This window comes from Schistocerca serialis, chromosome 9 (assembly GCF_023864345.2).
Source record: "Schistocerca serialis cubense isolate TAMUIC-IGC-003099 chromosome 9, iqSchSeri2.2, whole genome shotgun sequence".
Classification (NCBI taxonomy): domain Eukaryota; kingdom Metazoa; phylum Arthropoda; class Insecta; order Orthoptera; family Acrididae; genus Schistocerca; species Schistocerca serialis.
This window is the reverse complement of record NC_064646.1, coordinates 444465056-445017242: the sequence shown is the minus strand read 5'-3', so window position 1 is coordinate 445017242 and position 552187 is coordinate 444465056. Positions and strand designations below refer to the sequence as shown.

General features: G+C 45.5%; 1 protein-coding gene and 273 non-coding genes across 274 annotated transcripts; 165 read left to right on the top strand and 109 right to left on the bottom strand.

Moving 5' to 3' along the window:
* Positions 1-230: 230 nt before the first annotated feature.
* On the bottom strand, positions 231-304 carry Trnar-acg (transfer RNA arginine (anticodon ACG)). The gene has a single exon. It is a non-coding gene; the product is annotated as a tRNA-Arg (tRNA).
* A 385-nt stretch (positions 305-689) lies between these two features.
* Trnai-uau (transfer RNA isoleucine (anticodon UAU)) lies at positions 690-781 on the top strand. Its single transcript is given in 2 exon segments — positions 690-727; positions 746-781. It is a non-coding gene; the product is annotated as a tRNA-Ile (tRNA).
* A 108-nt stretch (positions 782-889) lies between these two features.
* On the top strand, positions 890-961 carry Trnad-guc (transfer RNA aspartic acid (anticodon GUC)). Its single transcript has one exon. It is a non-coding gene; the product is annotated as a tRNA-Asp (tRNA).
* Positions 962-1068: 107 nt separating this feature from the next.
* Trnad-guc (transfer RNA aspartic acid (anticodon GUC)) lies at positions 1069-1141 on the top strand. The gene has a single exon. It is a non-coding gene; the product is annotated as a tRNA-Asp (tRNA).
* Positions 1142-1746: 605 nt separating this feature from the next.
* Trnar-acg (transfer RNA arginine (anticodon ACG)) lies at positions 1747-1819 on the bottom strand. Its single transcript has one exon. It is a non-coding gene; the product is annotated as a tRNA-Arg (tRNA).
* A 759-nt stretch (positions 1820-2578) lies between these two features.
* Trnad-guc (transfer RNA aspartic acid (anticodon GUC)) lies at positions 2579-2651 on the top strand. The gene has a single exon. It is a non-coding gene; the product is annotated as a tRNA-Asp (tRNA).
* A 251-nt stretch (positions 2652-2902) lies between these two features.
* On the bottom strand, positions 2903-2975 carry Trnam-cau (transfer RNA methionine (anticodon CAU)). Its single transcript has one exon. It is a non-coding gene; the product is annotated as a tRNA-Met (tRNA).
* A 291-nt stretch (positions 2976-3266) lies between these two features.
* Trnar-acg (transfer RNA arginine (anticodon ACG)) lies at positions 3267-3339 on the bottom strand. The gene has a single exon. It is a non-coding gene; the product is annotated as a tRNA-Arg (tRNA).
* Positions 3340-3720: 381 nt separating this feature from the next.
* Positions 3721-3813, top strand: Trnai-uau (transfer RNA isoleucine (anticodon UAU)). Its single transcript is given in 2 exon segments — positions 3721-3759; positions 3778-3813. It is a non-coding gene; the product is annotated as a tRNA-Ile (tRNA).
* Positions 3814-3919: 106 nt separating this feature from the next.
* Positions 3920-3991, top strand: Trnad-guc (transfer RNA aspartic acid (anticodon GUC)). The gene has a single exon. It is a non-coding gene; the product is annotated as a tRNA-Asp (tRNA).
* Positions 3992-4098: 107 nt separating this feature from the next.
* On the top strand, positions 4099-4171 carry Trnad-guc (transfer RNA aspartic acid (anticodon GUC)). Its single transcript has one exon. It is a non-coding gene; the product is annotated as a tRNA-Asp (tRNA).
* A 248-nt stretch (positions 4172-4419) lies between these two features.
* On the bottom strand, positions 4420-4491 carry Trnam-cau (transfer RNA methionine (anticodon CAU)). The gene has a single exon. It is a non-coding gene; the product is annotated as a tRNA-Met (tRNA).
* A 288-nt stretch (positions 4492-4779) lies between these two features.
* On the bottom strand, positions 4780-4852 carry Trnar-acg (transfer RNA arginine (anticodon ACG)). The gene has a single exon. It is a non-coding gene; the product is annotated as a tRNA-Arg (tRNA).
* A 378-nt stretch (positions 4853-5230) lies between these two features.
* Trnai-uau (transfer RNA isoleucine (anticodon UAU)) lies at positions 5231-5324 on the top strand. Its single transcript is given in 2 exon segments — positions 5231-5269; positions 5288-5324. It is a non-coding gene; the product is annotated as a tRNA-Ile (tRNA).
* A 107-nt stretch (positions 5325-5431) lies between these two features.
* On the top strand, positions 5432-5503 carry Trnad-guc (transfer RNA aspartic acid (anticodon GUC)). Its single transcript has one exon. It is a non-coding gene; the product is annotated as a tRNA-Asp (tRNA).
* Positions 5504-5610: 107 nt separating this feature from the next.
* On the top strand, positions 5611-5683 carry Trnad-guc (transfer RNA aspartic acid (anticodon GUC)). The gene has a single exon. It is a non-coding gene; the product is annotated as a tRNA-Asp (tRNA).
* A 247-nt stretch (positions 5684-5930) lies between these two features.
* Positions 5931-6002, bottom strand: Trnam-cau (transfer RNA methionine (anticodon CAU)). The gene has a single exon. It is a non-coding gene; the product is annotated as a tRNA-Met (tRNA).
* Positions 6003-6291: 289 nt separating this feature from the next.
* Positions 6292-6364, bottom strand: Trnar-acg (transfer RNA arginine (anticodon ACG)). Its single transcript has one exon. It is a non-coding gene; the product is annotated as a tRNA-Arg (tRNA).
* Positions 6365-6746: 382 nt separating this feature from the next.
* On the top strand, positions 6747-6839 carry Trnai-uau (transfer RNA isoleucine (anticodon UAU)). Its single transcript is given in 2 exon segments — positions 6747-6784; positions 6803-6839. It is a non-coding gene; the product is annotated as a tRNA-Ile (tRNA).
* A 287-nt stretch (positions 6840-7126) lies between these two features.
* Positions 7127-7199, top strand: Trnad-guc (transfer RNA aspartic acid (anticodon GUC)). Its single transcript has one exon. It is a non-coding gene; the product is annotated as a tRNA-Asp (tRNA).
* Positions 7200-7805: 606 nt separating this feature from the next.
* Positions 7806-7878, bottom strand: Trnar-acg (transfer RNA arginine (anticodon ACG)). The gene has a single exon. It is a non-coding gene; the product is annotated as a tRNA-Arg (tRNA).
* Positions 7879-8259: 381 nt separating this feature from the next.
* Positions 8260-8351, top strand: Trnai-uau (transfer RNA isoleucine (anticodon UAU)). The gene is given in 2 exon segments: positions 8260-8297; positions 8316-8351. It is a non-coding gene; the product is annotated as a tRNA-Ile (tRNA).
* Positions 8352-8458: 107 nt separating this feature from the next.
* Trnad-guc (transfer RNA aspartic acid (anticodon GUC)) lies at positions 8459-8530 on the top strand. Its single transcript has one exon. It is a non-coding gene; the product is annotated as a tRNA-Asp (tRNA).
* Positions 8531-9317: 787 nt separating this feature from the next.
* Trnar-acg (transfer RNA arginine (anticodon ACG)) lies at positions 9318-9390 on the bottom strand. The gene has a single exon. It is a non-coding gene; the product is annotated as a tRNA-Arg (tRNA).
* Positions 9391-9769: 379 nt separating this feature from the next.
* On the top strand, positions 9770-9862 carry Trnai-uau (transfer RNA isoleucine (anticodon UAU)). Its single transcript is given in 2 exon segments — positions 9770-9807; positions 9826-9862. It is a non-coding gene; the product is annotated as a tRNA-Ile (tRNA).
* Positions 9863-9969: 107 nt separating this feature from the next.
* Positions 9970-10041, top strand: Trnad-guc (transfer RNA aspartic acid (anticodon GUC)). Its single transcript has one exon. It is a non-coding gene; the product is annotated as a tRNA-Asp (tRNA).
* Positions 10042-10148: 107 nt separating this feature from the next.
* Trnad-guc (transfer RNA aspartic acid (anticodon GUC)) lies at positions 10149-10219 on the top strand. Its single transcript has one exon. It is a non-coding gene; the product is annotated as a tRNA-Asp (tRNA).
* Positions 10220-10464: 245 nt separating this feature from the next.
* On the bottom strand, positions 10465-10536 carry Trnam-cau (transfer RNA methionine (anticodon CAU)). Its single transcript has one exon. It is a non-coding gene; the product is annotated as a tRNA-Met (tRNA).
* A 287-nt stretch (positions 10537-10823) lies between these two features.
* Positions 10824-10896, bottom strand: Trnar-acg (transfer RNA arginine (anticodon ACG)). The gene has a single exon. It is a non-coding gene; the product is annotated as a tRNA-Arg (tRNA).
* A 378-nt stretch (positions 10897-11274) lies between these two features.
* Positions 11275-11365, top strand: Trnai-uau (transfer RNA isoleucine (anticodon UAU)). Its single transcript is given in 2 exon segments — positions 11275-11311; positions 11330-11365. It is a non-coding gene; the product is annotated as a tRNA-Ile (tRNA).
* A 107-nt stretch (positions 11366-11472) lies between these two features.
* Trnad-guc (transfer RNA aspartic acid (anticodon GUC)) lies at positions 11473-11544 on the top strand. The gene has a single exon. It is a non-coding gene; the product is annotated as a tRNA-Asp (tRNA).
* Positions 11545-11652: 108 nt separating this feature from the next.
* Positions 11653-11723, top strand: Trnad-guc (transfer RNA aspartic acid (anticodon GUC)). The gene has a single exon. It is a non-coding gene; the product is annotated as a tRNA-Asp (tRNA).
* Positions 11724-11968: 245 nt separating this feature from the next.
* On the bottom strand, positions 11969-12040 carry Trnam-cau (transfer RNA methionine (anticodon CAU)). The gene has a single exon. It is a non-coding gene; the product is annotated as a tRNA-Met (tRNA).
* Positions 12041-12328: 288 nt separating this feature from the next.
* On the bottom strand, positions 12329-12402 carry Trnar-acg (transfer RNA arginine (anticodon ACG)). Its single transcript has one exon. It is a non-coding gene; the product is annotated as a tRNA-Arg (tRNA).
* Positions 12403-12780: 378 nt separating this feature from the next.
* Trnai-uau (transfer RNA isoleucine (anticodon UAU)) lies at positions 12781-12872 on the top strand. The gene is given in 2 exon segments: positions 12781-12818; positions 12837-12872. It is a non-coding gene; the product is annotated as a tRNA-Ile (tRNA).
* A 107-nt stretch (positions 12873-12979) lies between these two features.
* On the top strand, positions 12980-13052 carry Trnad-guc (transfer RNA aspartic acid (anticodon GUC)). Its single transcript has one exon. It is a non-coding gene; the product is annotated as a tRNA-Asp (tRNA).
* Positions 13053-13159: 107 nt separating this feature from the next.
* On the top strand, positions 13160-13232 carry Trnad-guc (transfer RNA aspartic acid (anticodon GUC)). The gene has a single exon. It is a non-coding gene; the product is annotated as a tRNA-Asp (tRNA).
* A 246-nt stretch (positions 13233-13478) lies between these two features.
* Trnam-cau (transfer RNA methionine (anticodon CAU)) lies at positions 13479-13550 on the bottom strand. Its single transcript has one exon. It is a non-coding gene; the product is annotated as a tRNA-Met (tRNA).
* A 287-nt stretch (positions 13551-13837) lies between these two features.
* Positions 13838-13910, bottom strand: Trnar-acg (transfer RNA arginine (anticodon ACG)). Its single transcript has one exon. It is a non-coding gene; the product is annotated as a tRNA-Arg (tRNA).
* Positions 13911-14288: 378 nt separating this feature from the next.
* Trnai-uau (transfer RNA isoleucine (anticodon UAU)) lies at positions 14289-14380 on the top strand. Its single transcript is given in 2 exon segments — positions 14289-14326; positions 14345-14380. It is a non-coding gene; the product is annotated as a tRNA-Ile (tRNA).
* A 107-nt stretch (positions 14381-14487) lies between these two features.
* Trnad-guc (transfer RNA aspartic acid (anticodon GUC)) lies at positions 14488-14559 on the top strand. Its single transcript has one exon. It is a non-coding gene; the product is annotated as a tRNA-Asp (tRNA).
* A 107-nt stretch (positions 14560-14666) lies between these two features.
* Positions 14667-14738, top strand: Trnad-guc (transfer RNA aspartic acid (anticodon GUC)). The gene has a single exon. It is a non-coding gene; the product is annotated as a tRNA-Asp (tRNA).
* A 245-nt stretch (positions 14739-14983) lies between these two features.
* Trnam-cau (transfer RNA methionine (anticodon CAU)) lies at positions 14984-15055 on the bottom strand. Its single transcript has one exon. It is a non-coding gene; the product is annotated as a tRNA-Met (tRNA).
* Positions 15056-15342: 287 nt separating this feature from the next.
* Positions 15343-15415, bottom strand: Trnar-acg (transfer RNA arginine (anticodon ACG)). The gene has a single exon. It is a non-coding gene; the product is annotated as a tRNA-Arg (tRNA).
* Positions 15416-15793: 378 nt separating this feature from the next.
* On the top strand, positions 15794-15885 carry Trnai-uau (transfer RNA isoleucine (anticodon UAU)). The gene is given in 2 exon segments: positions 15794-15831; positions 15850-15885. It is a non-coding gene; the product is annotated as a tRNA-Ile (tRNA).
* Positions 15886-15992: 107 nt separating this feature from the next.
* On the top strand, positions 15993-16064 carry Trnad-guc (transfer RNA aspartic acid (anticodon GUC)). The gene has a single exon. It is a non-coding gene; the product is annotated as a tRNA-Asp (tRNA).
* Positions 16065-16171: 107 nt separating this feature from the next.
* Positions 16172-16243, top strand: Trnad-guc (transfer RNA aspartic acid (anticodon GUC)). The gene has a single exon. It is a non-coding gene; the product is annotated as a tRNA-Asp (tRNA).
* A 245-nt stretch (positions 16244-16488) lies between these two features.
* Positions 16489-16560, bottom strand: Trnam-cau (transfer RNA methionine (anticodon CAU)). Its single transcript has one exon. It is a non-coding gene; the product is annotated as a tRNA-Met (tRNA).
* Positions 16561-16847: 287 nt separating this feature from the next.
* Positions 16848-16920, bottom strand: Trnar-acg (transfer RNA arginine (anticodon ACG)). Its single transcript has one exon. It is a non-coding gene; the product is annotated as a tRNA-Arg (tRNA).
* A 378-nt stretch (positions 16921-17298) lies between these two features.
* Trnai-uau (transfer RNA isoleucine (anticodon UAU)) lies at positions 17299-17390 on the top strand. Its single transcript is given in 2 exon segments — positions 17299-17336; positions 17355-17390. It is a non-coding gene; the product is annotated as a tRNA-Ile (tRNA).
* A 107-nt stretch (positions 17391-17497) lies between these two features.
* On the top strand, positions 17498-17569 carry Trnad-guc (transfer RNA aspartic acid (anticodon GUC)). Its single transcript has one exon. It is a non-coding gene; the product is annotated as a tRNA-Asp (tRNA).
* A 107-nt stretch (positions 17570-17676) lies between these two features.
* Positions 17677-17748, top strand: Trnad-guc (transfer RNA aspartic acid (anticodon GUC)). The gene has a single exon. It is a non-coding gene; the product is annotated as a tRNA-Asp (tRNA).
* Positions 17749-17993: 245 nt separating this feature from the next.
* Positions 17994-18065, bottom strand: Trnam-cau (transfer RNA methionine (anticodon CAU)). Its single transcript has one exon. It is a non-coding gene; the product is annotated as a tRNA-Met (tRNA).
* A 287-nt stretch (positions 18066-18352) lies between these two features.
* Positions 18353-18425, bottom strand: Trnar-acg (transfer RNA arginine (anticodon ACG)). The gene has a single exon. It is a non-coding gene; the product is annotated as a tRNA-Arg (tRNA).
* A 378-nt stretch (positions 18426-18803) lies between these two features.
* Positions 18804-18895, top strand: Trnai-uau (transfer RNA isoleucine (anticodon UAU)). The gene is given in 2 exon segments: positions 18804-18841; positions 18860-18895. It is a non-coding gene; the product is annotated as a tRNA-Ile (tRNA).
* Positions 18896-19002: 107 nt separating this feature from the next.
* Positions 19003-19074, top strand: Trnad-guc (transfer RNA aspartic acid (anticodon GUC)). The gene has a single exon. It is a non-coding gene; the product is annotated as a tRNA-Asp (tRNA).
* A 107-nt stretch (positions 19075-19181) lies between these two features.
* Trnad-guc (transfer RNA aspartic acid (anticodon GUC)) lies at positions 19182-19253 on the top strand. Its single transcript has one exon. It is a non-coding gene; the product is annotated as a tRNA-Asp (tRNA).
* A 245-nt stretch (positions 19254-19498) lies between these two features.
* Trnam-cau (transfer RNA methionine (anticodon CAU)) lies at positions 19499-19570 on the bottom strand. Its single transcript has one exon. It is a non-coding gene; the product is annotated as a tRNA-Met (tRNA).
* A 287-nt stretch (positions 19571-19857) lies between these two features.
* On the bottom strand, positions 19858-19930 carry Trnar-acg (transfer RNA arginine (anticodon ACG)). The gene has a single exon. It is a non-coding gene; the product is annotated as a tRNA-Arg (tRNA).
* A 378-nt stretch (positions 19931-20308) lies between these two features.
* Positions 20309-20400, top strand: Trnai-uau (transfer RNA isoleucine (anticodon UAU)). Its single transcript is given in 2 exon segments — positions 20309-20346; positions 20365-20400. It is a non-coding gene; the product is annotated as a tRNA-Ile (tRNA).
* A 107-nt stretch (positions 20401-20507) lies between these two features.
* Trnad-guc (transfer RNA aspartic acid (anticodon GUC)) lies at positions 20508-20579 on the top strand. Its single transcript has one exon. It is a non-coding gene; the product is annotated as a tRNA-Asp (tRNA).
* Positions 20580-20686: 107 nt separating this feature from the next.
* On the top strand, positions 20687-20758 carry Trnad-guc (transfer RNA aspartic acid (anticodon GUC)). The gene has a single exon. It is a non-coding gene; the product is annotated as a tRNA-Asp (tRNA).
* A 245-nt stretch (positions 20759-21003) lies between these two features.
* Trnam-cau (transfer RNA methionine (anticodon CAU)) lies at positions 21004-21075 on the bottom strand. Its single transcript has one exon. It is a non-coding gene; the product is annotated as a tRNA-Met (tRNA).
* Positions 21076-21362: 287 nt separating this feature from the next.
* Positions 21363-21435, bottom strand: Trnar-acg (transfer RNA arginine (anticodon ACG)). The gene has a single exon. It is a non-coding gene; the product is annotated as a tRNA-Arg (tRNA).
* A 378-nt stretch (positions 21436-21813) lies between these two features.
* On the top strand, positions 21814-21905 carry Trnai-uau (transfer RNA isoleucine (anticodon UAU)). The gene is given in 2 exon segments: positions 21814-21851; positions 21870-21905. It is a non-coding gene; the product is annotated as a tRNA-Ile (tRNA).
* Positions 21906-22012: 107 nt separating this feature from the next.
* Positions 22013-22084, top strand: Trnad-guc (transfer RNA aspartic acid (anticodon GUC)). The gene has a single exon. It is a non-coding gene; the product is annotated as a tRNA-Asp (tRNA).
* Positions 22085-22191: 107 nt separating this feature from the next.
* Positions 22192-22263, top strand: Trnad-guc (transfer RNA aspartic acid (anticodon GUC)). The gene has a single exon. It is a non-coding gene; the product is annotated as a tRNA-Asp (tRNA).
* A 245-nt stretch (positions 22264-22508) lies between these two features.
* Trnam-cau (transfer RNA methionine (anticodon CAU)) lies at positions 22509-22580 on the bottom strand. Its single transcript has one exon. It is a non-coding gene; the product is annotated as a tRNA-Met (tRNA).
* A 287-nt stretch (positions 22581-22867) lies between these two features.
* On the bottom strand, positions 22868-22940 carry Trnar-acg (transfer RNA arginine (anticodon ACG)). Its single transcript has one exon. It is a non-coding gene; the product is annotated as a tRNA-Arg (tRNA).
* A 378-nt stretch (positions 22941-23318) lies between these two features.
* Positions 23319-23410, top strand: Trnai-uau (transfer RNA isoleucine (anticodon UAU)). The gene is given in 2 exon segments: positions 23319-23356; positions 23375-23410. It is a non-coding gene; the product is annotated as a tRNA-Ile (tRNA).
* Positions 23411-23517: 107 nt separating this feature from the next.
* Trnad-guc (transfer RNA aspartic acid (anticodon GUC)) lies at positions 23518-23589 on the top strand. The gene has a single exon. It is a non-coding gene; the product is annotated as a tRNA-Asp (tRNA).
* Positions 23590-23696: 107 nt separating this feature from the next.
* Positions 23697-23768, top strand: Trnad-guc (transfer RNA aspartic acid (anticodon GUC)). Its single transcript has one exon. It is a non-coding gene; the product is annotated as a tRNA-Asp (tRNA).
* Positions 23769-24013: 245 nt separating this feature from the next.
* Positions 24014-24085, bottom strand: Trnam-cau (transfer RNA methionine (anticodon CAU)). Its single transcript has one exon. It is a non-coding gene; the product is annotated as a tRNA-Met (tRNA).
* Positions 24086-24372: 287 nt separating this feature from the next.
* Positions 24373-24445, bottom strand: Trnar-acg (transfer RNA arginine (anticodon ACG)). Its single transcript has one exon. It is a non-coding gene; the product is annotated as a tRNA-Arg (tRNA).
* A 378-nt stretch (positions 24446-24823) lies between these two features.
* Trnai-uau (transfer RNA isoleucine (anticodon UAU)) lies at positions 24824-24915 on the top strand. The gene is given in 2 exon segments: positions 24824-24861; positions 24880-24915. It is a non-coding gene; the product is annotated as a tRNA-Ile (tRNA).
* A 107-nt stretch (positions 24916-25022) lies between these two features.
* Trnad-guc (transfer RNA aspartic acid (anticodon GUC)) lies at positions 25023-25094 on the top strand. The gene has a single exon. It is a non-coding gene; the product is annotated as a tRNA-Asp (tRNA).
* Positions 25095-25201: 107 nt separating this feature from the next.
* Positions 25202-25273, top strand: Trnad-guc (transfer RNA aspartic acid (anticodon GUC)). The gene has a single exon. It is a non-coding gene; the product is annotated as a tRNA-Asp (tRNA).
* Positions 25274-25518: 245 nt separating this feature from the next.
* On the bottom strand, positions 25519-25590 carry Trnam-cau (transfer RNA methionine (anticodon CAU)). The gene has a single exon. It is a non-coding gene; the product is annotated as a tRNA-Met (tRNA).
* Positions 25591-25877: 287 nt separating this feature from the next.
* On the bottom strand, positions 25878-25950 carry Trnar-acg (transfer RNA arginine (anticodon ACG)). Its single transcript has one exon. It is a non-coding gene; the product is annotated as a tRNA-Arg (tRNA).
* Positions 25951-26328: 378 nt separating this feature from the next.
* Positions 26329-26420, top strand: Trnai-uau (transfer RNA isoleucine (anticodon UAU)). The gene is given in 2 exon segments: positions 26329-26366; positions 26385-26420. It is a non-coding gene; the product is annotated as a tRNA-Ile (tRNA).
* A 107-nt stretch (positions 26421-26527) lies between these two features.
* Trnad-guc (transfer RNA aspartic acid (anticodon GUC)) lies at positions 26528-26599 on the top strand. The gene has a single exon. It is a non-coding gene; the product is annotated as a tRNA-Asp (tRNA).
* A 107-nt stretch (positions 26600-26706) lies between these two features.
* Positions 26707-26778, top strand: Trnad-guc (transfer RNA aspartic acid (anticodon GUC)). Its single transcript has one exon. It is a non-coding gene; the product is annotated as a tRNA-Asp (tRNA).
* A 245-nt stretch (positions 26779-27023) lies between these two features.
* Positions 27024-27095, bottom strand: Trnam-cau (transfer RNA methionine (anticodon CAU)). The gene has a single exon. It is a non-coding gene; the product is annotated as a tRNA-Met (tRNA).
* A 287-nt stretch (positions 27096-27382) lies between these two features.
* On the bottom strand, positions 27383-27455 carry Trnar-acg (transfer RNA arginine (anticodon ACG)). Its single transcript has one exon. It is a non-coding gene; the product is annotated as a tRNA-Arg (tRNA).
* A 378-nt stretch (positions 27456-27833) lies between these two features.
* Trnai-uau (transfer RNA isoleucine (anticodon UAU)) lies at positions 27834-27925 on the top strand. Its single transcript is given in 2 exon segments — positions 27834-27871; positions 27890-27925. It is a non-coding gene; the product is annotated as a tRNA-Ile (tRNA).
* Positions 27926-28032: 107 nt separating this feature from the next.
* Trnad-guc (transfer RNA aspartic acid (anticodon GUC)) lies at positions 28033-28104 on the top strand. The gene has a single exon. It is a non-coding gene; the product is annotated as a tRNA-Asp (tRNA).
* Positions 28105-28211: 107 nt separating this feature from the next.
* Positions 28212-28283, top strand: Trnad-guc (transfer RNA aspartic acid (anticodon GUC)). The gene has a single exon. It is a non-coding gene; the product is annotated as a tRNA-Asp (tRNA).
* Positions 28284-28887: 604 nt separating this feature from the next.
* Trnar-acg (transfer RNA arginine (anticodon ACG)) lies at positions 28888-28960 on the bottom strand. The gene has a single exon. It is a non-coding gene; the product is annotated as a tRNA-Arg (tRNA).
* A 378-nt stretch (positions 28961-29338) lies between these two features.
* On the top strand, positions 29339-29430 carry Trnai-uau (transfer RNA isoleucine (anticodon UAU)). Its single transcript is given in 2 exon segments — positions 29339-29376; positions 29395-29430. It is a non-coding gene; the product is annotated as a tRNA-Ile (tRNA).
* A 107-nt stretch (positions 29431-29537) lies between these two features.
* On the top strand, positions 29538-29609 carry Trnad-guc (transfer RNA aspartic acid (anticodon GUC)). Its single transcript has one exon. It is a non-coding gene; the product is annotated as a tRNA-Asp (tRNA).
* Positions 29610-29716: 107 nt separating this feature from the next.
* Positions 29717-29788, top strand: Trnad-guc (transfer RNA aspartic acid (anticodon GUC)). Its single transcript has one exon. It is a non-coding gene; the product is annotated as a tRNA-Asp (tRNA).
* Positions 29789-30392: 604 nt separating this feature from the next.
* On the bottom strand, positions 30393-30465 carry Trnar-acg (transfer RNA arginine (anticodon ACG)). The gene has a single exon. It is a non-coding gene; the product is annotated as a tRNA-Arg (tRNA).
* Positions 30466-30843: 378 nt separating this feature from the next.
* Positions 30844-30935, top strand: Trnai-uau (transfer RNA isoleucine (anticodon UAU)). Its single transcript is given in 2 exon segments — positions 30844-30881; positions 30900-30935. It is a non-coding gene; the product is annotated as a tRNA-Ile (tRNA).
* Positions 30936-31042: 107 nt separating this feature from the next.
* Positions 31043-31114, top strand: Trnad-guc (transfer RNA aspartic acid (anticodon GUC)). The gene has a single exon. It is a non-coding gene; the product is annotated as a tRNA-Asp (tRNA).
* A 107-nt stretch (positions 31115-31221) lies between these two features.
* Trnad-guc (transfer RNA aspartic acid (anticodon GUC)) lies at positions 31222-31293 on the top strand. The gene has a single exon. It is a non-coding gene; the product is annotated as a tRNA-Asp (tRNA).
* Positions 31294-31538: 245 nt separating this feature from the next.
* Trnam-cau (transfer RNA methionine (anticodon CAU)) lies at positions 31539-31610 on the bottom strand. Its single transcript has one exon. It is a non-coding gene; the product is annotated as a tRNA-Met (tRNA).
* Positions 31611-31897: 287 nt separating this feature from the next.
* On the bottom strand, positions 31898-31970 carry Trnar-acg (transfer RNA arginine (anticodon ACG)). The gene has a single exon. It is a non-coding gene; the product is annotated as a tRNA-Arg (tRNA).
* Positions 31971-32348: 378 nt separating this feature from the next.
* Trnai-uau (transfer RNA isoleucine (anticodon UAU)) lies at positions 32349-32440 on the top strand. The gene is given in 2 exon segments: positions 32349-32386; positions 32405-32440. It is a non-coding gene; the product is annotated as a tRNA-Ile (tRNA).
* A 107-nt stretch (positions 32441-32547) lies between these two features.
* Trnad-guc (transfer RNA aspartic acid (anticodon GUC)) lies at positions 32548-32619 on the top strand. The gene has a single exon. It is a non-coding gene; the product is annotated as a tRNA-Asp (tRNA).
* Positions 32620-32726: 107 nt separating this feature from the next.
* Trnad-guc (transfer RNA aspartic acid (anticodon GUC)) lies at positions 32727-32798 on the top strand. The gene has a single exon. It is a non-coding gene; the product is annotated as a tRNA-Asp (tRNA).
* Positions 32799-33043: 245 nt separating this feature from the next.
* Positions 33044-33115, bottom strand: Trnam-cau (transfer RNA methionine (anticodon CAU)). Its single transcript has one exon. It is a non-coding gene; the product is annotated as a tRNA-Met (tRNA).
* Positions 33116-33402: 287 nt separating this feature from the next.
* Positions 33403-33475, bottom strand: Trnar-acg (transfer RNA arginine (anticodon ACG)). The gene has a single exon. It is a non-coding gene; the product is annotated as a tRNA-Arg (tRNA).
* Positions 33476-33853: 378 nt separating this feature from the next.
* On the top strand, positions 33854-33945 carry Trnai-uau (transfer RNA isoleucine (anticodon UAU)). Its single transcript is given in 2 exon segments — positions 33854-33891; positions 33910-33945. It is a non-coding gene; the product is annotated as a tRNA-Ile (tRNA).
* Positions 33946-34052: 107 nt separating this feature from the next.
* Trnad-guc (transfer RNA aspartic acid (anticodon GUC)) lies at positions 34053-34124 on the top strand. Its single transcript has one exon. It is a non-coding gene; the product is annotated as a tRNA-Asp (tRNA).
* A 107-nt stretch (positions 34125-34231) lies between these two features.
* On the top strand, positions 34232-34303 carry Trnad-guc (transfer RNA aspartic acid (anticodon GUC)). Its single transcript has one exon. It is a non-coding gene; the product is annotated as a tRNA-Asp (tRNA).
* Positions 34304-34907: 604 nt separating this feature from the next.
* Trnar-acg (transfer RNA arginine (anticodon ACG)) lies at positions 34908-34980 on the bottom strand. Its single transcript has one exon. It is a non-coding gene; the product is annotated as a tRNA-Arg (tRNA).
* A 378-nt stretch (positions 34981-35358) lies between these two features.
* On the top strand, positions 35359-35450 carry Trnai-uau (transfer RNA isoleucine (anticodon UAU)). Its single transcript is given in 2 exon segments — positions 35359-35396; positions 35415-35450. It is a non-coding gene; the product is annotated as a tRNA-Ile (tRNA).
* A 107-nt stretch (positions 35451-35557) lies between these two features.
* Trnad-guc (transfer RNA aspartic acid (anticodon GUC)) lies at positions 35558-35629 on the top strand. The gene has a single exon. It is a non-coding gene; the product is annotated as a tRNA-Asp (tRNA).
* Positions 35630-35736: 107 nt separating this feature from the next.
* Positions 35737-35808, top strand: Trnad-guc (transfer RNA aspartic acid (anticodon GUC)). The gene has a single exon. It is a non-coding gene; the product is annotated as a tRNA-Asp (tRNA).
* Positions 35809-36053: 245 nt separating this feature from the next.
* Trnam-cau (transfer RNA methionine (anticodon CAU)) lies at positions 36054-36125 on the bottom strand. Its single transcript has one exon. It is a non-coding gene; the product is annotated as a tRNA-Met (tRNA).
* Positions 36126-36468: 343 nt separating this feature from the next.
* Trnar-acg (transfer RNA arginine (anticodon ACG)) lies at positions 36469-36541 on the bottom strand. Its single transcript has one exon. It is a non-coding gene; the product is annotated as a tRNA-Arg (tRNA).
* Positions 36542-36919: 378 nt separating this feature from the next.
* Positions 36920-37011, top strand: Trnai-uau (transfer RNA isoleucine (anticodon UAU)). The gene is given in 2 exon segments: positions 36920-36957; positions 36976-37011. It is a non-coding gene; the product is annotated as a tRNA-Ile (tRNA).
* Positions 37012-37118: 107 nt separating this feature from the next.
* Trnad-guc (transfer RNA aspartic acid (anticodon GUC)) lies at positions 37119-37190 on the top strand. The gene has a single exon. It is a non-coding gene; the product is annotated as a tRNA-Asp (tRNA).
* A 107-nt stretch (positions 37191-37297) lies between these two features.
* On the top strand, positions 37298-37369 carry Trnad-guc (transfer RNA aspartic acid (anticodon GUC)). The gene has a single exon. It is a non-coding gene; the product is annotated as a tRNA-Asp (tRNA).
* Positions 37370-37614: 245 nt separating this feature from the next.
* Positions 37615-37686, bottom strand: Trnam-cau (transfer RNA methionine (anticodon CAU)). Its single transcript has one exon. It is a non-coding gene; the product is annotated as a tRNA-Met (tRNA).
* A 287-nt stretch (positions 37687-37973) lies between these two features.
* Positions 37974-38046, bottom strand: Trnar-acg (transfer RNA arginine (anticodon ACG)). Its single transcript has one exon. It is a non-coding gene; the product is annotated as a tRNA-Arg (tRNA).
* A 370-nt stretch (positions 38047-38416) lies between these two features.
* Positions 38417-38508, top strand: Trnai-uau (transfer RNA isoleucine (anticodon UAU)). Its single transcript is given in 2 exon segments — positions 38417-38454; positions 38473-38508. It is a non-coding gene; the product is annotated as a tRNA-Ile (tRNA).
* Positions 38509-38615: 107 nt separating this feature from the next.
* Positions 38616-38687, top strand: Trnad-guc (transfer RNA aspartic acid (anticodon GUC)). The gene has a single exon. It is a non-coding gene; the product is annotated as a tRNA-Asp (tRNA).
* Positions 38688-38794: 107 nt separating this feature from the next.
* On the top strand, positions 38795-38866 carry Trnad-guc (transfer RNA aspartic acid (anticodon GUC)). Its single transcript has one exon. It is a non-coding gene; the product is annotated as a tRNA-Asp (tRNA).
* Positions 38867-39111: 245 nt separating this feature from the next.
* Trnam-cau (transfer RNA methionine (anticodon CAU)) lies at positions 39112-39183 on the bottom strand. The gene has a single exon. It is a non-coding gene; the product is annotated as a tRNA-Met (tRNA).
* A 343-nt stretch (positions 39184-39526) lies between these two features.
* Trnar-acg (transfer RNA arginine (anticodon ACG)) lies at positions 39527-39599 on the bottom strand. Its single transcript has one exon. It is a non-coding gene; the product is annotated as a tRNA-Arg (tRNA).
* A 378-nt stretch (positions 39600-39977) lies between these two features.
* Positions 39978-40069, top strand: Trnai-uau (transfer RNA isoleucine (anticodon UAU)). The gene is given in 2 exon segments: positions 39978-40015; positions 40034-40069. It is a non-coding gene; the product is annotated as a tRNA-Ile (tRNA).
* Positions 40070-40176: 107 nt separating this feature from the next.
* Trnad-guc (transfer RNA aspartic acid (anticodon GUC)) lies at positions 40177-40248 on the top strand. The gene has a single exon. It is a non-coding gene; the product is annotated as a tRNA-Asp (tRNA).
* Positions 40249-40355: 107 nt separating this feature from the next.
* On the top strand, positions 40356-40427 carry Trnad-guc (transfer RNA aspartic acid (anticodon GUC)). The gene has a single exon. It is a non-coding gene; the product is annotated as a tRNA-Asp (tRNA).
* Positions 40428-40672: 245 nt separating this feature from the next.
* On the bottom strand, positions 40673-40744 carry Trnam-cau (transfer RNA methionine (anticodon CAU)). Its single transcript has one exon. It is a non-coding gene; the product is annotated as a tRNA-Met (tRNA).
* A 287-nt stretch (positions 40745-41031) lies between these two features.
* Trnar-acg (transfer RNA arginine (anticodon ACG)) lies at positions 41032-41104 on the bottom strand. Its single transcript has one exon. It is a non-coding gene; the product is annotated as a tRNA-Arg (tRNA).
* Positions 41105-41482: 378 nt separating this feature from the next.
* Trnai-uau (transfer RNA isoleucine (anticodon UAU)) lies at positions 41483-41574 on the top strand. The gene is given in 2 exon segments: positions 41483-41520; positions 41539-41574. It is a non-coding gene; the product is annotated as a tRNA-Ile (tRNA).
* Positions 41575-41681: 107 nt separating this feature from the next.
* Positions 41682-41753, top strand: Trnad-guc (transfer RNA aspartic acid (anticodon GUC)). Its single transcript has one exon. It is a non-coding gene; the product is annotated as a tRNA-Asp (tRNA).
* A 107-nt stretch (positions 41754-41860) lies between these two features.
* On the top strand, positions 41861-41932 carry Trnad-guc (transfer RNA aspartic acid (anticodon GUC)). The gene has a single exon. It is a non-coding gene; the product is annotated as a tRNA-Asp (tRNA).
* A 245-nt stretch (positions 41933-42177) lies between these two features.
* On the bottom strand, positions 42178-42249 carry Trnam-cau (transfer RNA methionine (anticodon CAU)). Its single transcript has one exon. It is a non-coding gene; the product is annotated as a tRNA-Met (tRNA).
* Positions 42250-42536: 287 nt separating this feature from the next.
* Trnar-acg (transfer RNA arginine (anticodon ACG)) lies at positions 42537-42609 on the bottom strand. Its single transcript has one exon. It is a non-coding gene; the product is annotated as a tRNA-Arg (tRNA).
* Positions 42610-42987: 378 nt separating this feature from the next.
* Positions 42988-43079, top strand: Trnai-uau (transfer RNA isoleucine (anticodon UAU)). The gene is given in 2 exon segments: positions 42988-43025; positions 43044-43079. It is a non-coding gene; the product is annotated as a tRNA-Ile (tRNA).
* Positions 43080-43186: 107 nt separating this feature from the next.
* Positions 43187-43258, top strand: Trnad-guc (transfer RNA aspartic acid (anticodon GUC)). The gene has a single exon. It is a non-coding gene; the product is annotated as a tRNA-Asp (tRNA).
* Positions 43259-43365: 107 nt separating this feature from the next.
* Positions 43366-43437, top strand: Trnad-guc (transfer RNA aspartic acid (anticodon GUC)). Its single transcript has one exon. It is a non-coding gene; the product is annotated as a tRNA-Asp (tRNA).
* Positions 43438-43682: 245 nt separating this feature from the next.
* On the bottom strand, positions 43683-43754 carry Trnam-cau (transfer RNA methionine (anticodon CAU)). The gene has a single exon. It is a non-coding gene; the product is annotated as a tRNA-Met (tRNA).
* A 287-nt stretch (positions 43755-44041) lies between these two features.
* Trnar-acg (transfer RNA arginine (anticodon ACG)) lies at positions 44042-44114 on the bottom strand. Its single transcript has one exon. It is a non-coding gene; the product is annotated as a tRNA-Arg (tRNA).
* A 6412-nt stretch (positions 44115-50526) lies between these two features.
* Positions 50527-50598, top strand: Trnad-guc (transfer RNA aspartic acid (anticodon GUC)). The gene has a single exon. It is a non-coding gene; the product is annotated as a tRNA-Asp (tRNA).
* A 107-nt stretch (positions 50599-50705) lies between these two features.
* Positions 50706-50777, top strand: Trnad-guc (transfer RNA aspartic acid (anticodon GUC)). The gene has a single exon. It is a non-coding gene; the product is annotated as a tRNA-Asp (tRNA).
* A 245-nt stretch (positions 50778-51022) lies between these two features.
* Positions 51023-51094, bottom strand: Trnam-cau (transfer RNA methionine (anticodon CAU)). The gene has a single exon. It is a non-coding gene; the product is annotated as a tRNA-Met (tRNA).
* Positions 51095-51381: 287 nt separating this feature from the next.
* Positions 51382-51454, bottom strand: Trnar-acg (transfer RNA arginine (anticodon ACG)). The gene has a single exon. It is a non-coding gene; the product is annotated as a tRNA-Arg (tRNA).
* Positions 51455-51832: 378 nt separating this feature from the next.
* On the top strand, positions 51833-51924 carry Trnai-uau (transfer RNA isoleucine (anticodon UAU)). The gene is given in 2 exon segments: positions 51833-51870; positions 51889-51924. It is a non-coding gene; the product is annotated as a tRNA-Ile (tRNA).
* A 107-nt stretch (positions 51925-52031) lies between these two features.
* Positions 52032-52103, top strand: Trnad-guc (transfer RNA aspartic acid (anticodon GUC)). The gene has a single exon. It is a non-coding gene; the product is annotated as a tRNA-Asp (tRNA).
* Positions 52104-52210: 107 nt separating this feature from the next.
* On the top strand, positions 52211-52282 carry Trnad-guc (transfer RNA aspartic acid (anticodon GUC)). Its single transcript has one exon. It is a non-coding gene; the product is annotated as a tRNA-Asp (tRNA).
* A 245-nt stretch (positions 52283-52527) lies between these two features.
* Positions 52528-52599, bottom strand: Trnar-ccu (transfer RNA arginine (anticodon CCU)). Its single transcript has one exon. It is a non-coding gene; the product is annotated as a tRNA-Arg (tRNA).
* A 287-nt stretch (positions 52600-52886) lies between these two features.
* On the bottom strand, positions 52887-52959 carry Trnar-acg (transfer RNA arginine (anticodon ACG)). Its single transcript has one exon. It is a non-coding gene; the product is annotated as a tRNA-Arg (tRNA).
* A 378-nt stretch (positions 52960-53337) lies between these two features.
* Positions 53338-53429, top strand: Trnai-uau (transfer RNA isoleucine (anticodon UAU)). Its single transcript is given in 2 exon segments — positions 53338-53375; positions 53394-53429. It is a non-coding gene; the product is annotated as a tRNA-Ile (tRNA).
* Positions 53430-53536: 107 nt separating this feature from the next.
* Positions 53537-53608, top strand: Trnad-guc (transfer RNA aspartic acid (anticodon GUC)). The gene has a single exon. It is a non-coding gene; the product is annotated as a tRNA-Asp (tRNA).
* A 107-nt stretch (positions 53609-53715) lies between these two features.
* Trnad-guc (transfer RNA aspartic acid (anticodon GUC)) lies at positions 53716-53787 on the top strand. The gene has a single exon. It is a non-coding gene; the product is annotated as a tRNA-Asp (tRNA).
* Positions 53788-54032: 245 nt separating this feature from the next.
* Trnam-cau (transfer RNA methionine (anticodon CAU)) lies at positions 54033-54104 on the bottom strand. Its single transcript has one exon. It is a non-coding gene; the product is annotated as a tRNA-Met (tRNA).
* A 287-nt stretch (positions 54105-54391) lies between these two features.
* Positions 54392-54464, bottom strand: Trnar-acg (transfer RNA arginine (anticodon ACG)). The gene has a single exon. It is a non-coding gene; the product is annotated as a tRNA-Arg (tRNA).
* Positions 54465-54842: 378 nt separating this feature from the next.
* Positions 54843-54934, top strand: Trnai-uau (transfer RNA isoleucine (anticodon UAU)). Its single transcript is given in 2 exon segments — positions 54843-54880; positions 54899-54934. It is a non-coding gene; the product is annotated as a tRNA-Ile (tRNA).
* Positions 54935-55041: 107 nt separating this feature from the next.
* Trnad-guc (transfer RNA aspartic acid (anticodon GUC)) lies at positions 55042-55113 on the top strand. The gene has a single exon. It is a non-coding gene; the product is annotated as a tRNA-Asp (tRNA).
* Positions 55114-55220: 107 nt separating this feature from the next.
* On the top strand, positions 55221-55292 carry Trnad-guc (transfer RNA aspartic acid (anticodon GUC)). Its single transcript has one exon. It is a non-coding gene; the product is annotated as a tRNA-Asp (tRNA).
* Positions 55293-55537: 245 nt separating this feature from the next.
* Positions 55538-55609, bottom strand: Trnam-cau (transfer RNA methionine (anticodon CAU)). The gene has a single exon. It is a non-coding gene; the product is annotated as a tRNA-Met (tRNA).
* Positions 55610-55896: 287 nt separating this feature from the next.
* On the bottom strand, positions 55897-55969 carry Trnar-acg (transfer RNA arginine (anticodon ACG)). The gene has a single exon. It is a non-coding gene; the product is annotated as a tRNA-Arg (tRNA).
* Positions 55970-56347: 378 nt separating this feature from the next.
* On the top strand, positions 56348-56439 carry Trnai-uau (transfer RNA isoleucine (anticodon UAU)). The gene is given in 2 exon segments: positions 56348-56385; positions 56404-56439. It is a non-coding gene; the product is annotated as a tRNA-Ile (tRNA).
* A 107-nt stretch (positions 56440-56546) lies between these two features.
* Trnad-guc (transfer RNA aspartic acid (anticodon GUC)) lies at positions 56547-56618 on the top strand. Its single transcript has one exon. It is a non-coding gene; the product is annotated as a tRNA-Asp (tRNA).
* A 107-nt stretch (positions 56619-56725) lies between these two features.
* On the top strand, positions 56726-56797 carry Trnad-guc (transfer RNA aspartic acid (anticodon GUC)). The gene has a single exon. It is a non-coding gene; the product is annotated as a tRNA-Asp (tRNA).
* Positions 56798-57042: 245 nt separating this feature from the next.
* Trnam-cau (transfer RNA methionine (anticodon CAU)) lies at positions 57043-57114 on the bottom strand. Its single transcript has one exon. It is a non-coding gene; the product is annotated as a tRNA-Met (tRNA).
* Positions 57115-57401: 287 nt separating this feature from the next.
* Positions 57402-57474, bottom strand: Trnar-acg (transfer RNA arginine (anticodon ACG)). The gene has a single exon. It is a non-coding gene; the product is annotated as a tRNA-Arg (tRNA).
* Positions 57475-57852: 378 nt separating this feature from the next.
* Trnai-uau (transfer RNA isoleucine (anticodon UAU)) lies at positions 57853-57944 on the top strand. The gene is given in 2 exon segments: positions 57853-57890; positions 57909-57944. It is a non-coding gene; the product is annotated as a tRNA-Ile (tRNA).
* Positions 57945-58051: 107 nt separating this feature from the next.
* Positions 58052-58123, top strand: Trnad-guc (transfer RNA aspartic acid (anticodon GUC)). The gene has a single exon. It is a non-coding gene; the product is annotated as a tRNA-Asp (tRNA).
* A 107-nt stretch (positions 58124-58230) lies between these two features.
* Trnad-guc (transfer RNA aspartic acid (anticodon GUC)) lies at positions 58231-58302 on the top strand. Its single transcript has one exon. It is a non-coding gene; the product is annotated as a tRNA-Asp (tRNA).
* A 245-nt stretch (positions 58303-58547) lies between these two features.
* Trnam-cau (transfer RNA methionine (anticodon CAU)) lies at positions 58548-58619 on the bottom strand. The gene has a single exon. It is a non-coding gene; the product is annotated as a tRNA-Met (tRNA).
* A 287-nt stretch (positions 58620-58906) lies between these two features.
* Positions 58907-58979, bottom strand: Trnar-acg (transfer RNA arginine (anticodon ACG)). The gene has a single exon. It is a non-coding gene; the product is annotated as a tRNA-Arg (tRNA).
* Positions 58980-59357: 378 nt separating this feature from the next.
* Positions 59358-59449, top strand: Trnai-uau (transfer RNA isoleucine (anticodon UAU)). The gene is given in 2 exon segments: positions 59358-59395; positions 59414-59449. It is a non-coding gene; the product is annotated as a tRNA-Ile (tRNA).
* Positions 59450-59556: 107 nt separating this feature from the next.
* Trnad-guc (transfer RNA aspartic acid (anticodon GUC)) lies at positions 59557-59628 on the top strand. Its single transcript has one exon. It is a non-coding gene; the product is annotated as a tRNA-Asp (tRNA).
* Positions 59629-59735: 107 nt separating this feature from the next.
* On the top strand, positions 59736-59807 carry Trnad-guc (transfer RNA aspartic acid (anticodon GUC)). Its single transcript has one exon. It is a non-coding gene; the product is annotated as a tRNA-Asp (tRNA).
* Positions 59808-60052: 245 nt separating this feature from the next.
* Trnam-cau (transfer RNA methionine (anticodon CAU)) lies at positions 60053-60124 on the bottom strand. The gene has a single exon. It is a non-coding gene; the product is annotated as a tRNA-Met (tRNA).
* A 287-nt stretch (positions 60125-60411) lies between these two features.
* Trnar-acg (transfer RNA arginine (anticodon ACG)) lies at positions 60412-60484 on the bottom strand. The gene has a single exon. It is a non-coding gene; the product is annotated as a tRNA-Arg (tRNA).
* A 378-nt stretch (positions 60485-60862) lies between these two features.
* Trnai-uau (transfer RNA isoleucine (anticodon UAU)) lies at positions 60863-60954 on the top strand. The gene is given in 2 exon segments: positions 60863-60900; positions 60919-60954. It is a non-coding gene; the product is annotated as a tRNA-Ile (tRNA).
* A 107-nt stretch (positions 60955-61061) lies between these two features.
* Trnad-guc (transfer RNA aspartic acid (anticodon GUC)) lies at positions 61062-61133 on the top strand. The gene has a single exon. It is a non-coding gene; the product is annotated as a tRNA-Asp (tRNA).
* A 107-nt stretch (positions 61134-61240) lies between these two features.
* On the top strand, positions 61241-61312 carry Trnad-guc (transfer RNA aspartic acid (anticodon GUC)). The gene has a single exon. It is a non-coding gene; the product is annotated as a tRNA-Asp (tRNA).
* A 245-nt stretch (positions 61313-61557) lies between these two features.
* On the bottom strand, positions 61558-61629 carry Trnam-cau (transfer RNA methionine (anticodon CAU)). Its single transcript has one exon. It is a non-coding gene; the product is annotated as a tRNA-Met (tRNA).
* A 287-nt stretch (positions 61630-61916) lies between these two features.
* On the bottom strand, positions 61917-61989 carry Trnar-acg (transfer RNA arginine (anticodon ACG)). The gene has a single exon. It is a non-coding gene; the product is annotated as a tRNA-Arg (tRNA).
* A 378-nt stretch (positions 61990-62367) lies between these two features.
* Positions 62368-62459, top strand: Trnai-uau (transfer RNA isoleucine (anticodon UAU)). Its single transcript is given in 2 exon segments — positions 62368-62405; positions 62424-62459. It is a non-coding gene; the product is annotated as a tRNA-Ile (tRNA).
* Positions 62460-62566: 107 nt separating this feature from the next.
* On the top strand, positions 62567-62638 carry Trnad-guc (transfer RNA aspartic acid (anticodon GUC)). Its single transcript has one exon. It is a non-coding gene; the product is annotated as a tRNA-Asp (tRNA).
* A 107-nt stretch (positions 62639-62745) lies between these two features.
* Trnad-guc (transfer RNA aspartic acid (anticodon GUC)) lies at positions 62746-62817 on the top strand. Its single transcript has one exon. It is a non-coding gene; the product is annotated as a tRNA-Asp (tRNA).
* A 245-nt stretch (positions 62818-63062) lies between these two features.
* Positions 63063-63134, bottom strand: Trnam-cau (transfer RNA methionine (anticodon CAU)). Its single transcript has one exon. It is a non-coding gene; the product is annotated as a tRNA-Met (tRNA).
* A 287-nt stretch (positions 63135-63421) lies between these two features.
* Trnar-acg (transfer RNA arginine (anticodon ACG)) lies at positions 63422-63494 on the bottom strand. Its single transcript has one exon. It is a non-coding gene; the product is annotated as a tRNA-Arg (tRNA).
* Positions 63495-63872: 378 nt separating this feature from the next.
* Positions 63873-63964, top strand: Trnai-uau (transfer RNA isoleucine (anticodon UAU)). The gene is given in 2 exon segments: positions 63873-63910; positions 63929-63964. It is a non-coding gene; the product is annotated as a tRNA-Ile (tRNA).
* Positions 63965-64071: 107 nt separating this feature from the next.
* Trnad-guc (transfer RNA aspartic acid (anticodon GUC)) lies at positions 64072-64143 on the top strand. The gene has a single exon. It is a non-coding gene; the product is annotated as a tRNA-Asp (tRNA).
* A 107-nt stretch (positions 64144-64250) lies between these two features.
* Positions 64251-64322, top strand: Trnad-guc (transfer RNA aspartic acid (anticodon GUC)). Its single transcript has one exon. It is a non-coding gene; the product is annotated as a tRNA-Asp (tRNA).
* Positions 64323-64567: 245 nt separating this feature from the next.
* On the bottom strand, positions 64568-64639 carry Trnam-cau (transfer RNA methionine (anticodon CAU)). The gene has a single exon. It is a non-coding gene; the product is annotated as a tRNA-Met (tRNA).
* A 287-nt stretch (positions 64640-64926) lies between these two features.
* Trnar-acg (transfer RNA arginine (anticodon ACG)) lies at positions 64927-64999 on the bottom strand. Its single transcript has one exon. It is a non-coding gene; the product is annotated as a tRNA-Arg (tRNA).
* Positions 65000-65377: 378 nt separating this feature from the next.
* Trnai-uau (transfer RNA isoleucine (anticodon UAU)) lies at positions 65378-65469 on the top strand. The gene is given in 2 exon segments: positions 65378-65415; positions 65434-65469. It is a non-coding gene; the product is annotated as a tRNA-Ile (tRNA).
* Positions 65470-65576: 107 nt separating this feature from the next.
* Trnad-guc (transfer RNA aspartic acid (anticodon GUC)) lies at positions 65577-65648 on the top strand. The gene has a single exon. It is a non-coding gene; the product is annotated as a tRNA-Asp (tRNA).
* A 107-nt stretch (positions 65649-65755) lies between these two features.
* Trnad-guc (transfer RNA aspartic acid (anticodon GUC)) lies at positions 65756-65827 on the top strand. The gene has a single exon. It is a non-coding gene; the product is annotated as a tRNA-Asp (tRNA).
* Positions 65828-66072: 245 nt separating this feature from the next.
* On the bottom strand, positions 66073-66144 carry Trnam-cau (transfer RNA methionine (anticodon CAU)). Its single transcript has one exon. It is a non-coding gene; the product is annotated as a tRNA-Met (tRNA).
* Positions 66145-66431: 287 nt separating this feature from the next.
* Trnar-acg (transfer RNA arginine (anticodon ACG)) lies at positions 66432-66504 on the bottom strand. Its single transcript has one exon. It is a non-coding gene; the product is annotated as a tRNA-Arg (tRNA).
* Positions 66505-66882: 378 nt separating this feature from the next.
* Positions 66883-66974, top strand: Trnai-uau (transfer RNA isoleucine (anticodon UAU)). The gene is given in 2 exon segments: positions 66883-66920; positions 66939-66974. It is a non-coding gene; the product is annotated as a tRNA-Ile (tRNA).
* A 107-nt stretch (positions 66975-67081) lies between these two features.
* On the top strand, positions 67082-67153 carry Trnad-guc (transfer RNA aspartic acid (anticodon GUC)). The gene has a single exon. It is a non-coding gene; the product is annotated as a tRNA-Asp (tRNA).
* Positions 67154-67260: 107 nt separating this feature from the next.
* On the top strand, positions 67261-67332 carry Trnad-guc (transfer RNA aspartic acid (anticodon GUC)). The gene has a single exon. It is a non-coding gene; the product is annotated as a tRNA-Asp (tRNA).
* Positions 67333-67577: 245 nt separating this feature from the next.
* Trnam-cau (transfer RNA methionine (anticodon CAU)) lies at positions 67578-67649 on the bottom strand. The gene has a single exon. It is a non-coding gene; the product is annotated as a tRNA-Met (tRNA).
* A 287-nt stretch (positions 67650-67936) lies between these two features.
* Trnar-acg (transfer RNA arginine (anticodon ACG)) lies at positions 67937-68009 on the bottom strand. Its single transcript has one exon. It is a non-coding gene; the product is annotated as a tRNA-Arg (tRNA).
* A 378-nt stretch (positions 68010-68387) lies between these two features.
* Trnai-uau (transfer RNA isoleucine (anticodon UAU)) lies at positions 68388-68479 on the top strand. The gene is given in 2 exon segments: positions 68388-68425; positions 68444-68479. It is a non-coding gene; the product is annotated as a tRNA-Ile (tRNA).
* Positions 68480-68586: 107 nt separating this feature from the next.
* On the top strand, positions 68587-68658 carry Trnad-guc (transfer RNA aspartic acid (anticodon GUC)). The gene has a single exon. It is a non-coding gene; the product is annotated as a tRNA-Asp (tRNA).
* Positions 68659-68765: 107 nt separating this feature from the next.
* Positions 68766-68837, top strand: Trnad-guc (transfer RNA aspartic acid (anticodon GUC)). Its single transcript has one exon. It is a non-coding gene; the product is annotated as a tRNA-Asp (tRNA).
* Positions 68838-69082: 245 nt separating this feature from the next.
* Positions 69083-69154, bottom strand: Trnam-cau (transfer RNA methionine (anticodon CAU)). The gene has a single exon. It is a non-coding gene; the product is annotated as a tRNA-Met (tRNA).
* A 287-nt stretch (positions 69155-69441) lies between these two features.
* On the bottom strand, positions 69442-69514 carry Trnar-acg (transfer RNA arginine (anticodon ACG)). The gene has a single exon. It is a non-coding gene; the product is annotated as a tRNA-Arg (tRNA).
* Positions 69515-69892: 378 nt separating this feature from the next.
* Positions 69893-69984, top strand: Trnai-uau (transfer RNA isoleucine (anticodon UAU)). The gene is given in 2 exon segments: positions 69893-69930; positions 69949-69984. It is a non-coding gene; the product is annotated as a tRNA-Ile (tRNA).
* A 107-nt stretch (positions 69985-70091) lies between these two features.
* On the top strand, positions 70092-70163 carry Trnad-guc (transfer RNA aspartic acid (anticodon GUC)). Its single transcript has one exon. It is a non-coding gene; the product is annotated as a tRNA-Asp (tRNA).
* A 107-nt stretch (positions 70164-70270) lies between these two features.
* On the top strand, positions 70271-70342 carry Trnad-guc (transfer RNA aspartic acid (anticodon GUC)). The gene has a single exon. It is a non-coding gene; the product is annotated as a tRNA-Asp (tRNA).
* A 245-nt stretch (positions 70343-70587) lies between these two features.
* Positions 70588-70659, bottom strand: Trnam-cau (transfer RNA methionine (anticodon CAU)). Its single transcript has one exon. It is a non-coding gene; the product is annotated as a tRNA-Met (tRNA).
* A 343-nt stretch (positions 70660-71002) lies between these two features.
* Trnar-acg (transfer RNA arginine (anticodon ACG)) lies at positions 71003-71075 on the bottom strand. Its single transcript has one exon. It is a non-coding gene; the product is annotated as a tRNA-Arg (tRNA).
* Positions 71076-71453: 378 nt separating this feature from the next.
* Positions 71454-71545, top strand: Trnai-uau (transfer RNA isoleucine (anticodon UAU)). Its single transcript is given in 2 exon segments — positions 71454-71491; positions 71510-71545. It is a non-coding gene; the product is annotated as a tRNA-Ile (tRNA).
* Positions 71546-71652: 107 nt separating this feature from the next.
* On the top strand, positions 71653-71724 carry Trnad-guc (transfer RNA aspartic acid (anticodon GUC)). Its single transcript has one exon. It is a non-coding gene; the product is annotated as a tRNA-Asp (tRNA).
* A 107-nt stretch (positions 71725-71831) lies between these two features.
* On the top strand, positions 71832-71903 carry Trnad-guc (transfer RNA aspartic acid (anticodon GUC)). The gene has a single exon. It is a non-coding gene; the product is annotated as a tRNA-Asp (tRNA).
* A 245-nt stretch (positions 71904-72148) lies between these two features.
* On the bottom strand, positions 72149-72220 carry Trnam-cau (transfer RNA methionine (anticodon CAU)). The gene has a single exon. It is a non-coding gene; the product is annotated as a tRNA-Met (tRNA).
* A 343-nt stretch (positions 72221-72563) lies between these two features.
* On the bottom strand, positions 72564-72636 carry Trnar-acg (transfer RNA arginine (anticodon ACG)). Its single transcript has one exon. It is a non-coding gene; the product is annotated as a tRNA-Arg (tRNA).
* A 378-nt stretch (positions 72637-73014) lies between these two features.
* Trnai-uau (transfer RNA isoleucine (anticodon UAU)) lies at positions 73015-73106 on the top strand. Its single transcript is given in 2 exon segments — positions 73015-73052; positions 73071-73106. It is a non-coding gene; the product is annotated as a tRNA-Ile (tRNA).
* Positions 73107-73213: 107 nt separating this feature from the next.
* Positions 73214-73285, top strand: Trnad-guc (transfer RNA aspartic acid (anticodon GUC)). The gene has a single exon. It is a non-coding gene; the product is annotated as a tRNA-Asp (tRNA).
* A 107-nt stretch (positions 73286-73392) lies between these two features.
* Positions 73393-73464, top strand: Trnad-guc (transfer RNA aspartic acid (anticodon GUC)). Its single transcript has one exon. It is a non-coding gene; the product is annotated as a tRNA-Asp (tRNA).
* A 245-nt stretch (positions 73465-73709) lies between these two features.
* Positions 73710-73781, bottom strand: Trnam-cau (transfer RNA methionine (anticodon CAU)). Its single transcript has one exon. It is a non-coding gene; the product is annotated as a tRNA-Met (tRNA).
* A 287-nt stretch (positions 73782-74068) lies between these two features.
* Positions 74069-74141, bottom strand: Trnar-acg (transfer RNA arginine (anticodon ACG)). The gene has a single exon. It is a non-coding gene; the product is annotated as a tRNA-Arg (tRNA).
* A 378-nt stretch (positions 74142-74519) lies between these two features.
* Positions 74520-74611, top strand: Trnai-uau (transfer RNA isoleucine (anticodon UAU)). Its single transcript is given in 2 exon segments — positions 74520-74557; positions 74576-74611. It is a non-coding gene; the product is annotated as a tRNA-Ile (tRNA).
* A 107-nt stretch (positions 74612-74718) lies between these two features.
* On the top strand, positions 74719-74790 carry Trnad-guc (transfer RNA aspartic acid (anticodon GUC)). Its single transcript has one exon. It is a non-coding gene; the product is annotated as a tRNA-Asp (tRNA).
* A 107-nt stretch (positions 74791-74897) lies between these two features.
* On the top strand, positions 74898-74969 carry Trnad-guc (transfer RNA aspartic acid (anticodon GUC)). Its single transcript has one exon. It is a non-coding gene; the product is annotated as a tRNA-Asp (tRNA).
* A 245-nt stretch (positions 74970-75214) lies between these two features.
* On the bottom strand, positions 75215-75286 carry Trnam-cau (transfer RNA methionine (anticodon CAU)). The gene has a single exon. It is a non-coding gene; the product is annotated as a tRNA-Met (tRNA).
* A 338-nt stretch (positions 75287-75624) lies between these two features.
* Positions 75625-75697, bottom strand: Trnar-acg (transfer RNA arginine (anticodon ACG)). The gene has a single exon. It is a non-coding gene; the product is annotated as a tRNA-Arg (tRNA).
* Positions 75698-76075: 378 nt separating this feature from the next.
* On the top strand, positions 76076-76167 carry Trnai-uau (transfer RNA isoleucine (anticodon UAU)). Its single transcript is given in 2 exon segments — positions 76076-76113; positions 76132-76167. It is a non-coding gene; the product is annotated as a tRNA-Ile (tRNA).
* Positions 76168-76274: 107 nt separating this feature from the next.
* Positions 76275-76346, top strand: Trnad-guc (transfer RNA aspartic acid (anticodon GUC)). Its single transcript has one exon. It is a non-coding gene; the product is annotated as a tRNA-Asp (tRNA).
* A 107-nt stretch (positions 76347-76453) lies between these two features.
* Trnad-guc (transfer RNA aspartic acid (anticodon GUC)) lies at positions 76454-76525 on the top strand. The gene has a single exon. It is a non-coding gene; the product is annotated as a tRNA-Asp (tRNA).
* Positions 76526-76770: 245 nt separating this feature from the next.
* Positions 76771-76842, bottom strand: Trnam-cau (transfer RNA methionine (anticodon CAU)). Its single transcript has one exon. It is a non-coding gene; the product is annotated as a tRNA-Met (tRNA).
* Positions 76843-77185: 343 nt separating this feature from the next.
* On the bottom strand, positions 77186-77258 carry Trnar-acg (transfer RNA arginine (anticodon ACG)). Its single transcript has one exon. It is a non-coding gene; the product is annotated as a tRNA-Arg (tRNA).
* A 378-nt stretch (positions 77259-77636) lies between these two features.
* Positions 77637-77728, top strand: Trnai-uau (transfer RNA isoleucine (anticodon UAU)). Its single transcript is given in 2 exon segments — positions 77637-77674; positions 77693-77728. It is a non-coding gene; the product is annotated as a tRNA-Ile (tRNA).
* A 107-nt stretch (positions 77729-77835) lies between these two features.
* Positions 77836-77907, top strand: Trnad-guc (transfer RNA aspartic acid (anticodon GUC)). The gene has a single exon. It is a non-coding gene; the product is annotated as a tRNA-Asp (tRNA).
* A 107-nt stretch (positions 77908-78014) lies between these two features.
* Trnad-guc (transfer RNA aspartic acid (anticodon GUC)) lies at positions 78015-78086 on the top strand. The gene has a single exon. It is a non-coding gene; the product is annotated as a tRNA-Asp (tRNA).
* Positions 78087-78331: 245 nt separating this feature from the next.
* Positions 78332-78403, bottom strand: Trnam-cau (transfer RNA methionine (anticodon CAU)). The gene has a single exon. It is a non-coding gene; the product is annotated as a tRNA-Met (tRNA).
* A 343-nt stretch (positions 78404-78746) lies between these two features.
* On the bottom strand, positions 78747-78819 carry Trnar-acg (transfer RNA arginine (anticodon ACG)). Its single transcript has one exon. It is a non-coding gene; the product is annotated as a tRNA-Arg (tRNA).
* A 378-nt stretch (positions 78820-79197) lies between these two features.
* Positions 79198-79289, top strand: Trnai-uau (transfer RNA isoleucine (anticodon UAU)). Its single transcript is given in 2 exon segments — positions 79198-79235; positions 79254-79289. It is a non-coding gene; the product is annotated as a tRNA-Ile (tRNA).
* Positions 79290-79396: 107 nt separating this feature from the next.
* On the top strand, positions 79397-79468 carry Trnad-guc (transfer RNA aspartic acid (anticodon GUC)). Its single transcript has one exon. It is a non-coding gene; the product is annotated as a tRNA-Asp (tRNA).
* A 107-nt stretch (positions 79469-79575) lies between these two features.
* Trnad-guc (transfer RNA aspartic acid (anticodon GUC)) lies at positions 79576-79647 on the top strand. Its single transcript has one exon. It is a non-coding gene; the product is annotated as a tRNA-Asp (tRNA).
* Positions 79648-79892: 245 nt separating this feature from the next.
* Trnam-cau (transfer RNA methionine (anticodon CAU)) lies at positions 79893-79964 on the bottom strand. The gene has a single exon. It is a non-coding gene; the product is annotated as a tRNA-Met (tRNA).
* Positions 79965-80302: 338 nt separating this feature from the next.
* On the bottom strand, positions 80303-80375 carry Trnar-acg (transfer RNA arginine (anticodon ACG)). Its single transcript has one exon. It is a non-coding gene; the product is annotated as a tRNA-Arg (tRNA).
* Positions 80376-80753: 378 nt separating this feature from the next.
* Positions 80754-80845, top strand: Trnai-uau (transfer RNA isoleucine (anticodon UAU)). Its single transcript is given in 2 exon segments — positions 80754-80791; positions 80810-80845. It is a non-coding gene; the product is annotated as a tRNA-Ile (tRNA).
* A 107-nt stretch (positions 80846-80952) lies between these two features.
* Trnad-guc (transfer RNA aspartic acid (anticodon GUC)) lies at positions 80953-81024 on the top strand. The gene has a single exon. It is a non-coding gene; the product is annotated as a tRNA-Asp (tRNA).
* Positions 81025-81131: 107 nt separating this feature from the next.
* Positions 81132-81203, top strand: Trnad-guc (transfer RNA aspartic acid (anticodon GUC)). The gene has a single exon. It is a non-coding gene; the product is annotated as a tRNA-Asp (tRNA).
* A 245-nt stretch (positions 81204-81448) lies between these two features.
* On the bottom strand, positions 81449-81520 carry Trnam-cau (transfer RNA methionine (anticodon CAU)). The gene has a single exon. It is a non-coding gene; the product is annotated as a tRNA-Met (tRNA).
* A 287-nt stretch (positions 81521-81807) lies between these two features.
* Positions 81808-81880, bottom strand: Trnar-acg (transfer RNA arginine (anticodon ACG)). The gene has a single exon. It is a non-coding gene; the product is annotated as a tRNA-Arg (tRNA).
* A 378-nt stretch (positions 81881-82258) lies between these two features.
* Trnai-uau (transfer RNA isoleucine (anticodon UAU)) lies at positions 82259-82350 on the top strand. Its single transcript is given in 2 exon segments — positions 82259-82296; positions 82315-82350. It is a non-coding gene; the product is annotated as a tRNA-Ile (tRNA).
* A 107-nt stretch (positions 82351-82457) lies between these two features.
* Trnad-guc (transfer RNA aspartic acid (anticodon GUC)) lies at positions 82458-82529 on the top strand. Its single transcript has one exon. It is a non-coding gene; the product is annotated as a tRNA-Asp (tRNA).
* Positions 82530-82636: 107 nt separating this feature from the next.
* On the top strand, positions 82637-82708 carry Trnad-guc (transfer RNA aspartic acid (anticodon GUC)). The gene has a single exon. It is a non-coding gene; the product is annotated as a tRNA-Asp (tRNA).
* A 245-nt stretch (positions 82709-82953) lies between these two features.
* On the bottom strand, positions 82954-83025 carry Trnam-cau (transfer RNA methionine (anticodon CAU)). Its single transcript has one exon. It is a non-coding gene; the product is annotated as a tRNA-Met (tRNA).
* A 338-nt stretch (positions 83026-83363) lies between these two features.
* Trnar-acg (transfer RNA arginine (anticodon ACG)) lies at positions 83364-83436 on the bottom strand. The gene has a single exon. It is a non-coding gene; the product is annotated as a tRNA-Arg (tRNA).
* A 378-nt stretch (positions 83437-83814) lies between these two features.
* Trnai-uau (transfer RNA isoleucine (anticodon UAU)) lies at positions 83815-83906 on the top strand. Its single transcript is given in 2 exon segments — positions 83815-83852; positions 83871-83906. It is a non-coding gene; the product is annotated as a tRNA-Ile (tRNA).
* A 107-nt stretch (positions 83907-84013) lies between these two features.
* Positions 84014-84085, top strand: Trnad-guc (transfer RNA aspartic acid (anticodon GUC)). The gene has a single exon. It is a non-coding gene; the product is annotated as a tRNA-Asp (tRNA).
* Positions 84086-84192: 107 nt separating this feature from the next.
* Trnad-guc (transfer RNA aspartic acid (anticodon GUC)) lies at positions 84193-84264 on the top strand. The gene has a single exon. It is a non-coding gene; the product is annotated as a tRNA-Asp (tRNA).
* Positions 84265-84509: 245 nt separating this feature from the next.
* On the bottom strand, positions 84510-84581 carry Trnam-cau (transfer RNA methionine (anticodon CAU)). Its single transcript has one exon. It is a non-coding gene; the product is annotated as a tRNA-Met (tRNA).
* Positions 84582-84924: 343 nt separating this feature from the next.
* Trnar-acg (transfer RNA arginine (anticodon ACG)) lies at positions 84925-84997 on the bottom strand. The gene has a single exon. It is a non-coding gene; the product is annotated as a tRNA-Arg (tRNA).
* A 378-nt stretch (positions 84998-85375) lies between these two features.
* Positions 85376-85467, top strand: Trnai-uau (transfer RNA isoleucine (anticodon UAU)). The gene is given in 2 exon segments: positions 85376-85413; positions 85432-85467. It is a non-coding gene; the product is annotated as a tRNA-Ile (tRNA).
* Positions 85468-85574: 107 nt separating this feature from the next.
* Positions 85575-85646, top strand: Trnad-guc (transfer RNA aspartic acid (anticodon GUC)). Its single transcript has one exon. It is a non-coding gene; the product is annotated as a tRNA-Asp (tRNA).
* A 107-nt stretch (positions 85647-85753) lies between these two features.
* Positions 85754-85825, top strand: Trnad-guc (transfer RNA aspartic acid (anticodon GUC)). The gene has a single exon. It is a non-coding gene; the product is annotated as a tRNA-Asp (tRNA).
* A 245-nt stretch (positions 85826-86070) lies between these two features.
* Positions 86071-86142, bottom strand: Trnam-cau (transfer RNA methionine (anticodon CAU)). Its single transcript has one exon. It is a non-coding gene; the product is annotated as a tRNA-Met (tRNA).
* A 338-nt stretch (positions 86143-86480) lies between these two features.
* Positions 86481-86553, bottom strand: Trnar-acg (transfer RNA arginine (anticodon ACG)). The gene has a single exon. It is a non-coding gene; the product is annotated as a tRNA-Arg (tRNA).
* A 378-nt stretch (positions 86554-86931) lies between these two features.
* Trnai-uau (transfer RNA isoleucine (anticodon UAU)) lies at positions 86932-87023 on the top strand. The gene is given in 2 exon segments: positions 86932-86969; positions 86988-87023. It is a non-coding gene; the product is annotated as a tRNA-Ile (tRNA).
* A 107-nt stretch (positions 87024-87130) lies between these two features.
* Positions 87131-87202, top strand: Trnad-guc (transfer RNA aspartic acid (anticodon GUC)). The gene has a single exon. It is a non-coding gene; the product is annotated as a tRNA-Asp (tRNA).
* A 107-nt stretch (positions 87203-87309) lies between these two features.
* Trnad-guc (transfer RNA aspartic acid (anticodon GUC)) lies at positions 87310-87381 on the top strand. Its single transcript has one exon. It is a non-coding gene; the product is annotated as a tRNA-Asp (tRNA).
* Positions 87382-87626: 245 nt separating this feature from the next.
* Trnam-cau (transfer RNA methionine (anticodon CAU)) lies at positions 87627-87698 on the bottom strand. Its single transcript has one exon. It is a non-coding gene; the product is annotated as a tRNA-Met (tRNA).
* Positions 87699-87985: 287 nt separating this feature from the next.
* Positions 87986-88058, bottom strand: Trnar-acg (transfer RNA arginine (anticodon ACG)). Its single transcript has one exon. It is a non-coding gene; the product is annotated as a tRNA-Arg (tRNA).
* A 378-nt stretch (positions 88059-88436) lies between these two features.
* On the top strand, positions 88437-88528 carry Trnai-uau (transfer RNA isoleucine (anticodon UAU)). Its single transcript is given in 2 exon segments — positions 88437-88474; positions 88493-88528. It is a non-coding gene; the product is annotated as a tRNA-Ile (tRNA).
* A 107-nt stretch (positions 88529-88635) lies between these two features.
* Positions 88636-88707, top strand: Trnad-guc (transfer RNA aspartic acid (anticodon GUC)). Its single transcript has one exon. It is a non-coding gene; the product is annotated as a tRNA-Asp (tRNA).
* A 107-nt stretch (positions 88708-88814) lies between these two features.
* Positions 88815-88886, top strand: Trnad-guc (transfer RNA aspartic acid (anticodon GUC)). The gene has a single exon. It is a non-coding gene; the product is annotated as a tRNA-Asp (tRNA).
* Positions 88887-89546: 660 nt separating this feature from the next.
* On the bottom strand, positions 89547-89619 carry Trnar-acg (transfer RNA arginine (anticodon ACG)). Its single transcript has one exon. It is a non-coding gene; the product is annotated as a tRNA-Arg (tRNA).
* Positions 89620-89997: 378 nt separating this feature from the next.
* On the top strand, positions 89998-90089 carry Trnai-uau (transfer RNA isoleucine (anticodon UAU)). Its single transcript is given in 2 exon segments — positions 89998-90035; positions 90054-90089. It is a non-coding gene; the product is annotated as a tRNA-Ile (tRNA).
* Positions 90090-90196: 107 nt separating this feature from the next.
* On the top strand, positions 90197-90268 carry Trnad-guc (transfer RNA aspartic acid (anticodon GUC)). The gene has a single exon. It is a non-coding gene; the product is annotated as a tRNA-Asp (tRNA).
* Positions 90269-90375: 107 nt separating this feature from the next.
* On the top strand, positions 90376-90447 carry Trnad-guc (transfer RNA aspartic acid (anticodon GUC)). Its single transcript has one exon. It is a non-coding gene; the product is annotated as a tRNA-Asp (tRNA).
* Positions 90448-90692: 245 nt separating this feature from the next.
* Trnam-cau (transfer RNA methionine (anticodon CAU)) lies at positions 90693-90764 on the bottom strand. The gene has a single exon. It is a non-coding gene; the product is annotated as a tRNA-Met (tRNA).
* A 287-nt stretch (positions 90765-91051) lies between these two features.
* On the bottom strand, positions 91052-91124 carry Trnar-acg (transfer RNA arginine (anticodon ACG)). Its single transcript has one exon. It is a non-coding gene; the product is annotated as a tRNA-Arg (tRNA).
* Positions 91125-98576: 7452 nt separating this feature from the next.
* On the top strand, positions 98577-98648 carry Trnad-guc (transfer RNA aspartic acid (anticodon GUC)). The gene has a single exon. It is a non-coding gene; the product is annotated as a tRNA-Asp (tRNA).
* A 107-nt stretch (positions 98649-98755) lies between these two features.
* Trnad-guc (transfer RNA aspartic acid (anticodon GUC)) lies at positions 98756-98828 on the top strand. Its single transcript has one exon. It is a non-coding gene; the product is annotated as a tRNA-Asp (tRNA).
* A 245-nt stretch (positions 98829-99073) lies between these two features.
* On the bottom strand, positions 99074-99145 carry Trnai-aau (transfer RNA isoleucine (anticodon AAU)). Its single transcript has one exon. It is a non-coding gene; the product is annotated as a tRNA-Ile (tRNA).
* Positions 99146-99399: 254 nt separating this feature from the next.
* Positions 99400-99472, bottom strand: Trnar-acg (transfer RNA arginine (anticodon ACG)). Its single transcript has one exon. It is a non-coding gene; the product is annotated as a tRNA-Arg (tRNA).
* Positions 99473-185069: 85597 nt separating this feature from the next.
* LOC126418758 (vesicular glutamate transporter 2-like) lies at positions 185070-422798 on the bottom strand. The gene is made up of 11 exons (XM_050085683.1): positions 422708-422798; positions 312064-312140; positions 252364-252547; positions 249219-249452; positions 244360-244534; positions 228074-228204; positions 220947-221070; positions 218853-218986; positions 207698-207840; positions 198265-198385; positions 185070-189118 (listed from the first exon to the last, which is right to left on the bottom strand). Exons 2-11 carry the CDS (start codon positions 312138-312140, stop codon positions 188921-188923), a joined length of 1521 nt encoding a protein of 506 aa, XP_049941640.1. The 5' UTR covers positions 422708-422798; the 3' UTR covers positions 185070-188920.
* Positions 422799-552187: the final 129389 nt, after the last annotated feature.

Genomic DNA, 552187 nt, shown 5'->3' with positions numbered 1-552187 from the left:
CGTCGCTTTCACACGCCTGTACTTAATTGCGTATCATCTCCCACAGCACTCAGCTTGACTTGTCTCGACTTTGCTCGACTGACGCTACGCTGACGCTTGCAGGCTGCGATATTTACCTACGATCGACTCGACATGCAGCGTGCGAGATGCACAGGAGTAACAAAGCACTCCACGATGGGGCGACATACGAAATCCACTGCCCAGCTACGCGTCGGCAACCAACAAAATGCCGACCCTGCCAGGATTCGAACCTGGAATCTTCTGATCCGTAGTCAGACGTCGTTATCCGTTGCGCCACAGGGCCAGTGGCAGCATTACTTTTCCTACCGAGGCCAAGTGCAATTGGCGAAGAAACGTGTTCTCCATGGCTGAGCAAGCTCCCAAGGAAGGTACCTCTCGTCCAGCTGCGTGGGCCGCAGTGCGCCTGCAGAGCTTAGAGCTTGCCACGCATCTGCTCTCGCTGTTCGACAGGTAGCAGAAGGCAAGGCGCGCGTTTTCCCGCGTTTTCTCGACGACCAGAGCCGGTTGATGTGCATGTAAGCGTAGCATATGGAAACAAGAATAGCACGAAGCATTGGTAGTCAGGTGCCAAAGTCGCAGTATGGCATCAGGTGGCGATCGTATGTTTCTGTGGCCACCACTGGTTTGCCAGCAAAGTGAATACCGCTAACTGAGAGCACTGTGTCGTAGCCCCAGTGGCGCAATTGGTTAGCGCACGGTACTTATAAGGCAGTAGCCGTGAGCAATGCCGGGGTTGTGAGTTCGAGCCTCACCTGGGGCATACTTTTTATTTCTTAGCAGCTGTCTCTGACAGCAACAGGAGGCTAGGTTTGAGATGTATCAGCTATTTGAGTAACATAATTGTGCATTCGAGACGCTAGCTGCGTCTTCCTCGGTAGTATAGTGGTTAGTATCCCCGCCTGTCACGCGGGAGACCGGGGTTCGATTCCCCGCCGGGGAGGCACATCCGATTTTTTAATGCTACTCTTTCACTCGCCGAACTTAGTGTAGGACGTTTGCGGCTACTAGCATCATATCTCTCGCACACAGGCACCTGTCTACAGCGCATCCTCGGTAGTATAGTGGTTAGGTATCCCCGCCTGTCACGCGGGAGACCGGGGTTCGATTCCCCGCCGGGGAGATGCGATTTTTATCTCACAAACTGTTCGAGTGTTGCGCGTATGGGGGTCGTAAGAGCATTAACTTTGCGATCAAGAAGTGTAGTTGGTGCAAAATCTTAAAAAATGCTACATCTTAGGAAGTGGTTCTCGCATTCTTCACACTCAGAATTACTGGGTTTGCTGTTAACGCTGAATCCAAGGCACCCCAGCCGACGCTGTGGGCGTAATAATCGAGCTTCGACACAGTCTGCAAAAGAAATAATTTTAGCAGAGCGTGGTTTCGATCCACGGACCTCTGGTTATGGGCCCAGCACGCTTGCCACTGCGCCACTCTGCTGGCTGGGGTTGCGCTGGCTCTTCGCCACGTGACGTGGGACACTTGGAAAGCGTTGTCTGCGTCCGCTTTCACACGCCTGTACTTAATTGCGTATCATCTCCCACACGCTCAGCTTGACTTGTCTCGACTTTGCTCGACTGGACGGCTACGCTGACGCTTGCAGGCTGCGATATTACCACGATCGACTCGACATGCAGCTGCGAGATGCACAGGAGTAACAAAGCACTCCACGATGGGGCGACATACGAAATCCACTGCCCAGCTACGCGTCGGCAACCAACAAAATGCCGACCCTGCCAGGATTCGAACCTGGAATCTTCTGATCCGTAGTCAGACGCGTTATCCGTTGCGCCACAGGGCCAGTGGCAGCATTACTTTCTACGAGGCAAGTGCAATTGGCGAAGAAACGTGTTCTCCATGGCTGAGCAAGCTCCCAAGGAAGGTACCTCTCGTCCAGCTGCGTGGCCGCAGTGCGCCTGCAGAGCTTAGAGCTTGCCACGCATCTGCTCTCGCTGTTCGACAGGTAGCAGAAGGCAAGGCGCGCGTTTTCCCGCGTTTTCTCGACGACCAGAGCCGGTTGATGTGCATGTAAGCGTAGCATATGGAACAAGAATAGCACGAAGCATTGGTAGTCAGGTGCCAAAGTCGCAGTATGGCATCAGGTGGCGATCGTATGTTTCTGTGGCCACCACTGGTTTTGCAGCAAAGTGGAATACCGCTAACTGAGAGCACTGTGTCGTAGCCCCAGTGGCGCAATTGGTTAGCGCACGGTACTTATAGGCAGTAGCCGTGAGCAATGCCGGGGGTTGATGAGTTCGAGCCTCACCTGGGCATACTTTTATTTCTTAGCAGCTGTCTCTGACAGCAACAGGAGGCTAGGTTTGAGATGTATCAGCTATTTGAGTAACATAATTGTGCATTCGAGACGCTAGCTGCGTCTTCCTCGGTAGTATAGTGGTTAGTATCCCCGCCCTGTCACGCGGGAGACCGGGGTTCGATTCCCGCCGGGGGAGGCACATCCGATTTTTAATTGCTACTCTTTCACTCGCCGAACTTAGTGTAGGACGTTTGCGGCTACTAGCATCATATCTCTCGCACACAGGCACCGTCCTACAGCGCATCCTCGGTAGTATAGTGGTTAGTATCCCCGCCTGTCACGCGGGAGACCGGGGTTTCGATTCCCCGCCGGGGAGATGCGATTTTTATCTCACAAAACCTGTTCGAGTGTTGCGCGTATGGGGGTCGTAAGAGCATTAACTTTGCGTATCAAGAAGTGTAGTTGGTGCAAAATCTTAAAAAATGCTACATCTTAGGAAGTGGTTCTCGCATTCTCACACTTCAGGAATTACTGGGTTTGCTGGTTACACGCTGAATCAAGGCACCCCAGCCGACGCTGTGGGCGTAATAATCTGAGCTCGACACAGTCTGCAAAAAGAAATAATTTTAGCAGAGCGTGGTTTCGATCCACGGACCTCTGGGTTATGGGCCCAGCACGCTTCCACTGCGCCAACTCTGCTGGCTGGGGTTGCGCTTGGCTCTTCGCCACGTGACGTGGGGACACTTGGAAAGCGTTGGTCTGCGTCGCTTTCCACACGCCTGTACTTAATTGCGTATCATCTCCCACAGCTCTCAGCTTGACTTGTCTCGACTTTGCTCGACTGACGCTACGCTGACGCTTGCAGGCTGCGATATTTACCACGATCGACTCGACATGCAGCTGCGAGATGCACAGGAGTAACAAAGCACTCCACGATGCGGCGACATACGAAATCCACTGCCCAGCTACGCGTCGGCAACCAACAAAATGCCGACCCTGCCAGGATTCGAACCTGGAATCTTCTGATCCGTAGTCAGACGCGTTATCCGTTGCGCCACAGGGCCAGTGGCAGCATTTCTTTCTACGAGGCAAGTGCAAATTGGCGAAGAAAACGTGTTCTCCATGGCTGAGCAAGCTCCCAAGGAGAGGTACCTCTCGTCCAGCTGCGTGGCCGCAGTGCGCCTGCAGAGCTTAGAGCTTGCCACGCATCTGCTCTCGCTGTTCGACAGGTAGCAGAAGGCAAGGCGCGCGTTTTCCCGCGTTTTCTCGACGACCAGAGCCGGTTGATGTGCATGTAAGCGTAGCATATGGAACAAGAATAGCACGAAGCATTGGTAGTCAGGTGCCAAAGTCGCAGTATGGCATCAGGTGGCGATCGTATGTTTCTGTGGCCACCACTGGTTTGCAGCAAAGTGAATACCGCTAACTGAGAGCACTGTGTCGTAGCCCCAGTGGCGCAATTGGTTTAGCGCACGGTACTTATAAGGCAGTAGCCGTGAGCAATGCCGGGGTTGTGAGTTCGAGCCTCACCTGGGGCATACTTTTATTTCTTAGCAGCTGTCTCTGACAGCAACAGGAGGCTAGGTTGAGATGTATCAGCTATTTGAGTAACATAATTGTGCATTCGAGACGCTAGCTGCGTCTTCCTCGGTAGTATAGTGGTTAGTATCCCCGCCTGTCACGCGGGAGACCGGGGTTCGATTCCCCGCCGGGGAGGCACATCGGATTTTTAATTGCTACTCTTTCACTCGCCGAACTTAGTGTAGGACGTTTGCGGCTACTAGCATCATATCTCTCGCACACAGGCACCTGTCTACAGCGCATCCTCGGTAGTATAGTGGGTTAGTATCCCCGCCTGTCACGCGGGAGACCGGGGTTCGATTCCCCGCCGGGGAGATGCGATTTTTATCTCACAAACCTGTTCGAGTGTTGCGCGTATGGGGGTCGTAAGAGCATGTAACTTTGCGATCAAGAAGTGTAGTTGGTGCAAAATCTTAAAAAAATGCTACATCTTAGGAAGTGGTTCTCGCATTCTTCACACTTCAGAATTACTGGGTTTGCTGGTTAACGCTGAATCAAGGCACCCCAGCCGACGCTGTGGGCGTAATAATCGAGCTCGACACAGTCTGCAAAAGAAATAATTTTAGCAGAGCGTGGTTTCGATCCACGGACCTCTGGGTTATGGGCCCAGCACGCTTCCACTGCGCCACTCTGCTGGCTGGGGGTTGCGCTGGCTCTTCGCCACGTGACGTGGGACACTTGGAAAGCGTTGTCTGCGTCGCTTTCACACGCCTGTACTTAATTGCGTATCATCTCCCACAGCTCTCAGCTTGACTTGTCTCGACTTTGCTCGACTGACGCTACGCTGACGCTTGCAGGCTGCGATATTTACCACGATCGACTCGACATGCAGCTGCGAGATGCACAGGAGTAACAAAGCACTCCACGATGGGGCGACATACGAAATCCACTGCCCAGCTACGCGTCGGCAACCAACAAAATGCCGACCCTGCCAGGATTCGAACCTGGAATCTTCTGATCCGTAGTCAGACGCGTTATCCGTTGCGCCACAGGGCCATTGGCAGCATTACTTTCTACGAGGCAAGTGCAATTGGCGAAGAAACGTGTTCTCCATGGCTGAGCAAGCTCCCAAGGAAGGTACCTCTCGTCCAGCTGCGTGGCCGCAGTGCGCCTGCAGAGCTTAGAGCTTGCCACGCATCTGCTCTCGCTGTTCGACAGGTAGCAGAAGGCAAGGCGCGCGTTTTCCCGCGTTTTCTCGACGACCAGAGCCGGTTGATGTGCATGTAAGCGTAGCATATGGAACAAGAATAGCACGAAGCATTGGTAGTCAGGTGCCAAAGTCGCAGTATGGCATCAGGTGGCGATCGTATGTTTCTGTGGCCACCACTGGTTTGCAGCAAAGTGAATACCGCTAACTGAGAGCACTGTGTCGTAGCCCCAGTGGGCGCAATTGGTTAGCGCACGGTACTTATAAGGCAGTAGCCGTGAGCAATGCCGGGGTTGTGAGTTCGAGCCTCACCTGGGGGCATACTTTTATTTCTTAGCAGCTGTCTCTGACAGCAACAGGAGGCTAGGTTTGAGATGTATCAGCTATTTGAGTAACATAATTGTGCATTCGAGACGCTAGCTGCGTCTTCCTCGGTAGTATAGTGGTTAGTATCCCCGCCTGTCACGCGGGAGACCGGGGTTCGATTCCCCGCCGGGGAGGCACATCCGATTTTTAATTGCTACTCTTTCACTCGCCGAACTTAGTGTAGGACGTTTGCGGCTACTAGCATCATATCTCTCGCACACAGGCACCTGTCTACAGCGCATCCTCGGTAGTATAGTGGTTAGTATCCCCCGCCTGTCACGCGGGAGACCGGGGTTCGATTCCCCGCCGGGGAGATGCGATTTTTATCTCACAAACCTGTTCGAGTGTTGCGCGTATGGGGGGTCGTAAGAGCATTAACTTTGCGATCAAGAAGTGTAGTTGGTGCAAAATCTTAAAAAATGCTACATCTTAGGAAGTGGTTCTCGCATTCTTCACACTTCAGAATTACTGGGTTTGCTGTTAACGCTGAATCAAGGCACCCCAGCCGACGCTGTGGGCGTAATAATCGAGCTCGACACAGTTCTGCAAAAGAAATAATTTTAGCAGAGCGTGGTTTCGATCCACGGACCTCTGGGTTATGGGCCCAGCACGCTTCCACTGCGCCACTCTGCTGGCTGGGGGTTGCGCTGGCTCTTCGCCACGTGACGTGGGACACTTGGAAAGCGTTGTCTGCGTCGCTTTCACACGCCTGTACTTAATTGCGTATCATCTCCCACAGCTCTCAGCTTGACTTGTCTCGACTTTGCTCGACTGACGCTACGCTGACGCTTGCAGGCTGCGATATTTTACCACGATCGACTCGACATGCAGCTGCGAGATGCACAGGAGTAACAAAGCACTCCACGATGGGGCGACATACGAAATCCACTGCCCAGCTACGCGTCGGCAACCAACAAAATGCCGACCCTGCCAGGATTCGAACCTGGAATCTTCTGATCCGTAGTCAGACGCGTTATCCGTTGCGCCACAGGGCCAGTGGCAGCATTACTTTCTACGAGGCAAGTGCAATTGGCGAAGAAACGTGTGTCTCCATGGCTGAGCAAGCTCCCAAGGAAGGGTACCTCTCGTCCAGCTGCGTGGCCGCAGTGCGCCCTGCAGAGCTTAGAGCTTGCCACGCATCTGCTCTCGCTGTTCGACAGGTAGCAGAAGGCAAGGCGCGCGTTTTCCCGCGTTTTCTCGACGACCAGAGCCGGTTGATGTGCATGTAAGCGTAGCATATGGAACAAGAATAGCACGAAGCATTGGTAGTCAGGTGCCAAAGGTCGCAGTATGGCATCAGGTGGCGATCGTATGTTTCTGTGGCCACCACTGGTTTGCAGCAAAGTGAATACCGCTAACTGAGAGCACTGTGTCGTAGCCCCAGTGGCGCAATTGGTTAGCGCACGGTACTTATAAGGCAGTAGCCGTGAGCAATGCCGGGGGTTGTGAGTTCGAGCCTCACCTGGGGCATACTTTTATTTCTTAGCAGCTGTCTCTGACAGCAACAGGAGGCTAGGTTTGAGATGTATCAGCTATTGAGTAACATAATTGTGCATTCGAGACGCTAGCTGCGTCTTCCTCGGTAGTATAGTGGTTAGTTCCCCGCCTGTCACGCGGGGAGACCGGGGTTCGGATTCCCCGCCGGGGAGGCACATCCGATTTTTAATTGCTACTCTTTCACTCGGCCGAACTTAGTGTAGGACGTTTGCGGCTACTAGCATCATATCTCTCGCACACAGGCACCTGTCTACAGCGCATCCTCGGTAGTATAGTGGTTAGTATCCCCGCCTGTCACGCGGGGAGACCGGGGTTCGATTCCCCGCCGGGGAGATGCGATTTTTATCTCACAAACCTGTTCGAGTGTTGCGCGTATGGGGGTCGTAAGAGCATTAACTTTGCGATCAAGAAGTGTAGTTGGTGCAAAATCTTAAAAAATGCTACATCTTAGGAAGTGGTTCTCGCATTCTTCACACTTCAGAATTACTGGGTTTGCTGTTAACGCTGAATCAAGGCACCCCAGCCGACGCTGTGGGCGTAATAATCGAGCTCGACACAGTCTGCAAAAGAAATAATTTTAGCAGAGCGTGGTTTCGATCCACGGACCTCTGGGTTATGGGGCCCAGCACGCTTCCACTGCGCCACTCTGCTGGCTGGGGTTGCGCTGGCTCTTCGCCACGTGACGTGGGGACACTTGGAAAGCGTTGTCTGCGTCGCTTTCACACGCCTGTACTTAATTGCGTATCATCTCCCACAGCTCTCAGCTTGACTTGTCTCGACTTTGCTCGACTGACGCTACGCTGACGCTTGCAGGCTGCGATATTTACCACGATCGACTCGACATGCAGCTGCGAGATGCACAGGAGTAACAAAGCACTCCACGATGCGGCGACATACGAAATCCACTGCCCAGCTACGCGTCGGCAACCAACAAAATGCCGACCCTGCCAGGATTCGAACCTGGAATCTTCTGATCCGTAGTCAGACGCGTTATCCGTTGCGCCACAGGGCCAGTGGCAGCATTACTTTCTACGAGGCAAGTGCAATTGGCGAAGAGAAACGTTGTTCTCCATGGCTGAGCAAGCTCCCAAGGAAGGTACCTCTCGTCCAGCTGCGTGGCCGCAGTGCGCCTGCAGAGCTTAGAGCTTGCCACGCATCTGCTCTCGCTGTTCGACAGGTAGCAGAAGGCAAGGCGCGCGTTTTCCCGCGTTTTCTCGACGACCAGAGCCGGTTGATGTGCATGTAAGCGTAGCATATGGAACAAGAATAGCACGAAGCATTGGTAGTCAGGTGCCAAAGTCGCAGTATGGCATCAGGTGGCGATCGTATGTTTCTGTGGCCACCACTGGTTTGCAGCAAAGTGAATACCGCTAACTGAGAGCACTGTGTCGTAGCCCCAGTGGCGCAATTGGTTAGCGCACGGTACTTATAAGGCAGTAGCCGTGAGCAATGCCGGGGTTGTGAGTTCGAGCCTCACCTGGGGCATACTTTTATTTCTTAGCAGCTGTCTCTGACAGCAACAGGAGGCTAGGTTTGAGATGTATCAGCTATTTGAGTAACATAATTGTGCATTCGAGACGCTAGCTGCGTCTTCCTCGGTAGTATAGTGGTTAGTATCCCCGCCTGTCACGCGGGAGACCGGGGTTCGATTCCCCGCCGGGGAGGCCACATCCGATTTTTAATTGCTACTCTTTCACTCGCCGAACTTAGTGTAGGACGTTTGCGGCTACTAGCATCATATCTCTCGCACACAGGCACCTGTCTGACAGCGCATCCTCGGTAGTATAGTGGTTAGTATCCCCGCCTGTCACGCGGGAGACCGGGGTTCGATTCCCGCCGGGGAGATGCGATTTTTATCTCACAAACCTGTTCGAGTGTTGCGCGTATGGGGGTCGTAAGAGCATTAACTTTGCGATCAAGAAGTGTAGTTGGTGCAAAATCTTAAAAAATGCTACATCTTAGGAAGTGGTTCTCGCATTCTTCACACTTCAGAATTACTGGGTTTGCTGTTAACGCTGAATCAAGGCACCCCAGCCGACGCTGTGGGCGTAATAATCGAGCTCGACACAGTCTGCAAAAGAAATAATTTTAGCAGAGCGTGGTTTCGATCCACGGGACCTCTGGGGTTATGGGCCCAGCACGCTTCCACTGCGCCACTCTGCTGGCTGGGGTTGCGCTGGCTCTTCGCCACGTGACGTGGGACACTTGGGAAAGCGTTGTCTGCGTCGCTTTCACACGCCTGTACTTAATTGCGTATCATCTCCCACAGCTCTCAGCTTGACTTGTCTCGACTTTGCTCGACTGACGCTACGCTGACGCTTGCAGGCTGCGATATTTACCACGATCGACTCGACATGCAGCTGCGAGATGCACAGGAGTAACAAAGCACTCCACGATGCGGCGACATACGAAATCCACTGCCCAGCTACGCGTCGGCAACCAACAAAATGCCGACCCTGCCAGGATTCGAACCTGGAATCTTCTGATCCGTAGTCAGACGCGTTATCCGATGCGCCACAGGGCCAGTGGCAGCATTACTTTCTACGAGGCAAGTGCAATTGGCGAAGAAACGTGTTCTCCATGGCTGAGCAAGCTCCCAAGGAAGGTACCTCTCGTCCAGCTGCGTCGGCCGCAGTGCGCCTGCAGAGCTTAGAGCTTGCCACGCATCTGCTCTCGCTGTTCGACAGGTAGCAGAAGGCAAGGCGCGCGTTTTCCCGCGTTTTCTCGACGACCAGAGCCGGTTGATGTGCATGTAAGCGTAGCATATGGAACAAGAATAGCACGAAGCATTGGTAGTCAGGTGCCAAAGTCGCAGTATGGCATCAGGTGGCGATCGTATGTTTCTGTGGCCACCACTGGTTTGCAGCAAAGTGAATACCGCTAACTGAGAGCACTGTGTCGTAGCCCCAGTGGCGCAATTGGTTAGCGCACGGTACTTATAAGGCAGTAGCCGTGAGCAATGCCGGGGTTTGTGAGTTCGAGCCTCACCTGGGGCATACTTTTATTTCTTAGCAGCTGTCTCTGACAGCAACAGGAGGCTAGGTTTGAGATGTATCAGCTATTTGAGTAACATAATTGTGCATTCGAGACGCTAGCTGCGTCTTCCTCGGTAGTATAGTGGTTAGTATCCCCGCCTGTCACGCGGGAGACCGGGGTTCGATTCCCCGCCGGGGAGGCACATCCGATTTTTAATTGCTACTCTTTCACTCGCCGAACTTAGTGTAGGACGTTTGCGGCTACTAGCATCATATCTCTCGCACACAGGCACCTGTCTACAGCGCATCCTCGGTAGTGTAGTGGTTAGTATCCCCGCCTGTCACGCGGAGACCGGGGTTCGATTCCCCGCCGGGGAGATGCGATTTTTATCTCACAAACCTGTTCGAGTGTTGCGCGTATGGGGGTCGTAAGAGCATTAACTTTGCGATCAAGAAGTGTAGTTGGTGCAAAATCTTAAAAAATGCTACATCTTAGGAAGTGGTTCTCGCATTCTTCACACTTCAGAATTACTGGGTTTGCTGTTAACGCTGAATCAAGGCACCCCAGCCGACGCTGTGGGCGTAATAATCGAGCTCGACACAGTCTGCAAAAGAAATAATTTTAGCAGAGCGTGGTTTCGATCCACGGACCTCTGGGTTATGGGCCCAGCACGCTTCCACTGCGCCACTCTGCTGGCTGGGGTTGCGCTGGCTCTTCGCCACGTGACGTGGGACACTTGGAAAGCGTTGTCTGCGTCGCTTTCACACGCCTGTACTTAATTGCGTATCATCTCCCACAGCTCTCAGCTTGACTTGTCTCGACTTTGCTCGACTGACGCTACGCTGACGCTTGCAGGCTGCGATATTTACCACGATCGACTCGACATGCAGCTGCGAGATGCACAGGAGTAACAAAGCACTCCACGATGCGGCGACATACGAAATCCACTGCCCAGCTACGCGTCGGCAACCAACAAAATGCCGACCCTGCCAGGATTCGAACCTGGAATCTTCTGATCCGTAGTCAGACGCGTTATCCGTTGCGCCACAGGGCCAGTGGCAGCATTACTTTCTACGAGGCAAGTGCAATTGGCGAAGAAACGTGTTCTCCATGGCTGAGCAAGCTCCCAAGGAAGGTACCTCTCGTCCAGCTGCGTGGCCGCAGTGCGCCTGCAGAGCTTAGAGCTTGCCACGCATCTGCTCTCGCTGTTCGACAGGTAGCAGAAGGCAAGGCGCGCGTTTTCCCGCGTTTTCTCGACGACCAGAGCCGGTTGATGTGCATGTAAGCGTAGCATATGGAACAAGAATAGCACGAAGCATTGGTAGTCAGGTGCCAAAGTCGCAGTATGGCATCAGGTGGCGATCGTATGTTTCTGTGGCCACCACTGGTTTGCAGCAAAGTGAATACCGCTAACTGAGAGCACTGTGTCGTAGCCCCAGTGGCGCAATTGGTAGCGCACGGTACTTATAAGGCAGTAGCCGTGAGCAATGCCGGGGTTGTGAGTTCGAGCCTCACCTGGGGCATACTTTTATTTCTTAGCAGCTGTCTCTGACAGCAACAGGAGGCTAGGTTTGAGATGTATCAGCTATTTGAGTAACATAATTGTGCATTCGAGACGCTAGCTGCGTCTTCCTCGGTAGTATAGTGGTTAGTATCCCCGCCTGTCACGCGGGAGACCGGGGTTCGATTCCCCGCCGGGGAGGCACATCCGATTTTTAATTGCTACTCTTTCACTCGCCGAACTTAGTGTAGGACGTTTGCGGCTACTAGCATCATATCTCTCGCACACAGGGCACCTGTCTACAGCGCATCCTCGGTAGTGTAGTGGTTAGTATCCCGCCTGTCACGCGGGAGACCGGGGTTCGATTCCCCGCCGGGGAGATGCGATTTTTATCTCACAAACCTGTTCGAGTGTTGCGCGTATGGGGGTCGTAAGAGCATTAACTTTGCGATCAAGAAGTGTAGTTGGTGCAAAATCTTAAAAAATGCTACATCTTAGGAAGTGGTTCTCGCATTCTTCACACTTCAGAATTACTGGGTTTGCTGTTAACGCTGAATCAAGGCACCCCAGCCGACGCTGTGGGCGTAATAATCGAGCTCGACACAGTCTGCAAAAGAAATAATTTTAGCAGAGCGTGGTTTCGATCCACGGACCTCTGGGTTATGGGCCCAGCACGCTTCCACTGCGCCACTCTGCTGGCTGGGGTTGCGCTGGCTCTTCGCCACGTGACGTGGGACACTTGGAAAGCGTTGTCTGCGTCGCTTTCACACGCCTGTACTTAATTGCGTATCATCTCCCACAGCTCTCAGCTTGACTTGTCCTCGACTTTGCTCGACTGACGCTACGCTGACGCTTGCAGGCTGCGATATTTACCACGATCGACTCGACATGCAGCTGCGAGATGCACAGGAGTAACAAAGCACTCCACGATGCGGCGACATACGAAATCCACTGCCCAGCTACGCGTCGGCAACCAACAAAATGCCGACCCTGCCAGGATTCGAACCTGGAATCTTCTGATCCGTAGTCAGACGCGTTATTCCGATGCGCCACAGGGCCAGTGGCAGCATTACTTTCTACGAGGCAAGTGCAATTGGCGAAGAAACGTGTTCTCCATGGCTGAGCAAGCTCCCAAGGAAGGTACCTCTCGTCCAGCTGCGTGGCCGCAGTGCGCCTGCAGAGCTTAGAGCTTGCCACGCATCTGCTCTCGCTGTTCGACAGGTAGCAGAAGGCAAGGCGCGCGTTTTCCCGCGTTTTCTCGACGACCAGAGCCGGTTGATGTGCATGTAAGCGTAGCATATGGAACAAGAATAGCACGAAGCATTGGTAGTCAGGTGCCAAAGTCGCAGTATGGCATCAGGTGGCGATCGTATGTTTCTGTGGCCACCACTGGTTTGCAGCAAAGTGAATACCGCTAACTGAGAGCACTGTGTCGTAGCCCCAGTGGCGCAATTGGTTAGCGCACGGTACTTATAAGGCAGTAGCCGTGAGCAATGCCGGGGTTGTGAGTTCGAGCCTCACCTGGGGCATACTTTTATTTCTTAGCAGCTGTCTCTGACAGCAACAGGAGGCTAGGTTTGAGATGTATCAGCTATTTGAGTAACATAATTGTGCATTCGAGACGCTAGCTGCGTCTTCCTCGGTAGTATAGTGGTTAGTATCCCCGCGTGTCACGCGGGGAGACCGGGGTTCGATTCCCCGCCGGGGAGGCACATCCGATTTTTAATTGCTACTCTTTCACTCGCCGAACTTAGTGTAGGACGTTTGCGGCTACTAGCATCATATCTCTCGCACACAGGCACCTGTCTACAGCGCATCCTCGGTAGTGTAGTGGTTCAGTATCCCCGCCTGTCACGCGGGAGACCGGGGTTCGATTCCCCGCCGGGGAGATGCGATTTTTATCTCACAAACCTGTTCGAGTGTTTGCGCGTATGGGGGTCGTAAGAGCATTAACTTTGCGATCAAGAAGTGTAGTTGGTGCAAAATCTTAAAAAATGCTACATCTTAGGAAGTGGTTCTCGCATTCTTCACACTTCAGAATTACTGGGTTTGCTGTTAACGCTGAATCAAGGCACCCCAGCCGACGCTGTGGGCGTAATAATCGAGCTCGACACAGTCTGCAAAAGAAATAATTTTAGCAGAGCGTGGTTTCGATCCACGGACCTCTGGGTTATGGGCCCAGCACGCTTCCACTGCGCCACTCTGCTGGCTGGGGTTGCGCTGGCTCTTCGCCACGTGACGTGGGACACTTGGAAAGCGTTGTCTGCGTCGCTTTCACACGCCTGTACTTAATTGCGTATCATCTCCCACAGCTCTCAGCTTGACTTGTCTCGACTTTGCTCGACTGACGCTACGCTGACGCTTGCAGGCTGCGATATTTACCACGATCGACTCGACATGCAGCTGCGAGATGCACAGGAGTAACAAAGCACTCCACGATGGGGCGACATACGAAATCCACTGCCCAGCTACGCGTCGGCAACCAACAAAATGCCGACCCTGCCAGGATTCGAACCTGGAATCTTCTGATCCGTAGTCAGACGCGTTATCCGTTGCGCCACAGGGCCAGTGGCAGCATTACTTTCTACGAGGCAAGTGCAATTGGCGAAGAAACGTGTTCTCCATGGCTGAGCAAGCTCCCAAGGAAGGTACCTCTCGTCCAGCTGCGTGGCCGCAGTGCGCCTGCAGAGCTTAGAGCTTGCCACGCATCTGCTCTCGCTGTTCGACAGGTAGCAGAAGGCAAGGCGCGCGTTTTCCCGCGTTTTCTCGACGACCAGAGCCGGTTGATGTGCATGTAAGCGTAGCATATGGAACAAGAATAGCACGAAGCATTGGTAGTCAGGTGCCAAAGTCGCAGTATGGCATCAGGTGGCGATCGTATGTTTCTGTGGCCACCACTGGTTTGCAGCAAAGTGAATACCGCTAACTGAGAGCACTGTGTCGTAGCCCCAGTGGCGCAATTGGTTAGCGCACGGTACTTATAAGGCAGTAGCCGTGAGCAATGCCGGGGTTGTGAGTTCGAGCCTCACCTGGGGCATACTTTTATTTCTTAGCAGCTGTCTCTGACAGCAACAGGAGGCTAGGTTTGAGATGTATCAGCTATTTGAGTAACATAATTGTGCATTCGAGACGCTAGCTGCGTCTTCCTCGGTAGTATAGTGGTTAGTATCCCCGCCTGTCACGCGGGAGACCGGGGTTCGATTCCCCGCCGGGGAGGCACATCCGATTTTTAATTGCTACTCTTTCACTCGCCGAACTTAGTGTAGGACGTTTGCGGCTACTAGCATCATATCTCTCGCACACAGGCACCTGTCTACAGCGCATCCTCGGTAGTGTAGTGGTTAGTATCCCCGCCTGTCACGCGGGAGACCGGGGTTCGATTCCCCGCCGGGGAGATGCGATTTTTATCTCACAAACCTGTTCGAGTGTTGCGCGTATGGGGGTCGTAAGAGCATTAACTTTGCGATCAAGAAGTGTAGTTGGTGCAAAATCTTAAAAAATGCTACATCTTAGGAAGTGGTTCTCGCATTCTTCACACTTCAGAATTACTGGGTTTGCTGTTAACGCTGAATCAAGGCACCCCAGCCGACGCTGTGGGCGTAATAATCGAGCTCGACACAGTCTGCAAAAGAAATAATTTTAGCAGAGCGTGGTTTCGATCCACGGACCTCTGGGTTATGGGCCCAGCACGCTTCCACTGCGCCACTCTGCTGGCTGGGGTTGCGCTGGCTCTTCGCCACGTGACGTGGGACACTTGGAAAGCGTTGTCTGCGTCGCTTTCACACGCCTGTACTTAATTGCGTATCATCTCCCACAGCTCTCAGCTTGACTTGTCTCGACTTTGCTCGACTGACGCTACGCTGACGCTTGCAGGCTGCGATATTTACCACGATCGACTCGACATGCAGCTGCGAGATGCACAGGAGTAACAAAGCACTCCACGATGGGGCGACATACGAAATCCACTGCCCAGCTACGCGTCGGCAACCAACAAAATGCCGACCCTGCCAGGATTCGAACCTGGAATCTTCTGATCCGTAGTCAGACGCGTTATCCGTTGCGCCACAGGGCCAGTGGCAGCATTACTTTCTACGAGGCAAGTGCAATTGGCGAAGAAACGTGTTCTCCATGGCTGAGCAAGCTCCCAAGGAAGGTACCTCTCGTCCAGCTGCGTGGCCGCAGTGCGCCTGCAGAGCTTAGAGCTTGCCACGCATCTGCTCTCGCTGTTCGACAGGTAGCAGAAGGCAAGGCGCGCGTTTTCCCGCGTTTTCTCGACGACCAGAGCCGGTTGATGTGCATGTAAGCGTAGCATATGGAACAAGAATAGCACGAAGCATTGGTAGTCAGGTGCCAAAGTCGCAGTATGGCATCAGGTGGCGATCGTATGTTTCTGTGGCCACCACTGGTTTGCAGCAAAGTGAATACCGCTAACTGAGAGCACTGTGTCGTAGCCCCAGTGGCGCAATTGGTTAGCGCACGGTACTTATAAGGCAGTAGCCGTGAGCAATGCCGGGGTTGTGAGTTCGAGCCTCACCTGGGGCATACTTTTATTTCTTAGCAGCTGTCTCTGACAGCAACAGGAGGCTAGGTTTGAGATGTATCAGCTATTTGAGTAACATAATTGTGCATTCGAGACGCTAGCTGCGTCTTCCTCGGTAGTATAGTGGTTAGTATCCCCGCCTGTCACGCGGGAGACCGGGGTTCGATTCCCCGCCGGGGAGGCACATCCGATTTTTAATTGCTACTCTTTCACTCGCCGAACTTAGTGTAGGACGTTTGCGGCTACTAGCATCATATCTCTCGCACACAGGCACCTGTCTACAGCGCATCCTCGGTAGTATAGTGGTTAGTATCCCCGCCTGTCACGCGGGAGACCGGGGTTCGATTCCCCGCCGGGGAGATGCGATTTTTATCTCACAAACCTGTTCGAGTGTTGCGCGTATGGGGGTCGTAAGAGCATTAACTTTGCGATCAAGAAGTGTAGTTGGTGCAAAATCTTAAAAAATGCTACATCTTAGGAAGTGGTTCTCGCATTCTTCACACTTCAGAATTACTGGGTTTGCTGTTAACGCTGAATCAAGGCACCCCAGCCGACGCTGTGGGCGTAATAATCGAGCTCGACACAGTCTGCAAAAGAAATAATTTTAGCAGAGCGTGGTTTCGATCCACGGACCTCTGGGTTATGGGCCCAGCACGCTTCCACTGCGCCACTCTGCTGGCTGGGGTTGCGCTGGCTCTTCGCCACGTGACGTGGGACACTTGGAAAGCGTTGTCTGCGTCGCTTTCACACGCCTGTACTTAATTGCGTATCATCTCCCACAGCTCTCAGCTTGACTTGTCTCGACTTTGCTCGACTGACGCTACGCTGACGCTTGCAGGCTGCGATATTTACCACGATCGACTCGACATGCAGCTGCGAGATGCACAGGAGTAACAAAGCACTCCACGATGCGGCGACATACGAAATCCACTGCCCAGCTACGCGTCGGCAACCAACAAAATGCCGACCCTGCCAGGATTCGAACCTGGAATCTTCTGATCCGTAGTCAGACGCGTTATCCGATGCGCCACAGGGCCAGTGGCAGCATTACTTTCTACGAGGCAAGTGCAATTGGCGAAGAAACGTGTTCTCCATGGCTGAGCAAGCTCCCAAGGAAGGTACCTCTCGTCCAGCTGCGTGGCCGCAGTGCGCCTGCAGAGCTTAGAGCTTGCCACGCATCTGCTCTCGCTGTTCGACAGGTAGCAGAAGGCAAGGCGCGCGTTTTCCCGCGTTTTCTCGACGACCAGAGCCGGTTGATGTGCATGTAAGCGTAGCATATGGAACAAGAATAGCACGAAGCATTGGTAGTCAGGTGCCAAAGTCGCAGTATGGCATCAGGTGGCGATCGTATGTTTCTGTGGCCACCACTGGTTTGCAGCAAAGTGAATACCGCTAACTGAGAGCACTGTGTCGTAGCCCCAGTGGCGCAATTGGTTAGCGCACGGTACTTATAAGGCAGTAGCCGTGAGCAATGCCGGGGTTGTGAGTTCGAGCCTCACCTGGGGCATACTTTTATTTCTTAGCAGCTGTCTCTGACAGCAACAGGAGGCTAGGTTTGAGATGTATCAGCTATTTGAGTAACATAATTGTGCATTCGAGACGCTAGCTGCGTCTTCCTCGGTAGTATAGTGGTTAGTATCCCCGCCTGTCACGCGGGAGACCGGGGTTCGATTCCCCGCCGGGGAGGCACATCCGATTTTTAATTGCTACTCTTTCACTCGCCGAACTTAGTGTAGGACGTTTGCGGCTACTAGCATCATATCTCTCGCACACAGGCACCTGTCTACAGCGCATCCTCGGTAGTGTAGTGGTTAGTATCCCCGCCTGTCACGCGGGAGACCGGGGTTCGATTCCCCGCCGGGGAGATGCGATTTTTATCTCACAAACCTGTTCGAGTGTTGCGCGTATGGGGGTCGTAAGAGCATTAACTTTGCGATCAAGAAGTGTAGTTGGTGCAAAATCTTAAAAAATGCTACATCTTAGGAAGTGGTTCTCGCATTCTTCACACTTCAGAATTACTGGGTTTGCTGTTAACGCTGAATCAAGGCACCCCAGCCGACGCTGTGGGCGTAATAATCGAGCTCGACACAGTCTGCAAAAGAAATAATTTTAGCAGAGCGTGGTTTCGATCCACGGACCTCTGGGTTATGGGCCCAGCACGCTTCCACTGCGCCACTCTGCTGGCTGGGGTTGCGCTGGCTCTTCGCCACGTGACGTGGGACACTTGGAAAGCGTTGTCTGCGTCGCTTTCACACGCCTGTACTTAATTGCGTATCATCTCCCACAGCTCTCAGCTTGACTTGTCTCGACTTTGCTCGACTGACGCTACGCTGACGCTTGCAGGCTGCGATATTTACCACGATCGACTCGACATGCAGCTGCGAGATGCACAGGAGTAACAAAGCACTCCACGATGGGGCGACATACGAAATCCACTGCCCAGCTACGCGTCGGCAACCAACAAAATGCCGACCCTGCCAGGATTCGAACCTGGAATCTTCTGATCCGTAGTCAGACGCGTTATCCGTTGCGCCACAGGGCCAGTGGCAGCATTACTTTCTACGAGGCAAGTGCAATTGGCGAAGAAACGTGTTCTCCATGGCTGAGCAAGCTCCCAAGGAAGGTACCTCTCGTCCAGCTGCGTGGCCGCAGTGCGCCTGCAGAGCTTAGAGCTTGCCACGCATCTGCTCTCGCTGTTCGACAGGTAGCAGAAGGCAAGGCGCGCGTTTTCCCGCGTTTTCTCGACGACCAGAGCCGGTTGATGTGCATGTAAGCGTAGCATATGGAACAAGAATAGCACGAAGCATTGGTAGTCAGGTGCCAAAGTCGCAGTATGGCATCAGGTGGCGATCGTATGTTTCTGTGGCCACCACTGGTTTGCAGCAAAGTGAATACCGCTAACTGAGAGCACTGTGTCGTAGCCCCAGTGGCGCAATTGGTTAGCGCACGGTACTTATAAGGCAGTAGCCGTGAGCAATGCCGGGGTTGTGAGTTCGAGCCTCACCTGGGGCATACTTTTATTTCTTAGCAGCTGTCTCTGACAGCAACAGGAGGCTAGGTTTGAGATGTATCAGCTATTTGAGTAACATAATTGTGCATTCGAGACGCTAGCTGCGTCTTCCTCGGTAGTATAGTGGTTAGTATCCCCGCGTGTCACGCGGGAGACCGGGGTTCGATTCCCCGCCGGGGAGGCACATCCGATTTTTAATTGCTACTCTTTCACTCGCCGAACTTAGTGTAGGACGTTTGCGGCTACTAGCATCATATCTCTCGCACACAGGCACCTGTGTACAGCGCATCCTCGGTAGTGTAGTGGTTAGTATCCCCGCCTGTCACGCGGGAGACCGAGGTTCGATTCCCCGCCGGGGAGATGCGATTTTTATCTCACAAACCTGTTCGAGTGTTGCGCGTATGGGGGTCGTAAGAGCATTAACTTTGCGATCAAGAAGTGTAGTTGGTGCAAAATCTTAAAAAATGCTACATCTTAGGAAGTGGTTCTCGCATTCTTCACACTTCAGAATTACTGGGTTTGCTGTTAACGCTGAATCAAGGCACCCCAGCCGACGCTGTGGGCGTAATAATCGAGCTCGACACAGTCTGCAAAAGAAATAATTTTAGCAGAGCGTGGTTTCGATCCACGGACCTCTGGGTTATGGGCCCAGCACGCTTCCACTGCGCCACTCTGCTGGCTGGGGTTGCGCTGGCTCTTCGCCACGTGACGTGGGACACTTGGAAAGCGTTGTCTGCGTCGCTTTCACACGCCTGTACTTAATTGCGTATCATCTCCCACAGCTCTCAGCTTGACTTGTCTCGACTTTGCTCGACTGACGCTACGCTGACGCTTGCAGGCTGCGATATTTACCACGATCGACTCGACATGCAGCTGCGAGATGCACAGGAGTAACAAAGCACTCCACGATGCGGCGACATACGAAATCCACTGCCCAGCTACGCGTCGGCAACCAACAAAATGCCGACCCTGCCAGGATTCGAACCTGGAATCTTCTGATCCGTAGTCAGACGCGTTATCCGTTGCGCCACAGGGCCAGTGGCAGCATTACTTTCTACGAGGCAAGTGCAATTGGCGAAGAAACGTGTTCTCCATGGCTGAGCAAGCTCCCAAGGAAGGTACCTCTCGTCCAGCTGCGTGGCCGCAGTGCGCCTGCAGAGCTTAGAGCTTGCCACGCATCTGCTCTCGCTGTTCGACAGGTAGCAGAAGGCAAGGCGCGCGTTTTCCCGCGTTTTCTCGACGACCAGAGCCGGTTGATGTGCATGTAAGCGTAGCATATGGAACAAGAATAGCACGAAGCATTGGTAGTCAGGTGCCAAAGTCGCAGTATGGCATCAGGTGGCGATCGTATGTTTCTGTGGCCACCACTGGTTTGCAGCAAAGTGAATACCGCTAACTGAGAGCACTGTGTCGTAGCCCCAGTGGCGCAATTGGTTAGCGCACGGTACTTATAAGGCAGTAGCCGTGAGCAATGCCGGGGTTGTGAGTTCGAGCCTCACCTGGGGCATACTTTTATTTCTTAGCAGCTGTCTCTGACAGCAACAGGAGGCTAGGTTTGAGATGTATCAGCTATTTGAGTAACATAATTGTGCATTCGAGACGCTAGCTGCGTCTTCCTCGGTAGTATAGTGGTTAGTATCCCCGCGTGTCACGCGGGAGACCGGGGTTCGATTCCCCGCCGGGGAGGCACATCCGATTTTTAATTGCTACTCTTTCACTCGCCGAACTTAGTGTAGGACGTTTGCGGCTACTAGCATCATATCTCTCGCACACAGGCACCTGTGTACAGCGCATCCTCGGTAGTGTAGTGGTTAGTATCCCCGCCTGTCACGCGGGAGACCGGGGTTCGATTCCCCGCCGGGGAGATGCGATTTTTATCTCACAAACCTGTTCGAGTGTTGCGCGTATGGGGGTCGTAAGAGCATTAACTTTGCGATCAAGAAGTGTAGTTGGTGCAAAATCTTAAAAAATGCTACATCTTAGGAAGTGGTTCTCGCATTCTTCACACTTCAGAATTACTGGGTTTGCTGTTAACGCTGAATCAAGGCACCCCAGCCGACGCTGTGGGCGTAATAATCGAGCTCGACACAGTCTGCAAAAGAAATAATTTTAGCAGAGCGTGGTTTCGATCCACGGACCTCTGGGTTATGGGCCCAGCACGCTTCCACTGCGCCACTCTGCTGGCTGGGGTTGCGCTGGCTCTTCGCCACGTGACGTGGGACACTTGGAAAGCGTTGTCTGCGTCGCTTTCACACGCCTGTACTTAATTGCGTATCATCTCCCACAGCTCTCAGCTTGACTTGTCTCGACTTTGCTCGACTGACGCTACGCTGACGCTTGCAGGCTGCGATATTTACCACGATCGACTCGACATGCAGCTGCGAGATGCACAGGAGTAACAAAGCACTCCACGATGGGGCGACATACGAAATCCACTGCCCAGCTACGCGTCGGCAACCAACAAAATGCCGACCCTGCCAGGATTCGAACCTGGAATCTTCTGATCCGTAGTCAGACGCGTTATCCGTTGCGCCACAGGGCCAGTGGCAGCATTACTTTCTACGAGGCAAGTGCAATTGGCGAAGAAACGTGTTCTCCATGGCTGAGCAAGCTCCCAAGGAAGGTACCTCTCGTCCAGCTGCGTGGCCGCAGTGCGCCTGCAGAGCTTAGAGCTTGCCACGCATCTGCTCTCGCTGTTCGACAGGTAGCAGAAGGCAAGGCGCGCGTTTTCCCGCGTTTTCACGACGACCAGAGCCGGTTGATGTGCATGTAAGCGTAGCATATGGAACAAGAATAGCACGAAGCATTGGTAGTCAGGTGCCAAAGTCGCAGTATGGCATCAGGTGGCGATCGTATGTTTCTGTGGCCACCACTGGTTTGCAGCAAAGTGAATACCGCTAACTGAGAGCACTGTGTCGTAGCCCCAGTGGCGCAATTGGTTAGCGCACGGTACTTATAAGGCAGTAGCCGTGAGCAATGCCGGGGTTGTGAGTTCGAGCCTCACCTGGGGCATACTTTTATTTCTTAGCAGCTGTCTCTGACAGCAACAGGAGGCTAGGTTTGAGATGTATCAGCTATTTGAGTAACATAATTGTGCATTCGAGACGCTAGCTGCGTCTTCCTCGGTAGTATAGTGGTTAGTATCCCCGCGTGTCACGCGGGAGACCGGGGTTCGATTCCCCGCCGGGGAGGCACATCCGATTTTTAATTGCTACTCTTTCACTCGCCGAACTTAGTGTAGGACGTTTGCGGCTACTAGCATCATATCTCTCGCACACAGGCACCTGTCTACAGCGCATCCTCGGTAGTGTAGTGGTTAGTATCCCCGCCTGTCACGCGGGAGACCGGGGTTCGATTCCCCGCCGGGGAGATGCGATTTTTATCTCACAAACCTGTTCGAGTGTTGCGCGTATGGGGGTCGTAAGAGCATTAACTTTGCGATCAAGAAGTGTAGTTGGTGCAAAATCTTAAAAAATGCTACATCTTAGGAAGTGGTTCTCGCATTCTTCACACTTCAGAATTACTGGGTTTGCTGTTAACGCTGAATCAAGGCACCCCAGCCGACGCTGTGGGCGTAATAATCGAGCTCGACACAGTCTGCAAAAGAAATAATTTTAGCAGAGCGTGGTTTCGATCCACGGACCTCTGGGTTATGGGCCCAGCACGCTTCCACTGCGCCACTCTGCTGGCTGGGGTTGCGCTGGCTCTTCGCCACGTGACGTGGGACACTTGGAAAGCGTTGTCTGCGTCGCTTTCACACGCCTGTACTTAATTGCGTATCATCTCCCACAGCTCTCAGCTTGACTTGTCTCGACTTTGCTCGACTGACGCTACGCTGACGCTTGCAGGCTGCGATATTTACCACGATCGACTCGACATGCAGCTGCGAGATGCACAGGAGTAACAAAGCACTCCACGATGCGGCGACATACGAAATCCACTGCCCAGCTACGCGTCGGCAACCAACAAAATGCCGACCCTGCCAGGATTCGAACCTGGAATCTTCTGATCCGTAGTCAGACGCGTTATCCGATGCGCCACAGGGCCAGTGGCAGCATTACTTTCTACGAGGCAAGTGCAATTGGCGAAGAAACGTGTTCTCCATGGCTGAGCAAGCTCCCAAGGAAGGTACCTCTCGTCCAGCTGCGTGGCCGCAGTGCGCCTGCAGAGCTTAGAGCTTGCCACGCATCTGCTCTCGCTGTTCGACAGGTAGCAGAAGGCAAGGCGCGCGTTTTCCCGCGTTTTCTCGACGACCAGAGCCGGTTGATGTGCATGTAAGCGTAGCATATGGAACAAGAATAGCACGAAGCATTGGTAGTCAGGTGCCAAAGTCGCAGTATGGCATCAGGTGGCGATCGTATGTTTCTGTGGCCACCACTGGTTTGCAGCAAAGTGAATACCGCTAACTGAGAGCACTGTGTCGTAGCCCCAGTGGCGCAATTGGTTAGCGCACGGTACTTATAAGGCAGTAGCCGTGAGCAATGCCGGGGTTGTGAGTTCGAGCCTCACCTGGGGCATACTTTTATTTCTTAGCAGCTGTCTCTGACAGCAACAGGAGGCTAGGTTTGAGATGTATCAGCTATTTGAGTAACATAATTGTGCATTCGAGACGCTAGCTGCGTCTTCCTCGGTAGTATAGTGGTTAGTATCCCCGCGTGTCACGCGGGAGACCGGGGTTCGATTCCCCGCCGGGGAGGCACATCCGATTTTTAATTGCTACTCTTTCACTCGCCGAACTTAGTGTAGGACGTTTGCGGCTACTAGCATCATATCTCTCGCACACAGGCACCTGTCTACAGCGCATCCTCGGTAGTGTAGTGGTTAGTATCCCCGCCTGTCACGCGGGAGACCGGGGTTCGATTCCCCGCCGGGGAGATGCGATTTTTATCTCACAAACCTGTTCGAGTGTTGCGCGTATGGGGGTCGTAAGAGCATTAACTTTGCGATCAAGAAGTGTAGTTGGTGCAAAATCTTAAAAAATGCTACATCTTAGGAAGTGGTTCTCGCATTCTTCACACTTCAGAATTACTGGGTTTGCTGTTAACGCTGAATCAAGGCACCCCAGCCGACGCTGTGGGCGTAATAATCGAGCTCGACACAGTCTGCAAAAGAAATAATTTTAGCAGAGCGTGGTTTCGATCCACGGACCTCTGGGTTATGGGCCCAGCACGCTTCCACTGCGCCACTCTGCTGGCTGGGGTTGCGCTGGCTCTTCGCCACGTGACGTGGGACACTTGGAAAGCGTTGTCTGCGTCGCTTTCACACGCCTGTACTTAATTGCGTATCATCTCCCACAGCTCTCAGCTTGACTTGTCTCGACTTTGCTCGACTGACGCTACGCTGACGCTTGCAGGCTGCGATATTTACCACGATCGACTCGACATGCAGCTGCGAGATGCACAGGAGTAACAAAGCACTCCACGATGCGGCGACATACGAAATCCACTGCCCAGCTACGCGTCGGCAACCAACAAAATGCCGACCCTGCCAGGATTCGAACCTGGAATCTTCTGATCCGTAGTCAGACGCGTTATCCGATGCGCCACAGGGCCAGTGGCAGCATTACTTTCTACGAGGCAAGTGCAATTGGCGAAGAAACGTGTTCTCCATGGCTGAGCAAGCTCCCAAGGAAGGTACCTCTCGTCCAGCTGCGTGGCCGCAGTGCGCCTGCAGAGCTTAGAGCTTGCCACGCATCTGCTCTCGCTGTTCGACAGGTAGCAGAAGGCAAGGCGCGCGTTTTCCCGCGTTTTCTCGACGACCAGAGCCGGTTGATGTGCATGTAAGCGTAGCATATGGAACAAGAATAGCACGAAGCATTGGTAGTCAGGTGCCAAAGTCGCAGTATGGCATCAGGTGGCGATCGTATGTTTCTGTGGCCACCACTGGTTTGCAGCAAAGTGAATACCGCTAACTGAGAGCACTGTGTCGTAGCCCCAGTGGCGCAATTGGTTAGCGCACGGTACTTATAAGGCAGTAGCCGTGAGCAATGCCGGGGTTGTGAGTTCGAGCCTCACCTGGGGCATACTTTTATTTCTTAGCAGCTGTCTCTGACAGCAACAGGAGGCTAGGTTTGAGATGTATCAGCTATTTGAGTAACATAATTGTGCATTCGAGACGCTAGCTGCGTCTTCCTCGGTAGTATAGTGGTTAGTATCCCCGCGTGTCACGCGGGAGACCGGGGTTCGATTCCCCGCCGGGGAGGCACATCCGATTTTTAATTGCTACTCTTTCACTCGCCGAACTTAGTGTAGGACGTTTGCGGCTACTAGCATCATATCTCTCGCACACAGGCACCTGTCTACAGCGCATCCTCGGTAGTGTAGTGGTTAGTATCCCCGCCTGTCACGCGGGAGACCGGGGTTCGATTCCCCGCCGGGGAGATGCGATTTTTATCTCACAAACCTGTTCGAGTGTTGCGCGTATGGGGGTCGTAAGAGCATTAACTTTGCGATCAAGAAGTGTAGTTGGTGCAAAATCTTAAAAAATGCTACATCTTAGGAAGTGGTTCTCGCATTCTTCACACTTCAGAATTACTGGGTTTGCTGTTAACGCTGAATCAAGGCACCCCAGCCGACGCTGTGGGCGTAATAATCGAGCTCGACACAGTCTGCAAAAGAAATAATTTTAGCAGAGCGTGGTTTCGATCCACGGACCTCTGGGTTATGGGCCCAGCACGCTTCCACTGCGCCACTCTGCTGGCTGGGGTTGCGCTGGCTCTTCGCCACGTGACGTGGGACACTTGGAAAGCGTTGTCTGCGTCGCTTTCACACGCCTGTACTTAATTGCGTATCATCTCCCACAGCTCTCAGCTTGACTTGTCTCGACTTTGCTCGACTGACGCTACGCTGACGCTTGCAGGCTGCGATATTTACCACGATCGACTCGACATGCAGCTGCGAGATGCACAGGAGTAACAAAGCACTCCACGATGCGGCGACATACGAAATCCACTGCCCAGCTACGCGTCGGCAACCAACAAAATGCCGACCCTGCCAGGATTCGAACCTGGAATCTTCTGATCCGTAGTCAGACGCGTTATCCGATGCGCCACAGGGCCAGTGGCAGCATTACTTTCTACGAGGCAAGTGCAATTGGCGAAGAAACGTGTTCTCCATGGCTGAGCAAGCTCCCAAGGAAGGTACCTCTCGTCCAGCTGCGTGGCCGCAGTGCGCCTGCAGAGCTTAGAGCTTGCCACGCATCTGCTCTCGCTGTTCGACAGGTAGCAGAAGGCAAGGCGCGCGTTTTCCCGCGTTTTCTCGACGACCAGAGCCGGTTGATGTGCATGTAAGCGTAGCATATGGAACAAGAATAGCACGAAGCATTGGTAGTCAGGTGCCAAAGTCGCAGTATGGCATCAGGTGGCGATCGTATGTTTCTGTGGCCACCACTGGTTTGCAGCAAAGTGAATACCGCTAACTGAGAGCACTGTGTCGTAGCCCCAGTGGCGCAATTGGTTAGCGCACGGTACTTATAAGGCAGTAGCCGTGAGCAATGCCGGGGTTGTGAGTTCGAGCCTCACCTGGGGCATACTTTTATTTCTTAGCAGCTGTCTCTGACAGCAACAGGAGGCTAGGTTTGAGATGTATCAGCTATTTGAGTAACATAATTGTGCATTCGAGACGCTAGCTGCGTCTTCCTCGGTAGTATAGTGGTTAGTATCCCCGCGTGTCACGCGGGAGACCGGGGTTCGATTCCCCGCCGGGGAGGCACATCCGATTTTTAATTGCTACTCTTTCACTCGCCGAACTTAGTGTAGGACGTTTGCGGCTACTAGCATCATATCTCTCGCACACAGGCACCTGTCTACAGCGCATCCTCGGTAGTGTAGTGGTTAGTATCCCCGCCTGTCACGCGGGAGACCGGGGTTCGATTCCCCGCCGGGGAGATGCGATTTTTATCTCACAAACCTGTTCGAGTGTTGCGCGTATGGGGGTCGTAAGAGCATTAACTTTGCGATCAAGAAGTGTAGTTGGTGCAAAATCTTAAAAAATGCTACATCTTAGGAAGTGGTTCTCGCATTCTTCACACTTCAGAATTACTGGGTTTGCTGTTAACGCTGAATCAAGGCACCCCAGCCGACGCTGTGGGCGTAATAATCGAGCTCGACACAGTCTGCAAAAGAAATAATTTTAGCAGAGCGTGGTTTCGATCCACGGACCTCTGGGTTATGGGCCCAGCACGCTTCCACTGCGCCACTCTGCTGGCTGGGGTTGCGCTGGCTCTTCGCCACGTGACGTGGGACACTTGGAAAGCGTTGTCTGCGTCGCTTTCACACGCCTGTACTTAATTGCGTATCATCTCCCACAGCTCTCAGCTTGACTTGTCTCGACTTTGCTCGACTGACGCTACGCTGACGCTTGCAGGCTGCGATATTTACCACGATCGACTCGACATGCAGCTGCGAGATGCACAGGAGTAACAAAGCACTCCACGATGCGGCGACATACGAAATCCACTGCCCAGCTACGCGTCGGCAACCAACAAAATGCCGACCCTGCCAGGATTCGAACCTGGAATCTTCTGATCCGTAGTCAGACGCGTTATCCGATGCGCCACAGGGCCAGTGGCAGCATTACTTTCTACGAGGCAAGTGCAATTGGCGAAGAAACGTGTTCTCCATGGCTGAGCAAGCTCCCAAGGAAGGTACCTCTCGTCCAGCTGCGTGGCCGCAGTGCGCCTGCAGAGCTTAGAGCTTGCCACGCATCTGCTCTCGCTGTTCGACAGGTAGCAGAAGGCAAGGCGCGCGTTTTCCCGCGTTTTCTCGACGACCAGAGCCGGTTGATGTGCATGTAAGCGTAGCATATGGAACAAGAATAGCACGAAGCATTGGTAGTCAGGTGCCAAAGTCGCAGTATGGCATCAGGTGGCGATCGTATGTTTCTGTGGCCACCACTGGTTTGCAGCAAAGTGAATACCGCTAACTGAGAGCACTGTGTCGTAGCCCCAGTGGCGCAATTGGTTAGCGCACGGTACTTATAAGGCAGTAGCCGTGAGCAATGCCGGGGTTGTGAGTTCGAGCCTCACCTGGGGCATACTTTTATTTCTTAGCAGCTGTCTCTGACAGCAACAGGAGGCTAGGTTTGAGATGTATCAGCTATTTGAGTAACATAATTGTGCATTCGAGACGCTAGCTGCGTCTTCCTCGGTAGTATAGTGGTTAGTATCCCCGCCTGTCACGCGGGAGACCGGGGTTCGATTCCCCGCCGGGGAGGCACATCCGATTTTTAATTGCTACTCTTTCACTCGCCGAACTTAGTGTAGGACGTTTGCGGCTACTAGCATCATATCTCTCGCACACAGGCACCTGTCTACAGCGCATCCTCGGTAGTGTAGTGGTTAGTATCCCCGCCTGTCACGCGGGAGACCGGGGTTCGATTCCCCGCCGGGGAGATGCGATTTTTATCTCACAAACCTGTTCGAGTGTTGCGCGTATGGGGGTCGTAAGAGCATTAACTTTGCGATCAAGAAGTGTAGTTGGTGCAAAATCTTAAAAAATGCTACATCTTAGGAAGTGGTTCTCGCATTCTTCACACTTCAGAATTACTGGGTTTGCTGTTAACGCTGAATCAAGGCACCCCAGCCGACGCTGTGGGCGTAATAATCGAGCTCGACACAGTCTGCAAAAGAAATAATTTTAGCAGAGCGTGCTTTCGATCCACGGACCTCTGGGTTATGGGCCCAGCACGCTTCCACTGCGCCACTCTGCTGGCTCGGGTTGCGCTGGCTCTTCGCCACGTGACGTGGGACACTTGGAAAGCGTTGTCTGCGTCGCTTTCACACGCCTGTACTTAATTGCGTATCATCTCCCACAGCTCTCAGCTTGACTTGTCTCGACTTTGCTCGACTGACGCTACGCTGACGCTTGCAGGCTGCGATATTTACCACGATCGACTCGACATGCAGCTGCGAGATGCACAGGAGTAACAAAGCACTCCACGATGCGGCGACATACGAAATCCACTGCCCAGCTACGCGTCGGCAACCAACAAAATGCCGACCCTGCCAGGATTCGAACCTGGAATCTTCTGATCCGTAGTCAGACGCGTTATCCGATGCGCCACAGGGCCAGTGGCAGCATTACTTTCTACGAGGCAAGTGCAATTGGCGAAGAAACGTGTTCTCCATGGCTGAGCAAGCTCCCAAGGAAGGTACCTCTCGTCCAGCTGCGTGGCCGCAGTGCGCCTGCAGAGCTTAGAGCTTGCCACGCATCTGCTCTCGCTGTTCGACAGGTAGCAGAAGGCAAGGCGCGCGTTTTCCCGCGTTTTCTCGACGACCAGAGCCGGTTGATGTGCATGTAAGCGTAGCATATGGAACAAGAATAGCACGAAGCATTGGTAGTCAGGTGCCAAAGTCGCAGTATGGCATCAGGTGGCGATCGTATGTTTCTGTGGCCACCACTGGTTTGCAGCAAAGTGAATACCGCTAACTGAGAGCACTGTGTCGTAGCCCCAGTGGCGCAATTGGTTAGCGCACGGTACTTATAAGGCAGTAGCCGTGAGCAATGCCGGGGTTGTGAGTTCGAGCCTCACCTGGGGCATACTTTTATTTCTTAGCAGCTGTCTCTGACAGCAACAGGAGGCTAGGTTTGAGATGTATCAGCTATTTGAGTAACATAATTGTGCATTCGAGACGCTAGCTGCGTCTTCCTCGGTAGTATAGTGGTTAGTATCCCCGCGTGTCACGCGGGAGACCGGGGTTCGATTCCCCGCCGGGGAGGCACATCCGATTTTTAATTGCTACTCTTTCACTCGCCGAACTTAGTGTAGGACGTTTGCGGCTACTAGCATCATATCTCTCGCACACAGGCACCTGTCTACAGCGCATCCTCGGTAGTGTAGTGGTTAGTATCCCCGCCTGTCACGCGGGAGACCGGGGTTCGATTCCCCGCCGGGGAGATGCGATTTTTATCTCACAAACCTGTTCGAGTGTTGCGCGTATGGGGGTCGTAAGAGCATTAACTTTGCGATCAAGAAGTGTAGTTGGTGCAAAATCTTAAAAAATGCTACATCTTAGGAAGTGGTTCTCGCATTCTTCACACTTCAGAATTACTGGGTTTGCTGTTAACGCTGAATCAAGGCACCCCAGCCGACGCTGTGGGCGTAATAATCGAGCTCGACACAGTCTGCAAAAGAAATAATTTTAGCAGAGCGTGCTTTCGATCCACGGACCTCTGGGTTATGGGCCCAGCACGCTTCCACTGCGCCACTCTGCTGGCTCGGGTTGCGCTGGCTCTTCGCCACGTGACGTGGGACACTTGGAAAGCGTTGTCTGCGTCGCTTTCACACGCCTGTACTTAATTGCGTATCATCTCCCACAGCTCTCAGCTTGACTTGTCTCGACTTTGCTCGACTGACGCTACGCTGACGCTTGCAGGCTGCGATATTTACCACGATCGACTCGACATGCAGCTGCGAGATGCACAGGAGTAACAAAGCACTCCACGATGCGGCGACATACGAAATCCACTGCCCAGCTACGCGTCGGCAACCAACAAAATGCCGACCCTGCCAGGATTCGAACCTGGAATCTTCTGATCCGTAGTCAGACGCGTTATCCGATGCGCCACAGGGCCAGTGGCAGCATTACTTTCTACGAGGCAAGTGCAATTGGCGAAGAAACGTGTTCTCCATGGCTGAGCAAGCTCCCAAGGAAGGTACCTCTCGTCCAGCTGCGTGGCCGCAGTGCGCCTGCAGAGCTTAGAGCTTGCCACGCATCTGCTCTCGCTGTTCGACAGGTAGCAGAAGGCAAGGCGCGCGTTTTCCCGCGTTTTCTCGACGACCAGAGCCGGTTGATGTGCATGTAAGCGTAGCATATGGAACAAGAATAGCACGAAGCATTGGTAGTCAGGTGCCAAAGTCGCAGTATGGCATCAGGTGGCGATCGTATGTTTCTGTGGCCACCACTGGTTTGCAGCAAAGTGAATACCGCTAACTGAGAGCACTGTGTCGTAGCCCCAGTGGCGCAATTGGTTAGCGCACGGTACTTATAAGGCAGTAGCCGTGAGCAATGCCGGGGTTGTGAGTTCGAGCCTCACCTGGGGCATACTTTTATTTCTTAGCAGCTGTCTCTGACAGCAACAGGAGGCTAGGTTTGAGATGTATCAGCTATTTGAGTAACATAATTGTGCATTCGAGACGCTAGCTGCGTCTTCCTCGGTAGTATAGTGGTTAGTATCCCCGCGTGTCACGCGGGAGACCGGGGTTCGATTCCCCGCCGGGGAGGCACATCCGATTTTTAATTGCTACTCTTTCACTCGCCGAACTTAGTGTAGGACGTTTGCGGCTACTAGCATCATATCTCTCGCACACAGGCACCTGTCTACAGCGCATCCTCGGTAGTGTAGTGGTTAGTATCCCCGCCTGTCACGCGGGAGACCGGGGTTCGATTCCCCGCCGGGGAGATGCGATTTTTATCTCACAAACCTGTTCGAGTGTTGCGCGTATGGGGGTCGTAAGAGCATTAACTTTGCGATCAAGAAGTGTAGTTGGTGCAAAATCTTAAAAAATGCTACATCTTAGGAAGTGGTTCTCGCATTCTTCACACTTCAGAATTACTGGGTTTGCTGTTAACGCTGAATCAAGGCACCCCAGCCGACGCTGTGGGCGTAATAATCGAGCTCGACACAGTCTGCAAAAGAAATAATTTTAGCAGAGCGTGGTTTCGATCCACGGACCTCTGGGTTATGGGCCCAGCACGCTTCCACTGCGCCACTCTGCTGGCTGGGGTTGCGCTGGCTCTTCGCCACGTGACGTGGGACACTTGGAAAGCGTTGTCTGCGTCGCTTTCACACGCCTGTACTTAATTGCGTATCATCTCCCACAGCTCTCAGCTTGACTTGTCTCGACTTTGCTCGACTGACGCTACGCTGACGCTTGCAGGCTGCGATATTTACCACGATCGACTCGACATGCAGCTGCGAGATGCACAGGAGTAACAAAGCACTCCACGATGCGGCGACATACGAAATCCACTGCCCAGCTACGCGTCGGCAACCAACAAAATGCCGACCCTGCCAGGATTCGAACCTGGAATCTTCTGATCCGTAGTCAGACGCGTTATCCGATGCGCCACAGGGCCAGTGGCAGCATTACTTTCTACGAGGCAAGTGCAATTGGCGAAGAAACGTGTTCTCCATGGCTGAGCAAGCTCCCAAGGAAGGTACCTCTCGTCCAGCTGCGTGGCCGCAGTGCGCCTGCAGAGCTTAGAGCTTGCCACGCATCTGCTCTCGCTGTTCGACAGGTAGCAGAAGGCAAGGCGCGCGTTTTCCCGCGTTTTCTCGACGACCAGAGCCGGTTGATGTGCATGTAAGCGTAGCATATGGAACAAGAATAGCACGAAGCATTGGTAGTCAGGTGCCAAAGTCGCAGTATGGCATCAGGTGGCGATCGTATGTTTCTGTGGCCACCACTGGTTTGCAGCAAAGTGAATACCGCTAACTGAGAGCACTGTGTCGTAGCCCCAGTGGCGCAATTGGTTAGCGCACGGTACTTATAAGGCAGTAGCCGTGAGCAATGCCGGGGTTGTGAGTTCGAGCCTCACCTGGGGCATACTTTTATTTCTTAGCAGCTGTCTCTGACAGCAACAGGAGGCTAGGTTTGAGATGTATCAGCTATTTGAGTAACATAATTGTGCATTCGAGACGCTAGCTGCGTCTTCCTCGGTAGTATAGTGGTTAGTATCCCCGCCTGTCACGCGGGAGACCGGGGTTCGATTCCCCGCCGGGGAGGCACATCCGATTTTTAATTGCTACTCTTTCACTCGCCGAACTTAGTGTAGGACGTTTGCGGCTACTAGCATCATATCTCTCGCACACAGGCACCTGTCTACAGCGCATCCTCGGTAGTGTAGTGGTTAGTATCCCCGCCTGTCACGCGGGAGACCGGGGTTCGATTCCCCGCCGGGGAGATGCGATTTTTATCTCACAAACCTGTTCGAGTGTTGCGCGTATGGGGGTCGTAAGAGCATTAACTTTGCGATCAAGAAGTGTAGTTGGTGCAAAATCTTAAAAAATGCTACATCTTAGGAAGTGGTTCTCGCATTCTTCACACTTCAGAATTACTGGGTTTGCTGTTAACGCTGAATCAAGGCACCCCAGCCGACGCTGTGGGCGTAATAATCGAGCTCGACACAGTCTGCAAAAGAAATAATTTTAGCAGAGCGTGGTTTCGATCCACGGACCTCTGGGTTATGGGCCCAGCACGCTTCCACTGCGCCACTCTGCTGGCTGGGGTTGCGCTGGCTCTTCGCCACGTGACGTGGGACACTTGGAAAGCGTTGTCTGCGTCGCTTTCACACGCCTGTACTTAATTGCGTATCATCTCCCACAGCTCTCAGCTTGACTTGTCTCGACTTTGCTCGACTGACGCTACGCTGACGCTTGCAGGCTGCGATATTTACCACGATCGACTCGACATGCAGCTGCGAGATGCACAGGAGTAACAAAGCACTCCACGATGGGGCGACATACGAAATCCACTGCCCAGCTACGCGTCGGCAACCAACAAAATGCCGACCCTGCCAGGATTCGAACCTGGAATCTTCTGATCCGTAGTCAGACGCGTTATCCGTTGCGCCACAGGGCCAGTGGCAGCATTACTTTCTACGAGGCAAGTGCAATTGGCGAAGAAACGTGTTCTCCATGGCTGAGCAAGCTCCCAAGGAAGGTACCTCTCGTCCAGCTGCGTGGCCGCAGTGCGCCTGCAGAGCTTAGAGCTTGCCACGCATCTGCTCTCGCTGTTCGACAGGTAGCAGAAGGCAAGGCGCGCGTTTTCCCGCGTTTTCTCGACGACCAGAGCCGGTTGATGTGCATGTAAGCGTAGCATATGGAACAAGAATAGCACGAAGCATTGGTAGTCAGGTGCCAAAGTCGCAGTATGGCATCAGGTGGCGATCGTATGTTTCTGTGGCCACCACTGGTTTGCAGCAAAGTGAATACCGCTAACTGAGAGCACTGTGTCGTAGCCCCAGTGGCGCAATTGGTTAGCGCACGGTACTTATAAGGCAGTAGCCGTGAGCAATGCCGGGGTTGTGAGTTCGAGCCTCACCTGGGGCATACTTTTATTTCTTAGCAGCTGTCTCTGACAGCAACAGGAGGCTAGGTTTGAGATGTATCAGCTATTTGAGTAACATAATTGTGCATTCGAGACGCTAGCTGCGTCTTCCTCGGTAGTATAGTGGTTAGTATCCCCGCGTGTCACGCGGGAGACCGGGGTTCGATTCCCCGCCGGGGAGGCACATCCGATTTTTAATTGCTACTCTTTCACTCGCCGAACTTAGTGTAGGACGTTTGCGGCTACTAGCATCATATCTCTCGCACACAGGCACCTGTCTACAGCGCATCCTCGGTAGTGTAGTGGTTAGTATCCCCGCCTGTCACGCGGGAGACCGGGGTTCGATTCCCCGCCGGGGAGATGCGATTTTTATCTCACAAACCTGTTCGAGTGTTGCGCGTATGGGGGTCGTAAGAGCATTAACTTTGCGATCAAGAAGTGTAGTTGGTGCAAAATCTTAAAAAATGCTACATCTTAGGAAGTGGTTCTCGCATTCTTCACACTTCAGAATTACTGGGTTTGCTGTTAACGCTGAATCAAGGCACCCCAGCCGACGCTGTGGGCGTAATAATCGAGCTCGACACAGTCTGCAAAAGAAATAATTTTAGCAGAGCGTGCTTTCGATCCACGGACCTCTGGGTTATGGGCCCAGCACGCTTCCACTGCGCCACTCTGCTGGCTCGGGTTGCGCTGGCTCTTCGCCACGTGACGTGGGACACTTGGAAAGCGTTGTCTGCGTCGCTTTCACACGCCTGTACTTAATTGCGTATCATCTCCCACAGCTCTCAGCTTGACTTGTCTCGACTTTGCTCGACTGACGCTACGCTGACGCTTGCAGGCTGCGATATTTACCACGATCGACTCGACATGCAGCTGCGAGATGCACAGGAGTAACAAAGCACTCCACGATGCGGCGACATACGAAATCCACTGCCCAGCTACGCGTCGGCAACCAACAAAATGCCGACCCTGCCAGGATTCGAACCTGGAATCTTCTGATCCGTAGTCAGAGGCGTTATCCGATGCGCCACAGGGCCAGTGGCAGCATTACTTTCTACGAGGCAAGTGCAATTGGCGAAGAAACGTGTTCTCCATGGCTGAGCAAGCTCCCAAGGAAGGTACCTCTCGTCCAGCTGCGTGGCCGCAGTGCGCCTGCAGAGCTTAGAGCTTGCCACGCATCTGCTCTCGCTGTTCGACAGGTAGCAGAAGGCAAGGCGCGCGTTTTCCCGCGTTTTCTCGACGACCAGAGCCGGTTGATGTGCATGTAAGCGTAGCATATGGAACAAGAATAGCACGAAGCATTGGTAGTCAGGTGCCAAAGTCGCAGTATGGCATCAGGTGGCGATCGTATGTTTCTGTGGCCACCACTGGTTTGCAGCAAAGTGAATACCGCTAACTGAGAGCACTGTGTCGTAGCCCCAGGGGCGCAATTGGTTAGCGCACGGTACTTATAAGGCAGTAGCCGTGAGCAATGCCGGGGTTGTGAGTTCGAGCCTCACCTGGGGCATACTTTTATTTCTTAGCAGCTGTCTCTGACAGCAACAGGAGGCTAGGTTTGAGATGTATCAGCTATTTGAGTAACATAATTGTGCATTCGAGACGCTAGCTGCGTCTTCCTCGGTAGTATAGTGGTTAGTATCCCCGCGTGTCACGCGGGAGACCGGGGTTCGATTCCCCGCCGGGGAGGCACATCCGATTTTTAATTGCTACTCTTTCACTCGCCGAACTTAGTGTAGGACGTTTGCGGCTACTAGCATCATATCTCTCGCACACAGGCACCTGTCTACAGCGCATCCTCGGTAGTATAGTGGTTAGTATCCCCGCCTGTCACGCGGGAGACCGGGGTTCGATTCCCCGCCGGGGAGATGCGATTTTTATCTCACAAACCTGTTCGAGTGTTGCGCGTATGGGGGTCGTAAGAGCATTAACTTTGCGATCAAGAAGTGTAGTTGGTGCAAAATCTTAAAAAATGCTACATCTTAGGAAGTGGTTCTCGCATTCTTCACACTTCAGAATTACTGGGTTTGCTGTTAACGCTGAATCAAGGCACCCCAGCCGACGCTGTGGGCGTAATAATCGAGCTCGACACAGTCTGCAAAAGAAATAATTTTAGCAGAGCGTGGTTTCGATCCACGGACCTCTGGGTTATGGGCCCAGCACGCTTCCACTGCGCCACTCTGCTGGCTGGGGTTGCGCTGGCTCTTCGCCACGTGACGTGGGACACTTGGAAAGCGTTGTCTGCGTCGCTTTCACACGCCTGTACTTAATTGCGTATCATCTCCCACAGCTCTCAGCTTGACTTGTCTCGACTTTGCTCGACTGACGCTACGCTGACGCTTGCAGGCTGCGATATTTACCACGATCGACTCGCTCGACTGACGCTACGCTGACGCTTGCAGGCTGCGATATTTACCACGATCGACTCGACATGCAGCTGCGAGATGCACAGGAGTAACAAAGCACTCCACGATGGGGCGACATACGAAATCCACTGCCCAGCTACGCGTCGGCAACCAACAAAATGCCGACCCTGCCAGGATTCGAACCTGGAATCTTCTGATCCGTAGTCAGACGCGTTATCCGTTGCGCCACAGGGCCAGTGGCAGCATTACTTTCTACGAGGCAAGTGCAATTGGCGAAGAAACGTGTTCTCCATGGCTGAGCAAGCTCCCAAGGAAGGTACCTCTCGTCCAGCTGCGTGGCCGCAGTGCGCCTGCAGAGCTTAGAGCTTGCCACGCATCTGCTCTCGCTGTTCGACAGGTAGCAGAAGGCAAGGCGCGCGTTTTCCCGCGTTTTCTCGACGACCAGAGCCGGTTGATGTGCATGTAAGCGTAGCATATGGAACAAGAATAGCACGAAGCATTGGTAGTCAGGTGCCAAAGTCGCAGTATGGCATCAGGTGGCGATCGTATGTTTCTGTGGCCACCACTGGTTTGCAGCAAAGTGAATACCGCTAACTGAGAGCACTGTGTCGTAGCCCCAGTGGCGCAATTGGTTAGCGCACGGTACTTATAAGGCAGTAGCCGTGAGCAATGCCGGGGTTGTGAGTTCGAGCCTCACCTGGGGCATACTTTTATTTCTTAGCAGCTGTCTCTGACAGCAACAGGAGGCTAGGTTTGAGATGTATCAGCTATTTGAGTAACATAATTGTGCATTCGAGACGCTAGCTGCGTCTTCCTCGGTAGTATAGTGGTTAGTATCCCCGCCTGTCACGCGGGAGACCGGGGTTCGATTCCCCGCCGGGGAGGCACATCCGATTTTTAATTGCTACTCTTTCACTCGCCGAACTTAGTGTAGGACGTTTGCGGCTACTAGCATCATATCTCTCGCACACAGGCACCTGTCTACAGCGCATCCTCGGTAGTGTAGTGGTTAGTATCCCCGCCTGTCACGCGGGAGACCGGGGTTCGATTCCCCGCCGGGGAGATGCGATTTTTATCTCACAAACCTGTTCGAGTGTTGCGCGTATGGGGGTCGTAAGAGCATTAACTTTGCGATCAAGAAGTATAGTTGGTGCAAAATCTTAAAAAATGCTACATCTTAGGAAGTGGTTCTCGCATTCTTCACACTTCAGAATTACTGGGTTTGCTGTTAACGCTGAATCAAGGCACCCCAGCCGACGCTGTGGGCGTAATAATCGAGCTCGACACAGTCTGCAAAAGAAATAATTTTAGCAGAGCGTGGTTTCGATCCACGGACCTCTGGGTTATGGGCCCAGCACGCTTCCACTGCGCCACTCTGCTGGCTGGGGTTGCGCTGGCTCTTCGCCACGTGACGTGGGACACTTGGAAAGCGTTGTCTGCGTCGCTTTCACACGCCTGTACTTAATTGCGTATCATCTCCCACAGCTCTCAGCTTGACTTGTCTCGACTTTGCTCGACTGACGCTACGCTGACGCTTGCAGGCTGCGATATTTTCCACGATCGACTCGACATGCAGCTGCGAGATGCACAGGAGTAACAAAGCACTCCACGATGCGGCGACATACGAAATCCACTGCCCAGCTACGCGTCGGCAACCAACAAAATGCCGACCCTGCCAGGATTCGAACCTGGAATCTTCTGATCCGTAGTCAGACGCGTTATCCGTTGCGCCACAGGGCCAGTGGCAGCATTACTTTCTACGAGGCAAGTGCAATTGGCGAAGAAACGTGTTCTCCATGGCTGAGCAAGCTCCCAAGGAAGGTACCTCTCGTCCAGCTGCGTGGCCGCAGTGCGCCTGCAGAGCTTAGAGCTTGCCACGCATCTGCTCTCGCTGTTCGACAGGTAGCAGGCGCGCGTTTTCCCGCGTTTTCTCGACGACCAGAGCCGGTTGATGTGCATGTAAGCGTAGCATATGGAACAAGAATAGCACGAAGCATTGGTAGTCAGGTGCCAAAGTCGCAGTATGGCATCAGGTGGCGATCGTATGTTTCTGTGGCCACCACTGGTTTGCAGCAAAGTGAATACCGCTAACTGAGAGCACTGTGTCGTAGCCCCAGTGGCGCAATTGGTTAGCGCACGGTACTTATAAGGCAGTAGCCGTGAGCAATGCCGGGGTTGTGAGTTCGAGCCTCACCTGGGGCATACTTTTATTTCTTAGCAGCTGTCTCTGACAGCAACAGGAGGCTAGGTTTGAGATGTATCAGCTATTTGAGTAACATAATTGTGCATTCGAGACGCTAGCTGCGTCTTCCTCGGTAGTATAGTGGTTAGTATCCCCGCGTGTCACGCGGGAGACCGGGGTTCGATTCCCCGCCGGGGAGGCACATCCGATTTTTAATTGCTACTCTTTCACTCGCCGAACTTAGTGTAGGACGTTTGCGGCTACTAGCATCATATCTCTCGCACACAGGCACCTGTCTACAGCGCATCCTCGGTAGTGTAGTGGTTAGTATCCCCGCCTGTCACGCGGGAGACCGGGGTTCGATTCCCCGCCGGGGAGATGCGATTTTTATCTCACAAACCTGTTCGAGTGTTGCGCGTATGGGGGTCGTAAGAGCATTAACTTTGCGATCAAGAAGTGTAGTTGGTGCAAAATCTTAAAAAATGCTACATCTTAGGAAGTGGTTCTCGCATTCTTCACACTTCAGAATTACTGGGTTTGCTGTTAACGCTGAATCAAGGCACCCCAGCCGACGCTGTGGGCGTAATAATCGAGCTCGACACAGTCTGCAAAAGAAATAATTTTAGCAGAGCGTGGTTTCGATCCACGGACCTCTGGGTTATGGGCCCAGCACGCTTCCACTGCGCCACTCTGCTGGCTGGGGTTGCGCTGGCTCTTCGCCACGTGACGTGGGACACTTGGAAAGCGTTGTCTGCGTCGCTTTCACACGCCTGTACTTAATTGCGTATCATCTCCCACAGCTCTCAGCTTGACTTGTCTCGACTTTGCTCGACTGACGCTACGCTGACGCTTGCAGGCTGCGATATTTACCACGATCGACTCGCTCGACTGACGCTACGCTGACGCTTGCAGGCTGCGATATTTACCACGATCGACTCGACATGCAGCTGCGAGATGCACAGGAGTAACAAAGCACTCCACGATGGGGCGACATACGAAATCCACTGCCCAGCTACGCGTCGGCAACCAACAAAATGCCGACCCTGCCAGGATTCGAACCTGGAATCTTCTGATCCGTAGTCAGACGCGTTATCCGTTGCGCCACAGGGCCAGTGGCAGCATTACTTTCTACGAGGCAAGTGCAATTGGCGAAGAAACGTGTTCTCCATGGCTGAGCAAGCTCCCAAGGAAGGTACCTCTCGTCCAGCTGCGTGGCCGCAGTGCGCCTGCAGAGCTTAGAGCTTGCCACGCATCTGCTCTCGCTGTTCGACAGGTAGCAGAAGGCAAGGCGCGCGTTTTCCCGCGTTTTCTCGACGACCAGAGCCGGTTGATGTGCATGTAAGCGTAGCATATGGAACAAGAATAGCACGAAGCATTGGTAGTCAGGTGCCAAAGTCGCAGTATGGCATCAGGTGGCGATCGTATGTTTCTGTGGCCACCACTGGTTTGCAGCAAAGTGAATACCGCTAACTGAGAGCACTGTGTCGTAGCCCCAGTGGCGCAATTGGTTAGCGCACGGTACTTATAAGGCAGTAGCCGTGAGCAATGCCGGGGTTGTGAGTTCGAGCCTCACCTGGGGCATACTTTTATTTCTTAGCAGCTGTCTCTGACAGCAACAGGAGGCTAGGTTTGAGATGTATCAGCTATTTGAGTAACATAATTGTGCATTCGAGACGCTAGCTGCGTCTTCCTCGGTAGTATAGTGGTTAGTATCCCCGCCTGTCACGCGGGAGACCGGGGTTCGATTCCCCGCCGGGGAGGCACATCCGATTTTTAATTGCTACTCTTTCACTCGCCGAACTTAGTGTAGGACGTTTGCGGCTACTAGCATCATATCTCTCGCACACAGGCACCTGTCTACAGCGCATCCTCGGTAGTGTAGTGGTTAGTATCCCCGCCTGTCACGCGGGAGACCGGGGTTCGATTCCCCGCCGGGGAGATGCGATTTTTATCTCACAAACCTGTTCGAGTGTTGCGCGTATGGGGGTCGTAAGAGCATTAACTTTGCGATCAAGAAGTATAGTTGGTGCAAAATCTTAAAAAATGCTACATCTTAGGAAGTGGTTCTCGCATTCTTCACACTTCAGAATTACTGGGTTTGCTGTTAACGCTGAATCAAGGCACCCCAGCCGACGCTGTGGGCGTAATAATCGAGCTCGACACAGTCTGCAAAAGAAATAATTTTAGCAGAGCGTGGTTTCGATCCACGGACCTCTGGGTTATGGGCCCAGCACGCTTCCACTGCGCCACTCTGCTGGCTGGGGTTGCGCTGGCTCTTCGCCACGTGACGTGGGACACTTGGAAAGCGTTGTCTGCGTCGCTTTCACACGCCTGTACTTAATTGCGTATCATCTCCCACAGCTCTCAGCTTGACTTGTCTCGACTTTGCTCGACTGACGCTACGCTGACGCTTGCAGGCTGCGATATTTTCCACGATCGACTCGACATGCAGCTGCGAGATGCACAGGAGTAACAAAGCACTCCACGATGCGGCGACATACGAAATCCACTGCCCAGCTACGCGTCGGCAACCAACAAAATGCCGACCCTGCCAGGATTCGAACCTGGAATCTTCTGATCCGTAGTCAGACGCGTTATCCGTTGCGCCACAGGGCCAGTGGCAGCATTACTTTCTACGAGGCAAGTGCAATTGGCGAAGAAACGTGTTCTCCATGGCTGAGCAAGCTCCCAAGGAAGGTACCTCTCGTCCAGCTGCGTGGCCGCAGTGCGCCTGCAGAGCTTAGAGCTTGCCACGCATCTGCTCTCGCTGTTCGACAGGTAGCAGAAGGCAAGGCGCGCGTTTTCCCGCGTTTTCTCGACGACCAGAGCCGGTTGATGTGCATGTAAGCGTAGCATATGGAACAAGAATAGCACGAAGCATTGGTAGTCAGGTGCCAAAGTCGCAGTATGGCATCAGGTGGCGATCGTATGTTTCTGTGGCCACCACTGGTTTGCAGCAAAGTGAATACCGCTAACTGAGAGCACTGTGTCGTAGCCCCAGTGGCGCAATTGGTTAGCGCACGGTACTTATAAGGCAGTAGCCGTGAGCAATGCCGGGGTTGTGAGTTCGAGCCTCACCTGGGGCATACTTTTATTTCTTAGCAGCTGTCTCTGACAGCAACAGGAGGCTAGGTTTGAGATGTATCAGCTATTTGAGTAACATAATTGTGCATTCGAGACGCTAGCTGCGTCTTCCTCGGTAGTATAGTGGTTAGTATCCCCGCGTGTCACGCGGGAGACCGGGGTTCGATTCCCCGCCGGGGAGGCACATCCGATTTTTAATTGCTACTCTTTCACTCGCCGAACTTAGTGTAGGACGTTTGCGGCTACTAGCATCATATCTCTCGCACACAGGCACCTGTCTACAGCGCATCCTCGGTAGTGTAGTGGTTAGTATCCCCGCCTGTCACGCGGGAGACCGGGGTTCGATTCCCCGCCGGGGAGATGCGATTTTTATCTCACAAACCTGTTCGAGTGTTGCGCGTATGGGGGTCGTAAGAGCATTAACTTTGCGATCAAGAAGTGTAGTTGGTGCAAAATCTTAAAAAATGCTACATCTTAGGAAGTGGTTCTCGCATTCTTCACACTTCAGAATTACTGGGTTTGCTGTTAACGCTGAATCAAGGCACCCCAGCCGACGCTGTGGGCGTAATAATCGAGCTCGACACAGTCTGCAAAAGAAATAATTTTAGCAGAGCGTGGTTTCGATCCACGGACCTCTGGGTTATGGGCCCAGCACGCTTCCACTGCGCCACTCTGCTGGCTGGGGTTGCGCTGGCTCTTCGCCACGTGACGTGGGACACTTGGAAAGCGTTGTCTGCGTCGCTTTCACACGCCTGTACTTAATTGCGTATCATCTCCCACAGCTCTCAGCTTGACTTGTCTCGACTTTGCTCGACTGACGCTACGCTGACGCTTGCAGGCTGCGATATTTACCACGATCGACTCGACATGCAGCTGCGAGATGCACAGGAGTAACAAAGCACTCCACGATGCGGCGACATACGAAATCCACTGCCCAGCTACGCGTCGGCAACCAACAAAATGCCGACCCTGCCAGGATTCGAACCTGGAATCTTCTGATCCGTAGTCAGACGCGTTATCCGATGCGCCACAGGGCCAGTGGCAGCATTACTTTCTACGAGGCAAGTGCAATTGGCGAAGAAACGTGTTCTCCATGGCTGAGCAAGCTCCCAAGGAAGGTACCTCTCGTCCAGCTGCGTGGCCGCAGTGCGCCTGCAGAGCTTAGAGCTTGCCACGCATCTGCTCTCGCTGTTCGACAGGTAGCAGAAGGCAAGGCGCGCGTTTTCCCGCGTTTTCTCGACGACCAGAGCCGGTTGATGTGCATGTAAGCGTAGCATATGGAACAAGAATAGCACGAAGCATTGGTAGTCAGGTGCCAAAGTCGCAGTATGGCATCAGGTGGCGATCGTATGTTTCTGTGGCCACCACTGGTTTGCAGCAAAGTGAATACCGCTAACTGAGAGCACTGTGTCGTAGCCCCAGTGGCGCAATTGGTTAGCGCACGGTACTTATAAGGCAGTAGCCGTGAGCAATGCCGGGGTTGTGAGTTCGAGCCTCACCTGGGGCATACTTTTATTTCTTAGCAGCTGTCTCTGACAGCAACAGGAGGCTAGGTTTGAGATGTATCAGCTATTTGAGTAACATAATTGTGCATTCGAGACGCTAGCTGCGTCTTCCTCGGTAGTATAGTGGTTAGTATCCCCGCGTGTCACGCGGGAGACCGGGGTTCGATTCCCCGCCGGGGAGGCACATCCGATTTTTAATTGCTACTCTTTCACTCGCCGAACTTAGTGTAGGACGTTTGCGGCTACTAGCATCATATCTCTCGCACACAGGCACCTGTCTACAGCGCATCCTCGGTAGTGTAGTGGTTAGTATCCCCGCCTGTCACGCGGGAGACCGGGGTTCGATTCCCCGCCGGGGAGATGCGATTTTTATCTCACAAACCTGTTCGAGTGTTGCGCGTATGGGGGTCGTAAGAGCATTAACTTTGCGATCAAGAAGTGTAGTTGGTGCAAAATCTTAAAAAATGCTACATCTTAGGAAGTGGTTCTCGCATTCTTCACACTTCAGAATTACTGGGTTTGCTGTTAACGCTGAATCAAGGCACCCCAGCCGACGCTGTGGGCGTAATAATCGAGCTCGACACAGTCTGCAAAAGAAATAATTTTAGCAGAGCGTGGTTTCGATCCACGGACCTCTGGGTTATGGGCCCAGCACGCTTCCACTGCGCCACTCTGCTGGCTGGGGTTGCGCTGGCTCTTCGCCACGTGACGTGGGACACTTCGAAAGCGTTGTCTGCGTCGCTTTCACACGCCTGTACTTAATTGCGTATCATCTCCCACAGCTCTCAGCTTGACTTGTCTCGACTTTGCTCGACTGACGCTACGCTGACGCTTGCAGGCTGCGATATTTACCACGATCGACTCGACATGCAGCTGCGAGATGCACAGGAGTAACAAAGCACTCCACGATGCGGCGACATACGAAATCCACTGCCCAGCTACGCGTCGGCAACCAACAAAATGCCGACCCTGCCAGGATTCGAACCTGGAATCTTCTGATCCGTAGTCAGACGCGTTATCCGTTGCGCCACAGGGCCAGTGGCAGCATTACTTTCTACGAGGCAAGTGCAATTGGCGAAGAAACGTGTTCTCCATGGCTGAGCAAGCTCCCAAGGAAGGTACCTCTCGTCCAGCTGCGTGGCCGCAGTGCGCCTGCAGAGCTTAGAGCTTGCCACGCATCTGCTCTCGCTGTTCGACAGGTAGCAGAAGGCAAGGCGCGCGTTTTCCCGCGTTTTCTCGACGACCAGAGCCGGTTGATGTGCATGTAAGCGTAGCATATGGAACAAGAATAGCACGAAGCATTGGTAGTCAGGTGCCAAAGTCGCAGTATGGCATCAGGTGGCGATCGTATGTTTCTGTGGCCACCACTGGTTTGCAGCAAAGTGAATACCGCTAACTGAGAGCACTGTGTCGTAGCCCCAGTGGCAGTCGCGCTTGCGACACCGTGCTGGTCGGACGTGTCAGTGCTCCGCTCCGCCGCGTGTTCACAAGGCGTGTTTTCCACTCATATTTCTGTGTGCAAGTGTTGTGTTATTCTGCAGTTTATATCGTTTTCCATTTGTATTTTTGTTGCGGTCTTATTGTAGCGGGTTAACCGTTCGGTATCTGCTGCAATGTCCAGGTTATTTCCGCGAAAGTGTACACTGCGTTTTGATTTTGACAAGTCCACCCGATCTGTGCAACCGAGTTCACTGGAGATACATGACTGGATCGTTGATGTTATTGGGATTACATCTGACCAAGTGCACACCGCCTATTATGATACCGAGCAGTATTGTTTCTTTGTTAAATTACTGAATCCTGTATTACTGGAGAAGATCATGACGAAGCACGGAGGAAGTGCTCTTTTCCGACACCGGGACGACTCTGTAAGTACAGTGCTCATTTCCAATGCCGATGTAGACTACACGAACGTGCGTATTTTTAACTTACCCCCTGAAGTAGAAAATTGTTATCTAAAGGAGGTACTGTCCAAATTCGGTGACGTTAAACAGATTCGACATGAACGGTGGTCAAGTCAACATAGGTTGCAATGTTACAGTGGCGTTCGATCTGTAGAAATGCATGTCAAACAGAATATTCCATCCCATATACTTGTTTGTGACTATAAGGCTCACGTTACTTACATTGGCCAAACACCGACCTGTCATATCTGTAATGAGAGTGGTCACTTGCGTCAAGACTGCCCCAGGCGCATGTTTGTGTTAAAGAATTCCCTCCAGCAGCGTAAAAGGCTTACTTTGGCGGATGTAGTGGCAGCCAAGCCAATGACAGAGATTGGGCTCCCTAATTCTGAAATGCCTTCGGAACAGCAACAAGAAATTCGCTCTGATGACTTTCCGGTTCTGGTTCGGAGAGAAATAGGTGCGTTGCCCCCTGCAAAACTCGATGCCGCGACCAATAAGAGGCGCAGAACTTGTGACAGCAGTGGCTCTGATAACGACACCTCTAGTGCGAATGAGACCGCGAAAAAGGACGATCGGGAATCCGGCTCGGAAGCGAAAGCTCCAATCGGTGAGGCTATTGTGGACGCTTTTCCTCCCACAATTTCAAGTGCCGATACTTCCGTGGCAGTTAAGCAGTTGCCGCTGGCTAGTGCCTTAGAACTTCCGCTACAGCCAACTCAGGCCGACCAACCTGTACGTGTGGCTCACATTCCTGCAGGAAGTACACACACAGAGGCCTGTGATGGTGGTATACAAACATCTCCGAGCGCCGACGGTACACATCACGTGGCAGCCGCTTCGGTTCAGGACTCACAACAAGGGGAATGTCAACAACTCCAGGAAATATTACACACACAGCTGTCCGGGTCTGTCGGTGACAACAAACAGCTGCGGGCAGAGAATGTTGCCAAACAGGCTGATAGTGCGAGTGATAGTTCTGCTGCTCGCTCGCCGGCGGTGTCGCCGCGTGCCATCCCTTCGCGGGATGTGCCGGGAGAGCAGCTTGACATCACCCACGACCCTCCCACGCCGCCAGCTGCAGAGGTGCTCCACAGTGTCCGCCCCAGGATCCGAGTGCAACCTAATGTAAATGCTGTGCGTAAAAAGAGTAAGAACAAAGACGCACGAATACAACTCAGTGACGTCACAGACACGAATTTCCCGGCCACAAATATGGAATGGCATGAAGATGTTGCCCTTTAAAGATATTTGCTCCTTCCGCCTCTTCCACGTACTGTCATAATGTCGCAGGCCTATACGATCACGACATTAAATATTAATAAAATCCGGTCGGAGGTGAAACTGAGTGCCTTAAAACAATATCTCTATGAGTCGGGAACAGATATCGCTCTTTTGCAGGAGGTGGCCATGCCACACTTAACTCTTCCTGGTTTTGTTGCTATTACCAATTTTTCCCCCGACTCGAACGTGGGGACTGCCATCTTACTTAGAGAAGGCGTTCCCGCCACTCAGGTTGACAAGTTAGATTCCGGTAGAGGTGTGGGTGTCACCGTCTTTGGCGTCACCATCATTAACTTGTACGCGCCTTCTGGCAGTACCTATAGGGCGGAACGAGCAAACTTTTTTAAGGAACAAATCATCTATTTGTTACGGAAAAATCCCGAACGTGTTATCATTGGAGGTGATTTTAATTGTGTTTTATCCCAGAAAGATCAGTCCCCGAATTTTAATTATTCGCCTGAATTAAAGCGTCTCGTGACCGACCTCAAGCTGAAAGACGCGTGGGAAATTAGGTACCCGACCTTGGTACGATTCACACACATCGTCGCGAATTCCTGCAGCAGAATTGACAGGATTTATGTTTCCGACGTTTTAGAGAATGTCTTGTTACAAATTGAAACAATACCCTCCAGCTTCTCTGATCACAGTGGTGTCGTTGCGTGCCTGAATTTGCTGCCACAACCAACGCGTTGGTATAAAAATCAATGGAACTTGAACGTCTCCTTATTAACGGATGCTGACCTAGAGGCGGCGGTGCGACGCGCTTGGGAGCAGTGCTTGCGCACTACCGCAAACTTTCGTAGCACCATAGCGTGGTGGACTCAGCATGCAAAACCCAAACTGCGAAAAGTTGTTATATTCTTCGGTATTGAAAGAGCAGCCGCGATAAAGAAGACGATGGAGTTCTACTACACTATCTTACGCGACCTCTGTGATAGAGCCGACGCCGCGCACACCAGAATAGACGACATTCGAAAAATAAAGGCGAAATTAATCAATCTTAAGAGGATGCAACTGGAAGGTCTTAAGATCAAATCTAAAGTGAAGTCGGTCAGGGACGATGAAACAGCCGCTCTATACCACCTTGTCAAACATGCTAAGAACAGAAGGAGGACTTTTATTGAGGCCCTGAAACTCGGTGATGGCACGACTGTCGACACCCAGCGAGAGATTATCAAGGCACTACACGACTATTTTGTTGACACCTACACGTCAGCGGCTACTCATGACGGCTGTTATGACGAACTGTTTAGTGCCATTTCCTCTACTATAACTAGAGAAGACAATGACACAATTTCATTAGAATTTAGTAATAAAGATGTTTTGGAGATTGTCTGCCACTCGCCGATCAGGAAGTCCCCTGGTCCTGACGGATTACCCATTGAATTTTACAGGAGGTATTGGCACATCATCGGGGACAAAATCACCCAATTAGTGAACGAAGTTTTTCAAGGGAAGCCTATACCACTTGCCTTTAAGGAATGCACAATTGTGCTTATCCCTAAAGGCAGAGGTACCAAAAATATCGCCAACTTCCGCCCCATTTCATTGTTAAACTCCGATTATAAAATAGTCGCCCGTGCAATCAACACGCGAATGATGCCCCTCACTGCTAAATTCATTGGACGTCAGCAGACATGTGCCTTCGGGAGAACTGTATTGCAAACGGCAGCTTTTTACCGGGATATCATTGCGTTAACGAACGCCAGTAACGTGAAGTGTGGGCTGATCTTTCTGGACTTTTTTAAAGCCTTTGACCTCGTCGCTCACGAGTACCTCCTTGAAACCATGAAAAGATTCGGTTTCTTGCAGAACGCGATTGACATGATCACAAACATGGCACTGGGGATCAACGCAAGGCTTTCTGTCAACTCGCAACTAACCCAACCGATTCAAATCAACAGAGGGATTCCACAAGGCAGCCCTTTGTCCATGTTACTTTTTGTTCTTTCACTCGAACCTCTGTTACTCCAACTGCAGGCGAAACTCACAGGGCTAACACTTTCAGGAGAAAAAACTGTCGTAGGCGCCTATGCCGACGACGTGGGTGTGGTTGTCCGCAATGAGAATGATGTCACCACTTTAGCGGCTCACCTCCAGCAATACTGTTTGGCGTCGGGGGCTAAATTGAATGACAAGAAAAGTAAATTTATTAACCTCTGTGGCCTCCAGCATTTGCGAGTTGGCTACGCTCAGGAAGTCAGCGTCCACAAGGCTCTCGGCATCATATTGACGGCGTCCTCTTTAAAGATGGCGGCGGCAAACTGGAGGGAAATTGTGCGTAAACTTAACGGTGCTCTCATTGACAATTCCCACAGAAGCCTCAATCAATTTGATCGGATTCATCTGGTCAACTCCTGTATTTTATCCAAAGCCTTCTACACGGCGCAGCTCCTGCCACTGCCTGCAGTCATTGCTAAGCAAATTATGTCGAAGGTGACCAATTTTATTTGGAGAGGGGAAATTTTTCGCGTGTCTGCCAAAACTGCGACACTCCACCCCCAGAATGGAGGGATGGGATTAGTAGATATCAAGGTGAAAGCGATGGCTCTCTATGTTACAAGGACGACCGCTATAATTAACAATGATCCTTCTGGCATTACAGCGCAATTATTCACTGCCGTCAGGCCGCAAAGTCTTGACCCACCGCTGAATATTCAGCCCATCAGTTATCGGCTAAAACATATCAGAGATTATTACCTTTCACGGAGCTACATCAGTAAAGAGGTCATAAACTCTCAACGTTTAACTGCACAAGCCATAATAGCGGACTGGAGACAACACGAAGGAACGAATCCTTTGGCAACGAAGCTCGGTGGCATGAACTGGGATATTGTCTGGCGCAATGTCAGTTCCCGTGTCCTCAGTTCCGATGCTCGCACTGCCTGGTACAAAGCCATCAATGATGTGGTTAGCACGAACGAGAGGTTACATAAAATCGGGCTCAGTGACACCCCTCTCTGTCGTCGCTGCCAACTGACGGATACAGTTATCCACCGTTACACCTGCGGGGACCGTCTCCAGAACTGGGTTTGGCTTCGACAAAAAATAGCTCTTCTTACCAGGACTACAACCGCCAATGTTTCGTCAGCACTACTGTCTCGTCCTGATGTGCATTTTTATCCGCAGACGAAAAACAATGCAGTTTTGTGGTTGCTGGGTACCTATTCCAGCTACGTCTTTAATAATTTTGGCGGTGACAATTATTTGGAATTCAAGATGTTTATGGATATCGAATTCGCCAAAACATGTACGTACCAGAATCATGGGAAACTCTTCGGCAATATGCTTAAAATAGCGTTTCATCGCATGGGTATCGGATAGGTCAACTGAGTGTGACGGGGTGAGGCCGGGCCGCGGGACACCAGTAGTGCCGCGAAGAGGCCCCACTGCTTCTGTGTCGCGTCCGGACTCCCCCTCACACTGCGGCCTTCACTGACTCGCTGGACACTGGCTACAGGAACTTTCATTGAGTGAGATACGAAGCTGTGTTTATGTTACGTTTATTCTTCGAGCAGCACTTCTACTATGCCCAAGGGCGAAGTCTTTTCGTTGTCTTTTTCACCATTCCAATTTCTTTTCATAGAAGGTTACGGGTTTCGTTAAAAAAAAAAAAAAAAAAAAAAAAAAAAAAAAAAAAAAAAGTGGCGCAATTGGCTAGCGCACGGTCCTTATAAGGCAGTAGCCGTGAGCAATGCCGGGGTTGTGAGTTCGAGCCTCACATGGGGCATACTTTTACCAATTGTTCCTTTTTTTATGTGCTCTCGTTGTGTCTTTACATTTGCTTTTTTTTACTGCTGTGTGGAAATGACCGAGGTGGTCAATCGGCGTTTTCAGTTTCAAGTTGGTTGATGTGGTGCATTCCAGGTACGGCTTTCCATGACGCACGGGTCGAATTACTTTAAATTTGAAGTTAAGGTTCTTGCTTTTACTAGTTTTTCTAGGGATGTTTTTTCTTTTTTCTCTTTTCCCTTTTTTTCCCCCGTATGTGTGCTGTTCGCTGCATACCAATACATTCCGTTGCATTACTTTGGAGGGATTTATTCAAAAAAAAAAAAAAAAAAAAAAGTGGCGCAATTGGTTAGCGCACGGTACTTATAAGGCAGTAGCCGTGAGCAATGCCGGGGTTGTGAGTTCGAGCCTCACCTGGGGCATACTTTTATTTCTTAGCAGCTGTCTCTGACAGCAACAGGAGGCTAGGTTTGAGATGTATCAGCTATTTGAGTAACATAATTGTGCATTCGAGACGCTAGCTGCGTCTTCCTCGGTAGTATAGTGGTTAGTATCCCCGCCTGTCACGCGGGAGACCGGGGTTCGATTCCCCGCCGGGGAGGCACATCCGATTTTTAATTGCTACTCTTTCACTCGCCGAACTTAGTGTAGGACGTTTGCGGCTACTAGCATCATATCTCTCGCACACAGGCACCTGTCTACAGCGCATCCTCGGTAGTATAGTGGTTAGTATCCCCGCCTGTCACGCGGGAGACCGGGGTTCGATTCCCCGCCGGGGAGATGCGATTTTTATCTCACAAACCTGTTCGAGTGTTGCGCGTATGGGGGTCGTAAGAGCATTAACTTTGCGATCAAGAAGTGTAGTTGGTGCAAAATCTTAAAAAATGCTACATCTTAGGAAGTGGTTCTCGCATTCTTCACACTTCAGAATTACTGGGTTTGCTGTTAACGCTGAATCAAGGCACCCCAGCCGACGCTGTGGGCGTAATAATCGAGCTCGACACAGTCTGCAAAAGAAATAATTTTAGCAGAGCGTGGTTTCGATCCACGGACCTCTGGGTTATGGGCCCAGCACGCTTCCACTGCGCCACTCTGCTGGCTGGGGTTGCGCTGGCTCTTCGCCACGTGACGTGGGACACTTGGAAAGCGTTGTCTGCGTCGCTTTCACACGCCTGTACTTAATTGCGTATCATCTCCCACAGCTCTCAGCTTGACTTGTCTCGACTTTGCTCGACTGACGCTACGCTGACGCTTGCAGGCTGCGATATTTACCACGATCGACTCGACATGCAGCTGCGAGATGCACAGGAGTAACAAAGCACTCCACGATGCGGCGACATACGAAATCCACTGCCCAGCTACGCGTCGGCAACCAACAAAATGCCGACCCTGCCAGGATTCGAACCTGGAATCTTCTGATCCGTAGTCAGACGCGTTATCCGATGCGCCACAGGGCCAGTGGCAGCATTACTTTCTACGAGGCAAGTGCAATTGGCGAAGAAACGTGTTCTCCATGGCTGAGCAAGCTCCCAAGGAAGGTACCTCTCGTCCAGCTGCGTGGCCGCAGTGCGCCTGCAGAGCTTAGAGCTTGCCACGCATCTGCTCTCGCTGTTCGACAGGTAGCAGAAGGCAAGGCGCGCGTTTTCCCGCGTTTTCTCGACGACCAGAGCCGGTTGATGTGCATGTAAGCGTAGCATATGGAACAAGAATAGCACGAAGCATTGGTAGTCAGGTGCCAAAGTCGCAGTATGGCATCAGGTGGCGATCGTATGTTTCTGTGGCCACCACTGGTTTGCAGCAAAGTGAATACCGCTAACTGAGAGCACTGTGTCGTAGCCCCAGTGGCGCAATTGGTTAGCGCACGGTACTTATAAGGCAGTAGCCGTGAGCAATGCCGGGGTTGTGAGTTCGAGCCTCACCTGGGGCATACTTTTATTTCTTAGCAGCTGTCTCTGACAGCAACAGGAGGCTAGGTTTGAGATGTATCAGCTATTTGAGTAACATAATTGTGCATTCGAGACGCTAGCTGCGTCTTCCTCGGTAGTATAGTGGTTAGTATCCCCGCCTGTCACGCGGGAGACCGGGGTTCGATTCCCCGCCGGGGAGGCACATCCGATTTTTAATTGCTACTCTTTCACTCGCCGAACTTAGTGTAGGACGTTTGCGGCTACTAGCATCATATCTCTCGCACACAGGCACCTGTCTACAGCGCATCCTCGGTAGTATAGTGGTTAGTATCCCCGCCTGTCACGCGGGAGACCGGGGTTCGATTCCCCGCCGGGGAGATGCGATTTTTATCTCACAAACCTGTTCGAGTGTTGCGCGTATGGGGGTCGTAAGAGCATTAACTTTGCGATCAAGAAGTGTAGTTGGTGCAAAATCTTAAAAAATGCTACATCTTAGGAAGTGGTTCTCGCATTCTTCACACTTCAGAATTACTGGGTTTGCTGTTTACGCTGAATCAAGGCACCCCAGCCGACGCTGTGGGCGTAATAATCGAGCTCGACACAGTCTGCAAAAGAAATAATTTTAGCAGAGCGTGGTTTCGATCCACGGACCTCTGGGTTAGGGGCCCAGCACGCTTCCACTGCGCCACTCTGCTGGCTGGGGTTGCGCTGGCTCTTCGCCACGTGACGTGGGACACTTGGAAAGCGTTGTCTGCGTCGCTTTCACACGCCTGTACTTAATTGCGTATCATCTCCCACAGCTCTCAGCTTGACTTGTCTCGACTTTGCTCGACTGACGCTACGCTGACGCTTGCAGGCTGCGATATTTACCACGATCGACTCGACATGCAGCTGCGAGATGCACAGGAGTAACAAAGCACTCCACGATGCGGCGACATACGAAATCCACTGCCCAGCTACGCGTCGGCAACCAACAAAATGCCGACCCTGCCAGGATTCGAACCTGGAATCTTCTGATCCGTAGTCAGACGCGTTATCCGATGCGCCACAGGGCCAGTGGCAGCATTACTTTCTACGAGGCAAGTGCAATTGGCGAAGAAACGTGTTCTCCATGGCTGAGCAAGCTCCCAAGGAAGGTACCTCTCGTCCAGCTGCGTGGCCGCAGTGCGCCTGCAGAGCTTAGAGCTTGCCACGCATCTGCTCTCGCTGTTCGACAGGTAGCAGAAGGCAAGGCGCGCGTTTTCCCGCGTTTTCTCGACGACCAGAGCCGGTTGATGTGCATGTAAGCGTAGCATATGGAACAAGAATAGCACGAAGCATTGGTAGTCAGGTGCCAAAGTCGCAGTATGGCATCAGGTGGCGATCGTATGTTTCTGTGGCCACCACTGGTTTGCAGCAAAGTGAATACCGCTAACTGAGAGCACTGTGTCGTAGCCCCAGTGGCGCAATTGGTTAGCGCACGGTACTTATAAGGCAGTAGCCGTGAGCAATGCCGGGGTTGTGAGTTCGAGCCTCACCTGGGGCATACTTTTATTTCTTAGCAGCTGTCTCTGACAGCAACAGGAGGCTAGGTTTGAGATGTATCAGCTATTTGAGTAACATAATTGTGCATTCGAGACGCTAGCTGCGTCTTCCTCGGTAGTATAGTGGTTAGTATCCCCGCCTGTCACGCGGGAGACCGGGGTTCGATTCCCCGCCGGGGAGGCACATCCGATTTTTAATTGCTACTCTTTCACTCGCCGAACTTAGTGTAGGACGTTTGCGGCTACTAGCATCATATCTCTCGCACACAGGCACCTGTCTACAGCGCATCCTCGGTAGTATAGTGGTTAGTATCCCCGCCTGTCACGCGGGAGACCGGGGTTCGATTCCCCGCCGGGGAGATGCGATTTTTATCTCACAAACCTGTTCGAGTGTTGCGCGTATGGGGGTCGTAAGAGCATTAACTTTGCGATCAAGAAGTGTAGTTGGTGCAAAATCTTAAAAAATGCTACATCTTAGGAAGTGGTTCTCGCATTCTTCACACTTCAGAATTACTGGGTTTGCTGTTAACGCTGAATCAAGGCACCCCAGCCGACGCTGTGGGCGTAATAATCGAGCTCGACACAGTCTGCAAAAGAAATAATTTTAGCAGAGCGTGGTTTCGATCCACGGACCTCTGGGTTATGGGCCCAGCACGCTTCCACTGCGCCACTCTGCTGGCTGGGGTTGCGCTGGCTCTTCGCCACGTGACGTGGGACACTTGGAAAGCGTTGTCTGCGTCGCTTTCACACGCCTGTACTTAATTGCGTATCATCTCCCACAGCTCTCAGCTTGACTTGTCTCGACTTTGCTCGACTGACGCTACGCTGACGCTTGCAGGCTGCGATATTTACCACGATCGACTCGACATGCAGCTGCGAGATGCACAGGAGTAACAAAGCACTCCACGATGCGGCGACATACGAAATCCACTGCCCAGCTACGCGTCGGCAACCAACAAAATGCCGACCCTGCCAGGATTCGAACCTGGAATCTTCTGATCCGTAGTCAGACGCGTTATCCGTTGCGCCACAGGGCCAGTGGCAGCATTTCTTTCTACGAGGCAAGTGCAATTGGCGAAGAAACGTGTTCTCCATGGCTGAGCAAGCTCCCAAGGAAGGTACCTCTCGTCCAGCTGCGTGGCCGCAGTGCGCCTGCAGAGCTTAGAGCTTGCCACGCATCTGCTCTCGCTGTTCGACAGGTAGCAGAAGGCAAGGCGCGCGTTTTCCCGCGTTTTCTCGACGACCAGAGCCGGTTGATGTGCATGTAAGCGTAGCATATGGAACAAGAATAGCACGAAGCATTGGTAGTCAGGTGCCAAAGTCGCAGTATGGCATCAGGTGGCGATCGTATGTTTCTGTGGCCACCACTGGTTTGCAGCAAAGTGAATACCGCTAACTGAGAGCACTGTGTCGTAGCCCCAGTGGCGCAATTGGTTAGCGCACGGTACTTATAAGGCAGTAGCCGTGAGCAATGCCGGGGTTGTGAGTTCGAGCCTCACCTGGGGCATACTTTTATTTCTTAGCAGCTGTCTCTGACAGCAACAGGAGGCTAGGTTTGAGATGTATCAGCTATTTGAGTAACATAATTGTGCATTCGAGACGCTAGCTGCGTCTTCCTCGGTAGTATAGTGGTTAGTATCCCCGCCTGTCACGCGGGAGACCGGGGTTCGATTCCCCGCCGGGGAGGCACATCCGATTTTTAATTGCTACTCTTTCACTCGCCGAACTTAGTGTAGGACGTTTGCGGCTACTAGCATCATATCTCTCGCACACAGGCACCTGTCTACAGCGCATCCTCGGTAGTATAGTGGTTAGTATCCCCGCCTGTCACGCGGGAGACCGGGGTTCGATTCCCCGCCGGGGAGATGCGATTTTTATCTCACAAACCTGTTCGAGTGTTGCGCGTATGGGGGTCGTAAGAGCATTAACTTTGCGATCAAGAAGTGTAGTTGGTGCAAAATCTTAAAAAATGCTACATCTTAGGAAGTGGTTCTCGCATTCTTCACACTTCAGAATTACTGGGTTTGCTGTTAACGCTGAATCAAGGCACCCCAGCCGACGCTGTGGGCGTAATAATCGAGCTCGACACAGTCTGCAAAAGAAATAATTTTAGCAGAGCGTGGTTTCGATCCACGGACCTCTGGGTTATGGGCCCAGCACGCTTCCACTGCGCCACTCTGCTGGCTGGGGTTGCGCTGGCTCTTCGCCACGTGACGTGGGACACTTGGAAAGCGTTGTCTGCGTCGCTTTCACACGCCTGTACTTAATTGCGTATCATCTCCCACAGCTCTCAGCTTGACTTGTCTCGACTTTGCTCGACTGACGCTACGCTGACGCTTGCAGGCTGCGATATTTACCACGATCGACTCGACATGCAGCTGCGAGATGCACAGGAGTAACAAAGCACTCCACGATGCGGCGACATACGAAATCCACTGCCCAGCTACGCGTCGGCAACCAACAAAATGCCGACCCTGACAGGATTCGAACCTGGAATCTTCTGATCCGTAGTCAGACGCGTTATCCGTTGCGCCACAGGGCCAGTGGCAGCATTTCTTTCTACGAGGCAAGTGCAATTGGCGAAGAAACGTGTTCTCCATGGCTGAGCAAGCTCCCAAGGAAGGTACCTCTCGTCCAGCTGCGTGGCCGCAGTGCGCCTGCAGAGCTTAGAGCTTGCCACGCATCTGCTCTCGCTGTTCGACAGGTAGCAGAAGGCAAGGCGCGCGTTTTCCCGCGTTTTCTCGACGACCAGAGCCGGTTGATGTGCATGTAAGCGTAGCATATGGAACAAGAATAGCACGAAGCATTGGTAGTCAGGTGCCAAAGTCGCAGTATGGCATCAGGTGGCGATCGTATGTTTCTGTGGCCACCACTGGTTTGCAGCAAAGTGAATACCGCTAACTGAGAGCACTGTGTCGTAGCCCCAGTGGCGCAATTGGTTAGCGCACGGTACTTATAAGGCAGTAGCCGTGAGCAATGCCGGGGTTGTGAGTTCGAGCCTCACCTGGGGCATACTTTTATTTCTTAGCAGCTGTCTCTGACAGCAACAGGAGGCTAGGTTTGAGATGTATCAGCTATTTGAGTAACATAATTGTGCATTCGAGACGCTAGCTGCGTCTTCCTCGGTAGTATAGTGGTTAGTATCCCCGCGTGTCACGCGGGAGACCGGGGTTCGATTCCCCGCCGGGGAGGCACATCCGATTTTTAATTGCTACTCTTTCACTCGCCGAACTTAGTGTAGGACGTTTGCGGCTACTAGCATCATATCTCTCGCACACAGGCACCTGTCTACAGCGCATCCTCGGTAGTATAGTGGTTAGTATCCCCGCCTGTCACGCGGGAGACCGGGGTTCGATTCCCCGCCGGGGAGATGCGATTTTTATCTCACAAACCTGTTCGAGTGTTGCGCGTATGGGGGTCGTAAGAGCATTAACTTTGCGATCAAGAAGTGTAGTTGGTGCAAAATCTTAAAAAATGCTACATCTTAGGAAGTGGTTCTCGCATTCTTCACACTTCAGAATTACTGGGTTTGCTGTTAACGCTGAATCAAGGCACCCCAGCCGACGCTGTGGGCGTAATAATCGAGCTCGACACAGTCTGCAAAAGAAATAATTTTAGCAGAGCGTGGTTTCGATCCACGGACCTCTGGGTTATGGGCCCAGCACGCTTCCACTGCGCCACTCTGCTGGCTGGGGTTGCGCTGGCTCTTCGCCACGTGACGTGGGACACTTGGAAAGCGTTGTCTGCGTCGCTTTCACACGCCTGTACTTAATTGCGTATCATCTCCCACAGCTCTCAGCTTGACTTGTCTCGACTTTGCTCGACTGACGCTACGCTGACGCTTGCAGGCTGCGATATTTACCACGATCGACTCGACATGCAGCTGCGAGATGCACAGGAGTAACAAAGCACTCCACGATGCGGCGACATACGAAATCCACTGCCCAGCTACGCGTCGGCAACCAACAAAATGCCGACCCTGCCAGGATTCGAACCTGGAATCTTCTGATCCGTAGTCAGACGCGTTATCCGTTGCGCCACAGGGCCAGTGGCAGCATTTCTTTCTACGAGGCAAGTGCAATTGGCGAAGAAACGTGTTCTCCATGGCTGAGCAAGCTCCCAAGGAAGGTACCTCTCGTCCAGCTGCGTGGCCGCAGTGCGCCTGCAGAGCTTAGAGCTTGCCACGCATCTGCTCTCGCTGTTCGACAGGTAGCAGAAGGCAAGGCGCGCGTTTTCCCGCGTTTTCTCGACGACCAGAGCCGGTTGATGTGCATGTAAGCGTAGCATATGGAACAAGAATAGCACGAAGCATTGGTAGTCAGGTGCCAAAGTCGCAGTATGGCATCAGGTGGCGATCGTATGTTTCTGTGGCCACCACTGGTTTGCAGCAAAGTGAATACCGCTAACTGAGAGCACTGTGTCGTAGCCCCAGTGGCGCAATTGGTTAGCGCACGGTACTTATAAGGCAGTAGCCGTGAGCAATGCCGGGGTTGTGAGTTCGAGCCTCACCTGGGGCATACTTTTATTTCTTAGCAGCTGTCTCTGACAGCAACAGGAGGCTAGGTTTGAGATGTATCAGCTATTTGAGTAACATAATTGTGCATTCGAGACGCTAGCTGCGTCTTCCTCGGTAGTATAGTGGTTAGTATCCCCGCCTGTCACGCGGGAGACCGGGGTTCGATTCCCCGCCGGGGAGGCACATCCGATTTTTAATTGCTACTCTTTCACTCGCCGAACTTAGTGTAGGACGTTTGCGGCTACTAGCATCATATCTCTCGCACACAGGCACCTGTCTACAGCGCATCCTCGGTAGTATAGTGGTTAGTATCCCCGCCTGTCACGCGGGAGACCGGGGTTCGATTCCCCGCCGGGGCGATGCGATTTTTATCTCACAAACCTGTTCGAGTGTTGCGCGTATGGGGGTCGTAAGAGCATTAACATTGCGATCAAGAAGTGTAGTTGGTGCAAAATCTTAAAAAATGCTACATCTTAGGAAGTGGTTCTCGCATTCTTCACACTTCAGAATTACTGGGTTTGCTGTTAACGCTGAATCAAGGCACCCCAGCCGACGCTGTGGGCGTAATAATCGAGCTCGACACAGTCTGCAAAAGAAATAATTTTAGCAGAGCGTGGTTTCGATCCACGGACCTCTGGGTTATGGGCCCAGCACGCTTCCACTGCGCCACTCTGCTGGCTGGGGTTGCGCTGGCTCTTCGCCACGTGACGTGGGACACTTGGAAAGCGTTGTCTGCGTCGCTTTCACACGCCTGTACTTAATTGCGTATCATCTCCCACAGCTCTCAGCTTGACTTGTCTCGACTTTGCTCGACTGACGCTACGCTGACGCTTGCAGGCTGCGATATTTACCACGATCGACTCGACATGCAGCTGCGAGATGCACAGGAGTAACAAAGCACTCCACGATGCGGCGACATACGAAATCCACTGCCCAGCTACGCGTCGGCAACCAACAAAATGCCGACCCTGCCAGGATTCGAACCTGGAATCTTCTGATCCGTAGTCAGACGCGTTATCCGTTGCGCCACAGGGCCAGTGGCAGCATTTCTTTCTACGAGGCAAGTGCAATTGGCGAAGAAACGTGTTCTCCATGGCTGAGCAAGCTCCCAAGGAAGGTACCTCTCGTCCAGCTGCGTGGCCGCAGTGCGCCTGCAGAGCTTAGAGCTTGCCACGCATCTGCTCTCGCTGTTCGACAGGTAGCAGAAGGCAAGGCGCGCGTTTTCCCGCGTTTTCTCGACGACCAGAGCCGGTTGATGTGCATGTAAGCGTAGCATATGGAACAAGAATAGCACGAAGCATTGGTAGTCAGGTGCCAAAGTCGCAGTATGGCATCAGGTGGCGATCGTATGTTTCTGTGGCCACCACTGGTTTGCAGCAAAGTGAATACCGCTAACTGAGAGCACTGTGTCGTAGCCCCAGTGGCGCAATTGGTTAGCGCACGGTACTTATAAGGCAGTAGCCGTGAGCAATGCCGGGGTTGTGGGTTCGAGCCTCACCTGGGGCATACTTTTATTTCTTAGCAGCTGTCTCTGACAGCAACAGGAGGCTAGGTTTGAGATGTATCAGCTATTTGAGTAACATAATTGTGCATTCGAGACGCTAGCTGCGTCTTCCTCGGTAGTATAGTGGTTAGTATCCCCGCCTGTCACGCGGGAGACCGGGGTTCGATTCCCCGCCGGGGAGGCACATCCGATTTTTAATTGCTACTCTTTCACTCGCCGAACTTAGTGTAGGACGTTTGCGGCTACTAGCATCATATCTCTCGCACACAGGCACCTGTCTACAGCGCATCCTCGGTAGTATAGTGGTTAGTATCCCCGCCTGTCACGCGGGAGACCGGGGTTCGATTCCCCGCCGGGGAGATGCGATTTTTATCTCACAAACCTGTTCGAGTGTTGCGCGTATGGGGGTCGTAAGAGCATTAACTTTGCGATCAAGAAGTGTAGTTGGTGCAAAATCTTAAAAAATGCTACATCTTAGGAAGTGGTTCTCGCATTCTTCACACTTCAGAATTACTGGGTTTGCTGTTAACGCTGAATCAAGGCACCCCAGCCGACGCTGTGGGCGTAATAATCGAGCTCGACACAGTCTGCAAAAGAAATAATTTTAGCAGAGCGTGGTTTCGATCCACGGACCTCTGGGTTATGGGCCCAGCACGCTTCCACTGCGCCACTCTGCTGGCTGGGGTTGCGCTGGCTCTTCGCCACGTGACGTGGGACACTTGGAAAGCGTTGTCTGCGTCGCTTTCACACGCCTGTACTTAATTGCGTATCATCTCCCACAGCTCTCAGCTTGACTTGTCTCGACTTTGCTCGACTGACGCTACGCTGACGCTTGCAGGCTGCGATATTTACCACGATCGACTCGACATGCAGCTGCGAGATGCACAGGAGTAACAAAGCACTCCACGATGCGGCGACATACGAAATCCACTGCCCAGCTACGCGTCGGCAACCAACAAAATGCCGACCCTGCCAGGATTCGAACCTGGAATCTTCTGATCCGTAGTCAGACGCGTTATCCGTTGCGCCACAGGGCCAGTGGCAGCATTTCTTTCTACGAGGCAAGTGCAATTGGCGAAGAAACGTGTTCTCCATGGCTGAGCAAGCTCCCAAGGAAGGTACCTCTCGTCCAGCTGCGTGGCCGCAGTGCGCCTGCAGAGCTTAGAGCTTGCCACGCATCTGCTCTCGCTGTTCGACAGGTAGCAGAAGGCAAGGCGCGCGTTTTCCCGCGTTTTCTCGACGACCAGAGCCGGTTGATGTGCATGTAAGCGTAGCATATGGAACAAGAATAGCACGAAGCATTGGTAGTCAGGTGCCAAAGTCGCAGTATGGCATCAGGTGGCGATCGTATGTTTCTGTGGCCACCACTGGTTTGCAGCAAAGTGAATACCGCTAACTGAGAGCACTGTGTCGTAGCCCCAGTGGCGCAATTGGTTAGCGCACGGTACTTATAAGGCAGTAGCCGTGAGCAATGCCGGGGTTGTGAGTTCGAGCCTCACCTGGGGCATACTTTTATTTCTTAGCAGCTGTCTCTGACAGCAACAGGAGGCTAGGTTTGAGATGTATCAGCTATTTGAGTAACATAATTGTGCATTCGAGACGCTAGCTGCGTCTTCCTCGGTAGTATAGTGGTTAGTATCCCCGCCTGTCACGCGGGAGACCGGGGTTCGATTCCCCGCCGGGGAGGCACATCCGATTTTTAATTGCTACTCTTTCACTCGCCGAACTTAGTGTAGGACGTTTGCGGCTACTAGCATCATATCTCTCGCACACAGGCACCTGTCTACAGCGCATCCTCGGTAGTATAGTGGTTAGTATCCCCGCCTGTCACGCGGGAGACCGGGGTTCGATTCCCCGCCGGGGAGATGCGATTTTTATCTCACAAACCTGTTCGAGTGTTGCGCGTATGGGGGTCGTAAGAGCATTAACTTTGCGATCAAGAAGTGTAGTTGGTGCAAAATCTTAAAAAATGCTACATCTTAGGAAGTGGTTCTCGCATTCTTCACACTTCAGAATTACTGGGTTTGCTGTTAACGCTGAATCAAGGCACCCCAGCCGACGCTGTGGGCGTAATAATCGAGCTCGACACAGTCTGCAAAAGAAATAATTTTAGCAGAGCGTGGTTTCGATCCACGGACCTCTGGGTTATGGGCCCAGCACGCTTCCACTGCGCCACTCTGCTGGCTGGGGTTGCGCTGGCTCTTCGCCACGTGACGTGGGACACTTGGAAAGCGTTGTCTGCGTCGCTTTCACACGCCTGTACTTAATTGCGTATCATCTCCCACAGCTCTCAGCTTGACTTGTCTCGACTTTGCTCGACTGACGCTACGCTGACGCTTGCAGGCTGCGATATTTACCACGATCGACTCGACATGCAGCTGCGAGATGCACAGGAGTAACAAAGCACTCCACGATGCGGCGACATACGAAATCCACTGCCCAGCTACGCGTCGGCAACCAACAAAATGCCGACCCTGCCAGGATTCGAACCTGGAATCTTCTGATCCGTAGTCAGACGCGTTATCCGTTGCGCCACAGGGCCAGTGGCAGCATTTCTTTCTACGAGGCAAGTGCAATTGGCGAAGAAACGTGTTCTCCATGGCTGAGCAAGCTCCCAAGGAAGGTACCTCTCGTCCAGCTGCGTGGCCGCAGTGCGCCTGCAGAGCTTAGAGCTTGCCACGCATCTGCTCTCGCTGTTCGACAGGTAGCAGAAGGCAAGGCGCGCGTTTTCCCGCGTTTTCTCGACGACCAGAGCCGGTTGATGTGCATGTAAGCGTAGCATATGGAACAAGAATAGCACGAAGCATTGGTAGTCAGGTGCCAAAGTCGCAGTATGGCATCAGGTGGCGATCGTATGTTTCTGTGGCCACCACTGGTTTGCAGCAAAGTGAATACCGCTAACTGAGAGCACTGTGTCGTAGCCCCAGTGGCGCAATTGGTTAGCGCACGGTACTTATAAGGCAGTAGCCGTGAGCAATGCCGGGGTTGTGAGTTCGAGCCTCACCTGGGGCATACTTTTATTTCTTAGCAGCTGTCTCTGACAGCAACAGGAGGCTAGGTTTGAGATGTATCAGCTATTTGAGTAACATAATTGTGCATTCGAGACGCTAGCTGCGTCTTCCTCGGTAGTATAGTGGTTAGTATCCCCGCCTGTCACGCGGGAGACCGGGGTTCGATTCCCCGCCGGGGAGGCACATCCGATTTTTAATTGCTACTCTTTCACTCGCCGAACTTAGTGTAGGACGTTTGCGGCTACTAGCATCATATCTCTCGCACACAGGCACCTGTCTACAGCGCATCCTCGGTAGTATAGTGGTTAGTATCCCCGCCTGTCACGCGGGAGACCGGGGTTCGATTCCCCGCCGGGGAGATGCGATTTTTATCTCACAAACCTGTTCGAGTGTTGCGCGTATGGGGGTCGTAAGAGCATTAACTTTGCGATCAAGAAGTGTAGTTGGTGCAAAATCTTAAAAAATGCTACATCTTAGGAAGTGGTTCTCGCATTCTTCACACTTCAGAATTACTGGGTTTGCTGTTAACGCTGAATCAAGGCACCCCAGCCGACGCTGTGGGCGTAATAATCGAGCTCGACACAGTCTGCAAAAGAAATAATTTTAGCAGAGCGTGGTTTCGATCCACGGACCTCTGGGTTATGGGCCCAGCACGCTTCCACTGCGCCACTCTGCTGGCTGGGGTTGCGCTGGCTCTTCGCCACGTGACGTGGGACACTTGGAAAGCGTTGTCTGCGTCGCTTTCACACGCCTGTACTTAATTGCGTATCATCTCCCACAGCTCTCAGCTTGACTTGTCTCGACTTTGCTCGACTGACGCTACGCTGACGCTTGCAGGCTGCGATATTTACCACGATCGACTCGACATGCAGCTGCGAGATGCACAGGAGTAACAAAGCACTCCACGATGCGGCGACATACGAAATCCACTGCCCAGCTACGCGTCGGCAACCAACAAAATGCCGACCCTGCCAGGATTCGAACCTGGAATCTTCTGATCCGTAGTCAGACGCGTTATCCGTTGCGCCACAGGGCCAGTGGCAGCATTTCTTTCTACGAGGCAAGTGCAATTGGCGAAGAAACGTGTTCTCCATGGCTGAGCAAGCTCCCAAGGAAGGTACCTCTCGTCCAGCTGCGTGGCCGCAGTGCGCCTGCAGAGCTTAGAGCTTGCCACGCATCTGCTCTCGCTGTTCGACAGGTAGCAGAAGGCAAGGCGCGCGTTTTCCCGCGTTTTCTCGACGACCAGAGCCGGTTGATGTGCATGTAAGCGTAGCATATGGAACAAGAATAGCACGAAGCATTGGTAGTCAGGTGCCAAAGTCGCAGTATGGCATCAGGTGGCGATCGTATGTTTCTGTGGCCACCACTGGTTTGCAGCAAAGTGAATACCGCTAACTGAGAGCACTGTGTCGTAGCCCCAGTGGCGCAATTGGTTAGCGCACGGTACTTATAAGGCAGTAGCCGTGAGCAATGCCGGGGTTGTGAGTTCGAGCCTCACCTGGGGCATACTTTTATTTCTTAGCAGCTGTCTCTGACAGCAACAGGAGGCTAGGTTTGAGATGTATCAGCTATTTGAGTAACATAATTGTGCATTCGAGACGCTAGCTGCGTCTTCCTCGGTAGTATAGTGGTTAGTATCCCCGCCTGTCACGCGGGAGACCGGGGTTCGATTCCCCGCCGGGGAGGCACATCCGATTTTTAATTGCTACTCTTTCACTCGCCGAACTTAGTGTAGGACGTTTGCGGCTACTAGCATCATATCTCTCGCACACAGGCACCTGTCTACAGCGCATCCTCGGTAGTATAGTGGTTAGTATCCCCGCCTGTCACGCGGGAGACCGGGGTTCGATTCCCCGCCGGGGAGATGCGATTTTTATCTCACAAACCTGTTCGAGTGTTGCGCGTATGGGGGTCGTAAGAGCATTAACTTTGCGATCAAGAAGTGTAGTTGGTGCAAAATCTTAAAAAATGCTACATCTTAGGAAGTGGTTCTCGCATTCTTCACACTTCAGAATTACTGGGTTTGCTGTTAACGCTGAATCAAGGCACCCCAGCCGACGCTGTGGGCGTAATAATCGAGCTCGACACAGTCTGCAAAAGAAATAATTTTAGCAGAGCGTGGTTTCGATCCACGGACCTCTGGGTTATGGGCCCAGCACGCTTCCACTGCGCCACTCTGCTGGCTGGGGTTGCGCTGGCTCTTCGCCACGTGACGTGGGACACTTGGAAAGCGTTGTCTGCGTCGCTTTCACACGCCTGTACTTAATTGCGTATCATCTCCCACAGCTCTCAGCTTGACTTGTCTCGACTTTGCTCGACTGACGCTACGCTGACGCTTGCAGGCTGCGATATTTACCACGATCGACTCGACATGCAGCTGCGAGATGCACAGGAGTAACAAAGCACTCCACGATGCGGCGACATACGAAATCCACTGCCCAGCTACGCGTCGGCAACCAACAAAATGCCGACCCTGCCAGGATTCGAACCTGGAATCTTCTGATCCGTAGTCAGACGCGTTATCCGTTGCGCCACAGGGCCAGTGGCAGCATTTCTTTCTACGAGGCAAGTGCAATTGGCGAAGAAACGTGTTCTCCATGGCTGAGCAAGCTCCCAAGGAAGGTACCTCTCGTCCAGCTGCGTGGCCGCAGTGCGCCTGCAGAGCTTAGAGCTTGCCACGCATCTGCTCTCGCTGTTCGACAGGTAGCAGAAGGCAAGGCGCGCGTTTTCCCGCGTTTTCTCGACGACCAGAGCCGGTTGATGTGCATGTAAGCGTAGCATATGGAACAAGAATAGCACGAAGCATTGGTAGTCAGGTGCCAAAGTCGCAGTATGGCATCAGGTGGCGATCGTATGTTTCTGTGGCCACCACTGGTTTGCAGCAAAGTGAATACCGCTAACTGAGAGCACTGTGTCGTAGCCCCAGTGGCGCAATTGGTTAGCGCACGGTACTTATAAGGCAGTAGCCGTGAGCAATGCCGGGGTTGTGAGTTCGAGCCTCACCTGGGGCATACTTTTATTTCTTAGCAGCTGTCTCTGACAGCAACAGGAGGCTAGGTTTGAGATGTATCAGCTATTTGAGTAACATAATTGTGCATTCGAGACGCTAGCTGCGTCTTCCTCGGTAGTATAGTGGTTAGTATCCCCGCCTGTCACGCGGGAGACCGGGGTTCGATTCCCCGCCGGGGAGGCACATCCGATTTTTAATTGCTACTCTTTCACTCGCCGAACTTAGTGTAGGACGTTTGCGGCTACTAGCATCATATCTCTCGCACACAGGCACCTGTCTACAGCGCATCCTCGGTAGTATAGTGGTTAGTATCCCCGCCTGTCACGCGGGAGACCGGGGTTCGATTCCCCGCCGGGGAGATGCGATTTTTATCTCACAAACCTGTTCGAGTGTTGCGCGTATGGGGGTCGTAAGAGCATTAACTTTGCGATCAAGAAGTGTAGTTGGTGCAAAATCTTAAAAAATGCTACATCTTAGGAAGTGGTTCTCGCATTCTTCACACTTCAGAATTACTGGGTTTGCTGTTAACGCTGAATCAAGGCACCCCAGCCGACGCTGTGGGCGTAATAATCGAGCTCGACACAGTCTGCAAAAGAAATAATTTTAGCAGAGCGTGGTTTCGATCCACGGACCTCTGGGTTATGGGCCCAGCACGCTTCCACTGCGCCACTCTGCTGGCTGGGGTTGCGCTGGCTCTTCGCCACGTGACGTGGGACACTTGGAAAGCGTTGTCTGCGTCGCTTTCACACGCCTGTACTTAATTGCGTATCATCTCCCACAGCTCTCAGCTTGACTTGTCTCGACTTTGCTCGACTGACGCTACGCTGACGCTTGCAGGCTGCGATATTTACCACGATCGACTCGACATGCAGCTGCGAGATGCACAGGAGTAACAAAGCACTCCACGATGCGGCGACATACGAAATCCACTGCCCAGCTACGCGTCGGCAACCAACAAAATGCCGACCCTGCCAGGATTCGAACCTGGAATCTTCTGATCCGTAGTCAGACGCGTTATCCGTTGCGCCACAGGGCCAGTGGCAGCATTTCTTTCTACGAGGCAAGTGCAATTGGCGAAGAAACGTGTTCTCCATGGCTGAGCAAGCTCCCAAGGAAGGTACCTCTCGTCCAGCTGCGTGGCCGCAGTGCGCCTGCAGAGCTTAGAGCTTGCCACGCATCTGCTCTCGCTGTTCGACAGGTAGCAGAAGGCAAGGCGCGCGTTTTCCCGCGTTTTCTCGACGACCAGAGCCGGTTGATGTGCATGTAAGCGTAGCATATGGAACAAGAATAGCACGAAGCATTGGTAGTCAGGTGCCAAAGTCGCAGTATGGCATCAGGTGGCGATCGTATGTTTCTGTGGCCACCACTGGTTTGCAGCAAAGTGAATACCGCTAACTGAGAGCACTGTGTCGTAGCCCCAGTGGCGCAATTGGTTAGCGCACGGTACTTATAAGGCAGTAGCCGTGAGCAATGCCGGGGTTGTGAGTTCGAGCCTCACCTGGGGCATACTTTTATTTCTTAGCAGCTGTCTCTGACAGCAACAGGAGGCTAGGTTTGAGATGTATCAGCTATTTGAGTAACATAATTGTGCATTCGAGACGCTAGCTGCGTCTTCCTCGGTAGTATAGTGGTTAGTATCCCCGCCTGTCACGCGGGAGACCGGGGTTCGATTCCCCGCCGGGGAGGCACATCCGATTTTTAATTGCTACTCTTTCACTCGCCGAACTTAGTGTAGGACGTTTGCGGCTACTAGCATCATATCTCTCGCACACAGGCACCTGTCTACAGCGCATCCTCGGTAGTATAGTGGTTAGTATCCCCGCCTGTCACGCGGGAGACCGGGGTTCGATTCCCCGCCGGGGAGATGCGATTTTTATCTCACAAACCTGTTCGAGTGTTGCGCGTATGGGGGTCGTAAGAGCATTAACTTTGCGATCAAGAAGTGTAGTTGGTGCAAAATCTTAAAAAATGCTACATCTTAGGAAGTGGTTCTCGCATTCTTCACACTTCAGAATTACTGGGTTTGCTGTTAACGCTGAATCAAGGCACCCCAGCCGACGCTGTGGGCGTAATAATCGAGCTCGACACAGTCTGCAAAAGAAATAATTTTAGCAGAGCGTGGTTTCGATCCACGGACCTCTGGGTTATGGGCCCAGCACGCTTCCACTGCGCCACTCTGCTGGCTGGGGTTGCGCTGGCTCTTCGCCACGTGACGTGGGACACTTGGAAAGCGTTGTCTGCGTCGCTTTCACACGCCTGTACTTAATTGCGTATCATCTCCCACAGCTCTCAGCTTGACTTGTCTCGACTTTGCTCGACTGACGCTACGCTGACGCTTGCAGGCTGCGATATTTACCACGATCGACTCGACATGCAGCTGCGAGATGCACAGGAGTAACAAAGCACTCCACGATGCGGCGACATACGAAATCCACTGCCCAGCTACGCGTCGGCAACCAACAAAATGCCGACCCTGCCAGGATTCGAACCTGGAATCTTCTGATCCGTAGTCAGACGCGTTATCCGTTGCGCCACAGGGCCAGTGGCAGCATTTCTTTCTACGAGGCAAGTGCAATTGGCGAAGAAACGTGTTCTCCATGGCTGAGCAAGCTCCCAAGGAAGGTACCTCTCGTCCAGCTGCGTGGCCGCAGTGCGCCTGCAGAGCTTAGAGCTTGCCACGCATCTGCTCTCGCTGTTCGACAGGTAGCAGAAGGCAAGGCGCGCGTTTTCCCGCGTTTTCTCGACGACCAGAGCCGGTTGATGTGCATGTAAGCGTAGCATATGGAACAAGAATAGCACGAAGCATTGGTAGTCAGGTGCCAAAGTCGCAGTATGGCATCAGGTGGCGATCGTATGTTTCTGTGGCCACCACTGGTTTGCAGCAAAGTGAATACCGCTAACTGAGAGCACTGTGTCGTAGCCCCAGTGGCGCAATTGGTTAGCGCACGGTACTTATAAGGCAGTAGCCGTGAGCAATGCCGGGGTTGTGAGTTCGAGCCTCACCTGGGGCATACTTTTATTTCTTAGCAGCTGTCTCTGACAGCAACAGGAGGCTAGGTTTGAGATGTATCAGCTATTTGAGTAACATAATTGTGCATTCGAGACGCTAGCTGCGTCTTCCTCGGTAGTATAGTGGTTAGTATCCCCGCCTGTCACGCGGGAGACCGGGGTTCGATTCCCCGCCGGGGAGGCACATCCGATTTTTAATTGCTACTCTTTCACTCGCCGAACTTAGTGTAGGACGTTTGCGGCTACTAGCATCATATCTCTCGCACACAGGCACCTGTCTACAGCGCATCCTCGGTAGTATAGTGGTTAGTATCCCCGCCTGTCACGCGGGAGACCGGGGTTCGATTCCCCGCCGGGGAGATGCGATTTTTATCTCACAAACCTGTTCGAGTGTTGCGCGTATGGGGGTCGTAAGAGCATTAACTTTGCGATCAAGAAGTGTAGTTGGTGCAAAATCTTAAAAAATGCTACATCTTAGGAAGTGGTTCTCGCATTCTTCACACTTCAGAATTACTGGGTTTGCTGTTAACGCTGAATCAAGGCACCCCAGCCGACGCTGTGGGCGTAATAATCGAGCTCGACACAGTCTGCAAAAGAAATAATTTTAGCAGAGCGTGGTTTCGATCCACGGACCTCTGGGTTATGGGCCCAGCACGCTTCCACTGCGCCACTCTGCTGGCTGGGGTTGCGCTGGCTCTTCGCCACGTGACGTGGGACACTTGGAAAGCGTTGTCTGCGTCGCTTTCACACGCCTGTACTTAATTGCGTATCATCTCCCACAGCTCTCAGCTTGACTTGTCTCGACTTTGCTCGACTGACGCTACGCTGACGCTTGCAGGCTGCGATATTTACCACGATCGACTCGACATGCAGCTGCGAGATGCACAGGAGTAACAAAGCACTCCACGATGCGGCGACATACGAAATCCACTGCCCAGCTACGCGTCGGCAACCAACAAAATGCCGACCCTGCCAGGATTCGAACCTGGAATCTTCTGATCCGTAGTCAGACGCGTTATCCGTTGCGCCACAGGGCCAGTGGCAGCATTTCTTTCTACGAGGCAAGTGCAATTGGCGAAGAAACGTGTTCTCCATGGCTGAGCAAGCTCCCAAGGAAGGTACCTCTCGTCCAGCTGCGTGGCCGCAGTGCGCCTGCAGAGCTTAGAGCTTGCCACGCATCTGCTCTCGCTGTTCGACAGGTAGCAGAAGGCAAGGCGCGCGTTTTCCCGCGTTTTCTCGACGACCAGAGCCGGTTGATGTGCATGTAAGCGTAGCATATGGAACAAGAATAGCACGAAGCATTGGTAGTCAGGTGCCAAAGTCGCAGTATGGCATCAGGTGGCGATCGTATGTTTCTGTGGCCACCACTGGTTTGCAGCAAAGTGAATACCGCTAACTGAGAGCACTGTGTCGTAGCCCCAGTGGCGCAATTGGTTAGCGCACGGTACTTATAAGGCAGTAGCCGTGAGCAATGCCGGGGTTGTGATTTCGAGCCTCACCTGGGGCATACTTTTATTTCTTAGCAGCTGTCTCTGACAGCAACAGGAGGCTAGGTTTGAGATGTATCAGCTATTTGAGTAACATAATTGTGCATTCGAGACGCTAGCTGCGTCTTCCTCGGTAGTATAGTGGTTAGTATCCCCGCCTGTCACGCGGGAGACCGGGGTTCGATTCCCCGCCGGGGAGGCACATCCGATTTTTAATTGCTACTCTTTCACTCGCCGAACTTAGTGTAGGACGTTTGCGGCTACTAGCATCATATCTCTCGCACACAGGCACCTGTCTACAGCGCATCCTCGGTAGTATAGTGGTTAGTATCCCCGCCTGTCACGCGGGAGACCGGGGTTCGATTCCCCGCCGGGGAGATGCGATTTTTATCTCACAAACCTGTTCGAGTGTTGCGCGTATGGGGGTCGTAAGAGCATTAACTTTGCGATCAAGAAGTGTAGTTGGTGCAAAATCTTAAAAAATGCTACATCTTAGGAAGTGGTTCTCGCATTCTTCACACTTCAGAATTACTGGGTTTGCTGTTAACGCTGAATCAAGGCACCCCAGCCGACGCTGTGGGCGTAATAATCGAGCTCGACACAGTCTGCAAAAGAAATAATTTTAGCAGAGCGTGGTTTCGATCCACGGACCTCTGGGTTATGGGCCCAGCACGCTTCCACTGCGCCACTCTGCTGGCTGGGGTTGCGCTGGCTCTTCGCCACGTGACGTGGGACACTTGGAAAGCGTTGTCTGCGTCGCTTTCACACGCCTGTACTTAATTGCGTATCATCTCCCACAGCTCTCAGCTTGACTTGTCTCGACTTTGCTCGACTGACGCTACGCTGACGCTTGCAGGCTGCGATATTTACCACGATCGACTCGCTCGACTGACGCTACGCTGACGCTTGCAGGCTGCGATATTTACCACGATCGACTCGACATGCAGCTGCGAGATGCACAGGAGTAACAAAGCACTCCACGATGCGGCGACATACGAAATCCACTGCCCAGCTACGCGTCGGCAACCAACAAAATGCCGACCCTGCCAGGATTCGAACCTGGAATCTTCTGATCCGTAGTCAGACGTGTTATCCGTTGCGCCACAGGGCCAGTGGCAGCATTTCTTTCTACGAGGCAAGTGCAATTGGCGAAGAAACGTGTTCTCCATGGCTGAGCAAGCTCCCAAGGAAGGTACCTCTCGTCCAGCTGCGTGGCCGCAGTGCGCCTGCAGAGCTTAGAGCTTGCCACGCATCTGCTCTCGCTGTTCGACAGGTAGCAGAAGGCAAGGCGCGCGTTTTCCCGCGTTTTCTCGACGACCAGAGCCGGTTGATGTGCATGTAAGCGTAGCATATGGAACAAGAATAGCACGAAGCATTGGTAGTCAGGTGCCAAAGTCGCAGTATGGCATCAGGTGGCGATCGTATGTTTCTGTGGCCACCACTGGTTTGCAGCAAAGTGAATACCGCTAACTGAGAGCACTGTGTCGTAGCCCCAGTGGCGCAATTGGTTAGCGCACGGTACTTATAAGGCAGTAGCCGTGAGCAATGCCGGGGTTGTGATTTCGAGCCTCACCTGGGGCATACTTTTATTTCTTAGCAGCTGTCTCTGACAGCAACAGGAGGCTAGGTTTGAGATGTATCAGCTATTTGAGTAACATAATTGTGCATTCGAGACGCTAGCTGCGTCTTCCTCGGTAGTATAGTGGTTAGTATCCCCGCCTGTCACGCGGGAGACCGGGGTTCGATTCCCCGCCGGGGAGGCACATCCGATTTTTAATTGCTACTCTTTCACTCGCCGAACTTAGTGTAGGACGTTTGCGGCTACTAGCATCATATCTCTCGCACACAGGCACCTGTCTACAGCGCATCCTCGGTAGTATAGTGGTTAGTATCCCCGCCTGTCACGCGGGAGACCGGGGTTCGATTCCCCGCCGGGGAGATGCGATTTTTATCTCACAAACCTGTTCGAGTGTTGCGCGTATGGGGGTCGTAAGAGCATTAACTTTGCGATCAAGAAGTGTAGTTGGTGCAAAATCTTAAAAAATGCTACATCTTAGGAAGTGGTTCTCGCATTCTTCACACTTCAGAATTACTGGGTTTGCTGTTAACGCTGAATCAAGGCACCCCAGCCGACGCTGTGGGCGTAATAATCGAGCTCGACACAGTCTGCAAAAGAAATAATTTTAGCAGAGCGTGGTTTCGATCCACGGACCTCTGGGTTATGGGCCCAGCACGCTTCCACTGCGCCACTCTGCTGGCTGGGGTTGCGCTGGCTCTTCGCCACGTGACGTGGGACACTTGGAAAGCGTTGTCTGCGTCGCTTTCACACGCCTGTACTTAATTGCGTATCATCTCCCACAGCTCTCAGCTTGACTTGTCTCGACTTTGCTCGACTGACGCTACGCTGACGCTTGCAGGCTGCGATATTTACCACGATCGACTCGCTCGACTGACGCTACGCTGACGCTTGCAGGCTGCGATATTTACCACGATCGACTCGACATGCAGCTGCGAGATGCACAGGAGTAACAAAGCACTCCACGATGCGGCGACATACGAAATCCACTGCCCAGCTACGCGTCGGCAACCAACAAAATGCCGACCCTGCCAGGATTCGAACCTGGAATCTTCTGATCCGTAGTCAGACGTGTTATCCGTTGCGCCACAGGGCCAGTGGCAGCATTTCTTTCTACGAGGCAAGTGCAATTGGCGAAGAAACGTGTTCTCCATGGCTGAGCAAGCTCCCAAGGAAGGTACCTCTCGTCCAGCTGCGTGGCCGCAGTGCGCCTGCAGAGCTTAGAGCTTGCCACGCATCTGCTCTCGCTGTTCGACAGGTAGCAGAAGGCAAGGCGCGCGTTTTCCCGCGTTTTCTCGACGACCAGAGCCGGTTGATGTGCATGTAAGCGTAGCATATGGAACAAGAATAGCACGAAGCATTGGTAGTCAGGTGCCAAAGTCGCAGTATGGCATCAGGTGGCGATCGTATGTTTCTGTGGCCACCACTGGTTTGCAGCAAAGTGAATACCGCTAACTGAGAGCACTGTGTCGTAGCCCCAGTGGCGCAATTGGTTAGCGCACGGTACTTATAAGGCAGTAGCCGTGAGCAATGCCGGGGTTGTGAGTTCGAGCCTCACCTGGGGCATACTTTTATTTCTTAGCAGCTGTCTCTGACAGCAACAGGAGGCTAGGTTTGAGATGTATCAGCTATTTGAGTAACATAATTGTGCATTCGAGACGCTAGCTGCGTCTTCCTCGGTAGTATAGTGGTTAGTATCCCCGCCTGTCACGCGGGAGACCGGGGTTCGATTCCCCGCCGGGGAGGCACATCCGATTTTTAATTGCTACTCTTTCACTCGCCGAACTTAGTGTAGGACGTTTGCGGCTACTAGCATCATATCTCTCGCACACAGGCACCTGTCTACAGCGCATCCTCGGTAGTATAGTGGTTAGTATCCCCGCCTGTCACGCGGGAGACCGGGGTTCGATTCCCCGCCGGGGAGATGCGATTTTTATCTCACAAACCTGTTCGAGTGTTGCGCGTATGGGGGTCGTAAGAGCATTAACTTTGCGATCAAGAAGTGTAGTTGGTGCAAAATCTTAAAAAATGCTACATCTTAGGAAGTGGTTCTCGCATTCTTCACACTTCAGAATTACTGGGTTTGCTGTTAACGCTGAATCAAGGCACCCCAGCCGACGCTGTGGGCGTAATAATCGAGCTCGACACAGTCTGCAAAAGAAATAATTTTAGCAGAGCGTGGTTTCGATCCACGGACCTCTGGGTTATGGGCCCAGCACGCTTCCACTGCGCCACTCTGCTGGCTGGGGTTGCGCTGGCTCTTCGCCACGTGACGTGGGACACTTGGAAAGCGTTGTCTGCGTCGCTTTCACACGCCTGTACTTAATTGCGTATCATCTCCCACAGCTCTCAGCTTGACTTGTCTCGACTTTGCTCGACTGACGCTACGCTGACGCTTGCAGGCTGCGATATTTACCACGATCGACTCGACATGCAGCTGCGAGATGCACAGGAGTAACAAAGCACTCCACGATGCGGCGACATACGAAATCCACTGCCCAGCTACGCGTCGGCAACCAACAAAATGCCGACCCTGCCAGGATTCGAACCTGGAATCTTCTGATCCGTAGTCAGACGCGTTATCCGTTGCGCCACAGGGCCAGTGGCAGCATTTCTTTCTACGAGGCAAGTGCAATTGGCGAAGAAACGTGTTCTCCATGGCTGAGCAAGCTCCCAAGGAAGGTACCTCTCGTCCAGCTGCGTGGCCGCAGTGCGCCTGCAGAGCTTAGAGCTTGCCACGCATCTGCTCTCGCTGTTCGACAGGTAGCAGAAGGCAAGGCGCGCGTTTTCCCGCGTTTTCTCGACGACCAGAGCCGGTTGATGTGCATGTAAGCGTAGCATATGGAACAAGAATAGCACGAAGCATTGGTAGTCAGGTGCCAAAGTCGCAGTATGGCATCAGGTGGCGATCGTATGTTTCTGTGGCCACCACTGGTTTGCAGCAAAGTGAATACCGCTAACTGAGAGCACTGTGTCGTAGCCCCAGTGGCGCAATTGGTTAGCGCACGGTACTTATAAGGCAGTAGCCGTGAGCAATGCCGGGGTTGTGAGTTCGAGCCTCACCTGGGGCATACTTTTATTTCTTAGCAGCTGTCTCTGACAGCAACAGGAGGCTAGGTTTGAGATGTATCAGCTATTTGAGTAACATAATTGTGCATTAGAGACGCTAGCTGCGTCTTCCTCGGTAGTATAGTGGTTAGTATCCCCGCCTGTCACGCGGGAGACCGGGGTTCGATTCCCCGCCGGGGAGGCACATCCGATTTTTAATTGCTACTCTTTCACTCGCCGAACTTAGTGTAGGACGTTTGCGGCTACTAGCATCATATCTCTCGCACACAGGCACCTGTCTACAGCGCATCCTCGGTAGTATAGTGGTTAGTATCCCCGCCTGTCACGCGGGAGACCGGGGTTCGATTCCCCGCCGGGGAGATGCGATTTTTATCTCACAAACCTGTTCGAGTGTTGCGCGTATGGGGGTCGTAAGAGCATTAACTTTGCGATCAAGAAGTGTAGTTGGTGCAAAATCTTAAAAAATGCTACATCTTAGGAAGTGGTTCTCGCATTCTTCACACTTCAGAATTACTGGGTTTGCTGTTAACGCTGAATCAAGGCACCCCAGCCGACGCTGTGGGCGTAATAATCGAGCTCGACACAGTCTGCAAAAGAAATAATTTTAGCAGAGCGTGGTTTCGATCCACGGACCTCTGGGTTATGGGCCCAGCACGCTTCCACTGCGCCACTCTGCTGGCTGGGGTTGCGCTGGCTCTTCGCCACGTGACGTGGGACACTTGGAAAGCGTTGTCTGCGTCGCTTTCACACGCCTGTACTTAATTGCGTATCATCTCCCACAGCTCTCAGCTTGACTTGTCTCGACTTTGCTCGACTGACGCTACGCTGACGCTTGCAGGCTGCGATATTTACCACGATCGACTCGCTCGACTGACGCTACGCTGACGCTTGCAGGCTGCGATATTTACCACGATCGACATGCAGCTGCGAGATGCACAGGAGTAACAAAGCACTCCACGATGCGGCGACATACGAAATCCACTGCCCAGCTACGCGTCGGCAACCAACAAAATGCCGACCCTGCCAGGATTCGAACCTGGAATCTTCTGATCCGTAGTCAGACGTGTTATCCGTTGCGCCACAGGGCCAGTGGCAGCATTTCTTTCTACGAGGCAAGTGCAATTGGCGAAGAAACGTGTTCTCCATGGCTGAGCAAGCTCCCAAGGAAGGTACCTCTCGTCCAGCTGCGTGGCCGCAGTGCGCCTGCAGAGCTTAGAGCTTGCCACGCATCTGCTCTCGCTGTTCGACAGGTAGCAGAAGGCAAGGCGCGCGTTTTCCCGCGTTTTCTCGACGACCAGAGCCGGTTGATGTGCATGTAAGCGTAGCATATGGAACAAGAATAGCACGAAGCATTGGTAGTCAGGTGCCAAAGTCGCAGTATGGCATCAGGTGGCGATCGTATGTTTCTGTGGCCACCACTGGTTTGCAGCAAAGTGAATACCGCTAACTGAGAGCACTGTGTCGTAGCCCCAGTGGCGCAATTGGTTAGCGCACGGTACTTATAAGGCAGTAGCCGTGAGCAATGCCGGGGTTGTGAGTTCGAGCCTCACCTGGGGCATACTTTTATTTCTTAGCAGCTGTCTCTGACAGCAACAGGAGGCTAGGTTTGAGATGTATCAGCTATTTGAGTAACATAATTGTGCATTCGAGACGCTAGCTGCGTCTTCCTCGGTAGTATAGTGGTTAGTATCCCCGCCTGTCACGCGGGAGACCGGGGTTCGATTCCCCGCCGGGGAGGCACATCCGATTTTTAATTGCTACTCTTTCACTCGCCGAACTTAGTGTAGGACGTTTGCGGCTACTAGCATCATATCTCTCGCACACAGGCACCTGTCTACAGCGCATCCTCGGTAGTATAGTGGTTAGTATCCCCGCCTGTCACGCGGGAGACCGGGGTTCGATTCCCCGCCGGGGAGATGCGATTTTTATCTCACAAACCTGTTCGAGTGTTGCGCGTATGGGGGTCGTAAGAGCATTAACTTTGCGATCAAGAAGTGTAGTTGGTGCAAAATCTTAAAAAATGCTACATCTTAGGAAGTGGTTCTCGCATTCTTCACACTTCAGAATTACTGGGTTTGCTGTTAACGCTGAATCAAGGCACCCCAGCCGACGCTGTGGGCGTAATAATCGAGCTCGACACAGTCTGCAAAAGAAATAATTTTAGCAGAGCGTGGTTTCGATCCACGGACCTCTGGGTTATGGGCCCAGCACGCTTCCACTGCGCCACTCTGCTGGCTGGGGTTGCGCTGGCTCTTCGCCACGTGACGTGGGACACTTGGAAAGCGTTGTCTGCGTCGCTTTCACACGCCTGTACTTAATTGCGTATCATCTCCCACAGCTCTCAGCTTGACTTGTCTCGACTTTGCTCGACTGACGCTACGCTGACGCTTGCAGGCTGCGATATTTACCACGATCGACTCGCTCGACTGACGCTACGCTGACGCTTGCAGGCTGCGATATTTACCACGATCGACTCGACATGCAGCTGCGAGATGCACAGGAGTAACAAAGCACTCCACGATGCGGCGACATACGAAATCCACTGCCCAGCTACGCGTCGGCAACCAACAAAATGCCGACCCTGCCAGGATTCGAACCTGGAATCTTCTGATCCGTAGTCAGACGTGTTATCCGTTGCGCCACAGGGCCAGTGGCAGCATTTCTTTCTACGAGGCAAGTGCAATTGGCGAAGAAACGTGTTCTCCATGGCTGAGCAAGCTCCCAAGGAAGGTACCTCTCGTCCAGCTGCGTGGCCGCAGTGCGCCTGCAGAGCTTAGAGCTTGCCACGCATCTGCTCTCGCTGTTCGACAGGTAGCAGAAGGCAAGGCGCGCGTTTTCCCGCGTTTTCTCGACGACCAGAGCCGGTTGATGTGCATGTAAGCGTAGCATATGGAACAAGAATAGCACGAAGCATTGGTAGTCAGGTGCCAAAGTCGCAGTATGGCATCAGGTGGCGATCGTATGTTTCTGTGGCCACCACTGGTTTGCAGCAAAGTGAATACCGCTAACTGAGAGCACTGTGTCGTAGCCCCAGTGGCGCAATTGGTTAGCGCACGGTACTTATAAGGCAGTAGCCGTGAGCAATGCCGGGGTTGTGAGTTCGAGCCTCACCTGGGGCATACTTTTATTTCTTAGCAGCTGTCTCTGACAGCAACAGGAGGCTAGGTTTGAGATGTATCAGCTATTTGAGTAACATAATTGTGCATTCGAGACGCTAGCTGCGTCTTCCTCGGTAGTATAGTGGTTAGTATCCCCGCCTGTCACGCGGGAGACCGGGGTTCGATTCCCCGCCGGGGAGGCACATCCGATTTTTAATTGCTACTCTTTCACTCGCCGAACTTAGTGTAGGACGTTTGCGGCTACTAGCATCATATCTCTCGCACACAGGCACCTGTCTACAGCGCATCCTCGGTAGTATAGTGGTTAGTATCCCCGCCTGTCACGCGGGAGACCGGGGTTCGATTCCCCGCCGGGGAGATGCGATTTTTATCTCACAAACCTGTTCGAGTGTTGCGCGTATGGGGGTCGTAAGAGCATTAACTTTGCGATCAAGAAGTGTAGTTGGTGCAAAATCTTAAAAAATGCTACATCTTAGGAAGTGGTTCTCGCATTCTTCACACTTCAGAATTACTGGGTTTGCTGTTAACGCTGAATCAAGGCACCCCAGCCGACGCTGTGGGCGTAATAATCGAGCTCGACACAGTCTGCAAAAGAAATAATTTTAGCAGAGCGTGGTTTCGATCCACGGACCTCTGGGTTATGGGCCCAGCACGCTTCCACTGCGCCACTCTGCTGGCTGGGGTTGCGCTGGCTCTTCGCCACGTGACGTGGGACACTTGGAAAGCGTTGTCTGCGTCGCTTTCACACGCCTGTACTTAATTGCGTATCATCTCCCACAGCTCTCAGCTTGACTTGTCTCGACTTTGCTCGACTGACGCTACGCTGACGCTTGCAGGCTGCGATATTTACCACGATCGACTCGCTCGACTGACGCTACGCTGACGCTTGCAGGCTGCGATATTTACCACGATCGACTCGACATGCAGCTGCGAGATGCACAGGAGTAACAAAGCACTCCACGATGCGGCGACATACGAAATCCACTGCCCAGCTACGCGTCGGCAACCAACAAAATGCCGACCCTGCCAGGATTCGAACCTGGAATCTTCTGATCCGTAGTCAGACGTGTTATCCGTTGCGCCACAGGGCCAGTGGCAGCATTTCTTTCTACGAGGCAAGTGCAATTGGCGAAGAAACGTGTTCTCCATGGCTGAGCAAGCTCCCAAGGAAGGTACCTCTCGTCCAGCTGCGTGGCCGCAGTGCGCCTGCAGAGCTTAGAGCTTGCCACGCATCTGCTCTCGCTGTTCGACAGGTAGCAGAAGGCAAGGCGCGCGTTTTCCCGCGTTTTCTCGACGACCAGAGCCGGTTGATGTGCATGTAAGCGTAGCATATGGAACAAGAATAGCACGAAGCATTGGTAGTCAGGTGCCAAAGTCGCAGTATGGCATCAGGTGGCGATCGTATGTTTCTGTGGCCACCACTGGTTTGCAGCAAAGTGAATACCGCTAACTGAGAGCACTGTGTCGTAGCCCCAGTGGCGCAATTGGTTAGCGCACGGTACTTATAAGGCAGTAGCCGTGAGCAATGCCGGGGTTGTGAGTTCGAGCCTCACCTGGGGCATACTTTTATTTCTTAGCAGCTGTCTCTGACAGCAACAGGAGGCTAGGTTTGAGATGTATCAGCTATTTGAGTAACATAATTGTGCATTCGAGACGCTAGCTGCGTCTTCCTCGGTAGTATAGTGGTTAGTATCCCCGCCTGTCACGCGGGAGACCGGGGTTCGATTCCCCGCCGGGGAGGCACATCCGATTTTTAATTGCTACTCTTTCACTCGCCGAACTTAGTGTAGGACGTTTGCGGCTACTAGCATCATATCTCTCGCACACAGGCACCTGTCTACAGCGCATCCTCGGTAGTATAGTGGTTAGTATCCCCGCCTGTCACGCGGGAGACCGGGGTTCGATTCCCCGCCGGGGAGATGCGATTTTTATCTCACAAACCTGTTCGAGTGTTGCGCGTATGGGGGTCGTAAGAGCATTAACTTTGCGATCAAGAAGTGTAGTTGGTGCAAAATCTTAAAAAATGCTACATCTTAGGAAGTGGTTCTCGCATTCTTCACACTTCAGAATTACTGGGTTTGCTGTTAACGCTGAATCAAGGCACCCCAGCCGACGCTGTGGGCGTAATAATCGAGCTCGACACAGTCTGCAAAAGAAATAATTTTAGCAGAGCGTGGTTTCGATCCACGGACCTCTGGGTTATGGGCCCAGCACGCTTCCACTGCGCCACTCTGCTGGCTGGGGTTGCGCTGGCTCTTCGCCACGTGACGTGGGACACTTGGAAAGCGTTGTCTGCGTCGCTTTCACACGCCTGTACTTAATTGCGTATCATCTCCCACAGCTCTCAGCTTGACTTGTCTCGACTTTGCTCGACTGACGCTACGCTGACGCTTGCAGGCTGCGATATTTACCACGATCGACTCGCTCGACTGACGCTACGCTGACGCTTGCAGGCTGCGATATTTACCACGATCGACATGCAGCTGCGAGATGCACAGGAGTAACAAAGCACTCCACGATGCGGCGACATACGAAATCCACTGCCCAGCTACGCGTCGGCAACCAACAAAATGCCGACCCTGCCAGGATTCGAACCTGGAATCTTCTGATCCGTAGTCAGACGTGTTATCCGTTGCGCCACAGGGCCAGTGGCAGCATTTCTTTCTACGAGGCAAGTGCAATTGGCGAAGAAACGTGTTCTCCATGGCTGAGCAAGCTCCCAAGGAAGGTACCTCTCGTCCAGCTGCGTGGCCGCAGTGCGCCTGCAGAGCTTAGAGCTTGCCACGCATCTGCTCTCGCTGTTCGACAGGTAGCAGAAGGCAAGGCGCGCGTTTTCCCGCGTTTTCTCGACGACCAGAGCCGGTTGATGTGCATGTAAGCGTAGCATATGGAACAAGAATAGCACGAAGCATTGGTAGTCAGGTGCCAAAGTCGCAGTATGGCATCAGGTGGCGATCGTATGTTTCTGTGGCCACCACTGGTTTGCAGCAAAGTGAATACCGCTAACTGAGAGCACTGTGTCGTAGCCCCAGTGGCGCAATTGGTTAGCGCACGGTACTTATAAGGCAGTAGCCGTGAGCAATGCCGGGGTTGTGAGTTCGAGCCTCACCTGGGGCATACTTTTATTTCTTAGCAGCTGTCTCTGACAGCAACAGGAGGCTAGGTTTGAGATGTATCAGCTATTTGAGTAACATAATTGTGCATTCGAGACGCTAGCTGCGTCTTCCTCGGTAGTATAGTGGTTAGTATCCCCGCCTGTCACGCGGGAGACCGGGGTTCGATTCCCCGCCGGGGAGGCACATCCGATTTTTAATTGCTACTCTTTCACTCGCCGAACTTAGTGTAGGACGTTTGCGGCTACTAGCATCATATCTCTCGCACACAGGCACCTGTCTACAGCGCATCCTCGGTAGTATAGTGGTTAGTATCCCCGCCTGTCACGCGGGAGACCGGGGTTCGATTCCCCGCCGGGGAGATGCGATTTTTATCTCACAAACCTGTTCGAGTGTTGCGCGTATGGGGGTCGTAAGAGCATTAACTTTGCGATCAAGAAGTGTAGTTGGTGCAAAATCTTAAAAAATGCTACATCTTAGGAAGTGGTTCTCGCATTCTTCACACTTCAGAATTACTGGGTTTGCTGTTAACGCTGAATCAAGGCACCCCAGCCGACGCTGTGGGCGTAATAATCGAGCTCGACACAGTCTGCAAAAGAAATAATTTTAGCAGAGCGTGGTTTCGATCCACGGACCTCTGGGTTATGGGCCCAGCACGCTTCCACTGCGCCACTCTGCTGGCTGGGGTTGCGCTGGCTCTTCGCCACGTGACGTGTGACACTTGGAAAGCGTTGTCTGCGTCGCTTTCACACGCCTGTACTTAATTGCGTATCATCTCCCACAGCTCTCAGCTTGACTTGTCTCGACTTTGCTCGACTGACGCTACGCTGACGCTTGCAGGCTGCGATATTTACCACGATCGACTCGACATGCAGCTGCGAGATGCACAGGAGTAACAAAGCACTCCACGATGCGGCGACATACGAAATCCACTGCCCAGCTACGCGTCGGCAACCAACAAAATGCCGACCCTGCCAGGATTCGAACCTGGAATCTTCTGATCCGTAGTCAGACGCGTTATCCGTTGCGCCACAGGGCCAGTGGCAGCATTTCTTTCTACGAGGCAAGTGCAATTGGCGAAGAAACGTGTTCTCCATGGCTGAGCAAGCTCCCAAGGAAGGTACCTCTCGTCCAGCTGCGTGGCCGCAGTGCGCCTGCAGAGCTTAGAGCTTGCCACGCATCTGCTCTCGCTGTTCGACAGGTAGCAGAAGGCAAGGCGCGCGTTTTCCCGCGTTTTCTCGACGACCAGAGCCGGTTGATGTGCATGTAAGCGTAGCATATGGAACAAGAATAGCACGAAGCATTGGTAGTCAGGTGCCAAAGTCGCAGTATGGCATCAGGTGGCGATCGTATGTTTCTGTGGCCACCACTGGTTTGCAGCAAAGTGAATACCGCTAACTGAGAGCACTGTGTCGTAGCCCCAGTGGCGCAATTGGTTAGCGCACGGTACTTATAAGGCAGTAGCCGTGAGCAATGCCGGGGTTGTGAGTTCGAGCCTCACCTGGGGCATACTTTTATTTCTTAGCAGCTGTCTCTGACAGCAACAGGAGGCTAGGTTTGAGATGTATCAGCTATTTGAGTAACATAATTGTGCATTCGAGACGCTAGCTGCGTCTTCCTCGGTAGTATAGTGGTTAGTATCCCCGCCTGTCACGCGGGAGACCGGGGTTCGATTCCCCGCCGGGGAGGCACATCCGATTTTTAATTGCTACTCTTTCACTCGCCGAACTTAGTGTAGGACGTTTGCGGCTACTAGCATCATATCTCTCGCACACAGGCACCTGTCTACAGCGCATCCTCGGTAGTATAGTGGTTAGTATCCCCGCCTGTCACGCGGGAGACCGGGGTTCGATTCCCCGCCGGGGAGATGCGATTTTTATCTCACAAACCTGTTCGAGTGTTGCGCGTATGGGGGTCGTAAGAGCATTAACTTTGCGATCAAGAAGTGTAGTTGGTGCAAAATCTTAAAAAATGCTACATCTTAGGAAGTGGTTCTCGCATTCTTCACACTTCAGAATTACTGGGTTTGCTGTTAACGCTGAATCAAGGCACCCCAGCCGACGCTGTGGGCGTAATAATCGAGCTCGACACAGTCTGCAAAAGAAATAATTTTAGCAGAGCGTGGTTTCGATCCACGGACCTCTGGGTTATGGGCCCAGCACGCTTCCACTGCGCCACTCTGCTGGCTGGGGTTGCGCTGGCTCTTCGCCACGTGACGTGGGACACTTGGAAAGCGTTGTCTGCGTCGCTTTCACACGCCTGTACTTAATTGCGTATCATCTCCCACAGCTCTCAGCTTGACTTGTCTCGACTTTGCTCGACTGACGCTACGCTGACGCTTGCAGGCTGCGATATTTACCACGATCGACTCGCTCGACTGACGCTACGCTGACGCTTGCAGGCTGCGATATTTACCACGATCGACATGCAGCTGCGAGATGCACAGGAGTAACAAAGCACTCCACGATGCGGCGACATACGAAATCCACTGCCCAGCTACGCGTCGGCAACCAACAAAATGCCGACCCTGCCAGGATTCGAACCTGGAATCTTCTGATCCGTAGTCAGACGCGTTATCCGTTGCGCCACAGGGCCAGTGGCAGCATTACTTTCTACGAGGCAAGTGCAATTGGCGAAGAAACGTGTTCTCCATGGCTGAGCAAGCTCCCAAGGAAGGTACCTCTCGTCCAGCTGCGTGGCCGCAGTGCGCCTGCAGAGCTTAGAGCTTGCCACGCATCTGCTCTCGCTGTTCGACAGGTAGCAGAAGGCAAGGCGCGCGTTTTCCCGCGTTTTCTCGACGACCAGAGCCGGTTGATGTGCATGTAAGCGTAGCATATGGAACAAGAATAGCACGAAGCATTGGTAGTCAGGTGCCAAAGTCGCAGTATGGCATCAGGTGGCGATCGTATGTTTCTGTGGCCACCACTGGTTTGCAGCAAAGTGAATACCGCTAACTGAGAGCACTGTGTCGTAGCCCCAGTGGCGCAATTGGTTAGCGCACGGTACTTATAAGGCAGTAGCCGTGAGCAATGCCGGGGTTGTGAGTTCGAGCCTCACCTGGGGCATACTTTTATTTCTTAGCAGCTGTCTCTGACAGCAACAGGAGGCTAGGTTTGAGATGTATCAGCTATTTGAGTAACATAATTGTGCATTCGAGACGCTAGCTGCGTCTTCCTCGGTAGTATAGTGGTTAGTATCCCCGCCTGTCACGCGGGAGACCGGGGTTCGATTCCCCGCCGGGGAGGCACATCCGATTTTTAATTGCTACTCTTTCACTCGCCGAACTTAGTGTAGGACGTTTGCGGCTACTAGCATCATATCTCTCGCACACAGGCACCTGTCTACAGCGCATCCTCGGTAGTATAGTGGTTAGTATCCCCGCCTGTCACGCGGGAGACCGGGGTTCGATTCCCCGCCGGGGAGATGCGATTATTATCTCACAAACCTGTTCGAGTGTTGCGCGTATGGGGGTCGTAAGAGCATTAACTTTGCGATCAAGAAGTGTAGTTGGTGCAAAATCTTAAAAAATGCTACATCTTAGGAAGTGGTTCTCGCATTCTTCACACTTCAGAATTACTGGGTTTGCTGTTAACGCTGAATCAAGGCACCCCAGCCGACGCTGTGGGCGTAATAATCGAGCTCGACACAGTCTGCAAAAGAAATAATTTTAGCAGAGCGTGGTTTCGATCCACGGACCTCTGGGTTATGGGCCCAGCACGCTTCCACTGCGCCACTCTGCTGGCTGGGGTTGCGCTGGCTCTTCGCCACGTGACGTGTGACACTTGGAAAGCGTTGTCTGCGTCGCTTTCACACGCCTGTACTTAATTGCGTATCATCTCCCACAGCTCTCAGCTTGACTTGTCTCGACTTTGCTCGACTGACGCTACGCTGACGCTTGCAGGCTGCGATATTTACCACGATCGACTCGCTCGACTGACGCTACGCTGACGCTTGCAGGCTGCGATATTTACCACGATCGACTCGACATGCAGCTGCGAGATGCACAGGAGTAACAAAGCACTCCACGATGCGGCGACATACGAAATCCACTGCCCAGCTACGCGTCGGCAACCAACAAAATGCCGACCCTGCCAGGATTCGAACCTGGAATCTTCTGATCCGTAGTCAGACGTGTTATCCGTTGCGCCACAGGGCCAGTGGCAGCATTTCTTTCTACGAGGCAAGTGCAATTGGCGAAGAAACGTGTTCTCCATGGCTGAGCAAGCTCCCAAGGAAGGTACCTCTCGTCCAGCTGCGTGGCCGCAGTGCGCCTGCAGAGCTTAGAGCTTGCCACGCATCTGCTCTCGCTGTTCGACAGGTAGCAGAAGGCAAGGCGCGCGTTTTCCCGCGTTTTCTCGACGACCAGAGCCGGTTGATGTGCATGTAAGCGTAGCATATGGAACAAGAATAGCACGAAGCATTGGTAGTCAGGTGCCAAAGTCGCAGTATGGCATCAGGTGGCGATCGTATGTTTCTGTGGCCACCACTGGTTTGCAGCAAAGTGAATACCGCTAACTGAGAGCACTGTGTCGTAGCCCCAGTGGCGCAATTGGTTAGCGCACGGTACTTATAAGGCAGTAGCCGTGAGCAATGCCGGGGTTGTGAGTTCGAGCCTCACCTGGGGCATACTTTTATTTCTTAGCAGCTGTCTCTGACAGCAACAGGAGGCTAGGTTTGAGATGTATCAGCTATTTGAGTAACATAATTGTGCATTCGAGACGCTAGCTGCGTCTTCCTCGGTAGTATAGTGGTTAGTATCCCCGCCTGTCACGCGGGAGACCGGGGTTCGATTCCCCGCCGGGGAGGCACATCCGATTTTTAATTGCTACTCTTTCACTCGCCGAACTTAGTGTAGGACGTTTGCGGCTACTAGCATCATATCTCTCGCACACAGGCACCTGTCTACAGCGCATCCTCGGTAGTATAGTGGTTAGTATCCCCGCCTGTCACGCGGGAGACCGGGGTTCGATTCCCCGCCGGGGAGATGCGATTTTTATCTCACAAACCTGTTCGAGTGTTGCGCGTATGGGGGTCGTAAGAGCATTAACTTTGCGATCAAGAAGTGTAGTTGGTGCAAAATCTTAAAAAATGCTACATCTTAGGAAGTGGTTCTCGCATTCTTCACACTTCAGAATTACTGGGTTTGCTGTTAACGCTGAATCAAGGCACCCCAGCCGACGCTGTGGGCGTAATAATCGAGCTCGACACAGTCTGCAAAAGAAATAATTTTAGCAGAGCGTGGTTTCGATCCACGGACCTCTGGGTTATGGGCCCAGCACGCTTCCACTGCGCCACTCTGCTGGCTGGGGTTGCGCTGGCTCTTCGCCACGTGACGTGGGACACTTGGAAAGCGTTGTCTGCGTCGCTTTCACACGCCTGTACTTAATTGCGTATCATCTCCCACAGCTCTCAGCTTGACTTGTCTCGACTTTGCTCGACTGACGCTACGCTGACGCTTGCAGGCTGCGATATTTACCACGATCGACTCGCTCGACTGACGCTACGCTGACGCTTGCAGGCTGCGATATTTACCACGATCGACATGCAGCTGCGAGATGCACAGGAGTAACAAAGCACTCCACGATGCGGCGACATACGAAATCCACTGCCCAGCTACGCGTCGGCAACCAACAAAATGCCGACCCTGCCAGGATTCGAACCTGGAATCTTCTGATCCGTAGTCAGACGTGTTATCCGTTGCGCCACAGGGCCAGTGGCAGCATTTCTTTCTACGAGGCAAGTGCAATTGGCGAAGAAACGTGTTCTCCATGGCTGAGCAAGCTCCCAAGGAAGGTACCTCTCGTCCAGCTGCGTGGCCGCAGTGCGCCTGCAGAGCTTAGAGCTTGCCACGCATCTGCTCTCGCTGTTCGACAGGTAGCAGAAGGCAAGGCGCGCGTTTTCCCGCGTTTTCTCGACGACCAGAGCCGGTTGATGTGCATGTAAGCGTAGCATATGGAACAAGAATAGCACGAAGCATTGGTAGTCAGGTGCCAAAGTCGCAGTATGGCATCAGGTGGCGATCGTATGTTTCTGTGGCCACCACTGGTTTGCAGCAAAGTGAATACCGCTAACTGAGAGCACTGTGTCGTAGCCCCAGTGGCGCAATTGGTTAGCGCACGGTACTTATAAGGCAGTAGCCGTGAGCAATGCCGGGGTTGTGAGTTCGAGCCTCACCTGGGGCATACTTTTATTTCTTAGCAGCTGTCTCTGACAGCAACAGGAGGCTAGGTTTGAGATGTATCAGCTATTTGAGTAACATAATTGTGCATTCGAGACGCTAGCTGCGTCTTCCTCGGTAGTATAGTGGTTAGTATCCCCGCCTGTCACGCGGGAGACCGGGGTTCGATTCCCCGCCGGGGAGGCACATCCGATTTTTAATTGCTACTCTTTCACTCGCCGAACTTAGTGTAGGACGTTTGCGGCTACTAGCATCATATCTCTCGCACACAGGCACCTGTCTACAGCGCATCCTCGGTAGTGTAGTGGTTAGTATCCCCGCCTGTCACGCGGGAGACCGGGGTTCGATTCCCCGCCGGGGAGATGCGATTTTTATCTCACAAACCTGTTCGAGTGTTGCGCGTATGGGGGTCGTAAGAGCATTAACTTTGCGATCAAGAAGTGTAGTTGGTGCAAAATCTTAAAAAATGCTACATCTTAGGAAGTGGTTCTCGCATTCTTCACACTTCAGAATTACTGGGTTTGCTGTTAACGCTGAATCAAGGCACCCCAGCCGACGCTGTGGGCGTAATAATCGAGCTCGACACAGTCTGCAAAAGAAATAATTTTAGCAGAGCGTGGTTTCGATCCACGGACCTCTGGGTTATGGGCCCAGCACGCTTCCACTGCGCCACTCTGCTGGCTGGGGTTGCGCTGGCTCTTCGCCACGTGACGTGGGACACTTGGAAAGCGTTGTCTGCGTCGCTTTCACACGCCTGTACTTAATTGCGTATCATCTCCCACAGCTCTCAGCTTGACTTGTCTCGACTTTGCTCGACTGACGCTACGCTGACGCTTGCAGGCTGCGATATTTACCACGATCGACTCGACATGCAGCTGCGAGATGCACAGGAGTAACAAAGCACTCCACGATGCGGCGACATACGAAATCCACTGCCCAGCTACGCGTCGGCAACCAACAAAATGCCGACCCTGCCAGGATTCGAACCTGGAATCTTCTGATCCGTAGTCAGACGTGTTATCCGTTGCGCCACAGGGCCAGTGGCAGCATTTCTTTCTACGAGGCAAGTGCAATTGGCGAAGAAACGTGTTCTCCATGGCTGAGCAAGCTCCCAAGGAAGGTACCTCTCGTCCAGCTGCGTGGCCGCAGTGCGCCTGCAGAGCTTAGAGCTTGCCACGCATCTGCTCTCGCTGTTCGACAGGTAGCAGAAGGCAAGGCGCGCGTTTTCCCGCGTTTTCTCGACGACCAGAGCCGGTTGATGTGCATGTAAGCGTAGCATATGGAACAAGAATAGCACGAAGCATTGGTAGTCAGGTGCCAAAGTCGCAGTATGGCATCAGGTGGCGATCGTATGTTTCTGTGGCCACCACTGGTTTGCAGCAAAGTGAATACCGCTAACTCAGAGCACTGTGTCGTAGCCCCAGTGGCGCAATTGGTTAGCGCACGGTACTTATAAGGCAGTAGCTGTGAGCAATGCCGGGGTTGTGAGTTCGAGCCTCACCTGGGGCATACTTTTATTTCTTAGCAGCTGTCTCTGACAGCAACAGGAGGCTAGGTTTGAGATGTATCAGCTATTTGAGTAACATAATTGTGCATTCGAGACGCTAGCTGCGTCTTCCTCGGTAGTATAGTGGTTAGTATCCCCGCCTGTCACGCGGGAGACCGGGGTTCGATTCCCCGCCGGGGAGGCACATCCGATTTTTAATTGCTACTCTTTCACTCGCCGAACTTAGTGTAGGACGTTTGCGGCTACTAGCATCATATCTCTCGCACACAGGCACCTGTCTACAGCGCATCCTCGGTAGTATAGTGGTTAGTATCCCCGCCTGTCACGCGGGAGACCGGGGTTCGATTCCCCGCCGGGGAGATGCGATTTTTATCTCACAAACCTGTTCGAGTGTTGCGCGTATGGGGGTCGTAAGAGCATTAACTTTGCGATCAAGAAGTGTAGTTGGTGCAAAATCTTAAAAAATGCTACATCTTAGGAAGTGGTTCTCGCATTCTTCACACTTCAGAATTACTGGGTTTGCTGTTAACGCTGAATCAAGGCACCCCAGCCGACGCTGTGGGCGTAATAATCGAGCTCGACACAGTCTGCAAAAGAAATAATTTTAGCAGAGCGTGGTTTCGATCCACGGACCTCTGGGTTATGGGCCCAGCACGCTTCCACTGCGCCACTATGCTGGCTGGGGTTGCGCTGGCTCTTCGCCACGTGACGTGGGACACTTGGAAAGCGTTGTCTGCGTCGCTTTCACACGCCTGTACTTAATTGCGTATCATCTCCCACAGCTCTCAGCTTGACTTGTCTCGACTTTGCTCGACTGACGCTACGCTGACGCTTGCAGGCTGCGATATTTACCACGATCGACTCGCTCGACTGACGCTACGCTGACGCTTGCAGGCTGCGATATTTACCACGATCGACTCGACATGCAGCTGCGAGATGCACAGGAGTAACAAAGCACTCCACGATGCGGCGACATACGAAATCCACTGCCCAGCTACGCGTCGGCAACCAACAAAATGCCGACCCTGCCAGGATTCGAACCTGGAATCTTCTGATCCGTAGTCAGACGTGTTATCCGTTGCGCCACAGGGCCAGTGGCAGCATTTCTTTCTACGAGGCAAGTGCAATTGGCGAAGAAACGTGTTCTCCATGGCTGAGCAAGCTCCCAAGGAAGGTACCTCTCGTCCAGCTGCGTGGCCGCAGTGCGCCTGCAGAGCTTAGAGCTTGCCACGCATCTGCTCTCGCTGTTCGACAGGTAGCAGAAGGCAAGGCGCGCGTTTTCCCGCGTTTTCTCGACGACCAGAGCCGGTTGATGTGCATGTAAGCGTAGCATATGGAACAAGAATAGCACGAAGCATTGGTAGTCAGGTGCCAAAGTCGCAGTATGGCATCAGGTGGCGATCGTATGTTTCTGTGGCCACCACTGGTTTGCAGCAAAGTGAATACCGCTAACTGAGAGCACTGTGTCGTAGCCCCAGTGGCGCAATTGGTTAGCGCACGGTACTTATAAGGCAGTAGCTGTGAGCAATGCCGGGGTTGTGAGTTCGAGCCTCACCTGGGGCATACTTTTATTTCTTAGCAGCTGTCTCTGACAGCAACAGGAGGCTAGGTTTGAGATGTATCAGCTATTTGAGTAACATAATTGTGCATTCGAGACGCTAGCTGCGTCTTCCTCGGTAGTATAGTGGTTAGTATCCCCGCCTGTCACGCGGGAGACCGGGGTTCGATTCCCCGCCGGGGAGGCACATCCGATTTTTAATTGCTACTCTTTCACTCGCCGAACTTAGTGTAGGACGTTTGCGGCTACTAGCATCATATCTCTCGCACACAGGCACCTGTCTACAGCGCATCCTCGGTAGTATAGTGGTTAGTATCCCCGCCTGTCACGCGGGAGACCGGGGTTCGATTCCCCGCCGGGGAGATGCGATTTTTATCTCACAAACCTGTTCGAGTGTTGCGCGTATGGGGGTCGTAAGAGCATTAACTTTGCGATCAAGAAGTGTAGTTGGTGCAAAATCTTAAAAAATGCTACATCTTAGGAAGTGGTTCTCGCATTCTTCACACTTCAGAATTACTGGGTTTGCTGTTAACGCTGAATCAAGGCACCCCAGCCGACGCTGTGGGCGTAATAATCGAGCTCGACACAGTCTGCAAAAGAAATAATTTTAGCAGAGCGTGGTTTCGATCCACGGACCTCTGGGTTATGGGCCCAGCACGCTTCCACTGCGCCACTCTGCTGGCTGGGGTTGCGCTGGCTCTTCGCCACGTGACGTGGGACACTTGGAAAGCGTTGTCTGCGTCGCTTTCACACGCCTGTACTTAATTGCGTATCATCTCCCACAGCTCTCAGCTTGACTTGTCTCGACTTTGCTCGACTGACGCTACGCTGACGCTTGCAGGCTGCGATATTTACCACGATCGACTCGACATGCAGCTGCGAGATGCACAGGAGTAACAAAGCACTCCACGATGCGGCGACATACGAAATCCACTGCCCAGCTACGCGTCGGCAACCAACAAAATGCCGACCCTGCCAGGATTCGAACCTGGAATCTTCTGATCCGTAGTCAGACGCGTTATCCGTTGCGCCACAGGGCCAGTGGCAGCATTTCTTTCTACGAGGCAAGTGCAATTGGCGAAGAAACGTGTTCTCCATGGCTGAGCAAGCTCCCAAGGAAGGTACCTCTCGTCCAGCTGCGTGGCCGCAGTGCGCCTGCAGAGCTTAGAGCTTGCCACGCATCTGCTCTCGCTGTTCGACAGGTAGCAGAAGGCAAGGCGCGCGTTTTCCCGCGTTTTCTCGACGACCAGAGCCGGTTGATGTGCATGTAAGCGTAGCATATGGAACAAGAATAGCACGAAGCATTGGTAGTCAGGTGCCAAAGTCGCAGTATGGCATCAGGTGGCGATCGTATGTTTCTGTGGCCACCACTGGTTTGCAGCAAAGTGAATACCGCTAACTGAGAGCACTGTGTTGTAGCCCCAGTGGCGCAGTTCCGCCGCAGCAGCGGCCGTGTGCAGACGTGTCGGAGCGCTCGCTCCGCGCGTGTTTGGCGGCGCCTGCAGCTGGTTTGGTGTTGTGAGTACATCATGGCCTTTGCCATGGATGATCAGTTACGCCGTTACACGTTGCGCTTCCAATTTCCGTTCGGTTTTGGCCGACCACATGTCTACGAATTAGTCGATTTTTTCTTCGACAGATTGGGTCTTAGAGACGAGGAAGTTTTAGGATTTTCATACGATTATCTGGCGAATGCCGTCTACGTGAATCTTGTTAGTGACGAGCCCTGTTTACGTGTAATGGACTTAACTAAGGGTACCGCCGAGTTCGTTAATTCTGATGGTGAAATTTGTAAAGTTGTCGTTACCCATGCTGGGTTAGGCCTGCGCACGGTCCGTGTATTCAACCTACCATTTGAGATTGATCTTGAACGTATTCGGCAATGTCTATCCCAGTATGGGAACGTATTGGACCTTCACCAAGAGCAGTGGAGCGGACTTAAACACTTCAATGTGGATAATGGTGTCCGGGTAGCGCGAATTGATCTATCCAAACATGTCCCGTCGAACGTCGTGGTACAAGGCTTCCGGGCACTCGTAATGTACGAGGGGCAACCACGTACATGTGTCCTTTGTGGCTCTCCGGACCATATGCAGAACGCGTGTCCCCGTGCTAAACCAGTGCGTCGTGTTTTTCGACAACGTGATGGCCTTGTACCTGGGCAGGATGGTAATAGGCCGACGTATGCCGAGAGCCTTGTCGGTCCGTCTGTCGTTAGCGCGCCACAGCTGCACGCGGCTGGGGTTGTGCCAGACGTGACCGCCGCCGATGTAAACACTGCTACGGCGAGCCGAATGCCCGTTGCTCCTGACGTGGAAAACTATGCAAACGACGGGGCCGGAAATTCGCGCCCTTCCGATGCTGGCGTGGTCCGTGTGGAACTTCCGCCTCGGTTGCCCGATCAACATTTGCTCCCATCTGTGGAGAGTCTTCCACCTGAGGACTCTGGGGACCAGCCGCGAGTTTCCCATCCCTTTGACGTGTCTTCTCCAGTCAGCGTAGTTTCCGGCAAAGAACAGTCTCCCACGGGAGCTACCCCTACCGCTGCGAAATCTGACAACAACGAACAAGTCGAGGACATCCGTCCTCAGAGGAAAGGACGACAAAAGAAATCGGTCCGTAAGCAGAGTGACGAGGAAACTCGTACTCTTGAACAGAAACTGCAGCGTACTATCAAGCAATTCCGAACGGATGAATGTGAGAGAATCGTCACAGACGATGGCGTACCGGTCGTGCAGCATTCAGAGTCACCCGATATGGGGATGCATGTCGACAGTTCTGGACCCGATGCATTTATGGATACCACTCCCTCGCCGGGGTCGAGCAGGCAGCCTTCCTGGGCTGACGATACGCATTAACATGGCATCACCCTTCTTATGCGGGATTACAAAATTGCAACTGCTAATATAAATCGAATAACATCTGATGTAAAATTAAAATGTTTGACTGACTATGTGTATGCCGCCGATATAGATATCGTTTTCCTACAAGAAGTCGTCACACCCAAGGTCGGGAATGTCACAGGCTATGAGGCCCTCATAAATATTGGCGATGAGGCAGGGACTGCAATTTTGTACAAAGCGGGCATCACTTGTAGACCTCGAGCGATTTTAGAAACGGGTCGAGGGATTGTCGTACAATTCGAAGATTTGCTTTTGGTCAACGTCTATGCCCCGACTGGATCTACAGCCCGAACGGATAGGAGTGTTTTTTATCGCGATGAAATTGTGCCATTATTATCCTGTGGTTGTTCGAAGATTTTATTGGGCGGCGATTTTAATTGTGTTGTACGCAGAGAAGACCAGTGTCCGAATTTTAATTTTTGTTTGGAGTTGCGAGATTTAATTGATGGGCTGGACTTAAAAGATACCTGGTGCTTACTTCGCCCGCAGGTGACCAGATATACTTACGTTACCGCTGCCTCCGCTAGTCGTCTGGATAGGTTTTATGTATCTAAAGACATTTTAAGCGCTGCCAGGGATTGTGAAATATGGCCTGTTACATTTAGCGACCACTGTGCGTATCACATAACGCTTAGGCATGTCTCGCAGAAAACCTTTTTGGGTCGAGGCGTATGGCAACTGAACGTCGCACTGTTGGACGACGGCGACCTGAAGAAGGATCTCATTGCAACGTGGCAATGGTGCCTCCAGCGACGACAAAGGTATAGGGAGCGTGTTCATTGGTGGACAGAGCTAGTAAAACCGCACATAAAGAAATGTATTTGTCAGTTTGCCAGGGCCAAGGCGTACTGGAAGAAACAGACGTTGGAATTTTATTTTACCGCTCTCCGCCAGTTGTACAACGATTCCTCTGCACTGTCTGGCAATCTCCTTCGCATTAAACGTACCAAAGCCAAAATCACCGCTTTGGTTCGTGAGTCTCTGGCAGGAGCCCAAGTCAGGGCACGCGCTTTCGATGACACGTTGTACCACGTCATACGGGAAGCTAAAAGAGGCAGACAAAAAATCATTACTCAACTGACAGATGACGGTGGTCGTGTTTATGATGAGCAAGGCGAGCTTAAGTCTTTTATTCGGCATCATTTCCGGCAACTTTACTCACTGCCTGACACAGATGTAGAGGTGGGAGAGGAATTTTTGTCTAACATTACGGCATCGGTGGACCCGGACGACCACGCACAGCTCCTGGCCAGCATAACAAACTTCGAAGTGAAGTCAATCATTACGTCTGCGGCGAAAGGAAAAGCTGCAGGATCAGACGGTTTGCCGGTTGAATTTTATCTTCGGTATTGGGATGTTTTCGGCGACGAACTGACTATCATGTATAATGAATTGTTAACGAATACTGCTTTTCCATCGCAGTTCACTGAGGGCCTGATAGTCTTAGTCTCCAAACCGTCACAAGGGACTTCACTCAATAACGTACGACCAATCACCCTACTCAATGCAGATTTCAAAATCTTTAGTCGGATTCTGAATGCCAGATTCAAGCCAGTCCTTAGTAAAGTGCTTGGTTCATACCACATGAACGTGGTTACTGGTGGATCGATGATAGACGCCCTGTGCGAATACCGAGATATTGCATATTTGACTTGGATTTGCAAGACCACGTTGGCAATAGTCTTTTTTGACTTCGACAAGGCATTTGATAGGACTAACCATGGATTTCTATTCAGAACGCTGGACAAACTTGGTTTCAACCAGCATTTCGTACAGATAATAAGGAACTGTATCTGCAATACGTCTTCCCGCGTGAAATTCAACGGCCAGTTAACAGCCCCTGTGACCATTCAACAAGGTTTGCGACAAGGGTGCCCGCTTTCCACGACTCTTTTCGCCATTGCTATAGAGCCACTACTGAAAACGTTTTGCGTCACCTTACCGGGTCTTCAAACGCTGAATACCAAGACCGTCTGTCATGCCCATGCGGACGATATCAGCGTCCTTATCAACAACGACGAAGAGTTCGATACCGTGCGACGGCTTGTCCACCGGTATGCCTGCGCCTGCGGTGCACGCCTTAACGAACGGAAATCCAAAGTCTTGCATTTAGGTCCGCAGGCTCGCTTCGCGAACACCGTTTGGTTAGAGGCAACCAACCAGCTCAAGCACCTTGGTTTGATTCTCACTCCGAATCCACGGGAAATGGTACGAGTGAATTGGGAACAGAAGCTCAACGTCCTTCGAGCTTTGGTTCGAGAGCACAATATGCGGTGTTTAGACAGGATTCAGAGAGCACATTTCGTCAATTATTATGTTCTCAGGAAGATTTACCATGTTGCCGCTGTTCTCCCTATTCCTCCTGTTATTGCAAACAGAATTTTAGCCCTTGCAGGCTGGTACATTTGGCGAGGTAATATTTTTAAAGTTGCTTTCAAGGCTACCGCTTTACATCGGTATAAAGGTGGTCTAGCCCTTAAAGATGTTGAATTACAGTGCTTAGCGATTTTTCTCGCTCGAACATCAAGGATCTTACGATGTAGTCAGACAGGTCTTACAGCACGTCTATTCCAGCAGTTACGACCACCGGATATGACGCCACCGATAAATGTTGGACATATCCATCCCGAGCTCGTTTTTATTCGCCGATATTACGTGGAGTCCAGCTATGTGCATCAACACCTGCAACCACTCACTGCTGCGGCTGTCTACAGTGTATTTACGAATCGGCAACAGAATAACTCTATAGAAATGAAGTATCCTGGCAAGAACTGGCGACAAATTTGGATGAATATCAACGCTCCTCTTCTTCATTCCCGAGTTCGTTCCGTGTGGTATGATGTTGTGAACGAGGTGATGCCCACGGGGGAGAAATTGTGTAAGATCCAATTACGGCCTACACCGACTTGCGACACATGTGGCCATGTGGAAACATTGCAACACATATTATACTGCAGAGATCAGACGCAAATTTGGAATTGGACGAGAATGAAACTGGCTCTTATTAATAGAACGACGCCATCCGCAATACAACTGCAAGATACACTCCTGGAAATGGAAAAAAGAACACATTGACACCGGTGCGTCAGACCCACCATACTTGCTCCGGACACTGCGAGAGGGCTGTACAAGCAATGATCACACGCACGGCACAGCGGACACACCAGGAACCGCGGTGTTGGCCGTCGAATGGCGCTAGCTGCGCAGCATTTGTGCACCGCCGCCGTCAGTGTCAGCCAGTTTGCCGTGGCATACGGAGCTCCATCGCAGTCTTTAACACTGGTAGCATGCCGCGACAGCGTGGACGTGAACCGTATGTGCAGTTGACGGACTTTGAGCGAGGGCGTATAGTGGGCATGCGGGAGGCCGGGTGGACGTACCGCCGAATTGCTCAACACGTGGGGCGTGAGGTCTCCACAGTACATCGATGTTGTCGCCAGTGGTCGGCGGAAGGTGCACGTGCCCGTCGACCTGAGACCTGACCGCAGCGACGCACGGATGCACGCCAAGACCGTAGGATTCTTCGCAGTGCCGTAGGGGACCGCACCGCCACTTCCCAGCAAATTAGGGACACTGTTGCTCCTGGGGTATCGGCGAGGACCATTCGCAACCGTCTCCATGAAGCTGGGCTACGGTCCCGCACACCGTTAGGCCGTCTTCCGCTCACGCCCCAACATCGTGCAGCCCGCCTCCAGTGGTGTCGCGACAGGCGTGAATGGAGGGACGAATGGAGACGTGTCGTCTTCAGCGATGAGAGTCGCTTCTGCCTTGGTGCCAATGATGGTCGTATGCGTGTTTGGCGCCGTGCAGGTGAGCGCCACAATCAGGACTGCATACGACCGAGGCACACAGGGCCAACACCCGGCATCATGGTGTGGGGAGCGATCTCCTACACTGGCCGTACACCACTGGTGATCGTCGAGGGGACACTGAATAGCGCACGGTACATCCAAACCGTCATCGAACCCATCGTTCTACCATTCCTAGACCGGCAAGGGAACTTGCTGTTCCAACAGGACAATGCACGTCCGCGTGTATCCCGTGCCACCCAACGTGCTCTAGAAGGTGTGAGTCAACTACCCTGGCCAGCAAGATCTCCGGATCTGTCCCCCATTGAGCATGTTTGGGACTGGATGAAGCGTCGTCTCACGCGGTCTGCACGTCCAGCACGAACGCTGGTCCAACTGAGGCGCCAGGTGGAAATGGCATGGCAAGGCGTTCCACAGGACTACATCCAGCATCTCTACGATCGTCTCCATGGGAGAATAGCAGCCTGCATTGCTGCGAAAGTTGGATATACACTGTACTAGTGCCGACATTGTGCATGCTCTGTTGCCTGTGTCTATGTGCCTGTGGTTCTGTCAGTGTGATCATAAGATGTATCTGACCCCAGGAATGTGTCAATAAAGTTTCCCCTTTCTGGGACAATGAATTCACGGTGTTCTTATTTCAATTTCCAGGAGTGTATATTCCACCCGGACTGGAAATTATTTCCGAAATCTAAAAATAATAGCTATATCTGGTTAATTGGACAGTACCTATATTATATGCTGACGACAAAAACGCCTACACTTTCTGATTTTCATATGTATCTTATTGCCGAATATTACGCGATCAAACGATTACGAAAGTATAAAGAAAAGTTTCAGAATTTTCTCACCGTTGCTTTGAATGATGGGAAGCTTTAAGTGTGCGAACCAATGGGTACGATCATTGCTTTTTTATTTATTTCTTCTATTCTCAGGGTATCTAATTGTCAGTTTTCAGGACTACATTGCTTCATAGGTTGTACAATGTGTGCACCTAAGGTCAACGAGAAGCGGCATGCAACAGGATGCCAAACTTGTAAAGCCAGTATTTATTTCTGGTTTTTTACGTTACTCAGAAGCCAAGTATAGTTTAATTTGACGAAGTTTAACAGACGGGGCAGTATTTCTTTCTAGATACCTATCTTTCGTCTATACGGAACTTTATTTTTCTATTATTATTTACCATGCTGAAAGAGAAACCTCTGATCTTGTTGTTTGTGTCTCCACCAACTCAAGGAACACACAATAGTACCCAGTTACTTTAGTTAATAACCACAAGAAAACAGCACGGCGGTAATCTCGGCGAACATACTCTCAACGCAAAGAGATGACAACTTTGAATCATGCCTTCAGGAAACTGAATCATCGACGAATGCAGAACGACACGGAACCATTTATACTATTATTAAGTGAAGACGAGCTTGAGACGTCGTGATCCTGCGATCGACCACTGCAAAAAAAAAAAAAAAAAAAAAAAAAAAAAAAGAAAAGGCCACTAATATAGCGCAGAAGCTAGCCGAAGAAGGCACACAAAGGTGAGCGTATGGATGGGCTGTGTGGGGAGAAGGGAGGCCCAACAAAAAAAAAGTGGCGCAATTGGTTAGCGCACGGTACTTATAAGTCAGTAGCCGTGAGCAATGCCGGGGTTGTAAGTTCGAGCTTCACCTGGGGCATACTTTTATTTCTTAGCAGCTGACTCTGACAGCAACAGGAGGCTAGGTTTGAGATGTATCAGCTATTTGAGTAACATAATTGTGCATTCGAGACGCTAGCTGCGTCTTCCTCGGTAGTATAGTGGTTAGTATCCCCGCCTGTCACGCGGGAGACCGGAGTTCGATTCCCCGCCGGGGAGGCACATCCGATTTTTAATTGCTGCTCTTTCACTCGCCGAACTTAGTGTAGGACGTTTGCGGCTACTAGCACCATATCTCTCGCACACAGGCACCTGTTTACAGCGCATCCTCGGTAGTATAGTGGTTAGTATCCCCCGCCTGTCACGCGGGAGACCGGGGTTCGATTCCCCGCCGGGGAGATGCGATTTTTATCTCACAAACCTGTTCGAGTGTTGCGCGTATGGGGGTCGTAAGAGCATTAACTTTGCGTTCAAGGAGTGTAGTTGGTGCAAAATCTTAAAAAATGCTACATCTTACGAAGTGGTTCTCGCATTCTTTATGCTTCAGAATTACTGGGTTTCCTGTTAACGCTGAATCAAAGTACCCCAGCCGACGCTGTGGGCGTAATAATCGAGCTCGACACAGTCTGCAAAAGAAATACTTTTAGCAGAGCGTGGTTTCGATCCACAGACCTCTGGGTTATTGGCCCAGCACGCTTCCACTGCGCCACTCTGCTGGCTGGGGCGTCGCTGGCTCTTCGCCACGTGACGTTCGACACTTGGAAAGTGCCTGTATTTAATTGCGTATCATCTCGTACAGCTCTCAGCTTGACTTGTCTCGACTTTGCTCGACTGACGCTTGCAGGCAGCGATATTTACCACGATCGCCTCGACATGCAGCAGCGAGATGCACAGGAGTAACAAAGCACTCCACGAAGCGGCGACGTACGAAATCCACTGCCCAGCTACGCGTCGGCAACTAACAAAATGCCGACCCTGCCAGGATTCGAACCTGGAATCTTCTGATCCGTAGTCAGACGCTTTATCCGTTGCGCCACAGGGCCAGTGGCAGCTTTCCTTTCCACGAGACAAGTGTAATTCGCTAAGAAACGTGGTCTCCATGGCTGAGCAAGCTCCCAAGGAAGGTACCTCTCGTCCAGCTGCGTGGCCGCAGTGCGCCTGCAGAGCTTAGAGCTTGCCACGCATCTGCTCTCGCTGTTCGACAGGTAGCACGAGGCAAGGCGCGCGTTTTTTCATTTTTTCAATGACGAGAGGCGGTTGATGTGCATGTAAGCGTTGCATATCAAACACGAATAGCGCGAAGCATTCGTACTTAGGTGCCAAAGTCCTGCAGCGACTGGATAGTATGTACATCTCAGACAGTATGAGTTATTCCGACATGCTTTTCCGGTCATTATGCCCTCGCCGCCACTGTTAACTTGGATAGACAGCCTGCTAAATTTTACCGACCCCCATGTAGTTTAAACATTTCTCATCTGGATGACAGCGAAATCGATGTTGTCATCCGCACCACGTGGATGCCTATTACGCTCAATTTTCAATTTTCCCTCCTGAGCTGACTGGTGGATCCATATAGCGAAACCGAAATAGAGAAATGGTTTAATTTATTATGGCGCCCGGATAGCCCAAAATAAGAAGGAGACATTTGAGTTTTACTATACCGTGCTTCGAGAATTGTACGACAACGTCGGTCACACCACCGCCAACTTAACAGCAATTTAGCGTGTCAAGGCTAAACTCTTGAGCTTGAAGCGGAAAGAGTTGGAAGGTCTATTGTTCAAATCGAAACTCAAATCTGTTGTCGTAGCAGAACGAGCGAGCACGTATCAATTGATTCGGCAATAGTGACGTCGCAAACGCATGTTTATTGATGGTTTGAGGACGGGAGATGGGGGCCTCCAGACGCTCCACCGACATTTTGAACAACAGTACTCCCTCGAAGACACGAATGCAACGTCTATTGCCGATATGGTGCCGGTTATTGATAGTGATGTCACTCCTGCTGATAATGAAGAATTTTTATTGGAGTTTACGGCACCAGAAGTTTTTGATTCATCTTCAAATCTCTGTCCAAGAAATCCCCTTGTGCAGACGGTCTTCCTAAAGCATTTTATATTAAGTTCTGGGATGTCTTAAGTGACACCTTTACTGAAGTTGTGAATGAAATAATACGGGGAGGTCCTATTCCATTTGATTTCAAAGCAGGAAGAATTTTTTACTTCCGAAGAACCCGGGACACAACACACTTTACAATTTCCGGCCACTCACTCTCATGAATTTGGATTACAAGACAGTAGCCCGAGCCGTTAACACCATACTGACGCCGATACATCAGAAACTCGTACGACCACATCAATCTTGCACCCCAGGGGGGTCAATTATGACACCCATTGCTGAATATCGCAATGTCATTTCCCTTTCTTCGGTGACTAATGTACAATGTGCCTTGCTGTTTATCGATTTTCAGAAATCATTCGATCGTGTTAGTCACCATTATCTAGAACATGTACTGCGGCAAACAGGACTCGACGACCGGGTTGTGACTGTCATACGGAATATGATCACTTGGATACGTGCCAAAATCACCGTTAATGGACAACTGACCAAAGACATTAGCATCCAACGGGGTGTCCCGCAAGGCAGTCCGCTTTCCATGTCGCTTTTTGTGCTCTCCCTTGAGCCGCTATTGAGGCGTCTGACCGCGAACCTCACTGGACTGGCTGTTTTAGGAGAGAATCTCACTGTCCGAGCCTACGCAGATAATGTTGCGGTTCTGTTACGCCGCCACAGGGATGTTGACACAGTTAAAACAGTGATTGACACCTACGTACAAGCCTCAGGAGCACAGTTAAGTGAAGGCAAATGTAAACTTTTAAATATCAGGGGATTCGACCCTGTCCCTATTCCGTGGGCAACCGCTGTAGAACGTCATACATCACTAGGCATCATTATAGACAAGTGCCCGTTGCGAATGGCAGCTCAGAATTGGAAGCGGACAACAGAGAAACTACAAGGAGCTGTACATGAAAATACATGGAGGGTAACGAATCTCATCGTGAAAGTCAGAATTATTGACACCTATATTCTGTGTAAAGTCTACTATGTGGCGCAGGTTTTCCCTATCCCAAAAATGATAGCAGAAAGAATTACGTAACTGTGTAGCAGATATGTGTGGCAGAGTCACATATTCAAGGTGGGGTATAGTACCATCACGACATCTAGACAAACAGGGGGCTTGGCATTGACGGACATTAGTTAGAAGGCAAAATCACTCTACAATAGCAGAATCATCGTTATCTGTAACACCTACCCTCATACCGTGACATCGAAGCTGTTTCATATTCTCCGTCCAGCAAGTCTGGTGCCACCAATTGACGTTGGTCGACTCAATTATCAACTATATTCGTGAATTCTACCTTGAAACGAACTATTTAGATGAGGGTATTCTACACAACTCTGCCTTAAAAGCCCACTCTTGATTGACGTACATACAATTTACCACACACAGGGCATGAAATCCTTTAAATTCCACTCTGTTCCGAGGGTGGAATCTTATCTTTACAGTTGAGCAGAATGTGGCAACCGTATTCTTAGTGGTAATGAACTAGAGTATATTTCCAGGATTTTAGTTTCGTGGCTAATGTCTTTGAAGTCCTACCTATATGTAGGATGCTGGTCCATTTGTTATAGGTTTGATTTTGTGCTGTGTGATGTGGATAAAGGAGTGCTATTATCCTCTGTTTCTTCTTTCTACTGAGTACGTTGTCAACTAAGGTAGGCCTATAACCACTACTGTACTCTATTTCTTTAATTATTTTCAATTCATTTTCAGATTCTGGTTGGGGTTTGTGGTAAAGGTATAGGCCGTACATGAAGTAGTGGAAGGCTGCATGTGTATTTGTTATCGGATGCTGGAAACTGACTGGTATTACTCTGTCTGTTGAAATTACTGTCCTGTATCTCTTAAATACATACTGTTGCTTCCTATTCCCAATTGCATTGTAAACTTAATTTCACTGTGAATTCAAATACTGAAAAAAAATCATTATTTTAATAGTGTGCTGGTACCTGTCCACAAGCACTGTACCTTATCCACACATTTTGCCCAGTGTTGTATTTTAGAACTCACAAGCTCTTTTTGTAAAAATATTTTCTTAGGTTCGATTCTATAGGGGAAATTTGTGCTACATAACAAGTATTGCAAACAAAGGAATCTCCAGCATTGGTCATATAAATCTGGAACCTTTTTTATATTATTATTCCATATCAATTTCAATCACAGAGTCATCATAGTCAGTGCAAGACTAACTCCAGTGGACTCAAAATCATGAATAAAGTATAACTTCAAACATAGTTGTTCGTACTGAAGAACAACATGCCAACTAGCAAGTAAGATTCTAACTCATACTTTTGAATCTTACCTCCCAGTTAGCATGTTCTTCACTATGATAAACTATGTCTGAAGTTATATCTTGTGCAAGATTATATGGCTCCTCTGGACTTAGTCTTGCACTGAAGATCATCAGCCAGTCATATTAAACTGCAGTGCTCTTTGATCTTTTCTCAAGTTCTTCAAAAAATCAATATGCAATAATAAAAAAGAAAATAGTTACATATTTATATGAATGATACTGGAGTTTCCCTTGTTTTCAATACTAGAGATCTTTGTTCAAAATTATCTACAAACATTTCAGCTAATTAGAGGCTCAGTGGGGAAACCATTGCTAACTTATCTGACTGGTTGTACAAAGCCACCTGAAATTGGCTACAGAGTAGGGAAAATCACAAAAGCAGCAATAATATTGTAAAACATAAAACATTTGATTCAACAATTGAAGTAAAATTAAAGAATAATTTTATTTAAAAACATAGTTATTTAAGTAAGTATTTGGTAAAAAGTGGATGAGCCAGTCACTCTATTTACTACATTACATTGATTCATAGTCCCGGGTTCGATCCCCGCCACTGCCTAAATTTTGATAATTAATCAGCATTGGCGGCCGAAGACTTCCGGCTTAAGAAGTCAGCCTCATTCTGCCAACGGCCTTGTCAAAGATGGTGGAGGAGCGGATAGAGGTTCAGGGCACTTTCTTGTCCTAGGGGTGGGAAATTGCCCCTAAAGGCGGAAGAATCATCAATTATCAACGACATGAGGATGCAGAAGGCAATGAAAACCTCTGCATTAAAGACACGTAACGTGTATCCACAGGACATGTGGCCTGTAATTGAAGAAGTGTCATGATGATCTCTCCATTGGCAAAAAATTCCGGAATAGTCCCCCATTCGGATCTCCGGGAGGGGACTGCCAAGGGGGAGGTTTACCATGAGAAAAAGATTGAATAATCTACGAAAGGATAACGTTCTACGAGTCAGGGCGTAGAATGTCAGAAGCTTGAACGTGGTAGGGAAACTAGAAAATCTGAAAAGGGAAATGCAAAGGCTCAACCTAGATATAGTGGGGGTCAGTGAAGTGAAATGGAAGGAAGACAAGGATTTCTGGTAAGATGAGTATCGGGTAATATCAACAGCAGCAGAAAATGGTGTAACAGGTGTAGGATTCGTTATGAATAGGAAGGTAGGACAGAGGGTGTGCTACTGTGAACAGTTCAGTGACCGGGTTGTTCTAATCAGAATTGACAGCAGACCAACACCGACAACGATAGTTCAGGTATACATGCCGACGTCGCAGGCTGAAGATGAACAGATAGAGAAAGTGTATGAAGATATTGAAAGGGTAATGCAGTATGTAAAGGGGGACGAAAATCTAATAGTCATGGGCGACTGGAATGCAGTTGTAGGGGAAGGAGTAGAAGAAAAGGTTACAGGAGAATATGGGCTTGGGACAAGGAATGAAAGAGGAGAAAGGCTAATTGAGTTCTGTAACAAGTTTCAGCTAGTAATAGTGAATACCCTGTTCAAGAATCACAAGAGAAGGAGGTATACTTGGAAAAGGCCGGGAGATACTGCAAGATTTCAATTAGATTACATCATGGTCAGACAGAGATTCCGAAATCAGATACTGGATTGTAAGGCGTACCCAGGAGCAGATATAGACTCAGATCACAATATAGTAGTGACATTAGTCAGGAAGAATCAATACGCAAAGAAGTGGGAATCGGAAGTATTAAGGACTGACGAGATACATTTGAAGTTCTCTAACGCTATAGATACAGCAATAAGGAATAGCGCAGTAGGCAGTACAGTTGAAGAGGAATGGACATCCCTAAAAAGGGCCATCACAGAAGTTGGGAAGAAAATCATAGGTACAAAGAAGGTAGCTGTGAAGAAACCATGGGTAACAGAAGAAATACTTCAGTTGACTGATGAAAGGAGGAAGTACAAACATGTTCTGGGAAAATCAGGAATACAGAAATACAAGTCGCTGAGGAATGAAATAAATAGGAAGTGCAGGGAAGTTGAGACGAAATGGCTGCAGGAAAAATGTGAAGACATCGAAAAAGATATGATTGTCGGAAGGACAGACTCAGCATACAGGAAAGTCAAAACAACCTTTGGTGACATTAAAAGCAACGGTGGTAACATTAAGAGTGCAACGGGAATTCCACTGTTAAATGCAGAGAGAGCATATAGGTGGAAAGAATACATTGAAAGCCTCTATGAGGGTGAAGATTTGTCTGATGTGATAGAAGAAGAAACAGGAGTCGATTTAGAAGAGAAAGGGGATCCAGTATTAGAATCGGAATTTAAAAGATCTTTGGAGGACTTACGGTCAAATAAGGCAGAAGGGACGGATAACATTCGATCAGAATTGCTAAAATCATTGGGGGAAGTGGCAACAAAACGACTATTCACGTTGGTGTGTAGAATATATGAGCCTGGCGACATACCATCTGACTTTCGGAAAAGCATCATCCACACAATTCCGAAGACGGCAAGAGTTGACAAGTGCGCGAATTATCGCACAATCAGCTTAACAGCTCATGCATCGAAGCTGCTTACAATCATAATATACAGAAGAATGGAAAAGAAAATTGAGAATGCGCTAGGTGACGATCAGTTTGGCTTTAGGAAAAGTAAAGGGACGAGAGAGGCAATTCTGATGTTACGGCTAGAATGGAAGCAAGGCTAAAGAAAAATCAAGACACTTTCATAGGATTTGTCGAGCTGGAAAAAGCATTCGACAATATAAAATGGTGCAAGCTGTTCGAGATTCTGAAAAAAGTAGGGGTAAGCTGTAGGGAGAGACGGGTCATATACAATATGTACAACAACCAAGAGGGAGTAATAAGAGTGGACGATCAAGAACGAAGTGCTCGTATTAAGAAGGGTGTAAGACAAGGCTGTAGCCTTTCGCCCCTACTCTTCAATCTGTACATCGAGGAAGCAATGATGGAAATAAAAGAAAGGTTCAGGAGTGGAATTAAAATACAAGGTGAAAGGATATCAATGATACGATTCGCTGATGACATTGCTATCCTGAGTGAAAGTGAAGAAGAATTAAATGATCTGCTGAACGGAATGAACAGTCTACTGAGTACACAGTATGGTTTGAGAGTAAATCGGAGGAAGACGAAGGTAATGAGAAGTAGTAGAAATGAGAACAGCGAGAAACTTAACATCAGGATTGATGGTCACGAAGTCAATGAAGTTAAGGAATTCTGCTATCTAGGCAGTAAAATAACCAATGACGGACGGAGCAAGGAGGACATCAAAAGCAGACTGGCTATCGCAAAAAAGGCATTTCTGGCCAAGAGAAGTCTACTAATATCAAATACCGGCCTTAATTTGAGGAAGAAAATTCTGAGGATGTACGTCTGGAGTACAGAATTGTATGGTAGTGAAACACGGACTGTGGGAAAACCGGAACAGAAGAGAATCGGAGCATTTGAGATGTGGTGCTATAGACGAATGTTGAAAATTAGGTGGACTGATAAGGTAAGGAATGAGGAGGTCCTACGCAGAATCGGAGAGGAAAGGAATATGTGGAAAACACTGACAAGAAGAAGGGACGATGATAGGACATCTGCTAAGACATGAGGGAATGACTTCCATGGTACTAGAGGGAGCTGTAGAGGGCAAAAGCTGTAGAGGAAGACAGAGATTGGAATACGTCAAGCAAATAATTGAGGACGTAGGTTGCAAGTGCTACTCTCAGGTGAAGAGGTTAACACAGGAAAGGAATTTGTGGCGGGCCGCATCAAACCAGTCAGTAGACTGATGACCAAAAAAAAAAAAAAAAAAAGCAATATTCATTATAAGAGCCATGCAAATAACACCCACCAATGTAAAGATATGAAGAAAAACAGTTTATCCAATTTTGTCTGAATGGATAAACCGAGAATCCTTAATAAACATGGAAGTATTATAACAAGAGAAAGAGGAATGATAATTTCATTCTACTTCCCCCAAAGTACAACATTTTGATTCATTCTGCATTTATTTTCCATGACTATGGTGACACCCCCCCTCCCCCTCACCACCCCCCTCCTCCATGGAAGAAGAGCTCCTGGGATGAATGTAATTACACTCCTGGAAATGGAAAAAAGAACACATTGACACCGGTGTGTCAGACCCACCATACTTGCTCCGGACACTGCGAGAGGGCTGTACAAGCAATGATCACACGCACGGCACAGCGGACACACCAGGAACCGCGGTGTTGGCCGTCGAATGGCGCTAGCTGCGCAGCATTTGTGCACCGCCGCCGTCAGTGTCAGCCAGTTTGCCGTGGCATACGGAGCTCCATCACAGTCTTTAACACTGGTAGCATGCTGCAACAGCGTGGACGTGAACCGTATGTGCAGCTGACGGACTTTGAGCGAGGGCGTATAGTGGGCATGCGGGAGGCCGGGTGGACGTACCGCCGAATTGCTCAACACGTGGGGCGTGAGGTCTCCACAGTACATCGATGTTGTCGCCAGTGGTCGGCGGAAGGTGCACGTGCCCGTCGACCTGGGACCGGACCGCAGCGACGCACGGATGCACGCCAAGACCGTAGGATCCTACGCAGTGCCGTAGGGGACCGCACCGCCACTTCCCAGCAAATTAGGGACACTGTTGCTCCTGGGGTATCGGCGAGGACCATTCGCAACCGTCTCCATGAAGCTGGGCTACGGTCCCGCACACCGTTAGGCCGTCTTCCGCTCACGCCCCAACATCGTGCAGCCCGCCTCCAGTGGTGTCGCGACAGGCGTGAATGGAGGGACGAATGGAGACGTGTCGTCTTCAGCGATGAGAGTCGCTTCTGCCTTGGTGCCAATGATGGTCGTATGCGTGTTTGGCGCCGTGCAGGTGAGCGCTACAATCAGGACTGCATACGACCGAGGCACACAGGGCCAACACCCGGCATCATGGTGTGGGGAGCGATCTCCTACACTGGCCGTACACTACCGGTGATCGTCGAGGGGACACTGAATAGTGCACGGTACATCCAAACCGTCATCGAACCCATCGTTCTACCATTCCTAGACCGGCAAGGGAACTTGCTGTTCCAACAGGACAATGCACGTCCGCATGTATCCCGTGCCACCCAACGTGCTCTAGAAGGTGTAAGTCAACTACCCTGACCAGCAAGATCTCCGGATCTGTCCCCCATTGAGCATGTTTGGGACTGGATGAAGCGTCGTCTCACGCGGTCTGCACGTCCAGCACGAACGCTGGTCCAACTGAGGCGCCAGGTGGAAATGGCATGGCAAGCCGTTCCACAGGACTACATCCAGCATCTCTACGATCGTCTCCATGGGAGAATAGCAGCCTGCATTGCTGCGAAAGGTGGATATACACTGTACTAGTGCCGACATTGTGCATGCTCTGTTGCCTGTGTCTATGTGCCTGTGGTTCTGTCAGTGTGATCATGTGATGTATCTGACCCCAGGAATGTGTCAATAAAGTTTCCCCTTCCTGGGACAATGAATTCACGGTGTTCTTATTTCAATTTCCAGGAGTGTATTTGAGCTGTTCAAGTGCACTCTTCTGCCACCTGTGTCACCTGCACCTTCTCTCCTAGGAGTGCTCCACATCTGTGAGAGTGGGTCTGGGTTATACTACTTTATTTCCCCAAACCACATTCCACTTCTTTACGAGATGACTTGGGGTTTACACCCACTCTTCTCTACTGGATAGCTGGCTGCTGGAAGCTCTCTTGACTTCTTCTCTGTCAAATAACACTAGGTACAGGCACTTTCAAGCATCTTTCTACTTGTGAAATAAGTAGCCATACAAACTTTACGTTTCGTCAATCAGTGATGTATTTGACTTTCAAGCACAACAAAAATTCTCACTTTCAACATAATATGTAATTTCAGTAAGTATCTTGTACAGTCATATGTTGGAAACAAATTGATTTACATTTGAAAGAAAGTCTGCTTAGACACCATGACTTTAAGAAAAAGAGACTGAAGAAACATTTTGCCTCTAACAAGGCTGAGATAAGAGTCTACAAGAGTACATTTTCAACTACTCTTGTTTCACATAACAATAACAATCACACAATAAGCACAGAGCAGCATAAAAACTCCATGGTTCTTCCTTACACACACAGTAAAACCTCTATGGATTGCCCATAGGCTGACACGTCTACATTCTTCCCACAGCTGATTTTAAACCTGCACACACAAACATGTGATGTGCAGTAGGTAGGATTCTACCATCCCGCACTCTTTTCTAGAATATTGTGCTTTGTAGAAGGCTGACTGGCTCTAGATTTTACACATAAATTCTTGAATCACTGCATATCCCCCCTCCCACCTTCCCCACACATGATATTTTATACATAATAGCATGTCATATCTTAACAATACACATTTTACATAGGTTTATATATTAGAGGGAAACATTCCACGTGGGAAAAACATATCTAAAAACAAAGATGATGTGACTTACTAAACGAAAGTGCTGGCAGGTCGAGAGACACACAAACAAACACAAACACACACACAAAATTCAAGCATTTGCAACCAATGGTTGCTTCGTCAGGAAAGAGGGAAGGAGAGGGAAATATGAAAGGATGTGGGTTTTAAGGGAGAGGGTAAGGAGTCATTCCAATCCCGGGAGTGGAAAGCCTTACCTTAGGGGGAAAAAATGTCTACTTGTGTCTGTGTATGTGCGGATGGATATGTGTGTGTGTGTGCGAGTGTATACCTGTTCTCTTTTCCTCCTAAGGTAAGTCTTTCCACTCCCGGGATTGGAATGACTCCTTACCCTCTCCCTTAAAACCCACATCCTTTCATCTTTCCCTCTCCTTCCCTCTTTCCTGATGAAGCAACCGTTGGTTGCGAAAGCTTGAATTTTGTGTGTATGTTTGTGTTTGTTTGTGTGTCTATCAACATGCTAATGCTTTCGTTTGGTAAGTCACATCATCTTTGTTTTTAGATATATTTTTCCCACGTGGAATGATTCCCTCTTTCCTTTGAGTAACAACTCTCTGTCCTCTCTTGCACAATCTTTCATTTACTTTTTTCTCTACTCTTTTCTTACCTTACTTTATTATTAATACATGAACATTTATTTGTTGTTTCAGTCAGCTTTACTAATATTTAGGAATTGTGAGGGCTCTTTTTTTTCTTTATGTCCTTTTTCAATTGAAAACTTCAGGTGCTTATGACACATGAGTAATCTATTTTCTATTCTTATCTTGTTGTACTACCTTTTTCCTAGTATGTACTATTTTCATTATTTGTAGCTTGGGGAAACTCTGGGTGAAATGAAAGTGTTCTTTTGACACTCATTTACTTCCACAACACATAATAATGCTAGTTGTTCATAGAATTTACACTTTGCAGAATACTTCGTATAAAATTTGTGACTTTTGTCATGAAACTGTCCCCTTCTCCTAGGATCAGCACCTATTCCTTGCTTGTGGGTTGACCTTATGAGTGCACTTCCTCCTTCCATTCTGGTAGGTATGCCCCTTACAAAACATCTCTATTTTTTAGGCCACAGATCATCCTATCTCCACATAGGTACATCTGCCCTTTATACTTATTGATTGCCGGGTACACTTCACTTATCCTTTCTGAGCAGGCCTCACGGTTCAATACTCTAATATACATTTCAACGTATACCATAATTAAGTATCTTCTGGCAAAGATATAAATTTGTCTTAAAATTTGCATTCATTCTTTAATATATCATTCACTCCCTAGAGTCCTCCTCTTCTTATCAACTTCTATACTTTCAATAGATATTATGTCTATATATATTACTTATGTCCCACTATCCTCCAATTCATCAGAGTTTTTATTACACTGACATTGCTCACGCCTTTTCTTATTTATCCATTACTCATTACTATTTTATAATTGTTCATTGTGTATGGGCACCTCTTCTTATGCACATTCAATGTAGAACCATCATAACTCCACATATATGTGCACATAATTCGCTATGTACACACCTTTTCCCCTACAACACCTGGCAGTTCTCACATCATGACAGGCTTTGGGCCTTTTTATCTAAAGATAAGATGTAGATTATTGGTAACCACAGAAATAAGGAAGGACTTCAGTGATAGAAGTTTATGAATATGGAAAGAGGGAAAAGATAGACAGGTTCTCAACATGAGAAGTAAGAAAGGAAAAAACATATGTGGTTGCTAGGATCAAAAAAGAGAAAGAAGATAGACCCCAAAGACAAGAAATCCTTCCTATCCCCCTTCCCCAGGGTCCCTACCTCTCAGGTACTTGAGTGAGATGCTGGAGGAGGTTTGGTGTTAAATCGTCTCCTTCACCATTTGAGGTCCCTGAAGGAATGCCCAATCGGCACTTCTTTGCTAATTTTTATGGCCATACCTGGGTCTTGAGTTTCCCCAATCTGTTGTATATTTTCCATACTCTTGTATGCTTTATCTCTTGTAACCATTTAAAACTAACTTTACATATTATAACTACACAAATAAAGTTCACTCAACAGTATCTTGTAGCACTTCGTACTAAGGTAATGATGGTTTTGTTTCATGCTCACCTCACGTAGAATTCTGGTAGTGTAAGTGAACGGATGCGGAGGTAGGTCAGCACCAGTGAACAGCAGCTGGTGTCAGCGGCATCAGATGTACATTGGTTTCCAGGTCTGTGTCCCCACGACTTGTGTGAGAGCTGTGTACTCTCCGCACTGTATCCTCTTGGTTGAAGCATTCTATGCATATTTTTTCTTAGAAAAATATGTTGAAATCTTCTTTGCTGTTTTATTGTTGTGAATTTTTTATGTCTTCACAATTTTTCATTCAAATTTTGCTCCATTAGATTTTTGAACATATTCCAATGTCTCAGGGCAAATTTGTTGTCGTATTACGTTTGGTTGCTATGGGAACACACAACAGCTTCTTTTCTCGTTTTTGACTGAAAATTCATGTTCTTTTGGACCTTTCACACAGGTCACCATGTTCTAACATTTTGATGACTTAAAGTGTGTTTGAGATGGTAGAAGTCTGACTGGTTCTAGAATTTACACAGAAATTCTTGAATCACTACAGTTGTAAGACATGCAGCAATTCCAGGGTTGTAAACTGTTCTTGTACCATGAAGAATGCTGCTGGTAGCTGCAAGGTCTCTTGGTAGACCATTCCCACCATAGACTCTGCTAAATCTGGTTTGTAAGCAATTTGCAATCTTGGTAGCACCACTGGCAAGGCTGAGGAGTCGGTCTGGTGCCACTACTTGACCATTCCGTTACTGTCTGGGTGGTCAGCATTTGTGTGATGATGTCGGAATTGACATAGTGTGGACAGCTCTGAGAATAATATTGACTTGAACTGGAATCCCTAGTCTGTAGTCATGAGCAAAGGGCAACCGAATCTTGCTATCCATGAGGGCAGATAGAGTGATGCTAATGTCTCTGCTGACGTTTCTGTTAGTGGCACTGCTTCGACCCATCTTGTATATCGGTGTGCTACTGTCAGTAGATAACAAAAACCTTCTGATGGTGGTAGTGGTCTCATGATGCCCAAGTACTGGGTGATCAAAAAGCCATTATAAATTTGAAAACTTAACAAACCACGGAATAATGTAGGCAGAGAGGTAAAAATTGGCACACACGCTTGGAATAACATGGTGTTTTATTAAAACAAACAAAAAAAAAGTTCACAAAATGTCTGACAGATGGCGCTGGACAGCAAAGTATCAGTGACTGCGCATGACTATTGTGTATAAAAGGAGCTGTAATGAGAGAGAGAATCAGATGCGCCAGGAGTCACAGCATGTTGACATTACCTGAAAAGGTGCTTTTAGTGAGGCTGTATTATCAGAATGGGGAATGTGCTAGTTCAGCATTATGATCTCATCACCATAGGAAGGGTTCAAATGGGTAAAGGTCCATTGACAAATGCAGCTGTGGTGAGAATGATTTTGAAATTCAAAGCCACGGGTTGTTTAGACGATGACCCCGTAGAGGCAGACCGAGCACAAGGCATAATGCTGCTGAGACAGTTCAGGAAGAAATGGAGACTGTAGCGGGTCTGTCTATGCATGGGGAAGTCAGCACTCATGCAGTCGCACGTTGCACTGGCATTCCATACACTACTCTTTGGTTGGCCCTGAGGCGTACCTTCCGATGCTATCCATACAAAATCCATCGGCATCATGAACTGTTACCTGGTGATTTAGTGAAACGGAGGGCATTTGCAGTGTGGGCATTTCAAAAGATGGCAGAAAATGATGATCGGTTGAGTAATGTGTTGTGGACCGACGAAGCTCATTTCACACTCCACGGGTCTGTCAACGCCCACAACTGCAGAATTTGGGCTACCGAAAATCCTAGAACTGTCATGGAAACTCCATTGCATGACAAGAAAGTCACGGTATGGGTTGTATTGAGCACATCTACCATAATTGGGCCTTATTTCTTTGAGGAAATGCATGATTCTGGTTTTGTAACTGCTACCGTGACGGGTGAGATGCATGTCGATGTATTACAGAATCGCATCATCCCCAGCCTGGCTGATAAACACCTGCTGGAAGGTACAATGTTTATGCAGGATGGTGCTCCACCCCATATTGGTCAGCCGTAACCTTCGTCATGATTGGCCTCACATGTCTCCGGACCTCAGTCCATGTGATTATTGGCTTTGGGGTTACCTGAAGTCGCAAGTGTATCGTGATCGACCAACATCTCTAGGGATGCTGAAAGACAACATCCGACACCAATGCCTCACCATAACTCCGGACATGCTTTACAGTGTGGTTCACAACATTATTCCTCGACTACAGCTATTGTTGAGGAATGATGGTGGACATATTGAGCATTTCCTGTAAAGAACATCAGCTTTGCTTCGTCTTACTTTGTTATGCTAATTATTGCTATTCTGATCAGATGAAGGGCCATCTGTTGGACATTTTTTGAAATTTTGTATTTTTTTGGTTCTAATAAAACCCCATGTCATTCCAAGCATGTGTGTCAATTTGTACCTCTCTATCTACATTATTCCGTGATTTATTCAGTTTGCAAATTTATACTGACTTATTGATCACCCGGCGTATGTGCACAAACCAGTCTGTCATTGGTGAGATATCTCTTACAGATTTGTGGATGTTGCACCTGACTTTGTTAGTCTGGTACCCATCTACAGCAATCTTTCTTTATGCTCAGCTAAACAAACCGGTACATCAAGAGCCTCACTGTAGAGTTCACACTCAGGTGGGCCACTCCATGAATATTTTTAAAGAATGACTTTCACAGTCCTCGGGGGGACAAATGGGCAGGGCATGCCTTGTGACGCATCACACCAAACCTCAATCCATGCTTCTACTTGCTTAAATTGCAGCCCTGTAGTGATATCATGCCTGTATTTTTCAAGTTTTGGGTCATGCATCAGGGTCCTTGCCAACTGGTCATAATCAGTGGTGCGTGATATGGCTTCCACCCTTGACAAGAAACTGCCAATGATGTTCTTCACTCCACAAATGTGACACAAATCTGTCACAAATTGGGCAATAAATTACAATGGCCTAATTATCATGGGGAGAAGGTGTCCTTGTTCTTGCTAAATGTGAAGGTATTAGGCTTCTGGACAGTGTAGACTGTAAATGCTCTGCCTTCTATGTATTGCCAAAAGTATTACACTGCCTCATATATCACATGCAACTCTCTGTCATATGTGCTCCATTTGATTGGCACTGCTTCACGTTTGCACAAAAAGAACTCCAAGGGCTGCCAGAGTCCACCCACTATTCGTCTGCCAGCTGCTCCAATTGCCTGTTGACTGTCATCAACAACTACAGCTATAAGACTGGATATGTGAGCAGGATCATGTTCCTCAGGGTGGATTGTATTTGTTCAAAAGCTTTTTGAATATCAGTGGACCATTTCAGGAGATGTCAGCTGGTTGTAGCTCTGCCTTCTAGAACAGCCGCTAATGGTGTTTGCATCTTGCCTGTACCTGGTAAATGCTGCCTGTAGAAATTGACTGCTCTGAGAAACCTTCTAAGTCAATTGGGAGGATATATTTGCTCTCAGAAGGCTGTTTTGTCCTCCAGAGAGTGTATCATGACTGCTAGTACATCTTAACCTAGAAATGATAGTTGAATTTCTGCTGGAGTGTGCGTTTTGATTATGTTGATTACAACTCTATATCTCTTTATGCACTCAATTGCAGACTCAAGGTGTTCCTCATGCTGACTTATTTATTTTTAAAATACTAAAATGTCATCTAAGTACATAAAACAACACTTTAATCCATGCAGTACCTCATCAATAATGCATTGCCACATCTGTGCTGCAATTTTTAAGCCAAGAGGCAGTCTCAAGTATCTGAATAAGCTGAAGGGCATTGTTATTGCTGTTGTCTGAGTGTCAGTATCTGAGACTGGAATTTGGAGGTAAGCCTTCTTGCAGTCAGTCACACTGAATATTGTCATCCCCACCACTATGTTGGTAAAGTCTCTGATATAGGCACTGGGTACTGATCTGGGACTGTCCTGACATTGTGCCCTATAATCACCACAAGGCCTCCAAGTACCATGTTTTTCCTTCACCATATGCAACATTGAGGCCACACATTTTTATCATGCCATTTTTCAGTAATTCTTCAAATTTTGCTTTCACTGCTACAAAACAGTCCGGGGTTAACATCCTTGTGAGCTGAGATATTGGCTGACCCAGTGGTAAATATATATGGGAGGCGCGCAGGGCCACTGCAATGTCCACACCAGTCAGCTCACATGCTATTCGTTTGTTTCTTTCATCAGTTGACTTGACTGAATCGAGTTATTGCATAACTGTACTTTCCTATGTAGGATGCACATCTGTGATATCATATTTTATACATTTCAGTCTGGCACATAGATAGCTAACACATACCTAGGAGGAAAGTCACAGCCATTCTAGTGATCTTGATACATTAATATGTCTGTCATTTGTTCAAGAAAAGTCACAAATATTCTACTGTTTTCTGTTTTCTTGTACAGAGAACCTCCGATACATAGTGTTATAAATGTGGACTATTTGTCGAATAGGAAGCTAGTTTACATTCAGACGTGATGGCTGGGTGTTGTGTGCTGTCCTTAGGTTAGTTAGGTTTAAGTAGTTCTAAGTTCTAGGGGACTTATGACCACAGCAGTTGAGTCCCATAGTGCTCAGAGCCATTTGAACCATTTTTTACATTCAGAAGCAGAAATATTAAGACTGAAAAATGAATAAGTAAATTTTTTACAGGAAGAGTGGGTGCATAGAATTCATCATTTAAGGAAGAGAACTGCAATTGTAACTTTTTTATATCACAAAATGGCATTGTCTTGTATATGTGTATAATCAGTTTAAATAAAACTTTCTTAAACTTTGTATGTAACTTGACTATTTTTTATTTATTTAAAGTAAAGGTAGCTCAAGATATCCTTAGTGCCCCCTCCTTGAGGTTTTTCTGTGTCCACTGAGCTGACCTGGTGTTGTTTGAACTTTGTGCACCCTCATGTGTATAGGTGATACTTTGGTGCTGTTTCCATTTGATCATAAGAAATATACTCACATGTGTTACTGCCTGTTTAGTGTTTCATCCCAATATGCTCCTGATGATTTCACTGCCTTTTCAAACGTGTGTGGCTCTAATATTGACTTCCACTCCAGTGTGGCAAAGAAAATCAGCACTTAGAATGGAGTCTGACACTTCTGCTATAATAAAGGTTCGCTCACAGCTCTGGCAGAAACCCAAGTTAACTATTAACAAACATTTACCATGTGTGACTATTGGTTATTTATTGACTTCTGTAAAGTCTCCTTGCGAGCAATTTCCTATCACTGTACAGCTTCCTGTTGGGTGTATGTTAAAAATCTGATCCAGACTCTAAAGTAATGGCCTGAACCCAAATCTCTGGTGTGCAGTCTATGGGGTGGGGTAGATACATGAGATAGGTTATTCACCATGTTCAGCTTCTTGGCTTGCTCACCCCCTTGCCACCAGCATTCACTGTAGTTGCATGGTGTTGTGCACTTTATGGTTCTGTCATCAAATTGCTAATGGTACTAGCAGACCTGCTGTTGAAAACTATTCCGGTGCATCTCATTTCTGTTCCTAGTGTCTTGCCTGGTTGAGCTCTTCTGTCACTCAAAGTGACTAAACATGTGTTTCTGTAGCGACATGATCTTATTTTGTAATTCATACACTTACTGATTTAGATCTGATTGTTGGCTTCTCTGTATAAATGCTGCCTGTGGTTTTTCACAGTCATCAGCAACCAGCATGTGCTCACTGTCAGTGAGTTGTTTAATGTTGCATAGACGTTGTCTGCTAACATTATCAGGGTGGTAATACCATCTTTCTCACATGCAACCATAGCTGTTTTTGGTAAACCTGCATTTCCTACAGTGCCATGCAAGTGCCACTGATACTCAGATGGAGTTCCATCCCTGATTTGCTTGTAGTGTAATGCTTTCTGAATATGCTGATCCAATGGTTTACACATAGACTCAATTAGCACTTTCTTCAAACATGTATTGTTGCTTCTCTGGTGTCTTGAGTATTACATCTACAGTAATAGCAGCCACCCTGGCATCTAATGCATTCACCACTGCTGCAGATTTTGTGCACTCATCTGTTACCTCATTCTGCTAGAATACTAGCTCCAACATTGCATCCCATGGTAGTTGTTTGTCAGGTAGGAACTGTAGTGTACCTGTGTCTTCACATTATAACACATGTAGTCCAATTTTGTGATTGCAGACTGCTCACTGAACTTCTTTTGTCTGACATCGCTAAATACAGATCTGTAATTTGCCCCTGCAAAAGGTCTCATAAGGCTACCAACTGTTTTCTAATCTCTTCTTTTGTTGTCTTTACCTGATGATACCACCTGATTTTGTATGTCCATTTACATGAACGACTGCCACAAAATTAATATTTCTCTCCCAATAGCTTAGGAAAAATGTGTGACTCAACACAAACTTCTGTCATCTCCAAAACAGTTTAGTTCTTTACAGATAATATTGATAATGATCTTTGTTGAATCAGAGTGCCAACTTGTTTACAGCAAATAAAATGTAACACATTAAAAATAGTGTAGGGATGGGACGTCATTGTAAAGTTCATATGTAGGCCCTCTAGGTAGAACCAGTTGCAATATGTTATAGAGAAACAGCATATTCCCAGGAAGATTATATTCATCCATCATAGTGTTTGGAAGGAATACACCATGGTTAAATGGTGACCAGCTATGGTCACAGCTTGTTGTTAGTTACTTATTACAAATTATCTTCACATTTGCTCATGATTTTCCTTGTCTCCACCAAGAGGGTATGAGGCATCTAAATTTACATTTACATCCACAGTCTGCCATCTACCAGGTGATCAAAAAGTCAGTATAAATTTGAAAACTGAATAAATCATGGAATAATGTAGATAGAGAGGTACAAAATGACACACGTGCTTGGAATGACATGGGGTTTTATTAGAACCAAAAAAATACAAACATTCAAAAAATGTCCGACAGATGGCGCTTCATCTGATCAGAATAGCAATAATTAGCATAACAAAGTAAGACAAAGCAAAGATGATGTTCTCTACAGGAAATGCTCAATATGTCCACCATCATTCCTCAACAATAGCTGTAGTTGAGGAATAATGTTGTGAACCGCACTGTAAAGCATGTCCGGAGTTATGGCGAGGCATTGGCATAGGATGTTGTGTCTTTCAGCATCCCTAGAGATGTCGGTTGATCATGATACACTGGGGACCTGAGAGGCCAAGCATGACAAAAGTGTCGACTGAGCACACGATCATCACCAAACGACATGCGCAAGAGATCTTTCACATGTCTAGCAATACTTTGATTATTGTTTTTCTTTTTTTTTCTTCTAATAACACCCCATGTCATTCCAAGCATGTGTGTCAATTATTTTTATCTCTCTATCTACATTATTCTGTGGTTTATTAAGTTTTCAAATTTATACTGATTTTTTGATCATTCGGTAAATCCATGTCCTGTAAAGTACAGTGAAGTTCATGTCAGAAATTGCTTCCCATTGTATCAGTTCTCAGAGCTTTTCCTCATTTCTTCAAATATGTAATTCAGGAATAATAATTGTTTCAACACCTTTGTATCTCTGTAATTATTCTAATCTTGTCTTCTGCAATCCCCACAGGAGTAATAGGCAGGAGATGTGTTCCTAGATTTATCACTTAAAGTTGGTCCGTGATATTTATTAAGGAGGCTCTCATGGGATAGTTTGTTTCTATTTTCAAGGACTTGCCAGTTCAGTATTTTCAGCTTCTGTGTGACACTCTCTCATGGGTCAGACAAGCCTCTGACAATTTATGCTGCTGTTCTTTGTATGCATTCAATATACGCTGTTGTTCTTGTATGGTGGGCTCTCACCCACTTCTCTTTATTCCTCTCCCACTGGCACTGTCTCCTTCACTCTTTTCCTAGCACTGTAAACTATGTTCTGCTGCCACTCTGTCCCTCTGTTTCTCTTACAATACCATTGTCTCCAGTACTCTTTCTATAAAACAGCCACTGCCCACTATCTTCCAATATTTATTACTTTTCCATCTCTTTGACATTCACCTGTTTTATTTCTTCGTTGATACTCCTTGGTGTCGACATACTGCATTGTTGTACTGGCTGAAAAATGGAGGGTGGAAGTTCAACACTGACTACTATGAATCAAGTTGCACAGTTGCATTTCACAGTTCTTTACTTTCACTGTTCACAACCCCCCAATATTACACAGTTAATATGTCCAGTTCACTATTGTTTAACTTTTGATAAGCTACATTAATAGTTTGCAGGCAAACATCAGCATACTGCTACAATAGTTTGCTCTTGAATATCTATGAGCAGTAAAAACCTAACCACACAGCTGTTTCAGAATAACTGTCATTGTTTTAACACATGGCCTATTTCACAGTTAAGTTGATGCATTCTTGTTGACCTAACCAATACAGATTTCTTGTCTGAAAATCAGCCATGGACTGACTGACTAAGGACCAAATGGTTTTTACTGCATATTGCCTCTGCTGCTACACTAAATTATACTAATTTCACACATGAGGTGATTAATTTACATGTTAATTATTATGATAATCTGCACCTTCTCCTCCACATATGTTTACACCTCTCATTTTTTGTTTATCTTACCTCTTTGACAGAAATTCTTGAACCATGATACCAATTTACTTTCATCATGTTTCAAAAAATCAGAATAAGCACTGTATCTCATATAATTTTACCAAATGCCATTGCTGTTTTTTTCCCTCGTTTCCCATTCTCTTATGAGTCCATTACTTATCACTAACACAACATAATATATACAGATAAGATTGGAGAAACCTATTCTAAAATATTCCTATACCAAAGTATCCTACTGTACAAAATCACATGAAAGTCAAAGACAGAATGTCTCTGATTTACTTATAAACTATAGTATAGGGGAACAGTTCGATTGCCTCAGGAAACATGAAAAATGAGGCAGACATAATGAATCCAACATAGGATGTTAACCCCCCTACTTGATATTTGCACAAGAAATTAGTCCCAAATATTACATCAATGTTGAGATCTTGAATCACCAAGAAATTGCCCTCCAACAGCTGTCCTGCCAATTCCACAGTTAATAGTATCTCTCATTTCACACTACTTGATAGCTTACCAGTGGTACCAATGACTTTTATTTTGTAAACATATGTCACTACTATACCCTATGTGTTCTTAAAAGATTAAAAAAAAATCCTGTGAAATGCCATTCAAATCATTACCACTGTCCAGTAAACACTTGACATGTATTCCTTATACACTTGCTGTTATTACAGGGTGCCACACTTTGCTTTTACTTAACATCTGATCGTCTTCATATAACAAAACCTCATTAATCCTTTCCCTGGAAAAACTATCATCCTGCTAACCTAAACAATTACCAGACACAGTCAAATGACAGATAGTGTGGTCCTCTTCCCCATTACCATTCGAATTAAACTCTAACTCTTCATTAGGCCAAATATTATCCTCCTTTATTCTTTCTTTACTTAACAAATTGCCATTATTATCAATGATAAATTCAAATACCTCATCCACATCACTACTGGTTTTGTCATTGCTATTATCATTACAACTACTGTCGAAATCAGACCCACTGTCACTTTCTCTATGCTTTAGATTTTGTACCTCTTTCACTTTTATCTCTATTTGTCACTTTGAATCTACATTTTCGTCTACTTTTACCAGGTTTTTCTCTACCACTACTGCACGCTTTGTTTCTAACTATGTTCATTTTAATCTGACTGATTTGGTTCCCAAGTTTAACCCTACTTTCAGCACAAAATTTCTCAGGAACCTCTACCGTCATACTGTAGTCATCACTAAGTTTCTCTCTCTCTCTTCTACACATTTACTACTCATTAATGTTAATTTCTCATTAGTATTATGTAATACTTTATTTATACTATTTCCCAACCTACTAATGTCTTCTGTCATACTTATATTACTCAAACTACTCATAATTTGCCTAACATCACTTCCAAATTTCTGTAACCACTATTGTCCTCTGTATCAGTCCCCATTAAGTCTTTCTGTTCATTTAAAAACTTAACCCCTACAGCATTGTTATCAATCACATCACACTCTGGTTTTCCATTCACCCCTATCGCACTGCCTTGTTCATTAAGGCCACTCATGATGTATCATTTAACACAAAAGGCTTTTGCTACAGATTACCTTACTTTTATTCACTCGTCTCTTGCTGCTGCTGCTGCAGTTATCATCTTGATTCAGCATCTGCACAGCCTCTGCAAGCTGTAATTCTCTCAGTGATGCTTGCTGTTTATCCCAGTTGGTTGCGTGCTGATTGGCTGCTCCTGTACCCAATGCCTACTTCCATAGAACCCACTCGCTGATTTATTGCTGTCATACTGTGGCCATGAAACCCAAGTGCTGATTGGCTGTTGCACCTCCTTCATTCAAATCACTGTATTGTAAACTGTTCTTGAGTTCACTGTTCAAAGTTCATGAGTCCTAGTTTATTGTGCCCAAATATAATAGTCCTCACCCAAAAGGGCACCATATGAGACATTCACCAGCTTTATTTCTTCGTTGATAGTCCTTTGTGTTGACGTACTGCGTTGTTACACTGGCTGACAAATGGAGGGTGGAAGTTCAACACTGACTACTGCAAATGATGTTGCACAGTTGCATTTCACAGTTCTTTGATAAGCCTCATTAAAAGTTTGTAGGCAAACATCAGCATACTGCTACAATAGTTTACTGTTGAACATCTATAAGCAGTAAAAACCTAACCACACAGTTGTTGCAGAATAATACAGTATGTGTGACACCATTGAACAGACACTGTCATTGTTTTAACACACAGCCTATTTGCATTACACTTATTTCACTAAGTTAATGCATTGTTGTTTATCTAACCAATACAGATTTCTCCTCTGAAAATCGACCATGGACTAACTGACTCACGACTAAAAATCAGGCCTTTATACACCCTTACAATAATATGTACTGAGTCTATACATTGTTTGATGTTTAATTTACAGAAATTACAATTAAAACATAACTAATTCAGTTAACTGAATATATAGAAAAATCCCTTTCTTTTAACAGATTCTTCTACTGCAAGTGTTAGGCTGAATTATTTGTTTAATTGATGAAATTAACAGATATAGTTATACAAACAATACTTTTGACAAATTTGGTAATTGGTTCGAAATTAATTAAGGGCTGGCTTTTTTAATGTTTTTGAATGGAACTGAATAAATAATTTAAGTATACTGGCAGTTCTTCTCCCAAATGTTTAAAATTAGTATGGAATTTATAAAATCTAAGCCCCAAACCAATTATTGATTTCACCCTATAACAAAAGATATAACTAGGAACAGTCAAAATAAATTAGGAAATTGATGACATACACAAAACTAAGCACAAAATTAGATCTGTTGTTATATTCTTTAAGACTGAGGGCCAACATTCCCCTTTTATGAAGATGCACATTATACTCATGCGTGTGAATGATAATTAGATAAAAATGGAAATACAATGAACTTAAGGAGGCAGATGGAAAAACAAGAGAGGAAGTAAACAGATCACAGCTTGCTTCATCACAACACTTGAGAGATATTCTAGGCAGGCTTGCATGGATATTTTGTTATCAGTCTTCTATGGTTGCACAAGTGTTTTGTAATTACCTACTTTGTAGAATAACTGCATTTACCTAGTATTTTGTCAGATAACTGAAGTTTCTCACTTGCTTTACCTATGAATGTGTCTGTGTGATTGATCCATTTCATATCACTGCAGACTGTTATAACTAGGTATTTGTAAGAGTTGCCTGATTATGTGACTGATTGTTATTGTAGTCATACAATACTATGCTTTATTGTTTTGGACATCAGAAGTTGGATGGAGATGATGAATAAACACCCAGTTCTACATATTTATTTAGTGTGGCCTCAGCAACCAGAGACTGTGATCATATGTGTGAGTTGTGTTTGTGTGTGTGTCTATGTGCATATTGTATGTCCAATGAAGGCATTGTTGGCTGAAAGCTCATTTTCTGACAGTCCTTTTGTTGTGCCTATCTGAGACTCAGCATCTCTGCTATATGGTAAGTACCAACTATCCTTTTCATTATATTATTTATTAAATGTATAATTGTGATAGCACATATTTAACACTGTTAGTGCACATCAAAACAAAAACAGAGTATATAACACAAACTGAACTGTGCTGTACTACACTGTACTGCAATTTAGTTTAATTTCCTTAAATTTCTATATTCACTTCCATTGAAGACTGATAGCTTCCAGAACTTCTTGAATAAGCCTGCATATCATAGTATTGTTATTTTGTCAGTGACAGCGGACTATTTCTGCACTCATAAACTGCAACTGCCAATCTGGTTGTCTCTACCACAGTCATTCATTACATCTTTACTTCATCTTCACAAGCAATCCTGCATAGAGCTGTCCCTACCAGCATCTTTCCTGCATTAATTAGATAAATTGCCTGTATCATCTTCAAATGCTATTGTTGATCCTATCTCATTTTGACCCTATCAGATTTTCTTCTTCCTTTTGACCAGAACCTCAACAATTTCGGAATGACCAAATTAGATAAAACTGAGGGGTAAACAACACAACAGACAAATACAGAAACAAATTACAACAGCTTTTGAGCAGTCTTTCAGAAAAAAACAACAACAAAGCAACTATTGAGATAAAAGCATTTTTGGCTGCTGAATCTGTGATATTATCACTTTTGATTCACATCCCTTGGTTCTAAACATAAAGGCATTCACTTCTCTTGGTTTTGGTATGTTACATATGTTAGGAATGTGGAATTACAAAATCATATTTGGAAAAAAATTGCAGAGCATCCAAGAATACCCTCCTACTTCAATCTATTAATACACAAAACAGTAAAGTCATATTTCTAATATAAATTGCAATGCATTAGCATATGGAAATGATAGTGGTAGTGCCAATACCATCTGTGCTTGCCCCCACTCCCTCTGCAAAAGGAGTTGCTATCTCATTGAGAGTGGTGGCTCACCGGCCATAGAGCATAAATTATGAATCTGATTACATGAGCATCAGTTACCCTCACAATTAAGTGTGAATTTTCTCTCATTTTTTTGTTGAATGCAGTTGTGTATTACAGCTATATTAAAGTCAGAACAGAGCAAAATGCTAGGTACAATTACAAGAGGCAAAACCTATCAGCTCCAAAATCATATGTACACTCCTGGAAATGGAAAACAGAACACATTGACACCGGTGTGTCAGACCCACCATACTTGCTCCGGACATTGCGAGAGGGCTGTACAAGCAATGATCACACGCACGGCACAGCGGACACACCAGGAACCGCGGTGTTGGCCGTCGAATGGCGCTAGCTGCGCAGCATTTGTGCACCGCCGCCGTCAGTGTCAGCCAGTTTGCCGTGGCATACGGAGCTCCATCGCAGTCTTTAACACTGGTAGCATGCCGCGACAGCGTGGACGTGAACCGTATGTGCAGTTGACGGACTTTGAGCGAGGGCGTATAGTGGGCATGCGGGAGGCCAGGTGGACGTACCGCCGAATTGCTCAACACGTGAGGCGTGAGGTCTCCACAGTACATCGATGTTGTCGCCAGTGGTCGGCGGAAGGTGCACGTGCCCGTCGACCTGGGACCGGACCGCAGCGACGCACGGATGCACGCCAAGACCGTAGGATCCTACGCAGTGCCGTGCCATGAAGCTGGGCTACGGTCCCGCACACCGTTAGGCCGTCTTCCGCTCACGCCCCAACATTGTGCAGCCCGCCTCCAGTGGTGTCGCGACAGGTGTGAATGGAGGGACGAATGGAGACGTGTCGTCTTCAGCGATGAGAGTCGCTTCTGCCTTGGTGCCAATGATGGTTGTATGCGTGTTTGGCGCCGTGCAGGTGAGCGCCACAATCAGGACTGCATACGACCGAGGCACACAGGGCCAACACCTGGCATCATGGTGTGGGGAGCGATCTCCTACACTGGCCGTACACCACTGGTGATCATCGAGGGGACACTGAATAGTGCACGGTACATCCAAACCGTCATCGAACCCATCGTTCTACCATTCCTAGACCAGCAAGGGAACTTGCTGTTCCAACAGGACAATGCACGTCCGCATGTATCCCGTGCCACCCAACGTGCTCTAGAAGGTGTAAGTCAACTACCCTGGCCAGCAAGATCTCCGGATCTGTCCCCCATTGAGCATGTTTGGGACTGGATGAAGCATCGTCTCACGCGGTCTGCACGTCCAGCACGAACGCTGGTCCAACTGAGGTGCCAGGTGGAAATGGCATGGCAAGCCGTTCCACAGGACTACATCCAGCATCTCTACGATCGTCTCCATGGGAGAATAGCAGCCTGCATTCCTGTGAAAGGTGGATATACACTGTACTAGTGCCGACATTGTGCATGCTCTGTTTCCTGTGTCTATGTGCCTGTGGTTCTGTCAGTGTGATCATGTGATGTATCTGACCCCAGGAATGTGTCAATAAAGTTTCCCCTTCCTGGGACAATGAATTCATGGTGTTCTTATTTCAATTTCCAGGAGTGTATATTAAAGTCCTTCATGATATTAAAGTGCCGCCTGACATCTGGATTTCTTCACTTATGGTAACAAAATAAAGCTGTCATCATGAAATACACCAAAAAACCTAATGGATTAAAAATTAAATTGTAAAACTGAGGTGGAGTTGGGGTGAGTTATAAGTGTGAGAATGGCTGGAAACTTTGAAGATATCATTTCTGAAGAAAATTTAGAATATGTCCTTGGAGCCATAATTCCAAATGTTTAAACTGTCAGTTAAACTTGAAATGCTTTGTCCTAATGCTGGTCAAAGAACAGAAAACTTAGAAATTTCTCATAAGGAAAGATCTTTCACCTAAGTGGTTTTAATTTCAGTGTAGTATAGTTTATTATTATGTGAAAAAGAATGAAACTTCAGGCACTTCAGTAACATATAATCATTCTCTTGTAAGCACAAGTCTGACAGGATGTCACAGACCTTGTAAAAACAATAGCTTTTTGTCAGGAAGTGGGGCATTAGGGACTGAAGTGCATCCATTCTCTGATTACCTTACCAATAACATTTTCTGATAAGTGCATTTCTAGAGATGTTACTGCTAATGTTGTACTATGAATGACTACTGAGGACAGAGCACTACAAAAAATACTTATAGAACACATCAAACAGATTAAAATGCATATCTTCCATTTTCAAACAATGGAAATTCATGGATGGAATAACAACAACATGGGAAGGATGGACTGCTACCCACCACCTAGAGGAAGTTTTGAGTTGCGGACATCACAATGATATGACTTCTAATATAATTAAGCTTTCAAACAATCTCCTTTTTCTGAAATTGACAATACACACACATTCACCCAAGCACATCTCACGCACGCACTTGGCCACTGTCTCTGGGCACTGGGGCCTGACTGCCATAGCAGTTGTGCTTGTGTGTGTGTGTGTGTGTGTGTGTGTGTGTGTGTGTGTGTGTGTGTGTGTACGTGTGTGTGTTTGATTCTATTACGGAAGAGAGACTTTGCCGAAAAGTTTAATCATTTTAACAGTCTTTCACATTAGCCTGTCTGCAGCTCAACACCTACAACATCTCCATTTTCCTTTTTATTTTCTTCAAAAGTAACTCATACAGAATCAAAATAAAAGGCAAATACTGGTCACCTGTTTAACATGGCCCCTCTGTGGTTGGTGGAGGTTGGCTGACTTTGTGCTGCACTGGAATGTTTACAGTCACTGCCAACATTAGCTACAGATAACAGCAGCGTGCACTATAACAGTAAGAAGCCATTGTCAATACAGTGTTGATCCAAGGACAATATTGTGCACAGTGATCGTTAATATTATTCACAAAAATGAGCAAATGGGCTGTACCCGGCCCTTCTACCATCTTTCCATCAACTTCTGTGCCACTTCTGTGATGCAACAATCTATTAGATTTTTTTTTTATTTTGTAAGCTGTAAGCCAGTTGCTCAGGAGAAGGAGGTGGGGATTGTTTCAGCAGCCAATGTGCTATGAGCTCATCACAAGCTTTCACTCCAAGTGTCCTCTGCCGGGATTAAGCAGAAGTGTGTGATCTGTAGAATGTGCTATACAGCTGACACGACAGCTCTCAAGGAACATAAACTATGAACTGAACAACAAATGGACTATGTCTTGTACATATTAATCCTCACAATACCAAGCCATCTTCAGTAACGTGTATTATCAAAGCAGGTTGGGGAGGGGGGGGCGTTACTTTGTGACCGCCATAAAAAAATTTGAAAAAATAAATAAAGTTTGTTAATTGTTCTTGACTTACATTAATAACATACTTCTGAAAGATCTATTGATGCATAAATGGATCCAGAACATCAATATTTCTTTTAAAACTGTTTTAAAAAATTAATTATATATCTTTCACTTACCTCATCATTTAAATTTATAAAGTCTCATTATCTTGAGAAAAATTAGTAGTAAAAGTCATTATGGTACTATTTAAGTACACTTTACTGTAATTAAAAAATATTGCTAAAACTTGAGGTAATAAACAAATAGCTTAGATACATAACATAGTTTTATGAGAAGAATTATTCACCATTTTCTTCAGAATGTACTTCACACTTGGAACATACAACAGTTTATTTGCTGTGTTTACCACAAGTGTATCTCTTACAATTGTTGCAGGTTCACTTTGTTGGACTTGCTTTTGAATGGCTTTCACTAACACTCAAATGACATCTACCTTTAGCTCTGCACTGAAGTTCTGCTTGATTTTCCATCTGAGAATACCCTCCATAGTTGAAACTACAAGCTTTGGCAGTCCTGCAGTATTTGTAGCCCGTTCTTCAATGAATGGTTTCACAAGTTGTAGTCCCAGTTCTTGCTTATTAGGTTTTTTCTTATTTCAGTCCAAAAAGTTGAACAAAAATAGTGTATAACTATTTACCTCTGCTATCTCCACAAGAGTATAGAAAACAGACAGCAGCCTCTTTCTTGTAGCCCTCTTAGTTGGATATTTCCTCACTATTTGATCTATCATGTCAATGCAACCTTTAGTCTCATTATAATATAAATTGATAACTGTTTTCTTCTTAGTGTCAGTAGGTGAACTAAACTGAAGCATCATAATGTTGAGATGATAGAAACAGCAGATTTTTGGTTTTCCACAGACGATGTTTTTTCTTTTTTTTTTTTTTTTTTTTTTTTTTTTTTTTTTTTTTTTTTTTTTTTTTTTGTCTACTGACTGGTTTAATGTGGCATGCCACGAATTCCTTTCCTGTGCTAATCTCTTCATCTCAGAGTAGCACTTGCAACCTACGTCCTCAATTATTTGCTTGACGTATTCCAGTCTCTGTCTTCCTCTACAGTTTTTGCCCTCTACAGCCCCCTCCACTACCATGGAAGTCATTCCCTCATGTCTTAGCAGATGTCCTATCATCCTGTCCCTTCTCCTTATCAGTGTTTTCCACATATTCCTTTCCTCTCCGATTCTGCGTAGGACCTCCTCATTCCTTACCTTATCAGTCCACCTAATTTTCAACATTCGTCTATAGCACCACATCTCAAATGCTTCAATTCTCTTCTGTTCCAGTTTTCCCACAGTCCATGTTTCACTACCATTCAATGCTGTACTCCAGACATACATCCTCAGAAATTTCTTCCTCAAATTAAAGCTGGTATTTGATATTAGTGGACTTCTCTTGGCCAGAAATGCCTTTTTTGCCATAGCGAGTCTGCTTTTGATGTCTTCCTTGCTCCGTCCGTCATTGGTTATTTTACTGCCTAGGTAGCAGAATTCCTTAACTTCATTGACTTCGTGACCATCAATCCTGATGTTGAGTTTCTCGCTGTTCTCATTTCTACTACTTCTCATTACCTTTGTCTTTCTCCGATTTACTCTCAAACCATACAGTGTACTCAGTAGACTGTTCATTCCGTTCAGCAGATCATTTAATTCTTCTTCACTTTCACTCAGGATAGCAATGTTATCAGCGAATCATATCATTGATATCCTTTCACCTTGTATTTTAATTCCACTCCTGAACCTTTCTTTTATTTCCATCATTGCTTCCTCGATGTACAGATTGAAGAGTAGGGGCGAAAGGCTACAGCCTTGTCTTACATCCTTCTTAATACGAGCACTTCGTTCTTGATCGTCCACTCTTATTACTCCCTCTTGGTTGTTGAACATATTGTATATGACCTGTCTCTCCCTATAGCTTACCCCTACTTTTTTCAGAATCTCGAACAGCTTGCACCATTTTATATTGTCGAATGCTTTTTCCAGCTCGACAAATCCTATGAAAGTGTCTTGATTTTTCTTTAGCCTTGCTTCCATTATTAGCCGTAACGTCAGAATTGCCTCTTTCATCCCTTTACTTTTCCTTAAGCCAAACTGATCGTCACCTAGCGCATTCTCGATTTTCTTTTCCATTCTTCTGTGTATTATTCTTGTAAGCAGCTTTGATGCATGAGCTGTTAAGCTGATTGTGCGATAATTCTCGCACTTGTCAACTCTTGCCGTCTTCGGAATTGTGTGGATGATGCTTTTCCGAAAGTCAGATGGTATGTCGCCAGACTCATATATTCTACACACCAACGTGAATAGTCGTTTTGTTGCCACTTCCCCCAATGATTTTAGAAAATCTGATGGAATGTTATCTATCCCTTCTGCCTTATTTGACCGTAAGTCCTCCAAAGCTCTTTTAAATTCCGATTCTAATACTGGATCCCCTATCTCTTCTAAATCGACTCCTGTTTCTTCTTCTATCACATCAGACAAATCTTCACCCTCATAGAGGCTTTCAATGTATTCTTTCCACCTATATGCTCTCTCCTCTGCATTTAACAGTGGAATTCCTGTTGCACTCTTAATGTTACCACCATTGCTTTTAATGTCACCAAAGGTTGTTTTGACTTTCCTGTATGCTGAGTCTGTCCTTCCGACAATTATATCTTTTTCGATGTCTTCACATTTTTCCTGCAGCCATTTCGTCTTAGCTTCCCTGCACTTCCTATTTATTTCATTCCTCAGCGACTTGTATTTCTGTATTCCTGATTTTCCGAGAACATGTTTGTACTTTCTCCTTTCATCAACCAACTGAAGTATTTCTTCTGTTACCCACGGTTTCTTTGCAGCTACCTTCTTTGTACCTATGTTTTCCTTCCCAACTTCTGTGATGGACCTTCTTAGAGATGTCCATTCCTCTTCAACTGTACTGCCTACTGCACTATTCCTTATTGCTGTATCTATAGCATTAGAGAACTTCAAACGTATCTCGTCATTCCTTAGTACTTCCGTATCCCACTTCTTTGTGTATTGATTCTTCCTGACTAATGTCTTGAACTTCAGCCTACTCTTCATCACTACTATATTGTGATCTGAGTCTATATCTGCTCCTGGGTACACTTTACAATCCAGTATCTGATTTCGGAATCTCTGTCTGATCATGATGTAATCTAATTGAAATAAGAAACAATTGTGATTGGAATATTTCCAGTACTAGTATCACTGAAAGCAAGTTTACTAGAATATAATTCTTGTCTGAGATATCTTTCAGTTCTTGAGGTGCATGTAACATTCTCTCAAGAGTTAGCTTGTGATTCCTCCACAGATATTCAGCCATATCAATTGAAGTGTAATCTGCCTGTGGTGACATTTCACCCAAAATTACAGATAGGAACCACCAGCCTTTTGACCAACGCTGCAGCAGAATTTGATTGTTCTGTACCATCATTTCTTTTCCCAGCATAATACACCATGCTGATAGCATATCTGGTTTTCCCATCTGTGAGCATGCATATAAGTACACCATATTTACCAGCTTTTCCCTCATGAAGACCCTGAAGGGACACCTGCCATGGAACAATGACCATATTTCATCAATAACAGCGTGCATCCCAATAGAACAATATTTTGGCAGTAATTGATTCATTTTATTAAAAATTTCTTGTATTGCAGTAAACTTATCACATTCCTGCAATCACTTCATGACTCTGTGTCATCAAATCTTACTATTTTAGTAAACTGCTGGAATCTGGTACAGCTCATGGTAGCAGTATAAACAAACCTTCCTGAAGTGTAGGACCATAAATCTGTAAAAGATGACTTACTGTCATTTGCATTCCCCCCCATGAACCATGGACCTTGACGTTGGTGGGGAGGCTTGCGTGTCTCAACGATACAGATAGCCGTACCGTAGGTGCAACCACAATGGAGGGGCATCTGTTGAGAGGCCAGACAAACGTGTGGTTCCTAAAGAGGGGCAGCAGCCTTTTCAGTAGTTTCAGGGGCAACAGTCTGGATGACTGACTGATCTGGCCTTGTAACACTAAGCAAAATGGCCTTGCTGTTCTGGTACTGCGAACAGCTGAAAGCAAGGGGAAACTACAGCCGTAATTTTTCCCGAGGGCATGCAGCTTTACTGTATGATTAAATGATGATGGCATCCTCTTGTGTAAAATATCCCAGAGGTAAAATAGTCCCCCATTTGGATCTCCAGGCAGGGACTACTCAAGAGGACGTCGTTATCAGGAAAAAGAATACTGGCGTTCTACGGATTGGAGCGTGGAATGTCAGATCCCTTAATCGAGCAGGTAGGTTAGAAAATTTAAAAAGGGAAATGGATATGTTAAAGTTATATATAATGGGAATTAGTGAAGTTCGGTGGCAAGAGGAACAAGACTTTTGGTCAGGTGAATACAGGCTTATAAATACAAAATCAAATTGGGGTAATGCAGGAGTAGGTTTAATAATGAATAAAAAAAAAAGTACGAGTAAGCTACTACAATCAGCATAGTGAACACATTATTGTGGCCAAGATAGACATGAAGCCCACGTCTATTACAGTAGTACAAGTTTATATGCCAACTAGCTCTGCAGATGACGAAGAAATTGATGAAAAGTATGAGGGGATAAAAGAAATTATTCGGGTAGTGAAGGGAGACGAAAATTTAATAGTCATGGGTGACTGGAATTCGAGAGTAGGAAAAGGGAGAGAAGGAAACATAGTAGGTGAATATGGATCAGATAGATTATATGATGGTAAGACACAGATTTAGGAACCAGGTTTTAAATTGTAAGACATTTCCGGGGGCAGATGTGGACTCTGACCACAATCTATTGGTTATGAACTGCAGATTAAAACTGAAGAAAATGCAAAAAGGTGGGAATGTAAGAAGATAGGACCTGAATAAACTGAAAGAACCAGTTGTACAGAGTTTCAGGGAGAGCATAAGGAAACAATTGGCAGGAATGGGGGAAAAAATACACTAGAAGAAGAATGGGTAGCTTTGAGGCATGAAATAGTGAAGGCAGCAGAGGACCAAATAGGTAAAAAGACTAGCACTAGTAGGTAGCCTTAGGTAACAGAAGAAATATTGAATTTAGTTGATGACAGGAGAAAATATAAAAATGCAGTAAATTAAGCAGGTAAAAAGGAATACAAACGTCTCAAAAATGATATTGACAGGAAGTGCAAAATGGCTAAGCAGGGATGGCTAGAGGACAAATGTAAGGATGTAGAGGCTTATCTCACTAGGGGTAAGATAGATACTGCCTGCAGGAAAGTTAAAGAGACTTTTGGAGAAAGGAGAACCACTTGCATGAATATCAAGAGCTTTGATGGAAACCCAGTTCTGAGCAAAGAAGGGAAAGCAGAAAGGTGGAAGGAGTATATAGCGGGTCTATACAAGGGCGATGTACTTGAGGACAAAATTATGGAAATGGAAGAGGATGTAGATGAAGATGAAATGGGAGATAGGATACTGCGTGAACAGTTTGACAGAGCACTCAAAGACCTTAGTCGAAACAAGGCCCCTGAGGTAGACAACATCCCATTAGAACTATTGACAGCCTTGGGAGAGCCAGTCCTGACAAAACTCTACCATCTGGTAAGCAAGATGTATGAGACAGGCGAAAGACCCTCACACTTCAAGAAGAATATAATAATACCAATCCCAAAGAAAGCAGGTGTTGACAGATGTGAAAATTATCAAACTATCAGTTTAATAAGTCACAGCTGCAAAATACTAACGCGATTCTTTACAGAAGAATGGAAAAACTGATGGAAGCCCACCTCGGGGAAGATCAGTTTGGATTCAATAGAAATGTTGGAACAGGTGAGGCAATACTGACTCTACAACTTATCTTGGAAGAAAGATTAAGGAAAGGCAAACCTATGTTTCTAGCATTTGTAGACTTAGAGAAAGGTTTTGACAGTGTTGATTGGAACACACTCTGAAAATGGCAAGGGTAAAATACAGGGAGCGAAAGGCTATTTACAATTTGTACAGAAACCAGATGGCAGTTATAAGAGTCGAGGGGTATGAAAGGGAAGTAGTGATTGGGAAGGGAGTGAGACAGGGTTGTAGCCTCTCTCCAATGCTATTCAATTTGTATATTGAGCAAGCAGTAAAGGAAACAAAAGAAAAGTTCGAAGTAGGTATTAAAATCCATGGAGAAGAAATAAAAACTTTTAGGTTCGCCGATGACATTGTAATTCTGTCAGAGACAGCAAAGGACTTTGAAGAGCAGCTGAACAGAATGGACAGTGTCTTGAAAGTAGGGTATAAGATGAACATTAACAAAAGCAAAATGAGGATAATGGAATGTAGTCGAATTACGTCAGGGGCAGAAATCCATTCCAGTACGATTATGCCATAGGTGGTAAATCATTGGAAGCGGTAACGACCGTAAAACACTTAGGAGTTACTATCCGGAGCGATCTGAAGTGGAATGATCACATAAAACAAATAGTGGGAAAAGCAGGCGCCAGGTTGAGATTCATAGGAAGAATTCTAAGAAAATGTGACTCATCGACGAAAGAAGTAGCTTACAAAACGCTTGTTCGTCCGATTCTTGAGTATTGCTCATCAGTATGGGACCCTTACCAGGTTGGATTAATAGAAGAGATAGACATGATCCAGCGAAAAGCAGCCGATTCGTCATGGGGACATTTAGTCAGCGCGAGAGCGTTACGGAGATGCTGAACAAGCTCCAGTGGCGGACACTTCAAGAAAGGCGTTACGCAATACGGAGAGGTTTATTATTGAAATTACAAGAGAGCACATTCCGGGAAGAGATGGGCAACATATTACTACCGCCCACATATATCTCGCGTAATGATCACAACGAAAAGATCCGAGAAATTAGAGCAAATACGGAGACTTACAAGCAGTCGTTCTTCCCACGCACAATTCGTGAATGGAACAGGGAAGGGGGGATCAGATAGTGGTACAATAAGTACCCTCTGCCACACACCGTGAGGTGGCTCGTGGAGTATAGATGTAGATGTAGATGTAGATGTAGCTGCTTCAGAGGTGATGCTGAGGGAATTAGATTAGGAAATGAGACACTTAAAGTAGTAAAGGAGTTTTGCTATTTGGGGAGCAAAATAACTGATGATGGTCAAAGTAGAGAGGATATAAAATGTAGAATGACAATGGCAAGGAAAGCGTTTCTGAAGAAGAAAAATTTGTTGATATCGAGTATAGATTTAAATGTCAGGAAGTCGTTTCTGAAAGTACTTGTATGGAGTGTAGCCATGTATGGAAGCGAAACATGGACGATAAATAGTTTAGACAAGAAGAGAATAGAAGCTTTCGAAATGTGGCGCTACAGAAGAATGCTGAAGATTAGATGGGTAGATCACACAACTAATGAGGAGGTATTGAATAGAATTGGGGAGAAGAGGAGCTTGTGGCACAACTTGGCTAGAAGAAGGGATTGGTTGGTAGGACATGTTCTGAGACATCAAGGGTTCACCAATTTAGTATTGGAGGGGAGTGGAGAGGGTAAAAATTGTAGAGGGAGACCAAGAGATGAATACACTAAGCAGATTCAGAAGGATGTAGGCTGCAGTAGGTACTGAGAGATGAAGAAGCAGGCACAGAATAGAGTAGTACGGAGAGCTGCATCAAACCAGTCTCAGGACTGAAGACCACAACAACAACATAATAATAAGTAGCTCTATATATGCCATGAATACAAGTCTGTCTCTCTTGGGTATTTTGAGCTTCAACATGTCTTCATTGGTATGCCTTATTACGATGTTGACAATTTCTGGAGACTTTCTAAATGATTACCTTATTGTTCCTACTTTACCTTCATCTCTTATGCCTTCTCTTCCTCTCACTATATTTTGTGTTTCTCCTCTTCTAATGTGGGGAAGTTTGAAGGTGTAAATTTTTCCAGTGCTTGTAATATACTTGTCACTAACCTTGCAAGCTGCGTCATTATCAGGTTCAGGTGCTCAGAGTTCATCCTCAGTGTCTGTAGGTACTCTATCACTGTCCACATCCTAATCACAGTTGTATCTAACACTGGTAAAGTGCCACTGAACAGGAAATAGTAAAGAACCAAAGTGAAATGAATCATTGTTGAGACCATTGTTCTGTCATCACAGAGAAATATAATGTACATGTGTTCTAAGGTCACTTAATGCTATTATTCGTGGAGTAAGACTACTGGTGTGGGAAGTCGCAACTACTACCAAGAGGGGGAAACTTTATGACCACCTCCCTTAAACTTAAATTTCCTTATTAAGCTTAAACGTAAAATGTAAAACAATCTTAAAGCTTGTTGCCCACAGATAAGTAGGATTCTCAGCCACATATGTAATAGCTCTTTGGAGCAGGGTGTTTTCCACGATTGACTGAAATAAGCCATTGTAAAACCATTGCATAAAAAGGGGGATATGTTGGATGTCAACAACTACCACCCAATCTCTCTTCTGACAGCTCTATCAAAAAGTTTTTGGAAAGTAATGTATTCAAGAGTAGCCTCCCATATTTGTAAAAATAAAGTACTAACAAAATGTCAGTTTGGTTTTCAGACAGGCGTTTCAACAGAAAATGCTATATACACTTTCACTGATCAAATATTAAATGCTCTGAATAACCGGTCATCAACCATTGGTATTTTTTGTGATCTCTCAAAGGCCTTTGATTGTGTAAATCATGGAATTCTTCTAGATAAGCTAAATCATTATGGTTTGAGGGGGGCAGTGCGCAAATGGTTTAATTCATACTTAACTGGAAGAATGCAGAAAGTTGAAATAAGTGGTTCATGTAATGTTAAAACAACAGCTGATTCCTCAAACTGGTGGGCTATCAAGTACGGGGTCCCACAGAGTTCGGTCTTAGGTCCTTTATTGTTCTTGATATACATTAATGACTTACCATTCCACATTGATGAAGATGCAAAGTTAGTTCTTTTTGCTGGTGATACAAGTATAGTAATAACATCCAAAAACCAAGAACTAAGTGATATAATTGTAAATGATGTTTTTCTCAGCAAACGGACTCTCTTTAAATTTTGATAAAACACAGTATATACAGTTCCGTACAGTAAATGTCACAACTCCAGTAATAAATATAGACTTTGAACAGAAGTCTGTAGCTAAGGTAGAATTTTAAAAAAATTTAGGTGTGTCCATTGATGAGAGGTTAAACTGGAAGCAACACATTGATGGTCTGCTGAAACGTCTGAGTTCAACTACGTATGCTATTAGGGTTATTGCAAATTTTGGTGATAAGAAGCTCAGTAAAGTAGCTTACTATGCCTACTTTCATTCACCGCTTTTGTATGGCATCATATTCTGGGGTAATTCATCGCTCAGTAGAAAAGTATTCATTGCTCAAAAATGTGTAATCAGAGTAGTTGCTGGAGCCCACCCATGGTTATCCTGCAGACATCTATTTAAGGCTCTAGGGATCCTCACAGTAACCTCACAGTATATATATTCACTTATGAAATTTGTTATTAATAATCCAACCCAGTTCAAAAGTAATAGCAGCGTGCATAGCTATAACACCAGGAGAAATCTTCACTATGCTGGGTTAAATCAGACTTTGGCACAGAAAGGGTAAATTATGCTGCCGCAAAAGTCTTTCGTCAGCTACCAAACAGCATCAAAAGCCTGACAGATAGCCAACTAACATTTAAAAATAAATTAAAAGTATTTCTAGATGACAACTCCTTCTACTCATTGGCTGAATTTTTAGATATAAATTAAGGGGGGCAAAAAAAAAAAAAAAAAAAAAAAAAAAAAAAAAAAAAAAAAAAAAAAAAAAACACTTAAACATTAGTGTCATGCAATATTTTGTGTAATGTAATATCTTGTACAGACATCTTTTATTAACCTGACACGTTCCACATCATTATGAAGCGTCGTATTCATGATCTATGGAACAAGTATTAATCTAATCATACAATTTAGAAGAAGACTTCATTAAAGACAATAAATATTTCTTACAAAATTTAAAAAAATAAAGTACCTGAGTATATATCAATATTGTCAGAAGGTGGGCATAAAGTACCCCTCCTCTTGGTATTGTGAGGGTTAAAGCTATCTTATAACTGATAGAAAGCCTTATATAACATTGCTGCATGTTCAAGTACATTTAAAAAGATTAATAAATGTCATTTATGTCATCTATTTCTTAAAACACAATTTGCACCAAAGATATATACTTCTTAAAACAGAAAATTAAAAGCCATTTCATAGGCATTATTTTTACTTAAAATAATTTTGGTTTTTATTTGAAATATTCTCAAATAGTCGAAATTTGATTACATGGGGATTTTCCTACTTTTACAGGTGGTGATGATTTTGCATAACAAAATAGCCATTAGCTAGTTAGTTTCATCTTCCTTGGATCATTTGCATGATACATCATAATGATATGTAATGAATCATTTTGCATATCACATCGCAAATTAATTTGTAAATGTGGCTACATGATGAACACTTACAAGATTTTATTTCTAATTTTATTATTTTCATTTTTTTATACGGATTTGAGTTAGTAACCACATTCACATCACAAATCAAATGACTGTATACTGAACATTTATATGGTTTTATTTTTAATTTTTTCGTTTTCTTTTTAGTTCTCCTTCTCTCTCTCTCCATTTTTTTAAATAAGCAGATGTGAATGAGTACCCACCACATTAAACATTACAATATCAGAAATTCTTTTATGGATTAAGTGTTTGTGAAGGAAGTACTTCTTGACTTTGTTTTAAAATTTTACTACACTGTCAGTCAAACATTTCATATAACTGGGTAAGTTATAAAAAATTTTTTGTTCCATCATTATGTGCCCCTTTTTGTGGTAAAGACAGTCTTAATGTGGAGAAATGAATTTCATTTTCCTTCTGGTATTGTATTTATGTACATCATTGTTCCCTTTGAACTGCAGTGGTCTATTTACAAGATATTTCATGAGGTAATAGATATACTGTGAAACATTACTCAGAATGCCCATCTCCTTAGAGAGATGTCTACAAGATGATCCTGGGTGACACTACATATTTTTCTTATGGCATGTTTTTGAGCAGTGATGACTTTCTTTCTTAAATAGAAGTTCCCCAACAACATTATTTTCAATGACAGTTGTGAATGGAGATATGCAAAGTGTTTGAACTTACTAATTTGTCTCTTCCCAAGATTTGCAATGATTCTAAGTAAAAATGTGGATGAAATAAGTTGTTTCAGGAGTTACCAATTTAAATTTGTATCAATATGGACACCTAAGAATTTTGACGTTCTCACTCTATTTATTATTTCCCCATCATGTGTCACACTTATCACAAAGATATAGCTGAACCCTTGCCTTTGTTTTTGGCAAAGAGTGATATATGTCAACAGCTTTAAGTCCCACTATCTTGTTTGGGAAGATGTTCCCCATCAGTTCTCTCAACGGTTGGTTATTCACCTCCAATCTCTGTCAGTGATCGTAAATAGCAAGTTTCAGTTTCATCTTAACCAATTCTATAAAAACGTCTATTTTTCTGTATTTTGTATATCCAAAGTGCTCAAAGCTTTCATATATGTACTTTATTAAAGTGTCAATGGATTGTCTGGGGAAGCATAGTTCCTCTTCACCTAAATCAGGTTATTGTCTCCTAAACAAAATTCCTTTGTGAGCTATGTAGAATTGATCAGCATTTTCTCCCCTACTTTTCTCCTAAACAACTTTTAATTACTCTCCAGTTTTCATCATATTTTTGATTCCTGTGAATATCATTACAAATTTCTAAAATTTCTCTTTTATCTTTTACTCAAATCAAGTATGCAGTTTTGAATTCTTTCTCCAATTCCTCACTAGTATTTTCAGACTTTACTCCAGTGATAGTGTAGAAATTGCATCATGTATGATACTGTCTTTTCACTGAATGTACCTAATTTCATAATCAAAACAAACTGCTGTATCAATAAAACCCATCATGTTATTTGATTGTGGCATAACCTGAATTCCTAACTGTTGGTCAGTGTTTTATGATCTGAATATGCAATTAAGTTATCTGCCAAAAGATAATTTTTAAATTTATTAATACCCTTTTCTGCATGGTACAAGATTTTTCATACATTTGTTATACACATTTTTTTAATAAATATGCACCTAAACTTTTATTGCTACTGTCTGTCACCATGCAAAAAGGTAAGGACATGTCTGGCTGTACAAAACCCGACTTTGCCAAAATTGTTTCTTTGGTTCATCAAATGCCTAGGCTACTGCCACTCCTGGCATCCAATCACAAACTGAATTCTTCATTAATAAATCAGATGAACGTAATTATAAGGAAATTTTTTATATAATCCTGTGATGCTGAAAGGTGAGTTTAGCTCCTTTTTGGTCTTAGGAGCAGGTAAATTTCCAGTGGCATCAATTTTGCCTTAGAAGATGCTTTTTTTTCTTTATCAGATAACAACGCAATTTTCAAAAATATTATGTCCCATAAATTTCAATTCATTAACCCCAAAGGTACACTTTTTTTAATTTTACAGTTATTTGCTCATTACCCAATTTTGAAAAAACTTCCCCCAAAGGTTAAAATGTTTCTTCCATATCCTATGAGTCATAGAAATGACATCAACATACACCATTAGTTCCGAAGATACTTCATCACCCAAAATGAAATCGAACACCCCAATGAATTATGCTATTGACACATTCAGCCCAAAAGGAACAACACAGCGCCAATAACTTTTACCTCCATACAAAAATGCAGTAAATTTTCTAGAATCAAATTCACTGGGAATTTCATGAAAACCAGATGTTAAGTCCAAACTACTCATAACCTATATACAATCAAACTCATCAGAAGGTTGGTCATGTTTTCAGGGCACTCATTGTATCTTAGTAAAAAATTTTAAGGTTCCTGGAATCAGTTACAAGTCTAACACATCCATTCCTTTTTGCTTCAATAACAAATGAGTTGTAAGCACTTCTGCTTCATTCTACTAGTCTCCATGTCTCCATTTTCTGTATCTCTCTTTCAGCTTCTTTCCTGTTTGAAAATTGAATACCAAGATGGCGGCACGTGTAGACATACTAATAAACCGATCCGTGGAAAATTACGAGTTTTTAAATCCTGTGTGTGTAAAATGCAGTAAGAAGGTGAAATATGGTGTTAAATTATGTTCGTGGTCACATGACCTGTGACTGTGGAAATGTGCACTGTAACTATCATTATATCATGTGTTTACAAACGGAATGCGAAGAAGAATGCACGACTTCTTCATTAAAATATGACTTTATGTTAGCTAAACTATATGTAGAGAAGCTTGAATCAGTGATAGATAGTGTACAGAAGCTGGAAGAAGTGATAGACCATTCAAAGGGTAGTGAAACGGTTCTAAACGAACAAAACGGTAACTTTATTAGGCCTAAAAAGTTTTGTCGTGTTAATCGTAACGAAAACAACTTTCGTCTCCCACAAGCAAATAAGTTTGAATTTTTAACGTGTGATGAATATGAAATATGTGAAAAGAGCCAAAGAAAGAAAGTACTTTCATCAAATGCAGCGACCACAAATCATTTCAGTAGGCCTACGAAGTCCTGTAATAACAAGAAAGGAAATACCAGAAAATACGTGGAACATACTTATCGTGCAAACAAGATATTTACCAATACAGGTAAGAAGAAAAAAGAAGATATTTTCATACTTTCAGACAGTCATGGAAAGGGCTTAGCCGACATTTTGTGTAACATGCAAACTATATTCAAGGTTAGTGGAATAACGAAACCGGGTGCCCCTTTGCGCGAAGTTTTAAAAGACTGTGAACATTCTTTGAAGCTTGGAAGCAACTGTCTAATAATAGGAGGTGCTAATGATGTTTATAGGAACGAGGGCAAACTCGCCACAAGAGCTCTAAGAAGTACATTACAGAAAATTACAGATGTCAACTTCTTCATTGCCAGTATCCCACAAAGACATGATCTTATAGAAGAATCCTGTGTCAACAAAGAAATCACAGTTACTAATAGGAAATTTGAGAAAATTTGCCGAAGCCTCCCAAATGCCACATATGTGGACGTACCATCCGCAGAGAGAAGTCATTTTACAAGGCATGGGCTTCACAGAAATAAACTCGGAAAATCATTCATTAGTCGAGAAATCCTTAATGCAGTGAAGGCAGTTAAGGACAAGAATAGCACGACCATACCACTTCCACCACCAATCACAGCAACTGAAAATTTCCAACAAGGAAATGAAACTGAATCACTGACAACAGGTCCAGCACTAGAACCTCCACTTTCTTCAAAAACAGCTGAGATAAATGATTCAACTACGATAGAAGTTTCCAAAGCAGCTTCAGCAGATGCAGCTACATACTACGCAACTGCATCATTAACAAGAAAAAAAAACGCCTGATGTGCCAACAGCCAATGACCTTTCATCAGTATTGGCCACTCCTCAGTCTTCAACAGCGAAAGACTTTTCACCAGCTTCACCATCATCAGCAGTAACAGAAGCAAACAGAAGAAGCACAAGAACCAGGAAACTTACAACTCTGCAGGATTTTTGGTACCCGGCCTCAGTTACAAGACTAACATAAGGCAGATACCTTCAGATGCACCAACTTCCAAGTCAAACTGGCAACAGACTCACCTCCACTGTCATCAACAGAAGAGTAACCATGCCACCAGCTCATCTAAAGGATTTTTTAGCATCAGGTCTAAAGGGAAAGGCGCCACCAAGATAAGTAAAAACAAATGCCTAACAGTGTTTCACCAAAACATTCAAGCCATAAAGAACAAAGCACAACAGCTAGAAGTAGAATTGGAAAAATTTGATAGCCAAATTTTGTGTATCACTGAACACTGATGCAAAGGGAAGCAAATTGAACACATTGCATTAGCCTCATTTGACCTTGCATGTTACTATAGCAGAATCTCAATGAATGGTGGAGGTTCATGTATCTATGTAAAAAAAGGTATGTCATTTGAAGTAAGATATGATCTTTTAGATCTAGGTGAGGACAAACATTTCGAACTTTCCGCTGTTGAAATAATAAGACCTGGCATAGCAAAAAAATTAGTCATATTTTGTGTGTACCGCTCTCCCAGTGGAGACGTTGATATATTCTTCTCAAAACTGAATCAAAGCTTAGACAAGGTTTCTGGACCAAAAGCAAATGTAATTATTTGTGGTGACTTAAACATTAATATGATGAAGCCTGATAAGGCTAGCAACATATATGTGAATATTCTAAGCTGTTATGGAATATCCTCCCTTGTTAATTGTCCAACTAGAATAACGAAAGAATCCTCCTCATCTATAGATCATGTAGCCACAGATATTGAAAGTAAAAAATGTCATATTGTTGTACAAAACCTGGGCCTAGCAGACCACCTCTGCCAGATCTTAAAAACTAACATTCATGTAGAAACTCCTCCTAAACTTTGTACATACAAAAGAATTTTTTCCAAATCAGCCCTGCATCAGTTTAAATCCCAGCTAGAATATGAAGATTGGAGGGAAGTCTATGCAGAAACCAACGCAAATCAGAAATTTATCAAGTTCATGTCAATTTTTAAATTCAGATTTGAAGAGATGTTTCCCAAAACACTTTATCAAATTAAAACTACAAAGAGAAATCAGTGGGTGACTACAGGTATCAAAAAATCCTCAGAAACTCTTAGATATCTCAACTCCATAAAAAATAATCAGTCTAACCCAGAAGTTCTGCAATCCTACAAAAAGGTACAGGAAAATTTACAGAAAGGTGTTGCTAGCCGCAAAAAAACTTTCAAACAACAAAATATTACTTGAAGCTGAAAACAAGAGCAAAGCAGCCAGGAACATCGTCAAACAGGAAACATCTAACTCTGCTAAAAAAGACCTCAATTCACATATTAAAAACAAAGATGTACCAGTAGATAACCCTAAAAAATTAGCTGATTTTGTAAACTCATATTTCAGTAGTATTGCAAAAAAATTACAGCAGAAATTTCCAGGTACATATGATTTACCTGTTGCTCTTGCCAACTACAGAAAGGTAAGTGGCACTAGTAGTACACCAACTAAAAAATAAAACTTCAGTAGGAATTGATGAAATCCCAGTCTGCGTAATTAAAGATTGTATAGACTCCATAAAGGGCCCATTAACAGACATAATTAATTAATCTTTTGAATCTGGATACTTTCTGGAGTACCTAAAACAAGCAAAAGTTATACCTATCCTTAAAAACGGAGATGTGGAAAATGTAGAGAACTACAGGCCGATCTCTATACTGTCTATCATTTCTAAAATAATAGAAATACTAGTCAAAAAGAGACTGCTAAATTACCTGAATAAATATAATCTTCTTTCCAATGACCAGTTTGGTTTTAGGGCCGGAAAAGGCACACAATATGCTATAGCACAGTTCACTAAAGTAATTTTAGAAGCACTGGACAATGGACAAAGGTGAAAATGTAAGTGGTATCTTTTTAGACTTGTCCATGGCCTTTGATACAGTTGACCACAAAATCTTACTTCATAAATTAGGGCAAATAGGAATAAGAGGTGTGACAAAGAAGTGGTTCAAATCATACTTGGAAAACAGAGTTCAACGATTTGAGATATCACAAGTTTCAAACAATTCCCTTATAAAACACCTGTCTGACCCAGAAAATGTGAATATAGGCGTCCCACAGGGAAGTGTATTAGGCTCAATATTGTTTCTTATATACATTAACGACTTCCCAGAAAGTATCAGACATGGTGAAAAAATACTTTTTGCTGATGACAGCAACATAGTAATAACAGGTGAAAATCCAACACAACTGTCAGAAAGAGCAAACGAGGCTCTCAATGATGTCCACAACTGGTCATTAAAAAATAAAGTAACCCTAAATGTAAAGAAAAATAACTATATTAACTTCCAATAGAACAAAAAACACAATGCCACTAGAATAAAAGTTAATAATAATGAATTAGAATGTGTAACAAGTACCAAATTCTTAGGGATGAATGTAGACAGCCAACTGAAATGGACAAACCATGTCAACATTTTGGCAAAGAAATTATCCACAGCATGCTATGCTCTTAGAATCCTTGTACCGGTATGCAATAATACCTGTCTTAAAATAACATATTACGGATATCTACACTCAGTCCTCAGCTATGGGATCATGTTTTGGGGAACAAGTGCCAGTAACATACAAACTGTGTTCAAAGTACAAAAAAGAGCCATAAGGATAATAACAAATAGCAACAATAGGGCCCACTGTCTAGAATTATTTAGAAAGCTAGGAATTCTAACTGTTTCTTGTGAGTATATCTTTCAGAACATAATGTTCATAAAGAAAAATCTCTACATGTACAACACAAACAGCCTAATACATGACCATGAAACAAGAGCTTGTCACCGCCTCCATCTAGACAGAAAGGACAAGGCAAAGACGCAAAAAAGTATATTTTATAATGGGATAAAACTGTATAACAAATTACCACAAGAAATTAAAGAAATAAATGAGCCCCTCACTTTCAGACAAAAGCTTAAAACCTTTTTAGTAAGTAAAAGTTGTTATACTGTAAAAGAATATTTAACATAGATGTAGATTATTAGCAACATATGACATCATCACCAAAATATTATGTAATTATAAATATGTGTATGACTAGTTATAAAAACTACACAAAATATGAGAAACCTGTTTAATTGAAAATGTATGTGTGCTCATGTGTTGTAATCTGACGACATCCATACAATATTTATTGTTCCACGGATGAATAAATAAATAAATAAAACTGTTTAAAAGAATGGTTGATGAGCTTTGAGATGAAGTTTGCATAAATAATTTTTAACTTTGCTAGATTTTTCACTAAACACTTCTTGGAATTCCTGTAATATTTCCCATAATTGGCTTTTGCAATCAACATTTAAATTTACAGCTTAATTTATCTGGAAAGTTACAAATTTTCCAAAATCTTGTTCATCTGTATAATCAAAAGACATGCCTTCATAAAGAAATTGATTTTTCATTGTGGCTTATTTTTCCTTTTGTATGACTACAATTACTGCTCAATTCAAAGAATGCAGATCATTTTTCAATGCAATATTTTGTGTAGGTTCAGTAATTATTATTTCATTTTCACCCCAGCTTAAGCTTACATCAACTTTTAGTACCCAATCCATGCCATGTATTAAATATCAGACATCCTTTATCAAAAGTTACATCTTCAAATTTGAAAGTCAGTAACACTTGACTTTTTTAATAATTTACTTTGTTTACCTGTATCTCCTGTGAGTTTCACCCAAATTATTGTCATTTTAACGAAGTCTTTCCAGTTTTTGTTTTTATCCATAACTTTCTCTGAAATCCCATGAACAGGACTCCCTGTGTGAATTAAACCTTTACCGTTGAACCTACTTTGAATCTGATGCAAGAACAACCTAATTCTTTTTCATCTTTCTTCCCTTCAGAAACCAAATTCAAAAATTGTAGATTGCTTAGCATGAAATGGCTATAAGTGGTTTATCAGCTACAACTTCATTAATCACAACATTGTCCCTGAATCCACTAACATAAACATTATCATTACTTAACTTCAACATTCCATTGTCAGTTATTTCAATAAAAATTCTGTACTCACCTGCAGAATCCTCCGTAACTCTCTCTTCCACAACAGTATTAGTAACATCATTATCTTCACAAAAATTACCATCAACATCATTACTTTCACTTTGTTACTGCTCTTGCATCATCACTGTAGCTTCTTGAAGCCCTGAACAAACATATATTAAGTTATCATCATCATCTTCTTCCAAACTATCCCCCCCCCCCCCCCCCAAAAAAAAAAAACCTCTGAATCAAAGCACTCATCACTCTCTACTGCTTTATGTATCGATTTTAATTTTTCAGTGCCCTTCTCTGGATTGGAACTTAATTTAATCAACTCATTTTATATACTTACAACTTTATTATCAGTCATACCTTCTTCTGAATGATTTGTTAATTCTGAGTTTCTGTTTTCAAAAGGTAATTCAAATGGTTCAAATGGCTCTGAGCACTATGCGTCAACTTCTGAGGTCATCAGTCACCTAGAACTTAGAATTATTTAAACCTAACTAACCTAAGGACATCACACACATCCATGCCCGAGGCAGGATTTGAACCTGCGACCGTAGCGGTCCCTTGGCTCCAGTCTGTAGTGCCTAGAACTGCACAGCCACTCCGGCCAGCTCAAAATGTAATTATTCGACTTTGTAATCAGTTCCACATTTTCTGTCCGGGAACCTAACTGGTCACTGCTAGTTATCATTTCACTTCTTAAAAGGTTACTGTTGGCTTTTATAGCTGAGTTCATGTTTTCTAATTTGGAATTAACCTTGCTGTTGTTAGTTTTCATTTCTCCTTTTTTAGCCAAAAGTATTCTCAAAACGTCCCCCAGCTCCAGTTTATCAATTTAAAAATCATCTAAATTTTCACTCACATCAGACTGACTTGGACCTAAGACTCCCCCCTCCATCCACTACCTGTTTCAGGTCCTTGTTAACACTAGAATGGCAGAGTTTCTGACATTCCTAAAGTGGAGGAAAGGGATAATTTTGACCCCACATAAAATATTATCATACTTGACTTAAACAAGTACTTTTTTTAGTGTTTCTTAATCCATACTTTATTTCTAATAATCACAACAATTATTTACAATTATAAATAATAATTAATAATTTTTGAACAACAATGTATGATTTTCTGTTACAAATGGACTTGTTTCTATCCAAAATAAGTCAGTGGAAACAGGATGTGATTATATGTGGTGACTTTAATATAGACTTTCTCACCTACAACAGAAACAGTGAGACATTGATTAACATTGCAAAAACTTATAATCTGCATGGCCTTGCAAACAAGCCCATTAGAATAACATCCACATCCAAAACAGCTCTAGATCAAATTTTTGCAAATGGAAATAAACTTAACCCAACACCAGAAGTATACAATGCAGGATTCAGTGACCACCAAGCTGTCATTCTAAAGGTCAATGTTAGCCAAGATACCTCAAACCCAGTCCCACCTAAAACTTTATGATGGTTTTTCACTCAAGATAACTTGAACAAGTTAAATGCCCTCCTTAGTAAAGAAAAGTGGACAGAGATGTATGTAGCCACTGATGTCAACTTTAAATTCAACATATTTCTTGAAAAATGATCCACCACTTTGAAGAAGCTTTTCCACAAAAACCAGTGAGAATAAGTAATAATAAGAGAAACAAGACTTGAATTACACCAGTTATAAAAATATCTTGCAAACATAAAAGAATACTCCACATGTTATGTAAACAAAGTAGTGAGTCCCCCCAACTAACAGAATACTATAAAAACTACACATGTGGATGATAAGACAAGCGAAAAGGGTGCAAAATGATGAGTACATTGACAAATCCAGCAATAAAGTAAAAGGAATGTGGAATATCATAAAAAGGGAAAGAGGGGAAATGAAAGCTACACACACACAAACATAGAAATCAAACTCAAGAATGAATCTATATCTAATCCCGAAGCTGTGGTGAACTCTTTCAACAATTTCTTTATGAGTATAGCTGAAAAATTGGTCAAAAATAATCCTAACACAAGCTACCAACCAGCAAACCAAAAATATCACACATGTGCAGAGTCAATTTTCATTACCAGAGTCACTGAAAATTATGTTGCAAAAGCCCTCAGAGAGTTAAAAAATTCATATTTAGCTAGAATTGATGGTATCCCAGCAGACGTAATCAAAAATTGTGTACACACAATTGCTGAACCATTAACTCACCTCTGTGACTATTCTTTCCAGGCAGGTAGTTTCCCTGAAGCTCTGAAACTTTCTAAAGTAACTCCTGTCCTCAAAGAAGGTGATAATAAAGATATGAATAACTATAGGCTTATCTCAATCTCAACCTGCTTTTCTAAAGTTTTTGAAAAAATAATATACAAAAAACTGATGGACTTCATTGGAAAAAAAAAAAAAAAAAAAAAAAAAAAAAAAAAAAAAAAAAAAAAAAAAAAAGATTTACTAAGTTTAGCTCAACACGGGTTGAGAAGCAACAAATCTACTGAAACTGCAGTATTTGATTGCGTAAATACGCTATTAGATCTGTTAGATAAAAAACCATAACAGGCATATTTCTGGATCTGTCAAAGGCTTTTAATACTGTTGACCACAAAATATTGCTGGGAAAAATAGAACACTATGGTATCAGAGGAATTGCAGCCAATCAGATGTAGAGAGTCAGCAAGAAATACACTAATAGACAACCAACTCAATAACCGAAATCCTATCAAGTAATAAAACTGTAAAACAAGGTGTACCACAGGGCTCAGTATTGGAACCTCTACTTTCCCTCCTGTATATTAATGACTTGAGCCTGAATGTAGATGCACACAAAACAATAATATTTGCTGCTGACACAACTGTACTCCCCAAAGGGGAGAATACAGAGGCTGTGCAAAAAGCTGTGAACTTGGCCACTGAAAAACTCAGCAACTGGGCTAAAAACAACAGATTAACTAACAACACCAAAAAGACAGTTTCCATGAACTTTCACACAACACAAAACGCAAATTCCTCTCAGCCACTTGTCACTGTAAATAACCAGCCAATAGATACTGACATTGTTTTCAAATTCCTGGGTCTGTGGGTTCAAGATACCTGAAATGGAATACACATACAGGAAAGATAAATGCCAGAACAGCCAGAACTGGCTGTTATGCATTGAGTGTACTGAAATCATGTGCTAGCCTGAAAACACTAAACCAGTGTGGACTACGCTTACATACGAGCCCACCTAAAATGTGATGTGATATCCTGGGGAAATTCTCCAACTGCCCTGAGCACATTCAAAATCCAGAAGAGAGCAATGAGGATTATTACTGAGAGCAAACCCAGAGACTCCTGCAAACCCATCTTCAGAAAGTTGGAAATCCTTACACTGCCTTGCCTATACATTCTCAACACTCTAAAATTTTTCAGAAACCACATAGTGCCAGCTGACTCCAGAGTCATAAAAAAATGAAATACATAAACACAACACCAGGAAGAACAAAAATCTGCATGTTTTATGTACAAACACTCAACTGTGTAAGAAAGGAGCTTTCCACATGGGCCTCCAACAGTTCAACACTCTGCCCGCTAGTGTTAAGTCTATCAAAGACAACATAAAATTTAGCAAAGCTGTGAAATCATATTTGTTGTGTCACTGAATTAAGCCTATAAATGAATACTTAAGAGAGTAATCTTCCTATTTGTGTTAAATTGAAAACGTAAAGCAAAAGGAAGAACTTAACCAACCTTTGCAATATAATACATTAGGATACTATATGTTAATATATGTTAACAATGTTAACTGATATTTTCCAACATCTGCAACACACTGTGTACCATCAGATCACATGGAATAAATAAATAAACAAATAAATACAAATTTATTGTTGCTACTGCTAACAAGTTTCTTAATTATAGATTTTAATTTATTAACTATTCATACCACCTTCTAGACAGATTTAGTATATGTGGTCTATTTTACTCTCACATATGTTTTACAAACAGCTCTGTATTACTTTTCACTCAAGTCATTTGAAGCTGCTAGACGCACTTAGCACAGGTGATTTCTGTTTTACACACACATTTTCCGCACACGGCTTTGTGGCACTTTACATAGTTTTTGCTGGCCTCCTTACCTTTTCAGAGGCTGATTTGGCACTTCTTCCAATTTCTAGGTGACTTCAGTCACATATCGTACTCCTTTGCTTGATGTTCTTTCTCTTTTATTCCACTGAGTTCATTTGCCAGTTGAAGTACGAACTTCTTCCTTTCCTTTTTTTTTTTTTTTTTTTTCATTACTATGTTATAGATGAGCCATGCATTTATTGCATCACAAAGTAGCATGCGTTGGCCATATTCTACATGTAGTTTTAACAGTATATTTACAGGTAATTTGATCAAACACATCCACCCCGTACTTTGTTACAGTTTCAGGTTTTTTCTTTCCTTTCTTGCCTTTTGCTACTTCAGCATGCAGTGTACTCAGAAGAATGACATTTTTATTCTTCTTCCCTTGGTATACAGTCAAGGTGCAGTCTGTGTTGCCACTATTGTGCAGTAATGTGGTGGAGTGTATTTCAGCATTCAGCTTCCTTACTTCATCAGGAATTACATGACAGATCTTGTTCACTGTACAAACTAATGAAGTCTTCTTTTCTCTGAGTTGTTTAGCAAGTTGAAGAGACATGAAAAAGATGTTTATGGTCACATTTCTTCCTTGATTTACAAATGGCTCCATGAGATGCAGAACAATGTACTCTCCAAATGGTTGTTGCTCTCTGTGCATGTCCTCTTTGCCGAGGTATGGGAAAGCATTATATATATGCTTTGTTGTTACATCAACAGCCAACCAGAGTTTGAGACCATATTTTTCTGGTTTTTTGTAGATGAATTAAGTAAACCTTCATCTTGCTTTGCTTGGTAACAGTTGCTTGTCAGTAGTTATATTTTTTCCAGGGCAGTAAGTGCAAATACTGTTTTCAATGAACTTTCCCCAAATTTCAGATACAAGAGCAAATTTGTTGGCTGCCAGGCATTCAGCCCGAGTTGATTTTTCATCAAAATGGAGAAAGCTCCTGAAATGGAGAAAGCTCCTTAAATCTGTCCCTTGGCATAATGTCCTTGATAAAAGCAGGCCCCCATGAGCACAACCAGAGATCATTCACAGACGTACTTTTTGTGCACAGTACACCCCAAACATACATGATGGCTACCAGTTTCTCCAGTTTCTCAAGTGACACAGTCCAGTCATTGTTTTTTTAAATACTTTTCAAACTATTGATTCTGTGTATTTTTTTCATGAGATGTAGCATTGCTTCATACAAAATAAGATGGAAGGCAGTGATGGCAGAGCTCTCTACATGATGTCAAGCATAAGCAGTGGGACCTCCTCTCTTGTTCAGAACATTCTCAGCTGACCATTTTCCAGAAGATGAATAATTTCCAATCTCCCACACAGTTACATTCCTTGCAGTCATCTTTGTAGACACTTCCAACAGTATCTGCTGTTGTGAAAGAGGTGATGATTGATGTACATCAGCATCTGAATCCTCTTCCACTAAGCATACCTCATTCACAATGTCTTCATCGTCACTTGTGTCAGGTGCCTAATCATCATCTTCATCAGTGAAGTCAATTTCCGATTCAATGTCAGAATTCTCTAAGACATGTAACACTTCTTCAGCACAAAGTCCATGCTGATGATACATGTTTGAAAACATGTTTCAAGGACAAAGACTACCTGAGTGACACAGCATAATCTGTGTCAGACTGGAATGTACATGTGTCAAGTTGCAACAATGAGGAGCTACTGCTCTCCATTACTGCTCACTGTTGCCACTGTATTGTTGGATAATTTACTTATATTCAGATGAGAAATTACAGTGGTGTCAAACTGACTCCCTCCACCATTCTAGATATGCCAGTACTGAATGAAATGGCAAAGAAAACTAAAATATTTTGTGAATACTAAAACATCGTCAGAAAGAGGAGAAAAAATTAAGAAAGTCATATAATTTCAGTATCAAAGTAAATAAATTGGATATGACAATGAACAAAAAATGTATGACAGGGGTCATTTTGACCCCTTCCACCATTCTAGTATTAATAGCAATAGTTGACATAGTCACACTGCCCGGAGTGGCCAAAAAGGAAGCAATATGTAAATTTAAACTTTTTATTTGGTAAAAACTGTCACAAAGTATATAAAATAAATTGAAAAGTAAAAGTGAAATGTGATATTGAACACTTTATAAGTAATAATTTAGGCTATCCTAAATGCATCTCAGGAAGGAAAGTCTTTGTAATTTCTGTTCATGAAGTTGTTGGACAATTTTGTTCCTGTCTTAGGCTTTCTAAGGTTCAAAAAACTTCCCATAAGGTAGGGTCCTTGTACTGTCCTGTTCAGCAGGGTGAGATATTCAAACATTCATTGATACCTCTTAAGCTCACATTGGAACACTTGCTGCCTGGCTTCCAGAATATGATGCGACAGCCAATGATTCACTTAAAATCTTTCATAAACAAGATGCTAGGGTAAAGCTACAATAATTGCTGGGGTCCATATTGTCTTTTACCAGTTTTAGGATGAGTAACAGAATTTCTTCCATCCACATATGTATAATGCAATTGTAGCATAATTGTTACCTGTACAAATATGCCCTCAATAACTGCACCTCCATCTAATCTGGCTGAAAAGTGGTTGATGTAAGTAGGCTACTGTCAGTGATGTATTCTGCACCAGATTTATAGTTCAAACAGGTTCATAACACTCAAATGTTGAAAGAACTCCCATTCACGGCCAGTGTGAGTCTCATCTACTTAATTTATTCACAGATAATATTGGTTGCCACATACAACACTTGTTAATTGTTTACTGCAGTAACCTAACACTGAAGTGTCACAACAGTTCATGTATGGTAAACACATAATTAATACAATCACTGTCCTTGAAGATTAATAGTAATTGCAATAAAGAAAACAGTGTGCACAGTAAGTAAGTATTGGAAGTAACCTGACCCTATTGACACAATAAGCATTATTGAAGATTAACACAGGTCATGAAATTAATTACAAGTTTACAGTCAATTGTTAAAACACTGTCACTGAGTCATGGAATGTACTCACTGACACAAAATTTAGATAAACTGTGGTACACTTTTCAGCATGTAAACTGTACTAAATGACCTGCAGTGCACTTTCCTGTATTTTTGGACACAGATCTTGCTTATTTCATAACCTTCTGCAAGCTGATTTAAAATGATTCCCGAGGTCAGTCTTTTATATAAGCTGACAATAATTACTACTAATATCAGCTATTGCTGTTGATGAATTTTCATAGCTTTCAATTAAATATTAAATTCCCAGTAAATGGGCAGTTGAGGGATATTTGTTTGAATGAGGGTTTTTAGATGAAACAATAATTTCTGTTGAATTATGCTGGCTACTTTGCCTATATATAATAGAAAATATATATTTTTATTTTAGGAAAGGAGTGCAAGTGTTTCTAACATATTTTCATCACTGGTTGTAGGGCTAGGTCACTTATTTGTATATCTTTCTGATCTATTTTGTCAAAAACTTAGTAATTGAATATACATGTTTACATATGAACCATGTTAATGAAGTATTAGATTACTGGTATTTTGTAACTAGGACAGTTTCCAGGCATACTAGTCACACTAATGGATTCTGAAAACTAAAGGAATGTAATATACAATGAGGTTTCAGATATGCCCTGCTTCAATATTTGAAATCCTTAGGTACTGGGAACATTCAATATAAATGTTAGTATCAAAAATATTCACAAAATAAAAAGTAATAAAATTTTTAGGGGGGAGAAAAACATAATAAATGGAAGAAATCTGACTGATTTGTCACACAGTCTACACACTCCTGGACAATGTCACATAATTTTAACACATTTTCAACAAGCTGTCCAGTATTCAGGTAGCCTCACTGAATGTCCATTTTTGTAATTTTTCTGTCTCTGCTTGAGGGATTAAGATGGAGATTTGACATAAGGAGAGACCACAGATTTGAAAGGTGAAGTATGAAACAAAGAATGAAGAAAATATGTAAATGGCTGGTAACAATGGAAGCAATGGTTAGCAAAGAATAGGAACACAAATTTCTACAGGCTGAGAGAACAGGGATAGTTAAACATTAGTACATTCTGGAAAGCGAGTCTCCACCTCAAAGATAATGAAATAGTTATAGAGGTAACAATTTGCCAAATAACTTTCAAAACAATGACAAAGATGTTTGCTACTGTACCACAAAATACGATCTGTAAATGGGTACTGTGTAAAAGTAATTTGTGATGGCTGTCAGTGTATATTAATTGCAATAATCCAACAGGTACTCACATGCATATGTCATTACTGTACTGTTGTGGAAAGCTAATGAAGACTGAATATTGAATTCATATAAATATGGTGTGTATGCCTTTGACAAATATTTGACAGAAAGCTCTTACATTGAGATTTTCACTCTGCAGCGGAGTGTGCGCTGATATGAAACCTCCTGGTAGATTAAAACTGTGTGCCGGACCAAGACTCGAACTCGGGACCTTTGCCTTTCGTGGGCTGTTAAGTTTGGAAGGTAGGAGACAAGATACTGGCAGAAGTAAAGCTGTGAGGATGGGTTGTGAGTCATGCTTTGGTAGCTCAGTTGGTAGAGCACTTGCCCACGAAAGGCAAAGGTCCCGAGTTCAAGTCTCGGTCCGGCACACAGTTTTAATCTGCCAGGAAGTTTCAGCTCTTACATTGCTTTTCTCTCCTTGTATAACATTTCCTGATGTTTTCAGTCATCCCTGATGGTCTTTTGTCTGGTTCTATATACTGTCCCTCCTTGCTTCTGTTTATTTCCAGTATTGCTTTACTATCCATGATTTTCTTTTCACATTTTGCTTTGGATTTCATTTCCTGTTCATTTACCATTGCTCTGATTTTGACTAACTGCTCATTCCATTTACTTAATTGACTGGCTGTCTTTTTTTCATGTCTATATCCTAATACGTTGGGAAATCATATTTCATGTGTTGCACTAACTTTATTTTCCATTCCACTTATCAAGAATTCCTCCCTGTTACTAACAGAAATTATTAGTTGTTCACCTACACAGTTTTAGGAATAATATCTCTAAGTTTGTGTATTCTTTTTTTTTTAAACAAGAAGGAAGTTTGAAACAATACCTAAATCTAAAATATACTCATCTGGTTCTCACTGACCTTCATTGGAAACATGGCTTGTTGAAAACATGGTTTGCTGAAAACAGTAATGCCTAGACAATATAAACAGGTTCTGTTGTATTTGGCACTTTGGACCCTGCATCATTAAATTTTTTTATCAGAACTTTTAATTTCATCATCTCATATTTCAGTAAAATGTTACAAATACAATTGTCATTCTGATAAATCCTTTCATTTGAGCAGAACAATTTCAAATCAACTTTATGACAACTGCTTCACAACAATTCATATCATAACAGCAACTAACTCATTCTTGTTGCACAAACTAACAAGCAGAAAAATACAAAAATTCACAGTTCAGTGCTCTTGTAACAAATTGAACTTTTACATCCAAAGAGTTGCATACATAATTAAATACTTCTTTTATAAACATTCTCAGAATAAATTATACATAGAGAAAATGTGGTGTCACTGCCAGACACCACACTTGCTAGGTGGTAGCCTTTAAATCGGCCGCGGTCCATTAGTATACGACGGACCCGCGTGTCGCCACTGTCAGTAATTGCAGACCGAGCGCCGCCACACGGCAGGTCTAGGGAGACTTACTAGCACTCGCCCCAGTTGTACAGCCGACTTTGCTAGGAAAGGTTCACTGACAATTACGCTCTCAATTGCCGAGAAGATAGTTATCATAGCCTTCAGCTAAGTCAATTGCTACAACCTAGCAAGGCGCCGTCACCAAGTTATATTGAGATGATAATGCTGTATCAACAAGACCAATGTTCACCAATTGTGGATTAAAGTTAAGTATTCCAGCAGCTACGTACTTTTCTTTATAGCACTCATTACGTATCCTGTTTCAGACCTCACGCCAGCCTGCGTGAGTTTAAACGCGTGCCTTTTCAGTTACCCGTCACTGTGGATTGGCTGTCTTGTCAGTCCACAACAGAAATAATGACAGTAATTTTAAAATATTATAACAATTTCAGATTAAAATGGAAACAAAAGTAATCTCAGTTTCATATGTTAGTTCAGTTTACAGAAAAATATAAGAATGAGTTATGATATTAGATTTACAATTCTGATTCTTTGGGTCATGCTATGAATTTAACCCTTGAGGGGGCACACCAGTTTCTAAAGTGCACAGTTCCATTTTTGTTTTACAATAGCAAGCCCTTACCTATTCCTGCATTACTGTTTCAGCTGTCACAGTGAGAAGTTGTGTTGTCATAGGTTCACGTGAGCTACAGCAATTTAGAATAAACTGTGAGCATGTTATCTTAGTGTATAAAGTGTGCCACACACTCAGTCATGTAAGTAATTTTTCCTTCACTTTTATTCTGTTCCTTTTTAATCAAATTACAAGATAACACATAACAAGCAATTGTATCACTGTGCAGGGTGAGATCAAAGTTGACAGACAATGAGCTTCATTGGTTACTCAACGAGGATCCAATCTTCAACACTGTACCAGACAATAAAAATGATGATGACTCTGAAGAAGAACAGGAATTTATCACACAAAATGGCCACAATTCAGATTCTGATCAAGTCCATGAGTCACATGATGACTGTGAAAAGTCACTCTCCACTGATTGACTTTTTACTGGGAAGGACAAAATGTATAAATGGAATAAAATATGCCCTAATGTGACTTTAAAAACAAAAGGAAAGAATTTTGTGAAAATATTCCCTGGGCCTACATGTGCTTTCAGAGGGGGTCACAAGTAAAACAGAGGCTTTATGGACAATTCTTAGCCAGGAAAAGATTGATGAAATTGTAAAATACACAAACATATACATTCAAATTTTGTTTTAGCAGATGCTAAAACATTTTTCATTGGTGGTATTGAAGTACATTGTGGAAAACAACCTGAAGGACCACACAATGTTTCTAATTCTCCCTGTGATCTTGTAGGAAGGCTAGTTATCCACACTAAAGGCTCAGAAAGAAACATTACAGTGGATAATTGATACACTAGCTATTCCTTAGCCAACTTCCTTTTGAAAAAAGCAACTAACATGCATTGGCACATTGAGAAGAAACAAACACAGATTCCCACAAGAATTTTTACTTGGGAAATGTAGGGCTATACATCCTGTTTATTTGGTTTTCAGAATGATATGACACAACTTTCATATGTGCCAAAACAAAACAAGGCAGTTATATTACGTTCAACTATGTACAATTTTCGAACCATTGATGAAGTTACAGGTAAACCAGAGATAGTTTTGGACTGCAATAGAACAAATGGAGGAGTCAACACAGTCAATCAACTGGGAGGTGAGTATTCCACTGCATGGGTCACAAGTAGATGGCCATTTGTTGTATTATATGATGTAATGGATATAGCAGGAATCAATGCTCAAATAATTTTTTATACAAATGAGGCAATTTTCTTGAAAATTTGAGCACTTTCTCTTATGAAGCCTCAACTAGTGGAAAGAGCTAATATTCCTCCACTTTGTGCTGACATTGTAACATTCCTCATGAAATACAAAGATCAGCGTGTTGAAAGAACTGCAGAACGTACACCAAGAAAAGAGGTTGATATGTGATGTATGGATGAGTAAGAAACACATCTACTGCCATAAGCTGGAACTCATGCCATAGCTTTCTTTGCAAAGGATGTCTAAAAACAATGCATACATGTGAGAAGTGTAAGGTATTTTCCAAAAATGTGCAAGAGAATTAGCTGTGTAGATGTAAGAAACTTCATGATAACTGATACTTCTTCAATATATAACGCCTTTGTCCTTTTATATTGCAATGGAAGAGTGTGCTTAAAAAAGTGTTACAATAGATTGGTATGTCAACTGCAGCAATAGAATAATATGAAAGTTCCTTATTTTCTTATTCAAATAGTAAATCAGTGATGTAATATAAGTTTCTTGTATTTTTGTTTAAATAAACTAAAATTAAACTGGGATTTAGCTCATACATGTTTCTCTTGGTAGCTTAGTGACAGCTTTTGACTGCATGTGTACAAAGTGTGCTGCCCACCTGCTCGTGTTATGAAAATTGGTGTGCCTGCTCAGGGGTTAATGTGAGTGTTGTATTCTGCAACACATGTCACACATACAAACACTGACTACTTCCTTCACACACTCTTCACTGCAGTGCCTCTCTTAACCCAGAGTTCTGAAATACTTTTCTTTCTCAGTTTCCATTTTTATGTTATAAGAGAAGATTTTATACAATTTTTTTTTGTGTGTCATATGTTTCTGAGGTTTTTTAAACTGGATTTGTATTCCAATTGCAGAATAACCTCTGGAGAAAAAGAGGGATTTCAACTGTCCCTATGAGATACAGATTTCATTATTTAGGTAATTCTTATGCAATTGTATCAGTTTATGCTCATGGTGAAACTATCTCAGTTGCAGATGGAGGAATTGAATGTGGACAAGGAATAAATACCAAGGTAATTGAACTAAACTATTTCTATTCTGTGATAAAGCGTTAAACGTTTCACTAACCAAAAGCCAATAATGAAAGCACTGTAGTTACCAAACCACTTTCAGAAGGGCTCCAAAGTCTGACCACTGAACTGGTAATTGTGCATCATTAGCAGTTTGTACATAGCCTTTAGGGGGATCCTTGATACTTCTGCATATAATCTCCATTAAACCAAATCACAATACTGGTCATAGTGCATAGGTCAGAACTCACATTGAAATACAATACTAATTTCCTGCAGACACAAATGTAATATATATCCCCTTCAATTAAACCTTGCCAGGTCTGTCTCATTCATTAACCATCATTATCCATCCAGCTAATGGCTGTGACACTCCACATGAGGCTCCATCCTAATGAACATGTGCACTCTTACTAGATTGTAACACTTTCCTAAAAACTGGGAAATTTCCTAAGCAGAATCCCACTGGAATACACTTTTGTATTGTTGTAGACTTTCATTATTTAAAAAGTAACTTTGCTGATCAAATAGGATTACTAACTCCTGATTTCCAAAATGTTAACCACAACAACATACAAGGGTCATTCAACAAAAAATAAAATAGAAAGAAAATATTTTTAAAGAATTAATTTTGTGAATGGAATACAACACTTAATATATCTAAAAACAAAGATGATGAGACTTACCAAACAAAAGCACTGGCAGGTCGATAGACACACAAACAAACACAAACATACACACAAAATTCAAGCTTTCACAACCAATGGTTGCTTCGTCAGGAAAGAGGGAAGGAGAGGGAAAGACGAAAGGATGTGGGTTTTAAGGAAGAGGATAAGGAGTCATTCCAATCCCGGGAGCGGAAAGACTTACCTTAGGGGGAAAAAAGGACAGGTATACACTCGCACACACACTCATATCCATCCGCACATACACATACACAAGCAGACATTTGTAAAGGCAAAGAGTTTGGGCAGAGATGTCAGTGGAGGCGGAAGTAAAGAGGCAAAGATGTTGTTGAAAGACAGGTGAGGTATGAGCGGCGGCAACTTGAAATTAGCGGAGGTTGAGGCCTGGCGGATAACGAGAAGAGAGGATATACTGAAGGGCAAGTTCCCATCTCCGGAGTTCTGACAGGTTGGTGTTAGTGGGAAGTATCCAGATAACCCAGATGGTGTAACACTGTGCCAAGATGTGCTGGCCGTGCACCAAGGCATGTTTAGCCACAGGGTGATTCTCATTACCAGCAAACACTGTCTGCCTGTGTCCATTCATGCGAATGGACAGTTTGTTGCTGGTCATTCCCACATAGAAAGCTTCATAGTGTAGGCAGGTTAGTTGGTAAATCACGTGGGTGCTTTCACACGTGGCGCTGCCTTTGATGATGTACACCTTCCGGGTTACAGGACTGGAGTAGGTGGTGGTGGTGGGAGGGTGCATGGGACAGGTTTTACACCAGGGGCAGTTACAAGGGTAGGAGCCAGAGGGTAGGGAAGGTGGTTTGGGGATTTCATAGGGATGAACTAAGAAGTTGCGAAGGTTAGGTGGACGGTGGAAAGACAATCTTGGTGGAGTGGGGAGGATTGAATACAACACTTACTTATTTTTCCACACAATCCATCTCAAACACTATGCACTTATTTCAGTACTGGACAACCTTCTCAATTCCTGGGCAAAGAGTTCTTGTGGGTGTTTGTGTAACCAGCTATGTACTGCTGCTTGCACTTCTTCATCATTAACAAACTTTTAGCCATAAAGATCTTCTTCTAGGTGGTTAAAAATTTAATAATCTGAAGATTCCAGATCCAGGGAATACAGGGAGTGGGGTAAGCAGATGAACTACAAGCCTCCCTGAAAACATTCATGTGCTTTTCTTTCATTTCTGATGTCAAATATTTTGGAACCAACCTCATACATATTTTCTTGACGTCCGTATGTAATGATCACTACGGTTGGATAATCGAACACAGATGTTCATCATTGCTGCAGTATCATTTACCATCATATGCCCCTGGTACTCTTGTGTTTGACTCAAGCAATTTTTGTCGCATTACACTGCCATCTAATGATGAGTTTTGATTGATTTCAACCCGTCAGCTAACAGAAATCTAATGACACTCCACTGCTCCACATTGGTGCAAACACGCAATGGTGTCACCATCTTGTTTCACAGGTTTCCAGCATCCCACTCACAAGGCAGTCATGCTAGCACCATCTGATAACAGCTCTATGACACTACCAAACAATAACAAAAAGGCACACACATCATAAGTTTTATGGTTTTTGTACAACCTTCCAAGTTATTTATTGAAAGGACCTTGTAAAATCTACTCACCAGAAGACAAGACACCTATGAGGTTTGCCAGCCAACTCTTGAATACACAAGCTCTTCAAAACGTTACAAAAATGTATAACCATTCTGACCTTCATGCCAATCAGTCTCAGGGACAAAATGTATGCAGTCCCATTGGTCCTTCCTAATCCACCTAATAGCACCCCTCTCTGTAGTATGCCTTACTGGAGAAACTCTCACAAGTTTATTTCCAACAAATGCTTGAAAACATCTTTCTTCAGGGGAATGTCCATAGCCATGAAGACAGCAGAAGAGGCAAATCACTTAAACAGATTAGCAGAAAGTCTGACCCCATTAACTTTGGGGTAGACGAAGCCCATATTCATCAAATACCATTTATCTGCTCTGGCACCAACAGTGGCAAAGAGCATGGGCACACAACTACAACCAGGAATTATGTGTTACAGACTAATATGTGTTGTGTACAATCCAAGTATGAAAAATAAATGGTCAAACAAGAAGCAGTGTATATATGAATCATAGCTGATAGCTATACATTCACTAATAGTTTTTTGTTATCTTTCAAACAACTTTATGTGAGACCCCATGTGGTAGATTAAATGATATGCTCTATGCTTCATACCAGGCATAGGCAACTTTTTGTGACCTATGGGCCTGATGCACATATGAACTTAGCCTCATGGGCTGCCTCATCATAATACAACAGCCACACTCCTGGTGCATAAAAACAAAACTACAGCATCTGTGACTTTAATATTTTCAAGGTAATCCACAAATACTGATCACACCTCTTCCCCCATGTGCAATGCCAACAAGTAATACCTTAAAACCCTTGTTTTTGAGAAGACATTCATTTTACATTTACCCAGAATTTCTTCCATGGGCTAGATGTGACCAATGGGCCACTGGTTACCCACCTGTGCTGAATACAAAAGAAAGAAATTTTACTAACTTTAATAATAATGGATGATCTGCTAGCTGTGCTATGTGGCACACAGAGACAGCAAATACGCGATGATAATTATTTAACTATATGAAAAAAGAACAGACATTAGTTACAAACTACAGGGTGCACATAATTTATTCAACATGTAAATGTCACTACAGATATTTGGATTTAGGTTATGACATGTTCATTATGCCTGGCATCATTGGCAATGATATGGTGTAGACAAATAACAAAGTTCTGCATGATCCACCGAAGTTTCAGAATATTGAGGCTGTCAATGACATTCTGAGTGGCTGTTTTCAGCTCAGCAATGGTTTTGGTTTTATTGTTGGACATCTTGTCTTTAATATAGCCCCACAAAAAGGAGTTGCATGCATTCAGATCTGGAGAATATGGCAGCCAATCGAGGCCCATGCTAGTGGCATTGGGTACCCCAGAGGCAGAAAGTGGTCCTCAAAGATGAGGTTGAGCTCCATCTTGTTGAAATCATGGTCACTTTGGATAATTGGGATGAAATCATCTTCCAAAACCTTCATGTAGCATTTGGTAGTCACTGTGCCATCAAGGAATATTGCACCGTTTATTTTGTAACTGGACATTGTGCAGTCACCCTTTGAGGATGAAGAGACTTCTTGATTGTGAAATATGGATTCTCAAACACCCAAATGCACCAATTTTGCTTATTGCTGAACCCATCCAAAGGAAAGTTGGCTTTGTTGCAAACCATACCATATGTGCATACTAATTCCCATCATTCCCTGTGGCCAACTGTGCAGTTTGAATGTCCTAACACAACTCGTTCACAAGTTATGAGGATTTTACTTAATATAGTTCAATAATTGTCACTCTGCAATTGCAGTGTTGCCAGTTTCAGAGCAGCATGCAATTTTCAGTCTTTGGTGGTAATTACTTCCTCCACTTATATTAATAATTTAACTATCCTATCATATTTACAGAAATCTTCATGAGTTAAAATAAGAATAACTACTATACACTGTTAAAATAAGGTTGATAGCATAATAATAACCATTACACTCTCACAGAATATTAAAAACATTGAATTAAGAATTACTGAAGTGTTCTTACTTTGATTAGAAAAAAATACACTAGCTTCTCTTAAAAACCAAAGAATCATAGCTGCAAATATAACATTCAATCTGTGAGAACCCAAATAATGAAGTACAGTATCTGAATTTTTACTTATTTTTTGTCAAATAGTCTACTAGAAACTCAAGTGATTTTAGGGAAGCTAAAGAGAGGAGAAAGTGAGTGGCTGTTTCTCCTTCATGTCCTTTTCTTCTTAATAAGAAAAACTATAGCAGATATTAATATTAGTGAATAATGAAAGAAATTTTGAGTTTAATGTTAAATTCATCTTGAGGCTATTTGGTACAGAGCATAAGCTACAGTTGTATAAGGATGGGAAAAGAAATGTGTCATGGTCTTATTTAAGGAAGCATTACAGAAATTACCCCAAATTATTTCAGGAAACAACACAAGGAGGAGGACCACCCATAAAGTAATGGCCCACATTTTTTCCTTCAATAATTATTTATTCCACACAGTGAAACTCACACATATGAAACAATGACATTTTTTAGACACCCTGTTTTCCTCATAATCTCCTTCCAGTTCTATAGCCTTCCTTGAGGGAGACTCAAGGGTGTGTATGCTCTGTGAGCAGAAGTCCTTGTTTTGGTCACAAAGCCATTTCTTCACTGTGCTAATTATCTTATCTAGGTTTCAGCACCAGCCACAAACTGTAACTTGCAAGCCATGCTGTTCAGCTTCAAAATATTGCAAAAACTCAGATTAAATGGTTTTTCTCTAAGATTTGTATCACACCTTAATGCAGCACAGAACTGATATTGCACTATTGAGTATTCAAGACAGCAGATAATCACACCGACGCTTCCTATACTGATGGTCAGCAGCAGTGGCAATTTCTGAGTCACAATGTATCAAGAATTAGAGCATCAGCATGCTGCAACATGTCAAGTATGACAGCCATGGATTGTCTCCCTGTCAATTACAAATATGGAGGTCTGGCAAACCACCTTCTGATGGCCTCACACTGTGTGCCCCATGACCAACTGTACCCTTGTTGACTGTGATGTTCCACAGAGTTCACATAACCACTAGTGAATATTACCCACAGTCTCTTTGTCAACATTTTGAAATTCAAAGACAGCAGACTGCCTGTTACATGCATCACTTCCAGGTGCCATTTTGAAACATTGCTGCAGTAGTGCTGACTGTTAAAGGAACTGGAAATTTTGCACGTGCACTGTGAAAACCTCAAAGAACTGATACCAGATTTCTTGTATTTGTAACATCGTTGCCAGCTGAGAAAAAGGATGTGGAATATTACTTTCTGGGTGATCACTGCAGATCACCAAATGGAGATTTATTAATAATGAGACATTGTGTTTCCTTGAAACCTTTTGATTGACCACTAGCAACAACAGAGCACCTTTTTCACTCCTTTTAATTTCTAATATATTTATTTTTGTTTTAGGTTGCTCAGGTTTGTGCCCATGCCCTTGGTGTGCCACTAGAGCTTGTGAGTATGAAGCTTAGTAATGTTTTGACATCTCCTAACAACATAGTCACTGGTGGAAGCACTGAAAGTGAATCCTGTGAATATGTACATGAATATCACTATTAAATGCTTCAGTAGTTTGATCTTTTTTTATCTACTAAAATGAAATATTGCTAAAACTGTAATTACAGGCTACACTACATGCTTGTGAAGAACTTTTAAAGTGTTTGGCTCCTTTCAAAGAAAAACTTCAAGATCCTTCCTGGCAGGAGCTTATTGCTGCAGCATATTCAGCAAATGCTGATTTATGTTCAACATTTCTGATGTATGTATATGTAACGACTGCATTTATCCTACATGATACTAATTTCCTTATGCTCTAAGGAAATGAATGTTGTAAAATATATTTATGCAGGTTGCAGAGAGCAAATCAAAACCTGCTAAAGAAATACACTAGAATTAAAATAGACTATGCAAAGGAGAGGTTTTCAGGAAATAGGTATATTCGTAATTAAGCTGAAAAGTCAACCAGGAATCTAGTTTGAGGACGACATAGTAGGGTTACACCTGCAAGAAAATATTTATTAATGACTTTTTCCCTGATTGAGAAACAGTCCCAATTACTCAAATCTTCCCTTCTTGAACAGTATAAAGAACTAGTTCCTTCTTGAAATTTATTTTGTATTTATTCTACATTGGCAAATGTGTTTGTGACATGATTGCTTTGTATCTTAATTGCAACAGTTAATTAATGAAATCTGAATGTTAGGTATCCTGGGATCACAGATGCTGTGAAGCAGTACATTTATGGAGTAACTGTGGCTGAAGTGGAGGTTGATGTCCTAACAGGACAACACCAGGTCAGTATAACAGTGTGCATCAATATCAAATATATCAATTTAATATCAGATAATTACTAAATTTAATGAGTTTAACTGATATAATGCTAATGCTTAAATTGGAATTATCAAAATACACCCAACAGTCATAAAGACTTAAGTATGAATAAGGAAATCTACATCTTAAAATAATGTATTTCTGCTCAGTGTTTAAACTTATATGTGAGAGAAAAAAATATTGAATAAGTTTCTCACATATCTATGCAGAAAAAGTCCATTTGGTATAAATGTCTTGCAAAATGTACTTTCTGAAACTTTCTGTTAAAGTTTCAAGAGCGTTGTTATAGTCACCTTTGTGAAATGTGTATCTTGCAGCAGTGAGGTGGCTTCTTTTTGTCAATGATGCAGATATCTATACTGTAAGTTCAGTTGCATTCGCAAAGTATTTGTCAAGAGGTCAGGCTAATGTACTGTTACTGAAAACGGACAGCTGCCTTTTCAGCAATTGCAGGGAAAACTGTCTGTATGACTGCCTGATCTTGCGTAGTAACATTAATTGTCACAGCCTTGCTGTGTTGGTATTGTGAATAGCTCAAGCAAAGACTTGAACACCTCCTGAATTTCCTGAGAATGTGCAGCTTTACTGTACGGTTTCGTGGTGATGCTACAGTGCATACATGCTCACCTCCTATCTGCTTCAGCAAATGACAGCAGCGGGCAACATAGATCAACTGTGAGCAAAGCAGACTGAAGTAGTAGATTGTCTTTCAGCCATACACTATCTTGTGGCAGCCCTGGAGATTTTCTGGAGATAAGCATATGATGGAAAGAGCTCCCTGACCAGCACTTGCTGTGGATTGGATTGTTTGGGGGAGGAGACCAGACAGCGAGATCATCGGTCTCATCAGATAAGGGAAGGACAGGGAAGAAAGTCGTCCATGCCCTTTCAAAGGAACCATCCTGGCATTTGCCTGGAGCGATTTAGGGAAATCATGGAAAACCTAAATCAGGATGGCCGGACGCGGGATTGAACCATCGTCCTCCCGAATGCGAGTCCAGTGTGCTAGCCACTGTGCCACCTCACTTGGTGCACTTCCTGTGCTGATGTAGAATGATTGGCATGCTCACCCAAGTGAGATAGTGTTTTACAGTGACTGTCTTTTGTTTTGTGTGGTCTTGAAGATGGTTTTGCCACAAGGTGCAGTGATGGTATTGTAGACATGTACAGTTACAGAGAAGATGACACCAGTGAGGCTGTATCACACACCTTGGCCTAACAATGATTGTAGGAACTGCAAAAGCCTTGCTGAGAGCTAGTGGCAGAATGTTGGAATTTTGTTCATCTGCAACATTTTGAGATTGATGTTTTTCATGCTGTACCAGCAGTTTCACAGGATTAGTAAAGTAATTCCACATCATGGAATGCTCAGTAACATTTGTATCACAGTGCATAGTGTGTTGCTTGATTGCAGCAAGCTACCATATGCTTGTCCACAAGTTTTCTTCCCTAGGATTTGTAAGGTATGGAATTGGTGTGTATAACTTGGCTCACTCAAATCTTCAGTTCTGTGAGGCTATTGTGTGCCTAAGAAATAATTTTCACCATGTTCATTCTTATCACTATATAATTTTAATGTGTTACTTTCCCAAGTTAATTTTTATGTAATTGTGTTCTGTTCCAATAAAGGAACTGAAAACTCATGAATATTTCCAGAATGAAATTTTCACTCTGCAGTGGAGTATGCACTGATATAAAACTTCCTGCCAGATTAAAACTGTGTGCCAGCCAGAGACTCAAACTCAGGGCCTTTGCCTTTCGTGGGCAAGTGCTCTACAGTCTGAGCTACCCAACCATGACTCACGCCCCATCCTCACAGCTTCACTTCTGCCAGTACATCATCTCCTACCTTCCAAACTCACAGAAGCTCTCCTGTGATGCTGCAGTTTCGACTCATGAATACTTTCTGTGTCCTGTTCACCGTTTTTCCCTGCTAACATCCATATGTACTCAGGTACCAAGGGCTATGTGTGAAAGTTCAATGAGTAAAGGATCTCCACACTGGTGACCCTCAACTGAACTGCCACAACCCACTGGCTTCCACTCACTGCACTGTGCATATGCATGCTGCAGCCATGTCATTCATCCATCCCCACCCCTCTGTCTGCCACTGCCATGGTACAGACCAATCCTGTAACACCACCCATAGAAGTTTTGGCCTGCATCCATGCACAGACCACCACTGCCCTCTATCGAAACCTACTGGCCAACAGCTGATCCATTGATCTAGATGTGGCTGACATTATGGACCCCATCCTTGGTGGAAATTTTATTTCTCATATGGCCTCCTCCATGACCTGCCAAGCTGATGTATTGCTGATGCCACTACCTGTCATTCTGCCCTGTGTTGCCAGTCCCACCCCACCACCTCTTTCTCCATCAAACAGCTCTCCTACTCCAACCATTTTGCCAACCTCCTTGCCACATTCTCTCTCATCATCCACCCCTCCAGCACTGCCCATGAGGTTCACTGAGACACCAGGCATGTGTTGCCAAATGCCTAGACTGTCAGTTTTTTCCCCTTCTGCACAACAAACAGAGAATCCTTCTGGATGAGATTGAGGCAGTGATTGCCACAGGTGTGCTCTGTCTCTCCAAGAGTCTGTGGACCTCCAATCAATACCTCATTTCAAAGAAAGATGGTATATGGTGCCTGTGCAGGGATGTCTGGGCACTTCAGAATGGTACACCAAACCACTTTTGTGCAGTTATAGTGACGACTTGTGGACTGCACGAAAGTATTCACACAGACATGTTCACCCCTGAGGACATAGAGAAGATTGCCACCATTACACTTCTTGATATCTTTAAGAGTGCCTTCGAGCCACTTGGCATCTGAAACGCTGCCCAGACATGGCAATATGTCTTTGACAATGTCCTATGTTATGTCTTGGGGTATTTTGCCTACTTGGACAATATCCTGATTTATTCATGCGATCGCATGGAGCACTGCCACTGTGTCCAAGAGGTATTCTTTCACCTCCAAGAGGCTGGTGTCATTATAAAAATTGAGCAGTGCAGTTTCAGTGATGCATAAATCAACTTTCTGGGACACAGGATATCAGGTGCAGGGTTTTGACCCATTGACAAGAATGTTATGCTATGTCCAAGTTCCCATGTCCCACTACTTATGAGGAACTCTGCAGGTTACTCAGGATGGCAAAGTTTTTAGGCACCACTGAATGGCCTCTGAGAGCATTCAAGCATTACTTGCAGCCACATTCTAAGGTGACTGCACAAAAGGCATAAGGCCCGTTCCATGGACAGCACAAATGTTGAGCAGTTTTGAACAAACAAAGCATGACCTCTAGCTTGCTGCCATCCCAGCACACCACCACCCAACTGCTCCATTTGCAATTGTTGCTGATGCCAGCTGGTTTGCCTTAGGTAAAGTCCTGCAACAACGTGTTGAAGGGACTTGGCACCCCCTGTCATTTCCCCTCAGCAAAGCTTGCTTAGCCGCAGCGGCATTAGGCTGTGTATGATTGCAAGATCCTTGCTGTGTATGAGGCAGTTAGGTATTTCTGTCACTGGAGGGGCAGCATTTCATTATTTGGACCAACCACCACCTATTAACAACAGGTTTCTACTATAAAGAGAACACCCAGACATCACTGCACCAATTACAACAGCATGGGTTTATTATGCAGTTCACCACTGATATGACACATAGCCAGAATGGCCAACATAGTTGCTGGTTGCATTAGCCAATCATGCTCTCCACTGCCCCCCTTGACTAAGCGACCATTGCCACCACCCAGGTTGCCAATTCCAAGCTCGTATGGCTGCAACTCAATCTTCAATCGCACATGATAACAGGCACCCACAAACCCATTTGGTTTGACATTCAAATCATAATCAACCAACTAGGCCCCTCTTCAGAGCACATTCACCCACACCTTCCTCTGGATTTGCACATGGCAGCCTTAGACAATTTCACACCCTGGCCCAGGCTGGCATCCTTGCATCTGCCACACTCATGCATGAGTGTTTGATTTGGCTTAGTAAACAGCATGACGGCACTAACTGGACCCTTGCATGCGTCCTGTGCCAGCACTCTGAAATAGGCAGGCACGTGCATGCCCCCATCGCCTCTACTCCCAGTAGGCCATTGCTTCTCTCACATATGTATGGATATCAAAGGTCCCCTGCCATCATACAATGGCCACCAGTATCTCTTGAATTAACCATGAACACCGTGGAAAAGGCCTTTATAGACTTATGGATCTCACATTTCGGGTCTGAGCTGGCAGAGGTGGTGGTCATGTGTGCTTACTTGTGTGAATGGATGTGTATGAGTGTTTCCTTTTCTGACAAAGGCTGTGGGCAAGAGCTAATGTGCAAGTGACTTTTAGCAGTGCCTGACTGCAGCTTAACATGTCACTTTATGGTAAGTAGCAATCTATCTTTTCCTTAAATAGTGATTAATTCTTCGTTTAGATTTACAAATAACTTTTGAAACTTAACAGTGTGTCTGCTAATATCTTCTGTTTTGTAGTGTCTGAAATGAGAAAACATTTAAATTAATATGTTTAAGTGTTGTGTACTGCTATGTTCATATTATGCATGTATTTGTCTCATATTTGTTTAGCTTTACAATACATCGGCACAAGTTCAGCAAGTGGTTTACTTAGTACAATTTGCTTCCACATCACCTTTTTGCCATTATACATACACTGCCTTGAGTTCACTTGTTGATTTCCAAGGCAATATCACACAATTGCACATATTGTCAATAATATCTTCGAGTACGTATAAAAAGAGCACCATAGAGACATGCCATTTCCAATTTTCCCAATTGTCAAGCCCTTTGGGTTCATTAATACTCACTTTATTATCATTATTAGGAGAAATGTCCTTATAGAAGATTCATGATACCATACAATTTGTTTAAAAAAAACTTCTACCAGTTCACACTGAACTGAGTCAGTTTTCTTTCAAAACTTTGTTTTGTTTCATTAGGTATTTTCTTCTAAAACTACGTTTTGTTTTATTAGATATGATCTGCGCCATAACAAATAGGTGTAAAACGAGTTTCTATAAAATTCAAAGACAGTTCAGAAACACCATGGAATAATAGTTTATACTGACTACTTAAACACTTGTCATTTTATTGCAAGATTAAACCAGTTACCAAATTTTTCTGTGGTATTAATGACAGTTTGAAGACACTTTCTCATCGTTGCATTGCAGTCCCCCTCATCTCCATCGCGTGGGTGAGGACACCTTCCTGGGTACGATTTCCACCATGCACTATGCTGTGTCGCTTTCTGCACTGACAATGACCATGGACTTCTTTGCATTTCATATACAGGATGGTAGCCAGTCCATTGTGGTGGGGCCACCATGTACCCTGTTGGATGTAGCCTCTGCTGATTCTTGCGCCATTAACTGCCCATGTATGCCATAGAGTAGACTCCCATTTCCCTTGGGCATTGGGACTCCTGGCAATGGCCATCCTGGCAGGTAGCCCTTGCTGAGGCTTGGTGGCACCCGTGGGAGGGCCCCTGGCCAAAGTTGGTGGTAACAGGGCAGATGTCACCCAATGAAGTGTAGTACATTATCTCTTGCTGGTGGTCAGCCACCATCAGTTTCTAAGTGTTTGAGGACACAATTTAATGCGTGGAACAATGACCCCAAACCGTTCCCCTCCATGACCACACTGTGGGAGGAACACCAGGCTAAGGATGGCACTGAATCTTATTTGCCTCAGTACCTACAATGTACAAGAGCTGATGGGGTATCATTTGTGTCCATGAAGTCTCAGTTCTTTGTAGAGCATTTACAGGAGAAGTTTGGAGAGGTGGAGGGATTGTTCAAAATGCGGCCAGGGTCAGTCCACAGCTATAAGGGATATTACAGAAACCGTAGCAACTATAATCGAGTGTCAGGTGGAGTTTGCGTCTATGTCCTGAACTCGATATATAGTGAAACTGTGCCCCTTCAAACCCTCTTGAGGTTGTGGCTGTCAGAATAAGGATGATGCAGGAAATAACTGTCTGCAATGTATATCTTCCTCCAGGTGGAGCAGTACCTCTGAATGTATTAGCTGCACTTACTGATCAAGTTCCTAAACCTTTCCTACTTCTAGGAGATTTTAACGCCCAGAACCCCATGGGGGGTAGCACAATGCTTACTGGCCGAATCAGAGATGTCGAAACTTTACTGTCCCACCTCGACCTCTGCATCTTACATACTGGGGCCGCCACACGTTTCAGTGTGGCTCATGGTAGTTACCTGGCCATTGATATATCAATTTGCATCCCAGGTCTTCTCCCATCTATCCATTGGAGAGCACATGACAACCTGTGTGGCAGAGACCACTTACCCATTTTCCTGTCACTTCACCTTCGTCATGACCACAGACGCCTACCCAGATGGGCTTTCACCAAGGTAGACTGGGGAGCCTTCACCTCTGCTGTCACCATTGAATCTCCCCCACATGGTGCCATCGATGTTATGGTGGATCAAGTGACTACAACGACCATTTCAGCGTCTGAAAATGCGATTCCTCGATCTTTGTGGTTTCCCTGGCGAAGGTCAGTCCCTTGGTGGTCGCCAGAAGTTTCTGAGGCAAATGAAGAGTGTTGATGAGCTCTGCAGCGACATAAACGACACCCTTCTCTAGAGCACCTCGTAGCCTTTAAATGGCTCCATGATCATGTTCTCCATCTTATCATTAGATGGATGCGGGAGTGTTGTGACAGATATGTCTTGACCATTGGGTGCCATACGTCACCTTCCATAGTCTGGGCAAAGGTCACACAAGTTTTGGGCACCAGATCCCAACGGGTGTTGCTGGTGATAACATAACTGGCGTGTTATCTACCTATGCAAACTAGATTGCCAAACTCTTTGCTGATCACTCTGCTCAGCCTTTCGCACTCTCAAATTTCGGCTGGAAGGGAAAGTCCTCTCGTTCACTGCCAGCTACCCAACGCCCCATTTACGCAGTGGGAGCTCTTCAGTGCTCATGCACATTGCCCCGACACAGCTCCTGCGCCAGATCGGATCCACAGTCAGATGCTTAAACATCTCTTATCTGATTACAAGCAACATCTCCTCATCATCCTCAACTCGATCTGGTGCGATGCCGTCTTTCCCTCGCAATTGCGGCAGAATACCATCAAACCAGGGCTCAAACCTGGCAAAAATCCGCTTGATGTGGACAGCTGTCGGCCCATCAACCTCACCAAAGTTCTTTGTAAGCTGCTACAACATATGGTGTGTTGGCGGTTGGGTTGGGTCCTGAGTCCCGTGGTCTACTGGCTCCATGACAGGGCGGTTTCCACCAGGGTCGCTCTACCACTGACAATCTTCTGTCCCTAGAGTCTGCCATCCAACAGCCGTTTCCAGACACCAACACCTTTTTCCCATCTTTTTGATTTATGAAAAGCTATGACACCACCTGGCGACATCATATGCCACGTTATACAAGTGGGGTCTCAAAGGCCCGCTACTGATTTTTATTCGGAATTTCCTGTCGCTTCGTAATTTCCGTGTCCAAATTGGTGCCTTGCATAGTTCCCTCCATATCCAGGGGAATGGAGTCCTGCAGGGCCCTTTATTGATTTTTATCTCTATTTTTAGTGGCCGTTAGCGGCCTAGCAGCAGCTGTAGGGCCGTCTGTCTCACCTTATCTGTATGCAGACGACTTCTGCATTTCGTATTTCTGCTCCAGTACTGGTGTTGCTGAGCGCTGCCTACAGGGAGCCACACACAAGGCGCAGTCATGGGCTCTGTCCCACGGCTTCGAGTTTTCAGTCGCAAAGTCATTTGTAATGTACTTCTGTCGGCATCGTACCTTCCATCCGGAACCAGAACATTACCTTAATGACGATCCACTCACTGTAGTGGGGACATATCGATTCTTAGGACTGGTTTTCGATGACCGATTGACTTGGCTTCCTCACCTCCGTCAGCATAAGCGGAAGTGCTGGCAGCACCTCAATGTCCTCCACTGCCTGAGCAACACCAATTGGGGTGCAGATCGCTCTACGCTGCTGCAACTTTACAGAGCCCTTGTTCAATCCCGCCTTGACTATGGGAGTCTGTTTACGGTTCGGCGGCGCCTTCAGCGCTGCATCTACTCGACCCAGTGCACCACTGTGGCATTCGCCTAGCGACGGGCGCTTTTAGAAGAGTCCGGTGACCAGTGTCCTGCTGGAGGCTGAAGTCCCTCCATTGCGTATCCATCGTGCACAACTCCTCGCCATTTATGTTGCACACGTTGGTACTTCTCCTGAGCATCCAATTTACCATCTCCTTTCCCCACCTGCAGCAGCCCATCTCTCGCATTGGTGGCCCAGGACAGGGCTAATGATTGCGGTTCACGTGCGATCCCTTCTGTCTGAACTGGAGTCGTTCCATTTACCACCTCTTCTTCAGTCCCATTCACGTACACCTCCATGGTGTACACCTCAACCGACGCTTCGTCCGGACCTTTTGCATGGCTCTAAGGACTCCGCTAACCCTGCTGCTCTCTGCTATCACTTCCTCTCGATTCTTGACGTTTTCCAGGGTGCTGGAGTTGTTTACACCAATGGCCCAATGGCTGATGATAATGTTGGCTTTGCCTACCACCACAGAGGCATTCCTGGCCCCCCTCGCTGCAGTGTATTCACTGTAGAGCTTGTAGCCATAGCTCGTGCACGTCCGTTCCTGTACTGATGAGTCGTTTCTTCTCCATTCTGATTCCGTTAACAGCTTACAAGCTATCAACCAGTGCTACCCTCGCCGTCCTTTGGTAGCTATCATCCAGGAGCCGTTCTCTGCCCTGGAACGGTCCCCTCGTTCAGTGGTGTTTGTGTGGACCCCTGGACACGTCATAACCCAAGGAAATGAACTTGCTGACAGGCTTACCAAACAGGCTACACGGAAACCGCTACTGTAGATCGGCATCGCCGTAACTGACCTACGTTCGTTATTACGCCACATCTTTTTTAGCATTGGGAGACAGAATGTCATAATCTCAGTATGCACAACAAACTGCGAGCCATTAAGGGGACTACAAATGTGTGGAAGTCCTCCATGTGGGCGTCTCACAGGGACTCTGTGGCACTCTGCCAGCTCCGCATTGGCCACACTAGGGCGACCCACGGCTACCTTCTTTGTCGTGAAGACGCACCACAGAGTCAGTGCGGCACCCAGTTAACAGTGGCTCATATTCTTCTGCTCTGTCCTTCTTTGGCTGCCCTGCTACTTCATCTTCGGTTGCCAGACTCGTTTTCATTGATTTTAGCAGTCAACGCCTCATCGTCTTATTTGGTTTTACGTTTTATTTGTGAGTATGGGCTTTATCATTTGATCTAAGTTCTAGCACATGTCCTTTGTCCTCTGTATGCTTCAACCTTGTGCTTTTCGGATGGATGTTTTAATGTGTTGCATAGTGCCTGGGTTCTCCTCTTTATTCTGATGGTCAGCCAGCCATGGTAACCTGCTTTCTAGTTTTAACCTCTTCTACGTGTTTCTTGTCCTATTTTGTCCATTTTAATTTTGTTGCTCTTCTGTCCTTCCTGTGTTTTTTTCCTTTCTTCCAGCTGTTTTCTGTATGTGTCATTTGTTTTACTCCCACCCTTGTGGCATTATTTTAATCGGAACGAGGGACTGATGACCTAGCAGTTAGGTCCTCCCCCCTCTTTTAAACCAACCGACCAACCTTAGGTTCCACTGACATACACCTCGATGGTCCATACCTCAGCCACAGCTTTGTCTGGACCTTCTGTCACCATGGCGACGTGTGCACACTGACTTTGCGGGACCTTTTTGGAACACGCGTTGGTTGATTGTGGTTGTCTCCTATAGCAAGTTTCCTTTTGCAGTGCCGATGAACTCGACAATGTCACGTAGCACAATTCAGGTGTTCTCATCGATTTTTTTCCTCGAAGGCTTACCTTATGTAATAGTGTCAGACAACGGCCCTCAGTTTACGTCAAGTGAATTTGTAACATTCTGTGAACGCAATGACATACAGCATCTAACTAGTTCACCGTTCCATCCATAGTCAAACGGCGAAGCAGAACGTTTTGTCAGAACCTTCAAGCAGCAGATGCCAAACTTTGTTCCGCACACACCAGGGATCAAGCACTGCAACTGTTTCTCGCCTCCTATCGTTCGCACCCACTAGATGGACCATCACCGGTGGAATTGCTTCACGGCCTCCGCCATCGGACACTAATCCACTTGCTCCACCCTTCTCAGCATGCGGCGCCGAAGGAAGGCAGCAAGTATCGCTTCGCGCCGCATGGTATTGTGTTTTACAGGGTTTTTAGCGGCAGCAGACGGGAGTGGGGGAGGGGGGCGGCGGGGGGGGGGGGGGGTTTAGATCACCCGTCGACTTGACGCTGCTGGCCGTTGTGGCCGAGCGGGTATAGGCGCTTCAGTCTGGAACCGAGCGACCGCTACGGTCGCAGGTTCAAATCCTGCCTCGGGCATGGATGCGTGTGATGTCCTTAGGAGGTTAGTTAGGTTTAAGTAGTTCTAAGTTCTAGGGGACTGATGACCTCAGATGTTAAGTCGCATAGTGCTCAGAACCATTTGAACCATTTTTTTGACTTGACGCTCGCATGTATCTTATTTCAGGTCGAGATTACTTGCAGCGCCGACATCAAAGTCAACTTTGTCTTTGTGCAGGATGATGTTTCAGTGTCTCTTCGCCCAGATTCATGCATCCAGAGGACAGCGCGGCCCCAGCAGCCATCAGGGGGTGTCCTCACGACACCGCGGGATGGCCGCATGGAGACCGAGCCTTCGCCTCCTCTGCCTGCTCCGCCTCCTCTCGTCCTACCGATGGAGCTGGACCCGCCCACACCGCAGCAGTCGCCACCTTGTTCATCTGGTTCATGGCATTCAGGAGGTGGACGCGTACCCTCTTGGTCGTTTTCTGGGGGACGTTTCCGCCAGAGCGGAGGTCGGATGGCGGGGTACGACCAGATGATTGATCTCCCCTGCAGCCACAGCTTCCGGTCCCGCGATGCACCCACACTCCTGCTTCCCCCGCCGTTGTCGCACTCCCTACTCGACGACGGTCCTTTGCTTTGGGGGGACGGGGTTGGGGGAACGAATGTTCCGGCGTAACGACAAGCGCCAGCACGAAAATGAAGAATACAAGAGTAGAGAAGGCTGTGAGACGTCAGCAAATAGCCCGCTGACTAGGTCCGCACCACGACAGGAGCGGCCTCTACAAGGAGAGAATGTACGCGCCGCTCGTGCCAGCCTCGGCCGCACGTTAGTAGGCAGGCTCTCGCAGAACAGTTATTAGTGATCCATATCCATCGCATACATGGACGTTGTATATAGTGAAGGAAACTGATTTTTTTGCATGTCGCCCATCGCTTGCGACACGTTCTTGTAATACAAAGTTAAGTTTTGTCAATCTTCTTTATTGTAGTAAAAACTATTAATGTGATTTGCTTGAATTGTTGTATAGCTACCCGAGACAGCAGCATCCTTTAGGCACCGTATAAGAGACGCATGGGCAGGACGCCACACTTTCGGAGCTGAAGCAAAGGACCTTCCGATACCTTTCAATACTCGTCATATCAGGAAAGCTAAAGATTGCTCGGAGGCAGATGTACGATGATACCAAAATAACTGCAGCAAGCCATGTTAAAACTTTGTTCACCTTCCCAACAGTCAGCCATGGCACGGCAAGCGATTATAGACAAATGATTAAACATTTATGTAGTTATTTGAAGACCTTAGAGTTTCTTAAACCTGATGTCCCATTTCATTTATTGATCCCCTCAGAAGCCAGTTCTGCTATTTTGCGATCCACAGATCGTAATGAGCGAGAGGTTACAATGTCTAACTCCACATTCACTTCATTGACTCAACGGATGAAGTTTTTGGAGACAAAGCGTCAGTTCATTGAGTTGTCCAGACATCATCTCATGGGATCCGTAAGAAAATATCAGTAGCTTACATCAAAAGAGACATGAGATGAAAGCTTATCTGGCTAATGCTGAGGCTAAGGAGTCGTGTAAATTTTTCAATGAACTTCACGCTGTCGCCAAATGCAAGGGCTTTCAAGCACTAAATGTTGACGAGCGGTGAACATTCGTAACAAAATATAAGCTGCGTTTCTTCTGTATTTGCCATGGTCACTTCTTGAGTAAGTACAAGGTTCCTTCTTTAAGACATCTAATGGAAAGCAGAATATTGTTCCACAAACCAGCTGACTCATCAGGTACATAGACCGGTGAATCAAGAACCCTTTCCTTCTATTCCTTAACCCATCAGAGGGCTAAGGGGAGACCTGATGTCAGTTGTAAAGCATTGTTGGCAACAGCTATTGTTAATATTAAGGATGGACAGCAGTCTCGTAAGCTGGTGTTAGACAGTGCGAGACAACTATCTTTTAATAGGACAGCAGATATACTGGAGCTGAGACAGACAAAACAGCTATTCCTTGTGAATGGCATAAGCAATGAATTTACTGCCTTGGTACCTCCATATACGTATATTGTTGACCTGTGCTCTAGACTTGACGGCTGTCGTATTATAGTCACTTGCGCTATTGTGGATAATGTAATGAGTGACTTACATGTGAGCTAGATCCACCACTTACCGATCCAGTGTTCAATAAGACTTCTAGAGTATATCTGACTTTTGGTGCTGAGATTTTCTTTGAGGTTGTCGGTGAGGAAAAGCTGGAATAACAAAATCATCCAACACTGATTTATATAAAATCTGGCTGGATTTTGTCTAGCAGGATTCCTCCAGCTTCATGGTATATATCTTGTCCTACAATCACTGTATGTTTTGTTAGAAGTGACATCCTGGACACCCAACTGCAGAGGTTTTTGCGCTAGACCAGTTGTCTACCAAAAACGTGAATAAGCAGGGTAGACTATGTGAGGCACACTTTTAGCGCCACACAGCTTGAGATAAAGCAGGGATATTTGTGGTTCGGTTACCAGTGAAGCCCAACTGTAAGCCCGTAGGTGAATCACGACATCAAGTCGCTTTCAGTGGCCCAGCATTTGTTTGTGTCCCAGGGGTTCCTCAGCTGGGGACTGTTAAGCGCCGCCAGTCCTCTGGCACTGTAAGCTCTGTGCATGCTTCAGTGACCACCATGTTGCGTGGTGGTGGAATGTTGTGTGTCACATGGAATGGGAATCTTGGCTTAACGGCCCAGATCGCAAGGATGAAAAAAAAAAAAAAGAAACTCAATCTCAAGGTATGCTGAGCACTGATGAGATGCATGGCTGTTGAGGTGGAGCAGTCGTTAGCGGAAACCTCCGGGGAACCTGCCTCACCTCGGTTGTATATGGCCTATTCAGGCATGTGGGACTCCGTCTGAGTGGACCATTATTTCCCCAGCTGCTCGTGGGACCGAGATAGAACCCTCGAAATCTTCTTCTTCTCTTCCCAGCGGAAAGGGTGCACTACCTGGGAGTACTCACACATTCATCAAAAAGATTGAGTGAGGCTAGTACTCAAGATGATCAACTTCTTGTCAGTAAGGGGCTCAAGGAGTCATGAATCACGATGTCTCTGTAGTGATCAAGAGTAAGGAGGAGACGTTTGAAAAGGCGCCCCTCTTCTATATCCATAAAGGCTTAGAATTTTTTTTTTTTTTTCTAATGGTTCAGATGGCTCTGAACACTATGGGACTTAACATCTGAGGTCATCAGTCCCCTAGAACTTAGAACTACTTAAACCTAACGACATCACACACATCCATGCCCGAGACAGGATTCGAACCTGCGACCGGAGCAGTCACGCGGTTCCGGACTGAAGTGCCTACAACCGCTCGGCCACTGTGGCCGGCAAAGGCTTAGAAGGGGTTGCTGGTATTCTTAAGTCTATTAAGCGGTTGTAAAATGGTTCCTTGCTGGTCGAGACTGTCCAGGGAAAGCAGGTGGAACTGCTTAAGAGGTCACAGAAACTGGGTGAGTACGACATCATTATTGAGTTGCATAATGGCCTTAACTCCAGCAAAGTTCTGGTAAACCGCCGTGATATCATGGACATAGACGTTGCTGAACTCAAACAAGAATGAACACCACAGGGTGTCATAGATGTGGAACAAAGGACATGTAAGAACAATGGAATGACTGAGAAGACTGCCACCTTCAATGTGACTTTCAATTCTCCAATGCATCATGACAGGTTTCCTCTGACTTAGGGTTACGCCCTTTGTACCTAACCCTATGCGCTGCTGAATGCCAGCGTTTTGACAATACAACGCTGAGTTTCAGAGGCGAAGTGTTGAAAGGCACCCCATGAAGCTGGAACTGACTGTTCATCTCCAGCAGTCTGCATTAACTGCTCTGGGAGCCACCCACTCTGGAGCCGCTCCTGCACTGTTTTTGCAGAGGAACGCAAAATTCAGGAGATCAAAGTGACCAAGAGGATCCCCTACGCAGAAACCAAAAAAGGACTATCAGAAAATGAAACCCCTGTCTTCGCCACTTCTTATGCTTCCTTGGTGCAGAAACGTGTTACTAAGGTCGACGTTCCGACTCAGACGACGCCCAGTGTACCATTATCCGCCACTAGCACCTGTACTTGTATTTGCATGTGCCAAAGCAAAGTGAAAGACGCAGTGATCCATGCAGCTACGATGGAAGAGACCAGTAATGCTTCCACAGTGTGCAGCCCTAAGGCACCACAACAGCAGAGTGCCTCTCAATGCCAGCTTTCTTCAAAGAAAAGTGGCTCTCGTCACCACCTTTCCGCCTCATTATTGCTGGGAAAGGGAGCAGGGAAAGGATGCCACCATTTGGGTCGAAAGCTGACATGGGCACCATCAGACATCACTCTGGCATGTCTGACTGATGATGAGGGCATCGTGGATTTTGATGCCTCATCAACAGACCCAGTCAGCCCCACCACCCCACCTCACTCTAAAAGCGCCTCACCACCCTGTCTCAAAGACAGACCAGACCACATTGATTAAATGGCTCCCATACTCCAATGGAATATAAATGGATACAGAATTCATCAGGAGGAATTGAGACTCCTTGTACAGGACTGACCCTCTTCCCTCTGTTTGCAAGAGACACGTTTTAAGCAGATTGACACATCCCTACCTGGAGGCTATCACCTTTACAGAAAAGACGACCTTGCTGATGACAGGTGGGGTTGCAGAGTTCACCAAGGACGCTTTTCACTCCTCACCTATTCCCTTAACAATAACACTACAAGCTGTTGCTGTTTGGATTGTGGCCCAAGTTGACATCACAGTGTGCTCTGTGTACCTTCCACTTCATGAGCCCTCGAACAATGGGGTCCTCACTCAACTTCTAGATGAATTACCCCATCCCTTTCTCCTTTTGGGGGACTCAAATGCACGCAGTGCACTGTGGGATTCTAACACCACATGCCCCAATGGTCAGGTACTTGAGGATATGGTAAACACAACAGATCTTATACTGCTGAACATGGGTCAAGCCACACATTTTAGCAGGGACTGATGACCTTAAGAGTTAAGTCCCATAAGATTTCACACACGTTTTCACATTTTTGAACACATTTTAGCACTGCTACAGGTTCGTTTACAGCCATAGACCTCTCCTTCCTCTTGCCTGCTCTTGGACATTGACCTTCATGGTAGTGAGCGTTTGCCTATCTGGATCCACCTGCCTGATGGAACACATCCCGAAAGAAAGCCATAAAGATGGTTGTTCAAAAAGACTAACTGGTTGCTCTACAGGCAGTTAGCTGTTTCCGAGCAATGTGATGACATCCAGGACTCTGTGGATCACATTACACCTGTGATTTACCACGCTGCTGATGCTACCATCCCAAAGTCTATAGAAACGCCTAGGAGGCGACCTGTCCCTTGATGGAATAATGAATGTCGTTTAGCAATCAGGCAGAGGAGGGCAGCTACGGCCAGATTCGATAGATGCCCTACCAATGAGAATCTAGCAAACTTTCAAATGACGCATGCAAAGGCAATAATTCGGGAGAATAAGCGGAGGTTTTGGCAAAACTTCCTTAACTCCATCAATAGGTCCACATCTGCAAAAAGCATGGCAAGCCATCAGGAGGCTCAACTCTCGACCGCCAAAAGCGTCTGCACGAATACAGGGGTATCTTGTAACATCGACGAGGGACTTGGCCCAGACAATGGCCGAATGATATAAATCCATTATGGCCGACAGAGGATCCCATCTTCCATCGCTATCGGGAGGCACCAACATGGAAGAATACAACCAGCCTTTCTCTTTGTGGGAGCTGGACTCTGCATTGTCAGTTGCTTCTGATACGACCCCTGGAATCGACTTGATAACCTGCAGCACGTTGCAGCAGTTGGACTGACGGTCGAGCCGGCCGCGGTGGCCGTGCGGTTCTAGGTGCTTCAGTCCGGAACCGCGGGACTGCTATGGTCGCAGGTTCGAATCCTGCCTCGGGCATGGATGTGTGTGATGTCCTTAGGTTAGTTAGGTTTAAGTAGTTCTAAGTTCTAGGGGACTGATGACCTAAGATGTTAAGTCCCATAGTGCTCAGAGCCATTTGAACCATTTGAACTGACGGTCGAAGGAGGTCCTTCTTCAGCTCTCCAATAAAATTTGGATGACGGGCGACTTTCCCAACTCGTGGAAAGAATCTATTTTAATCCAAATTTTAAAACCAGGGAAGGATTGGACAGACCCCAGTAGTTATCGTAGTACTCGCCTGACAAGCTGAGTAGGAAAGACACTGGAGTGCATGTTCAACCAGCGTCTAGTGTGGGTTCTTGAAACTGGGTCCCTACTCAGTCGCTCCCAGTGTGGGTTCAGGAGGTATCGCTCCACTCTCGATAACCTGATCTTTCCTTCGTAAGCAACACTTATTCGGTGTTTTCTCCGATTTTGAAAAGACCTACACTACCTGGAGGCATAATATTTTGTCTCAGCTGTATGGGTGGGGATTTAGTGGACGTATACCGACCTTCACGCTGTCCTTTTCTTTCGGACAGATGCAAAGTTGGGAATGTGCTGTCTGAGCGTTTTAAGCAGGAGAATGGGGATCCTCAAGGGAGTGTTTTAAGTGTCACGGCCTTCGCCATTGCAATCAACAGTATTACATCCACAGTGCGAGGTCCAGTACTATGTTCCTTGTTCGTGGACGGCTTCTCCATCTTCTGTGCATCCTCCAGCCTCGCCATGGCTACTCGACAATTGCAACTGCCGATCAGGCGGTCATGCACAATTGGTTTTAAATTCTCATTAGAGAAAACAGTTTGTGTTGATTTTAATTGATCCCTATTTCCCTATTTAATTGATCCCTAGTTCCCTATTTCTGTTTAAGCAGTTTTTAAACTGGGGAGCACCGTTCTCACTTGTAAGGAAAAGGTGAAGTATCTGGGTCTTACCTTTGATGCAAAGTTAACATGGTTGCCACACCATAAGGAACTGAAACTGAGATGTCTCAATGCCTTAAACATCCTTAATGTGTCAGTCATAGGTGTTGTGACTTGGCAAGACAACCAAGCCACTACGAGGTGAAGCCGAAAGGCACGCGTTTAAGCTCACGCAGGCTGGCGTGAGGTCTGGAACAGGACACGGAAATGAACTAGCGAAAACAGGACGTAGCTGTGGAATACTTAACTTTAATCCATAATTGGTGAACATCGGTCTGACGGTACATGCATCACAAGATAAACAGCAAATGATAATGGCGCCTTGCTAGGTCGTAGCAAATGACGTAGCTGAAGACTATGCTAACTATCATCTCGGCAAATGAGAGCGTAATTTGTCAGTGAACCATTGCTAGCAAAGTCTGCTGTACAACTGGGGCGAGTGCTAGGAAGTCTCTCTAGACCCGCCGTGTGGCGGCACTCAGTCTGCAATCACTGACAGTGGCGACACGCGGGTCCGACATATACCAACGGACCGCGGCCGATTTAAAGGCTACCACCTAGCAAGTGTGGTGTCTGGCGGTGACACCACAATAGGTTAATATTTTTTGTGTTCTTCTGTCGTGTTCCCAGACGTCGTTCTCAGGGTAGGGCTCCCAGAGCAGGTCTCAGTTTATTACGCGGAACTGTTTGCTACCCTGAGTGCCATGGAGCAGATGAGATGGCGTCGTGACCAAAAATTTCTGATCTGCTCTGATTCTCAAAGTGCCCTTTTCGCTGCTGAATACATGTACCCAGCAGATCGGATGGTGCAACAGGTACAGGACGCTCTCCTTCTCTTGCAAAGGCAAAACAAGGAAATCATTTTTTGCTGGGTTCCAGGGCACATAGGCATCCAGGGAAACGAACTGGCTGATGCAGCTGCTAAGGAGGCTTGCTCCCTTCCTCCTCCTGCCCGCTGTTCAGTCCTTCTGCGGGCTGTCACTCCATTTGTGAGCAGAAAGGAGTGTCAGTGGCTGGAAGTGAGTAATAATAAACTACGTTCCAGTGCGACCATTGATTACCTCCCTCCGCTTGCGACGGTGTGAAGAAGTAGCCCTTATTCGGCTTAGAGTGGGACCTTGTCCATTGACACACGGCTTCCTCTTACGTCGGGAGGAGCCCTCAGTATATCAAAGATGCAGGACGCAACTTTCAGTACGACATGTTTTAACTGAGTGTGTTTTATGTGACAACCTGAGGGTTCAACTGGGCCTCCTACAGGATTTTCCCTCTATTTAACTGCTAACGAGGCGAGTGTTGTTCGTGTCTTAAGATTTTGTGTGGTGTCCGCAGTTCAATACTAGGTGTGAGATCTTAATGTGTCCCTTTTTTAACAGCATCTGTACAGGTATTTTATCCATGACTTTATTTAGTTTTTCCGCTCTGTCTCACTGGGATTTTATTACGATCTTTTTCGAAGCTCACCTCCTTGGGGTTGTTTTACGATTTTTATCTCTCGAAGACTGGAGCATCTTCAGAGTGTGTGTGTGTGTGTGTGTGTGTGTGTGTGTGTGTGTGTGTGCGTGTGCGTTTGTGTGTCACCGAGATCCTGATTTTTAAGGAGCTGGTTTGGTACGTGTTGAAATTTTTATGGATTTCTTATAATCACACTCCACTCAAAAATCGTCTAAACGCTACAAGGATCTCCATGTCGCGCGCCCAACATCATGTCATCGTGTTGATCAGCGCTCTAAGGGTGGAGCAAGAAACTGTTTAACAGCTGGCCATGTTGTTTTGGTTCATCAATCTATATTGCACCTTTTTTGTGAATATTAACGGAAATGGAGTGAATAGTTAAATGTAGTTTGGTGTTGAAATTTGAGTTAAATAATATGTGAATAATGCGAGTGTAGATGTTCGTGGTTGTTGTCAGTAACAATAAAAATACGTGACTTACTCGTCTTGTCAGTGGGACTATTGTTAATGTGATTTTCACCACCATGATGAACGTCCTTTATTGTGACACTTCTGAAGGCCACAGGGGTAGCACCTCACAAGTGGATCCTTTCTCTGAGAACTGCATTTCAGTTGGCTGACACCTGCAACATCGCTGTAGACATAAGAGGTCAAACGGTTTGGAAAATTACTGTCAGCAGAACAGGCTATATTATCTGGACCCACTGTATGCCAGTGGTTAATGCTGCTGCTGGTCACCAAATATTTGCTGCTTGTACAATAACGCTGATTCATGCTTTGCACTGAAGAGATCAGAGTAAAATACTCGCACACAACATAAAATTTGCTAATAATCGTGAACATACGAAATTTATCCAGGATAAATACAGGAAAACTTTATTGACAATAATTACAGTAAATATATAAATATATTATACAATAAATATTTCGAGTGTGGGAAGTCCACGATATGGAAATTTAACATTTAATAAAAATTTAAACGTATTTAAATTTTAACTCCACATGCAAGAGCTGTAATATTCAAACGTAAAAAAAAATACTCGCAAGAAAAAAAAATACATACATTTAGTCACTGCCTGTGGCCCGGCAGTACTGCTTCATTATGAAGCATCGTGTTCTGCACAAAACTCTACAATAGCCCGAAACACCCACAAGGAAGGCTCTGCGGGTACTTCGAAAACAAATCAGGACAGGACACTACGTGTGGCACTACATAGGGAACCGACTGTACCACTCGACACGTTGAAGTGTCAGTCAGTGTTATTTCAGTCCAACTGTAGCTGTTCCGGAAGTAACGGTAACGGTGGTGCTCTATACACGAAGACTGAAGCGAATGTCACTCTTTGTTTATCAGCGAAATGAATCCAAACTTCATTCACACAATGTCACTGAATCTTCTGCTATCGCTGTCTGCCTTCGCAAGTTTTAAGTAGATACAACAGTACCAACAGTACGAAATATTATTGCAGTCTGCCTATTTCTCGTTCCCCTTGCTTCACACCTTAACTGACCAGACTCATAATGTTTTGGAATGACGAGTACCTCGTACACCTGACTACAAGGATTGCAAAATCACATTAGTTAAATGGGGAAACAACCACAGATCGAACGTATGTAGGTGGTGCATTCTGTCTTGTGCGTTGTCACCTCTCGAATGGTACTGTTCGTCTTGAAAAACAAAAAGTACTGTAGGAACTTTCCTTATGTTTTTGCCAGTTCGCAGTCACCTTGACATAAAATTCGTCCTTAACCCTGTTTCACGTCATGCACAACGTATGTCGAGTTCAGCATATGTTTACACAGTTCTTTGTCAAAGTTGTCCACATCGCAGAATGTTTCACGCCCTGCAGAATGAACGAAAATAAGTGAGGCGTTCTCACATATTGTGGGGGCACGTCTACGTTGGAGCTGCGGTAAAAGAGAAGAGAGAAGAGCGGCGGTACTGGCGGAGCGGAGGGAAGCGTAAGCGGCGGCCCTAATGGCACCCCCACGGCTGCGCCACGGTCAGAAGTTGAGCCGCGATAAGAGCTCCGTGCGTCTGCTAGAGATTCCTTCGCTGTTACCGACGAAACGTATCGGAGGTTTTATCGATGAAATACTTCCAGGCCTCCACTGCCCGATCATAAAGACAAAAGAATCGTAATTTTATTCGTTTCCGACCAATTTTGAAAAGAGATGACTACTTAACTGAAAAGAACATGCAAGTAAAAAAGTTTGTTTTTATAGTCATAAGTGCAATAAGAAGCACTGAATTCCGACAAAGACGACATCTGAAGAGATCGTGAATATTTGCGGCTCATTAATTTAATCTTCCGGGGCAAGCTCCGCTGGATGAAACCTTAATTGCCGGCCGTGGTGGCCGTGCGGTTCTAGGCGCTTCAGTCCGGAGCCGCGCTGCTATTACGGTCGCAGGTTCGAATCCTGCCTCGGGCATGGATGTGTGTTATGTCCTTAGGTTAGTTAGGTTTAAGTAGTTCTAAGTTCTAGGGGACTGATGACCATAGCAGTTGAGTCCCATAGTGCTCAGAGCCATTTGAACCATTTTTTTGAAACCTTTATTGATTGTCAATTTTTGTTCACGGTAAGATAATGTTCAGTTTATTCTCTAACATTTATTAAATTGTACAATAAGCAAATACATGCAACAACATATTCGGGTACTTCTACCTGATTTTATAGTTTTGTGGCTAATATTCTCTGGCTAATATCTCCGTACAGAACACCTTATATAAAAGGCAAATTCAGCAGTTCTGCGTGATCGTGATAACTAAATGTTTAAATATTCTTTCTCAGCATCTGGATGACGTCGTCCGTTAGTTACAGTAATATTTATGAATTCATAATTAGCACCAGTCTTTGTAACAGATTAGGACATCGTCTCTGTAGTTTTTGAATAAAGAGCCAGATTGGGCAGTGCAAATAATTTGAATACAGTTCCTAAGTTGTTTGAATAATCTATAAACATCATTTTTCTGAAATCATCGACAAACTGTAAATTCCAGTTTAGACTACATTACCATAAACTGTAGTTAGCTCTCATGATTTTCGCAGCAGTTACGACTCCAGTATGAAAAGAAAAGGCAAAACAGATAAAAGGATGAGCAGTAGGCAAATCTATGCAAAAATCGAATTTCAGCAACACAGGTATTTTTTTTAATTATTATGTATTTATGTTTATGCAATGTGATTTCCTAGAATAAAGTATTGTTAATCGCACATCGTTTAAGCCTAATTTTTCTAACTTCAGTGCAAAATAAACGAAAAAGCTTACGTGATGAATTATGAATATCTCGTCTCCGCTTCTAAACCCAGAATAAATACAGGATATTTGTAAATTGGTTATACAAAAGTAACCTTTAATTGTGAGAAGCGCAAATAACTTGGAGATATGTTTGATACAGCACTTAATGTAGTGTATGTTCAAGTTTTATTCCCGTCTAACACTGTTAGTATCCGATGTTTCCACTAGGTGATACACTTGAATGAGTCGTTTCAACAGTCATCACGGAGTCGTATTACAGTGCAGGACGTGCGCACTGTTGTTTACGGTTTAATGAATCCAAATCCGCTACTACAGTTCAGTTGAGGACTAAATGTTGCAAGTCACCACCTCAAAGGCAAACTGTCATTAATTGTCCGACAGTTTCACCGAATCTGGATGTGTATCACATAGGACGCTGGGTAAGGTTCGACCAGGAGTTTCTGACGCAGCAATTGAACAGGTTCGTATCTGGGCGTGCTTGAATATTATCTGTTTCCTCAATAACAATAAAATATGGACAAAGAATTTATTTTTGGGCAAGATGGCGCGCCACCACATTATCAAATGTTCAAATGTGCGTGAAATCTTATGGGACTTAACTGCTAAGGTCATCAGTCCGTAAGCTTACACACTACTTAACCTAAATTATCCTAATGACTCACACACACACCCATGCCCGACGGAGGACTCAAACCTCCGCCGGGACCAGCCGCACAGTCCATGAATGCAACGCCCTAGACCGCTCGGCTAATCACGCACGGCACCACATTATCATCGTGAAGTTGTCACGTAACTCCATGTGAATGAGCCGACTGTGGTTGGACGTGGTGGAGCAATATCCTAGCCAACACGATCATCTGATTCAACCCCAATAACTTCTGTGTATGGGTTTACGCTAAAGACAGAGCGTTTGTTCCCCCGCTTCCGAGAAAAGTGTACGAGCTGCTACAGCGGATAACACGAGCAACTGCTGGCATAAATCAAGACTTGTTTCACAGAACTTCACAGGAATTTGATTACGGGTGGGACACTTGTCGTGTTACGAAAGATGCCACACTAACATTTGTAAATAATACTTGAAGATATACTGTATTTAGTGCTGCATCAAACAGTTCTGTAAGTTATTTCGTTTTTTGACAACTGATAGTTACTTTTGTACAACTAATTTATTAATATCCTGTACACTGTTGATGCTCTGTCCGTCTTTGATGCCGAAGCTCCGTCGTGGAGCTGAGATCCGTGCTTCGCTTCGCTCGCTGCCCTCTTCGACGCTCTTCTAATCTATCACAGCTCCAACGCAAACGTACCCTTCGTCACGAGGGCCGTAAAGTGCCGGACGTTAGTTTGGTATCGTAATACTGGAGACAGCTGGCAGCGAGCTGGGACTGGGGCCGCCTGCTGCCTGCTGCGTGGTGTGTGTGGCGTGCCGCTGCGGCTCTCAGAGGGCCTCGTTGAGCTCGAGGGCCGGGTTGACGTGGCCGCCCTTGGCGTCATCCTTGGGCCTCTCCTCGTCTTGGGCCGGCGGCTCCAGCGCCCACGGCTGGCGCTCGCCGGACGCGAACAGCCCGTAGAAGATGGCGCCCGTGAGGTAGATGGCGCTCGCGATGTAGAACACGTACTTCCAGCGCTCCACACTCTGCCAACAGCGCACACAAAGTACTTCACAGCGCGCCGTGTAGGCAGTGAGTAATAGTACGATTTAGGGCGGGAAAACGACTGAGGCCACAAGCAACCAAACCATAAGTTAAACAAGATCTGAGCAAAGCGCTTCGTGGTTCTAGAAGGTAGGTAAAACATAGGAAGCAAAACGCAATTACAATGTTACGTATAATCCGTCTTGATTGCTAAATTTTTATTCATATGACCGGTTTCGGTTCTTCTAGAACCATCTTCAGATCTGATATTTCGGTTACAAGAGTAACACGTCCAAATCCCGTAACTTTCACATGCTGCGTCACATGCAAAAACAGACATAATGTATGATAAGATTGCAGTAACTTCACAATGTTACGTATAATTCGTCTTGATTGCAAAATTTTTATTCAAATGACCGGTTTCGGTTCATGTAGAACCATCTTCAGATCTGATATGTCGGTTACAGGCGTAACACGTCCAAATCCGGTAACTTTCACATGCTGCGTCACATCAATACGGATTATACGTAACATTGTAAAATCACTGATTGCTGCTATCCTATCAGACATTATGTCTGTTTTTGTTGGTGAGTAAAACTACAGTAGTCAAAATAAACGTTGCATGTTGTTTTATTGTCAATACTGGACATAATTGGAAACAAAACTGAGTTTCACTATAGCCAACATAATCGTGTAGAGAGATTTAGCTACTGTTAAGATATTTACGATAGTTCTCTTTTTTTTTTTGTTCTTTCTCAGTTGCACGTTTTTAATTACATAACATGTTTCGATCATCTTCAGCTCTTAGCAATTGCATAATCGCGTTGAGACATTCACTAACTAGCATGAGATTTTCACTCTGCAGCGGAGTGTGCGCTGATATGAAACTTTCTGGCAGATTAAAACTGTGTGCCGGACCGAGACTCCAACACGGGACCTTTGCCTTTCGCGGGCAAGTGCTCTACCAACTGAGCTACCGAAGCACGACTCACGCCACGTCCTCACAGCTTTACTTCCACCAGTACCTCGTCTCCTACTTTCCAAATTTCACAGAAGCTCTCCTGCACACAGTTTTAATCTGCCAGGAAGTTTCATATCAGCGCACACTCCTCTACACAGTGAAAATCTCAATCTGGAAACATCCCCCAGGCTGTGGCTAAGCCATGTCTCCGCAATATCCTTTCTTCCAGGAGTGCCAGTTCTGTAAGGTTCACAGGAGAGCTTCTGTGAAATGTGGAAAGTAGGAGACGAGGTACTGCTGGAAGGAAAGCTGTGAGGTCGGGGCGTGAGTCGTGCTTGAGTAGCTCAGTTGGTAGGGCACTTGCCCGCGAAAGGCAAAGGTCCCAAGTTCGAATCTCGGTCCGGCACACAGTTTTAATCTGCCAGGAAATTTCGACTCAGTAACTGTTTAGATATTTACGATAATTCTCATTTTTTAGTTTCGTCTACTTGCACGTTTCTAATAAGATAACATGTTTCGATTAGTCTGCATCATCAGCGCGCACCGCTCCTTGAGACGGAGGGGTCTGTTACAGAGATTTTCACATCCCCGTGATCCGGGCGGTCAAGCCAAGATCCCCGTTACCTGTGACGCTTGATGATCCAGAGCAATCGAAGCATGTTGTCTATCTGAAAACGTACAGCTGAGACGGAACAATGAATGAGAATAATCGTAAAAAACTGAGTATTTTCTGTCTGGCGTAGTCATAATAAAACAAAAATAAAAAGATAATCACATTTCTACCTGATAGAATAAGATTTAAAAAAATACAAGCAAAATAAAACCTTGCAAAAGATTCCACTGCAAACACTACACTTTTGCTTCAGTGTCATCTTGCATAACGCAATGTTTATGAACAAACTGCTCTTCCTCCTGATTGGAGACCCTTTTGAATGAGGTTAAGGACACTTCTTACAAAACTCTCCTGCTAAGCCTGTGGAACGTTGTCCCTTTCCTCTACAACAGCCTCTATGACGACCTGTAAAGTCTCTTGTGGGACAGGACCATCGCCAACCGCTCCGCTAGTGGAATCTGGAGAACATAGAGACCATTGCATACGACTTATTCTGTGTTCCACTAGAAAAGTGTTCACGAGACTGTGACGGTGGGAATCCTGATCCAATATGTTAACCAAATGGAGACTTAGTGCTTGGAAGGGTGTAGTCCCAATACTCCACACCAGTCATCTTCCCATGTATTGGCACAAGGGATCTCCAGACATACATGATTCCACCCCTAAAGGTGATTGAAAACCGCCTTGATTTGGATGGCGGTCTACAGTACAGCAAGGTGTAAACATTATTCTCGTTAACTCTACAAACGAATTGTGTCCAAAAACTGTTGTTTAGTTTCCATGAGACACAATCCTCTCTGGGCCGGCCGCGGTGGCCGAGCGGTTCTAGGCGCGTCAGTCCGGAACTGAGCGACTGCTACGGTCGCAGGTTCGAATCCTGCCTCGGGCATGGATGTGTGTGATGTCCTTAGGTTAGTTAGGTTTAAGTAGTTCTAAGTTCTAGGGGACTGATGACCTCAGATGTTAAGTCCCATAGTGCTCAGAGCCATTTGAATCCTCTCTCCGAACACTACTTAGAGGTGGAGCCTTGGCGCCGCCAGAACCCTATCACCGTAAGCTCTGGGCATGCTTCAGCGACTACTGCATGGCACGGCAGAGGATCGTTGTGTGTCACAGGGAATGGGGATCTTGACCTGACCACCTGGATAATGAGGATGGTAAAAACCTCAATAACAAACCCCTCAGTCTCAAGCTGCGCTACGCGCTCATGAGATACGCTTGGCTGTTGAGGTGGAACTGTCATTAGCAAGTAACCTCTGGGGACCTGCCGCGTCTTGGCTGTACAGTGGTTATCTAGGCACTTGACGCTCTGTCTAGGATAACTTTTATTATCCTAGCTGCTCGTGGGACTGAAATGGATCCTTCGAAGTTTTCTCTTGCACCTCCCAGCGGAATGCGAGGGCTCTGGTAGATACTAACACCCAATCAAATAACAAGGCTCGTGTAGCTCGTCCTCTGGGCTTAGGGTATTAAACAATTCTAGACTCTTTAGTAACAGAATGCATGCTGATGGCCAGGGTGTGTTTTTATTAGTTAAAAGGAAAGAGAGAAGTTTTGAAAAAGTATCACCTTTTTAAATACAAAAGGGTTTAGACGGGATTGCAGGTACTTTAACATCAGTAAAGTGGTTATGAAATGGAACACTGTTAGTGGAAATATCAAATACCAAACAAGTGACAAATGCAGAGAAGGCCAAAACACTTGGAGAATTTGCCATTGAGACTGAGTTCCACACGACATTAAACTACAGTAAAGGCAATTCTTCAAGATTTCCCGACGATCTGTTGACATATTGAATAATAGGGATCTCTCCCAATTGTTCGCGTAGGTCACCCACGATATTTCGACGGCGTATCTTGTTGTCTTCTTTAGACGCTACCTGAGAATGGGCCCTTGGGTGGATCAAGTCCAGTATTTATGCATGGATTGTGTTGGGCGGACCATAGTCGTTCCGCATCACCCAATGCGGGTTTGGTGATTAGAATAGGCCCAAGGTATTCCTGCCTCTCCTAAGAGGGGACTAAAAGGCGTCTCACACGTTTCGGCCTTTACGTGATCATCTCCTGTAGGGTTTGACCCCCATTTTTCCAAATTTTCCAAAAGAGCGAGCCAGTTTGGGAATGGCATTATGCCTGTCATGCATTGAGACCTTCAAAATTTTTTATCGTCGTTGCTTTGCAGTTCCACTTGTTCTCCATCTGTTGGGCGAGGACACCTTCCTGGCTGCGTTTTCCTCCATCCAATGTGCAGTGTCGTTTTCTGCACCGACGATTCTCATGGATTTCTTTGCATCTCATATCCAGCATGGAAGCCAGTCCGTTGTGGTGGAGCCGCCATGTACCTTGTTCGTTGTAGCCCCCTGACTACACAGAGATCGCTCTGTTGATGCCTGCACTGATAACTCTGCACATATGCCAAGGAGTATATTCCTATCACCCAGGGGCATCAGGACTCCCTGCAATGGCCATCTTGCCAGGTGGTCCTTGCTGAAGCCGGGTTGCGCATGTGTGGAGCGCTCCTAGTCAGAGTGGCTAGCATCAGGGCAGATGACACACTATGAAGTGCACTACGTCATCTCTCGCCAGTGGTCAAACACCATCAGTGTCTAAGCGCTCAAGGGCTCAATTTAATGTGCAGAAGTATGACCCTAAATCGTTCCCCTCTCTGACCACACCATGGGAGGATTGCCAGGCTAAGGATGTCAGCGATTCTTATTCGCACCGGTAGCTTGTATGTACGAGAGCTGATGGGGAATCCTTATTGTCGATGAAGCCTGTTTTTTGTGGAATATTTAGAGGACAGGTGTGGGGAGGTGGAGGGATTTCCTAAAATGCGTTCTGGATCAGTCTTGATAAAAACAGCAGCCTCTGCCCAGTCATGGGCACTAATCGCCTGTGACAAGCTGGGTGATGTTTCTATCACACCCCATAAGAGCTTAAATATGGTCCAGGTACCATATTTCACAAGGCTCTTCTTTTACAGTCTGATGATGAGCTGCGCGCCAAATTTGTGTGAGGAGGTGTTAATTTCGTCCAGCACACAGATAGGGAACCAAAGAATAATCAGTGGGCCATCTTTGCCTTCGAGGGTGATACATTACACGAGAAGGTCAAGAGGTCAAGGTGATGATATACTGGTGTGACATCAAACCTTACATCCCTCCCCCAATGCAGTGCTTTAAGTGCTGTAAATTAGGGCACATGCCCCTCCCCCCCAAAGCCACATGTAGAGACTGTGGACAACTGCTGCATCTGAATACATGAGCGCCTCTTTCCACTTGTGTCAACTGTGGTAAGCACCTCTCTCCCTGCTCGCTGGACCGCCTAGCACTCCAAAAGGAGCGGAAAATTATGGATTACAAGACCTTGGACAGGATGCTTTACCACAAGGCTAAACTAAGATACTAAATGTTAAATCCTGTTCCAATCCTATTTTCCTATTCTGTTGCTAAGACAGCATCGCCATCATGACGCCATTGCACTCATGATCTTAACTTACACCAGTGGCCTTCAGGGCCGCCCATCTCGATCCATCCTCCAGCTTGGGGTGGGGGTACATCTTCTTGTGTTGCTTCCAAAATTTCTACTTTGGGAGCTTAGCCCCTCAAACGCGCCATAGATTCCCCCCCCCCCCCCCCCCCCCAAGCCAGAGAAGCAACAGCATCCTCTGGAACCTCTCATGTGGAAGGGGTCCCTTGGGACCCTATTTTCCGCGGTTCCCTCATGGTGTCAAACGGACACTAGACAGTGGTTGAAGGAGCCACTAGCTGCTGGTCTAAAGCGTTCACCATTTTCGTCTGTCCCTCAAGCTACTTTCGAGAAACCCTCCCAGCAGGCCCACAAGGAGAAGCGAGAGGCCAAACTATTAAAGAAGAAGTCTGCTAAGAAATGGGAGCCGCTGGTGGCCCCCGCACCACCACTCCCTCAGGGCTCTGTGTCCAAGGACTAGGTGCAGATTCTAGTGCTCCCTGAGCACCTAGATCTCGCTGATGCCTCGGATGCGATGGTACTGGATGCAAACTTTAAACTGGTGGCGGCCCCCTACAGGACCGAGGTATTCCCGCCTGTCATAAGAGGCGACTAAAAGGAATAAACTGCCTCATTGAATGTACTGTGCCTTTCCAGTCTCATGATGACGTCATCCTACATCCACCACCTGGTTAAGCTATGGCAACTGTTAAGCTTTACTCCTGCTTTCTGCATTGCCCTGCAAGAAAACTGGTTCCTGGCAATGCAGATCCCTGCCCTCCACAGCTATAAGGAATATTACAGGAACCGTAGTGAATGTAATCGAGTGTCAGGTGGAGTTTGCATTTATGACCCAAACTCAGTCTGTAGTGAACCTGTGCCCCTTCAAACCCCTCTTGATGCTGTGGCTTTCAGAATAAGGACGACGCAGGGAATAACTGTTTGCAACGTACATATTCCTCCAGATCGTGAAGTATGCCTGAATGTATTAGCTGCTTTTATTGTTCAACTCCCTAAACCTTTGCTACTTTTGGGAGATTTTAACGCCCATAACTCCTTGTGGAGTGGCACCGTGCTTACTGGCTAAGGCAGAGATGTCGAAACTGTAATGTCTCAGTTCGACCCTCTTAAATACTGGGCCCGTCACATATTTTAGTGTGGCTCATGGTTGTTACTCGGCCATTAATATGCAACCCAGAACTTCTCACATCTATCCACTGGAGAGTACATGACGACCTGTGTGGTAGTGACCACTCCCCAGTCTTCCTGTCACTGCTCCGGCATCAGGTACACGGATGCCTGTGCAGATGGGCTTTAAACAAGGCCTACTGGGAAATTATCACCTTTGCTGTCACCGTTGAATCTAACCCACACGGTAACTTCGATGTGGTGGTTGATAATTCCGGTGCTCAAACCCGGTAAAAACCCGCTTGATGTGGTTTGCTATCGGCCCATCAGCATCACCAACGTTCTTTGTAAGCCGCTGGCGTGTCGGCGGTTGGGCTATCGGCTCCATGTCAGGGTAGCTTCCGCCATTGTCGGTCTACCACTAATAATCTTGTGTCCCTCGAGTCTGCAATTCGAACAGCCTATTGCAGACGCCAACACATGGTTGCCGTCTTTTTTGATCTACGAAAAGTGTATGACACGACCTGGTGACATCATATCTTTGCCACATTATATGAGTTGGTCTCCAAGGCCCGCCCCCGATTTTTATCCAAAATTTCCTGTCGCTTCGTACTTTCCGCGTCCAAGTTGGTGCCTCTTATTGTTCCTCCCATAACCAGGAGAATGGGATCCTGCAGTGCTCTGTATTGAGTGTATCTCTATTTTTAGTGGTCGTAAATGGTCTAGCAGCAGCAGTACGGCCGTCCAGCTCACATTCTCTGTATGCAGACGACTTACGTATTTCGTACTGCTCCACCAGTACTGGTGTTGCTATGCGGCGCCTACAGGGAGCCATCCACAATTCGCAGTCATGGGCTCTAGCCCACGGTTTCCAGTATTTGGCCACAAATTCGCGTGTTATGTTCTTCCGTCGGCGTCGCAGTGTTCACCCGGAACCAGAACTTTAATGACGATCCAATCGCTGTAGTGGAGACATATCGATTCTTAGGACTGGTTTTCGGCACCCTATTGTCTTGGTTTCCTTACGCTTTTCAGCTTAAGTGGAAATGCTGACAGCACCTCAATGCCCTCCGCTCCCTGAGCAGCACCAACTGGGGTGCAGATCGCTGTACACTGCTGCAGCTCTACAGAGCCCTTTTTCTATCCCGCATTGACTACAGGAGTCTGGTTTATGGTTCAGCGGCGCTCTCAGCATTTTGTTAATTCGACCCAGTGCACCACTGGTGTTCACCTACTGACAGGAGCTATTAAGACGAGTACGGTGACCAGCGTGCTGGTGAAGGCCGGAGTCCCTTCATTGCAGGTTAGGCGTGCACAACTGCTCTCCAGTTAGGTTGCACATGTTCGTAGTTCTCCTGCACATCCGAATTACCGTTTCCTTTTCCCACCCACAGTGGTTCATTTCCCGCATTGGTGGTCCGTGTCAGGGCTTCCAGTTGCCGTTCGTGGCCGATCAATTCTTTCTGGAATCCTTTTCTTGACCAACTATAGTTGAGGTTAATTCATGTACACATACATGGTGTACACCTAGGCCGCGACTTCAGCTGGACCTTTCACATGGCCCTAAGGACCCTGTTAACCTTGCAGCTCTCCGCTGCTACTTCCTCTTGATTCTTCACACATGTACCGAGGCCATGAAGTGGTTTACATCGACGGCTCGATGGCTGATGATCACGTCGGCTTCGCATATGTCCAAGGAAACATAGTGAACAGCATTCCTTTCTCGATGGCTACAGTGTTTTCACTGTCGAGCTAATGGCTATATCGCGTGCTCTTGAGCACATCCATTCATGCCTTGGGGAGTCGTTTCATCTGTGTACTGACTCCTTGAGCAGCCTACAGGCTATTGGCCAGTGCTACCCTCGCCATCCTTTGCTAGTGACCATCCAGAAGTCCATCTATGGAACGGTCCAGTCGTTCCGTGGTGCTGATCTGGACCCAAGGTCACGTTGGCGTCCAAGGCAATGAACTTGCCGATAGGTTGGCCAAACAGGCTACACGGAAACCGCTTGTGGAGATCGGCTTCTCTGCAACTGACATGCGTTCAGTACTACGCCACAAGGTTTTGTGGCTTTGGGAGACGGAATCGCATAACCTCAGTAAGCACAACCAACTGCATGCCATCAAGGAGACTACGAATGTGTGAAAGATCTCCACGCGGTCCTCTCGCAGGAACTCTGTGGCTCTCTGTTGGCTCCGCACTGACCACACTTGGGCGTCCCACGGCTACCTCCTGCACCGTGAAGACTCGCCTCAGTGTTGGTGCGGCGGCCGGTTGACAGTGGCCCATTTCTTGTTGAGCTGTCCTTCTTTGGCTGCCCTGCGACTTACTCTTCAGTTTCCGGTTTTGTTGCCGTGACTTTTAGCTGACAACGCCTCATCTGCTAATTTAGTTTCACGTTTTATACGTGAGTGTGGGTTTTATCATTCTATATAAGTTTGTGTTCTCCACTCTAATGCTCTTAGGCTGGATATTTTAATGCTTCACAGAGTGTTGGATTTTCCTTTTATTCTCGTTGTCAGCCAGCCACGGTCATCTGCTCTCTTGTTTTTATCCCTTCTATCTATTTCTTGCTTCTCTCTGCGGTTTTATTTTCCTGTTTTATCCATAGTAGTGTTGGTTGTCCCGTCGTTCTTCTGGTTCTTCTTTTCTCCTGTTATTGTGCTGTACGTCTCATTTCTTTTCTTCTTTCCCTTGTGTAATTATTTTACCGGGAACAAGGGATCGATAACCTCGCAGTTTGGTCCCTCCCCCCCCCCCCCCTTCCCCCAACCAAGCAACCTCGTGTAGGCGACACTACCACCATCTGTGCATATCGGTATCTCATGACTTTGGTCTCCTCTGTGTATAGCTAAGCGAAGCTGATCCCAAGAACAATGGTGTAGTAAGAAATTTGAAAAAAAAAGTGTGAAATTGGCGTAGTGTTTAGCTAACTGTTGAGACACGTTAGATATGAGCCGTTGGTAGAGGTGCGGTACCTTGTCGGTGACGATGTAGCCCGTGATGATAGGACTGACGATGCCGGGCAGCGTGGCCACCGTGTTGGAGAGGCCCATGAGGACGCTGGCGTGCTGCGGCGCGATGTCCAGGTGGTTCACGCTGCAACAGCACAGCGCGCACATGTACGGGCGTTCTTTTGTTTTATTATTTATGTGCCTGTCATTTACAAATGACCTGCCACCTAGTTACTAAGATAGGTCGCATTTTGACAGTATGAAACTGAATATGTACAGAATGTGAAACTTATTTCATATTTCTCATTTGTAATAAGGATTAATAATATTGCAATTAATTATGAAATAAAAATCTTAAAATTAACAATTTATGAGTAGAAGGTAGTAATTTAGGTACACAGAAAAGAGGTTATGAAATATCATCACTTTATGACATTAAAAACTCGGAATTTTTTAAAAAAAATAACAAGGTTCTTAAATGTGAAGGAGAATTAAAAGGTAATAGGAAAGACAGAGTTGGGTTTGAGATCCCACCACAAAGGGATCTCGTATGTGAGGGCTTGGTAAATCATCGAGCCTGTGACATTCGAGGTAGCGTACAAAATATATCTTTAATAGTCACTTGATTAATTTATGTGTATAAAGCTGTATTTGTATTAGTCTTATATTACATATCTTATGGATCACATGTGCTTTACACTGGGCATAATCAGTACATTACTATCAGTATATTTCGGTGCACTGTTGTGTGCATGGTGTTTGTATTATCAGGTAAAATCTTATGTAAGCTTAAAACCAATTAGGTCATTTTCACTACAGGTATTATTTTACCAAAGCTTAGTAAGCAATTATACTATTTAAAGTCACGTATTATTCAAGACGTCTAATTCTCTATATTAGTGTCACTGTATTTTTTTTTTTCAATTTGTGTGAAATAAAAATTTAAAAAATGTATGGTTAGGCAGTGAACAGGAAGTTTGTTAAAATAGCACAGTGACTGACAGCAAACCGCCTCTACTATGACTTTGTCCAGAACGGCACACAAATTACGTACCTTATCAGCGCACATTTTCAACGTCGTTCAATGGCAACACACTCGAATGCTTTTCCCTTCTTTTCCGGTTTCCACCAAGTCTATGATTGACTTCCATACAATTCCCACCTCCAGACGTACATTCTCACAAATTTACTCCCCAAACTAACACTCCTGTGTTATGCATGTAAACTATTAGGTTGATACATAAGTTCGTATCGTTTTTGCTTTGCATGTTGACTCTCCGTTTGTTATGAGTTTTTTATAGATTGTCTTTTTTTATTTCTACTTCGCTGTTGCTATTTGAGGTTACATATTGTCATTTTGTCATTGGGAGATAGTGTCTAGGGCTGTAGACGCTAGAAAATGGAGTTCTAAGTAGAGGAATCTAAACATTTCCTACGTGTTCTTGTGTCTGTGTCCAATAGAGAGGTGACAGCAACAGAGGCGGTTAGAGACATTTCCACCGTGTATTTTCCTGTTTTCCTACGAAGCGCCTAGCGGTCTTACTACATACTAGAAACAGTCAGGCGACTTTTAGACAGCAGCTCTGTCAAGCCTGTGTTCCAGTTCCTAGTGAGACACAGTATTTTGTGCCTTTTGCTCTTACCGTCGAAGCAGACGTATTTCGTTGTCAGTAAATTTGTTAAAACTTGATCACTGTCTTCCAGGCATGCTCGAGAGAGACATTTCAACAACGACCAGGAAGACTGCGTGATGTGATGCTTCTCCACGACTTAATCCGCCCTCACTCTGCTAGACTGAAAAAAAACAACGCTGTATAGGAATTGGATTGGGAAGTCATTTTGCACATACCTTCTTCACCTGAACTTCCGCCAACAGACTTTCATCTTTTTTTACCCTCTGTCGAAAAATCTTCAATTAACTTCCTTTCCGGATGAAAATACGCTCCGAACACGGCTCGATGAGTTCTTCGCCTCAAACCCACGTGATTTCTAGTCTCGGAATCGAAAAGTTACACCAGCAGTGGCAGACTCTTGTAAATAATGAAAGAGAATATATTTTTGATGACTAAACTGTCTGTTGTGTTTATGTAACTCACGGAAAAACCCTACGAAATTATGCACCAACCTAATATTGTTAGGCAACTTACACCACGTCGGCCGGTTATCAATACGGTGGAAGTACGCACATTACACGGAATTTTAATTTTTATTTCACTGGTTTTAAACAGCTGGTGTTACCAGGCGCCCTCAGGGACCCAGCGTCGCGGGGTGAGATGCGCATTGATGAAGTGCATGGCTGTTGAGATGAAACAGTCGTTAGCGGACAATCTCTGGGGAACCTGCCACACCTCAGTCGTAAGGGCTTACTCAAGAATGCAGGGCTCTGTCTGAGTGGACTTTTATTTCGCTGGCTGCTCCTGGGACCGAATTGGATCCTCTGAAATCGTCTTTTCCTCCTCCCAGCGGGAAGTGTGGGCCGCTGGAAGATACTAGCACTAACAAGAGGGCTAGTCTACCCAGTAGTCCTAACTCAGGAGTTCATTCTGAAAGTACAGTCTCTAGTAAAAACACATGCTGATTCTCAGAACTTGTTTTTAATAGTGAAACGGAATTAGGATAGTTTTGAGAAGCTTTCGCCCTTGAATATACAAAAGGATTTACGGGGAGTCCGTGGCACCATACAAGCATTTTCACAGTGGGACACTGCTGGTGGAAACTTTAAATTCATAGCAAGCCACTAATCTACAAAAACCTAAATGCCTCGGAGAGTACACAGTAGACATTTTTTACTGCACAGCACCTTAAATTACAGCAAAAGTGTTGTAACATACAGGGATCCAGTCGACATTCCCAAGGAAAAAATGCAGCGTGAGTTGTCTCCAGAAGACATAGCCGACGTGCAAAACGTCGTGAAGAGAGTGGATTGTGATCTCATCAAATCCGACTCCTTTATTATGACATTTAGTGGAACGAAAGTTCCTGTGCACGTTATGGCTGACTTCCTTCACCTCTGGATGTGGCCTAATTTCTCGAACCCAATCCGCTGTTTTAAGTGCCAGCATTTTGGGCACACTACTGTCAAAGCAAGAAGAAGCCACTTGTGGCAAAAGTGGGAAGGCCGCCCATGAACGAGTTGGTTGTTCATCTCCTGTGAAGTGTGTCATCTGCTTTGGAGATCACCATGTCTGGAGTAGAGACTGCAGTGTCTTTCTTGAAGAAAGGATGGTGCAGGAAATAAAAACAACTAAATGTACCTCATATGAAGAAGCCAAATAGATGTATAAGGCCAAGGAGACGCCGACGCTCGCTACCTCTTTTGCATTTGCTCTTAGCCAGTTCCTAAAACAAATGCTGCCACACAAACGGAGGTAGCAATGTTAGCACTAGTACCTGCGTCTGACAGTGCACTTGTTCTGCTGCAGTTATTTCGAAGTCGTGACCTCCAACCAAGACTTCAGACAAGACTGTGGTTGCAACTGTTGTGAAGCTCCCAGCCACTCCGAAGGTTCAGCTTGGTCCACCATCCAGTGCTGCTACCACGACTGTCACGGTTGTATTCCCAAAGCTCACTCAGGATAAAAAAAAATCCAAGACAAAGCGTCAACCACTGACAGAACCAGGGAGTCAACTGTCCCATGATGTCGAACTCACCCTCTCTGGTGTATCTCGTGATTCTCCAACAGATCTAATGGGACTTGATGTCAGATTGGGTTAATCATCTTGCCCAAAAGCTGAGCCTCTTCATAAAGTAAGCCCCACTCCCGGGCAGAAAGACAGGAAGAGAGTGCAACTCCTGTGATAAATGTAACGTTAGTGGATTCAGGACACATGTGGAGGGAACTTAAGTTCCTAGCGCAGGAACGCTCAGTGTGCATCTGTACGCAGGAAACGAACTGTAAAGCGTCTGATGCCCAAGTCTTACAGTGCCATAGTCTCTCACAAGAATGAACTGACTCGGGAATGAGCAAAGTTGCTGTGTCTGTAAATACGTACACCCTCCTCTGCTCTCCACTGGCTACTGACCTGCAAGCAGTTGCAGTTCACTGGTGTTGGAGGATCACAGTTTGCTCACTATATTTACCTCTGTCTGATGCAGAAGACTCTGAGGGTCTCACAGATCTTATGAAAGAACTCCCCTGCCCATTTCTCCGCTTGGGAGACTTCAATGCTCAACGTGTCTTGTGTCGCTCGACTTCCGCTTGCCCTTGGGATCAGGTTTTGGAGTGCCTCATGACATTCCAAGAACTGTGCATCCTCAACACTGGTACTCCCACTCATTTCCGCGCTGCTATGGGTTATTCTCTGCCATCAACCTATCTCTCTGCTCAAAGCATTTGCAGACTTTCTTCAGTGCGAAATAATTGATAACCTTCATTCCAGGGACCACTTTCCACTCTGTCTTAACCTACTGGATAGAGGATTGCTTCAACAGAACCCACCAAAATGGGTGGTCAGCAGAACTACCTGGATGCTGTCCAGCCAGCTGGTTGTGTTCGAACACCATGACAGTGTCCAGGAGTGGGTGGACCACATTATGCAAGTGATCCATTGTGCTGATGACCTATCCATTCCAAAGTCCTCAGGTCATATTAGGAGGTGACCTGTACCTTGGTGGACAGATGAGGGCTGTTCAGCAATCTGGGACAGGTGTGTGGCTCTTCGACATTTTAAATGCTGACCAACAGTGGACAACTTCAGGGCCATTCGAGTTACAAGGGCCAAGACTCAACATGGTCATTAAGGAGAGTAAGAAAAGGTCATGGCAAGCGTTCCTGGACCACATCAACAATTCATCTTCTTCTACAAAAGTACGGGAAGCCATCTGGAGAATTTCTGGTAAACACATTCGTTTACCAATAGCGGCAGTGCTGAAACAGGGATATCTCAAAACAACACCTGGAGACATCACTCAGATTCTGGCTGAGCATTTTGCAAAAACTAATATCAACGCAAACCAGGATCTGGTGTTCCGTTGCTATGGTGTGACTGCAGAGAAAAGGAAGTTGGACTTAGAATCCTACAGATCAGATGCCTACAAATTACCTTTCCTCATATGGGAGCACGAATCGGCCATGTTCAGACTTGTGACATTGCGCCCAGTCACGGCAAAATCCGGTACTGCATGTTTCGACATTTGCTAGCGGTGACAAAGGAAATCCTCCATGAATTTTTTAATATCATATGGTAGACAGGCAGCTACCCCAACTCCTGGAGGTAGACAATTCTGATACCTCTTCTCAAACCACGAAACCATCTGCCAGTAGTAATAGGTGTACTGCCTTAACGAGCTGTGTAGGAAAGACCCTGGAGCGAATGGTTAGCCATCGTTTGGTATGGTTGTCAGATAATAGGCTACCACTTAGCCGCTCTCAGTGTGGGTCCTAGAGATTTCGGTCCACTATCGATAACCTGACCCTGCTAAAGTTGGCTGTTCAGCAGGCTTTCCTACGTAAACATCACTGTATTTCCTCATTCTTCAGTATCAGGAAGGCATACGATACTGCTTGGAGGCGCTTTATTCTCGCACAGCTGCATCAATGGGGTTCTCGTGGCCACCTCCCCATCTTCACACAATCTTTCCTATCACATCGGTTTTTAGGTCCTGAGTTGGTCACATTCTGTCTGATCGATTTGAGCAAGAGAATTGTGCCCCACAGGGCACTGTTTTAAGTATCATTCTCTTTGGCGTAACTATAAACAGTATTATGTCTATAGTAAGGAGTCCTGTACAGTGCTCGATATTTGTGTTTTTTATTCGTGCAACAGCTGTCAGTTGCAGCTGACCTTGCCGAGTTTATAAAAGTGAGCTGCAAGGACAGGATTTCAGTTTCCTCCAGATATGTGTGTGTGTGTGTGTGTGTTCATTTTAATCGCTCTCATCGCATGTTTAATTTACCTGACTTGCATATTAGGGACACCATTTCAGAGACTCAATTTGGTTACTGGTCCTCATTTTTGACACCTGAGAGACCTGAAAGCCAGAACTCTCAAGATTCTGAACATCATCTAGTGCCTTAGATACAGGTCTTGGGGAAGTGGATAGGGTGTGTCAGCTGCAGTTATATCCGACTGGATTATGGGTGCATGGTGTATGGATCAGAAAAACCTTATTTTTTGAAGACCATTTATTTTGTCTTCTATGAGGGGATTCGGCTGGCCATAGATGGTTATAGGACCAGTCTCATATCCAACCTCTGTGCTGAGGCCAGGGAACCACCACTCATCATACGGAGGCAGCTCCTCATGGTGCAGCAAGCATGTGAGTTCCCACTAGCTCCAACTTCACCTGCATACCGTACTGTTACACCTCTGGAACGCCTTTTCTCCATCTGTCAGTGAGTCACAATGCCGTTTGGGATCCACATGCAGCATGTGCCGAAGTCACACAGTATGGAGGCAGCAATACCCCAATTTAATCATCAGGCGCCCTGGCTACTACAGAGGCCCAGCTTAATTTTAGATTTAGTACAGTACAGGAGAGACTGAACCATCTTTTGGGTGTACACAATTTTATTGTGACAACTGATCATTGTGATTTGATTTTTAACGTTGGTAACTTCCCAAAAGCTGGGACTTCGTAACTGTCCATCTACATTATGGAAGTATAACAATTATAAACTGGAAGATGCATCTGTACTGACGTGAACCCTGTAGTTGGTACACAGCACCTTCATACAGTAGAGGAGTAGGTTAAGATCCGACGCCGGGTTTCACTCTCTCCCTTCTCTCATCATCCTGCAACAGAATCATAACATTCTGCTGTACACCGATAAGCCAAAACATTATGACCACTGCCCACTGCGACGTTGGATGGCTCATGATGACGTTGCGGGCAGGTGACGCGGTAACAAAAGTATGTAGGCGGAACAGACACTAGCGAAGATACGGGCCGCACGTGGGGAAATCCATTGAAATAAGCGGCTTTGACGAAGGCAGATTATTATTACACAGCGCCCATGATCTAGTATCTCGAAGACGGCATAGATGGTCGAATGTTTACGTGGTACTGTCGTGGGCATCTACGGAATGAGGTAGAAGGACAATGAAACTTCCACTTGGCGCTAAGTGGTTAGATCCCCAAGAATCTTCACACAACGCGGGATTCGGAGGCTTGTGTGCTCTGTAAAGTACACTACTGGCCATTAAAATTGATACACCACGAAGATGACGTGCTACAGACCCGAAATATAACCTACAGGAAGAAGATGCTGTGATATGCAAATGATTAGCTTTCCAGAGCATTCACACAAGGTTGGCGCCGGTGGCGACACCTACAACGTGCTGACATGAGGAAAGTTTCCAACTGATTTCTCATACACAAACAGCAGTTGACCGGCGTTGCCTGGTGAAACGTTGTTGTGATGCCTCGTGTAAGGAGGAGAAATGCGTACCGTCACGTTTCCGACTTTGATAAAGGTCGAATTGTAGCCTATCGCGATTGCGGTTTATCGTATCGCGACAATGCTGCTCGCGTTGGTCGAGATCCAACGACTGTTAGCAGAATATGGAATCGATGGGTTCAGGAGGGTAATACGGAATCCCGTGCTGGATCCCAACGGCCCCGTATCACTAGCAGTCGAGAAGACAGGCATCTTATCCGCACGGCTGTAACGGATCGTGCAGCCAAGTCTCGATCCCTGAGTGAACAGATGGGGACGTTTGCAAGACAACAACCATCTGCAGGAACAGTTCGACGACGCTTGCAGCAGCATGGCTGGGGTTACCCTTGACGCTGCATCACAGACAGGAGCGCCTGCGATGGTGTACGCAACGACGAACCTGGGTGCACGAATGGCAAAACGTCATTTTTTCTGATGAATCCAGGTTCTGTTTACAGCATCATGATGGTCGCATCCGTAATTGCCGACATTGCGGTGAACGCACATTGGACGCGTATATTCGTCATCGCCATACTGGCGTATCACCCGGCGTGATGGTATGGGGTGCCATTGGTTACAAGTCCCGGTCGCCTCTTGTTCGCATTGACGGCACTTTAAACAGTGAACGATACATTACAGATGCGTTACGGCCTGTGACTCTACCCTTCATTCTATCCCTGCGAAACACTAAATTTCCGCAGGATAATGCACGACCGCATGTTGCAGGTCCCGGTCGGGCCTTTCAGGATACAGAAAATGTTCGACTGCTGCCCTGGCCAGCACATTCTCCAGATCTCTCACCAATTGAAAACGTCTGAGCAATGGTGGCCGAGCAACTGGCTCGTCACAATACGCCAGTCACTACTCTTGATGAACTGTGGTATCGTGTTGAAGCTGCATGGGCAGCTGTACCTGTACACAAGCTCTGTTTGACTCAATGCCCAGGCGTATCAAGGCCGTTATTACGGCCAGAGGTGGTTGTTCTGTTCGGCCACACCGGCCGGCACTTCGATTTCGACAATTACAACTGCATTGGGCAAGGGACTGCGAGGATTCGACCGTGGATCATTGGAAAAGTGTTGCCTCTTCGGTTGAATGATAATTCCTGCTAATCTGTTTCTATTGTCTCCCCAAATGACGTCATCGAGGTGAACGACGGTTCGAAATGTCCAGGGTGTAGTAAGCACTGGCTTGTGGTAGCTTTTCAAAAATGGCTCTGAGCACTATGGGACTTAACTGGTGCGGTCATCAGTCCTCTAGAAGTTAGAACTACTTAAACCTAACTAACCTAAGGACGTCACACACATCCATGCCCGTGGCAGGATTCGAACCGGTGACCGTAGCGGTCGCGGTGTTCCAGACTAGCTGTAATATGCCATGGAAAACATTCTCCTGTGCTATCATGGGGCGTGTGGTACTATTGGAAGACATGCTGACAGCTGCGAACCACCTGTTTTTCTTCGTGCTTGAATTTTCCCCGACGACGATGTCACCTTTCAGCCGTATAATTGTCTATGTCTTAAAACCAGAATCGTCCTACAGTGGTTTGAAGAGCACGACAGTGGAATCACGGTGATGTCTTGGTGACCGTATTCGCCTGATGTAATTCCTGTGAAACCCATCTGCGTCGCAATCGGGCGCTATCACCGCGTACACAAATTGTAGGATCCATGGTACGCAGGATCGGTGCTGAACTGCGTGCCAAAAATAGACCAACTCGCTGTTGAGCAGGAGCTCATAATGTTTCGGCTCGTCAGTATACCAGTTTCTGACATAGTAAAAATGACGTATTTTCTCTCACAACTTCCCTGCTGCTTTTTGATGAAGACAGAGCTAAGCCACAATCGAAGGGACAATGTTACAAGTAAACAATTTCCTAGGACTTTTTAAAATTTTTTTATCTATTTGGGAAATTAGGAAATTAAACAAGTACTCCAACCATACGTAGAAAAAGTCACAAATAAGTTTAATCTTAAGTTGATTCCTAATGTACTCCCGTCTGTCAACTACCTCAAGTGTAGTTGTATGTGTGTGTGTGTGTGTGTGTGTGTGTGTGTGTGTGTGTGACAGAGACCCACCTGAAGCCGGACCACGCGAAGGCGCCGAGCCCGACGGCGAGCGTGAGGAAGACGGTGGAGCCCACCGGGGTGAGCACGTTGGTGGCGGCCAGCATGAACACGGTCTGCGCCACGAACGCGCCGCAGTTGAACACCTTGCGCACCTGCGGACACAGCGGCGGGCAGCAGCTTAGCCAGCTGGACAAACACTCGCTATAGCATGAAGCCGATTGCTGGAAACCGTCCCATAGCTCAGCGACTGCTGCACATTACGTCAAAACAGAGCACTGATACAGATAGAGAGATGCTGGACGAAACGCGTTTCGCTGTCTCGTCGTACGTAACGGCTATCAGCGTCACCAAAGTCAGTGTCTTAGGCACTTGCGGACGAGACGGTCACAGAAACTGAGGACAGCAAAGCAAAATCAGCAAACCCGAATTTCTTTTTCAAGTGTTCGTTTAGTATATTTTAACTAAATTTCAGTCTTGATCACAACACTTATGTCTCAATAACATAGGTGGCCGGTTTCGGTTATATTTATATAACCATCTTCAGACCCTGGCTTCCTTGGATGGTGGTAGGCGGAGCTCTCCTCAGCTCCTACGAAGTCAACTGATCAGTTGACTTCGTAGCAGCTGAGGAGAGCTCCGATTACCATCCTCCAAGGAAGCCATGGGTCTGAAGATGGTAATATAAATATAACCGAAACCGGTCACCTATGTTATTGAGACATAAGTGTTGTGATCAAGACTGAAATTTAGTTAAAATACACTCCTGGAAATGGAAAAAAGAACACATTGACACCGGTGTGTCAGACCCACCATACTTGCTCCGGACACTGCGAGAGGGCTGTACAAGCAATGATAACACGCACGGCACAGCGGACACACCAGAAACCGCGGTGTTGGCCGTCGAATGGCCCTAGCTGCGCAGCATTTGTGCACCGCCGCCGTCAGTGTCAGCCAGTTTGCCGTGGCATAGGGAGCTCCATCGCAGTCTTTAACACTGGTAGCATGCCACGACAGCGTGGACGTGAACCGTATGTGCAGTTGACGGACTTTGAGCGAGGGCGTATAGTGGGCATGCGGGAGGCCGGGTGGACGTACCGCCGAATTGCTCAACACGTGGGGCGTGAGGTCTCCACAGTACACCGATGTTGTCGCCAGTGGTCGGCGGAAGGTGCACGTGCCCGTCGACCTGGGACCGGACCGCAGCGACGCACGGATGCACGCCAAGACCGTAGGATCCTATGCAGTGCCGTAGGGGACCGCACCGCCACTTCCCAGCAAATTAGGGACACTGTTGCTCCTGGGGTATCGGCGAGGACCATTCGCAACCGTCTCCATGAAGCTGGGCTACGGTCCCGCACACCGTTAGGCCGTCTTCCGCTCACGCCCCAACATCGTGCAGCCCGCCTCCAGTGGTGTCGCGACAGGCGTGAATGGAGGGACGAATGGAGACGTGTCGTCTTCAGCGATGAGAGTCGCTTCTGCCTTGGTGCCAATGATGGTCGTATGCGTGTTTGGCGCCGTGCAGGTGAGCGCCACAATCAGGACTGCATACGACCGAGGCACACAGGGCCAACACCCGGCATCATGGTGTGGGGAGCGATCTCCTACACTGGCCGTACACCACTGGTGATCGTCGAGGGGACACTGAATAGTGCACGGTACATCCAAACCGTCATCGAACCCATCGTTCTACCATTCCTAGACCGGCAAGGGAACTTGCTGTTCCAACAGGACAATGCACGTCCGCATGTATCCCGTGCCACCCAACGTGCTCTAGAAGGTGTAAGTCAACTACCCTGGCCAGCAAGATCTCCGGATCTGTCCCCCATTGAGCATGTTTGGGACTGGATGAAGCGTCGTCTCACGCGGTCTGCACGTCCAGCACGAACGCTGGTCCAACTGAGGCGCCAGGTGGAAATGGCATGGCAAGCCGTTCCACAGGACTACATCCAGCATCTCTACGATCGTCTCCATGGGAGAATAGCAGCCTGCATTGGTGCGAAAGGTGGATATACACTGTACTAGTGCCGACATTGTGCATGCTCTCTTGCCTGTGTCTATGTGCCTGTGGTTCTGTCAGTGTGATCATGTGATGTATCTGACCCCAGGAATGTGTCAATAAAGTTTCCCCTTCCTGGGACAATGAATTCACGGTGTTCTTATTTCAATTTCCAGGAGTGTATAATACTCCATTGATCACTGTCCAAAAATGTTTACCAAAATTGTTCGTTTAGTGACGAATATACAGAAATACTACTCGAGTTTAATTCTCACACCACTAATATGATGCCTGATTGACAAACAGCTATAATAGATGTACTTCAACAAGGCTCCAGGGCCCGTTGGAATCCCTGTCAAATTGTACATAGAATTTTCGGCTGAGAACGCTCCCATTTTAACATTAATATAGTGTAGATCTCTTCAATAAGAGAAAACGGTGCCCAGAAACTGGGCCCATCTAAAATCATGCTGTAAACAAATAAAATAAATTTCCTCTATGAATCGACCATCATCGTGAATATATCGTGATCAAAACGGTTTGGATCGCTTAATGTACACTGAGGCGACAAAATTCATGGGATATCGATATGCACAGATACACATAGCGGTGGCGTCTCGTACACATGGTTTAAAAGGGCAGTGTGTTGATGGATCTGTCATTTGTACTCAAGTGTTTCATGTGAAAAAGTTTCTGAAATGATTATGGCTGCAAGACTAGAATTAACAGACTTTGAACGCGGAATGGTAGTTACAGCTAGATGCAAGGCACATTCCATTTAGGAAATCGTTAAGGACTTCAATATTCAGAGATCCATAGTTTCAAAGGGTGCCGAGAATACCACACTTTAGGCGTCACGGCCCTCCACGGACAACGCAGTGGCGAATGACCTTCACTTAACGGCCGAGAGCAGTGGCGTCTCCGAAGAGTTGTCAGTGCTAGCAGACTAACAATTCTGCGAGAAATAACCGAAAAAAAACAATACAGTACGTATGACGAACGTATCCCTTAGGATATTGAGGAGATATTTAGTGTTAGTGGGCTATGGCAGGCGACGACCGACGCGAATGCCTTTCCTAACAGCACGATATCACTTGCAGCGCCTCTCCTGGGCTTATGATAATATCAGTCGGACCCTAGACGACTGGAAAACCGTGGCCTGGTCAGGTGAATCCCGATTTCAGTTGTTAAGAGCTGATGGTAGGGTTCGAGCGTGGCGCAGACCCCACGAAGCCATGGACCTAAGTTGTGAACAGGTTGATGTGCAAGCTTGTGCTGGCTCCATGATGGTGTGGGATGTGTTTATATTGAATGGACTGGGTTGTCTGGATGTTCGGCTACTTCGATTTGCAGCCATTCACAAACTTCATGTTCCTAAACAACGATGGAATTTTTATAGTGACATTCTGGACAACGCGAACGAATGATTTGGCCACCTAGATCGTCAATCATGAATCCCATAGAACATTTATGGGACATAATCGAGAGTCAGTTCGTGCACAAAGTCCTCCAACGGCAGCAATTTCCCTATTATAGAGGGCTATAGAGGCAGCAAGGCTCAATATTTCTGCAGGGGATGTGTTGAATCCATGCACGTCACGTTGCTGCAGTACTCCGGGCAAAAGAGGTTTCCGACACGATATTGAGAGATATCCGATGACTTTTGTCACCTCTGTGTAGTGTGAATAAAAACGTCTCGATTTTTTAATACATGACTTTATTTACAATATAGTTTTAGCTACTGCCATCATGAGATGTGTAATTAAGCTTAAAGATATATTTCTTCTTTCAAACTTAATGTTGATGTAATGTTAACTACATGTTTTTAGTCTTCACGATGTCCTTGTATCAGGGCTGAATCGTCCGGAGAGAGGGGAGAGGGGTCATTGCACTGCGAACGGTCGATTTTGAGAGCGAAATATGTATCAACGGCCCAGGAGAAGGGATGGTTTCTTTGACGTTCTTTATGCCACCTCCTGGGAGCTTTTCAAAAAATGGCGCCTAGAACCGCTCGGCCACTCTGGCCGGCAGGCAGCTTTTCGTGTCGATTGTGAGCGGCGGTACTTCTGAAACGTTTCCCCTCGGCTGCACATAAGGAAAACGCTTCATTTCAACTCTGGATGTCGCGATTCTGATCTCTAACGCAGAGGCGTCAAGAAAGGGTGAAATGTGCGTAAGAGAGTGTGTGATGACCTTCCCATTGAGTTACACGTCCACTCCGGCGATGGGCCGAATTTTGCAGAAATTTGGTGCGAATGTGACATCAATAATCCACCATACATGTCACATGAACTTCTGAGCTGTTGCTTTTTTCTCGCGTGTGAAGACACCTTGCTGTTTGAAGCGCCGCCGAGCCGAGGGTGATGTCAGAGTGCATCATGCATTTTCACTATCACAGAGAAAGGTTATAGGCATATTTGACCCATATTTCAAACTTATGTTCCCCTGCGGGTCCGGGGGTTAGAAGAATAGGCCCAAGGTATTCATGCCTGTCGTACGAGGCGCCAAAAAGGAGTCTCACGTTTCGACCTTTACGTGATACTCCCCTCTAGGGTTTGACCTCCATTTTTCCAAATTTTCGCGAAGAGCGAGCCCATTGGGGAAGGGCGCCTTACATGGTGCATCATGTCCGTCATGCACTGACACCTTGAGTATTCCTTGCAGTTCTGCTCATTCTCCATCTCTTGGGCGAGGACACCTTCCTGGGTGCGTTTTCCTCCATCCACAATGCAGTGTCGTCTTCTGCGCCAACGATGACCATGGACTTCTTTGCACCTCAAATCCTTCACGATAGCCAGTGCGGTGTGGTGGGGCCGCCATGTATCCAGTCAGTTGTAGCCCCCTGACTACACAGGGATCGCTCTGCTGATGCCTGCACCATTAACTCACCACGGATGCCGAGGAGTAGTTGCCCGTCACCCTAGGACGACTCCCGGCAATGGCCATCCTCCCAGGTGACCTTTGCTGTGGCTGGGTGGCGCCTGTGGGGAGGTTCCCTGGTCGGAGAGGGTGGCATCAGAGTGGATGATATGCCATGAAGCGTACTATGTCATCTGAGGCGTAAACTGCCTCTTAGAGGGTTCATGCCTTCCCAGCCTCTCGGTCACGTCATCCTCCAGTGGAATTGTGGTGGTTTCTTCCACCGCCTTACTGAGCTACGGCAACTGTTATGCTGTATGCCTGCTTTCTTCAGTGCCCTCCTGTAAACCTGGTTCCCGGCAATACGGACCCCTGCCCTAAGAAGCTGTAGGGGATATTTACAAGGACTGTAACGACTATAACAAAGTGTCAGGTGGAGTTTGCATTTATGCCCTGAACTCAGTATTTAGTGAAACTGTGCCCCTTCAAACCCCTCTTGAAGCTGTGGCTGTCGGCATAAGTATGATGCAGGAAACAACTTTCTACAACGTATATCTTCCTCCAGATGGCGCAGTATTCCTGAACGTATTGGCTGCACTGATTCATCAACTCCCTAAATCTTTCCTACTTTTGGGAGATTGTAACGCCCATAACCCCTTGTGGGGAGGGACCGTGTGTACTGCCCGAGGTAGAGACATCGAAAATTTACTGTCGCAACTCGAGCTCTGTCTCTTAAATACTGGGGACCCCATATATTTTAGTGTGGCTCATAGAACTGGCTCGGCCATTGATTTATCAATTTGCATCCCAGGACTTCTCCCATCTGTCCACTGGAGAGTCCACGATGACTTCTGTGGTATTGAGCAGTTTTCCATCTTCCTATCACTCCCCTGGTGCTATTCCCCCAGATGTCTACCCAGATGGGCTTTAAACAAGGCGGACTGGGAAGCTTTCACCTCTCCTGTCACCGTTGAAACTCTCCCACATGGTACCATCGATGTCGTGGTTGAGTGTGTCACTAGAACGATCGTTTCTGCCGCGGAAAATGTGATTCCATGTTTTTTAGGATGCCCCCCAGCGAAATACAGTACCTTAGTGGACGCTGGAAATTGCTGAGGCAATTAACAGCTTAAAAAAGACGGTAACAGGAGTGTTGGGAGAGGTACATCTCAACCATTGGGTGCCATACGTCACCTTCCCAAGCCTCGACGAACATCAGTCCCCAAAAGGTGTCCCTGGCGTTAACGAAAATGGTGTGTTATATACCGACGCAAACACGATTGCCAAGCACTTTGTTGAGCACTATGCTCAAGCCTCTGCGCCGGAGAATCACCCCCAGCCTTTCTCACTCTCAAACGGAGGGTGGAAGGGAAGGTCCTCAGTTATGGCCCCTGTGGAAAACAGTGCATTGGTAGTCGCAGAAAGTCGCTACCTCATCAAATTACGTAGTCAGAGTGTTGGGAATGATACGTCTCCACTATTGTGACCAAGCTCAGTCTTCTTTATGGGTATTAGACCCCTGCAGGCATATCTGGAATTTCCACACGTGGCGCTGTATATACCGACTCACACGCAATCACAGAACGTTTTTCTGAGCAGTCTGCTCGAACCTCTGCGTCTTGAGTTGTTACCCCCCACCTTTCGCACACTAAAATAGTGGCTGGAATGACAGCACCTACCTTTTACTACACGCCACTCTGAGCCATATAGTGAGAGGGAATTTCTCAGTGTCCTTACACATTGTCCCGACACAACCCCTAGGCCAGACCGCATCCATCACCAAATGATTAAACATCATTCAGTGGATTACCAGCACCGCATCCTTGCCATGCTCAACCGCATCTGGCGCGATGGAGAGTTCCCGTCGCAATGGCGTGAAAGTATCCTCGTACCAGTGTTAAAATCTGGTAAGACCTCGCTAGATGTGGATAGCCAGTGCAGGCCATCTGCTATATTGTTTCAACACCTTCTACCGCTTTTCCCTTTTACTCAGTGTTTTCACTTTTGGCTTGATGCTTTCATTTTCTACTTCGATATGGTTACACATTTAGTTTCACGCATTTTGTTTCTTCCCCGGATATCAGGTAATAGGAGTCTTTTGCCCGCATCTCGTGGTTGTGCGGTAGCGTTCTCGCTTCCCACGCCCGGGTTCCCGGGTTCGATTCCCGGCGGGGCCAGGGATTTTCTCTGCCTCGTGATGGCTGGGTGTTGTGTGCTGTCCTTAGGTTAGTTAGGTTTAAGTAGTTCTAAGTTCTAGGGGACTGATGACCCTAGATGTTAAGTCCCATAGTGCTCAGAGCCATTTGAACCATTTTTGAGTCTTTTGGGGTGTGGTTTTCATCTGCAAGACTGTGGGAAAAATGACTGCTAAACCTGTAGTTTAGCCCCTTTGATGTACAAACCAAACAATCAACCGTCAACCATCTTCAAAATGTAATGTTGTTGATAAATCGTTCTTTAACAGCCTGTGTTCCCTGTTATACAGAAGAAGCTGAATCTGTTCCGAGTGGCCATTCTGTTATCCAGATCGATAAACAGAAAAGAACAGTGAACTAACCAAAGCGAAGCCAGGCTATTTCTCCATTCCCGCACCATTGCCATATTATTCACAAGTTACTAACGGATCTGTCTCCTCTCATAATATTCTGAATTTCAGAAGGGAAACCGTATTTGAGTCGATTAAAATTTTCCAAAGAAATTTGAGTCCAAAACCGCCTACTAAAATCAGGATAATTTGTTAAATGTTTCAAAGGAGATATATTAGCACAGAAGTGACTCACTCATCTTTGTCTAGATTGTCTTCGGTCGTGCTTAAAATCTGGATTTATGAAGAGTTCATATGACATGACTGTTGAAGGATAGATTGATGGTTATTATACAGATCAGAACATACTCGTGTTCTTGAAGAATTTATTTTGTCATCTTGTCTCTTTGTGGCATCTTCACGTATCTCACCAAAATGATTAGTTATCTATCAGTGTTAATGCTTACGGTTCTATTAATTTCATCTTCTTGAAACAACAAAATTATCATTAATATTGAATGATATAAATTCCTTTTAACATTGTTAACAATTTTTACATCACTTTTGTTTTCAGATGAATATTTAATTCATTGCACAACAGAATATATTCCGAACTCGTGTGTAATACTATGCAGCAAATTACGATATTATCATTACGTAGAGTTGACATTTGTGGAATTTATGACCAGCTGACTCCACCTGTGAGATGTGATGAATAGAAGCAATGTATTTGTTTTCCTAGATCGCTATTCTGATGCCGCAGAACAAAATGATTTTACATACGCATTCGGCATATTATAACATCAAAAAAATTACATATACCACGTAATCGAAGTGTGGCTGAGAGTCACTTAGATAAGGTGTGGGAGCCGTTATTTTGAACGACACGATCTCAACGGGAAAGACGTCGCGCACCTGCTACCGTGTCTGGTAGGCAATCCACACGGCAGTAAAGTGCGGCGATTGCACAGCTTGAAGGGGTCTCCTCCACACCAGCTTGACTGATATCTGTATAGTGTGTAGATCGGCCATGTCTTTCATATTCATCTAGCCCGTCACTTCTTTCTTTTGAGCTATTATTTAAGTCCAGGAGCAAGTTGTTGTAGGCTTTTCATTGATATGAACAACCTTAAAGCTACAAATGAAATGTTTTTAGCAACAATAAAAACATTTCAAAATCAAGAAAAGGAAGAGAGTACGAATGCAACTGCCTGTCCTTTATGAAATATTGTTGTCTCATTACATGTACAAAATACGAAATTCTTTTATCTTAGCAGTGTGTGGAATTTGTTCCTTGATAATTTCCACCAGTATAGCAAAGTGCTGCAAATTGTGAGATCAAGCCTCCTCAGTTCGACGACAGATTTGAATCTCGAAATGAATAATAAAATAATACAGTACACAGCCTGTAAGAACCCCCTGTGGGTCTGGGGGTTAGAACAGACCCGAGGTATTCCTACCTGTCGTAAGAGGCAACTAAAAGGAGACTAACACGTTTCGGTCTTTATTTGATGGTCCCCTGTCGGGTTTGACCTCCATTCTCCTAAATTTTCCCGAAGAGCGAGCCAATTGGGGAAGGGCGCCTTACACGGTGCATCATGTCCATCATGCGCTGAGCCATCTCGCATCCTTCGTCGACGTGGATCTGCACTTCCGCTCATTCTCCACCTCTCGGGCGAGGTAACCCTCCTTGGTGCGTTTTCCTCATTTCACTGTGAAATATCATTTTCTGCGCTGACGACGATAACGGACTTGTTTCCTTGTTTGCACCTGATATCCAGCACGGTAGCCACTCCGTTGTGGTAGGGTTGCAATGTACCCTGTTGGTTGCAGCCCCCTGACTACACAGGAATCGCTCTGCTGATGCCAACGCCGTTAACTCCCCACGTATGCCAATGAGTAGATGATCATCACCCTGTGGCATCGGGATTCCTGGCAATGGCCATCCTGCCAGGTTGCCGTTGCAGTGGCTGAGTGGCGCCCGTGGAGAGGTCCCCTGGTCGGAGTGGGTGGCATCAGGGCAGATGAAACGCAATGAAGCATACTACATCTCTTGCTGGTGGTCAAACATCAACAGTATCTAAGCATTCAAGTGTTGCATTTAATGAACAGAAATATGACCTCAAATCGTTCCCCTCCCTGGCCATACCATGGGAGGAACGACAGGCTAAGGATGGCAGCGAATCTTATTCGCCCCCGTATCTTGTAAATAAGAGAGCTGACGGAGAATCGTTTATGTCGATGAAGCCTCAGTCTTTTGTCGAGAATTTAGACAAATTTGGGGAGGTGGAGGAATTGTCGAAATGCGATCAGGTTCGGCCTTAATGAAAACAGCATCCTCTGCCCAGTCACGGGCATTACTCGCCTGTGACAAGCTGGCGGATGTTCCTGTTACCATCACGCCCCATAAGAGCTTAAATATGGTCCAGGGTATTATATTCTTCAAGGACCTTTTGCAGTATGACGACGAGCAGCGCGCCAGTTTATAGCAGCGAGGTGTTCACTTCCTCTGGCACATCCATCGGGGTCTGAAGAATAATCAGGTTGCAGCCGGTGCTTTCATCTTGGCCTTCGAGGGTGACACTTTACCTGAGAAGGTCAAGATGATGATCTAGCTCTGTGTTGTCAAGCCATATACCCCTGCCCCAGTGTGGTGCTTAAGTGCTGGCAGTTCGGGCATATGTCTTCCTGCTGTACGTCCAGTGCCACCTGCCGAGATTGTGGACATTCATCACATAAAAATACTCTTTATGCCCCGCCTCTCTGTAAACTGCAGAGAGCACGATTCCCCTTACCTGCCAGGCTGCAGAATTTTACAGAAACAAAGGAAAATCATGGAATACAAGACCCTGGACCGACTGACCTACACTGAGGCTAAGAGGAAATTTGCAAGGCTCCATCCCGTGGACATGACATCATCCTATGGTACCACTACAACTAGTGTTCCAGCCCCATCCGTTCCGCCATTGACGGCTGGGCCCCAGGGTGCAAGACTACAAGCGCCCCCTTAATGATGGTGGACACTTCGATCCCTGTTGCTCCTTCACCAATCATCAGAGACATCCATCTCAATATGATATTCCATACGCTCATATTTTGTTCATTAGGCGGCAGCGCGGAACTGTGTGGATCACCTTCCGAATGTCGAGCAACAGGGCGCCAGCCTGGACGTGATTTTTCTTTGCTTTCTGGGTCTTATGGGCCAACGGAACGAGCTGCCTATCACGTGGTCATTCTGTTCGGAATCTCTGTTGATTCCTACAGAGGACATTTTCGATCAACGGATATATCACGCGGGTATAGAACGTGTTTCACAATTCTACGACTGACTGACGTCTGAGATATAGCCCTATGGTTTTGTGCTTGTGTTCGACGGACCTGTTTTTCCTGTGACTGAGCATATGTGATTATTCCATTTCATGTCACTGGAGATTGCTGAGCTCACGCTGTTTATACGAAATGACATTAAAAATGTGCCTTATTGATATTTTAGACAGAATATAATGCGCCTTCGTTTTCCTTTTGTGAGGCGTACAGTCTTACTTCATTGAAAATTTAAAGCACCTTATCAAGACCTGCTTTTACATTTGAGCAGCTTTTCATTATCTGCAAAACGTTCGAGGTTACTGTTAATATTGTCCGCTGGCTCCTTAATGTAAAAGATGAGGAACAAGGGTCCCAGGAAAGTTGCCTGGGGCACGCCTGAAGTCGCATCTAGCCCTGTCGAGGACTCCACATTCGAGACTATGCGCTGAGCTGAGAGCGGAGCGTCACCTACGTACCATGGTGGTGGAGAGGATCTGGCGGCGCATCAGCCAGTCGGCGAGGTGTCCCGAGAACTGCAGGATGATGGCCATGACCAGGTACGGCAGCGCCGACATGAAGCCCGCCTCCTTCAGGTTGAAGTGCATCGCGTCTGCAGCAGACAAACGGAACCACTGGCTGAGAGTGTTTCGCTGCAGACTGCAGTGCACTGGTCACGTCAACTACTGTTGTAAAATTTTTTATTGATAAAGCTGTAAATATTTTTTATTAATTTTAAAGCGATAACTAAAGACTTACTAATGTAGGTGTCAGGCCCATGTAGAGACGTTCTTGAACTTCGTGCTCCTTACACATTTAGTGAAATTTAATTTCTACCGTTTGTATGATAGGATCGCACTTTTAGCCTGGTCAGGCAGTGTTAATAATATTTTCTGTGATCAGTGGTGCACAGATTAAACGCATTTACAAAATTTACGAATGGCATGCTAGTGTATAGAGAACATTACCTCTAATAAGACGCAACATCCTTGTACACTTACATAAAAATCAATATGGCTTGGATGGTCACTTGACCAACACTACCTGTCGATAAATAAATAGACAGTACAGCCGGTTTTCCTAGTTTCTGATGCCTTTCTTTAAATACACTGAGGCTGTGCAGCACTGTTTACAGAAAATATTTTGGACACTGCCTACTCAGGCTAAAAGTGCAATTCGAAAAGTATCAACGAAGAAATTAGAGCTCACCAAGTGCTTAGAGACGATTCAGTGTAAGGTTTTTTAACACGACTGTCAATCAGCGACTGTTGTATAATACAAAATTTTGAAAAACACAGCCCTAAGTCGCGAACACAGCTTTGTGTTGACTGTAGCAGAGGACACATGGCAGCCCTTAGTGGCTTGCACCTATGTTGCATTGTACTTTATTTTTGACTATCTGACGCTGTCAGGTATGACCTCAGCTTTCGTATTTTTTGGTACTTTATGCTGTAACATTTAGTTTCAATTTTGCCCGAAGAAGGTGTCCGTTGTGACACCGAAACCTAGGTCACAAATTAATTGCGTTCGCCACTGACGGCTGTGTTTTTAAAATTTTGGATTCAGTTTAATATATATTTACTGACTGTTATGCAAAAGTCATCTAATATACATTTATACAACAGACAGACAGGAGATGATGTACGGTGCTACCACCTTAAGTAAATAAACATCAGTACTCTATTGAACTGTACCAAATTTTAGCAACTGCTTGTTACAACATAGTTTGTTTAAAATTATCTCTCGCGCTCTCAGAAATCACAAATTTGAAATCATCTCTCCATAATTTGTTTCTCATTTCTGGATGCTGAATTTACAAAGAGGTAGTGTTAATAGCGTTGATCTTTAAATAATGTAGGCAACACCAACTTTTTTATTAACTTATCACTATATGAGCGAAATCTTACATATAATGCAAACACAAGCCTATCAAATGAAAATTTTATTCCTTTCTCGAAGACGTAATTTTATTCTGCTTGCCAGTCTTCCAGTCTACGTTACTCCTGGAAAAGCAGTAGAGGTAAGTACACATTTTCCCGACAGTTCGTAGATTACCTATTTGTGATTCTCTGCCTTATAGTCTCATCAACAGGAATTTAGCAATTTTTCATACAACAAATATTAGTTTAGTCAACTAAAAATTGAAGGATACGACGGAAGAAAGTGATAACCCAGATAAGCACATTTTGCGTTACTGCGTGTTGTATGTTTAGCTACATTCAAAAACAAGAATATAAATGGAATAAGACCAGGCAGCTTGTGTAGCAGACGATATTTTCTAACAGTGTCCGTGGAACCACTTGTTAGCAACACGTGGTGCAATCAAAAACACGACAGATAGCTTGACCGGACTAATCCTTACTAAACTAATGTTTAGCACTATCTTCCACCAGTCCTTTCACTTATCTTATACTCCGTAGCCCGAGCACACCAATTTTATCTGCAGTTTGTTTGTATACTAGGCACAACAGATACAGCCCCGGATTATCGTGTCATTTGAAATTCCACTCTTCCGGTGCGCCGTCAGATCGAGCAGTGATCCTTCTCCTATGTACCAACATTGTTACACATACCTTTCATGAACGTGGGCAGTTGCGTCAGCAGTGTGTAGAAACCCCAGTTCTCGCAGAAATGCGCCATCACGATCGACCACACAGGCATCGACGTCAGGAATTTCCCCCAAGGGTGCACGACTTTCTGTAAAAAGAAAAAAAAAAGCATTAGACAACTTTTTACAGTACTGTCCAGAGTGGCTCAGCCAACCGACCAGTCTTTCAAAAAACATTAGCTATTTCTGAAACAGGACACGGAAGTGAATACGGTGACTTTTTAATTTTATGTTAAGCAACCTAGCAGTTTTATGCCTCATTTCACTAGTAGAACACTGTTCACATTTGTTACAGACACCAAAACTGAATTTTTCCACCGAATTTCCTTCCACACTGATCTAAATCGTGAATCCGACTGGAAGATTAAGAACTTAGTTTCTTGTGGCGGTATTCTAGGATAAATATGAAAAAGGCGTTCAGAAAGAATGACTGTAGTGAACTAGATATTAAGTTTTAGTCTGAAGGGAATCACGGAGATACTCAATCATCACGAGGTGAGCAGAATATAGAAATCCATCCTGTCTTCGGATCTACTTCAAATAAAATAGGCAATCCTGGATAGAGGAGCTGCTCAACCTATTTTACGACTGTAGTAGAGGGAAGTATGAATTAAAGAAGTTTGTCGATTGAGGTCAGTTGTGAACGATTGGTCTTAATCATGATAATGAAATTACTTTCTTTAACATAACGAAGATTCCAAGATTTGTATATAAAAAAAAACTTGACTGATCCGGGACATAGCACAACCAACGCCAAACGTAGAAAATTGCTCGCTAATCTCGTTCTCGAACAACCCCCCACTATAAACTGACCTGCTCTTGAAAAACATATGTATGTGTCCACCTCTTTGGAATAAAACCTCGATATCATTTCTCATTAAAACACATATGCATAATGATGAGTATGTGTATTTTCATTAACAATAATTCTGACGCAGTATTTAATGTTTACAAGCATTTTTTCTTATTTATAATGATTTTTACAATGCCACCTGTCTTTGTAGATATAGGTGCATATCATTTACAGTAGTCAAGACCTGATTTCTGTGCTCCAGTATTTGATGACTTTCTGGAACGCAGATCACGGCCAGGGAGAGAGAGTTGGTGGGGAGGGGGGGGGGGGCAGACAGACAGGGAGAAAAAGACAGACACAGAAACAAAGAGAGAGAGATTTTCTATTTACAAGCAATTGCCGAGACTTGGGTGGTACCAGCGGTATAGTAACTCGCATATAAAAGGAAGGAAGGAAAATTAGAGTTTAACGTCCCGCTTGAGAGCGAGACCATTTAGACAGAGCACAAACTCGGATTACGAAAGGATAGAGAAGGATATCGTCCGTGTCCTTTTGAAAGGAACCATCTCACCCACACGACTCTGCTCTACCACCTTCTAAGCCAAGGACGTATTTCGTAATAAATTTCCGATGTTGACTATTACATAACGCGAACTAAATAGATGCGAAACTACCACTCAAGAAAGTTAAAGAGATGCTGCTTTCAGAAAAAGACAGCCTCGATCTCCTTTTAGTGGAATTTACAACGCGTTTTCAGTTACATTGGTCGATCTATACACACAATTTTCAGAACACTCTATACATCATAGAGCCAAATGGAAAATATTGCGATTTTGACAAATCTGCTGCGGTCGGACGCAATACAATTATGTCTGATAATACGTTTATCTTATCCCACGTGTCTATTTTCAGGTATTACGTCATCAAAGAAGCCGTTGATATCAAAAAGTGCAACAACAGCTTTAACTGGAACAGCGGTTATATCCTCAGCGGTGCATGGAAACTGGCGCTCCATGCAGGAAGGCTACAGAGTAAAAACAAAGTCATGCACAATTTGACGCAGACAGCCTCGCTGCTAGAATTTATGAAGGTCAGACGTAATCACTGATAGTATTACGGAGGTACAGTGACTTCGTGACGTTCTCGTGAGGCATTTCAGCCAGCTAAATGCGAACACCATATTAGTACGGCAGTTAAATCGTGAGATGACGACAGAGGAGACCATTCACAATATACAAACAAACAAGTTGGGCGCGACAGGAAAACTGAGAAAATTTTTTCCCCAAATTGAGGTTTTATTAACGTAACTATTATAACGTCAGAGATGGTAGATCGCAATGGTGCCTAGTCGCTGCGGAACGATAAGTGTCTCCAGTTAATAGATCGAGCGCCAGCGACGTGAATTCGAACTTCCCGTGCAGTGCCTTATCGCTGTGAAAGTATCACGGGTCCCTGACGTCATTCGTTCCTGCACTGGCTCGCACCTTCCAAGTTTTTGCTGCTTTGCGCCAGAGACAGGAAACTCGCCAACACGGCTTCTCAGCTCTGTTTTCTTCCACTTCTGCACTTGCCCACAGCACTATAGACCTGACAAGTGGGAGTGGCGTGATTGCCTCAGAGCCATCTATGCTACAGCTGGTCGCACAGCTGTATCAGCCACACTATTCTGTCGTGGAAACCTCTTATTCCGTTGCTCCCAAAGCACCTACTTCAGGAGCAATTCCCCCCCCCCCCCCCCCCCCAATGCTGGGGACAATGGTCCCCTCCCCACAGTCAGAGAAGCAATAGCCTCCTCCAGTTCCTCTCACATGGAAGGGGTCCCTTGGGAGTCTCACTTCCTAGGTCACCCCACCAGTTCTGCATCTGAGTATGAGATGGACGCCTCACCCACAATGGAAACGGATACAAACACTCAACCAGTGGCAGTAGGTGATGCTGACTGCACAAAGAGTCATCCTCCAGCGGAACTGCGGCAATTTTTATCCCACCTGATTGAATTGTGACGACTCTTAAGTGCTATGCCTGCTTTTTGTGTTGTTCAGGAAACATGGTTTCCCACAGTGACTTGGTGACTATTGGGGGTACTATATAAACCGTCATGACTGTGACAGACTGTCAGGTGGAGTTTGCGTTTATGTTCTTATCTCTGTCTGTAGCGAACCTGTGCCCCTTCAAATACCTTTAGATGCTGTGGCTGTCAGGGTGACGACAACGTGGAAGTTATCAGCTCTAGCATGTACCTTCCTGAAGGTGGTGACGTGTCGCACCATGTCTTGGCTGCACTAATCTCCCCCCACCTTATCTGCATTTGGGCGATTTGAACGTCCATAACACTTTGTGGGATGGAACCAAAGTTTCTGGGCATTTCATACTAACTCAACTCGACCTTTGCCTCCTAAATACCAGTGCACCCACTCATTTCAGTGTGGCACATGGCACATACTCGGTCACTGACCTCTTGGTTTTAAGTCCTCGCCTTCTCCCATCTATCCACTGGAGAGCTCGTGACGTCTTGTGTAGTAGTGACCACTTTCCACTCTTCCTGTCCGTACCCCAGCGTCATTCAGCTGGTCGCTTGCCCAGATGAGCTCTTTACCAAGGCTGACTGAGATGCTTTCGCCTCCCTATGACTGTTACCACCATTGAATCTCCATTGCGTGACAACATCGATGAGGTGATCCAGACAATCACTACTATCATTGTTGCACAGCTGACTCTTCAATCCCTCGTTCCTTGGGTTGCCCCCGCAGTAGTTGATGCCTTGGTGGCCGTCGCAAATCGTTGCGGCGATTAGAGATTGTAGGATGGCCCTCCAATGTCATAAACGTCATCCATCCCTGGAGCATCTCACTGCCTTCAAACGGCTCTGCACACTGGTCCGTCAGCTCAAAAAATGACAGAAGCAGAAGTGTTGTGAACGATACATCACCATTATCAGATCACGAACGTCTCCTTCCCAGGTCTGGACCAACCTCAGACATCTCAACAGGTATCAGACGCCTGCATGCATACCTGTAATTTCCACACATGGCGCTGTATCCACCAATCCAAACGTAATCGCACAGCGTCTTACCAAGCATTATGCTTGCACCTCTGCATCTGTGAATTACTGCCCCACTTCTCGTCTCCTAAAACAGCGGGTGGTTTGACAACCACTATCGTTTGCTCCCCGACGCCCTGAGCCATATAATGCTCCCTTCTGTGAGCGAGAATTTCTTAGGGCCCTTGCCGACTGTCCTTACACAACCCTTGGCGCAGACAGCATCGATTCCCAAATGATTAAACATCTGTCAGCAGACTGCCAGCACCACCTCCTTGCCGTCTTCAACCGCCTCTGGAGCGATAGCGAATTCCAGTCGAAATGGTGGGAAAGTATCACCGTTCCAGTGCTAATGCCTGGTAAGAACCTGCTATACGTGGATAGCTACCGTCCTATCAGCCTCACAAACGTTCTGTGCAAGTTGCTCTAACGTATGATGAGCCAGTGGTTGTGTTAGCTCCTCAAGTCTCAGTGCCTACTGGCTTCCTCCCAGGGCGGTTTTCGACGAGGTCGCTTCACCGCTGACAACTTGGTCTAGCAGGAGTTTATCATCCGAATGGACTTTTCCCGGCATCAACACCTCACTGCCATCTTATTTGACCTGACGAAAGCCTACCATATCACTTGATCAGACCATATTATCGCTACTACACACGAATGGAGTCTCTAGATCCGGATTCTGAGTTCTTATACTGAAATTTTTGTCGCTTCCAGGGTTCGATTCGATGCTTCACATAGATCACCCCACATCCAAGAGAATGGGGCCCTGCAAAGCTCTGTCTTGAGCGCCCGACTGTTTTTAACTTCGCCAATGGTCTTGCACTAGCAGTGGGGCCTCCATTTCTCCCCTCTTATATGCTGACGAATTTTGTATTTCCTTCTGCTCCTCTTGTATTGGCGTGGCTGAACGTCACCTGCAGGGAGCCATACGAGAGGCACAGTTGTGGGCCCTAACCTACAGTTATCAGTTTTCTGCAGCCAAGACTTGTTCATGCACGTCTGTCGTCATCTACATCTACATCTACGTGATTACTCTGCTATTCACAACAACGTGCCTGGCAGAGGGAATGCAGTGGAGACCTACTGCTTTTCGGGATTGGTCTTCGATGCTCGCTTAACATGGCTTTAACATCTTCATCAGTTTAAGGAAAAGTGCTGGTGGCATCTTAATATTCGCTGCCTGAGCTACACTGACTGGGGTGCTCCAGCTATACAGAGCCGTTGCGCTGCCCTATGTTGACAATGGGAGCCCGGTGTATGGTTCCGCATCAACCTCAGCACTGTCGCTGCTGGACCCTATACACCACTGTAAACTTTGGCTTGGGACGGGAGATTTCTGAACCAGCAGAGTGAACAGCCTCCTCATAGAATCTGGCATTCCTCCATTATGGATTAGGCAACGGAACTGCTCGCGGATTGCACTGCCCACATTCATTGTTCGCCTCGCCATCCACATTACCACCTCATTTTCCCTAACTCGATGATTCATCTCCTGCAACAACAGCCCAGATTGGGGATTATAATTGCGGTCCTTTTTCGGTCTCTTCTTATTGCACTTGAGACTTTGCCTTCACCACCTTTCTTGCGAGTCCACTTCCAAACACCTACATGATCCATGCCTTGGCCACAACTTCGTCTTGATTCGTGTACACCGATGGCTCGATGGTGATGCGGAACCATACACCAGGCTCCCATAGTCAACATAGGGCAGCGCAACGGCTCTGTATAGCTGGAGCAGCGTAGGGCGATCAGCACCCCAGTCAGTGTAGCTCAGGCAGCTTACGTTCATGATGGCCTGAAGAGCGCTCCTTGCTGGATGGCTACAGTATTTTCACTGCAGAGTGTGTAGTCGTCTCTCCCACTCTCAAGCTCCTTCGTCATCTGTAGTGACTCCTTAAGCAACCTACAAGCTCTCGACCAGTGCTTCTCTCGCCATTTTTTGGTTATGATTGTCCGGGAGTCTCTTTATGACCTCCGAAACAGTCAATGTTCAGTACCCTTCATTTGAAGCCCAGGACATGTTGGGATTCCGGGCAATGAAGTTGTTGACAGACTGGTTAAACAAGCTACTGGTAACCACGTCTGAAGATCAGACTGCCAGAGTATGATCTCCGGTCGGTCTTACGTGGCAAAGTTTTTGGGACATTAGATACTGAATGGCGCACCATCAGTTCACCAAATAAACTACGTGTTGTCAAGGAGACAACAAATGTGTGGCGCTCATCCATGTGAGCCATCACATGGACTCTGTTATCCTTTGCTGGCTCTGCATAGGCCATAGCTGGCTGACCCACAGTCACCTCCTCCATCGTGAGGACCCGCTTCAGTGTTGCTGTGGTTCACTCTTGACAGTCGTCCACATATTGTTGGACTTTGCAACATTAGCCACTTTGCGGTGGACTCTTAACTTTCCCAGCATCCTGCCACCGGTGTTGGGTGTTAATGCCTAAAAAACGTTTTATGTTTTATACATTAAGGAGATTTTTATCACACAAAGGGCGGGCGTGTGGCCTTCTCTCCCAGGCCTCGACCATAACTTCCATTTTAACTCTTCCTCACTTTTTCTTTGCTGTTTGTTTGCTTTGGTGTTCGTCTTTTCCCTATGTGTGTTCGTCTCGCCTTGTCTTTTAGACTGGAGATTTTTGTGTGTTGCAGTGTGGCTGGCTCATCCTTTTTACTCTTGTGGTAAGCCAGCCCAGGCCATTTGCTATATTATTTTAATACCTTTGACTGCTTTTCACTTTAGTGTAAGTTTTCCTCTTTTGGTTAGCTTCTTTCGTTTTGTCTTTCTCTGTGATTCGAATTCCCAAAAGGAGTCGGGGAAAGTATAATGGCGTAAAATTAACTTTGAATCACAGAGAAAGACTTGAGACCTGAGACATGTTTCCATGAGGAAAAAGGGACTGATGACCCTGTAGTTTCGTCCCTTTACTCCCCAAACCAAGCAACCAACCAACCAACTAGACAGTTCTACATGCAGCTACTGAAAAGGCTGTTGCCCTCTTCAGGAACCACACAATTGCGTGACCTCTAAACAGATACCCCTCGGTAGTGGTTGCACTTATGGTACGGCTATCTGTATTGCTGTGGCATGCAAGCTTCTCCACTAACGGCAAGGTCTGTTGTCCAAGGAGGGGGAAGGATGCTGATACTGACTGTCAATGTTTTGCAGCTCCTGTCGTGGTAAGGCTGAAAACTACCAGACTATGGCCTGGCTGCCAGCAGGTACAAGGACAGCTAGTGTGGCCTGTTTACCGACCTTGTGGTCGCTGTCGGGGCCCAGCGAGTCCTGGATGTACTTGAGCTCCTCCGGCGAGATCCTGGGGTCCTTCTCCGGACCCTCGGCCACCACCAGCCACCACGCCGTGCACCACACGAGGCCCACCACGCCTGCAGACAAAAATAAGTTTTGCTGTTCAGCACTTCACAACAGTTATCACCTTGTCTAGATCTTCGAAAGCAAAGAAATACTCTGAAAAAATTCACATGCAATCAATAGCACCATGTCAAGTGTGCGATAATGCTAGTAATAAAAAGATAGTAGCTGTTTGCTATCAGATACGTACAGCTCCATAAAGTTCCACCTCGCTTATTGTAAACAGCTGTTTGTCGTATTAAATAATTCTATTCCTAAATATACATAACAGAGCTCTCACGAATGCTCAGTTGAAACTGTTGCGAACTTGAAATGTTGTTCATATGGCCTTAGCATATCTTTGGCCAAAGGGAAAGACGTCCCAGTTGATTCCATATCGTGCGTTCTTGTCGGCGGCAGCCGACGAATATTGAGTTCTAAACTTCATAACGAACCGGAAAATAAGATCTGGGGACGAGATTATCGACATATAGCTCATGATAATAGTCTGTGCGGTTCTTGCATGATTTTTAGATCCAAATATATACGGGATTTGATCAGAGCGGAAGCTGTTTTGACTACTTTCCTGGCAAATCTTCCAGCATGCCACTTTCAAGTGTGCAAACAGACTTCAGTAGTTGCTTAATTAGAACTCGTTTCGATGAACTGAGTTTGGTTACGGACATAGGCAATGTAAGCAGCGGACCTCGTAATAGATACTGGTGTATTTTCTTGAGAACCTGACTGAGGCAATAAAAAGAAGTGGGGAACAGTTCTGAATTCTTATCAACACGCCAAGGCAAGGATAATGAAAACAGCAGAGATACATACCTGTAGCTCAGTGGATATACACTAGAGAAAAGTTGAAAAGGGAAAGTCATTCACTTACTCAGGAGGTATGCTTAATGCACATGGAAGCTGTATCGGAGAAATAAGGAGAAGAGTATCAACTACAAAGTATGCATTTCGAAAAATACAAGAGTTACTGCCAACAAGAGCCATAGGAATTAGATTTGCCAAATACTTTATTTGGATTGTAGTTACATATGGCCCAGAAGGATGGACATTAAGGAAAAAGAGGAGAAATAATTGAAACCCTTTGAAATTTAGTAGTGAAGAAGAATGGAGCTAATGAAACTGGTTCAAAAGAGTAAATGAAGCAAGAATACTTCTAAAGTATATTTGAAAGAGGAGACTGAAATGGGTGGAACACATTCAAAGGATTAACTGACTGTGAAGAATTGTCATGAAGTGAGAAACAGAAAGGAAGCGCACATAGTAGAAGAGGGTAGATTCTAATCAGAACTAAAGGAAACAGCGAAGTATTAGACCCCGTAAAGAACAAAACTGAGCTGAAAGCTACCCTTCCATACGTTTATATGAAGTTCGCTCGTATTTAAATGTTGTCAGCTGACAACAAAGGTGCACAAATGCATCGCCATGTATTCATTCTTTACCAAATCGCAGAAGTAATTTTTTCATGCAGTAGTCGTTTGCTATGAGTAAGAGCAAAGCCTCGGCACCAGCTGCGAAGTGCGTGCACACATCCGATTTTTGTGCGGAGAAGGAGCTGCTCAAATTCTTCAGGAGTTGTACCCAGTTTACGGCGGCCTACAGTACTGAGTGGAGCGAATGTTAGACGACGGATTCGAGGCTTCAATGACCCTGACTGCTAAGACCGGGTGTCACAAACTATGTGCAAGGCAAATACTGAAAATGGTTACCCGCAACAAAGAGGAAGGAAGGAAGATTAGCATTTACCGTCTCGTCGACAACGTGCTCATCAGAGACGGAGCACAAGTTCTGATTGTTTGAAGAACGGAGACGGATCGGCCGTGCCCTTTCAAAGTAATCATTCCAGCATTAGCCAGGAGCGATTTAGGGAAAGCACAGAAAGCTAAAACTCGATGGCCGGACGCGGATTTCAACCGTCCTCCTCCCGAATGGGAGTGCAATGACAACATAAAGGGGAGAGTTGTGAAGTGGATGAGTATTTTTGGACTACTATCGACACAGAGAACACGTTTTGTTTCGCCACATTGTTACGAGCGACAAAGCGTGGGCATACAACACCAACACATACACTGAGATGACGAAACGTAAGGAATAGCGATACGCACATATAAAGATGGCGATAGTGTCGCGTGCATAAGTTATAGAAAGGCAGTGCACAGATGGAGCTGTCATTTGTACTCACGTGATTCATGCGGAAAGGTTTCGGACGTGATTATGGGCGCACGGCGGAAATTAACACGCTTTCAACACGTTAATAGTACTTGGAGATGGGTGCTGGGACATTCCATTTCGGATATCGTTGGGGAATTCAATAGTCCGCGATCGACAGTGTCGAAGGGTGCCGATAACACCGTATTTCAGGCATTACCTCTCACCACGGACAACCCAGTGGCCGACAGCCTTGACTTAACCACCGAGAGCAGCGGCATTTTCGTAGTGTTGTCAGTGCTAACAGACAAGCAACACTGCGTGAAATAACCCCAGAAATCAGTGTGGAACGAACGACGGACGTATTCGTTAGGAGAGCGTGGCGAAATTCGGCGATAATGGGCTGTGAAGGAACACGACCGACGCTAGTGCCCTTGATAACAACACAACATCGCCTGCAGCGCCTCTCTTGGGCTCGTGACCATACCGGCTGGACCCTAGACGACTGGAACACCGTTACTTGGGCAAATGAGTCCCGATTTCAGTCGGTAAGAGCTGGCGGTAGGGCTCGAATGTGGCGCAGACCCAACGAAGCCATGGACCCAAGTTGTCAACAAGACACTGTAAAAGCTGGTGGTGGGGGTTGCGTTTACATGGGATAGACTGTGTCCTCTAGTCCAACTGAAACGATCATTGACTGGAAATGGCTATGCTCGGCTATTTATTATCGTCTGCAGCTATTCATGGACTTCGTGATTCCAAAAAGCGATAGCATTTTTATGGACTGAAATGCGTCATGTCACCGGGCCACAATTGTTCGCGATTGGTTTGAGGAACATTCTGTACATTTAGCGGCGATGATATGGCCACCCAGATCGCCCGAAGCGAATCTCATCAAAAGTTTATGGGACGTAATCGAGAGGTCGGTTAGTGCAAAAAATCTTGCACCGGCAACACTTCTGCAATTAGGAACGGCTACAGAAACAGCATAGCTCGATATTTCTGCAGTGGACTCTCAAAGACTTGTTGAGTCCGTGCCACGTTGAATTGCTGCACTACACCTGAAAAAAGGAGGTCCGACGCGATATTAGGAGGTATCCCAGGACTATTGCCACTTCGGTGTAGTCAAAACAACAGTGAATGCAGAGGAGCCAGTGAAAAACTTCAAGCAATGTCGCTACTTGAGTCTAATAATGATGACAACCGTTTTCTGGACCAGAAATGCGTTTCTTTGGTCGATTTCATGGAGGTGGTCAACAATCACAGCTGACGATTTCTGCTAAATGCTCACTAGACTAAGACGTCCCATCTAAAATTGCCACCTTTATCTACTGTGCCAAATAATTTCAAATGCTGCTTAACGGTCGCTCACGAATAAGGAAAGTATTTAACAATGAACACCTTCAGTGAACACTAATGTAATACAACTCAGTATTTCAGTGGCTGGATGATATGTTGGTTAAAATTTCATCGCTATGCGAGCTTATTTACAGAAGAAAGACGCTCTTAATGTTGAGAAAAATTGGGGTACTTGATGGATGGTGGACGTGTCTAACCCTCCTGGTGCAGATCGCAGTTCAGCATGCGCAGAGGACAAGTACGTGCAGCTCGTCACTATCTGTCGGACGTTGGGAACGGTCGAGTCATTGGCATGAGGGACGTGGGAGCGTCATGCCGACAGGCCGCTCGGGCAGCTGGCTGTAGAGCAACGGCTGCAGAATGAGCGGTGACGGGATGGACTCAGGACAACATTGTGGCAATAAAGCCAGCCTCGCGTCCTTACAGAAGGACCACAGTATGGAGAGGTGTTACAACTGTTCTACTGCCTCTCACGAGTAGACAGACGACAAAGGCGATATTGGGGTAGAGGTTACAGGCAGAGTGATGTCGCAAACCTCGGTAACAGGCTACTGGAAGCTGAGCAGGGATCTCGATATGTGATGCGTCGTCTGCCGTTGACACCGCACCACAGTCAGCAGAGACTCGCACGGTGTGGGGCCACAGTCAACTGGGACACAGGGTGGTATTAAATGTATTCAGTGGTAAGTGAAGTTTCTGTTCACGATGATCATATCGACGGCAACGATTCCTTAGATTACCTGGTGAAAGGCCACAGGTAGCAGTGATTGGCGAGACTCTTCTGGAATTATCATGTGGAGGGCTGTTGGATATGGCAACAGGCCTGATTTTTGGAGGCGACGTAACACCTCATACTGATTTCGATGATCGACATCAGCTCAGAAAGGAATGAAAATTTAATAATTTAATATACGTTATGTGATGAACACCTACACAAAAATTGATAAATACTAGAAGGGCGCTTCATGGTGTAACATTTTCCACAATCTTCCAAAACACACTGCCAGTTAGCTTGCATATTGTAGATGTCGATTCAGTACGTAACACCAGTGATTTACTCTTTCTACGGGGCCAATCAATAAACTATTCTTCCAACCAATTTCAATAACAAGCGACAAACAATCAGTTATCTTTAAAGGTAATGATTAGGGAAAGGATTAATTCTCCCCAACGCTTCACTTTAGATTTTGCATTTATTGTCACACGCTTCAGTGCAAACCACAGATCACTTAAGTGTAACAATGAGAGAATATTTGCACACGTAATATTTGGTATGTAACTTAAGAATTACTTAATAAACAATAGGAATCTATGATTACTCCTTTAAGCAAACGTATATTTAAGACCATAAACGATAAGGATCAACGGGTAATAAAATCCCATAGAACTAGAGCAAGGATCACCTTCTCAGTCTCTGAATGAAGTCGGTAGGTGACATATAGGACAATCAGACGTACATTCTTGCACCATTGAAGACGATCAGTCATTAAGAACTATAACAACAGATTTAAAAAATTCATCTTAAGCAATTAACATTAATAGCAGATAATTAAGTCACGTCTCAACAAATGCATCAAAACCAAGTCTTTCAGTTCTTTAAAAATGTTGGATCGTCGAATACGCCGGACTACCGACACAGAAGGCTAAATTTTACCAAACAGCAATTTCTCCAAACCTAGAACTATCTCAGTAGTGTACAATCCTTAGGTTATCCAGAACTACTCTAATTCGCCTTTCTTGGGCATAACGGTAGAGTAGATAATTAACCTCTTACTTCATTCTCCTGGAACATTGAGCGGCAATACACGCTCGCGCAGTTCTTACCCCAGCGTGGCTCGGGAAAGAGGATGGCTCCACCAGGAGGAGGAAACTGGACACGGAACTCGTCTAACTCGAGCCACTAAGTTGAGCGAAGACCAGTTGGCGATTTTTAATTATTACCCAAAGCTTGCTGGCCAGCGGACGAAAATTACAGAGACAAAGTTAGCTTTATTTGTGTTCACAAGAACTGATAATTTCTGCAAATGAGATTGCGGCAGAACTACAGCCGTAGTATCAATACGGGAATTCGGGACTGAGGAGAGCAAGTCAACAACGGTCTTTACCCAATAGACCCAACATTTCAGACATACCGAGCAACCGACACCAGTCGTGGCTAAGAGGAACTACCTTAAATATAACTAAATAGAGCACTTAAATGCCACGGGGACCAAACTCCTTAAAACAAGCATATGTACACAATAACAGTGACTGAAGTTAAATATGCCTACGTACTAAAACACAACAGATATTAGCGTACATTAACATAATCTCGCATTTCAGACATCCATTAAATTAATTGGCTACAGTTCACTCTATCTCTCCGCCAGAGAGTACAAGGTTATTTAAACATTTTACAACGTGCTTATCCAAACAGTGACCTACGCCGTCCATGGGAAAACAACGGCTTGCAGAAGGTCCACAGCCAAAAAATTTTTCTTTTTCTTTCTTTTCTTTACGACGCGCGCCTTAAGTAAGTCAGCATGGCGTTCAAATGTACGATCATGCAAGGGGGCAGTAACACACATGCAAGGCAGTTTCCGATCACAAACTCAAAGCAGAGAAACGTTGCCACACAGTTATTAATAGCTCCCACAACACCGGGAGATTGGGCCCGTCAGACGACGACCGTTGCACTAACTAGATGAAAAAGCTTACTTTCAGTGACGACACCTCCTTCTGGAGGTTACTGGTAGCCGCAGACGGACTTCATAGCTTCCCCGGCCCACGAACGGAAACCAAACGTTGTCCAGAGATTTACGGCCTCTTGTGTCCTCACGCCCCGGGTTTTTGGACCCATCCAGACTTAGCATAGAGGGACCGAGCATCCCGCTGCAGAACGGTCGTCCAGGGCCACACACCCGTCTCAACTCCCTCGTCCGCCCTCGGCTCGCGACGCCGCGCCCCCTCCCAACGGGCACACTGGCAGCTCGCTCGCAGAGGCTCCGCAACGCCCTCTAGGAAAACGCGGAAACTCCAGACAGGAGTAAACCAAGGGGAAAACAGGAACCGTGGCAAACGACACGCTTCAACCAGTACTTTATATGACTGGTGCTGTAACGCTAATAACCTCATACCACAAATGTAAATATTAATGTATTCTTACTAGCGTATATTCTCAAATGTCTTGTTCCATTTATTGAGTGACAGTACAAGATACATTCTTTTATAATTCAAAAGTAAAAAAAAACTGTAACTTCACTGACTTATACAAAGGGAACCGATAGGAAGAACTGTATGGTCAGGAAACTTGGAGGGAAGTCCCTCTACAACTGGAATATGTCAACGTGCCGAAGAGAAAGGCGGAAGGGTAATACGTTAGCGAGCACGAATTGGGTTTGTGGTAACGAGCCATCCTGAAGTGGAAAGCGAGAGAAAAATATAGTCAAATTATTATATGTAGCAACGTGCCTCAATGATTATTCCTCTAAGACATTTCACAGCGCGGAGACTAAATTAAAAACAGCAAATTGTTTGAAGAGCCATGGTTGCGTAACAATTTCCACTGATATCGCTGCAGTAGATCTCTCCAACGCCTCCAGAAAGCCGGCCGGTGTGGCCGTGCGGTTAAAGGCGCTTCAGTCTGGAACCACGTGACCGCTACGGTCGCAGGTTCGAATCCTGCTTCGGGCATGGATGTGTGTGATGTCCTTAGGTTAGTTAGGTTTAAGTAGTTCTAAGTTCTAGGGGACTGATGACCACAGAAGTTAAGTCCCATAGTGCTCAGAGCCATTTGAACCATTTGAACCTCCAGAAAAGTAATAGCATGTTTATATTTGTGTCAGAGTATCAATCAATAATTTTACTGGAGTGACTCAAAATAGTGTGAATTTAGAAGCAATTATGTTAAGAGAACATCCTTGACATAAGTAACGTAACCAGCATAAGAGTCGTGTTACCGATATGGAAAGTTTCTGAGTGTTCATAAAAGTGAAGTTAAATATTTGATTTCTTCTAACACTAACAATTAAAGCGTTTTGAAAGACTTGACAGTTTCTTCAGTTAGTCTGAAAGATACTGTAGTATATAAATTAGTTGGCTTAATATAAAAAGAAAATAGCTGCAGAAAATGTTGTTGTTGTTGTAGTCTTCAGTCCGAAGATTGGTATAATACAGCTATCTGTGCTACTCTATCCTGTGCAAACCTCTTCATCTCCGAATGACTTCTGCAACCTACATCCTTTTGAATCTGTTTACTGTAATCGTCTCTTGGTCTTCCACTACAATTTTTACCCTCCACGCTTCCCTCCAGTATTAAACTGGTGATCCCTCGATGCCTCACACATTGTCCACCAACCGATCCCTTCTTCTAATCGGGTTGTGCCACAAATTCTTTTCTCCCCAATTCTATTCAATACTCCTCATTACTTATATGATCCATGCACCCAATCTTCAGCATTCTTCTATATCACTACATATCAAATGCATCTATTCTTTTCTTGTCAAAACTGTTTCTCGTCCATTTTCACTTTCGTACATTGCTTCACTCCATACAAATACTTTCAGAAGACTTCCTGACACTTGAATTTATTTCGATGTTAACAAATTCCGCTTCTTCAGAAATGCTTTTCTTGCCATAGTCAGCCTACATTTTATATCCTCTCTACTTCGGCATCATCACCATTTTAAGTGTGTCTTTTCCTAATCTGATTCTCTCAGCATCACGTGATTTAATTCAACTAAATTCAGTTACCGCTGTTCCCCTACCGTTGTTTTGCTTTAGTTGAAGTTCACCTTATATCCTCCTTTCAAGACGCTGTCTATTACGTTCAACAGCTCGTCCAAGTTCTTTGCTGCCTCTGATAGAGTTACAATATCATCGCCAAACCTCAAAGTTTTTCTTTCTTCTCCCTGGACTTTAATTCCTACTCCAAACTTTTCTTTAGTCCCCTTCACTGCCAGCCCAATATACATATTGCGTAATGTGGTGTCACTGCCAGACACCACACTTGCTAGGTGGTAGCCTTTAAATCGCCCGCGGTCCATTAGTATACGTCGGACCCGCGTGTCGCCACTGTCAGTGATAGCAGACCGAGCGCCACCACACGGCAGGTCTAGAGAGAGACGTCCTGGCACTCGCCCCAGTTGTACAGCCGACGTTAATAGCAATGGTTCACTGACAATTACGCTCTCATTTGCCGAGACGATAGTTAGCATAGCCTTCAGCTACGTCATTTGCTACGACCTAGCAAGGCGCCATTATTCTTTGCTATGTATCTAATGAAGCATGTACAGTAACGAGAGATGTTCACCAATTGTGGATTAAAGTTAAGTATTCAAGCAACTACGTACTTTAATTACTAGACTCAACTCCTTTAACTGTTCCAGACCTCACGACAGTTTGCGTGAGCTTAACAGCGTGCATTTCGGCCTCCTCAAACAACACAGTGTTGGGTCTTCTGCCAACACTACACGTAACATCGGGGATAAGCTACACTATGCGATCAAAAGTATCCAGACACCCCCAACAACATAAGTTTTTGTTATTAGGTGCATTGTGCTGCCACCTCCTGCCAGGTACTCCATATCAGCGTCCTCAGTAGTCATTAGACATCGTGAGAGAACAGAATGGGGCTTGGTAGGTGTTTGGATGTCACTTGTGTTATACGCCTGCTCGCGAGATTTCCACACTCCTAAACACCCCTACGTCCACTGTTTCCGATGTGATAGTGGAGTGGGAACTTGAAGGAACACGTACAGGACAAAAACGTACAGGACGACCTCGTCTGTTGACTGACAGAGATCGCCGACAGTTGAAGAGCGTCGTAATGTGTAATAGATAGACTTCTATCCAGACCATCACACAGGAATTCCAAACAGCATCAGGATCCACTGCAAGTACTATGACAGTTATTTGAGAGTAGAGAAAACTTGGATTTCATGATTGAGCGGCTGCTCATAAGCCACACATCATGCCAGTAAATTCCAAACGACACCTCGCTTGGTGTAACGACAATAAACTTTGACGATTGAACAGTGGAAAAACGTTGTGCTGAGTGACGAATCACCGTACACAATGGGGCGATGCGATGGCAGGGTGTGGGTATGGCGAATGCCCTGTGAACGTCATCTGCCAGCGTGTGTAGTGGCAACAGTACAATTCGGAGGCGGTGGTGTTATGGTGTGGTCGTGTTTTTCATGGAGGGTGCTTGCACCTCTTGTTGTTTTGCGTGGCACTATCACAGCACAGGCCTACATTCATGTTTTAAGCACCTTCTTGCTTCCCACTGCTGAAGAGCAATTTGGCGATGGCGATTGTATATTTCGATCGAGCACGTTCATAATGCACGGCCTGTGACTGAGTGGTTACATAACAATAATGTTTACAGAATAATAATATCTCTGTCATGGACTGGCCTGCACAGAATCCTGACCTGAATGCTACAGAACACCTCTGAGATGTTTTGAAAGGCTGACTTCGTGCCAGGCTTCACCGACCGACATCGATACCTCTCCTCAGTGCAGCCCTCCGTGAAGAGTGGGCTACCATTCCCCAAGAAACCTTCCGGCATCTTATAGAACGTATGCCAGCGCGAGTGGAAGCTGTCATCAGGGCTAATGGTGGACCAACGCCATACTGTATACCAGCATTTCCGATGGAGGGCGCCACGAACTTGTAAGTCATTTTTAGCCGGGTGTCCAGATACTCTTGATCACATAGTGTGCAACCCTGTCTCACTCCCTTTTCAACCAGTATTTCCCTTTCGTGTTCCTCAACTCTTATAACTGCCTACTGGTTTCTATACAAGTTTTAATTAGCTTTTCGCTGCCTGTATTTTACTCATGCTACCTTCAGAATTTCAAAGACTGTATTCCAGTCAACGTTGCCTTTCCTTAAGCTATATTCTAAGAAAACTCGTTGGGTCAATATTGACTTGCGTATTCTTATATTTCTCCGGATTTCAGACTGATCTTTCCAGATTTTGGCTTCTATCAGGTTTTCCATTCTTCTGTAAAGAATTTGTGTTAGTATTTTGCAACCGTGATTTATTCAAATAGTTCTGTAATTTTCACACCTGACAGCACCTGCTTTCCTTGGAACTTGAATTATAGTATTCTTCTTGAAATCTGAAGGTACTTCGATTGTCTCATAAGTCTTCCTCACCAGATGGAAGAGTTTTGTCGTTATTGGCTCTCTCAGGGCTATCAGTAGTTCTAACTAAATGTTGTCTATTACCTGGGATTTGTTTTGACTTAGGTCTTTCAGTGCTCTGCCAAATTGTTCACACAGTATCATGTATCCAATCTCATCTTCATCTGTGTCCTCTTCAATTTCCATAAAGTTGCTCTCAAGTATATCTCCCAAGTGTACGCCATCATCATTTAACCATATAGTAGAGCTGCATGTCCTCGGGAAAAATTACGACTGTAGTTTTCTCTTGCTTCCAGTCGTTCACAGTACCAGCACAGCAAGGTCGTTTTGGTTAGTGTTACAAGGACAGATCAGTCAATCATCCAGACTCTTGCCCCTGCAGCTACTGAAAAGGCTGGTGCCCCTCTTCAGGAACCACACGTTTGTCTGGCCTCTCAATAGACACCCCTCCGCTGTGGCTGCATCTACGGTACGGCTATCTGAATCGCTGAGGCACATAAGCCTCCCCGCCAAAGGCAAAGTCCATGGTTCACAGGGGATCGCTTTAAATTTGCATATTTTTGCTTAAATAAGTCCTACAAAATGTACCTTAGTGCCTATACACTTTATTGTATGAAAAGTGCTTCTAAAAGTGTTGCCATAATAGTTTCAGAGTCTCCATATTCTAGGCAATGTGTTTATCAGTGGTTAATAATTTTCATTAAAAATGTTCTGTATTAAGCTGGTCAGTTAGCAAACATTACAGTCGGAAAGTTTTTGCTACTTGATCATGCTTAACAGGAGGGAATTTTGTAAACGTTGTTAGTGATTGATGCGCTAACTTGGTATCGTTTAATCAGTATGAAGAGTTTATATTTCATTTCTGAATTTTGAAACTTATTAGTAACTGCTCTGAAATCACTTTGGACTGGCGACCATTTCCCATTGACCTGGTGACATATCATTTCTGTGCTTTTGTGAACGTGGGTTCGAATTAGGTTTCCTGTTTCATTTTCTCTTTTTAATACAGCTCAATGTTAGAAAATGAAGTTTACAGTCCGGTTGCTTCTTCTTCTTCTTTTTCTTCGGCGATTCTCTCTATGCGGTAGTTGTTTTCCACTACCACAGGCCCCTTTGTACCAGTGATCCGGTCCTCGATTTCTGTCTTCTACTGCATACTCTATGTATTTTTTCTGTATTAGCACTGGCCTTCCTCTTCTTCTTCTTCTTGTGCCGGATGGCTCGTAGTTTAAAACCTTATTTCGCCACTTATTGTCGGATATTTGTTATACGTGCCGGTACCACTGATTCGCTGTATTCCCAAAGTTTTTGTTATAGAGCATGTTATCTGCATTTTGTTCCGTACCTCCTCATTTCGTGTCCTATCTTGCCTCGTTAACTGCAGACATCTCTTTAGGTAGTCCGTTTGCACATGGCTCCCAGATAAGCAAGACATGGGAGCCAATACTGAGCTCGATCGAAGCGGACGTGAGATGCGACAGGGGCGGCGAGCGGAAGGCTTCTGGGACTCTCCCCTGCTACACAGCAACCACCCTCTCCCCCCCCCCTCCCACCAACCGAGCACAGGAGGAGGGGGGGGGGGGGCGAGCTGTGAGACCCGAACTCTGGACTGGCAGGCATAAACAAGGCATAAACAATGGCAGCACGCAGCAAACACATCATTCCATCAGCACCACATCATGATGGCGGAATGGTTATTCACCGAAATAACGTGAACCTCAACGACTGGATCCGGCACTACACCCCAGAACCTTGAAAAACATTAGTAATTCATACTATTCTATGCAAAACCCGAGACTCTCTCTTGCCCACTTATATTCTCGAACTGATAGCGTTGCACATGAACCTTAGCTATCTATTATTGCTCCGAAACATTTATAGCTTCCTCAGCATTTTATTTCTCCTTTGTCTGCGTCCTTTGTCACGAAGCCCTGCCCACACACATGCACTCCGTCTTGTCCAGAGAGATTCCGAAACCCCTTTTACTATAACCCCTTTTACTATACTCCTCCTTGAGCTTTTCAGCTTTTATCCCATATCCTCTTCATCTTCAGAGAATATTACCTGGTCACTCGCAAACAAAAAAGAGTGGATAGTATCATCACCACTCTTTATTCCCATGTCTCAGCATTTCCTACAGAATCTATTCAGTGCCTGACCCAAGTAAATGTTAGAAGAAGTAGGTGACATCCCACAAGCTTGTTTCAGACCTTTGCCAAGTAAATACTTCGCGAACGTTGTTTCCAATATTAATCATTACTTTTCTGTTCTTGTATAACATTTTAACCAGGTTTATACATTCTTCTTTTGCAATAGCCAGTCTCGATAGTTCCCATAATGATATTCTGCATGTCCACAAAGGTTATCTACACGCTTTCATCTTTACTCCTACATTTTCTCAGTAACTGTGTGATACATTGAATGTTATCGAGACTCGATCGTCTTTGCCGGAAACCCCGCCGGGCGGTGTGGCCGAGCGGTTCTATGCGCTTCAGTTTGGCACCGCGTGACCGCTACGGTCGCAGGTTCGAATTCAGCCTCGGGCATGGATGTGTGTGATGTACTTAGGTTAGTTTAGGTTTAAGTAGTTCTAAGTTCTAGAGGACTGATGACCGCAGATGTTAAGTCCCATAGTGCTCAGAGCCATTTGAATCATTTTGAACCGGAAACCCCTTTGCTCTTCACATAAAGTGGACACATCTTTTTACATCATTTTCTTACGGAAAATTCTGGAAAGAAGCTGTTGTTGGGATAGCATTTATTCCCATATAATTTGCGCAGACATGGGTGTCCACAGAAATTTATCCAAGAGAGGGAAAAATTCTGAAATTGTCATTTTTTGTATAATTGATTCAATGCGTTTCGAAACGTATCGTGCCCAAGGAAGTAAATTTGGCTGAAAGCATGAAACGATTAATAGTTGAGCATATCTCAGCAGAATATGCAAACATCTTTTTTTTTCGTCTTTATGTTTGCATGTCTTAATGTTTATTTGTGTAAATGATTTTGAAGAAAATGTGATTCTAAAGCCCTGTTTCTGTGGGCTTGCTTCGCTACACTGATACCCGGGGGCAATATACGATTAGGTCGTGTGAGAAACTTCCCAAAACCGTCCTCCAGTTGGCCGATACACTTCACTTTTAACAGTTTGGAACAGAACCAAGAGATGTTCTTCGGTTTGTCACATTATTGTGTAGTCATGCCATTTGGACTGAAGAATTTGTATCTCTAAGAGTGAATTTCCCGAGAAGATCGTGACAAATGAAAAGCAAAAACAAGACTGACTGTGATAGCTAAAGTCACAGTATTTCCATCCTACTTGTCAGCCCTAAATCTCTAGGTTAATAGAGTCGCAGCAACCAGTGCTAGATTTCTTAAATGAATACAAGACCAGTAGCAGAATTCCAGGAGGGGACATGTGTCCCTCTTGCCCTGTCATCACTAGTGGACGCATACTGTTTGCTCACCTTCTTTACATATCTAGGAGATATATGAGAAATTCCACCCCATGGGTGGGTATTCTCCCACCTCTACTTTCCTAAAAAGGTTCTGTTTTATCACTACAGTTCCTCTATATTTCAGAAGTTCCATTCGTATATTTCCTGATCCTAGGACCTTACTTACTTCTGCTTTAGACAGTGGTGTTTTCACAAACTCCACCGTTAGTTCTATATTGTTTTCTTCTTCTCTCTTAACTTCTTCATCTTTGCGGTCCAACCTCTTTTTCCGCAATTACGTCGAATAGTGTCTTATCCATTCCTGAGTAGGAATATTTCATAAAGTAATGGCCATTGAAATTGCTACACCGCGAAGAAGACGTGCTACAGACGCGAAATTTAAGCGACAGGAAGAAGATGCTGTGATATGCAAATGATTAGCTTTTCAGATCATTCACACAAGTTTGGCGCCGGTGGCGACACATAAAACGTGCTGAGATGAGGAACGTCTCGAACCGATTTCTCATACACAAACAGCAGTTCACCGAAGTTGCCTGGTGAAACGTTGTTGTGATGCCTCGTGTAAAGAGGAGAAATGCGTACCATCACGTTTCCGATTTTGATAAAGGTCGGATTGTAGCCTATCGCAATTGCGGTTTATCGTATCGCGACATTGCTGCTCGCGTTGGTCGAGATCCAATGACTGTTAGCAGAATATGGAGTCGGTGGCTTCAGGATGGTAATACTGAACGCAGTGCTGGATCCCCACGGCCTCGTATCACTAGAAGTCGAGATAACAGGCATCTTATCCGCGTGGCTGAAGCGGATCGTGCAGCCACGTCTCGATCCCTGAGTCAACAGATGGGGACCTTTGCAAGACAACAACCATCTGCACCAACAGTTCGACGACGTTTGCAGTAGCATGGACAATCAGCTCGGAGACCATGGCTGCGGTTACCTTTGACGCTGCATCACAGACAGGAGCGCCTGCGATGGTGTACTCAACGACGAACCTGGGTGCACGAATGGCAAAACGTCATTTTTTCGGATGAATCCAGGTTCTGTTTACAGCGTCACGATGGTCGTATCCTTTTTGGCGACATCGCGGTGAACGCACACTGGAAGCGTGTATTCGTCATCGCCATACTGGCGTATCACCCGGCGTGATGGTATGGGGTGCCACTGGTTACACGTCTCGGTCACCTCTAGTTCGCATTGACGGCACTTTGAACAGTGGACGTTGCATTTCAGATGTGTTGGGACACGTGGCTCTACCCTTCATTCGATACCTGCAAAACCCTACATTTCAGCAGAATAATGCACGACCGCATGTTGCAGGTCCTGTACAGACCTTTCTTGGCTCTGAGCACTATGGGACTTAACTGCTCAGGGTATCAGTCCCCTAGAAGTTAGAACTACTTAAACCTAACTAACCTAAGGACATCACACACATCCATGCCCGAGGCAGGATTCGAACCTGCGACCGTAGCGCCTAGAACCGCTCGGCCACTTCGGCCGGCCCGGGCCTTTCTGGATACAGAAAATGTTCGACTGCTGCCCTGGCCAGCACATTCTCCAGATCTCTCAGCAATTGAAAACGTCTGGTCAATGGTTGCCGAGCAACTGGCTGGTCACAATATGCCAGTGACTACGTTTGATGAACTGTGGTATCGTGTTGAAGATGCATGGGTAGCTGTACCTGTACACGCCATCCAAGCTCTGTTTGACTCAATGCCCAGGCGTATCAAGGCCGTTATTACGGCCAGAGGTGGTTTGGGTACTGATTTCTCAGGAGCTATGCACCCAGATTGCGTGAAAATATAATCACATGTTAGTTCTAATATATTTGTCCAATGAATACCCGTTTATCATCTGCATTTCTTGTTGGTGTAGCAATTTTAATGGCCAGTAGTGTTATATTCTTTAAATACCAGATCAGGGCCACTTAATGCTGTAAAAAGGTAACACTTACTAACCTGCATCAAGAAACAAGCTAAGCCGGACGTTGACTAACGTTGCACTTTAGGAGTATAGGAGTGCACACGTGGCGGAGTAGCCGCTGTGTGACTGTAAGCTGTACGCAGGACTGCCAGACTCACCGAAGACGTAGAAGATGGACTGCCAGCCGACCTCCTTGGCGAGCAGCCCGCAGACGGGCATGGAGACGACGGTGCCCACGTAGCTGCCCGAGAACGCCAGCGTCGCCATGCGGCTGCGCTCCAGCGGCGGCGCCCAGCGCGCCCACACCGCGTGGATGCACGGGTACGTCACGCCCTGCGGGCACGCGGGAGGCGAGCGGCCGGGTGAGAGCGTGGCCGGTCACTCGGTGCGCACGCGCAGCATGCAGGCGCTGCCCTCGCTACAGTGGGTTCGTGCTGTAGTCGTCCCAACACTGCATCTGTACAACTCTGCACGATGGTCTATCTTTGCAACAGCTGCAACCTAAGGCCACATTCAAGCCTCGGTCTCCCTTTAGCAGTTTACCCCCACACTTGCTGCCATTACGAAATTACCGACAGCTTGGTTTCTCAGGAGTTGTCCTATCAACATACCGCTCGAATCTTCTCCGCAGAAAGTTGCTTGCCATATCAGGACTCGAACAAGGGACCCTATCCTTCCACAGGCAAGTGCTCCATTCCGACCACGACCCATTACCTGTCCTTAAAGCTGCAATTCAGTGTATGGCGGAAGTGGTACAGTGTCTCGTGCTTGGATAGTTCACTTGATAGAGCATTTGCCCGGAAAAGGCATTGGTTCTTGCTTAGAGTCCCGCCACGGCACACAGTTTTAATCTGCCAAGAAATTTAAAATCAGCGCTTATTCTGATCCTGAGTGAAAATTTTATTCTGGAACCTACCGCTTGGCTAACAATAACAATGAAATAACGGCGGGTATGCATAACGTAGTGTCTCCGACGCGTGCAAGATATTCCCACAGAATTATTCAGATTTTCCGTAGAGACAACCGTGACATAACTATTCCACCTGCTATGCGAGATATATTCTCACACTTCAGGAAAAATGTAATAATCGCAATTTAGAAGAAGCCAGGCGCTGACAGGCGTGAATACTATCGAATCATCTGCTTAATAAGTCATGGCTGCAAGATACTGTCACTATTTATTTACAGAGGAACGGGAAAAGTGTTAGAAGACGACTTTGAGCTCCGTAGAAATGTAGGAACATCCGAGGCAGTGCTCATCCTTACCACCAAAGATAATTGTAAGAAAGGCAGACCTACATTATAACGTTTTTCATACTTGGAGAAGCCTTTTCGAATCGTTGACTGCAATACATTCTTTTAAAATTCTGAAGGTATCAGGGTCAAATACAGGGAGCGAAAGTTACATACTGCATGTGCAGAACCCAGACTGCAGCTGTAAGAGTCGGAGGGCGTGAAAGAGAAACAGTCGTTCAGAACGGAATGAGGCAGAGTTGTAGGTTATCCCTGATGTTAATCAATGTGTACATTAAGAAAGCACTAGAGGAAACGATGGAGACAGAAAACAAATTATAGTCGAGACAGATGAAATATTAAGGTTGAGATTTTGCGATGAAATTATAATTCTGTTAAACAGGGCAAGCAGTTGGAAGAGCAGTTCAACGGAATGGATAGTTACTGAAAATAATTCATAATATAATCGCCAACAACAGAAAAACTAGCGTATTGGAATGTAGTCGAGCTGAGAGGTGACACTTTGTGGGTTAGCTTAGGAAATGAGGTACCAAAAGTAGTAGACGAGTTTTGCTATTTGAGCGGCAAAATAACTCGTGATACTCGATGTATGGGGAATATAAAATGCAAGCTGGCTGTAGCAAGGGAAGCATTTGTAAAAAAGATAAATTTATTGACATAGAATATAAATTTAAACCAGCGTAGTAAGAGAAGATAGATTGCTACAAACCTTAGAGATAAGTTGCAGAAAAGCATAATTAAAAGACAATTACACATAAACTTTCGTCCTCAATCTTCGTCAGAAATAGAGAAAAACACACCATCATTCATACAAGCAAGCACACCACATGCACATATGACCGCCAACCCCGGCAGCCAGAGCCACAATGTGTGCAGGAAGTGTCCTTGCTTTGTGTGAATGAATGGTTTCTCTTTGGTTTTTCCCGATGAAGGCTGAAGCCGAAAACTTACGTGTAAGTGTCTTCTAATTGTGCCTGTCTCCAACCTGGTGCGTTACCTTTACAGTGACTGGCAATCTATTTTTCTACATTGTTGATATTCCTATCTGGAGTTTCCACTGTTTGATAAATTAAAATAAAGTTTTTCGACATTGTCAGCCAGGAGGCACGCGATCTGTTGTAAATTTTTGTTTATGTTGGGGACTAGAAATCCATGATGTAAGATCTCGACTTCATAGGTTTTCAGTCACCAACAGAAACAAATATAAATGTGAGGAAGTGTTTTCTAAGGATATTTGTCAGAAGTCTAGCGTTTTACAGAAATGAAACTCGGAGAATACGCACTATCAGATAAATAAGAATAGAAGCTTTTGAAATGTGGTACTACAGAAGAATGTTGAAGATTAGAGAGACAGGTCTAGTAGCTAATGAGGAGGTACCGGTACTGAATCGAACAGTCTTATTATCAGACCAACATCACTGTTTTAAAAAATGTTCCAGTTCATTTGCTTGTTTTAATTCATCCGTGGTAGTTCTGTGTTTGAGAACTGAACTGCGTAGGTTGTCAAAGTCCCAGTGCCGCCGTAGACAAACTTCCTTCTCTCAGCTAATAATTCTGCAGCGCCGAAATACTCCCTCATTTGGGGGGCGGGGGCGGGCGTGGGGGTGAAGGGGAGACTACAGTATACAGGGTGGTCCATTGATAGTGACCGGGCCAAATATCTCACGAAATAAGCGTCAAACGAAAAAACTACAAAGAACGAAACTTGTCTAGCTTGAAGGGCGAAACCAGATGACGCTATGGTTGGACCGAAAGATGGCGCTGCCATAGGTCAAACGGATATCAACTGCGTTTTTTTAAAATAGGAACCCCCATTTTTATTACATATTCGTGTAGTACTTAAAGAAATATGAATTTTTTAATTATACCACTTTTTTCGCTTTGTGATCGATGGCGCTGTAATTGTCACAAATATATGGCTCACAATTTTAGACGAACAGCTGGTAACAGGTAGGTTATTTAAATTAAAATACAGAACGTAGGTAAATTTCAAAATTTTATTTCGGTTGTTCCAATGTGATACATGCACCTTTGTGAACTTATCATTTCTGAAAACTCATGCTGTTACAGCGCGATTACCTGTAAATACCACATTAATGCAATAAATGCTCAAAATGATGTCTGTCAAGCTCAATGCATTTGGCAATACGTGTAACGACATTCCTCTCGACAGCGAGTAGTTCGCCCTCCGTAATGATCGCACATGCATTGACAATGCGCTGACGCATGTTGTCAGGCGTTGTCGGTGGATCACGATAGCAAATATCCTTCAACTTTCCCCACAGAAAGAAATCAGGAGACATCAGATCCGGTGAACGTGCGGGCCATGGTATGATGCTTCGACGACCAATCCACCTGTCATGAAATATGCTATTCAATACCGCTTGAACCGCACGCGAGCTATGTGCCGAACATCCATCATGTTGGAAGTACATCGCCATTCTGTGATGCAGTGAAACATCTTTTAGTATCATCGTTAGAACATTACGTAGGAAATCAGCATACAATGCACCATTTAGATTGCCATCGATAAAATAGGGGCCAATTATCCTTCCTCCCATAATGCCGCACCATGCATTAACCCGCCACGGTCGCTGATGTTCCACTTGTCGCAGCCACCGTGGATTTCCCGTTGCGCAGTAGTGCATATTATGCCGGTTTACGTTACCGCTGTTGGTGAATGAGGTTTCGTCGCTAAATAGAAAGTGTGCAAAAAATGTGTCATCGTTCCGAAATTTCTCTAGTGCGTAGTGGCAGAAACGTACACGACGTTCAAAGTCGCCGCCATGCAATTCCTAGTGCATAGAAATATGGTACGGGAGCAATCGATGTTTATTTAGCATTCTCAACACCTTCGTTTTTGAGATTCCCGATTCTCGAGCAATTTGTCTGCTACTGATGTGCGGATTAGCCGCGACGGTAGCTACTTGGGCATCATCATTTGTTGTAGGTCGTGGTTGACGTTTCACATGTGGCTGAACACTTGCTGTTTCCTTATATAACGTAACTATCCGGCGAACGGTCCGGACACTTGGCTGATGTCGTCCAGGATACATAGCACACGCCCGTTGGGCTTTTTGATGACAATAGACATACATCAACACGATATCGACCTTTTCCGCAATTGGTAAACGGTCCATTTTAACACGGGTATTGTAACACGAAGCAAATACAGTCCGCAGTGGCGGAATGTTACGTGATACCATGTACTTATACGTTTGTGACTATTACAGCGCCATCTATCACAAAACGAAATCAGTGGTCCAAGTAAAACATTCATAGCTCTTTACGTACCACACGAATATGTAATAAAAATGGGGGTTCCTATTTAAATAAACGCAGTTGATATCCGTTTGACCTATTGCAGCGCCATCTAGCGGGCCAACCATAGCGCCATCTGGTTTCCCCCTTCAAGCTAGACAAAAAAATTCGTTCTTTGTAGTTTCTTTCGTTTGATGCTTATTTCGTGAGATATTGGGCCCGGTCACTATCAATGGACCACCCTGTATACAGGCGATTGGGAGAACGTCCTTGACAATTCTACCTCGGCACACCTCCAACTCAAGGTCGCTCATAACCTACCAACAACAAATAGTAGCATTGGCAACGAAGCTCCGACCTGTCGCAGCTAAAGTTATGGAGCAACAAAGAGGCCTGCCCAGGGCAGACTAGCACGCAGAGGTGGACGAAAGCAGCCTTGGGAGTGCAGGCCACAGCACGAGCAGGGAGAGCGGCAGTAGGCAGGACAGGTGCGGCCACTCACCTCGAAGAGCCCCTCGACGACGCGGACGGCGATGAGCAGGTAGAGGCTGGCCGAGGCGAGCGGCGGCGTGACGAGCGTGAGCAGCGCCGTGGTGGCGATGCCGATGCAGTAGACGCGCTGGCCGCCGACGCGCGCCGCCAGCCAGCCGCCCAGCACCTGCGTCAGCAGGTAGCCCAGGAAGAACGAGCTCAGCACCGCGCCCTGCGTCTCAGAGTCCCAGTCGAAGTCGCGCACCTGTCGGCAGGGGGAGGCTTTCTCACCGAGGGTCACCCGTGTCAAGTATTTGACCATTAAAACTGCAGTTCCACGAAGGATGTTTTGCTTATTGTGCTTATATAGGATGAAGTATACATAATCACATTTGTGGGTGGGTAAGTTTTGGGGAATATAGGGGTGACTGAGTGATTTCCTGCATAGTGCTGGCAGCAACGGGGTGGTTAACCCTGCAGAGCATCGAGCCGAACAAAGCTTGACTGACATACATGTACGCCGTTCTGCGCCCATTCAACACTACACCAGAGTTCGTCAAACGTTGCGGCTGCTGAGTGATAGTGAGAAATCCATCACCATATGTTTCCAATGGCGAGAGACCCAGAGAACGTGCTGGCGAGAGCAAAAGGCCAACACCGTCTGTTTCGTGGTAGATCGAGACACTGTGGACGACATGCAATTGTGCCTTATCTTGTCGAAAGATAGGCACGGCCATCTACCTTAACGTGTGACCAAATAACCGACTACGATGCAAATCAGAAGCGATTATGTTGTGTACCCAATATCATCGTGCCAGATGCTGAGCCCGAACGACAGTGACAAATGGAGTGTAGAGAAATGTTGCACCTTTGCAAGCCAGCAAGCGACAGCACAGATGGGTTATGCAGGCACAAACCTCGCAGGGGATAGCTCTTCAGATGACAAAGCAGCAGCTGTACTACAACCGGCCACCAGGTGAGAACCTAGGTGCTGCCAGAGGCCACACTGGCTCTGGGCCTCATCCTCTCTGTGGGCCGTGTGACCGAAAGTAGTACCTGCACTATTTTGGTGCCAGGGCAGTATTTAGGCCGGGACCTGGGCTACGATCAGGGAGTTCACTCCAAGTTAATCCCCTGGGCCAGGTGCCAGTTGCGAAAAATTCCCACAATCGGGATTTCACTCTGGAACCACCACTATGAGGGCGCCGTCCATGTCAACCTTCACCTACAGAGGTTGTCAGTTATGGATCTAAAAATTCTTGGCCGCTTCGTTTTAAATCAACATTACGCCTGTTTTAAACTTTTGTACACCCCTTAAGGACTTTCATTTTTGCTCCTCGCACATCCCATTTGGCCCATGATTGTTTCATGCTTAGTGGAGGGGCGTCGGATTATGGAACTTTCAATTTACAGTGGCATCTTCAGGTCTGTAGCTATCAGATATAATTATTGTTCTTCCAATATTCAAGAAGTGATTTGTGTCCAGTTATTGTGTTCCAAACTAACTCCTGATACAATGAACTTAACATTCATTTTATACTTGGGTATTTTTCCTGCGCCGCCTTCGGCAGACACATCAGTTGGCGACAAGGTGTTTTTTTTTTTTTCGAATCAGTGCCTCACGTGTGTGCTTTGACCCGGGTAGGAGGTGTTTTGGCGCGTGTTCTTCTCCTTTGAAGTACACTTCCTGCCACGTTCATTCCTGCAATGACGGAGCTAGTGGATGTCTCTGCAAAGGTGAGGTCACTGGGACTTAACCTGTGGTGGTGACAGGGAAATTTTCCATGATCGAGGAGCATCATTATTATGGACGTATTAACATGCTCACATGTCCAATCCACAAACCATCATCTTGTGTGGCAGAAGAACTATCAGCTGTTTGTGCACTACTGTAGAAGACGTAAAGACGAAAGTACCTTTCGGATATGTCACTGATAAGTGACATAGCTTGATGAAACTTGGCCCATCTGTAGAAGGAACTGCTACAGAACAATGCAGAAGGCAACTGAAAGAAATACGCAGTGAGAAGAACAGAAACGACACTTCTGTTTAAAGACGATGCGTGACAGTACCCAGGGAATTACAAAGGGCGACACATGGTGCGTAATAGGGTGTGCGTTCATGACGGACAGCAGAGCTTGCCCTGCAAAGTGCTCCCACGCAGGTCACAGGGTTGATAAGGAGTTCTCGTGGTGGGCCTTCCAGTCCTCCGCCAGCGCGGTTGACAACTGCTAGCTGCACTGGAGATGTAGCAGTACGTCTCCCCAACGTATCCCAAATGCACTTTGCTTAACTCACAAGTAGAGCTGGTAATTATTTTGTAGGTTTTAAGATATTAAATTAGGTTTTTCTATTTTACTGTTGCAGTAGTTAAAGACGGCCAGTGCAGACCGAAAATGTCTGTCATTGTGCGATAAAATGCAAAAATGTGTAACGAAAGGAAGTTAGAATAAAGTTTTCCTTCTACGGAATGTCTCTTTTTCGCAAACGCCATTTCGTGACTCGAGGTACATGATGGGTCTGTACGATCCTGCACAACCGAGATATGTCGTTCCCGTCGGGCGCTAGTCGTGTAGGACCGCTGATACCCTGCATGGCGTTGAGAATGGGCCTCCTATAACCAGTGAACCCATCCATCCCACGACCTTCGTAGGATAGAGAACAACGCGAAACAAGTCACAATCCTGTCGCTGTTGACTTTCGATAGTAGTTTCTCCTTCCTAAACGAGGTATTATGCGACCTCCTCACAAAAAACCAACTTCGAGTTCTGAACAAAAAACCGCGCCTGCCGGTGTGGCCGTGCGGTTCTAGGCGCTCCAGTCTGGAATCGCGTGACCGCTATGGTCGCAGGTTCGAATTCTGCCTCGGGCATGGATGTGTGTGATGTCCTTAGGTTAGTTAGGTTTAAGTAGTTCTAAGTTCTAGGGGACTGATCAGCACAGATGTTGAGTCCCATAGTGCTCAGAGCCATTTGAACCATAAAACCGCCTGTGTAGTCTTTCCTTGTAGACAGAACGTAAGTAGTTGGACCCGTACGTAATTTGAGAAGCACAGTCAAAACTCACGCATGCAGTGCACTTCATGCCGATTCCATGTATCCTTTTTTTAACGGTATCGCAGTTTTGATGACCAGCTTTAGAGTGGGTGGACAGGAGAGTAGAGGAGTGCACGTTACCTGGGTGACGGTGCCGTTGTCGAGCGTGACGTTGCGGTAGGCGGTCATGGCGACGATGGCGACGCTGAGGTTGACGCGCAGCGCGTACACGTTGAAGAAGCCGAGGAAGGCGAGCAGCGCCACCACGTAGCGCCGCCGCCGCCACACCTTCCACACGGGGCCGCGCCCGTCCGCGCACACGTCGCTGCAACAAAGCCGGCGCGGCTCTCCTCAGAAAACTGTGACACTGCGCCACCGCGTCTTGTGGTTATTGCATTGGAAAAGTGAAACCGTTTTTGCTTATTGGGTTCTGTTTTCGTGATGCGGTACCTTCTGTATTTAATGAAAATTCTGCATAGTGGTTACTTTAGTATTGCTTAATTAATTTGCTTTCGTTTATTTTTTGCGTATGAAATTGTTGGTAAACAATGGAAATATACAGGGTGGTCCATTGATCGGTCCAAATATCTCACGAAATAAGCGTCAAACGAAAAAACTACAAAGAACGAAAGTCGCCTAGCTTGAAGGGGGAAACCAGATGGCGCTATGGTTGGCCCGCTAGATGGCGCTGCCATAGCTCAAAGGGATATGAACTGCGTTTTTTAAAAAATAGGAACCATTTTTTATTACATATTCGTGTAGTACGTAAAGAAATATTAATGTTTTAGTTGGACCACTTTTTTCACTTTGTGATAGATGGCGCTGTAATAGTCACAAACGTATAAGTACATGGTATCACGTAACATTCCGCCAGTGCAGACGGTATTTGCTTCGTGATACATTACCCGTGTTAAAATGGACCGTTTACCAATTGCGGAAAAGGTCGATATCGTGTTGAGGTATGGCTATTGTGATCGAAATGCCCAACGGGCGTGTGCTGTGTATGCTGCTCGGTATCCTGGACGACATCATCCAAGTGTCCGGCCCGTTCGCCGGATATTCACGTTATTTAAGGAAACAGGAAGTGTTCAGCCACAGGTGAAACGTCAACCACGGCCTGCAACAAATGATGATGCCCAAGTAGGTATTTTAGCTGCTGTCGCGGCTAATCCGCACATCAGTAGCAGACAAATTGCCCGAGAATCGGGAATCTCAAAAACGAAGGTGATGAGAATGCTAAATCAACATCGATTGCACCGGTACCATATATCTATGCGCCAGGAATTGCATGGCGACGACTTTGAACGCCGTGTACAGCTCTGCCACTGGGCACAAGAGAAATTACGGGACGATGACAGATTTTTTGCACGCGTTCTATTTAGCAACGAAGCGTGATTCACCAACAGCGGTAACGTAAACCGGCATAATACTCACTATTGGGCAACGGAAAATCCACGATGGCTGCGACAAGTGGAACGTCAGTGACCTTGGCGGGTTAATGCATGGTGCGGCATTATGGGAGCAAGGATAATTGGCCCCCATTTTATCGATGGCAATCTAAATGTGCAATGTATGCTGATTTCCTACGTAATGTTCTACCGATGTTACTACAAGATGTTTCACTGCATGACAGAATGGCGATGTACTTCCAACGTGATGGATGTCCGGCACATAGTTCGCGTGCGGTTGAAGCGGTATTGAATAGCATATTTCATGACAGGTGGATTGGTAGTCGAAGCACCGTTTCATGCCCCGCACGTTCACCAGATCTGACGTCCCCGGATTTCTTTCTCTGGGGAAAGTTGAAGGATATTTGCTATCGTGATCCACCGACAACGCCTGACAACATGCGTCAGCGCACTGTCAATGCATGTGCGAACATTACGGAAGGCGAACTCCTCGCTGTTGAGAGGAATGTTGTTACATGTATTGCCAAATGCATTGAGGTTGACGGACATCATTTTGAACATTTATTGCATTAATGTGGTATTTCCAGGTAATCGCGTTATAACAGCATGCGTTCTCAGAAATGATAAGTTCCCAAAGGCACATGTATCACATTGTAACAACCGGAATAAAATGTTCAAATGTACCTACATTCTGTATTTTAATTTAAAAAACCTACCTGTTACCAACTGTTCGTCTAAAATAGTGAGCCATATATTTGTGACTATTACAGCGCCATCTATGACAATGCGAAAAAAGTGGTGCAACTAAAACATTCATATTTATTTACGTACTAAACGAATATGTAATAAAAAATGGGGGTTCCTATTTTTAAAAAACGCAGTTGCTATCCGTTTGACCTATGGCAGCGCCATCTAGCGGGCCAAACATAGCGCCATCTGGTTTCCCCCTTCAGGTTAGACAAGTTTCGTTCTTTGTACTTTTTTGGTTGGTGCTTATTTCGTGAGGTATTTGGCCCGGACACGATCAATGGACCACCCTGTATGCAAGGAATTCCATGTTTTGGTATTGTTTAATTTATTTGTTTTTATTAATTTTTTAGGATGTAACTGTCCGTAAACAATAGAAATGTACACAAGGAACTCCACACACACTCCTCATTTCGGATATTGTCCGCCAGGATTCGAAGGAGGCTAGTGAGCCACACTCATGTCGCATCGCATCGGGCTGTGACTGTTCATCGATCTCGGCAGCGAGAGAGCTCTAACCTTCTGAAGAGAGTTGCTGTAGGTTCGCGAAAGTTTGCGTTTTGCGCGAATCCAGAAGAAGAAATGCCTCATACTTGTATACTTCTGTAAGTAACCCAAATTATTTTTGATATATCTGTGGTGAGTTCACTTTGAAGTCGCAAACTAGAAAACTTAATCCTCTTGTAAAAAAAATAAAAAAATAATAAAAATGCGACCAAGACAAAAAATGGACCGACACATATGCTGTTTGTCATGTGTTAGTCGTGACAGGCTGGTTAAAACGATCACGTCATATGTCCTTTGCTGTAATGTGGAGGGAACTAATGGATCACATAACAGAGTAATATTTCTGTGTGACAAAATTCCACTACTGTCTGAAATTAAAGCAGCAAACCGCTACTTCCTCGTCCTGTGTCTAATTCACGATATAATCATTCAAACTGTCAACAGATGCCCGCACGATTGTGTTCTGCAGGGAACACGCCATTCCTGTTAGCGGACAACCACTCCAACGATGACATCAGGGTACCTATCAAATGGAGTAATCCAAACGTAGTCCCAACATCCAAATCCGCTGTGCTCACAGACACTAACGGAGCAGCATGGCACGTAGAAGGCGCCTAAGAGACTCTGCGTTGAAGGACCATAGACAGAATGGAAGCAGACATTGCGGAAAGAGAGCGATATCCCTAATGGCGTGGGCAGGGATTATGTTGACCACACGAACGCCTCTTGATGAAAATGTGTGGGTTAATCGGCAGGGTTTAACTAGTGTCAGATATCGTGACGAGATCTTGGGAACTTATGTGCGGTTGTTGCGAGATACTGTGGGCCCAGACTTCGTACTGGTGGACGATTATGATCGACCTCGAACTGGGCGGGAGGTTGATGTTTTCTTGGAAATGGAAGATACTGCACGCGCTACGTGGCCTGCTCGCTCTCCTATCTTCAGTCCCATAGATTACGTCTGGGATGCACCAGGGCACGGCTTGCACCACGTCAGCATCCACCAACGACCATCCAAGACTTGCAAGCAGCTCTGCAGGAAGAATGGGCGTTATTGCCTCTGCATGAGATTGATGACATCATTCACAGCATGCACTATCGATGTCACGTCTGTACTACACCCTGTACTGAATACATTAGCCAGTTGTCGGAAAGTGTGTGCAAATTCGTTGAGTTGGAAAAAACGAAGAACATTTTGCCTATAGTTACGCATGTTGCAATTGTTTACGTTCTGTACAGTGTTTCTATTTATCTACGAGGGCTGTCCAGAAAGTAAGTTACGATTGATCGCGAAATGAAAATCACAGTGAAAATCAGAAATGTTTCATTTGTAACAGTTAGCTACACCTTTCAGCTACTTCTCTACGTAGTCGCCGTTCTGACTCAGACATTCGTCGTAGCGTTGTGCCAACTTTCCAATACCCTCATCATAGAAGACCGCCGCTAGTGCTTTCCGCCAATTCTCTACGCTGGCCTAAAGCTCGTTGTCTGTGCCAAAATGTTGTCTTCATAGCCAGTGGTGCGTTTGAGCAGAGATGAAACTCAGTGGGAGAAAATTACGGGCTGTATTGTGGGTAACCAAACATTTCCAATTGAAACGATGCAGGAACATCTTCATTGCCCCTGCAGAATGAGGCTGAGAATTGTCTTGAAGAAGAAACCTAACGACAGTTATGTAATGTTGGTTGCATAGCTTCAGGGGAAAATTCTCACCAGGCCCTCGTACTTGGCGGGAGACACTATTTTCTATAACATCTTTACGCGCTCACTAAGAGTTCAGGAATGAAAAGAGCGACATAATTCTACCTAGAGTCATACTAGAGACACTGCCCAACACATCTTTGCAAAGTTTTATCGGATTTTCATAGTCGTTTCCATTTCGCGACCGATCGTAACTTACTTTCTGGACAGCCCTCGTATCATCTGTTTATATTGTTTTGTGGCTAAATAAAAGCAATGTTGCAAAATTTCCGTTTGTTGCTTTAATTTTGGACGCCAGTGTAGTTGGAGTCATCTCGAAAACAAAGAAAACTGTGCAGTGTCCTAATTGACCTTCTGCTTCAAGGTATATCTGTCACAGTGAAGAATTGCCAGTACAAGTACCTCCTGAGATTGTGACAGAGAGTGAAGACGAATACAGAGGCGAGCACATAGAAGGTAGAGGAGACACGCACGCTGTCCCAGCATTTCACGCCACCTGTGAATCAAGTGAGCATTTTTTTCTCAAGGGGATCCCAGTGATCTCATTTGTGCTTTAAAATTGTTGAAGTAACAGCCTGAGCTTCTAGCATCACGATTAAAAGAAAGAAATCTTCTTCTTCCTGATACGAAGTGAATGTCTATCGTGACCGCAACGCTCTTTTCTCTGAATATTTTTCCAAGGAAAGTGATATGTATTTTGTAATGACATCGAATTCGTTGCGGAAACTCTCGGACATGATTTCAGTGTAAGTGATTTGGCGCTTGCTCATAGATTCTAGCAAACTTAGTCTGGAAGCAGTACTTCCCCACAATGGGAACAAATTTCCCTCTGTTCCTATTGCTCAAATAGTTAACATGAAGAAGATGTATAATAACTTAAAACTGGTATTCACACATATCCAATATGAGAAAACAAATGGCATATATGTGGAAATGCGGCTTGCAGCTCGCGTACAGTACTGCCTACTTTATATGCGATTGGGACAGCAGAGATAGGAAAAGTCACCATTCTGGCAAAAAAAAAAAAAAAAAATGGACTGCTCGGAAAGAGCTGCTACCTGAAGAGCAGAATGTGATGAAGGCTCCTCTTTTGAGCCGAAAAATGTGTGTCACCTTCCGCTGGATATTAGAATGGGTCTTATGAAAACTGTAACAGCCGTGGATAAAACATCACATGCATTGAGATATTTGTGAGATACGTTCCCAAGGTTTAGTAAAGCAAAAATTTTGGAGGCAATATTTGTAGAACCTTAAGTAAAGGAATTAATATCTGATGAACATTTCCTTAATTTGTTGGGTAATGCTAAACAAATAACATGGCTGTCTTTCATAAGTGTTGTAAGAACTTTTTTAGTCAAACATAAGCCAGAAAACTAGAGCGTTAATATACTACAACTAGTGAGATCACACCACCATTGGATATGTGACACGTCACTTAACATATGTTTCTTGAATAATCATATAGTCTTCTTCCCAGATAACTTCCCAGATAACCTTAATCATGAACATGGAGAACGGTTCCATCAGGAGATTTCTGAAATGAAAAAGCGCCGGCAAGGTAACTACATTACTGAAATATTGTCTGACTACTGCTGGACCTTACGAACAGACGATCCTGTCGCAGAGTCTCACAGGAAATCAGGAAGAAAATGTTACTATGTATATTTATTCACTTTTATATACCCTTACGTTGCCAATCTCTTTGATTGCCTTGTATACTGAAACAGATTTTTGTGTTTTTCTTTTGCCAAAGAAAATTACACCGACGAACTTCGAGGGTATGTAGAAGGTGTCTTGAGAAACAAAATGAAGATAGGAACGCATGTCCGAAAACGTCGTGCAGCGACGCCAGCAGCTGTATATGTGTGTATATACAGGGTGATTCCGTGATAGTGTTAAAAACTTCCAGGGACGCATAAAACCATATATTTATCAATCTGTGGTAAGGAAACGAACAAGTCGAAAGTTATAAGCGAAAACTGTTGTCATACTTGGAATACATGCACTGTTACGGTTGTTTTTAAGGGTGTAGAGTAGGCAACATTCTGATACGATTGTATGGACCAAAACAAGACAAAAATGCTTCGTAAAAGTGGACTTTAGAATACTTACCTTAGGAGCTATGAACACTTGTTCAATAGAGGAGACGTGCTTCGCAGCAGCGCAGTTGAGCAAGTGCTCATACATCTTAAGTACGTATTTTACGGCGAATTTACTGGCCTTTTACTCTTGTTTTCGTCTGTACTACCACCTCTGAAAGTTGCCTACCCTAAACTCTTACTAACAACAGTGTCGACAAATGTATTCCACTGTCAAGAGATTTCAGCATGATTTTCGCTTATAAATTTCGACACGTTCGTTTCTGAATCAGGGGCAACAGCCTGGATGATTGACTGATCTGGCCTTGTAACGTCAACCAAAACGGCCTTGCTGTGCTAGTACTGCGAACATGTGAAAGCAAGGGGAAACTACAGCCGCTATTTTTCCCGGGGGCACGTTACTTTACTGTATGGTTAAATGATGATGACTTCCTCTTGGGTAACATATTCTAGAGGTAAAATAGTCCCCCATTCGGATCTCCTGGCAGAGATTACTCAGGAGGACGTCGTTATCAGGAGAAACAAAACTGGCGTTCTACGGATCGGAGCGTGGAATGTCAGATCCCTTAATCGGGTAGGTGGATTAGAAAATTTAAAAAGGGAAATGGATAGGTTAAATTTAGATGTAGCGGGAATTAGTGAAGTTCGGTGGCAGGAGGAACAAGAAGAGTTCTGGTCAGGTGAATACAGGATTATAAATACAAAATCAAATAAAGGTAATGCAGAAAGAGATTTAATAATCAATAAAGAAATAGGAACGCGGATAAGCTACTACGAACAGCATAGTGAGCGCATTTTTGTAGCCAATATATACACGAAGTCCACGCCTACCACAGTGGTACAAGTTTATATGCCAACTAGCTCTGCAGATGATGAAGAAATTAATGAAATGTATGATGAGATAAAAGAAATTATTCAGGTAGTTGAGGGAGACGAAAATTTACTAGTCATGGGGGACGGGAATTCCTTTGTAGGAAAAGGAAGAGAAGGAAATATAGTAGGTGGATATGGACTGGGGGCAATAAGTTTTAAATTGTAAACATTTCCATGAGCAGATGTGCACTCTGACCACAATTTAATGGTCATGAACTGCAGATTAAAACAGCAGAAACTGCAAAAAGGTAGGAATTTAGGGAGATGGAACCCGGATCAACTGAAAGAACTAGAGAGTTCCACAAAGAGCATTAGGGAACGGCTGACAAGAACAGGAGAAAGAAATGCAATGGAAGAAGAATGGGTAGCCTTGAGAGATGAAATAGTGAAGGCATCATAGGATCAAGTAGGGAAAATATGCGAGGGCTATAGAAATCATTGGGTAACAGAATGAATATTGAATTTAATTGATGAAAGGAGAAAATATAAAAATGAAATAAATGAAACAGGCGAAAAGGAATACAAACGCCTCAAAAAATGAGATCGACATAAAGTGCAAAACAGCTAAGCAGGGATGGCTATAAAACAAATGTATGGATGTAGAGGTAAATATAACTAGGGGTAAGATAGATACGGCTCACAGGAAAGTTAAAGAGACCTTTGAAGAAAAGAGAACCACCTGTATGAATGTCAAGTACTAAGATGGAAAACCAGTCCTAAGCAAAGAAGGGAAAGCAGGGACGTGGAAGGATATAGAGGGTTTATGCAAGGGCGCTGTACTTGATGGCAATATTTTGGAAATGGAAGAGGGCATAGCTGAAGATGAAATGAAAGACATGATACTGCGTGAAGAATTTGACAGAGCACTTTAAGACCTAAGTCGAAACAAGCCTTCCGGAGCAGACAACATTCCATTAGAACTGCTGATAGCCTTGGGAGGGCCAGCCATCACAAAACTCTTCCATCTGGTGAGCAGGATGTATGAGAGAGGTGAAATAACTTCAGACTTCTAGAAGAATATAATAATTCCAATCCCAAAGAAAGCAGGTGTTGACAGGTGTGAAAATTACCGAACTTTCAGTTTAACAAGTCATGGTTGCAAAATAACACGAATTCCTTACAAACGAATAGAAAAACTAGAGAAGCCGACCTCGGGGAAGATCGGTTTGGATGCCATAGAAATGATGGAACTCGCGATGCAATACTGATCCTACGACTTATCTTAGAAGATAAGTTAAGAAAGAGCCAACCAGCGTTTCTAGAATGTATAGACTTAAAAAAAGCTTTTGAGATTGTTGACTGGAATACTCTCTTTGAAATTCTGAAAGTGGCAGGGGTAAAATTCAGGGGGCGAAAGGCTATTTACAATTTGTACAGAAACCAGATGGCAGTTATAAGAGTAAAGAATCACGAAAGGGAAGCAGTAACTGAGAAGGGAATGAGACAGGGTTGGAATCCTGATGTTATTCAATCTGTATATTGAGCAAGCAGTAAAGGAAACGGAAGAAACATATGGAGTAGGAATTAAAATCCATAGAGAAAAAATAAAACTTTGAGGTTTGCTGACGACACTGTAATTCTGTCAGAGACAGCAAAGGACCTGGAAGAGCAGCTGAACGGAATGGACAGTGGCTCTGAGCACTATGGGACTTAACATCTTAGGTCATCAGTCCCCTAGAACTTAGAACTACTTAAACCTAACTAACCTAAGGACATCACACAACACCCAGCCATCACGAGGCAGAGAAAATCCCTGGCCCCGCCGGGAATCGAACCCGGGAACCCGGGCGTCGGATGCGAGAACGCTACCGCACGACCACGAGATGCGGGAGGAATGGACAGTGTCTTGAAAGGAAGATATAAGGTGAACATCAACAAAAGCAACTAGGTTAATGGATTGTAGTGGAATTCAATCACGTAATGCTGAGGGAATTAGATTAGGAAACGAGACACTTAAAGTAGTAATTGAGTTTTGCTATTTGGGGAGCAGAATAACTGATGATAATAGAAGTGTAGAAAATGTGGACTGGCTATAGCAAGGAAAGCTTTTGTGAAGAAGAGAAGTTTGTTAACATCGAGTATAGATTTAAGTGTCAGGAAGTCTTACCTGAAAGTTTTTATATAGAGTGTAGCCATGTATGGATGTGAAAAGTGGACGATAAACAGTTTAAAGAAGAGGAGAACAGAAGCTTTCGAAATGTGGTGCTACAGAAGAAGACTGAAGATTAGATGGGTAGATCATGTAAATAATGGGGAGGTACTGGACAGAATTGGGGAGAAGAGGAGTTTGTGGCACAACTTCACTAGAAGAAGGGATCGGTTGGGTCACCAATATAGTATTGGATGGAAGCGTGGAGAGTAAAAATCGTAGAGAGAGACCAAGAAATGAATGCACTAAGCAGATTCAAAGGTATGTCGGTTGCAGTACTTATTCTTAGATGAAGAGGCTTGCACAGGATAGAGTAGCATGGAGAGCTGCGTCAAACCAGTCTCTGAACTGAAGACAACACAACAACAACAGCCTCATAGATGCCAGCAGAAGAGCGCGAGCCTTATATCTGTCCAGAGCGTATAAGTAATGGGAAAAACGAAACAATAGTTCTGCGCACATCTTTTAAACGAAATAGATCAATTAGTGTCCAACAAGTTCCCAACGGACTCTATCGTTTAAAATACTTTTTAATAAGGTGTAGTTAGATGCAGACAAGGATCACCGAAAAGGAAATCATAAAAGTAAATGGACTGCACAGTAACCTCATGAAAGACAAGAACAGAAATAATACAGAATGTAATTGGTAAAACATTCACAGCCGTAACCTGTCATTGTACGCGAAGTCGAGTTGGAACTTTGCTGTCAGCAGAGAATGAGCTACGAATTCAAAACTTCATTCTACTCGATTCGATGATTCACCGACGTGTACGGTATGCAAACTAGTAGATAACCGGGAACACAGATTTCTGTGTGATAACGTAAAAGACATATTGCTCTATATTATACAAAAGAAAGCAATTGGTTCAAATGGCTCTGAGCACTATGGGACTTAACAGCTGTGGTCATCAGTCCCCTAGAACTTAGAACTACTTAAACCTAACTAACCTAAGGACATCACACACATCCATACCCGAGGCAGGATTCGAACCCGCGACCGTATCAGTCGCGCGGTTCCAGACTGCGCGCCTAGAACCGCGAGACCACCGCGGCCGGCAAAGCAATTGAACATGAAAATTTTTTAAAGTCGGATGGCCTACGTTACCCAAAAACAAAACGAAATGCAGTCTCTCGGCTGAAAGGCATTACATCTAGACAATAGGGAGGAATTCTGGGTATATCTTTCAACTGAGCACCCCATGGTGATGCGCACCAGAAACTGTAAAGAAACCTACTGAAATTTTTTAACCAGGGCAACAGTGTAAAAATAAAAGCAAATAATTTACTTTACCAATTCACATATCTTGCATGTTACAAGAATGGATTTTAGTTGACGTCACTACTTCTTGCAGAAAATAAAAGTTGTGGAGTGGTAAGTGGATAGAGGAGGTGAAGGCGTGACCTAATTATGATCGTATGCATATATTATTTTGCTTTGGCGAATGCAGCAAAACTTATTGAAGAAACTCACAACGATTCTTCTTTCCTCATTCCACATTTGATAGGAAGATAATTGATACGTTAATTATGTGTCACATGAAGCAAGTTTAACTCGTTTTAGAAGCTAAACAAGAAATTTAAATTTTACAGATTACTACATTTAAGAAGAAGTAAGCTCTATGTTTTGCAAACAAGTGGAAATTCTGACCTCCATCATGCCACGTTGCAAGAAAGAGATTTTTATATTGAAATCTGCGAACTACACTGTATAATCACGTTCTTACGATGTCCATATTCGCAACCAAGAAGAATTTTATTTTTTCAGCGTGTTGTCCACAAAGATAAAGCTTTATAATTTGCACGGGAGATGAAGTCCACGCCGAAGAATGCGAATGTTGGCAAGCGAAAGGAAGGGCTGCAGAGCAGAAATGAGACCCCTCTTTTTAATACATACTTTAAAAAAGAAGAGAGTGGTTAGAGTCGCTATCTCTAGATCGGACGTAGTCGGGTTCGATTCCCTCTCGGGGACTGGTTGTATTGTCCTAATCATTTCATTTCATCTAGTCCTCATCGGCGCAAAGCACGGAGAAGTGGCGTCAAATAGAAAGATTTGCACCAGATGACGTAACAACTCCGGTCAGTAAAGTCCTACGATCATTTGATTTCTATCTACGATTTGAACGGAGACTGGACTGCAGTTGTGAGGATCGAAGGGCGTGAAAGGGAAGCAGTGATTGAGAAACGAGAAAGACACGGTTGTAGCCTGTATATTGAGTAAGCTGTAAAGGAAACAATTCTGGAAGGGGTAACAAAGTTCATGGAGAAGAACTTTAAGGTCTGCCAATGACATTGTAATTCTATCAGAGATGGCAAAGGATTTAGAAGAACAGTTGAACCGAATAGGTAGTATCTTGAAATGAGATTATTCGATTAACGTCAACTAAAGTAAGACAACGGGTATGAAGTGTAATCGAATTAAATCTGGCGATGCTGAGGGAATTACAGTCAAAAATCAGACGCTAAAAGCAGTAGATGAGCTTTGGTATCTGAGCACCAAAATAACTGACAGAGATGTAGAGAAAGTATAAGACGCAGAGTAGCACTAATAGCAAAAGCGTTCCTAAAAAGAGAAATCTGTTAACACCGAAGTATTTTCTGTAGGTATTTATTCGGGGTGCAATCTTGTACGTAATTGGAAGATGGAACAGACAACAAGAGAGTAAAGATTTTGAAATGTAGTATTACATGAGATTGTTGAATGAGTAAGTAATGGATCGAATTGAGGAAAAAAATAAATTTGTGGGACTACGTGACCTAAGAGAAGGGACCTGTTGATGGGACACATCTTTAGCCATCAAGGAAGCGTCGGTGTGGTAATGGAAGGAAATTCTAGAGGCAGGCTATGGCTTGACAGAAACAAGCAAGTCAAATGCGCGTAGGTTGCGGAAGCTTTGCAGAGATGAGGAGGCTTATGGAGGATACGGGAGCGTGAAGAATTTCATCAATCCAGTCTTCGGACTGGAGATCGTAACAACAACAACACTGGACACAAATGCAGAACCCAGCGGAAGTTTCAGAGCTGTAAAAGTTTTGCAGGCGCCGAAATAGGAGCGGAGCCGCGCAACTTTGATGCGGAGCAGCAGAGCAGAGGGGAACGGACCGCCGACGCGGCCGGTGGTTGCTAGCGAAATAGTCACACAGTGAATCGAGGGCCAAGTAGAAACAAAAGTAAAAGCCGAGTCGAGAGTCTGCGACACAGGTATCTGCATGTCGTTTACTGCTGCCTCCGTACAACACAAACTGTAGTGCCAGTGTTCAAATGTGTGTGTGTGAATTCCTAACGGACCAAACTGCTGAAGTCATCGGTCCCTAAATTCACACACTACTTAAACTAACTTATGCTAAGAACAACACACACACCCGTGCCCGAAGGAGGACTCGAACCTCCGGCGGGAGGGGCTAGTGTCAGTGCTTTTGTTTTCTTTGTTGATCGTTCTAATATAGCAGAGCAGGGGCAGGAAGGGGAGGAGGGTTATGGATTTGCATTGCTCTTCACACAAACGATATAAAAACTTTTTTCCTTATTTTTACCATTTACGTGCCACTAAATTTGTTTTGCTGTAGGAAATTTACATAGTATGTTCTTCACATGCTTGAATTGAACGTGAATATTTAATTTAATATTTGTTTCAATGTCAGCCAGTAAAACTGCGTCATTTGAATTGATTGTCACGGTATACTCTTTTGTATAAGTTATTTGTTGTGTCTGGTAATATGACGTGTAATGTTAAAATCAGGTGGACGAAACGTCACGTCCGTGTGCTACTCCTCCGTTATTGCCAGCTTCGGTGGTTGCCTGGTGGGAAACGTGTGCACACGTAGTTACAGAGGCGTGAGGAAGACGTATGCCAGCAGGCGCCGACCACAGACAGCCAGCCGTATTTTAACGAAGACAGTCGTGTGGCGAAATCCAGAGGTAGTAAACTGATCATGGTGCATGCTCAGACGAATGCAACACACTGCAAAAATATGAGTAACTTCGTGAAAACACCGTCTCGTCACAAAGTGTCAGAACGATTGACCCTCAAATTGGCTGCTATTTAGTTCCGTAACACTCTTTCCCTTCCCACCCCACCCCCCGCAATTATCCAACCAGTCGTCTCACAAATAGGTGCCGACATGATTTATTTGTGACCACTGGCAGCTATGCCAAAATGCTCATTTCGACGCCACGAACCTCTATATGAGGGTGAACCATATGAAAACCATAAATACGTAATAACAAATCGAAATGTGGCGCGAGTAGCCTGTGAGTCGGTAAGTACGTTCCTAACAATGTGTCGGCGCATATCCACAAACACTGGTAAACGTAAAGCGCAAATAGGGCAGCAACTGTTGTGGATTGGCAGGAGACCAACCCACTAATGTTAGAGGAAGCCGAAAGGCACGCGTTTAGCTCACGCAGGCTGGCGTGAGGTCTGGAACAGGGCAAGGAAATTATAACTTAGAAAAACGGACGCAGATGGTGGAACGTAGCTCTTGTCTGTACATTATTTACAATATCAATAGTAACTGAACATGGCGCCTTGCTAGGTCGTAGCAAATGACGTAGCTGAAGGCTGTGCTAACTATCGTCTCGGCAAATGAGAGCGTATTTTGTCAGTGAACCATCGCTAGCAAAGTCGGATGTACAACTGGGGCGAGTGCTAGAAAGTCTCTCTAGACCTGCCCTGTGGCGGCGCTCGGTCTGAAATCACTGATAGTGGCGACACGCGGGTCCGACGTATACTACCGGACCGCGGCCTCTTTAAAGGCTACCACCTAGCAAGTGTGGTGTCTGGCGGTGACACCACAGCAACTTGCCTCAGGGACGAACAGCGTTACGTTCTTCGGTTTCTATGCAGTGACGGTGTGAAGCGTACTGAAATTCATCGTAGAATGAAGATCCAATATGCTCAGCGCAGAATCCAGTCTACAAATGGGTCGCTATAATGATGCTTTTATTATTATTGCCTCTAAGCACTATGGGACTTAACATCTGCGATCATCAGTCCCCTAGACTTAGAACTACTTAAACCTAACTAACCTAAGGACATCACACACATCTATGCACGAGGCAGGATTCGAACCTGGGACCGCAGCAGCAGCGGTTCCAATCTGAAGCGCCTAGAACCGCTCCGCGACAGCGGTCGGCTGCATCGCTTCATGCTTGATAGCTTCCCCGTCGACGATGTCATCTTTCAGCAGTACAATTACCCACGTCTCGGAGCCAGAACAGTGGTACGGAGGTTTTTGAGGAGCATTATAGTGAACTCACTTCCATGTCTTGGCAACCAAATTCGCCTTATGTAAGTCCTATGGAACCCATATGCTTCGCTACAGGGCTCCATGACCACGTACGCAGTTCAGCGGCTCGTTATTTACTCGAATTACGTGACCAGTGCGTAAACATATAATGATACGTACCTCCACAAACCCACCAACAAACTGTCGGATCCCTCATACACAGGATCAGTGATGTATTTCGTTCCACAGATGGACAAACAAGTTAATGTATAGGTGGTCATAGTGTTTCGGCTCACCAGTGTACATGCGCCCAATAGACGCATCTACACTCTACAAAAGCACATAGACACGATTCTGATGTATCCGCAAGGAAAGGGACCAGTGTGGGCGAAGGACATACGCGCTTTTCGACAGACGGCTGAACCTACTCCATGATGTATCCCCGGCCACAATGCCATACGACATTTGAGTTTCTTATAGCCAAAAAACCTATGTTAACTTTGGCTTTTAACAAAGCCTTGAATCGAGATTCCAGTTGAAAGAGCGCTGCGCCGGCCGGCCGCAATTGCTCCATCATGCGTACAGCGGACCATGAAAACGGGGACATCACATACTCCTAGGCCCCAAGTCACAAAACACTGGCTTTTGCTTTGTTTTCAGGTAAGTTCCAATGTTTATCAGCAGCAGAAATTTGGCTGGTTTGTTTCATGTGGCGTTAACTGTTACTGGCAAAAAAATTACAGGTTTTAAATGACGAGTCTGGAAGAGAAGGAAGCATTAACAGGAAAGAGGAGCCATACGGGATACGAAGTATAGAGCATACAAAATGCTGACTGTCAGTAGCAAGGAAGGCACTTCTGCTGACTGACTATAGCAAGTAAGGCACTTCTGAATCTAAATTTGTGTATTAGGAACCTTTTCTGGTGGTATTTCTACGGAGTGTAGCCTTGCACAGAAGTCAGACGAGGGTGATATCGTGTTCACACAAGGAGAGGACAGAAAGTTTTGAAATCTGACTAAAAGAAGGTCTGCGTCGATGGAACATATCTTCAAGCGTAGAGAAATAGTTTTGTAATGGAGGGAAGTGCGTTAGGGTGGACGGGGGGGGGAGGGGGGGATAAAAATGATAGAGGGATATCAAGGTTATGTGCAGGAAGCAGGTTCGTGTGGATGTAGCTTGCGGCATTTATGCAGACATGAAGAGAGTCGCATAGTGCAGACTAGCGTGTAGAGTTGCATCAAGCTATACTTCGATCTGAAGACAACAACAAGTAAAACAACAGCAACACCAAAATCATATTGAAAACACTCGACTCCTGCTGAGCAAAGTTAGCAGCGTCTCGTCAATTACCTGCAACGGCCTACTCTATCCTCAGTATTGCGGGAATATGGAAATATTGGCGTCTATTACAGGTGTAATGCAAAAAACGTTGATGGCAACAGTATTGCCGTAAAATAATGGCCGTGTAAACCAACTGTAGTTATACTGAAGGAGATTCTGTGTTACGATGCCTGCAGAACTCTCAATGGTATTTGTTTTGAAGGTGGTGGTGGTGGTGATGGTGGTGGTTACGACGATCGTGAATTATGGGTCCTCCAAATAAAGAACGAGTCGTAGTACCCATTTCCGCATTAAGCGGACTATCTTGACGAGAGTGCTTGTTTACGGTCCTGCGCGCGCAGTTTCCTCGCGGGCGTGCACGGCGCACCGCTCGCTGTGAGGATAACGGTGCAGCGCAGGCAGCCTTACGTAACTCCAGAGTGGAGCAGCCTGGAGCCTGCCTCAAGCGCCCTTGGCGTGGCAGGTCTGCCGGCCGCGCTACGCCGCGCTTTTGGGTGGGACAGGCTCACCAGTCGGGAGCTCAGCATCTTCAGTTTCCACCTAGTTTCACGTGATGGAGGCAGCAGGTGCCCTCGCAGACGGAGCTCACATACGCATGCGCGTGAACGCAATCGCACTGCTGCGCTAGTGCGCGACTCGAGCGGCTCGGGCAGTTTGCGCCACAGCTCGACAAATCTCGAGCCTTAGACTACATACACCCGATGGTTATAAGTAAACTTCTCCTATTTAACACGTTATAACATGGAAATTAATAACTGCACGGGACCCAAACTTGGTAGAATTAATGTCCAGAGTATGTGGTGTAAGATTTCCAGGCGTCACAGCGTCACCGTCCAGTTCCAACTATGGCCACCAGGTGTCGTGATCATAGCCTCACACACCTGACCAGTCGCAGTGCAGTTGTTGACGTGTCGACATGGGCTGGGAAAACAGGAACAGGGTATTATTGATGAAGCTGTATTATCAAAACAACAGTAATGTTGCAGCTGCACTTCGAGAACATCGTTAACTGAAAGGATTACGGAAGGGTCGTCTTTCTGCTGAGCGGAACATGATGAAGTTCGAATCGACTGGAGAACGGGGCGTCGCTCTGGCAAGTGGCCGACAACCCTTGCTATGGCAGACAACGCTGCGCGCAATTCCCGATCGTCAGGCAATGCGCAGTTCGATATTGTACAACAGCTTGCACCACAGGACGCACGACGGATCGGCTTCACCATCGACTTTCTCACAAGGATTGGAGGTGACAAGGGCTGGTCCTGGGCCATCTTATGGACAGACAAAGCTCATTTTCCCCCGACAGGTGAGGTGAACACACAGAATTTCTGCTTTTGGGGATCTTCACCTCCAGTCAGTCTGCATGAAATTCCTCTGCATGTTGAACATGTTACTGTATGGCGTGGCTTCACAGATACGTTCATCATTGCCCCATTCTTTTTTGAACAGGTTGCCGCTCAAGAACCAAAGACGTGCAGTGAGACTGGCCAGCGTTACTGCGATATGCTTCGCCAGCAGGTCATACCCGCCCTACAGGAGAGAGACGCATTGGACTCAACAGTTTTCGTAAAGGTAGGGCCGCACCGCACTTCACTCGTGAAGTTCACTCCTCCTCTGAAACACATTTGGAAACGATCGAACTACCAGCTGATCGTTTCCAAATTCTTGGCTGCCACTATCACCTGATCTCATTCCCTGTTATTTCTCGTTGTGGGGGTACTTGAAGGATAGAGTTTGCCAGGAGAACATTCACACAAGTGCTGATCTGAATCGCAGCATATCAAGAGAGGTAGCCAGCATACCTACGGACAAGCTTCATTCTGCTTTGCAGAGTACAATCCTACGCTTTCAGACTGTTTTGGATCCTGATGGGCGCCATATTGAGCACCTTTTGTAACAGTAATGGTACCGGTATATAATGTTATGATGTATCATAGCAGCACATTAAAAGTATTTCAATCGAACTGCATGATTTCTCTTCCCCATGTCTTTGAAATTAATACTACCATGTTTGGTACTCGTACGGTAATTTGTTTCCGTGTTATAATGAGTTAAATGGGAAATTTTAATTATAACTACCCGAAACTATAGACTGCGCATTAAATCTTTAATTTCGTTCATGACAATAGATGTTTCAGATGTGACAGAATGATCGCAGTATCGACCAGTTCTTTGAGCAAGTTATAGACACCAGGCTCTGCACAATTGTTTCTATCACCCCAAACCATTGCGGGTTCATCAAAGTAAGTGGCACCACAGATTCCATTCATGCCACTCGGTTACTTATTAACAAATACCTTGAGAAGGACAAGGATAATCGCATGTCATTCCAAGATTTGGAAAAGGCCGCCGACCTGGTCCCACAGCAGCTTGTTTGGCATGTCTGACGATCTCACAATGTCCCTGAAGTCTATGTCCGATGGGTCCAATTGCTGTATCGGCATGTCTCGAGCAATATCCGATGTGCAGCCTGAACAGTACCCCCATTTTTTTTATCAATGTCGAAGTACATCAATGCTCAGGACTGTCACCTTTACTGTATGGACACTGTGACATACGATCTACAGTCACCACACCCTTCGTCTCTCCTATTTCCTGACGATGTTTTATTGGCAGTCGAACAACTTGAAGGCCTCCAGAAACAGACGCAGCAGTGGAATCAACGACTTGGCAAATTTCCCCCGCCCCCCCCCCCCCCCTGCTTAATATCAGGAAGGCAGAATACATGGAGCGTGATATTCAAACTTATGGGGCCATCAAAATGGACAAGACCTGAATAAAGTGGAGTAATTCAAATATCTTGGCTCGCTCAAATCGAGTGATGATGAAAGTTTACCAGATGTCCGTGCCCATGTTAACAGAGCCTGAATGAAATGGCACCAGGTGACCGGCGTCCTGTGTTATCGCCGTATGCCTTTACGTCTTCGTTCAACGGTTTATAGGACTATAGTAAGCCCAGTCGCACTTTATAGGTCGGAGTGTTGGCCAACGACAACGAAGCATGAGCAGGTTCTCCACATGATGGAAATTCGTGTGCTCCGATGGTCCCTCGCGCTAATCCGACTTGACCATGCAACAAACGACGACGTCACACTGCGACTGCGACCTGCAGTTGTACCCAGCTCTGACAGACTGTGGGTAAGCAGGCTAAGGTGGTACGGACATGTCACACGCAGTAAAGCAAACTCGGTGGCAAGAACAGCTACGCACCTCGGCACAAATGGCCGACGACCTTGTGGCAGACCCAAGGCATGATGCATGGACCGTATCAAGAAGGATATGGAATTCATCAATGCCACGTATGAAAGTTCCCTTGACAGACCCAAATGCAGGCAGATGTGAGAAGCAGACCCTACCAGCGCGGGATAAACGCTAAGAAGAAGAAGATAGCAGATGTTTCAGGAAAGCCTGCAACTGAGTCATTCATGATTTACATAATGAAAACTGCACCAGTTACGTATATTTTGATGCTTACCATAACGCGTTTCGAGGATTTATCGCGTTTCGAGAATTTATTCTCTTTTCAAGTGCGTAGAAATACGTTTGGTAATGTTTGCATGTGTGATTTTCTCCTGTCTGGCGCCTTTTTGCGGTAGACTGCTATCGGAAAATCGGACGAAATGAATCTTTGGGTGTTTTTAAATGCCAGTGTTAGAAATGATATTTTTGTTCGTCTACTTACAGGTATTGTGCCCCCTCCCTTATACAGATTGTCACACATACGCTAATCATCACATACACTCTTTGTTTACAAAGCATACTACAAAGGTATTACTGCACTATGGTTTACAAAGAGTTTGTACAGTGTCTGAGGTGCTACAGTGCTTTTAAATTACATTATATATATTCTGTTCTATGTGGTTTATGAAACTGTCGGCTGTTGTCCCAGATATGGATGAGCCCATGGCTAGCCAATCTGGTTGTTCATAAATGCCACCATTCAGTGCAAGCAGCTGCAGTTGAAGATTATTTCTAGTAACTCTATAAACTCAATAATTTCGGCTTTTGAACACTTTTTGGGCTTTAGTAAGTTGTTCTTTATTACTGCAATGGCTTCAATAACAGGGAAATTGGAATATACAATGGATTTAATGGAGGAACTTGAAATTTTTGTACACAACAAATACTCTCAGTGAAAAACTGGATAGTGAGTCAGTTAATTTCTTAAAATGTCCCTCTTGTATATGATAACAGTAATAAATTTCATTAATATGTACATTTCCTCACGAGGAAAAAAATTGTAACCGATAATTTAATAATCAATAGAGGTAAACACACATTTTATAATAGACGTGTGTGTGTGTGTGTGTGTGTGTGTGTGTGTGTGTGTGTGTGTGTGTGTGTGTGTGTAGACACACAAAAATACCATTTCTAACATTGGCATTTAAAAAGGCCCAAAGAGTCATTTTGCCTGATTTTCGATATCAGTCTAAGTGCAAAAAGACGCAAGAGATGCAGAAACTCATACATACAAATATCACCAAACATACTCATGTAAACAAATGCACTCGAAAATGAGAGTAAATTGTCAGAACATGTTATGCTAAGGATCAAAACGTAAGTAACTGGTGCAATTTTCATTATTTAAATCATTGCATAATTATGTTGACACCAACATCTCCGACAAAAATTTTGCGGACGTGTATTTCGAGATCACGTCATTGATCCGTTGGCCGAATGTCGTTACCGAGCAGAAGCGAATTATACCTATCTTGAAAATGATACATGATCGTATTGTACCTTGGAACATGTTTTGACAGTGGGAGAAACCTTAATTTAGGGAGTAATTTTTGAAATTTAAGACTACAGAACATAAAAAATAAATACCATTATTAAAAATTTAATAAGAAAATATATTAAACTTGTACTACAGGACTAGCTAGGGGCGAAAGCGGAAAGAAAATTGCAGCATGTAACATTCTGCCCTAGTACTGAAATGGGTTTTCCAGAGGAGAAACATCTTCGTCACGACCGAACGAGTATCTTTCGCCCTCTCCGAACCACCTGTCGCAAAAACAATACCTAACGTGCCGGAACCGACTGTTTCTGGTCCGAAAACGTGACGTCTTCCACATACGGTGTGCAGTTCCTCCCACAGTTGTTGTGTATTTAAAAAATTCTGATCGAGACAAAAATTTTAAAAAATTTATATGTTTCTAATTCCTGTTGAGTTGGTGTACGGCGACGATGCACCATCATATGACACGATGGTCAGGTGGCATAGACGTTCCAGTGCTGTCAAATATGTCTGAATGACGAAAACACAGGGGCACGGAATCACAGGAGATGCAGAAGACGTGGTGGTCTTCTGTTTACAGATACTACTGTAAAGAAAATTGATGAACAAGTACCAATCACTTAAACATACAGTTTCATTCCATCTGAAATAACATTTAGTTGAGGTTTGATTTAGTTTGCATAAATATCTGTGAGAAACAATCTGACTTGCGTACCAGTCAGGGCACATAACAAAACAGCAGTAGCAGAATATTATGTGTACATTCGCAGATTTTAGTAGTAACATGGTGTTGATTACCGTCAGAATCAGCGGAACAAATTTGATCCACAAAACATAACTGCTTTTTCTTTCTGTTGGAAATACTGATAAATCTCTTCCTTCACTTTTCTGTTATTTTATTGCAGTTAAGATAAGTAATCTGCTAATCTTCATATTGTCATGCGTTGAAGTCAACTTTCTCCGGCAGCAGAAATGCACTTCACACAAACACTTTAATATTATCTCACTCGCTACATCAATTTCTCTCTGTAATCAACGATTTCTAATATATTCTCTTTCATAATTTGATACTGTTCCAGTATCCCTACGTCATTTAGTGAACTTCATAGGATATAAAGTTATAAACTCTTATTATCTGTAAAAATCGCATGTGACTGGTAAAATCGGCTAAAAAAAAAAAAATATTTCACATATTGATGAACTGTTCGAAAACTATGATTCGCGTCAAACTGATATTTTGACCTTTACTCATGTTGAAACTAAATGACACACAATGTAGCAAAAAGGGGGCTTCATCGGAGCTTGTGAAAAGCATAAGCATAAAAACTGTAAACATAATGTTTCAAACATCAAACATTTTTTGCTACATTTTGATCTGGCCAAATGTTACAACGGCAACCACTGGGGAATTTCGCAGAAGTTACGTTACTCGTAGTACTACATACGCAATACTAATGCAAAAAGCGGCTGAATTGTTAAAATCAATCCTTATTTGCACTGTAGTGAGAGAAACTGTTAACTGTCAGCTTCACTTCGAATACTCTGTAATGCCAGAAACTCTGCATAATTCCACCCGTCTTGTGACATACTTGTTGGTTTCAAACACCAACACAGCATAGATAGTGGCATGGACTTAACACTGACAGCCAAAACATTATTACTACCTTCCTAATAGCCGGTATGTCCACCTTTGGCACGTATAACATTGACGACACGTCACGGCATGAAAGTAATGAGGTCTTGGTAGGTCGCTAGGGAAAGGGGGTTGGGGGGTGGGACGGAGTTAGCACTACATCTGCATCACCTGACTCCCTTAAATTTCGGGAGGGGGCGATGAGCTATGGTACTACATACAATTACATCCCAGATGTGTTCGATCGGGTTCAGATCTGGCTTGGGGGCCCAGAGCACCAATTGGAGCTCCATCACACTCCTGGCCTTGTGACTTGGTGCGTTTTTTTTGGTCATCAGTCTACTGACTGGTTTGATGCGGCCCGCCACAAATTCCTTTCCTGTGCTAACCTCTTCATCTCAGAGTAGCACTTGCAACCTACGTCCTCAATTATTTGCTTGACGTATTCCAATCTCTGTCTTCCTCTACAGTTTTTGCCCTCTACAGCTCCCTCTAGTACCATGGAAGTCATTCCCTCATGTCTTAGCTGATGTCCTATCATCCTGTCCCTTCTCCTTATCAGTGTTTTCCACATATTCCTTTCCTCTCCGATTCTGCGTAGAACCTCCTCATTCCTTACCTTATCAGTCCACCTAATTTTCAACATTCGTCTATAGCACCACATCTCAAATGCTTCGATTCTCTTCTGTTCCGGTTTTCCCACAGTCTATGTTTCACTACCATACAATTCTGTACTCCAGACGTACATCCTCAGAAATTTCTTCCTCAAATTAAGACCGGTATTTGATATTAGTAGACTTCTCTTGGACAGAAATGCCTTTTTTGCCATAGCGAGACTGCTTTTGATGTCCTCCTTGCTCCGTCCGTCATTGGTTATTTTACTGCCTAGGTAGCAGAATTCCTTAACTTCATTGACTTCGTGACCATCAATCCTGATGTTAAGTTTCTCGCTGTTCTCATTACTACTAATTCTCATTACCTTCGTCTTTCTCCGATTTACTCTCAAACCATACTGTGTACACATTAGACTGTTCTTTCCGTTCAGCAGATCATTTAATTCTTCTTCACTTTCACTCAGGATAGCAATGTCATCAGCGAATCGTACCATTGATATCCTTTCACCTTGTATTTTAATTCCACTCCTGAACCTTTCTTTTCCATCATTGCTTCCTCGATGTGCAGACTGAAGAGTGGGGGCGAAAGGCTACAGCCTTGTCTTACACCCTTCTTAATACGAGCACTTCGTTCTTGATCGTCCACTCTTATTATTCCCTCTTGGTTGTTGTACATATCGTATATGACCTGTCTCTCCCTATAGCTTACCCCTACATTTTTCAGAATCTTGAACAGCTTGCACCATTTTATATTGTCGAATGCTTTTTCCAGGTCGACAAATCCTATGAAAGTGTCTTGATTTTTCTTTAGCCTTGTTTCCATTATTAGCCGTAACGTCAGAATTGCCTCTCTCGTCCCTTTACTTTTCCTAAAGCCAAACTGATCGTCACCTAGCGCGTTCTCGATTTTCTTTTCCATTCTTCTGTATATTATTCTTGTAAGCAGCTTCGATGCATGAGCTGTTATGCTGATTGTGCGATAATTCTCGCACTTGTCAACTCTTGCCGTCTTCGGAATTGTGTGGATGATGCTTTTCCGAAAGTCAGATGGTATATCGCCAGACTGATATATTCTACACACCAACGTGAATAGTCGTTTTGTTGCCACTTCCCCCAATGATTTTAGGAATTCTGATGGAATGTTGTCTATCCCTTCTGCCTTATTTGACCGTAAGTCCTCCAAAGCTCTTTTAAATTCCGATTCTAATACTGGATCCCCTATCTGTTCTAAATTGACTCCTGTTTCTTCTTCTATCACATCAGACAAATCTTCACCCTCATAGAGGCTTTCAATGTATTCTTTCCACCTATCTGCTCTCTCCTCTGCATTTAACAATGGAATTCCCGTTGCACTCTTAATGTTACCAGCGTTGCTTTTAATGTCACGAAAGGTTGTTTTGACTTTCCTGTATGCTGAGTCTGTCCTTCCGACAATCATATCTTTTTCGATGTCTTCACATTTTTCCTGCAGCCATTTCGTCTTAGCTTCCCTGCACTTCCTATTTATTTCATTCCTCAGCGACTTGTATTTCTGTATTCCTGATTTTCCCGGAACATGTTTGTACTTCCTCCTTTCATCAATTAACTGAAGTATTTCTTCTGTTACCCATGGTTTCTTCGCAGCTACCTTCTTTGTACTTATGTTTTCCTTCCCAACTTCTGTTATGGCCCTTTTTAGAGATGTCCATTCCTCTTCAACTGTACTGTCTACTGCGCTATTCCTTATTGCTGTATCTATAGCGTCAGAGAACTTCAAACGTATCTCGTCATTCCTTAGTACTTCCGTATCCCACTTCTTTGCGTATTGATTCTTCCTGACTAATGTCTTGAACTTCAGCCTACTCTTCATCACTACTATATTGTGATCTGAGTCTATATCTGCTCCTGGGTACGCCTTACAATCCAGTATCTGATTTCGGATTCTCTGTCTGACCATGATGTAATCTAATTGAAATCTTCCCGTATCTCCCGGCCTTTTCCAAGTATACACGGTGCGTTATCATGTTGCAAAATGCCGCTGCTGTCGTGAAACATGATCGTCATGAACGGGTTTACGGTACTCCTTGGCAGCGATGATGCTTTGTACGAGCTCCACTGGACCCGTGGAGGCCCAAGTGAATGTTCCCCGGAGCATAATGGAGCCGCCACCAGCTTGTCTCCGTCCCGCAGCTCAAGTAAGGAGCTGTTCCCCCGAACGACGACGGATTCGGGCTCTCCCGCCTGCTTGATGAAGAAGGTATCGTGATCCATCACACCACGCACCTCTCTGCCATTGCGCCAACGTCGAGTGCCGATGGTACGTGCCCACTGCAGTCGCGCCACAGTCCGCCGGCTGTCCTGTTTTACCAGTCTGCCCAGTCAACGATGTCCGACATTGTAATGAGGAGTGGCCGCCCAACCCCAAGGCGTCTGGACGTGGTTTCACGTCGGTCTCGCCACTCACCACAGCACTCCTCGAACACGTCGGACAATTTCCGAAATGCTCATACCGAGCCTGCGGGCCATCACAATCTATCCTTGGTCAACTCATCCTCGTCACGTGAGGTTGCTATCGCCTGGACGGGTTTATATCGATAGAAGGGCGGTGGTCATAATGTGGCCGATCAGTGTACATTTCTGTGGACTGCTCGACCTCTTTATCGTCCCACGATCTATCGACTTCGGTTGGTACTACCTCCACGATGCTTATTTGTGAATGTTGTTAAGATACCACGCATTTTGATAATAAAAGTGACTTTGGGACTTGGATGCAGTATCTTCAACGGCTCAGGCCCTATGTGAAAACACTAAGTACTAAATAAATATAAGATCACAATAACGACTCGACTCTGATTAACGGTGTTTTGCTGGTCTCGCGAAGTAGTGGCGTCTATTATTACTACGAGTATGTCCACAACTGTTTTATGCAGCTGTAACTTATTCTCGTGATCGCAGCAAAAGTCAGTGTCAAATCTTTTATTTCTTTTATTATGCATTAAACTGAATTAATTTTGTTTCGTATCTCAGTTGCCTGTTGTTTTCAAGCTGTTTAAAGCTAGTATCTTTTATGTGTGTTATTCTAAAATATGAAGAGCGATTTGAACACTCATTTGAAACGCAGTTGCTAAATCATTGTACACTACTGGCCGTTAAAATTGATACACCAAGAAGAAATGCAGGTGATAAACGGGCATTCATTGGACAAATATATTATACTATAACTGACATGTGATTACATTTTCACGCAATTTGTGTGCATAGATCTTGAGACATCAGTACCCAGAACAACCACCTCTGACCGTAATAACGGTAACGGCCTTGATACGCCTGGGCATTGAGTCAAACAGAACTTGGACGGTGTGTACAGGTACAGCTGCCCATTCACCTTCAACACGATATCACAGTTGATCAAGAGTAGTGATTGGCGTATGCGACGAGCCAGTTGCTCGGCCACCATTGACCAGACGTTTTCAAATGGTGAGAACTCTGGAGAATGTGCTGGCCAGGGTACCAGTCGAACATTTTCCGTATCCAGAAAGGCTCGTACAGGACCTGCAACATGCGGTCGTGCATTATCCTGCTGAAATGTAGGGTTTCGCAGGGATCGAATGAAGGGTAGAGCCACGGGTCGTAATACATCTGAAATGTAACGTCCACTGTTCAAAGCGCCGTCAATGAACAAGAGGCGACCGACACGTGTAACTAATGGTACCCCATACCATCACGCCGGGTGATACGCCAGTATGGCGATGACGAATACACGCTTCCAATGTGCGTTCACCGCGATGTCGCCAAACACGGATGCGACCATCATGACGCTGTAAACAGAACCTCGATTTATCCGAAAAAATGACGTTTTGGCATTCGTGGACCCAAGTTCGTCGTTGAGTACACCATCGCAGGCGCTCCTGTCTGTGATGCAGCGTCAAGAGTAACCGCAGCCATGGTCTCCGAGCTGATAGTCCATGCTGCTGCAAACGTCGTCGAACTGATCGTGCGGATGGTTTTTGTCTTGCAATCGTCCCCATCTGTTGACTCAGGAATCGAGACGTGGCTGCACGATCCGTTACAGCCATGCGGATAAGATGCCTGTCATCTCGGCTGCTAGTGATACGAGGCTGTTGGGATCCAGCACGGCATTCCGTATTACCCTCCTGAACCCACTGATTCCATATTGTGCTAACAGTCTTTGGATCTCGACCGACGCGAGCAGCAATGTTGCGATACGATAAACCGCAATCGCAATAGGCTACAATCCGACCTTTATTAAAGTCGGAAACGTGATGGTACGCATTTCTCCTCCTTACACGATGCATCACAACAACGTTTCACCAGGCAACGCCGGTCGACTGCTGTTTGTGTATGAGAAATCGGTTGGAAACTTTCCTCATGTCAGTACGTTGTAGGCGTCGCCACCGGCGCCAACCTTTTGTGAATGCTCTGAAAAGCTAATAATTTGCATATCACAGCATCTTCTTCCTGTCGGTTGAATTTCGCGTTTGTAGTACATCATGTTCGTGGTGTAGCAGTTTTAGTGGCCAGTAGTGTAGTTTCTAATAAACAAAATAATATATCATTTCTTGTTATTCTAGATTCGGAGTCAAGTATTATCTTCCGAAGAGCAACGTTTGACAGATGCTCTTACTTAAAAATCACCATAAATGTTCATATATCTGTACACGCAACATGAGAAGTCTGAGTAATTTGTTCAAATGCAGCAGTGCTTTGTGCGATTGTAGAATGTAATGCTGTTTCCTTTCGCGTTTCACGAAATTGTCAAATTTTAATCAGAGTTAGAACTTGTCCGTTTTGCCACTTTGTATTTCGCCGCGGATAGCTTGCACTGTCGCCGCGCGAGTCGATTGTGACGTGATTTTAAGAAAAATGTTTTATCCACGTTCATTGCAGAACGAAGAGAACAAGTGATAGCTTTCAATGAAATGAGCGAGAATATGCTGCGAATTGCTTGCTTAAAGCAGATTCTTAATATTATTCATTATTCGAGGGGACTGGAAACATAGGTTACACGTTATTATGGCAGGCCAAGTAACTTTTACTGAATACTGCACTACACTTCAGAGCGCCAAAGATACGTGACACTGTTCTTCAACATTGTCGCCAAGTCTCTGTAAGCAACTGTCGGAAGGTTCTCCCAGTCGCTCAGTTCCTCGACAATACAAATTCGCTCCTTGGTCACGGAGCCATTCAGCGAACCGCTGTGTGGACGTTCTCTGCGTAGAAAAATCTCCTCCCATCCAGATATTCTTGCAGTTTGCCGAAAAGATGGAAATCGAATAATGCAAGATCTTCCTTGCTTCCCTATCAGAACCAAGAACGTCTGAGTGTTTTGAACAAACTATTGGCACCATTTCACTGTTGCTGGACACGGCATAGAATTTTCCTATAAACCGCCAGAAATTTACTGTGAATCTGTGAGCTATTTTGACTGCTCACACGAATGGATCACGTCTCCAGTTGCCGTGCAATTAACTCGCGCCCTGCAACGCACCTGTTATCCGTACCGCAGCAGCACCGTGCCTGCAGGAGACCCGGAACGTGCTCTCTCTTCTGACAATGCCCCACTCCTGTTGTGCTGTGATCTTACCGTGGGACGAAGTGTGTAACTAAAGTCCTCATCCGGCGGCTGGTTATAACTGAAGTGGAGCTGCTCATAGAGCTCCAGTGTGGACTGCAATTGTTCTAAGGCAGCGAAACTCGGCAGACATTCTAATGCGTAAATGCGAAGCCGATTTACATTGAAAACATTGTTCCAATTTTGGCCGCCAGGTGCAAATATAGCGCTTTGAATGCAAGAAATCCGCATGGAAATTTTCCCATATGTGATGGATTAAGTACGGGACGTGGGCAGGAAGATCAAACCAGTCAAAAACGCATAATGTTGATTTTATTATTAAACGCCGCTTGCACAGTTTCTTCAATATGAGCGCCGGAGACATCGACAAGAAGCTGCACCCATAAAACGACGTCATCAACATTTGTTCGCAACAGTTCCGGTGAAATCCGAGCAACATGTTCCTGTATACTGGCCTTCAGAACAGTTATAGACCGAATGTGCCCCTATTAAAATTGTTCTTTTTAATACCCCCGAGCCAAAACTCACACAGATTCAAGATCAGGCAATCTTGCAGGCCAAGCACCTGCAACACAGCCCGCCGCTGTGACCGAGCGGTTCTAGGTGTTTCAACCTCGAATCGCGCTGCTGCTACGATCACAGGTTCGAATCCTGCTTCGGGCATGGATGTATGTCGTGTCCTTAGGTTAGTTGGGTCTAGGGGACTGATGACCACAGGTGTTAAGTCCCATAGTGGTTAGAGCCATTTGAACTACACTCCTGGAAATGGAAAAAAGAACACATTGACACCGGTGTGTCAGACCCACCATACTTGCTCCGGACACTGCGAGAGGGCTGTACAAGCAATTATCACACGCACGGCACAGCGGACACACCAGGAACCGCGGTGTTGGCCGTCGAATGGCGCTAGCTGCGCAGCATTTGTGCACCGCCGCCGTCAGTGTCAGCCAGTTTGCCGTGGCATACGGAGCTCCATCGCAGTCTTTAACACTGGTAGCATGCCGCGACAGCGTGGACGTGAACCGTATGTGCAGTTGACGGACTTTGAGCGAGGGCGTATAGTGGGCATGCGGGAGGCCGGGTGGACGTACCGCCGAATTGCTCAACACGTGGGGCGTGAGGTCTCCACAGTACATCGATGTTGTCGCCAGTGGTCGGCGGAAGGTGCACGTGCCCGTCGACCTGGGACCGGACCGCAGCGACGCACGGATGCACGCCAAGACCGTAGGATCCTACGCAGTGCCGTAGGGGATCGCACCGCCACTTCCCAGCAAATTAGGGACACTGTTGCTCCTGGGGTATCGGCGAGGACCATTCGCAACCGTCTCCATGAAGCTGGGATACGGTCCCGCACACCGTTAGGCCGTCTTCCGCTCACGCCCCAACATCGTGCAGCCCGCCTCCACTGGTGTCGCGACAGGCGTGAATGGAGGGACGAATGGTGACGTGTCGTCTTCAGCGATGAGAGTCGCTTCTGCCTTGGTGCCAATGATGGTCGTATGCGTGTTTGGCGCCGTGCAGGTGAGCGCCACAATCAGGACTGCATACGACCGAGGCACACAGGGCCAACACCCGGCATCATGGTGTGGGGAGCGATCTCCTACACTGGCCGTACACCACTGGTGATCGTCGAGGGGACACTGAATAATGCACGGTACATTCAAGCCGTCATCGAACCCATCGTTCTACCATTCCTAGACCGGCAAGGGAACTTGCTGTTCCAACAGGACAATGCACGTCCGCATGTATCCCGTGCCACCCAACGTGCTCTAGAAGGTGTAAGTCAACTACCCTGGCCAGCAAGATCTCCGGATCTGTCCCCCATTGAGCATGTTTGGGACTGGATGAAGCGTCGTCTCACGCGGTCTGCACGTCCAGCACGAACGCTGGTCCAACTGAGGCGCCAGGTGTAAATGGCATGGCAAGCCGTTCCACAGGACTACATCCAGCATCTCTACGATCGTCTCCATGGGAGAATAGCAGCCTGCATTGCTGCGAAAGGTGGATATACACTGTACTAGTGCCGACATTGTGCATGCTCTGTTGCCTGTGTCTATGTGCCTGTGGTTCTGTCAGTGTGATCATGTGATGTATCTGACCCCAGGAATGTGTCAATAAAGTTTCCCCTTCCTGGGACAATGAATTCACGGTGTTCTTATTTCAATTTCCAGGAGTGTATTTCAATCTGCAAAACGTTTTGAGATAACACGTTCGTGGAAGACTGCACCAAGAAAATCTTTTATTGGGCGAGAGACTTGAGGTGTTGCCCCATCTTGCATGAAAACAGCGTTTTCCACACACCTGCGCTTTTCCAAACCAGGAATCACATGCTGCACAAGGAGGTGTCGATAACGTGCAGACATCACGGTGCACCTCATAGGCCCGTTGGGCGTATTCTCGTCAAATAAGAACAGACCGACAACAAAGGTGTTTGTGACTCCATATAACACAGCCACATGCAGCGAGTCTGGTGGCTCCTCATGCACGCCATGCAGTTCGACATTACCCCAAATTCGCAGTTCTGTGTATTCACTGATCCCCGTACCTCGTCGCTCCTTCTGATATTTCCCAGCTACATGTCATGAAATGCGATCCGTGCCAGAAAACGAAGAGCAGATTCAGAACATTGCTGCAGATTATGAGGTTTCAGTTGCTGTACCGTCTGCATCTTGTGCGGGAACCAGTATAATATAGACTGCAAAACTTTCCGTACTGTTGACCGTGTGATGGACAATTGTAGTGACACTGCACGAGCCCGAGCACTATCTGATGCACGTGCTGCATGGTCAGTCACAGCGACAGCGACCTCGTCAAACACTGTCACCGGGATAGGACGCCTCTCTCTTCCAGGTACCACACCAAGCTCACATGTGTTTATCATCATCCTCTTTAAACCATTTAGTGACATCAGGCCTCTCCTCAGACCTTTCACTCGGCAATAGTCTCTCAATGCAGCACTGTAATTGCTGCTAGTCACGTAAAACAATTTCAGTAATAGTGCATGGTCACACTCCTCGAAAGCCATACTGTTCACTGACATTATGGCTTGTTCGATGACAGTGTGTATGTCATACCATCATACACTCAGTGTACAGCGCCATATTTGAACCTGGTGGCTACAACTCGAACTAATTTTTTCCAAGGTAAATCAGTTCCGCATTAACGCATCACTAAATTATCACGTTTCGCTGCTTTACGATAATTACAGCCCACACTGGACCTCTGTGACTAGCTGCTCTCTAATTATAACAACGTGGCATAATCGCCGAATAAGCACACAAGAAATACACTACTGGCCATTAAAATTGTTAGACCAAGAAGAAATGCAGATGATAAACGGGTATTCATTGGACAAATGTATCATACTAGAACAGACATGTGATTACATTTTCACGCAATTTGGGTGCATAGATCTTGAGACATCAGTACCTAGAACAACCACCCCTGGCCGTAATAACGGCCTTGATATACCTAGGCATTGAGTCAAACAGAGCTTGGATGGCGTGTACAGGTACAGTTACCCATGCAGCTTCAGCACGATACCACAGTTCATCAAGAGTAGTCACTGGCGTATTGTGACGAGCCAGTTGCTCGGCCACCATTGACCAGACGTTTTCAATTGGTGAGAGTTCTGGAGGATGTGCTGGGCAGGGCAGCAGTCGAACATTTTCCGTATCTAGAAAGGCCCGTACATAACCTGCAACATGCGGCCGTGCATTATCCTGCTGAAATGTAGGGTTTCGCAGGGATCGAATGAAGGGTAGAGCCACGGGTCGTAACACATCTCAAATGTAACGTCCACTGTTCAAAGTGCCGTCAATGCGAACAACAGGTGACCGAGACGAGTAACCAATGGCACCCCATACCATCACGCCGGGTGATACGCCGGTATGGCGATGACGAATACACGCTTCCAATGTGCGTTCACCGCGATGTCGCCAAACACGGATGCGACCATCATAATGCTGTAAACAGAACCTCGATTCATACGAAAAAATGACGTTTTGTCATTCGTGCACCCACGTTTGTCGTTGAGTACACCATCGCAGGCGCTCCTGTCTGTGATGTAGCGTCAAGGGTAATCGCAGCTGTGGTCTCCGAGCTGATAGTCCATGCTGCTGCAAACGTCGTCGAACTGTTCGTGCAGATGGTTGTTGTCTTACAAACGTCCCCATCTTTTGACTCAGGGATCGAGACGTGGCTGCACGATCCGTTACAGCCATGCGGATAAGATGTCTGTCATCTCGACTTCTAGTGATACGAGGCCGTTGGGATCTAGCACGGCGTTCCGTATTACCCTCCTGAACCCACCGATTCCATATTCTGCTAACAGTCTTTGGATCTCGACCAACGCGAGCAGCAGTGTCGCGATACGATAAACCGCAATCGCGATAGGCTACAATCCGACCTTTATCAAAGTCGGAAACGTGATGGTACGCATTTCTCCTCCTTACACGAGGCATCACAACAACGTTTCACTAGGCAACGCCGGTCAACTGCTGTTTGTGTATGAGAAATCGGTTGGAAACTTTCCTCATGTCAGCACGTTGTAGGTGTCGCCACCGGCGCCAACCTTGTGTGAATGCTCTGAATAGCTAATCATTTGCATATCACAGCATCTTCTTCCTGTCAGTTAAATTTCGGGTCTGTAGCACGTCATCTTCGTGGTGTAGCAATTTTAATGGCCTGTAGTGTAAATCACACCTCGCTCGTTACAGTCTTGCAAGTACTACGAAGCTGAGCCAGGGTCAACACGTGGGTGTATTTCTGACATCAACACACAGTAACAATACAGTATTCCGAGGAGGAGCGCCGCAAGTACTGGAGGGGCGAGTTGGCCAAGGCCAGCCCGCACAGTGCCTGGCGTTGCTCCAGAGGTGCCGGGACGAGGACACAGCACGCGCAGCAGTCGGCGGGACGGCTAGTCTTAACCCCCTCCGCGACTTCATCGGTGAGCCAATGAAACAGTCGGCAGGCTGCACGCCGACATTAGAATATCATCAACCCATTTGTCTACGCTCTGCAACAATTTTTGTATCAAAGTCTATAAGTAATGCGAACAGCCAAGTGATACTCGGTTCTAAGACAGGGTGTCAAACGCTACTGGCTGTCCACGAAGCATCTGCGAATCCTGGATGCTAGTCCACATCAGACCGCGCACGATTTGTTTAAAAAATCTGCGATGCCGCACCTAGCCACGTGGGGGACAGCGTGGTACTTTGGAATACTTTTCAGATTTTCGTCTCGAGGCACTCCCGTCAAAGAAGTTTGATACATTTTCTGATTATATTTTTAGTAGTCACTATTCGCCATTTGTATGTTGCAGTCTTTTTCTGGAATTGTAAAAAATACTCTCGAAAAGAAAGACTACGTCAGGAAAAGTGAGGTTATGTGAAAAAAAAATGTTCCAAGATACAACACGGTCACATGTTAAGCAACCAATGTTCTATTGAAATTTAGAAGTATTGCGATCGAGAGAATCTTATCAGCACTGTATTTAATAGTCTGCTTGTAAATTATTACTATACTACATACCGATAATTAGTAAGTTTCATTAAACAGAAGAATTAAATAGAAGTGTTACCAAAACCAGTTGCAAGTTAAACGCGTTTTGAAATAGAATCTATTACAAACTATCACATATTTTCATGTTCAAGACAGATGAAATTGTTAAGACATTGAAGAAACTCAGTCCATTTGCAAATATCACATCTTCCATGGTAGAAAACTTTCTTCTGTTTCGAGGTACAAGATGCTGCGTGACCGACGAAGCACGTCTTATCCGTCCTCACGTTATATAATTAATTTCAAAAAATATATAGAGGTTTACTGACTATAAAATTCTGTAACTGAAGAAATGACAATATCTTCCAAATAGCTTCAATATCAGAATGTAATTTTCACTCTGCAGCGGAATGTGCACTGATATGAAACTTCTTGGCAGATTAAAACTGTGTGCCGGACCGAGACTCGAGCTCGGGACCTTTGCTCCGTAGGTAGAGCACTTTCCCGCAAAAGACAAAGGTTCAGACTTCGAGTCTCGATCGGGCATACAGTCTTAATCTGCCAGCTTCAGCTTCAATAATGATCATTGATCAGCACTTAAATGTGTAGTTCTAAGAATATTTACAAAAGCTGTACAAAACACGAAATCATATTTCACAACAACAAAAACAGTCTAAAATACTGGAAACGGGCAACAGCGCTCTGTAGTGAGCATTTCTTCATGTGAATCCAAAATGGATCTTGGCAGCAGCATTTCTCCCTAGGTACCCTATCTCCCCTACTTGGCGCATTTGTGCAGCCAGTATTGAAATGAAGGTTCAAAAACTATCAGCGTTACTTTCTACATATTAAAGCTCTTCCATTTCCCGCGAAAGGCAGGCTCCTGCTTTACATAACAGTCAGGGAGACAAACCTACCAGGAAGTTTCAAAACATGTCGTGGAAAACGAAGGGGCGGCACCAGTTGAGTTGGTGCTAACACAGGCTGCAGTTTACTCTCGTGTTATTAAACTAGTAAATGGAGCAAGCGATTAGGAAAACAAATGAAAAATTTGGAAAAAGTGTTGAAACTGTGAGATCTGTCACTAACATTGTAAATGTCGTAGATGGAAAAGAAGATCAGCTAAACAGACTTTCTTCAAACGAAATTAGAAAATGAAAAGCCACAAGAATTTAATGAGAGGAACGGAGAGAAATGCAGTCTGAAATTGCATTAAATCAGACGATGCTGAGGGAATTAGATAAGTGAATAAGAAATAAAATTAGTGGACGACTGTTGCTATTCAGGCATGTAAATAACACAACCTCAGAATTAAAGAGGATGTAACACGCGCATTGGCATCAGGAGAAAATGCTATCCTGAAAAACTGAAATGTGGTAACGTCTAACATAAATGTAAATGTTAGACAGTGTTTTATGAAGGTGTTTGGACTGTACCCTTGCACGGAAGTGGTACGTGAACGATAAACGGTGCTGACAAGAAGAGAGCAGAAACCTGCGACACGTCTTGCTACACAAGAATCCAGAAGATTAGACTGGGAGATCGGATAACTTAATGAGGAGGTATGTGCAATACAGGGGAAAAGAAATTATGGCAAAACTTGCCTAGAAGAAGGGACGGATTGATAGGATGGATTGACGGAGGACATAAAAGGGTGCAAGAAAAGGCAGCTCTTTTGTATTATCACGTAATAGGGGAGAGAGTGTGGCAGATATGATACGCGAGTTGGGATGGAAGTCATTAAAGCAAAGACGTTTTTCGTCGCGGCGAGATCTATTTACGAAATTTCAGTCGCCAACTTTCTCTTCCGAATGCGAAAATATTTTGTTGAGCCCAACCTACATAGGTAGGAATGATCCTCAAAGTAAAATAAGAGAAATCAGAGCTCGAACAGAAATGTTTAGGTGTTTGTTTTTCCCGCGCGCTGTTCGGGAGTGGAATGGTAGAGAGATAGTATGATTGTGGTTCGATGAACCAAGCACTTAAATGTGAATTGCAGAGTAGTCATGTAGATGTAGATGTAGATCTTGCTCATCAAGGAATAATCGGTTTCGTAATGGAGGGAAGTGTGGAGGGTGATAGCTATAGATTTAGACCTAGCCATGAACAGAGTAAGGAGGTTCAAATGAATGTACGGGGTGGTGCACAAAAAATGGAAACATCTCCAGAAACGCATGCCTGAACATACAAGCAGATGATAGCTAAGCCTGCAGGTTGCACGGTTAGATCTGATCGGAAACGGCACCCGTGCAGTGTCCTCGATATTTTACAATTGTCAATAGTGCTCAGAACAGTATTCTGTGCAGTTGTGAGTGCATTATGTCGCCGCGCGGGATTAGCAAGGCGAATCTGTTGAAGTTTTCCTAATTTTCTGCGTCAGGTGTTTGCCTTTCACGCCTAATTTCTTTTATTACGGCGTAGAGACAAGCGCCGGCACGCCAGTCGAGAACGAAAGAGAAGAGACGGCTGTGGGAAGAAGCCAACCAACCGCACGCTGACCAGACCTCCCTCCAGGACGACAACGCGATAGCAGCGGCCCCTATGTGAAGAGGACATAAGCACCGCGACCGACTGGTGAAGGCCGAGTCCAATAGCAGCTTCAAGACTAGCGACTTGGGTAGCAGCGTCAACGATAACGACTTCGATAGTAGAGTTCAGGACAGATTTTTGTCAGAGATCAGCAGTCACTGCAAAGACATTATTTCGTATGTCGCCCTTTGCTTGCGACACATCTGTGTAATTGCGAAAGTTAAGTATTGTAATTTTCTTGTTGTAATAAAACTCATTTATACGACTTGTGCCGCTACGGTCGCAGGTTCGAATCCTGCCTCGGGCGTGGATGTGTGTGACGTCCTTAGGTTAGTTATGTTTAAGTACTTCTGAGTTCTAGGGGACTGATGACCTCAGATGTTGTCCCATAGTGGTCGGAGCCATTTGAACCATTTGAATATACGACTTGTTTGATTGTTTGCCTATCGAACCGAGTATGCAGGCTTTCTAGACACTACATCCTTTTCATACAAATTTCTGTTTAGTGCCCTAAGTTCGGACGTCGGAGCCACTCTGCTTGCAATTTTCTGTTTCCCGTGTTTTGGGGAACGAGTCCTTGTAATAGCGGACTTGTTACACCATTCGACTTCAAGAATCCATTCGTACACTTCACAGCTTGACACGATTTGGAGAGAAATAAATTTTAACGCAACTTGAAATACGCATACATGGGTATCAGTTGCCTTTCCTGATTATTCCCAGGTTCGATTCCCGGCGGGGTCAGGGATTTTCTCTGCCTTGTGATGACTGGGTGTTGTGTGATGTCCTTAGGTTAGTTAGGTTTAAGTAGTTCTAAGTTCTAGGGGACTGATGACCATAGATGTTAAGTCCCATAGTGCTCAGAGCCATTTGAACCATTTCCTGATTACAGTTCAATACAACGTTTCACAATAACGTACTTCCATCGCAAAGGTAGTGTGTCATAAATATTCACTTTGTGGGTACGACTTCTTGAATATTCTGTGATACTCCCTTTCAGTGTTAATATGGCGCTGTTCTGAATCGTGTCCAAGCTGCACACCTCACATTCTACACAATTCCATCCGGAGCTTGCAGATACCGGCAGAAGTAACAAACATATCACTAATTCTCAGTATAGGTGCTTGTACTATTCATTAATCCAAGATACACGGCGTTGAAGCCGAACTCCAAAAACTGGCAAAAGTTTGGAGGTTGCTCAAAGATATTTTCTCAGTATTTTAGTATCAGGCATCTATCGTCTGCGATACATAGTAATAATTATGATTTATTTGGTTTTTTGTTCCAATTAACTTTCTTTTTGTGAAAACACGCTCCCAACACTGAAAACGCCTGAAGTATGGAATCATCAAAGCGTACAAGAGAGAACACAAAGTAAGGCAATAGCCTTGAGATGTGCAAAAAAAGAACGATGATGCGGGAAGGGCTTAGAATAGCGCCTTAGTGCGCCTAACATAGCATTTAGTGAAACCACATACGAGTTGCACAACGGAGAAATTCCAATCAGGAAACCTATCAAATGTATTTTGTACAACTGTTAACGAATAATTAACAGTCCCGGAAAAATGAACCCGAGACAGAACCGAGCAGCATTGAATTCTAACTAGAGGACGGAGAGTAAAGTGGGCAATTTAGTTATCAACAGCAAGCGTGAATGTGTGGAACCAGTTTGTTTCCAAAGAAGTCATACAGCGCATATGGTCGACATTTACACCGTTGTGCAAATATGTTCAGTGCAGTAAGAAACCAAAATAAATGCAATTATTCTTTAAACAACCATCTTAGACCAGGGGTTGCGTATATCCACCGAGAAATTGTAGGTGGAGTTAAGATTCATCTTGTACGACTTAACTGTTGAGAATCAAAGGGTATCCTTTTGTATCCCGCCTGGAAGGTGGTGCACGGGTCTGTTCCTCAAAACTGAAGGGTAAGCCGAATGTAGGATGCCAGGAGAAGCAGGTGAGGTAGAACATTTGATACTGCAATTAAAAGTAGTTTTACTTAACTTTGGCTCAGATGAGCACGTAGGTGCGAAGCCGTACAGGTATGAACGCTAAATGCTACTACTAGTTGGACAAACTGTCATTAACTGAAGCAACAAAGTCTGTAATGGCCCCCTATGAGGTAGAAACAATGTCGCTAGGTCGTCTCCTCGGAATGAAATGGCTAGAATCCGGAGTGGCGCTCGTAGAGCTGCACAGCGCCGGCTAGCGGGCGCTGTCGTCGGTGTCTCGTAGTAGTGCCAACCTAGCAGAGCGCACCTACGTTCTGGCATCGTAGCTATCGATACCACGTATCCTTCAGACTCAACAGACATTTAGGACATATGGAGGATATTCGGAAACAGTCTGAAAAGCTTCTAACAGTGTTGCGTGGTAAGTTGTGCTGAGAAATACTTGTTTAAAAAAATGATAGCTTGTGCCGTTTCCGTGTTATTTATCATTACAGTTCGCCAATCAGGCGGTTGCGCGAGTAAATTCAAGCGGTACTCCAGATGCAGGTAGTGTATGTTGTTCTCACTGCGCACAAGGCAGCTCAGCCTTTAGCACGGCTTCGATCCGATGCTTACTACAGTCCAATGTCGAATATTTGTATCGCTCTTTTGTTCGGTTTTAGGAACCCAAACGAAGAACACGTTTGGCGGCCGCGTGTTTTTGCTCGCAACTGCCTGATCTGCTAACTTCAATGCTAATTAACTAGGATACGGCGCGATGTATGGAATTTTTTCTGAAAAGTTATTTGTCAGCACAATCAACCTACCCTGTAACACCTTTAAAGCTCCTCTGTGTAAACAGACGGTACGTTAAAACATGTTATTGTGAAGTGTTTGGAGACAGGAAGGGCGACGGTAGTTTCGGTTCCACGGCAGGTCGCAGAGCAGCGATATCAGAGCGAGGCCGAACGGAGGCGGGCGGCTGAGAAGCACGCGGTGCCTAGCCCGTGTCTCGCACCACGGCCGTGGCTGCCGGCCTTGGGCGGCTCTCCACTCCAGGGCCGACGCACAGCGCCTGCATCGCGGAACTGGATCAGCACGCGGCAGTCTCAAAGGGGCCGGGCGTCCGCGTGCCTACTCGCCTCAGCTTCCACAGGCTAATCAGTTGATACGTTAATGCATGAATCAGGGAAGTTCGATGGTCTCTCTCTCACCTCTGAGCAAGTTAGTTAGTTGACAATAATCATTCCGACAATCTACACTGAAGCGCCAAAGAAACTGGTATAGAGATGCGTATTCAAATACAAAGATATGATAACAAGCAGAATACGGTGCTGCGGTCGGCAACGCCTATAGAAGGCAACATGTTTCTCGCGCAGTTGTTAGATCGGCTATTGCTGCTGCAAAGGCAGGTTATCAAAATTTAAGTGATTTTGAACGTGATGTCATAGTGGGCGCACGAGCGATGGGACACAGCATCTCCGAGGTAGCGACGAAGTCGACCGTGAATATCAGGAATCCGGCAAAACATCAAATCTCCGACATCGCTATGAGCGGAAAAAGATCCAGCTACAACGGGACCAACGGCATTAAATGTGACAGAAGTGCAACCCTTCCGCAAACAGCTGCAGATTTAAATGCTGGGCCATCAATAAGTGTCAGCGTGTGAACCGCTCAACGAAACAACATCGATATCGGCTTTCGGAGTCGAAGGGCCTCTCGTGTATCCTTGACGACTGCACGACACAAAGCTTTACGCCTCGCCTAGGCCCATCAACACCGACTTTGGACTGTTGACGACTGGAAACGTGTTGCCTGGTCGGCCGAGTCTTGTTTCAAACGGTATCGAGTGGATGAACGTGTACGAGTATGGAGACAACCTCATGAATCCATGGACCCCCATGTCAGCAGGGGACTGTTCAAGCTGGTGAAGGCTCTGTAATAGTGTGGGACGTGTGCAGTTCGAGAGATGTGGGCGTCTAGATACGACTCTGACAGGTGACACGTACGTAAGGATCCTGTCTGATCACCTGCGTCCATTCATGTCATTCCAACAGACTTGGGCAATTCCAGCAGGACAACGTGACACCCCACACGTCCAGGAACACTCTTCTGAGTTTACGCACTTCCACTGGCCACCAAACTCCTCAAACATGGATATTATTTTGCATATATGGGGAATGCCTTGCAGCGTACTGTTCAGACGAGACCTACATCCCCTCGTACTCTTACGGATTTATGGACAACCCTGCAGGATTCGTAGTGGCAGTTCCTTCCAGCACTACTTCCGACAGTAGTCGAATCCATGCCACGTCGTGTTGCGGCTCTTCTGCGTGGCCGATGTGCCCTACACGATATAAGGCAGGTGTACCACTTTTTTTGGCTCTTCAATGTAGCCGTGTACTTGCGCTGTGCTGCAGTAAAAAGAAAAAAAAATTTAACCGACAGGAATAAGATGCTGTGATATGCAAATGATTAGCTTTTCAGAGCATTCACATAAGGTTGGCGCAGGTGGCGACACCTACAACGTGCTGACACGAGGAAAGTTTCCAACCGATTTCTCATACACAATCAGCAGTTGACCGGCGTTGCCTGGTGAAACGTTGTTGTGATGCATCGTGTAAGGAGGAGAAATGCGTACCATCACGTTTCCGACTTCGATTAAGGTCGGATTGTAGCCTATCGGGATTGCGGTTTATCGTATCGCCACATTGCTGCTCGCGTTGGTCGAGATCCAATGACTGTTAGCAGAATACGGAATCGGTGGGTTCAGGAGGGTAATAAGGAACGCCGTGCTGGATCCCAACGGCCTCGTATCACTAGCAGTCGAGATGACAGGCATCTTATCCGCATGGCTGGAACGGATCGTGCAACCACGCCTCGACCCCTGAGTCAACAGATGGGGAAGTCTGCAGAACAACAACCATCTGTACGAACAGTTCGACGACGCTTGCAGCAGCATGTACAATCAGCTGGGAGACCATGGCTGCGGTTGCCCTTGACGCTGCATCACAGACAGGAGCGCCTGCGATGGTGTACTCAACGACGAACCTGGGTGCACGAATGGCAAAACGTCATTTTTTCGGATGATTCCAGGTTCATGAGGGTCGCATCCGTGTTAGGCGACATCGCGGTGAACGCACATTTGAAGCGTGTATTCGTCATCGCCCTACTGGCGTATCACCCGGCGTGATGGCATGGGGTGCCATCGGTTACACGTCTCGGTCACCTCTTGATCTCATTGACGGCGCTTTGAACAGTGGACGATACATTTCAGATGTGTTACGACCCGTGGCTCTACCCTTCATTCGATCCCTGCAAAACCCTACATTTCAGCAGGATAATGCACGACCGCATGTTGCAGGTCCTGTACGGGCCTTTCTGGATACAGGAAATGTTCGACTGCTGCCCTGGCCAGCACATTCCACAGATCTCTCACGAACTGAAAACGTCTGGTCAATGGTGGCCGAGCAACTGGCTCGTCACAGTACGCCAGTCACTACTCTTGATGAACTGTGGTATCGTGTTGAAGCTGCATGGGCAGCTGTACCTGTACACGCCATCCAAGCTCTGTTTGAGCCAATGTCCTGGCGTATCGAGGCCGTTATTACGGCCAGAAGTGGTTGTTCTGGGTACTGATTTCTCAGTATCTATGCACCCAAATTGCGTGAAAAAATCACATGTCAGTTCTAGTATAATATATTTGTCCAATGAATACCCGTTTATCATCTGCATTTCTCCCTGGTGTGGCAATTTTAATGGCCAGTAGTGCACCTTTGTTCATGTAACAGATACAATCATAAGTTAACAGCACTACTGAATATGTCCGTCACCACTGCACTTCGTGTCAGACTGCGCAGAGGCGAAGACTGTGCCACAGTGAGACTGTGCCCCTCTCTCTGACGTGTACATCGATAACTTACAAAAATCGAAATGGCTCGGCCACATTAAAATGGTTGGCTAGTCTCCATATCACAGTGTCAACAATTGACAGTGGGACCTCAGTAGATGAGTGCTAAGCCGATATGGCGAGGACAGCAGTAGTTCTCCTCGGGTCTGGCCGCTCTAGGACAGTGGCGGAGGTCATGAGGAGGCCGCCCGGGAGTCGAGGGTCGGTGGCTGCCTGAGGCAGAGGGGGGCGTGGCCGCTGGCCCGCACGTGTCGTGCGGAAGAGGACCTGGCTGTCTGGCCACCTACCCGGTAGTTTTGGCGCCTCGATATACCACAAATACCCCACTAATGCAAGACGAATCTCGCCATCTCGGAGCACGAGATCCCAGGGAGGGGCCATAGGGTTTGGTGTTCGGTTCGAACTAAAGTGTATCCTTAATAGCTAAGACGGAAATTATTCGCCAACCGTATCATATGTATACTATCCGCATAACTATAAAACAATCGTAAATTTGTCACAGGAAATGTAGTATAATGTCCCTATGGGTGCTGTAGGAATAACTTCTACGTAATCATAGGGTTTTTCTGCAGAGTGCTGACACACTTTATTGTTAATGCTATCGCTTAATAGGAATACATCTGGTAATGCGTGGCTAAGTAACTGATTTCGACTAGTACTAACTGGTTAACATCACAGTCAATATAACCTACGGGAAACGCATTATACAAAAATTTAATTTAACATCAAAAAATACTGAAACGTTTGGGATACACAAAAAAAACTTCCATTAACATAAATGTTTTATACACTTAACTGAAGCAACAAATCCGCTTACAACGCTGTATGTTCAAACAACACTGCAGAAACCACCCCATGGTACTCGCTACTCGCTGTTCACTTTCTCTCTTTCTCTCTCTGACAAAAACACACACACATAGCAAGTACGTCAGGATCTTCATTAATATCTTCTTACAATCACGATTAGCAATGACCGCGCGATGCTGCCGTTCAATTTTCTATAAGAATAAGCTGTTCAAAGTGATACAAAAAAAAAATATTTTTAGAGATTTTATAAATTTTACCAATCATTTTGATTATCCCTTGTACAAAAGGAGAATCTCGCATGATTGTCTAGCGGCGGTTGCGTATGAAGTCACGTTTTAGGACAGCAACTCCACATCTGGCCATTAAATACAACGCGGCATACAAAACGACAAATTGGCATGAAGTGTACTGCATGTTTGGAAACGGAAAAAGCCATCTGCAATTTCTACACATGGAAAGATAATGCAGCGGACTTCTCGTTCAGAAATCGCATTTGAATCTTTGTGAGAAGATCTTGTTATGCTTCGTGTAACACAACTGGACAGCGTCACTGTCGCGGCCCGTCGACACTGCGGTTTATGGCTTCGCGACGTTGCAGTTCGCTATGATCAGGATTCCACTACTGCCACGCGAATATTAAATCGAAGTGTCCAAGAGGGCCGTACTCAACACCACCTGGAAGTCCCATAGTGCTCAGAGCCATTTGAACCATTTTTGAAGGTCTCTTTCTGCTGAGTACCAGGGCACATGGATATCGCAGGGAATGAAGAGGCGAATCTAGCAGCCAAGAAGGCGTTTCGTGATCCTCAGCTCCTCAAGTGTGCCATGCCCCTGCGTGGTATATCTTTGCTCTTGAGATCCAGAGTCTTGCATCGGTGGGAGGATGAGTGGCCGGAAGTTCCAGACAATAAGCTTCGTCTAGCAAAGCCCACAACGCAGCCGTAGCGCACCTCCTTCCAGCCACGTCGACGTGACGAGGTCCTCCTTACTCGTCGTCGCATCGGCCACAGCCCTATGACTCACGGCTTCTTGCTCCAGCGAGAGGACCCTCCGATGTGTGGAGCCTCTGGTATCCAGATCACAGTGCGCCACATTTTATTGGACTGTGGTTTATTTTCTGACCAGTGGGCGGTGGCGGATTTGCCGACGGATATGCCCTATATTTTAAATGACGTTCAAACAAAAGTGGTTCGAGTTTTACAGTTTTGTGAATTGTCCAGCATTTTTTCCCAAGATTTAAGGGGAGTGATTTTAATGTGTTAACATGCTGACTGGCTCATTGACGTTTTTTGTAAGCGGTCAGCCAGTGATATTTCCCTTCGCTTTTCTTTTAACTCTCTTGTCGCTTTACTTGTATTTTAATCTCATGTATGGCAACACTTGGTTGGCTAACCATCTCGAACCTACCCCGCGTGCTCGTGACGAAAGCCGGTGACAGGGTCAGGAGGTGAGATTGTTAACAGGCCGCTCTACTTGGCCCACTGCCTACTGTACACTGTAGGCCAGCGGGGGACACCATGACAAGTGGCCAACAGTAGCAGACGGCGCGTGGGACGGCGGCGGATTAACTCTCTACGGTCTGGCCTCGCAGCTCCATCTCACATTGCTGCCTCTGTACCGTCTCATTTCTCCTCGTTCCGACGTAACGCAGTCTATCAAGGATCCCGTTACTTTTGTGCTACGAAGTGTTATCCAAAATGTTTCCGAAATTCTAACGCACAAACTGTAATGAGTAGACGGAAGTAGTGCTAAGTGTCTCCCCATACATCGTTGTTGAATTAGTGTGGCAAATGGCTGCGAGCTGAACGCTTTCCTTTGTTGTTTGGTGTTTTCGTGAGTTTACTATTTTGCGATGGGTGAGCTGAAAGAGCAGTGTGTCTGCGTAAAATTTCGTTTTAAACTAGTAGAAGCAGCTGTAGAAGCGCACCTCGTGATGAAGCGAGCTTCAGCACACAAGGCAGGATTCACTTGCGAGTGATATAAGCGTTGCAAACATTCACTTTCACTGGTGAAAACGACATTTCTGGTCAGTCGTCAACTGTTATCACACTGGAAAATGCTCATAAACTGAGGGACTGACTCTGTAAACAAACCACCCAACTCGTCTACAGTGCCTCAGGAGAAAGTTATGGTGCATGTGAACGTATTTCGGCAGACGAACTGGTCATGAGAAGGGCTATGGCGCAGTTTGTGGCATGACTGCTGCACGACCACCAGAAGCAAGAGCACGTGGAGCACAAACAACAGCTGCACGGCGATCCATACTTTCTAAGATTGTCACTGGAGAAGAAAGTTCGGTTTATGGCTATGACCGTGAAACCAAGCAGCAACCGTTGCAGTGGAAAAGTCACATCTCGGTACAGAAAAAGGGGTGGGGAATTGAGGGCTCGACAGAAACAAGACGGAGGCTCGACAAATCAAAAGTAGCATTAAGGCCTCGTTGAACTGATTTTTATTAAAGTTCCTCTCATCTGATCAGGCGACCAATAAAGAGTTTTATTGCGATGTTGTTAGACGTTTGAGGAAGGAAAGCCGGCCGGAGTGGCCGTGCGGTTCTAGGCGCTACAGTCTGGAACCGAGGGACCGCTACGGTCGCAGGTTCGAATCCTGCCTCGGGCATGGATGTGTGTGATGTCCTTAGATTAGGTAGGTTTAATTAGTTCTAAGTTCTAGGCGACTGATGACCTCAGAAGTTAAGTCGCATAGTGCTCAGAGCAATTTGAATTTGAAGGAAGGAAATGACGAGAGAACATTCACAGAGGGGCATACGAACCACTGGGTACTCGGCCGTGACAATACACGACCATATACGGCTTGCATGAGTCAGCAACATTGTACACCAGGTGTACTTCTCTGTCACTTCTTCCTCTTTCCCAAGACGAAGAATGGATAAAGTGAAGGAGGTTCAAGCAGAGAAATAGCACTTCGTTTCGTTTATTTGTTTTTTATCACGCTGGTTTTTCAGTGTGAGACTGATTAGCATGTTCGTATAGGTTGTTTGTCATCTTAGCCGTCGTCTCACTTCAGTGACAGCGAGATGAAGACTCCAGAAACAGATGAAGTCTTATGAACGTAAAATATCTGACACAAGCGTAACATTTTTGGAGTGACTGTTAATGTGAGCGCTATTAACCATTTCTCAGAACAAGAAATTACAGCTTCCAGAACTATATAACAAAAGAGTGTGGGTTTTTCTTTTTGAGTTCTTAAAATAAAACCTATATTGTTATAGTTTCACGTTCCGTCATCGTGGAAAAGCGAGTTGTTTACGTGAATTGAGCTACAGAGGTAAGAATTCACGGTGGTATGTGAAACTGCAACCAGATTTCCGACCGCTTGCGTTGCCCTACGACGCCAGGACATCACGATACCAGGGAGGTTTGAAAAGTTCTCGGAACAGAGTAGAAAAAAAGTACTTACATCACTGAAACTTTTTTTATTTTTCAATGTAGACTCCTTGTAGATCAATGCGCTTGGTCCAACGATGTTCCAGTGCCTTAATCCCATCTCGAAAATGAGTTCCCTCCAGGCTTGCGAAATAGTTGTCATCTCCGGTTATCAATTCTTCGTTTGAAGTGAATCTTCGTCCACCAAGAAAAATTGTCAGTTTTGGGAAGAGATGGAAGTCTGACGGAGCCAAATCAAGTGAGTAAGGCGGGTGTGGCAATAATTCATACCTTAGCTCTTGTAATTTTGCCTTTGCGACGGCACATGTGTGCGGGTGCTCATAGTCTTGATGGAAGATGACTTTCTTTCTTGCTATACCTGGCCTTTTTTCGCGTATCTCTTGTTTCAGTTTGTCCAGGAGGTTAGCATAGTATTCTCAAGCAATTGTTTGCCCAGTGGGGAAATAATCTACAAACAGAATCTCCCTCGCACCCCAGAACACTGAAACCAAGGCCTTTCCTCTGAAGGAATTGCCTTTGCTTTCTTTCGTAGCGGAGAATCAGCATATTTCCATTGCTTTGACTGCTGTTTTGTCTCTGGGGTACAGTAGTGCACCCAAGTTTCATCTGTGGTCACAAACCGGAGCACAAAATCTTGTTCGTTTCTTCTAAAACTGACCAAACATTGTTCCGTATGTCCATTTTCATGCGTTTTTGATCCAGCGTCAAGAGTCGCGTCACCCATCTTGCAGATAATTTTTTCATTTCTAATTCTTCAGTTAAAATGTGATATACCCTTTCAGATGACATCTATCTAGCGTGAGCAATTTCACGTACTTTCAATCGGCGATCCTCCATGACCATTTTGTGCACTTTTGCAATGATTTCTGGAATAGTGAGACACCTTGCTCGACCACTGCACGGATCATCATCTAAGCTCTCCCAATCAAATTTAAATTCATTTGTCCACTTGTCAACAGTTGGATATGAATGAGCAGAGGCCCCCAGTGTATCCCCCAGTGTATTCTGGAAATCGGCACAAATGCACTTTGCTTTCATACCTTTTTTGCGAAGTACTTAATCACCGCTCGAATCTTGATTTTTCCATCTTCGCAAATCACTACGCGGGAACAACAACAGAGCCATCCCACCGCCACAGCTCTCATTCAAGAGCATTTACGTGGCACAAGACAACAGTCCAATGAATATCATCTGAACAGCTCGTTGCGCTAGTGCTGACCTCTGCTTTCAAACCACCCTGCTATTAACGAGTTAAACAACTTCTTTGCGACTTTTCTCTCAGTATCTCTAACAATGAAATTCTTGGTTTTAAATACTGCCTTCACATTTTTGATGAACCTGTTAAATCTACATCTACATCTACGTGGTTACTCCGCTACTCACAATAAAGTTCCTGGCAGAGGGTTCAATGAACCACCTTCAAGCTGTCTCTCTAACGTTCCACTCTCGAACGGCACGCGGGAAAAACGAGCACTTAAATTTTTCTGTGCGAGCCCTGATTTCTCTTATTTTATCGTGATGATCATTTCTCCCTATGTAGGAGGGTGCCAACAGAATGTTTTCGCAACGAAAAACGCCTTTGTTTTAATGATTGCCACTCCAATTCACGTATCATGTCTGTGAGACTATCTCCCTTATTTCGCGATAATACAAAACGACCTGCCCTTCTTTGTACTTTTTCGATGTCACCCGTCAGTCACACCTGATACGGATCCCACACCGCACAGCAATACTCCAGAGTAGGGCGGACAAGCGTTGTGTAAGCAGTCTCTTTAGTAGACCCGTTGCACCTTCTAAGTGTTCTGCAAATGAATTGCACTCTTTGGTTTGCTCTACCCACAATATTAGCTATGTGATCGTTCCAATTTAGGTTATTTGTAATTGTAATCCCTAAGAATTTAGTTGAATTTATAGCCTTCAGATTTGTGTGATTTATCGCGTAATCGAAATTTAGCTGGTTTCTTTTAGTACTCATGTGAATAACTTCATTCTTTTCCTTACTCAGGGTCAATTGCCACTTTTCGCACCGTACAGATATCATATCTACATCATTTTGTAAGTCGTTTTGATCATCTGATGACTTTACAAGACGGTAAATAATCTAAGACTGCTATTCAGATTGTCTCCTATGTCGTTAATATAGATCAAGAACAATTACTACGAATTGTGACCTTTCTGACAGTAAATCATGAATCCAGCCGTACAACTGAGGCGATACTCCGTAGGCACACAATTTGGTTAGAAGACGCTTGTGAGGAACGGTGCCGAAAGCTTTCTGGAAATCTAAAAATATGTAATCAATTTGACATCCCCTGTCGATAGCACTTATTACTTCAGGAGTATAAAGAGCTAATTGTGTTTCACAAGAACGATATTTTCTGAAACCGTGCTGACTATGTGTCAATAAAGCGTTTCTCTCGAGGTACTTCATAATGTTCGAATACAGTATATGTTCGAAAACCCTACTGCAAATCGACGTTATTGATAGAGGCCTGTAATTCAGCCGATTACTCCTACTTCCCTTTTTGGGTATTGGTGTGACTTGAGCAATTTTGCAGTCTTTAGGTACAGATCTTCCTATGAGCGAGTGGTTGTATACAAATGCTAAATATGGAGCTATTTTAGCAGCATACTCTGAGAGGAACCTGACTGGTATACAATCTGGACCAGAGGCCTTACCTCTATTAAGTGATTTAAACTGCTTTGCTACACCGCGGATATCTACATCTATGTTTCTCATCTTGGCAGTTGTTCTTGATTGTAATTCAGAAATATTTACTTCGTCTTCTTTGGTAAAGGAGTTTCGGAAAATCGTGTTTAATAACTCTGCTTTAGTGGCACTGTCATCAGTGGCTTCGCCGTTGTAAGGTACTGATTGCATCTTGTCACTTGCCGCTACGAAAGGCCTATTCCCCCCTTCACATACCAGTGACAAAGGAGGAGGAGGAGGAGGAGGAGGAGATTAGTGTTTAACGTCTCGTCGACAACGAGGTCATTATAGACGGAGCCAAGCTCGGATTAGGGCATAATCACAATAAGAAAAAGAGAAGCTTTGTCCAGAAACAGAAAACGTCATAGGTATAATTAGCCACAAGATAAACAAATGTGTAAAATGACCCTGTTCTTTTTTTCAGATCGCCTGCACAGATAATCGGTGCACACACTAAGGCTGTGCTTGTAAGAGGTGAGGAGTGCCATACTGAGGGTTCTTAGACTGCACGAAGCTGCCAGGTTTCCACCTCTGCCAGATTCTCCCTCGCACAACACTCACATTGCTGCGACTGAAGTGCCTGCCTCATGGATGGCTAAGTTGGAACAAGGCGATTGGTGACTGTGATACTGTACGCACTGCTGTGAGTACAGAAACCTACTGTACGTCTACAGTTAAGTCGTCAGTATCTGCCTGGTCAAGTGTCATTTAAATAATCAGTTTCCTCTATAGCCAGCGCGTAAGCTGAAATGTTGGCATTGTGGAGGCCGCGTAAGTGCGAATCAGAGGCAACCATGGTAAAAATACGGCGGTAATAAGGTGCCGTATAACGTTAGTCTTACCGACTGATCTGCTCCTCAGACGACGTAGTGTATTTATTGTCGTTTTACACTTTTTAGTAGTGAGTGTAACGTTGTAGTTTTGCCAGACCTGTTTGCAGACGAACCGACTGAGGAATCTGACCCGTGTCTGGAACTCGAAGAACTATAGGTCTAATTTCAAACTGCAAATCTCTGGCAAGTGTTAACTTACGCTACATCTGTACTCTGCAAATCTCTGTGAGGTGCATGGCAGAGGGCATCTTCCGTTGTACTACGAATCAGTGTTTATTTCCGTTCAATTGAGCATAGAATGCAGTAAAAATGTCTCCTCAAAAGTCTCTCAGCACTCCATAATTTGTGTAATCTTGTGTTAACAGTCCGTATGGCGACGATATTTAGGAGGCTGCAGTATATTTCGAAATTCGTCAGTTATTTTCTTCACACTCTTCCGTGGGTCAAACAAGCTGGTAATAACTCATGCTGTTCTTGTTTGTGTACGTTCAGTATCACCTGTTAATCTTATTTCGTACCTGTCCGACCTATGACGTCTGACACGAGTGTTTTGCAAGTTGTCTCTCCTGCAGACTGACTGCATGTTTGCAGTATCCTGCGACGCAGGACTAGCCGATCGGTCTCAGGCGCTGCAGTCGTGGACTGTGCGGCTGGTCCCGGCGGAGGTTCGAGTCCTCCCTCGGACATGGGTGTGTGTGTTTGTCCTTAGGATAGTTTAGGTTAAGTAGTGTGTAAGCTTAGGGACTGATGACCTTAGCAGTTAAGTCCCATAAGATTTCACACACATTTGAACCTTTTTTTTTTTTTTTTGCCGTATCCTGACAATGAGAGAAAATCCACCAACTACTTCACCTATGATCGAGCCCATGTGAACATTCTACTGAGTATACCCACTGAATGCTATATGCAGGTATTTGTATAAGGTTACTGATTCTAATTACAGCTCATTGATATTGTAGTCATAGTATCTACTAAGTTTTGTGTTATGTGAAGTGCACTATTTCAAATTTCTGAAGATTTAAAGGAAGTAGCCAGTCTTTCCGCCACTTTGAAGTCTTATGAAGACCAGCCTGAAAGTCAGTGCGGCTTTTTGTCAGATACAATTTCATTATAGACAACTGCATCATCTGCAAACATTCTGAGGGTACTATTAACATTGTGTTACAGGTAATTCATGTACAACACGAACAGCGACACATTCCTGTGGGGTACACCTGAAGTTACTTTTACATCTCGCTGAGTCTCCTTCCAAGACAGCATGCTGTGTCCTCCCCACTAAGAAAACCTATGCAGTCATAAAATTCTTTTCATATTCTATACAAGTACTGAAGATTTCCTGTGTGCTGCCAAATACAAGACTAAGGTGTGAGACTGGTCCCTTCTGTTCTGGCACTCGGAGAAGCCTATCCGCTATTGTAGTGCACGGTAATGGATGGTGGCTCCTCTAATGAACGCACTGATGCCTACAAGAGTTGACTCTGCGGTAGGTGGTTCTCCCAAATCTGTATTCTGACGGTGCACCACTGACACGGTTTCAGCTGAAAAGCTCAGCGTTTGCACGAATTGGGAAATTGGTAGTGCTGCACGCGGAGAGCACACGATCAGGCCGTGATGGAACGCGTCGATATCGTGTCACGACGTCTGACAGTGCATCGATACTTGCGTCACGTGACTCGTTGGACTATACGCCGTGACGTCAGCAGCACTCGTCCTCCAGCACAACACTTCCCTGTAACTCACGATGTAGGCTAAAGCTGCCGCATGAGTGCCTGCGTCCAGATTCTTTTTGCACTACGGCTGCAGACTAGACGTGGATACGTCCTTTATCGTTTGAGTTATTGAGGATCATACCGATTTCTAAGCTCGCCGGTAAAATACCAGATCACCCTCTTAAAAGACCTCACCGTCCGCTCAAAGAACTGGCACAACTCGGTCAGGTGGCCAGCGCAGCGAAGTGACGTGCATGTGTCATACGTTTATCACACTGAGATGTGTTGACGTGGAGATGCGACAGAACGGCAGAAAGTAGGTGTCCTGTTTGTACACATTCAAGACGAGATGGTGAATGAATATGGTCGATTTGTTGGTGCATAAACGCAGTCTGTTCAACGTGTCCACGAAGAACCGTGAACCACTCGCAGGCGTGTGACACGCCGTAAGAACAGTGGTCGCAAAAAGATCCTAACGGTTATGGATCGGAGGCGAGTGCCCTGCCTTGCCAGTGACTTTGGGATTCAAACCTTAGAGGCATTGCCGCTGACAATGGATGCAGGTCTATGTCACCCCGTTTCTAAGCTAATATTGCGATGAATTGTGCAATCTCAGATTTTTCATGGAAGCCGTTGTATGTGCCAATGAAAATAACATAGAAAAGGTTGGAAGTACCATAAAAGTGTCCTTTCAGTTCATAAGACATCCAACAGATGTAGGAGAATAGATGCTGTATCGGCAGGGCAACAGTGTACGCTGAATGTGCCACGCTCTTAAAGGCAGTGACTGTTGTTACCAATGTCTGCTGTGATCTGCTACCAGTGCCTTGATCCCATCTCGAAAATGAGTTTCCTCCTACCATCGTAATACTTTGAATATTGCGTATTTGTTTTTATACTGTTTATTGTACATATTTAATGGCATGCATTCAAATAACTCCCGTTACCAGAAGACGCACGCTACACATGATCAGTCCTCTGAGAGCAGAAGGCAAGCTAGCGTGCATTACACAGTGCCTAATGGTTCAGAAGGACGCGTGCAAGAATGTACTACAATATTCTCAGATATTTTTGGAATTTCTTGAAGACGGCTATACAATCTTCAAGAGAAACTTAAGAAAGAGGAAACCAAGTACAACGACTGTAGAGGACACATTGCAAGGTTTCATACCCATAAAGATGTTCACCAATGAAGACGTGATAAAATCAAAGCACACATTAATAGTTTTCCCATAGAAGAAAGTCACTACTGCAGCAGAAAGCCAAGTAAAGAATACTTCGACCCGGACTTAAAAATAAGCCCCAACTTTCACTGTCAAGCAAACTCAGTGAAGAGAGAAAGAGGTTAGCAAGCTGGACTCGCATTCGGGAGGACGACGGTTCAAACCCGTGTCCGGCCATCCTGATTGAGGTTTCCCGTGATTTCCCTAAACAGCTTCAGGCAAATGCCGGGATTGATCCTTTGAAAGGGAACGGCCGAATTCCTCACCCTTCCTTCCCTAATCCGATGGTACCGATGACCTCGCTCTCTCGTCCTCTTCCCCAAATTAATCAACCAAGGACCTACTTCTAGGATTCCGTTTCTTGGCATAATACAAACATCAAAAGAAGTTTTGCATCACCTCGGTACCGAGAGTTCCGGAACCTGTACAGAAAACTCGAATAGAGATCAACATAAACATCATTTCTGCCCTTTTTATTGTGCATGGAAACCACACATTGCATTTTGTACCATCATACAGCGAGACCTTCAGAGGGTGTGGTCCAGATTTCTGTACACATCGGTACCTCTAATAGCCAGTAGCACATCCTCTTGCATTGATGCATGCCTGTATTCGGCGTGGCATACTATCCACAGGTTCATCTAGGCACTGTCGGTCCAGATTGTCCCACTCCTCAACGGCGATTCGGCGTAGATCCCTCAGAGCTGTTGGTGAGTCACGTCGTCCACAAACAGCCTTTTTCAATCTATGCCAGGCATGTTCGATAGAGTTCGTGACTACAGAAGATGCTGGCCACTCTAGTCGAGCGATGTCGTTATCCTGAAGGAAGTCATTCACAAGATGTGCACGATGGGGGCGCGAATTGTCGTCCACGAAAACGACTGTCTCGCCAATATGCTGCCGATATGGCTGCACTATCGCTCAGAGGATGGCATTCACGTACCGTACAGTCGTTACGGCACCTTCCATGACCACCAGCGGACTACGTCGACCCCACATAATGCCACCCCCGAATAGCAGGGAACCTCCACCTTGCTTCACACGCTGGACGATGTGTCTAAGGCGTTCGGCCTGACCGGGTTGCCTCCAAACACGTCTCCGACGATTTTCTGGTTGAAGGCACATGCGACACTCATCGGTGAAAGGAACGTGATGCCAATCTTGAGCGGTCCATTCGGCAGGTTGCTGGGCCTATCTGTTCGCGATGCATGGTGTCGTGATTGCAAAGATGGACCTTGGCATGGACGTCGGGAGTCAAGTTGTGCTTCATACAACCTACTGCGCAGAATTTGAGTCGCAACACGACGTCCTGTGGCTGCTCGAAAAGCATTATTCAACACGGTGGCGTTGCTGTCAGGGTTCCTCCGAGCCATAATCCGTAGGTAGAGGTCATCTACTGCAGTTGTAGCGGCCTGAGCGAGGCATCGACAGTTGCTGGTTCAAATGGCTCTGAGCATTATGGGACTTAACAGCTGAGGTCATCAGTGCCCTAGAACTTAGAACTACTTAAACCTAACTAACCTAAGGACATCACACACATCCACGCCCGAGGAATGATTCGAACCTGCGACCGCAGCGGTCGCGCGGTTCCAGACTGTAGCGCCTAGAACCGCTCGGCCACTCCGGCCGGCTGTCAGATAAACATGGACACAAAAACGCATACCTTGAGAGCCTGTGAGATATTCTTGATTTTCAATATTGTGAAACAGATCTCTGCTACTGCAAGCTCTTTGCTTTCCATATTTTGGGAAGTGGTAGTATGGACTAAAAACAAGAAAAAAATGTCCAGTAAACATTTGCTCTAAAACACATACCTTAAGAATTATGAGCATTTGTTCATTAGAATAGTTGTGTTCCAAAGTACCGAAGATGAACAGGTGCTCATAGCCGTTAAGGTATGCATTTTAATGCACATGTTTACCGGAATTTTTTGTCTTTTTTTGATCCATACTACCACCGGCGGGTGTGGCCAAGCGGTTCTAGGCGCTTCAGTCTAGAACCGCGTGACCACTAACGTCGCAGGTTCGAATCCTGCCTCGGGCATGGATGTGTGTGATGTCTTCAGGTTAGTTAGTTTTAAGTAGTTCTAAGTCTAGGGGAATGATGACCTTAGATGTTATGTCCCATAGTGCTCAGAGACATTTAAACCATTTTCCATACTACCACTTCTCAAAATAGGGAAAGCAAAGAGCTTGTAGAAGAAGAAATTTGTTTCACAATATTGAAAATCAAGGATATGTCATAGGCTCTTAAGGTATGCGTTTTAGAGCCCATGTTTACTTAGCATTTGTGCTTCTGTTCTCGTGTACTTTCAGCCGTGCAAGTTTGCGCCATCCTTTTGTATATGCCTGTATATGCCATCGAATGACTTTGTTATGTCAGTGTAAATCAACGTGTGCCTTCAGTGCATTCGGCGAATCTTAGAGTTATCAACATCGCACATTGAGAGTGTCTAGATGTCGCGGTGAAGAACACGGTCGCCACTAAAATTCGCGTGCGGCGTATACTGAACTGCCTTCCCACAGTCAACTGAATCACGTCGGAGACTCAAGTTTAACCTTGATTCTGCCTTATCCTGAGAGAGCGTTCGCACCGGCGGCGCATTGTGGCGTGGGAGCGGCGTGCGGCAAACGCTGCCGCCGCTTTTACTCCTGCCCATTCTGCTCGCTGCTTTTGTCCACAGTACGGATTCACGAAGGAGGCCGCGCGACGCTGAAAAGGCCTGCCTTCCCTGAGATCAGCGCCGCATCGGTGTTAAACCTTTCAAACGCCGCCGTAAGTAACAGGGCGTGTGCTGAGGCCTTGTTAGCGTAATGAGGTCTTAATATACCTCGACACTTTCCGTCATACTCCTTTGTCCACTTTTGCTTTCTCTCCGTTTCCTGTTTCATCAGCTTGCGGCAACATCGACAGCGAACACGTGGAACATAAAGGCGGTTTTAGTAACGAAAAGATCCTCGCTTTGTCTTGTTGACGTGACAAAATTCATCTGGCAAAATCGAGGGAGTTTAGACCCACCGTTTGTACAATCATGTCAACAGGTTCTCGCGGACCACGTGGTTTCTCTGTTTTGTTTTACGAGTAATTATAAAGTTATGGCTGTCACCTCAAAAAATTAAAAGTTACGTAATCAGTTATTCCTTTGTTCGCACGCACATCCCTGCAGCCCTGGTAGGAGTAGCATATAAAAACATGGCCAGTAACTGCGCAGAAGGCGCAGTAGTAACTTTGTGCCAACATAAGAATTCTGTATTTATAACTATGTAAACTGTGGGGTCACTGCCGACTAGTCACTTATAAGGTGCCTAAAGGATGCTGCGTTCTCGGAATGCTATACAACAATTCAATCAAATAACACAGTTTTACTGTATTTCTATTAAGCAGATTGACGAAACTTTGAATTTACAACGGCGTCGCAAGCGATGGCGACAAGCAAGCAATCAAAGTCCTTTGCTGTAAACAAAGTCCATGTAAGCAATTGATATGGACCAGACGTCACCGCTATCTTAGTGCTCTCCTAGTACTGTCCCAGTACTGTCCAGCCGAGGCTGGCAGGAGCGGCGCTTGTATTCTCTTCGGTTAGAGGGCGCTCCTGTCGTTGTGCGGTCCTTGTCAGAGGGCTATTGGCTTACGTCGTCTCACCGTTTTCTTTGTTCTTGAAATCTTCGTCTTCGTGGCGGCGGCTTGTCGATACAGCGGAACATAAATTATACATTAGTGACAGTTATGCATAGAATAAATCTGGTACAAACTTCAACGTGACGAAATAAATCTCGGCTGAACAGCCTGGTATGAGTGTACATAGGACACAATATTTCGGCAATCGACCACGTTACCATCAACAGGTACGCTGATGTACTGACCTGCGGTGAGTCGGCGCCATGTATATATAGGACAATCCCCCTCCCGCTCCTCCCTCAGGCGCTTCCTATGAGTCGGTGCGGTGCACGCCCCGCGCGTGGTCCAGGTACAGCTTCCGTTCTCCCGCCGTCTGGGCGCTGCGTCCTAGGTCTTCTCGTTCAGGAGGGTCTGCCGGCACCGCTATCGTTATTCTTCCCTCCTCCCCCGAAGTCGGTACACTCTGGGAAATATACTTTTTCATCTTAATCTGGGTGATCGCGGGTTCCCACGCCTTGCTAGGGATGTAACCGCTGTCACGATTTAGTTGTGGCTCCCTTACTCTGATCTCTATGGCTTCTTTGATGGCCCAGTCCCAGTATTTGGAAGTCTGTGTCAGGACTTTGGTTTGGTCATAATCCATGCTCCTACAGGCAATGCTCAGCGATTGCCGACTTACTGGGCTGTTGCAGACTAGTGTGCCGTTGATGTTCTCGGCATCGGTCCTCAACGGTATGAGTGGTCTGCCCTATGTATACAATACCGCAATGGCAAGGTATGTGATAAACCCCTGATTTACGTAGACCAAGGTTGTCCTTGACACTACTAAGAATGCTCTTGGTTTTGCTTGGACGACGTAAGATGGTGTTTACGTAAAGATGGTGTTTATGTAAAATGCGTCCAATTTTTCCGGATAAGGCCTCACAAAACGGTTACAAGGCAGGGCAAATTCTGAAGGCTCTACTTCCCACACCTGCAGCACCGGCGGAAACTGAGGATGAACCTCAGGAGGAGTCGGCCTTGGCTATTATTCAGTTTCGTGGGGCCTTATCCGGAAAAATTGGACGCATTTTACGTAAACACCAAGTAAAAACCTCAATCCCCCCACCCCCACCCCCATTATCATCCTCTTATCTCCTGAAATGGTTCTCAGAAACTGCTTCGACTTTCCTTGGATGGCGAGACCATTGCGTGGCATCTTTTTCGGAACGACCACGAGGTGATTTTCGAGGGTGACTGTTCCTGAACAGCCGAAATGCAGACTTCTACAACCAATGTATCCGTCAAGTCAACCATTGTTGAGATAAATGTGTCCCATTGTGAATGTGTAGAAATGGATTTCACTTTAGCACCTCGATTTTATCGAGGTGATAATTACAACGTCATGACCACCGCTCGTTCAAAGCCCACTCCACAAAAAGAATAGCTCTTTGAAACAGTGGGAAAACAGTCACCTAACTGCATTTCTGATAGGGGTCATGCTTGGGCAAAGACTATGTACTATTTACACATTTTATATTCTACATAATGCCAAAATGTAAAGTTCTTTTAGAACCAAATGACAAAGAGACTGTTGGTTGCTACAGTGTTTCACGCTTTACTTTCAGGAAAGAGACCCAGATGACTTTTTCGTTTTTCTATGCCAGTGGACAAGCCATTCCTTTGTAGAAGTCTGAATTCTGTTCAGGAAAATCGCACTGGGGAGAAGAGATCCTCAGTGACGAATATCTGGGAGGGCATTTACCTGATAACCGTAGAAAACCTCTCGTGAACGTTTGTCATAGCTGGGTGATTACAATAACTTTTAAGTTAATATGGGAACAACGGCGTCCCAGCCAAAAATCTCTAAATATGAATGAGTATGTATCTGTGTATGTATGTGTGTGAGTGTTTGTGTGTGTAGTTCTCTTGCCAAATGCATTATTGTCTGTAACAGTTTATTTTCAATAACATGCGTAAAGATTGGTTGCAGAACAAATTTTGTTTCAAATCGGAAGTCATTACTTCTTGATGAAATAGAACTTCTGGTTCCTCATTACTATAAAAGATTTGCATAATTATATTACTTGGACCAACAGCAGATATAATTAAAATAATTCAGTTTAGGACAAACTGTTCCTTTGTGCACGGAACACGTCCATAATGTACATATGTATATTCCACCAGCTATCAGTGTATGAAAGGTCATAAATAATAATTTCAGATGTAATTATTCCATACACTTGTCTAAAACACGCCTCCGGCTCCGGAGTTGAGCGGTATGCATTGTTGTTGACACGCGAGTCCCTGTGTGTCGACAATGTACCACGCACAGAAATGAGTGTACATTTGAAGCACCTTGTTTCTGTGGGTTTCCAGATTTTTAGGTTAGTTCAAGACGTGCTGTTCCCAAAATACACGGTTAATGGAGCGACGAAATTGGGAGTGAGGCGTCGGGTTGTGATAACTGCAAAAGGTTAGTCAAAAATCGTTTGAAAAAGTGGCTTCAATTACCTGAAAGCCGATAGCCGAAACTGGAAAAGCCGAGTTCAGAAATGAAGTTGTGATTTAGGAACTTTCATACACTTCTTCCACATTCGAGGAGTGCCACTACATTTTATCAGGTACATACCAAAAACGTGATGTAACATTGCTGCTTTCCGAAGAAATGGATGCCGGAATCAGGCAGTCCGGTGAACGAGGCAGATAATTTTAAATTTAGAAATGAAGTCAAAATCAACTCCAGTGTATACAATGATTTTAAAATAAATTTTGTGTTTGCCTTGGTGAATTCTGTACTTGTTTCTAAACATATTTATTTATTTACTTTTCTTTCATACTAAGAACTTTTTTGCTACTTTCATTGCTTCATCACTTTTATTTACTATTCTTTCAGTTCAAACTTTTACCTGTACCTTTACTTTTAACATGCTTCGCCAACACCATATTTATAGGGCCTAGGCACTAGCGGAATGCAGCAAACAAAATCTCCTGGCTACGACAGGGTGCTCCCAAGCGGCACCTGTGGCGTTGTTTGTGCAATTCAGAACACAGGAGAGAAAACCACTCACCCAGCGGCCTCTGCGTCGGCGGGTTCTGCCTTGGCCTTCTCCTTGGCAGCCACGGCCGACACTTTGTACGACGACATCTGCAACACACGAGCACAGCAACGTTCACGTCAGCCTTTCACATTACCAGCCGACTACTATGAGGTCTCTGTTTAGCCTTATCGGTTCTGTTAGTCGTCCCAAATTCGTAGGTTTGGGAATTTTATATAGAATAATATGCGGATTATTGGACGATATAAAATGGAATGAACACACATGATATTACTACCTCCTCAAAGAGATAATTTAAATGGTTCAAATGGCACTGAGCACTATGGGACTTAACATCTGAGGTCATCAGTCCCCCAGAACTACTTAAATCTTCACACACATCCATGCCCGAGGCAGGATTCGAACCTGTAACCGTAGCAGTCGCGCGGTTCCGGACTGAAGCGCCTAGAACCGCTCGGCCACCGCGGCAGGCAGGTAATTTGTAAAATGTTGTTATTCTTTCTTTTTATAATGTGTCTCTGTCGTTCCCTTTATAAACTGTTCGGCTTATTGTTGCAAAGATTATTGACTGTACAGGACACTGTAAATTAGAAACATATGAGGCCTCTGTTCTGGTTTTTGCTATGGTTCACAATTGTATCTTAGGAAGTTCTGACGCACTCGCAAAATTAAGAGTGATGATGAGCTGACGTCGGAAAAGTTCGTGGAACAAAGATACCGTGGTAGCATGAACTTTATGGAAAAAAAGGAGAAATTTTTTCTCGCTGTTTATTTTATTCGTATATTTACCTATTTCAAATGACTGTCGGAAATGGCTCATACACCCAAATAAAAGTTTCAGACACGTCAGACAAAATTAAATTGTAGTCAGTTTATACATAGGTCATGAGCATACTGAAATTTTTAAAATTAAACTCTGTGCACCCTGTTACTACAAATGCAAAGACATCGGACGTTGTCTCATTCAGAATTAAGCTTATCCATAAACTAATAAACTAAAGAGCCGAGCAGGAAAAAGTAAAAGAAATTGTATACTTTATCACTAAGTACCCCTTTTACAAATTCTAATGAAACAATAAATATGTTAATAGATTTTATAGCTGTGAAAAGTAATCAACAATTATAAGGGCTTCGTATAATGTTTTAGCCCTTTGTTTCCCACATTTTATTCACTCCAGTAAAGAATACAAGATTTCATTTTCAGCTCTACTACAAACGCAATTCGGAGAGTGTATTAAATTTGACAGACTTTTCGTTTTCTTGATCCCCAGGTTGGTTCAAAAACCTTCATCAAAACCCTTCATACGATATCAAAACACTAAACTTTCAACACGAATGAAAATAGAAACTTGGAGTCAGTTTTAATTTACGCATCAAAACTGAAAGCCGAGCGTTCATTCACTTCTCAGTATGCTTCAAATACGGAAACACAAGGCGTTTTGGGTTTCCGTATTTCAACAGGATGGAGGACTGGCACCCACATTTAACAGCATTGCATGACAACGGGTGCCACAGCGTGCCAGGGACGTGCACCATTGACGACCAACGTCGCATGATTTCGCTTTTGAAAATAAAAAACTTTGGAGTCATATGCATAAGTTAAATTCTACTTCAAGTTAATTTTTCTTCCAATGATAAATTAGATATCAGTACAGTAAAGTTTTCGAATCATTACTGTGAGTGCCTCTTGCAAGGTTACCGTTTGGTGTCTGATAAGTACACCCTTACTCACTGCTGGTGCCGCATTCTTAACAACTGCCCAAACTGGTAAGGCAATGCGAGCGTTAGTTGTTATTCCAATTTTTAATTTCGTAAACTTTTTTTTTTAAGTCGCCCGAGATGGCCGAGTGGTTCTAGGCGCTACAGTCTCGAACCGCGCGATCGCTACGGTCGCAGGTTCGAATCCTGCCTCGGGCATTGATGTGTGTGATGTCCTTAGGTTAGTTAGGTTTAAGTAGTTCTAAGTTCTAGGCGACTGATGACCTCAGAAGTTAAGTCTCATAGTGCTCAATGCCATTAGAACAATTTTTTAAGGGGCTCCGGAACGCCCTATACTTGCAATGTTAAAATAACGCTTATAAATTACATCTTTCCTCACAAAGTATTTGAGGTAGGAAGTTGAACTTTTTACAGATTATTTATTGGAATATGGGCTACAACTAAACACAGGGATTTTACAAAATTTTAGTTCAGTTATTAAAGATGATTTTTTTTTCAATTGTAATGAAAATTCACAACATTTTTTGCAATTTTTTATTTATATATTCAAAAATATACAGTTTTTTGGAAAAAGGCTGTGTTAAATTAAGAAGAAGGTACTGTGTAACATTTACTGAAAGTTTGAAACAAATATGTTTGTAAGATCCTTAGAAAACATGTAATTAGTATGAGAAGATAAAAGTTTTGGGAATCGAGCGACAAAGATTGGATTAACTTTTTAGTGCATTCCAGGTCCATAGGATGGATTATCTTCATCCTCTGCATACTCCTCCTCCAACTTCCTCTTGTTCCTCCTCCTGTTTACTCTTGCTTGTATTTCTAGACTCTTTACAACCCTGTCTGCAGCCCGAAGGCGTTCCTTGTCTAAAGCAAGCATCGCTCGTTGTTGTGTTCGTAGATTCTGCTACCATTTTCTTCAGTTGCAGTTACTGCAACACTGTTCCAAAAGGTGGTCATGTATGAACACTTATCACATTTCAGTTGTATTTCACTAGCAAGTCCTACGTGCTTTATTATGGAGAGTTCCAGACCAACTTCACTACAATGAATAGAACTTACACAGTTTGAAAAAATTCCTTTGAGAACCGACATATCAAATATTTCACTCACATCCGATTCGCCCATAAAACATTCATAGTTTTCACTCATTGAACCAAGCTTCTTCTGTGAAGTATTTTCTTTCCCACTTTGACTGCTATGGGCAGGTGTACTTGAGAGGTTAGGTTCACTCACTTGGTTATCGTCTTTATTGTTTACAGTAATAACACATACCTTTGGCTTTCCAACATTTCTCCTTTTCTTAAAAGCCTTCAGAGGATTTCTGATAACTTTACTTTTACTCATTATTATACTTCAACAAAACAGAGACTCAAGAAACAGAATTAATTACGAATATTTTCGAGATAAGGACAAAGTAAATAAACATGAAACAATCAACAATCACACCAGCGATATATATTGAACCATCACAGGATAGCCACAACACATACTTTATCTCACATCACTAAAATGTACCTGATGAACAAGGACGTTAATAATAACACCATTTGACAGCAGTTTAACAGCGCCACAGTGGGTCACGCCCATGTAGAACACATTTAAAAAAAAAATTTAAAAACAGTTGTAGTCTTCGGAATTGAATAAATTATATATCTATTAAAAGGTAATAGTCTGCAGATTCAGAAAACGCAAAAAAGTAAACATTGATCTTTTCATGATTTTGAGTCTTTCCGGAGCCCCTTAAGTTACTTTCTTGATTGTTACGAAAACAAGGCCCGGAAACTCAGCGTTCCGCGGAACGTGGTTTAAAGAGACTGCGCGAGCACACGGCTGCCACCTCGTCGACACCTCTCCTCCCCGCTCCCTCCCCCAGCGTCCAGGAGGGAGGGAACAATAGAATAGCGTGGACCTCGGTATCTGCTGACATGAACCCCACCGGGCATGTTCGGAACCAGTAGAAATTTGCAGCGCGTCATCTCAGGAATCTTCTTCGTTCAGTGCATGACGTCACAGACGGCCGAAGTTCCGCACTTTCGAACAGACTGACCTTCTTGTTCACTGTATTGATTTCAAATTAATATTTTTTCCGTAAGGATTCACTCTTTCATTTCCTGCTCCCCTTGACTCTATGCCCACTAACGTTAGCCGATACTCAGGGGGTGCAAAACGTTTTACGAACAGTTTTCAGATGAACTACTGTTTATGATGAAGTCTTCCAGGGTAACAGGAAGTTTTATTACAATTGCGAAAGCCGTGCCTTCCTCTGTGTGGACAGTTGAAGCCGTTGGTATCTTAGTGCAGACGTATCTCCTGCATGAAAGAATTAAAACTGGGAATCATAGTAAAGAGGAAAGGCTCGATAATTTTGATGGTGGTCATGATGACCCGTATAGGGAGGCGTGTAAGTAGGTGCAGGAGACAAATTTTAACTGCCCGATACTTAATAGATGCGAAGTTGCGAGAAATTGCATCAAGGCCGGAATGAGATTATGAACACTTACTGAGAAGAGAACAATGGCCTGCACAGGAAGCCGTAAGGCGCGAGGCAGTTAACGCCCAGCCAGAACTGGCAATGAAACAGCACCGCACGCCGGTTAACGGAGGTGTTAACAGCGCAACGGACAAGGCGGCGCCACTGCTGCGGCTGTAATCTCGCTGGGCACTTGTCCTTTCATTTCCAGCATCTGGGAGATGTAAGACGTCCATCCAAACAGAGAGAGACAAATTGTAAAGTAAAGAAACTTTAATATTCAATACCCTAGGGTTAAATACTGTACAGCATTCTAAAGAACCATAGACTTTTATTCCAGAACAACAAGTAGTTTTAAATAAATAACTTTGGAATTTATAGAACATGGGTATTTGAGATAGAACAGCTTACAGGGCAAGCTGGGACAGAAGCAAAACTAACATCGAATGTGATCTACATCGTGCACAAACGTTAATATGTACGAACCAAACTGCAAAGAAAACATGCCTTAATCAATGAAACAATACTGGAAATTTGCTTGAAACATTATAGAGATATACCGACGAAAGCTACAGGAATAAATGCAGATCCAGACATTGGAGAATAAGGCAGCTTTGAATGAAGCGACATGAGAATAATTCGATGAAATTCTCAAAATAAAGAAACACAGAAACGCTCCCGGAGGTGATGTCATGAATATTGAATTAATTAGCACGTTCCACTGGAAATTAAATATGGAATGTTGGACATGTTCAGTGGTTGCTATAGCACATTTACAGTACTGGAGTACCAAAGTACATGTCAGTAAAACACTTTAATAGGAATACTTCGGTAAAAGTCGGTACCGAACATAGACGGAACGAGGACGAAGTATTCGTAAATCATGGAATAAAGCAGAAAAACGCAAGGTCACCAGTACTTATGCACAGTAACGCAGTACTCTGAACAGTAATTTTGATGTCGAGAATGTAATTTCAAGTACTCTTTCATTTGATGCTTACCAGTTTTTTAGCTATTCAGAAAACAATCTGCTATTAACAGTGAATAGACCTGAGAAAAAGCAGCCGAATGTTTTCACCAGAAAATGTTAGTAAATTTGTAATACTCATTCGACATTGTTCACTGGCAAACACCTTTCGAAATTCTGAAGTAGGCAGAGAAAAAAATACAGCTGTTGTAAAGTGGTTGCAACTTGTACAGTAACAAGAATGCCTACATAAGAGTCGAGGAGCATGAAACGTGTGCGGTTCTAGGCGCTACAGTCTGGAACCGCGTGACCGCTACGGTTGCAGGTTCGAATCCTGCCTCGGGCATGGATGTGTGTGATGTCCTTAGGTTAGTTAGGTTTAAGTAGTTCTAAGTTCTAGGGGACTGATGACCTTAGAAGTTAAGTCCCATAGTGCTCAGAGCCATTTGAACCATTTTTGAAGCATGAAACGGAAGCATTAGTTTAGAAGAGTGACTGGATTTCTGCCTATCGTTTATCTTAATCAATCTGTACAATGAGTAAGCCTTGCAGGGAACCAAGGAGAAATTTTCAAAGCAAAATGAAGTTCAGGGGGGAAAAATAAAAAAATTCACCTTTGCGGTAGGCATCGTAATTCTGCCTCAGACGGGAGAAATATTTGAGGAGCAGTTAGACGGAATGGCTAGCGTCTTCAAACAGACTGTAAAATGAACATCAGTAAAAGTTCTCATTAAGAGCGCTGCGACGGTACTGCCACCTCTTGGCTTCTTCCTACTCCTGCTGTATCGTCTAGTAACTTCGCTGTTTTCTGACGACCGGGTAATAAATGGCAGTGCCGAAAATGAAGTACAGACAACAGTACATATTTTATGACTAATTCCACAAGTATGGCATTTCGATCGTTAGAACTATGTTTATGACGTCATTTGTTCTGAGCTGTGAGTTATACAATCACAATTTTGCAGGTGCTTCAGTAGTACATGTACACACTCAGTAGCGCCGGCCGAGGTGGCCGAGCGGTTCTAGGCGCTACAGCGTGGAACCTCGCGACCGCAACGGTCGCAGGTTCGAATCCTGCCTCTGGCATGGATATGTGTTACGTCGTTAGGTGAGTTAGGTTTAAGTATTTCTAAGTTCTAGGGGACTGATGACCATAGATGTTAAGTCCCATAGTCCTCAGAGCCATTTGAACCATTTGAACTCAGTAGCACATGTGAACACTGTCTGTAAATTGAGTTGCGAACAGAGTTAGTAGTGCCGGATGCTGAAGCTTTACTGTATGAATAGTGGAAATGTAGTTAGCGATAAACGTTTTCCTTTAGTCATTTTGCGGGTGGTGTCCGCTAGAAAACGTTTTGTAAAGGTTTGAAATTATGTGGAATGGTAGTCACTAAGTGCACTCGATCTCAAATACAGCATGAATGTAGTCTGGATAATTTCGCCACCGTGAGCCTGAAGACTTACACATAATCTAATATCATTCTGCGTTAAACCTTTAATGTAAGATTATACCTCTTAATGAGTGGATTATGCTAAATTTTAAATTTTTAAATTCGGCCAATAATTTTATAAAAAATACTGAAAATCAAATTTTTGTTGCCCCCTCATTAGATACGCAACCTGCAACTGGAACCGTGCACCACTAACCAGAAAATGTTCATGATGATGATGATAATGCTGCTCATTATTGATGTTGTTGCGGTCTTCAGTCCAGAGAATGGTTTGATGCAGCTCTCCATGCTACACTATCCTGTGCAAGTTTCTTCGTCTCCCAGTACTTACTGCAACTTACATCTGAATCTGCTTAGTGTATTCATCTCTTGGTCTCCCTCTATGTTTTTTACCCTCCACGCTGTCCTCCAATACTAAATTGGTGATCCCTAGATGCCTCAGAATATGCCCTACCAGCCGATCCCTTCTTCTAGTCAAGTTGTGCCACAAACTCCTCTTCTCCCCAATTCTACTCAATACCTCCTCGTTAGTTATGTGATATACCCATCTAATCTTCCGCATTCTTCTGTAGCACCACATTTCGAAAGCTTTTATTCTCTTGTTGATAATTCTTCCGGGTTATATGGCTGTGGTCGATGGAATTCTTCTATTCCTAACGTTTCGTCCAATACTACGTTGGACATCCTCAGAGGTATGGCTGGACCTGCTGAATCCTGCCGACTGACGAGTCGGGCGTCGGAGAGCGGCCTAAATACCGAGGGAAGGGGGCGTGGTCTAGCTTGCACATAGTGGCAGAGAGAAAACTAGTCAAAGATAAAATGTAACTATCGATAATAGTCCTTCATAGATAAAAATCATTTATCAATTCTCTAACACCACTGTCCATATCTCGCTTAATTAATAATTGCCACTATGTGCAATCTAAACCACGCCCAATTTCCTCGGTATTTAGGCCGCTCTCCGACGCCTGACTCGTCAGTCGGTAGGACTCAGCAGGACCAGCCATACCTCTGAAGATGTCCAACGTAGTATTGGACGAAACGTTAGGAATAGAATTCCATGGACCACGGCCATATAACCCGGAAGAATTATCAACAACAGTACCATCCTGTCGTGAAAGCCTTCATTGTACTTCTATTCTCTTCTTGTCTAAACTATTTACCGTCCATGTTTCACTTCCATACATGGCTACACTCCATACAAATACTTTCAGAAACGACTTCCTGACACTTAAATCTATACTCGATGTTAACAAATTTCTCTTCTTCAGAAACGCTTTCCTTGCCATTGCCAGTCTACATTTTATATTGTCCCTACTTCGACCATCATCAGTTATTTTGCTCCCAAATAGCAGAACTCCTTTACTACTTTAAGTGTCTCATTTCCTAATCTAATTCCCTCAGCATCACCCGACTTAATTCGACTACATTCCATTATACTCGTTTTGCTTTTGTTGATGTTCATCTTATATCCTCCTTTCAAGACACTATCATTCCGTTCAACTGCTCCTCCAAGTCCTTTGCTGTCTCTGACAGAATTACAATGTCATCGGTGAACCTCAAAGTTTTTATTTCTTCTCCATGGATTTTAATACCTACTCCGAATTTTTCTTTTGTTTCCTTTATTGCTTGCTCAATATAAAGATTGAATAACATCGGGGAGAGGCTACAACCCTGTCTCACTCCCTTCCCAATCACTGCTTCCCTTTCATGTCTCTCGACTCTTACAACTGCCATCTGGTTTCTGTACAAATTGTAAATAGCCTTTCGCTCCCTGTATTTTACCCCTGCCACCTTCAGAATTTAAAAGAGAGTATTCCTGTCATAAAAACAAAAGTACAAAATGAAGTGGAGGGATTTCGTTCACTTTGTGGAAGACTGTATGATCTCCGACATCATTGTGTAATAAGTCCGCAGTTCGTTGTCTAGCGGCTAGCGTTGCTGCCTCTCGATCATGGGGTCCCGGGTTCGATTCCCGGCCGGGTTGGAGATTTTCTCGGCCCAGAGACTGGGTGTTCGTGTTGTCCTCATCATTTCATCATTATCATTATGATCCGTGAAAGTGGCAAAATTGGACTGTGAAAAAATTTGTGCTTTATACGGGCGCTGATAACCGCACAAACCGAACATCATCAACTTTGCAATATACTCGCAAAGGAAAACGAAATACAGACCAACTATCACAGAAGTGGCGTGAACAGATTTGATGCAAATAAGGCCAGTAGGTGTAATTCTTGATATAGATGATGATGATGAATACTACTGTGACATGTTCTTAACCTCGCAGGGACGCATATCAACTACAACAATTCAGTATAAGATATTCCCCAATATTACCACGAGTTATTTGTATACAATGATCATGTCGATCGCTGGAATTCGAGTATTACAGTCCCATGCCAGAGTGTAAAACTCAGTTTCGTCTATTATCCTTTAGATAAAACGAACAGAATGATTCGTACAGTTTAGGCGAAACTAGGCAGATATAGAACTAAAGCACGCTCCAGTTGGGACTAAATACTTATACACTGTTATGAAATTCAACCTATATATATATCAACTGACCATTACGTTAAATAAACAAAACTTGGTGACTGTAGCAATCAAAATAAACTTGTGAAATATTTTGTACAATATTTTCCATGCAGGCGCATAACTGTCGCTATTGTGACAAAATTGGTATGATTCCTCTAAAGAAGGCAATAAAAAAGAGATATAACACCATTGATACATATCCGCTACGAAAGAAGATTACAACTGTTGGTCCGTCTGCATCAAGGTGCCACACTTAAATAATTATTATACAGTCTTGGTTGCACAATAAATTTATGATATCATTTACGCGTTTCAGTGTGTTCATCATTATCTGAATTTATGGTACTTGAAATTCAAAGTATTTACTGATAAGTGAGAACAAAATTCATGAAAGTTAATGTAAATGAAAGCAGAAACATGACCTAGAATAAAAAAATCATAAAAGTTATAGTATCGACAATAACGAGACAAAATTAAATTTTGTATTTTCCGAGTCTCACTTAAAACTATTTTGTATTGATTTAAGTGTTGAACAGAATTATCACCGACCTCTCTCGAGACTTAAAGTTATAAATAATTAAAAAATCTTCTCAAAATCGTGCTTCACGGCTTTAAAAACTTACGTTTTGTTATAACAAGTATCTGAAGCTGCTAAAATGTTTTATTTTTTTCCTTTTACAACTTGTTTCAAACATGTGGTCATGATTTCTTGCGTAATTATGTTATGACTATTAGAGATCAAAGAGTTCCTTTGTCGAAGAAGAATAAAAAGGACTGTTGCCTTTTTTTAAGTAACCATTCACGCGAAGAGACGGCCGTCTAAATCACAACAGCACTTCTCAGTGCTTCACACTTTACACAAAAGGTGTTGTGCCCTAGAAACTCATCCGTTCAAATCAACCACGATTGACTTCTTATCCTTTGTAATGATCCCGCATTTCTTTCTCGCAGAGTTAAAAACGCAAGTGTAGTTAGAAACGCACTTCTCCTTTGGTTTAAACAGCTGCTCGGTAGAGAACAGCCATATTGTCAGTCAGCAGTGTTTACAATATTTTGGCGGTAGCAGAGGCGGTTATGAACTCAGCATCTCTTCTTGTGTCTTATCTGTACTCTTTACAATGTTATCGCCTGTGGACAACAACAACGATAACTTAAGTATGCAAAAAGCTCGTCATAAACAAGATTTCCACTGATGAGGTCTCCCTAAATGTGCAAAAGATGGGCCAAGCGCACGCAATACGCATGACTAGCAAAACACGCGGGCGTAACAAACAGAAGGAATACCTGTGTGGTGAGAGCTGTGCACAGCGCATGTCGCCAGCATCGAACTTAAACAGTATCGTCACTTACGTGTCACTCTACCTGCATTCTGAATTAAGATTGATACTTTAATATTACACTTATTTGCCCTATTTTTACCCAGCATAAATGAGCTAGATAAATTCGATAATGCGGGAGAGCGTTGCCAGTCAGTCGGTAAGATTTATGTACAGCAGTATGAGTAATTACCTCTGTTTACGCCGTAGTGTTAGTGCTGAAGACGTGGAGGATGACTAGGCTACGGTTAATAATTTAGTTGCGAAAAGTGAATGAAGATTAAAGATATGGCTCCCGAAAGGAATAAAAGAGGATATATTTTTAGTGTGTAATAAATCACTAATTTACTGCATGTCTCAACTCTATGTTTTTTGACTTGTGTGTGTCTGTGACGATGGCTGTGATAGGTCAACGATAATCTTTGGCAAACTGTTTTACTCTTTGAGTTTAACCAGTCCCAGAGAGGCATTTTTTTCTTTTTTTTTTTACAGTGCTGCAACATATGACAAGAATTTATTTACTTTTTTGTGGTTCCGCTAACGACGCTATCGGGCATTCATCATATCTTAGACACCGTAGAACTGCACGAATCTCTGTAAGTATTTATTTGAAAGTAAGTGATTGTCAGAAGCTACGAAAAAATTACAGAAGAGTCTATCGAGGGCACTTCTGCGACCTGTTGATTGTAGATATATCGATATAGGAGCGTGGAGTGGAGCATTTCCTTACCAGCCTCAAATGTCTACTGATCTAAGATAGCGAGCTGTGTCTTTATTTCCGTACGCGTAATTCATGGAACTGTCTATAGCAGTCCTGCTATACTGCGAACCCCTCTTTGTGACTACGTAAGGGCCGCAACTAAAGAAAGAATGTTTGTCTATCGAAGCCGCGGGCTCCAAACGATAGATGTCGAACGTGCAATTCTAAATCGATCACGCGACTGTGGTGGCGGGCGTTATGAGCATCTTTATAGTGGTCACTACAGCAATGAAAAAAGAAGAGCGTTACTAAAATAGTTGTAATTACAAAGGAAACGGCTTTCCTCACTCGTGGTCGACGTTGTCGTCATGAGTAAGTCCGTTTGATGTGGATGCTACGGGCCGCATTCCCTTTTTGCCATAACCTGAGCAGGCTCTGTCAATGTCACGCATGGATAGTGTGTCACATTTGCGACAAAAATTCAAACTATTTTCTACGTTGCGTAAGCATGGAATTAGATTCTTCCCCGTGAGGCAATCGGCCGAAGAAACGTCTGCAATACCAGACATCCCACACACAACCGTCACAAATCGTTTGGGTTATCCTAGCATCGCACAACGCCCGCCATCACAGTCGCGTAATCGATTTAGAATCGCACGTTCGATATCTATTATTTGGAGCCCGCGGCTCCGATTGGCAAACATTCTTGGAAATTACCAAGTAAAAAGCTATAGGGCCTACACATAGTTAACATCATTTCTTTGAGAAATATTTATTTTATTTAACAAATATAATGACAGCAATGTACTTGTAAAGATATATTATTTACACACTCCATTTATTTCAAACTTACTTTGATGTTTGGCTAAATGTACAAAAATAAACGATGAGTGGCGGGCAGCTATCAGACCAAAGACCTGCGGGCCGCTGTTTGTGCATCCCTGAACTATAGTGACTAAGTTATATCGTTAATATTCACACGACTCTGTATCCTCATCGTGTGATCGGACGGTAAACTTAATACAATGCTACCGAAGATGTGTAAGGTTTGTGGATGCGCTCTTGAGATATCTAGTTTCTCCTTTAGATTTGTTTACGAATCTGATAACTTTTTAGGTACATTGCAATAATTATTAGACATTTTCGGAATAAAATTCAGAAGTTATTTTTCAGGAGTATCTCATTACTTTTTATCGTGATTTAAAAGTATCTGTTCCCTGATTTTAAACTTAGGAACAGGATTTTTTTCTATCATGTATGGAACATGTTTAGTTTCGTTGTGGAAATTGCATGTCATACATAAAGTCAGAAGACTTGTTTCCGTAACAGCGTTCTGAAATATTAATGTACGTAAATAATGTAACAGGATTTTGTAGATACTTCATAAACAGTCGATCGTCCGATATATTGCTACGTACTCGTTAAGCTTCATTGAGACCCTAAAGTTGACAATCTTATATACCGCACCGATTTTTTCGGTATCTGTGCGGAATATCTCAAATTCACACACTCTGTGTGAATGTTCAACTTTACAAGAGACAACTCTTTCAGTACGGGACTGCTGTGAACTGTCACGGATTACAACATCGGATACTTCTACATCTGCATACGTACTTTGCAAATCACACTTAAGTGCCTGGCAGAGGTTTCGTCGAACCACCTTCACAATAATTCTCTGTCGTTCAAATCTCGAACAGCGCGCGGAAAAACGAACACATGTCTTTCCGTGCGAGCTCTAAATTCCCTTATTTTATTATGATGATTGTTTCTTCCTATGTAGGTCGGTGTCAACAAACTATTTCCGCCTTTGGAGGAGAAAGTTAGCGATTTAAATTTTGTGAGAAGATTCCGCCGCAACGAGAAACGCCTTCGTTTCAATGATGTCCACCGTAAATCCTGTATCATGTCCGTCATACTCTCTCCCCTATTTCTCGATAATACAAAACGTGCTGCTATTCTTTAAACTTTTTCGATGTACTCCGTCTATCCTATCTGGTAAGGATCCCATCGGACAAGCGTGTTGTAGGCAGTCTTTTTAGTAGATTTGTTACATTTTCTAGGTGTTCTGCCTATAAAACGCAGTCTTTGGTTAGACTTCCCCCACAAGATTTTCTATGTGTGCCTTCCAATTTAAGTTGTTCCTAATTATAATCCCTAGACATTTAGTTGAATGAACAGCCTTTAGATTTGACTGATTTATCGTGTAACCGAAGTTTAACGAATTTCTTGTAGCGCTCAGCTGGATGATATCAGACTTTTCATTATTTATGGTCAACTACCAATTTTCGTACCATACTGATATATTTTCTAAATCGTTATGCAATTTGTTTTGATCTTGTGATGACTTTACTAGACGATAAACGATAACATCACCCGAAAACTACTTAAGACAGCTGCTCACATTGTCTCCTAAATCGTTTATATAAACAGCAGAGGGCCTATAACTCTACCTTGCGAAACGCAAGAAATCATTTCTGTTTTACTCGATGACTTTCCGTCAATTACTATGAGCTGCGACCCTCCTGATAGAAAATCGCGAATCCAGTCGCATAACTGAGACGATATTCCGTAATCACGCAATTTGATTACAAGCCGCTTGCGAGGTACGGTGCGAAAACCTTCAGGAAATCTATAAATGCATAATCAGTTTGAAATTCGTTGTCGACCGGACTTCGTGTGAGTAAAGGGCTAGTTGTGTTTCACAGGATCGATGTTTTCTTAATCTGTGTTGAGTTTGTTAATAGACCGTTCTCTTCGAGATAATTCATAATGTGAGAACACGATATATGTTCCACTTGAGCGACATTATACCAGGTCACTTACAATTTCCACGCCAGATATCTAGTGGAGGGCTGCCATTGGACCCAGAAACGTGGAACAGAGAAACCACCGTACCACACGAGAGCTGATTCTGTAGACCAGGCCACCGTTTTCCAAAATTTTTGAGACGGTAGTGCTTAAACTATTAACAACCCTCGAGCAGTTGACGTCACAGGTCAGAAAATCTTCGACTCTACCGGACCCTCCAATCGTCCACGAACTAATGGCCTCTGCTGGTGCTACCTAAACCACGCATCTCAGCTTTATTACCTTCACTATGGATTTCATAAGCAAAAAGAGTGAACCACAGACTGCAGTATCTTCTAGGGTGCAGGTCATGTACAGAAAAACATATTAATAAAAGAACTCAACTACAGTTCGGTCCAAGTTTCGAGATGTCGCCCGTCCTGCGATACAGCGACGTCAGTTAGTGTTATCTCCACGACACGTCTTGTGGGTATACTTTATTCTCATGATCGTAACTGCAATCAGATTATTACCATTTATGCCGTTAAGGGGCTTTTAATTCTTATTTAAAATTTTCTTCCTTATTTTATCTGAATATGAGTGTGTTCAAGCTGATTGAAAGCTATTGACTGTTAATCTCGAATCACTTATTTGCAATCCTCTTAATGAGTCATTATTGTCTCTAATAAGCAAATAAAATATCGTGCTGGGTTGACAGTCACATATAGAAAATTTTATACGGACGACAACACTTCCACGTGTGACTGTTAACTTTACTCAAATACACGCATCAAAAAAAGTTACGAGAGTTCCGGAACCTGTACAGAAAACTCGAATAGAGATCAACATAAACATCATTTCTGCCCTATTTATTGTTCATGAAAACCACACATTGCATGTTGTACCACCATACAGCGAGACCTTCAGAGGGTGTGGTCGAGATTGATGTACACATCGGTACCTCTAATACCCAGTAGCACATCCTCTTGCATTGATGCATGCCTGTATTCGTCGTGGCATACTATCCATAAGTTCATCAAGGCACTGTTGGTCCAGATTGTCCCACTCCTCAACGGCGATTCGGCGTAGATCTCTCAGAGTAGTTGGTGGGTCACGTTGTCCATAAACAGCCCTTTTCAATCTATTCCAGGCATGTTCGATAGGGTTGATGTCTGGAGAACACGCTGGCCACTCTAATCGAGCGATGTCGTTATCCTGAAGGAAGTCATTCACAAGATGTGTACGTTGGAGGCGCGAATCGTCGTCCATGAAGACGAATACCTCAGCAATACGCTGCCGATATGGTTGCATTAGCGGTCAGAGGATGACATTCACATATCGTACAGTCGTTACCGCGCCTTGCATGACCACAAGCGGCGTACGTCGGCCCCACATAATGCCACCCCAAAACAGCAGGGAACCTCCACCTTGCTGCACTCGCTGGACACTGTGTCTAAGGCGTTCAGCCTGACAGAGTTGCCTCCAAACACGTCACCGACGATTGTCTGGTTGAAGGCACATACGACACTCATCGAAAAAAAGAACGTGATGCCAATCCTGGGCGGTAAATTCGGCATGTTGTTGGACCCATCTGTACCTCGCTGCATGGCGTCGTGATTGCAAAGATGGACCTCGCCATGGACATCGGGAGTGAAGTTGCGCATTGTGCAGCCTATTACGCACAGTTTAAGTCGTAACATGACGTCCTGTGACTGCATGAAAAGCGTTACTCAACATGGTGGTGTTGCTGTCAGGATTCCTCGGAGCCATAATCTGTAGGTAGCGGTCATTCACTGCAGTAGTACCCGTTGGGCGGCCTGAGGGACGCATGTCATCAACAGTTCCTGTCTCTCTGTATCTCCTCCATGTCGGAACAACATCACTTCGGTTCACTGCGAGACGCCTGGACACTTCCTTTGTTGAGAGTCCTTCCTGGCACAAAGTAACAATGCGACGCGATTGAACCGCGGTATTGATCGTCTAGGCATGGTTGAACTACAGACAACACGAGCCGTATACCTCCTTCCTGGTGGAGTGATTGGAACTGATCGGCTGTCGGACCCCCTCCGTATAATAGACGCTGCTCATGCATGGTTGTTTACATCTTTGGGCGGGTTTAATAACATCTCTGAACAGTCAAAGGGACTATGTCTGTGATACAATATCCACAGTCAACGTCTGTCTTCAGGAATTCTGGGAAACGGGGTGATATAAAACTTTTTTGATGTGTGTACTACTATAAGTGCTTATACACACTGTATGTGAACTCTTGTTACAAATTTGTTCTACTAAAACAACAGGAGCCTGTGCCGTAGTTGGATTTCCTCCGGTATTTCACGAAATTATCCAATTTTGATCGGTTCTTAGTTTCTTGCGCGTCACTTGCTCTAGCGCAGCTTTGATTCTTGATCTCACGCGATTGTTGGAACAGCTTTCGGTACCGCATCGAGATCTGAGGGGTGTTGCGAGAGTATTGAGTCCGATCGAACACAAGTTTCACTTATTCAGTCCAAATTGTCACCTACGTCTGTAGTAAAGTAATACTTACTCAATGACAGTTTAGAGTTCAAACGGCCTGCGCTAGTGGCAGCTATTTATACTTTGAGCACTCATTAAGATTTTGAAATGATAAACATAACCAGAAGGGTCATTCTGGAACTTATCGAAGTTATTTGATCCTCGCAATATATTCTACAAGATAAATTATGTTTTTTTGTCGTACATACTTCAGCACTTGCTTTGTTTAATTCCTATTTAAGGAACAGGATATCGAAAGTTACATTAGAATGTTCCATTAATACAAAGACGACCGCCGCATCGCCAGTATATGAAAAAATCACAGTAGACGGTCCTCTGGTAGCTATGGTGGGCGCATTACCGACGTTCGTCCATGTTGCCGGGCTGATGTTTCATTTGAATCAGGAGGCTGCTTTGTCGCAGATGATACAAATTGCTGTCAAACCCAGCGGAGAACCATCCTGCAGGAAAAGAGTTTTCTTTCGTTTCCAACTGGTTTTGCATAAATGGACTCGCTTTAAAGTTTGAAAAATGGAACTGAGCTAATAGGAATACACTGAAGAGCCAAAGAAAATGTTACACCTGCGTAATATCGTGTAGGCCCCCGCGAGCACGCAGAAGTGCCACAACACGACGTGCCATGGACTCGACTAATGTTTGAACTAGTGCTGGAGGGAACTGACACCATGAATCCTGCAGGACTATCCACAAATCCGTAAGAGTACGAGGGGGTAGAGATCTCTTTGTAACAGCACGTTGAAAGGCATCCCAGATATGCTCAATACTGTTCATGTCTGGCCAGTTTGGTGGCCAGCGGAAGTGTTTAAACTCAGAAGAGTCTTCCTGGAGGCAGTCTGTAGCAAAGTCTGGACGTGTGGAATGCCGCATTCTCCTGCTGGAATTTCCCCAGTCCGCTGGAATGCACAATTGACATGAGTGGAACGAGGTGGTCAGACGCGATGCTTACGTACATGTCACCTGTCAGAGTCGTATCCAGACGTATCAGGTGTCACATATCACTCCAACTGCACAGGCACGAGACCACTACAGAGCCTCCACCAGCTTGCACAGTCCCCTGCTGACATGCAGGGTCCATGGATTCAAGAGGCTGTCTCCATACCGGTACATGTCCACCCGCTCGATACAATTTGAAACGAGACTTGCCCGACCTGGAAACATGTTTCAGTTATCAACAGCCCATTTTCGGTGTTGATGGGTTCAGGCTGGGTGTAAGGCTTTGTGTTGTGCAGTCAACAAGAGTACACGAGTGGGCCTTCGGCTCCGAAAGCCCATATCGATGACGTCTCGTTGAATGGTTCGCCGGCTGACACTTGTCGATGGCCCAGCATTGAAATCTGTAGCAATTTGCGGAAGGGTTGCGCTTCTTTCACGTTGAACGATTCTGCTCAGTCGTCGCTGGTCCCGTTCTTGTAGGATCTTTTTCCGGCCGCAGCGATGTCGGAGATTTGATGTTTTTCCGGATTCCTGCCTTTCGCGGTACACTCGTGAAACGGTCGTACGAGGAAATCCCCACTTCATCGCTACCTTAGAGATGCTGTGTCTCATCGCTCATGCACCGACTATCATAGCACGTTCAAACTCACTTAAATTTTGATAACCTGCCATTGTAATAGCAATAACCAATCTGACAACTGCGCCAGACACTTGTTGTATATAGCGCCGTATTTTGCCTGTTCACATATCCCTGTATTTGCATACGCATGCCTATGGGTGTTTCTTTGGCGCTTCAGAGTACATACGGCGGAAGTACCAAAGAAGAAGAATGAAACAGGGTTGAAAAATCCACGTTCTTAGTGCAGCTATCGGGGAAAAGGGGCAGAAGACGAGCTAAAACGTTTAGATTCAGCTACTTCCGCTGTAAGAACAAGTGCTAACTTTGGGGACGTAGAAGTCAGTAACTTAACATATTTTATTTACTGATGCCATAGGACACGAGCTAATATTCCAAAGTAGCTCATTATTTATGCGTAAAGTATTCATTGCACAAGGGAATGTAATTTGAGTTATTTGTGGGATGAACACGTGTACATCTTCCAGACGTCTGTTTAAGTAAGTGTGCATAATAAAAACAGCCTTTTAACATATTTATCCGTCGACGAAATTCGTAATTAACCTAGACTGGGAACCAGTACCGTAATGTATCGAGCTCCTGAACCCGTCGATATTCCCAAGACGTACGCGGGTGTCCGATTAACGCAGTCACCAATATTGCAGAACGACGAAGCACAGTCTCGATAGGGTGCGATCGTGCTGCTGTCAGATTCAGAGGCGCCCTTGTAGTAGACGAGGCGTGACGCGTACTTCTCAGAAGCAAACAACATTCAAGTATTTGTGAGTGTGAAACTCGCTGTGTAATCCTTCCTTGTGTGTTAGAGGTGGGTTGCCCAGAAAGTGATGCACCGGATTTTTTACTTCAACAATTCTTTATTGAACGTGATGAGAATCAGACATAAGAAAGAATGATGTTTTATCGACACCCCCATTTTTCCACGTAATCAGCATCCCGTTCTATGGCCTCCCTCCAGTGCGGAAAAAGAGCGTGTATGCCCTGTCGGTACCAATCCTTGTCCTGGTGGCGGAGCCAGTGCTTTAATGTGTGAATCACCTCCTCGTCGACCTCTAAATGTCTGCCACGAATGGCATACTTTATTGACGTCTGTCCTCGCGAATGCCAGCTCGCTGCAATATGTCAGGTGTGACTGCCTCGGACGGTCTCCTTGACCGCTGCAAATCGTGGAGCTCCGCCTAACCGCCTTCTGATGAGCTCACCCTCCGTGCCCAGCGACTAACTGTACTTCTGTTGACAGCAGAGAAATTTGTAAATTTGTGGTAAGATCTTATGGGACCAAACCGCGTAGGTCATTGTTTCTTAAGCTTACACGCTATTTAATCTAACTTTAACTTACGCTATGGACAAGACACACACACCCATGCCCGAGGGAGGACTCGCACCTCCAACGGGGGGAGCCGCGCGATCCGTGACAAGATGCCGAAGACCGCCCTGCTACCCCGCGCGGCCAACGGCAGAGGCTCCATAGACTTTGCACAATCGTTTGTGCATAGTCCCCACAGTTTCTTTCTCTGCAGTGAGAAATTCAATGACGGCACGTTGGTTGTAAAGTACATCACGTACAGACGACATTTTGAAACTGTCCTCCAGATACGCTATCTGTCGGAAGTGACGGAAACTTGGCGCACTCAGTCAGAAGACTTCAAATAATATATACGTAACATTTCGCAGTCGTAGCATTGCTTTCGGCTGAGAAAAAAAAATGCGGTGCATTACTTTCTGGGCAAACCTCGTAGAATATACACAGTGTTACTTCTACCTTCAGTGTGCTGCTGTCCTACATACTACACTTCGTGCTAGTTGAAATTTGTCCATGCCGCCCTCGCGCTGCCGCAGTCTCCATGGTGGGCAGAGCATTTCTGCAGCTTCTTCACGGGGCCGCTGCAGCGTCTCCTGGCGGCAGGAGCTACAACCACTCAGAACTGTAGTACAAGTCACAGCGTGCGGCTGACATTTATGCACTGCCGTGTTGTCGGCCAACGGGCAGTAAGCGCACTTTCCGCACGACATTGACATTTCAGCTGCCACTCGGCAGCCGATCGGCTGCTCCACGGTGTCGCCCGCCGGTAGCACTGGAAGTGCCGAGGACAATATTCTCAGCGAGTCCTTGGATGGCCTGAAGGCCCCTGCGTGCGCGCTAGCGGCGCTCTGTTGACTCCTCCGTTTAGCAAACTGAAGAATGTATCACTTTGTAGGGATGGGAGAAAACCGACCAGTTAAAAACCGACACCGCTATCTTAGTTTGAACATGCGGTATTTGTTTCGTCTCGCTTATAACAGGATGTTTTTTATTTTTTTAGTAAGAACTGGTTAAAGCTTTTGACAATGTTGACTGGAATACTCTCTTTCGAATTCTGAAGGTGGCGGGGGTACAATACAGGCAGCGAAAGGCTATTTACAATTTGTACAGATACCAGATGGCAGTTATAAGAGTCGAGGGACATGAAAGGGAAGCAGTGGTTGGGAAGGGAGTGAGACAGGGTTGTAGCCTCTCCCCGGTGTTATTCAATCTCTATATTGAGCAAGCAGTGAAGGAAACAAAAGAAAAATTCGGAGTAGGTATTGAAATCCATGGAGAAGAAATACAAACTTTAAGGTTCGCCGATGACATTGAAATTCTGTCAGAGACAGCAAAGGACTTGGAAGAGCAGCTGAACGGAGTGGACAGTGTCTTGAAAGGAGGATATAAGATGAACATCAACAAAAGCAAAACGAGTACAATGGAATGTAGTCGAATTAAGTCGGGGGATGCTGAGGGAATTAGATTAGGAAATGAGACACTTAAAGTAGTAAAGGAGTTTTGCTATTTGGGGAGTAAAATAACTGATGATGGTCGAAATAGAGAGGATATAAAATGTAGACTGGCAATGGCAAGGAAACCGTTTCTGAAGAAGAGAAATTTGTTAACATCGAGTATAGATTTAAGTGTCAGGAAGTCGTTTCTGAAAGTATTTGTATGGAGTGTAGCCATGTATGGAAGTGAAACATGGACGATAACTAGTTTGGACAAGAAGAGAATAGAAGCTTTCGAAATGTGGTGCTACAGAAGAATGCTGAAGATTAGATGGGTAGATCACATAACTAATGAGGAAGTATTGAATAGTATTGGGGAGAAGAGAAGTTTGTGGCACAACTTGACTAGAAGAAGGGCTCGGTTGGTAGGACATGTTCTGAGGCATCAAAGGATCACCAATTTAGTATTGGAGGGCAGCGTGGAGGGTAAAAATCGTAGAGGGAGACCAAGAGATGAATAAACTAAAGAGATTCAGAAAGAATTAGGTTGCAGTAGGTACTGTGAGATGAAGAAGCTTGCACAGGATAGAGTAGCATGGAGATCTGCATCAAACCAGTCTCAGGACTGAACACCACAACAACAACAACTGGTTAAAAACACGAAATATCGATTGGACATAGCCGCAGTGGCAAAAGACTTAGTTTTTCAATAAACCTGTTTAAAAAAAACTAGTCATTTTTATTTGTAAAATTTCATTGCTTTGAATATTGCGTTATTATAGAAAATGAGGAAAGCGATCAGTGCTATTTCAATAACAATGAACAATGCCGATAGAAACGAGCAATAAACACGTGGCATAAGAATTGGTACAGCACTCCTGAGACAGTAATGTCCCTCCCCCCCTCCCCCCGTATTGCCGTGTGTCGTCGCCAACAGGATGGTATTTGCGTACATGCAGTGTGCCAGACTTGCCGTATCTGGTAGTTTCTCGTTTGTGTCATCGGACATTAGTTGTATTACAGAATGTCACCATTCCTATACTGGAAGTATTTGACGAAGCGCGATATCAACGAAGTGTAGTGCTCCATCTGCTTTAAAAGATTAAGGACGGGAAGAGTTGCAACAATTTGCCACATCATATATTTACAAGAAAAATGCAAAGTAGCTTATATGTACCGTGTGTCTACATAGTATGCCTTTATCTACTTGTAGCACTTGGAAACGGACCAATTAATACCAAATATACTGTTTTCCAACTCAGTTTTCACCTTCTAACACTGGCTATTCGTAATGCACAAATAGTTATATGATCCTCGAGTGCAACATGATTTCTCAGCAGAGTTTCAAAAAATTAGAATAAATAGAAGAATAGTGATGATCTTTATTTCTTTGGCTTGTGACCTCATTCCGCGGTTTCGCAGGGTCGGAATGGTTAGTATCGGATTAGGCAAGGTTAATGTTAAGGGGTGGCCAGATGCCCTTCGTGCCGCCACCCCGTACCGCCCGGGACGGAATTTGTGTACCCCACCTGTCCCCGTATAGTGTAATCCATTGAATAGTGTGAACGTGTTCAGATGTCTGCTAGTCGTGTAAATGAGGCGGGACGTGGGGACCAGCCCGGTATTCACCTATTGGATTGTGAAAAACCGCCTAAAAACCACATACAGGCTGGCCGGCACACCGTCCCTCGTCGGTAATCTGCCGGGCGGATTCGATTTGGGGTCGGCGCTCCTACCCCAGGCCAGGATGCAGCGCATTAGCGCTCTCTACTAACCTGGCGGGTCAGTAGAATACTGATGACATTTTGTGGTATCCAAGCACTTATCACTTTTGCATCCCCTACATCATAAACTTAATTCAAAACAAGACCCCTCGAAAAGACGACATTTCTTCATGAGTATTATAATCCTAGGGACAACCAGCCGCGACATAACTGTTACTTCGGTATGCATGGTTTATGGCAAAGGCTTATAGCGTCATCTGAAAACAACGTAATAATCAAAACAAGCGAAGTTCTGACAAGTTCGAGTATTACCGAATCGTCAGTTTAATAAGCCATACTTGTAAAATAGCGATACGAAATGTCTACACGAAGATGGGACGAGTGGCAGAAGCCGACTTGGAGGAAAATCAGGTTGCCTCCCGCGGAAATGTGGGAACACGAGACGTAATATTGACCTTGCCACTTATCTCCGAAGAAGGTTTCAAGAAAGGCAAACACATACTTACCGTACAAGTAACTTTACAAAAAGCCTTTCCTGACTTTGACTTTAATTCACCCTATCGAACTCCGAAGTGAGGGGAGCTAAAATTCGGGGAGAGAAAGTCTTTCGTCAAACTTGTACAGAAACCAGACCGAAGTTATAAGTGTAACCTATCTCCTACATTATTCAATCTGTATATCCTGAAGCAGTAAAGGAAACAATGAACAGATTTCGGAAGGGGATTAAGATTCAGGGAGGAGAAATAAAAACTTTGAAGTTTGCCAGTATGTAATTTGGTCAGAAACGGCAAAGGGCATCGGAAATCAATCGAACGAAATGGATAGTGTCTTGAAAAGAGGTTATAAGATGAACATCAACAAATGTGAAACCAGAGTGACAGAGTATGGTCGAGTAAAATCAGGTGATGCTGAATGAATTAGATTAAGAAATTAAGACCCTAAAAGATGTTGATGAATTATTCAATTTGGGGAGAAAAATAACCTACGGCAGCAGAAATGAAGAGGATGCAGAATCAAAGCTGGAAATACCAAGAAATGCTTTTTCTGAAAAAGAGAAACATGCTAAAATCTAATATAAATATGAGTGTTACAAATGCTGTACTTAATGTATTTGCTAGGATTATGGTGTTGTTCGGGGCTGGAACGTGGATAATAACCTGTACAGACAGAGAGACAATACAATGTCGTGCTGGAGAAGAACGCCGAGGATAAGATGCGTAGGTCATGTAACTAATGAAGGAGAACTGAATCGAACAGGGCAGAAAGGACCTTTTGGCACAACTTGGCTGAAAGAAGCGTTAATTTGATAGGACACATCCTGAGACACCAACGAATGGTCCATTTAGTACATGAAGGAAGTAGGGGCGGATAGAAGTTGCAGAGCAAGACCAACCCATCGAATACAGTAAGTTCAAATGGATGTGTGTTGTAGTAGCTATGCAAAGATCAAGACAGAATCGTGTGGTGAGCAGTATCATATCAGTCTTCAGATGATGACCACCGCATTAACATGTACTCGTATTACATCTAGGTGGCAAAAGTCATGGGGGTACCCCCTACAATATTTGCCCAGCGTGGTGCAGCAGCTCAACTTGGCATGAGATCAACAAGTCGTTTGAAGTCCCCTGCAGAAATATTGAACCATGCTGCCTCTATAGCCGTCCATAACTGTGAATGTTTTGACAGTCCAGGACTTTGTGCACGAACAGTCCTTTCGATTATGTCCCATAAATGTTCGATGGGATTCATGTCGGGCGATCTGAGCGGCCAAATCATTCACTCCATTCGTCCAAAATGTGCTCAAAACCAGTCGCAAACAATTGTGGGCCTGTGACATACACGTTGTCATCCATAAACATGGGAACATGAAGTCCATGAGTGGCTGCAAATGGTCTCCAAGTATCCGAACATAACAATTTCCACTACTGGGACCCAGTCCATTCCATGCAAACACAGCCCACACAATTATGGACCCACCATCAGCTAGCACAGTGCATTGTTGACAACCTGAGTCCATGGCTTCTTGGGTTCTGCACCACACTTTAACCCTGCCATCAGTTCCTGCCAACTGAAATCGGCACTCATCTGACCAGGCCACGGTTTTTCAGTCGTCTAGAGTCCAACCGATATGGCTACGAGCCCAGGAGAGGTTCTGCAGTCGATGATCTGTTAGCAAAGGCGTTCGCGTCGGCCGTCTGCTGCCATAGCCCATTAACGCCAAATTTCGCCGCTCTGCCCAAATGGATACGTTCGTCGTAGGTCCCACATTCATTTCTGTGGTTATTTCTCTCATTGTTGCTTCTCTGATAGTACTGACGATTCTAAGGCCGGTGTTACACAATGAAATTTCTTTGTCAAAGATTTGATCAAAGATGTGGTCAAATATTCGTCAAATATATTTGACAAAGATCTTTGACGTGGTGCTAAAAGGGGTATTACACTGTCATCATTCTCTGACTCGTGATGACTGGGTGTTGTGTGCTGTCCTTAGGTTAGTTAGGTTTAAGTAGTTCTAAGTTCTAGGGGACTGATGACCATAGATGTTATGTCCCATAGTGCTCAGAGCCATTTGAACCACTGTCATCATATTTTCCGGCAAAGTTCAAGATGGCTGACAACAACAACTTGTTATTAACCGCAGCAGTTGCATGTAGCACAACTGCACTGTGTGCACATGCGAAAGAGAAGAGAGGGAAAAAAGGAAACGTACCTGGGTGAAGCCGTGGGTTCTACGACGACATGATAAAAGCGTTCAACAAAACTTGTTACGTGTTACGTGAGCTTATAGTGGAGGACATCAAGTCGTACATCAATTACTTAGAATGGGTGAGCATACATTTCTGTATGTGCTCAGTGAAGTGTATCCTCATATCACAAAGCACAATACTCACTTAAGAACTGCTATATCTGCGGAAGACAGGCTCACAGTAACACTCCGATTCCTTGCTACAGGAGAGAGGTTAGGTTAGGTTAGGTTAGGTCAGGTCAGGTCTCCAATCTTCTTAATCTATTTTTGCATTCAGGGTGCCTCACGTTGTAAAGCGCCTCATGAGGTTCATACATCTCTATTAATTTTGCAGTTGTCGCTACATACCAATTGTGTTTACTGGCAATGTTTATAAAAACGCTACAGATGACTGAACGCTGCAGCGATGCTAGCGCTCCACGAGGTAACATGTCACTTTGCAGTGAACAGAAGACAAGCGACTTCTTTGATCAAATATACAGCGAGGTCCTTGATTTGATCAAATATTTGACGACATTTGATAAAGTTCCCTATTACACCATCAAATTTCTTTGAAAAGATATTTGACAAAGATATTGGATAAAGAAATTTGATAGTGTAATACCGGCCTAAGCTAACTCTCGGTAAGGCTGTCGGTCACTGCCTTGTCTGTAGTGAGAGGTAATGCCTAAAATGTGGTATTCTCGGCACTCTCTTGACACTGTTGATCGCGGAATACTGAATTTCCTAACGATTCCCGAAATGGAATTTCCCATGTATCTGGATCGAATTACCATTCTGCGTTCGAAGACTGTTAATTCCTGTCGCGCGGCCATAATCGCATCGGAATCATTTTCACGTGAATCACCCGAGTACAAGTGAAATTTCCACAATGTACCGCCTGTTTGCACCTTGTGTATGCGATACCACCGCCATCTGTATATGTGCATATCACTATCCGATGACTTTTGTCACCTAAGTATGTATTATTTCAGTATACGTAAGTATCCCCCAGACTTGTTTTCACGAACCACACCTTTGTCGCATTCGAGATTTCAGCCATAAGACCAGGTGCTTTCCAGTATTAAGTGCTAACTTGGCTCGCTCTGCATGTTACATCATAGATAGGCAGCTGCCAAGGAGTTCCCGGGAGTCCGTCAGGTACGCTTTCCCAGCAAAGAACAAGCCTGCGGTTTCGCGCCGTCTCTCAAATGAAAAGTCACTGCAAGAACCACACAGGTAGGCGGCGCCGCTGGAATGTAAATGTCTCAATGTAAAACATACTTCTAGACGTCGAAGTTCTTCTACTGCCAAGTACCGTATGCGATTCAAACGTCGTTTACAAATAGGTCTATTAAAAATGTGAAACTCACGCATTAACTCACTATAATAGAAGTGAGGTTCAAACATTTTGACATCTTCATCAATAACAACAACAAAATTTTTCATTGTTACTTTGCTGTAAATGTTGCTAAAACACTCGCTATTTATTTTGCTGAACAATAAATAAATCGTGTCTTATTTCAGCATTTCTGTGTTCAATGTTTGAGGCAAATGTGTCGTTATTCTCTTTTCTGTGTGGTGCTATTCTTTTTTTGTTTTGTTTGAAAAAGTACGTTTCTGCTATGTTTGCCTTCTTTAGTATCATTGTATGATCTTTTCACTTGAGTTTAAAGATTCCCAGTACGTCGAAAGCATTTAGTTTAATGTCACCTTCTTTCCCAATTGACTAATGTCTAATTTTGCCATTCCAGGTCTTCCGATACATACTTTTGATAGGTATCAGTTTAGCTGTTTGGATTTTAGATTTCTCTGTGTCTAGTAGATTATTTGTTTCTGACATATCGATAATAATTAGCATAAAATGTGTCCTCAACGTGGTAATTATTGCATCCTATAGAAGTTGTCACTTGACAAATGATTTCCGGAGCTTCCTAGATTTCGTTAGAGTTCTTCCATATCTTCGCTTTTTTGCAAGTCCCTTCCATAGATACTTGACGTTTCGGGTCGATTAAATTTTCTGAAAATAAATCCGAATCTCGTCTCCGGAAATTTATAGACCCCAGTCCCTAGAAGTTAGCCTGAAAAGTCATTTTTCCTCCTCCCCTCCTTCCCCAGTTCATTAGACTTTTTCAGCGTGAGGGTATTAATTAGTTGTTCATTTCTCACGCGAGTGAACCAGTGCTTCAATAACGGCAATGTTGTGACACTTTACGTAGGTTAAAATATTGGTGTACATTGAAGAACATGAGAACATCGTCCATGTCTTCATACGCCGCCCCGTATGCTTGGAGGCGATCAAGCAGCATCATTAGAAAGAGAAAACCACAATCCAGATGGGTTTTAATTCCTGCCGATTTACGGAGAGGTGACAAAAGCTATGGCGTAGCGATATGCACATATACATGGCGGTAGCATCGCGTACACGAGATATGAAAGGGCAGTGCATTGGTGGAGCTGTCATTTGTACTCAGGCGATTCATGTGACAGGGTTTCCCACACGATTATGGCCGCACGACTTTGAACGCGGAATGGTTGTTGGAGCTAGATGCATGGGCTTTCCATTTCGGAAGTCGTTAGGGAATTCAGTATTCCGAGATGGAAGCGTCAAGAGTGTGCCGAGAACACCAAATTTAAGGCATTACCTCTGACCACGGACAGCGCGGTGGGTGATGACCTTCACTTATAGACCCGGAGCAGCGGTGTTTGGGTAGAGTTGTCAGCGGTAACAGACAAGCATACTGCGCGAAATAAGTGCAGAAAACAATGTGGGGACGTACGACGAATATATCCGGTAGGACAGTGCGGCGAATCGTAGCGTTAATGGGCTATAGCGGCAGACGAACAATGCGAGCGCCTTTGCTAACAGCACGCCATCGTTCGCGGCTCCTCTCCTGGACTCGGGACCATATCGGTTGGAGCCTAGACGACTGGAAAAACCCTGGCCTGGTCAGAGGAGTTCAGATTTCAGTAGGTAAGAACTGATGGCAGGGTTCTAAGGTGGCGCAGACCCCACGAAGCCATGGATCCAAGTTGTCAATATGGCACTGTGCAAGCTGTCATAGTTGTGTGGGCTGTGTTTGCATGGAATGGACTGTGTCCTCTGTTCCAAGTGAACCAACCATTGTCTGGCTACTTGGAAACCATTTTCAGCCATTCATGGACTCCTGTGCCCAAACAATATTGCGCCGTGTCACCAGGCCACAATATTTCACGAGTGGTTTGAAGAACGTTCTGCACAATTAGAGCGAATGATTTGTCCACCCAGATCCCCCGTAATGAATCCCATCGTACATTTATGGGACTTAATGGAGAGGTCAGTTCTTGCGCAAAATCCTGCATCGTCAATACTTTGCAATCATGGACGGCTGTAGGTGCAGTATAACTCGGGATATCTGCAAGTGACTTCCAACGACTTGTTGCGTTTATACCACGTACAGTTGCTGCATGACGTCGGGCAGAAGGAGGTTCAAATGGTTCAAATGGCTCTGAGCACTATGGGACTTAACATCTGTGGTCATCAGTCCCCTAGAACTTAGAACTACTTGAACCTAACTAACCTAAGGACATCACACACATCCATGCCCGAGGCAGGATTCGAACGTGCGACCGTAGCGGTCGCGCGGTTCCGGACTGAGCGCCTAGAACCGCTAGACCACCGCGGCCGGCTGGAAGGGGGTCCGACACGATTTTATGATGTATCCATGACATTCGTCACCTCAGTATATTCAGTGCTGAAGATTCCTGAAAACCAGTGGTGAAGATCTACACACGGTAGCTTTTCTCAGGAGTAAGAGTTACCCAGGAACGACTGACGGAAGAAAAGAGTGCTAATCCAGCAGGATGTGCAGAGGTGCTTGTGTTCCGTGGAAGTCTGGAAAGTAGATGATAAAGGGAAGATGTGAGGCAAGCCGTAGGGCGTATCTGGATAGTCGGTTGGTAAGAGAAATCCGGGAGAGCTGCAATGTACCAGGATCTATTCCCGATGAGGCACACAGTTTTAACCTGTCAGAAAGCTTCAGAATAAGTTGCAAAGAATAAGTTACAAAGCTGAAGGCACGTTCAGGTCAGCGCCGATCAATTCACAGTTGGAACACTAGCGCAAAGTGGCACCTCTGTGAAGAGGCACTTCTGCCGAGCCTGGATCTGTCACTGGCAAGCCAACGAATGTGGAAGCAGAAAACCTGGCTGTGGTGACAGGCTGATCTGAAGCTGAGAAGCCTGTGGTACAGGGTAGGTTGCAATGCGACCCTTAGATTGTGAGTTGGTAAAGCCAACGAGTGTAAGAACAACAAACTGCCCGAAATGTCTTCGGCTCGATAGAAATATCAACACACTCCACCTCCGCGGAAGTATCATTCCGCGCAACTATGACAAACTCAGTTATTTCATCTCCATCTACATCTACATGATTACTCTGCATTTCGCACGTTTGGGGAGGGTTTTCACACTACTTCTCGACAGTTCCACTCTCAAATAGCGCATAGGAAAAGTAAACACCTAACTCTTTCTGTGCGAGCTCTGACTTCTCAGAAGATCGCGAAAACGAAAAACTGGCTTTAAAGAAAGAGGGAGAGAGAGAGAGAGAGAGAGAGAAGAAAGAAAGTGATTACCGCCACGACTTTCTTAACATATCCGTGATACACCCTTCTCCCCTAGTTGGTAATATTACAAAACGAGCTGTCCTCTTAAATTCCTCGATGCCTTGCGTGATTCTATCTGGTAAGGACCCCTTACCGCGCAGGAGTATTCCAGAAGAGGAGGGGCAAGCTTAATGCAGGTAGTCTAGTAAATTAGTTACAAACTGCCTACTGGCTTCTGTCTCAGGTTCTTCGGCCGACGTTCTTCTAATGATTTTACTGACGTTTATCCAGCACGGGTGGCTAGCATTGTCAAAGCTTCACCCTCCATTGCTGGTGGTGAACTGAAGCCGAGCTCGCGGCCGCAGGCTATATGTACCTAGCGCGCCAACGTTCGAGGGCTTCTCCACGGTCATTTCCCGTGCGGTTCTCCTCTTGCTACCTGCGACGGTCGTTCGCTGCAGCAACGGAAGCCAATTTACAATTTCTAAGCCTTCTAGTTTATCGTGTAACTGAAATTTAAAGGAATTTTGTTACCAGAATTTGGGAAAACTTACATTTTTTTATGCTGCAGGATCGATTGCCACTTTTCGCACCGTGCAGTTATCTTGCGTAAGTCGCTTATAGTTCGTTTTGATCTTATCTGCAAATAGTCTAAGAGGGAAGCTCATATTGTCTCCTAAACAGTTAATATACACTAAAAACAGCAGGGGATCCGCAACACTTAGCCAGAGCACGCCAGTAATCACTTCTGTTTAAGTCGACGACTTTGCATTAATTACTACGACCTGTGACCGCTCTGGCAGGAAATCTCGAACCCAGTCGAGCAGCTGGGAAGATACTCCATGGGCACGGAATTTGATTAGAAGCACTTGTGACGAAAGGTGCCAAAAACCTTGTGTAAATCGATAGCACTTGTTATTCACGTGAATAAAGAACCAGTTGTGTTTGGCAAGAGCGAAATTTTCCGAATTAGTGCTTGTTATATGTCAATAGATACTTTTTTTCGAGGTATTTCATTGTGTTGGAACACAGTAGGTGTTTCAAGATACTACTAGAAATAGATGCCATACAAGGGCTTCATCCAGAAAAATGAAGGCTCCGTGGATGACAGTTGCCTATAGGACAAGACGTAGTCTCGTCTGCTGGATGCGTTAAGTTATTCTAACGTAGCTTACTATGGAAAGCGTAAATCTGTAGATGATATATGAGGAACACTTCCATCGTGAACGACTTGATGTAAGTTGATATTTAGTGTGCTCAATGCTGCTGGCATGGAGTTGGTATATATTCTTGGATATACCCACGGATAAAATTTGTTAATGACTTCCATTCCTTTCTCAATTAAATAGACCACGAAGGGGCTACTGAATATAATGCTGGATGATCATTATTCGTTCCCCTATGCATGGTCGAATTCTTCTACAGTTATGTGACACAATCTTAATGTGACACTAAGTAGCTATTTCTTTTTAAAAAAAAGATAGTAAGTGACTTGGAGTGGAGAGTCACAGATGTAGTGAACGCAAGCAGCACATGTTATGAAACAGTATATTTTATACAAAAATTCCATTAACTCAAGTGATGTTCAAATTCCAAATGGACATTTACACTATTGACAAATTTTCTAGATAAATGCCGACAAAGTATTGAAGTAGGATAAGGTTCAGAATAGAATACCAAGAATTAACATCTCACACACGAATGTAGGTTAATAAATAATTATTTTTCTCTTTTTAGCGTTCCGTAATTCAGTCGGAGGAAACGGAACCCTAATAGGATCACTTTGTGGTCAGTGTGTTTGTCCAACTGTTCAAAACCTTTTTCAAAGGAAGTGGTGGATGTATTAAGCTGCCATTCACGTCATATATTAAGGTCTACTGTTCCCTGGCGATGTAAGAAAGTCTATGCTATCAAACGATACGCTATTTATATCCCATATCTTTTTACTGACAACTCACTCATCTAAACCTACAGGGCACTTTCCGTTGATCCAGAATCAAGGAATTTTTCAAGAATCAAGGTTTCACCCAACAACCTCAGGAAAAAGTCCGAAAATTTCTAATTTGTAATTATTCGAGGGCAGTTCAATAAGTAATGCAACACATTTTTTTTCTTGGCCAATTTTGGTTGAAAAAACCGGAAATTTCTTGTGGAATATTTTCAAACATTCCCGCTTCGTCTCGTATAGTTTCATTGACTTCCGACAGGTGGCAGCGCTGTACGAAGCTGTTAAAATGGCGTCTGTAACGGATGTGCGTTGCAAACAACGGGCAGTGATCGAGTTTCTTTTGGCGGAAAACCAGGGCATCTCAGATATTCATAGGCGCTTGCAGAATGTCTACGGTGATCTGGCAGTGGACAAAAGCACGGTGAGTCGGTGGGCAAAGCGTGCGTCATTATCGCGGCAAGGTCAAGCAAGACTGTCTGATCTCCCGCGTGCTGGCCGGCCGTGCACAGCTGTGACTCCTGCAATGGCGGAGCGTGCGAACACACTCGTTCGAGATGATCGACGGATCACCATCAAACAACTCAGTGCTCAACTTGACATCTCTGTTGGTAGTGCTGTCACAATTGTTCACCAGTTGGGATATTCAAAGGTTTGTTCCCGCTGGGTCCCTCGTTGTCTAACCGAACACCATAAAGAGCAAAGGAGAACCATCTGTTCGGAATTGCTTGCTCGTCATGTGGCTGAGGGTGACAATTTCTTGTCAAAGATTGTTACAGGCGATGAAACATGGGTTCATCACTTCGAACCTGAAACAAAACGGCAATCAATGGAGTGGCGCCACACCCACTCCCCTACTAAGAAAATGTTTAAAGCCATACCCTCAGCCGGTAAAGTCATGGTTTCAGTCTTCTGGGACGCTGAAGGGGTTATTCTGTTCGATGTCCTTCCCCATGGTCAAACGATTAACTCTGAAGTGTATTGTGCTACTCTTCAGAAATTGAAGAAACGACTTCAGCGTGTTCGTAGGCACAAAAATCTGAACGAACTTCTCCTTCTTCATGACAACGCAAGACCTCACACAAGTCTTCGCACCCGAGAGGAGCTCACAAAACTTCAGTGGACTGTTCTTCCTCATGCACCCTACAGCCCCGATCTCGCACCGTCGGATTTCCATATGTTTGGCCCAATGAAGGACGCAATCCGTGGGAGGCACTACGCGGATGATGAAGAAGTTATTGATGCAGTACGACGTTGGCTCCGACATCGACCAGTGGAATGGTACCGTGCAGGCATACAGGCCCTCATTTCAAGGTGACGTAAGGCCGTAGCATTGAATGGAAATTACGTTGAAAAATAGTGTTGTGTAGCTAAAAGATTGGGGAATAACCTGGTGTATTTCAATGCTGAATAAAACAACCCCGGTTTCAGAAAAAAAATGTGTTGCATTACTTATTGAACTGCCCTCGTATATCACGAATTTTTTTTCTTATTTGTTATCTGGCTGTCCGTCTGTCCGTCCATCTGTAAAGTGTTCTTTTTCTAAGGAACAGGTTGACGTACCGCGTTGAAAGCTTCGACATCAATCTAGTCACAAGATACGCCTATTTACGTCACATATTTTCATGCTCGCAAACTCAGCCGTCAAAGCCTACTGGGTACTTCCTGTTGACGTAGAATCATGAAATTTGTCGAGAAGTAAGAAAAAAATCCGATAACTGTTAATCGTAATTATATCCATGAAAAACCCTTTTTGTCATTTGTTATCAGACTGTCTGTTCGTCCTTCCGCCTGTTAAGATCCCGTTTCTTCAAGAATGTGTAGTTGTATAAAATTGAAATTTATGTTAAATAAACGCATCAAAAAAAGTTTTGCATCATCTCGGTTCCTAGAGTTCCGAAACCTGTACAGAAAACTGGAGTAGAGATCAACATAAACATCATTTCCACCCTCTTTATTGCTCATGAAAACCACACATAGCATGTTGTACCACCATACAGCGAGACCTTCAGAGGTGGTGCTCCACACTGCTGCACACACCCGTACTTCTAATACCCAGTAGCACGTCCTCTCGTATTGATGCATCGCTGTATTCTTGTCCCAGTCCTCAACGGCGATTCGGCGTAGATCCCTCAGAGTGGTTGGTGGGTCACGTCGTCCATAAACAGCCAGTCCTTTTCAGTCTATCCCAGTCATGTTCGATAGGATTCATGTCTGGAGAACATGCTGGCCACTCTAGCCAATGGATCTCGTTATCCTGAAGGAACTCATTCACAAGAAGTGCGCGATGGGGCCGCGAATTGTCGTCCATGAAGACGAATGCCTCGCCAATGTGCTACCGATACGTTTGCACTGTCAGTCGGAGGATGGCATTCACGTATCGTACAGCCGTTCCGGCACCTTCCATGTCTACCGGCGGTAGCGTCGGCCCCATATAATGCCACCCCAAAACAGCAGGGAACCTCCACCTTGCTGCACTCGCTGGACACTGTGGTTCAAATGGCTCTGAGGACTATGCGACCTAACTTCTGAGGTCATCAGTCGCATAGAACTTAGAACTAATTAAACCTAACTAACCTAAGGACATCACACACATTCATGCCCTAGGCAGGGTTCGAACCTGTTCTTAGATGGTGGCCGCAAAACACACTTCACATCATGTTTCTGCAAAATACGACAAATCCTATTCGAAATTCTCCCTGACTGAGCCAAAAAGGCCATAGAGTTTGGCACCAGCTCAGAATTATCGTCACCCATCCGGTGCACTGTCGGTCTGTAGCGTAACGCACGTATGATTTGTCTTTCACTCTACCATAACGACGTCGGTCATCTTTGATCTATGACGGCACTAGTATTTACAATGTGTGTGTGTGTGTGTGTGTGTGTGTGTGTGTGTTCGTTAGATTTCCTGTGTTTCTCTGAGAACCGATGTGTTGCGCAGTTTTGCATCGAAAATAGCTGGGTGTTCTCCTGTTGAAATACCGGCAGTTGTCGACGTCACCCAGCTGCATTCCCGTAAGTTATTTGATGCTATGATGACGACGACATTTGTCTAATTTAAAGATTCATGGTCAGATCGCTGTTTTATAGTGGTATAAACTGCATATAACGGTAAAATATAAACTCGCCTTAACCGATTTGCTATTTTTCTTTTAATGCTTCATTACGGTGGGGACTGTTTTCTTATGTGATATCGTAATTTTAAATTTTATCCTCGTGATGTTTTAAGAGGAAAAAGTAAAAGTAATACATGGTAAATAGTAGGCACTTTTATCACTACACCTATTTAAAGACTTACCTTGACTTTTAGTGTTTGACACACGTACTTGGGAGGCCAATGTGACGAGATCGTGCCAGGGGTAGGAGGCTTCCCCTACGTTTTAAGATGCACTTTATACCATACGTTTGCTGTCATAGAGGATAATCTTTGTACATTGCTCTTACATCATTGTTCTAACCATGTTATCGATTTTTTTTGTCATAGAGAGGCCTGAGGATGGTGCTGTTTACCGAAACCGGTAGCCCTTACATAAAATAAATAAATTTCGACTATAGACGAAAACAACCTTTTTCATTTTACACATTGCTCTGAAATTCAATCTAGTGCTGATTACGTTAAAAAAAAGAGCCTGTTGAGTGTAGTACCCAAAATGAAATTTCGAATTATTTAATTAGAATGTTTATAATCCAGTCGCAGTGATCACTTACAATTAGAGAACAACCGCCACTGCCACGGTTTTTTTACTATTGCAGTACAGAAGGCAACAACGCTTGTGTGGTGTTTCATCGTCCGCGATTGGTACCAGAGCCTGTACAGCAGAGGAGAGAGAACTGCTTCCTGTAACGCTGCCTGTGGAGTGAAGATTTTACAAATATTCTGGAAGGTCCGTTATATTCAGCACAAAGGTCCTTTAGGTATTGATTATATAGAACTCCAGGTCACACATTAGCGAACGCCCTTTCTGTGTCTAAATAAATGTCGGGGGCAGAGTCGGGAATTCTGAGGTCTCTTGTCACGCCACCGGTTCTTGGGCGGCCTTGAGTTTTCCTAGAACGCCTGGTCCGTTAGCCGTCCACGCCCTCTGCTGTCGTCACGAGTCGCGCTGCGTCTGGAGCAGCTGCAAGGACAGGCGCCTGTTACCCGCGTCGCAGCGTGCTTGCCTTGCTCCAGCTCTTCCATCGTCAAGAATGGCCGAACTGGACTATGAGTCGTGTCGACGACAGCTTGTTAAAACAATCTGTATTTCTTTTTCATCTCGTGCTCCGGATTCTTAATATACTGACAGGACAAAAGTCACGCATCGCGGACCTTCACCGAGAATACCGACTTGAGACTCTCAAGGAGGTAATCCACAAACTCACCACAAGACTGTACAGAAACTCCAGACATTCGCAGAACCCGTTCATTCTGAATCTGGGGAACTACGACCACAACCATAGATGGAAACATAAAAGACCAAAAGACATACTTGTAAGGACCTAACATCTATGGCCTAGCACACGAAAACACAACGGTACAGGTGAGCCCCTGTTAATCAGACGACATTACTGGATATCCAGCTGGAATACACTGCCGAAAAACTGGCACCACGCAGGGAAGCCGTACCGTACACTGCATGCTGACAAGTCCCACACATCCCCCACACAGTGAGATGATCAATGGCCGATCTCCCACTACTGTATAACGATCTTGATTGTTCCAGGAATGTAGCGGCTGCAGCAACTGGGATACATCGCCATCGCTTGCCACGGTAATGATGCATGATACCCATACTAACAAATCCAACCTTGCAGCAGCTAGTAAGCCACTACTGCTCTTACTACCCATCCCACTGTCGCAGAGGTTTTTTTCCCACGGCTCGAGCCGTGGCACTTTTTTCCCTCTGCTCTTCAAATTGCTTCCCCCCCCCCCCCCCTCTCGCGTTTCGTCCACTATCTATCAACTGATGGACCGTGTTAATACGTAGTCTTACCCAGACGCACGGATAACATCACAGCCCAGCGTCCTGTGATCCATTTACTAGATAACTAACATGTTGACGGAGGTGACAGTAGAACTTTTGGTTTGGTCACCACGTTGGTGCGGGCGTGGAGGGGCGCCATCTCTATTTAAAAAGTCAAGGTATATCTACTCATATCGTGTCGGATCTATTATTGTTCAGCGTACTGCAGCAATTCGACGTGGCATGGCCTCAACAAGTCGTTGGGAGTTCCCTGCAGAAATTTTGCTGCCCCTTGAGCCGTCCAAAATTGCGAAGTGGTTGCTGGTGTAGGAAGTTTTCGACAAATGACCTCTCGATTTTGTCTCATAAATGTTCGATGGGATTCATGTCGGGGGATATTGACGCCAATATCACTTCCTCGAATTGTCCAGAATGTTCTTCAAACCAGTCGCGAACAGTTGTTGCCCGATGTCATCCATAAAACTCCATCGTTGTTTGGGAGCAATGAAGCCCATCAATGGCTGCAGATGGTCTCAAACTTATGTCCGTTTGGACATAACCATTTCCAATCAATGATCGGTTCAGCTGGATCAGAGGACTCAGTCCATTCCATTGGGACAGAACAGTGTGGTGAGTAGCATCATATAAGTGTTTGGACTAAAGACCACAACGAGAATATGTACTCATGTTACACTGAGATGAAAAAAGCCATAAGGTGTCCAGAGTAGTGGAGAAGCTCGGCGTGGCGTGGGATCAATAGGTTGTTGAAAGCCCGCTGCAGAAATACTGACCCATGGTGCCTCTACAGCCATCCAAAATCATGAATGTGTTGCCGGTGCAGGACTTTGTGCAGGAACTGACCTCTCCATTATGTCCCACAAATGTTCGATGGGATTCATGTCGGGCGATCTTGGTGGCCAAATCATTCGCTTTATTTGCGCAAAAGGTGCTTGAAACCTATCATAAAAAGTTGTGGGCCATTGACACAGCGCATTGTCATCCACAAACGTAGGAACATGAAGTCTCTGAACGGCTGCAAATGGTCTCCATGTAGCCGAACGTAACCATTTCCACCAGGGGACCTAGTTCATTCTATGTAAACACAGCCCACTCCATTATGGAAACACCACCAGCTTGTACAGTGCCTTGTTGACAACTTGGCTTCTTGGGGTCTCCACCACACTCGAACCGTACCACCAGCTCTTACCAACTGGGATCGGGACTCATCTGACCAGGCCACGATTTTCCTGTCGTCTAGGGTCCAACCGATATCGTCACTAGCCTAGGAGGGGCGCTGCACACGTTGTGCTGTTAGAAAAGGCACTTTCGTCTGTTATCTCGTGAGTAAAGCAGATGCCAGACTGAGATTCATTGGAAGAATCCTAATGAACTGCAGTCCGAAAACAAAGGAAGTAGGTTACAGTACACTTGTTCGCCCACTGCTTGAATACTGCTCACCGGTGTGGGATCCGTACCAGATAGGGTTGGTAGAAGAGATAGAGAAGATCCTGTGGAGACCAGCGCGCTTCGTTACAGGATCATTTAGTAATCGCGAAAGCGTTACGGAGATGTTAGATAAACTCCAGTGGAAGACTCTGCAGGAGAGACGCTCAGTAGCTCGGTACGGGCTTTTGTTGAAGTTTCGAGAACATACCTTCGCTGAGGAGTCCAGCAGTATATTGCTCCCTCCTACGTATACCTCGCGAAGAGGCCACAAAGATGAAATCAGAGGGATTAGAGCCCACACAGATGTAGATGTAGATATCTGCTGCCATTGCCCATTAACACCAAATTTCGCTGCGCCGTCCTAACGGATACGTTCGTCGTACGTCCAACATTGATTTCCGCCGTTATTTCACTCAGTATTGCTTGTCTGTTAGCAGTGACAGCTCTATGCAAACGCCGCTGCTCTCGGTCGTTAAGTGAAGGCCGTCGCCCACTGCGTCGTCCGTGGTGAGAGGTGATGCCTGAAACTTGGTGTTCTCGGTACAATGTTGTCACTGTTCATCTCGGAAAACTCAATTCCCTAACGATTTCCGAAATGTAATATCACATGCGTCTAGCTCCAACTACCATTCCGCGTTCAAAGCCCGTTAATTCCCGTCGTGCCACCATAATCAAGTGGGAAATGTTTTCACGTGAATCACCTGAGTACAAATGACAGCTCCGCCGATGCACAGCCTTTTCATTCCTTGCGTGCATGATACTACCGCCATCTGTATATGTGCATATCACTATCGCTTGACCTTGTCGCCTCAGTGCAGACTGCATGAATAACAGCAAAGTTGCAGTATTTGGTATGTTTATCCTGCAACTGCCAATTTCCCAATGCGGTTCGCTATCTAGGGGTATTTTTGGTCGTCAGTCATATATGATGTAACTCATCACGAATTGCACTTTCGTGCCAACGTCTTCATCTCACAGTAGCACTTGTACACTATGTCGTCAATTATTTCTTGGATGTACTCCAGTCTCTCTGTATTCCTCTACAATTTTAGGCCGAGCTCCCTCTAGTACCATGGAAGAAATTCTCTGATGTCTTAACACATGCCCGATCACCCTGCCGCTTCTTCTTGTCAGTGTTTTCCGTATCTTCCTTTCTTCGCCGTTATTGTTGAGAGTCCCCTCGTTCCTTATCTTATAAGTCCACGTAATTTTCAATATATTTCTATAGCACCACATGTGAAACACTTCAGGTGGCGTAGTGATTAGCACACTGGACTCGCATTCGGAAGGACGACATTCAAACTCGCGACCAGCCACCCTGATTTAGATATTCTGTGATTCCCCTAAATCGCTTCACGCAAATGCCGGGATGGTTGCTTTGATAGGGCACGGCCGACTTCCTTTCCTAATCCGACAGTATCGATGACCTCGCCGTTTGATCCCTTCCCTCAAATTAACCAACCAAGCAATCAAATACTTCCATTCACTTTTTTTTTTTCAGTTTTCATACAGTCCATGCTGCACCAGTATACAACGTGCTCCAAATGCACATTCTCAGAAATTTCCTACACAAAATGAGGCCGATGCTTGATACTAGCAGACTTCTCTTGGACGGAAATGCCCGCTTTTCCTGCGCTAGCGTACTCTTTACGTCCTCCTTGTCTTATTTTCCTTCCAATATAGAAGATTTCCTTAACTTCATGGTCCCCAATTTTGATATTAAGTTTTTCGCTAATCTAGCAAGTTATGAGAAACATGTGAACTAATCTCATGTCATACACGTCGCATTTATTGAATTTAACTTTACCTGTGCCTGGCTGAACGTACTTCTGCGTGTCACGTAAACTTCTCACAAAATGTCGCCTCACGCTCACGACTTGCGCAGTATCTAGCAGAAAGGACTACCTCGAACCTCTTTTGACCCCATGCAGTTACTGCGTACGGCCATCTGTGCAACCTGCAGTTGAGTACGAGTAGAGAGTACTGGGCCTGCAAATGTGAACTGGACAGTGCGGCATGTAAACTATTCAGTTTTACCAACACGCTTCGAAGGGTCATTTGAAGTTTAGCCTCGCGAAGACGGTCACTTAATAACAGTCATGGATGTCAGCATGGGAAACGGCCCGTCAAATTGCCATTTGTTCGAACACTAAACTGCCCACCAGACACATAAAACGCGCAATATCACCCTCGCAGTGGTCGCTTGCGATCAATAACACCGGCTGTTAACCGGTATCTATCAATTATGACTTTTATTGCTCATCACGTGGTTTTCCCTCGAGGTCCCTCAGGAGCCGTGTTTTGAGGCGATATTATTGTATTTCAGGTCCACCTATTATGCAAACAACTGTTTTTATACAAACCCAAACATATATCAGCACCTATGTAGCATCGCCAGTGAGTACTCTATATTTAGTTGTTAATAACCCAACAATAAAGAAAAATGAAGAACTCAATCAAGAGTGTCCAATATCGATGGTTCTTATGTGATGAAACATGTTTGGGCTTAAGTCTTTTCTGCAATCCCGTAATTACGACTGCTATACGTGGACCGGAACAACTACGCGATGACAGTTACGCACGAAAGGGGCGTCGCCTTAGCCACATCTTTAGTCCACTCACAACCAAACCTCCAGATGTCAGACACTCAGATCGGTACCACACGTTTTATGTCGACAGAGTATCAACCAAAACACCGATGTAGTTCGTCCTGTGTGCTGTCGTCCAGTAGAGGATGTGTGAATGGTAGTTAAAAATAACAACAGAACTGCGGAGTACAACCAAAGAGCATCTGCGAAACGCAAGTGTTAATATCTCTCTGGTAGGTGAGTTCGTAGAACGTCAGATCGTCGGTTCTAAGTTCGACGCCCACCGACGGCGATTTTTTTTTTCTTTTTTAACAGCTTACGTGTGAAATTTTTATATTGGAGAACATTTTTCTGACATGTAAAGAGGACGTTTCGGAGTTTGTAGAAGTGTTCTTTGGCAGTCTGCTTTCTGCTTCTTAGCTGAAAGTAGCAAACCCATAGAGTACATTTGTGTAGATAGGTGTGGTCTTATACAAATATACATATATCTTTGCTACTTTCAACTAATGAAGCGAAATCAGACTGCCAAAGAACATTGCTACAATTGCGGAAACGTTCTTTTTACATTTCAGAAATATGTTCTCCCATATGACAATTTCAAGCGTAAGCTGTTTAAATAAAAATCGCTGTCAGTGCGTTCCGAACTCGGGAACTTTAGTACGACGATCTGACAGTCTACCAACTATTGTTCGTTTCGTTTGGTCTGGGAGGAAGTCACATGACATCTGTTGAAGTTGATCGTTGATTCCTTTACTCAGTTTTTTTGTTACAAAGGACAATCGGCCCTCGGCCGTGGGTTCGACTCTCAAGACGATAATGACCGAGCACAGCGCGCCCACCTCCTCTGTGACGCAGGGCTCGATCGATCGAATGTGACATGATACAGTATACGCTGACGTACACCACACTGGGCACGCAAGAACCTAGCAGATGAAACCTGCAGTATTTCTCATAGGACTTGCAGAGTAGTATAAGCCAGAAAGTGACATATTTATAAAGGGTATCCATGTTGGCTGCTATATGATATTAATTTTTATTTCTTTCACTTTCCTTATAGGTCTATTTCGGAAAAATTGCAACTATCGAGTGACTGCGGTACAATGTGGGTGACATTATTCTCATAATACAGTGACTGGAACTATATAGTAGGAAAAGGAAGAGAAAGAAACGTAGTAGGTGAAAATGGAATTGGAGTAAGGAATGAAAGAGGAAGCCGCCAGGTAGAATTTTGCACAGACCATAACTTAATCATAGCTAACACTTGGTTCAAGAATCATGAAAGAAGGTTGTACATAGAAGAAGCCTGGAGGTACTGAAAGGATTCAGATAGATTATACAATGGTAAGAGAGGGATTCAGGAACCAGATTTTAAACTGAAAGACATTTCCAGAGGCAGAGGTGGACTCTGACCACAATCCATTGGTTATGAACTGTAGATTAAAACTGAAGAAACTGAAAAATGGTGGGGATTTGAGGAGATGGGACCTGGATAAACTGCAAGAACCAGAGGTTGTAGAGAGTTTCAGGGAGAGCATTAGGGAACGATTGACAAGAATGGGGGAAAGAAATACAGTAGAAGAAGAACGGGTAGCTTTGACAGATGAAATAGTGAAGGCAGCAGAGGCTTACGTAGGTAAAAAGGTAACGGAAGTGATACTGAATTTAATTGATGAAAGGAGAAAATACAAAAATGCAGTAAATGAAGCAGGCAAAAGGGAATACAAACGTCTCAAAAATGAGATCGACATGAAGTGCAAAATGGCGGATGTAGAGGCATATATCACTGGGGGTAAGACCGAGCGAGGTGGCGCAGTGGTTCGCACACTGGACTCGCATTCGGGAGGACCACGGTTCAATCCCGTCTCCGGCCATCCTGATTTAGGTTTTCCGTGATTTCCCTAAATCGTTTCAGGCAAATGCCGGGATGGTTCCTTTGAAAGGACACGGCCGATTTCCTTCCCAATCCTTCCCTAACCCGAGCTTGCGCTCCGTCTCTAATGACCTCGTTGTCGACGGGACGTTAAACACTAACCACCACCACCACCACTGGGAGTAAGATAGATACTGCCTACAGGAAAATTAAAGAGACCTTTGGAGAAAAGAGAACCACTTGTATGAACATCAAGAGCTCAGATGGAAACCCAGTTCTAAGCAAAGAAGGGAAAGCAGAAATGTGGACGGAGTATTTAGAGGGTCTATACAAGAGCGATGTTCGTCAGCATAGTATTATGGAAATGGAAAGGACTGTAGATGAAGATGAAATACGAGGTATGACACTGCGTGAAGAGTTTGACACAGCACTGAAGGACCTGAGCCGATACAAGGCCCCAGGAGTAAACAACACTCCATTAGAACCACTGACAGCCTTGGGAGAGCCAGGCCTAACAAAACTCTACCATCTAGTGAGCAAGATGTATGAGACAGGCGAAATAGCCCCAGACTTCAAGAAGAATATAATAATTCCAATCCCAAAGGAAGCAAGTGTTGACAGATGTGAAAATCACCGAACTATCAGTTTAATAAGTCACGGCTGCAAAATACTAACACGAATTCTTTACAGACGAATGGAAAAACTGGTAGAAGCCGACCTCGGGGAAGATCAGTTTGGATTCCGTAGAAATATGGGAACACATGAGGCAATACTGACCCTACGACTTATTTTAGAAGCTAGATTAAGAAAAGGCAAACCTACGTTTCTATCATTTGTAGACTTAGAGAAAGCTTTTCACAATGTTGACTGGAATACTCTCTTTCAAATTCTGAAAGTAGCAGGGGTAAAATACAGGGAGCGAAAGGCTATTTACAATTTGTACAGAAACCAGATGGCAGTTATAAGAGTCGAGGGACGTGAAAGGGAAGCACTGGTTGGGAAGGGAGTGAGACAGTGTTGTAGCCTCTCCCCGATATTATTCTATCTGTATATTGAGCAAGCAATAAAGGAAACAAAAGAAAAATTCGGAGTAGGTATTAAAATCCATGGTGAAGAAATAAAAACTTTGAGGTTCACCGATGACATTGTAATTCTGTCAGAGACAGCAAAGGACTTGGAAGAGCAGTTGAACGGAATGGACAATGTCTTGAAAGGAGGATATAAGATGAACATCAACAAAAGCAAAACGAGGATAATGGAATGTGGTCGAATTAAACAGGGCGATGCTGAAGGAATTAGATTAGGAAATGAGACACTTAAAGTAGTATAGGAGATTTGCTATTTGGGGAGCAAAATAACTGATGATGGTCAAAGTAGAGAGGATGTAAAATGTAGACTGGCAATGGCAAGGAAAGCGTTTCTGAAGAAGAGAAATTTGTTAACATCAAGTATAGATTTAAGTGTCAGGAAGTCGTTTCTAAGAGTGTTTGTATGGAGTGTAGCCATGTATGGTTCAAATGGCTCTGAGCACTATGGGACTTAACTTCTGAGGTCATCAGTCCCCTAGAACTTAGAACTACTTAAACCTAACTAACCTAAGGACATCACACACATCCATGCCCGAGGCAGGATTTCGAACCTGCGACCGTAGCGGTCACGCGGTTCCAAACTGAAGCGCTTAGAACCGCACGGCCACACCGGCCGGCGTAGCCATGTATGGAAGTGAATCGTGGACGTGAATAGTTTGGACAAGAAGAGAATAGAAGCTTTAGAAATGTTGTGCTACAGAAGAATGCTGAAGATTAGATGGGTAGGTCACATAACTAATGAGGAGGTATTGAATAGAATTGGAGAGAAGAGGAATTTGTGGCACAACTGGACTAGAAGAAGGGATCGGTTGGTGGCACATATTCTGAGGCATTAAGGGATCACCAATTTAGTATTGGAGGTCAGAGTGGAGGGTAAAAATCGTAGAGGGAGACCAAGAGATGAATAAAGTAAAGAGATTCAGAAAGAATTAGGTTGCAGTAGGTACTGTGAGATGAAGAAGCTTGCACAGGATAGAGTAGCATGGAGAGCTGCATCAAAGCAGTCTCTGGACTGAAGACCACGACAACAACAACATTTACATGTTACAGTAGAACATTGAGCGTGGATTGCTATTTATGTACGTATTGTCTAGATGGACTGACATACATACAACATACGGTACGATATTTCAGTGCCTATGCTATTACGAATTACGATGCAATGTTCCATTAGACTGACATGCGTGGAGCATTACGTCGTAATCCGTAATTCGGAATAACACAGGCACTGCAGTATCGTATTTATCCGCCGACATCCGGCAAGTGACTTTCAAGTAAAATGTCTCCCCCAGTATGGGAACATACACAACGAACGTACGAGTAGACACATGGTTCACGATATATGGAAGTTTCGGTACGGCCGCGAGTCGTGCTCGTATAATCTAATGCTAGGGTGATCGCTCGCGAAAGCAGGAAATCCAGATTCGAGCCCCGGTGCGGCACAGATTTTCATTGTCGTCATCCCATTATACAACCGATGATTGCTCATATTCGCAACTGCGAATACATTTCCTGTATTACATATAACATCGTGCTTACCATATTTTGACTGTTATTCTTTTCCTTGAATTAAGGTAGTAATTAATTTTTTATGACAGTAATTTCAAAGTTTTGGAGCTACGATATCTTATGATTACAAAGTAAAAGCACTGTTATACAGGTGATATATACATTATTTGGTTGTGTGTATAACTATGGTTGCCGCATGTTTGTAGTAGTGTATGCTTGTAGCGAGCGTAGATGCTGTTAATTTGCGTATCTTTATAGGTAGGAGTTTTTTATTTCACGTCTATGTATTTGTTACTTCTGTTTCAAAATGTCGTACATATTGTGGTGTTACTTTGACATGCTTTTCCAGAGTATGTGTAGGAGCAACGATGTTAAGGTATCATTTTTGGTGTGCGTCATCTTTGGCTGTGAGCACCGCATTGAATTTGTCCGTTTCCTTTTTCGAGTATTTGAGTAAAATTCTTTAAATAGTATTGAAGCTGAAGGTCCGCCCGTTCGTTCAATATGTCTTACGGTTAGTTTGTTGCGTGTGTACAAATATTAACTTCCTCGAGAATGACCGTGTTAGGACTTTCTGCTTGAACGATGAAATAGTTATATGTTGATGTTAGCTCCAGAGTATCTATGAGCTCACGTATTTCTGGATGGCTGGTGTCCACAACCCGGCGTGTAGTGACATTAAACCAGATACGGCCACGGAAAGCCAAACTTGACGCAGACCGGGTGTGCGGGCCACGGGCGTGCCGAGGTTTGGCGTCTCTCGGATTTGCGCGCCGCTTCCCGGAAGTAGTCGGTACAGCGCAACATTTCATTCAGCATTGCGCTGACCCATTTTTCGGTCAGCACAACTCCCTTCAATTCGGCAGCGTCGTGGCGTCAGCGCTGTTTACTCTTCGATGTTTGCTCATGGCACGAAGGGCATTCACAGGCCCATTGGATATTTGCACAAAAGCAGTCTAGCGATCAGTCATCACAAACCTTTATAAATCATCTGCAATGTTACAACAGGGAGATTCGAATTCTCAGTATCTATCATCCAGGCTCATAAGCGACAGCTGTTGTGTTGGCAGAAGAGCCAACACCGTGTTACTAGTGGAGGCCGAAATGCACGCGTTTTAGCTCACGCAGGCTGGCGTGAGGAGGGAAGAACTATACTGACGTGAGGTCTGGAACATGACAATGGAATGAGAATTCAAAAAGCGGACGTAATTAGTTTGATACTTAACTTTAATCCATTAATGATGAACGTCGCTCTTGACTGTACATGATTCACAATAATATCTGTTCAGGTTATAGTAACTGAATATGGCGCCTTGCTAGGTCGTAGCAAATGACGTAGCTGAAGGCTATGCTAAACTGCCGTCTCTGCAAATGAGAGCGTATGTAGACAGGGAACCATCGCTAGCAAAGTCGGCTGTACAACTGGGGCGAGTGCTAGGGAGTTTCTCTAGACTAGACCTGCCGTGTGGCGGCGCTCGGTCTGATAGTGACGACACGCGGGTCTGACGTATACTAACGGACCGCGGCCGATTTAAAGGCTACCACCTAGCAAGTGTGGTGTCTGGCGGTGACACCACAGTGTGCATTATTCCACTGTAAGTTGCAACAGTTTTCGATGCAACTTTATACTCTGAATCGCCAAAGAAACTGCTATAGGCATGCATATTCGGTACCGAGATATGTAAACAGACAGAATACGGCGCTGCGGTTGGCAACGCACATTTAAGATAACAAGCGCCTGGCGCAGTTGTTAGATCGGTTTCTGCTGGTACAAGGGCAGGTTATCAAAATTTTTGTGAGTTTGAACGTGGTGGCATCTCCGAGGTAGCGATGAAATGGGGATTTTTCCGTTCCACCATTTCGCGAGTGTACCGTGAATATCAGGAATCCGGTAAAATATCAAATCCCCGACATCCCTGTGCTGGAAAAAGATCCTGCAAGAACGGGTCCAACGAAGACTGAAAGGAGTCGTTCAACGTGACAGAAGTACCACCCTTTCGCAAATTGCTGCAAATTTCAAAGCTGGGCCATCAACAAGCGTCAGCGTGCGAGCCATTCAACGAAACATCATTGATATGAGATTTCGGAGCTGAAGGCCCACTTGTGTTCTCTTGATGACTGCACGACAGATAGCTTTACGCCACACCTGGGCCCGTCAATACCGACATTGGACTGTTGGTGACTGGAAACACGTTGCCTGGTCGGACGAGTCTCGTTTCAAACTGTATCGAACGGACGGACGTGTACGGGTATGGAGACAATCGCATGAATCCATGGACTCTGCATGTTAGCAGGGGACTGTTGAAGCTGGTGGACGCTCTCTAATGGGGTGGGGCGTGTGCAGTTGGAGTGATGTGGAACTCCTGATACTTCTAGATATGACTCTGACAGGTGACACGTACGTACGCATCCTGTCTGATCACCTGCATCCATTCATGTCCATCGTGCATTCCGACGGACTTGGGCAATTCCAGCAGGACAATGCGACATTCCACACGTTCAAAATTGCTACGGAGTGGTTTCGGGAACACTCTTCTGAGTTTAAACACTTCCGCTGGCCACCGAACTCCCCAGACATGAACATTATTGAGCATATCTGGTATGCCTTGCAACGTGCTGTTCAGAAGAGATCTCCACCCCATCGTACTCTTCCCGATTTATGGACATCCCTGTAGGATTCATGGTGTCAATTCAGTCCAGCACTTCATCAGACATTAGTCCAGTCCACGCCGCGTCGTGGTGCGGCACTTCAGCGTGTACCAGTTTCTTTAGTTCTCCAATGTATATTACTGCAAAGAACGTTGGTTCAGTAAACGGGCACAACTGCAACGAATTGTCGTTTTATTGCACACTGTCCACATTGCAAGGTGAGAAACTACTTCTTTCTGATACGATGGGGATGCATTTAAAAATAATATCGCATTATAGAACGGACACATTCTGGCAAACAAAATCCAGTTCCGTAAGATTACCGCCGTTAAAGAAGACGCGGGGTTTGAAGCATTCATTATGGTCTTGAAAGAATTACGAGCATCGTTCCCTAAATGTTTTGAGGACCCTGCCAATCTTACATCTGTTTTCGAGCTATTTTCAGGCCGTTTTCTGTTTCAGGTTAAAGCTGTCCAGTGCATTTCAAGATGGTTGACCTGCAAGCATATCCTTATTTTAATGACAAATCCTTTTGCGTTAAAACCGCCCAGGAGGTCTACGTCATTTTCCTCACATAGTGTCCACGTTTCCGTAATAAGGTTGCAAAAGCTGTACAACATTTCGATCAATGTAGGTGCGTGAAAGACGTTTCTTTAGTTATGAAGCTAAGTCAGTCACAATTACGTGGCAACCTGAGCCAAATTGTCTGCTTTTCTCCGAATCCCTACAGTTTGTACGAGATAAAAGTTATTATATATCTTCAGCACGTCAAAACTATTCAAATAACACTGAAAAACTGTTTTGTTTGTGATCTGTTTTGTTGATAATTGTGAAACATAATATCAAGTCGCATGCAGTGCGAGTGATCGACTATTTAAATGTGGCGCGTTTGCAACTTCCGCCTCTTCCCCCTCTTCACTCTCACGTCAGACTACATGCCGTGACGGAGGAGGAAATGTGCAACCAGGTTGAGCTCGATGGCACTCACGCCAGGGCACGAACTGCGGGCTGAATTCTTGGCCGCCCCTGCACGAAACCGTTTAATGTGGCACAGTAGGCCGATAATGTTACTATAGTTTCCTCTGCAGATCTGCAGAATACAATATTTAAATCCGTTTGTTGACAATATAGAAATTTTAGTTAATTTTTAAGAAGAATTTAATTATATAAAAAAAAGAAAACTGAAAGAAGTTAGTGTGGTGTCACCGCCAGACACCACCCTTGCTAGGTAGTAGCCTTTAAATCAGCCGCGGTCCGTTAGTATACGTCGGACCTGCGTGTCGCCACTATCAGTGATTGCTAAGACCGAGCGCCGCCACACGGCAGGTCTAGTCTAGAGAGACTCCCTAGCACTCGCCCCAGTTGGACAGCCGACTTTGCTAGCGATGGTTCACTGTCTACATACGCTCTCATTTGCCGAGACGACAGTTTAGCATAGCCTTCAGCTACGTCATTTGCTACTACCTAGCAAGGCGCCATATTCAGTTACTATTGATATTGATATTGTGAATCATGTACCTTCAAGAGTGACTTCATCATTAATGGATTAAAGTTAAGTATCAAACTAATTACGTCCGCTTTCTGAATTCTAATTCCTTGTCATGTTCTATACCTCACGTAAGTATAGTTCTTCCCTCCTCACGCCAGCCTGCGTGAGCTAAAACGCGTGCATTTCGGCCTCCTCTAGTAACACGGTGTTGGCTCTTCTGCAACACAACAGTTAGTGTCGCTGCCTCTAGATCAGGGGGTGCCAGTTTCGATTCCCGGCCAAATCGGAATTTATTTTCAGTCGACAACTGTGTGTTTGCATTCTGCTAAGAATTTCAGCTCATCTTCATTGAAGCCCAAGTCGCCAAAGTGGCGTCAAATATAGAGATTTGCATTATACTGTGGAACAACAGCAGACGCAATCTCCCGCCCAATAATGCCATACGATCATTGCATTTTGTTGCGTGGTTAATCGTGACAAACTTGAACAACAGTCTCCATAAATGACGTTTATCTAATATGCGTATATTGCAGCGTAGTAGCTTCTGTTTTCATATAAGTTTTACGTCCAGATTACATGAATCGTAATCAAGGACCACAATAATAGTTCCTGGTTACTTATTGTACAGTAAAGAGACAAAGGAACTGTTACACCTGCCTAATATCGTGTAATGCCCACGCGAGCACGCAGAAGTGCCGCATCACGATGTGACATGGACTCGACTAATGTCTGGAGTAGTGTTGGAGGGAACTGACACCATCCGTAAGAGTGCGAAGGGGTGGAGATCTCTTCTGAAAAGCACATTGCAAAGAATCCCAAATATACTCAATAATGTTCATATCTGGGGAGTTTGGTGGCCAGCGGAGGTGTTTAAATTCAGAAGAGCGTTCCTAGACCAATTCTGTAGCAACGCCGGACGTGTGGGGTGTCGCATTGTCCTGCTGGAATTGCCCAAGTCCGTCGGAATGTACAATGGACATGAATGCATTCAGGTGATCAGGCGTGATGCATACGTACGTTTCACGTGTCAGAGTCGTATCTAGACGTATCAGAGGTCCCATATCACACCAACTCTACACGCCCCAGACCATTACAGAAGAGCCCATGGATTCATGAGGTTGTCTCCATACCTGTACACGTCTGTCCACTTAATACAATTTGATACGACACTCGTGCGACCAGGCAACAGATTTTCAGTCGTCAACAGTGCGATGTCGGCGCTGACGTGCAGTCATCAAGTGCACACGTGACGGCCTTCGGCCTCGAAAGCTCATAGTGATGATGTTTCGTTGAATGGTTCGCACGCTGACATTGTTAATAGCCCAGCAATGAAATCTGCAGCGATTTGCGAAAGGGTTGCACTTCTTTCACGTTGAACGATTCACTTCAGTATTCGTTGATCCTGTTCTTGCAGGATCTTTTTCCGGTGGCACCGATGTCGGAGATTTGATGTTTTACCGGATATCTGGTATCCATGGTACACTCGCGAAATGGTCGTACGGGAATATCCCAACGTCATCGCTACCTCGATGATGCTGTGCCCAACCGCTCGTGCGCCGACTATAACACGACGTTCATACTCACTTAAATCACCTCTATTGAAGCAATAGCAACCGATCTAACAACTGCGTGCGCCAGACATTTGTTTTGTTATATATCTCTGTATTTGAATACACATGGCTATACCAGTTTCTTTGGCACTTGAGTTTACATCTTCTGTACAAGAGACTCCCACATTCTGACAGTAGTGGAATTAATTTCTAAGTATGTCTCAGAAATACATATTGTAATACAGCACTACATTAATGGCACACGGATTCGTTTTGTACAGTTATGTAGTTGATCATGTAAGTAACATGGCGTAAGAAACCTCGTAATGTAATATTATCAGTCTTACATATTTTTAACACCTCGATGATATAGCAGCACGACTTGAGAATGCGTCAGGCTTGAAACTGAGAAAAAGAATAACTATGTTGAAATTTGCAACTTCGTTCGAATTTTTGGCTTTCATTGATACATTCGGTGATTATCTCAGACACCGCATAGAGAGGATAGATGGAGGTGTGCGTTGTAAATTAATGTCGATTAGATAGTAAACTTCTGGAAATAACATTTTAAATCATGTATCCAAAGCCCCTGAAATCAGTTTCCGGCTTAAATTTCAGAATGATAGAAGAAGTTAACCAGAATCAATTCATCACCTTTTCTGTAAAGTCTCAAATAATAGTACAGTTCCTGTAGTAAGTTATGTAATCATCTCTAGTCTTGTAACTGCGAGTTACAAGACTCCTGTCAGTGAAGTCCTGGTATGCAGAACATTCGCAAACTTACGATAGCTCTTGCTCTCTAGTACGTTTCCTTTGTACTTCGCCAAAACGTTGCGGAACAACTGTGTCAACAAGTCTCAGCTGCCTTTGCCGCGATCTGCAGTAAATAACCCAATACGACAGTGAGCGTGAACTGTTCTAACTGCTTGGATACCTGCAGTGGAGTACAAAGAAGACATTTTTAAGATAGACAGAGAAAAAGAAATGTAGAGCTTGTATTGCTACGTTTCTTCGTCCGGTACTGAGAGCTTCGGTGAGGTCTCACTGGCAGCCGTGACCGGAAGAGTGGCACTCCTGCCCGAAGAATACTGCGCTGATTAACTAGCGAAACAATTACCGTCGAATCCAGAACAATTTTCTGCGGAGCTGAATGTATAAAGTAATCGTGATAAGGTTCGCCAGGCGCGCTTTGGCCCTCGAGACGTGGTTAAACTTGTTGTAATTCTTCAGGCTTTCCCGGCGACCTGTTGTTGAGATCTTGATGTGCTTAGTGTTCTGCCTGATATCAGTGTGATGCATGCACAATATTTCGAGAACATGACTCATTGTCTTCATCAAGCGCTTCCTGACGCTGCTAGTCGAGTGAAACGGTCCCAATAGTTATACCTACTACCTTCCCCCTCCGTGGTCACTTCCAGCCGCTGCACCTGCGGTCACGGTTAAGCTTGTCTGTTGTCTGTCTTCCAAAACTAATGATAAATGCTCTGTGGCTATACATGTGTATTAAGAAAGATTCCCATAAACAACCGTTGGACTGGAAGACGTACGCCGGTAACAGTGTGTGCTGTGCTTACCACCCTCCCTCCTGTCAAGGCAAAAGATACTAACATTTCAAGGCCAGTAGGTAAAATGTCCCATAAAACGCCACAGTCCAAGTTTCCACGAAAACAAATGCAAGTTATTAGCTCTAGCCATACCTCGTTAAGAGAGTGTGCGTCATTAAACACAGCATCCAGTTAGTTAATGCCTCCACGCCGTTCTCTTATGAGGCCTCTGGTGCCTGCCGACCACGTGCAAGGCTACTATTTAAAAAACAACACTCATGTAGAGAAAAAGCAAATGTCTATTCAGAGATTCACGGCAGAGTACGGGAAAGAAATTGCGAATTTTTGTAGGCCTCCCTTACTGAAGATTTTTTTTTAATTTTTTCATTCGCGTATGAGAAACATACACTGATCAGGCAGAACATTACGACCACTTAACTACTATCGATATAAACCTGTCCAGGTGAGCGTGCTGTTCGTGTGTGGAATGGGGAAGTCCCGCGATCTATCTGAGTTTCACTGAGGGCAGATTGTGATGGCCCGGAGGTTCGGCACGAGCATTTCGAAGTTGTCGGGTCTCCGAAGAGTGCTGTGGTGAGTGTCTTCAGCCCTTGGCGAGACCAGGGTGAAACCACGTTCGGACGTCGTCGGGTTAGGCGCCCACCCCTCATTACAATGCAGGACGTCGTACACTGGGCACTGGTCAAACAGACGGGCGGTGAACTGTGGCAGAACTAACATCAGACTTTAATGCTGGGCAGAATACAAGCGTGTCCGAACATACAGTGCACTGCACACTCCTAACGATGGGTCTGTGCAGCCACGACCCGTGCATGTGACAGTTTTAACACCACTATGTCGGAAACTACGACTGAAATGGGCACGTGACCATCGGCACTGGACTTTGGCGCCGTGGGAAAGCGTTGCATGGTCTGATGAATCCCGATACCATCTTCATCATGCCGATGGGAGAGCGCGAATCTTTCGTCTTCCAGGGGAACATGTTGTGGACTGGCAAGACAGCCAATCCACAGTGACGGGTAGCCGAAAGGCACGCGTTTAAGCTCACGCAGGCTGGCGTGAAGTCTGTAACAGTTAAAGGAGTTATACTAGCAAGAAAAATACGTAGCTGCTGGAATACTTAACTTTAATCCATAATTGGTGAACATCGGTCTGACGGTACATGCATCACAAGATAAGTAGCAAATGATAATGGCGCCTTGCTAGGTCGTAGCAAATGACGTAGCTGAAGGCTATGCTAACTATCGTCTCGGCAAATGAGAGCGTATTTTGTCAGTGAACCATCGCTAGCAAAGTCGGCTGTACAACTGGGGCGAGTGCTAGGAAGTCTCTCTAGACCTGCCGTGTGGCGGCGCTCGGTCTGCAATCACTGATAGTGGCGACACGCGGGTCCGACGTATACTAACGGACCGCGGTCGATTTAAAGGCTACCACCTAGCAAGTGCGGTGTCTGGCGGTGACACCACAGAACAGCTGCTTGGGACCTGCACTGCGGCCTGGATACAAGTTGGCGGCGGCTCCTTTATGCTCTGGGAAACAATCACGAGGGCATCCATGGATCCAGTGAGCTAGTGTAAGGCACCATGAAGGCCAATGAGTGCCGTACATCTCTTCATAACGATCATGTTTCCCGACGGCAGTGGCATTTTTCAACAAGATAATGCGCCATGTCGCGTGTGCAGTAGATGTGGTGACCCACCAACTCTCCAGATCTGAATCCAGTCGAACACATCTAGGATGTGATTGCACGTGGCGCCAGAGCTCATCGCACCCCTCCCAGGAATTTACGGGAATTAAGTGACTTGTATGTGCAGGTGTGGTGCTAACCCCCTCCAGCGGCCAAGCAGGGTCTCATTCCACGAGGCATCACCGCTGTTATCCGTGGCAAAGGTGGAACACCTGGCTATTACGTACGTGGTCATAATGTTCTGGCTGATCCATGTATAGATTATAGACACAGTTATGACTAATTACTTTTCCCAAAACGTGGCCACTTCCAGTGCATTTTCCGCTCCTTGACGAAGTTCATCTTGTGTGCAGGATGCTGGACACACTCAACATTAAAGCACACGATGAGCAGCCTGTCCTTCTCCACAGTCGCGCTGATTATCTCTTTGATCAGTCTAGCCCCATCTTGCCAAACTAACCTTTCATCTGCCAACCCCACATCTTAGTCTGTTCAGGGACTTCCAAGCCGTCCATTTATCATCATACCCACGAGGTAGGGGAAGGTAGGCCATAGTTCTCCATAGTTGCAACCTAGTTTTTTCAACGCTGGTTACAAGAAAAATTAAGAAATAACTTTCTGAATCACGAGATCAGTCTCGATTAGAAAAATATCAAACACTTTTAAACAACGCCTTTGACGCAAGGATTCCACGGCTTGCCTACTACACACAAAGACATGTGCAAGCAAATCACGCTCTTCCAAGAGCTCCAAGGAACTCCTGCGATTGTTTTAGCATTCGGGCCTTTCGGCTAATCACCCATAGGGGGCAAAAATTGGTAATCTTCAGCGGTCATTTTCTGCTCTCTGTATGACCATTATGTTTTCTGGAGATCACACTTCTTTTTTTCCGATATGCTTCAGTATTAGTGCGGCCAGCTGGGCAAACCCGCTGTTTGTAAGACGCTTTCTAACTACAGAGACTTTCTTAAGAACATTGTGGTACTCTCCGTCCCTGACGAATCATGTTGTTGTTGACACTCTTCAGTCTGAGACTGTTTTAAGACAGCTCTCCATGCTAGTTTATATCGCGCAAGCTTCTTCATCTCACCGCAGCTACTGTAACGTATTGTACATCAATTTTAACTTTCCCACTGTGTTTATCCCTTGGTCTCCCTGCGCGGTTTTTACCCGTCACACTTCCCTCCGTTATCAGCCTGATGATTCTGGATGTTTCCTGTAAAGCGATCCCGCTTTTAGTCAAGTTGTGCCATGAATTTATTTTGCCCCATTGGCACTAAGTTCCTCCTCGTTAGCTATTCGATGTTCCCGTCTGACCTGCAGCATTCTTCTGCAGAACCACATTTCAGAAGGCCCTGTTCTCTTCTTATCAGCTTTCATCTGCGTCCAAGGCTACGCGCCAGACAATAAAAGTGACAAATAGCAAACCAGAAGCGTGCTATTTTGGAAGGAACAGTCGTGGCATTCGACTCAGATGATTTACTGAAAATACCGGAAACCTAAAGAAGGATTTCCAGACGAGAACTTTAACAGCAATACTACGGAGTATGAGTCCAGTTGCGACGTTGTTGACATAATGTGTGGCCTATACAGTACGCAACTTCCCGTGTCTAGGATGACTGTACGCTGTGCGTAGACGGGGGACCCTATCTTCGGCTGACGAATCAGTCTCTGGCTCCCTCCACTGGTCAGAGATTCTCTGCTCTGCTGGTGCTCTTATGTGTGTTTGCAGCTTTCGTGGTGATGTTGGTGGTGGTGGTGGTATGTTGGGGCTTATGGGCGCTCAACATCGAGGTCATCAGCGCCCTGACACACATTAAAAGGAACGAATGTGGACAGACCTAAGAAAACTAAAGCACACACTCAAAGAAAGCAGAAAAAGAAGGAAAATGCTATATAAGAAAGTAAAACCTAAGGAAAGGGGAAACATAGCAACAAGAATGTCACAGGAAATTGTTATTGGCTGGCCACTTACATAAAATAATGGGCGAGCTTGTCACACAGTGAGCAAATTAAAATCCTCTCCCTAAGATCTTTGTAAAAACATTTGACATGGCACAGAACTTTAAAACTTTAACCACATTCGTCCGATTGATGCCTAAAAGAGATGGCAGGTCCGCTGGCAAGTCAGCCGCTACCCGCTGGTCAGAAAATAAAACGCAATCCAATAAAACGTGGCGTACAGTGACCTGGACGCCGCAAGCACCACAGATTGGAGGGTCCTCTCACCGGAGCAGGAAGCCGTGCGTCATAGGGCTGTGGCCTCTTCGAAGCCGAGTGAGGAGAACCTCATCCCGTCGATGGGGCTGAAAGGAAGTACACCACACACGCGTTGTGGGCTTGACTATACGGAGCTTATTGTCAGTCACTTCCAGCCACTCATCCTCCCACCGGCGCATGACCCGTGAGCTCAACAGCGAGGTGAGTGCGTGCAAGGGGATAGCACACTGAGATACTTGTGGGGCGAGACACGCCTCCTTGGCTGCGAGATCTGCCCTTTCATTCCCAGCAATGCCAACATGCCCCGAAACCCAGCAGAAAGCTACAACCTTCCCCAGTCGCTGTAGTCGGAGGAGGGCATCCTGGATGGTCTGGACAATTTTGTCTGCCGGATACAAACGTTGCAATGAGTGAAGGGCACTGAGTGAATCGGAACAAAATGGCTCTGAGCACTATGGGACTCAACTGCTGAGGGAATCGGAACAGACAAGAAATTTAGGAGAGGAAGAATGTCTCATGTGCTCCAGTGCCCGCAAGATCGCAAACAATTCTGCATCAAAGACAGTAAAAGTCTGAGGCAGTCGGACCTTGAGGACACGATATGAAAAAACAACTGAGCAACCAACAGAATCCCCTTGTTTCGACCCATCCGTAAAAACAGTTACATAGTCGTGGTGCTCAGATAAAATGGCAGAAAATGCTGCATTAAAAACGGTGGCAGGAGTGCAATCTCTCTTGTACTGCAATAAATCTAAAACCACTCCGGGCCTCTTCAGTAACCAGGGCGGCAGGCGGTTAAAACCTTGGATTTGGGGTTGTACAGACTCCACACCGAGGGACTACATGTTGCACACGGATCCCAAACGGCAACGTAGCTCGGGGACGGCGGGAAAAAGGGCGGTCCAGAGGTGGATGGGCAACAAGACGGTGAGCAGGCGAGCTGGGAGCTGCAAGAAACTTACAAGCCTGGCGTACCAAGAGGAGCTGCCGGCGGATGGTGAGTGGCGGTTCGCCAGCCTCAGCACAGAGGCTGGGTACGGGGCTGGTCCGATAAGCACCCTTGGCCAGTCGGATCCCAGCATGGTGAACAGCGTCAAGGATCCGCAAATAAGATGACCTCGTTGACCCATATACTGTGCACCCATAGTCCAGCCGTGAACGCACAAAAGCTCCATAAAACTGAAGGAGACGCGCCCTGTCCGAGCCCCAAGACCTGTGGCTGAGGCACTTGAGGATGTCCAGTGCCTTCAGCGTTCTGGCTTTCAAGTCACGTAGGTGTGGCAGCCATGACAACCTGGAGTCAAAAATTAGGCCCAGAAACCGCACTGTGTCTCTAAAATGTAGGGCAGCTTTCGTCGTACGTAGCACAACAGGTAGGGAAACCCCGGGACAGAGCGACGTAGTGGGGCACAACGGGATTGTGCGGTTTGCTCGACTGCAGAGCGCTGAAACCTGTTGTAGTGGCATATGGCTGTGTCTCTGAATGGAAGATGCGGTATCCACTTTGACTTGGTTGCGAGTGCGACTTTTAAGTGATCCGGTGCCCTTCACGTTTCCAGTTCTGTTTTTAAAACTTCTTGTGAATTTTAACGGAAGATAAGCAGTTAATTGTTAATTGTACCTTCTTAAATGACATGTAATCTCAAAGTTCGTGCCATTGGCTATAAGTTACCTAGATAGCTAGATGAAGTCCCATACTCATTTACAGAGCGTAGGGGAACGACGCGGGAGACTCGCTCGGCCGTACTAGGCAAGGTCCTGGTGGAGGTGGTTTGCCATTGCCTTCCTCCGACCGTAATGGAGATTAATGATGATGATGAAGACGACACAACAACACCCAGTCATCTCGAGGCAGGTGAAAATCCCTGATCCCCGGGTATCGAACCCGGGATCCCGCGAGAGACCACGAACTGCCTACAGTGAGTTATATAACATGTTTAAATGCTTTAGTTAATATGCTCCATAGGCGTCGTCAACCTGAAGTGCACTCGAGAGGCGGAACAAGACGGGGAAAGTGGGATAGTGTCCCGTTCTGCCAAGTCATGTTCTGATGCAAGCAGATTGGAAACTACATGTTTCTTTTTTTCCCTTTGCTTTTCCCTATGGTATGAACTTAGGTAGAAAGATTGATAGACAGCAGTGGGGTGTTAAATCAATGCCAATGGTAGTTTCACCCGTTTTACCTTCTAAAATGGGAGTTTTAAAAGTATACAGGGAGTTTTATGTACTCAGATCAAAGTTGAAGCTAAGAAGCTAAGAATAATCCCAACTACAGAATTGACAAATCGGATGGAAAATATAAAAATGTGTTCACCTCTGCATAATAATAAGACGAGCTGGTAGCATACCTGTCGTCAGTGTGGAACACACTATTTAGTCCAACAATAAAACATTATTGTCAGATCATTAGCCTATCAACTAGCAGAAATAATTGATTTAGCACACAGATTTGACAAAGAAATTTGTCTAGTTTGCCAGGACTGGGTCATGGGATTTCTTACTACGCATCCTACATTGTATACGCGCACGCCAGAAAATACATCGGCTGCTCGACACGTGGGATCAATAAAATAACAGTAACTTAGCGATAAGCATTAAAATTTTTTATACCTTTTTCAAAGTGACATTACAGTACAATGTGTCCGGCTTAAATGTATGGTAATACAAAACGAAGTACCTTGAGAAATAATTGAAATATTTATTGCCCGTATGTTTCTATTCAAAATGTATTTTAGATAGCTAATACACCTCGATATGCGCACCCTTATTTGGCGACAGACGTCTAATCTGAATTCCTCTTCTCTCCAAGTGTTTAGCAGCATTGCATTCGTGCATATGTAATAGCTGCACGAATGCGATGGCGCATATCTGGTACATCACGAACTGTAGCTGGTATATTTGATTCGTGATAAACTCCCACTGGGCTGCTAAAGGGCCACGTAGTCGATGGACTACTTCTCCTAATACAGTGATCTGGGAACTTATGATCCGAGAAATTCCTCACAGCCGGCCGAAGTGGCCGTGCGGTTAAAGGCGCTGCAGTCTGGAACCGCAAGACCGCTACGGTCGCAGGTTCGAATCCTGCCTCGGGCATGGATGTTTGTGATGTCCTTAGGTTAGTTAGGTTTAACTAGTTCTAAGTTCTAGGGGACTAATGACCTCAGCAGTTGAGTCCCATAGTGCTCAGAGCCATTTGAGCCAAATTCCTCACAACGTTCGCAAAGTGGGATGGTGCGGCATCTTGTTGAAATATCACGTCACGAGAAAATTGTGGCACAGCATACAGCTGTAAAATGTGTACGTAAGTTGTAGCGTTAACTGTAGGCTCCGCGTAGAAGATAGTCTCTGACGCTGTCTTTTAAGTGGTACCAACTGCCGCAAGCAAACACAGAAAACATTTTGAGCTGGCGTACTTGTAGAAGCAAACATCCAATAAATATCTCAATTACGTCTCAAGGTATTAGATTTCATGTTATTATATGTTTAACCTGGGCGCCCTGTATTTTCTTATTGTAAACGATATTTTTGAAGATTCCACATTCCTTAATGTCAACGTTCATTAAAAAATTATGTCTTAGTTAATGCAATAATTTCACAAAAAAGTGCCTTATCCTATTCTGCCCCGTGGATTGGGCAGAACGGGAAATATGCTAGCATCTCTCTGAAAAGATGTAAAAAATATGTAACATGAGGTTTTAAGTGAGTTTCAAGTAAGGTACGTCAGGTTCTACTACAAAGTGATTTTTGTACCTTTAAGAAATGTTTTCTCGCATTTATTTATTTTACAAAAATTTCCCAAAATTTATTTTACAAAAATTGTTTTCTCGCATTTTTTTATTTTACAAAAATTGCCAATTATTAACTACCCAGTTCCGTTCCCAAGTTCACATAACGTAGTTTTACATTCAGGCTGTAGAGGTGGAAGATGCCTCACAGGAAGTGGCACTCTGACACTCTGGATTCACGATTGACAGGACGCCGGTTCAGTGCCCCGTGCGGTCGTCCACATGTAGGTTTTTCCTGGTTTCTCCTTCCGTAAAAAACAGGGCACGACCCGTTTATTCCTTATCATTGTCTACCTGAGGTATCGTTCCATCTCTAATGACCTCTTAGTGGACGGGACGTTGTAGATTAATACAATCTTGCTTGTTTACATTAAGTCGCAACGAAGACCAGGGTGTCAGTATCTGTATTTAAGCCAACTCGCTGATCGAGTCCAAAACATATCTGGCGCCCTGGCCTAGTATCGCGGTGTAATCCACAGCATTCCTCATAATGTTTATCGAAAAGTATATATAGGGTTGCATACTGCCAATAGCAAAGACTGAGGGAGATTTAGTGTCGTCATGTTTATCATGAGATGAACGTTGAGGTATCGTTTATTTATGTGGCATTGTCATGCCAGAAGACTTCCTGCTGACAAGCTATCATTGAATAACAATACGCAAAGAATCGTGTCGTGAATTAATATGAAAGGTTATTCGTCCATGCTGCAGGGTTTGGAATAGTGTATAGTGTGTTTAACACATTTACATAAATACACACATCAAAAAATATTTTGCATCACCTCGGTTCCGCGAGTTCCGGAATCTGTACAGAAAACTGGGATAGAGTTGAACATAAACATCATTTTCGCCCTTTTTAATGTTCATGAAAACCACACATTGTATGTTTACCACCATACAGCGAGACATTCAGAGGTAGTGGTCCAGATTGCTGTACACACCGGTACCACTAGTACCCAGTAGTATGTCCTCTTGCATTGATGCATGCCTGTATTCGTCGTGGCATACTATCCGCAACTTCATCAAGGCAATGTTGGTCCAGATTGTACTACTCCTCAGAGTGGTTGGTGGGCCACGTCGTCTATAAACAGCCCTTTTGAATCCATCCCAGGGATGTTCGATAAGGGTTCATGTCTGGAGAACATGCTGGCCACTCTAGTCGAGCGATGTCGTTATTCTGAAGGACGTAATTCACAAGATGTGCACGATCGGGGCGCGAATTGTCGTCCACGAAGACGAATGCCTCGACAATATGGTGCCGATATGGTTGCACTATCAGTCAGAGGATAACATTCACGTATCGTACAGCCGTTACGACACCTTCCATGACCATCAGTGTGGCACGTCGGCCCCACATAATGCCACCCCAAAACAGCAGGGAACCTCCACCTTGCTGCACTCGCTGGGCGGTGTGTCTAAGGCATTCACCCTGACCGGGTTGCCTCCAAATACGTCTCCGACGATATTCTGGTTAAAGGCATATGTGACACTGATCGGTGAAGAGAACGTGATGCCAATCCTGAGAGGTCCATTCGGCATGTTGTTGGTCCCATCTGTACCGCGCTGCGTGGTGTCTAGTTTGCAAAGATGGGCCTCGCCATGGACGTCGGGTGTGAAGTTGCGCATCATGCAGCCTCTCGCGCACAATTTGTCGTAAAACGACGTCCTGTGGCTGCACGAGAAAACATTATTCAACATGGTGGGGTTGCTGTCTCTCACAGGAACAGTCGATGACATGCCTCGCTCAGGCCACCCAAGGGCTCCTACGGCAGTGGATCACCGCTACCTACGGATATATCTCCTCCATGTCTGAATAACATCTCTTTGGTTCATTGCGAGACTCCTGGACACTTCCCTTATTGAGAGCTCTTCCTGGCAGAAAGTATCAATGCGGAAGCGATCTAACCGCGATATTGGCCGTCTAGGCATAGTTGAACTACAGGCAACACGAGCTGTGTACCTCCTTCCTCGTGGAATGACTGGAAGTGATCGTCTTTCGGACACACTCCGTCAAATAGGCGCTGGTCATACACGGTTGTTTAGATCTTTGGGCGGGTTTAGTGACATCACTGAACAGTCAAAGGGACTGTCTCTGTATACAATATCCACAGTCAACGTCTGTCTTCAGAAGTTCTGGGAAGCTGGGTGATGCAAAACGTTTTTTTTTTTTTATATGTTAATTCTATAAAATGTGCCTTATTGAGTGCTAGTAGTTTGAAGGGTGGTGTAAAATCGGCGTGTATTTAAACGAGATATTCTGCTTACTCATAAGACTTTGTGTATAGCGTTGATGTGTTTTGAGAATCTATATACTCGATGTACCGCTCGCTCGTGTTTAGTGTAGCCCTGAACAGCTCTTCAGTTCGTTGAGACTCAGTCATCGAAGACACCACATCCCCTCCTAACGCACCACCCCGTCCCATTCCCACGTAGAGAGTATGTGGCTCAGTGTAAGTAGAGTCTGGCAGTTCAAGTTGAGGTGTTATGCTTATTGCTACAGAATCAAGCTTTAAACATTGATGAGCTTCATCTTTAAGATCCGCCTCTGTAGCTGTATTATTTTGGGTTCTGGAACAAAATGAAATTAGGGCGTTCGAGTTGACACCGTGTACTGACTCCAGTCGATAACTAGAGGATGAACATAACGCACTTTGAGTTCGGTGTAAAACAATCTGAAAAAAGTGCTAGAGCTGAAAAATAATCTCTCTTCCTCAAGATAATAAACTGTAAATGGCACTAAAGATAGTAGCCAGAAACATACGGATGACACAGAAACTGAAATGGAAGGCAGTAAAGCAAAATAAGAAATACTGACGTCCGTTGTCAAATATTTTCAAATATTCCTTTACTAAACTGGTACAAGCGGACCTCGGGGAAGATCAGTTTGGATTCCGTAGAAATGTTGGAACACGTGAGGCAATACTGACTCTACGACTTACCTTAGAAGAAAGATTAAGAAAAGGCAAACCTACGTTTCTGGCATTTGTAGACTTAGAGAAAGCTTTTGACAATGTTAACTGGAATACTCTCTTTCAAATTCTGAAGGTGGCAGGGGTAAAATACAGGGAGCGAAAGGCTATTTACAATTTGTACAGAAACCAGGTGGCAGTTATAAGAGTCGAGGGGCATGAAAGGGAAGCAGTGGTTGGGAAAGGAGTGAGACAGGGTTGTAGCCTCTCCCCGATGTTATTCAATCTGTATATTGAGCAAGCAGTAAAGAAAACAAAAGAAAAATTTGGGGTAGGTATTAAAATTCATGGAGAAGAACTAAAAACTTTGAGGTTTGCCGATGACATTGTAATTCTGTCAGAGACAGCAAAGCACTTGGAAGAGCAGTTGAACGGAATGGACAGTGTCTTGAAAGGAGGATATAAGATGAACATCAACAAAAGCAAAACGAGGATAATGGAATGTAGTCAAATTAAATCGGGTGATGCTGAGGGAATTAAATTAGGAAATGAGACACTTAAAGTAGTAAAGGAGTTTTGCTATTTAGGAAGTAAAATAACTGATGATGGTCGAAGTAGAGAGAAGATAAAATGTAGACTGGCAATGGCAAGGAAATCGTTTCTGAAGAAGAGAAATTTGCTAACGTCGAGTATAGATTTAAGTGTCAGGAAGTCGTTTCTGAAAGTATTTGTATGGAGTGTAGCCATGTATGGAAGTGAAACATGGACGATAACTAGTTTGGACAAGAAGAGAATAGAAGCTTTCGAAATGTGGTGATACAGAAGAATGCTGAAGATAAGGTGGGTAGATCACGTAACTAATGAGGAGGTATTGAATAGGATTGGGGAGAAGAGAAGTTTGTGGCACAACTTGACTAGAAGAAGGGATCGGTTGGTAGGACATGTTTTGAGGCATCAAGGGATCACAAATTTAGCATTGGAGGGCAGCGTGGAGGGTAAAAATCGTAGAGGGAGACCAAGAGATGAATACACTAAGCAGATTCAGAAGGATGTAGGTTGCAGTAGGTACTGGGAGATGAAGAAGCTTGCACAGGATAGAGTAGCATGGAGAGCTGCATCAAACCAGTCTCAGGACTGAAGACCGCAACAACAACAAGGAATACACAGGAGTACTGGGTTCAAATGGCTCTGAGCACTATGGGACTTAACATCTGAGGTCATCAGTCCCCTAGAACTTAGAACTAATTAAACCTAACTAACCTAAGGACATCACATCTATGCCCGAGGCAGGATTCGAACCTGCGACCATAGCGGTCGCGAGGTTCCAGACTGAAGCGCCTAGAACCGCTCGGCCACTGCGGCCGGCCACAGGAGAACTGCGACAGTTTATTTCCTGTAGCACTGGTGAGATGAATGATAGAGGCACGTCCCGGCAACGTATTATTTCCTCTGACATACTTGTCACGAAATAATCATAACGAGAAAATCAGAGGCGTCAGAACTCATACCAAGGCTTAGCGACTGTCATTCTTCCTGCGTGATGTAGATCAGCTCTCTGCTGTTGGTTGTCAGTACGGCAAGTGTACGAGGAGCGAGTACGCGGTACGACAGCGACTCGTCTAGCCGCTGTGCAGAGCACGTGCATGAGGTACGAGCTGCAAATTTCGCAAGCGGCGGCCGGTGAATATTACGCGAGGCTAGAAAGCAGCCGGCGGTGGCGGCTCCCCGGCTCCCGGCTCCTGGCCCTGCTTTCACCGCGCCGGCTGGCCCGCCGAGGACACGGCAGCGGCGGCCGCCCGCTGGAAAGCCCGCGCCGCGCCGCGCTCGCTCAGCCGTGGCTGCAGCCGCGGCCGTCTCCACCTGCTGCCGCAGTCCGCACACGGCGGTTCCGTGAGGACGTTACAAACTCCCAGGGATGATGGAGAAGGGACAAATGTGTCAGACTGAGTTCAGGGACCCCGGTCCGGAAATCGAGTCGAAATCTATGATTCCGATACCTGTGACAGTGGAATACATGTAGCGGTAGTGTTCTTGTTCATATTGTAGGACAGACAACTTTCAGAGGTGGCAACATCGACCAAAACAAGGAAAAATCGTCTGGTGAACATGGGCCCTAAAGTGCATAATTCAGGAGCGACGAGCAATTGTTCACCTCCGCAATAGTGAAACACGTCTCCTCTACTGAAAACGTGCCCATAGCTCTTAAGTTCTGCATTTTAGAGCCCTTGTTTACCAGACATTTTTGACTTGTCTTGGTCCACACTACCACCTCTGACAGTTGTCTGCCCTACAGTATGAAGAACAACAACATCGGTACACATACTCCAGTCTCAGAGGTATCGAAACGATTTTCGCCCATAGTTTTCAACTCGATCGTTTCCGTACCAGGGTCCCTTACCTCAAACTGACAAACTTACCCTTCTCCGTCATCTGTGGAAGTTTGTAAGGTCGTCAAGAAATCTCCCTTTATGGTAATTACTTCCGCCGGTTCACTATGCGATGTTGGTCTGTAAACTCTAGTGCAAAAAACAACTAACTACCTCAAGCAGCGCCATACATGGCATACACAGGCGACTTAATGATCGTAGCAACGGAGAACACCAAACCCAAGTTGGAAGAAATTAGTCCATAGCATACGTTACATCATTCTCAGAAAACTAATCAAAAATAACTACAAATAAAGAAGTCTGCCCGGTGCTCAAGTGAACCTGTCGTCAGCAAGAAATTCGACGATCAGAATAGATAATGATTCAACTGAGACATGCGTGGTAACAAGGTACCTAGCGTTTCACGTCGAAGAAAATTCTCATAAACTTATTGAAACTGCATGGAAACGAACGCTTAGTGTCATGAACAAAATTGCAATGACTGGATAAAATCAGTCCCATCTACCGGTAGACGCCGGCAGATTGTATCACGAAGACATATTTGCCTCTGTACTAGGTTATGCTGCAAGAATGCGGGTGCATAGTATTGGACTATCTGAAACTAAACTAGCTCCACGCACGCTGCAAAGGGCCATATAGTGGGACTTACGTGGGCAAAGAGGACAACTTTCACGGAAGCTCTCGTCTAATATTAGAAATACGTCCCCTAGATCTACTGATCGGGAAGCAGAGAGCATAATATTCGTCAAGAAGAGATGACGCATAAAAACTGACGTAGATATTACCGCAAAAACCAAACTCTAACAGAGAAATAAATTCAGACATAATAAGACAATGAGAAAAGGACTGGTATCCAGGTACAAGAGGACGTCACGCCTCTGGATTCTTTCTCCGTTTCATGGAAAGACTTAAAATAAGGTAGACTTTACTTTAGAGGAACTTCGTCCTTTTTCTTAAGGACATGGGGCTTACCCGACGTATCTGAACAGAGCAGGACGTTGACTTTAAGGTGACTATGTCCGTGAAGAAACTGGAGCGCCGAACTATGTTCTTTGACAATGTACTCACTCCAGAGAAGACATCGGACACGAAATAGTTGGAACAGAGTATGAGGTAATATACAGCACTATACCTGATGAGTCATTATGGCAAAAGTCAAACAAAATTGCCAGGAAAGTATCCAGACAGAGCTGGAAATTTACCTTCGAGGAAGAGTCAGTAGAATATCTGAGTCAGCACAGAGAATTCATTAAATAAGTATAAAAAAAGATCGCGGCGAATAACGCGTTAAACTGTATGTGATGCACCCATAGGCTGTGAGGAGTGGCAAGAGCTACAGCTTTCCTGTGGACCACAAGGCTGTTCTCTCCGACATGCCGCAGTACAGCACAGCGTTCAGGTGTACGAGATGAAGGGTGCTGACTCGACGCTCTCCGTCGTGCCGCCTGTGACCTTGCTGGAGTCGTGGAAGCAGCCTTTGTTGGTGCACGGAGTCTGATCCCCGGAATACTGTCAAGTAAAATGTGCAAGCGCTCTAAACACGAGGCAACAACCCAATATACCACATTTATCTTGTCCACGTCGCCGCTACTCAAAACTGCTACACAGCCAAGTACAGTTCATGCTCTTCAAAACCTTCGATACAGGGCGGGTTCGGTAAGACTGTCCCGCAAAATATTCATAAGATTGACTCTGAGTTGACCATTGTTAATGGCCAGGGGATCTCTCCAACAGAGGAAATGCTGGAAAACCGTGATTTCGATGAACCAGTCAGTTGCTGTAAGGTGTCTGCGCATGCTCATTTCCCGCACGCTCTGCCCCGTGCACTTCCCGTGTCACTACGTTTGAGTGAGAGGAGCAGACGCGTTGAGAGATCAGTCGAATGCATCGCGACATGGCGCCCACGTTAAAAGAGTGCGTGTTTATTGTCCAGCGCTAAGCGAAGCTCAATTCGTGTACAAGGTGCGCGAAACTGTCTGAGAATGTTTTGGCCAAACCTCAACCGAAGTCTGCATGGCAAAATTTAGACGCGAAATGGCGCGAAACGAGCTCTATGGCGAATAAATACTGTAACTATCCGAAAAGAGCTCCGACACCAGAAAACATTGCTGGGGTGAAAGAAAGTCCAGAATGAAATCTCGACGCCGTTTATCTGTGCAACTGAGAATTAAAAGATGGTAATGTCGAAACATTATCGAAATGAAACTGCATCTGTATCCTCACAAATTTACTGTTGAGCACGAATTAAAGTGTCCAGACGAACTTTCGAGTTCTGCTAGTGGTTTCTAAGTGAAGTGGGATCAGCACCTTTACAACCACAGTTTTTCGTTTCTTCCTATGAGGCCTGGTTTTGCCTGCCACAGTATACGCACTCACAGAACATGCACCGTTATGCATCAGAAAATGTGCGTCAGTGCTGTCAAGAGCCGTTGCATGAACTCAAGATTGCTGTTTGGTGCGTAATGTCCGGTGTCCGCATCGTAACACAATTCTTTCAGTTAGCTGCTAAAAGGTACGTCCAGAAATTGTTTAATCCATATATGAATCAACTCTCAGAAGACGTGCAACTGTATGGACATTATCAGCAGCAAGATGGTGCAGCAGCACACGCCACCTTAACCTTGTGACGAGCGCATGGGGTGTTTTGTGAGGAGAGGACAATCAGCAGAGGCAAGTCTCCTGACCATCTCGATCGACTGACCTCCCTCCCTGTGGTTTTTACCCGCGGGGCAAATTGAAGAGTCTAGCGTACTCATATAATCCTGACACGCTGTAAGAGCTACAGCAGAACAGTGGAAGAGCTGTTCCTGCTAGCCCTCAGACAGAGTTGCTGAGCGTGTCTCACAGTTCGATAAATCGAGCACATCGCAGCATCGACGTCAACGGTGGCCATTTCCAGCAGATTCTGTGATGCTCATGAACAAGGGTCAGTCCCTCGGCAGTCTTATTGTGAATATTTTCCGGGAAAGTTTTATTCTGCCTAACTTGTACCTCATTGTAAGCAAGTAACTTAGAGCCTTTCAGAAGTCAACATTAGTTGCTTCATATTGTACAAATTATTTTGTGAAGACGGTCCGAATCGAGTCCTGTGTTATTAAAGAGAATGCGGTTAAATACGAAAACACTTTTAAATCAGAATGGTGTTGCTTGCATTTATTGGTAGCTTCCATCTAAACGCATTTCTTTTCATTGTACCAAAATATCTTCTGTGAGAGCCAGTGGTTCTAAAGTTAGCTATGGTGGTGAGATGAAGCGACGGATTGCTGCTGTTGCCACATTTATTTTCTACCCAAAACTTCCATGTAAGGACGTGATGTCCTTGTTGAAAGCACCGCAGATGGCAGTAGTGAGTCTCATATGTGTACCTGATTGTTAGGGATGGCAGGAGCGATTTGTGAGCGTAGATTTCCGCGACCGTTTTCATCTTCAGTAAATGTAACGTATTGTTGGTAAATAGGCGAATAGGTGCAGTTAGGAGGCCGAAATGCACGCGTTTTAGCTCACCCAGGCTGACGTCCTTGTTGAAAGCACCGCAGATGGCAGTAGTGAGTCTCATATGTGTACCTGATTGTTAGGGATGGCAGGAGCGATTTGTGAGCGTAGATTTCCGCGACCGTTTTCATCTTCAGTAAATGTAACGTATTGTTGGTAAATAGGCGAATAGGTGCAGTTAGGAGGCCGAAATGCACGCGTTTTAGCTCACCCAGGCTGACGTGAGGAGGGAAGAACCATACTGACGTGAGGTCTGGAACATGACAAGGAATTAGAATTCAGAAAGCGGACATAAGTAGTTTGATACTTAACTGTCATCCTTTAATGATGAACGTCGCTCTTGACGGTACATGATTCACAATATTATCTGTTCAGAATACATTCGTAGTAACTGAATATGGCGCCTTGCTAGGTCGTAACAAATGACGTAGCTGAAGGCTATGCTAGGCTGTCATCTCTGCAAATGAGAGCGTATGTAGTCAGCGAACCATCGCTAGCAAAGTCGGCTGTACAACTGGGGCGAGTGTTAGGGAGTCTCTCTAGACTAGACCTGCCGTGTGGCGGCGCTCGGTCTGCAATCCTGATAGTGGCGACACGCGGGTCCGACGTATACTAACGGACCGCGGCCGATTTAAAGGCTACTACCTAGCAAGTGTGGTGTCTCGCCGTGACACCACACATAGAATGAATTCATAATTTTATGAGCTTCTTCAAAAGTTTCTAGTTACGATTTTAAAAACTAATATTTACACGTATACAAACAGTAAAGAACATTATTTATCTTTAACAGCCATAAAATAAAGGGCACTGATGATGCTGCAACTGCAGTGAAACATGTTTGGGATAAAAACCAAAACTGCGTTTTGCTAAAGGCAGGCCCCATCCAAAAACATATGTCTTGCTGGAATTGACTGGTCTGCCCAGATTCGCGACCGGAACCCAATGTAACACCTTTGGGGTGAGCTGGAACGTCAGCTTCGATCCAAATCCCAGCGTCAACATATCTACCTTCTATGGTTTCGGCTCTTGAAGCAGAATGGGTGCCATTCCTTCACAGACATTCATTCACCTCACTGGAAGTGTCACCAGCAGAATTCAAGCGAAGGCGAAGGGTAAACATCCCCACATTAACGTCCACTAATAGGCGTCCGGATACTTTTGTTCGTATTTCACGCAATAATGGAGATAGTGAAACTCCGTCAGTGCGGCGTTATGTAGGCACTACGAACCGCCGAGAAATTGCAACGTGTCTAAGCAGGAATGGCTGGAGAACAGACGCTGGCCTATGGAAGCATGTGTGACCAAGGGAAACATAGATGTCGCCTACAAAAAATCAAAGAAAACTTTGCAGAAAAGAGTAGCAGTCGCGTGAATATCAAGGACTCAGATAGCAAGCAGGATAGCAAAGAAGGGAAGGGTGAAGGGTGCAAGGAATTTGTAGAGGTGCTATACAGGCGAAACAATCTTGAGCACAATATTATACTAACAGAAGATTAAGAGGGTGAAGGTCAACTGGAAGATATGATTCTGCGACAAGAGTTTGACAGATCACGGAAGACCTACGTGGAATCAGGGACCCGTTATGGCCGTTATAGACGACACCCCCTCAGAATTATTGAAATTCCTGGGGAGCCAACCATGTAAAAATTATTCCAACTGGTATGCAAGATATATGAGACAGACGAAACATCCTCATACTTCAGGAAAAATGTTATAATTACAGTTGCAAAGAAGGTTGTTGCTGGTAGATGTGAATACTACCAAATCATGAGTTTAATAAATCATGTATGCAAAATACTGATACAAGGCAGTACAGACTCAACGACTTATTCTAGAAGACAGTTCAAAAAAAAGTCAAACCTACGTTTATAGCATTTGTAGATTTATGGGAAACTTTTGACAATGGTGACTACACTACTCTATGAAATTAATAAGGTAGTAGGTATAAAATACAGGAAGCCAAGTGTTATTTACAACTTGTGTAGAAGCCAGTCTGCAAATATGAGTCGAAGAACATGAAAGAATTGTAGCCTACCCCCACCGTTATTCAATTTGTACATTGAAGAAGCTGTAAAAGAAACCAAGAGGGTGTTTAGAAAAGTAATTAAAGCTCACGGGGAATAAATTAAAGCTAAGAGGTTTGCGGGTGTCATTGCAATTCTGTCAGACAGGTAAATGACTTGGAAGAGAATTTGAACGGAATGGAATATTTATTAAATAGAAGTCGTTGAAAGTACATCAACAAAACTAAAAGAAGGATAATGGAATTTAGTCGAATTAAATCACACAATTCTGTGGGAATTATATTAGAAAATGAGACACTAAGAGTACAAAATGTGTTTTGCTCTTCGGGCAGCCAAATAACTGATGACGGCTGAAGTAAAGAGGATATAGAATGCGGACTGGCTACAGCAAGAAAATAATTTCACATGTAGTGTAGATTTAGGTGTTACGAAGTTCTTCCTCAGGGTACCTGTATAGAATGTAGCCTTGTACGGAAGTAACAATAAGCGATTCAGATAAGAAGTTTTTGAAATTTGGTCCTACAGAAAAATTTGAAGATTTGACGGGTAATCGAACAACTAATGAGGAAATATTAAATAAATTTGGAGAAATGGGAAATTATGACAGAAATTGAGTAAGGGAGAAATCTGTTGACACGACACATTCTAAGGCATCAAGGGATCATCAATTTGATTATGGAGGAAGTATGGGGTCTAAAAATTATAGGAGACCAAGGCTCGTACGAAGTAAGCAGGTTCAAACGGAAGTACGAGGGGTGTTCTACAAGTAATTCAACGCGTTTTTTTCTGAAAGTAGGTTGTTTTATTCAGGATTCCAGTACACCATACTATTCGTCACTCTTTTGGCTACAAAATTCCATTTTCCAACATAATCTCCGTTCAGTGTGACGACCTTATGCCACCTAACTGGAACGGCCTGTATGGCCACATGGTACAACTACTGATCGACATCAGAGCCAAAGTCTTGCTGCATCAATAACCTCCCCATCATCGACGTACTGCTTTCTGCGGAGAGCATCCTTCCTTTGTCCAAACAGATCGAAGTCGGAAGATGGAAGATCCGGGCTGTATCGTGGATGAGGAACAACAGTCCTACGGAGTTTTCTGAGACCCTCTACGGTGCGCAGACTTGTACGAGGCCTTGCGTTGTGATGGAGAAAGAGAGTTTCTTTTGCATTTGCGTGTGACGAACACGCTGAAGTCGTTTCTTCAGTTTCATGAGGGTGACAGCTGTGTGCGGCCGGCCGGCACGACGAAAATCGGACAGGTTTGCGCGATCTCGTTGCTGTGATGAAAGACGCCTCGCACGACGACTCACCGTGCCTGTTCTCTGGCGCGTCTCCTTAGGCATTCTGCAAATGCCTATGAATATCTGCGATCCTCTGGCTTTCCACCAAAGAAACTCAATGACAGCTCTCTGATTGGAACGCACCTCCGTTGCAGACGCCATTTTTGAGGCTACGTATAGTGCCGCCATATTTCGGAACTTCATGAAACTGTAGGGACTGAAGCGGGTATATTCCACGCTTTTCCATAGCAAATTCGACACATTTTCAACCGAAACTGGTCGAGAAAGAAAATTTGTTGCATTACTTATTGAACGGAAAAGACTTGCGCAGGAGCTACATCAAACTTGTCCATGGACCATGAACTATGGTTCTCCCTCTGAAAATGGGACAGGAAGAAGAAAAACGACTCTGGTATCATAAGTATTCTTCACCACATACAGCGGGGTGACTTCGGGAGTACAGATGGAAGTGTAAAACGCTGTAAATACGGAAAACACAAGACAACTCACCGTTTTTCTTAATCGTTGTAGAGAGAAGCAACCTAAGCCTCGGTTGCAAAGGGGAAGACCTAAGACCTGTAAATCGTCTGATATGCAAAAGCTGATAATTCAACTAGCCGTCCAATAGCTGTACAGAGTAGGAAATAAAATAAAAAATGAGCGGCGTAGTGTCTTTTTCTCTACTGTTATTCATTGTTATTCTTCTGGTCATCCTCTTGATAGGTTTCCATGCACATTTGCTGTCAGATTCGAGACCCACTAGTTTTGCTACATTTACCCACTCGACAGAACAAATGCGTAAGGTGACAATTCCTGTGAGAAAAGCGAGAGCTGAATCCAGTCAGCACGACGGGTTAGTGGTGTTCGGTCAGCCGCTGAGGCAAAAATGGTTAACGTGTTCACCCCCGAGCACTCAGGCCAGAGCCTACACGATTCTCACACGGATAACATCCGTGGCTCTGCATCCCCGGTGTGGTTCATGAAGGCGCGTCGGCAAGGAATTCAGTCTCGTGCAGAAATAACACCAGCAAACCAGAGAGGAACTGCTGATCAATGCATCACATTCCGAGCCCAGACAAGAGAGAAATTTTGAGAACTACAGATTAAATAAAGAAAAGGTTCACAAATTTCTGAAACAAGAACACTGCGATGTTCCATCTTTCTAGAAAGAGAACAAATTTAACGAAGTTTAACATTGGCAAGAGAAAACAGAATCGGTATTAGAGAAGGGAAAAACGAGTGCATGGCGTGTGAAATGGAAAACACCTGCTAGATGTGAAAGGACTGAAGGGGTTGGTCGGCGCTCTTCTCTTATCAGTGTTGCCGACGAGTTAATACTGTGTGTCGGACAGGATCTGGAGCGCAGACATGTACTTTCAATGGGACGCGTTCTTCCGTTTGGGTGATCGAGGCATTCAGAGAGTCATTAAGTTTTTCTTACATTTCATCACAGAACAGTGTTCTGGATAGCACTGCCGAAAATACGATATCTCCGATACGAAGCAATTCCTGTAAGTTAGTTACGTGTTCCATTGATCAATAGCACGGAAAAACCCTTATGATGTGGAACGTGTCCAATGCACAATAAATGCGCACAGGAAACAAGTCTTTTTTCTTTTTTTCTTTTTCTTGTTTACATTATAGTGTTGTACCTAAATATTTCTATTATCTATCCCATTCCCCTAAATGGCACAAAATACATATACAGTATTATATCTCCAGATTTATTTACTCATATTCAAGAATTCATCTATGATATAGAAGGAGTTGTCAAGAAGGTATGATTTCAATTTGTTTTTGAAACTATTACTGCTGTCTGTGAGACATTTTATTTCATCTGATAATTTATCAAAAATTTTATAGCAGCATATTTTACACCTTTCTCTGCCAAAGATAGGTTAAGTAAAGGATAGTGTAGGTCTTTCTTTTTACTGATATTGTAATCATGAATGTTGCTGTTGATTTTAAACTGGTCAATGTTGTTGAGGAAAAATGTCATTACTGAGTAAATGTACTGTGAAGCAGTTGTAAGAATTCCTAACCTTTTAAACATATGCCTACAAGATGTGCGACTATGAACCCCACACATTATTCTAACTACCTTCTTTTGAGCAGTGAATACCTTTTACCTAAGTGTTGAGTTGCCCAAGAATATTATTCCGTATGACATCAGAGAGTGTAAGTATGCAAAGTATCTTAGCTTACTAATTTCTACATCCTCAAAATTGGCAATTATTCTGATTGCAAAAGTTGATGAACCTAGTCGCTTTAGGAGATCCAAAATATGAATTTTCCCATTAAGATTCTCATCTACATGTACACCCAAAAACTTAGTATGTTCTACCCTGGCTACTGACGTCTTTTGATGTGTTATGTTTATTGAAGGAATTATACTTTTTGCAGCAGAAAAGTGGATGTACTGTGTTGTATCAAAGTTCAGAGCAAGCCCATTCGCAGAAAACCAATTAATAACGTTTCCTGTTCGATTATCTGTCCGGTAAATAGTTTCGCTCTCTCAAGTCCGCGTCCGTTTTGTTTCAGTCAGTGATGTTGCTCTGAACCGATTCTTAATGCTACATGAAACTGAACAATTTAGTATTGTAAAACATGAAATGTGGGAAGTACAACAGCGTGGGACGACTGCTTTCATTTGGAGCTATACGATTGTCAACAGCGTGTGACGGAACGCGTGCGAATAGCTGATCCAGGCGATGGCTGGAGTGCTCGCTGTTAACGGGAGCACGGGCAAGCCCGAAGGACTGCTGGGCGAGCAGGTGGGGTGTGGAACAGGCTGAGAGACGGGCTCAAAATTGCACCGGAACGCAGAGGAAGGAGTTTGTGAAAGGCTTAACGGCGAAATCCGCTTAACGGTCGATTGTTCTCCCGAACAGCCGGTGCGAATAATGGCTGCAGCCTTAACTACATGGTCCCTTGTAATACACAGGCCGTGACAGGTTTGTTGTAAAAGCACCTGCTTCGATTGTGTTATGTCGCTTGCGTGAGCTAGGCAAATGCGGAAGTGGCAGCTATAGGCGTTAAGTGATGAAATTATTACAAACGGTTTATAAAGCGAAGAAGAATAATAGTATGATGAGGAGTAACATCTCATATATGTGACCGAAGCTTTATCTTCTGTGTCTTATCCTTAAATTGTAACGCGTGAAAAGATCTCGCTTAAAAAAAAGAAAAAAACACCCTTTGTTCGAATAATTGCCACCCTAACTTCCTTACCAGATTAATGACACTCCCTCCCGTGTTTCTTAACAACGGATCGACGTGCCTTTCTTGGGACTTTTTCTATTTATTTATTTAAATGTCAAGTTCCGTAGGACCAAATTGAGGAGCAAATCTCCAAGGTCATGGAACGTGTCAGTACATGAACTTACAACATAAAAAGTAATAACAGATAAAAATAAATGTTCATGAACCTGAAAGAAAATCAGTCCATAAGTTTAAGCAAACGCTATCAGCAATACAATAAGAATCATCTTAATTTTTCAAGGAACTCCTCGACAGAATAGAAGGAGTGACCCATGAGGAAACTCTTCAGTTTCGATTTGAAAGCGCATGGATTACTGCTAAGATTTTTGAATTCGAGTGGCAGCTTATTGAAAATGGATGCAGCAGTATACTGCACACCTTTTTGCACAAGAGTTAAGGAAGTCCGATCCAAATGAAGGTTTGATTTCTGCCGAGTATTAACCGAGTGAAAGCTGCTTATTCTTGGAAATAAACTAATATTGGTAACAAGAAACGACAATAAGGAATGTACATATTGACTGGCCAATGTCAAAATACCCAGACTCGTGAAAAGAGGTCGACAAGAGGTTCGTGAACTCACACCACTTATTGCCCGAACCGCCTGTTTCTGAGTCAAAAATATTCTTCTAGAATGGGAAGAGTTACCCCAAAACATAATACCATACGACATAAGTGAATGAAAATAAGCAAAGTAGACTAATTTACGTGTCGAAATATCACTCACTTTCGATACTGTTCGAATAGTGAAAATGGCAGTATTAAGTCTTTGAACAAGATCCTGAACGTGGGCTTTCCACGACAGCTTACTATCTATCTGAACACCTAGGAATTTGAACTGTTCAGTTTCACTAATCATTTGCCCGTTCTGTGAGATTAAAACGTCAGGTTTTGTTGAATTGTGTGTTAGGAACTGTAAAAACTGAGTCTTACTGTGATTTAACGTTAGTTTATTTTCTACAAGCCATGAACTGAGGTCATGTACTGCTCTACTTGAAACTGAGTCAATGTTGCACACAACATCCTTTACTACCAAGCTAGTGTCATCAGCAAACAGAAATATTTTAGAGTTGCCCATAATACTAGAGGGCTTATCATTTATATAAATAAGGAACAGGAGCGGCTCCAACACTGATCCCTGGGGCACCCCCACTTGACAGTACCCCACTCAGATCCCACATCACAGCCGTTATCAACATTGTGAATAATGACCTTTTGCTGCCTGTTGCTAAAGTAAGAGGTGAACCAATTGTGAGCTACTGCCCTTATTCCGTAATGGTCCAACTTCTAGAGCAATATTGTGTGATCAACACAGTCAAATGCCTTTGTTAAATCAAAAAATACGCCAAGCGTTCGAAACTTTTTGTTTAGCCCATCCACTACCTCACAGAGAAAAGAGAATGTAGCATTTTCAGTTGTCAAACGACTTCTAAAGCCGAACTGTACATTTGATAGCAAATCGTGTGATATAAAATGATCAATACACAGCCTTTTCGATAACTTTTTCAATCACTGATGTCATAGAAATAGGTCTAAAATTATCTACATTATCCCTTTCTCCCTTTTTATAAAGCGGCTTTACTACTGAGTACTTTAATCGCTCAGGAAACTGACTATTCCTAAAGGAAAAATTACAAATATGGCTAAATACAGGGCTAACATGTGCAGCACAGTACTTTAATATTCTACTAGACACTCCATCATAACCATGAGAGTCCTTAGTCTTCAGTGATTTGATTATTGTCTCAATCTCCCTCTTGTCTGTATCACAGAGGAGTATTTCAGACGTCAATCTCGGAAAGGCATTTGCTACGAAATTTATAAGATTTCCTGTAGATACTAAAGTTTTATTTAATTCACCAGCAATGCTCAGAAAATGGTTGTTAAATACTGTACATATATCTGATTTATCAGTAACAGAAATATTATTACTGCAAACTGACTTTAGATCGTCAACCTTGTGCTGCTGACCAGACACTTCCTTCACAACTGACCATATGGCTTTAATTTTATCCTGTGAATTAGCTATTCTATTTGTATACCACATACTTTTTGCCTTGCTAATAACATTTTAATCACCTTATAATACTGTTTGTAATGGGCTTCTGTAGCTTGATTGTGACTACTTCTAACATTTTGATATCATTCCCGCTTTGTTCTACATGATATCCTTATCCCACTAGTCAGCCAACCGGGCTGTCCATTACTGCTAGTACCCCGTTTAGAATGTTCTAATGGAAAGCAACTCTCAAAGAGCATGAGAAATGTGTTATGGAAAGCATTGTATTTATCATCTATATTATCGGCACTATAAACATCTTGCCATTCTTGTTCCTTGACAAGTTTTGAAAAACTCTCTATTGCTGTTGGATTAAGTTCCCTACGTAGTTTGTAATTAAATACGACATTGGTTAGGGTACAAAAATCTTTGAGTGTTAAAATTTGTGCATCATGGTCTGAAAGGCCATTCACCCTTTTACTAACAGAATGCCCATCTAGTAATGAAGAATGAATAAAAATATTGTCTATGACTGTGCTACTGTTCCCCTGCACACTAGTTGGAAAAAACACAGTTTGCATCAATTTAGGAGATCTACCAACATCCTCTTTCTTGCACAATCATGTACAAAATTAATATTGAAGTCACCACATAGAACTACATTCTGGTACTTCCTACAAAGTGAATCAAGAACCCTCTCTAGCTTAAGCAAAAATGCTCTTAAGTCGGAGTTAGGGGACCTATAAACAACAGCAATTAGAAGTTTAGTTTCACTAAATTCAACTAATGCTGCACAACTTTCAAATATCTGTTCAGTGCAGTGTCGTGATACGTCTATGGTCTCAAAAGAAATACTGTTTTTTATCTACAGAGCCACTCCCCCACCCCGCAAGGAACTCCTTGAGAAACAGCCCGCTAATCTGTAGCCTGGTAAAGGAAGCCTCTGAATTATCAAATTATTTAAGTGGTGCTCAGATATACCAATAATTTCACAGTTAGCATCTATTAGCAGTTCACTAACTTTATCTCTAATACCTCTTATATTTTGATGAAATATGCTAATTCCTTCTCTACTTGGAAACATTACATCCTCTGGAGGTGAGCCCTTAGTTAGAGGCACTTCCTTTCAGCTGACTTCAGTCTAAAAAAGGTGCAGCTCTAACACCAACTACTATAGGAATTTTTCCATGAGTGATACCACTACCACCACCACCACCACCACCACCCACAACACTGTCACCTATAAGCTTATCCATCCTCCCCTTCCCATACCTATTGAGGTGCAGGCCATGCCCATCTACTGATAGACCCAACTGGCACCACTGAGATGTGATCCATGCCCTCCGCCATCAGTGCCCTCCCCAGCCCCACATTGACGCGCCTAACAGCCGCATTAAGGTGAGGCCGATCATGATGCTGAAACAGTTGCACGAAATGCACATTAGTACCACCAGTTTGAGTAGCTATCTTAACCAAGTCACCACTGACATCATATTCCCCGTCCCTATCGAGACTGTTCCCTGCTCCACCCACTATCACTACCTGATCCTCTTTCGTAAAATTCTTACATAACTACCCTATGCTTTCAGTCACCTGAGCCAGCCCTGCACTAGCATTCACAATGCTGGTGACCTGGTACTCACTCCCCAACACTTCCTGCAACTGCTGGCCCAGATTTCTACCGTGGGAACTACCTAGCAGCAGAACCTTCTTTCTGCTAGACTTTGCAACTAACCTAGGCCTCCTAATTGCTGAGGACTGCTGCAAGTTACCTACATCTACGGCTACACGAGGCTCCTCTCCACTCAACTCTGACATTTGGTCGTATCTATTGCAGGTACGCAAAGTAAAACTGTCTGAGTACCTCCTCTTCGTAGCTACCTTCTTGCCAACTGCCAGTTCCCATTCCCCAGCACCCTTCACCCTCCTCAACCTATCTAGTTCCTCCTTTGCGCATTGTAACTGCACCTGAAGGGCACAGATCTTACGCTCCTGCTCCTGCTCCTCTATTAACTTGTTTCTACTTGTTTTCCATATCTTCCGTCAGTTCTACCTGCTAAGAATCGCATATCGCGCAGCAGTACTCCATACAATAAACGAAAAACGTAGTGTGGATAACCTCTTGAGTGGATTTGTTGTATCTTCTAAGTGTTTTACTAATTAAACGCAGTATTTGACTGCCGGCCGGGGTGGCCGAGTGGTTCTAGGCGCTACAGTCTGGAACCGCGCGACCTCTACGGTCGCAGGTTCGAATCCTGCCATGGGCATGGATGTGTGTGATGTCCTTAAGTTAGTTAGGTTTAAGTAGTTCTAAATTCTAGGGGACTGATGACCTCAGAAGTTAAGTCCCATAGTGCTCAGAGCCAGCAGTATTTGATTGATCTTCCCCCAACATCTTATTTGTAATAGTCCAAGCATAAGTTGTCCGAAGTTGTAATCCATAGGTATTTAGTTGAATAGAAATTTAACGGGAGTTTTTTTTTTTTTTTAGTACTTCACACTTTTATTTGTTTAGCTTGCCATTTTTAGCACTATGGACAAATCTTTTCTATATTATCTTCTAATTCGTTTTGATGTTCAGGCGTCTTTAGTGGACAGTAAACGATAGCGTCATCTGCGAACAGTGAAAGTTGTCTTATCAGTCTCCTAAATAGTATGTACAACACAAGGAGCCGGAGAGCATTTAACATCGCTCCGCCTCATATGTGGTTCGAGAAACATCTGCAGTTCATCATTATATGGAGTCTACGAGTCATGCATGTGTGGCCGGAGGCAGACTCGCCTACAACACGTAGTTCACGTAGACGGGACAAGGTGACGCTTTGAACTCATAGTGACGTGTCCTACGTTTTCTTGTAAGGTTGATAAACCTGGAAACTTTAGGTGCAGCGCTTCAACTAATGTTCTTGTATGTACTCTGCAAACAATCGTTGCACTATACTCACGTCATACAATGGACGTTTACTGTGGCGGGAAATGACATTCCCGGGGCGTATGTCCCAAGTAGTGGCTCAGGTTCTCAATAATTTGTTCTAATTTCACGGTGGCTTGTATAAGAGTTAAAGCACCATGACAGCCCACGTGAATTTCTCTCATAAGATACTGACGATAGTAGCCAGCGACAGAAGACTACCTGCCATGACGCCACTGGAACTGATGATATCGTTAGGTCGTCATATTGACACATACAGCGGAGTACATTTGGCGACGTGCTTCTTAACACTTGTGCCTCCGACATCTCTGTGATATGTACAGCTTATTCTGCTCAACACAGCAGTTCTATCTCTGAAATTTATCTTCTTTAATCGATCATGGGATTCCTACGTATTTTCGTTTACTAGCGCTTTCCCTGTCATGCATCAACATCGCACAACACAATTAAACGATCACTTTTTCGATACCGTGTAATTGTTTTCATAGCGTACAGAATTTTGAAAGGGCGGCTGCAGTGGCCGAGCGGTTCTAGGTCCTTCAGTCCGGAACCGCACGACTGCTACGGTCGCAAGTTCGAATCCTGCCTCGGGCATGGATGTGTGTGGTGTCCTTAGGTTAGTTAGGTTTAAGTAGTTCTAAGTTCTAGAAGACTGATGACCTCAGATGTTACGTCCCATAGTGCTCAGAGCCATTTGAACCATTTTTTAGAATTTTGAAATTTGACTTCAAGAGAAAGGGTGAGATGTGGGTATTGCAGGCGGTGGGACTGGGCAGAATATTATTGACGTTTGGTGCATGTGAGGCATCATTTATCCACCTTACCCGTCACATGAACTGCTCATCTCTGGTCTTTTTTTTTTCTCTCATGTTGACACGCTGCTCCTTGAAGCGTCGGAGAACTCGAGAGTGACTCGCAGAGTGCCGCGCTTTTGCACCACTACAGAGGATGTTCGCAAAGACGTTAGAGCCACATTTCAAATTTCTGCGTCGCAAAGCGATACAGTTACAGGGTATCGAGAAAGCGACTCTCTGTGTTCCGCAGTGTAGGTTCCTTGGAAGTCCTTAAGTATTGTTGGTCAGTCTGAGACTCTTACCAAATCTTTTGTTGCTCGAATAACATTAATCCAGCGAGCTTCTGGCAATGAAACTCAATTTAGTGATTTACAGAAATCAAATATTAATTCTGGTCCATCTTCTCTCTCACACACACACACTCGCTCAGTCTCAGTCTCTCTCTCTCTCTCTCTCTCTCTCTCTCACTCACTCACACACACACACACACACACACACACACACACACACACACACACAGAAGAGAGAGAGCGCGCACGCAAACATATGACGCAGAAAAATTCGTTTTGTAAACAAAAACCACCGTTTCTTGCTGCAGTGTATTTTATTTCTTCCAGACGCTTTTCGCCTTTTACTGTAAGGCATCTTCAGTGGAATGTACAGTGATACAGTTTTTCTTTGATAAGCGACGTTTTTAGATTATAAAACACTCCGCATCTTGCTTTTTAGTAAATGAATCATTACTTAACAGTTATTCGCGTTTTTTATTGGTATCTGCGATTCCTCTCATTTTGGTCGTATGCTGGAGGTCGCAGTATAGCTTCACTTACAAAACATAAGCACCCTTCCATGCTACGAACTTTCCTCTTCACAATGTTCATATTGCTTGCGCTTATTGCTGTGGAGCACTAGCAGTCTTCTGTCACTATCCACAGCTACTGACACTTCTGTCACTAATATTGCTCCACAGAAATTAACGCAAACAATATGAAAATTACGAAGAAAGAAGTCCGTAACATGAAAACGTGCTTGTGTCTCGTAAGTGAAGTTATAGTGCGGCCTGCAGCTTATGACGAGACGAGAGGAGACACAGATGCCAACCAAAAACGCGAAGAACCATTGGCAATCACTTACTACCGTAAAAATAAGTCGTCAGCTGTTTTGTAATGTAGAAATATTGCACATCAAAACAAAACAGTGTTGTTTTAGATTCCACGTAAATAAAGTAAAAGACGAAACGCGTCTGGAAGAAATAAAATACATTGTAGCAACAATAGGCGGTTTCAGTTTACAAAAGGATAACGACCGCGTAAACAAACTTGTTGCAGAACGCAAAACTTTTGTTTAAACCTTAAATGTGCAATAATAAACCTTTAATAATTATATAATTTTTGTTCAGTGAGTACAACATTTAATATGTGTTTACAAAACAACACATCATTAGTTGCTCACGACGTCTTCACATTAGCGCTAATTGTTTTCCACAGGTGACTAGACTCTGCAGCAGATCCTAATCAAGATGGATTAACGCAAAAGATAGGGCTGCACATTAGATCAAAGTTTTGTTTCATCAATGCGAGAACGATTCGGAGATGTTTAGCAAACTGCAAGAGTTGACACTTGAAGAAGGGCGCTGCGCATGACCTGGAGTCTCACTTACCAAGCGGTTTTAAAAATTTAGCATCTCACTGAGACACACTTCGCATAATGAGCGTGAGAAATTCTAACTGTGCAGGGGGTCGTCGAGAACATACACCACTGGCCATTAAAATTGCTACACCAAGAAGAATTGCAGATGATAAACGGGTATTCATTGGACAAATATACTATACTAGAACACACATGTGATTACATTTTCACGCAATTTGGGTGCATATATCCAGAGAAATCAGTACCCAGAACAACCACCTCTGGCCGTAATAACGTCCTTGATACGCCTGGGCATTGAGTCAAACAGAGATTGGATGGCGTGTACAGGTACAGCTGCCCATGCAGCTTCAACACGATACCACAGTTCATCAAGAGTAGTGACTGGCGTATTGTGACGAGCCAGTTGCTCGGCCACCATTGACCAAACGTTTTCAGTTGGTGAGAGATCTGGAGAATGTATCCAGAAAGGCCCGTACAGGACCTGCAACATGCGGTCGTGCATTATCCTGCTGAAATGTAGGGTTTCGCAGGGATCGAATGAAGGGTAGAGCTACGGGTCGTAAGACATCTAAAATGTAACGTCTACTGTTCAACGTGCCGTCAATACGAACAAGAGGTGACCGAGACGTGTAACCGGGTGATACGCCAGTATGGCGATCACAAATACACGCTTCCAATGTGCGTTCACCGCGATGTCGCCAAACACGGATGCGACCATCATGATGCTGTAAACAGAACCTGGATTCATCCGAAAAAATGCCGTTTTGCCATTCGTGCACCCAGGTTCGTCGTTGAGTACACCATCGCAGGCGCTCCTGTCTGTGATGCAGCGTCAAGGGTAACCGCAGCCATGGTCTCCGAGCTGATAGTCCGTGCTGCTGCAAACGTCGTCGAACTGTTCGTGCAGATGGTTGTTCTCTTGCAACCGTCCCAATCTGTTGACTCAGGGATAGAGAGGTGGTTGCAAGATTCCGTTATAGCCATGCGGATAAGATGCCTGTCATCTCGACTGCTAGTGATACAGGCCGTTGGGATCCAGCACGGCGTTCCGTATTACCCTCCTGAACCCACCGATTCCATATTCTGCCAACAATCATTGGATCTCGACCAACGCGAGCAGCAGTGTCGCGATACGATAAACCGTAATCGCGATAGGCTACAATCCGACCTTTATCAAAGTTGGAAACGTGTTGGTACGCATTTCTCCTCCTTACACGAGGCATCAGAAGAACGTTTCACCAGGCAACGCCGGTCTACTGTTGTTCGTTTATGAGAAATCGGTTGGAAACTTTCCTCATGTCAGCACATTGTACGTGTCACCACCGGGCCAACCTTGTGTGAATGCTCTGGAAAGCTAATCATTTGCATATCACAGCATCTCCTTCCTGTCGGTTCAATTTCGCGTCTGTAGCACGTCATATTCGTGGTGTAGCAATTTTAATGGCCAGTAGTGTAATTTCCTCATATAGCATCGTTTAATGTGGGAAATTGGTTGGTAGGTTGGAAGAGCAAATGCAGCAAACCAGGGGATCACACCAGTTCCATGTGGGATGTGCTTCTGGTACAGCGTACGAGGCTTTAAGGAACACAGATGTAGATCAGTCAGTGACGGCACTGTGTCCACGATCCTTTGTTGTTCTGTAATACGAACTCCCAGGGACCACGCCTTCACAAACTGCCCTTTGTCCGAGTGGGACACGCTGGCAGTTTTTTCTAGTAGGACTGGGCGTTACCGGCACCTGCTGTCTGCCATTCGACCTGTGCCCCTCACCCTCAGCGGACCCTGCCATTCACATTTACCAGAGCTGACGCAGGTTCGTTGTGTTCTGCCAGTCATTCGTGTTTCCGTCAGGGCAGCGTTGTAACCTCAGTGCTTCACGCCATAGTTAAGATACTTGTTTGGTGGGCAAAGTCATCTCCGATGTCAAACATCATCGGACTCCGGTCTAATTACATATTGAATGTAAGACTGTAAAATCGATTCCTTCGCAAGAACCGTACTGCAATGGGGAGAATAACTTATTGTCTTCAACGACCAGCTAACTTTTTTCCTTACTGAATTATTCGTTCATGTCCGAATTAAGTACAAAATGGGTAATAATAACTATCCTTAAAGTTACCGAGCGTTGGGATAAGTAATGAATGACATATGAATAACACAGTCGACCAACTGAAAAGTTGTGTGCTGGCAACATTTACTGTTACGAGGGTGGTTTGAAAAGTTCTCGGAATGGAATAGAAAAAAAGTACTTACATCACTGAAACTTTTTTTATTTTTCTGTTTGTCCCCTTGTAGATTAATGCACTTGGTCCAACAATGTTCCAGTGCCTTGATCCCATCCCGAAAATTTCCTCCAGGCCTGCAAAATAGTTGTCAACTCCGGCTGTCAGTCCTTCGTTTGAAGTGAATCTTCGTCCACCAAGAAAAATTTTCAGTTTTGGAAAGAGATGGAAGTCTAACAGAGACGTTGTCAGGTGAATGAGGCGGGTGTGGCAACAATTCATACCTTAGTTCGTGCAGTTTTGCCATGGCGACGGCACATGTGTGCGGGCGCGCGTCAAGAGTCGCGGCACCCATTTTGCAGATAATTTTTTCATTTCTAATTCTTCAGTGAACATGTGATAGACCCTTTCAGATGACATCTGGCGAGCGCGAGCAACTTCTCGTGCTCTCAGTCGGTGATCCTCCATGACCATTTTGCGCACTTTTGCAATGATTTCTGGAGTAGTGGCGCATCTTGGCTGACCACTGCGTGGATCATCATCTAAGCTCTCCAAACCAAATTTAAATTCATTTGTCCACTTGGCAACAGTTGATAATGAAGGAGCAGAGTGCCCCAGTGTATTCTGGAAATCGACATGAATGTCCTTTGCTTTCATGCGTTTCTTTACGAACTACATAAATCACTGTTCGAATCTCGATTTTCTCCATCTTCGTAAATCACTACACGGGTACAACAACAGAGCCACGTCACCGCCACAGCTCTCTTCCAAGAACACTGACGTGGCACGTGTTTACAGGCAACAGCCCAATGAATATCACGTGAACAACTCGTTATGCTAGCGCTGACCTCTCGCGGTGATTCCGAGAACTTTTCAAACCACCTTCGTAGTATAAGCAGAGTTAGTTAAGTGACTAGTGTGTAGAATTTTATACTTATAAGCAAATCCTTAGTAACTATCTGTAAACTCAGTGGGAAACTAAAAAGTGATATGGAAATGAAATAAATTTCAGGAGAAAAAGAAAAAAAATCTTTAAATTTTGCCCATGGCATTATAATTCTGTCGGGGACGGCAGAAAGGAGACGGTTACAGGAACTGGCGGTATCTTTAAAAGATATTATAGGATGAACATCAACAAAAATGAAACAAGGTAATGTAGTACAATCTAATTAACTCAATTGCGAGGGAATTGGACTATGAAACGAGTCAGTGAATGTGATGGGCGTTATTTGCTACTTGCACACAAAAATAACCGACAGTGCCAGAAGTAGAGAGGATATAACATATAGACTAGCGATAGAAACGAAACCTTTTTCTGAAAAAGAGTAATATGTTAACATCAAATTTAAGTGTTAAGAAATGTTGTTTGCAAATATTTATCTGGAATGTAGCATTGTGTGGTAATGGAAAGTGTGTCATGAACAGTGCAGGCGAGAAGAGAATAGAAGCTTATGAAATACAGTGTTACAGATTTATGTCGTAAGAGGTACTGCATGGAATCGGGGAGAGAAGAGGTTTCTGGTACAGCTGACTGCGTCGAAACAGTCTTCGGACTGAAGAGAAGAACAGCTGTAACAGAAGGGCAACAAAAGTAAGCTGAGCATTCGGAAATGCAGCGTTGCATGATCAAAGTAAACACATTTCTCAGTAGGTAGTCGTTTTAAGTGTTTACTAGATTCAAAACTTGTAGATCCATGTCGTATGGGCACCAGCTCCTTTGTAAGTAGCATAAATTTTTGATGTTTGTCACGGAAACTTACTTTCCTGCAATTGCTTTGCAAGCATATCTTACACAGAAATATATCCGGTTTCACGCATCTCCCCGGACATTTGTTGAACATCATTGTTGCAGCGAACCTTCAGCTCATAATCCGATTCTCTAAATACATAGAAACTGCAGTTGAGAGACTGGAAATCACTGAAAGGTGCATAAGATACAATTGTACGACTGTTTGTAAAGAAATCAGAACGTCAAAGACATCACACCTTAACACTCATCGCACCACTTACACGAATATCTGACGATAGTATAGGAATATCGGTATCACGATACAGTATGGCACAGCAGACTGTGCAAGAATTGCGATAGGAAGTTTGTTGACGAGCGGTGTGTCAAAGGCAGCGTCAGGGCACTGGAGAGCCCTGTCCACCCGTGGCTGCTTTATATTTCTCGTGATTTTCCTGAATCACATATTCCAACATGGTGCCGGTTAGGACAGCGGCCAACATAATCAGAAAAAGTTATTTGCTTCTGTCTACAGATGTAAGTTTCAATTTGCTACTGGCTACCGGTTTCATTACCAAGTACCAACAGATCATCTGTCCGCAGTCATCAAGCTGCCCAGTATTCTTGTATGACACATCTACAGTGTGACCCAAAGTCAGTTAATATTTGAAAATGCACTAATTCACGGAATAACGTAGCTAGAGATGTAAAACTTGACACACATGTCTGAAATCATATGAGGTTTTATTGAAACCAAAAGCGAGTGCAAAAATCGGTCAACAGATGGCGGTGGACAGCAACACGTCAGTGACACCGCATGAGAATCGTGTCTGAATTAAGCTGTAGTGAGAGAGGGACTCAGATGTGTCACAGCATGTTGGCCCTACCAGAAGAGCACTATTACTGAAGGTTTACTATCAGAATGGAGAATCCGATACTGCAGCTTAACGATCCTGTAGACATAAGAAAGGCATCTGAACGAATAAAGGTCCTGTGACAACTGACGCTCTGAAGAAAATGATAACAAAGTTGGAAGCCACGGATTGTTAAGACGATCGATCGCCTTTTGGGCTACCAGAGGCAAGTGTTACTACCATTCGGACAGTTCAGTAATAAGTGGAGACTTTAGCTGCTGGGAGAGCGCTAAGACGTATCCTCCAAGGCCATCCGTACAAAATCCAGCATCATCGTGAACAGTTAGTCACCGATCCTGTGACGCGACGAGCATTTGTGATGTGGTCACTTCAGGAAATGGGGAATGTGACGATTAATTTTCTGTCGCGTTGTGGACTGGCGAAGCCAATTTCACGCTCTCAGGATGTGTCAACATCTACAACTGCATAATTTGGGGTGCTAAAAACCCTACAACTTTTTTGGAAACACCACTGCATGACGACAGTGCCACGGTGTCGTATGTATTTTTCTTCGAGAGAACGAGGTGTACTGCTTTTCAAACTGTCACCGTAGCGAAAATGGCTCTGAGCACTATGGGACTTAACATCTATGGTCATCAGTCCCCTAGAACTTAGAACTACTTAAACCTAACTAACCTAAGGACATCACACAACACCCAGTCATCACGAGGCAGAGAAAATCCCTGACCCAGCCGGGAATCGGACCCGGGAACCCGGGCGTGGGAAGCGAGAACGCTACTGCACGACCACGAGCTGCGGACTCACCGTAACGGCTTGTAGGTACGCCGATATGTTAGAAAATCACATCATCTCCAGCCTGGCTGATAAATACCTGCTGCAAGGTACGACTCTTATGTAGCATGAAGCTCCACCCCATACTGCTACACGTGTGAGAGATCTCTTGAGGATCGCGTGCTAAACAGCCACTTGCGTCACGCTTGGCCTCCCACGTCCCCAGACCTCAATCAGTGTAATCACTGGTTGTGGGATTACCCGAGGTCACAAATCTGCCGCGATCGTCCGACCTCATTAGGGATACGAGAAGAAAACATGCAACGACAGTTTCTCATCATAGCTATTGATACGCTGTACAGTGCTGTCCACAACATTCTGCCTCGACTACAGGTATTGTTGATTAACGACGGGCGACAGGTTGAGCGTTCGTTATATAAAACAACGTCTTTGCTAAAAATCAATTGTTATGCTAATTATTGCTCTTGTATCGTATGAAGAACCATCTAGTGGTAATTTCGTGTATTTTTTTTATAAAACCCCATGTCGTTTTTACTTCACTACCTATTCGATCCATGAAGTATTGAATTTTCGAATATTAAGGGAATTTTGTGTCACCGTGTACTTCGGAAGCAGGCATGACGACTGCGGATAGGGGTGACCTGAAGATGGGACTTGGTAACGGAGCTGGTAACCAGCAGGCAAATTAAAACTTGCAACCGTAGTCTTAAGTAAGTAACTCTTTCCTAACTCGCTTACGATGAATGTTGGGGTGGATCCGCTTCCTCCCTCCTCTTCCCCAACCGCCTTCCGACAATCCGAGCTTGTACTCCAAACTCCAACCAACTCATCGTCTGTGGAACGTTAAAACTAATCTATCGCACAAGTTTTTTGGCAGGCACAAACCATTCAAGTAGAACAACTCAGACGCGACGAACGCTGTAAGCGATAGGACGTAATGCATCCCTTCACGTGCCGGCACTGCATCTTAAAGTGTAATGTCGCAGCTTTCGTTAAATATGGTAAGCTTTTCTGATTAACCTCGCTTACGTAATCGTTTATAGTTGCATCGTTTCTACGCGGAAAAGAAAGACAATTATCATTTCTGGCGCCGACCGCTGTAATTCGTACCCGGAAATGCCATATGTAGCTGATAAGCTGTTCGTTTCACTTGCAGAATTTGAAAGCAGGACCAATTTTGGAAGCTGCCATGGCTGAAATCAAATTGATATGCACATAAAGCCACAGACGATAGCAGAAACTGGAAACACCTCTCTGTGTCGTAGCAGGACGTCCACGAGAACGAAGCACTCGTCTGAGATGGGTGAAAAAAAATCGTGTCATACAAAGACACGCAATGTTAACTGCGTGAAATGCATTCCCACTCGGTGTCTACACCGTTCACTCTACGTAATTTTTCTGAAAGACATCGACTGAGAACAGACTCGCTGGCTCCCAGTTTTTGAGCGAAATTCGTCTGCAAAGGGGTGGAATACTTCCTGTTCCTAGTTCGTTTGTAACATCTCTGAAAAACAGGTATTTTGGCGTAGAAATCCATACATTTTATAAAAGTATATCTACGTATGTGAGCTTGTGTGTAAGTTCCACATCTCCTCTTAAACCACTGGATCTGTTTTAACCAAACTTAGCACACGTCTCTCTTACTGTGAGACAACAATCTCCGTGGTGTAAGAACCACCCTCCTATCATAGTTCAGGAGGTACGACGTAATAAACAACGAGGTGCGTGAAAAGCTGCTTCATTATGCATGTTTAAATCTATTACTTCAGTTCTACAAATCCTATTTGCAATAAATTTCGTAGACTGTATCTACATATGCCGCTAAATGCACCTACAAAATTATCATGGTGCCACGTATAACTCAGGAGATATGGCGTCGTAAACAATGACATACGTGAAAAACTGCTGCATCAACGTTTAAATTAATTACTCCTTTCTACTACCTGTATTGGCAGCATATTTCACAGACAGTACCCACATATGCCACTGAATCTATCTGTATAAGTATCTCATAGTACGACACATAGTTCAAGAGATATGTCACAAACAGAAAATGTCGCATCATCTACATCGACATTTACATTTATATTCCGCAAGCCACCCATCGGTGTGTGGCGGACGGCATTTATCGAGCCACTGTCATTACCTCCCTTTCCTGTTCCAGTTGCGTATTGTTCGCGTGAAGAAAGACTGCCGGAAAGCCTCCGTGCGTGCTCGAATCTCTCTACATTCGTGATCTCCTCGGGAGGTATAAGTAGGGGGAAGAAATGTATTCGACACCTCATCCAGAAACGTACCCTCTCGAAACCTGGACAGCAAGCTACACCGCGATGCAGAGCGCCTCTCTTGCAGAGTCTGCCACTTGACTTTGCTAAACATCTCCGTAACGCTATCACGCTTACCAAATAACCCTGTGACGAAACACGCCGCTCTTCTTTGAATCTTCTCTAACTCCTCTGTCAACCCGACCTGGTACGGATCCCACACTGATGAGCAATACTCAAGTATAGGTCGAACGAGTTTTTTGTAAGCCACCTCCTTTGTTGATGGGCTACATTTTCTAAGGACTCCCAATGAGTCTCAACCTGGCACCCGCCTTACCAACAATTAATTTTATATGATCATTCCACTTCAAACCGTTTCGTATGCATACTCCCAGATATTTTACAGAAGTAACTGCTACCAGTGTTTGTTCCGCTGTCATATAATCATACAATAAAGGATCGTTCTTTCTATGTATTCGCAATACATTACATTTGTCTATGTTAAGGGTCAGTTGCCACTTCGTGCACCAAGTGCCTATCCGCTGCAGATCTTCCTGCATTTCGCTGCAATTTTCTAATGCTGCAACTTCTCTGTATACTACAGCCTCATCCGCGAAAAGCTGCATGGAACTTCCGACACTATCTGCTAGGTCATTTATATATATTCTGAAAAGCAATGGTCCCATAACACTCCCCTGTAGCACGCCAAAGGTTACTTTAACGTCTGTAGACGTCTCTCCATTGAGAACAACATGCTGTGTTCTGTTTGCTAAAAACTTTTCAATCCAGCCACACAGCTGGTCTGATATTCCGTAGGCTCTTACTTTATCAGGCGACAGTGCGGAACTGTATCGAACCCCTTCCGGAAGTCAAGGAAAATGGCATCTACCTGGGAGCCTGTATCTAATATTGCATATAATTTATGCATGAAGTTTTAATACATGTATTCATTACTACTAAAACATTCTTACAATCGAGTCAACTTAAGGAAATTCATGGTACCTGGCAGCGTTTTTGACACCTTTTAACTGCAAAGCACGCACGGCTATAGGCGAAAACAATTGTCGCCCACGAAGCTATGAAGAGGCGTTGCCATAGAGAGGTTTACAAAATCGCATTGTAGATAGGTGAAATAGCTGCACTCAGCATACAAAAACTGTATGTTCCTAACAGAAAATTGACGAAACGAATACCTGGGCAAACGTGGCTTTGTCAGCAGTATAAAATAACAACAAGGACAACGACGCTGTCATCATCATGATCGTCATCGTCTTTTCAATCATCACCACTTGGCCATCTGCAGAGCGCATTGGTTGGAAAGGGGGGGATCGAACCCAGACAGCGAACAACCGACACTCCTGAAGTTGCCAAAATATCGAGTATAGTGAAACAATTAATTCTGACGAATTTTTCGAAAGACTGAAGACTTTGTGATCCGCATGTTCTATTGTTTGGAGCGCTTTCGACTCCATCCAAGCAAGGGTCGATTACTTGTCTACCGTATTTCCAGTGTCCGTCGCCAGTTATTGGTAGACAGCTTTTCTCTCTGCTTCCTTTAGGTGGTGTCCAGAGTGTAATGAGTTCTATGGCGGACGCAGGAATGCTCCAGCACTCTTCTCGCAGCTCCTGGTACTGATTACGAGAGGGGTCCAGAGAGAGGATATGTCGGGACCGCGCCGTTCATCAGTGGACTTCCTACGACATGTGAAGGATTTTCCTACAAAAACGTTGTCAATAAATATTCGTCTTTTTATTCTCTTTGGTTGCGAATTTCCGGTTCTCACGTGCTTATAGTGTTGTTGGAGTGCCGGATATTCGCTGAAGTTTAAGTCCGTACAGTGACGGCATTACTCAACGACCGACCGTTTATATGGGTATACTGAATTAGTGAATGAATAACCCACAGTTGACGATGCAATAAAACTTTGCTATACAAGCAACGGCTAGATATATTATAACTTCAAATTTAGCGCCCAGACTATAAATATGGAATGGTGAATAAGTTTTGTTTTGCATGTTGGTATACCGTTTGCTCTGGGTTTGTTTCTCGACTGTCATTTTTTATTTGTAGTTCACTGCTGCTGTTTGAGATTACATATTGTCATTTGGAGATAGAAAGTAGAACTGTGAACGCTAGAAAATGGAGTGCAAACTGGAGAAATCAGAACATTTCCGACATATTCTTTTGTTTGAGTTCAGTAGAGGAAAGACAGCAGCGGAGGCAGACAGAAACATTTGCGCCGTGTATGGCGATAATTCCACTGCACACAGGTCAGCAAGAAAATTGTTTTCTAGTTTTAAGGAATATCAGTTTGACATTAATGGCTCTCCTAGTTTTGGAAGAAATTCGGAGTTTGATAAAGGTTATTCCAACGCATTAACCCTCAATGATCCTAGACAGTGTACTCGAAAAGTGGCAAAGGTGGTGAAGTGTGACCATTCCACTATCGTGCGACATTTTCATGCAACGAGAAAGGTTCAAAAATTAGATGTATGGGTACCGAATGCTGTAAACCAAAACCTCAGAAATCAGCGTATGGCCGTACATGCATCTTTGCTTGCTCGTCATCAGTTGGCTAGTGAACAACACCGACCATTCCTATCCTGTATCATTACTGGTAACGAGAACGGTATCTTTATGTTAATATAAGGAAAAGAACTGAATGGTTGAGCCCAAACAAAGCAGCAACTCCCCGTACAAAGTCGTATGCGCATCAACCAAACAAAGTGCTATGCATATGGTGGAACAGTGACGGTGTGGTGTGCTACAAATAGCTTTCCTGAAGTGTAACCACCATTGCTGGCATTTATTGTCAAGAACTGAACAACGACCAGAAAGACAGCGTCAAGCGATGCTACTCCAGGATAACGCCCGCCCACATTCCGATGAACTGAAAAGAAAAACACTGTACCGGAGTCGGATTGCGAATTCATTCCACACCCACCTTACTCATCTGCTCTTGCGCACTCAGATTTTCACCTTATCCGCTCTCTACCGAACAGCCTTCAGGGAACTTCTTTTCCGGGTGAAAATGCGCTCCGAACACGGCTAGACGAGTTCTTCGCCTCAAAGCCAAGTGATTTCTGCAGTCTCGGATTCGAAAAGGTACCCCAACGTTGGCAGACTCTGTAATCTTTGTTGGAAGACTTTGTAATCAGTAAAGTGGAATATATTATTGATGACTGAAGTCTGTTATCTGCATCTGTCGCGTTTATTAAACTTACAGAAAAACGCTACGAACTTATGCACCAAGTCAATACACAGTCTACAAACAATTGGATAAACGGAATACGCCAGCGAAACGGAAGATGGCAGAGAGTAGACCAATGCAGTAAATTCCTTCTTGCAAAATTTTGCCGGCCGAAGTGGCCGTGCGGTTAAAGGCGCTGCAGTCTGGAACCGCAAGACCGCTACGGTCGCAGGTTCGAATCCTGCCTCGGGCATGGATGTTTGTGATGTCCTTAGGTTAGTTAGGTTTAACTAGTTCTAAGTTCTAGGGGACTAATGACCTCAGCAGTTGAGTCCCATAGTGCTCAGAGCCACTTGAACCATTTGCAAAATTTTTTTACTGATGAAGACTGTACTGGACTTTACCGCTAACGCCAGCCCGTTACAGAATTCTCGAACACGTTGTGTGACCGCGTACCTTTTTAAGTACCGGATATCTCCTATGCAGGAGTCGACATGGATTCCGAAAACAGCGATTCTTTGACATCCAGTTCGCTCTGTTCATCCACGAGACACAGGAGGCAGCTTACAGTACTTGTCGCTGACCTGATATCACCCACTCTTGTACTCGGCCGCAGTCAGCGCTCTGTATCCTGGCGAACGTTCTATGACGGACTCCGAGAGACGCGTGTACTTGAGATGGGAGCAGCAATTATGTTTTCTTACGAAATCAGTTCAGTAACAGCTTCCTGGAGCACGACTATTCTAAAAATTCGTTGCTAATTAAAGATAGTAAAACGAACCGGAACGCGAAACGTAACTGCTAGTTTCTTTTGCTTCTCTTTCGCATGACAGTGCTGCACAGCGAATGCTAAGCAGTAGCGCACTAATTTTTTTTCTACATCTACCCAAGTACTCCGCAACCCACTGTGCAGTAAATGGCGGAGGGTACATTCTACCAACTCTCCTGTTCCACTAGCATACTGTAACAGACTCACTCAACTGCGCGGCTACGAGGCCGCTTTATCGGCGGCAGCCATCGCCACAGCCACAAATCCTGGCTTACACTTGCACCGGGTCTGCCCACACAAGGCCACCGACATTCCGCCAGAGCGCTTTTTTTCGTTTGTCTTGCTGTTGTAGAAAACAACAACACTTTCTCACTTTCCGTATCGCACTTTCGATTAATAACAATTAACTGTAATTTGTCCATGAAAAGCACGCTGCTACGTAGTAACAAACACTAAATTACTATTCATGACGCATCAAGGCTGTGTGGCAGATGGTGAGCACAAAACATTATGCCAGTTGCGCTTCCCAGAACATCTCGAAGTAAAAATCCAAGTATTAATCTGCACTGTCTTTTTGCTTAGTTCCCTTGCTCCAACGGTCGAGTCATGAAAGTGGTTAGGGTAGTTCACTCTTAATGGAATGTGCGTGGTTCGAATCCCTGTCCAGCCAACAAATACTGGGATACTCGACTTGCTCTTACATCAGTTTATACTCTGGTTACTTTAGAAGTATCGCCGTCGACTTCCTGCCACGTTACTGGTACAATTAAGTCCACTGTAGCATTCTGACTACCTGCCCTGAGCCGCATTTAACCACCTAACCTGATAAGGAAGAATGTTCTTTGGAGGTAATATGAGAAAACATGCAACAACCAGTAGTTTCGAGTTCATGAGAGCATACCTACCGTCTGAATCAACAGACTCCGCTCCATACATCCTCCAGTCAGAACAGCCAGCAGCCGGCTGCTGTGGCCGAGCGGTTCTATAGTTCAAATGGCTCTGAGCACTATGGGACTCAACTGCTGTGGTCATAAGTCCCCTAGAACTTAGAACTACTTAAACCTAACTAACCTAAGGACAGCACACAACACCCAGCCATCACGAGGCAGAGAAAATCCCTGACCCCGCCGGGAATCGAACCCGGGAACCCGGGCGTGGGAAGCGAGAACGCTACCGCACGGCCACGAGATGCGGGCCGGGCGATTCTAGGCGCCTCAGTCCGGGACTGCTCGTCTGCTACGGTCGCAGGTTCGAATCCTGCCTCGGGCATGGATGTGTGTGATGTCCTTAGTTTGGTTAGGTTTAAATAGTTCTAAGTTCTAGGGGACTGATGACCTCAGAAGTTAAGTTGGTTCAAATGGCTCTAAGAACTATGGGACTTGGCATCTGAGGTCATCAGTCCCCTAGACTTAGAACTACTTAAACCTAACTAACCTAAGGACATCACACACATCCATCCCCGAGGCAGGATTCAAACCTGCGACCGTAGCGGTCGCTCGGCTCCAGACTGTAGCCCCTAGAACCGCACGGCCTCTCCGACCGGCAGAAGTTAAGTCCCATAGTGCTCAAAGTCATTTGAACCATTTGGACAGCTAGCAACCTGCTGGACCATAACTTCTATATGCGCGAAGCAGCTCCACAGCTTTCTCCAAGTCTGCAACAACCTATTGGGAACTTGATCTGCCCCAGAGGACATGGAGTATACTCAGCAGGATCCGGAGTAATCACAGGAGCAGCGGTGGCCTGTTATACACACGGCAAAAGTGCAGAGTGCACCACTTGTGGCTTTCCAAGGCAGAATGTCAGACATACTGTTGAAGAATGCCCTCGGGTTTCATAACCTGGAAATACCTCGGGCTTCGTGGAACTAAACCAGAAGTAATCAGTTATATATAAGTAATATGTAAATTTCTACATATTTAATTGTATTTCTAAAGTGATATGTTATTCCCATACGATTGATAATAATAGTGCTGGGACTCCCACATAAGTTCTCAGCGCTTTATATTCGCACCTATTAATTCTGTTCAGATAACTGTCAGCGGCAGATCCATGGTAACCTCTGCCGTGATCAGCTATTGAACGTAACGTTGTAGGGGAGAGTGTGAGTGCTGCGCCGACTTACAGGTTCCACCCAAGTCCCTTCATAGGTCTGATTGTGTCGACATCCATCTCACAGTACTTAGTTACATATTTTGGTGCGCTTTGAGGGCCTAGACATGGGCAGAATATGAAACTCTAACGTTCTTTTCTGTAGCAGACATTTCACTGTCTCCATACTGTAAGTTTACACCAGCGGTCCACCCAGCAATTAAACTGTACAGGAACCATTTGAATGAATCATAAACTCCATAGTCTAAAGTTTCTTCTATTTGCCATCCTTTAATTCAGCGCCGGCCACGGCGTGCCAAACTCCACGCGCGCAGCGTGCCAAGGCCCGGCCTGTCACTTTCGTTTGCTCGCTGCTTCTCGGAAGTACCCGGAACGGCGCCGCATTTCATTTGGCATTGCGGGGCGGCATTTTGCGGGCGGCACAACTCTCTGGGTTTGGCAGAATCGTGGTGTCAGCGCTGTTTGAACTTCGCTATTTGTTCATGCTGTGAAGGACGTTCACAGGTCCAGTGGCTGTTTACAGAAATAGGTGCCGTCTAGCGACCTGCCGTCACAACCCTCTAAAACGAATGGGAATGACTGACGAGAGGGATGAGAATTCTCAAATTGAATAAGTGACAAGTACTGCTTATTTGCTACTACACGACATTACAGTACTATGCAGAAAGACTTTAAACTTTTAGATGACAATGAAAGAGCAAGAAATTACAGTGATCGACAGATGGGATTCGTTGTTCTGTACATCAAGAAGCACTTGGTGCTAAATTTGCAGCCATGGAGCACTTGAAGAAACTGATTTTAAGAATAGTACAATTTCTGGAGTGACAAACATTATTCCATTTTCAGCTGCAACAGTTTTCAAAAAAAATTTCAAATGTGTGTGAAATCTTATGGGACTTAACTGCTAAGGTCATCAGTCCCAAAGCTTACACACTACTTAACCTAAATTATCCTAAGGAAAAACACACACACCCATGACCGAGGGAGGACTCGAACCTCCGCCGGGACCAGCCGCACAGTCCATGACTGCAGCGCCTCAGACCGCTCGACTAATCCCGCGCGGCTCAACAGTTTTCAATGGAAGTTAATGACGAGTATGGAGACTATACATATTCCTGCAAAGTATGTTGGTTAAGTCGGCGGTCATACTTGGAACGATTTTTCGATTTAAATCTCGCTATTGTTGAATTTATGCAGGAAAAAGGAGTACAGGAACGTAAATTAAAACGCCCCCAATCGATTGCAGACATCGCATTTTAAGTGGGCTTGACCGCACACTGCCCACAGAAAGAAACTGCAGGTAATTTCTTTCTGATTTGATCGAGATGTATTTAAAAAGAAAATCTGACAAAAACAACGTAGTTCCCTACGCTCAATTGCTTTAAAGAAAGGGCGAGGTTTTAAGATTTCATTTTGGCTTTGCAAGAATAACAACGATAGTTTTGTAATGCTATTGACGAGACTGTCAGTCTTGCATCTGTTTCCGAGCTGATTTCAAAAAATGGTTCAAACGGCTCTGAGCACTATGGGACTTAACTACAGTGGTCATCAGTCCCCTAGAACTTAGAACTACTTAAACCTAACTAACCTAAGGACATCACACACATCCATGCCCGAGGCAGGATTCGAACCTGCGACCGTAGCAGTCGCGCGGTTCCGGACTGCGCGCCTAGTACCGCTAGACCACCGCGGCCGCCCGAGCTGATTACGAGACCGTTTGCCGTTTCAGTTGAAAGCGCCCCTGTGTATATGCAGATGTTACTAATTGAACTGCAAGTAACTCCAGTGTCAGCTAAAAATCTCTTTAGTTAAAACTGTCCAGGATGCTACATTGCTTTTCTTAGGGAGATATGCCAAGTCTTAATAACGAGGTTGCAAAAGTACTACAATATCTCGATCGGCATATTAGTGTGAAAGACCTTTTTTCGGTTATGAAGCTAAATAAGTCATGATTAAATGGCAGATTGGGTGCGAAAATCAGTGAAATTGTTTGCGTGTGTCCGTATGCCGACAGTTTGTACCAGATAAAAATTATATTGTGTCTTCAGCGCGCCAAAAATTATTGATACTGAATAATTAATTAACTTTGAAAACTTATTTTGTTTGTGAACTATATTGTCGAGAAACATGAAACATAAAACCGAGTCCTATGCAGTGCGACTGTATTGTCATTTAAATGCGGCGCTTTGGCTGTTTTCCGCTCTTTCGCCGTTCTTACTCTCAGACAGCACAACGGGGCGGTGGGGGAAATGTGCAGCGAGGCTGACAATGAGCCCCGTGGCACTCGGGCCCTGGCAACGCCCGCGAGCCGAAATCTTGGCCGTACCTGTTTTAAACAAATTTACGAAGTGAAGAATTCAGTGATGGCATATATGGCTGAATACTGAAACTAGGTCTGTAGAATACAAGCAATTCATGATAGCAGAGAGTAGAAGATTTGAAATGTGGTGCTATAGAAGAACGCTCTGTACTAGATGGATATATCAAATGAGAAGTTGCTGGATCGAATTTGGGAAAAAAGGAATTTATGGTACAACTTGAGCAACAAAAATGATTCAAATGGCTCTGAGCACTATGGGACTTGACATCTGAGGTCATCAGTCCCCTAGAACATAGAACTACTTAAACCTAACTAACCTAAGGACATCGCACACATCGATGCCCGAGGCAGAATTCGAACCTGCGACCGAAGCGGTCGTGCGGTTCCGGAATGAAGCGCCTAGAACCGCTCGGTCACACCGTCCGGCACTTGAGTAACACAAACGATATGTTGACAGATGACATTCTGAGATGTCAAGGAATTGGCAGCTTGGTAATGGAGGGAAATATGTGTTTGTGTACGGGGGAGGGGGGGTTCAAACACTTTAAAAGAGACCAAGGTAAGAATGCACCAAGTACGTTCCAATGGATATGGATGTAGGTTGGAGTAGTTCTTCATATGCTTACACAGAATAGCGTGGAGAGCTGCATCAGACTGCACAGTAGATACCAGATTTCTAAATGGAACTGAGCGAGAAGTTTATGAAAGCATGGAACACAGCATTGTATGATAGTATAACGTGAACCATTGCAAATATGTTGTAGAATAAACTGGAAGACTTTGATACGTGGTGCTATCGATGAAGATAGAAGTATATGGAAAACAATCACGAGAGGAAGGGCGCTGGAAAGAGCACTAAGGGCGGATAACAGTAGGGGCCAACATAGACTAGAATGTGCAAATAGGTTTAGAGTGTAGTACTGACGTAGAGATGGGTAGATAAGCACAAGACAGCAAAAGATGGAGGACAACACGAACCAGTCGAAATACTGGCTACTTTAAAAATAAAGAACTGACAATCTTTATGTTTAAATATGTTACTGGCTGATATTTTACAGCCGTCATCAATTCTTTGACAGAGAAATAAAAAGGACTGCTGTTCAGAATTTGTGTAACGGAAATAAGAACGTATTACGTACGGACGGAAAAAATTAAACCGGAAATAAGAGCGTATTACGTAAACACTGAAAAATTAAAGCAGTAATAAGAATTTAACACGTACACGAGAAATAATTAAACTGATTCCATTAAATGGATATCTCGCGAAGGGAGCATGGAGATAAAATCAGAGAACTTCGAGCCCACACGGAGACTTACCAACAATCGCATTCCCTCGAACTATTCGTTACTGGAGGAGGAGGAGATTAGCGTTCAACGTTCAGTCGACAACAGTGTCATTAGAGACGGAGCACAGCCTCGGGTTAGGGAAGGATGAAGAAAGAAATCGGCCGTGCCCTTTCAAAGAAACCATCCCAACATTTGCGTGAAACGATTTAAGGAAATCACGGAAAACCTAAATCACGATGACCGGACGCGGGATTGAACCGTCGTCCTCCCGAATGCGAGTCCAGTGTGCTAACCACTGCGACTGGGACTGGAAAGGTGGGAAGAGACAGTGATACACAAACTACCCTCCACCACACACCATAAGATGGTTTGCAGAGTATGAATGTAAATGAAGATGTAAAACCTATCAAGATGTTTTCACATTAATAAGTACGTATTGTGAGCAAAACATTACATTGTTTCTTAGTTGGGAAGGCAGATCATTCTTGCACTGCGACAACCGTTTGTCACTGCAGTGAAGGTATTAATCGCCAACAGTACGAAGTATGTTAGCCAAAGTACCGTATAACTGTCTAGCCATTAAAGACACGAGTGGCGTCCAATAAGTAATAAAACACACTTTTTTCTTGGTAAGTTTCGGTTGAAACAATGCGTAGGTTACTAGAGTAGACGCACCAAATAGCTGCTTGTAATAGTTAATCTTTATTTACGATCGCCATTTTCAATTACCTAAGATTACAATTTTGATGAGAACACGTATGAACGCGAATGTCATTTATATTAAAGTAGCTGTACCGTGCTCACGTCCAGATTGGCTCACGTCTAGATTGGAACCGATAAACACTGGAGAAAATTTTTAAACGAGTTTCGTTATGTTTCCAGAATGAATTTTCGCTCTGCGGCGCTGATTGCGGTGATGTGAAACTTACTAATGGATTAGGGAGGGTCGTGAGTCGTGCTTGGGTAGCTCATTTGGTAGAACCGTGTCTGCGAAAGGCAAAGGTCCAGCGCTCCAGTTTCTGTCCGGCACACAGTCTTGATCTCCCACGATGTTGCATACCAGCGGAGACTTCGCTGCAAAGAGTGAAAGATTCATTGTGGGAACAGTCCCCTGGTTTATGGCTAAGCCATCTCGGCGTAGTATCCTATATTCCAGGAGTGCTGGATCGGTAAGGTACGCAGGAGAACCCCAGCGACGTTTAGAGGGTAGCAGATGAGGTGCCAGGGGAAGTAAGACTGCTTGGATAGCTCAGTCGACAGAGCAGTTGCACGTGAAAGGCGTTTCGAATCCATAATGGTATCATTTGGCACACAGGTAGAGTGAAATACACTACTGGCCATTACAATTGCTACACCGAGAAGAAATGCAGAAGATAAACGGGTATTCATTGAACAAATATATTATACTACAACTGACATGTGATTAGATTTTCACGCAATTTGGGTGCATAGATCCTGAGAAATCAGTACCCGGAACAACCACGTCTGGCCGTAATAACGGCCTTGATACGTCTGGGCATAGAGTCAAACAGAGCTTGGATGGCGTGTACAGGTACAGCTACCCATGCAGCTTGAACATGATACCACAGTTCATCAAGAGTAGTGACTGGCGTATTGTGACGAGCCAGTTGCTCGGCCACCATTGACCAGACGTTTTCAATTGGTGAGAGATCTGGAGAATGTGCTAGCCAGATCAGCAGGCGAACTTTTTCTGTATCCAAAAAGGACTGTACAGGACCTGCAACATGCGGTCGTGCATTATCCTTCTAAAATGTAGGGTTTCGCAGGGATCGACTGAAGGATAGAGCCAACGGTCGTAACACATCTGAAATGTAACTTCCACTGTTCAAAGTGCCGTCAATGCGAACAATAGGTGACCGAGACGTGTAACCAATGGGACCCCATACCATCACGCCGGGTGATACGCCAGTATGGCGATGACGAATACACGCTTCCAATGTGCGTTCACCGCGATGTCGCCAAATACGGATGCGACCGTCATGATGCTGTAAACAGAACCTGGATTCATCCGACAAAATGACGTTTTGCCATTCATGCACCCAGGTTCGTCGTTGAGTACACCATCGCAGGCGCTACTGTCTGTGATGCAGCGTCAAGGGTAACCGCAGCCATGGTCTCCGAGCTGATAGTCCATGCTGCTGCAAACGTCGTCGAACTGTTCGTGCAGATGGTTGTTGTCTTGCAAAAGTCCCCATCTGTGGACTCAGGGATCGAGACGTGGCTTCACGATCCTTTAAGCCATGCGCATAAGATGCCTGTCACTCGACTGCTAGTGATACGAGGCCGTTGGGATCCAGCACGGTGCTCCATATTACCCTCCTGAATCCACCGATTCCATATTCTGCTAACAGTCATTGGATCTCGACCAACGCGAGCAGCAATGTCGCGATACGATAAACCGCAATCGCGATAGGCTACAATCCGACCTTTATCAAAGTCGGAAACGTGATGGTACGCATTTCTCCTCCTTACACTAGGCATCACAACAACGTTTCACCAGGCAACGCCAGTCAACTGCTGTTTGTGTACCAGAAATCGGTTGGAAACTTTCCTCATGTCAGCACGTTGTAGGTGTCGTCACCGGCGTCAACCTTGTGCGAATGCTATGAAAAGCTAATCATTTGCATATCACAGCATCTTCTTCCTGTCGGTTAAATGTCGCGCCTGTAGCACAACATCTTCCTGGTGTAGCAATTTTAATGGCCAGTAGTTGTATCTGAACTTTACGTACTAAATTCATTCAACTCTATATTTCAGTTTTTCATTCCCGTTCAGTATGAAAGATTCATCGTCAGGTTTGAGTTGAGGCTTTACGTCATGTCATGGAGAAGCAGTCGCACCTGCGTCTTCCGTGGATTTGTGCCTCTGTTAGTTCGTGGTAAAACTCATGTAGGCTGTTTGATTTTCGTTACACACATTCGTCAACACACTGATGTCTGGAAACGTTGGTCGTGTGACTATGCAAGCGTACTGTTAACCAACTTCACGCAATATTTGAACGTTTAAGTAGCGCTCCGTCGTTTACAACTTGATCTGAGTTGGCGTGTGGACAGTAAACAGTTGCAGACTGTGCGCTGGCGAAAGGTGAATGACTAACATAATCTGTGTCGCGCTCTGGTTGGACAATGGTGAATATAAGGACATTAATAAAATACATATTGAACGAAATTCTTGAAAACCGTCGAACTAATTCCACTGATGTCAAGGTCTAATCCACATCTCGAGCAACCGTTTCTGCACTCGCAGATCCACGAATGAAGATTAGACGAATCGTTGGCGGCCCGCCGCCAATCTACAAAGCTTTGATATCGACGAAGAACGCATTAGAACGGCCTCCGGAGGTCTACGTGGATCGACAATTGTGATGTAGAGGTCAGGATCGCCCAAGGGGCTATCTCTCACGTCGCGTCCGACAACAGACGGAGTTATTATGGAAAGTGTCCATACAAGAGACTCTTGTCGTAGAGATAGACTTGATGGCAGTCTTGTGATGCCCCGGACTGCATATTCATTTTATTCCAATACTCATACGGCAGCTCCGAACCAAAAAATATTATAGTCGAGGATTATGAGGCCATTTTACATGAAAAAGTGTTTAAGTGTATTTTATAGTACCTATTTATCGTCACTTCCACACCGATAGCAAGAATCGAACAGTGATTTTTACTAAGTAACTATCCCGACAGCGCAAAAGCTAAGCGTGGACGTTAGGACGTGTTTTGAAGCTCGTTCCTCTCGGATGTGAGCCCAGTATCATCATCTCAGCACCATTCGGCCAAGTCCTCCAGCAAGAATTTGTCACCCAAGGAGATTGTTCTCCAGTTCACACACTTCTCTGTAGCGTGCTGTCCTAAAAGGCATATAAACTTCAGCATCCATCCTGGCCCACAAAAACCTACAATTGAATATTTAAGTGTTTTGTAGTGGACTGGCCCGACAGCCAATCCACTATGACTGGTAGCCGAAAGGCACGCGTTTAAGCTCACGCAGACTGGCGTGAGGTCTGGAACAGGACAATGTCTTGAGAATTGCAAATAAAGTACGAAGATTTTGGAATACTTAACTTTAATCCATAATTGGTGTACATCGCTCTTGACGGTACATTAATAATAATCTCAATATAAACTGGTAATGGCGGCTTGCTAGGTCGTAGCAAATGACGTAGCTGAAGGCTATGCTAACTATCGTCTCAGCAAATGAGAACGTATTTTGTCAGTGAACCATCGCTAGCAAAGTCGGCTGTACAACTGGGGCGAGTGCTAGGAAGTCTCTCTAGACCTGCCGTGTGGCGGCGCTCGGTCTGCAATCACTGACAGTGGCGACACGCGGGTCCGACGTATACTAATGGACCGCGGCCGATTTAAAGGCTACCACCTAGCAAGCGTGGTGTCTGGCGGTGACACCACATGTTTAATTGTTAGTTTTAGAGCAAATTAAACTGTAGAAAATGCTCTTCGTATAGCGCCTGGGAAAACAGGGTTTTATATTGGATGGCAACGGAGCATAATGTACTCTACAAAATTTTCAGGTCCTGTATGGTAGTGTTCCGCCACGAATTACAAATGCACAGCGTGTGAGTCGTGGACATGTAACTTCCTGGCAGATTAAAACTGTGTGCTTGACCGAGACTCGAACTCGGGACCTTTGCCTTTCGCGGGTAAGTGCTCTACCAACTGAGCTACCCAAACACGACTGAGAGGCCCTCCTTATAGATTTACTTCTGCCAGTACACTGTCTCCTACCTTCTAAAGTTTACAGAAGCTCTCCTGTAAATCATGCAGAACTAGCACTTCTGAAAGAAAGGATATTGCGGAGACATGGCTTAGCCACAGCCTGTGGGATGTTTCCAAAATGAGATTTTCACTCTGAAAATAAATTATATATTTTCTAAAATGAAAATATGCTCAATGACCAAAAGGACAATAACAGAAGAACAGGAGTGCTAGTCTTGCAAGTTTCACAGGAGAAGTTCTGTGGAATTTGAAAGGTAGGAGACGGTGTACTGGGAGAAGTAAGGCTGTGAGGATTGGCTGTGAGTCGTGTTTGAGTAGCTCAGTTGGTAGAGCATTTGTCCGTGAAAAGCAAAGGTCCCGAGTCTCGGTCCGGCACACAGTTTTAATCTGCCAGGAAGTTTCATATCAGCGCACGCTCCGCTGTAGAGTGAAAATCTCATTCTTGTGGACATGTACCTACTAACGTGATTTTTTGGTTGATATACGTTTGATTCTACGTCATTTAGTTCAATGTACTCGGGCCTTATTTAACATAATTTTTAGGACGTGGCCTGTTTTCCCAAAAGAGAATAATCCAAAACTTCATTCTTTAGTGAACTATGCTTACAATTGCATAGTCACATCCTCATAAAACACAAAACACCTGTATAAGTAAGGGTAACAGATCAGCCGCCCCCACAGAGCAACGTACTTGCCGATGCTATCAACTGTCGCATGTGTTCTGCACATCTGTAACGGGAGGAGTTGAAACCGTTAGAAATCTACTAGTTCGTTGGCGTCCTTGTAAGACAAATGTTTTATTCTACAGGATGGTTATAATGAAACTTTTGCTACTTGGTACAGCCCCCACGAAAAACGTATGATCGTAGGACAATGAAACTTTGTGGAAACAATTGTAAGGACACATGGAACAGACATAACGAACAAACAATTGAAAGGAATACATTTTATTTCCACATAAGAGGTTAACATTCGTTAATTACATACCAGGATTACGTCGCAGGTTACAAATATCGCTCAACGTAACTGCCATCTGCATCCACGATAGATGAAACCGCTCGAGATGTATCATTTCACAAATGTACGCAGCACTTTTCGGACGGTGGAACATGGGATGTACAGCTACCGTGACACAGATCGTGCACTGCTCGAACGTCGCACATTGCGTCCAGCATTTTCAGCCATGGGAACAGGAACTTCTTGAACTATTTGTGGCGAAATTGACCGTCGGCCGGCCGCGCTGGCCGAGCGATTCTAGGCGCTACAGTCTGGAACCGCGCGACCGCTACGGTCGCAGGTTCGAATCCTACCTCGGGCATGGATGTGTGTGATGTCCTTAAGTTAGTTAGGTTTAAGTAGTTCTAAGTTCTAGGGGACAGATGACCTCAGAAGTTAGGTCCCATTGCGCTCAGAGCCATTTGAACCATTTGAATTGACCGTCGGCCTCTCTGGGAGCAATTCCCTAATCACCACTTAATTCGAACTTCTGAAAGATGTTCTTCAACCCCGGCCCCGTGTTCCGTTAATGCGTGATAGTCGAGAGAGCGACACCACTACTGGTGTTGTTTTGATAACACAGCTTTACAAGCAAAGCCGTGCCCACCTCGTCCGGACCCATATTGACTGTCTGGAACTGTAATTCACACTGATGCTTATCTTTAAAATTCACGTACCAGTAGCGGCGAGTAGCGGCAACTCGTGACACTAACACTACTTACTAGCAACGCGAAGTCTGCAGCGCACAGTCTGAACATCATTTCTATAGAGCTGGGTACCTACTCGGTAAATAGTTTTCCGTGTTCACTGTAGTGGAAGTTTAATTATTACCACCCTGTAAGCAGCTCATACATTTGTAAAACTATTCAATTATCCCCAGTTTAATGTCGAATGCGTACCTTTCAAAATACGTATTTATTTAAGTAAGCAGTGCTACCTTCAGCTACGATGTTTCAATTTTCTGTTTAATTCCGACGCTTTCCAAAGTAAAATTTCAAGGAGTTAAGTGACCTTTTTGAGATTTACATGTGCCTCAGTCTTCCTGCAATCGTGATACACAGACATGTAGTTAATTTCGGACAATAGCTCCCGTACGAAGTTTAGTGTCCAGGCACAGAATATGTCTCATGCCTACCGATGGAAAGATTCCCAGTTGACAATTAAACTGTAGAAATTTGATAATTCAGTTAACTCAGTGTAAGTCTCAAATACATGGTCACAAAAGAGTTTTTCTAATCACATAAATATAATGAAAGTGACAAAGTTGTCTAAGTATAACTGTGCACATTAAAGTTTTTCAGCGTTGTTCGTATAAATATTCTAGATTTTTGTATTAAATTTCATCCAAGATTTTTTTGTAAAAGTAACAAGTGTCTGATAAGACTACTACTATGCATGATATAAATAAATTACCTCCAGGACAAACTTCGCTATTTTCTGAAACCGTTGGCAGGCGATAGAGTATTATACAGTAAGATCACATAATTGGAAAATTATTAGGAAACACGGGAAGAATGAAGGCAGTCAGCACTTTATGTAAAGGCTGAAAGCGGACACAAATCGTAAATACACTCCTGGAAATGGAAAAAAGAACACATTGACACCGGTGTGTCAGACCCACCATACTTGCTCCGGACACTGCGAGAGGGCTGTACAAGCAATGATCACACGCACGGACAGCGGACACACCAGGAACCGCGGTGTTGGCCGTCGAATGGCGCTAGCTGCGCAGCATTTGTGCACCGCCGCCGTCAGTGTCAGCCAGTTTGCCGTGGCATACGGAGCTCCATCGCAGTCTTTAACACTGGTAGCATGCCGCGACAGCGTGGACGTGAACCGTATGTGCAGTTGACGGACTTTGAGCGAGGGCGTATAGTGGGCATGTGGGAGGCCGGGTGGACGTACCGCCGAATTGCTCAACACGTGGGGCGTGAGGTCTCCACAGTACATCGATGTTGTCGCCAGTGGTCGGCGGAAGGTGCACGTGCCCGTCGACCTGGGACCGGACCGCAGCGACGCACGGATACACGCCAAGACCGTAGGATCCTACGCAGTGCCGTAGGGGACCGCACCGCCACTTCCCAGCAAATTAGGGACACTGTTGCTCCTGGGGTATCGGCGAGGACCATTCGCAACCGTCTCCATGAAGCTGGGCTGCGGTCCCGCACACCGTTAGGCCGTCTTCCGCTCACGCCCCAACATCGTGCAGCCCGCCTCCAGTGGTGTCGGGACAGGCGTGAATGGAGGGACGAATGGAGACGTGTCGTCTTCAGCGATGAGAGTCGCTTCTGCCTTGGTGCCAATGATGGTAGTATGCGTGTTTGGCGCCGTGCAGGTGAGCGCCACAATCAGGACTGCATACGACCGAGGCACACAGGGCCAACACCCGGCATCATGGTGTGGGGAGCGATCTCCTACACTGGCCGTACACCACTGGTGATCGTCGAGGGGACACTGAATAGTGCACGGTACATCCAAACCGTCATCGAACCCATCGTTCTACCATTCCTAGACCTGCAAGGGAACTTGCTGTTCCAACAGGACAATGCACGTCCGCATGTATCCCGTGCCACCCAACGTGCTCTAGAAGGTGTAAGTCAACTACCCTGGCCAGCAAGATCTCCGGATCTGTCCCCCATTGAGCATGTTTGTGACTGGATGAAGCGTCGTCTCACGCGGTCTGCACGTCCAGCACGAACGCTGGTCCAACTGAGGCGCCAGGTGGAAATGGCATGGCAAGCCGTTCCACAGGACTACATCCAGCATCTCTACGATCGTCTCCATGGGAGAATAGCAGCCTGCATTGCTGCGAAAGGTGGATATACACTGTACTAGTGCCGACATTGTGCATGCTCTGTTGCCTGTGTCTATGTGCCTGTGGTTCTGTCAGTGTGATCATGTGATGTATCTGACCCCAGGAATGTGTCAATAAAGTTTCCCCTTCCTGGGACAATGAATTCACGGTGTTCTTATTTCAATTTCCAGGAGTGTAAGAGCAATACAGTGCACTTGCATATCGGGAGGCTCGACTCGTTTTATTCTGAGAGATGGTGCCAATGAAGTAGTGTATTTCCTTCTCCTGCATACTTTCTACGTAAGGACAACAATGTAAAAATTAAGAAATTTCAGTCTTACACAGAGCAATGTGCACAATCCTTCTTCCTGAGCACGAAACGCAAATGCAAAAGTACAGTGCTGCACTAGGCATTCACCATCGCATTACTATTCGGCGGTTTGCAGAGAACTGATGGAGATGTGAGATACACAGACAGGATTAAATGTGCGTATGACATTGTTGCCCGGGAGTCCCGTTCTGGGGAGTTCAGCAGCCTGCTGCAAGTCTTTTTATTATTTCGCGCCATTTCAGCGACTTGAGCATCGATGATAATGAAATGGTGAGGACAAAACATACACACACACACATACACACACACATCACACACACACACACACACAGACCCGTACAGAGAATGTCCCAGACTCGACCAGGAATCGAACCCAGCCTCGCGATCGAGCGAGAGCAAAGCTAACCACAAGACCACGAGCTGCTGACAGATAATTAGATGTAACCGTCTAAAATGTTGATGTAATAGTTGATACGGAAACCGTAGTGCTGAAATGTGTACGCGTTTAATAGAAACATAAATTATTACGAATGATGACGGTGTGGAATTATTTAAATATTTTTCAGCTAAGTACTTTATCGTAAATAAATGGAGCATATTTTACAGGAATAAGCTGAAACGCCTATTAGTGTTCAATTACATCACTGGTGATAAAAGCACTGGAATGAGTGACAACAGTAATATAGCTGAGACTAGCCGTCCAGAACGTCCTGAAGTAGGACTAACGTGACAGATGTTTCGTAATGAACAATGCGGAATGCCGAGAATACCTGGATACGTGCAAGGGGCAGCTAGGTGATCGTAATAATGCCAGGATAAGTAAATAAATATGGAACTGTGTTTCATCCACGAAAGAGGTGGCTCATAAAAGTATTCCTTCGAGCAATTCTGGCGTGTTGCTCGCCCATCTGAAACGCTCATCAGGTAGCATTGATAGAGGGTACAAACAAAGCCCGAAGAAAAGAGGCCCATTTCGTCACGAGTTGGTTTAGTAAGGGCGAGGGCGTTACGTTGCAAGAAGAGCCACTTAACGTATCACTTCTTCCAACATACACCTCATGAAACGACGGCGGAGAAATTAGAGGAATTAGAGCACATAGGAAGGCTTACCGACACTCGATGTTCCCACACGCCATTCGCGAACAGAAGGGGAAAGGGGGACATTGATGTATGGCAAGTATCCGCCGTCAAGCACCGAAAAGTGGCTTGGAGAGAATGAATGGAAAAGTAACCGCGACTGTGACGAACAACGCACAACGGAGGAATGTCTGCTAGTAACGTAGTGGAGCCAGTAGCGGTAACAAGTGCTCTCCGACGGCGGACAGCGAGTAGCTCACCTCGGTGTGGGGTGGTGCGATGCCTGCTGTCCTGAGCTGCCGCTGCCTCCGCCGCTACCGCCGCCTGCAGACCTGCCTGGAGCCGCCGCAGACACACACTGAAGGCACAGCCAGCCACCCGGCCAGCCTTCGGCCGGTCCGCCGCCGTACAGTGGGAGTGGGGGCGCCGTAGCGTTTTCTTGCCCGCCACTGCAGGCGGCGTCGCATCCGTCCCTCGCCGACCTACCAGCGAAACCAACTCACCGCAGTACGACCACCGCCATCATCAAGTACCTGTCAAACTGACACTCATGTCCCCATTGTCTCAGACAGAGGTTTTCCCATTTGCACGAAAACAGGCACCAGTACTGACTTTCATAAATTCAGTGGCGTGCTCGGAGAGAGCTCCCACTGACACTTGCAAACGGTCCGCAACGCACGTCAATCCGTAACTGTACTCACACTACCGGCCGTTTAAATTGCAATACCAGGAGCACTATTTGTTGTACATATAGTTTTTAATAGTGAAACTGAACGATTAAATACACTGACAGGAAAAAATCGCAGCACCAAAGGTAATTAATGTATAGTAATGAAATTTCGGGAATACATTCGTATAGGTAACATACACTACTGGCCATTAAAATTGTTACACCACGAACATGGCGTCCTACAGACGTGAAATTCAACCGACAGGAAGAAGATGCTGTGATATGCAAATGACAAGACAAAATACTAACGCGAATTCTTTACAGACGAATGGAAAAACTGGTAGAAGCCGACCTCGGGGAAGGTCAGTTTGGATTCCGTAGAAATATTGGAACACGTGAAGCAATACTGACTCTACGACTTAGAAACTAGATTAAGGAAAGGCAAACCTACGTTTCTAGCATTTGTAGACTTAGAAAAACCTTTTGACAATGTTGACTGGAATACTCTCTTTCAAATTCTGAAGGTGGCAGGGGTAAAATACAGGGAGCGAAACGCTATTTACAATTTGTACAGAAACCAGATGGTAGTTATAAGAGTCAAGGGGCATGAAAGGGAAGCAGTGGTTGGGAAGGGAGTGAGACAGGGTTGCAGCCTATCCCCAATGTTATTCAATCCGTATATTGAGCAAGCAGTGAAGGAAACAAAAGAAAAATTTGGAGTAGGTATTAAAATCCATAGAGAAGAAATAAAAACTTTAAGGTTCGCCGATGACATTGTAATTCTGTCAGAGACAGCAAAGGACTTAGAAGAGCAGTTGAACGGAATGGATAGTGTCTTGAAAGGAGAAATATAAGATGAACATCAACAAAAACAAAACGAGGATAATGGAATGTAGTCGAATTAAATCGGGTGATGCTGAGGGAATTAGATTAGGAAATGAGACACTTAAAGTAGTAAAGGAGTTTTGCTATTTGGTGAGCAAAATAACATGATAGTCGAAGTAGGCAGGAGATCAAATCTAGACTGGCAATTGCAAGGAAAGCGTTTCTGAAGAAGAGAAATTTGTTAACATCGAGTATAGATTTAAGCGTCGGGAAGTCGTTTCTGAAAGTTTTTGTATGGATCATAGCCATGTATGGAAGTCAAACATGGATTATAAATAGTTTAGACAAGAAGAGAATAGAAGCTTTCGAAATGTGGTGCTACAGAAGAATGCTGAAGATTAGATGGGTAGTTCACATAACTAATGAGGAGGTATTGAACTGGATTGGGGAGAAAAGTTTGTGGCACAACTTGACTAGAAGAAGGGATCGATTGGTAGGACATGTTCTGAGACATCAAGGGATCACCAATTTCGTATTGGAGGGCACCGTGGAGGGTAAAAATCGTAGAGGGAGACCAAGAGATGAATACACTAAGCAGATTCAGAAGGATGTAGGTTGCAGTAGGTACTGGGAGATGAAGAAGCTTGCACAGGATAGAGTAGCATGGAGAGCTGCATCAAACCAGTCTCAGGACTGAAGTCCACAACAACAACAAGCTTTTCAGAGCATTCGCACAAGGTTGGCGCCGGTGGCGACTCCTGCAAGGTGCTGACATGAGGAAAGTTTCCAACCGATTTCTCATACACAGACAGGAGGTGACCGGCGTTGCCTGGTGAAACGTTGTTGTGATGCCTCGTGTAAGGAGGAGAAATGAGTACCATTGCGTTTCCGACTTCGATAAAGGTCGGATTGTATGCTATCGCGATTACGGTTCATCGTATTGCGACATTGCTGCTCGAGTTGGTCGAGATCCAATGCCTGTTATCAGAATATGGAATCGGTGGGTTCAGGAGGGTAATACGGAACGCCGTGCTGGGTGCCTACGGCCTCGTATCACTAGCAGTCGAGATGACAGGCATCTTATGCGCATGGCAGTAACGGATCGTGAAGCCACGTCTCGATCACTGAGTCAATAGATGAGGACGTTTGCAGGACGACAACCATCTGCACGAACAGTTCGACGACGTTTCCAGCAGCATGGACTATCAGCTCGGAGACCATGGCTACGGCGACCCTTGACGCTGAATCACAGACAGGAGCGCCTGCGATGGTGTACTCAACGACGAACCAGGGTGTACGAATGGCAAAACGTCATTCTTTCGGGTGAATCCAGGTTCTGTTTACAGCATCATGATGGTCGCATCCGTGTTTGGCGACATCGCGGTGACCGCACATTGGAAGCGTGTATTCGTCATCGGCATACTGGCGTATCACCCGGCGTGATGGTATGGGGTGCCATTGGTTACAAATGGTTCAAATGGCTCTGACCACTAGGGACTTGGCTGCTGAGGTCATAAGTCCCCTAGAACTTAGAACTACTTAAACCTAACTAACCTAAGGACATCACAAACATCCATGCCCCAGGCAGGATTCGAACCTGCGACCGTAGCGGTCGCGCGGTTCCAGACTGTAGCGCCTAGAACCGCTCGGCCACACCGGCCGGCACATTGGTTACACGTCGCGGTCACCTCGTGTTCGCATTGACGGCACTTTGATCAGCGGCAGTTACATTTTAGAAGTGTTGTGACCCGTGGCTCTGCCCTTCATTCGATCCCTGCGAAACCCTACATTTCAGCAGGAGAATAAACGACCGCATGTTGCAGGTCATGTACGGGCCATTCTGGATACAGAAAATGTTCGACTGTTGCCCTGGCCAGCACTTCCCCAGATCTCTCACCAATTGAAAACGTCTGGTCAATAGTGGCCGAGCAACTGGCTCGTCACAGTACGCCAGTCACTACTCTTGATGAATTGTGGTATTGCGTTGAAGCTGCATGGGCAGCTGTGCCTGTACACGCCATCCAAGCTCTGTTTGACTCAATGCCCAGGCGTAACAAGGCCGTTATTATGGCCAGAGCTGGTTCTTCTGGGTACTGATTTCTCAGGATCTATGCACCGAAATTGCGTGAAAATGTAATCATATGTCAGTTCAAGTATAATATATTTGTCCAATGAATACCCATTCATCATCGGCATTTCTTCTTGGTGTAACAATTTTAATGGCCAGTACTGTATGTAAATGTTGGTACATAAACAACCAGTGTAACCGCTAAAATGTTCATCGTACACATGCAAACGTGCATGCACTGTGTTGTATAGTTGCCAGATGTCAGCTTGTGGGATGGAATTCCATGTCCGCTCCACTTGGTCGGTCAATACAGGGACGGGTCCGCGAGACAACCATATGAGTGCTTCTTCTGACATACGGAATGACACCGCAGACCATAACTCTAGGTGTAAGTCCGTTGTGTCTAGCATACAGAATGGTGGTTGCAGGCTGCCAACTGGCCTCCTCCTAATCGACTCACGGTCATCACTGGCACCGCGGCAGAACCAGATTGCATCATAAAACGCAACAGACCCCCACCCTGCCCTCTATTGAGATCTCGCTTGACACCACCGAAGTGGGAAATGGCGTTGGTCTGGGGTCAGTGGAGTGCACGGTACAGGAATTGAGCTGTCCTTGAAGGAACCGATTTGCAACTGTTCGTTGTGTCACCGTTGCTTCTCAAATTGCTCCTGCATATGCAGTACGACGTGCCAGAGCGATATGCCCTCAGGCCAGCCGGTGTGGCCGAGCGGTTCTAGGCGCGTCAGTCCGGAACCGCGCGACCGCTACGGTCGTAGGTTCGAATCCTGCCTCGGGCATGGATGTGTGTGATGTCCTTAGGTTAGTTAGGTTTAAGTAGTTCTAAGTGCTAGGGGACTGATGACCTCAGATGTTGAGTCCCATAGTGCTCAGAGCCATTTGAACCATTTGAACCATATGCTCTCCCAGTAGCGCCACATGTTTGTCCGAGCTTGGTTGCCCCGCAAACGTACATTCCGTGACCCCAGCTCCCAGCCATCATGTACAGTGGCTACATTCCTGCCATGTCTTTCTGCAGTATCGCAGAAGAAACATCCAGCTTCTTGTAGCCCTATTACACAACCTCGTTCTAACTCAATTAGGTGTTGATAGTGACGTCTTCCGCCTAAAAGACATTCTTGGCTAACATCAACTGCCCACATCCAATCTCTAAGATAACTAACGCTCATGACCATTGCAACCAGTATTTAAAGCAAACCTGATTTGCATCCTCATGGTGACGCTGCTAGAGCCACTCATTCAACTGGCGCGAAATCTGGATAGAAATCACATTTGAGATGTAGAAACAGAGCTGCCAAGTTTCGTTTATGTCGCACAACTCCTTCTTGGTGTAGCGATTTGTTTCCGTCATTGTACAGGGTGCAAAACTAAGTGCAACGAAGGAGTACGTCTTACAGCAACAATGGCTGCAGCCCGGTTGGGTATGGACTCGAATAGAGTTTGGATGACAGGTACTAATGTCTTATCCCATGCTGCTACAACTCTGTACCAGAGCACAACAATCCCAGGCGCTCCCGCTTGGCAACCCTTGTCCAGACGTCTTCAATGGATGAGTGATACGGAGAATATGTTGTCCAGGGCAACAGTCGAATACTCTCTGCGTCGAGGTATGTCAGGACAGCACAGGCAACATACAGCATGGCATTATGTTGTTGAATGATAACGTTACAAAGAAGTCGGACTCAGGGCACAGCCATGACGATGTTTTGTATCCAATGAGACCCCATACCATCTCGCCAGGCTTTGAGCCTGCATGGCGAAGAAAAACGCGGCCTGCCAACACTGGCACTCCCCAGAGCTTGGACACAGGGATATGTCCATCGTGATGCAGTAGACATAACTGGCATTCCTCAGAAAAGACGACATGACGGCACTCGTCTGTCAAGTGTTGTTTCTGGTCGTATCACTGTCCGCACGTGTTTCTTTGCTGCTGTGTCAAGGGAAGCCCTAAGAATGGTCGTCATGTTCACAGTTTGTGCTGCTCTAGACGCTGCCGCAGAATCTGTGCGGATGCTTGTGTCGCAGGTCATTTTTGGACTCAAGGTACGTGACGTGGCTGGACGCTGTTGCACTACACGGGAGTTAGTCGCTTGGGTTAACAAAATGGTTCAAATGGCTCTGAGCACTATGGGACTTAACTTTTGAGGTCATCACTCCCCTAGAACTTACAACTACTTAAACGTAACGAACCTAAGGACATCACACATATCCACGCCCGAGGTAGGATTCGAACGTGCGACCGTAGCGGTCGCGCGGTTCGAGACTGAAGCGCCTAGAACCGCTCGGCCACTCCGGCCGGCACTTGGGTTAACAGATACAGAAAATGAGATGGAATGGATATAGTTCAAGGATTTCAAATGGGTGTTTTGATGAAGTCCTCCAGCTCAGCTTTTTAGCCCGAGACAAGTCCAAGTAGTGTCTTGTCCTATACAACTGTGTCGAGCCCTTTTCCTAGTTCAGGAATGCTCAACCTTTTTAGGTTTGAGATCTACTACATGCAGTTTAGTCCATTTAGAGATGTACTGACTTAGAACCTCATAAAGGTTTAAGCACAGAACAACAGCGTACGCAAAATTAACCATTTTACTTGTACGAAATACAGAAAAGGTAATTTTCTGTACATCAAAAGTTGTAAGGCTGCTGCTCAGTGTACATGATATAATATAAGTGAAAAAATTTAAAATGCACACCATGATAAACGTTAAAAATTTTTGTAGGACACTTGGCTTTGCATATGACTGTTCGAATGTGTGTGAAATCTTATGGGACTTAACTGCTAAGGTCATCAGTCCCTAAGCTTACACACTACTTAAACTAAATTACCCTAAGGATAAACACAGACACCCATACCCGAGGGAGGACTCGAACCTCCGCCGGGACCAGCCGCACAGTCCATGACTGCAGCGCCCCTGACCGCTCGGCTAATCCCGCGCGGCTGCATATGACTGGAAAGTTTATTATAATCCGGCGAATAATTTGTCAGAGTCAACCTGACACAGTCTGAATGATGAGGATCAGTAGTTTTATTTCTACATTTAGACTGCGCTATGGTCATGGTTGAAAACGCCGCCCCTCTTAGATAAACTGAGCCAAAAAACGTATTATGGCACTTTTACAATGTTAGGGTAAGTTTTTACACTCACTAATTTCCAAAAGTTACCTTCGTAGCTCTGTCTTCAGTGGTGTCAGGTTAGACTTACACTTCTTTGCAGCTTCTTGATCCAATTATGTTTGTTGAGCCGACAGTTCTGACTGTATTTGAGAAAAGTGTTCCTATGGTGCGAAGTATTTAAGAGATCATTACCTCCATCGTGCATGTTGTTGTTTCGTGAAAGCACGAAAACAGATGTTTGTGTTGTGTGCCGTTGTGTGGCCTGCTGGAGGCAGTGCTCGTTCCCCTCCCCGCCCAACGCAATCCCGCTCACAGCGCGCAGAGTTACAGTTCGAGGGAGGTAAGGCGGGTGTTTGGCGTTGAGCGGTGGAAAGTAGGGGGCGACGAAAGAGGCGGAGACAGAGTTGTCAGATTTACAGCCTACAAGTACCGTGGGAAACACTCTTTGTCGACAAACTGGTACTTTACATAAGCAACTCATTTAAAGAGATTTCGGACAAAGGTTTTGAAAGATCGGCTCGTAAAGTAATGGCGATCCACCGGTCGATCGCAACCCTGTGCTAGTTTAATGCACCCAGGAAGCCTAAGCTGCCTCTGAAATTTCACGAACTTTGACCACATGCAACTAGTTCGGTAAACTATCACAGTGGGTTCCACACACACATATAAGCGTTATCTATATCTGTAGCTACATCTGCATCTGCTCTTGCAACTGGATCAACTAAGTAAACTGTGCCCTTAGGATCTGACCTCTTGATGTTCCATTCGTGGATAGCACGCGGTGATAAGATCTGCCGGTACCACTCTACACAGCCCCGAATTTATCTTCTTTTACTGTCTTGGTTGTAAGTATACGCAACGTACGTTGGAGCACGTAATACGTGTCTTGCTTCGTTCTGGAACGTGGGCTCTCTGAATTTCGCGAATAAAGTTCTTCGCGAAGGACAACGCGTTTCTTGTATCGTTTCCCACTCCAATTTGTCGAGTGTTTCCATGGCGCTCTGAGGCTCAGCAAACGAATTCGTGTCGATGAGTGCATCTCCCCATTTAGTCTCCTTTATCTGTGTAACTAGCAACGGCCTTGCCGCAGTGGATACACTGGTTCCCGTCAGATCACCGAAGTTAAGCGCTGTCGGGCGTGGTCGTCACTTGGATGGGTGACCATCCATCCGCCATGCGCTGCTGCCATTTTTCGGGGTGCACTCAGCCTCGTGATGCCAATTGAGGAGCTACTCGACCGAATAGTCGCGGACAACTTAAACCTAGCTTTCCGCATAAATTGCTCCGCACAGTAATCACTATTCCAGTGGCTCAAAGTATGGTTCATATGGCTCTAAGCACCGCTGAGGTCATCAGTCTCCCAGAACTTAGAACTACTTAAACCCAGCTAATCTAGTCCAGTGGCTCAAAGTATGGCTCTGACCACTATGGGACTTGGCTGCTGAGGTCATCAGTCCCCTAGAACTTAGAACTACTTAAACCTAGCTAATCTAAGGACATCACACACATCCATGCCCGAGGTAGGATTCGAATTTGCGATTGTAGCGGTTGCAAGGCCTCCTATAATATCGGATCTGTTTATGTGCCTTACGCTACAATTATTTGTTTTGAAGCTCTACATCCCTCTCAACATGCTGTCCTTGCGAAATTAATTTAAATTCCGTAGGCCGGTAAAGTATTGACTCTGACACAACTTCGCAATACTTGGTGACGTGAAGCACGCGATATTTGTGGTTGTTACTCATTCAGTGCTGAGCTGCTTTCGTCACTTCATCACAGGCCCTGCAGACCACGCGCTGCTTCCACAAACTGCCTCCATTCCTTCCTGTTTTGTGCCCAGTTCCTCCAGGTGTCTTCAGTTCAAATGGCTCTGAGCACTATGAGACTCAACTGCTGTGGTCATAAGTCCCCTAGAACTTAGAACTTCTTAAACCTAACTAACCTAAGGACATCACACACATCCATGCCCGAGGCAGGATTCGAACCTGCGGTCGTGCGGTTCCAGACTGTAGCGCCTGTAACCGCTCGGCCACTCCGGCCGGCTGTCTTCAGTTCCGAGAGCTGCTAGGTCCTTCGTCAGGTCGTCCATCCAGCGCTGCCTTGATCTTCCAATGGGCCGTTTGGTGTTTGGTTTCCCCGCGAGTGTCATCTTCGCCTGTCTTCCATCTGGCATACGGGCTACATGGCCCACCCATTGTATTCTTTTGCTCTTTATCTTCTGTAGGATAGTTGGTTGTCGCATAACCAATGTCAATGAAAACTTTACACAAATCAGTTACTTTTGATCTTAATGTGGATAGAAAAGTTTGTATCAAAGTACACTCTAAGATAGAAAAAAATTACCCACCACGAAGGAGAGATACGAATGGAACAGAAATCGGTAGACGTGAGGTACATGTAGAGACAAATAAATGATTACATTTTCAGAAAAATTGGATGATTTATTCGAGAGAATGAACTTCACAAACTGACGAAGTAAATGCTCTCGTCCATCTCTGGCCCTTATCCAAGCAGTTATTCCGCTTGGCATTGAGTGATAGAGCTGTTGGATGTCCACCTGAGATACATCGTGCCAAATTCTGTCCAATTGGCGCGTTAGATCGTCATAATCGCAAGCACGTTGGAGAGCCCTGCCCACAGTGCTCCAAATGTTCTCAAAAAAATGTTCAAATGTGTGTGAAATCTTATGGGACTTAACTGCTAAGGTCATCAGTCCCTAAGGTTACACACCACTTAACCTAAATTATCCTCAGGACAAACACACACATTCATGCCCGAGGGAGGACTCGAACCTCCGCCGCCACCATCCGCACAGTCCATAACTGCAGCGCCCCTGACCGCTCGGCTAATCTCGCGCGGCCAAATGTTCTCAATCGCTCAGTGATCTGGAGACCTTGCTGTTCCAGGTAGGGTTTGGCAAGCCTGGAGACAACCTATAGAAACTCTCACCATGTGCGCTGAAATGTAAGCCCAGGCTGGCTCGCTATGAAGGCAAAAAAATAGGGCGTAGAACATTATATTCATATCGCTGTACTGTAAGGGCACCGCGGATGACAACCAAAGCACTCCTGTTATTGAAAGAAAATGTACCCCAGACCACCACTCCTCTCTGTCGGGCCGTATGGCGGGCGACTGTCAGGTTATCTCACCGCTGCCAGGAGCGTCTTCGCTGGCTGCCTGAGCTCAACTCGAAGCGGGACTATCACTGAAGACAGTTCTACTCCTGTCAATGAGATTCAGGCCGAAAAAGTGTCTTGAGGCACCCCATACAGCGGTGGGATATCAGCCCCCTATCCTGACTGTCGCCCACCATACGGCCCGATAACCAGTAGTGATGGTCTGGGGTGCCATTTCTCTCCATAGCAGGACCCCTCTTGTTGTCATCTGCGGCACTCATACAACACAGCGGTACGTCGAGATTGTTCTATGCTCCGTTTTGTCGCCCTTCATGGCAAACCATCCTAGACTTACATTTCAGCAAGATAATGCTGGACTGCACACGGCGAGAGTTTCTACTGCTTGTCTTCGTGCTTGTCAAGCCCTATTTTAGCCAACAAGGTCGCCGGATCTATCCCCAACTGAGAACGTTTGGAGTATTGTGGGATGGACCCAACAACTAGCTGGGGGTTTTGACGATACGAGGCGGCAATTGGACTTAAATTGGCACAATATCTCACTGGGGGACTCCTACAACTCTGTCAGTCAATGACAAGCCAATAACCGCCTGTATAAGGGCCAAAGGATAACGAACGTGTTATCGACTTGCACAATTTGTAAAGCTCTTTCTCTGGGATAAATCATCCAATTTTTCTGAAACTATATTCATTTCTTTGTCTGTACGTATACGTCACATCTATCGATTTCCATCCCATTCGAATAATTCCTTAGTGGTGTGTCACTTTTCGTGCTAGAGTGTAGTAATATACGCTTTTTCATAGAGCTCCTAATATTGTTTTCTGTTCTCACTGTCAGAAAATGTGTATAAAAACAAGAAAAAGTTTTGGTGACGATGATTCAAGATGTGGCTACTATACTTTAGTAGTATTCCCTAATCTTCAGTAGCCTGAAAGTTTCGCTTTCAGTTTTTTTATTTTTCGGGGTGGAAGTAGAGCTACAACATATAAGGACAGCGCTTTTAATATTCTCGTTAAATCCGTTTTTCAACCTTGCTTTTCATCCGTCATTGCACTTTTTGTATTAACTTTGTAAGTAGGCTGTTTAGGTTTTTATGTTGGTCACAGCCAACTGCCCAACATTACACTGGCGAATAACTTCCAACAATGAGTTCAACCAGCCGTAGACTGCACACAGCAGATTTTAATAGAGAACGCTACGTGACGTTACCAACATAAAAACCTAAACAGCCTACTTACAACTTAGTCGACGTCTTTCTGTTTTATAATAATAAAAAAAAATCCACGTTACAAAAGGAATTACCATATCTCTCAAAATAGAAACACTCTTTTCTTGGATAGCAGTAGGTAAATTATTTATATATTATATTGCTGACTTCCACTTTCTTGGATAGCAGGAGGTAAAATATTTATATATTATATCGCGGTGCTATAGACGAATGTTGAAAATTAGGTGGACTGATAAGGTAAGGAATGAGGAGGTTCTACGCAGAATCGGAGAGGAAAGGAATATGTGGAAAACACTGATAAGGAGAAGGGACAGGATGATAGGACATCTGCTAAGACATGAGGGAATGACTTCCATGGTACTAGAGGGAGCTGTAGAGGGCAAAAACTGTAGAGGAAGACAGAGATTGGAATACGTCAAGCAAATAATTGAGGACGTAGGTTGCAAGTGCAACTCTGAGATGAAGAGGTTAGCACAGGAAAGGAATTCGTGGCGGGCCGCATCAAACCAGTCAGTAGACTGATGACAAAAAAAAAAGAAAAAAAAAATCGCTGACTTCCACAACATCAAATTCCAACTTCAAGTGCGTAAAAGCTGTATTGCAGTACCACTACAGCACCATTATGGTAAACCATAAACTAATTATCCTTTTATGACGTTCCCAGAATAATTGAATCGCAGAGTTATTTATGCAGTGCACTTTACTGGCTTTAGTGACGAGCGTGGTATATGCAGGGCTGCTCTACTACACACTCGGCCGCCACGCGCGGGTATTCCTCGCGGGCCAGGCATGCCCCTGCAAGGTGAGTGCCAGCAGAAGAGTCGCAGAGCTGTTTACGGCCAAGCGTCCTGCAGCTGTCACAACGTCCTCATGCACAAGCCGCCCCCCTATGTGCCGTCCAGGTTGCGGTAAACAGCGCTGCAGTCGCAGCCACCTATTCGCCTCCGCACAGTCATGTGACAACCTAAAACTGCGCGTATATTCCACCGCGGACGGGCAGTTGGGTCGCCTCACGTATGTACATATAATCGACACAACATCCAGAAAATTCCCGAAATCATTGTAGAAGAATCAAACACCTTCTACACAAGAACTCTGTCTTCGCCCCTAATCCAGTACTTACGAACCAGCCCTCCCTATCCCAAAGCGAAATTTGAAAGATTGAAATTTTATTCTGTAAACATGGCAACCTCGGACAAACAAGTCGCCTTACTTGAGCTCGCCCCTCAACCATAAACCCTAAATCGGACACAAGAAACGGGGCTATAGTGTCGCTGAAAATTTGGAAATTTGTGGTAAGTTTCTGTGGGACCAAACTACTGAAGTCATCGGCCCCTAGGTTTACACACTACTTAATCCAACGTAAACTAACAACACACACACCCATGCCCGACGGAGGACTCGAACCTCCGATGGGGAAGAAGCTGCGCGAACCGCGGCAAGTGTTGCGGACCTTGAACGTATGGGAACCTATAAACCATCTGACAACATAAGATAGTCGACGGCCAATTCAGCTTCCGCCCCCAGACCGACCACCAGCCACCCTCGTGCCTACGCTTCAAACATCAACCCCTGCCGCTGCCGCTCCCATCCGACATCGCCATCTCGCGCCATTGCCTGTATCACGAACGCTTTGTAATGCATCGCTTCCTCAGTTCATCGGTACCACCAACGATCATGGACTTCTTCACAGTGGCCTCCGCTACGCATCGTCACAGAATAACATTTTAGTTTCATTCATGAGTGGGCCTTCGTCCTCTACACTGTACTGAGCTACTTCATGATCAATAAACAAACAGTGGGTAATACAACACTTCAGTATCGCTCAGAACCTTAGTTCCCCACTCTGCCAAGGTTACTTCAGTTGATCGTGAGGATATTGATTTCGTGTGTTTTCTCAGAGCTCTTCGGTCGTCGGCCTTGTACTTCAGTTGTCGACGAGGGTAACAGTGTCAAGATTCTGTCAGCTGTTGCTCATACTCCTCATGTTAGTTCCAGAGAAATTGCCTCTGGGACAAGCCATCTCAGCGTACGTCTGTACTCTCTTTGCGTACAAACTGCTTCCATCTATATCGTGGCTCATTTAATGAGCATATTAACCAGCGGGATACCAGTAATATGCGACACAGAGTCTACATACAGACAAAGAGTGGCCGTAATTCCTTATACCACTGCCGCCATTTTTTTGCCGTAGTTCGCCCGGGTAATACTGTGGCCTATTGATTATCACAAAACATGCATTTGGTATTCGCATTATAGCAGAAATTCTAGCTTGTTATTTAGTGTAAGACTACTATACATTTAATCCTTTGATGCATTTGAAAAAATATTTACAAACTGACATGGCACATCGGACGTACAATAAGGACCAGTAAACACATAGGAACATGGCGTCGCAAACGCCACGAGAGTGCGCTACGGTCACGTGAGGGCTGCCATCGTTAGAGACTGACTGGGTCGTACATTCTGTCGGACCTGCTTGATGGTCGCACGAATCTCGTATCCCTGTGAGCTGTTTGCCGGATTTGCTGAATACCTATTCATGACCGCATTCGATTTCAGCACTGCAGAGACCCGCGCATTTCGGCAGACAGGTGAGCACACATCTGTAGGCAACCTTTACGGGCCGCTGGATTGATCGCGGCGGACCACTCGCATGGCCACCACGATCACGCGATCTGTCCCCAATCGATGTCTTCATGTGGGGGTATATGATGGGCATTGTGTGTGAAACACCTGTTACCTCGCTGGAGTACCAAAAGGACAGCAGTGTTGCGACAGCAGGATGTCTTCGCTATACCGTAGCTATCTCTGAGAGGGTGCGCCGTTCAATCCAGCGTCGATGTCAGGCGTGTCTCGACGCATCTATTTGTAACAGTTAACTAAACAAGTGCAACGCCATTTAGTAGCTCCTGGTGGCTTCAGCGACCGCAGTTTCTATATGATTACTGATCCTCGTTGTATGCCCGATGTGCCACGTCAGTTTGTAAGCGTTTTTCTCGAATCACCCTACATAAAAGGCAACGTCCCGACTCATCATCGCTCAGCCCAAACACTGAAAATTGAATGTTGCCGAGGGTGTTCATCTTAACTCGTAGGTGTTGTTTCAGATGGTATTTTTCGAAATTCCACGCCTTAGGGGCTGAAAGAGGACCAAGCCGATTCACTAAGTAGCTAACTTATTCGTCATCGCCTGGCCCAGGCTGGTAAGGATAGAAACTTAGAATTTGGAGACGGCATGGATTTTATATCGCAGGCATCGTTCAAGAAGGGACTGATCGAAATTCTACTTCCAAGGTGGAGAAATAGAGGATGAAAGTCGTTTTGAAAATACGTCGCTATTAACTATGAAAAGTGGTGTTTCGTTTCTCAGTCAGAAATAATTTAAAAAAACATGTTTCAGCGATTATGGAAATTCAACTGGCCGGCCGGAGTGGTCGAGCGGTTCTAGACGCTGAAGTCTGGAACCGCGCGAACGCTACGGTCGCAGGTTCGAATCCTGCCTCGGGCATGGATGTGTGTGATGTCCTTAGGTTAGTTAGGTTTAAGTAGTTCTAAGTTATAGGGGACTGACGACCTCAGAAGTTAAGTCCCATAGTGCACAGAGCCATTTTTTTGAAATTCAACCACTAAAGTAGCAAAGTATTGGGTGAAAGTTTTTTTGAAATTGAATCGTAATCAAAGAACTGCTAAAGCATTTTAAAAGTTGCATCTATGAAAACAGATATTTGACTTATCGGTTACAAATCAAGTTTTTTGGAAATTCAACCCCATAAGAGAGTGAAATAGGGAATGAACTACACTCCGTCTTAATAGACCTTAAGAGTCTACAACCGCCGTACCGTCATCGGATGCGCTCTCCCGGCCGTTGTCAGTTTCCGTGACTGGAGCCGCTACTTGTCAACAAATAGCTCCTCAATTGGCCTCACAAGGGCTGCGTGCACCCCGTTTGCTAACAGCAATCTGCAGACGGGGCGATCACCCTTCCAAGCTCGACAGCGCTTCACTTCGGTGATCTGACGGAAACCGGTGTCACCACCGCGGCAAAGCCGCTGACGGATAGACGACGAAAAGTTTTATGACAATATTTTATTATGAAACCGTTTTTAAAGCTAAATCTATGAAAATTGATAACTCTTTCCTCAGTTACATATAAAAATATGTGTTAGGGAATGAAAGTTTCTAAGGAAATACCAGCACAAGAACGCAAAAGGCATGACTAATGAAAATTTTGGGTTCCAGCTACAACAATCGCGTTTTGACCGAAAGAACATTCGGAAAAGACCATGGGCCTTAATTAGCGTGAAAAGTGTAGAACGTGCTGCAAATTGCGAACAACATAAATATTCGATTTAGGAAAAAGAAAAAAATCTGTGCGGACGATGTAGTCTAGCCAAGCGAAACAGCGGGTGCTGAGCTAAAGCGAAATAAATTAAAGTGTAGCGTGATGTAGTGTATTAGCCAATTGTTACAACGTTCTGGAAAAAATGAGAATCGACAAAGGGAAAAAGGTGAACCGTTTGTATTACTTTAGACGCTCTGAAGCGGTTTCGGAGTTGCTTGCTTGGATATTCATTGTTGAAAGTTACTAGCCTCTAAACTTTAGAGTTTTTTCCTTCCCAGAGAATATATTTTAGATGACATCATTGTTGATCTAAAAAGTATGTCTCATATCGGAAAACTGTAGAAATTATACTTCCGTAATGATGTTTCGAAACCCTAAAGTATGACAGCATGGTAAAACAATTTCACAGTAGCTGACTTTCTAAAACGAAACTTCTGTTATTATTGATAATACCATTTTCATACAATAAGAAACTAAACATAAAAGATCATGATCTAGGATTTGTTAATTGACGGTACATTTCTTTATAGAAGTTCAAAGTAGTTCAAATAAAAGTAAAAAAAAAATAATGTGGTGACATGGAGAATCGATCTGCTGACACGATTTGTAATCTAGAGTGTTACTTATTGAACTACAGGTGACATTAAGATAGACAGGCGAAACGTATGTAGATAATAGGGCCCATAAACTTTCGAAGTCAATTTCTTTCTTCCCAAGACAAGAAATCCGTAGACTTGGTATGCTATAGACTGAAACAGATTTCGAAGGTCTTCAAACCAATAATCCGACTAAAGCATTGCGAACAGACGAATCGAGAGACCCCAGATAAAAAACAGCGCTGCAGTTGATCAGCCATTCAAGTGCGATTTCACCTATGGTCATTCTCTGTACATAGCTTCTGTGTGCTCTTCTTTTCTCTTTTCTATTCTTTTCTTTTTTTTAAGGTACAGTCTGTGGCAAAACAGAAACGAAAGTGAAAACGAAAATTCTTTTAACAGTTTTGTTTGAGTGAGCACCATCCGTAGCAGGGACGGTAATAATCGTATTGTAAATAAAACCGCCTTTTCTCGCTGCGACGTATTTCATCTTATCCAAACGCGTTTCGCCTTTTATTTTAAGCCATCATCAGCGGGATCTAGAATGATACAGTTTTGTTTTGATATGTGATATTTGTAGATTATAATAGTTCACGTCTCGTTTTTTGCTTAAATAAGTGTTTTTGGTAGCATCTGCGTTTCAAAAATGGTTCAAATGGCTCTGGGCACTATGGGACTTAACATCTGAGGTCATCAGTCCCGTAGAACTTAGAACTACTTAAACCTAACTAACCTAAGTACATCACACGCATCCATGCCCGATGCAGAATTCGAACCTGCGATTGCAGCGGTCACGCGGTTTCAGACTGAAGCGCCCAGAACCGCACGGCCACCCCGGCCGGCCATTTGCGTTTCCTTTCATCCTGTCACATGATGGAAATCGCACTATAACTTCACTTCAGAAACATAAGCACGTTTTTATGTTTCGAACCTTTATCTTCACAATATCCATATTGTTTGCCTTCGTTGCTGCGGAGCACTAGTAGTCTTCTGTCACTACTTGTTGAAATTTGATCGAAAACTGTGAATTAAATTCGTAATTTCTATAAACTGACGTTATGTCTCATTCTGTTTGATTTGTTTCGATACACATTGGCAACCTACCCAAGTATATTCAGAAAACTAAGGTATATTGGTTTCTGTTGTGTTTATATCTGTTTGTGTGTGTGTGTGTGTATGTGTGTGTGTGTGTGTGTGTGTGTGTGTGTGTGTGTGTGAGTGTGTGTGGGAGGTAGTATTTCAGTGCGACTTGTAGAATGTTGAATATGAATGTAATAGCTGTTAGAGAATGGTTGAAACTTTTAATGTTCCGCTGATTTGAGTTTTGGTTTAAATGTTTTGCGGAGGGATCCATGGACAAATAAGTGGAAAGGGGTTCGGTGGTATTATGATTATGATAATAATCCTCTGTTGGAGCGTTACTGTACTATTTTATCCATTAGTGTAAACAAGGAGTTGTTTGACATGTGTGCCTGATCATTTAGCAGGGTTTTCTTTTATGGTTTGGTTTTCTATATGTGGTAATTTTTTGAAAGATGGGGAGGTGTTTTTAATTGTTGGTTCTAATTATTTTCAAGTCATCTTCTCTACAGGTTTCTTTGTGAATGTGTTCTCTTTGATGCTCTGCAAATGTCGAGTGGTTTGTCCCATACTTCCAGGCTCTCATGTGTACCTTGTATCTGATATCAAATGTTCTGTCTCTTTGTCCTATGTATCTGCCTTTACAACTGTTACATTGTAATTGATATATACCTACTTTCTGGTATATGTATTCTGTATTATCCCTTAATCGGGCAGGTAGGTTAGAAAATTTAAAAAGGGAAATGGATAGGTTAAAGTTAGATATAGTGGGAATTAGTGAAGTTCGGTGGCAGGAGGAACAAGACCTTTGGTCAGGTGATTACAGGGTTATAAATACAAAATCAAATAGGGGTAACGCAGGAGTAGGTTTAATAATGAATAAAAAAATAGGAGTGCGGGTCAGCTACTACAAACACCATAGTGAACGCATTATTGTGGCCAAGATAGACACAAAGCCCATGCCTACTACAGTAGTACAAGTTTATATGCCAACTAGCTCTGCAGATGATGAAGAAATTGATGAAATGTGTGACGAGATAAAAGAAATTATTCAGGTAGTGAAGGGAGACGAAAATTTAATAGTCATGGCTGACTGGAATTCGTCAGTAGGAAAAGGGAGAGAAGGAAACATAGTAGGTGAATATGGATTGGGGGGAAGAAATGAAAGAGGAAGCCGCCTTGTAGAATTTTGCACAGAGCATAACTTAATCATAGCTAACACTTGGTTCAAGAATCATGAAAGAAGGTTGTATACCTGGAAGAATCCTGGAGATACTAAAAGGTATCAGATAGATTACATAATGGTAAGACAGAGATTTAGGAACCAGGTTTTAAATTGTAAGACATTTCCAGGGGCAGATGTGGATTCTGACCACAATCTATTGGTTATGAACTGTAGATTGAAACTGAAGAAACTGCAAAAAGGCGGGAATTTAAGGAGATGGGACCTGGATAAACTGAAAGAACCAGAGGTTGTAGAGAGTTTCAGGGAGAGCATAAGGGAACAATTGACAGGAATGGGGGAAGAAATACAGTAGAAGAAGAATGGGTAGCTTTGAGGGATGAAGTAGTGAAGGCAGCAGAGGATCAAGTACGTAAAAAGACGAGGGCTAATAGAAATCCTTGGGTAACATAAGAAATATTGAATTTAATTGACGAAAGGAGAAAATATAAAAATGCAGTAAATGAAGCACGCAAAAAGGATTACAAACGTCTCAAAAATGAAATCGACAGGAAGTGCAAAATGGCTAAGCGGGGATGGCTAGAGGACAAATGTAAGGATGTAGAGGCTTATCTCACTAGGGGTAAGATAGATACTGCCTACAGGAAAATTAAAGAGACCTTTGGAGAGAAGAGAACCACTTGTATGAATATCAAGAGCTCAGATGGCAAACCAGTTCTAAGCAAAGAAGGGAAGGCAGAAAGGTGGAAGGAGTATATAGAGGGTTTATTCAAGGGCGATGTGCTTGAGGACAATATTATGGAAATGGAAGAGGATGTAGATGAAGAAGAAATGGGAGATAAGATACTGCGTGAAGAGTTTGACAGAGCACTGAAAGACCTGAGTCGAAACAAGGCCCCGGGAGTAGACAACATTCCATTAGAACTACTGATGGCCTCGGGAGAGCCAGTCATGACAAAACTCTACCATCTGGTCAGCAAGATGTATGAGACAGGCGAAATACCCACAGACTTCAAGAAGAATATAATAATTCCAATCCCAAAGAAAGCAGGTGTTGACAGATGCGAAAATTACCGAACTATCAGTTTAATAAGTCACAGCTGCAAAGTACTAACGCGAATTCTTTACAGACGACTGGAAAAACTGGTAGAAGTGGACCTCGGGGAAGATTAGTTTGGATTCCGTAGAAATGTTGGAACACGTGAGGCAATACTAACCTTACGAATTATCTTAGAAGAAAGATTAAGAAAAGGCAAACCTACGTTTCTAGCATTTGTAGACTTAGAGAAAGCTTTTGACGACGTTAACTGGAATACTCTCTCTCAAATTCTGAAGGTGGCAGGGGTAAAATACAGGGAGCGAAAGGCTATTTACAATTTGTACATAAACCAGATGGCAGTTATAAGAGTCGAGGGGCATGAAAGGGAAGCAGTGGTTGGGAAAGGAGTGAGACAGGGTTGTAGCCCCTCCCCGATGTTATTCAATCTGTATATTGAGCAAGCAGTAAAGGAAACAAAAGAAAAATTCGGAGTAGGTATTAAAATTCATGGAAAAGAAGTAAAAACTTTGAGGTTCGCCGATGACATTGTAATTCTGTCAGAGACAGCAAAGGACCTGGAAAAGCAGTTGATCGGAATGGACAGTGTCTTGAAAGGAGGGTGTAATATGAACATCAACAAAAGCAAAACGAGGATAATGGAATGTAGTCGAATTAAGTCGGGTGATGCTGAGGGAATTAGATTAGGAAATGAGACACTTTAAGTAGTAAATGAGTTTTGCTATTTGGTAAGCAAAATAACTGATGATGGTCGAAGTAGAGAGGATATAAAATATAGACGCAATGGCAAGGAAATCGTTTCTGAAGAAGAGAAATTTGTTAACATCGAGTATAGATTTAAGTGTCAGGAAGTCGTTTCTGAAAGTATTTGTATGGAGTGTAGCCATGTATGGGAGTGAAACATGGACGATAACCAGTTTGGACAAGAAGAGAATAGAAGCTTTCGAAATGTGGTGCTACAGGAGAATGCTGAAGATAAGGTGGGTAGATCACGTAACTAATGAGGAGGTATTGAATAGGATTGGGGAGAAGAGAACTTGACTAGAAGAAGGGATCGGTTGGTAGGACATGTTTTGAGGCATCAAGGGATCACAAATTTAGCATTGGAGGGCAGCGTGGAGGGTAAAAATCGTAGAGGGAGACCAAGAGATCAATACACTAAGCAGATTCAGAAGGATGTAGGTTGCAGTAGGTACTGGGAGATGAAGAAGCTTGCACAGGATAGAGTAGCATGGAGAGCTGCATCAAACCAGTCTCAGGACTGAAGACCACAACAACAACAACAACATTCTGTATTAGGCTTCAGTACTGACACACGACGCTGTGGCGCATTATGCTTACTACCTGAGCCCCCTTCTTACTGTTACTCCTTGTGAACGGGAACGCATTATGCAGATCTTGGTGCCTCTCGCGTCCATCTAGAAAAGATAACCTGAAGATGCCTAAATAAGGCGAAACGCGTCGTTGAAAAATAAAGAAACTAAAATTGCAACCAAGACTGTTTTTGACTAATACTGTTAAGCTCTGGTTTGCTGTATGCCACATATGGATTGGAAGAATTTCTATATGTCTCTGTCTTTTATCAGTTTTGGGAAGTATCTCTGGATAGAACTGTCTGTAAAGTATGCTATGTTTCTGCCTTGTCTCTTGAAATGTTGGTGATTTTATGTGTGAGTTTGTATTTGTATGTCATTGTATTTCACCCTGTGTTTTCTCTTAAAGTTTTCTTGTTATTCTGTATAAGTTTTATGGTACTGAGTGTTGGTAATGGTGCTTGATTCTGTTGTGCTTTTGTCTCTGGTTTTGTGTTTCAACTTACCAGTACCAGAAACATTAGACATCATAGACAAATACCTGAAAACACCTATTCAACTCCCTGATGAACAGATTAATGAAATATATTAATAAATATCATCACAGAATAAAATTACTTCCAATTCAATAATCAATTTTATTTACAAGAAAATGGATTACCAATGGGGTCCACAGTTTCAGGAACCTTAGCAAATATTTTTATAAACCACATCGAACAGATTTTTTTCACAAAAATGATAGCAAAAATATTGATGTCTTACTCTGCTTAATATACGAATCACAAGCATAAATTAAAAAGTTACGTACTGACATCAACAAGGTACGTAAAAATACGAAATTCACAACTGAAAGACAACAGAATAATCAGATTAACTTTGTGGATAAGAAAATAATAATAAAAAAAAAACTTTAAGCATGTGTTTGAAATTTACCGTAAATGCACAGCAACTGAAATTATCATTCTCTAAGCCATGAACCATAAAAACAAGCAGTAATTTGACACATGCTGCATAAACTCAGCACAGTGCGACTCAACAAAGAAAACTACCAGCAAAAGACGTAGTAATACAGATAGCAAAAAACAGTTGTTACAATAGTAAGACAGTCGCAAGGTTAAGCAACGAAATTAAAAGTAAAATAAAAGCAGAAAAAACAAAACCACAGACCACAACAGAAACAAACACTCAGTAGCATAACAACTACACAGAATAATCAGAAAAATATAAGACAAAACACAAGATGATACACAATGATATACAAATACAAATCCACACATAAAATAACAATATTTTCAAGAGATGGAATAAACATAGCATACGCAACATATAATTCTATCGAAAAATACACTCCAAAACTGACAAAAGACAGTGGCGCACACCACAAAGCATATTATATCAGTTACAACATAATATGTATTATGGAACATACAGAGTACAAATAGGCAGATCATTTGATATCAGATACAAAAATCACGTAAGAGCCTGGAAATATGAAGCATACCACTCCATATTTTCAGAACACCTAAGAGAACACAATCTCAAACCAACCTCTAGAGAAAATGACATCAAAATAATTAGAATCCACAATTAAAAACATCTCCTAAAAGCCTGCAAAAAAATTACCACATACAGAAAACCAAGCAATAAAAAAACTTGCTAAATTAACAAGTACACATGCCAGACGATTCATTGTATACACAATAGATAAAAAAATAGAATAACGCTCCAACAGAGAATTACTAACATCATAATAAACCCTGCATGAAAATTACCACATACAGAAAACCAAACAATAAAAAAACCTGTTAAATGATCAAGTACACATGCCAAACGACTCATTGTAAACACTAATACATAAAAGAATAGAATAACGCTCCAACAGAGAATTATTAACATCATAATAACAGTAATACCACCCAACCCCTTTCCACTCACTAGTCCATGAACCCCTCCACAAAACATTCAAAGCAAAACTCAAATCTGCTTAACATCAAAACTTTCACTCACTCTCTGACAGCTCTTACATTCATATTCAACATTCTACAACTCGCACTGAATAACCACTGACACACCCATACCCATATCCACCCACCTACCCACACACACACACCCACTGACCCAAACACTCACCCACCCACCCACCCACCCACCCACACACACACACATACACACACACACACAAACACACACACACAGGCACACACATACACAACATGTCAAAACAAAACTGTATCATTCTACACCCCACTGAAGATGCCTTGAAGGAAAAGGCGAAACGCGTCTGGAAAATAACATATATTGCAGCAAAAATAGGCGAGTTATATTTACAAAACGAAAATTGTTGTATTTGTAAGATTTAGATACACCTCCCAGCTACTTCTCTACATAGTCGCTGCTCCTACTGAGACATCTGTTGTGGCGTGGTACCAACTTTGCAATACCCTCGTCATCGACGACAGCCTATGCTCTCCCCAATTCCTTACTGCTGGTATGCAGCTCGCTGTCTGTGTGCCAAAATGCTGTCACAACCAGCGGTTCATGTGAACATAGAGACGAAAATCAGAAAGAGCCAAGTCCGGACCGTATGGTGGGTTTTGAAACACTTCCCATCAAAAAAGCTGCAGGAGCATTTTTGTTGCACCTGCAGTGTACGGCTAGACATTGTCATGTGGACAGCCACGTGTGACGGTTACGTTATGTGGGCTGCATGAAATCAGGTGAAATCCGTAAGCACGCACTTCACACTTGGTGGGAGACACTGTTGTTGTACAAAAATTTTACCCGCTCACTGTGCGCTCAGATGCGAAAATTGTGACGTGACGCGATTGACAGGCGTACTAGAGACACTGCGAAACTGATTTGTCCAAAACTTCGTAGGATTTTCATTGTTGTTTTTATTCCGCGATCGATTGGACATTGAAAAACGAAGTAGGCCTTGTTGAATTTCATTGCTCGGGTCTGATGCGACATTAGTACAGTAAGTTCTTTCTTGAAAGTATTCTTTTTACTGAGGAAGCTACCTTTACAAATCATGGGAAGCACAATGTAAGAAATATGCAGTTCTGGGTAGTCAAGAATACGCAGGGGACTGAGGCATTTGAACATCACAGTGGAGGGTGAACCTTTGGTGTGGGATTATTGGAAATTATGTGATTGGTCCTTACTTCATTGATAAAGCCTTAACGGTTCTTCTTCTTTGGGGAAAGTGCCAGCTGAAACATATGGATGTTTAATGAGGGGCAAAAAGATTGGCTGGCCTGAATAATTTAGAGCGCAAGAACAGAACATAGCACATGTCCAAGTTCAGAAATGTCAGTGTTCACAACTCTAGCGGGCTGTGGAGCTCAGCTTGGTGTTAACATCGTCAAATAGAAGCAATATAACAGATGGGATACAGTAGATGTCGACATTGATTCGAATTTAACTCATAGCATCATTTCTTATGAAAATCATTATTCCAGCACGTAGAAACGATTGAAATATAGGAACCCGCGTCGGTAGATTTACTGCAACGACAAGCGTTTCACGTATGTTTCAGTGGCAGAGTGACGCAGTCAGCCTTTGGCTGTGGAGAGGTGCTACGTTCCTGACACTCCATGGCTCTTTGGTATCGGAAAGCCATGATAAAGCTGCAGTTTGACGCAACGTACTCTCGAACTAAGACCCACGAATTAGAGGTATTTTTATAGGATGTGATGCATGTTGATCCGAAAGAGCTTCCGGGTACCCAGTTGTCTATCGTCTCCAGCACTGTATATCTCAAGTTCACTGACGATGAAGCATGTGACAAACTTGTCAGACGCTCGACGGAAGATGACAAATGGTTCAAATGGCTCTAAGCACTATGGGACTCAACATCTGAGGTCATCAGTCCCCTAGACTTAGAACTACTTAAACCTAACTAACCTAAGGACATCACAGACATCCATGCCCGAGACAGGATTCGAACCTGCGACCGTACCAGCAACGTGGTTCTGGACTGAAGCACCTAGAACCGCTCGGCCACATGGGCCGGCGGGAAGATTACAGATGCTGCCACTCTTATGGAAACGTGGATGTGGCAACATCTGAACGCACTGGACTGGGAATGCACAAAATGTGCGCGTGTTTGAGCTACCATTTGAAGTTACAGCGGATTTGGTAATCCGATCGCATGACACAGTCCTCGGTCATACGGCCAAAAAATCGAAGACCTTCGAAACGTACCCTGTCCTTTACGGGTGCAACACTTGCACCACCATATGCCTTCGTATCTCACGACCGCTGGTTGCTAGGCAATAATTATTTACGACGGTCAACCGAGGACCTGCTCCAGATGTGGACAGTTAGGCCATGTGAATATAGAATTCCTGGAACGCCGTCTCGTGTAGACGTCCTCAGACGATCACATTCCACCGTCGCTAGCGATTTGTATGCCGATTGCGTGACGACCCTTCTACGTTGGTACAAGCCTTGGAGGCCCCTGCAACAGTTCCTGAGGGGTCCCCAGCTTCTCCTGGCGCCGATGCCGCTGTTGTCCCCTCTCGAGCCCAGGCGGAACGCATGCACCGCTGCAACGATAAGACGACGTTGCGGTGGAAATGAAAGAACAGGATGCCGCATCTAGCCCCTGCCCTGCGCCGGGCACAGAGAAGAGACAGTCTAAACATAAATGCCGAAACGGAGTAAGAAATGGCCCATAACGTCAGCCGATACACCGATCCTAACGTACCACATGGTTATATGTCTTTCCCCGCTACCGGTGGGACCGCACACTGAAGGGATGCGGGAGACCACCGACGCTCCAACCCCGGGGATGCTCCCACGACTGCGTCTGCTTCTCGGGTTTCAGTGTTATCGACCTCCATGGGAGACTGGGCGCAGGAGATTGAGATGCAGGATGCTTTACAGGACCCTGGCGGTATACCAATAAAGTTAGCAGCGTCTTCGTTGACGGCGACAGACGCCTTGGCCGGCATGACCTACGCTCGTCGCTTCCTGTCTCTTCGCCCTGGGGACGATCCACACCATGACCACTGCCCACCTATAATACCGAGCGAGGTGGCGCAGTGGTTAGACACTGGACTCGCATTCGGAAGGACGACGGTTCAATCCCGCGTCCGGCCATCCTGATTTAGGTTATCCGTGATTTCCCTAAACCACTCCAGGCAAATGCCGGGATGGTTCCTCTGAAAGGGCACGGCCGACTTCCTTCCCTAATCCGATGAGGCCGATGACCACGCTGTCTGGTCTCCTTCCCCAAACCAACCAACCAACCACCTATAATACCAAGGACAGCCCCCGCGACTTGATGGAACAGGCATACCGCCTCCCCACAATCAATGTCAATGGAATTACTTCTGCTTTCAAAACCCATATGCTGCAAGATACACTATGAACTGCGAATCGGAAGGTTTTCTCCTTCAAGAAGTTCGACCCGGACTGTGTCTCGATACCTACGGATATGACGCCTACGCCATACCTCCAGATGTGAGCGGTGGAGGTACGACTATTATTCTGCTCAGGGAAGGAATTATGGCAACTGATGTATCCTATTTACCATCGAACCGTGGGGTTGCATTCACGGTTGCTACAGTCTGGTGAACCTGTATGTTCCTTCTGGAACCGACAGAAGGAGAGAACGCCACATCTTTTATTCCGAAGACATAGCACTGTTCTTCCAGGGAAATACCGACCACTGGGTAGTACGCGAAGATTTAAATTGTGTGCTCAGATCATCCGATCCGTTTGCATCGAGTTTACGTCACACGTGGCCTGCGATCGGCAGTTGTCGACGCTGAGATGTGGCCGGCAGCGTTCACGGACCACCTAGCATATATGTGTATTCGCAACCTCCTCCGAAAACGCGTCGACAAAGTAAGGGTCAGTGGCACCTCAGTGTGGCCCTTCTTGAGGAGGTAAATTGCAGACGCGAAGTTGAGTCCACGTGAAGCAGATGCCAACGGGGATTACCAGCCCAAGGTTCCACACTTCAGTGGTGGTTACTGTGTGTCAAGCCGCCTTGTGCCGAACATTATCCAGCTATAGACGAGATAGAGCGTCTTGGTGTACCGCGACCACTGAATTCTGCTACACTGCGCTCTGTGACTGGCTGTGCAACCGCTGTCACCAGAACGACAGTCGACAGAACACTACGTCAAGGCCCAGTTGCTACATATCACCACAGTATGTCTCGCGGATGTGCGGGTGCGAGCGAGGACAGCTGATGATGTTACTTGAGAACGACCTTCCCTCCATCATATCATTCAAGATATGAGACGACGCAAGAGGCAGCGCATTATGAAGGTCGAGACGGACGATGGACAAAGAACTGAAACGCAAATCAATATCGTCGGAGCATTCGCACAGTCATATACACCATTCTATGCGCCAGAGTCCAACATGGATATAGGAAACAGGGAAGTCCTATCCGACCTACCTGTCTCTGGGAACCTGCAAGATGGTGCTACGCTCTTGTCACAGATGACTTTGGAAGAATTACGAGAGGTTATGTTGCACTGTCCTCCCAATAAAACGCCCAGCCCTGACAGAGTCCCTCCTGAATTTAGAAAACGTTTTTGGATCCTATGGGCCCAGCGTGGGTCAGGGTGTACAGAGGATTTCTGAACCAAGAGTTTCAAGTGCCATATGAATTCATTGAGGTCCTCTTGATTCCAGTGTCCAAACCTTGATTTTCGCCCATCGACTACAAACTACAAACTGTTGGCAACGCACCGAGAGAGGCTCAAATCTACAGTAATGGCGGCCATTCACACTGAGCACACCTACCTCGGATGAACCCTAATGTGTTTACGACTTTGAGCACCTATAGATATGTGGTGGCGCTGATGCAAATATGCCGTCCCCGGAGCACTCTTGTTGCGCTGGATTTTTACCATGCTTTCGACCGAGCCGAACACGGTTTTGTGCGTGCCTTTTTGGATCACATAGGTATCCTGCGCGTGACGACGTCTATTATGCTTCGTTTGATCCGTGGGGCGGACAGGAGAATTATGGTAAACAGCTATCGGTCTGCCCCCGTCCGCGTCAACAGGACCGTCAGACAAGGCAGTTCTCTTTCTGCCATACTACTTGCCATTGCTCTCGAACCCGCTCTTGACGGACTGCGACGACGCTTGGAAGGTCTTAACCTCCGATCCATGATCATTCGATGTGACGCGTACGTTGATCATGTGATGTTCTTAGCACGGCCTGGTGACGAAATACCTGCACGTACGGCGCTTTCCTGATTTCCACATTATGGAGAAGGGACGAGGCGCCGGCCGCGGTTCTAGGCGCTTCAATCCGGAACCGCGCTGCTGCTGCGGTCGCGGGTTCGAATCCTGCCTCGGGCATGGATGTGTGTGTTGTCCGTAGGTTAGTTAGGTTTAAGTAGTTCTAAGTTCTAGGGGACTGGTGACCTCAGATGTTAAGTCCCATAGTGCTAAGAGCCATTTGGACAATTTTTAGACTATGCTGCAAATGATCAGCTCTGCTTTCATCTTGCAAGCAAGACTGGCAGACTTTACCCCTTCTGTTAGCTGCTAGAAACCAGAGAGAATGTCTTCTGATCCAAAGTGACACACATCATTGGTACCGACGTGAGCAACCACCTGCAGTTGGCTGCACCCTGTGCTCTTCATGGCATCCGGGAGGAGCCTTTACACATCTGGAATGACTCCACCGGGTATGCACACGGAGTGCACATTGGTTTTCTTACCCTTAGCACCATTTGAACCATTTTGAGACGAGGCATGCCTTCAGAACGTGATTTACCCCTGACAAAGGTCCCACAGGTCCCACTGCTCAAATGTTTACAGATATCGTTCCATTGACACATACAATGTAAGACGGCCTTTACGTATCGAAAAATCTTAGAACGACTCTGCTCACAGGCTCGCCTCAACAAATTTAAATCGTTGGACATCCTACAACGAACTCAGTTCGTCAAAGTGTACATGGCATCTCAACATAACAATCACGCTCATATATTACCATTGACAGACATAATGGCATCCAGGAACGTGCTGTGTTCGGACACGTGGTGAATGCTGATGCAGGCTTTAAGATCTGCTTTGTTACTCTTACTTTATCCTTCCACAAAGAAGGTGTTGGACTCAATCACGTCAAGCACTGACACTGGCGCTGTACTTTCGCTCAATGCGTTAACTCTGGCTTTTACCAATGGACTATCTTCCTGGTATCCTGATAGCAGAGGTGGCCTCACCGGTACCTGTTGGACAATAATCACCCTCGCATATCAGGACGTTTTCCATAAAACCCAGCTATATGTTGGGTGTTATACCGGAGACACAGAATCCAACAGCAAAGATTTATTTTAGCGTTCTCCAACACTGGAATCCGGTTAAGGACATTGTATGACGACACACCAAGGTCGACTGGACGCGAGTCTGGCGAGCCATCCACCCGACAAAGGCTACACGCTGTTCACTTACCTGTACGTTCCCAGGGGCCCCAGTTAGCGATGCTAGATGCGGATGAACACAGACTGAACTGTGGTCCAGCATGCGAGTGCTGGAAACTGATCCGCCAGATACTGGCCTTCCTCCTACGCCATCCTTTGCTTCGAACGTACCCCTGGATCTCTTTCATCACGACGCCATCTATTTCCCGATGGCCCAGATGAAATCGGTCAGTTGGACAAAAGGAATGGCGGTACACTATATTTACCACCACGGCGAAAAGGAAGTCCTTGAATGAGATTTTCACTCTGCAGCGGAGTGTGCGCTTATATGAAACTTCCTGGCAGATTAAAACTGTGTGCCCAACCGAGACTCGAACTCGGGACCTTTGCCTTCGCGGGCAAGTGCTCTACCAACTCCGCTGCAGAGTGAAAATCTCATTCTGGAAACATCCCCCAGGCTGTGGCTAAGCCATGTCTCCGCAATATCCTTTCTTTCAGGAGTGCTAGTTCTGCAAGGTTCGCAGGAGAGCTTCTGTAAAGTTTGGAAGGTAGGAGACGAGGTACTGGCAGAAGTAAAGCTGTGAGTACCGGGCGTGAGTCGTGCTTTGGTAGCTCAGTTGGTAGAGCACTTGCCCGCGAAAGGCAAAGGTCCCGAGTTCGAGTCTCGGTCGGGCACACAGTTTTAATCTGCCAGGAAGTTTCAGGAAGTCCATGATCTGTGACAATACATAATGGACGAGCTCATGGTCTTAACGAACAGAATCCAATATCGGAACCTTTTTGATAACTATCTGGGGTCGTCGTTCATGGACTCACCACCCAGCTTCGGTGCGCCGGGTGTGAGAAGAAGTTGAAGCACAGACGTGATGTTTCCACGATCCCCATACGGTGACAGAAACAGTCTCTGACTGCTTTCAGCGGCTCTTTTTCGTTCACATTATTGTCATAATTTTTAGCGTATGGCTCCCTTGTATTTGTTGATCTTAAAAATAAAAGAATGCTTCAGCACACTTCGGTGGTAGGATGGAGGAGACTTCACGGGCGGGTCTCGGAATTCGACCCCTTCCCGCCTTGCCTCCTCCAACCTGCCGCTGACTCAGGTCCTCAACTAAAAAAATAAAAAATTGAAAAAATGAAAAAAATAAAAAAAGACTTGGTAGCCTCCGGCGTTCGTGGAGTATCGATTCTGCATGTGGTGAGTTCTATAAGTGTTTCTTTGTGTTGTTTCTTCAACGAAAAAAAATTGAAAACAAAAAAAGTCGGTAGAGTACGTGCCCTCATTGACACGTAAGTCGTCGAACTGAGGGAAAAAAATTTAAAAAATGGTAATGGCGACCGCTCGCGATAAGCAGGAAATAAAAAAGTGGGGTAGCGTCTTTGATTAGTAATCAAAACGTTCTAGGTCCCGGGTTCAATCCTCGCCGCTGCTTAAATTCTGAATAATAGTAATCAGCAACGGCGGCCGATGACTTCCCCCATAAGAAGTCACCCTCGTTCTGCCAACGGCCTTCTCAAAGAGGGCGGAGCAGCGCACGGAGGTTTAGGGCATTCTCTTGGCCTTTGCAGTGGGCATTTGCTCTTAAAATTCCGAAGAATCAGCAATGAACAACAGCATGAGGATGCAGAATGCAATGGAAACCACTGCATTAAAGGCACACAATGTTTATCCATAGGACGCGTGGTCTGCAAAAGAAAAAGAAAATATCATCATGATCTCTTCATTGGCAAAAGATTCCGGAACAGTCTCCCATTTTTCCAGTACTGCCAACGGGTAGGTGGCCATGAGAAAACGATTGATTAACCACGAAAGGATAACATTTTACGAGTCAAAAAAAATGTTCAAATGTGTGTGAAATCTTATGGGACGAGCAACCAAACTCGCTAGGCAACCGAAAGGCGCTGTTGCCTACACCTACTAGCTCACCTCAGGCTACCAACATCAACACAAAAGAAAACGCAAACACAGCTGTGGCGAACAACAACAAAGCACTAAAAGCCACAGCAATGCCCACACAACACAAGACTGGTTTCCCCCCAGTTGTTATACAAAACTATGGGAACCTTAGTGCCCTTAACACTGCATTCGCGGCAAGGCACATAAACAGCACCTTACATGCAAAGTACTCGGGGGATAGGGCCTCACTGTACGTTGCCACAGACAACGAATACAAAGATCTTCTGACCTTCTTCAAAAATCGGAAGATCGAACATTACACGTACAGAACGCTGGACGAGAGGACCCAGCAGTACGTGATCAAGGGAGTGGATCCCAGTACCCCCAACGAGACAGTACATGCGGCCCTTTGTTATCTGGGATTCGACTGTAAAAGTGCCTCCCGGATGACAGGGTTTCGTACACACGCACCGTTACCACACTACATGGTCGAGTTAGCCGACACGGCTGATTCCCGCTCCATCCTGCAGATAAAGAGCTTTCTGCGGATGGACGTACGAACCACCCAACGTCCCCCAACAATGCAACAACTGCCAGCGGTTCGGCCACTCGGCCCTCCGCTGCGGCCTGGCAACTCGCTGCCGCGGATGCGCTGGCAACCACAGATCCAACACTTGCACACAAACACAACCAAACCAGCGACGCTGTGCCAACTCCGTTGGGCCCCATGCGGCAAACTTCAGACAGTGCAACTCATACAAACAGGCGCTGAAGCGAAAACAAGACAAAAGTAGGGTACTGTACGACATACCACGCCCAAGACCAGCGCCGAACCCAGTAAGGAACGGCGTAACGTTTGCCACGGTTGCACGCCCTGGCGGAACGGCACAAGCTGCGGAACCTCAGCGCCCTACACACACACGTGAAACAACCGCTGCAACAGCCACACAACAGCCACAGGCAACACCTGAAACCAAACAAGCATCGGTACCAACACCTATGCCCCCAAACAACACGACCCCACTCCCGAAAATCACGTGCTGCAAAGAAACGCACCATACACAGGAAAACACACCCACACAAGAACCCCCCGAACCCCAAGCTCAGAGGAGGAATAGACGTACACGCAAACACTGGGCGGGGAACACGAAATCACCACAACAGGCCACACAGCAACAACAGAACAGCAACACACAGGAAAACAGTTAACAAGACACCGAGACTGTAACTCACACTACCATCCCCCTCACCACAGAAGTAACACAGGCGCCACAACCTCTGTCACAAAGCACAAATGCCGCTACTAACAACACACCAATACCCGCACAAGCGGCCGCTAACTCCACAACAGCACCTCAGGCTGCCACACGCAACATCAACACTCCACCTGGGGGAATACTGGAAACACTATTCCCCCGACACACGACCGTTCAAATCCTTACCAAGGTGCTGACGGCCGTCACTACACTCATCACCCAGCTCATGAGCGCCGAACCCGGGCAATACTGGGCTGTCATACACACTGCCATCACAACACTCTTTCACACTCTTACATGAATAATATACCACACCCGGCCTATAACGCAGACCCGCATGCACTATCACAGATCCTGTTCTGGAATGCAGACTCGATCCACAAAAAAAGGGCAGAATTCGCCGCGTTCGTGGAGCGCAAGGGAATCCTTGTCGCGCTACTGAGGGAGACTAAACTTAAACCGCACAAACAATTAAACTTTCCTGGCTATTGTGTCTATCGTACCGACCGACCGGGCGACGCCGTGGCAGGTGGAACTGCAATCGTCATACACAAAGATATTGAGCACACAAACATAGAGCTCCCTGAACTGGAAAAAATCGAGGCTACGGCCGTCAGAGTCAAGTTCAACGGAGCCTACACCACACTGATATCGGATACAACAGCCCTGTAGGCATCTCAACACGCGATATCAGCACATTACTCAACATTTCACCGCGAGTAATAGTCGCTGGAGATCTGAACGTAAAACACCCAGAATGGAATTCACGCATATGAAATCCCAACGGCAAAAAACTGTACGAACATTCGCTAGGCAGAAACTACATTATACTAGCGCCGACTGAACCGACGCACATTCCCTATCAGAGGGGACACAGGCCAGACGTGATAGACATGGCCCTCGTCAAGGGCATTACAGCGACACTCAACGTTGCCGTTGAAAACGATCTGCCCTCAAACCACCAACCTGTAATACTATACATTGAGGAAACACTGCAGCACACGGAACAACGCAAGATTGTTCAAGCAAACGCTTGATAGCCACATCCCACCTATACACGAAATTAACGAAACAGGACAAATTGACGAGGCAGTAGAAACCCTCACTAACGCCGTCCGGGACACAATGGCAGGCACCATACCTGATCGCACCTCACAACAACGCAGTGCGGCCCTGCCCCAGGAAATCCTGGGCCTAATCTCAATGAGGAATCGCCTCAGGAGACAATGGCAGCGCACCAGGCGTCCGTACTTCAAACGGCACATTAACAGACTACAGGGCATCATACACGATAAAATACAAACACATAGAACACAACAGTGGAATCAAAAACTCGAAGGGCTCGACACCGCACGACCTGGCGTGTGGCAGCTAGCCCGACACTTCACCAGGGAGAAAATATACACCCCAACGCTTCAAGGGCCTGACGGACCTGCATACTCAGCGGAAGAGAAAGCAGAACTAATGGCTCGAACACTCGCAGCGTCATTCACACCGAACCTGGTACCATCAGATCCAGTGTTCACACTTGCTACTGACCAAGAGGTTACACGCATTCTAGCCCAACCATCGCGCGACGACATTCGACATGCTAGCACAGCCGAAGTCTCCTGGGCTATAATGTATTCCGCTGCTAGGAAAGCCCCTGGTCATGATGGCATTCAAAACCGTGTCCTCCAGGAGTTCACGGATAAAGCAACTGAGTAGCTAACACACATAACGAATGCCATACTAAAACACCAACACTTCCCCGCCTTTTGGAAGACGGCCAAGGTCCTGATGTTCAGGAAACCGGGGAAAGACCACAGCCTCCCACAAAATTACCGACCCATCAGCCTTCTGAGCTCGCTCAGTAAGATTGTTGAGAAAGTGATTCTCAAACGCATCACTAGGCACTGCATAAAAAATGACATCCTGAGACCGGAGCAATTCGGCTTCAGGAATCATCACTCCACAACACAACAACTCCTACGGGTCGTTGAACATATAACACATGGCTTCAACATAAACAAAGCTACAGGGGCAGTGTTCCTGGACATCGAAAAGGTTTTCGACCGTCTATGGCACAACGGCCTCATCCGCAAACTCAGCGACGCGGGATTCCCTGACGGGCTGCTGCGTCTAATACACTCATACCTCACGTGCAGGGAAAACAATCAACACGACACGGTATACACGCGGCTGTACCCCAGGGAAGCATCCTAGGTCCCCTACTGTTTAACCTCTACATAAACGATCTCCCAACCACACACAACACAATGATGGCAATCTACGCAGATGACACAGTCATCCTCGCGCATGATTGGAAACCATCAAACATTACGTCACGCCTACAGACTGCACTCAGAGTGGCCGAGCCTTGGTTGGAGAAATGGCGTGTTAGAGTAAACGTCGACAAGTGCGAAGCCGTTCTGTTCACTAGAAGACCGAAGCAACTGCGCAAACACCGCTACTGCAGATCAATAACTCTACATGCACGTCCAATACGTTTCCGCGAGAAAGTCAAATACCTCGGTGTCTGGCTGGACCGGAAATTACTCTGGGGGGACCACATACAACACATGACCAACCGAGCTAGCGCGAGGCTCAAACAGCTCTATCCTATGCTCAACAGGCGTAGCACACTGAACAGAAGGGTGTCGAGGTCCATGTACATGACACTTATCCGACCCCTGATGACGTACGCAGCTCCTGTCTGGGGATACGCTGCGCCTACACGACTGCGCCGTCTGCAGCTCATACAAAACAAAGTACTCAAAATCATAAGCAATGCTCCACGATACACACGCATCGCGGACCTTCACCGGGAATACCGACTTGAGACTCTCACGGAGGTAATCCACAAACTCACCACAAGACTATACAGAAACTCCAGACATTCGCAGAACCCGTTTATTCTGAATCTGGGGAACTACGACCACAACCATAGATGGAAACATAAAAGACCAAAAGACATATTTGTAAGGACATAACATCTATGGCCAAGCATACGCAAACTTAACGGCACAGGCGAGCCCCTGTTAATCAGACGCCATTACTGGATATCCAGCTGGAATACACTGCCGAATAACTGGCACCACACAGGGAAGCTGTACCGCACACTGCATGCAAACAAGCTCCACACATCCCCCACACAGTGAGATGATCTATGGCCGATCTCCCACTACTGTATAACGATCTTGATTGTTCCAGGAATGCAGCAGCAGCAACTGGGACACATCGCCATCGCTTGTCACGGTAATGATGCATGATACCTATACCAACAAATCCAACTTTGCATGAGCTATCGCAGCTAGTAAGCCACTACTGCTCTTACTACCCATCCCACTGTCGCAGAGGTTTTTTTCCCACGGCACGAGCCATGGCACTTTTTTCCCTCTGCTCTTCAAATCACTACCCTCACTCGCGTTTCGTCCACTATCTATCACCTGATGGACCGTGTTAATGCGTAGTCTTTCCCAGACGCACGGACAACATCACAGCCCAGCATCCTGTGAGCCACTCACTAGACAACTAACATGTTTACGGAGGCGACAGTAGAACTTTTGGTTTGGTCACCACGTTGGTGCGGGCGTGGAGGGGCCCCATCTCTTATATATAAAAAAAAAGCAACAGCACCAGAACATGGTATAACTGGAGTAGGACTCATTATGAATAGGAAATTAGGACAGGCAGTGATTTACTGTGAACAATTCGGTGATAGGGCTATTCTTACCAGAATAGACATCAAAACAACGCCGACAACAACAGTTCAGGTCTACATGTCAACGTTGCAAGCAGAAGAAGAAGAAGACAACAGAAAAAATACATCTGCGTATCTAACGGATAATAAAGTACGTAAAGGGGGATGAACATCTAATAGTACTGATGGACTGGAATGTGGTTGTAGGGGACGGAGTAGAAGAAACGGTTACTGGAGTATATGGGCTTGGTAGTAGGAATGAGGAAGAAAAAAGACTAATTGAGTTCTACAATAAATTTCAGCTAGTTATAGCGAATTCTCCAGTCAAGTGCCACAAGATGAGGAGGTACACTTGGAAAAGGCAGGGAGATAGGGGAAGATTCCAGTTAGATTATGTCATGGTCAGACCGAGATTCCGAAATTAGATACTGGATGTAGAACGTACCCAGGAGCATGTTTAGACACAGATCGCAATGCAGCAATGATGAAGGATAGGCTGAAGCTTAAGAGATTACTCAGGAGAATCAATACGCAAACAAGTGGGATACGGAGGTAATAATGAATGAGGTGATACGCTTGAAGTTCTCTGAGGCTATAGATACTGCTATAATGAATATCTCAGTAGGCAGTTGAGTTGAAGAGGAATGGACATCTCCAAAAAGGGCAGTCACAGAAGTTGGAAAGAAAAATATAGGTGGAAGAAAGGTAACTGCGAAGAAACCATTTCAGTTGATCGGCAAAAGAAGGAAGTACAAAAATGTTCAGGGAAATTCAGGAACTTATAAATTCAAGTCACTTAGAAACGAAATAAACAGGAAGTACAAGGAAGTTAAAGCGAAGTGGCGGCATGAGAAATGCGAAAAAATCAAAGAAGTAATGACTGTTGGAAGGACTGACTCAGCATACAGAAAAACCAAGTGAAATTAATAGCAAGGGTGGTAAGATTAAGAGTGCAATGGAAATTCCACTGTTAAATGCAGACGAGAAAATCAGGTAGGCGGAAAGGATACATTGAAAACCTCTATAAGGAGGAGGACTCATAAGGAGACTTAATGGAAGAAGAAACAGGAATAATAGAGAAGGGCTAAAGGATCCCGTACTAAAATCAGGATTTGAAAGAGCTTTGTATGGTTAAGATCAAATAAGGCAGTAGGGATAGAGAACATTCCATCAAAATTTCTAAAATCATTGGGGGAAGTGGCAAGAAAAGGACTAGTCATGTTGGTGTGTAGACTGTATGAGTTTGGAGAAATACCATCTGACTATCGGAAAAATATCATCCGTACAATTCGGAAGACTGCAGGAGCTGACAATTGCGAGAATTACTGCTCAATCAGTGTAACAGCTCATTCGTTCAAGATGATGACAAAAATAATACAAATAAAAATGAAAAAGAAAATTCAGGCTCAATTGGACGACTTATCAGTTTGTCTAGGAAGGATAAAGGCGCCAGAGAGACAGTTCTGATGTTGCGGTTGACAATGGAAGCAACACTAAAGAAAAATCAAGACATGTTCATGGGATTTCCTGACTTGGAAAAAGCATCCGACAATGTGAAATGGTGCAAAATCTTCGAAATTCTGAGAAAGGTAGGGGTAAAGTATAGGGAAAGACGGGTAATATACAATAAGTACAGGTACCAGGAGGGAACACTAGAAAAACCAAGAACGATGTGCTGGGATTAAAAAGGGGATAAGATAGGGACGTAGTCTTTCGCACCTACTATTCAGTCTATACCTCGAAGAAGCAATGACGAAAATAAAAGAAAGTTTCAAGAGTGCGATTAATATTCAAGGTGAAAGGATACCAATGATAAGACTCGTTGATGACGGTGCTGTCCTCATTGAAAGAGAAAAAGAATGACAGGATCTGTCGAATGGTATGAACAGCCTAATTAGTAGAGAATATTGATTGAGAATAAACTGAAAAAAGACGAAAGTGAAGAGAAGCAGCAGAGATGAGATAACCGAGAAACTTAACATCAAAATGGATGATCATGAAGTAGACGGAATTCTCCCACCTTGGAAACAATGTGACCTATGATGTACAAAGCAAGGAGTACATAAAAAGCAGAGTAGCGTTAGCAAAAAGGACATTTCTGGCCAAGATAAGTCTAGTAGTGTCTAACATGGACCTTAATTCGAGGAAGAAATTTCTGGTAATGTGCATTTGGAATCCAACACTATGTGGTAGTGAAACATGGACTGTACGAGAACCAGAACAGAAGGGAATCGAAGCATTTGAGATGTGGTGCTACAGACGAATGTTGGAAATTGGGTGGACTGATGGAAAATCGGTGAAAAGGAATATATGGAAAACACTGATAAGAAGGAGGAACTGCATCATAGGACACCTGTTACGATACCAGAGAATAACTTCTGTGGTACTAGAGGGAGCTATAGAGGGTCGAAACTGTAGAAGAAGACAGAGATTGGAATACATCGCAAATATTGCGGACGTAAGTCGCAAGTGCTTCTCTGAAATGAAGAGGTTGCCACAGGAGAGGAATTCCTGGCGGTCCACATCAAACCAGTCAAAAGACTGATGGCTCATAAAAACGAATAAGAAGAAGAAGAAGAAGAAGAAGAAAGCTGACTAAGCTGCAAGGCCTTAGCGACAGTTACGCAGAACAACACTAACTTCCGCATAAGAAGGTAAAGTTTTCATGTCCAGAACACATAAATCTAAAGTTCAGAACATTATAATTTTTCTGAAACTGCTAATCGGATCTGAAAGAGTGAAACACTGTTGAATTCATCTCTTTTAGAAATACGATACTAGCAGCAGAAGTCACTACAATTTCCACTTTTTTACGAGCTACACTGAGGTGAAATGAACGATTTTGATGAAATTTTGGCACAGAATAAGCACATATTTCAATTTCGTAAAACAGTCACGTAGTATTACGCTAGAATGCATAGTCTCTTAGTAATGTAAGTGTTGTGACTTGGCAAGACAGCCAAGTCACTATGAGAGGAATCCGAAAGGCACGCGTTTAAGCTCACGCAGGCTGGCGCGAGGTCTGGAACAGGTCAGGGATATGAGACTAGCAAAAATAGTACGTATCTGTTGGAGTACTTAACTTTAATCCATAATTAGTGAACATCGGTCTGACGGTACATGCATCACAAGATAAATAGCAAATGATAATGGCACCTTGCTAGGTCGTAGCAAATGATGTAGCTGAAGGCTATGCTAACTATCGTCTCGGCAAATGAGGGCGTCATTTGTCAGTGAACCGTCGCTAGCAAAGTCAGCTGTACAACTGGGGCGAGTGCTAGGAAGTCTCTCTAGACCTGCCGTGTGGCGGCGCTCGGTCTGCAATCACTGACAGTGGCGACACGCGGGTCCGACGTATACTACCGGACCGCGGCCGATTTAAAGGCTACCACCTAGCAAGTGTGGTGTCTGGCGGTGACACCACAGTAAGCAGCTTTGATGCTTCAGTGTCGAAGTATTATAAATCTGATCCTTAGCGTTGGCAGTGATTCTATTCTGAGAAATATTGCATCGTAACTACACTGCTCAGTTTCCTGCTCACAACGCCGATTTGTTCGGCGTAGTCCGATGTGCCGTTATTTGTAGTCGCATTGACAGCTGATTTTGTCTTCCTTCCATTCCACTTCACTTGGGATTTTAGAGTTTCCTTGGTTTCTTGGTTTTCTAAACTTGGTTTTCTAAACTGTGTAACTCATTTTATGAAGCCCCCTTTGTACTCTTCCAATAACTTCCTACTCGGCTGTTTCCACTGGGACATCCAGCTGAGGATGTAGTTTGTAACTGTTAGTGCAGGTCACGACATTTTTTTAAAACATTGCACAGTCTTTGGACACGCTTTTTCGTCCTTAACGCAGTAATTTGCCTTGTTTTCGTGATTCCTGTGCCGTTGGGCATTGACGATTGAACACACTTAGCAGCCAGTTCCCCACGCCGATCACGAGCGAGCGCTGCAGAGACAGATCTGTCCGCTCTGCTCGTGGATGTTTGTTTTCCGCTGTCCGACCCGTTTTGTTGGGCACCTGTTACCCGGTGCAGACCTCGTGAAAGATTCATGCCGACACCTCGCCCTACCTCGGATGCAGTCGCGACGTACTTGTGCCAGAATGTGTGTGACCTGAAGAGAGTTATATCTCTGTACTTGGTATGTGCTGCCAGTAACGCTGAGGGACCTAGCCCTGCATGTGAAGAGCGGGATGAATCAATGCTAATGTCAGACTTGCAGTACCATAATGGAATTGTGAAAAATCAATATGTTTGGTCTGCAAATGCTTAACGGAGACGCACTGAACTAACTAACAGCACCACTGAAAGGTAGAATTACAGGAGTATATCGCCATCACTTCGCTGCTACGTATCTTAATGTCGGCTTTCTAAACTAGAGACTTCACATCCCGTTCGAGTAGTTCCTCAGCTGCTCTCATTTGGCTGGATTAACTACCATCCAGATGTCCACCCAGTGATGTATCCCTGACAAAATTAGGAATCAAACCTGGGTTCTTGCCATCGCAGTGGGGCTAACAGCCGTGTACCGCAAGTCTCTAGAGGAACGGAAGGTTCCAAATGATTGGAAAAGAGCACAGGTAGTCCCAGTCTTCAAGAAGGGTCGTCGAGCAGATGCGCAAAACTATAGACTTATATCTCTGACGTCGATCTGTTGTAGAATCTTAGAACATGTTTTTTGCTCGAGTATCATGTCGTTTTTGGAAACCCTGAATCTACTATGTAGGAATCAACATGGATTCCGGAAACAGCGATCGTGTGAGACCCAACTCGCTTTATTTGTTCATGAGACCCAGAAAATATTAGATACAGGCTCCCAGGTAGATGCTATTTTTCTTGACTTCCGGAAGGCGTTCGATACAGTTCCGCACTGTCGCCTGACAAACAAAGTAAGAGCCTACGGAATATCAGACCAGCTGTGTGGCTGGATTGAAGAGTTTTTAGCAAACAGAACACAGCATGTTGTTATCAATGGAGAGACGTCTACAGGCTAACCTCTGGCGTTCCACAGGGGAGTGTTATGGGACCATTTCTTTTCACAATATATATAAATGACCTAGTAAATAGTGTCGGAAGTTCCATGCGGCTTTTCGCGGATGATGCATTAGAAAATAGCAGCGAAATGCAGGAGGGTCTTCAGCGGATAGGCACTTGGTGCAGGGAGTGGCAACTAACCCTTAACATAGACAAATGTAATTATTGCGAATACATAGAAAGAAGGATCCTTTATTGTATGATTATATGATAGCGGAACAAACACTGGCAGCAGTTACTTCCGTAAAATATCTGGGACTATGCGTACGGAACGATTTGAAGTGGAATGATCATATAAAATTAATTGTTGGTAAGGCGGGTACCAGGTTGAGATTCATTGGGAGAGTCCTTAGAAAATGTAGTCCATCAACAAAGGAGGTGGCTTACAAAACACTTGTTCGACCTACACTTGAGTATTGCTCATCAGTGTGGGATCCGTACCAGATCGGGTTGACGGAGGAGATAAAGAAGATCCAAAGAAGAGCGGCGCGTTTCGTCACAGGGTTATTTGGTAACCGTGATAGCGTTACGGAGACGTTTAACAAACTCAAGTGGCAGACTCTGCAAGAGAGGCGCTCTGCATCGCGGTGTAGCTTGCTCGCCAGGTTTCGAGAGGGTGCGTTCCTGGATGAGGTATCGAATATATTGCTTCCCCCTACTTATACCTCCCGAGGAGATCACGAATGTAAAATTAGAGAGATTCGAGCGCGCACGGAGGCTTTCAGACAGTCGTTCTTCCCGCGAACCATACGCGACTGGAACAGGAAAGGGAGGTAATGACAGTGGCACGTAAAGTGCCCTTCGCCACACACCGTTGGGTGGCTTGCGAAGTATAAATGTAGATGTAGATGTAGAACGAACGCTAAGCTGTAAAAGCGGACGTAGACGAGCAACACTCCAAGAAGTTTACACGCAGTAAGGCAAGTGTGAATCACATAACACATTCGGAGCGCAAATGATGGAGCGCAGAGACGCATGTATTTTTGTATAACGCCGAATCAGCTTCACTCTTGCAAGAATTTCGATATTGAACCAAGTAATGGAACGACATACAGGGTGACAATTATTTATCTGTATGAAATAAAATCGTTCAAACTGCAGGGTTGGCCGTGGGGCATGATGGGAATTAGTATGCGCATGCACGGTTTGGTTTAGCGGCGAAGCCCGCTCTCATTTGGATGGGTTCGTCAATAAGCAAAATTGGCACATTTGGGGGACTGAGAATCCGCATTTCGCGATCGAGAAGTCTCTTCACCCTCAACGGGTGACTGTGTGGCGTGCAGTGTCCAGTCACGGAATAATCGGTGCGATATTCCTTGATGGCGCGGTGACTACTGAACGATACGAGGAGGTTCTGGAAGATGGTTTCATACCTATTATCCAAAATGACCCTGATTTCGACAAGATGTATTTCATGCAAGACGGAGCTCGACCCCATCGAAGCAGGAGAGTGTTTGATGTCCTGGAGGAGCACTTTGGGGACCGCATTCTGTCTCTGACATACCCAGAGGTCACTGGCATGGGCCTCGATTGGCCGCCATATTCTCCAGATTTGAACACATGCGACTCTTTTATGTGGGGCTATATTAAAGACAAGGCGTATAGCAACAACCCCAAGGCCGTTTCTGAGCTGAAAACAGTTATTTACGAGATCATCGCCAGCATCGATGTTCCGACACTTCAGCAGGTCTTGCAGAATTTCGCTATTCGTTTGCGGCACATCATCGTCAATGATGTCAGGCAATCGATCATGTCGTAACCTAAATCTGAATATCTTTAGTGACGTATACATGTTGAATAAAGTGTGTGCACACTGCAGTTTGTAACTAATTTACGTTTTTTGCTCATATGGTTCAGTAATTGTCACCCTGTACTTTTCTAACGACATTGCAAAGCTCTTGATGAGCCGAGTACAGTGACATAACGCTTACTAATGTCGGCATGAAAACTTCTCGCAATAGTATTCAAGAAACGTCGTTAAATTCCAGGGGAAGACGGATGCACTTCGCTACTGCGGTGTAAACGCCGCCAAGTATGGCTCTCACGCCAAGCCCTGCCATTTCACTGCAACGTAGCCAGAAGACTGGTGTACGGTACTCAGGCGAAACGTCACTCCTCTGGGCACTACTTTGTACAAAAATCCTAAAGGGGCAGATATGACTGTTGGATCTTACGGACGCTCAACGGCGAACTTATCAGCCGCTACAAGTGTTGTATGGTTCAAATGGCTCTGAGCACTATAGGACTTAACATCTGAGGTCATCAGTCCCTAGAACTTAGAACTACTTAAACCTAACTAACCTAAGGACATCACACACATCCATGCCCGAGGTAGGATTCGAACCTGCGACCGTAGTGGTCGCGCGGTACCAGACTGAAGCGCCTAGAACCGCTCGGCCACCAAGGCCGGCTACAAGTGTTGTAAATGGATCTGTATGCTCACTTCTAGCATATGAGAGGAGGTAGGGAAACTGTTTCAGGCGTATGTACGTAAATAAATTTTGTAAAAAACATGTGAACAGTGAAAGGGCTCGATACAGTGGCGGTACGTGACTTGACAATCCAGTTCACACGGCAGCAGCCCATTCCGGACGCTTTGCCTTGTTTGTGCTTTTTTGGTCACCCGCGAAAATATGCAGTACGAACAGTAAGAATTTAAATTTTACCAAGCACCATAACATTTGTTGAGATAAGGCAAAGCAAGATATTTGATCTTCTCTTGACAGTAGATTTAACTTTACATTTTCTGTCCGTTTGCTTATCGACTACTTATACATTTGGAAGCAGACTATTAAGAACTATTTTGGAGACACGTAGATGATGCTACGTGTTGTAAATTGTGAACTGTGAGTTTGCATGAAATAAAAAGTAAATTGGTTTGCTGTAAAGTAATAATAAACACGATCGTCAATTGCCCTCGTTATGTCTCGCGTAGTTGACTTCATACGCTTGATCAATCAGTCTACTTAGGTCACCAACAAATACCACAGGTTACAAAAACCACTTTGAATTTTCTGTTCGTGTACTTTAGTGTTTATTACTAAAATCCCCTGTTGTTTGTTACCTAGGTAATATTGGTTCAATTTAAGTGAAATGCAGTCGATAATACAACATCATGGGTGTTTCACACACACACACACACACAGAGAGAGAGAGAGAGAGAGAGAGAGAGAGAGAAAGAAAGACCGATAGACATACATACAGACGAATGATGTTCAACTATATATCACATAACATCGTATATTACTGTGGTATAGGTTTGAACATCTATTTCGCTCGATCGATGTAATGCATAATGTTTATCATACGGAAATACTTGTGTTGTATAAATGATTCCCGCTCTCACTCAGTAAACTGTTGTATCAGCGAAGTAATGGTGCCCTCAAGAAAGCTTGTAGTTCACAAGTCGAGATGAGGAGGATTTTGAATTTACTGATTTCTGTTTACAGTAAGAAGATCTGATTTATGACATCTTCTTCGTCGTAGGAGTAATTTTTCGTGTCCACTAGACTTAAAAATATTTTTATAACATCCGTCTCTACTTTGTAGTCTCAAAATTCATGTACATCTTTATAAAAACATCATTGTATTCATGTACGTTATACATGAGCTCCTAAGGCTTTCGATCGGCGCCACCCAAACTTGGTTCACATATCACTTACTATCTGGAAAGCCACACTACCCACAGAGATGGGGATAGGATGAAACGGGGGGGGGGGGGGGGGGGCGGACGCAGAATCGTAACTCAGAAACATCTGGACAATTTTATATGCCGGGTGATCAAAAAGTCAGTATAAATTTGAAAACTTAATAAACCATGGAATAATATAGATAAAAGGGTAAAAATTGACACACGTGCTTGGAATGACATGGGGTTTTATTAGAACCGAAAAAAAGAAAAACACTCCACGCGTGAAAGATCTCTTGCGCGCGTCGTTTAGGATGATCGTGTGCTCAGCCACCAATTCCGTCATACTTGGCCTCCCAGGTCCCCAGACCTCAGTCCGTGCGATTATTGGCTTTGGGGTTACCTGAAGTCGCAAGTGTATCGTGATCGACCGACATCTCTAGGGATGCTGAAAGACATCATCTGACGCCAATGCCTCACCATAACTCTGGACATGCTTTACAGTGCTGTTCACAACATTATTCCTCGACTACAGCTATTGTTGAGGAACGATGGTGGACATATTGAGCATGTCCTGTAAAGAACATCATCTTTGCTTTGTCTTATTTTTTTATGCTAATTAATGCTATTCTGATCAGATGACGCGCCATCTGTCGGACATTTTTTGAACGTTTGTATTTTTTTGGTTCTAATAAAACCTCATGTCATTCCAAGCATGTATGTCGATTTGTACCTCTCTATCTACATTATTCCGTGATTTATTCAGTTTTCAAATTTATACTGACTTTTTGATCACCCGGTATACATTACTCATTACTTGTACTATTTGTGTAATTATTTTTATAAAAATTCTATGGGGCAAATATACCCCCATCATTCCTGGCCGTGAGAAGCCATGACGAGCAGAAATATTCAAGAACAATCGATATTTCTGTTGAATCCATAATTTTCGCACTCATTACGCTGATTATTAATTGTTACCGAGGAAGTATTTTCTTGGGCACTGTCTTTTATCTAAATTAAGTCAAGCTCTTGTAGTGAAATTTATGACTCCAAGATAACAGAAAATGCCACCAGTAGCATTTTCTTGTTTCGCCCTCCCAAAACTGCATTCTTGAGTCCAGATGTAACTTCTTTCGTACAACCAGCGGGGTGTTCAAATATCGCTCTTTCTCCAGAGCTGTCGGTTCTTGTATACAAACGAAGCCGTACGAGTGACTTAAACGCCTCTCCCGCAGAATGGCATGACAGGAATGGAATGAGCAACCACAAAATAGTGGTATTCGGAGAACTATTTTACAGCCTCTTCCTGTCGTCTAGGACGTACTTTAGAATCTTTATGGGCGACAAAGTGTTTCTGCGTAGTTGAGGGGATAAATTCCGCATGAAATAGCTATGAGCTCGTTTGAAGGGTTTCTTATCGACGTAGAGATTATTAGTCCTTTCACGCAGAACGTTTCCCCGTTTTCTTAACTAGAAGACATATTTCTAACAGTCTGAAACGTAATATTTTTGAGATCAGTCAAATATTTTTATACTAATTGTTTCTGGAGAGAATGTTGGGCTTTGCTGACGAACATACGGGGTACTGAAATTAGGAAACACTCATCGAGGACACCTAGGCAGCGCAGCTCTGAAACACAACCTTAAACAGCAATCTCGAAGTTTCGCACCGGTTCTTTTAACTCACCACTCGCTGACTGGTATGACGCAGTCTTAATCTTCTCATCTCTGAGTAAGCACTGAAGCACTGCATTCAACGTCGTCTACAGCCTATTTTACACTTTCTGCTCCTCGTTCGCCCGTAGTATTTCCTTCTCCGCTCCTGCTTTCATTCTCAGGTTGACCGTTGCTGCATGCTGCAGCAGTTGTCCCACTAATCCGTTCCTTGTTCTGCAAAGAATCTTCCATAGGCTTCTGCATCTACATATGTTTTCCGTAAACCACCGTATGGTGCATGGCAGACCCTGTAGTCTTTTCCTTTCCTATTCCACTCGCAAATAGAGAGGGAAAAGGAATGTCTATATGCCTCCGTCTGAGCCCTAATTACTCGCATCGTACCTTCACTGCCGTCGCACGAAATGTACGTTGGTGGCAGTAGGGTCGATATGCAATCGGCCTCAAATACTGGTTCTCTAAATTTGCACAATAGTGCCTTAGGAAAGATAAACGTCTTCCTTTCAGGAATTCCCATCTGAGATGCTGAAGTTTCTCCGTAATACTTGCCTGCTGATAGAACCTACCGGTAAAAGATCTACCAGTCTGCCTGTGAATTGCTTCGATGTCTTCCTTCTATCCGACCTGCTGAGGATCCCTAACACCGGAACAGTACTCAAGCATGGGTCTGCATCAAAATATGCTGTCTCCTTTATGGATGAGCGCTACTTTTTCAAAATTCTCAGAATAAAATGAAGTCGAGTGTTCGCCTTTTCTACTGCCAACCTGGCACGCTTATTCCATTTCGTATCGTTTTACAGTGTTAGGCGTAGATATTTAACCGAACTGACTGTGTCAAGCTGCACACTATTAACGCCGTATCCGAACTTTACAGTTTCGATTCATCCGCAATAACTTACTTTTTTTCTCCATTTACAGCTAGCTGCCTTTCATCTCACGAACTAGAAATTTTGTCTAAGTCATCTTGTATATTCATACAGTCACTCAACGACAACATCTTGCCATACACCTTAGCGTCATGAGAAAACAGCCATAAACTTCTGCTTACCTTGTCCGCCAGTTCATTTATGTGTAAAGACAATAAAAGCGGTCCTGTCACACTCCAGACGATACTGTTGTCTCTGATAAGTTCTCGCCGTCGAGGACAGCATACTGGGTTCAAATGGTTCAAATGGCTCTGACCACTATAGGACTTAACTTCTAAGGTCATCAGTCACCTAGAACCTAGAACTACTTAAACCTAAGTAACCTAAGGGCATCACACACATCCATGTCCGAGGTAGGATTCGAACCATCGCGGTTCCGGACTGAAGCGCCTAGAATCGCTCGGACTCAGCGGCCGGCATACTGGGTTCTATTACTTCATAAGTCTTCGAGCCACCCACATATCTGGGAACCTAAACCGTATGCTCGGACCTTCGTCAACAGCCTGCAGTGAAGCACTCTGTCGAATATTTTCGGCAGATACAGGAATATGAATTCTGCCTGTTGCCCTCCATGCGTGGTTTGTAGAACATGATACGAGAAAAGGGCAAGTTGAGTTTCGCACGAGCGATGCTTTCTAAGTCCGTGCTGCTTTGTGGACAGAAACTTTGCTATCTCAAGGAAATTTATTAGATTCAAATCTTGAATGTGTTCAATAATTCTGCAGCAAACCGACGTTGAGGATATTGGTGTGTAACTATGCGGATCAGTTCTTTTACCTTTCTTGTACACAGGTGTCACCTGAGTCTTTTTCCATGCGCTTGGGACTTTTCGCTGGGCGAGAGGTTCGCGTTAAATGCAAGCTAAGTAAGGTTCCAATGCCTCAGACTACGTCCTGTAATGCCGAACTGGGACTTTTTCCTCAGCTCCCTTTTTATAATTCCTCATTGTATAGTCGATCTTTTCACATAATTTTTAAGATTCTTCGGTAGCACCACATTTCGAACACCTCTGTTACGTCTTCTTCGGGTTTCTGATGGTCCACATTTCACCTCCGCGCAATGCTGTGCTCCAGACGTATATGTTCAGGAACATCTTCCTTACTTCCGTATCAATATCGGATACCAGTAGAGCTTTCTTTTCCTGTGCAACTTGCTTCTGACGTCTTACTTGATTCAGCCATCCTGTGCAATTTTGTTTCCTAGATAGGAGGCAATGAACGTATAGAAAGACTGGGAGCAATAGTTATGGTCGTGTTTCACGATTTGGTGATTAACACAATCCCCCCGTACGTAACGTAGAACTTTCTTCATTAATGTACGATGCATTTTTGTCCATGTTGTGAGGCTCAATCACAGCAAACTTTTGCGCCGCTTTCTAGACATCTCTGTGCCGGTTACGAAAATGTTCTTACTCTGTATTTTTCGCATCACTTCATAAATACTTTGAAGATGTTCGAATGTCTAGCTGGAAGTAATCTTACTGAAAACTACAATAAGCTCTTGCAAACACTTTCCCTCGCTGTTAGTTATGGAGGTCAGCTCCTTAAAAAGGGGTTTGATTTTGTAAATTTTCATTTAGCGCTTTTTCTTTATGTACCAAAATATGTCTCGTTGCGAAGAGTTGGTCTCGTTAGCATAGCATGCTTCATGTGAGAGCTTCAGGTAAATAAATGTAAATGTCGTGTGACTAGGGCCTCCCGTCGGGTAGACCGTTCGCCGGGGCAAGTCGGTCTGATGCCACTACGGCGACTTGCGCGTCGATGGGGATGAGAGAGCTTCAGGTGCTTAGCGATAGAGTGATCAAGCTATGTACCGCCAATACGCAGAGCCTGCGCAATACTCATAGTGCAGGAAATTAGACAGCAGTCCGCCAACAGCGCACGGCATTACTGCATAACACATCACAGATTTCCTCGTGGTGGTGCAGAGTATTAGCGTATGAAACAAGAGTGACCGTTGCAAGAACCGTGTTTATTTCATAGCAGTTCGAATGGAAGCCGAGCGAAACTTCTTCGTCTGTATACCACACGCCGTAAACAGTCATTAGGTCCCAGTTGTGGGCAACGAAACTTTGGTGTTCGGAATTTCATATAATTATTGACCGAATTCAAAAAATTAAAATGCTGTCATAATCCTTTCATTAAGAGGTGTAATCATACGGTAACGATTTAACACAATATGACAAGTATTAAAACTATGAAATCTGTATATAGGGTGTTTTATTTTTAATTTAAGACAACTAAATGTTTCGTAAACGACCCGTCGTACGAAAAAAAAATGTACCCCGTCAAAAGCTAATACTAGTATAGAGGAGATCAGTCTGTGCTACGTCTGACCACCCTTACTACCTGAGCGAGGTTCAGCTTTGTGCTTTCGAATGGGAGCCCCTCGTTTTTATTGCGTATTCGGAATCTACTTTTAAAAAATACGCACTATTTACCCAAAGCATTGTTTCCCATTGGCTGTAGATGGCGGTGTAATCGACAAGTATCAAGTGTGCTGACGCATTTGATTTTACATTTCATTGCCGATGTAAATGTAAACCTTTGTGTTCTAACAGTTGATATTTATATTGTAAATTTCCTTTAGTACTGCATATTTGATTGAACAAGAGAATGTGGTTAGTCGTTTCAGTGTCTCGTTAGAAACTACATTTAGCGTGATCCAGGAACAATAACGTGGATGTAGTAGTCTTCACATCGGGTTACCTGTCACCAATGGGGCGCCTGATTTCGATGAGCATCCATGGCAGACGCACCTTCCGCTATCACTTCACGGACATTTTATCTTGTTACAGTTGTTGTGCTTTCTACATCTACATCTACATGCATACTCTGCAAAATACATTCAAGTGCCTGGCAGAGAGTACATCGAACCTCCTTCACAATTCTCTATTATTCCAACTCGTATAGCGTGCGGAAGGAATTATCACCTATATCTTTCCGTACGAGCTCTGACTTCCCTTATTTTATCGTGGTGATCGTTCCTCCCTGTGTAGGTCGGTGTCAACAAAATATTTTCGCATTCGGAGGAGAAAGTTGGTCATTGGAATTTCGCGAGAAGATTCCGTCGCAACGAAAAACGCCTTTCTTTTAATGATTTAGCACTCATGTGGATGACCCCGCACTTTTCGATGTTTAAGGTCAACTGCCACTTTTCGCGCCATTCAGATATCTTTTCCAAATCGTTTTGCAGTTTGTTTCGATCTTCTGATGACTTTATTAGTCGATAAACGACAGCGTCATCTGCAAACAACCGAAGACGGCTGCTCAGATTGCCTCCCAAAGCGTTTATATAGGTAAGATACAGCAAAGGGCCAATAACACTACCTTGGGGAACGCCAGAAATCACTTCTGTTTTACTCGATGACTTTTCGTCAGTTACTACGAACTGTGACCTCTCTGATAGGAAATCACACATCTAGTCACATAACTGAGACGATATTCCATAAGCACGCAATTTCACTACGAGGCGCTTGTGTGGTACAGTGTCAAAAGCCTTCCGGAAATCCAGAAATAAGGAATCGATCTGAAATCCCTTGTCAATAGCACTCAGCATTTCATGTGAATAAAGGGCTAGTTGTGTTTCACAAGAACGATGTTTTCTAAACCCATGTTGACTGTATGTCACTAGGCCGTTTTCTTCGAGGTAATTCATTATGTTCGAACACAATATATGTTCTAAAATCCTGCTGCATATCGACGTTAACGATATGGGCCTGTAATTTAGTGGATTACTCCTACTACCTTTCTTGAATATTGGTGTGACCTGTGCAACCTTCCAGTCTTTGGGTACGGGTCTTTCGTCGAGCGAACAGTTGTATATGATTGTTAAGTATGGATCTAATGCATCAGCATACTCCGAAACCAACCTAATTGGTATACAGTCTGGACCAGAAGATCTGCTTTTATTAAGTGATCTAAGTTGCTTCACTACTCCGAGGATACTTACTTCTACGTTACTCATGTTGGCAGCTGTTCTCGATTCGAATTCTGAAATATTTACTTTGATTTTCTTTTGTGAAGGCATTTCGGAAGGCTGTGTTTAGTAACTCTGCTTTGGCAGCACTGTCTTCGATAGTATCTCCATTGCTATCGCGCAGAGAAGGCAGTGATTGTGTCTTGCCGCTAATATACTTCACATACGACTAGAGTCTCTTTGGATTTTCTGCCAGGTTCCAAGACAATGTTTCGTTGTGGAAACTGTTATAAGCATCTCGCATTGAAGTCCGCGCTAAATTTCGAGCTTCTGTGAAAGATCGCCAATCTTGGGGACTTTGCGTCGGTTTAAATTTGGCATGTTTGTTTCGTTGTTTCTGCATTAGTATTCTAACCCGTTTTGTGTACCAAGGAGGATCAGCTCCGTCGTTTGTTAATTTATTTGGTATAAATCTCTCAATTGCTGGCGATAGTATTTCTTTGAATTTAAGCCACACCTAGTCTACACTTATATTATTAATTTGGAATGAGTGGAGATTGTCTCTTAGAAAGGCGTCAAGTGAATTTTTATCTACTTTTTTGAATAGGTATATTTTTCGCTTATTTTTCGAGGATTTGGGGATTACAATATTCAATCTCGCTACGACAACTCTGTGTCCACTAATCCGTGAATCGGTTTTGATGCTCGTTACTAACTCAGGATTATTTGTTGCTAAGAGGTCAAGTGTGTTTTCAGAACCATTTATTATTCGAGTGGGCTCATGAACTAATTGCTCGAAATAGCTTTCAGAGAACGCGTTTAGCACAATTTCGAATGATATGTTATGCGTACCTCCGGAATTAAACATGTATTTTCACCAACATATCGAGGGTAAATTAAATTCACCACCAACTATTATTGTATGAGTCGGGTACGCGTTTGAAATCAAACTCCCAGTTTTCTTTGAACCTTTCAGCAACTGTATCATCTGAATTGGGAGGTCGGTAAAAGGATCTAATTATCATCTTATTCCGGTTGCCAACAATGATCCCTGCCCATACTAACTCACAGGAAATATCTAGTTCAATTTCACGACAAGATAAATTACTTCTGACAGGAAAAAACACGCCACCGCCAATCGTGTTTAGCCTATCCTTCTCAAAAATCTCGTCTGAGCTCATATCCGACTTTAGCCAGCTCTCAGTGCCTATAAAGATTTGAGCATCAGTGCTTTCTATTAGCGCTTGGAGCTCTGGTATTTTCCCAACACAGCTACGACAATTTACAACTGTTGTACCAATGGTTCCTGTATCTACGTTCTTCCTGTGCTCAGCCTGCACCCTTTGTGACTGAAGCCCTTCTTGTGTTTTCCCGAGACCCTCTAACATAAAAAACCGCCCAGTCCACGCCACACAGCCCCTGCTACCCGTGTAGCTACCTATTCAGCGGAACCCGAAACACAACCACCCTTTGGTGCAAGTCGAGGAATCTGCAGCCTACACGGTCGCAGAACCGTCTGAGCCTCTGATTCAGACCCTCCACTCGGCTCTGTACCAGAGGTCCGCAATCGGTCCTGTAGACTATGCTGCAGCCGGCCGCTGTGGCCGAGCGGTTCCAGGCGCTTCAGTCCGGAACAGCGCTGCTGCTGCGGTCGCAGGTTCGAATCCCACCTCGGGCATGGATGTGTGTGATGTCCTTAGGTTAGTTAGGTTTAAGTAGTTCTAAGTCTAGGGGACTGATGATCTCAGATTTTAAGTCCCATAGTGCTTAGAGCCATTTGGACAATTTTTAGACTATGCTGCAAATGGTCAGCTCTGCTTTCATCTTGCAAGCAAGACTGGCAGCTTTCACCACTTCTGTTAGCCGCTCGAAACCAGAGAGAATGTCTTCTGATCCAAAGTGACACACATCATTGGTACCGACGTGAGCAGCCACCTGCAGTTGGCTGCACCCTGTGTTCTTCATGGCATACGGGAGGAGCCTTTCCACATCTGGAGTGACTCCGCCCGGTATGCACACGGAGTGCACATTGGTTTTCTTACCCTTCTCGTCAGCCAAGTCCCTAAGGGGCCCCATAACGCGCCTAGCGTTGGAGCTCCCAACTACCAATAATCCCACCCTCTGCGATTGCCCAGATCTTGCAGGCTGAGTGGTTTCCTCTGAAACAGGCGACAACATCTGGCTCAGCGACAGTGTCAGCCACAGACAGCACCTGGAACCTGTTTGTCAGACAAACCGGGGAGGCCTTACGTGCGGCCGCCTGAAGTCTTTCGCCGCCTGCTTGGCCCCGGGGCGACCTCCCACTCGACCACAGGCGAGGGGTCAGCCTCAGTGCGAGCAGTAACTGGGTTGGCCACCGGTGAGGGCCGATGGAGGACTCTGACGTGCTGGACGTCCGTTGGATCCCCACGGCCGGCCCACAACTGTGGTGCCCATCCACTGCAGCCTCAAGCTGTGTAACCGAAGCCTTCACAGCCTGAAGCTGAGAGCGAAGTGTCACCAACTCGGCTCGCATCCGCACACAACAATCGCAGTCGCTATCCATACGAAAGAGCGGGGAAAACTAAACCATGCATATAAACGGACTATCGGCACGTGCTGCGCAACTCTACTCTAGACCCTGACGGAAACGCATGAACTGTGTCTAGTAATACGCAGATATTCGAAAAACTATCGAAGCACTCAGGTGAAACTAAATAATTTGCCCGTGATTAGGAACTTGTAATATGTCACAAAATCGGTTTACTTTCCGACGCAAACAAAAACGTGACAACTGTGGCTATTATATATTGAATTTACATGCAGAAACTCAAGAAACTAAACTATTAAGGCACGCGGATGATACAATAAAATTCGCTCCTGGTTAGGAACTCGTAAATGACACAAAAGTGGTTACTTCCCTGTTGCTGCGTCTTTCTCTGTCGGCTACTGCTGCCTGACTGCTTTGTATTCCACCGGCAGCAGTTAGCACGAGTCTTACGGTGGTCAGATAGAAACACCGACATTAGTCACCTTGAAGGTAGGTTTCGAGGGCGGTCACCGAAATGAAGCATTGTGATGATTTCAGGACTCACCACGCGCAACCCTGCAGGAAACAGAAGACTACGTTACCATACAATAAGCTTAACTGCCAGGTCGATCTCTAGCCATATTATTTGTGCTGTACAGTCACATTTGCGGCATTCAAGTAACGTTTGAACATAAATATCAACCGTTAGAACACAAAGGTTTACATTTACGTCGTAAATTAAGTGTAGAATCAAATGCGTCGGATCTTAAGTGCAAAAACAGACACACTGATATTTGCCGATTGCAGCGCCGTCTGCCATAAATGGGATTGGTTGGTTGATTTAGAGGAGGGGACCAAACAGCGAGATCATCGGTCACATCGAATAACGGAAGCATGCGGACGGAAATCGGCCGTGGCTTTTCAAAGGAACAATGCCGTCATTTGTCTGAAGCAATTACAAATGTAATGTATTGCGAATACAAATGTAATGTATTGCGAATACATAGAAAGAAGGATCCTTTATTGTATGATTATATGATAGCGGAACAAACACTGGTAGCAGTTACTTCTGTAAAATATCTGGGAGTATGCGTGCGGAACGATTTGAAGTGGAATGATCATATAAAATTAATTGTTGGTAAGGCGGGTACCAGGTTGAGATTCATTGGGAGAGTGCTTAGAAAATGTAGTCCATCAACAAAGGAGGTGGCTTACAAAACACTCGTTCGACCTATACTTGAGTATTGCTCATCAGTGTGGGATCCGTACCAGATAGGTCTGACGGAGGAGATAGAGAAGATCCAAAGAAGAGCGGCTCGTTTCGTAACAGGGTTATTTGGTAACTGTGATAGCGTTACGGAGATGTTTAATAAACTCAAGTGGCAGACTCTGCAAGAGAGGCGCTCTGCATCGCGGTGTAGCTTGCTCGCCAGGTTTCGAGAGGGTGCGTTTCTGGATGAGGTATCGAATATATTGCTTCCCCCTACTTATACCTCCCGAGGAGATCACGAATGTAAAATTAGAGAGATTAGAGCGCCCACGGAGGCTTTCAGACAGTCGTTCTTCCCGCGAACCATACGCGACTGGAACAGGAAAGGGAGGTAATGACAGTGGCACGTAAAATGCCCTCTGCCACACACCGTTGGGTGGCTTGCGGAGTATAAATGTAGATGTAGATGTAGATGAAAACCTAAATGAGGAAGATCAGACGCAGGTTTGAACCGTCGTTCTGCCAAATGCAAGTCCAGTGTGCTAAACAGTGCGCCACCTCGCTCGGTCATGAATGGGAAACAACGCTTTCAGCAAACCGTACGTATTTTTGGCGTAGAATCCGAATATGCAAAAAATGGCTGTTCCTTTTATGTCGTTTCGTTGTCTCTTTAGAGCTGTACCTTCGAAGCAAAGGGAGGATTTTGTTTGGTGGCCGGTATCCTCTTTCTATAACAGAAACTGCACGCATATATTAACTGGGTTCTTAGTCCACGTTAGCCTCATCGTTGGTGAAGTACAAAGTCTGCTACGTACAGTTCTATGGTTGCTATGTGCTGCCTGTCTCTGCGGTGGCGGCGGAGCTAACTGCTACTGCGATTCCAGCTGGGCTGCCACTGACGACACTGGAACTTACTCGGTGCGACAGACTGCCACAGAATTGAACAGACTGGCCTTCCGGTCCGAGCGGCGATCCTAAATACTGGAGGCCGAGGACGCGTTGGCGGCGCGTTTCCTGTGAGTTTGTTGTTGGCCTCTATCTCTCGTCTCGCAACCTCTTTGCTGCATGGTGTGCTGGCGCCAGCTTACGCCAGCACAGTTCCCATTTCAAAATACCAAACTGACCCCGCCCACACAGGAGGAATGGTTAGCAGGTAACCACTTGTAGTACAGATAGATGTCTACTTTACTAAAATTAAATTTTCACCCAGGACTTTTTTTTTTTGTGAAGCATCGTTTTTGAGATATTTAGCTGTCTCAACTTAAAACCAACACCCTTATGTCTTGATGCAGTGTAACTCACAATCTGCAAGCTACAAACACTATATTCCTCCAGTATTTTAAAATGAGAGGAGTTAGCGATTTCCAACAAGTCTTACATATATCTTCAAACCACTTAGAATTTTTTTTCTCCCTGATCGACCCCATCTACACACACACACACTCCCTCCCGCACGCACACACACACACACACACACACACACACACACATACACACACACACACACACACACAACACAAAATAATGAAAGGAAAAGTTTATTGCTTACTGAATCTTCTCTGTTCATTCACTAAAACTTCATCATCAGGCGTGGCGTTTTAATTTATTACTTCGTTACCAGTAACTCTATTCCGGAAACATTCTACAGACAATATCGACGCTCAAAAAGGTTCCGTCTGAGGGCGTTGTTGCGCGTATATGCAAAATAACACGACTCCGGAATTAGTGTGGCAACCGTGTCTTTCAGACATGCGTACAGTGAATGAAGAAACGTGAACTACGGTGATGTTATTGCCAATTGCGTCCAGACAGGATCAGCGGGTTATTAATCTTTTTTTGGCTGCCGAAGGACAAACACCGGTAGACATCCCTCGGAGAAAGAAGAATGTGTATGGTGCAGCATGTGTGGCGGAAACCACCGTTCTGCAACGGTGCGCGAAGTTGCGTGCTGGTCGCGAGTCCACTCAAGACGTCGCTCGATTTGGTAGGCCAGGCTCAACTGGGAAAGTCAAGTGGGAGACGCTCGAGCACCCGCCCTACAGTCCTGGTCTCTCCTAGTGCGAATATCACGCCTTCGGTCCCGTAGAAAAAGACCTTGAAGAGTCAACGATTCGTGTCGCTCGAGGATGTGAAGCAGTCACGGACTTAAGAACGATGTCTTTCGCGTCTGTGTTGTTGTATAAAGCACCCTCGGACGTCTTTCTGTGAACCTTCTGCACTGATGGCGCCAACGCTCCCTTAGCAGCGTAAACATTGCGACGAATATCTATGCCCCTTCTCCGATACAGAGCTCGGTTCGCTGCGCCACTAAGATTGTATCCGCTGTCACGGTTGAAGTTCCTGTCGCACATTCTTCATTCTACAGGCTCTCTAAATACGTAATCCCAGTATGCAGGAAGCCACTCCGTGTACAGCAATCCGGCGCTCACCGATTTATATCACAGAGCCCAGAGTTTTCATCGTCCAGTTAAAGAGAGTATTTATGTATTGAACTGGGGACCTAGAAAGGACGGAGAGGCTTCGTCCCCGCCATGGCCCTCAGTGCTACACAAACCCACAAAGACTACAGCAGTCCACTCACCCCAACGCCATCCCACACCGTACCCAGGGTTATTGTGCGGTTCGACCACCAGTGGAGCCCCCGGGAACGTCTCATTCCAGACGAGTGTAACCCCAATGTTTGCGTGGTAGAGTAATTATGGTGTACTCGTACCGCATTCCCCGAGGCAGATGGAAAACCGCCTTAAAAACCATCCACATTCCGTAATTAAAGAGACTGAACAAATTAGAAAGTGTGACCGGAACTTCAACTGTGACAGCGAATATAATCTTACCGGTACAGAGAAGCTAGCTCTCGGAACAGAAAAGACGCAGAGATATTCGCCGCAATGTTCACGCTATTACGGGTGGCATCACCAGCGCAGACGTTGGCACCGTCTGCGACAGGTTACGTAATTATCGACCAATCAGAAGCCGTCTATTGACTATATAAGGCCACCACAGTAAGCCTGATGTTCCATGTGCAGGTGGCCAACTATCGGTGTTACCGCACCGACAGGTTGACCCACGGCGGCGGGACGGCTATCTATATCAAGGCGCCCCTCACACATCATGAGGTTCAGCTACCGCCTCTCGCTGCAGTGGAGGCCACTGGGGTGGCTGTCACCACGACGGCGGGGGTCATCACCTTCGTTGCGGCCTACAGGCCGCCGAGGGGACTGCTTCAGGAGGCTGACGTCGACGCCCTGCTGGCACTGCGCGGGAAAGTCTTCCATTGCGGGTGCTTGGCATTCAAGTCACCCGCAATGAACTCCCGCATCACCACCGCCAGCGGCCGCCGCCTCCTTCGCGCCGCACAACGCTATGGCGCGATAGTACTGGAGCCTTACGATCACACCGTCTTCCCCCATCGCGGCCAGTCTGATGTGATCGACATCGCCGTGCTCAAAGGTGTTGGGCACTTCACGTCTACCACCGTTAGATGCGCCATGTCATCCGATCACCTCCCGGTGGTCTTCGACATGGACGTCATCGGTGCATCTATGCCGTCAGACCGCCACAACTTCCGTGGCATAGACGAGGCACGCTTTCGTGACGAGGTCCTAGACCGCCTCGAGGGCGAACCAGATCCCGCTGTGCAAGGGGCTGACGAAGCGCTGGCCTTCTTCACGCGGCACACGCTGGCTGCAGCTGAGGCGGCCAACCCCAGGCGGCCGGGACGGCCGCGAGAGATGTCGCGCCAACTCCCGCCGCACATCCTACAGGCGATCACAAACAAGAATCGCCTCTTCCGGGAGTGGCAGCTCACACGGCTGCCTGACACGAAGCGCCGCCTCAACAGGGCGCGGCGCGAGATTCGGGCAGCCATCGACGAACATCGAAATCGGGACTGGGCGGGCCTTGTGGCCACCCTAACAACGACAGATGGTAGCGCTTGGCGGACCGCCAAGCGTTTCCTTCGTCGTCGCCAGCGAGTCCCGCCTCTCCATACCGGTGCGAACGTTGTCTGCGAACCAGATGCGAAAGCCGGCATCCTCGCGGACACGTTCGCGGAAAATTTTCAACCCGCTGATGGTGTGATCGATCCCGACCACGTCCGTCTGGTGGAGGACCGCCTGCCGGTTTTCCTCGCTGCGCGGGAGGAAGACGACTCGATCGAGCAAATCAAAGCTGAGGAAGTGGCACTGCAGCTCCGTCGACTCAACCCGAAGAAGGCGGGTGGCACAGATGGTGTCACCAACTGCCGGTTGAGGATGCTACCGCCGCAGGTACACCAATCTCTGGCGGACATCTTTAACTGCATCCTCCGCTCTGGGACCTTCCCTTCCGCGTGGAAACATGCGGAAGTGGTTGCCATCCCCAAGTGCGGCAAGGATCCACGCCAGGCATCGAACTACAGACCGATCAGTCTGCTCCCGTCCCTCTCAAAAGTGTTTGAGAGGTTGTACGTGGTGCGGCTGCTCCGCCACGTGACGGAACAGCAAATCATTCCCGAGGAGCAGTTTGGTTTCCGGGGCTGCCACTCTACCACGCAGCAGCTTTTGCGCCTCGTGGAACAGGCGATGCGAGCGCTGGAGACGCGGGAGTACCTAGGGGCGGTGCTTCTCGATGTCTGCAAGGCCTTCGACTGCGTGTGGCACGACGGCTTCGTGTACAAACTTCTTGTGCACGGGGTACCGACGTCGCACGTGGTCCTGCTGCGCTCGTATCTCTCGGGACGCACTTTCCACGTCCGAGCAGATGGGGGCACTGCCACCGACCGGCAGATTCGAGCGGGAGTGCCGCAGCGGTCGGTCCTCGGCCCCCTGCTGTACTCCCTGTACACCGCCGACGCCCCGCGGGTGGCACGCGTGGAGTTGGCACTTTATGCTGACGACACGGCGTTGTTCACCCGCAGCATGAACGCGGCCGAGAAGCGCCACCGCCTCCAGCTCCGATGCGACGTCCTGGGCGCCTGGTTCACGAAATGGCGCCTGAAGTTCAACGCTGCGAAGAGTCAGGCTGTCATCTTCAGCAGAAAGAGGCTGCCGCCGGACCTACCGCCGGTCACGATCATGGGGGGCCCCATCCCACGGTTGCGGACCGGCAAATACCTCGGGGTGACGTTGGACAGGCACCTGACGTGGCTGCCACACGTCCGAGACGTCAGAGGGCGGTCAGTGGGGCGCCTTCGTGCGCTTTACCCACTGCTCAACCCTTCATCGACACTTCCTCCACGCCACGGCTTAACCATGTATCTGTCCCTTGTCCGGCCGGTACTGGAATACGCGGCCGTGGTGTGGGGTAACGCGGCAGCGACGCACATTGCGACGCTCCAACGCGTGCAAAATAGGGCGCTGCGACTTGCGCTCCACAAGCCGCCTCGCTACCCGACGCGGCTGCTACATGAGGAAGCTGGCATCCCTTTCCTGCGGGATCGCTTCCGGCAAATCGCCAGAGTGTTCTACAGCAATGCAGAACACTCTGGCAGCCGCCTGATTCGTGGGCTGGGCCGCCAGGTCCACCACAGGCCAACGACACGTTGGCCCGACCTACTGCGAGAGTAATCTTCTCTTGCAGCCCGATGTAGAAACAAAAGGCGTCACAATGAACGACGCCCAGTGAGGAGAGCTCACCCCGTTAGGTCCCACTGCACCCCACAGAGGTCACCGCAGGAACAGCAGCTCCGCTGCTTAACCTGCCCCCACACCTGGCATATGTAGCCAGAGTTATAGAGCGAGCGAGCGAGCGAGCCTGATGTTCCCAAACCTTCCCTTCCCTACAAGCCGTACTATCTCGCCAGGTATCATGGGATAATGTTTGACATCATCTCCAGGAAAAAACTGTGGATTATCAACCTCCACCCTGTCTTCACCCCCCTCTACCCCTGCCTATTGAGATAATCTCATCGAGGTCTCGGGAGGCCTTTCCCTTATGACAACTCGTAGTCGACTAGTCTAAGAAGTCCAAGAACTTTTCGAACAGCTATCTTTTTAGCAGACCTCTATATTAGGCTCCAGTTATAACTTCAAGCCAGTCCAAAACGGCAGGTGCCTTAACGTCAACCAGCAAGGAGTCAGGGGGAATAGCAGTTCCTGTTTAATCTCCGCATTCAATACACTGAGATCAGGTCCATCTGTTTCTCGCAGTCGCAATTTTGACAGTCAGCTGCTCCTGAGGAAGGTGACTGGGGTAATCGTCGAAAGCTTGAGGTTTTACGCTGAACTGACGCAGCAAGAAGTCCGAGAATGTTTTATAGTTACGGATCTCTCCACGCAGCAGGACACAATGTTTTCCCAAACTGGTATATTCAACCTGGTGCGCTGGTGCAATGATTTCCTCGATGCTCTCGGCGATTTTGTCTGATTGGGATATTGATTCTGGACTGTACGGTCTTCGAACGGAAACATTTTCGTCGTCACTTACATATTACTGAACACACCTGAAAACTTGTATCTTGGACAACACATAATATAAACTAATGTCACTAGACTTTTTAATATAAATATTTATCTTTTTGTTTGCTGAATATTAAGCGGAATTAAAGCTAATGCATTTTGTAAATTATTTGAAATTATTAGATGTTTGCAAGTAGGTACCAACACCATACATAGTAGTGCACATTAACAAAAGATCAATATTTTCCTGCCTTAACTGAGGGCAATTTAATACTTTCTCGCTTGTTCCTTTTGCCGATCTCGTGACTCACATTATGCAATTGCTGAACAGTTCTAAGAAGACTTGAGGCTCACTTCAAATAGGTACTTCAGTTTACCCCAGTAGGTTGGCGAAAATACATACGAGTATTTAAAGTGGGTGGTAGGCATAAAACATTGTTCGAAGTGTTTCTGAATGGTTTCTCTAAAAATTATTTTGAACCGTCCTGAAGCCCAGTCGAATTGTAAATGGTTGCAAAAAGGTATCCGACTTCTTAGCAACAAATAATCCAGAACAAATAGGAATCATCGTGACGGATGCAGGGATTAATGACCACAACAGCGTTGTAGCGAGACTGAATACCGTAATATTCAAACACATGAAAAATAAACGCAAAATATGCATACTTAAAAAAGCTGGTGAAATTCGCTTGAACCTTCCTAAGAGACAGCCTGCATTTCTTCGGAACTATGTATGTGTAGATCAGATGTGGCTTCAATTAAAAAAATAGTATCGAGAGCAATGCAGAAATTTACACCAAATAGATTCATAAGAGAGGATACTGATTCCTCATGGCACATAGAACAGGTCAGAACATTGTTGCAGAAGCAATTAAAAACGCACGCCAAATTTAAGAGAATATAAAATCCCCAAGATGGGAAATTTTTTACAGAAGCTCGAAATTTAGTGAGGGCTTCAATGATGCATACTTTTAATACTTTCCATTTTGAAACTCTGTCCCGAAATATGACAGAAAATCCTCAGAGAAACTGTTCATATGTGAATAACACCAGCGGAAAGACACAAACAGTACCTTCACTGCGCTATACCGATTGTAATATTACCGATGACAGTACCACTAAAGCCCAGTTGCTAAATACGATTTTCAGGAAATCTTTAATGAAAGAAGACGAAGTAAATATTCCAGAATTCGAATCGAGAACTGCTGCCAATATGAATAACGTAAAAGTAGATATCATCTGTGTAACGAAGCAACACAAATTACTTAATGAACCTGTAGCCACCGAGGAAAATTATCTCGTTGCAAAGTGCCGCTTGTCAAAGAATGATGCGTTATGTAGTCATAGTGTTGTTAATTTTTCTTTTTTTTTACTTTTGGTCGGTATGTGCAGCCAGACACATATTTTACGCATTGTCTCTGTAGTTGCGCTTCGTAAATATTGGAATAAACCTTGTCAAATACCCTACAAACTCACGTCATCTGCTCTATATTCTATACCAATTAAGTTCCTTTCAGAGCAGGCAGATGTAATATATCCATATTGAGCAGTCATATACAACCACTCGCTCTTCGAAAGATCCGAAAGTAAAGATTAGAAAGTTGCACATACAACACGAATACTCAAGAAAAGAAATACGAGTAGTCCGCTGAATTACAGAGCCATATGACTGACGGCGATTTATAGCAGGTTATTGGAACGTATACTGCATTTGAACGTTATGAATTAGCTCGAAGAATACCATCTATTGTTTTATAGTCAGTACGGATTCAGAAAATACCGTCCTTGTGCAACATGTAGCTGTTTATTCATTGGAAGTAATGTGTGCTATCGACAGGAGATCTCAAATTAATTGCTTATTTCTGAATTTCCAGAAGGCTGTTGATACTGTTCCTCACAAGCGACTTTTAATCAAATTAGGTGCCTATGGAGTGTCATGAGTGTCATCAGATATGCTGCTGGATTCGTGATTTCGTCTCAGAAATGTCGCAGTTCGCTGCAATTGACGAAGAGTAATCGAGAAAAACAGAAGTGTCATTTGGCGTTCCCCAAGGCTGCTCATACGCATGAGTACTGAAAGTGTGAGGTCATGCACATGAGTACTAAAAGAAATCGGTTACATTTCGGTTACAAGACGACTTACACAAATCTAAGAGCCGTCAATTCAACTACATACCTGGGAATTACAATTACAAACGACTTAAATTGTAACTATCGCACGAAGAATGCTGTGGGGTATGTAAACCGAAGATCCGCGTTTTATTGGCAGAACACTTAGAAGATATAATAAATGTAGTTAAGAGACTATCCTCATACGCTTGTCTGGTAGAGTATTGTTATGCAGTATGGCATCCGTACCAGACGAGATTGACGGAGAACATCGGAAAGGTTCAAATAAGGGCAGCTCGTTTCGTGTTACTGAGAAATAGGGAAGAGAATGTCATGGATGTGATAAGCGATTGGGATGGAAATCATTTTAAAAAAGGCGTTTTTCGCTGCGGTGAGTTCTTTTCTCGAAATTTTCCAAGACCACCTTTCTCCTCCGAATGTGAAAGTGCTTAAGGAGAAAGGACTATTGTAATAAAATAAAGGAGGTTGCACGGTAAGATTGAAGTGTTAGTTTCTCCCTCGCCATGTTAGAGAGTGAAACGGTAGAGAAACAGAATGAAAGTGGTTTGATGAACCCTCTACAAGCATTTAAGTGTGAACTGCGGAGTTGTAATGTAGTTGTAGATGTAATTAAGTAGCAAAACTATCATACGTTCCGAAGTTGTAGGCTCTATTACGGTTAACGATGAACAGACCATGATACCCTACTACTTCCAGCGAAGCGTACATGAAACATAAATGAGATTAAGTCAGGATATAGTATCGCCTTAAGAGCATTTTAATTGTCACCAGTATTTTAATGTCCGATGATTTCTTGGCAATAGTTAATAAAGCAGATCAATTTCAGTTGCTTTCAATTGTGCTAGTCAACTTTGTCTGTACAAGTGATGGCCGTATTCGGCGTGAATAACGAATTACGTCCTTCTTCTATGAAAGATATTAGCTAAAATCTGATATACAACAGTCCATTTTGAGCAGGAAACTGTCGGATATTCGAAGAACAGCGGTGACAGTAATGAGCGCGCAACCACTTCTAACTGCTGTTGCTACCAAACAGTTACATTGACTGGCAGACGGCGAATTAACTTCCGATACATTTGAGTAGTCCATGAGATATGATGTCATAAGCATTGAGATGCACAATAAACTAGCTTTTGTTAAAACAGAGCGTAAATTACCCAGTGTTTGATAATGAGAGCACTTAGAGACTTCCAATAAACTTCAAACATAAGTTGAAACCTTTTCTAAACTTTTTCATTACCCTATGGGTGAATAGACCGAAACTAGTAAAACAACGATATTTAATATTTCTCTTCCTCAGTCATAAATATTTTAGAACTACAATTTCCTTGCTCGAAGTAGAACATTTAACACATTAATTCATCTCTAAATCTCTGATTAGACGTCTGGATCTATCGGTACTGGCACTACAAGAAAGACAATGGCAGCGACCATCGAAAATGAATTCAGCAACGTATTACTTCATCTTGCATATGTCTCGCTTAAGTGCACGATCCGCAAATTACTGAAATTTTAGTACATACGGAAGGATACCAGCGACAGTCTTTGCTCCCGCGTACAACATGCGAATGGAACAGGAAGGGAAAAAGTGGTAGCGGTTCTCTGTGAACCCCCCCCCCCCCCCCCCCCGCCATACACCACAAGGTGACCCACGACTGCAGTTGCAGCTGTAATAGTGTCAGCAAAACAGCAAAACAGTAAACATCCTCGATTTATCTGGAAGTGTATGATCACTGCTGAAGACAGTGAACTTCCCCCCTCATGCGAGCATACAGAACACCGTGACCAGATGAACGGTCGTTGGACGCACTCAGTCAGCCGGCTCTCATACGTGGGCAACGTGCCTCTCTGTTGACATAACACCGAAGCACTTTCCGCTGCTTGACTCATGTCTGCATTCATGAAATACTAAACACACACTGTTGGCATGTGAGTCGATACAGCAGATGTTTAGGAAACATGGTGTCTCTGTCCGACCGTCACAAACTCCTCCGCCTACTTTAGGTTCCCTGTCTAGCACACATGGCCCAACGGATGCCCTACGATTGTCTACGTCTATACAGTGTAGAGTATCTACAATTTTTTTATAAAGATCCATGTTGATGATATAAATTGTACAATTCACAATCACCGGTATCAGCCATTGTCATCTTCAAATCTGTTAGAAATAGAAAATCAGTGGTGTAACCTAAGTTGAATTGTTCACGCACTCGAACCATACATAGTATAAAAATATTCTGATGTAAGTATCAACGTCACTCTACACTGAAGAGCCAAAGAAGCTGGTACACCTGCCTAATATCGTGTAGGGCTCCCGCGAGCACGCAGAAGTGCCGTAACACTACTTGGCATGGACTCGACTAATGTCTGAAATAGTGCTGGAGGGAATTGACACCATGAATCCTGCACGGCTATTCATAAATCCGTAAGAATACGAGGGGCTGGAGATCTCTTCTGAGCAGCACGTTGCAAGGCATTCCAGATATGCTCAATAACGTTCAGGTATGGGCAGTTTGGTGGCCAACGGAAGTGTTTTAACTCAGAAGAGTTTTCCTGGAGCCACTCTGTAGCAATTCTGGACGTGTCGGGTGTCGCATTGTCCTGCTGGAATTGCTCAAGTCCGTCGGAATTCACAGTGGACATTAATGGATGCAGGTGATCAGACAGGACGCTTAAGTACGTGTCACCTGCCAGAGTCGTATCTAGACGTATCAAGGGTCCCATATCACTCCCACTGCACACGTCTCACAGAATTACAGAGGCCCCATCAGCTTGAACAGTCCCCCGCTGACATGCTGGATCCATGGATTTATGAGGTTGTCTCCATACCCGCACACGTCCGTCCGCTCGATACAGCTTGAAAGGAGAATCGTCCGACCAGGCAACATATTTCCAATCATCAATAGTCAAATGTCGATGTTGGCTCGCCCAGGCGAGGCGTAAAGCTTTCTGTCGTGCAGTCATCAAGGGTATACGAGTGAGCCTTCGACTCCGAAAGTCCATATCGCTGATGTTTCGTTGAATGGTTCGTACGATGACACTTGTTGATGGCCGAGCATTGAAATCTGCAGCAGTTTGCGGAAGGGTATCTCTTCTGTCACGTTGAACGATTCTCTTCAGCCGTCGTTCGTCCCGTTCTTGCAGAATCTTCTTCCGGCCGCAGCGATGTCTGATTGGATTGGATTGATTTGGGGGGAAAAGACCAAAAAGCTAGGTCGTCGGTCTCGTCGGATTACGGAAGGATGGGGAAGGAAGTCGGCCGTGCCCTCTGAAAGGAGCCATCCCGGCATTTGCCTGAAGCGATTTAGGGAAATCACGGAAAACCTAAATCTGGATGGCCGGACGCGGTATTGAACCTTCGACCTCCCGAATGTGAGCGACGTCCGAGATTAGATGTTTTACCGGATTCCTGATATTCACGGTACATTCACGAAATGGTTGTACGAGAAAATGCCCACTTCATCCCTACCTCGGAGATCCTGTGTCCCATTGCTCGTGCGCCGACTATAACATCACGTTCAAATTCTTAAATCTTGATAACATGCCATTGTAGCAGCAGTAACCGATCTAACAACTGCTCTAGACACTTGTTGTCTTATATTGGCGTATTCGATCGCAACGCCGTATTCTGCCTGTTTACATATCTGTGTATTTGAATTCGCATGCCTATACAAGTTTCTTTGGCTCTTCAGTGTAGATATCTAGGAACATAGTAAGTGCTGGTAATGGCCTGTGTGCGTCCTTATTTACACAATTAACAGTGGCCTGTAGAGGGCAAAGAGAGCGTGTGTCAATAAAACTTGGACTGACATGCAGTGTGTGGAAATAAAATCCACATTTGAAATCCAAGTAATGATAGGAAGCTTTTCGCCTAGCAAAGTGATAACACATAATTGTGTAAAAGAATAAAAAGCTTGAATGTAACCTCATGTCTGTTTTACAAAACTTCGGCAGAACTGTCGGATATCTGTAACTTGCTAGTACGATATTTCGGGGCAGAGTCTTCTGGCCATCTACAAGTGCACACTGATGAGCAAAACACTAAGCTCGCCAGTTTAAGATCCCACCCGCACGTGCGAGGTATATAAATGGAAATGTCGTGTGGCTAGGGCCTCCCGTCGGGTAGACCGTTCGCCTGGTGCAGGTCTTTCGATTTGACGCCACTTCGGCGACCTGCGCGTCGATGAGGATGAAATGATGATGATTTGGACAACACAACACCCAGTCCCTGAGCGGAGAAAATCTCCGACCCAGCCGGGAATCGAACCCGGGCCCTTAGGATTGACAGTCTGTCACGCTGACCACTCAGCTACCGGGGCGGACACGTGCGAGGTGTGCTTTTATAGTTTGCATTGGGCAAGCGTTGCTTGAGCGCATGCGCTTCTGCTGTTAAGTCTGTGCGTTGCCCGGCGCGCCCTCCGTGGTGAAAGCTCGAGGACGAGTAGGCAGAACACGAAGTTTTTCTATAACCGGTCCCAGGCAGAATTTAACTGGAAACCGCTGTCTCGATTCATAATGGATTCGGCGAGTCGTATTTCCACTTATTCTTTGATGGTTGAGATCCAATAGTTTGACATATAGGCCACAATTTTTGTTTCATTATATTTCATGGATGACCATTGTAAAAACAATGTTGAACGATAGCGGAGATATTTACCTTGAGAAGACGAGTATGCCACTGATGTTCTATAACGCAATCCTGCACAGAAGCGTCATTTGCCCTATATAAGATTTGTCGCATTCACACGGAATTCTGTTAAGGCAACCGCTTTGCGCAACAATAAGTCGTCTTTGTCACATCCCTAAAGCACTGATATTTTTGAAGCAGGTCGAAAGATTGCTTTATCTCTTATTAATATTCTGCCTATTTTAGCTGAAACATTTCCAGTACATGGTAGACAAGCAGTCTTTTGGAAGGTCTCATCCACTTCCTTGTTCATAGGACTTTGTACTTCCTTGTTCTGTCGTTTGCACGTCTGTAGGACTCTTTGTGTTTGTTGAGACGAATATCCATTGTCCAGGGACACTGGTTTCAGGTGTTCCAGCTTGTGCAGGCTGTCGGCACCTGAGAAGGTATGGGCTCACAGGATCAAAGTCTTTAGACGTCCATCGTTTGTGCAAGATGGTTGCGGCTAGTAGATTTTAAATAAAGATCAGTATGAGCTTCTTTACGAAATACTGAATGCTCAATTGTGCCATTACACTTACACCGCACCAAGATGTCTAAAAACAAAAAATGACAATCTTTCTCGATCTCCACAGTAAATTTTATTTTTCTATGTATGGAGTTCAGCTGTTGAAGGAACTCTCGGAGACTGACTAAACAATGAGGCCAAACTATAAAACTGTCATCCACGTATCGCCAAAATACTGTTGGTTTTAAAGTAGCTGAGGCGAGTGCTTGCTCCTCAAATACTTCCATAAAAAGATTAGCCACTAGTGGAGACGAAGGACTCTCCATGGCGAAACCTTCATATTATTCAAAGAACTGGTCACTGAATAAAAAGTACGTCGAGGAGAGAGTATACTAAAACAACGGTGTAATGTCAGCCACAAACCTATTACGAATGAGATGTAATCCGACTTGACTACTACCGTATCCACGTGCGCCTGATGTATTGTAAGTGCGGTGCCACCAGTTGGGTATTCAGTGTTTCGGAAGACGAATAATAGACGGCAGGGGGGACTAGTTATGTTAGATATGCAATACTTTTAACTGTTGTGTCCATTCAGATATCAAATAAAGTTTTTCTTCTTTTTTTAACTTTGTAGGTAGTTTTCATTCGAAAGCTGCTGAAAATACGAGCACAGTTACAGAGTGCTCTTTAATGCTGGCGCTGAAACTTTTCGCGAAAATATTAGAGAAATGAACTAAACTGATAGGCGAAGCATGCCGTAATCGGCTATTGCAATGTACGAGGAGTGTGAGTAAAGTAATGAGGCTGAGCTTTTGTCTACTAATGTTTTTATATTACAGACAACAGTATTATCCCCTTCAAAGCAGTTCCCTTTGGCAGCTATAGACCGCCGGAGTCGTTCCCGGTCTTCGTAGCAGCGCTGAAAGGCTTCAACTGGTAGGACGTTTAGCATGCCGATCACATGTTTCTGAATGTTCTGAGAATCCCAAACAGACGTCCTTTAAAGACGTTTTCCAACTTCAGTAAAAGAAAAAATTCACAGGGGCTCATATCAGGTAAACAACAGAAACGCCTTCTCTTAGGTCAGAAACCCCGTGATGGAAGTGACCGTGTGACATGGGGCGTTGTCATGACGCAACATCCAGTTGTCTGCAGTGTTCGGTCTCACTCGATTCAACCTTTTCCTGAGCCTTTCAAGCACAGATTTGTAAAACGCTTGGTAGACTGTTTGTCCTTACTGCTAAACGTCGGTTTGATATCACAAGAGCACGCACACGTTCGACGTTTTTGTCGGCTTTTGAAGTTAAAAGTCTCTTGAGCGAGGTCCATCTTCAACGTGTTCTCAGCTATCCAAAACCAATTTACGCCATCAAAAACTTGATAAGGGGTATTTCCCATAGGTCTTTTTCGACTTTTCAACGGTCACACTTGCGGATTCCCCAAATTTAATAAAAACGTTGCTCTAAATTCCACTATTCCATTTTCGTAACACACAAGTTCACTGATGGTGCTCTCCAAATTCACGTGATTTGTGTACGCAACTGAAACAAGGACCGAAGTAGAGCACAAGTAGAACAAGACAGCGTTGCCAAATTGCTGGCAAAGTTGTCAGTCTCATCACTTTTCTCACAGACCTGGTAAACGCCGCCAGGTATGATTGTCGCGACAGACTCCGCCGTTGTATCGAGTCTGTCATCTCTTTTGCACCTTGGACGAAAGCTGTTCATCTGAAGACGGTATTGTACACACATACGAATTAATTACGCGTAGCTGCATCTCATACTCTACAAGTTAGCTCTTCGTTCCGTTTACAGCAATTGTATCTACGTCGCCTAATGCAGGGTTGGGAGGAAATACATTCTTCCTTAGTGACGTAGACCTATCTACTCGCTGCGCAGAGCAACGGAGCTTCGCGAGAAAGCTCCACTTGGCAGTGCTTACACCACAGTGGAAGATTCCGACCTTCTTGCCCTTTTAATTCAGACACATTGCTCGGATACTTCTGTGAAAAGTTTCGGCGTCAACATTGGTAAGCATTGTGTCACTGTACTTGTCTTTCTAGGGGTTTCGAATGTCTTTACAAAAAAGGTACATCGTTCCATAAAAAAGCTTGGTTCAACATATAGGATGATACTAGAGTTTACAATATCGCCCATTCAATAAAAATTACGTGCCGCTCTCCCTACTATCATTTACAGGTTACCTCGTTTCGATCTGTTACCGTTCACGAAATGAAACGGAAGGAAGTTTCAGGCGACTGACGCAGTATTGCCCGACTCTCAAGAAGTTCCACGATGGAGGGTACATTTTGGTACCGTATAACAACCGTAAAAGTCACAGCAGAAATAAATATCGCACTCTCGGACTCTTTCAGCTGCAAAACAACACTAAGGAAACGCCATAAGCAGTGAATTGCAGGGCAACCTGGAATTCCAAAACAGCTCACCAGTGATTTAAATGCCCGTAACAGGAAAACGTGGTGCCGATGCCATAAAACCTGGACAATGGATTAAAGGATGAGAGTAATTTCGACGGATGTATCTTGTTACACACTGTTTCCAACTTCTCGCTGAGTTAACGCTATCCCCAGCCCATGATGCAGATTGCTTGCTGTCAAAAGCGAAATATGACGAGTTTTCGGTGATGATTTGGGCAGTCACATTGTGGTATTCCATGGTCCACATGGTTGCTCTGGACGGTCGCATTACTGCCAAGGATTGTGTAACCATTCTGGCTGATCAGCTCCGCCCCATGGTAAAATGTCTGTTCCCCAGAGCTGAAGCTGTGTTTCAAGACGAGAACGTCCCTGTTCAAACGGCTCTCATGGTCCAGGACTGGTTTTGTGAGGACGAGGATGAACTGTTGGATCTCCTCTGGCCACCACGGTTGCCAGACCTCGGAACTGTTGAACATTTGCGGTCTACTTTGGAGAGAAGGGCGCGTCATTGGTATCCACCTCTATCACCGTTACCTGAGCTTGCCAGTATTTTGCAGGAAGAATGGTGTAAGGGTCTCTCGAAAACCATACAAGACCTGTATTTATACATTCTGAGACGACTGTTTTGAATCCCAACGGTTTTCCTACAACGTATTGGCCATAGTAATGAGTTGTGTTTTTGATCTTTCCTTAGTTTCGTCCACCTTCTGTCACTCACCACAATACTTTTTATATCAATGTTGATGGGATGTATATACTACAACTACTACTACTACTACTACTACTACTACGTGATCAGGCCCAGTGGGCCGCACGGATCTACAAGTTTCCTCCTCCACTGTATTCTGTCCATTGCTGCTATCCGCCATTCGTCCACATCTATTGACACTTGGTTTAAATCCTCATGGAGTCCATCCCTCCAACGCTTCTTGGGTCTCCCTGGCGGTCTCTTTCCTGTAGGTGTGAAATCAAGGAGCTTCCGAGGCCATCTGTGATCCTCCATCCGGGCCACATGGCCGGCCCACTGCATTCGTTTGGCTTTGACAGTTCCTGCTATGTTGGGCTGCTGGAATAGTTCCTGAAGCTCTTGGTTGTATCTGATCCTCCATTCCCCTGTATCTGCATCCAGAACCGGACCGAAGATCTTCCGAAGCACTTTTCTCTCAAAAACAAGGAGCTTATGGAAGTCCTGTTTCCGGATACTCCATGTCTCACAGCCATATAGAACAACAGGCTGGATCAGGGTTTTGTACAGTCGAATCTTGAACTGTCTGGAGAGACTGCAGATATGCAGTTATGCATATCGCTGATGCAAGGGACGATTTACACAGAAGGTAGTTTAGCATGCATACATGGAATGTATATGCATGATGAAAATTACTTTGAGTGCTACAGGAAAGTTACAATCACTAACGTCTGAATTGTAACGAAAATGCTCGATCTAATTACAAAGTAGGATCTAACGGAGTCACAAACGTTACTTAAAAACCGTTGTTGAAACAAAAAAATCTAATAAAAGAAACGAATAATTTGTTTTACTGCTATTTAATTAGGCGTTGATGTTGACGTAGGACTTGGATACGAATGCAAGACTGTATCATGGATCACAGGGATTAATGCTGAACGTTACATTAAAAACTCGTAAAAGAGAGGGGAAACGAGGTATTTAATCCTCCAGACGTATACACAAAAGATAATCCACATTAAAATACGAAAAAGAAAGCGAGAACGGCGTTTAACGGTACTGTGACGTCGAGGTCACTAGGGAAAAGTACGATCACAGAGAGAGCGGAATTATAACATCTCAAGAAACCAAGCTTTTTTCAACACTCGTAATCCTAGCAGCTACGATTGTTTGCGAAGGAATGTCATTATTTGTGTCATTCTTTGTTCAGCGACGTTACGTAGTCGATCACAACAAGAGTATGGCAAACTAACGCTTGTTAATGTGTGCAGTTAAGTATTTCGCTTAAACAGACGAAGAATGAGCTAAAAGAGAGACCGAAGTCCTGACACAAAGCGATTTTTTACCTTCGACAGTCCGTAAAAAGTAGCATAAGCCAGCCGTAACTGTGGCGCTAAACCAAACCGTGCATGCGCATAGTGATTGCCATCGTGCAGTTGAACGTCCTAGCGCAAACCGATCAGAAGTTATGACGATTTTATTTCATATAGCACAATAACTGCCACCCAGTAAAAAAACCAATATGACATGACCACATTACAATCTGAAATTTGGAGAGGGTCTTGATCTTATACTGTATACATCGTTCAGTGAGGGGTTGTTGGAATTCCACCCATAAGGATTTGAAGTAGGGGATGAAACTTCTTTTTTAAATACGTCCCTGTTAAGACAGTTTCTAACTACGAAAACTGTTTGGTTTCTCTTGCAGAAATAAAATACTACGCGCTTAGCATTTTTCAAAATTCAGCCACTAATGCAGTAGGGTAAAATAGTGGATGAAAATCTTTTTTAAAAGTAAATCATTATTAAAATACTACTAAAGCTTTTTTAAAGCTACATCTATGAAAATTGGTATTTGACTTCTCGGTTGGAAATAAAAACTATGTTTTTGAGTATTTTCGGTAATTAAACCCCCAAGGTGGTGAAATAGTGGATAAACATTTTTATGAAAACTTTTCATTATGAAAGCATTTTCAAAGCTAGATCAAAGAAAATTTGTGTTTGGGTTCTCGCCTTCAAATAAAGAAATGTGTGTTCATTGTTTTTCGAAATTCAATCCTATGAAAATATTTCGTTATATTAACACATATTTAAGGTAAATCGACGAAAACTGATATTTGGCTTCTAAAGGAATGGCGATGAATGTTTCTATGGAAATATTACCACAATAAACGAAAAGTTTTGTTTAACAAAGACCTCCGACCGCAGCTACCAGAATCGCTTTTTAGTCACGAGTACATTCGCAAAAGACAATGCTTCTGCGGTCTTAATTATCGTGTAAAGATTAGAAGATGTAGCAATCTATGGACAACTTAGAAATTCGGTTACAGAAAAACAAAACAAAACAAAAAGAGAAATCCCTGCAAACCTTACTGTGAAGCAGCGGGCGCTAAGCTAGTATAGTATGATGTAGCAGTGGAGGCAGCAAGGCAAAATTAAGCCCGCTCACCGACACTCGTATCAGTACATACATTGTCAACCTACACGTGCACACAATAATATGATCACGTACCGATAGTGAACCACTGACCACAATAGTGGAATGGGTTTTCACAGAAATACGCCAAATACCTGGTCTATGCAGTGCAACCCAGAACGTTTTATAGGTATTTTAATAGGCATTTTAAATTTGTTGATCAGCACATACATTGTCAACCTACATGCGCACTCAATAATATGATCACGTACCGATAATGAACCACTGACCACAATAGTGGAATGGTTTTTCACAGAAATACGCCAAATACCTGGTCTATGCAGTGCAACCCAGAACGTTTTATAGGTATTTTAATAGGCATTTTAAATTTGTTGATAATGTCTATAATACTCTGGATTCTAAATTAATATTTTCATGCTACAAACTACGAATTAAATTTATCATTGATCACAGGTATATGCATTCTTAAACGGAATTAAACAGGTAAATCGTGCACACAATTTATCTGACGCATTTTACGTGCTTATAGTCTCTGAGAAATTTTTGAAGTGACTTTACGCGAGTGGTCGGGCCTTAACAGTTCTGAACAGTGCTATAGATGTGGTGGCTGTAAAGTCGACGTGGTGGCACAGCTAATGTTGGTGTCCCTCGTCTCCTTTCATGAAAAATCTCACGCTGATGTGACATGCATGGCTCTTCGAGCTTATTTAGAATTACTCGTCGTCTTCTTAACGAAACTTCACTAATCCCACACATTTTTTAAAAAGACAGATAATGACTGCAATTTGCGGTGACTCCTGCGCTACTCAGTTTGACAACTCAAACAAACCTGCGCTTTGGCAACGACAATCCGTATTGACCACTCGATTTAAACCTACGTATGTCCTGTTTTTGGTATAAAATGTGAGCCCGCATTCAGAAATTTCTCAAACATTCAGCTGCTGTTGACATAGGCTAACTGAAGGTAACAATCCCGTGCAGGTTTTAACATCATGTGCAGTTTAATGGTTAGTTTGCAAATACTCCGATGGTGGCAGCACCGCGTAAGTAACGAATAACGAAGGGGAGGGGGAGGGGGGGGGGGACATCCACTGCATGCTTGTGGCGTCCTTGCAGCTACAGCAACGTCAGTGTAAGTTGGACAGCTGTCACAGTGAGGTAGCGTACCAAAAGTTTACTTTCTATTGACACTGAATATTTTCCGTAAGTTAAAGGAGGAACATATGAATTTCTAATGTCATTTCTCACTCAACGTTTCGACTACTTTGTGATCAAAATACGTTCTTTCATGTGTTAAAGTGTAATACACATGCAGGTAATTACGACATTTCCGTGTTTTTCTCATCTCGGTAACGATATGGGTCAGCCCCATCAAAATCTTCGTGCTAGGTGGACTGCTGAGGATCTAAAGGCCATGGAGGTAGTCAGTTCCGGAATTACTGTTGCGGAGGCTTCAAGGACATTTCAATTCCCATGAAGAACTATTAGAGACTGGCTGAACAAGGATGAAGGGAAAATCCCAATTAGGAAACTTGGCTGTAACCCAAAGCAACGGTTCTCAATAGAGAGTTGCTCAATACTGATTCATCAACATCGGGACGTGCAAATTCTGGCAAGAAAACCTCAATCAAAGCACATTCCAAGTCCTGCAACAAGGATCTGTACTGTGGTGACTGTGGTTGCTTCTTCTAGGACAAAAGCAGCAACAAGGATTGGATTCAGTGTATACAATATAAAACATGATATCATGAAACACTTGATAATGGGTCATAAAGATATCAGGGCTGTGTACATTGTGCAAAGATGGCTGTGCCGAACTTGAGAGGGCTTGTACGTGAATAACTAAGAAAAACGATTTTTAAAAATCTTTGTCTTAAAAAATTCTCTGTAGTTTTCTGAACAAGAAAAAGTCTACTTCCAGAAAACGGACCACAGAAAGTACCAAAATTAGACGAATTTAAAAGTGACCGCACGCGCCACTACGTCCCTTTGGTACACAGACAGCTCTGTTCAAAATAAAGTTTTGCTCTCATTTGTTTCGTTTGTATGACTTTTTAGTCCCTTAAGTTGGCTAACCTGCGAAAACTTTACAGTTCCTTACCTTACGTTTATATAGAGAGTTGTTTCCTGTTGTTTTGCCGTGTATATTTTGTTTACAGTGAAGTAATTGTTTGCGTGAGTTTCTTATTCCACTTGAAAGCAATATGAAGAATTAAGAAGTTCGGTGTTAAAACAACGTAACTTTTGTGGAAATCGGTTGACCAAACGGATTAACTCTGCTAATACTGAAATGCAACGTGCTACAACACTTGAATCAGCTTCAGCTACTCCAAGTGCTTCGAAGCTAAATCTGAAATATTTGGACAATGGGCTTGTCAGTATTAATGCTGATAATATAGAGACGCCAACAAATGATTCAGGTATGTTAACGATGAACTCTTTGCGCTGTCTGAACTAATAAATAAAGATTTGCAGTGTAAGGAATGTAGCAATAGTGGTGTGAAGATAGTTGAGGAGGTACGAACTAGAAGAGGTTGTGCATCAAAAGTAAGAATTGCTTGTAATTTTTGTGGTTTAAGGGAAAGTGGTTACTAATTTTTACAGGGTGACAATTATTGAAGTATGTGAAAGAAACGTAAATTACTTACAGACTTCGGCGTCTTCACACTTTATTCAACATGTAAACGTCACGACAGATATTCAGATTTAGGTTGTGACACATTTTACATCCCTGCCATCAATGACGACATTGTGATGCGGAAGAATAGCGAAATTTTGCATGACCCGCTGAAGTGTTGGAACATCGATGGAATGGCTGTTTTCATCTCAGCAATGGTTTAGGAGTTGTTGATGTACACCCTGTCTTTAATATAGCCACAAGCCACACAAAAAGGAGCCACATGTGTTCAGATGCGGAGAGGTGAATGAGGCAGCCAATAGAGGCGCATGCCAGAGGCCTCTGGGTACCCCAGAACCAGAATGCCGTCCCGAAAGTGCTCCTTCAGGACATCAAACACTCTCTTGCTTCGATAGGATCTAGCTCCATTTTGCATGAATCGCATCTTGTCGAAATCAGGGTGACTATGCATAATGAGGGGGGGCGGGGGCGGGGGGGTGAAATCATCTTCCAAAACCGTCACATACCATTCGGTAGTCAATGTGCCATCTAGGAATATCGCACCGGTTATTCTGCGACTGGACACTTCAAACCACACAGTCGCCCATTGTGTGTGAAGAGACTTCTCGATCGTAAAGTGCGGATTCTCAGTCCCCCAAATACGCCAATTTTGCTTATTGACGAACCCATCCAAATGAAAGTGGGCTTCGTTGCTAAACCAAACCATGCATTCACGTACTAATTGCCATCGTGCCCCACGGCCAACCGTGAAGTTTGAACCTCCTAACGCAAACAGTTCAGAAGTTACGACGGATTTATTTTGCGCAGTTCAATAATTGGAACCCTGTAGATATAATTTTTTTAGGCAGGAAAGGGAAAACGACTTTGTAAGGAGTGGTGAAGGTAATAACGCCACTTTGAAATTCTCTCACATTTATGTCACACAGAATACCTTAAATTAGTCAAAAGTGAAAAAATGCGTTATTGTAATCAATAATGGTAGAGATACAGTCAACAATTATGGAAACAATGCAAAATTTAAGCATACAATGAACTTGTAAATCAGTCACATTCTAGGAGACTGGTCCTTGAATACCACGAGAAACCTTTAAAAAAATTGACAGGTTTTATAACTTCCATTAAAGCAAATGGCAAAGAATGTTTATGGTTGTAGTTCTCACCTTGAGTAACAGCACTCTGGTAGCCACACCACGAATCACTGCTAGGTGGGCAGAATGCAAGACATGGGTTGTCATCTGTGGAGGACTATGAAACAAGGTAGCCCATACTGCCTTTTCATTCCCTCAAGGTCATTTTTATTTTGTCTTATGGCTTGTTCATGATAATACTGGAACCTGTCTGTTTCTTTGTCTGTAAGCCGACCATGTCCATTAATGCACTTACCATCAGCTAATTTCTTTCCCTTCAAATTCCTCGTCAAGTACCTCAATCTTTTTTTCATTACGTTTTTCCAATTTTTGTCTCAGCATGAGGTTTGGATTCACAAACTTTTTGGTACCCTTTTGAGTCTCCATCTCCTAGGTAAGATGTATACATCACATCATATTTTTCCACTGACCAGTTAAATGTCTTCACAATACCTTCAGATTCCGTCCTTCCATTATAACCTTTAAAATGAATCAAAGATTTATGATTTACATTTCCACTCGTACAGTCATGACAGTACTTAGTAATATATTCGACATCAATGACGCTACTGTTTTCCAAGGAGGTAGCTGTAATTACACTGTTTAGGGAATTATGGCCTCTTTGTTGTCAGGATGCATCCAGGGCTGCAGACATACATGTATTGCTGTCATTCATGTCTACACTTTCCTGAACAGCGTTTTTCATTCTATCATTTGTTACTTGTTCTAAAGCCTGTAGAATAATTTTATTTTGCCTGTCAAACCTTGCAGGAGGAGGTACGTCCCTAAGAGCACAGAAAATTTGTGCACTTCTGTGCCTATACAACACCTCATAGCATAATCAAGCTTAATATTTGTGTCATACACTCTCTGTTTAGTTTAGCCTATTTTTAACGAATCCATAAGGGAGGTGTTTGGAAATAACTAATTAAATATTAGATATTTTGCTTATTTCTATACAACATTACAGACAGTTGACTGAATCCATGGCGTTATTACCTTCAGTAACTGTACTTATGTTTTTTAGTCATTTTGTCGAGGGTTCCTGGTCCGAAGTTCCATATGATGTCTGAGGTTATTTGGGGTGGCTGGATGACAAAATAAAACATTACGTTATTTTTGTTCATTATTATTATTCAGCACAAGATAAAAAGATATTGCTGCTATTCAGTATGGCTGTCTTTGGCATAGCATTACTCAGAAACGAACATTCTCAGTGTCATCTGAAGCTGTCAAACCACACCACCACTTGTTACTCCCAACATTCTGCCTGCAGCTGCCGAAACGCAGTCAAAAACCTTCCCACTTTGGGCTACGTCTGCTTCTTTTGGTACGTGATCTGATGTTTTACCGGCGTACTTCTAATGTATAGAATTTTCGGGTGTCCATTCGGGTCACGTCGTAACTTTTACACGATATTTCGGCAAACAGACACGTTGCCATCTTCAAGTGATCCCCGAAGACCACCTGAAGATGACATCGTGTTTGTTTGCCGAAATATCGTGGAGGAATTACGACGTGACCCGACTCGGCATCCAAGAATCCCATACAGCTTCTTTTGGAATGATGGCTGTGACGTCATTCATATGGTGTCAACCAAGCCTCACAGCACTGACATTTGGATCAAATTATCATTAATACAGTGCCCAATGACATTGGATGCCTATTTTCAGCACGATACATTCGATCAAAATAGAGCTCAGAGACCATCACAGATTGCCGGTTCACATGAAAAACGTGTTTGTACTGCATTTCTTAAATTTGGTTCATATGGGAATAGAAAGGATCGAAACACACAGAAACTAGAATCACTATAAAAATTACAGAGAAAGCGGCAAATATATATACGAAATGATTGATTTTTATTTTTAGAATTACAAATCTGGACGTGGACCTGTAATTTGCCAAGGAAAGCATTACATAACTTATCAGTCCATTTGCATCAATGTTTCAATTAATATTAATTAAAACATTGTCTTTTATATGAAACAAAGTGCCTGCGTCCATGTGTTTAGACCTCGTACTATGATTATGATACTTCATTGGCTTCCTAGTTCTTTTTTAAGAAAGTGTTGAAAAGCATGTTGAGTAGTCTTCATCATGTTTTTCTTGTTGTTGTTGTTGTGGCCTTCAGTCCAGAGACTGGTTTGCTGCAGCTCTCCATGTGACTCTATCCTGTGAAAGCTTCTTCATCTCCAAGTAACTACAGAAACCTACATCCTTCTGAATCTGTTTAGTGTATCCATCTCTTGGCCTCCCTCTACGATTTTTACCCTCCACGCTGCCCTCCAACGCTAAATTTGTAATCCCTTGATGCCTCAGAACATGTCATACCAACCGGTCCCTTCTTCTTGTCAAGTTGTGCGACAAATTCCTCTTCTCCCCAGTTCTGTTCAGTACCTCCTCATTAGTTACGTGATCTACTCATATAATGTTTAGCGTTCTTCTGTAGGACCACATTTCGCAAGCTTCCATTTTCGTCTTGTCTAAACTATTTACCGTCCATGTTTCACTTCCATACACGGCTACACTCCTCACAAATTCTTTCAGAAAAGACTTCCTGACACTTAAATCTATACTCCATGTTAACAAATTTCTCTTCTTCAGAAACGCTTTCCTTACCATTGCCAATCTAAACTTTATATCCTCTCTACTTCGACCATCATCAGTTATTTTGCTCCTCAAATAGCAAAACTCATTTACTACTTTAAGTGTCTCATTTCCTGCTCCATTGCCAATCTAAACTTTACATCCTCTCTACTTCGACCATCATCAGTTATTCTGCTCCTCAAATAGCAAAACTCATTTACTACTTTAAGTGTCTCATTTCCTGCTCTAATTCCCTCAGCTTCACCTGACTCAATTCGAATACATTCCATTATCCTCGTTTTGTATTTGTTGATGTTCATCTTATATCCTCCTTTCAAGACACTGTCCATTCCGTTCGACTGCTCTTCTACGTCCTTAGCTGTCTCTGACAGAATTACAATGTCATCGACAAATCTCAAAGTTTTATATTGTTCTCCATGGATTTTAATTTCTACTCCATATTTTCCTTTTGTTTCCTTTACTACTTGCTCAATATACAGATTGAATAATATCAGGGATAGGCTACAACCATGTCTCACTCCCTTCCCAACCACTACTTCCCTTTCATGCCCCTTGACCCTTATAACTGTCGTCTGGTTTCTGTACAAATTGTAAATAGCCTTTCGCTCTCTGTATTTGACCCCTGCCACCTTCTGAATTTGAAAGAGAGTATTCTGTTCAACATTATCAAAAGCTTTCTCTAAGTAATACTAGAAACGAAGCTTTGCCTTTCCTTAATATATCTTCTAAGATAAGTCGTAGGGTCATTATTGCCTCATGTGTTCCGACATTTCTACGGAATCCAAACTGATCTTCCCCGATGTCGGCTTCTACCAGTTTTTCCATTCGTCTCTAAAGAATTCGTGTTACTATTTTGCAGCCGTGACTGATGGTTCGGTAATTTTCACATCTGTCGACACCTGTTGGGATTGGTATTATTATATTCTTCTTGAAGTCTGATGGTATTTCGCCTGTCTCGAAAATCTTGCTCACCAGATGGTAGAGTTATCTCGAGGCTGGCTGTCCCAAGGCTACCAGTAGTTCTAATAGAATGTTGTTTACTCCCGGGGCCTTGTTTCGATTTAGGTCTTTCAGTGCTCTGTCAAATTCTTCACGCAGTATCAAATCTCCCATTTCATCTTCATCTACATCCTCTTCCATTTCTATAATATTGTCCTCAAGTACATCGCCCTTGTATAGACCCTCTATATTCCTTCCACCTTTCTGCTTTCCCTTCTTTTCTTAGAACTGGTTTTCCGTCTGACCTCTTGATATTCATAAGGTAGTTCTTTATTCTCCAAAGGTCTCTTTAATTTTCCTGTAGGCAGTATCTATCTTACTCCTAGTGATATATGCTTCTACATCCATACATTTGACCTTTAGCCATCCCTGCTTAGCCATTTTGCACTTCCTGTCGATCTCATTTTTGAGACGTTTGTATTCCTTTTTGCCTGCTTCATTTACTGCATTTTTATATTTTCCCCTTACATTAATTAAATTCAATATCTCTTCTGTTACCAAGATTTTCCACTAGTCCTCGTCTTTTTACGTACTTGATCCTCTGCTGCCTTCACTATTTCAACTCTCAAAGCTATCCATTCTTCTTCTACTGTATTTCTTTCCCTCGTTCTTGTCAGTCGTCCCCTAATCTTCTCTCTGAAACTCTCTACAACCTCTGGTTCTTTTAGTTTATCCATATCCCATCTCCTTCAATTCCCACCTTTTTGCAGTTTCTTCATTGCTGACTTTAATATAATTTGATATTATTTTGGTATTGATTATTTTTCTTTTAGTTTGATTTTGTTGAGTTTTTTAATTTGTTTAGTAGATATTTCATAACCAATAGGTTGTCGTTAGAGTCCAAATCTGCCCCTGGAAATGTCTTACAATATTAAACCTGTTTCCTAAATCTCCGTCTTACAATCTGAAACCTTCCAATGTCTCCAGGCCTCTTCCACATACACAACCCTCTTTCGTGATTCTTAAACCAAGTGATAGCTATGATTACCTGACGCCCCGTGCAAAATTCTGCCAGGTGGCTGCCTCTTTCATTCCTTATCCCCATTCCATATTCACCTACAACTTTTCCTTCTCTTCCTCTTCTTCATATCGAATTCCACTCCCCCATGACTATTAAAGTTTCGTCTCCCTTAACTGTCTGAATAATCTCTTTTACCTCATCATACATGTCTTCAATCTCTTCGTCATTTGTGTAGCTGGTGGGCATATCAACTTGTAATACTGTGGTAGACATGGGCTTTGTGTCTATCTTGGCTACAATAATGCGTTCACTATGCTGTTCGTAGTAGCTTACCGGCGCTCCTATTTTTTATTCATTATTAAACCTACTCCTGCATTACCCCTATTTCATTTTGTATTTATAACCCTGTATTTACCTGACCAGAAGTCTTGGTCCTCCTGCCACCGAACTTCACTAATTCCCATTATATATAACTTTAACCTAACCATTTCCCATATCGAATTTTCTAACCTACCTACCCGATTCAGGGATCTGACAGTCATTGCTCCGATCTGTGGATGCCAGTTTTGTTTCTCCTGATAATGACGTCTTCCTGAGTAGTCCCTACCTGTAGAACCAAATGGGGGACTATTTTACCTCCAGAATCTTTTACTGCGACGCCATCATCATTTCACCATACAGTAAAGCTGAATGAACTTGGGAAACATTACTGCTGTAGTTTCCCCTTGCTTTCATCAGTTCGCAGTACCAGCACAACAGGGCCAATTTGGTTAATGTTACAAGGTCAGATCAGTCAATAATCCAGACTGTTGTCCCTACAACTATAGAAGAGGCTGTTGCTCCTCTTCAGGAACTAACCGTTTGTCTGGCCTCTCAACAGATACCCCTCCATTGTGGTTGCACCTATTGTACAGCTATATGTATCGCTGAGGCACGCAAGACTCTCCACCAATGGCAAGGTCCACATATTAGATTAATTCATGGGAGCTGTCACCCACAAAACCAGTTATGTGACGAGAAATAGGAGGTCATTCTCACTTACAAATACCCCCTGCATGTCTGGGGTAAGAATAGGCCCAAGGTAATCCTGCCTGTCGTAAGAGGCGATTAAAAGGAGACTTACACGTTTCAGTCTTTATGTGATGGTCCACTGTCGAGTTTGACCTCCATTCTTCTAAATTTTCCTGAAGAGTGAGCCAATTGGAGAAGGGCGCCCTACATGGTGCATCTTGCCCCTCATGCGCTGAGACCTCTCACATCCTTCATCGACATGGATCTGCACATCCGCTGATTCTCCAGCTATTGGGCGATGTCACCCTCCTGCGTGCGTTTTCCTCCATCCACTGTGCAGTATCGTTTTCTGCACTGACGATGATAATGGACTTGATTGCACCTGATATCCAGCACAGTAGACAGTCCGTTGTGGTGGGGCCGCCATATACCCTGCTGGTTGTAGCCCCCTGACTACACAGGGATCACTCTGCTGATGCCTGCGCCGTTAACCCCCCAACATATGCCAGGGAGTAGATGCCCATAGCCTTGGGGCATCGGGACTCCCGGCAATGACCATCCTGCCAGGTGGCCATTGCTGCGGCTGGGTGGCACCTGTGGGGAGGGTCCCTGGTCAGAGTGGGTGGCATCAGGGCAGATAAGACACCATGAAGCGCAGTACATCATCTCTTGCTGGTGGTTATCACCAGCAGGCTTCAATGCCACGAAATACAAACCCAAATCTTTTCCCTTCCTGACCTCAACCATGGGAGGAACGCCAGGCTAAGGATGGCAGTGAAGCTTATTTACTCCGGAACCTGGTATATATGAGAGCTGATGAATCCTTTGTGTCATTGAAAGCTCAGTTTTTTGTAGAGCATTTAAAGGACAAGTTTGGGGAGGTGGAAGGATTGTCCAACATGCAGTCAAGGTCAGTCTTGATACAAACAGCATACTCTGCCCAGTCACGAGCATTACTCGCTTGTAACAATCTGGGGGATGTTTCCGTTACTATCACGCCCCATAAGAGCTTAAATATGGTCCAAGGTATTACACTACTGGCCATTAAAATTGCTACACCACGAAGATGACGTGCTACAGACGCGAAATTTAACCGACAGGAAGAAGATGCTGTCATATGCAAATGATTAGCTTTTCAGAGCATTCACACAAGGTTGGCGCAGGTGGCGACACCTACAACGTGCTGACACGAGGAAAGTTTCCAACTGATTTCTCATGCACAAACAGCAGTTGACCGGCATTGCATGGTGAAACGTTGTTGTGATGCCTCGCGTAAGGAGGAGAAATGCGTACCATCACGTTTCCGACTTTGATAAAGGTCGGATTGTAGCCTACCGCGATTGCGGTTTATCGTATCGCGACATTGATGCTCGCGTTGGTCGAGTTCCAATGACTGTTAGCAGAATATGGAACCGTTGGGTTCAGTAGGGTAATAAGGAACGCCGTGCTGGATCCCAGCGGCCTCGTATCACTAGCAGTTGAGATGACAGGCATCTTATCCGCATGGCTGTAACGGATCGTGCAGCCACGTCTCGATCCCTGAGTCCACAGATGGGGACGTCTGCAAGACGACAACCATCTGTACGAACAGTTCGACGACCTTTGCAGCAGCATGTACAATCAGCTCGGAGACCATGGCTGCGGTTACACTTGACACTGCATCACAGACAGGAGCGCCTGCGATGGTGTACTCAACGACGAATCTGGGTGCACGAATGGCAAAACGTCATTTTTTCGGATTAATCCAGGTTCATGATAGTCGCATCCGTGTTTGGCGACATCGCGGTGAACGCACAATGAAAGCGTGTATTCGTCATCGCCATACTGGTGTATCACACAGCGTGATGGTATGGGGTGCCATTGGTTACACATCTCGGTCACCTCTTGTTCGCATTGACGGCACTTTGAACAGTGGACGTTACATATCAGATGTGTTACGACCCGTGGCTCTACCCTTCATTCGATCCCTGCGAAACCCTACATTTCAGCAGGATAATGCACGACCGCATGTTGCAGGTCCTGTACGCGACTTTCTGGATACAGAAAATGTTCGACTGCTGCCTTGGGCAGCACATTCTCCAGATCCCTCACCAATTGAGAACGTCTGGTCAATGGAGGCCGAGCAACTGGCTCATCACAATACGCCAGTCACTACTCTTGATGAACAGTAGTATCATGTTGAAGCTGCATGGGCAGCTGTATGTGTACAAGCCATCCAAGCTCTGTTTGACTCAATGCCCAGGCGTATCAAGACCGTTATTATGGCCAGAAGTGGTTGTTCTGGGTACTGATTTCGCAGGATCTATGCACCCAAATTGCGTGAAAATGTAATCACATGTCAGTTCCAGTATAATATATTTGTCCAATGAATACTCGTTTATCATCTGCATTTCTTCTTGGTGTAGCTATTTAAATGGCCAGTGGTGTATATTCCCAGGGACCTTCTTTTACAGTCTGACGACGAACTGCATGCCAATTTAGAGTGGTGAGGTGTCCATTTCATCCAACGCATCCATCAGGGTCTGAGGATTAATCAGGTTGCCACCGGTGCCTTCATCTTTCCCTGCGAGGGTGACACATTACCTGAGAAGGCCAAGGTTATGGTCTATTTGGGCACATGTCTTTGGACTATACTTTCAGTTCCACTGTCGACATTGTGGACATCCTTCACATCACAGTATTCCATGTGCCCTGCCTCCCATCGTTGTCAGCTGCAGAGAGCATCATTCACCTTGCTCCCCAGACTGCAGGGTTTTACAGAAAGAGAGGAAAATCATGGAATGCAAGACCCTGGACCGACTGACCTATCTCAGGCTAAGAGGAAATTTGAAAGGCTCCATCCCATGTGTATAACAAATCTTACGCCGCTGCTGTAACTGCTGTTTCAGCCCCATCTATTGCACCAATTCCAGTCGGCTCTCAGTGCCATAAGATTACACCGGCCCCCTTGATGGTGGGGGCACTTCCCTCCCTGGTGCTCCTGCACCACATACTTCATGAGCAACACCCCCCTCCTTCCCAACCATCAGGGATACCAGTCCCCAGTTCTTAGATGGAGAAGTGTAAGTCTTCTTCGGCTCCTCTCACTAGGAAGGGGTCCCTTGGGTCTCTCTCTTCCCAGGTTCCTACCAGTGGCAAAGCAGAAATTTTCCAGTGGCTGAAGTAACCACAGGTAGCTGGTTGTAGGGCTTCACAGTCCTCCTCAGTCCCTGAGACTGACTCAGTGAAGCCCTCCCAGCCAAGAAATCCAAAGGAGCAGAGAGAGAAAACCAAAAAGAAGAAGACCCACAAGAACCCAGTCCATGTGGTGGCACCCATACCACCACTCCCTACAAGCTCAGTATCTGAGGATGAAGTGGAGAAGGTGTCTTCTGAGGACCTAGATCTCTCTGGGCCCTTAGACACAATGGATGTCAATTGCACAGGTACTCAATCAGTGGCAGCACGTGATGCTGAGGTGTAAACTTCTTCCTTGAACGCTTCATGCCTTCCCTGCCTCACGGTAACGTCATCCTTCAGTGGAATTGATGTGGTTATTTCCACCACCTGGTTGAGCTACAGCAGTTGGTGAGCTTTACACCTGCTTTCTGCATTGTCCTCCAGGAAACCTGGTTCCCGGCAATGTGGACCCCTGCCCTTTGTGGCTACAGGGGATATTACAAGAACCATAGCGAATGTAATAGAGTGTGAGGTGGAGTTTGCGTCTGTGTCTTGAATTCAGTATGTAGTGAACCTGTGCCCCTTCAAACTCCTCTTGAAGCTGTGGCTGTCAGGATGCAGATGATGCAGGAGACAACTCTCTGCAATGCATATCTCCCTCCGGATGGTGCAGTACCCTGAACTTATTGGCTGCACTGATTCTTCAACTCCCTAAACCTTTCCTACTTTTGTGAGATTTTAATGCTCATAACCCCTTGTGGGGTGGCACCTTGATTACTGGCCGAGGTAGAGATATCGAAAATTTACTGTTCCAACTCGACCTCTTCCTCTTAAATACAGGTGCCCCCACACATTTTAGTGGCACATGGCACATATTCGGCCATTGATCTCTCGGTTTGTAGTCCTGGCCTTCTCTCATCTGTCCGCTGGAGAGTACATGACGACCTGTGTGGTAGTGACCACTTCTCCATCTTCCTGTCACTCCCCTGGCGTCATGCCCACGGACTCCTACCCAGATGGGCTTTCAGTAAGGCACACTGGGAGGCCTTCCGCTGTCACCATTGAATCTTGGTGGTCGCTGGAAGTCGCTGAGGCTACTGAAGAGCGTCGGCGAGCTCTACAGCGACATAAGCGGCAAACTTACCTGAAGCACCTAATTGCCTTTGAACAGCTTCGTGACCACATTCGCCAGCTTACAAAAAGACGGAAACAGGAGTGTCAGGAGTGTAGGGAGAGGTATGTCTCGACCATTTGGTGCCGTACGTCACCTTCCCAAATCAAGATGAAGATCAGACGTGTTTTTGGGTACCAGACCCCAACAGGTGTACCTGGCGTTACTATCAATGGTGTTTTATCTATAGATGCAAAGGCGGGTGCCGAGCAGGTTTCTGAGCACTATGCTCGAGCCTCTGTATCCGAGAATTACACCCAGCCTTTCGCACTCTCAAACGGCGGACACAAGGAAAAGTCCTCTGGTTCACTATATACCATCGTGAACCCTATAATGCTCCATTTACAGAGTGGGAGCTCCTCAGTGCCCTTGCACTCTGCACCGACGCAGCACCTGGGCCAGATCAGATCCACAGTCAGATGATTAAACATCTCTCGTCTGACTACAAGCGACATCTCTTCATCATATTCAACTGGATCTGGTGTGGTGATGTCTTTCCATCGCAATGGCGGTAGAGCACCATCATACCAGTGCTCAAATCCGGTAAAAACCCGCTTGATCTGGATAGCTCTCGGCCCATCAGCCTCACCAACGTTCTCTGTAAGCTGCTAGAACGCATGTGTTGCTGGTTGGGTTGGGTCCTGGAGTCTTATGGCCTACAGGCTCCATGACAGGGCGTTTTCCGCCAGGGTCGCTCTACAACTGATAATCTTGTGTCCCTAGAGTCTGCCATACAAACACCCTTTTGCAGACGCCAACATATTTTTTGATTTAGGAAAATCTTACGACAAGACCTGGGGACTTAATATCCTCGCCACATTGTATGAGTGCGGTCTGCAGGACCTGCTCCTGATTTTTATCCAAAATTTTCTATCACTCCGTACTTTGCTTGTCCAGGTTGGTGCCTCCCATAGTTCCCCCCATATACGAGAGAATGGCGTCCAGAAAGGGTCTGTCTTGAGTGTATCTCTATCTTTAGTGGCTATTAACGGCAGCGCAGCAGCTGTAGGGCCATCTGTGTCTTCTTCTCTGTATGCAGACGACTTCTAAATTTCATACTGCAGTACTGGTGCCTACAGGGAGCCATCCACAAGGCGCAGTCATGGGCTTTAGCCCACGTCTTCCAGTTTTCTGCCACAAAGTCGTGTGTTATGCACTTCTGTCAGCGTTGTACCGTTCACCCAGAACCGGAAGTTTACCTTAATGACGATCCACTCACTGAAGTGGAGACATACCTATTCTTAGGATTGGTTTTCGTCGCCTGATTCACTTGGCTTCCTCACCTTCGTCAGCTTAAGTGGAAGTGCTGGCAGCACCTCAATGCCCTCGACTGCCTGAGCAACACCAACTGGGGTGCAGATCGCTCTATGCTGCTGCAGCTATAAAGACCCCTTTTGAATCCCGCCTTGGCTATGGGAGTCTGGTTTGTGGTTCGGCGGCGCTCTCAGCGTTGCGTTTACTCAACTCACTGCACCACTGTGGCGTTTGACTAGCGAAGGGAGCTTTTAGGACGAGTCCGGTGACCAACGTTCTGGTGGAGGCTGGAGTCCCTCCATTGAAGGTAAGGCGTGCACAACTATTCGCCAGTTACGTTGCACACGTTCGTAGTTCTCCTGCGCATCTGAACTATCGTCTCGTTTTCCCAACCAGTGTAGTTCATCTCCCGCATCCTTAACTCAGGTGAGGGCTCACGGTTGCGGTTCGCACATGATCGCTTCTGTATGAACTGGAGTCCTTCCCTTTACCACCTCTACTCGAGGTCCATTCACGTGCACCTCCATGGTGTAAACCTCGGCCGAAGCTTCACCTGGACCTTTCAAATGGTCCTAAAAACTCAGTTACTCCCGCGGCTCTCCGCTGCCACTTCCTCTCCATTCTTGGCGTGTTCCGGGGCTCTGAAATGGTTTACACCGACGGCTCGATGGCTGACAGTCATGTTGGCTTCGTCTACGTCAACAGAGGCCACATTGAACAGCATTCCTTTCTCGATGGCTGCAGTGCATTCACTGCAGAGCGGGTGGCTATATCTCGTGCTCTTGAGCACATCCATTCATGCCCTGGGGAGTCGTTCCTTCTGTGTACTGACTCCTTGAGCAGCCTTCAAGCTATCGACCAGTGCTACCCTCGTCATCTTTGGTAGCGACCATCCAGGAGTCCATCTATGCTCTGGAACGGTCCAGTCGTTTAGTGGTGTTTTTCTGGACTCCAGGACACGTCGGAATCCCAGGGAACGAATTTGCTGACAGGGTGGCCGAACAGGCTACGTGCGCCGAAACCGCTTCTTGAGATATGTACCTCTGAATCTGACCTGCTTTCATTATTACGCCGCTATGTATTTCGGCTCTGGGAGACGGAATGGCATAATCTGAGTACGCACAACAAACTCCGTGCCATTAAGGAGACTACGAATGCGTGGAAGTCCTCGATGAAAGCCTCACACAGGGACTCTGTGGTTCTCTGCCGGCTCCGTATTGGCCACACTTGGACGACCCAACACTGCCTCCTGCGCCGTTAGGGCCTGCCCGAGTGTCGGTGCGTCGCGTGGTTGATAGTGGCCCATATTCCGGTGCACTGTCCTACTTTCACGGCCCTGCAACGAAATCTTCGGCTACCGTTAATTTTAGCAGACAATGCCTCATCGGCTGATTTAGTTTTACGTTTTCTTCGTGAGGGTGGTTTTATCATTTAATCTAAGTTTTATTGCATGTCCTTTGTCCTCTGTGTCCTCCACACTGGTGCTTTTAGGCTGAAGGTTTTAATGTGTTGCAGAGTGGCTGGCTTCTCCTTTTTATTGTTGTGGTCAGCCAGCCATGGTAATCTGCTTTCTCGTTTTAATCTCTTCTACCTCTTTCTTGCGTTTCTGTAGTTTTCTTGTCCCCTTTTGTCCATTTACGTGTTTGTTGCCCTTTTCTCGTTCTTGTGGTTTTTCCTTTCTTTCCGTTTTGTGTTGTAAGTCTCATCTGTTTTATTCTCACCTTTTGTGGCTTCGTTTTATTCAGACCAAGGGACCGATGACCTAGCAGTTTGGTCCCTTCCTCACTCAATTAAACCAACCAACGATCACTTACAAATAATGTTAATAGCGCTGCATATAATTTCTAAATGGGAAACCAAATCTGAAAACTTGAGTTGCTGATACGCCAAATATAAATTAAAAGATTTATTTAAAAAGGCGGATAATTTCAAGCAATTGTATGTCTCAATCCGTTATGATGTAACATAACAAAGTTTTATTACGATAAAAATTTAAGCCGCAGTGATCAGATCCTTTCGTTTGAAGCAGTCGATCAGATACAGATCTAGTGCTTCTGGTCGATCTTAGATTGATGATAAGGGCAAAGAATTCAACAGAAGTACATTAAAATTTGGGCACTTATTTTAGTGTCAAATACGGATTGAGTAGTAACGTTTTAGTGATTCACCATCATGCATGGGCCCTGAACAATTCAACCAGGTGAGCGCATTCTGGTGCACAGTGATACTCCTTCCAAACTCTGACAAGTACCGGTACCGTTGTTGATGCGAGCATGACGCGTTCTATATCTTCCTTCACAGTATTCACCAACCATCTGAAATACTGTACACCCATTATATCTCCTGTCAGATGTGATAACGTGATCACGCGATGACAATATAAATGTATTCTGTGTCCGTCCTGACCGTCACAGATGACTGCAGCTGTAATCACAGACATAGAAGGTGGTCGAAAGCAGTTTCAAAAGCTTTTGATGGTGTGGCAGGGTAGGTTGTGCTGAGAAATAATTGGTCAGGAAAAAAATCGATACGTTGCACCGTTTCCGAGTTAATTAGCATTGAAGGTAGTCAATGAGACCATTGCGCGTGAAAATTCAGGAGGCCCGCCGGATACAGTTAGTCTCCGTTGTTCTAACAGTGTAAATAATAGCGCATGAGACTACTCAGCCTTTGGCTCGGGTTCGATCATTGCTATAGTCCCATGTCCAGTATTTATATCGCTCTTTTATTCGTTTTTAAGAAACTAAACTATGAACACGTTTGGCGACGCCGTCTCCGATGGACTGCTCGAATTTGTGCGCGAAACGGCCTGATTGGCTCTCTTCAACGCTAATTATCTCGGAAACAGCGCAACGTATCGAATTTTTTTTTCTTAACAGTTATTTCTCTGCACAACCTACCCTGCAATACCCGTACAAGCTTTTCAGATTGTGTCTGACCATAGCGTATAATCATCAGTGTGTCATATGTTTATGGAATTGAGACCTTCTTTGTGCATGCACAATATTCTTTCTTTGTCGTATTTCTCACGGGTGCCACACACTTGAGCCTTGATCTTGGAGGGGACACACACGTGTTTTTTAAGGAGTCTCCTTTGTACGTCGACTCCATTTCCCCAACACCCTCCCAATGGAGCCATGTCTGCCGGTTGCCTTATCTCAAACTGATCCCACGTGATAATTTTTTAATATCCAGGTATTAGTATGAGTTGACTGTATCAAATTAAGAATCAGTGATATCATGTTCAAAGTATTCTACTTTGCGGCGTTTTGTGAAGTGCGCAATTATACATTTCTGAATGTGTAACGAATGTTGTCGATTTTTGCATCATTTTCGTATCTTATCAAGGTCTGACCGGCTATTTATGCAGTTTTTTCCAGGTAGTACTTCGTTAAATTTGTATTGTCTGTTAGTTCATTAGTATAGATCACGAGTAACAACGATCCCAGCATACTTCCCTGGGGCAATTCTGAAGTTACTCGTACTTCTGTTGACGACGCACCATTCACGATAACATGCTGTATCCTCCGTATGAAGAAACCGTCAATAGAGTGCCAAATTTTATCTGCTAGTTCATATGTCCGTACTTACGCTTATAAGCGTTGGAGAGGTACCCAGTCACGATTTTTGGAAGTGAAGAAATGGTGCTTCCCCTTTACTACTTCGATCCATGCTTTTCAGGATGACATGGGAGAAAAGCGTGAGTCGGTTTTCCCATGACCGATGCTTTCAGAATCGATGCTAGCTGGTACGCAGGTCGTTCCGTTGAAGATACCTCCTTAAGTTTGAGGCCAGAATATGTTTTAGAATTCTAAGATAGATGAACATCAATGAATCTGAACGGTAGTTTTATGGATCGCTCGTGCTACTCCTTTTATAGAGTGATGTGATCCGTGTTTTCGTCCAACAACTTAAGAGTTTTTTTTTTTTTTTTTTAGTGATCTACGCGTTTTAGATGGCGTGTCAAATTAATGTGACCACCTATAAAAAGCCAAATAATCACCTTCTGCGGTACAGACGTGAGAGAAGATAGTCAGTCAGGTTCTGGAAGGTACCGTCAGGGATGTTGATCTATGCCGACCCAAGTGCTGTGAGCAACTACGCTAAGTTTCAGGGCTGAATATCCAAAGCGCGAAAGCTGATTGAATGGGTTTAAATTTCGAGGGGGGTGGGGGAGGGCGGAAGTTGGTGGCCATGGGAATACTGTTAACTCATCCTGGTTCTATTCGAACCATTGAAAGCTGTGTAACACGTTGCATTGTCCAGCTGGTGGATGACATCATCTACACATAACGGTGGACTGGTTCTCAGGAGTACAAGCATACTTCTGTTGATCCATTGTGACTTCCAGTATAAGGAGATCACCCAGGGAATGCCACGATAATATTCCCCAGACCATAATGCTCCCTGCTCAGGCTTGGACCCTTCCAATGATTGCTGTAGGGCCGTAAACGCCAAAGGCCATCTGTTCGATGGAGCATAAAAGGTGGCCCATCTGAGAAGGCCACCTGTTGCCACCCAGCGGACGTCCAGCTGAGGTATTGGCGTGGAAGTTCCGGTCTTCGTCGCCAATTAACAGCGGTCAACTTCGAGGCATGAACCAGGAGCCTGCTGGAGAGGTCCTTATGCAGCAACATTCGCTAAACGGTCGTTGAGAAGACACTGTGGGTAGCCCCATGGTTCATCTGGGTGGTCCGTTGCTCGACAGTTGCACGTCTTTTCACCCTCATACATGTCCGCAGCCGTCGCTCACCACTGTCATCTATGAACCAAAAATGTTCAAATGTGTGTGAAATCTTATGGGACTTAACTGCTAAGGTCATCAGTCCCTAAGCTTACACACTAAATTATCCTAAGGACAAACACACACAGCCATGCTCGAGGGAGGACTCGAACCTCCGCTGGGATCAGCTGCACAGTCCATGACTGCAGCGCCCTGGACCGCTCAGCATCTATGTACCTCAGTACTGGTTTTGGGTAGTGCCATTTTGGCATCCACGGTGTACTTTAACCACGGTGGGACACGAACAGCTTAAAAATCCGTTTCAGAAATGCTTCCATTCCTGACTTGAAAGTCAATGATCATGCCCTTTTGGACATCAGATAAATCGTTCCATTTCCGCATTACATCAACGACTGGACTGTTTTCCGCGTCTGTCCGACACACTTTATACACGTTTCACTGCTAGTGCTGCCACCTGCCGTCTGTGAGTGATTATTCCAAGTCGACGTCGAACATAGGAGGTGGTCACATTAACGTGACTTTACTGTTTATGACATGTAGTTTTGCAGTATCCTACCCATGAACAGCATCGCGTTGTTTCTGTTTCAGGCATAGCTGCCCGGCATGGGTCCCAAGAAGGGGAAGAAGAAGCTGACGAAAGAGGAGAAGGAGGCGCTGAAGCAGCAGCAGCTGCTGGAGGCGCAGGAGAGGGCGCGCCAGGCCCTGAGGGTGCGTAGTCTGCAGCGTCCAGCCTAGACTGGTCTCACAAACTGCCTGTTGGTTTCTGTCTCGGGTCCTTCGGCCGACGTTAGTTTAATAATTTTTCTGGCATTTCGCAAGCACGAGTGGCTGTCATTGTCAAAGCTTCACCATCCACTGGTAGTGGTGGACCAGCAGTGGATGGTGAAGCTTTGACAACGCCAGCTAACCGTGCTGGCGAAGCGTCAGAAAAGTTATGATAAAAACGTCGGGCGAAGGACCCGACACACAAGCGAACAGGCAATTTGCCAAGAAGTGGCCACGAAACCTTAAGAGTTTTGTACTAGTATAGCTTGCTTACAGCCTGTCCCACTGTCGAAAGCCCCGCCCACCCACTGACGTCTCCGTGCTAGGGCAGTGAACAGGTGCAGGGGACCAGGTATTATCACATCTACTGCGTGTCGCCGCTGTTCTCAACGTACCTCCTCTTTACTTACCAAGCACTGGCGCAAGATCGAAACAGTGATCGCTTCTGCTACTTATGCCACATTTATTATACGTGCAGGCCAACTTAACAGTGGGCGTTGAGTTACCACATTTCCGAATTACGCTACAGGCCATTAAAATTGCTACACCAAGAAGACATGCAGATAACAACGGGTATTCATTGGACAAATATATTATACTAGAACTGACATGTGATTACATTTTCACGCAATTTGGGTGCAGAGATCCTGATAAATCAGTACCCACAACAATCACCTCTGGCTGTAATAACGGCCTTGATACGCCTGGGCATTGAGTCAAACAGAGCTTGGATGGCGTGTACACATACAGCTGCCCATGCAGCTTCAACACAATACCACAGTTCATCAAGAGTAGTGACTGGCGTGTTGTGAGGAGCCAGTTGCTCGGCCACCATTGACCAGACGTTTTCAATTGGTGAGAGATCTGGCGAATGTGCTGGCCACTTTAGGAGTCGAACATTTTCTGTATCCAGAAAGGCCCGTACAGGACCTGCAACATGCGGTCGTGCATTATCCTGCTGAAGTGTAGGGTTTCGCAGGGATCGAATGAAGGGTAGAGCTACGGGTCGTAACACATCTGAAATGTAACGTCCACTGTTCAAAGTGCCGTCAATGTGAACAAGAGGTGACCGAGACGTGTAACCAATGGCACCCCATACCATCACGCCGGGTGATACGCCAGTATGGCGATGACGAATACACGCTTCCAATGTGCGTTCACCGCGATGTCGCCAAACACGGATGCGACCATCATCATGCTGTAAACAGAACCTGGATTCATCCGAAAAAATCACATTTTGCCATTCGCGCACCCAGGTTCGTCTTTGAGTACAACATCGCAGGCGTTCCTGTCTGTAATGCAGCGTCAACGGTAACCGCAGCCATGGTCTCCGAACTGATAGTCCATGCTGCTGCAAATGACGTCGAACTGTTCGTGCACATGGTTGTTGCCTTGCAATCGTCCCCATCTGTTGACTCAGGGATCGAGACGTGGCTGCACGATCCGTTACAGCCATGCGCATAAGAAGCCTGTCATCTTGACTGCTAGTGATACGAGGCCGGTGCGATCCAGCACGGCGTTCCGTATTACCCTCCTGAACCCATCGATTCCATATCCTGCTAACAGTCATTGGATCTCGACCAACGCGAGCAGCAGTGTCGCGATACGATATACCGCAATCGCGATAGACTACAATCCGACCTTTATCAAAGACGTAAACGTGATGGTACTCATTTCTCCTCCTTGCACGAGTTATCACAACAACGTTTCACCAGGCAACGCCGGTCAACTGCTGTTTGTGTATGAGAAATCGGTTGGAAACTTTCCTAATGTCAGCACGTGAATGCTCTGAAAAGCTAATCATTTGCATATCACAGCATCGTCTTCCTGTCGGTTAAATTTCGCGTCTGTAGCACGTCATCTTCGTGGTGTAGCAATTTTAATGGCTAGTAGTGTAAAAACCCGGGGGGAGTGGGGCGGTATTACAAATAATTTTTGTGAACCATAATGGCTTACATTTTTAGGAAGCATATTAAGCATATTTCTCGCTTCCTGGGACCAACTCAAGTAACACTTTCCGAGATTTGATGTTATCATAGCATTGAGAACAAGTCAGATCTTTATAATTATATGTGATGATCAACAAACGCTATACACACTATAGAGAAAGTCTTGTGTCTTTTATGAGTCCTATGTACACTGAGGTTAGAAAAGTCATGGGTTATGATATGCATATATACAGATGCAGGCAAATATCACGTACATAAGGTATAGAAGGCCAGTACAATCGTGCAGCTGTCATTTGTACTCAGGTGATTCACGTGAAAAGATTTTCGACGAGATTATGGCCAAACGACGGGTATTAACAGACTCTGAACGCGGAATGGTAGTTGGAGCTAGGCGCATGGGGTAGTCAATTTCTGGTATCGTTACGCAGTCAGTATTCCTAGGTCCGTAGTGTCAAGAGTGTGCCGAGAATACCGAAATTCAGACATTATCTCTCATCACGGACAACGCTGTGGCAGACGGCCTTCACTTAGCGGCTGAGACCAGAGGGGTTTGCGTAGAGTTTTCGGTGCTAACAGTCAAACAACACTGCGTGGAAAACCGTGGCCTGGACAAACGAGTTCCGATTTCAGTTGGTAAGAGGCGGTGCTAGGGTTTGAGTGTGGCGCAGACCCCACGGAGCCATGCAGCCAAGTTGTCGAAAAGGCTCTGTGCAAGCTGGTGATGCCTCCATAATCGTGTGGGCTCTGTTTACCTGAAATAACTGGGTCCCCTGGAGACGATCTGCAGCCCCACATGGACTTCACGTTCTTAAATAACGGTGGGATTTTTATGGATGACAATGAGCTATGTCATCGGGCCACAATCACTCGCCGTTGCTTTGAAGAGCGTTCTGGTTAATTCGAGCGAATGATTTGGCTACCTAGATCGCCCAACGTGGATCCCATCGAACATTTATGGAACACAAGCGATGGATCAGTTCGAGCAGAAAATCCTGCAGCGGAAACATTTTCGCAATTGTGGACGGCTGTAGAGTCGGCATGGCTCAATAATTCTATGGGTACTTCCAACGACTTGCTGAGTACGTGCCCCAACGTTTTTCTGCCGGCAAAATAAAGGCCCGACACGACATTAGGAGGTATCGCAACACTTTTATCACCTCAGTGTATATTTAATGAGAGCCCGCATCTCGCGGTCGTGCGGTAGCGTTCTCGCTTCCCACGCCTGGGTTCCCGGGTTCGATTCCCGGCGGGGTCATGGATTTTCTCTGCCTCGTGATGGCTGGGTGTTGTGTGATGTCCTTAGGTTAGTTATATTTAAGTAGTTCTAAGTTCTAGGGGACTGATGACCATAGATGTTACGTCCCATAGTGCTCAGAGCCATTTGAACTATTTTTTTATATTTAATGAAGATAATATCCTTTCCAGAGCTGCATGGTGGGCGGGGATTGGAAAAAAAAACGATTGCACATTTTTTCCTCTCGATAACGGTTGTTCATGAAATTATACCAGTTAACAGATACGTTTATCTCTAAAGATCTTGATCTGGTTTCCGAGTTGAGCTGTTCCCTTAAAAACATTTCCAAGCGATTTGTTTCATAGAACAATTCACTGTCATTTACAAGAACAGCTCTATTTCTCGTACAGGATATATACTTTCCACATTTTCCCAATCATGTTCTTTGCTAAGAGTTAACCAATCGAGCACAATTAACTCATCGTACAACCTCATCCATTTGCTAACATAATCACTACAAACAGTGTAATAAACACCCATATATTTTCTGGACACATTAACAAGCTGATCATGAAATCTAGTTGATTGATTTGTGGGAAGGGACCAAACAGCGAGGTCATTGGACCCAAAGACTTAGGGAAGGGTGGGGAAGGAAGTCGGCCGTGGCCTTTTAAAGGACCATCCCGGCATTTGCCCGAAGCGATTTAGGGAAATCTCGGAAAACCCAAATCAGGATGGCCATACGCGGTATTCAACCGTCGTGCAGAATGCAAGTCCAGTGTGCTAAGCACTGAACCACCTCGCTCGGTTACAGAATCAAAATGACTTCCGCTACAGTCTTTTTTTCACTTTCAATGCGCAACAACATTTGTTTGTGCAGGTCAGTGGAGACACTACGAAGAAACCATACGTATTCTTCAACCAGAGAATTTTTTAGGAAAAACATAATTGTAGTGGATACATTATTTATATACATGAAATAAGAATTTATTGTCTCATACATATGTAATTTTTTTTTTTCAGTTGCAGGCTTAAGTCATCGACAGCCTTTCCAAATAATGTTTTGGCACAATCCATCGTGATAAAACTCTGATGGCGTTTTATGGTATGAACTGCATATTCTGCCTCAGCTGCCACAATCTTCAGATTACTTTCACTGTATGTTTGCGGGAAGAACTCACCGATTCTTCGCGATGTGCGTTGTGCTTCTTTACTTACATGACCCATAATGCCTGACCTCCAATCACGTGATATAGAGAAGAAACATCTGGAAGTAAATAAACTTAAAACGATATTAGTAATGAGCTACATGCAAGACACCGGCCACTCATGGACGCAGGAGGCAAAGCTGCAGGCTCTCCATGCATTATTTTCTTGCAAATAACTATATTTATTTATATATGAGAGTTACTTGCACATCAAGCATTCCGTCTCATATACAGTCCTTCGTTCCAGAAGAAATGGAAATTCATTCGGGTAATTTTCCCTAGCATTGCAGTTACAGGTATCTGTAGGAGTATTCAAAAAGTATCAATGACGACTACACGACCACGGCCGGCTTGATCCGCGGTAAGCCGCACAAGAGCGACGAAGACGAAAATCAAGTCGCCGTGCTGCAACATTCGACGATCACCTGAAGTGTTGCCAACTTGCATTTGTGTCTCCCAGTTTATGTCCAGCTTCAGTCCGCCGGATGACATCTGACATCACAGAGCAACAGCTTGATCTCGAAGTCCAAAACTCGTTTTTTTTAATGTTTTATAAACTTGGAACCGGGTGTTGAAATGGAGCATTAACAATCGAGTTGTATCTGGATGAACCGGGAGATCCGGTGACCCTAAGCGCGGCGGATGCTAGAATCGTTGTTAGTAGGCAGAGTCCCTCACGATCACTCCCGGCATCCTCCACGCGGGTACCGAGCGAAGTGGCGCAGTGGTTAGACACTGGACTCGCATTCGGGAGGATGACGGTTCAATCCCACGTCCGGCCATCCTGATTTAGATTTTCCGTGATTTCCCTAAATCGCTCCAGGCAAATGCCGGGATGGTTCCTTTCAAAGGGCACGGCCGACTTCCTTCCCCGTCCTTCCCTAATCCGATGAGACCGATGACCTCGCTGTCTGGTCTCCTTCCCCAAAACAACCCAACCCAACCCAACCCTCCGCGCGGAGTCTCAAGTCGGACCGCCCATACCAAACTCCGTTCATCGTTAAGTTCGGCCGAATGTATTCCTCTACGACTGCTGTAACCTCACCGGAGTCGCACGCCCTGTCCAGTACGGTCACGTACGTAAGTACGGTAGTTGAAGGTACGTTTAGTTTGTGCAGCAGCCCCACGTTTTCGGCTACCGCGTTTAACCCGCAGCTGTAGTGATGCAAGCCTCGACGCCAGTGGCATTCCCAACAAGCTAACATTTGGGTACACCTTTACAGATTGTTTGACCATAATGGGTACGGACGAAAGGAGCGACAAGCACTTTAATAAGACCGGCCGCTTAGGGCAGGGATGGGGCGCTTTGTGGAAGCGGAGGTTAGCGCATTACATTCATTAGTTAGCTTTGCATTTCAGGAAAGATATAATCATAAAAATCAGTAAATATAAGTGTAGTAGTAGTATTATTCATTTTATTTGTTTTGCTAACTTCATATCATCTACGTGTACAGGAAATAAACCAGTTTAATGAGTCAATGTATCCATCACCCTTTTTTACGGTTTATACCAGAGTGACATTCCTCGTTGAGGTTCCCATCAAAGTCTGCAAATTAATGTCTTTCAAAGAGTAACGAAATTTTCTCATGTTGATGTTCAAACAAGAAAAACTTTGCTCACAAATGTATGTTGGCCCAAACAGGGAGAACTTTTTCCCCATCAAATTTCTTCATTCGTGGAAATTTTTCAGCCGAGGAAGACTTGTAAAAGTCAACTAATGTCACAGCAAAAAGCATTTCTCCCCCTGCGGGTCCAGTTATGTGACGAGGAATATAAGGTCATTCTCACTTACAAATACCCCCCTGCGGGTCCAGGGGTAAGAATAGGCCCCTAGGCATTCCTGCCTGTCGTAAGAGGTGACTAAAAGGAATATCACACGTTTCGGCCTTTATGTGATGGTCCCCTGTCTGGTTTGACCGCCATTCTTCTAAATTTTCCCAAAGAGCGAGACAACTGGGTAAGGCGGCCTTACATGGTGCATCTTGCCCCTCATGTGCTGAGACCTCTCACATCGTTCCTCGACGTGGATCTGCACTTCGGCTCATTCTCCAGCTGTTGGCCGAGGTCACCCTCCAGGGTGCGTCTTCCTCCATCCACTGTGCAGTATCGTTTTCTGCGCTGACGACGATAATGGACATGTTTGCTTGTTCCCACCTGATATACAGCACCGTTGCCAGTCCAATGTGGCGGAGCCTCCATGTACCCTGATGGTTGTAGCCCCCTGACTACACAGGGATCGCTCTGCTGATGCCTGCGCCGTTATCTCCCCACGTATGCCAAGGAGTAGATGCCCCTCACCCTGGGGCATCGGGCCTCCCGGCAATGTCCATCCTGCCAGGTGGCCTCTGCTGCAACTGTGTAGCGCCTGTGGGGAGGGCCTCTGGTTGGAGTTGGTGGCATCAGGGCGGGTGACATGCAGTGAAGCGTCATCTCTTGCTGGTGGCCCAACGCCAGTAGTCTCTAAGCGATCGAGGTCTAACTGCAGTGCGAAGAAGTATGACCCCCAAATCGTTCCCTTCCCTAGCCTCACCAAGGGACGAACACCAGGCTAAGGATGGCAGCGAATCTTACTCCCCCCAGTACCTCATATGTACGAGAGTAGGAAGCTTCGTCGACATGAAGAATACCCCATCAGCTCTTCCTACGCCGTGAAGACCCACCTCAGTGTCGGTGCGGCGCCCGGTTGACAGTGGCCCATATTCTGTTGCGCTGTCCTACTTTGGCTGCCCTGCGACGGCATCTTCGTTTGCCGGACTCCTTATCAATGATTTTAGCACACAACGCCTCATCAGCTGGTTTGGTTTTACGTGAGGGCGGAATTTATCATTCGAGCTAAGTTTTAGCGCATGTCCTTTATCCGTCTGTGTCCTCCACCCTAGAGCTTTTAGGCTGGATTTTTTAATGTGTTGCAGAGTGGCTGGCTTCTCCTTTTCAGTGTCGTGGTTAGCCAGCCGTGGCAATCTGCTTTCTTGTTTTAATTTCTTCTGCCTCTTTCTTGCGTCTCTCTGTGTTTTTCTTCTCCAGTTTTGTACATTTTAGTTTTGTTGCCCTTCTGTCTTTCTTGTGATTGTTTTCTTTCTTCCTGCTGTTTTCTGTATGTCTCATCTGTTTTCCTCTCATCCTTGTGGAATAGTTTTAATCTGAACGAGGGACCGATGACCTAGCAGTTTGGTTCCATTTCCCCCTCTCCCTCCTCTTTTAAACGAACCAACAAAGCATTTCTTTCATGGTGTAATATGACTGCATGTCAGTAAGTTCAAGCTCGTCAGCTAGTGTGTCAGTATCAGCAACGACGGGATAATATAGCAAATTAAATTGGAGCTCAGTTTTCTTAAAGTGCCCCGAAACCTTCTAGTGAACTAGTTCTCCAAACTCCGCAGATGATCCCTGATCTTAGCAGATACACTTTTTATTTTCTTAATAAAGGGAAAAGACAAAAACTGCCTTCATCAGTTTGCCTTGCAAACGGGCCTAGTTTTGTTTTGAATGCTTTTAAATGCGTCTAGATATCACATGCAAACAACCCCTTACCCTGCAATATCACATTCAGTACATCAGTTTCTGAAATATATCAGCTGCAAACATCATCTCGTATTTTTTCTTTCTGTTTTTGTAAAAATATCATGAGCATTTTATTCTGTGGTCCCAGTCCCTTTTTAATGCTTTGCACTGGTTCAACCAGTTCACACTGTTTTGGTAAGTTATGACACTGTCCCCACATTGTGAAGAAGAGATTTGAACTGTCGATGGTGGAGTACCCGTTCTCATTGTATTCACAACTAGAGGATCCACCACATGCTTTGAGTGCAGTACAGCTTTACAACGGCTCCCGATGCAAAATGCCCTGAAAAGACAAGAGATTACTGGACTTGTCTTGTCCCTTGTGCTTGCAACTCGTTTTTAAAATCTTAACCATTCCTACATTTTTCCCACTGAAAGCTCTGGCTCCATCTACTGCAGTGCTTACCTCTCTGTTCGAGGACAAACCACTTTTCTTCGCACGATTCCCAACTCACTCAACCAAGTCCCAACCAGTGGTTCTATCTTTAATTGACCCTAGGCCAAGTAATTCATCTGTGACGACGAATTTTCATTAATTCTACGGATAAGGATTAGAAGTTGTCTTCGTTATCTGTGCTCTCGCCCATTACCAAGGAAAACCAAACAAAACCTTTGCTCGCAGTCTTTAGCTGTTCTGTGACTTCGTCACTAATTAAGTCGATGCGCCGCATTATAATCCTTGTTGACAATGAAACTTTTTCAGCATTTACAATATCAGGATACAATTGCTGGCACACTCCACCTTATGCCGATTACACCCAAACCTCCAGAAGTCAGAAACTTAGATCGGTACCAAATGTTGTATGTCAACGGAAAACTGCGATTTAGTTCGTACTATGTGCTGTCGTCCAGCAGAACGGGCGTAAACGTTAATTACAAGTAACACTAGAACTACAGAGCATAGGAAAAGAATACCTGTGAGGAGTTATGTCATGTTGTTTCCATGTGGAAGTTCGTACAGCGTTAGATCCTCGTACGAAGGGTCCTGTGTTCAAACCCCTATCATGACAAAATTTATTTTTACTGTATTATGCGTAAAAGTGTTTTATGGAACAACGTAAAGGGAATTTTTTGGAGTTTACAGTAATGTTCTCTTGGCAGTCTGCTTTCGCTTTGTTTCTTTGAAAGTAGTAAACCTACAGAGTACTACAGAGTACCACAACATAAAAATAAAGAAACAATCGCATCACACGTGTGGAAGTAATAGTAATAATAGTAATTAATAATAAACAAAATAATACTATCAATAATAATTATATAACGTTCAACTAACGAAGCGAAAGCACATTGCTACGAACTCTGTAATGTCCTTTTACATGTCAGAAAAAAGTTCTCCCATATTATAGTTTGACCCGTAAACAGTTAAAAAAATAGTCATCGGTGGGGTCTGAACTCGAGACATTTGGTACGATGAGAGTACGCTCTAACCTCCTTTTTTTTTATTTATTTAGAAGTAGAAGGGTCTTGGGGGGCACGGGCAAAGTGGGCAGGACTCATTGTACGAGGCCTGGCCACGATCTCCCCGTCGATAAACAGAACATATGGAAGGAGTAAATGGGGCCATGGGAGGATATTCATTTATTTAGTGGAAAAAAATAAATCCACCTTTTCCATTGAGAGGCACCCACATGCCTTACTCATACTGTGGTATCAAGCAGTCAGGCCTGCAAGATGAGTGGTCTGCCAAGCGAGTGGAATCATTCTTATTTATCGAGTAACATGAACTCTAGTACTCACAATTAAGTTACAAGTTATTCTCCTGTTTGAATATTACGCAACGGAAACGCACATCTGACTATTAGTAATTTACAAAACTCTGACTGTTCACTACGCACTGGCAATACCACATTTTCTTTTTGTCTTTTATTTAACGGCTTTTGTCAACACGTGGCCACCGCACTGAATATGAATGGCGCACACATTATAAACTCGGGACATCATGACAACATACAATTCGAAGGAAAAGGCCACCAATCTTTTTCTTTTCACTATCTTATTTATTCCGATAAATTCTATAACCTAAACACACAAATTCTATAACCTACAACAATAACACATGAGAAATACCGCCCAGAGGGCATGGCTTTACATTGATGATTCTCTATCTTATGGTCTCGTAATTATTTAACGCTACAGTGCTCTTTCTGGATAGGATGGTGGATCTTTTGCTATATCTCACACTTCGACTCTCACAACCATCATCACGAAACTTTCCTCCAGACCGAGTGGTACAAAAGGAACATGCATAACCCACTACCTCTGAAACTACCTTGCTACTCTCCCATGCAAACCACACATACTTAAGTTACATGACATACACCACACTGCAACATGGAATACAACACAAGGAATAGTCACAACATTATAATCACATCACTTTCAGCTTTCACACTTCAATTAGTATTCATCCCAGTTTCACACGACACTGCCCCACTTCGTAACTTTTCTTTCCTACTATGAACTCTGGAGGATATATGCACGTCTTCCTGTGCAATGCAAGCCAAGTGGCGTTGCTGGATAGACGGCTGACTCACCTTGCTTCTCTCTCAGAGTATTATAGTTTGAATCAAGCGTCACACGGAAACATAACACGCAAAGTAATATTAAGAACATATTCATCACACACGCGAGTCCTCAACTGATACCATGGACGAGTACTTCTATTTATCCTTTGTCTCATACGCAGATTGAGACTCACACAGTACTCACCACGTGGAAGTACTCGTCTCTAATTTCAAGTCCTGCACACGGCATTTCTTAAATATTTCCAACTTATAGTACACACGCTAGTAATGCAGCTTAACTTAAGCACTAGGAAATATTTCAACTTATTGCTACACGTGGTTTCATTGTGACCGTTGGTCACTTCCGAAGATTACTACGATTCCCTTAATATTACCTGCCTGACATTTAATTCTCCCCACAAAAGTTCTTGAAATAGAGAAATCATTATTCTAAACTACTCTCAAGTATTTCACATGCATACCACGTGTCCACTCTTTTGTCTTTACGGAGCACATCTAAGACAGGTCTTACCAACACTAGATCCAGCGGCAGAGTGCTGAAACATAGCCGTTCTTCAGGTCATCTCGCACCTCTGTCGAGGTCGGGGAAGACCATGCTACCCATTGGTCAGCCACATTTCAGGCTCTCAGAGCTCCGGTAAATTTCATCTCTTTGGTTCCACCAAAGGTGACGAGAGGATCGTCTCAAAGATGATCATATATTCACATTCACTATCTGCGGTTAACTGACGACCATACATTCATTCATTTCACAGATCTCACCAAACTGGATGTAGGGATTTATTTTGTGGGAGTGCACATGTGATCAATTAAATAAATAAATTGTCATTCTTTCCCACACTGGTATCCGGCTTCGCTGTATTAGTTGAAATTGAGTTATTATTAGAAAAAGTATGTTGTACTGACAAGAATAACGAAGAATGTTGTACCTATTTTCAATGTCGGGCAGTACTGTCCCTTTCACCATGACCTGTCTCTGAAAGAAAGAAAAGTAAAAAAAAAACTACAGTTCTGTAAAACGCACATGCGGCGTCGATACTCCACGAAGCCGCCGCCTCATTTTCTTGGCATGTCTTCTTGTAACGTCGCGTAGGTACCGTTATCTGTTCATCTCCTTATATGTATGTATCAATGTTATCTCCTGCGATGAATAAACCAGCTACGGGGCGGATCGTAGAAGATGCTCCGCAAGAAGTTGGAAAAATATTGACTCTATTTAGGGTTCTTCACAATAGGACAGTGACGATCGTTTAAATAGTTCAGAAAATCCATGAGTTCTATGACACCACCTCCATATAAATAATGAATCGCATGACCTCTGATCCATGTGACAGGGTTGGGTTTTGTCCTCAGGTAATAAACAGCGTCCGGGTAGAGGAGAGTGTGGGAATCAACATAAGAGGGCTACATTCTTAAAAAGAGAGCCTAAATTTGACGTACAAAATACCAGATCTCTTCCGCCGGTCCACAATGGAGCCGGTTTTCATCTGTATCCTGGTCATTTGCAGTTCACGCATAAAGGCGAACCTGCAATATGGATCCTACGGAGTCTCTCTCGAGTAATTTGTTTTCTGTTCATCGTCAAGTACCATGTCGAACGTGCTCCTGCATCGAGCGTTACCGCGTTGGCAGTGCGCCATACTACGTTCCAGCGCACGGTAGGACATGTCTGTTCGACGACATTAGGCGACCGGCGGCGGGTTAGTGCGCGGTAGATGTCACTGGCCGTTGGTAATCGAGAGACGGGGAGAACGTCTCGTAGGTAGCTATACTGCACTTGAAACCTCCCAAAGTAGGAAAAGGGCGCGGTATTTCATTAAGTGTCACGTATTACACGTCAAGGGTCAAGGGAATATGGTGCCAGAGCCTCCATCAGTGGGCCAGTGAGGCTGGTCGGGCATCGAAGCTTGAGATGAAGGTTTGCTCACGGTTTTCCCGTATATGATAGACTCATAGACTGTCCACACCAACGTGAACAGTCGTTCTGTTTCCACTTACCCCAACGATTTCAGAAATTAATCTGCGTAGGCGTCACGGGTGGTCTAGGGGTAGCGACTTTGATTAGCAGTCAAAAACGTCATCGGTCCCGAATAATGCTGCCGCTGTAATTTTGAATAAAAATCATCAGCAACAGCGGCCAGAGACTTCCGGCATAAGAAATCACCATCATTCATCAAACGGAATTGTCAAAGAGGGTGGAGGATCCCTCTCGCCCTGGGAATGGGAAACTGCCCCTAAAGGTGGGCGGATCAACAGTGATCAACGGCCTGACGATGCAGAAGGCAATGGAAACGAGTGCATTAAAGACACATAACATGAACTGACAGGAGATGTGGCCTGTAACTGAAAAAGAGTGATGAAGGTCTCTCCATTGGCAAAACATTCCGGAGCAGTTCCCCATTCGGATCTCAGGTAGGGTACTGCCAAAGGGTAGATGACCATGGGAAAAATATAGAATATTCAACGATAGCTCTTTGTCAGTCGGGGTGTGGAGTGTCAGAAGTTTAAATTTGATAGGTGCGCAAGAAAATTTGAAAAGGGAAGTGCAAAGACCCGTTGCACAGTAATACGGATGGCCCTCGCTCCGCGTTCGCGCGCGCGGTTGTAGTCACGTATTCGAGTGGGGCACCGTACAGTTGACCGGACGTTCTACACGCGGCTTAGCCGTTCGCGCAGCCCTTCCGCGTCCCGGAACGTCCGCGTAAGCCAATACGTAGAAACAAGTTGGTGCGTGCACAGTCCTCACATACGAGATCCATCTCATGGGGGCTACAAGAGACGCGAAATGCTTTTGAAGGCTTGGCGAGAGGTCAGTGAAAACATAATATTCGGCTTCCAATGTTTAACCGAGGCAGATCAGAATAAATCTCGTAAGTAGGCAAGTAGACACAACAGCAAATGTCAGTCTTTAAGATAGTTGGCCTGTGTGCCAGGGCACGCTCCTGTGTCTGCAAAATATTCCGCAATCTCGTCCAGTGTTCCTCGAACTACTTACAGGTGCAGTTTCTGCCACATCTTCGAAAAGGGTAACCTACAGTGTGTCTTCAAAATTCAGTCCGTCTCTTACTCGAACATAATTATGCAAAATGCAACCATTCTGACAATACGTACTGGTACATGAAGACAGACATTCAGGAGTCTTTGAGAAACCCTCCAGTTGTGACTTAATGTTATATTGCTAGCGAAGGCCGAAATGCACGCTATAAGCTCACGCAGGATGGCATGAGGTCTGAAACAGGATACGTAATGAATGCTATAAAGAAAAGTACGTAGCTGCTGGAATACTTAACTTTAATCCATCATTTGTATAGATCGTTCTTCATGAGACATGCTTCATACGATAACTATCAATTGCTATGGCGCCTTGCTAGGTCGTAGCCATTGACTTAGCTGAAGGCTATTCTAACTATCTTCTCTGCAAATAAACGAGGCTTCGTCAGTGTTGCATCGCTAGCTAAGTCGTCCGTACAACTGGGGCGAGTGCTAGTAAGTCTCTCGAGACCTGCCGTGTGGTGGCGCTCGGTCTGCGATCACTGACAGTGGCGACACGCGGGTCCGACATATACTAATGGACCGCGGCCGATTTAAAGCTACCACCTAGCAAGTGTGGTGTCTGGCGGTGACACCACACTTAACATTCCGAAAGTGGATTCAGTAAACCTCTAGACACGGGGACGCCGGTAATTGAAATCCTGCTTTTTGTGAGTCGTATTTTTTCGTGCTTAGGTCTTCAAACAAGTTGTATTACGCGAAGCCTGCATCTGCCACCTGGCAGATACTACTCGATCATGTAAATTGACAAGACCAGGTCCTCCACGTTCTTTAGGAAGAGTGAGGGAGTCGTATTGAACCTTAAATATCATTCCAGCGCTGACAAAGGAACCGAATGCTGCCATGATGCTCCGAGCTACGTGATTAGACATCGGTGGTGTTTACGCTACATGCGGAATTCGCGATGCCTGATAGACGCTAACAAATTCGTTCCCCTGATGAAGGTCCAATGCACGAAGACGATGATCCACAAGTCCAGCACGGATGTGTTGCAAGAGTCTCCGATAATTAATGGTCGTCGTGCGTGAAATGTCATCCGTGACAGCGGATTTTATCGCACAGTCTGAGTGGGGTGACGCTTGCAGGTGTCATCCCAGTGCCAGTATTCAAAGGCATCGATTTATGTACATTTACACGGCTCCCCGAATCTTCACCATAAGTGGCTAACCAATCCAAAGCTTTGCGAACATCATGTTCGTCACGAAGAGTTAACATTAAATCATCAGCATACGCAGTGCACCTAAAAACGAAGCCACCAAGAGACAAACGTGTGAGGCGTTGTTGCAGCTTGCACAACAGAGGTTCTAATGCTAAAGCGTGCAGTATTGTCGATAGTGGGCAGCCTTGTTTAACAGAGTGGCGAATTTGCAAGATGTTCGAGAATCGACCATTGACAAGCACTTTCGGTGTTGCGCCACATAGGAGCCGGAGTACCACCTGGACAAAAGCGCCCGGGTTATGTATATTCTGAAGAACAGCAGTTAAGTACATATGACTGACGTGATCAAATGCTTGACTGAAGTCTATCGCAGCCAGAGCTCCCGGTACGCGACGCACTTTAGCAAGGGCAATCAGGTCCCTGTAGCGGCACAGGGCGGAGTGGATATTATGCGTCCCACCCAACGATGCTTGATCGACTGTTAGGACATGAGACGTCGTACGCCGAATTCGAGCTGCCAGTAGACATGGAAAGATTTTCATATCACTGTTCAACAAAGTTACTGGTCGGTAGTCTTTAATACGTAAACATTCGTGAGTTTACGGATTGGAATGATGATACCTTCCACAAATGCAGACGGAAGTTACACCTCAGCTGTCATGAGCTCATGACTTATAGTAGTCTAATAGGGCACCTGGAACGTCCTATAAAACTCCAGGGGTAACCCATACGGTCCTGGTAACTTACTGGGTGCCCCTCTTCCTATGGTATCCAACACTTCTTCTTCAGTTACCGGTTCCAGCAGTTCCCGTTGGAGTTCCGGAGTAAACGTTGCGTGCGTCAAATCAGCGACAGTAGTAATAATCTCTGGGTCAGATCTCTTCTCCGTGTACGGGTGAGAATAATGGGTAAAGTATGCATTGCTTATGCCTCTTTGTGTGACGTGACGGACGCCATCTTCTGTCGTCACCTCCTGGATCAATGTCCTTTGTCTGCGCTGTCTTTCCATGGCTATATGGTACATCGAGGGTCGTTCGTTGGCGATTCAGACCGTTTGTCGTGTACGAATGATGGTCCCTTCCAGGTGTTGACGCGTCAACTTCAAAATCTTCGCTTTTGCTCGGTTGACAGTCATCTGGCGGTCCGGTGATGCGTTCATAACGGAACAGTACCTGAGGATGGCGTAGTAGTGCTGCGCCTGCATGCTGCAGCTTCCCTACTGAAAGTCTTCCAGGTACGACGAAGGCTCGGCTTGGCACATTCCAGCCACCACTGTAAAGCAGATGTATACGCTCCTCGTCGTCGAAGGCACAGACTCCATGTGTCTCCCACAGCCGCCTTACATTCCGGTGAAGCCAGGTGAGCGGTGTTAAGTTTCCACGGGCTGCGGCTTCGCCACACTTGTTGGCGTCGAAGCGTGATGGTCCAGATGTAAGCAGTGTGGTCAGTAAATGCTGCTGGCCACAGCTCGGCTGCTTGACCGCATCCCTGAGAAAGTGGGAGGTCTATATCTTATCAAATCTACTAGACAAATGTTCCGTAAAATGCGTGAAACCCTATCTGTCAGCATAGATGATGTTCCAAGTGTCTACCAACCGAGCACGCAAATGACAGCGCCGAGTGCTGGGCATCGTGGATGCTGAGGAATTTGGTCCTTGGGAGATTGTGTACAATTAATATCTTTCCCGCAATGACAGCTTCTCGCGCGACCGAATGGTATTGATGTTAACCGTCGCGAATCGATACGACTGTCGTTCGCCTCGAAGGCAGTGGCAGTCATCGGTAACGACGGGTTTGGTCACCCCCCACGCCACCCTACGTTTCTGTCCTCATGCTGTCCGCAGGATATGGGGAGGATTATGTAACTCGCCCTCTTCTGTATGTAATGTGCCCGCCAAAGAGTCGTCTTCCACGTCGTTCGCCCACGAGTTACTGGAGACAGACTGCCGGTGTGGTTCATCGGCTACCAAAGAGGCCCTGCGGCTGTGACGGTGTTCCAGCGTCCCGTCTATCGCTGCACGGGTGCCCAGGAGAAGAAAAGTGAATCGTCTCAGATCCTAAAGAGTGAGAAGTGTCGATAGGCGCTTCCGGAGCACGGGCATCCACGACACTGTCGAAACCAGTACGATCGTTCGTATCTGTCCGGAAGAGACAGTCGTCAGACGGCGTCCGTCGACGTGTCTTGTGCTTGCGGGGCGTCTCCGTGTCAGAATGTGAATGTACACTCCTGGAAATTGAAATAAGAACACCGTGAATTCATTGTCCCAGGAAGGGGAAACTTTATTGACACATTCCTGGGGTCAGATACATCACATGATCACACTGACAGAACCACAGGCACATAGACACAGGCAACAGAGCATGCACAATGTCGGCACTAGTACAGTGTATATCCACCTTTCGCAGCAATGCAGGCTGCTATTCTCCCATGGAGACGATCGTAGAGATGCTGGATGTAGTCCTGTGGAACGGCTTGCCATGCCATTTCCACCTGGCGCCTCAGTTGGACCAGCGTTCGTGCTGGACGTGCAGACCGCGTGAGACGACGCTTCATCCAGTCCCAAACATGCTCAATGGGGGACAGATCCGGAGATCTTGCTGGCCAGGGTAGTTGACTTACACCTTCTAGAGCACGTTGGGTGGCACGGGATACATGCGGACGTGGATTGTCCTGATGGAACAGCAAGTTCCCTTGCCGGTCTAGGAATGGTAGAACGATGGGTTCGATGACGGTTTGGATGTACCGTGCACTATTCAGCGTCCCCTCGACGATCACCAGTGGTGTACGGCCAGTGTAGGAGATCGCTCCCCACACCATGATGCCGGGTGTTGGCCCTGTGTGCCTCGGTCGAATGCAGTCCTGATTGTGGCGCTCACCTGCACGGCGCCAAACACGCATACGACCATCATTGGCACCAAGGCAGAAGCGACTCTCATCGCTGAAGACGACACGTCTCCATTCGTCCCTCCATTCACGCCTGTCGCGACACCACTGGAGGCGGGCTGCACGATGTTGGGGCGTGAGCGGAAGACGGCCTAACGGTGTGCGGGACCGTAGCCCAGCTTCACGGAGACGGTTGCGAATGGTCCTCGCCGATACCCCAGGAGCAACAGTGTCCCTAATTTGCTGGGAAGTGGCGGTGCGGTCCCCTACGGCACTGCGTAGGATCCTACGGTCTTGGCGTGCATCCGTGCGTCGCTGCGGTCCGGTCCCAGGTCGACGGGCACGTGCACCTTCCGCCGACCACTGGCGACAACATCGATGTACTGTGGAGACCTCACGCCCCACGTGTTGAGCACTTCGGCGGTACGTCCACCCGGCCTCCCGCATGCCCACTATACGCCCTCGCTCAAAGTCCGTCAACTGCACATACGGTTCACGTCCACGCTGTCGCGGCATGCTACCAGTGTTAAAGACTGCGATGGAGCTCCGTATGCCACGGCAAACTGGCTGACACTGACGGCGGCGGTGCACAAATGCTGCGCAGCTAGCGCCATTCGACGGCCAACACCGCTGTTCCTGGTGTGTCCGCTGTGCCGTGCATGTGATCATTGCTTGTACAGCCCTCTCGCAGTGCCCGGAGCAAGTATGGTGGGTCTGACACACCGGTGTCAATGTGTTCTTTTTTCCATTTCCAGGAGTGTAGATGCGACTCTTCTGCGCCTTCAGAGGGAAAAGCTCGGTTTGGCACGACTCGTGTATCAACATCCATCCGCTCGTTGTGCGGTGGCAGTTGCTGTTCGGGTTTGTCTGGCGACTCCGTCTGCCTAAGAGCGGACGGTGTGTGTCTCATCAGTAACGAGTCCGTGTGTCTGCAGTAGCAGGCGCTCCCGATCCCCAGCGCCCGCCGTGTCGCCACTTGGGCGCCAGACGTCGTAGGTGCCGTCGCCTGTGCATAGGTAATGGGTGGAATCGGTGGAGGAACATGTTGTACCGCTTCTTCTGATGGAATCTGGGTGATCCGCCGTTGCAAACACTCAGAGCAAGCGTAACCCTCCAATCCGCATCCTAGGCATGTGCGCGCTTGTCCATCGTACATGATAATTCCACTACAACCGGCAATGTTTAAGTATGGAGGAACATGCTTCGTCAGTTCGATTTTGACCTGTCTTACACCGTTGAGTACTGGATACGCTGTAAAAGTTTGCCACTTCTCAGCCACGTGGCTAATCACAGTCCCGTACAGCCTAAGAACGGACCTCGAAAGGTAGCTCGAAAACCCGATGGGTCCTCATGCCTAGGTCTGCGTGTTCAATGGTAACAACGCCGATATGTCCATCTGAGTGCCTAAACTGTGGTTTGCCAGCAGCTCCGGTAACCATCTTCGTGCACGCTTCTTCAAAAAAATGGTACAGATGGCTCTAACAAGGGAACCTCCCCATCGCACCCCCCTCAGATTTAGTTATAAGTTGGCACAGTGGATAGGCCTTGAAAAACGGAACACAGATCAATCGAGAAAACAGGAAGAAGTTGTGCGGAACAATGAAAAAAATAAGCAAAATATACAAACTGAGTAGTCCATGCGGAAGATAGGCAACATCATGGAGAGTGTGAGCTAAGGAGCGCCGTGGTCCCATGGTTAGCGTGAGCGGCTGCGGAATGAGAGGTTCTTGGTTCAAGTCTTCCATCGAGTGAAAAGTTTAATTTTTTACTTTCAGACAATTATTATCTGTCCGTCCGTTATGTTTTCATCACTTTTGTGGGAGTTATTATGACATCCACAAGAAAACCTAAATCGGGCAAGGTGGAAGAATCTTTTTACCCATTCGCCAAGTGTACAAGTTAGGTGGGTCAACTACATATTCCTGTCATGTGACGCACATGCCGTCACCAGTGTTGTATGGAATGTATCAGACGTGTATTCCTGTGGAGGAATCGGTTGACCTATGACCTCGCGATCAAATGTTTTCTGTTCCTATTGGAGAGGCACGTCCTTTCGTCTACTAATCGCACGGTTTTGCGGTGCGGTCGCAAAACACAGACATTAAAGTTATTACAGTGAACAGAGACGTCAATGAACCAACGGACAGATCATAACTTTGCGAAGATAAAAAAAGTAAACTTTTCACTCGAGGGAGGCTTGAACCAAAGACTTCTCGTTTCGCAGCCGCTCACGCTAACCACGGGACCACGGCGCTCCTTAGCTCACACTGTCCTTGATGTTGCCTATCTTCCGCATGGACTACTCAGTTTGTATATTTTGCTTTTTTTTTTCATAGTTCCACACAACTTCTTCCTGTTTTCTCCATTGATCTGTGTTCCGTTTTTCAAGGCCTATCCACTATGCCAACTTATAAATAGATCTGAGGGGGGTGCGATGGGGAGGTTCCCTTGTAAGCACTACGTGACTCAACAGGTCGTCAGTCCCCTAGAACGTAGAACTACTTAAACCTAACTAACCTAAGGACATCACACACATCCATGCCCGAGGCAGGATTCGAAACTGCGACCGTAGCGGTCGCGCGGTTCCAGACTGTAGCGCCTAGAACCGCTCGGCCACATCGGCCGGCACACGTAGTTCATGACGCAAGAAGTTTTCTACTTCATATGAATGCTGTCTCTGATATTCGGCTTGCAACGTAATCTTTATAGTTTTCTTTCTAAATTAGTACGCCATGTTACTGTAGTGAGATTGTAGTAAGCGACTCGCGCTCGCGAGAAGTAAACAAACTCGCGTTCGCCACTTGACCGGCGGGAAGGCAGGCACGCGTCCTCGCCGCTCCGTCGCTGATGGCCAACTGCCTTTTCACTCACGCAAGATCGACCATAGAACTACTCACGTATACGCCTTTTCCTGTGCTCCGTAGCTGTGTTGATACTTTTAATTACCGTTTACGCATTTTCTACTGGACGACGGCACGCTGCAGGAACTAAATCTGTATTTTGGTTCATGCTCTGTGGACATACAACTTTTGGTACCGATTTAAGTGTCTGACACCTGGACGTTTGGGCGTTAGTAAACTCGCCATGCGAAATAGGCTTGTTGCGTTTAGCATGGTTGCAGGCTATCCTGACACTTGTTTCTGTGGCGCTATTTTGAAGTATTAATTGCTTTGTAAATAATGTTTGTTGCTTCTCAGCCTTTCAACACGCTCAGCAGGTCCTATTTTGCGTTCTTCATTGGGAAATTTGCAGACAGGTTTGCTATGTTTTCTTTCGTAATGTCGCTTCAGACTCCCTCCTTAAACAAGGCTATTGTTTAATGACAAAATAAACACACTACTTCGCTCCCTGTATCAACCAAGAAATATATGTCCATTCCTCATTAAATACACTATGTTCTTCACTGATGTTACTTTTTTTCGGAGGGCCCATGATTCCACTACAATTAGAAGTTCATATCAGTACTGTTGCACGAACGAAATGGAAATAAACCAGATCAACCTGGAAAGCACTGTACGAATAGTATCTACACTGTGCATGCGTATTAGCCGGCCGCGGTGGCCGAGCGGTTCTAGACGCTTCAGTCCGGAACCGCGCTGCTGCTACGATCGCAGGCTCGAATCCTGCCTCGGGCATGGAGGTGTGTGATGTCCTTAGGTTAGTTAGGTTTAAGTAGTTCTAAGTCTAAGGGACTGATGACCTCAGCAGTTAAGTCCCATAGTGCTCACAGCCATTTGAACCTTTTTTCTTTTTGTGGTGCATGCGCATTGACATGACCATCCTAATGGAAATGTTCGCTCGCGCACGGGCAAAAACCGCAGTTAAAGGCGGATTCTTCTGGAAATGTTGGCGGGCCGCACAAAAACCAATAACGTGGTGCATGTAGCCCGCGGGCCGCTATTGCCCGCCCTCATCTTAGAGGAACATGGGGCCAAGAACACCGACTATTTACGTCATTACTTGAGACATTACTGGCACATGTGTAATTGATATATCTTCAAGAGTAACACATAGTAAAAAAGGACCTAAATTCAAAATTTATTTTTCACATTTACTTTAGTTCTTTCATATATCACAAATTTAAAATGATGACAGAAAGCAAAATTATCCCTGCAAAAAAAAGTGCGAGGTGAATTATTGAGCAAATTTTTCCTCTTGAGTCTTCAAAATTTCTTATTCAATAACAAACGTGACGTATTTGTAGCACAATTACAGCAAAAACAGCGAAACCTAACGTGTACAAGCACGAAATTACGGCAATACATTGGCTGAGCCATCGCGAAAGCATTTGATACGTTCGGTAATATTTGTCTCGAAATAATTCTAGAAATTGACAACAGAAAGCAGCACCTGTCAAGGGACAGGTAGCGAGACGTCTGTACTTCGTTATCATACGAAATGAGTCCGTTTTCCAGTGCTCGATGGGTCGCGAGTTGTGAAAATCGCGGCCCGAGCTGTACTCGGGTACGGTCTTTTCAACAAAACGATACGGCCCGAACTGTGCTCGGGCTCTATCCCCAAAGTGCTAGACGACAATAAAACAATCGCATAATCCTAATAAACAGATGACATAGCAATAGTAGGTGAGACGGAAGAAGACGCAAAGACACAACTCGACAACTTAAGTAAGGTAGCCAGAAAGGTGGGACTGAGGATATCCTATAACAAGACAAAGACATTAAATACCACTGCAGTCTGCGAAACACCGGAAGGCACTGTGCAAATGGTGGACAAATTTAAATACCTGGGAGAATTTATAACAGGAAGGAACAGGAGCAAGGAGAGAATAACAGAGAGGATAAAGAAGATGAGGTCAGCCTCCTGCATGACGAGAGAGATGTACAATAAAAAGAATAAATCCACAGAGGCAAAGATAAGGCACTACAAGGTAACGGTGAGGAATGCAGTATTATATGCAGCTGAGACGATGACACTAGGAAGAAATGGGGCAGAACAACTAGAGAAAGAAGAGAGAAAAATACTGAGAAAAATACTAGGTCCCAAAAGAGGTAGTGAGAGGTGGATGCGAAGACCTAGGGAAGAAGTGTACCGGAACATGAGAACAATATCTGGGGAAATCAGACTCAAAAGGGCAAGGTTTTCTGGATACGTAGTTAGGATGAGTATGGACAGAATGACGAAGAGAGTGTGGAAAACAACAGGGAGGACAAGGGGAAAGACAGAAACCAAGTGGGTTGTTGAACTTCGGAAGGACTGGTTGGAATTGGGGATCAAGGTCGAAGGAAAGGAAAATCGGAGGAACAAATATACACAGACCAATATGCCGGAGATCAAGGACAGAGAAGAATACACGAAAAGATTAGAGCCGACAGGAGAAACGGATACTGAAGATCTCGGAAGAAGAGCGGGAGAGAAGAAGAGAAAAAATTAAGAGGTTATGGGAGAAGAAGAGAAAAATGCAGTCCACGAAGGAGCTACCCGTAGTCCTACAGAGGCCATAACGCAAGAAGAAGATGAAGAAGAAGGTGTTTAAACCAATCGTTTCCCTGATATGACATATGCACAAGGGCAGTCACGTTAATGCTACGGTACAACACTGCTGTTGTGTAAGGCTACATTAACACTGACAGAAAAAAAACGCAGCACCAAGAAATAATTAATGTAGGATCACGAAATTTTGAGAATACTTTTGAGTAGGTAACACATTTAAGTGATTAACCTTACAAGTTCATACTTTAATCTAAGCGCAAGAAAAGGCATTGCAAATGTGAAATGCTGGTACGTTAACAACCAGTATAACCGGTAGAATGTTGACTTCAAGCACGCAGACGTGCATGCATTGTGTTGGACAGGTGTTGAATGTCAGTTGTGGCATGGAGCTCCATGCCTATTGCATTTGGTCACTCAGGACAGGGACGGTTAATGCTGGTTGTGAATGACCCTGGAGTTGTCGTCCTGTGACGTCACATACGTGCTCGATTGGAGACTATATCTGGTGCTCGACCAGGCCAAAGCAAGACGTCGGCTTACAACAGCGGAATGTGGGCGAGCGTTGTCCTGTTGCAAAAGGCTCCATGGAATGATGTTTATGAATGGCAGCACAACTGGTCGAACCAGCAAATCGAAGTACATATTTGCAATCGGTGTGCGTGAGATAACCACGAGCGTGCTCCTGCTGTCATACGAGATCGCAACCTGGACCGTAACTCCAGGTGCAGGTGCAGCGTGTCCAGCGTGCACATAGGTTGGTTGCAGGCCCTCACCTGGCCCCCTCCTAACCAGCACACGGCCATCACTGACCCACAGGCAGAGCCGCCTTTCATAAGGACAGACAACAGACCTTCAGCCTGCCCTCGAATGACGGTTGTTCGGCGTCGGTGGATGAAAGCTGCAGTGAGCCTGACTTGGAGCTGTTCTTGAAGTAGCCGATTTGTAACAGTTCCTTGAGTCGCCCTGGTGCCAGCTGGTGCTCCAGTCTTGCCTCTCGGTTGTGCGACGTGTCCCTCCGGAGCCCGGCCTTGTTGCGGCTGTACATTCTCGTGATCACCGCTGCCAGCAGTCATGTACAGCGGCTACATTCCTTCCAAGTCTTTCTGCAATATCGTGGAAGCTACATCCAGCCGGTCGTAGCTCTATTACACGACCTCGTTCAAATGTTGACAATAGCGTCTTCGTCGTCTTAAAGACATTCTTAACTAACTTCAACTCACTACGTCCAATGTCAAAGGTAACTAACGCTCAGGACCGTTACAGCGCGTATTTAAAGCACACATCATTTTCATGCACATGGTGGTGCTACCAGCGCCAACTTTATGTGACTGCCTCGGTGTGTGACTAGACAACACCTTTCAGGTGTAGGAACACGACTACCAACTTTCTATTATCTTGCAAAGCTCTAACATGGTGTTGCGATTTTTTTCCGTCAGAGGTGGCCGCTGTGACCGAATGGTTCTAGGCGCTTCAGTCTGGAACCGCGCGAGCGCTACGGTCGCAGGTTCGAACCCTCCCTCGGGTATGGATGTGTGTGATGTCCTTAGGTTAGTTAGGTTTAAGTAGTTCTAAGTCCAGGGGACTGATGACCTCAGATGCCAAGTCCCATAGTTCTTAGAGCCATTTGAAAGATTTTTTCCGTCAGTGTATTTCGTAACACCGCAAGTCATGCTTACATAGTGCCCTGATTTGATTTTATTATTATTAAAGATGCATAAGTACTAGTAAATACCGTTTCGACAACATACGTATCCAGAATGAGATTTTCACGTATCCTGTGTGTCTCATCACTACTATACCACGCCTCCTGTGCCAATGAACCAGTTGCATTTTTTGTGAGGGTTTATTTAAAAGCTTTGTATAGTATCCTCGTACTGAAGAATCATAGAGAACACTTTAAAAGAATAATTTTTTACTAACCAAACCAAAATTCAATTATTATTTATTTATTTATCGTGTCAAAAGTACAGAAATATCAAAAAATATTTAAGTGCTGACATAATTTTACACAAAAGAAGACCAAAAATTGGACACTTCAAGCGCATTTGTTGAAGCTCTCATAAGGTCCTGCATAGTACATGCGGTTGGTGATGAGGAACGCTGAAGGAAATGGCTGTTAGTCTGCTCAACGCCACACTGGCAAAGAACTGAGTCCACAGACCCCAAGTCCGCAGATTGGTCTTGCATTTCGCTGTGTTTGTTCGTAATTTATTGAGAGACCTCCATATTGACCACTTCTCCGAATGTCCAGGGGGAAGTTCTTCCTTTGGAGCCATCCATTCTGCCAAATACTGAGATTTCTCCGGCCATCGCGAGGTCCTTGCCGCAAGTGGATTCTCGTTGAGAGCCTCAGTAGTTGTCAAGAAGCTCTTCCTTGATTCCAGCCTGGGATGTGCGGAATAACGGCCGTATAGTGGATGGGCTTCCTTCGTTGTGGCCTTACTTTTCTCATATCTCGCAGCTAACTCACGTCTGATTTCAGGAGGGGCTATGCCAGCGAGGCTATGGAGTTTGTCCACAGGACTAGGTCTTAAGCAACCCGTGAGAATCCGGCAAGACTCACTTAGAGCCACGTCTACGTTCCCGGCATGACTGGACTTGTACCATACCGAACATGCATATTCAGAAGTGGAATAACATAGAGCAAGCGCGCCTGAGCACACAGGGCATGTATTAGCACACCATGATGTACCTGTCAATTTTCGCACTATGTTATTTCTGGCTGCAACTTTCTGTTTGGTGTTTAGGCAATACTTTTTATATGTTAGCGCGCAATCCAGAGTTACTCCAAGATATTTGGGAGTAGGATTATGTTCGAGTACGATGCCTCCCCAGGATATATTTGAGGATCTATTTGCCTGTTTATGAATACCCAAAGAACTACATGCAACAAAAATGTATGTCCTATGACGTTGTCTGTGATGCGCCAATATGACGTACCCTGCAGTCATGAGACGCAGTGGAGAGAAGACCTGCGACGTTACTGCTGCTACTGCCAACTTGTAGTGCTGAACTGAACTGCTGACGTGGCTTGACTGAACTGCTGGTACTACCGACTTTGCAGTGTGCAGTGGTGGGCTAAACAGTCGATACGGATGGATAACCGCGAGGCGCTGCGAGGGCGCAGGCCCTGGCGTTTCAAAATAGTCCGCTGCGGAGAGCGCTCTCTGCTCCGACAGACACGCTGCCTGTCGGCGAGGGTGGCGCCCCCAGACATCGTGGCGGTGACGTGTAACTCCGTGGTAAACAGCCCAGCCCATTCAAGGAAATATCTCTGTTATATGATTGTGCGGTTTCTGTTCTTTTGTATATGTCCGAAAGAACAGACACCACGCATTCATATAATTAATTCGTCTAGATGGGCAATGGCTCCACCTTCTTCAGTGCGGATGTACGAGCACGTCCAATCTCCTGCAACAATCACAGTGGCGAGCGTGGAGGAAACGGACAGGGTCTGCGGATAGGTGGCGTTCGGCGGGAATGTGGGTCGGTCGTGAGGCGTGCCGAGATCATGTAGATACGATAACACAGTGTCCCGATTGTCGGTGTGGTTAACGCGTCTACCTAGTAAGCAGGAGGTTCCCGGTTGGAATCCCGGTCCAGTACATGTTTTCACCCGCCGCCGCTGACTCTGCGTAATGGCTCGAAGTACCTCACATCAATAATCCCTGTCCTTTCTCCCCGCCTCCACCTTCAATTTACACATAAAATATCTCAGTGTTTATGACACACATCCCTGGAGGGGCGACTGCCCACATGGCCTGCTTGGTGTACGGAGGTAACTACTGCCACGCAGATACAACACCGGTGTATACCAGCCCTGTTGAGAGTGTCGATGAACTTTGGGAATGCGTTGTGGATTTATTTATGAGACAATCGACTGTTTTCAACAATCGATTGATCAGTCGTTTGTTTTGTCGTTCAGTCGGTTTTTTTCAGTCGAATGAAACAACCGAGTGAAATTAGTCTCTGCGACCATGTCAGCTATATGCACGTTTTCACTCACTCACCGAGTTTGAGTTGTTTCACTCAATGCGAGACAACCGAGTGAATCAAGTCTCCGTCGGTTGCGGCCGCTATACGAATATTTCCACTCATCCACCGTGTTTGAGTGATTTTACTTACGTCTTTTTCAGCCTTTTCGGTTATACATGAATCGTGACTAGGGTTGTCAACTTTTTCTGAGACAAATAAAGTCTCCTGTTTCAAGGAGATGTGAATGAAAAGTATATTTCTAAAAATAAACTATATTCAAAATGTATGTACATGTTTACTTACTGAAATACGAATTTTCGTATTTGATGCATTAAATGTAATTTTTTTTCTTGGTTTCAAAAGTTTAATATCTGGCGCTACGCTATAGAATTGCCGTATATATAAATCAACAATCACTTTATAACACGTTTTTATTAGGTCGGTTCCTTGTCTGTTTTCTTTCTCGGTACATATTTTGGAGTTGATTTTAAACAAGCTTCGGATAAGCTATAGACTTGAAATTGTCAAAATAGTTCAAAATTGGATGACACTGCAATATTAACTCGCTTTCGGGTCTGGTGTGAGGCGGAGGATACTTCGTTTTTTTCTGTCTGTCTGTCTGATCGGTACACATTTTGCAACTAATTTTTAACTGAAGTCCCGGTAAGCTATAGACTTGAAACTTTCAACTTAGCTCAGAACTGCATGACAATGCAATATTAACCCGCTTTCTTTTCTGGTATGTGACGAAGAATAGGTACTTGGTGTACCACTGCTTTCTCTCTGTTTCATTGTTCCAGTCGCGAATGTTTCGCACTTAAGAACGATTACCGCTAAGCTTCCTTGTCAGCTCTATTCTCTCTATTTTTACATTCCCGGTCTTCTTGCGAGATATGCCTATGAGAAAGCAAAATTTTGGACGCCTTATTTCAAGAGAAACTGAAATAAAGCTGAAGTTTACCACATGTCCTCCTGTAATCTCATTAAAATGTTAGAAATCAACTGACAAATTTCACATACACAAGACTAAAAAGGAGAAAATAACTATTTAAATAGAAAAACTTTTTAATACAACACTGTTTTAAAACGAACTGATAAATATTAAATAATACAGATTCCTAACGCCGTATAGATAGTCCTGAAAATTTGCGCTTACGAATTTTTGTAGCTATGACTCTACCTGTGAAACTGAAAACGTGGAGCGTATGGATGTGGCGACGTAGTTTTCTGTACAAAATATTTACCTTCCACAGAAATAAATGACTGAATATTCAAATGACTTTGCATTTGTGGTCATTATCACACATTGCCAATAAAACGGAATGCAAATTGTCTCTAATACGAGATAAAGTTCCTTTCTTCCATATATATCCTTAAGGGAACCATTGCGTTCATCTTCGCACCCCAACTAGGGCTCCAATGCGTCCGGATTGGCCCTAGTATTGAGGGCGTATGGACGAACGCTGGAAGTATTTTTACAAAGCTGTCTGGAGTAAACCTAAACCCTTTTTCGTGTCTGTGGAAATTCGATTGACTGGAAATAGATTGTAGTAAACCTTAGTTACAATCCATTAAAGGAGGAGCGAATGATAGATAATTTCTTCGTTTTAGTCTGTTACAAACGCAGCGGCAAGGACGCTTAAACGCTCATATACGCGTACAATATTTTCCAAAATGATGTTTACAACTGTGATCACGTATATTTTAACAATGGGAATAGGTAGAAAGGTGCGGTTTACGGCATAAAGTTCATACACACCTAAAGCTGATTTTTTTTTCTTATCCTCACATGTTAGTTATCGACTGGCTACCCTCCAGCAGTTGGTACAATGTGTGGGATGTTTGGTACAGATCAGATCTGACACACAGGTCTTATGGAACCCCGTTACATTTTTTTCCCCGGGCGGGATTTGCATTGTCTGCGAGCTCGCATCAGAGCAGCAATACTACACTTTAATAAGAACAACCTAGGCCGGACGTGGAGCTGGAATATCGCTTAGATAAGCTGCGTACTAGAGACTGCACACCCATTTGAGGTGATCATCCGTCCCTCCATCCCCCCCTTTTCTCGTGACAGTCACCATTTTCTAGCTCTGTCCCGAATTCCTTTGGAAGTAATTCGAGACACTTATTTCCCTGGTTTTAAGAATTATGAAACCGTTTATCACGAATTACATGTTCATTTCAACTGTATCGGCATGCTGTTACTGAAAGTATATTTACCCAAATGAGTAACGTATGGAGCAGTGACAAAACATAGCTAGTTGTACAAACTGCGAAAGCAATGTTAGTGACTAGAGTGAGTTATAATGAAACTTGAGTTGAATTTTTTCATAATTCTGTTCAGGAAAAATGCTAAAGAAAATTTACAGCAGTGATGAATACTACACTCCTGGAAATTGAAATAAGAACACCGTGAATTCATTGTCCCAGGAAGGGGAAACTTTATTGACACATTCCTGGGATCAGATACATCACATGATCACACTGACAGAACCACAGGCACATAGACACAGGCAACAGAGCATGCACAATGTCGGCACTAGTACAGTGTATATCCACCTTTCGCAGCAATGCAGGCTGCTATTCTCCCATGGAGACGATCGTAGAGATGCTGGATGTAGTCCTGTGGAACGGCTTGCCATGCCATTTCCACCTGGCGCCTCAGTTGGACCAGCGTTCGTGCTGGACGTGCAGACAGCGTGAGACGACGCTTCATCCAGTCCCAAACATGCTCAATGGGGGACAGATCCGGAGATCTTGCTGGCCAGGGTAGTTGACTTACACCTTCTAGAGCACGTTGGGTGGCACGGGATACATGCGGACGTGCATTGTCCTGTTGGAACAGCAAGTTCCCTTGCCGGTCTAGGAATGGTAGAACGATGGCTTCGATGACGGTTTGGATGTACTGTGCACTATTCAGTGTCCCCTCGACGATCACCAGCGGTGTACGGCCAGTGTAGGAGATCGCTCCCCACACCATGATGCCGGGTGTTGGCCCTGTGTGCCTCGGTCGTATGCAGTCCTGATTGTGGCGCTCACCTGCACGGCTCCAAACACGCATACGACCATCATTGGCACCAAGGCAGAAGCGACTCTCATCGCTGAAGACGACACGTCTCCATTCGTCCCTCCATTCACGCCTCTCGCGACACCACTGGAGGCGGGCTGCACGATGTTGGGGCGTGAGCGGAAGACGGCCTAACGGTGTGCGGGACCGTAGCCCAGCTTCATGGAGACGGTTGCGAATGGTCCTCGCCGATACCACAGGAGCAACAGTGTCCCTAATTTGCTGGGAAGTGGCGGTGCGGTCCCCTACGGCACTGCATAGGATCCTACGGTCTTGGCGTGCATCCGTGCGTCGCTGCGGTCCGGTCCCAGGTCGACGGGCACGTGCACCTTCCGCCGACCACTGGCGACAACATCGATGTACTGTGGAGACCTCACGCCCCACGTGTTGAGCAATTCGGCCGTACGTCCACCCGGCCTCCCGCATGCCCACTATACGCCCTCGCTCAAAGTCCGTCAACTGCACATACGGTTCACGTCCACGCTGTCGCGGCATGCTACCAGTGTTAAAGACTGCGATGGAGCTCCGTATGCCACGGCAAACTGGCTGACACTGACGGCGGCGGTGCACAAATGCTGCGCGGCTAGCGCCATTCGACGGCCAACACCGCGGTTCCTGAAGTGTCCGCTGTGCCGTGCATGTGATCATTGCTTGTACAGCCCTCTCGCAGTGTCCGGAGCAAGTATGGTGGGTCTGACACACCGGTGTCAATGTGTTCTTTTTTCCATTTCCAGGAGTGTATATGTCTGCTCGCACTCCTTCATCTTAGGAGGTACTAATAAAATATAAATTAATTTACTTTTTGTAACAAATTAGTTTGCATTTATTACATTCAGTTAAGACTTCTTTTGCAATATCAGTATTTTTTATGTGTCCCGAATTTGGCTGTAGAAAATATGGTCAGCTTAACACATTGAACTCTGTTCTGTGGCTGCTAGAACCTTAGGTATGTATGAACATTATGCCGCAAACGGCGATTTTCTGATTATCCCCATTTCTGAAATACATGTGATCAAAATTGCAAAGACGAGTTTGGAACACCCTGTATTTTCCATACTTCCTTATTGAGACAGTGAGAAGCTGGCGACAATGAGAAGCCGCCGACAATGGGCGATCGTATACACCGCCCGCCAGACAGCGGGATACCTGAACTGTCGCTAGCCTTCTGCTCACTGAGCTATGTAAAACCGATTTCGTTTACATTCATATCCCTTACTGCAAATTAGTACTACGTCTGAGAATGGACGCAAGCGGGAAAACATTCCCCCTCGCACGTCCCCGCTCCCCGCGCAACAACGAGACCGTAGACCAACTTATCGTCTACAGACTGTATGTGTCTGGGAAAATAATCCGATTTAACCCAGACGTCCGGGGTTTTGGAAGTTTTTGTCTGGGGTCGGCAATTTAAAGGATGGCAAGCTTACCCCAGCGATATGTCAGGTTAATTAGTTACTTGTTAATAACACGTGGAACAATTTAATCCACAACAACAGATGAATCAGTATTAAATGATGAAAAGAAAAATTACTCCATTCAGAACATAATTAAACTAACATGTATACTGCTTATTTTAACTTTGGTACACCCCTGAGATGCCTCTTCACTTAGGACCAACCTCTGACAGTATAATGTAGCACTGCTTTAGTTCTACTAATTAAATTAGTGCAGGCTGGTTTCACTTAGAAGAATAAATGGATAGCTCCGTTATCTATAACACTAAAGAATGGCTTCAGTTAAGAGAATGAACACATGATTCAACCGACAGAAAAACTACTGACTATTTTCACTTGAAAAGAAACAATGAATAACTCAGTCAATATGCGAAGCTACAGCGGTATCAAATCTTTTCATTCGATTATTGACACTGACTGCTTTCACTCGAAAAAAGTGAACGAATAATAATCCAACCGACAGGTAAAACTACAATCCACTGACACGGTTTTTTTTTATTCGGTTGCTCCCACAAATTGGTATCACTCAAAAGAATGAATGAGTAGTCCAAGCAACAGAATCGATTGTTTTCATTCAGTTCTTCCAAAAGACTAGTTTCACTCAAAAGAATGAATAAATAATTCAACGCATACATGTAATTACAACCCAATGAGTCGAGTGTTTTCCAGCAACCGAATGAATCGATTGTTTTCATTTGGTTGTTCCCATCACTATGTGGATTGTTTTCAGTGCATTGGGAATGCACCTGGGATCTTTGAACGACTACAAGCATCGATCAGGAAACGTGCTGAAGTATGCCTTCACATGAACGGAGGCCACGTTGAACACTTGCTGTAATTCGTTTGTCGGCAAGTGCATAGCTGCAGGTTGGATCCCCAGAGACTCTGTTGTGTGGAAGATTTTCATGTTCCAGTCATAAGACTTCATACTGAGGAAACCGCTTGTTTTAGAACCTACGTTTATTAGAATTATTTGATCATTTAATTGCGTTTTAGTTGCCCCTTTCGTTTGTACCTACAACAGCCAAACGCCCAGTGTACAGCACCCTAACAACAAGACGTCAAATTATCTGCATAAGTGATGTGTAAAACCTAAGAACAGTAGGTATACAGTAAAATTTCTGATTTCATTTAGTGCAGCTTCAAAGGGCAATGAGGGACAATATACGGTAAAATTCTGCTATACGCTACACAAAAAATGAAATCAAAAACGAAAGATACATCGCAGAAAGAGCAGCAGAAAAAACTGTCGCAAACATAGTCATCTGTGTGAGGTATGTGTGATGTAAAAGCTACCGTATTTTGTTTTTGTTTCCTCACATCTAATACACTTTGGTAAACTCTGACGTTACTTCAGAAATCTGCAGTATCGGTAAAAGATTCTCTCTGCTCCCCCTCCTGCCTCCCTCCCCGCTCCCCCACCATCACGACCAAAAAGAAACAAAACACATAAAAAACATACTGAGCACATTAAGCATAACCCACTTCCCGCGGGTTTTAATAATTTTCCACGCCTACGTTTCTCTAAAGTACACGAACCAACTTCGTACGGTTTCACAGCGCATACAAATGGAAAGACCACATTAACATGGCCTGCGGGACACAGAGATTTGAAATAAGAACCACACAAGTAAAACATTTAATACAATGACTGCCAAAACACTGAAGATCCCCAATGGTTTAGTGTGTCTCATTGTTACGCTAGAATAACAATGAAATAACTGGTAGACAAGTAAGAGCTATTTCCAGTGGCGTCAGAACTTTTAATACATTGCCAACGACCAAGTGCTGAGTTTGCTGAGCAGACGTATGTTTACATTGGTGCTGATACTTTTTGTAAACACTCATTTACTTGATATGATACTACAGATCTTGCAGCTTGACCCTACTTTCCACCTAGAATCACATGTGTGTTAAACAAATATTTGCATATTAACTTATCTAAATTGATAGTTGGTAACCAAAGATATTTTAATATAGTGTACTCATCTGATTATGCTGCAACCTTGTAGTTCACATCGAAATCTCTTCTTTTCAGTCCGAGGTACATTCGAGGAGGTAGCAAAATCCAAGGAATCGTGTCTCATTACAGCGTTAAGAATCATATCTGTAATTATAGACATTTTCAATTTACTACATTTTGGAATTTTCAGTCCCTCATTACAGTATCTGACATTTCTAGTATTTTCCGTTTTAATTTCAAAGAGTGTTTGGTATCACCTCTTCATGGTCCTGGCATAATCATTTTTACAAAAAATCTACTCTCGAAGTACTCACACTGCCTTCTTCCTTAGAACTGCTACTATACAGACAAGTGCCTGACGTGTTGGCACCAAACCAATAAAAATTAAAACAGAAGCGTCACTAAATGCACTTTATTTATTGTGACTTACAGACTTTTAGTGGAATCACATCGCTGACATGACAAGTCAATATTCAATTTATTGTTTTACGGCAAATATTTATGGTTGAGTTTTCATGTTTCATATATTTTGACCAACCTGGCTATTATAATGATCTACGTATTATTTGAAATCTCGTATAAGTTCTAATTGAACATTGGTATTGCGAAACACGTTAACCCATTAGTATCGATTTAACAAATAGCTAAAATGGTAAGATTTCTCACTTTCATTTCTTTGCGCAACATTACTTCATTTACAAAATACAATCATTAGACTTTCAGGCAGACCTTTACATACAAGGGCCTCTCGGTGCAGCACCGAGCGAGGTGGCGCAGTGGTTAGCACACTGGACTCGCATTCGAGAGGACGATGGTTCAATCCGGCGTCCGGCCATCCTGATTTAGGTTTCCCGTGATCTCCCTAAATCGCTGCAGGCAAATGCCAGGATGGTTCCTTTGGAAGGGCATGGCCGACTTCCTTCCCCGTCCTTCCCTAATCCGATGAGACAGATGACCTCGCTGTCTGGTCTCCTCCCCCAAAACAACCCAATTCGGTGCCGGCTACAGTGAGCCCCCTCAACAGAAGGGGCAACTGCCCTAGCTTTGGCAATCAAAGCTGAGTAAACGCCAGACACAGCACGGGCACCATCAGTCGTCGGTACAACACATTTTGTCCACTCTATTTCATTTTCTACCATAAAGCCATAAAAATATTTAAAAATTTCTTCTCCTGTTGTCACTGGCAAACATTTACAAAAGAGCATTTCTTCTTCTATACTCCTATCAAATTCAAACCCAACAAAAGCTAAAAAAAAATAGCTTCGCTGGCTTTTACGGCGCGATCCTGTTTTAATGCACTCGTCCATAGTGAAATAAAACGAAAGAAGCCACCACAGTAAAACACGAATGCACACACTATACCAACAAACAAACAGTCATGAGTCACATTGTCGCAAGTGGAAAGGAAGACGATGTCGCACTATCGCAATTATCGATGAGTCCTGCGCCTGCACTGTTCTCTTTTCGCCCAGAACACGTTATTAAACCACAATAGTTTCTTTCTTAGAATGATTTTGTATACAACTATTCAGATTATAAAACTTTCCTGTTGAAAGAAGATTTCATATTTTCAGTCGGGCAGACATTTTACTTAGTTATTATAAAAATCGTCCGGCGACCCACAGTTTGGGAAGCACTGATCTAAATTATGACATTATTAAAGTTTGAAAGCTTACTGCAATCGTAGTTCTTAAAGCAACTGCATGACACATGTGAATTTCAAATTTCCTGGAGAATGCTTTTAAATGATGTATTTCTCTGAACTGCAATTTCTTGGAAATTATGTTAACAAATTATTTTCATCATACTGAAACATTTCATATGCTCGCCTCCCCCCTCCCAGAA

Excerpts from the sequence above, each read along its gene's own strand:
- LOC126418758 (XM_050085683.1), bottom strand. The coding sequence starts at position 312,140 with ATGTCGTCGTACAAAGTGTCGGCCGTGGCTGCCAAGGAGAAGGCCAAG. Across the intron at positions 218,987-220,946 it reads ACTGCCCACGTTCATGAAAG|ACGCGATGCACTTCAACCTG; the intron begins GTATGTGTAACA and ends TGTCTGCTGCAG. Across the intron at positions 189,119-198,264 it reads GCTACATCGTCACCGACAAG|AGTGTGGAGCGCTGGAAGTA; the intron begins GTACCGCACCTC and ends CGCTGTTGGCAG.